The sequence below is a fragment of the Manis javanica genome, chromosome 16, assembly GCF_040802235.1.
Source record: "Manis javanica isolate MJ-LG chromosome 16, MJ_LKY, whole genome shotgun sequence".
Taxonomy (NCBI): Eukaryota; Metazoa; Chordata; class Mammalia; order Pholidota; family Manidae; genus Manis; species Manis javanica.
Genome location: NC_133171.1, coordinates 47993767 through 48506533, shown reverse-complemented (window position 1 = coordinate 48506533; position 512767 = coordinate 47993767). Strand labels below are relative to the sequence as shown.

At 45.8% G+C, this 512767-nt stretch overlaps 12 protein-coding genes, 2 long non-coding RNA genes and 3 pseudogenes across 43 annotated transcripts; 9 read left to right on the top strand and 8 right to left on the bottom strand.

Annotated features, from left to right (window-relative positions):
• Positions 1–18354: 18354 nt before the first annotated feature.
• FRS3 (fibroblast growth factor receptor substrate 3) lies at positions 18355–27052 on the bottom strand. Of its 4 annotated transcripts, XM_037005172.2 has the most exons (8): positions 26903–27045; positions 25416–25435; positions 25185–25322; positions 24093–24181; positions 23018–23204; positions 20915–21076; positions 19949–20106; positions 18355–19662 (listed from the first exon to the last, which is right to left on the bottom strand). In XM_037005172.2, exons 4-8 carry the CDS (start codon positions 24156–24158, stop codon positions 18751–18753), a joined length of 1485 nt encoding a protein of 494 aa, XP_036861067.2. In that variant the 5' UTR covers positions 24159–24181; positions 25185–25322; positions 25416–25435; positions 26903–27045; the 3' UTR covers positions 18355–18750. The 4 variants fall into 4 exon arrangements, with proteins under 4 accessions (XP_036861067.2, XP_036861071.2, XP_017512553.3 ...); XM_037005176.2 differs by lacking the exon at positions 25416–25435 and having other exon boundaries at positions 19949–20100; positions 26903–27052; XM_017657064.3 differs by lacking the exon at positions 25416–25435 and having other exon boundaries at positions 26903–27050.
• A 505-nt stretch (positions 27053–27557) lies between these two features.
• On the top strand, positions 27558–38203 carry PRICKLE4 (prickle planar cell polarity protein 4). Of its 5 annotated transcripts, none has more exons than XR_012126150.1 (7): positions 27558–27823; positions 28482–28545; positions 29803–29949; positions 30497–30589; positions 31064–31407; positions 31491–31541; positions 37441–38203. XR_012126150.1 is itself a non-coding variant. In XM_073224440.1 (6 exons), exons 3-6 carry the CDS (start codon positions 29815–29817, stop codon positions 37570–37572), a joined length of 411 nt encoding a protein of 136 aa, XP_073080541.1. In that variant the 5' UTR covers positions 27558–27823; positions 28482–28545; positions 29803–29814; the 3' UTR covers positions 37573–38203. The 5 variants fall into 5 exon arrangements, 1 of the variants encoding a protein (XP_073080541.1); XR_012126147.1 differs by having other exon boundaries at positions 29803–30027; XR_012126149.1 differs by lacking the exon at positions 28482–28545 and having other exon boundaries at positions 29803–30027.
• Positions 38204–91274: 53071 nt separating this feature from the next.
• On the top strand, positions 91275–92731 carry TOMM6 (translocase of outer mitochondrial membrane 6). Its single transcript, XM_017673458.3, has 3 exons — positions 91275–91479; positions 92097–92201; positions 92412–92731. The coding sequence occupies exons 1-2, from the start codon at positions 91352–91354 to the stop codon at positions 92191–92193; spliced, it is 225 nt and encodes a 74-aa protein (XP_017528947.1). The 5' UTR covers positions 91275–91351; the 3' UTR covers positions 92194–92201; positions 92412–92731.
• USP49 (ubiquitin specific peptidase 49) lies at positions 92732–180148 on the bottom strand. Of its 3 annotated transcripts, XM_073224424.1 has the most exons (8): positions 156922–156958; positions 149469–149542; positions 105757–107122; positions 104237–104441; positions 100806–100914; positions 100069–100274; positions 98889–99086; positions 92732–98516 (listed from the first exon to the last, which is right to left on the bottom strand). In XM_073224424.1, the coding sequence occupies exons 3-7, from the start codon at positions 107092–107094 to the stop codon at positions 98896–98898; spliced, it is 2049 nt and encodes a 682-aa protein (XP_073080525.1). In that variant the 5' UTR covers positions 107095–107122; positions 149469–149542; positions 156922–156958; the 3' UTR covers positions 92732–98516; positions 98889–98895. The 3 variants fall into 3 exon arrangements, with proteins under 3 accessions (XP_073080525.1, XP_073080524.1, XP_073080526.1); XM_073224423.1 differs by having other exon boundaries at positions 92732–99086; XM_073224425.1 differs by lacking the exons at positions 149469–149542; positions 156922–156958 and adding an exon at positions 180011–180148 and having other exon boundaries at positions 92732–99086.
• Positions 171661–179613, top strand: LOC140846758 (uncharacterized). Its single transcript, XR_012126152.1, has 3 exons — positions 171661–171781; positions 172005–172422; positions 179481–179613. It is a non-coding gene; the product is annotated as an uncharacterized lncRNA (long non-coding RNA).
• Positions 174309–271411, bottom strand: MED20 (mediator complex subunit 20). Of its 4 annotated transcripts, XR_012126145.1 has the most exons (5): positions 188378–188518; positions 185871–186025; positions 182115–182368; positions 180062–180521; positions 174309–175287 (listed from the first exon to the last, which is right to left on the bottom strand). XR_012126145.1 is itself a non-coding variant. In XM_017673457.3 (4 exons), the coding sequence occupies exons 2-4, from the start codon at positions 186013–186015 to the stop codon at positions 180306–180308; spliced, it is 615 nt and encodes a 204-aa protein (XP_017528946.1). In that variant the 5' UTR covers positions 186016–186025; positions 271285–271411; the 3' UTR covers positions 174309–180305. The 4 variants fall into 4 exon arrangements, 2 of the variants coding, with proteins under 2 accessions (XP_017528946.1, XP_017528945.1); XM_017673457.3 differs by lacking the exon at positions 188378–188518 and adding an exon at positions 271285–271411 and having other exon boundaries at positions 174309–180521; XM_017673456.3 differs by having other exon boundaries at positions 174309–180521.
• Positions 188654–198016, top strand: BYSL (bystin like). Its single transcript, XM_017673444.3, has 7 exons — positions 188654–189207; positions 192304–192466; positions 194685–194823; positions 195181–195314; positions 195824–195984; positions 196161–196263; positions 196759–198016. Exons 1-7 carry the CDS (start codon positions 188940–188942, stop codon positions 197102–197104), a joined length of 1314 nt encoding a protein of 437 aa, XP_017528933.2. The 5' UTR covers positions 188654–188939; the 3' UTR covers positions 197105–198016.
• On the bottom strand, positions 198820–272611 carry CCND3 (cyclin D3). 4 transcript variants are annotated; one of them, XM_037005075.2, is made up of 5 exons: positions 272429–272611; positions 204273–204488; positions 201188–201347; positions 200502–200638; positions 198820–200008 (listed from the first exon to the last, which is right to left on the bottom strand). In XM_037005075.2, exons 2-5 carry the CDS (start codon positions 204441–204443, stop codon positions 199841–199843), a joined length of 636 nt encoding a protein of 211 aa, XP_036860970.1. In that variant the 5' UTR covers positions 204444–204488; positions 272429–272611; the 3' UTR covers positions 198820–199840. The 4 variants fall into 4 exon arrangements, with proteins under 4 accessions (XP_036860970.1, XP_073080536.1, XP_036860969.1 ...); XM_073224435.1 differs by lacking the exon at positions 272429–272611 and adding an exon at positions 271285–271471; XM_037005074.2 differs by lacking the exon at positions 272429–272611 and adding an exon at positions 205381–205733.
• On the top strand, positions 271543–290777 carry TAF8 (TATA-box binding protein associated factor 8). 6 transcript variants are annotated; one of them, XM_017673453.3, is made up of 10 exons: positions 271543–271685; positions 271983–272063; positions 273554–273710; positions 276611–276709; positions 277058–277120; positions 278178–278302; positions 279747–279894; positions 281243–281385; positions 288364–288503; positions 289522–290777. In XM_017673453.3, the coding sequence occupies exons 3-10, from the start codon at positions 273698–273700 to the stop codon at positions 289661–289663; spliced, it is 873 nt and encodes a 290-aa protein (XP_017528942.2). In that variant the 5' UTR covers positions 271543–271685; positions 271983–272063; positions 273554–273697; the 3' UTR covers positions 289664–290777. The 6 variants fall into 6 exon arrangements, with proteins under 6 accessions (XP_017528942.2, XP_036860976.1, XP_036860971.1 ...); XM_037005081.2 differs by lacking the exons at positions 271543–271685; positions 271983–272063 and adding an exon at positions 272087–272224; XM_037005076.2 differs by lacking the exons at positions 271543–271685; positions 271983–272063 and adding an exon at positions 272690–272800.
• An 18356-nt stretch (positions 290778–309133) lies between these two features.
• On the bottom strand, positions 309134–342268 carry C16H6orf132 (chromosome 16 C6orf132 homolog). 2 transcript variants are annotated; one of them, XM_037005098.2, is made up of 5 exons: positions 342093–342268; positions 331168–331274; positions 317432–317504; positions 312179–315221; positions 309134–311519 (listed from the first exon to the last, which is right to left on the bottom strand). In XM_037005098.2, exons 1-5 carry the CDS (start codon positions 342235–342237, stop codon positions 311402–311404), a joined length of 3486 nt encoding a protein of 1161 aa, XP_036860993.2. In that variant the 5' UTR covers positions 342238–342268; the 3' UTR covers positions 309134–311401. The 2 variants fall into 2 exon arrangements, with proteins under 2 accessions (XP_036860993.2, XP_036860994.2); XM_037005099.2 differs by lacking the exon at positions 331168–331274 and having other exon boundaries at positions 342093–342254.
• Positions 339935–348777, top strand: LOC118969952 (uncharacterized). Its single transcript, XR_012126151.1, has 4 exons — positions 339935–342127; positions 342248–342433; positions 345990–346082; positions 348197–348777. It is a non-coding gene; the product is annotated as an uncharacterized lncRNA (long non-coding RNA).
• An 8429-nt stretch (positions 348778–357206) lies between these two features.
• On the bottom strand, positions 357207–362255 carry LOC108405342 (proteasome subunit beta type-9-like; annotated as a pseudogene).
• On the top strand, positions 361104–367948 carry LOC140846716 (antigen peptide transporter 1-like; annotated as a pseudogene).
• On the bottom strand, positions 366043–376107 carry LOC140846757 (ankyrin repeat domain-containing protein 66-like). 3 transcript variants are annotated; one of them, XR_012126146.1, is made up of 5 exons: positions 375913–376107; positions 369910–370083; positions 368067–368295; positions 366687–366768; positions 366043–366357 (listed from the first exon to the last, which is right to left on the bottom strand). XR_012126146.1 is itself a non-coding variant. In XM_073224438.1 (4 exons), the coding sequence occupies exons 2-4, from the start codon at positions 370070–370072 to the stop codon at positions 366315–366317; spliced, it is 435 nt and encodes a 144-aa protein (XP_073080539.1). In that variant the 5' UTR covers positions 370073–370083; positions 375913–376107; the 3' UTR covers positions 366043–366314. The 3 variants fall into 3 exon arrangements, 2 of the variants coding, with proteins under 2 accessions (XP_073080539.1, XP_073080540.1); XM_073224438.1 differs by lacking the exon at positions 366687–366768; XM_073224439.1 differs by lacking the exon at positions 366687–366768 and having other exon boundaries at positions 369910–370080; positions 375913–376096.
• A 68-nt stretch (positions 376108–376175) lies between these two features.
• On the top strand, positions 376176–427168 carry LOC140846754 (anthrax toxin receptor-like). 7 transcript variants are annotated; one of them, XR_012126144.1, is made up of 17 exons: positions 376236–376312; positions 398077–398265; positions 403337–403408; positions 404603–404674; positions 405891–405972; positions 406085–406118; positions 407115–407194; positions 407277–407345; positions 407716–407796; positions 407883–407943; positions 412272–412364; positions 413120–413189; positions 413762–413852; positions 415332–415550; positions 417792–417866; positions 420885–426423; positions 426734–427168. XR_012126144.1 is itself a non-coding variant. In XM_073224428.1 (17 exons), the coding sequence occupies exons 2-17, from the start codon at positions 395328–395330 to the stop codon at positions 421014–421016; spliced, it is 1461 nt and encodes a 486-aa protein (XP_073080529.1). In that variant the 5' UTR covers positions 383187–383642; positions 395239–395327; the 3' UTR covers positions 421017–427168. The 7 variants fall into 7 exon arrangements, 6 of the variants coding, with proteins under 6 accessions (XP_073080533.1, XP_073080527.1, XP_073080532.1 ...); XM_073224428.1 differs by lacking the exon at positions 376236–376312 and adding exons at positions 383187–383642; positions 395239–395368 and having other exon boundaries at positions 420885–427168; XM_073224426.1 differs by having other exon boundaries at positions 420885–427168.
• A 16461-nt stretch (positions 427169–443629) lies between these two features.
• LOC140846756 (ankyrin repeat domain-containing protein 66-like) lies at positions 443630–459738 on the bottom strand (annotated as a pseudogene).
• Positions 459739–466911: 7173 nt separating this feature from the next.
• On the top strand, positions 466912–512241 carry LOC140846755 (anthrax toxin receptor-like). Its single transcript, XM_073224436.1, has 16 exons — positions 466912–467144; positions 483065–483253; positions 488322–488393; positions 489589–489660; positions 490871–490952; positions 491065–491098; positions 492095–492174; positions 492257–492325; positions 492696–492776; positions 492863–492923; positions 497253–497345; positions 498101–498170; positions 498742–498833; positions 500314–500532; positions 505792–505866; positions 505958–512241. Exons 2-14 carry the CDS (start codon positions 483066–483068, stop codon positions 500415–500417), a joined length of 1098 nt encoding a protein of 365 aa, XP_073080537.1. The 5' UTR covers positions 466912–467144; position 483065; the 3' UTR covers positions 500418–500532; positions 505792–505866; positions 505958–512241.
• Positions 512242–512767: the final 526 nt, after the last annotated feature.

Below are 512767 nucleotides of genomic sequence, written 5' to 3'. Positions count from 1 at the left end.
CCTCCAGGAACCATAGGCATGATGTGGGCATTTTGGGGTCAGGGCCACAGAATGGTACGGTGAGGACCATAGGATCAATAGGCAAGTTTCTCATTCTCAGGACTTCTCACATTTTGGAACAAATAATCCTTTCTGTGGATGCCGTCTTGTGTGTTGCAGGGTGTTTAGCTTCAGCCTTGGCCCCCATGCACTAAATGCCAGCAGCATCCCCTCATTCTGACAACCAAAAATGTCTCCAGGCATTGCCAGATGTCCTGTGAGGGGGCAAAATTGCTGAGGATCGCTGGCCTATAGGCGATGCACTGGGAGGTCTGACCCAGGTCCTGGTTCTCAGCACCCCCTGCCCTGAGAGAATGCAGTGAGGGTGTCTGTAATGCAGTTAGAATGATGAGGTCAGTAGCTGGGATGACAGTGAGATGAGGGTGGGGGTGGGGGTGGCGCTGATGGTGGGAATGAAGACAGAATCATTAGCCCTGTGCTGGTGGCAAGGCTGCATCCCAGCAACCTGTGGCTGAGGTCAAAGCTGTTTGGGGCAGCACTGTGGGCTTTCACGGTTAAATGGGGGATTAAGAGAAATTCTCATCATAATTCAATAAGTGCTCAGGACACACCCACAGTATAAGCCTAGCTGTGCCTCTTGCAGCAGTCTAGACAGCAGGAGGCTCCGGGCCAGGGCATGGGAACAGAGGACGTGCCAGCCTGTGCTTCTGTTCTTACTGTCTCACTCTTCCTGGCTCCTGTGACCCTGCCCTGTCTTTAGTTCTCCCCCATCACCCTCCCACCAAGCCTATGTCTGCCCTTCTACCTGCCCCCAAGTCTCATCTATCCTGTGCCTCTATCTCTCATCTTCCAGTCTCCCTGCTTCCCAGCTATGAGCATCTTGTTGCCTGAGGTTACCTGGAGCTGGCCCAGCACCAGTTAACTGGCACAGGAGAGCTCTCCATTTAGGGCAAGTGGAAAAAGTCTCCATGCCAGTCCCCTCTCTGCCACCTCACGACCTGCACTTAGGGCTCCAAACATATTTGTCACACGTCAAGCCTCAGGTGGAAGGCCAAGATCAGGCCTGACAAACACTGATATAATCCAGCCTGTGGGGGATTTTCCACTCTGGCCACCACCACGCACTGCCCAGGTGGAGCCCTGGAGCCGCCCCCGGCCCCGTGATGGGGGAGGGAGAGGAGGGCACCCGCGGTCTGCCCAGGCTGAGCCCGGAGAGGGGTGTACCTGCCTGTTTGTGTCTCAAGGCCAAATCAGCTCCCACTGATCCCTGCAGTCCCCAGGGAGGCAGGACTTGGGAGTGGATGGCAAGAGAGGAAGGGAGTGCCTTCCCTGGGTTGGGGGGTCCACAGATTTGGAAGAACAGGCAAAAGAAACTCATAGCATCCCTGGAATCTTGCCAAATCCTATGAATCCTAAATCTTGTGAGGCCTGCCAGACTCCCCAGCATTAGTATCCAGGGACCCCCCTTATCAGGTAGAACCCTAAAGTCTGATGGCTGCCTGGATAACCTTCCCCAAGCCCCAGACAGAGCCCATAGCTTCTGAGTGTCCGTGGCCTGCTGCTCCACTCCAGGGTATCCCCACCTGGCTACCGGGCCCTGGGCATCTGCAGCCCCCCGACCCACCCTGCCCTTCTGATAGCGGTCAGCCTCCTCAGACATCCCCAGTCCTCACCTGCTCCAGCTTGCCTCCCACCCCAATCCAGCCTCCCCTACTTGGAAACCCCACTTCTCTTCCTTCCATGTATCCAAATTCCTCCTGACCTTCAAGGCCCCTCTTCCTAGAGCCAGGGATGTGGAGAGTCTGGGGCCACCTCCTTCCAAGAAGAGAAACCCCAGGAAGCCTGACCCACTGGCTCCTGGCCGGTCTCATCTACGCCTGAATGCTGCCCACCCAGCTGGCGCTCTTGCCTTGGTGCTGGATCTCGCGCTGTCTGGGATAGCTGTCCAGTTGCTTCCTGGTAGATTTCCTCTCTCCATAGACTAGAAGCTCCCAGAAGGCAGAGACTAAGGGCTCCACTTCCCTGTGCCGGGAGCAGAGCTCAGGAGATCCTGAACAGTAGTAGATGGAGCCCATGGGATTGTTCTCGATGGGGCTTGGTTGTATCTCCCCCAGCCTATTATCCCAGTGCTCTGATATTATCCACTCCGCACTCCAAGGGGATCTTGTCCAAATCCAGGGCCTGGGGCCTTCCACAGTGATGGTCTCCCAGGGAAGAAGCATTGTCTCGTTACCCTCTGGTCCCATCTCCATCCAGCACCACCTGCCTCACAGCTCTCCAAAGGCCCCAGTGCTAACTAAATAAAACCCAAACTCATCACTCTAGCCTTCAGGGCACACTCAGTCTGGCCCCTTTCCACATTTCTATGCTCATTGTGTACCACTAACCTACACATGCTCTAGTCTCTAGCCATAGTGACCTCCTTCCTTTTTCCCAAAGAGGCCTGTAATTTGCCAGCCTCCATGCCTTTATCTGTGCTGTACCCTTTATCTGCAATACCCTTCCCAAGCATCTCCACATTGAAAATCTCCTCCACAAATGCCCCAAAGCTCTCCCTCCTGTGCCCACCTACCACCAAACCAGCCCCTATTGTGGAGGACTTTGCATTTCCTTCCCTATGGCCGTTATGTCATATCATCCTATATCCCAGTGACTTGCACCAAATCCTACCACTTGTAAATCAAAGAAGAGGTCTCTTCCTGCCCATGGCTCTGTAAACAGCTCATTCATCTTCCAGGGTGTCTACAAAAGTGACACTGGTTCTTGGGAGTGGCTCAAGATGACATGGTAACTACATGGCATGCAGACTGCCACCTAGTCCTCCACCCATGGCAGACATCACTCATCAAACATCTCACCCTTCCCCCTAGTGCTGACACTGGGCCTTAGGATTCTTCCCAATCTAGTGCTCCATGCAACCATTCTCAATCAATCTTGAAATGAAATCCCCAAGCCCTTTAATGGAGAGTGTTTTTTTTAAATTCTGGGTATTAAATCTCATCTAGGATTCTGTATGTATATATACCACTTGAAAGATATCAAGGCAACTTAAAACTACCAACTATCTGCACTATTTCTAAACTACTTTCTAGTTCTTAAGGTACACACTTAGATTTTAACATAGCCATAATCAGTGTGTCAGTGCCATTTCTGTTCTGTTCTTGTCACCAAAGATCACTAAATACACATTTCCAAGCATTGAGAGAGATATGCCACATTCTTATCATGTTCAGTGACTGTATGGTTCTCTATTATCTTGGTACCTAGGATTACTTACCCCTGTTCATTTGGGTTAATTCTAATCTCTAGTTATTATCAGTAGCACTTGGGGCTCACAAACTAACAGAGTCATCCAAGCAGAGGCTGAAGGGGCACCTTTTGAGGAGTACTGGTAGAGGGGTCTCTTGCACCAGATGTAAGTTGGGCCAGGGATCTGAGTTTCTCTGTATATTCTACCCACTGAGGTAAGCCCACGGAGCCAAAAGACCTCAGCTCAGTTGTAGGCACAGGTGCTCTATAAACCTTAAGTCCTTGGCAACTGTCTACATGAATTTTAGTCACAGCTTCAGCTATTATTTTGGGGATAAGTGAATTTTTGGGGTCCAAGGGTCGCTAAGTGGTAGAGATTGGTCTGAAGTCCACTGCATGTTGTCCATCACCATCACTTTCTTTAATATGTGCAAAGAAGGGTGGATAGAGTCCATATGTCATCAGAAATAAATTTGCACAGACATCTCTGAGATTATGTGCCCAGAAACATCCCTTACTTCTTCTGGGCACATCTGTCTACAGTCTTCAGAATGCCTCCTGAGGGAGCCACCAAGTGCTCCCACGGCCCTCCCTGTTGGTCCCCCATTGCCCAGCCCAGGAGTGGGCACCTGACCCCGGATGGGCCAATCAGAGAGCTTTCCTGGGAATTTTGGCTTCAGTCTTTCTCTGGAAATGTAAAATTCAGCTGCTAGTGTCAGTTACCGTGGAGACAGCCAGCCTACAGAGGGAAGGAGGGGAAGGAGGAAGGGGAGGAGGAGTCAAGGGAAGGGAAAGAGAAATGCATGCCCTCAATGTCATCATGAGAATACACTAGAATAACTAAATAGAAGGATATTTTACAAAATAACAGATCAGTACTCTTTAAAAGTAGCAAGATCAAGAAAGACAAAGAAAAACTAAGAAACTGTCCCAAATTGGAGGAGACTAAGGAGACAGGAAAACGAAATGCAGCGTGGGCTCCTGGACTGGGTCCTGAATTGGAAAATGGACATGAGTGGGAAAACTGGTAAAATTCAGATGAAGCCTATAGACCGGTTGACGGTATTTAGATCAGGGTTAATTTCCTGGTTTGATCATTGTACTATGGTTATGATGTAATTAACATTAGGGGCTTCTGGAGGAAAGGTATATGGGAATTCTCTGTACTATGTTTGCAACTTTTCTGTAAGGGGAAAATTACATCAAATGAAAAAAAAAAGCATAAATCCTTCTATTTAGGTTATTCTAGTGTTTTCTCATGACATTGAGGGCATGCATTTCTCTTTCCCTTCCCTTGACTTCTCCTCCTCCTTGCTAGCTGGTAGCAAGCCCTCAGTAACTATCAGTGAAGTCAGAGTTTTTTCCTTCTAAAGGGGCAGGGGGCTGAAGGCAGGGTCTGAAGGGGAAAAAGGACCTTTGGGGGCCACTGATAACGTTCTGTTTTTTGACCTGAACTCCAGTCACGTGGGTCTGGAGAAGTCACTGAGCTGTATAGTCGGGCCCGTGCACCCTTCTATATGTGTATCACACTTCAATTAAAGTTTCATAGTCACAGTTTAAACAGAAGGAAGGGGAAAAGAGAAGGAAAAGAAGAAAGGAGACAGAACACTCAGAGACCTCCAAAGGTGGAAGGAGGAGGCAGTCCCATCTCGGGGAGTTCCCGGGTGGTGGGGACATGCTCATTCATGAGAACATCGTCCACAATAGCAGAGAAGCAGAGAGGACTTGAGTTGAAGTAGGATGAATGTGACTTCTTTGAATAACCATGTATTTAGTAACATATATTTCATCACAGACGTATACAGACCCAGCACACCCATACTTTCATACACACCATGGGCTAAAACAGGCTCCTAACCAAGGAGTGTCAGGAAGTGGCAGAATTACAGGCTGAAACCCTTGTCTCCTAGGAGTTTGTCTCCTCAGCCACCGCAGGGAGGGGCAGAGCCTGCAGTTACCAGGGACCCCCAGCTCTGGGGTCTCGAGGTGTTAGATTGCTCCTCAACCTTCTCCCTAGCCCTGGGCCCCATGGGGAGAGCAGTCTCCCAGACGTGAAATCTAGCCAGGAACTGCCAGCCTGTCCCCACCTCCACCAAAGCACTGCTCAGGGGCGGCCACTCCACTTGACAGGCAGGACAACTGTGAGCACTGGGTCAGTTGTCATGCCAAGTGGGCTCTGCCCACACTGCCAGCTCAACTTCCTCCCAAACTACTGTCCCACATCTCCAGAAATGGTATTTTGCACAAGCCAGAGATCTGAGAGTGAAATTTGAAATGGCTTCTCCCCAACTTCCATCAGTAGATTACAACTAGTGGCCACACACTGACAGAGTAAAAACTGTGAGGATCGTATTTGAATGATAACTTTGGGACCCACTGGCCTCTACTGAGTGGGCATGAAAGTCCAACTGATCTGGCCTGCCTGTTCAGTCCTCCAACCACCTGCCTTATTCCCCAAAGCCAGATCCTGCAAAGCTGCTTTATTTGAGGTCTCCCTGGTCTCAACCCTGAAAAGCAGACTTTGGCTGGAGTGAGTGTAAAACGGGGGCTCCCCAGCTTCTGTGAGACCCAGAGACCCAGAGGGCATGCCTCTGAGCAGGGAGATACGCAGAGCCCATACACACAGCAGTGACCAGGCCCACTTTGTTGTCACCTTTGTCACAGACGGGGCAGCAGACCCTCAGGAGGATGCCATCCTGAAAGGAGCCACAGGTGCTGGCCACTCTTGGAGGGCAAGTATGTGGGCTGGAACCCCATGAAGCAGCTACTGCACTGACCTGGAAGATGAGGATTGAGGCTGTCAACAGGCAGATCTCACTGGATTAAGGAAAGAACCTGAGCTCTGAAACCAGAGAAACCTGGATTCAAATCCCAGTTCACCTCTGGCTAGCTGTGTGACATTGGACAAGTCACTTAACCTCTCTGTGCTTCAGTTTCCCCATCAGCTGAGATGGGGGATAATGTGACCCACTGCTGCATTCTGTATGGTGAACACAAGTTATGCAGGTGAAGCCAGTGAGAAAAGAACATTTCTGGTAGGCAAAAGAGCACATGCAAAGGGCCTGAGGTAGGAAAGATGACATGATAGGGCCTGTGAGGATGGCATATAGAAGAGAGTGGTCTGCTGAGGGAAGCAGAGGCCCAGCCACTGGAGCTCAGGCCTTGAGGCTTTTTTGACCACAACCCACAGTTAGAAATATATCTTACACCATAACCTTATATACACATACATAATACATAATTAAAATAAACGCCTCACCTCTCCTCATAAAAATTCTAGTCCACAGTACATGTAATGCATCCTCATTTTTAAATTTTTAAAAATTGTTTCTCAAGTTCTGGTTCCAATCAACTAAGCTGATTGCTAATGGGTTGTGAGGTGCAGTTTGAAAAACACTGATCTATATGGCACTGAGCACATGTATTTGTGAGCACACACACCCAGACTCGCACACTTCACAAATAAGTGATTAATCGCAAGCGTTTGGAGAACAGGGTGGTGTCTTTCCCTTCCTCTGTGTCCCCCACAGTGGAGACCCAGAGATACTTAACAATATTTGTTAACTGGGAGCAGGGGTGAAGGCTGGCAGAGAAAGTGGCCTGGCCCACCACGTTTGGAGGTTTGGATGACCTGTAGAGGACTCCCTGAGCACTGTGCTTTGGCTTCATCCCGTCTCCTTGGGTAAATAGAATGGGGACAGCCCACAAGCAGTAAGTACCAGTTTCAGGTTTAAAAAGGGGCCGAGTGACCACCTGTGGGAGGTATGGCCGTACCTACTCCCAGGACTGTCACGCAGATTTGAGGAGCAAATGTGCACGGAGCCCTTGGCTCAGTTCCTGACACCAGGAATAGCAACCAGTGCTTAGTCTGCTGTGGCTGGCACTGTTCTAATCACTTTATGTCTACCAGTCTTTTGAATCTTATAAGAACTTTATAAAGTGAACACAGTTTTGTTCCTATTTTACAGATGATGAAATAAAGGCTCAGACAAGCTAAATGTGCCCTCAAGGGCACAAGGCTTGAAAGCAGCAAAACAAGGAACCTGACATAAATAGACTGGACCTCAATTATGACACATATCACATCACAAAAAGCTCTGGATAAACGGTGGGTCCTGGTATTTTCGTGGCAGAGGTTGTGCAATGGTCTTTAAGGTCTTTTACAAATCTGATGTCCCAGAACTCAAAGGACTGTAAGTGGGCTCCCCTCCTACCTGGTCTCCTGGGCTCTCCCCAGGCCTGTAGGAAGGAGAATGGGGAGAGAGACAGGGAGAATCACCTGGATGAGGTGTTGAGGCCCAGCAGGGGCAGTTGATGCCATTGGTGGTGAAGGTGATGGTCAGAGGGCTCTGGCCACTGCCATAGTTGGTGACAAACTGAAGAAATAGTAAGGGATACAGAGATGGATGATCAAAATCCACTCTCTTCAGGACTCCTGGGATGGAGGTGGCCAATCCCACAGCTCAGAAGTCCATCCTGTACCCAAATCCTTCCCACCTGGTCCCTCAACCTCTTAACCTCCCTTTCCCCCACCCCGTGAATGCCCCCAAGAGGGAGTCCAAGCAGATAGGGCAGAAATGGGGAAAGGGCTTGCTGGGGGAGACTTTGAGGGAGATGGGGCAGGGAGGGGTGGGGCGGGGCTATCCCACTGCACCTGGTATTGACTAGCTGGTGGGGAAATGACCTGTAAACCCTCAGAGGTTAGGATTTGGAGGGATCCCCTTGGGTCAGTGTCCAAGTTTGACTTCCCAGTGACAGTGGGTTGTGGTGCCTACCGGTCCTTGGTATGCCCTGGGACCCTGATTAACTGCATCAGCTCACCAAAAATCTATTCATGAGGGAGATGCCTGGGTTTATGAAAGCCAGGCAACCCTGGGACCACCTGTCAGTGGCCCAGTCCCCTGTGGGCAACCTGCAGAGGTCAGAGGTCATGCTGTCCCTTCCCCAGCTTCCAGGCAGGCTCTCTTTTAGAGCCCAGGCCAGTTCCCATGTCTGCCCTGGGCTGGGAAGCCCTGTATTTTTCCTAAAGGCAGCCCCCCACGCCTCCTCCCTTGCTGGGGGAATGGGACTTGAATCTACTCACCCCAGAAGGTGATCTGCCAGTAACCCTGGGCAACCATGAGACTCCAGTACCTCACCTGTGTCCTGCTGGTTGTTGTCACCCCCAAAGGCAACTTCTCTCTTGTCAGCTGTGGACCAAAGATATAATCATATTTGGGAGGAGACAGCTGCAGGGTGACTGGACCCCCATTTCTGGAGCCCACTTTCTGAATCATCCAGCAGACCTGCCCCCTGTTGCCACCCTTCTGCTCCTCTTGTTCCCCCACAGTCACTGGCTCAGGGTGAGGCTTCTGGGCAGGCGTCCATAGCCCCTGTCCAGCAATGGGTTGACCATCTGAAGAGTAGAGGAGGGCGTTCCCAGTCCTCTCACCTGGAGAGAGGAAAGTTGACCACAGGCTCTGGGATCAGGTCCTGCCTAATAAGCTATCCACGATGGGGCAGCCCTGGCTGTGGAGATGGACGAGGAGGACAGGCCCGTATCCCATCAAAGTGGATGCATCCAAAGGTGGTGCCCAGCTCAGTGTGGCTCAGACCAGACTCCTGGGCAGTGATAGTCAAGCCCTGATCTGCTACTCAAGAGAAGGAAACTTCCCTTGGGGTGGCCCTCAGGAGGCCAGGACCCAGCAGCCTCCCTCAGCACGAAGGAGGCTAGTCTCCCAGCCTGCTCCTGCCTTGGCCAGCAGCCTGCCACTGGATGTCACTGGAATCCCAGGACTCTGGTGGGATTGCCAGCAGGATGACTCCTGTGACTTCCCCTCTGGGCACTCATAGCAGCTGGACTTTCACGGGAGACGAAGGGCATCCACAGACTGGCCAAGCCCATGTCAAAGAGAATCATGAAATCCTGCAGAGGCGTCCTCATGCTGATCTCTCCATAGTAATACATCTGGGGAGATTCTCAACGAAGGAGAGCTGGGCCTCGGGCCCCCAGTGACACATAGCCTCTTGGCTTCACCTTCCAGCAGCTCCCTGAGAGCCTGGCTCTGACCCTTATAGATGACCTCCCCACTGTGTGGAGTCTTTAAGGTGTCTTGCCATCAGCCTAGTTCTCCCCAAGGGTGGAGCTGTGTCCCCCCTCAGACTGGGGCTCCCTGAGGGCAGGGCTGTGTCTCCCTTCAGACTGGGGCTCCCAGAGGGCAGGGGTTGTGTACACTTCCTACTGGAGCAGGAGAGAGGAGGAAGTGTGGGCTAGGGGAGGGTCTGGGTAGGATTGTTGGGGTTCAGGAGGGTAGGGAGAGACCCCAGGGGAAAGCTGTAAGGTAGTAGAGTGTGAGACACTTAAAACAAGTGAGCCAGGTGGGGCTGAGGAACCTAGTGTGTGCCCGAGCTTGTGCAGGTAGGCACTGAGGCCCCAGGGTCCCTGTGTGTCCTTGTTCTGGCCAGAGGCCACCAGGTGAGAATAACTTCAGAGCTCCTCCTGGTTTCAGCTTCCCCCATTCCCCATGTGCCGCCCATCCAGTCACAGAGGCTCCCCTGTGCCCGGCTCAGTCCATGTCAGGCCCTCTCATGCAAAGGCCTTTCACACCAACCAGGGGTCTCATCCGTTAGTGGGTGAGGAAGTCAGTCTGGCAGGCCCTGATGAGGGTTCTTCTCAATGCAACTGACTGGAATACGCACAGGTCAGAGTGCAGTTCAGCTCTTGGGTTATGCAGGGCTTTATATTTGCGTGTGCATGTGTGTCTGGCTTGGGATACAGAATGCTTAAAGGGCCCTACATTCACAGCTGTCTGAGATGTGCACACTCAAATATGCATACACATGGAGCCCCGTGCTTGCACGTATGTGTGCTCCCACTCAGCCACGGGTTGCATATAGCTCCCGCTCCCGCGCAGGGGCATCTGTGTTTCCATGTGTACAGTCACGCCTTCGTCTCAGCAGGGCAGGAGACCTCTCCAAGCTCCTTGTCCCTTCTGCCCTTTCCTCCCTTTCTTCCCCCACACCATCCTCCCCTCTCCTCTTCCCCTTCCCTCCCTGCCCTCCTCCTCCCCAACAGGGCTACCATCTCCTCTGAGACCTTGCTGAGTAATAGCCCAGGACCCCTTCTCAGGGCAGCGCTTGGATCTGGAACAGGGGAAGCTCCTACATGAGACTGAATGTGCCAAGGCAGGAATGATGACAAGTGGTCTGACATCAGCACAGACATTTGCCATTGACTCAGTCCCGACTGCCCTGTTCGTGGGGTCATCCTGTGGATCTGCACAGCTGCCCTCAACTTCCCCACCCCACCTCCAGAGAATGTGGGCCCCACTTAGCAGTGGGGGCGAGGAACTTCCAACGATTCTCTCCTGTACTGGACCAGTCTCTCCATTAGTCCCCTAGGTCTCTCTAGAGGGGCCAGGAACCCTGCTCCTATGCCCCTGTCTTCCTGAGACCCTGCAGGGGCTGGGTGGGGACAGCAGGGGATTGAGTGGGTAATACAGGCCATGGGGAGGAGGAGTTTGGACTGAGCTGGACTCGGCCAGAGACTTGGTCTCTTTCGGTGGGGCAGTGAGGGGTGTGGAGTTTGGGGATTGGGTGCAGGGAGAGAAGTCCTGTGTCCCAGACTCAGACATTTTAAAGGCCGGAGAATCTAATCACCAGAGCTGGATAAGGAGGAGGAACCCAGCCTTTTCCAAAAGTACCAGACTAAACACTGATAATGGATCCAGGAAGCTGTAGGTACAACCCCTTCACCACTCGAACCCCATAACCCTGGCCTCCAATGCACATGATTATGGTTCCAGGCCCATGGAACTGGGGCTGGCCCCGGACCAGAGCCTGCCAAGTGTAGTTTGGGTTTTGGAGAGGTTGACCTTTGAGTGACATGTGCAGCCTCCCAGGGATTTTAACTCTGTTCAGGGCCCTCATGTTGGACATGTGGGGCAAGGTGGGGGCCAGGGACTGAGGACAGGGAGCTGGGGATGGGCAGCATCTGGAGGGACTGCCCTGGGCAGATACGGGCAGCCACACCAACTCTCCCCAGCATCACCCCCTGGGGATGGCATTCCCCAGGCCTCCAGCCCATATCTGGCTCTCTTCCCTGCACATTCCTACCCCAACAGTAAAAAGCATCTCTCCCTGCAGAAAAGATAAGGAGCGGGCCCCAAACCTCAGAAAAGAAAGCTGTTCACTCAGCTTTCTTCATGCCCTTCAAACTCCTGTCCCAGTCCCCTCCCCACGAGGTCTTCCTTGACAAGGTCCTCCTGGCCACCCAACTCACCCCATGCCCTCAAGCCATTCTGTACTCACTGTACAGGAAAACCAAGGCCTGGAGCAGGAAGGGAGTACCCAGTGCCCCACGGGGTGGGGGTGGAGGTCCTCATGCACCCAGCAGTGATGGAAGACAGGAAGGGGCCAGAGCCTTGGACACTCCCCAAAGCCACCCCTATTGCTTTCCTGGTTGAACATCCCCTTTTCCAGATTTTGAGACTGTCTGAAGGGGTCTGGCTGACCTTGGCCCAGCATCCTGGCAAGTCTGGGCATCCTCACCCACCCCACCCAGATTCCAGGAAGCTGAGACTGCTCCTTAAGCTCTGGGAGGGTTTCTGAGGGTCTCACCTTTGTCCCTTTGCAGGAGAAGGTGTTATCACTGCTAAGTGCTACCTCAAGGCTCCAATGACTTGCCCCCAGGGACTGTCTGCTTACATGGGCCACCCCTCCATGCTGACCCCTGCCAGGTCTGCTCTGACAGTAACACCCCCTCCCACTGCTACAGCCTCCCCTCCCCAAACCCCAAGGGTCACTGGTCCGGCAGAGAGCAGACACCAATCACAGGCCCAGGAGTAGCACGGTGAGGCCTCTGCAGGGCCTGATCTGGCCCCCGGGAACATGAGGGTGGTGGCTCCCTCAGTGCTGAGGTGCCCCGAGGACCCTCCCCTTCAGCCTCTGGCTCCAAGATGGCATTCCCCAGGCCTCCAGCTCAAATCGGCTCTTTTCCCTGCACATTGCTACCCCAGCAGTAAAAAGCATCTCTCCCTGCAAAAAAGATGAGGAGCAGGCCCCAAACCTCAGAGTCCTCCCTAATCTTTCTTTTCCTTTTCCCACACCCGACTCCCCCGTCATTCTCATTGCCGATGCTCTGTTGGTTCTACCTGCAGAACACATCCCAAATCTGTCCTCTTCTCTGCTTTCCTGCTGCTGCCAAAGGGCTCCAAGCCACCATCATCACTGCCCTAGCTTACAGCAGCAGCCTCCCAACAGGTCTCCAGCACGTGCTTTTCCACCCCTTCCTGCCCGCGCCCCTCTCCGCGCCGCAGCCAGAGCCATCCTATAAACCGTCACATCTCCTCTGCTCTAAACCCTCTGATAATGAATCCGATCGCCTCCCCTGGTCCACAGGACCCTGCGTGTCTGGATCCTCCCTGTGCCCTTATCCCCAGCCCTCTTCTCCACTTCCCCCGCGTCAACTATACCAGCCTCCTTTGACCCGTTCACTATTCCTGAACCCCACAGGGTCTTTGCACTTACTGTTCCCTTTGTCTGAAGCTTCCTTCCTCCAGCTGTTCACTCAGCTTTCTTCATGCCATTCAAACTTCTGCTCCAATCACCTCCCCAGAGAGAGGTCTTCCCTGACAAAGCCTGCCTGGCCATTCAGTCACATTACCCCTTCTGCATTTTCTTTACAGTTATCTCTTCCCTGAACTTTTTGTTCATTTAATCAATTTGCTGATTAATTAACTCACCCTCAGTAGAGTGTAAGTTCATGAAGACAGAGGCCTGATCTGTCCTGATCACAGTGCCTGGCAGAGCACATAACAAGTGCTCAATAAATATTTGTTGAGTGAGTGGTTGAATGAATGCCCACAACTGGTCTCAAACCCACAACCTCTCCGATCCACATGCAATCACACAGCCCTACTGTTCCACCTCTGCCTTCCTGACCATCACCCATGCAGCAGTTCCTCTCCCCTCACAGCCCAGTGCTTCCCTTCCCAAGACCACTCCCCCAGGCTAATTGCTAGGGCCCACCCCCATTCCCTCCCTCAAACCTCTTCACCCTTCATGGTCCATGTCCTTCTGGAAGCTGCCCCATATCACCCAGCTGTTGCTATGGCAACCATCGTAGAGCTAAGCTTGGGCTCTGTGCCAAGCACCCACTGAGTGCTTTACGTGCATTTTCTTTAGTAACACACAGCAACATTATGAGGTAAGTGTTATTAGTTTCCCTTAATTGGTGAGGAAACAGTTTCAGAGTGGCTAAGGGCTCTGCCTGAGGTCACACAGCTATGAAATGACAGAGGCACATGTCCCATAATCTTGTCTTATGTGACAGGACTTCTCCAACTAGACTGTAAACTTTGGGGAGTTGAGACTTTGTCAGGACTTAGCCCACACAACCCAGCTTTCATATCCTGGACCTGCTGTATCCAACCTTTGCTCGGGAAATCAAGGCCCCTATACTTGTATGATTGTGCCTTATGCACCCCATTCCAATGCTGATATATATATTGATACATTCCTTAGACCCCATAGTCTCTGGGGGAAAGGAGCTCAATAGGAAAGAGGCCAGCACCAGCCCATTGCACCAGAGACGCAAGGGTCCTCTAAGAACACCCAGGAACACTTCCCCACCCACCCAGCCTGGTGCCTGCTGCCCTCTACGTCTTTCACTGCCTCAGCCATCTCCTCCAAGCCCTCCCCTGACTCAGCTGCCATGCTCCTGAGCCCAGGCAGCACCCAGCCAGAATTAATGGCTGCACTGCACCACGTGCCTTTCCCCCGGAGTTAGAGGCCCCACTTTCCCATCTCCTCACCCCCATACCTGGTCCTAGCCACTTTTTTTCTGGGGCCCTGTCACTCAGAGGGGAACTGGGCCAGGGTAAAAGGGTGGAAGAAGGCGACAGGAACCAAAGGACCATGCCTCCCCAGCTAAAGGGGCAACCAGAGGGAGAAAAAACACTCCCTACAACCAACAGGCACCCCCACGGCTCCCCCACCCCTCACCTCTCATTGACTCAGTCGTTATGTTAATAATCCCTTGACCAGCATATCGACAGACTGCCTCTGGAGCACGGTGATGCTCTCCATGCCCGACCTCCCCAGCCCCTCTCCACAGGTTCCCACGGGGGCTGTGAGGCTGGAATGTCCATCCCCAGAGAGGCTGAGAAGGGTCCACCTGGTGAGCACGGCAAGGGGCTGGGAGGCTTTCTACCAGTCACCAGCAGGCAGAGTGAAGCTTCCAGAGGAGCCAGGCAAAGGGCTGAGGGCCCCCAGCTGCCTCGGCAGCAAACCCTGGCGATCCACGGCCTGTGGAGAACCTCCTCCCAGGCCCTCCTCTCTGCCGCACCCAGCCGCTGTCTCTGCTCTCCCATCACCTTGTTCTTATCAGCAAGAGCTGGTGTCTCTAAATTCCAGGATATACCCAGACTAACAACAAGAAATGTCACCTGAATGGACAGTTTGGACTCTGATTTAATGAACCAAGACTCCAATACCCAAAAGGGGTTTGGGGCAAGGATGGAAGCAGATGTTGATATGGAAAGAACTGATGGTTTCAGGCCAGCTGTCAGGTCAGCCAGAAGGGCCAGGGAAGGCAACGGGAACTCGGGCTGCCCTAATGAAGTATAATGTCTGGACCCAGGAAAGCATTGGGCTGCAGGAAAGTGAGGGTCCATCTGGACAACCTAGAGCACAAAGGGGTGCACATCTTTCTGGTTACACTGGGAAGAACTGTGTTCAAGTGGAAATATCTGCCATTTACTGAGCACATATTACCGGCCAGCTGCCAAGGTTCTTGCTGGGAAGACATTCTCCTATTTGATCTGCAGAGATTTCATGAAGGAGGTACTGCTATTATCCCCATGTCACAGATGAAGAAACTGAAGCATAGCCATCAAGTTGTTAGTAAGTGTGATGCCAACTGTCAAAGTTGAGCACCCTTGGCAGAGAGACTAGACAGCTGAGTGTGAGTCTGGGAGCAGAATTAGGACCCAGGGAGAGGCAGTTTAGAGACATCATAAGACAGTGGGGAGGGAGGTCCTGTGAGGTATGACCTCCCCATCTCAGGATGTGTGTGAGCAGGAACCTGATAAAGATTCTGTTGAAAGGATCCGTGGATGGTCCTAGCTTGGCTGACTACAAGATTCCATACTGGACTCTGTGATCCTGCAGAGCCCTGTAGGACTCTCAAAGGCCCGCTCAGCCCTGCCCTGGCCTTTCTGGAGTCCCAGGATCCCTTATTATAAGCCTCCTTCCACCGGTATATGTATGACTCCCCTTTAAGGTATTGGTCAGACAGCCCCCCTGAGCTCAGGGAGGCTGTGGCCTGGCCTGGCCTCAGAGAACCTCCTGTGATGCTGAAGTGAAGGGGCAGCAGAGATGGGTGAGGTCAGGTGTCGTCCACACACCCACCTACAGAATGGGAGTCAGTCAGCCACACCCCAAGAGTAAAGGGCTCAGGGCCAGTGAGTGGGTGGGAGTGGGGCAGGCCCTGGGGAAAAGCGGGTTCACCTTGTTAATGAGGCAAGGCCCTGGCTTGGAATTTAAACAGATTCCTGAATGGGAGAGCCGGAACTTGGTCCTTTCTGACCTTGGCCGGCTGCTATGGGAGGAGCACCCAACACATGCTCGCTGCAGCCCACCGGAGAGCACTATGCCCCTTCAGGCCAGGTCGGGAGCAGTGGCAGGGAAAAGACACACAACTGGCACACAGCGCCAGCCCAAGCCACCAATTAACTTCATGGCCTGAGGCAAGCCACTTCACCTCCTGGCCAGTTTCCTCCTCTGCACAGTGGTGATAACAATCCGGCTCAGTGAGCCTGAAAGAGATAAATGTTCTGTGGGGCTGGTGGAAAGCCGGCTGTGTTTATACCATTGTAAAGTGCTATTATTACCCAGGGGTGGGCTTGGGGAGGGCCACCCTGGTCTGACCTGAAATGTCACTCCTGGACAGGATGCTGGCTCTTGTCCTTTCCTGAGGGCAGCCCAGAGGGGTGGGCAGGGCCTGTTTCTAAAGGAGAGAACTGAGCAGTCAGCAAACATTCACTGATGTTGGTGATGATCTCTGGACGAGGATGGTGATGGAAACAGATTCCGTCCACACACCACGCCCTGGTGTTGGCAGCGCAGGCTCAAACAGCGGAGCCGCGGTCCCCTCCTGGGCTTCCCTCCCGCCCACCCCTTCCCGCCAGGAAAGCTGTCCACTCACACCCCACCCGCCCCACCCAAGGAAATTCCTGCAGTAGACCTTGTGGGTCAGAGGCCGTTACCTGGGGAGGGATGGGGAAGGTGGGCGGCCACACAGGGCTGGGAGCCAATTCCTGGAGCTTATCTCCTGGAGCCCCCAGCCTCACAGATGTGCACACTGAAGCAATTATGACTTGCTCTGGGGGAACCCCAGGGGTCTGATGGATCTGGCAACCCCAGAGGAGGCTAAGAGGTCCTTATTAAGTAGCTCAGCAAAGGAGCAGCAATTGCCCTGAAGTCTCGGGCACTGAGGAGTTGGGACTTCTAGGTGTTTCTTGGGGACAGTTGGGGTGTTAACACAGCTCGCCCAGGTCTGTCTGCTTTCCAAAGTGGTGTCGTGTTCAGCATCTCATTGGCCCCCTCTCACAGCTAGATAGCGTCACAGTCATGATACAGTCAGTAAAGGGGAGCCTGAGCAGACCCATGGGTCACTGGCGTGGCCAGGACCCCCGGGCCTGGGCCTGGCACGGCCATACCTGCCCCCCATCTTGGCTCTCCTGTTTGGAGAGACCACCACTCCTGATCGGGACATCTAGCGAGCAGAATTGAGCTACCCATGGAGCTGCAGAAAGGACACCATTTCCCTACCACAGTGGGAAAAGTGCAGTGCATCCAGCTTGTAGCCAGTGACCCCTCTGGTCCAGAGATCAAAAGGAGATGGAGAAGAGGTTTGGTGCCACCTCTGGGGTTGCAGCTGCTGTGCCCCAGGCCCCTGCCAGGCCCCAGGTGAAGGGCCTCTCATATTCTATTGTAGCCAGTGCTCTTCACCCATTTCACCAACAGCAAGTGACACCCAAGGTCGGGGAGGTGGTCAGTCCAGGACCCCACACAGGGGAGGGGGAACCCCCAGAATTGAGGCCCTGGCAGTGCTGTTCTGGACAGCAGTGGGGAAGGAACTAGTCGGGTCTGCCCTGGCCTGTGTCCTTGGTGAGGGGTACGGGTCTGCTCACTCCACAGGGCAGGGAGCTGGGCACAAAGAGTGACCAGAGACCAGAAGGCTTGTCCCTAAGTCTTGGAGAGGCTCTGTTCCTTCTCCTCACCTGGGCCCTGATGGCTTATCACACACGCTGTTTCCTCTAGATTAACCACCCAGGCATTTGCGACAGAAATGGAGTCTTGGGGTCAGGGAGGCTGGCAAGAGGAGAGGCAGCCTCAGGACAGGGCAAGGGAGCTCCTGCAATGAGCGCAGGTGCAGCCCTGTGCGGCGCTGGCCCACCAGGCAGGTGTTCACACGTGGCGGCTGTTAGGGCCCCACCACCACAGTAAGGTAGAGGCACCAGAGTCCATTCCTGGGGGACAGTTCTTGAAGTGTCACTTTGCAAGCCAGATTTAGTTACACGTCACACTGCTTTTTCCTTTTGCTGTTTCTGGGCTTTCAGTCATGTCCTGTTTAAAAGGCGCTAGCCTTGGCCTGGCCACGACTGGGGCACCAGAGAAGGATCAAGGGTCCACTTAGGTCAAGGTGTTGAAGACTGGTGCCCACTGAGACCCACCTGCTGGCAAAAGGGTGAATCAGTGAGGGGTTCCAGAGAAAGTGAATTCAGTGTAGCCTACCCACAAATCCCCACCACTCATTGCTAATTAACCTCAGAGCGTCAGGGTTTTATTTCATAAGGGCAGTTTTCCTTATAGATCCCCTTTGTGTATCTAGGACTTCAGCTGCCCTGTCACTTTCTTTTGATATAGGATCCATCCCAGGCAACTTTTAAGTTCTGGCCCAGGTCCTCTTGGAAAAAAAAAATGGTCACAGACTTGTCCCCAAAACCACAAGCACCCCAAACTTCCCAAAATGAAGACCCTGTTTCTGTTAGGCCTCCCCTACTCCCACCCCAGAACTGTGCCAGAAAACACTCCCCAAGAATTGGACATCATCCAACAAGCCAGAATTTAAAAATAATTATATTAATAATAAATATGTCAAATTACATTTAAAACAATAAATAGAAAAATAAATTGATAAATAAAATCAACAGGTACAAAATGTTTCAAAATTTCAACCAAAAGATACACACAGACGACAGACAAATGGACATCCGGGCAGGTGCTAAATGCAATCACAGGAACCCTTCACAGTTTACGTCGAGGCTCCCTCCTCCTCATGGGGGCACCCTCTCCTCTCCCCAGGTGAGACCGGGAGACTCAGCTGGTCTCCCTGGGAACTCTGGCCAGGGCAGGGAAGCATCTGGTCCCACCTCAATTCCCTTCTGCAAAGCAACCCTGAACCCCGGGGTGGCGGGTTCAGAGGACACAAGTGGGAGGCGGGGCGGGAGGAGGGCCCTACAGAGGCAGGTCAGTGCTGTTGTGCCGGGTTTTCCTGGCAGTGCCATCGTCTCGGGGCAGAGCTCTCTGCAGGTTGGACATGGCCACGGTCTTTTTGAGGTCAATGATGGCATAGGAATCTGAGCTGCGGGCAGGGTGGGTGGGGAGCACGGGGGCTTGGGGGACTGAGGGGTTCTGGAGCCCCGTAGGGCGGTCTCCACCCCAGCCCTTCAACTCCACCTGGATGTAGTTGAGCTGCCTTGGGGGATCGGGACCTGGCCTACGGAAATCAAAATTAAAGACCCTCGGGGAGCCTCGGCGGCGGGTCAGTGGCACAGGGAAGCTGTTGTGGCTGCGGAGGGCAGCCCGGGTGCTGGTGGGCTTCTGCAGTGGGGTCTCATCCTCCTCACCATCAGGGAAGCCATTGGAGGAGGGTGTGAGCCCATCCCTTGAGTCTCCGTCATCCCCCGCCTCCTCCCCCAGCTGCTGGGTATGGCCCTCCCACACGGGGGGCAGGGAGGGCAGGTTCTCATAGTGCAGCAGGGCTGCCCTGCGGTGGGCAAGGCCATTCCAGCCCGGCTCCTCTGGGCTCAGTCTCCAGCTGGGCCCGGGCCGCAGCCCCCCACTGGCGCTCTCATAGGTGCACTTGGGCTGTGCTGGGCACTCAGAAGTGCCCTCGTTGTTGTTGTGGGGGGCTGGGTCATGCAGACCGGGGCACAGGCCCTGGCACTTCATCAGGTGCCGCCGAGCAGGGGTGGGGCCCAGCACGAACTTCACTTGGCCCGGCTGCAGGAACACCTGCGGGTCCTGTTGGTCGGGGCCCCGGGCCTGCTGGGGGAAGGGCGCCTGGCCCTCGGGCAGTGGCTGCAGGCAGTGTCGGTTCCTGCGGTGGTCCTCCTCACCGGCTGGCGTGTTGACATAGGTGTGGGACTGAGGCAAAGAGTCCACGTGAAGCAGGAGGGCCCAAGGGCAGGGGGAAAGAGAGAACAGAAGGGCCAGGATGAGGGAAGAGAAGCCCAGGGAGAAAGAGCTGGCATTTCCTTCTCTTCCTTGTCCTCCAAACCTTCCAGGGAAGCTGCCTCCCTTTCTTGGGACAGTGAGGGATCCTACCAATTCTCTTCCCCTCCCCACAGTCCTTACTGGGAGGAGGTGCATGTTCCTGAGGCCCCATACCCACCAAGACCAATGGGGAGGGGCGGGCCAGCTGCTTGCTCACCTGCTCATCGGGGGCAATGAGGGCATGGGTGGACTCTTCCCCAAGCGAGGGGTGTCGCAGGCTACTTGTCGAGGGCCGCCGGGGTGCTGAGAATCGCAGGGCCTCTCCTGGGCAGCCAGGGAAGCCATTGGAAAAGCTGGAGACATTGTAGCCTAGAGCTGGGCATAGGGGAGACCAGCTCAGGTGAGGGGTCCTTAAAGCACCAGACAACCACATGCACGCAGGTTCAGCATCCTGGGACTTCTTCATTAGTAGGGGGCTCCCTGGGCCCCCAAGGGGGAAGCCCCATTACCTCTCACCTCCCTGTTCTTCAAACCTTGCCTTTTCCCTCAAAGCTCAGCTTGAACCCACTTCCCCATTACAGCCCTATCTGAAACATTAAAGGCACATCTTTTTGTCACTGGACTGTCCTTTCACCTCATTCTAGCTCTGCCAGTGAGCTTGAGGGAAGCAACTCAAAATCAGGGACTGTGTTTCTATTTCTTCTGCCCCCCATGGGCCAGCCAATGGAGTGCAGGACCCAGAGTAGGTGTTCAGTGTGCCCTCAGCAAATAAGCAAGCAAACTGTAGGAGCCACTCCCGAAAATGGCCATGAGCAGTAATGCCTGTCCCCACAGTCAGGAATGGTATATGGGTATGTCCCGGTAGACAGAAAGAAGGAAGCTGAACAGCTCCAGGCTGCTGTTTCCATGGAAACCCAAGGTCTTCCAGTTTGCTTCCTGACCATCAGTGAACGTAAGGCCTGGGACTCCCCATCCTCAGCCTGAGTCACCTGATGGGCTCAGGCCAGGACTCCTCCATCCCCAAGTGTCTGATGATGGATGATGGTCCTGGAAGCCTGGCTCCCCCAGCCACCCTCCACCTGCCTGCCTGGCTCGTGCCTCCAAGATGTGCTTCCTGGTCCTGTGCTTGTGTGTGCATGTATGTGCGCACGTGTGCGCCAGGTACTAGGATGGGTCTCCTCACCACTGGGAGGCTGGGGGGCCCGTGGGAGGTCGAGCTCAGCTGGGTGGCTGTTGCGGGTGATGATGACTGGCTCTTCCATCACGTTGATGCTGTTGCACTGCATCAGATCCTGAAGCAGGTTGAAGATTTCCTCGGCCCGGGAACACTTGAATGCAAATATTCCTGAGGAAGGAGAGGACAAAATGAGGCTCTTCTGCCCCTATGCCCAGTACGGAATGACCAGACAGGATGAGCAAGACGCACAGAGCTTGGGAAATGTCCCTGAGCTCTTGCAGAGGGCAGGAGAGCCCCCCTCCTCAGCACTCTCCTGGCACACTGGAAAGGGCTGCCGGAGGAGCTGGGCCCTATCCATTACCATTGTGTTGAGAGCTAATACTTCAGCTTTATTCCTCTGAAGTTAAATCATTTTCTTAAGAGTGTGGGTGTATAAGGGTGAATGGAAGAGGAGTAAAAATCCAAGTGGAAAAGGCTATTAGTTGAAGCACCATTCCATTTCACATGCTGCCCACATCTCCCTCTTCCTACCACCCCTTGTTCCCCAGAAAAATCAGCTCCACCAAGGGCACCAGCCCTCAGCTCCATGACCAACAGCCTCTAAGCTCTTTGAGGGAGTCTGTCCTGTTCATTGCCTGTTCACTAAGCACTTAGCCCAGGGCTTCGCCAGAGTGAACATCCTCTGTGTATAGGCCCCTGACCTCACAGGACTTAAATTCTGGTGCAGAAAGGATGGGCTGACCAGCTGAAGGACAAATACAGCAAGGCAGTCATGCAGCTCCCCACATGGCCAGCCTTACAGCCCCTTAAACTCCAATGCAGCAACTCGCGGCCGTGGGACAACAAGGACTGAGCTGAGTATCTGTGACTCAGGGTTCAAAGATGCCCTTGTGATGTTGGGCCAGCCTGCTTCTGTACCCCCCATTAACAGTGGAGGCTTCTTGGGGTGTGTGCATACATATATCCACAACAAAGATAAATAAAACCAGGCTGGGAAAGGGACAACTGAGATCAGCGGGAGTTGGGTGGGAAGGATAGAGGGGAGGGGAAGAAAAGAGATCTATGCTGGCAAGCTCTGTTGAGGGCTAGAAAAGGCTGGAAAAGCGTGGAGTTTTAGAAGAACCTGTGTTGGGGCCTAGGGCAGCCCTTCTGGGATCCCAAGTGTGAATCAACTACCGATGGAAGCAAGGAAGCCCCTTCTTCCCCTCTCTGCCCAGCCAGTGTAACTGCTCCTGCCTCATGACCTCCAGGCGTAAGGTGCAGGGGGAGGAGAGCTCCCCACTCAACTCGACCTCAGAGACTCACTGCTGCGTGGGCAGCCTCATTAGAGGAGCCCCTTCCTTCCATCTCTGGATAAACCCCAAACTGCATTTAACCCAGTCCCATGTGGGGGTCCTTCAGAGCTTATTAGGTCTGGGTCCTAGAAGATAAGCCCAGCCCACACCACTCCTTCAAGGAACCACGACTGGCTCTAGCCTTGACTTCATGGAACAAGCCACCACTCCCTCACCTCTGCTGCAGGGAGGGAGGGAGGAAGAATACCTCACCTGCCACTGCCCACAGGTGACGGGAGACAAAGATTAACCGCATGTAGATTACTCAGTACATCAGGGACCCAGAGTCCTGCCTCCCCATACCTGTCATTCCCAAGCCACACAGCCCCAGGGCAGCCAAAACCTGCTGCCTGACCTTTCATTATTCACATGGCCCAGGGTGTATGACTTGGGGCTCAGAAGAAAGTTTGTTTCTACTTACAGGCACAACCGGGACCCTTGAAAGTGAAGTAACAAAGGGAGGAGGAATCGCTTGCTTTCCCAAGCAGGCTCTGGCCTGTAAGTCCCGGCTTTTTCCTTTGGGCTCTGCAACAAATGTCCCCACAAAGCGACCCAGGCCAGGGTTGCAATTACTGAAGAGAAAGAGCACTGGCCCGGGAGTCCCCTTAGTTCTGCACTAACATGCCATGTGCTCTTGGCCATGACCCTACCCTTCTCTGGGCAACACCCGCAGAGGCACCAGACTTCTCATGGTCCCAAGCTATGACTTCCAGCACCAGAACCTGGCCCAGATGCACAGGCTCTATCCTGGTGTGGGGTAGGGGCTGGGACTCACCCTGGCCCGTCTGACACCGGCGGCCACTCTCAAAGGAGAAGAGGTTGGAGTCGTAGCCATAGCGCCGCAGGCAGAGGTAAGGCCAGCGGACAGCCTGGCGCCGATGCAGGTGCAGCACCAGCTCGCTCTGAGTCAGCTCCATCACTCCAGAGCCCAGCTCCACCCCCTCATCATCCACATTTGTCACCTGGGGGGCAGGGGACAGAGCATCAGTGAGTCCAACAAGTGTCTGGAGGGGCCCCTGAGCCACTGGGAAGCCGGCCGATGCAGCGCTGGAGCTGGGGGACCAGGAGGTTCACCTGAGTCCACCAAACACACTACAGAATATCACGTGATCACTAGAAGCTAATGAAGCAGTTCCACTGACCCACAGCAGTTCTCTGGGCCTCAGTTTTGTCATTTGGACAGTGAGGGAAGGGGTGCTTAGTTGACTTCCAAGGTCAGACGGTTAGATGTTAATGTGGGAAAGGGTTTGATCTTAAGTTCAAAATCTTAAGATCCTGGGAGAGTAAAGCCCCAGGCAGAAGAAACCTACACCACCTCCACCAGCTTCCCAAGCTGTAGGAGCGAGCCAACGGCTCCCTCTTGTGGTGAGCAGAACGTTGTGCCGCGGAGGAGAGGGCTCCCTTAAGGGGACGTGAGGGATGCACAGGTCCACTGGGCCTGGCCTTAGCTTCCCAAAGGAAACAGCTAACACTAACATAGTGTTTACACATGTTAAGCACTGTTTTAAATATTTTACGTATGTTAACTCACAAATACAGATGCCCACTGTTTTTTCCAAAAATGTATGTGAAGTCATAAATTTATACCAATAGGAGTGAATGTTCTAAAAGCATGATTTTCACTATTGTAATGGCATTTCTTCATTCTTGGGAGTACCAAGAGCCACAGAAATAGAGGTGGCCTACGCCCCGAGTCCCCAGGCCACTTCAGGAGCCCTGAACTCAGGAAGTCTTAATAAAGCCTCAACCTTGGCCTGTCATTTCACCTTCTCTAGGGAGGCTGAGGCAACTTGGCAACTGAGCCCAGGAGGTCATGTCGGGAACTCAGAACAGGACGGGGCTGTGTGTACCTTGAACTTGGTAGGGTGGTTGTCTGGGACGCTATCTCTGTTCAGGCAGCTGCAGCAGCTCCCCATGGTGTCAGAGCAGCCAGCCCGCCCTAGAGAACAACATAAGGGATAAGAAGGTCATCAGGGTCAGCTCCAAAGAGCCCTTTTTGGAGAACTCTGGCAGAACCACCTTGCTGTGATCACCTACTCTGTCCAAGGGACTTTATGACACAGTCACTCGGTCAAGGAATTCCTACTCTCAACCCAGGGCCAGACACACATTGGATAAACATTAATTCAAGTTAGGATGTGTTAAGGATCCTAATACACCCTAAGGGGTGGGGAGATGGAGTGCTTCTCAGAGGTAACAGCTAATCTTGAGCAATATGTAGGAATTTGAGTTATGTACTGAAAGGGAAGGGAAACCTGGGCAGGAAAAGCTAAGGGACCCAGAAGTGATCTGCATCAAAAGAACTGGCCAGCCTGGGGCCCTCATACAGATTCAGCAAACAAAGTGAACCTCGGGGTCCCAGACACTTGGGTCTGTACCTTTCTCCCTTTTCCTCCTTTTCTGCCTCACCCTTCCCACATCATTCAAATCCTTTTTTTCTCCCTCGCCACTATCCCAACATTCACCTCAAAGTTATCTTTTTGATATTCTTTCCATGTTACATTACGGGGGTTCATTATGGTCAAAAGATCTATTCAGAAGATTGAACATTTAGAAGACAGCACAATTTTCATAACCTTAATTAGTTATTTCTTCATTAAAAAAAAAAAGATGGCAGATTTGCTCCACTTTGTCCAAAGAGGAGAGCAGAGAGGGCTTACTACATGGTTTTTCCCTCTAGGATTATAGCACTCAGATTACATGTCACAATTTGGGCCTGTGCCTAGGATGAGAGGGTACCACCAGACTTGAGTGACTTAAGGGAGCAAGCAAATACATGGACCTTTCCCAACCAGAAGTTAAGAGGTTGCAACTTGCTGTAAGAAGTGAATCGGTAAGATTAGATATATCCTTCCAGAACTCTCACTGAATGTGAAAAGGCTTGAACAAGCCTGACCAACTTGGGAAACTCCAGAAAAGTGGCTCCTATACACAGCTCTCACCTCACCCAGGCCATTGGGGAGCTGACCATGGGAGGGGCATGGGGAAGGACCCCCACTTTATTCCCCCCGTTCTTGGTGGGGCATCATGGCAAGCAGTCTGCAGTCACCTGGATCCTCTGGGACACATCTGGGGTTCACCTAGGACAGGAGACAGAGACCACAGGTTAGTGGAAACCTTCTATCCTCACCCCCAATTGTTAATGAAACTGACTTGCTGTTAGTCCTTCTCACCTGGATATCTGTTCCAAGTCCTAATGGGACAGAAAGACCAATGGAGAAAGTGAGATCATGGCAAAGGGACTACACACTCCAAGCCCCATAGCCCCTGAGAGGGAGAGACTCCCTTGGCATCAATGGGTCTGAAGTCCGAGGCAGCCCAAGACCTTTTAAATTGCATCTAGATTCCATCTGAATCCTGTTAAAACCAACACCGGAATCACCACCTTCCCTTTGCTGAGAACTTTAACTCTTCAAAGAGCTTTCTCAAAAGGACACTGTGATGTATCCCTAAATGCATGTAAGATTCAGGAAACCAATATTCTTGTCTGTTTTGTTGCTACTAAGTATTCAGGAGACTCTGCCAAGTCAGTCCCCACCCCCTCAACTTACCCAGCAAGGCCTTAGTTTTTAAAGGAAACATCTGTGAACTGTGTAACTTCTAGCTTAACCTCTAGAGGTAAGTATGTAGACAATATCACTAAAATCAACATTTTTCCTCTTCCAGGACAAGCTCCTTCAATCTCATGTTCTGAAGCATGGTAGTTTTATTCACCAAGCTCTAAAAGGCCTAAATTTTAACATAAATGCTAGTAATACACCTCCTAGGATCTGTGTCCTAGGAGGACAAGCTGACAAGCCAGGACCCTGGAGATCCTTGAAATCCCACTATCCTGCTCTAGAAAAACATCATTTCCCAGGGCCCCTTGTGCTCTGCATCCTGTGACAACTTCCCATATGAAAGGACCCCCACCCTCTTGGTTCAGCTTATTCTCTGGAAGGAGGAAGCAGGCTGAGGGAGGTGTGCACATCCTAAAGACAGATGGCTGGGAAAATCTGGGGGCTTGAGTCTCCAACAGGGAGTCTGGCTGGGGGTAAAACCAAGAACTACAGGGTGCAAGATGGAGGAAAGCACCTTGCACCTTTTTCTGTCTCCATTCTTTAAGATAGCAGGACATATCATGACAGCCTAATGAGGGGGTTTACATTGGGTGGGACAGGAGGAGGGGGCTCTGATCTGGGTTAGGTGTGATTAGGAGGCTGGAGTTTGCGGAGGGCTCAAAATGTATGAGGGCTCGGGAAGCCTGGGCAAGTTTCTTGGATTTGAGCACGGTGCAAGGAGAAAAATCGGAGGAATTTCAGGGAGGTGAAAGCGTTTGGGGGCATCCAGGAGCGAACGGTGGCTCCGTGGGCCTACCAGGGGAAATCGCATGAGTGAGGGGGCTCTGAGGGTTCCAGGACCTGCGAAAGTGTGTCCAGGGGGCTGGGGGTGGGATAATTCTGAGGTATGAGAGGCAGATTGAGGATGCAGGGTTGTCAGGGGAATTTCTAGACACCAGGAAGGAATGCAGGGGTCGGGGCCGCGCGTCGTCCCTCGATCCCCGCCCCCAATCCCGGCGCTCCACCACCCGCCCGCCCCGGGCTTCCTCGGGTAGGAACGGAGACTGCGGCGCGGCCTCGGTGGAGCCGCCTCGTTCCCGCCCCGCGGCGCCCCGACTCACATCGCCCCGCGGCCCAGGCAGCGCCGGGCCCCGCTCCCGGGTCCCGCTGCAACAGCCACCGCCCACCAGGAGATAATACCGCCCCGCCCCGCCACCGCGGGGTCGGAGGTCACCAGCAGCACCAACGAGACGCTGCGGGCGGGCTGACAGATGGGGCGACCGCCGCGCAGCCTAGAAGGTCCCTTTGGAGGACTTTGCAGTCGGGAGCAGGGAGCATGCGCAAACACCAGAGGGCGCTCCCAGCCCCCGCTGAACGAGCCTGGCGGGGGCGGGGCGGAGCCAGGGGCGGGGCGGGGCTGAGGGAACCAGACGTGGGACCGGAGATTTCTACTCCCCGGATCAGAAAAGGGACGTGATCCGGCAGAAACACAAATCATGAGGGAGGAATCTGAAGGGATGAATGGGAGAGGGGCAGACAAGTGATCCTGGAAAGGGACGAGGGACCAGGGGGAGGGAATCGTCGGGGGATGGGGACTCATCGAGGGGTGGGGCTAGGAGGCCAGAGGGCGGGTCTCGAGGGACTTGAAGGCTCCGAAGGTTTATCCGTTCTGCGAGTGGTTGTGGACTCGGCATCACGGCTTCTCCCGGGTGTCGGCTAGCGCCCGGGGGTGTGTGTGCAGGGGTGGGGCACGTGGTCCCAGCGCTAAGCCCAGGGGAGTGCGGGGGCTGTGAAGTCTGCATCCTTTCCACCCCGTGATCCCACAAATGCTTTCCTGCAGGCTGCAGCTCCAGGCCCCTCCCCGAGCTGTCGCGCGCTACCAGCCCCGCAGGGGCGGGCAGGGGCCGCGGGGGGCGTGGGAGAGGAAGAGCCGTGCTCCCAGAACGGGCAGGGGCGGGCGCTGAGGTCTCGGGGTGGGGACTGGGAGAGGGGCCTGAAGGCGGGGTCTGTCCTGAACCGCCCGGCACCGGCGCGCAGCGAGGGTGAGACCCCAACCGAGTCCTGCCCCCCCGCCTCTAAATTCCCTACAGCCACACTGGGAACCCCAGCAGACCCGGGAAGCACACCACGTCCCGCCTCGGGAGTGTGCCCCACGGAGTCTAAGCAGAAACTTTGGGGATTTATCGACAGGGCACTTGAGGCCAGACACTTATCCCCTTCTCCCTCTCACTGTCCTGAAAATCTTCCCACCCCTTTCCCTCCTCAGTCACTAGGGCCCTTCAGGGCCAGGGTGGGTTGAGAAGGTCGAGCCCGGTTGCACCTGTGCCAGCGCGGGAGAGAGAGTCCCTTATTTTATTTTTGCGGGTGTATGTGCTGGGATTCTAGAAGGAATCCAGCATGTAGTAAGGTGGGGTCCAGTGCTAAGGAGAGGTGGAGTTAGGTGACCCTGGCAGGGATGGAATGGTGAGATGTGAGAGCCGATTTCGGAGTGTTGTTTCTGTGTGGGACAATTTCATGCAAACTCGAACTAACCTGGAAGAGAGTGTGCAAGTCCCCTTCTGGGGCCTCAGATGCACTTCTTTCTGTGCCCACCTCCTCTCCCAAGCACCTCATGCTGCCTGGCGCAGGGGTAGTGCTGTTAAGGGCAGTGGTTACTCCTGGCCCTGAGTGTGAACAACCCATCCTGGCTGTCTTCCACAGGAAACCTGACTGAGGGACAGAGCAGGAAGGAAGCAGATGGGTGTGGAACCAGGAAGCAGCGAAGGTGGCACAGGACATCTGAAGGGGGGCTTAGGGGTGCTCAGAGCTGGGAAGCAATATAACTGTTATAGTCCAAATCCTGTCCCCAACCCCAAAGCTGGGTCTTTTAGAGAAAAAGGAGTTTGTCATGGCCCTCCAATGCCCAGATGCCATCAGAAGCCATTCCAGCTCTCAAAGGCAACCTCCTAAAGCTTCCCTTAGCTTTCTAATGTGACCTTGGGCAAGTTAATTAACCTGTCTGTGTCAACCTAAAAATGGGAAAATAGAAACTCCCCCCATAGTATTGTTATGAGGATGTGTCACACTATGTGAAATACTAGAATTGTCTCTGGTGCAAAGTAAACTTAGAAAGGTTTGCTGTGGTTATTTTTCTTCCTAAGGTGCTGTGTATACCTGCCCAGAGTTCTGGTCCCATTTTGCCTTTTTCATCTGTCCTATCCACTAGATAATGATCTCCTTGAGGGCAAGTCCTACCCATTTTAGACTTCAGTAGCCACCTCTCCACCAAGATATTGTGGTCGCACCCAGGCTTGGCCAGAGGAGGGCCAAAGAGATGCACTTAGAATTATCCAATGACATTGCTGCCATAAATAGAAGATAGAAGCTCATGATTTTCCTCTATCCTAGAGGAGCTTATAGACTAGATGAGGAGCTGGGGGAGACAGAGGGAGCAGAGAGGAACATGAGGTGCTAAATCCAAGGGCATGGATTGTACTTGCTTTTAGAGCTCAGGGAACGAAGAGCTGGTATGAGCTTGAGAGAGTGAGGGCTTCCTGGTGTAGTGGTCCTTTTGCTTGACCCAAGCCTATAGCTAGAAAAGCAGAGAAGCAGGCTCACTGGGGTGCTGAGTACCCAATGAAGAATGGTAGCATTAAGGCTGGGGAAGTGGGAAAGAAGGCCAGTCTGCTGAAAAACTCACCAGAAAAGCAAAATGCCCTTTCCTTCCACCATAGGCCTCCTCTTTCCTCCAACCCAAACTTGGGAGACCCCAGAGTTTGAGCTTCAGAAACTCTGAAGCTGAAAGGCCCAGCCTCAAGATCAGGTCCATCCACTAACTAGCTGTGGGATCTGTGGCATCTGGGATTTGGCTTAGCTCACCAAGCCTCAGTTTGGCCATCTGTAAAACGGGGACAAGACTACCACCTAACTTAGCTGGGTGTTGGGAGGACTGAAGTAGGTAATACTTGTAAAGCACTTAGCACTCCCTAGCCCATTGTAAAGGCCCAGTTGGTGGGAGGTGTTCTTGTTGTTTTCTGGGTAGACTTTGCGACCAATGTCAGTACTGAACTCTGGCTGGCCCCGTGGAGGGGAGAGCCACACCCCTGGGGAGCCACGTCCACCAGCCAATTCAGACAGCAATCCAGGACCCCCGCCAGAGGAAGACCCTGAGGACACCGCTGCTCAGGTGGTAGGAGTCCTGCCCTTCCCTCTGAGACCAACATGCTGTCCATCCTTTGGACCTCCTCCCATTTCAACCATCCTGGAGGTAGTTCGCCTTGTATCTGACCTCTTGCAGCTCTTTTCTCTTTGAGGGAATCCCTGTCCCTACAGCCCCCTCAGGATGTGGGGGTTTGACTTTAAACTTACTCACATGATTACACATGACCTCTACTAGGGGATCTGTGTGTGGGATCTGTGTTGTCAAAGCAGACCCTCAGGGTTTGGCCCTAAGGAGAGAGAGAGAGAGAGAGAGAGAGAGAGAGAGTGTGTGTGTGTGTGTGTGTGTGTCGCGGTGGAGGAGGGGTGTTTTCGAGCATAAGAAGGGAATCTATGTTGGGGTGTGGGGCTTCCCATCTGCCTCAATCAGACCACAAATGTAGGGGTGGATCTGTTGTCCTTGGTATCTTGAAGGAGGATCCTCTAAATAGAGGGGGTTGGCAGTGATGAGGGGAGGAAAGAAGAGGAAGGCAAGAGAAACTTAGCTCTGTTCGTCTCCTTCTGCTGTGTCTCCTCAGGATCCTGAAGTTCTGGACGTTGACACCAGCCAAGCCTCCAAATGGCCTGGGCTTCAGAGCCTCCTGCAGCAGCTTCCTCCACAGGACAGGGATGTGGGTCTCCCTCTCCCTGCTCCCCTCTCTCTGCCCCCCTCTTTCTGCCTCCCTCTTACTTACTATGGGAAGAACCTTGGTCCAGAAGTCAGGGAACATGGATTGAAGGCCTAGCTTTACCATTAAGTGGGAGAGGTCATCCCCCTCCTAGCCTGAGACTTCATATCTACATAATGGATACAGTGACCTCTGCTCTCCCCACAAGAGCAAATGAGAAAATGGACATGAAACCGATGATAATGGAATGTACAAATGTAGAGCGTATGGTTGTTAAGTATTTATTGAGACCCCATGTGTGCCTAGCCTAAAGGCTTACAATTTGGGGAGAACACATGGGAAGTTACTTTGAGCTACACTGGGAGCAAGGATCTAAATACATGGTGACCACTTGGGTAAAGTTAGAAAAATAAGCTGGGCACCCCCAGCAAGCCAAAGCAAATCTCACAATGGTTATCTTGCTTTGTTTTTTTCCAGAGGCCCTCACCCTACTCTGTCTAAGCCCATGGTCCCTGTCTCAGCCTCATCTATCTCAAGAAATAAAACACTTGTTGGTCTCTAAAGGCCTCAGCCCCCTCCTGCCGTTCACGGGCTGCCACCACCCTGCCTTCTATGGCGATCACTCCCCTGCTTTCCATGGTCATCTTCAGCGTGGGGATGCTTCCTGCTGGAGGACCTAATCGAGAGCATGTGACTCCTGGCTGACCCTCAAGCTGGACTTGGGCAATCGGAGGCTCCTCACCCCTCCGCCGCCCTTGCAGTCTTCTCCCTGCCTACTGTCCCCACAGCCGTAGCTGTTCCAAGGGCACAGCCTTGAGAGAGTAGGTGTTGCTGAGACCATCTGGATGGCGTACACGACTGAACCGAATTAAGCCTTCTATATAAGCTTTTAAAATTCTTGCAGGTGGGTGTGGAGATCTACTCATCCTGCAGCCACCCAAGACAAGCCTCAAAAGTAAGTCCCTTTCTTATCAAACCTGTCACCTACCAATCTGGAGTGGCCCGCCTCTTTCTTCAGTCTTCCCTTGCTTTCTGTGCACAAGGGTCAGTTCGCAAACTAACACTTCCCTAAACACTATGGTGTAGTTTTGCCTGTTTTAGAATGTCATTTCAATGGAATCGTTTATTAATTTTAATGAAGGTTGTTGGTGTTTTTGTGTCATGAAAAGAAATCTTTCACTACCCTGAGGAGTTCATTCTCCATATTTTCTGTCACCCTCTATAATCTTTTATAATCTCTGTGGTTCTGCCCTCCATATTTATTTATTTTCAAAAATTTACTTATTTTCATTGAATATAGTTGGCATATAAGTTATATAGGCTTCAGTTGTACAAGATAGTGACTCAATTATATACATTACTACATGCTCATCATAATGTGTAGTTGCCATCTGTAAACATACAAAGCTATTTGCCTTCCAAATTTAGGATGACAGCCTACCTGGGGTTTATTTGTTTATGGTATGAGATAAGGGTCAAGTTTTGTTTTTTCCCCATGTGAACACTCAATCTGCTTATTGGAAAGGCTCCTCTTCCCTTGCTCTTCAGTGCCACATAAATCACTAGCCAAGTGTCTATGTTGACATTAGTTTCTAGTCTTTTCCTCAGGCTGTCTATCCCTGCACAAATATCACCCTTTCCTAATCACTGTACTTTTATAAAAAGTCTTGGTATTTACTAGGGCAATATTTCCATATTATTCCTCTTCAGGAAGCTATTATTGGCCCTTTCATTTCCATATGTATTTTAGAGTCAACCTGTCATGTTCTATCAAAAAAAAACCCAACAACCCTATAAGGATTTTCATTTGATTCATTGAATCTATAGATCAATGCGTGATTCAACACTGAATCTTCCAATTCTTTATTTCTTTTTAAGGATGCAGCTATTGGGAAGAGAATACGTAAGATGGGGGGACCTAAAGTAATTTCTTTCCTCCCCAGCTTTATTGAGATATAATTGACATATAAGGTATATAACATGTTGACTTGATGCACTTATATATTGCAAAATGATTACCACCAGAGATTAGCTAATCACATCTGATCACATAATAATCATTTTTTTGTGTGTGCGGTGAGAATATTTAAGATCTACTCTCTTAGCAACTTTCAAATATGTAATACAGTATTATTAGCTATAAGCACCATTCTGTATATTAGATCCTCTTATAACTGGAAGTTTATGCCCAGAAAGTTTGTTTTCCAGTCCTTCAATATGGCATATGGTATATATTTATGTGTGTGTGTGTGTGTGTGTATGTGTGTACTCAGACACATAAATTAATTTAATTTAAATTAGTGAGACTAAGCATCTTTTCATATGCTTACTAGACACTTGGATTTGTTCTTCGGTGAATTATGTATTTATATCCTTTTCCTTTTTCCCAGTGGGTTGTCTTTTACTTACTGGTTTGTAGGAGCTCTTTGTATAATGTAGATATTAAATTGTCTCTCACAAGATTTCAATTCTTGCATGGCTTTCAGATGGTTTCCTATTCTATTAATTCCCTTTTGACTTTGGTTAAACGATCTTTTGCCACAAACAATTTACAATTTTACATAATTAAATGTGTCTTCTTTTTTGCTTATAGCTTCTGGCTTTCTGGGCTGGTTTAAAAGGGCTTTTGGAATAGGTATTTATATATTCTGAGTGTTGTGTACATTCATGCTTTTACACCATCTGAAATTTATGTTTCAGTTGGCTGTGGTGAGAGTATGCCTTATTTTCTTCCTGGAGGGATAGCCAGTCGAGTCAGCAGCACCTACTAAATAAAGTGCCATTCTTTTCTCACTGAGTTGGAATTCCACCATTGTTATATATGAAATCAAATCTATATTGGGATCTGTTTTTGTGTTTTCTTCTGCTTCACTGAACTTTTCAACATTTCTTGACTATTCTTGGAAAAGTATTGGCAGGTGTCAGAGTTCTGGAAAAGCCCATCTTCCCCATGTCCTTGGCAGACTTGGAGGGTGGGTGGCCCGGATTACTGCATACACCTGGCAAGACTCCCCACCTCTGCATCCACAGGGCTGTTGCTGCATTGTGTTTATATACACTTCTCTGTGCCCTGCTTTTCTCTCTGACAGCCTTGCCAGCCACTCAACCACTACTCTGCTGCAGCCGCCAGGACTAATCTCCTTACACACTTTATCCCTGTTTAGGTCCCTAGTCAGCCACCTCCCTAAATCTAATCCCCATCTGGCCCTGCTTCCCCTCCTCTCATCCTGTCTCCCACCTGCTAACCACTGAAACCCTCCAAGAAGTACCTCAAGCTCAGATGTGGGAAGGGCCCCAGGGTTTGTCCTTTCTTTGTCTTCTGTGAGCAGTTCCTTCACCTTGTAGCTCTCCTGGGAAGCTGGCTCTCCCAAGGACAAGGCTGCCCCCGCCACAGCTCAAGTGGTGGCTGTCTTCTCTCCCTTATTCCTCCTGCCGCTGGGCCAGGAGGTGGGGTTAGGTGACCTCCTTGCTGCACTTCTAGAATGTGCTCTTCCCTCTTCCCTCAAAACTCCCAGCTTTAAATCATGTGGTGTTGAACAACACTGCTGTGGCGGACATCTACTGACCCCTGGGCACTCCTTCTCATTCCTTGAAGAGTTTAGCCCCTGACTGACTGCCCTCTCTGACACCACTGCGGCCATAATTCTGGACGTGTTCCGTGTCCATATAGATGGCCCTTCCCACGCCCTGACCTTGCTCCGCCTGTGACCTCGCCCTTTGCTTGGCCTCAGCACTCTCCACCTTGGTCACACCTGAGGCTTTTCTGTTACAGTGACAGGCCTCTCGCCTTTGGGCCTGCTGTTTGTTGGCTCTGCCTGAGATCCAGGCTGCAGGCTTCCATCTCCACTCACCTCCCTGTTCCACTTGGGAGAGGTATCAGCAAATCGAGCCCCGAAGGCCAAGGGGGCTGTGAGACCAAAGAAAGAGGCTGCCAAGTCCAACCTGCATTCAGAGAGGTTTATTGAGGGAATTTATCTATAGAAGCTTGTCCTCGGCGGCTGCAGGATGCGTAAACCTCTGCACGGCTTTGTGTTTAGGAGACTAATATGTGGAAGGAGAAAGAGTCTATGTGCAGGGGACCATCTGTGTGTTTAGTCAAAGCGGGAGCTGACTCCTGCTTTTAACCTCATCCTAAGATCTTATTGAGGAATGCTCCCTGTTTGCAGTACATACAAGATATGGGGAAGGGGGAAGGGGAGTCAGTGGTTATCATAGTGGATTTGTCAACATGGTTTTACTCTTGCTCACAGACACCTGCCCTGACTCCTCATCTCTGTTGCTGTGGGCACCCCCTTCGCACATTTTGTAGTTTGGGTATTAGTTCCCCGAGTTTTGTCAGAGATGCCCTTTTTATTACAGTACAGGAATCATTGATATGATTCACTTACCAGCGACTCTGAATGGGATGTGTGCCCCGGTTACCTACTGCTGTATAACTTAGTGGCATAAAGCAACAGCCGTTTTATTTGCTCATGATGATGTGGGTTAGCTATTTGGCTCTGATCAGTTGAGCAGTTCTGCTGGTCTCATTTGGGTCCATTCATGAGGTGGTGGTCATATGGTGGCTTGGCTGGGGATGAATGACCCCAGATAGTTGGTCTGTAACAGAAATAGGCTCATAAACGCAGAGAATGGACTGGTGGGGACCATAGGGAAGGGGTTGTTTGATATCTTGATCTGGGTTTGATGGTTATATGAGTGTGCATACACATGTCAAAATTCATCAAGCTGTACACCAAGGTTTGTGTGCTTTATTGTATGTACCTCAATAAAAAAGACATATATATGTAAATATAAATAAAAAATTAATTTAAGAAAAGCTAGTTGGCCATCAGTTGGGACTGTCCCTGCACAGAGCCTCTTGTCCTCCATAAGGTCGGCCAAGTCTTCTTTCCCTAGTAGGCTCAGGGCAGTGAGAGAGGAAGAGAGGAAGCTGAAAGGCTTTTGGGGACCTGGCCTCAGAACACCCACAAAATCAAGTCTGCTGTATTCTAGTCACAGCACATTGCAGTGCCAACAGGGATTTGAGGGGGTGGAGAAATAGATCCTATCTCTTAGCGGTAGTTACAGTAAAGTCACATTGCAAAGGGGTGTACATACAGAGAGGGGAGAGATTTGCGGCCATTTTATTTTGCAGTCTACCACAGTTTGTTAGCTTATGCAGCTGGGAGAAGAGTTAGCAGTTTGCTTGGTTGATTGACTAGAACTTGGACTCAGTGATGGTCTCCAGTCGGTGAAGCTAAGGTGCTAGCCCTTCCCTGGAATTGTGGAGAAGAAGGAATCCAAAAACGTAGGGAGGGAGCAATGTGAGGGTGATATGTCACTGTGACCTGCACATCGCCTCCTCACTGCATCCCCTGAGAAGTCCCACAGGACGCACCCAAAACAAGGCCATTAGAAACACCTCAGCAAGCCCTGTGCTGGCTGTTTCCATGGGCTAGGAGCAGTGGGGCAACCCACCCCTGAGATGGGCTCCCGTATTTCAGTAGGAAAGCTGGAGTCCTGGAGCAGGAAAGACCAGCTGGCAGCATTCAGTCACCAGAAACATAATAGACATTGGGGAATGGCAGTCAGAATGGTTTGACTTGCCTGGTTTTTGAGGGTGGCTAATTGACTAAGGAGTCTCTAGGAATAAAATAGTTGGGCAGCCTATTAAAATATTTCTTGATCTTTAGAGCAGACACACAACAGGTCAGGTGAGCAGAAACCTGACTTAGTCCCTGTGACAATTCACATTCTCCCACCCAGTTTCTGGACCTAAGTTCACAGATTCTGAGCCCCTTAATGGAATTGAGGCCATGGGCCCCTTGAGATAGGATATTGCAAAATCCTGTAAACATACAATGTAACTCTTCTCCAAAGCTCTCCTTAAAGGGCCATGCAGCCATTTACTAGAGTAGCCGTGTCTTGGGGAAAGGGACATTCTCATACTCTTTGGAGATTTCTAGATAATGGTTTTGAATGGCATTAATTTCCGGGAACTGAAAAAGCCAGTAGGGGCTTATAGTGGTCAGATGATAAATGGAATTTTGGCTAAAGTCTAAATCACAGTGAGCCAAGTAGGACCATAGACCTCTCCTGTGGCTATTTCTCTAGGTCTTGAATGGATACCTGGCCAGTGGCATAATCCTCACCTTTGCTCTATTGAATAAAGGCCATTATGGTATGAAGGACCACAGGGAAGGATTCCAGAACTTTCCCTTCTTATCTAAGTAGGAAACCAAAAATGGTGTCATACATACACTCAGGGAAACTACAGGAATGATAGTGCCTGCATGCCTCCATTTAACTCACCTGTTTGACTTGTACAAAAGGCAGAATGGCTTTTAGAGAATTTCTGTAATTTGTTGTAAACATAACAGATTACTCAATTGCAGCTACTGTTACAGGTGAGATATCTTTATGGGACAAATTAGCATAGCCTCTGGCACCCCCCCCCCCAGTATAGCATTATTGGTCTGACAAATGATATTTTCTCTGTAACAACGTGCAAGTGTTACCAAAAGTGATTTAATATCACTTTTATGTCTTTGAATGCCCCTTCTAATTTATTTAAGGATAGTTATTGATGGCTAATATTACAATATAGTCTATAGATTACAGAATATTGAGGTAGAACTGTGGTTGAATCTAGAAAAAATTACCATCGTTTAGAGATGGCGTAGGGACTTTACATATCCTTTTTTGGAGGAAGGGTGAGAATGTTTTGTGTGAAGGATAGTTGCATCTATTTTGTTAGGCAGAAGCGTAAAGTTGTTTTGTTATAATATGGAAATTCAAATACAGGTAGCGGGGCAGATATGGATGCTGAGCTGTGAAAAGTGTGGATCGTGTTGACCGTTACTGTCTTTCAGCTCCTAGCCACCTTCTGTATTCTGCTCTGCCACGTTGGAACTGGAGCTCTGCTGCATTTCTCCTGCCAGTTGGTGTCCTGCCAGCTTCTGTCAGTAGGGGGCACTAGAGGGAGACTGGAGGGCAGCAGTTGAGACCTGTCTTGGGCACCTGCTGGGTCTTTTCAGAATCACATGATCCAAAGGACCCATCATCCTGACAGGAGCTGTTGGCTTCAGTCTCCTGCTTGTTTTGGGAGTTCCAGCCCCAGTCTCCCCACAGCCCCTGATGTCCTCACCCCCACTGAGGCAGCGTCTCTTCTCTGGGGAGGCCAGAGCCCCAGTTTGGAGGCGCCCTCTTCTAAGCTCCTGGGACAGTTACAGTGGCTGGAAACCACTTCTCCTCAGAGGCCTGAATTTCACCTCCAAGAGGGCCTCTCCAAGCTTTTAGGATCTTTCTTTTGTTGCTTCCTGGAGTGGCACATACCTGTGTGACCTCAGTGTCCCATTGTTTGCTATTCCAGTGTTCCAGCCCCTGTTTGACCAAAGTCCTTTTTTACATTCTCTCTGTTAACATAACTAGTGTGGTATATATTTTCTTGACTGGACCCTGACTGATACAGTTTATTTCTGGACAAGGGAGAAAATGCCAAATTTAATGTATTAAAATCAGAAGTCTAGGACACTGTTTTATAAATTTTTGCATATCTACAAAACTGAACGAGTACTCATACAAAATATTCAATAAATGCTTGAGTAGAGAATATTGAATAAATCAATGTGCCCATAAAAGATGTCCTTGGAACCTGTGAATGTTTCCTCATGTGGGGAGGGGGTGTCTTTGAGATGTGATTAAGGATCTTGAGATGGGGAGATCATCCACGTGGGCTCTAAGTGTAAACACATGTGTGAGTACAAGAGAGATGCAGAAGGAAGTTTGACAGAGAGGAAAAGGCGATATGAAGATGGAGCAAAGGGAGACCTTGAGATGCTGGCCTGGGGGATTGGAGTGAGACAGCTCAAGGCCAAGGACTGTTGGCAGCCATGGAATGAATTCTTCCCTAGAGCCTCCAAAACTGGGAGACAGTAAGCTTCTGTTGTTTTAGCCATCATGTTTGTAGTAATTTGTTACAGCAGCCACAGGAAACTAGTACACAAATATTGGATTGGATCAGATGGTTCTTAGGAGCACAGAGTGCAAAAAGCTACAGCCAAGACATTTAAAGCAAGAAGGAATGAAGAAGGCAAAAAACAGCCACAGGAAGACCGGGGAGACACTTCTCCTAAGGAAAACAGTCCTTCTGGGGTCACACGCCAGTGGCTTCAGCAGACAGGCCAGTGTTCTATCTGTTTTATTTTCACTGGGGCCCCTCATTTTCAACTCTTTGATTTATTTCATATTATAACTTACCAACTACCTAAGAGGATTTGACGTAGCTTATAGTAAAAGACAGTTTTAAGTGAATGTGAAATGAGAAGGAAAGAACTGAAGTCACATTACAGTACTTGTCATTCATTCACTCATTTATTCAATCTTATACTCATTTTAAATATTCTACCCACCAAGTTAACGTACCCAGCACTGTGCTTGATTTGATAAAGATGCTCCTCATGATGCAGGGTCAATAAAAATTGAGAAACTGAAATACACCTTAGCAGCTTGGGTTTGGGCTCAGTATGGGCTCAGCTACGAAACTGGTGGTAGGCCAAACACCAGACTGTTTATGTTCCAGTTCCCACTCTGCTACTTGTCTTCCTACTTGGCCTCAGTTTCCTCCCACAGCCTGGATACCTGAATGACTGTATGGAAGAAAGCTGTTCAGTTGCTCAATACTGTTGTATAACACAAAAAGACACTTCTGTGTATGAGCCTGTCAACCAAAAAGGCAAAGTTGTAAAATAATTAGTTGTGTTTATTTGGAGGTCTTAGGGATTGCAGTCTGGGAGACACAGTCTAGAGAGCAACCCAATTTATGCTCTGAATTGCTGACAAAGGTTAGTTTTTTAAAGGTAATTAGCAAGAAGCATATTCATTTACATAAATTGTTTTGAACATTTTATGATTGGAGCTGGCAGAGAAGTTTGTATGTTATTCAGTTTCTGACTGGTTCTAGAGCTAAGCCAGGTAAGAGTCCATATTAGTCCATAATAGATGGTGGTTTCAGGAATGTGGTTTGGCAACAAGCTATATCTAGCATTCTCCTGAGAAATGAAACTACCAATGTGTGCAGAATCCATTTCCTTAATGGCCTCTCAGCTCCATTTTAGTTGTTTCCTTTAGCCATACTAACTCCATTTTGATTTTAGTTTGTCACATTTTCAAGCCTTACATATTTTGGGGTTTGTTTGTTGTAGTAGCAGCAAACCTGTCCTAATTAGTACAGTGTTCTAGGGCAATAGATTAGTAATTTCTGGAGTGTATTCTATCCCCAGTAGATTTCAGTGGAAGGCCAAAAGAACCTGTGATATTTTGACTGGTAAGAAATATCTATTTTTCTTACTCCTGTTTCTGCAACAGAGCTCCTAAAAGTCTTAGAATTTCCTAAGCACAAGAGCAATTGGAGCATCTTTTGTTATTATATTTTGTCTTTTGTCCTTGGTTTTTGAAATAGCTTGAGAGCCACAGAGGCAAAAGGAGTGTCTTGTTATTCATAACAAGCCCTTACAATCACAGCTGAATTCATGTTAATGAGGTGACTTTTGGAAAGTGCCTAATGATGGGGGCTGATTGCCAGGGGAACTAACCACTGATTAGAAGGTCAGAACTTTCAGCCCCACTACTGACTTCTGGGGTGGGGAGAAGGGCTGAGACTGAGTTCAGTCACCAGTGGCCAATGATTTAATCAATCATGTAAACATAATGTAGCATCCATAAAAACCCAAAAGGACGGTGTCTTGCTGGAGGGGAATTTCAGCTCTGGGCAAGTTCACTCTGGATTCAGTGAGACTGAATAATGACAATGGAATGTTGGGGGTAAAAGGGTTAATACCAAGCTTTATTTTCACAGTGGCAGGTTGAGCACCAGAATCACATTTGCATCCAGGTAGTCAGCAATCCATCTCTGTGTCTGCCTCCAGGAGCTGGGCAGAGCACTGGGCGGAGCTCTTTATATAGCAACACAGAGAATCATGGCTCATTGCTAACACGTGTGTAAGCATGAGCCTACACAGTACCAATTACATAACTGCACATGCGCAGTGGGAACGTAGATTAGGGTCAAGTGAGGATCATGGCCATTGGAACTTCCATTTTCCCTACAACCCACCCCTCCAGGATTCTTGCCTCACAATCTAATGCACCCTGCATCTTCCACAATGATCCCTTTGAGAGAAAGCTGGAACCTTATAACAACAACAAAAATAGTAATAATACCTGTCCTCAAGCCTGAGGAGATCAGTTGCCACCAAGTGGTCATTCCAGCTGTATTTAAACCAGTTCTGGTTCACAATTCACATTTTCCATGGGAGGCCAGTAGTGAAACTGATAGGGAGCTCTTTGCACACCCAGCAAGCAGCAGATTTGCTAGGGTGTGTGCCCAATCCACAAGGACATTGGAGGAGATTAACCTTAAGGGCAATAAGACACATGTTTTAATGACACCAACATAGGCAAATCTTGTCCATCAGGTAGTGCATGCAAGAGAGGGGTTCTGTGATAGGACTATGGCAGGAAGGAGGTCCCATCCAGGTCTAGTATGCCATACCTTTACCCCTCTCCCTGTCGGGGTTACTGGGGGTGTATGCACTGGCTATAATGATAAAACAAAACTGTCCCATAAGATGCACTTACCTTCTAGCCATTTAGGGTACACTACCGTGATCCATGGGGGCCACTCTGCCATTACTCCAGGAACATACAGGAGGCCAGCCTCCAGGCCTTGTCCCCAAGGTGCCAGGAGGACCAGACATTGCTAGTCCATGTGTCAAAATACCCAAGGCCACATACACTGAACGGAGTCTCCAACCAAGTTTATTGCATTTGGTGTTGGTAACAAGATATTATTCTGGTGGCCAAACCCTGCCTTCAGTTTCTCCCCAGTTTGTACTTGCAGTATGAGGGAGGCAGCAATGTGTGTTAGTGTGTTTATGAGGCTCAGTGTCCTTTTCTGGGGCTTCTCATTCAAACACCATAGCACTGTCCATAAGTGGACTGACCATCCCCATAGATTATTGGTGTCTGACTTCAGGCCAGATTTCAACAAACCATTGCATCTCTATCATGCCTGCTGAAGTGGGATTATACAGTATATGAAACTTTCATTTGATCTCTAATTGTTGTACCTATGTTGTAGTACATGTCCATTAAAATGGTGCCTTGATCACTCTCAGTTACCTGTAGTCGGCCATAAGATGCAAAGAGATGCTCCAGGCCTCTTTTGGTCATCTTCTAATCTGCACAGTGTGTAGGAGAAGCAACCAGAAGTCCAGTATCTGTGTCCACTCAAGTCATGGCATACTGGTACCCTCCTGACAAGGGCAGAAGCCCAGTATAGTTTACCTCCCACTTGAGGAGTATCCGCCCCTTAGTTATCACAGGTTGCTGTGGGACTCGGTCTAAGTCCCTTTTATTTATTTTATTTACTTTTTAATTAAGGTGTTATTGATATACACTCTTATGAAGGTTTCACATGAAAAACAGTGTGGTTACTACATTCACCCATATCATCGAGCCCCCCCATACCCCATGGCAGTCACTGTCTGTCAGGATAGTAAGATGCCACAGAGTCCCTATTTGCCTTCTCTGTGCTACACTGTCTACACCATGATCCCCCCCACACCATGTGTGGCAATCATAATACCCCTCAATCCTCTTCTCCCTCCCTCCCCACCCACCCGCCCCCACCCCTCCCCTTTGATAACCACTAGTCCCTTCTTGGAGCTGTGAGTCTGCTGCTGTTTTGTTCCTTCAGTTTTGCTTCATTGTTATACCCCACAAATGAGGGAAATCATTTGGTATGTGTCCTTCTCCTCCTGGCTTATTTTGCTGAGCATAATACCCTCCAGCTCCATCCATGTTGTTGCAAATGGTAGGATTTGTTTCTTTTTATGGCTGAATAGTATTCCATTGTGTATATGTACCACATCTTCTTTATCCATTCATCTACTGATGGACACTTAGGTTGCTTCCATATCTTGGCTATTGTAAATAGTGCTGTGATAAATATAGGGGTACATATGTCTTTTTGAATCTGAGAACTTGTGTTCTTTGGATAAATTCCTAGGAGTGGAATTCCCAGGTCAAATGGTACTTCTATTTTTAGTTTTTTGAGGAACCTCCATACTGCTTTCCACAATGGTTGAACTAGCTTACATTCCCACCAGCTGTGTAAGAGGGTTCCCCTTTCTCCACATCCTCACCAACATTTGTTGTTGTTTATCTTTTGGGTGTTGGCCATCCTAACTGGTGTGAGGTGATATCTCATTGTGGTTTTAATTTGCATTTCCCTGATAATTAGCGATGTGGAGCATCTTTTCATGTGCCTGTTGGCCATCTGAATTTCTTCTTTAGAGAACTGTCTGTTCAGATCCTCTACCCATTTTTTAATCAGGTTATTTGCTTTTTGGGTGTTGAAGCATGTGAGTTCTTTATATATTTTGGATGTTAACCCCTTGTCGGATATGTCATTTACAAATACATTCTCCCACACTGTAGGATGCCTTTTTGTTCTGCTGATGATCTTCTTTGCTGTACAGAATCTTTTTAGCTTGATGTAGTCCCATGTGATCATTTTTGCTTTGGTTTCCCCTGGTGTTAAGTACCTTTTAGAGCATCCAGTGCACTCCTGCTGGGCTCTGATGACTTCTTCAAAGGTTAAAGTCCAGGCCCTGCTGAAGGGCTACAGCCCACATTGTCTTTTGCCCAGGATGCAACAAACATTTTTGTAACCATCGGGTCACATCAGAGTCAGGCTTTCCTTCTAGCCAACATATGTGGGCCAATTCATCTGCTTCATCAATTCATGGGGATGCCAGCAGCAAACGGTGTCTGCTCTTTTTCAGAATTTTGATGAGAATTCAATAAGTTGGTGAGTCCATTCAAGCTACTTGCAGGGAACCCAGCCATAACTGTCTTTGGTCACATGGACATCCATGTCACAAGGTCTTGACAGGTCTGTCACACTCAAGGCCTAGAAGGCCTTGACTGCCCATTTTGCAGCAGTGAAAGAAAATGCACATGTCTTATCCTAGGCCCACCTGATGCGCATTCATAACACATGGTATAAGGGCTTCATCATTTGTGCCAAGTGTGGGATAAACACTCTCCAGTAGCCTAAAGGACCCAAAAACTCTTGCAATAGTGTGACGGTTGTGGGGGTAGGAAAAGCCTGAATTTTATCTGTAATCACTGCTTCTGGGATAACTTTAGTCTTACCCGACCAAACAACCCCCAGGAATTTGACTGACAAACCAGGTCCCTGAAACTTGGTGCTGTTCACAGCCCACCCTTTCTCCTGTACGTGTTGCAGCAGTCTAGGTGCTGCACAATGTTTGTTGCATGCAGGACTTCTGGTAAGAAAATAAATAGTAAGCATAATACCATCAATATAATGGTACAGCTGCACCACTGGCAGGTTCTCTCATGCTGCAAATCCTGGGCTCCAAGTCCATGACAGACAGTGGGACTGTGGAGGTGCTCTCGTGGAAGGACAGTGACAGCCCACTGCCATCCTTCCCATGTGAAGGAAAACTGTTCCTGACTGTCCTGTGCTGTGTTTATGGAGAAGAAAGCATTAGCAAGATCCACAACATAATATGTCCCTAGTTCATGACTTAGGGTATTCATGAGGGCTGCACAAGAGGGGACAGCAGCCTGCAGAGGGGGTGTGACTTACTCAGTACTCTGTAACCCACGGTCATATGCCAGCAGCCATCTAGATTTTTTACCAGCCACACCAGGGGATTAAAAGGGCTATGAGTAGGCTTTATAATGCCCACTTTCCAGTTCCTGGAGGGGTTCTCCAATTTCTTTATGCCCTCCAGGGAATTTGTATTGCTTGGCATTAGACACGTGCTGATGCACAAGAAGAGCTACAGGCAGGTGCTTAGCATGTCCACTCAGAACTGCCTTTACCACACATATGCTCAGTCTGAACTCACCTGCAGTGGTCTGCAACCATAGGCCCCGGAGGATATCAGTCCCCAATATATATTTAGGGATTGGAGAGATATATACACTATATCACTTCAGGTATAGATGCCCCATTCCCAACGGGACTCAGGCTTGTTTAAGTCTGGTGGCCCTACCTCTGTATCCAACTATAACATTGGGGGTCCCTGAAACCGCTCAGGGTTGCCATAAATCAGTGAACATTCAGCTCCTGTGTCTGCCAGAGCTGGCATGTGTTGAACATTCCCTGGGTACCAATGAATTGATATTTGAGCATGTGGCCTCTGGTCCCCACCTGGTTCCCCAAGGCCTTGACCCTCCACTTAATAAAACTGTAGCCCAATCACCTTCCTGTGTGGGTTCAGGTGTGGATGACTCACTGTCTAGCAGGAAGTCTTGCAAACACACAGGCCAAGACTGTAGCTTTGTCTCCATTTCTTGATCCTCAGCTGCTGGAACCACCACTGTGGCTTCAGTTGTTGCCACAGCTCCAATAAAATTCTATTCAACTTCCCCTCAAATTTCTCTCTGTCCACTTCTGCCCCTCTCAAATCAATCCATATCTGGGTCCTTATGACCTTCACAGGGCCCTTTAAGCCCTTCTCTCAGTAGAGGACTGCACTCCCTTCTGTGCCTTCAGCACTTCAGCTTCCCCCAAATCTGCCACAATATGGGTAACCTCATTTATTGGCTGCCCTACGTGAGGGGCAAGAATGGCTACTAAGGGCCCAAAGAGGGTTCAGGGAGCCATTTGCAGCACCTTACCTTTATCTCCACCATAAACAGCTCCCCGTTTGGGTCATAATTTACTGGGTTATAAATGGTATTTTTCATGCCCAACTTCTGTAACAGCTGTTAGAGCTTGGCATGCATCTGCCATCTAGTGGGGAAGATGGTAAGTCACCGGATTGGGCTGTACAGTGAGAAGTGTGGCCATCAGCCATTTGAGTAGGGAATGGGTCCCAGGGGTCTGGTGTTCATTCTGCACTGGCTGTTGCAAGGCAGGATGAGTTGTCAGGGAAGCCAGCTTTCCCATCTCTGATTCAGACAGGAGGATACTCTCCACCTCTATGTCCCAAAGGTACAGGAGCCAGGCTGATATGGATTCTGAGGGTTTCTGCTGAGACTGGAAGCCCAAATCCACCAGCTCTGCCTGTGTCTAGGGGAACATAGAGTGCACTGTGCCCTGGAGAGCGGGCTGTACCTCTCCTGGAGGAACCTGCAGTTGCTATCTCTTTATTTACTTGGTTACAGCTGGGCAGGCTTTCAATAGAGGAGGGTTGGGGCCTCCAGCACCACCTCTACCTCCTCATTCCCCTTCAGTGTACCCTCCTCTAGTTTCGGAGCTGACGGCAGTTATCTTGCTCCACAGAGCATGTCCTCTGCTACATCCTTTACCTTCTCCACAGTGTCTCTCAGGTACGCTATCTCAGTGTGGGAAATGGAAGCTCCTGTGGCCAAGATCCTCATCTGACCCTAAACTACTTGATGATCTAATTGGCCTACTGCTAGGCTAGTGCTTGCGCATCCATAGGCAATAAGCTAATATTGACTGAGTCACGATCTAAAGAGCTCTGCCCAGTGCTCTGGGTGGAGGCAGAGATGGAGGAGGATTATGGACCTGGAGACAGTTGGATGCAGATGTGATTCTAGTGCTCAACCTATCACCAGGAGAATAGAGCTGGGTGTAACCCTTTTACCCCAAGAAAGTTCCATTATCATTTCTCGGTCTCACTGAATCCATAGTGAACTTGTGTGGGACTGAAACACTCAGTCAAGACCACTGGCTTAGCCAGCAGGATTCATTGTAGACCAAAGAATGGAAAAGGCTACCCTCATGGGAGGGTCACTTCAGCGGGATACCCCTATGAAGGGGAGACATTTGAGTGGCCCCCAGTGGGCATGTGGTCTGAGGTGGTTTGTCTGCTACAGGACTCAACCCTGTCCCAGGACTTGAGGAAGGTGGAGCCCACAGCATAATAAAGAGGTTCTTTAAGAAATAAGAGTAGCCATTGGGCAGCGGGAATCATGGTTTGGCTGTTTCTCACAGTATTAAAAATGTCTACAGATGAGGGGAATGTGCTCCTGCAAGAGACATGAGAAATGGCAGCACAAGAACGTGAACGGCGAAGGACTGTGGATTTACTGAAGAATAAAATGGCATTGATACGAGAGGAGGCAGCTCGAGAATGCAAGCTGTAAGGTGCTGTGGAGGAAGCAAAAGATTTATTAAAAAATGAAACGGTGTTGCTGCAACGCACTGTGGAAGAGGTAAAGGCCGTGAAGGAGAAGGATGTACCCCTGCGAAAAGCACAAGAGGCAGTGTGAGAACATGAGTCATGAGTTTCTGTGGAAGAAGTAAAAGATTCTTTGCAGAATGAGACGGTGGCACTGCAAGTGCTCTGGAGGAGGCAAAGGTCCTGAAGGAGGCAAAGGCCATGGAGGAGAAGGATGTACTCCTGAGGGAAGCACAGGAAGAGGCAGCACGAGACTGCCAGCTGCGAGGTATGGAGGTGAAGGCAAGAGAGCTGTTGGCTGAGCTAGCATTGCTGTGAGTCACTGTAGAAAAGGTAAAGGGGGTAGCAGAGGAGGTACTCAGGGGAGTGGAAAGGAAGGCCATCAGCCCTGGAAACAGGAGGAGCCTGGGAAGGATGAAGGGGTGGTGCTGGAGGCATGGACCCCTACTCTATTGAAAGCCCACAGAGTTGCAGTAAAGAAATAAAGATGCAGCAACCGTGGGTCCTCTGGGAAAGGTGTGTCCCCCTCCCCAGATCATGGAGCACTCTGTGCTGTGCCCCTATACTCAGGTTATGCTGGTAGATTTGGGCTCCTGATTTTGGCAGAAGCCCTCGGAGTCAATATCAGCTTGGTTCCTGCGTCTTTGGGATGTAGTGGGAATGGAACTGCTCTGTCTGCATCAGAGATGGGAAAGCTGGATTCCCTGACAGTTCATCCTGCCTTGATGCAGTGATTACAAAATGCACACCAGACCCCAGAAAGTCTCTCCCTCCTTGATTGGCTTATGGCTGCGCTTCACCCTGTATGGTCCAATCAGGGTGATTTATCATCCTTTCCTGCTAGATGGCAAAGGTATGCTGAGCTCCAGCAGGTGTTATGGGAGTTAGGCATGAAAAATGCCATCCATAGTCCAGAGAATTATGGCCCATATGAGGAGCCTTTTACTGCAGGGATGAGAAATATGGTGCTTCAGACGGCTCCCATGTCGCTCTTTGGGTTGCTAGTGGCCATTCTTGTCCCTCACTTAAAGCAACCCTTAAGTGAGGTTCCCCATATGGTAGCAGACTTGGGAGAGGCTGAAGAAATGATAGCACAGAAGGAAATATGGTCTGCTACTCAGAGGAAGAATTTAAAGGACCGCTTGAAGGTCACAGGGATCCAGATATGGGTTGATTTAATAGGGGAAGGAGCAGACAGAGAGAAATTAGGTGGGAGTCAAATAGAATCTTACTAGAGCTATGGCAACAATTGAAACTGGAGCAGCAGTTCTGGCTGTTGGGGACCAAGAGGCAGAGGCCATAGACAGAGCCACAAGTCTGGCCTGTGTGTTTGCAAGACTTCCTTCTAGTGAGCCAGCCTCACCTGAACCCACACAGAAAGATAATTGAAGGACTCGGTTTAAATGACGGGAGAGTTGAGGTACCTGACTTGGAGGGGACCAGAGGTCACATTTTGAAATATCAATGCATTAGTACTCAGTGAATGTTCAAGACAGGAGCTGAATGTTTACTGATTTATGGCAACCCTGACCTGATTTTCAGGGACCCCTGCTCTTACAGTTGGATACAGAGGTAAGGCTATCAGAGTGAAACAAGCCTGAATCCCGTTGGGAATGGGGCATCTACACCCGAAGGAGTATACTGTGTATCTCTCTCCCATCCCTAAATATATTTTTGGGATAGATGTCCTCCAGGGCCTATGGTTGCAGACCACTGCAGGTGAGTTCAGACTGAGGATATGTGTGGTAAAGGCAGTTCTGAGTGGACATGCCAAGCACCTGCCTGTAGCTCTTCTTGTGCATCAGCAGGTGACTAATGCCAAGCAATACAAATTCCCTGGAGGGCATAAAGAAATTGGAGAACCCCTCCAGGAACTGGAAATGTGGGTACTATAAAGCCTACTCATAGCCCTTTTAATCCCCTGGTGTGACTAGTAAAATATTGAGATGGCTCCTGGCATATGACCATGGATTACAGAGAATTGAATAAAGTCATACCGCCTCTGTATGTGTCATCTCCTCTATTGCATACCTGATGGATACCCTGAGTCATGAACTAGGAATATATTCATTATGTTGTGGATCTTGCTAGTGCTTTATCTGCCATTGAAATAGAACAAGAAAGTCAGGAACAATTTGCCTTCATGTGGGAAGGGCGGCAATGGGCTCTCACTGTCCTTCCACAGGTAAACCTCCACAGCCCACCGTCTGTCATGGACTTGTAGCCCAGGACTTGGCAGCACAGGAGAAACCATCAACAGTGCAGCTGTTCCATTATATTGATGATATGCTAACATCTGATTCTCTTTCAGATCTAGAAGGTGCAGCACCTAGGCTGCTGCAACATGTACAGCAGAAAGGATGGGCTGTCAACAGCACCAAGGTTCAGGGACCTGATTTGTCAGTCAAATTCTTGGGGGTTGTCTGGTCGGGGAAGACTAAAGTTATCCCAGAAACAGTCATAGAGGAAGTCCAGGCCTTCCCTATCCGTGCAATGTGGCGTTGTTACAGGAGTTTTAAGTCTTTTAGGCTACTTGAGTGTTTATCTTGCATTTGGCACAAATTCTGAAGGTCTTAAACCATTTTGTATAAAATAGTATCGGGTAGTACTGGGATGAGACATTTGTGTCTACTTTTACTGCTGCAAAACAGGCAGCAAAGGCCATATGGGCCTTAAGTGTAATAGACCCATCAAGGCCCTGTGAACTGGATGTCCATGCGACTGAAGATGGTGATGGCTGGGGCCCCTGGCAGCGGCTTGAACAAACTCACCAACCTATTGGATTCTGGTTGCAACTCTGGAAAGGAGCAGAAGTATGGTACACCTTAACAGAGAAACAGTTGACTGCCCTGTACCATGCCTTGCTAGCTACAGAACCCATCACCAGAAATGCCCTGATAAAGTAATAAATAACCACCTATCCCAATGCAGGGTAGGTATGAGACTGGACCCAAAAGCTGTGGAGTGGCATGGCATAGAAGCCTACACTCACCAAGTGGGGTGCATACAGCAGTGTAGCACCCTCTTTGCTAGCCCCTTGAGTGAAGAACTCCAATGCTTATTGGGGCCAGTGATATACACTAGTGAAAGGCAGGAAGAATTTACTTTAGAGCCATTAGTAGCAGAGAGCCCTTATTGGGAGGGAAGAGCCCCTATACCCAAAGATGCATGGTACACAAATGGCTCCAGCCATGGGCAGCCCTCAAAATGGATGGCCGTAGCTTTCCATCCTGACTGAGACAATATGGATGGAAGATAGTGGGGGGAAGAGCAGTCAGTGGGAAGAGTTGTGAGCAGTGTGACTTGTGATCAGCTAGGAACCCTCCCAGTAGTTGTCTGTTACTGACAACTGGGCCGTCTATTGGGGCTTGACTCTGTGGCTTTGGACATGGTACCATGTCAACTGGTTGGTTGGTCACCAACCCGTTTGGGGGCAAGATTTATGTGCCTGTGGTCAGACTAAAACGGTTACAGTATATCATGTGATGGGTCATTTGCTGCGGGGTCCCCATGAAACAATGAAGCAGATGAATTGGCCCAGGTATATTGGCTAGAAGGAAAGCCTACCCCTGGTGTGGCCCAGTGGTTACATCAATGTTTGTTGTATGTGGGGCAAAAGACAATCTGGGCTGCAGTCTGTTGGTAGGGCCTCCTTTGACTTTTTAAGAAGTCAGCAGAGCCTAGCAGGAGTACACTGTATACTCTAAAAAGGATTTACACCAAGTCCTACAGCAACATGGGACAATAGCTAAGGGGCTAATATACTTCATCAGGTGGTAGATAGACTATATTGGGCCTCTGCCCATGTCAGAAGGGTACCAAAATGCTATTACTTGAGTGGACACAGATACTGGACTTCTGATTGCTTTTCCTATGCATTGTACAGACCAGATGATGACCAAAAGAGGCCTGGAGCATCTCTTTGCAGCCTATGGCCAACCACAGGTAATTGAGAGTGCTTAAGGCACCCACTTTATTGGACATGCACTACAAGAATGGGTGCAACAATTAGGAAAAACAGAGAAGTTTCATGTACCATATAATTCTACTGCAGCAGGCATGTTAGAGAAGTATAATGGTTTGTTAAAATCTGGCCTGAAGACAGACACCAATAGTCTAGGGGGATGGTCAGTCTGTTTATGGACAGTGCTCTGTCATTTGAATGAGAAGCCCTAGAAGGGAGCACTGAGCCCCATAGACATGCTAACACATATTGCTGCCTGACCTATATAACTGTAAGTACAAACCAAGGAGTAATCGTGGAAGCTGAACTTTGGCCACCAGCATCATATGCTGCCAGGACCAACTGCATTAAACCCTGGGGACTCCTTCATGTGGATGTGGCCTTGGACATTTTGACACATGGACCAGTGATGGCTGGTGCTCCTGGCACTTTGGAGATAATGCCTGGAAGCTGGTCTCCTGTGTAGTCCTGGAGTAATAGCAGAGGGGCCCCCAAAGATCACTGTAGTGTCCTAAAGTGAGAAGGTAGGAGCATCTTACTGGGGAGTTTTGTTTTATCATTATGGCCAGTGCATGCACCTCCAGGAGCACTATATATGTAGACCCCTCAGTAACCCCCACAGGGAGAGGGGTAAGTGTATGGTATTTATGTATTATGTATTTATTACCCCGTTCCTGCCATGGTCCTATCACAGGGCTGGCCCTCTTCATGCATCCTCCCTGATGGATAAGATTTTCTATGATAGTCCCATTAAAACTTGTATCTTATTGCCCTTCAGGTTATCTTCTGGTGTGGATTGGGCACACATCCTAGCAAAAAACTGCTACTCACTGGGGTGCATGGAGCTCCCTATCGGTACCACTACTGGCCTCACCTCGGGAAGTATGAGTCATGAACTCATCAGAGTAGAACTGGTTTGAATACAGCTGGAGAAACCCCCTCAGGCTTGAGTATTATTATAATTTTGTTGCCTGTATCTGAATTTTTTTGTATCATAATTTTTGTTATTATCTGTATGTTATCCTCTGTTGCTGTTGTGGAATCTGGTTACAATATTCCAGTTTTCTCACACAGGGACCATTGTGGACAATTGAGGGCATGTAGACTGAGGCAAGAATCCTGGAGGGGTGGAGTGTGGCAAAAATGGAAGTTCCTATGGCCAGGATCCTCACCTGCCCCTAAACTGCTTGATGATGTAATTGGCCTACTGCTAGGCTACTGCTTTCACTCAGACAATAAGCTATTATTGATTGAGTCACTATATAGAGAACTCTGCCCAGTGCTCTGGGTGGAGGCAGAGATGAAGGAGGATTACAGACCTGTAGACTGTTGGATGCAGACATAATTCTACTGCTCAACCTATCGCCGGGGGAACAAGCTGGGTAATAAACCCTTTCATCTCAAGAAGGTTCCATTCCTTGATCTCACTGAATCCATAGTGAACTTGCTCGGGGCTGAAACCCTCAGGCAAGACACTCAGTCTTCAACAACTCTGTCATATCCTTCTCAAGACCTCTCAGCTCATGCTGTCATGCTACCTCTTGTGCTTCTAGTGGGAGAACATCCCACTCCTTCATGACCTTTACCTCTTCCACAGTACCTCACCGTTACACCATCTCATTCTTCAAAAAAACCCTTGCCTCCTCCACAACACCTTGCTGCTCATGTTATCATGTTGCCTCTTCTCATGCTTCTCACAGGAGCTTGAAGAAGCTTCTCTTATGGTTTCTTTCTTTCTATTTGTTTCTTTCTTATGGTTGAATGTGCTTCTCATTTATAGCCCTTTTTTATTTTTTTAATTTGTTACCATTAATCTACAATTACATGAGAAACATGGTTACTAGACTCCCCCCATCATCAAGTCGCCCCCACATACCCCATTACAGTCACTGTCCATCAGCGTATTAAGATGCTATAAAATCACTACTTGTCTTCTCTGTGTTGTACAGCCCTCCCCGTGCCCCCCCCAACATTATGTCTGCTAATCATAATACCCCCTTGCCCCCTTGTCCCTCCCTTCCCATCCATCCTCCCCAGTCCCTTTCTCTTTGGTGACTGTTAGTCCATTCTTGGGTTCTGCGTGTTGGCTGGTGTTTTGTTCCTTCAGTTTTTTTCTTTGTTCTTATACTCCAAAGATGAGTGAAATCATTTGATACTTGTCTTTCTCCACCTGGATGATTTCACTGAGCATAATACCCTCTAGCTCCATCCATGTTGTTGCAAATGGTAGGATTTGTTTTCTTCTTATGGCTGAATAATATTCCATTGTGTATATTTACCACATCTTCTTTATCCATTCATCTACTGATGGACACTTAGGTTGCTTCCATTTCTTGGCTATTGTAAATAGTGCTGTGATAAACCTAGGGGTGCACCTGTCTTTTTCAAACTGGAGTGCTGCATCCTTAGGGTAAATTCCTAGAAGTGGAATTCCTGGGTCAAATGGTAGGTCTATTTTGAGCATTTTGAGGAACCTCATTATTGCTTTCCACAATGGTTGAACTAATTTACATTCCCACCAGCAGTGTAGAAGGGTTCCCCTTTCTCCGCAACCTCACCAACATTTGTTGTTGTTAGTCTTTTGGATGGTAGCCATCCTTACTGGTGTGAAGTGATATCTCGTGGTTTTAATTTGCATTTCTCTGATAACTAGCGATGTGGAGCATCATTTCATGTGTCTGTTGGCCATCTGAATTTCTTCTTTGGAGAACTGTCTATTCAGCTCCTCTGCCCATTTTTTAATTGGATTATATGCTTTTTGTTTGTTGAAGTGCATGAGCTCTTTATATATTTTGGATGTCAAGCCTTTATTGGATCTGTCATTTACGAATATATTCTCCCATACTGTAGGGTACCTTTTTGTTCTATTAATGGTGTCCTTTGCTGTACAGAAGCTTTTCAGCTTGATATAGTCCCACTTGTTCATTTTTACTTTTGTTTCCCTTGCTTGGGGAGATATGTTCATGAAGAAGTCACTCATGTTTATGTCCAAGAGATTTTTGCCTATATTTTTTTCTAAGAGTTTTATGGTTTCATGACTTACATTCAGGTCTTTGATCCATTTTGAATTTACTTTTGTGTATAGGATTAGACAGTGATCCAGTTTCATTCTCTTACATGTAGCTGTCCAGTTTTGCCAACACAAGCCTTTGAAGAGGCTGTCATTTCCCCATTGTATGTCCATGGCTCCTTTATAATGTATTACTTGACCATACATGTTTAGGTTAATATATGGACTCTCAATTCTGTTCCACTGGTCTGTGGGTCTGTTCTTGTGCCAGTACCAAATTGTCTTGATTATTGTGGCTTTGTAGTAGAGCTTGAAGTTGGGAAGCGAGATCCCCCCTGTTTTATTCTTCCTTCTCAGAATTGCTTTGGCTATTCAGGGTCTTTTGTGGTTCCATATGAATTTTAGAACTATTTGTTCCAGTTTGTTGAAGAATGCTGTTGGTATTTTGAGAGGGATAGCATTGAATCTGTAGATTGCTTTAGGCAGGATGGCCATTTTGACAATATTAATTCTTCCTATCCATAAGCACAGAACGTGTTTCCATTTATTGGTATCTTTAATTTCTCTAATGAGTGTCTTGTAGTTTCATTGTATATGTCTTTCACTTCCTTGGTTAGGTCTATTCCTAGGTATTTTATTCTTTTTGATGCAATTGTGAAGGGAATTAATTTCCTGATTTCTTTCTCTTAATTCATCATTAGTGTATATGAATGCAACAGATTTCTATGTGTTAATTTTGTATCCTGCAAGTTTGCTGAATTCAGATATTAGATCTCATAGTTTTGGCATGAATTCTTTATGATTTTTTATGTACAATATCATGTCATCTGCAAACAGTGACAGTTTAACTTCTTCCTTACCAATCTGGATACCTTTTATTTCTTTGTGTTGTCTGATGGCCATGGCTAGGACCTCCAGATTATGTTGAATAAAAGGGGGGAGAGTGGGCATCCTTGTCTTATTCCTGATCTTAAAGGAAAAGCTTCCAGCTTCTCTCTGTTAAGTATGATATTGGCTGTAGGTTTGTCATATATGGCCTTTATTATGTTGAGGTACTTGCCCTCTATACCCATTTTGTTGAGAGTTTTTATCATACATGAATGTTGGATTTTGTTGAATAGTTTTTCAGCATCTATGGAGGTGATCATGTAGTTTTTGTCCTTTTTGTTGATGTGGTGGATGATGTTGATGGATTTTCGAATGTTGTACCATCCTTGCATCCCTGGAATAAATCCTACTTGATCATGATGGATGCTCTTTCTGATGTATTTTTGAATTTGGTTTGGGGTATTTTGTTGACTATTTTTGCATCTATATTCATCAGGGATGTTGGCCTGTGATTTTCTTTTTTTGTGGTGTATTTTCCTGGTTTTAGCATTAGAGTGATGCTGACTTCATAGAAGGAACGTAAGTCCCTCCTCTTCTACTCTTTGGAAAACTTTAAGCAGGATGGGTATTAGGTCTTCACTAAATGTTGGATAAAATTCAGCACTGAAGCTATGTGGTCCAGGCATTTTGTTCTTAGGTAGTGTGTTGATTACGAATTCAATTTTGTTGATGGTAATTGGTCTGTTCAGATTTTCTCTTTCTCCCTGGGTCTTCCTAGTTTGTATTTTTCTAGAAAGTTGTCCATTTCTTCTAGGATATGCAGTTTATTAGCATATAATTTTTCATACTATTCTCTAATAATTTTTTTTCTGTGGCATCTGTAGTGATTTTTCATTTCTCATTCTGATTTTGTTTATGTGTGTAGACTCTTTTTTACTTGAGAAGTCTGGCTAGGGGTTTATTTATTTTATTTTCTTGAAGAACCAGCTCCTGCTTTCATTGATTACTTCCTATTGTTTTATTTTTCTCTACTGTATTTTTTTCTGCTCTAATCTTTATCATGTCCCTCCTTCTTTTTTAGGTTCATTAATTGTGAGTTTAGATTGTTCATATGGGATTGTTGTTCTTTCCTGAGATATGCCTGTATTGCAATATACTTCCCTCTTAGCACAGCCTTCACTGCATCCCATGGATTTTTCATTGTTGAATTATTATTGTCATTTGTCTCCATATATTGCTTGTTCTCTGTTTTTTTTGGTTATTGATCCATTGGTTGTTTAGGAGCATGTTGTTAAGCCTCCATGTGTTTGTGGGCTTTTTCATTTTCTTTGCATAATTTATTTCTTGTTTCATACCTTTGTGGTCTGAGAAGGTGGTTGGTACAATTTCAATCTTTTTGAATTTACTGAGGCTCTTTTTGTTGCCTAGTATACGATGTATTCTTGAAAATGTTCCATGTGCACTTGAGAAGAATGTGTATCCTGCAGTTTTGGGTGTAGAGTTCTGTAGATGTGTGTTAGATCCATCTGTTCTAGGGTGTCGTTCAGTGCCTCTGTGTACTTACTTATTTTCTGTCTGGTTGATCTGTCATTTGAGTGGGGTGTTGAAGTCTCCTAAAATGAATGCGTTGCATTCTATTTCCCCCTTTAATTCTGTTAGTATTTGTTTCACATATGTAAGTGATCCTGTTTTGGGTGCATAGATATTTATAATGGTTATATCCTCTTCTTGGACTGACTCCTTTATCATTATGTCATGTCCTTCTTTGTCTCTTGTTACTTTCTTTGTTTTGAAGTCTATTTTGTCTGATACAGGTACTGCAACACCTGATTTTTTCTCCCTATTGTTTGCATGAAATATCTTTTTCCATCCCTTTACTTTCAGTCTTTGTATGTCTTTGGGTTTGAAGTGAGTCTCTTGTAGGCAGCATATAGATGGGTCTTGCTTTTTTATCCACTCTGTAACTCTGTGTCTTTTGGTTGGTGCATTCAGTCCATTTACATTTTGGGTGATTATTGATAGATATGGACTTACTGCCATTGCAGGCTTTGGATTTGTGGTTACCGAAGGTTCAAGGGCAGCAGTACCTGCAGGGCCTGCTGCACATCCCTAGGGGGCGAGGCAGTGCAGGAAGCCACCCGGGCTAGCAGGTCTGTGCAAAATTCCAAGCAGGCAGGTCGGCAAGTTAGGAAACAGGCCAGGGGGCGGGGGCGGGGCGCAAGGCCCATGAGCCACCTCCCTTTGGCCAATCAGTGGTCACGGCGGGCGCCTGTGGGGCCGCACTTTCTGGTCTGCGCCGGGGCGGGGAGGACGCTGGAAGCTGTGTCTCCTCAGCTCCAGCCGGACTCCTTGGGAGTCACGGTGTGGCCGGGGCAGTCTGGCTGCGGGGCCGCTGAAGGCGGTCGCTGAAACCTTTACCGCCTCCACCACGCCCCATGAGGCCTGCCGCCGCCTGTTAACGGGGTGCTCCGTGAGCGTGTGAGGGCCCCAGGGCAGGGGCAGGTGGCGGCGGCCCCTCAGTGTGACCCGCGGGGGTCCCTGCCCGGCCCCAAGCAATGGCTGCAGTGGCTGCACCGTGGAGCCCGCGCAGCGCCCAAGAGCCCTGGCCAGGACGCGGGGCTGCGCAGCGGGTGGCCGACTCCAAAGTTGAGTGCAGGCCTATGGCACGGGTGGTGGCTGCTCCAGATGCTCCAGCTGCACTTGCTCCAGGCGCTGGTTCAAGGTAGGATGGGGCACGGGTGCGGGCGCGGGGGCCCCCTGAGGTGCGGGCCGGTGGGTTTACTGGGATGTGGCCCCCAGGTGGTGGATTCTGTGAGTCTGCTGCTGTTTTGTTCCTTCATTTTTTTCTTTGTTGTTAGACTTCACAAATGAGGGAAATCACTTGGTACTTGTCTTTCTCCACCTGGCTTATTTCACTGAGCATAATACCCTCTAGCTCCATCCGTGTTGTTGCAAATGATAGGATTTGTTTCTTTCTTATGGTTGAATAGTATTACATTCTGTATATGTACCACCTCTTCTTTATCCATTCGTCTGCTGATGGACACTTAGGTTGCTTCAAACTGGGCTGATGCATTCTTAGGGTAAATTCCTAGGAGTGGAATTCCTGAGTCAAATGGTATTTCTATTTTTAGTTTTTTGAGGAACCTCTATACTGCTTTCCACAGTGGTTGAACTAGTTTACATTCCCACCAGCAGTGTAGGAGGGTTCCCCTTTCTGCACATCCTCGCCAGCATTTGTTGTTCCTAGTCTTTTGAATGTTGACCATCCTAACTTGTGTGAGGTGATAACCTCATTGTGGTTTTGATTTGCATTTCCCTGAAGATTAATGATATTTTGCACCTTTTCATATATCTGTTGGTTTCTTGTTTTAATTTATTTAGAAGGGAAAAAAACAAGAATTATAAAATTGTATTATTGGCTTTATAACACATAAAATAACATATCACAACTGTAGTGCAAATGAATGGGGGAAGGAATAGAGCTATACTGTAGGAAAGAAACAGTTATAGATGGTGAGCTGAATGCACAGGAAGAAATGAAGTATAACAGAACTTGTAAATATGTAAGCTAATATAAAAGATACTATAAATATATTTCTCCTTTCCTCTGTTAATGTTCTTAATTGATATAGGATTGTATAAAGCAATACTTGTAAAACTTAATTGTGGGGCTTATATGTTACAGTGTATATGTGACAGTGATCACACAGGAGCAAGAGGATATAGAGCTGCACCAAAGCAAAAGCTTTTGCATTTTGCTGGAGTTAATTAGTAGTAATCTGACATTGATTGTGATAAATTAAGATGCATATTGTAAACCCTAGCCCAAACACTAAGAAAATAGGATTTAAGTGTAAAGTTAAAACATCAGTAAAAAATTTAAAATGGCATACTATAAATATCTATTTAACAGAAAAGAATGCCATAAAGGAAAAACAAAGCAACAAAAAGACATGAGATATAAAATATAAATAGCACTATGGCCGATGTGAATCCAACCATATAAGTAGTTACCTTAAACTTAAGTAGATTAAATACTTTAATCAAAGGCAGATATTGTCAGACTGATTAAAATACAAGATCCAACTTTGGGGTGTCTATGAGAAACACACTTAGATTCAAAGATACAAATAGTTTGAAAGTAAAGGGTGAAAAATATTCATACAAACAGTAACAATAAGAGAGGTTGAATGACTCCATTAATATGAAAGAAAAATAGACTTAAAGCAAAATTGTTATGAGATTCAAAGAGGGACATTTCACAGTGAAAAAAGGGCCAATTTCTCAAGAGATGTAAAATTATTAACATACATTCAATTAACAACACAGTCCCCAAATAACTAAAGCAAAACCTGGTAGAACTGGAGGGAGAAATAGTTCAACAACAACAGTTGGAAATTTCAATAACAGCTCTCAAAACTGATAGAACAGCTAGTCAGGAAATTAGCAAGGACATAGTCAACTTGAACAATGCTGTCAATTTACTTGATCTAACACAGATCTATAGAAATTCCACTCACTAATAACAGGATACATACTTTTATCAAGTGCACATGGAATGTTCTCCAAAGTGGGTCATATGCTATACTATAAAAAAGTCTTAATGATTTTAAAAGGGTTGAGATTACACACAAAGTAAGTGGAATTAAAATTTAAAATTAGCAACAGAAGGAAATTGGGAACTTCTCTAATATTTGGGAATTAGACAACACACCTTTAAGTAACTCATGGGTAAAAGGGAAATTAGAGCTGAGGTAAACAAAAACACAACATATGAAAACTTATGGGATGTACCTATGGCAGAGCTTAGAGGGAAATCTATGGCTGTGAGCATCTTTATTAGAAAAGAACAAAGCTCTCACATCAATAAGCTAGGCTTTCACTTTAGTAAAGTAGGAAAACAAAAGAGAAAATTAAACCCAAATCTATCAGAATCCCAATTATAGACTAATAACTATGCTTTTATGAACATAGTTATAAAATGCTGCACAAAATAAGGATAGATTTAAATCCGGCAATATGTAAAAAAATGTACTGTATCATGACACAGTGGGGTTTATTCCAAGAATACATGAGTGATTTAATTTTCAAATGTCTGATTAAAATACAAGATCCAACTACAACCTACAGAATTATTCAAGTAGCAGAATAAAAGGGAGAAATCATTGAATTGATTTAACCAATATGGTTAATCATTTGACACAACTCAACATACATTCATGATTAAAACTCTTAATAAAATTAGAATAAAAGGAAACTCCCTTAATCTGTTTATAATATCAAAACCAACCAAATTTGAGGAATGCCTGTATTCAAACTAAAACACAACAAGGGTCATTGCAAAGTGGCATGTCAAGAGAATGACAATGAAATAAAATAAGCAAACAGGTATCAATGATTATATTGGTTTTTCTCCTCTGCAGAACAGATCACCACAAACAGCAGGTTACAGTGACACACTTGTTTTCCCATGTTTCTGTGGGTCAGAAGACCAGTCACAACTTAACCTGGCTCCTCTGCTTGGGGTCTCACTGAGTGTGTTCCTAACTGCAGGCCTGACCGGGGAAGAATCTCCTTCCAGGCTCACTCAGGTTGTTGGCAGAACTCATGTGCTCAAGGTGGCAGCACTGAGGCCCCTGTTTACTTCTGGCTGCCAACCAGGGGCCACTGTCGCCTCCCGGAGGCACCTGCAGTCATTGCCTCCCCACCCTCTGACTGGCCCTCTGTCAACAGGGAGTGTACTTCAAGCCAGCAAGAGTCCCTTGGTCCAGCCTGCTAAATGACACCTTGTACAGCAAAGCATAGTCCTGACTGATATCCATCACCTTTGCCCTCTAACATCCCAATCACGGGAATATCGCTCTGTCACCCTACCTATGTGACAACCTCATCAAGGACGTGATGTGCCATAACTCTGCCACATTATACTGGTTGGAAGCAGGTCACAGTGCTCACAAAGTCTTAAGGGAGGAGGATAAACAAGGGCATGCATGTGGGATCACCTCTGAGTGTGTCCGCCCTCTGGGCCCCGGTGCTCCCTCTGCCTCCCTCCTGCAGAATACACCCATCCCATCCCACGGTCCCCTGCAGTCTCATTCCATTAAGGCGGCAGCTAGAGCCTGAAATCTCATCAACTAAAGCAGGTCGCGGTAAGGAAGAGACTCCTGGTTGCAGTCCACGAAGTACAACGCCTGCGGGACGAGTCCTCTCCATGCATGGACCTGTGAGACCAGAGGCCGTGTCTGCCGCCAGTGCACCCGACTTACACGTGTGGGGCCGCCTAGGAAAGCCGCTGTAAGCATTCCTGTTCAACGAGGGGGAAGTGGAAGGTGACAGGAGTCCCTGCCGTGGCAGTTCTGAGTTCCAATTGAGAAAACCCCAGCCAGAGTTCCCTGTTTAGCTTTTAAGGACTGAGAATGACCCACCCTCTCACCTCCACAGAGTTGGATCTGGGAAGATGACATTCCTTCCTAGAGGGTGGCAACCTGCCCGCTGTGATTTCCTTGACGAACCTTCACTGGCGCTCGGCTCTCTGCATCTCGGGGCCACCCTGTGAGCCATCCTTCTCTCAGGGATGGTAGCACCTGTTGGTGGCCAGGTACTTTCCCAGGCTGCCTCCTGCTGGGCGCGTGTGTGAGTGTGATTGCCTCCCTTCCTTTTTTACCTTCTCCTTTTCAGTCCAGGCAACCGTAGTCCCTAAAAACTTGAGGGTCTTTTGTAGACAGAATCCACATCTGTGATCTTTTTGAATCCATCGTTTCTCTGTGTTGGCCCTGCTGAGATATCTGAGGGACGACAAGATTGGTGGGGGCACCTTTAAGCTCTTGAGAGGCCCTGATCTCTAACCATTTGAGCTTCCACAGTATGTCTGCCACAGTGATAGGGTGATTTATATAGAAGACAGACAAAGAAGGGAAAACAGTTATATTGGAATCTTAAAGAAGAGAAGAAAGAATAAGATAATGCTAAAACAGTTCATATAACTTGCTTTCCTTCTTGAAGGCAATGAGGGACCCTCTAAGGAAGGTGAAGCACTATGTAGGCAGTTGTCAATTAGGCTGCTCAGGTAATGGTTCTATAGTCATTAAAATAGAGCCACATGGGCGAGAAAGAATAGAAAAAAACTGGACCTTTGTTCTGGCTACTTGGAGTCACATTATATTGAGAAAATATATTGAAGAAGTCCTATATTGCAACCTGCAGCTGCTGCATAAAAGGCATAGAAGAGAATATAATGAAAGAAATATAATGAAAAAAAAACCTTTTCCTCAGCAAAGGGAAGACTTTGATTTTTGGATGGGTAGGATTCGTGCAATGTAAGACAGCAGGAATAATGAGAATATACAAATAGTTACATACAAGTGTCACACTGCATATGACATTTTTGGACCACAGGATCAGAAACAAAAGAAAAACAATGATAATACAAATTGCTCCTGGCTTTCAGAAAGGAAATAGAAAAGCTTATAAATATATAAGCTTGTAAGTTTACAAATATATAAACTAAGAATAGTCTGTACATGAAAGGACCGGAACCAGGCAGGAAACAGATTTCTTATGTCTAATACCAGAAGCTAGAAAACAGTGGGAAACAAGGAGGTTAAGAACATAACAAGCTGGGTGCTGCAGAAAAGGCAGTGTCAGAGAGGAGATTTGGGGTATGAGGTGGGGGAGAGATGAGGGAGAAAGAAGGAAATGAGAGCAGAAGCCTGAGGAGTTGATACTGGGGAAAGGGATTGCCAACGAGGCTGTTGTTTTCAAACCTGCCCTATGTGGCATGATTCAAGGTTCTTATTGCCTCACCTTCATTGATCTAAATTACATTTTGAAAAATTTGGAGATATGTATATATATTATGGGGAATTTTTCTGAAGCACATTGATTCTACTGGAAGATTCGATTCAATTCTCTTACATTCCTAAGCATATTGACAGCTGTAAGGAATATAACTGGGTCACGTACACCAGCAGGTGGAGACACTGCACTTAAGACATTCCAGGCAAGCTGTGGCTTTCCTTCTCTCTTTCACAGATCTGAACTGGGAACGGCCAGCACTCCTTCCTTAAGGGTGGCTACCCAGCCAGCTCTTATTTCCCCAACTATTCCTTTTATGTTTCCAAAGTATGATGCAATGTGAAATGTGGTATTCCTTGTTTTAGAAGCAAAGAAGCATGAAATGGAGCAGGGCTTAAAGGCTGCTTTTGCCTGAAGACGAGGATCTCAGTTTTTCACATGAGCTAAGTTAAGGTAAGAGATTGCTGCTATAAAATTGTACACTTAAAAAAAAAACAAACCAGGCGGAGCCAACATGGCAGCATGAGTAGGACAGTGGGAATCTCCTCCCAAAAACATATATATTTTTGAAAATACAACAAATACAACTAATCCTAAAAGAGAGACCAGAAGACACAGGACAACAGCCAGACTACATCCACACGTGCGAGAGCCCAGCGCCTGGTGAAAGGGGTAAGATACAACCCCTGGCCCAGCGGGACCTGAGCACACCTCCCCCCAGCTCCTGGCGCGAGGGAGAAGGAGCCCAGGACTGCTAAACACCCAGCCCCAGCCACACGCACCAGAGCGCAGACACAGTGCATGCGTGGAGGGCTGGAAACTAGGGAAATAGGGCAGCAAGACCTCTGAGCGGGATCCGAAGCTGATGCCCCTGTGACAAAGAAAAGTGAGTGCCTTTTGAAAGTCTTAAAGGGACAGGGACATAACAGCTGGACGGATACAACACAGGTCACAGCCCAGTGGCTGGAAATTACAGGGAAAACTGGGCACACTAATCCCCTGGGCAACAGCTGAGACCCCCTCATGGAGGTAAACAGCCAAACAGCCCCCGGTCCATTACCCCTCTGGGCGCTGCGAAAGCAGAGAAACAGCCTAAGGCAGGGCCCGCCCACAGAAAAGGAAATTCCTCCATATCAGCCAGGCAAGACACAAAGACCCAGTCTATACGCAATTACCCAACACAAGCCACTAGGGGTCGCAGTTGTCCCAGTAAAGAAAGGCCAGTAGCAAGTGAAAAGTTTGGCCCTCCCAGCTGACAGTCAATAGCACCTGTCAACATGAAAAGGCAAAAAAATATGATCCAGACAAGACTAACCCAGACAGCTTTGGCATCTGCTACATCTTCCCCTGAGAAGGAACCTGGGGAGATAAATTTAACCAGTCTTCCTGAAAAAGAATTCAAAACAAAAGTCATAACCATGCTGATGGACTTGCAGAGAAATATGCAAGAACTAAGGAAGGAGAATACAGAAATAAAACAAGCTCTGGAAGGACTTCAAAACAGAATGGACGAGATGCAAGAGACCATTAATGGACTAGAAAACAGAGAACAGGAACACAGAGAAGCTGATGCAGAGAGAGATAAAAGGATCTCCAGGAATGAAAGAATTCTAAGAGAGCTGAGTGACCAATCGAAATGGAACAATATTCGCATTATAGGGGTAACAGAAGAAGAAGAGAGAGAAAAAGGGATAGAAAGTGTCTTTGAAGAAATAATTACTGAAAACTTCCCCAAACTAGGGGAAGAAATGGCCTCACAGACCACAGAGGTACACAGAACTCCCATGACAAGGGATCCAAGGAGGGCAACACCAAGACACATAATAATTAAAATGGCAAAGATCAAAGACAAGGACAGATTATTAAAGGCAGCCAGAGAGAAAAAAAAGGTCACCTACAAAGGAAAACCCATCAGGCTATCATCAGACTTCTCAACAGAAACCCTACAGGCCAGAAGAGAATGGCATGATATACTTAATGCAATGAAACAGAAGGGCCTCGAACCAAGACTACTGTATCCAGCAAGAATATCATTTAAATATGAAGGAGGGATTAAACAATTCCCAGACAAGCAGAAGTTGAGGGAATTTGCCTCCCACAAACCACCTCTACAGGGCATCCTACAGGGACTGCTCTAGATGGGAGCACTCCTAAAAAGAGCACAGAACAAAACACCCAACATATGAAGAAGGGAGGAGGAGGAATAAGAAGGGAGAGAAATAAAGAATCATCAGACCGCATTTATAATAGCTCAACAAGTGAGTTAAGTTAGACAGTAAGATAGTAGAGAAGCTAACCCTGAACCTTTGGTAACCACAAACTTAAAGCCTGCAATGCAATAAGTTCATACCTCTCAATAATCACCCTAAATGTAAATGGACTAAATGCACCAATCAAAAGACACAGAGTAATAGAATGGATAAAAAAGCAAGATCCATCCATATGCTGCTTACAAGAGACTCACCTCAAACCCAAAGACATGCACAGACTTAAAGTCAAGGGATGGAAAAAGATATTTCATGCAAACAACAGAGAGAAGAAAGCAGGTGTTGCAATTCTGGTATCAGACAAAACAGACTTCAAAATAAAGAAAGTAACAAAAGATAAAGAAGGACATTACATAATGATAAAGGGCCCAGTCCAACAAGAGGATATAACCATTATAAATATATATGCACCTAATACAGGAGCACCAACATACCTGAGACAAATACTAACAGAACTAAAGGAGGAAATAGAATGCAATGCATTCATTCTAAGAGACTTGAACACACCACTCACTCCAAGGGACAGATCCACCAGACAGAAAATAAGTAAGGACACAGAGGCACTGAACAACACACTAGAACAGATGGACCTAATAGACATCTACAGAACTCTACATCCAAAAGCAACAGGACACACATTCTTCTCAAGTGCACATGGAACATTCTCCAGAATAGACCACATACTAGGACACAAAAAGAGCCTCAGTAAATTCCAAAAGATTGAAATCCTACCAACCAACTTTTCAGACCACAAAGGCATAAAACTAGAAATAAACTGTACAAAGAAAGCAAAAAGGCTCACAAACACATGGAGGCTTAACAACACGCTCCTAAATAATCAATGGATCAATGACCAAATCAAAATGGAGATCCAGCAATGTATGGAAACAAACGACAACAACAACACTAAGCCCCAGCTACTGTGGGACACAGCAAAAGCAGTCTTAAGAGGAAAGTATATAGCAATCCAGGCATATTTAAAAAAGGAATAACAATCCCAAATAAATGGTCTAATGTCACAATTATCGAAATTGGAAAAAGAAGAACAAATGAGGCCTAAGGTCAGCAGAAGGAGGGACATAATAAAGATCAGAGAAGAAATAAATAAAATTGAGAAGAATAAAACAATAGCAAAAATCAATGAAACCAAGAGCTGGTTCTTCGAGAAAATCAACAAAATAGATAAGCCTCTAGCCAGACTTATTAAGAGGAAAAGAGAGTCAACATAAATCAACAGAATCAGAAACGAGAAAGGAAAAATCACGACGGACCCCACAGAAATACAAAGAATTATTAGTGAGTACTATGAAAACCTATATGCTAACAAGCTGGGAAACCTAGGAGAAATGGACAACTTCCTAGAAAAATACAACCTTCCAGGACTGACCCAGAAAGAAACAGAAAATCTAAACAGACCAATTACCAGCAACGAAATTGAAGCGGTAATCAAAAAACTACCAAAGAACAAAACCCCCGGGCCAGATGGATTCACCTAGGAATTTTATCAGACATACAGGGAAGACATAATACCCATTCTCCTTAAAGTTTTCCAAAAAATAGAAGAGGAGAGGATACTCCCAAACTCATTCTATGAAGCTAACATCACCCTAATACCAAAACCAGGCAAAGACCCCACCAAAAAAGAAAACTACAGACCAATATCCCTGATGAACGTAGATGCAAAAATACTCAACAAAATATTAGCAAACTGAATTCAAAAATACATCAAAAGGATCGTACACCATGACCAAGTGGGATTCATCCCAGGGATTCAAGGATGGTACAACATTCGAAAGTCCATCAGCATCATCCACCACATCAACAAAAAGAAAGACAAAAACCACATGAGCATCTCCATAGATGCTGAAGAAGCATTTGCTAAAGTTCAACATCCATTCATGATAAAAACTCTCAGCAAAATGGGAATAGAGGGCAAGTACCTCAACATAATAAAGGCCATCTATGATAAACCCACAGCCAACATTATATTGAACAGCGAGAAGCTGAAAGCTTTTCCTCTGAGATCAGGAACTAGACAGGGATGCCCACTCTCCCCACTGTTATTCAACATAGTACTGGAGGTCCTAGCCATGGCAATTAGACAAAACAAAGAAATACAAGGAATCCAGATTGGTAAAGAAGAAGTTAAACTGTCACTATTTGCAGATGACATGATACTATACATAAAAAACCCTAAAGACTCCACCCCAAAACTTCTAGAACTGATATCGGAATACAGCAAAGTTGCAGGATACAAAGTCAACACACAGAAATCTGTGGCTTTCCTATACACTAACAATGAACCAACAGAAAGAGAAATCAGGAAAACAACTCCATTCACAATGGCATAAAAAAAAATAAAATACCTAGGAATAAACCTAACCAAAGAAGTGAAAGACTTATACTCTGAAAACTAGAAGTCACTCTTAAGAGAAATTAAAGGGGACACTAACAGATGGAAACTCATCCCATGCTCGTGGCTAGGAAGAATTAATATCGTCAAAATGGCCATCCTGCCCAAAGCAATATACAGATTTGATGCAATCCCTATGAAACTACCAGCAACATTCTTCAATGAACTGGAACAAATGATTCAAAAATTCATATGGAAACACCAAAGACCCCGAATAGCCAAAGCAATCCTGAGAAAGAAGAATAAAGTAGGGGGGATCTCACTCCTCAACTTCAAGCTCTACTATAAAGCCATAGTAATCAAGACAATTTGGTACTGGCACAAGAGCAGAGCCACAGACCAATGGAACAGACTAGAGAATCCAGACATTCACCCAGACATATATGGTCAATTAATATTTGATAAAGGAGCCATGGACATACAATGGCGAAATGACAGTCTCTTCAACAGATAGTGCTGGCAAAACTGGACAGCTACGTGTAGGAGAATGAAACTGTACCATTGTCTAACCCCATACACAAAAGTAAACTCAAAATGGATCAAAGACCTGAATGTAAGTCATGAAACCATTAAACTTTTAGAAAAAAACATAGGCAAAAACCTCTTAGACATAAACATGAGTGACCTCTTCTGGAACATGTCTCCCCGGGCAAGGAAAACAACAGCAAAAATGAACAGGTGGGACTATATTAAGCTGAAAAGCTTCTGTACAGCGAAAGACACCATCAATAGAACAAAAAGGAACCCTACAGAATGGGAGAATATATTTGAAAATGACAGATCCGATAAAGGCTTGACGTCCAGAATATATAAAGAGCTCACACACCTCAACAAACAAAAAACAAATAACCCAATTAAAAAATGGGCAGAGGAACTGAACAGACAGTTCTCTAAAAAAGAAATACAGATGGCCAACAGACACATGAAAAGATGCTCCACATCGCTAATTATTAGAGAAATGCAAATTTAAACTACAATGAGGTATCACCTCACACCAGTAAGGATGGCTGCCATCCAAAAGACAAACAACAACAAATGTTGGCGAGGCTGTGGAGAAAGGGGAACCCTCCTACACTGCTGGTGGGAATGTAAATTAGTTCAACCATTGTGGAAAGCAGTATGGAGGTTCATCAAAATGCTCAAAACAGACTTACCATTTGACCCAGGAATTCCACTCCTAGGAATTTACCCTAAGAACGCAGCAATCAAGTTTGAGAAAGACAGATGCACCCCTATGTTTATCGCAGCACTGTTTACAATAGCCAAGAATTGGAAGCAAGCTAAATGTCCATTGATAGATGAATGGATAAAGAAGATGTGGTAAATATACACAATGGAATACTACTCAGCCATAAGAAAAGGGAAAATCCTACCATTTGCAGCAACATGGATGGAGCTGGAGGGTATTATGCTCAGCGAAATAAGCCAAGCGGAGAAAGAGAAATACCAAATGATTTCACTCATCTGTGGAGTATAAGAACAAAGGAAAAACTGAAGGAACAAAACAGCAGCAGAATCACAGAAGTCAAGAATGGACTAACAGGTACCAAAGGGAAAGGGACTGGGGAGGATGGGTGGGTAGAGAGGGATAAGTGGGGAGAGGAGAAGGGGGTTATTAAGATTAGCATGCATTGGGGGGGGTGAAAGGGGAGGGCTGTACAACACAGAGAAGACAGGTAGTGACTCTACAACATTTTGCTATGCTGATGGACAATGACTGTAAAGGGGTTTATAGGGGGGACCTGGTTATACAGAGGATCAAAGCCTAAGTTGGCTACCCTGAAAATGAACTAAGATACAATATGAAAAAGAACTTCCAACATCAGCACTCTCTGGAAGACTCATGCCAGAAGATGATCATCAAAAAGCCCCAACAAAGATCCACGTGCTGCTACAGGTGTAGATGCACTCATCCCACTGGTTCCTGGACTTGCCATGGGAATGAAGAAGGAGATATCTAAGCTGACCTGTGCATACAGTAAAACAACAAATTTGACTGGATCTATACTGTTGGAACTCAACCAAGAATTAGTAGAAGTGCAAATTGTAGCACTCCAAAATCTTACAACTACAGACTATTTACTGTTAAAAGAACATATGGGATGTGAACAGTCCCCAGGAATGGGCTGTTTTAATTTGTCTGATTTCTCTCAGGCTGTTCAAGTTCAGTTGGACAATATCCACCGTATCATAGATAAGTTTTCACAAATGCCTAAGGTGCCTAACTCGTTTTCTTGGTTTCACTGGAGATGGCTGGTAATTATAGGTATGCTTTGGTTATGTAACTGTACTCCTATTATGTTAATGTGTGTGCACAATTTAATTAGTAGTTTAAAACCTATACATGCTTATGTTACTCTACAAGGAGATATGCCAAAGAAATAATCAATCTTCCCATGTTTTCTTCCGCCTGCTACTTCTATAGCTTTTCTTCTTCCTTCCTAATTACAACCCTTAAATAGAATTCGTGCCTCATATCAAATTTACCGTGTGTCATAATTCTTCCAAGTGGTAAAGATACCTCAAGACAAATGCTGGGCATAGAAGCCACAGGGCATAAGTCTGCAAAGAAGTAAAAAGCTAACCTTTTCAAACAATATTGCTTCTCTCTCACTTACCAACTTTACATTTCCCTGTATGGCCCCAGAAGATGACTGGTTAGCCAGAGATGGGTAAGATTCCTCAAGGGATAGTCGCAGGGGGGCCATTAGGTGAGAAATTGGGGATCAACAGAGGTGAGGCTTAGAACCTCACCCCCCCTGTTGTGAGAGAAATCTGCTGCATCCGTGGATGTTTTATTGCCCTTGTCTAGCTTGGATTAACACATAGTCTACAGGCACACACCTGATCATCTACATTTGCTATCTTACAACACTAAACTATGTTTTCTACCTTTATCTTGCATCTACCTACCATTTCAGCATTTTATTAAAAATAATAATAATAAAGAGAGAAATGTGGTATCCACATATAAATCAAGTATAAAAATCAAACAAATATTCATATTTGGACTGATTGTTTATAGTTCATAATGCATGATCAATACCAAAAGTTTCTGTGATGACTGCCCTTGTACTGTTCACCATGTAACTTATTCACTATGTAAAAATTTGTTCTCCATGTAAGAACTTGTTCGTTATGCTTCAGAAGATTGGAGACTGACGAGAATTAGGCTTGGGGTGGATTAAAGATTGTGCATTGAGCATTGACTCCCCTATACAGAATTTCATTGTCGTTACCAACCATTTGATCAATAAATAGGAGAGATGCCCTCTCAAAAAAAAATAAGTACACACTTCCAATTGTAAAATAAATAAGTAACCAGGGTGTAATGTATAGCATAAGGAATATAGTCAAAATATTGTAACAACTTGGTATGGTGATAGCTGGTACCTAGAATTATCATGTATATAAATGTTGAATCACTGTGTTGTACACCTGAAACTAATGTAATACTGTGTGTCAACTACCCTTCAATAAAAAATAATCATCTAAAAAAAAAAAAAACAAACCTTCACTGTTACTGCCGTGGAGCATGCCAGCCTCCTCCTTCGCTTGAGGTGTTCTTATTTTCTCCCATTGTCTAATGCATTCTTGATACTTTGGAGTGAAATTTTATTTTCTAATTTATATTTTAAAATTACCACAAATATATATATTAGTTTAAAAATTAAACAATAGAGATGTATTTTAAGAAAATGTGAGCTGTTTATGTTTCCATTTACCTCAGGGGAACATATCCATATGTAGTCAAGAAAATATCCATATATTCCTATTTTATTGGGTGGTTTTGACACAAATGGACTCTGAATTATGTTAAATGCATTTTTAAGGTGGAGGGAATCATAGGATCATTGCATTTATAAGGATTAAAATCATACAATGTTTTTTCATTGACCAAAATGAAATTAAATTAGACATAAATGCAAAAATATTACCAAATATTTAGTAAGCAAAAAACAGACATCTTCTGAATAAAACATGGGTCAGAGGAGAAATCAGATGATTAGAAAGCATTTCGAGATGAATAAAATAAAACATACCACAACTTATGCAATGCATCTAAAGCAGTCTTTCAATTGATTAATTCAATGGACATTAAATGTTTATACTATAAATGAAGAAAGGTCTCAACTCAATTACTAAAAATTCTGCCATATGAAACTAAATAGAATAGAAACTCCAGCCCAAATTAAGCAGAAGTGATAAGATCAGAGTAGAAATCAATGTCATGTAAATCCGAAAAAATGATATAGAAATTAAAGAAAGAAAAATATAATTCTTTGGTACAGTCACTGAAGTTGACAAAACTCTAGTGAGACTGTTCAGGAAAGGAAGAGAGAAAACACAACTTACAAATATCAGGAATGAGAGAAAGGCCATCACAAGAGGTTGTTTGAAATTAAAGTTCTAAGAGAAAGGATATTTGATAAATGTTATCCTTATAAATTGGACCACTTAGATGAAATGGGAAAACTTAAAAAATACAAATACAAACTACCAAAAGTCACCCATAAAAATGGAAACCCTCCAGTAGCCATAAATCTAATGAAGAAATTGAATCAGTAGCTACAGTTTCCTGTAAACTCCAGACCCAAGTGTTTTCACTGGCAAACTCTTCCAAGCACTTGAAGAAGATAAAACACCATTGCGTAAATTGTTCCAGCAAATAGAAGGGGAGGGAATACATCCCAACTCATTCTGTGATGCCATGGTTATCCTTTACCAAAATCAAAGACATTGCAAGAAGAGAAAACTACAGGTCAATATCCCTCATCAGCATAGATACAAAAAATTCTATACAAAATTTTAACAAATCAAATCCAATAATACATACAAAAAATAATGCAGCATGACCAGTGGAATGAATATGTGGAACGCAAATTTGCTTTACCGTGCAAAAATCAATCACTGTAATTCACCCGGTTATCAGAGAAAAACAACCAGAAAACATTATTCACCCAATTAATGCAAAAAATGTATTTGACAAAATTCAATATATGTTCATGACAGAAATTTTCAGAAGCTAAGAATAGAAGGAAACTTTCTCAAACTGACAAGGAACCCTACTGCTGACATTGACCTTACTGGTAAAAGAGTGATTTCCCGTAAGTTTGAGACCAAGCAAAAATTTCTGTTCTTACTACTTGTAGTCAAATGTCATTCTGAAGATTGTATCCAGCAAGTAAAAAACAAGAAAAAGAAATAAGGGGGATGCCCGCTGGAAGGACAGAATAGAACTACCTTTTTTACAGATGACACGATTAGCTCTTATAAAATGGGGATTGGCTAGCTAGCGTTTTCTGTAAAGGGCTACATAGTAAACATTTTAGTCTTTCTGGTCTAGGAGACAAAATCAAGGAAATTAGTAGACACTCTCGCTGCAGTTCTGTCAAGCCCCTGGCTCCTTCCCCCGGCCCGCCCCCTAGCCCGCCCTTCCCCCGGGCCCCCTCTGACCGCGCTCGGCGTCCGGGGCGCGGGCTACCAGGAAGGTTTCCCGCGGGTCGCGCTTCTTGGCCTCGGGGTCCCTGAGGAACTTGGTGTAGACGGTCTGCGGCGCCCGGGCTGAGCAGACGCGGGGTCAGGCAGGAGCCCGCCGGGCCCGGGGAGGCAGCGCCCCGACCCTCTCTCCCCCGCTCCCCAAGCCCGAGACGCAGCCGCTCAGGCTCCTCGCCCGGGTGGGGGCCCCGCGCTCGGCCTTCCCTGCGACCCCCTCCGCCGCCCCGCCCCGCCCCGGGGTGCGCCCAACACCCCGCCCGCACTCAGCTCCCCGCCCTCGGCCGCCCAGCCGCCGCCGGGTCTCCGCGGCTCGGGTCCCGCAGGGTCGGGGGACTCAGGGGCCTCGCTCCTTTTCTTCCTCAGTTTCTGTCCCCGGGCGGGTCGCTGGGGGTCGGGGGCCAAGAGGAGGGAATGGGGGGCTCCGAGGGCTGCCCAGCGCCCTGTAATCCCTTGAGCCGCCAGAGATAACCGCGGGTTAGCGGGAGGGGAGCTGTAGCTTCCTCCGTGGGGTGGGCACCGTGACCCCTCCCAGGCGCCATGGCCGCCTCCACTGCCCCAAGCCCAGATTCCTCCCCCGGACAGCCCAGGTGCTCCAAATACCCCTCTCCTAAAGACCCTCCAGAGAAGCCACCCCCGGAGGCGGCTGAGGGGGGCCGGTCGCACTCGCAGATCCCCTGCGTGGGCTTCCTGTCTGAGCAGGGGTCACTTACCTGCCTGGGGCGCTGCCGGACCCCTGGGCTCCGCCGGCCTTCCTCCTCAGGTCCGCTGAGGGCAACAAACGGATCAGTCTGTCTTCCTTTCTCCTGCCCCACCCCAGCCCCTCCACCTGGGCGGCCCAGAGCTGAGACAGGCGAGGTGGTAGCGGTGGTGGGGGGCTTCCGGACCTGTCCGAGGCCCACACCTCTCGGAGGGTGACATCCTGCAGCGGCATGGTGCGCCTGCCTCCCCGCACTGGCCCGTCTGGCGCCCCGCAGCTCTAGCAGCCTCCCTGCCGCCCCGCTAATCCAGGCTCAACTTCGCCCCACCTTCCCCTGGCTCAAGTGGGTGACAGCACTGTGGGAGGTGTCCTGCCCATGACCCCCATGCCCCCAGGTCCAGCCCTCTGGGGAAGAAGCTGGACTCCCACGTTCTTCTCAGACCTCCTGCAGTGGGAAGCATGGCATCCACCTACCAGCGACCCCTCCCCCATTGCACCCCCACCATTCTGCGCACCCTCCCTCTGATCCCCTCCGCTCCGCCCAACAGCTTGGGTTAGAGGTATGAATTTGTAACTTGTCAGTGGTCAAAGGGCTGTGGAAAGAAAATATTGGATCAGATCCTGTATTTATTTTCCATAAAAATAAAAGAATTAGGGTTTATCAATATTTAATATATGTGGATCAACAGAACATGTATATACAGTACTTTATAAAGAAATGTGCCTATATGGAGAAGACAAGTAATGACTCTATAGCATCTTACTACGCCAATAGACAGTGACTGCAGTGGGGGGGCGTGAGGGCTTGATAACATAGGTGAGTGTTGAAACCACAATGTTGTTCATGTGAAACCTTCATAAGATTGTACATCAATGATACCTTAATTTTTAAAAAAAGAAAAGTGCCTATATTATGGGTGTACACTTAGAAATATTTTTTTATTCATAAGGGATATACTCTTAAAAGTTCAGAGACCAGGGATATAGTGCTAGTGTGGTTAATATCATGGGAGACGTTTGAATAAGTGCTGGGAAAGCCCAGAGGAGCTGCCCAAGCAGGAGTCCTGGAGTCTTCCTGAAGCCTGATGTAGAATTTGAAAGACGAATAGTTCTACAGGCAAAAAAAAAAAAAAAAGGTGGGATGGAAAGGGAACAGCAAGCTAAAGGCCTAGAAGTTGCAAGTAGCCAGATGTGTTCAAAGGTCCCGCACTAGGAGGGAGACAGTCATCTCAGGCATGGGTCAGCTGTGAGCCCAAGACCTGAGCTCAGCCACTTAAGGGCTGAACGTCCTTGGGTGACTAACTTAGTCTCTCTGAGCCTCCATTTCTTCATTTATAAAATGGGCTTGGTAACAGTACCAACCTGGTAAGAATATCGGGCAGATTAAGTGCGATCACAGATGGAAAGCTGTGTACCACAAGCATTTGATATTCGGAAATTATGTGCCTCTTTCAGAACACATCCACTTAATCTCCATCTCCTTATCATTTACAAAACAATTTGACACGTTATTGGGGTTCATTTTTGAATGAGTGCATTCTTGATTTGATTCTCACCAGAGTCCAGTGAAAAAGGCAGGATTATCTCCGTTTTATAGGTGGAGAAACTGAGGCACAGGGAGGTGAAGTAGCTGGCTCAGTATCAGCCAGGTCATAATGTTGCTGAGCTAGAGCTTGAATCTAGATCTGTAGAGCTTTTGCCCCTAACCCTGCATGTTTTGTACAGTCACAAAGGTTAGAGATGGGTTTGAATGAAATGTTTTTGTTTTTCTTCAGTCTCTTAGTTCGCCTAGTCCAGATTTGCCATTATTAATCTTTATAAATACCATGTCTTCAGTTCACACTTTTGCTCAAAAACATTCTTTGGCTCCCTACTGCCTAAGGATCCAGTTTAAATGTGCTGGGTTGAAATTCAAGGCTCTTCCTAATCTGACCGCAGTCTGTTTTTCTAACTACAGGGCTGTCCCAAAATGTACTCTTCATCCAGCCACATAGGTTTACTCACTGCCTTTATACTTTCCTCCATGCCTTCACTCAAACTATTCTGTCCTGGAATGCCCTTCTGATTCCATGAAACCCATCCAACTCCAAATAGCCTTCAAGTCCCCACCTCCAAGATTCCTCAGTTCTCACCTGCCTCTGAATATATAATAATAATAGTATTTATTGTCCACCTACTATGTGGCCTTTGCTCCCATTCTCTCTTTACTCTCCCAATAATACTTAAGAGATAGACATTAACACCCTGGCATTAAAAGTTGAGGAAACTCACTGGCTGACAGTTGGTCAACAAATATTTCCTGGACACCAACTATGTGCCAAACGGTATGCTAAGCACTGGACATCCAGTGATGGACGAAAGGATGTGGTCCCTGTGCTCATAGAGCTTACATTTTTGTGATTCTGACAGATGGTATAGACATAAATCCACAAATTAGTTACACTGACCTCATTATTATTAATTGTAATAAATGCCAAGAAGGAAAAGAACTGGGTTCCATGAGAACAGCAGGTGGGATCCAGCCTGGATTTAGAGGACAGATAGGTCTGTCTGAGAGGGGAATTTTTAAACTAAGACCTGAAGAATTTCAAAGAATAGAAAAGAGAATGATGTCCCAGGCCTAAGGCACAGCTTATGCAAAATGTTGCCAGGCAGTAGGCGCAGTAGAGCAGTACCACCGCCTTGACCAGAACAAGAGCAGCCCTAAGATCCTACAGTGGTTTCCTGAGTATCTCAAACCCTAAACAAATAGATGAGTAAGAACTGCAGGCCCCTGGGACTCTGTGCTGACCGGCAGGCTGGAAACCTAGATGGCTACATGCTAACACAGCTCAGGGTGCAGGGAAACACTTCTCTGGATCTCTCGCTCACCATTCTCACAGCCAAAGATCCTGCCCCAGACTGCAGGAGGGTTGTGGGGTGAGCTCAGTGTTAGACACTGCTTTGGAGTGTGGGGCAAATTTGAACAGCAGAAGGTCTTACATGAAAGAAAAGATAAATTCATTCCTCAGATCTTGCTTCTCAGGTTGCATGAATGTGATAAATGCATAACCAAGTGTCCATTTTCTTACTTCTTGTCATGTTCTGAAGGTTCTCATGACTTAGCACAGTATTCATAACAGCTGCACATGGCAGCTGAGGGACATTTTATAATAACACAAACCATTTGTATAATAGTTAAATTTATATATACGTAGGTCTGGCCATAACGTGTGAAGCACGATAGCAGTTCTTCATATTGGCAACTAGTGGGACACTGGATACTATTTGAGGAACAGTCTTGTTTTTCTAAAATATTTAGTAAAATGGAATTAAAATTTCTAAAACCATTTGAATGCTTTTACATTTTTGCTGTTTATTAATATAAAACTATATTTGCCTATACATTTTAATACATGATTTTGAAAATACTAAAAGAAATCCCTTTGGAAAATGTGAAAAATAATTTTAATTTAGAAATTTGGCATTTACTGTCATTACTTTTGAGGAGAATATTCAAATGTTGCATGCTTTGAATGCAATTACATTTGTTTTAATCCTCTGAGAATTAGTACAGATCCAGATCAGGATAGGAACAGAGAGTAGCAAAGTGGAACTCAGAAAAGAATAAAAAGAAACTTCAGGGTTTTGGTGAGGCTAGACTGGTGAAAATGTGTGGGGAACTTAGAGGAAGTATAGACATTCAGATTTGGGTCAGGTAGATTTAGGATTGGGGGTGAAGATTTTGGTTAAAGTGAGGGTTGCTTTAGGCATTCGATTCAGATGGGGAACACAGATCTAGTACCTGCTGATCTGACACAGTATAAGGCTTTTCTCTAAGGAAAAACAGGCTCGGGGCTCAGTAATTACAACTTGTTTTGTTCTAAAAATGACATTTCAACACTAGATCACTGGCATTAGTCACCAGATTCAACTCCACATGAATTTTAGCTGTTTTGTAAAATAAAATCCATTTTCAGAAGACAAAGATTTGCTACCACCAATGACTATGATTCTGGTAAATAAGGACTCCTACCGTGTGCCAGGCACCGTGCTCAGTGTTTTCAGTGCCATTCACAGCACACCTGCATGTCTGTGGCTCACAGAAGTCAAGGAGCTTGGAACCGTACCATTGACCCAGCAGTTACTATGTACCTGGTATTTTCTTGGGTTATCTCTGATCCCTCTCAAAACTTTAAAAGGGAGGTGGGCCCATTACTCCACCTCTCTATGCCTCCGTTTTCTAGCCAGTGAAGTGGTGACAATAAAATTGTACCTGACTTTATGGAAGTTGTTGTGACAATTAAATGGATTGATACATCTAAGTGCTTAGCACGGTGCCTGGCACAGAGCAAGTATCCCATCCATGTCAGCTGTCCTCTTCTTCTTCAACTTCTGTCCCCAGGTGGGTACCTTTATTTCACAGAAAGAAAACTGAGGCCCAAGTCCCTAAGGAACTCAAACCCAGGTCTCCCTGGCTCAGCCTATGTGGTGCGAAGGTGAAAAGAGGGGACTTTGGAGGAAGCCTGAAGCTAGGGTTAAGAGTTGGAGATTTGCCCAGAAACAGAATCAAGCATCCACCACATCCCCGCCGTGTGACCTTGGGCAAGCTTTCCCCCTGGCTCAGAGCCTCTTGCCCTGCACTTCAATTTCTCAAGCTGGCAAAAGGAATTTGCATCCCCAAAGGATCCGTTCAGGGGGGTTTCTCAGAAACTTGGGATTTCTGCTGCCTGAAGGTGCATCCGGGCTCTTGCAAAAGAGGAAACAGATCTGAACTTTGGAATGGTCAGTTTCAGTCCTCTTTATTTTGTTGAGGTTGTTTGGGGCCTCTTTCATTCGTTGCGGTTCTGTGGGTGTCACATGGCCTCTGGCATTAGTCACCAGCACTGCTCTAAAAGGAAGTTCCTCCCAGGGAACCCCAGACTTCTAGCACCAGAGCCCTAGTCTTACGCTTGCTTCTCAGATAAGGCAATGGAGGCTCAGAAAGGGTGAATCAGTAGAGAGGGGCTCACAGGCGGGCAGTGATCCAGGCCAGCTGTCCGAGCCCAGGGCCCTGGGACCTCACTGCCACAGCTCACTGAGGGGGTCCTCAGCTGTTTGCTGGTGACGCCCTGGGTGGCTGCCCAAGTGGACGATGGAATCTGAGCTCAGTTTTTACCCTCATGGAGCTCACAGCCTGGGAGATGAGGGTTGGTTGGGTGTGGGCACAGAGAATGAAACAAGGGCACTGATGTGTCCTCTAGAAAGGACAATGTGACAAAAGATGCTGCTGGGGACATCCTGACTTTTCACAGAATCAGTATGAGTCTGAGCTGGAAGGACCCACAGGTCATGACGTGTGGCCTCCCGCAGAGTCAGGAATCCTCTCAAACCTGTTATTACACACCTCTAGGGACAGGCTGCTTACTGCCTTCTGAAGCCATCATGCTATACGGGGACAGGAGACGGGATTCATGCCTGCCCACTCAACCACAGTCACCAGGTGCAGGGGACCCATTAGAGAAAGGGCTTGACCAATGTGAGATGTGGATGAGGCCTGGAGTCAGAGAGACAGGCAGGGGGCAGCCAGGCTGTTATGGTATAGAATGAGGGCTCATTCAAACTATTCATCGAGCCCCTACTGTGTGCCAGGCACCATTCTAGGCACTTGACAGATGGCAGTGAGCAAAATGGACATCCCTGCCCTTTTATCATTGACATTCTAAACTCTCATGCAGGGTATTTGGTACAGTGCAAAAAATAGCAGGAAAGGAGGAAAAGGTATAACAGTATTTGGAGAGAGGTCTGCAAGTTAAAACAGAGTGATAAGGGAAGGTATCACTGAGAAGGTCACACTTGAGTGAGGATCTGAATAGGTGAGGGGTGAGCTGCCTGAATATCTGGGGGAAGAGCTTTCCAGGCAGATGGAACAGCAAGTGCAAGGGCCCTGAGGTAGGAGCATGCTCAGCCACATTTGAGGACTAGCAAGGCTGGTACACAGTGAGTGAGAAGAGAGTAATAGGTAAGATTATGGAGGTGCTGTGATGGGGGCAGGGGAGTGAGGGAGTTCTGCTCTGTGAGAACTGGGGACCATGGGAAAGTTTGAGCAGGCTTTACCAAGAGCACTCTAGCTTTTGTGTGGGGAGCAGGTTTAGGAGGAGTAGGGAGGCAAGGAGGCCAGTGTGAAGGCTGTTGCAGTCCTCCAGGCAGTGGCTAGTCAGAAGGTGGTGGACATGACAGGCTACCCAGGTGCATTGGGCATGGGGCACGAGGGATCAGAGTGACACCAGGCTTTGGTCTGAGCAACTGGAGGGACAGAGATTCCATTAACTGGGATAAGGAGGACCGTGGAGAGTCAGGGAGGTCAGGAGTGTGAGACATGTCCTGTTTAAAGTGCCAGTTAGACATCCATGTGTGATGTTACCAGGGCAGCTGGATGTAAGGTCTGGGCTAGAGATACAAAGTTAGGAGTCATCAGCCCCTCAATCCTAGTTAGAGCCGAACACCTGGCTGTGATGACTGAGGGAATGAGTGAAGTTACTGCTGAAGGTGGGACTTAGGACTGAGCCAGTGGGAGGGTTTGTACCACAGTATTAGGAGGTTCCTTGGAGATGAGGAGGGACCAGCAAAGGAGCCTGAGATGGAGCAACAGGGAGAAAGGAGGGACTCCTGGAGTGCTGGGGGAGGGAGGGAGTGACTGCATGGATGCTGCAGGAGAGGGTGACCGTGGGGTTTATTGTCCAAGCCCAGACACTTGGGAGTGAAAGGGGCACAATTCACAATCACATCAGAGCAACAGACATAAACCACAGGGCTGTTCCCGGTCAGGTCGGCATGTACGGTGCCTGATGGCATGGCCAACGCGTGAGCAGGGAAACTGCTCCCTGGCCACGGGGCCGTTGGTGGTGTACAGTAAGGGCAGTTTTGGACAAGTGGGGTGGTGGGTTTAAGAGAGAACCAGAGGGGAGGGCCTGAAGAGGGTCGGGGGGAGCAGGAACAGGGGTGGTAGCTATAGGGGGAGTAGATTCAGGCAGAAGGTTGTTCTTTCTGTGTGTTTTTTTTTAAGTTCTTTTGTTTTTAATAATTGTAAGGTGAAGGGACAGGGGCAGATCAATCAGTGGGTGCAGTTTCTGGTGAGGTTGATAGGTGGTGGGAGTTGGGGAGTGAGAGGGAGTGAGCTGGCTCAGAAAGTGGGTGGAATGGAATGGACATCTGGGGGTCAGTGATGGCACAGTGACAGTAAAGTCTAGTGGCAGAGGAAAAGTGATATGGTCACAGGAAAGGAGGCCAAGGAACTGAGAGGCTGGGCGTTGGCAAGGTTTACCTGGCTATGGAAATTCAAGGTTTATATCAAGAATTAGGACAAGAACATGCTGGAGGGTCAGTGAGCCAGGAGCCAAAATCTTCATAGAACGTTACAAGCTGATGATAGGAGATTTGAAACTGAGCTCCTTACGGGTAGGGAAGTAGGGAAAGTGGTCTGAAAGCATCTTGGCTCCAATATGTCTTTTCTCACTTAGTAATAAAACCCCTGATTTGTAGCTGAGCATTATGGACATCCAGAAAAAGCTATTTTCCAGCTTTCCTTGCAGCTGTGTGGCCAAATTTTGGCCATTGGGGTAAAAGTGGAGGTTTGGGTTCCACTTCTGGGAAGTGTCTGTTACAGGAAGGGTGTACCCTTCTTGGTCATTTTTTCCTTCCCACTGGCTGGCAAGAGGACCTCATGGCCGGAGCTCTAGCAGCAATCTTGGACCATGAGGTAACCTTAGGAGTTTAAGTTGTGACTATGAAACAATTAGCTAGAAGCCTTGATTTGAGGGGAGAGAGAGAAAAAAGGAGACAAACCCATCTCAAGTCACTGTGACATGGGGATCTTCCATCACACGTTCTTTCTATCACATATTCTCACATCAGATCAAACTTAATGCTAATGGCTGCAATTAGAAAATTACGTTTGGTTCATACTGAAGAAGATATTTAATGCTAGTGAGCATTGGTGTTGCTAAGGAGGTTAGTGAACAGGATGTGAGCTGATGGGAACTGTACATTCAGAAAAGGTGTGGAAAATAAAAAATAAGGGGAGAGAGCTAAGGTTAGGTTGTATAGTTCAGGTGTAAATATAGGTTTGCTGAAGATTCAGATCAATGACAACATCTAAAGAACTGGGTCTGGAAGTCAGGTTTCAGGAAGACTGTGAGATCAGTATTAGGTTTAACAAGCAGTTCAGGAAATTGATTATGGTTAGCGTCAGGTTGGGGTGAGGTTTGGGGCTGAAGATTATAGCAGAGTTGGATTTCAAGTCAGAAATAAGAAGAATGCAATGACAGGGTGAGGGGTCACTGCAGGGGTCTGAAAAGACGTAAGGGCTCGAGCTATGCCTGGTGCCAGGATGGGTGTTTGAGGCAGAGGCTCTCAGACAGAGCATTTGGAACCAGTTGTCACGATGACCGAGGGGAAGGGGAGGGCTGCTCATGGTGGTGGAGGCAGGAGCTAGGGGCACTAGATACCTTACAATGTGGGGAAGTCACTCTCCTTCCCCAAATGCCACACCCTCCTGGGAAACACTGAGTCAAAGCAGGATGGGGGAGAAGGGAGCAGTTAATTGGCATTAGGTTTGAATCCCTGCTCTGCTGCTCTCTTCCTGGGTGGTCAGAGCCCTCAGTTTTCCCATCCACAAAATGGGATGATGATAGAGACCTCGCAGGACTATGAGCAGATTGGTAACAAAGTTTGCAGATGGCCCAGCACAGGGCTGGCTCAAGGGGCTGCAGCTGGAGAGAGGGATCCTTAGACTGTGGGCCAAGCCGAGGACACAGCCAGGTAAACTGAAGCGCAGTCTGGGTTTGGGTTAGTTTGGGGCTGTGGTGCCCAACCGTGCGTGAGAATCACTCAGAGGACTTTGAAAAATGCCAACAGCTGTTCTTACCTTCCAGAAATCCTGAGTTATTTAGTGTGGAGTGGGGCTTGGCAGCAGTAGTTTTAAAAGCTCCTTGGGCAGTCAGGGTCTTTTGTGGGGCCCAGAACTCTCACTCTTTAAATTGCTCTTCCCAGTAAAGCAGTGGTTCTCAAAGTGGGGTCCCCAGACCAGCAGCATCAGTGTCACCTGGGAACATTAAAAGATGCAGATTCTCAGACCTCACCACTGACCATCAGAGGCTCTGGGGTGGGGCCCGCAAATCAGCATTCTAGCACATCATCCAGGGGCTTCTGAAGCCCAGTCAGGTCTCCAGGAGGTCCTCAAGAAAATATGAATCTGCTTCATCCTTGAGTAGTTCTCTGCACCTCTCTCAATAACGGAGCCAGGCCGCATGAGCTGCAGAGGGAACTCTGGAGACTTTGCCCACCCTGATCACTGCTGTCTCTCCAGGGCTCAGCCCAGAGCCTGTGTCGAATGACCGAACATGGAGAGAGAGACAGAACTGTCTCAGGCACTGTGAACTTGGAGGGGAGATCCCGTCTTTCTCTTACTCTGTCTTGGTCCCACAAAATGTGAGTCTAGTGTTTCTAGTGTTTACAGATACAGATTTCTGGGACAACTTGGCTCTTAAATGCCTGTCCCTCCACCAGGTGCTCAGGGAAAGAGAGAGGGATGCCTCCCACCGCTGATGGAGCACGCTTCCTGGCCCTTGGTCAGCATCCATTTGTGTGTCTCCAGGGTGGTGTGTGAAGGCGGTATGAGTATGCCACTTGACAGGCAATTTACTAGCTTTCTTTTTAACTTTTTATTTCAAAACAATTTCAAACTTGCACATACATTGCAAGAATAGTACAATGAGCTCTGGAATACCCTTGGCCAAAGACCCCATTCAAATTTTGATAATTGTCCCAACCATGGCTTTTATAGGTCCAGGCCCATGCTTTGCCTGATTATTAGGTTTCTCTAGTCCTCTTCATTCTATGAGGGATTGTCAAGAGCAATTTTGTCCTATGTAAATGTAATTTATGGGCAATTAATGTGATTTGTGTGTTGCTTCAGGATCCAGCCCCCATGTAAGAAGCCACTCCCTGGACATCATCTCAGCTGAACCCCCAGAGGCTCTAGGGTTGAGCAGGGACTATAAACCAACTCCTAAAGCCAGGCAGGACTCTGCTGATGGTGAAAGGTGGCAGGGGACAGAAGTCCAGTGCAAACTAACATAAGCTCAAAAGGGTACAGCCAGCTAGGAGCATTCTCACGTCACACATGGCTGTATCTGGGGGCTCAAAAGGTGACCTAAAGTCTCTTTCTCACACTCTCTGCTTTCCTCTGTGTAGGTGGAAAAGGCACCTCTGATAGCTCCCTGATCACATCAGTTTCCCCAGCCAGGGCCAGACTGGCTGCACTGGGGTCACTGGCTCACCCCTTGATTAATGGGTTTAATCCAAGAGATGGGGGTACTCTAACTGGCCAGCTCCAGTCATGTGCCTGCCTCTCAGGGTTCTGTCTGTGTGGATGGCCCTGTCCTAGGGGAGAATGGTAGTTCTCCCAGGAAAAGGGGTTCTCCTCTCCTGATCAGTTGGCAAGTAGTCCACACAGGGAGCTATTGTCAGAGTCAGAATAATAATAATACTGGCTATAGCAGTAGTGGTAACATTTATTGAGAGCTTGCTGGGTTCCAGGCAATGTTCTATGCACTTTTTCTGTATTAGCTCGTTTAATACTCACAACCATTTTATGCAATAGAAGCTACTTTCATACATGTTTTACATCTGAGGCAATTTCACAGAGAGGTGCAATCCTTTGTCCAAGGTCACACAGCCAGAATGCAGCAGAACCTGTGGTCCCACATCTGCAGGCCTCACTCCAGAGTAGGTGCTTGTGGGCCCAGGAGCACCCTCCGCTGATCTCCGTGGAGCTGCACCAGGTCCAGGCTGGGGCTGTCACGAGGTCCTCTGGCCCTCCTGTGCACCTGTGAGCCCCAGGGAAGAGGTACACCTCAGCGCAGATAGCTTATCGAAGGTTTGCCATTATCCCCAGATCGGAGAGCAGAGCCGCAGGGCACAGAGATCTGAGTGGGTGAGTTTAGAGCAGTGGTGGTCACCCTGGCTGCCCACTGGAGTGCTTACCAGAGCTTTAAGAAACCTCAGGGCTCAAACTGCACCCCAGACCATTTAACCAGAATCTCTGGGCTGGGGCCCAGGCATTAGTAGTCTTTAAGGGGAATTCAAAGTCCAGCCAAGGTGGGGAACCACTAGTTCAGTGGTCTTGTGGCTTGGTGAAAATAGCCAGGGGCTGAAATTCACCCTGGTTTGAGACTTCACTCCATCACTGCAAGCTATATGACTTTGTACCAGTCACTTCTCTAAGCCTTAATTTCCTCGCCTGTGGAAAATGCCTAAGTTCCTCTGCCTTGCACAGAGGTCGCGAGTGCCGGATGAGACGATGTCTGTGAGGTCCCTAGCAGAGCTGGCACTCTGCTCTCTCCTTACTGGGATCACCCAGGAGGGCAGAGCTGTGCCAAGGACTCACCGTCATTGGGACAAAGCTGTGGAACAGACTTTTGGGACTGCTGGGGCCCTGGGACCCCAGGCCCTCCCACGTTGGGTTTCTGCCTTCATCAGGGGTCTTGAGACTTCTGAATGGGTAGAGGTTGGTGGGGACTGGGTAGGGTGGGAGATGGCGCTGAGTGGAAACTGGAAGTGTGAGTGCACTGACCTAGCTTTACCAGCAGGTGGCGAAAGGAACCCACCTTCTGGAGGAGGGCAGCGGCCGGGCGGGAGAGGACTAGGAAGAGCACAAAGGTATTAGAGGACTTTTTTTGAGTACCAAGTATGTGCTAAAGCCTTCTCTTCTTTCATTTCCATTTACTGTGTGCAGTAGTCCTTTGGTAGGTGCCATTACCCTCCTTTGTGGGGTGAAGAAAGTGAGGTGGTTCTGGTACCTGGCAACCAGGTGGAACTGAACCTACTCAGTCTGACTGGATTAGTCTCTTAGCCACTGAGGTGATAGAAGATCAGAGCTTCAAGGGCCTTTGGACCCAGGGCCCTGAGGAGGTCGTGTGATTCCTAAACTTGTCTGATGATAAAAATCACCTGAAGCTCTTTTAAAAAACTTCCAAGGTCCTGGGTCCCACGCTGGACCCAGAATTAGAATCTACCAGGTAAAGAGGCCTGGGAATATGTGTGGTTAACAGGAGTCTGTGTTTGGAAACAAGGCTCTTCTCTCAGGGAAAGTGACCTGCCCAAGGTCACACAGCCAATGCCCTCCAAGCTCCTAATACCCTCAAATCCAGAAGCCTGGCCTGCAAAAAAGATGAGACAATATACCATATGATCCAGCAATTCCACCTCTGGGTATATACCCCAAAATAATTGAAAGCAGGGTCTTAAAGACATATTTGAACACCCATGTTCATAGCAGCATTATTCATAATAGCCAAAAGGAGGAAGCAACCCAAGTGTCCATCAACATATGAATGGGCAGGCAGGCAAGCAAATGTGGTCTGTACATACAGAATATTATTCAGTCCTAAAAAGGATGGGAATTTTGACATATGTAACAACACGAGTGAACTTTGAGGACATTATGCTATGTGACATAACCCATCACAAAAAGACAAACACTATGTGTGTGATTCCACTGATGTGAGGGACCTAGAGTAGTCAAATTCACAGAGGCATAAAGTAGAACTGTGGTTGCCAGGGGCTGTGGGAAGTGGAATGGGCAGTTAGGGTTTAATGGGCACAGAGTTCAAGCTCAGGAAGATGAAAAGAGGTCTAGAGGTGGCTGGTGGTGATGGTTGCCCAATAATATGAATGTGCTTATTAGTATCATTGAAGTGTACACAGGTGACTGATGAGGAGATGGAAGGTAAGTGTGATTTTCTTCATCTTTTGAATGCTTTGTGAGTATTATGTGGAATTTGAGGAGTATTGCCAAATTACCTCTGTCCTAAAAGAGGGTTGTATTACAAATGGATGAACATACTTTTTTCCCAATAACTTCACTAACTTTGGGTTTCATTATTTATTTTTTCTACTTAATGGGTAAGAGATAGTACTTCATTATTGTTGAAGTTTGCATTCAATTCATTAGATCTGAAGTGGATTTTACCGAGGTCATTAATGGCCTCAGAATGATTTTACCTGCCATGTTAATTCCCAATTTATAGATCAATATAAAACACTTAATTTTGTTGTTAAAGCAAATCAATAAAACCACTAGGTCTGTTACCGAGAAGAGAAAGTGGCTCCTGCTTAAGTTTCTGCCTTGAATATTCCTGCTTCTTTGGGAAGTCCAGGTTCTCAAATGGAGGTGAAGGGATGGAGTTGGGGGCCACATATTTAAAAAATCTTGATGATTATGCTGTGCTACCCGCTGTTCCTCCCGGTGGCTGTTCTTATGTGACCCCTAGGTCGCTGTCCTCTTGCTAGAACAAAAATGGTCAGTGAGAGTTTGGGCACAGATGTCCCCTTTCCCCACAGCCCTCCAAAAAGAGCCCTCTAATTGCCAGCTCAATTTCTCCTCCATCTCTCTTTCCTTCCTAGAAAAAAACAGATTCTTCTGTGTGGGAAAAGCGGTAATGGCTAAGTCACACTGGGCGTGGAGGAGGAGCATCATTTATTTTTGGTGGGAGAAGGAATTTGAAATGACCAGCGTAGAACATCTTTAGGTCAAGAGAGAGAGGAGAAGAAAGGGGATTTTAATCAGCGTGGCTGTGAACTGTGAATCCGAATCCCTCTAAAATCCTTTGAGAGGTGCGACTAAAGGATGAAATTGCTTGTTAATTACTTTATGCCACTGGGCTGTGTTTCTTGGGTCATATACCTTTCTGAGACTGATCCATGCAGACTGTGTTTTATTAGGGTTCTGCCCTTGTCAGGGACGACATGGGCACAACGCTGTTGAGCCTCCGACACCCTGACAGCCCTGCCACCTGATGTCAAGGCCACACTCAGGACCCCGTCACCACCCACATCTAATCCGCCTCTGAAATTGTAATTCAGGTGCCCCCTTTCTGACGGCAGTCTTCCCCTGTCGCCTTCCCCCACCATGCCTCCCCTTTGAGCCCACTGGGACTTCCAGCCCACTGACTCCAGTTCTGCCAGAGCATCTTTTCCCTTTCCTCTTGGTGATGGCACCCACTTTCTCCTTGGAGGAAAACTCATTTCTTCTCCCATATGGATAGTATGGTTCAAATGAGGTGAACTCTCCCCTCCGCACCTCCAAAGGCAGGCACATCAGGGCAGTCCTTTTTCAGACCATTGGCCAGAGCGATTGGTCAGGGATGGGCATGTGGTCCCAGGGCAGGGGGCGCCAAGCCCAGGACTGCTGCTGGGATGCCGGAGGACGGTTTCTTCCTGCTCATGTGACTCGGCTGGCAGCAGAAAGCCTGGTCTTGCTGGGGGCCTTCCTGGGGTCGGGAGCCTGTAGGGTAATGAGAAAAGATTACTAGGAATCTCCTAATAATCTTGTTGGAGTATCTGGAACTAGCCATTTCTGAAACAACCCTGGGTTTTTCAGATACGTGAATCAATATCTGAGATTGATAAAATGCAAGCCAGGGTTACATTTTATGACCTGAAATAGACCTGACTGTTCCAGTGTCACTCCAGCTAGGCTCTAGGTCAGGGGTCTCTAAATGTGGTTGCTCATCAAAATCACCTGGGAAGATTTTTTTCCCTAAAATCTTTATGTGAAGGATAACATAGATACAGAAAAATGCATAAAACATAAATGTGCAAGTTAATGCGTTATTGTAAAGCCAACTCCTGCATAGCCTTGATGCCAGGGTTCTTGTTCACAGAGCCGAAGAATGAACTTCACGAACAGTCAAGGTAGGAGAGCAAGGCAGAGGCTTTTATTTAGAGAGAAAGCGAGAGGACAGAGCTGCCGTTGTCTAGGGGTTTTATAGGCGGTTGAGAGACTGAGTGCTAGGGATGTACACCTGCTAAGTGGTCCCAAATACCTTTGAAGAAACACTAAGTTTCTTATTAGTCTTCCTGCTTATTTAGAAGAATTTTACTGCTCTGATTTCCTTCCAGGATAGCAGCTTCCTGGTCTGGGAGCATATCACTCAAGACTGCCTGCTTTGCTCCCAAGGTGGGCTGAGTTATTGTCTTACTTTTTAACTAATTGAGTTTCAAGATGGAATCCTTCCTGTTCTTTACTATGTTGTTTTGGGCTTGCATGCTACATTGCCCAAGTTGCAACAAATCATTTGTTTAGAGCTAGAGGAAGAAAAGCTAAGGGCTGTGGGGTTTTCAGGGCCTGAGTGATGCCCATTCCAGTGGGTAGTGGGACTGAGGTGGACTTAGTCCAGTTTTCTCCCCTCTTTCCCTCTGCTTCTCGTGCCCTCCTCTGCCAACATCTCCTGCACCTCTCTGTGGTTCTACAACCTTCCATTGATGCAGCAGCTAAGCCTTCTCTCTCCAGTCAAACTTCAATCTTGCTGGGCACTCCCAGTCATAGTGGAGGCCTGTTTCTGCAGGAGCACTACTGCCTGGCCCTTGGGCAGGAGGAGGTGGCTGACTTGCCACTCTTCTGTGTCCGGCAGAGGCAGGAGGCCCTGGGACATGAGGGGACTTGCTTGGTACCTCCCAAGCTCAAAGAATGTGCCTGTGAGAAGGTATGTGGTCTCCCACCCCATATTCCCCTTCCTCTGCTCTTTGCCCTCTCAACTCCTATGGAAGGGACTAGCTTCTGGGACTCCAGAGGAAAAGAGGGAGTTGGGGATTGACCATTAAGCAAACTTTAGGAAAAAGGAAAACGAAGTTTAGGAACTCTTGGTGGGGCCTGCAGTGGATGTGGGCTTGACAGGGGTGTGGAGAGAACCGTTAGGTTCGGGTTGGGATGGAAAAGCCAGAAGGGAAGCTAGGAGGGTGGTGCCACCTCTGACTGGCCCAGCATCCCTGCCCAGCAGTGCAGGGAGCTGCTGAGGCCAGGGGAGTACGGAGTGTTTGCAGCGCATGCAGGAGAGCGGTGCTGCTGGCACCAGGCCTGTTCTGCCAGGCCTGTGGCCAGGCCCTGATAAACTTCATCTATTTCTACCGTGATGGGCATCTCTACTGCAGCCGTCATCACGCACAGCTGCTGTGACCTCGTTGCCCAGCTTGTGACCAGATACAGCCCGGATAGGAGGGTCTGGAGGAGAGGTCTACTCAGGGTCCAATGTGGCTGGATATAAGGGGATACCTCACCTAATACTGTGGAGTCTGGAAAGCCAGGAATCAGCCTGGTACCATTGTGTTCCCTGTGCTCTGACTTGAGCTCTGGGCATGTGGGACCCATGCCTTTGTACCCTCCCCCATTGGAAGCCAAGTCCCCCAAATTTTCTTGGGCTGGGAGAATTTCTCCGGAGCAGGAACTCTTGGACAGACGGTTATCTCAGTATGCCAGGTGCCCAGTGCCGTGCCTGATCATGCAAAGAACTCCCTTAATGCCAGCCTAAGAGGCAGCGTGGAACCCTGGGTTGGGAGTCCAGGAGACCTGGGTCACACTTATTCAGGCTGTGCCACCTGCTAGGCTGGGGGCTCCTAGCCAGGCCAATCAGCCCTCCCTGCGTCGGAGAGTGGTTGAATAGATCAAATGAGAATGTGGAAGTGCTTTAGCGTTAACTGGGTTTAAGGCGCGGTTACTGGATGAATGAATGAGTGAGTAAATGAATGAATGAATAAGCCATTCTTCCTCCCTCTCCTAGCTGATCTTCTCCCCAAGGCGCACCGAGGCGGAGGGGCTGCGCTGGCACGACTGCTGCCCCAGCTGCTTTAAGAGTCGCTATTCTGATGTCAGCTCGAGCCCGCCCCGACACTGGAGGGTACGGCTTCCCTTGGTAAGGGAGAAGGTGCAGATCAAACGGGAAGGGGGCGGCGGCTAGGGCTGGGCTGAAAAGAGGGTATTCTCCCGGGCTGGGACCCCCGCCCCGGTCGCACGCCGTCCCGTCCCTCCGGCAACAACCCCATCTCCCCCCACGCATCCCCCAGACCCGAGCCTCGGAGCCCGCAGCTCTCACCGCGCGTCCCTGGCCGGAGCGTTCCAAGGGCTTCCCGAACCCACCCCGGGCCCTGGTTGGGGGCTGCAGCTCGGGACTTGCTTCTGGACTGGGGACGCGGCCGCCCTCTGGTGGGCGGAGGCGGGGAGGGGTGGGGAAACCCGGGAGAGGGCTAGCGGCGGCGGCGGCGGCGGCGGCGGGGCGGGAGGCAGAGCCCTAACTGGGACTGGCTTTAGGGGGTCGCCCCGCCCGGATCTTGCAGAGACAGCTCTGAGATGGGCGTTTCTAACTCGGCCCCCAACAGGGGAGGAGAGGCTCGACAGAAGTGAGGGAGGGAACTGCGCCAAGCTGAACACCGAGACTTTCTCCCAAGCAGCCCTTCTCGCCGGTGCGGCCAGCTCGGGTCTGCAAACCCAGGGGGCGCTGCGTGGATTGAGGCCACAACAGCAGTGTTAAAGCTGGGGGCAAGGCGGCGGCGCCCAGAAAATGGGAACAGGACTGTCTGGAGACGCCGCTTGATCTCAAGGAGGACGCCTCCTGCTCCACGTGTTCCTTTTCCTCTGACTCGGAACCCGAAGGCTTTTTCTTAAGGCCAGCGCTTTCCTGGGCCCTGGCCGACCCCCGGAAGCCTCCAAGCTGGGGACAGCGACACCTCCAGGAAGCACTGTACCATTTGCTAGTGGCGCAGTCCAGAGATGGGGACGGTGTGTGGGGGGTGATCCGTAAGGCGGTAGAGCGAGGCACTGCTTACCCCATAAAAATCCTACACTGAACGCAGTCAGGGACACCACTGGGAGAGGCGTCGAGATGAGTGCTTTCTCTTAAGCTGGCACATTCTATGGCTTTTTACCGGTACTTTCTTGGTGAACCCCATTCCCCAAAACTACGCACCCCCTGATAAACAGGCTCCTCCCCCAACTTCACAGCCCCATCCCCAGCATCCTCCTTCTGAGCCAATGATGAGGTCACTCGGAGCCCACGTGTGACGGTGACCAGCTTGGCGAGCCGAAGGCTTGGAGGGAGCTGGAGGTGGAACCCCACCAGGTGCCTTAAGAGAGGGGCGGCCGCCCCCGCCCAGGCAGAGTTCGGGGCGCGAATTCTCCCTCTTCCGGGCATCACACCCCATGTCAGCCACGGCTCCCTCTGTCAGCCAGCAGCCGACGGAAGTGCGAAGCCGGAAGTTGCGTAATCCGCCTGCGCCGATAGGGTGGGTTGTGAGCGGCCTTGAGGAACCAGGAGGTGTTGTCATGGCTTCTGGTGGGATCGGTATGAACGCTGCCGGCTCGGCAAATGAAGCTTCTGAAATTCCGGACAACGTAGGAGATTGGCTTCGAGGGGTCTATCGATTCGCCACTGATAGGAATGATTTCCGGAGGTAACCCAGGCCCAGGAGCTAGGTCCCTCTCTTGCCCCCCACGCTCGTTTATATATATATATATATATATACACCTTAAGTATTACGTATTATATTATATATATTATTTTATATTTTATATATTTTATATATTTTATATTATATTATATATATATTATATATATATAAGGTAAATATACCTTAAGTATTAACCTTTCTGGCTGAGGTTGGCGCCCCTGAGTTTTTTACACTCTCAACATGTGGCTTCTTAGCGGCTCTGGTTGTTTTCCTCAGCTTCTTGACTTGCAAAGTTTAGTGCGGCAAAACCAGTCTTTTCAGTCACCAGGTTATGACTAGAGAATTTCACCCTGACCCAGGGGGACCCGGGAAGAAGCGGCGCCAACGCATAAACAGGCTTTTCGGCCCTGGACGAATGCTTAATTGGCCTTTGCTTAATCTGATCCTGCTCTTAACTAGGCACAGAAACATGGGTCCTGGGCAATCTACCGTGTAATGATCAGCGCTCCTGCACTTCTAGAACAGTGTGTTTTTTGTGGAGGTGGTTTTCCCCCCACTAGCTTTAATTAAGACAAGTGACACAGTGATCAGATGGTTAATATAATACATTCTTTTTCTAGGAACTTGATCCTTAATTTGGGACTATTTGCTGCTGGAGTTTGGCTGGCCAGGAATTTGAGTGACATTGATCTAATGGCACCACAGCCAGGGGTGTAGCCAAAAAGGTAAGCACGCAACCACTGTTCTGCATCTAGGTGCTGGGAAAAGCAGTAAATTTTATCGACTATTCACAATATACAGTGAAGAGTCTTGACATAAACCCCTTGCCTATTCATAAACGTGTTGAGTTGTTGCAAGAGATTTGAGTCTCACAAATTTCCCTCCCAGTGAGTTTACATTCTAACACTGCCTGTTGTCCTGTCATCTGATTGCAGACACATGGAACCTGCCCTGTACTCGAACCTTCCAAAAACAGCCTCCAATTTGTGACCATCACAAGATTTACCCTGATGGCAGCTGAAGTTTGATTCACAGGACACCTTCCCTTCCCTGCCTGATTTCCTTTTCTTCCCGAGTCCACTCAGAGCTCCCTTCTCTGGTCAGCAGTCAGGCTGAAGCTAAAGGGTTGTCTTATATTCCATGAAGTTCTGTACATAGTTCCTAAGTTTCTGTAGGGGGTCATCTTTGCTCCTGCCCTGAGGAATAACCCAGTGATATTTTCACAGATACTTGAAATAAAAACAGCACACAGACAGCTATTTTATTTTTTTAATAAGAAACTTCTTACAAAAACAAGGTGTAAAAAGTCAAGATTTACAAAAATGATAGAAACATGATTTGTATTTCACTCAGAGATAGGAACAAGCCCCAAATATGGATTGCAACAGAGGTGGTTTGTTTAATATTAAAAGAAAAAAAGAAATGGAAAGTGTAGCCACTGTACGTCGATGTTAACATAGGATGAAGCTTATTCTTGAGGAACTTCCATTTTTGAGTTGCTGTTGCATAGCATTTTAGTGTGCCAGGTGGGTTTTCCAAGCACTGGGGTGGGGGGCTTTGTCGTCGTGATAGAGTGGGTTTTGTTGGCAGAAAGTGGGCAGTGATGTGCAGGGGGAGACAAGATGTGAGTGAGCCTGGGCAGTGGGCACTAAAGTGACAGTAAAGTGCTTGAGGAAGCTGCTTCCTTCACAAGGAAATAGATGTTTTCTGACTGTAAAATTTATGCTGGGGCCACTGCCCAGGAGTTTGGGGTCCTTTGGAAATGGAATATGTAAGGAACTGGCATAGAGTCAGAGGCTTAGAAAGATGTAGAGATAGACAGTTTCCCCTTGACAATTTTTTTTTCTACTTTATTCAACTCTAGAAGGCTTTTTAAAAAGTAATGTTTTTCTGTCCTGTCTCCTATGGAACAGGCATGAGATTAAAGGACATGAATTAGAAAGGATCAGTGGCCTAATTGTTAGAGGTGACAGATGTTGTCTGTAGCAATCTCTTCACTAAAGTAAGACAAAATAGTCCTTGACCCTGCCAGCATAAATCCCTGTTAAGAAAGCTGTTGGGGAACTAGATTACTTAATTTTTTTAAAGCACTATTCCCTTGTTAGTATTAATCAGGTAGGCCCCATCTGTTCAGAGGAAGCTTGTACGAATTCAGGCCTGTAGGGGACTTAACATGAAACCAGGAACCTTTAAGAGTCTACACTAGGACCATAGATGATCTGATAGGTTTATATCATACTGAGCATTAAGACGAGAAAGGGTCAGAAACGAGAGCAAGGCTCAGGTTTCGTTTAAAGCATTACCCCCTGAAATAGTGATGAGGAAGGAAACTTTTAACCCATAGCATAGATTCTAAGCCCCTTCAGAACTGCATCAGATACTGCTAAGACAAGATATATCAGCACCTCCTGTTTGTCTTAGGAATGAAACTTACATCCTTGAAGTCCGCTACCCAATCTACTCAAAATTGTGAACAGTTCTATTTGATAGAATTTCTTAAAGATGAAAATCAAAATCTGGAAAAAATCAAGGCATGGCAGTTTTCAAAAGCATAATTCAAATTTCATGCAAAATGCAATGTTTAACCTTCAAGTGATAGTGTTTACTGTTGTTTGGTTTATAAAACCATAATGCTGATAAGGTAAAGTTTTATTTTAACCTGGCTTAATTCCTCAAAAGTGGTAAGAATTTAGCAAATGGAGCTACCAAATCTACAATTTCCAAAAATTTTGATGAATAATCATTGTTTCTGTAAATGAACACACTTTCATTCCAACACAAAACATTCTCTCCCCAGGGGAAGTTAGTTTTATATCCCATCACATTGTTTCTAGTCCTGGTTAGTTAACACAGTATTATGAAGATTTCTTACACTATCTATTTAGATTTTAATTGGAAACATGCCAACAGAAGTATGGAAAGAATCCACAAAAATGACCATTTGCCTCAGTGCTGTAGTGGTTGTGGTGTATTTAAAGCAATGTGTGGATTGAATTGAGTATACAGAGGTTAAAGTCAAAGCTCTAGACTAAGAGAATGGTTAGTTTAATCGTGGAAGATTAAAAACTCACATTCGTATTTAGAAGGCGCTTTTGAGCTTTAGTGTTGACCTAAAAAAGAATCTGAGCCACCAGGGAGATGCATACTTACCTGGTGAAAAAGTAAATGGCCACGGGGTTTTACTCCAAAGATAAAACCTCCTCGCCAAATTAGGCCAGGAATTAGGCGGAGGGACCTAATTATCAAATGTGCTTTGAGTGGTGAGCTTTTTAAACACCCTTTGGTGAAGTCTCATGAGCCCAGTGAAAATCTTAAGGTCTGAGTAAGAGGAACATGCTGTAAACAGCCTTGCAGGTAAGCTGACTGGGTCTTAACCCCTTCCACAGCCTCTTCACCCCATCCCAGTCAGCATAGACAAGGGTCTGGGGGGCTGGGGCAGGTTCTTTGAGCCTTCTCTTTTTGATATTACACGGTGCACTGGCTTTCCAGTGTGAATCTAAAGATTCACATATACGGGATTGCGTTCTGCACTCTTTCCTGAAATTTTGTGCAAAAGAACTTCAGAACTAAAGCAAGTATGACTTCAGGAGGAACCATTTTTGTTTGCGTTCTACCCAGCATTAAAAAAACTAAAAGACCTTTTCTGAACATTTGTGCTCTCCCAACCAGCTGGAAAAGCAACCCTTCCTCTCATAAGATCTACCCCCAGATAGGGATATAGTATATGTTTAGGAAGCAGTAGCCCCCTCAGCCTGATTTGAAAAGGCCCAGGTTAACATCTGGAACATAAAGGGGTGGTGAAAGAGAATGGGGTACATAGTCTGCCTTGAAAAGCAGCCCTTTGTTGAATAATCACAAATACAAAGATTGGGACATTACAGTAAAATTTCAGAATTTGCTGGTAAGAATAATTTGCTTTCACATACGAGACATGAGATGCTTTAAAAAAGTGACACCAAATGTCCTTTACACTATACAGACCCATTTGCCCCTTGAAATGACAAGAAGGAATCCTTTCCCTTAATCTTTTCAATTCCATGCAAACCATAATTGAGTACAAGGCACCAAATTTTATGAATTGTATAAAATTAGTTAACAAAGCTTTGTAAGTAAAACTCCATTTCTCCCTCCCTGCCTGCCCACCCACATCCCACCCTCCGCACCCAACCAAGTTTTCATTCTGCACTACTGTTGACTTCTCTCAGGCTTATGCTGGGCTTTGGCTAGGGCCATGGCCCACTGCCAGCAACCACCCCACTAGTTCTTACATTTGGCTGGCACTGTAAGCATAGCCAGAGTAGGGAACTCATACAATCATTGACTCTAGAAGCCTTGCCATTAAAAGCAAAAATAAACTCTGCTATTGAGTCCATAGGACACATTAACACTTCTACAGTTTTCCAATTTTATTCATGACATTTTAAGAGACATCTGGAAATTCTTTACAGTGTGGCACTGCCCCCCTCAGCCTGACAGGCTGGATCAAAGCTGACAAGAGCTCTACCCACCATTTAATAAAAGCTTCAGTTCTTGGCTGTGAGGCATTCTTAAATTGTTTTGATACTAGCATGGATGCTTATCTGAGAGGCAACCGAACCACAAGTATGAGGGTCAAGGTAGACTGAGGTAAAATCCTTTCTGAGGGCTGGGGTGTATTCATCGTGGCTGGCTACAGCAGAAGGTAAACACACCAGCCAACTACAAAGGGTTCCTGCAACGGGACCCTGTAACTACTTGTCTGGGAGAGAAGCAGGCCCATAAAGTTGTTAGGATATCTTGGGTTTGATTTGGCAGCATCCAGTCAACTTCAACCGGGTTCTTATTTTCCTCCCTTGAGAATCTTTCAATTTAAAGTAAGAGGCAACTAAGAAATTCACCTACTTCCAATATGTAAATAAATTAAAGGCAAAGGGACATTTCCCTCGCAATATCCATTGGCTTATGCGGCAGGGACTCTTTCCTTTTTTAATAAAATTCTTCAGAAATACTAACTTCACAACAGCGTCTAGTGCTGCTGCCCCTGGGTACCTGAAGTGTCTAACCACAGGGGCATCTTTCAGAGTGTGCAGCTCAGCGAGGACTCTGATAGTGGTTTCATTCCAATCCATTTTTTAAAATTTTATTAATTTGATACAGGGGTGCTCAGATAAGTACTTACTTTACAAAGTCCTTAGACTGCTTAATAATCCTTATACGATTTGGTATAAAACTATTTCTTAAAATTAAATTTGAAGATCTTTTAATTTTCCATTATATGCTTATTTTTCTTAAGAATTTCCCCCTGAACAGCCTGAGGGATGAAGTAGATGCTCTTTTAGTTCTCCATTTGTAAATTATCTTTTTTTAGAATTATAAATATAGCATTCAATGAAAGATGAGGCATTTTCATTCCCTTTTTACTCTCCTTGGTTTTTTCGAGGTAATGGGCTTTTCTATTGAGACAAAAAGTCATTATCAATCATGTCAGCTTAAAAATGTTAATCTAGCAAGTATAGACAGTATCAGAGCCCCTGGCAACACGGGCAGCTGTGACACTTCAAAACAGTGTCCAGGAGAGGGTGGGCCCAGGTCAAGCTTGTACAAAGAAGCCTGCAGTAGACAATATAAACCAAACAGCATAAAAAATGCCATACGCTATCGCTTCCAAATAAAAGCTAAATATTACAGAAACCTCACAGTGTTGGAAAAAGCAAGTTTTATTCAAAATATAGTCACTCACCCTTCCTTACCAGGGTGAGCCATTTTCTTTCTGAATTTCCCATGTCTCAGTACTGTCTGGCAGGTCCTATGGGAGAGTTCATCTTAAAAGAGGTCAACAGCAAATGCTACAAACAGATCTGTTTGGGAAATGTGGCTCATCAAATCACTAAAGCTGTGACCCTCTTTTCCCAACTTCCTACCCATCCTCAAACTCCTTTCCACATCTACTCCCTTCAAGTGGTAACTGTACTTCTACCTGAATTGATATGTTAATAATGATATACTCAGTCAAAAGATGAGCATTCATAATGACAGGGTGAGGCAGGCTGCAGCAGCCCTACAATGAGAGTTATGGTTTGCATTCACTTTTACTGGCAAAGTCTAAGCAAAGGATTAAGGAGGGAAGTTCAGTGGTGCCTGCTGGGAGGAGGGTTTCCATCTTGGCAATTTCATTCCACTTAGAAACTGACCCAGTTTAAAAAGAAAGATGTATTTTACTAGCACTGGAGTAAAAGACACAGGATTCTTGCTTTTTTCTCTGATGGACTGAGTGTGGGTGGGCAAAGAAACCGTAGGATTATCAGATTTGGGAGGAAACTGGCCAAGGCCATCAGCAGTAAACTGTTTGGACATACAGGGGGCATATTCCTAAACCCTAGGAATGCAAAAGCTCCCAAACCTTGTGTTGATCAAGAATGTTCTAACCCTCCAGGTGCTAGAAAGAAGTTGCAGGTTAAGAAAAGCTGCACACTGCACCAAGGTAAGAAGGGTGACAGACATTCAGATAAACCTTGGACCACCAGCTATCCCTGCTCACCCTCGACTCATTCTGAGAATGCTTCAGGCAAGTGACCTACAGACCAATTCAAACCAAGCCATGTGCTTGCCCTAGACCTGAACCAGGTGTTTGCTAAATAACTGGGCTGAGCCAGGAGTGCCTTTAGGCTCAGCACACAACAGAGAACATGTCATGTACCAGTTAACTGCTTTCCCTTCTGAACTGCTCCTTTAGAATGAAAGGACGTTCATGGCCATCTCAGAAGATGTGGAATAATTAAATGACAGCAGCAGCCAAGGAGGGTAAGGCAGGTGAAAAAAATCTCCCATTATGCATGGGGAAATTTTGCTCTCTGAATCTTATTCCCCTCTTCAACTGCTCTTCCCTAAAAATGGAAGTCTGCAAGTTTTCAACCCTTGAGGGTTACTTCCTTTGTAGGAACAAATCCTTAGACTTCACCTCCTGCCTTGGAACCAATCCCATTCAGCAAGCTGCCAGCCCAGGGTCCCTCCTCACGTGCTCTGTCCAGGGCTGCTCACATCAGGAGGGCTCTTCTGGAGGTCTGCAAGGAGGTCCTGATTAGCAAGGGAATCATATAATGGAAAGAAAACATGGCTGCCCTCCTGGCTGGATATGATCAATTTCCTCCCTCTTTCCTCCACCCAGATCCCTCTATATTCAGAAGCAACTGATGAAAGACTCTTCATAGAAGTTACTCCTTTTGATTTGTTTTATCAAAGGAGGGAATTTCAAAATCCATTCAAACAAAAGTGACTATAAATTTTAAGATAGGACAGGAGTCAGCTGGCACTTTCTGCTCTAGACCCAGTGAGGCAAACCTAGTAATCTGTTCCTGCAGTAAACCTTATCTTCTATAAGAGGGAAGATATACAGACACCAATAGTTTAAAAGCAAGCCAGTCTTTGATACGTGCCTCCCATTCAGGGGAAGGTCCGTGATCTGCCCTTATCGTTGTTGCTGGACTGCACCTGAGCTTGGAGTTGGGTTTCTGAAATTCTTGCATTGCCCTGAACTGTTCTTTGAGTATAAAAAAGGATGTAGGCTTGAGTTTTGCACACTTCTTCAACACTGCATACATTCAGCTTTGAGTCATTGCAGTGGACCCAAAAACCTAGGAAACCAAAGGAAAGAAAGAAAGAAAATAACTATCCAACTCATATTTTCAATCAGCAGGCAAAACCAGGAGATGAAGGAAAGGCACAGAGGAGTTCTGAATAGAGCCAACCCTTGATTACTGGTGGTGGTGGAAGGGACAAGTGAATGAAACCAACAGACCTCCCTGTAACCATTAACTTTTAAGAAAACGCACTAAACCTCATCACAGTACTGCTTCCAATATCAACTGACTAATTTTTGTCCTACTTTTATTCAGGTTTTTTCATTTCTCATTAGGGCCTTGTACAAAGATAGCAGGAGATGGGAGGCTAAGAGATGGAAAGAGGAGAAGGAGGGGAGGAGAAATGTACACAGAGAGGAGTGAGAAAGGAAAATTTAGAAGGAATGAAAGGTGATTTGTTCACTGGCTCACTCCGACCCCAGGGCTGAGGGACTCAAGAATAGTATACCACTGAAGACACAGCTGCAGCCCACCTGCCTCAGGGCAGTAGCCAGGAGGCTCTGCTCTAGGGTACAAGGACTGAAAGCTCCCCATACCTCCCAGGGTGAGGGAGGTGGTAAGGACATGGTAAGCGCTCAGGAAGTGTCCTCAGCTGTATTATGAGCTGAGGCTTGTGAGATTCACACAGTATCTTCAAGGGGTCACACAGGTCCTATAGTTCCTGCATAACCAAGAAGAAAACTGAGGACTGCAGCAGAAGAATTAATAATAGTGATAACCTCTAACCGTGATTGAGAATTATGTGCTAGGCACCAGGCTAAGCACTTTCACATGTGTCAGTGCCTGTCAATTCTTGGGACAATTACATGCTGTTACTTAGTGATATAACTAAAATTTGAACCCAACTTTTACTTCTTTCCATTGAATTTTAATGTATGTAATATCCCCCATAGATGAAATAAAAGCAAAGCAGTGAAATGTGGACAAACCAACCCTTTTCCGTGTTCCCCCACCCCACAGAGTAAAGCGCACGCACCTCCCTCTGTGTTGTAGCAATAGGCTGTGTAGTGTCCTGAGCCAAACCCTTTCCCGTGATGCATGACCACTGCGGAGAGATCATAGGCAAAGGTCTCTTTGTCAAGAGAGGAGAGCATGTCCCTGCAGCAGTAAGGTTCCATGGTTAATACCTGGTCAAAGACGACATGGACCCCAATCTTCTCTCGATGATTACGGCCAGACCACCTAGAACATGAATATAAACTTCTTACTAATAAAAAATGGCATATGCTATCAGAGTTGGATAAAACAAGGAACTGAGAAAGCTTTTCACATCAATAAAACAGTCATAATCAATGTCCACATGTATTTCCTGTGAATGTTCCATGATATGCTGTGAAACTAGAGATCCCTAAATAAGCAATTCATGCAATAATCTTTCTGTAATTTACTGCCTGCCCTACTTTTCATGGATTATCTCATAATATTTTATTCTGAAGATGACTTTATAAAAGCCCAAATGAGACTAGAAAAGTTTCAAGCACTGACACCGAGTATAGGCTATTGGATCACACAGGGCCACGAGAGTGGAAGCCCAGTTCTGGGTCCCATCAGCCTGCCTCACTGGGCATGATACATTTAATCTCCACTGAAAGCAAAGGGTCTCTAGGCAACAGGCTTTCCCTCCCAACACCAAAGACATGCATCCTCACCAAAGCCTTTGAAGCAACTACTACCCAGTTTACAGCCACCTGGGATGCCCCAGCACAAGCTCACCTGAATCTCTTAAGGTGCAGCCGGAGGACCTGAGGTAGTCTGTAGATCATTAACTGCTTTCTAGCTTCACTCAGAACAAGGGGTTTTGGATTGGATTTTCGTCGTTTGCCTATATGGTTTGGAAAGGTGTAAGACATAGATTGTGAGGAATCTCATTCTTTCCTATCTAAGCAGAGACAATGACTTGCCACTCAATGTGCAAGCTCTGTATTTCTCAGTATTTGAATCTCAATTTTATTTGGGGCAATAATGTGATCCTCTGTAAGAATACATTTCCTAGCCTCACATGCCTGCATGGTGTGGTCATGGACATTCTGGCATAGATGAGTGGAATGACTGTGTGGCATGGCTGCTTAAAGAAGGCTGACTGAGTTTTAAGGTGCATCCTTTGTCCCTCCCACAGTTTGCAGCTACTCGAATTCCCCTTGGACCAGGAAGTAACCTTGAGGATGGAAGCCTTGAAGTAGGATAGTAAAGCTGAAAGATGGAAAGTCTGGGTCCCCAGGGACCATGCAGCCACTGAGCCAGACTCTGAATGTCTTTCAGATTTCTTTCATATTACAGAAAAAACTTAACATCTTGTTTTTAAGTCACTGTTATTTGAGTTGACTTACAGACAACCAAACCTAATCCTAATGTATCCACTTTCAAGTTTTTGCAACTTCTAAAATTGGTATAGTTGAGGATGATATACTCCTGGTATCAGGGATTTATTAATGGAATATAATGAACATATGATTACTTCACATGCAACAACATGCACATGAAGTAGATGTATATATTTGGGTTCTGTGTCTTTGTATATGGGTTTATAACTTGAAGTATGATGCACATAATGTAACTTCAGCTTTTTCTTTTCATCAGGTAGGCCTAACTCTATTTCCTGCTCATAGCTAGTTGTATGCTATTGGACAAATTATCCAGAATTCTGAACCTCAGTTTCCTCACCTGTAAAGTGGGAATTAATGCATATATTTCAGGCTCAGGAAAAGGGTAAAAGGACACATTACTAGAGGGCAGAGTTTTTAAATCTTTTTTTCCCAGCATGGTTTGCTTGTGGTACATACAAATATTTAGGAAAAAAACTTTGCTCGTTTTATATTTTTATGCTGTACCTAGTTTATGATTCATGTTTCTTGGATAAAAGCACACTGCTGGACCTGCAGGACAAGGCTAACAGGCTGACCAAATTCACACAGTCAAAAGCAGAACCAGTGCTGAGTAGCTTTTGTTTCTAAAGCTACTGAATTGTGGGGGAAATGCTTTTCTAAATTATAGCAAATAAACGATGGAAATAAAGTTTTCATAATTTCCATCAGAAGCCTTCTCAATAACCATTTACTGATGACTGCTGTTATTACATTAATTAAACTGGTGAATGGATGTGAGTATAAAATCAGGGGCCTACTGTGGTGCCTGCTAATTATCTTTGAGCTGCTCATATCCCTCTCAGTGTCTGAAGAGCTTGGCGTTTGATTCCAAGTCCTGTCTGTATACCACTCATGAAACGTAGCAAATCACAGCCAGAGATGATGTATCATGGAGCTTTGTGACAACAGGATGTGGAGCAGAATGAGTGTGTCATAGAAGCTTTTATTGGGACTGGCTGTCACAATATGTGGGGGCATGAATAGAAAGGGAATTCAAAGAGGTGCCTGGCTTTATTTTACATTCCTATTCACCAGCAGGTTTTTGAAAATTATTGCAGCTCCCTAGCAGTGACCGCCACTCTCAGCAGAGGGAGTATGTGAGCTAAGATGAAGACAATATAGAATCTGGCTTTGTTCTCTGAAACGAAATTCACAAAGAAAGAGGAATTACTGATTCAATTGAGATTGATCAGTTCTGTCTCCATTTGATTAAGCTGGCCGCACAGAGAGGTGGAAGACTGATAGTTTTGAAACTTCACAAGCACAGATCAATGCATCTCATCCCTTCACCACAGCTTTTCTTCCCTGTTATTATTTGAACTGGCCTAGAGAAATCCTGGTAAACTGGCAAATCTGGCAACTAGAAAAACCATTTCTTGCAAAAATAAAAGTATTCCTTGCCTCATCTATCATGTCTGAGAGTGATGGAGTTAAAGCATCCATCTGTTCCTTATAAGTAAAAATCTTTATGAACACTATTTTAAAATTTTATATTAAAAGCAAAACCTACGAGTCAGGCCCCCTTTGACTCCTGCTGTGACTGATGTTAGTTGTTATCTTGGGAGGCATTTGAAAGTATGGATCCTGCAACGGGGACCCTAAGAATGTGAGCACTTAGCTTCTTCCTTATAAGTAAAAAGCTTTATGAATCACTATTTTAAAATACCAAACAGATACTGCTCTAATACGAAAATTTAAGTTATATTTTAATATGAAACAGGACAGGTGAGTCTACAGTTAAGTACAGCATTTCAAATTTTGTTTTAAAATGGCCAAGTAATATCAAGAATGACTTTTGATTTCTGTCCTGAATCTTCAGCGAGAACAGGTTTCCCACAATTTACTATTTTAAAAAGCTATATGCAAATATATTAAGGGCTACCATAAAATTGTTGTTCCCAAAACTTGCAGTCCAAACTATTATATAGCTGCAAATCAATTTCTAGATCTCTACAGTTTGGATATTATAGTTTCCAAATCTTTATATGGAAAACACCCAAACATGAGCATCCAAGTATTTGCTCTGCATTTCCTCTGTACACGCCAGGTCTGCAAAAACATTTGTTAGAGCGCCAAGACAGAGGGGCCCTGCGTAAAATGCCCACATAACCACAGGGAAAGAGGTCCACTTTAAAATTACGGCTGTGATAGGGAAATACTTCCTTAGGACCCCCTCTAAGATGTGGACTTTTCAGGCATGTGAAGGAACAACAAATGCAGAAAATAACTATGAAGATACTACTGAGCAATGCACTTTAGGACTGGCTTTCTCCTTGCTTTCTCTGTGTTGTACCAGTCTTTTAGCTTCACCTCTGACAAACTTTAAATCTACAAATTCAGTATAAAATTTGTTATAAAATATTCACACTTTTCTTGATATCACAGCACACAAACAGGCTATGCCACCTGAATTTAGATTGAATCACTGTCAGACTCTATGTTCATGAATTTAAGCAGGACCCCTGGAGCACTAAGAAGCCAAGTGCTCACATTCTTAGGGTCCCTGTTTCAGGATCCATACTTTCAAACACCTCCCAGGATAACAACTAATGACAACCTTCTTGACAACAGGAGTCAAAGGGGTCCAACTCCTAAGTTTTGCTTTTAGTATAAAATGCCCACATACTTATTTTCAGGAAAATGGAAGATAAAAAAATCTTTAAAAGATGAGTTTGAATCACTCAGTATTATCAGTGTTATTTTTGACTAATAGGCAAAAGAAGCACCTTAATCTGATATTCCAGTTGCATGCTCCCCCTGTCACGCCCCCTCCACACTCACTGTTACACTGGTCACAAGCGTAGATTCTCCCTTCCAGAGCCTCTGTCTCTGTGAACTTGGCCAACATCTCAGTGAGCAGGCACTCTGTCTGGTTCAAAGGGATAAAGCCCTTTTCTATGCAGTGATAGCGTTCAGGGAATTCCAGGGACAGATCCCAAAAGGGCTCAATGGTATTGGATTTGTAATTGCATGATACACATGTGACCTAGAATGAAAAGATTCATTTACAGGTTATATAACTTCCATGCTTCCCACATACATTTTTCCTTCCGTTATGTAAGACACATAACCAAAACTAAGTACAGAGTTTTCAAAAGATACTTGATTGCAATACTAAAATAATAAACATAACTTTAAGAGAATTCAACCATAGTACTTGTGGTATATGTTTCTAACTTTGACGCCAGCAGGAACTGGGGAACCACCAGCACTGAGACTGTTGCCCACTCCTTTCCTTCTTCTCTCCCAAAGCAAGCTCTGCCCTTCAGTGCTGCAGGAGTACATCTGGACATTATTGTGGAGTCACTCAGGAATCAGTCTGAGCTGGAGATTTGCAGGTTCCTGCCTGCTTCTCTCATCTTCACACTCCTCCCATCCCATCCAACTTGCCTCTCTCTTTTTGCCCTTGTTTGTTGCAATATCCCCCTATGCAGATCCCTGTGTCAGAAGAACCTCAAAGTACCTTATGATTAGACCTCCACTCCCACTATAACCTTCGCAGATGCACCTTTCTTCCTATGGACCCTTAGGAGATAGGAGAAGTGCTGATAAATACTACCCTTCCATATGCTAAAAAACAAAAGCCTAAATAAACTTTCTCTTCCCATCTCACTCATCATTCTTTTAACACTCTACATACCAAGACACAAAACTCTATTGGCATAGTGTTGAGGTTAACTGAAAATGTCTTTAGTTGCCCACCTTTTTAAAAATTCTTCTGCATATTCTCACAAAGCCTTATCTACGAGTCTTCCCTTATGTTCCTACATGGCCAAAATTCCAGAAAACAAAAGGTAATGGGGAACACGAGAAGGCTTGCTTAAGCCTTTCGCATCCTCCTAGCCACCTCCATGCCTTGTACGTAAAGAATGCCTTGGAAGGAAGACTGCTCTTTCAAACTATCATGAAACCAGGGTTATAGGCAAACGATTCAATTTCCAAACGCTGATCAAAGGATGGCATGCCAACAATGGGTACTTACTCATGACGACTTTAAGACTCTTACATCACCCATGTCATCAGTAAAAGTAAAAGACATTCACTGAATATGAAGCGACATGGCAAGTTAAACTAAAAATCTGCCCAGAAAGACACAGGAGGCAAGTTCACCAGCAAGGCCATCACAAGCACCGTACAATGAAAGGTACACTGGCCACCTCAATCATGCCTAAGTAGAGCAAATGTTGGCTACTCTAGTTAGCCCAACAACCTAGGCAGGCACTCACAGGAAGCTCAACTCCAACACAGAAGCCTCCCTCCAAAGGGATGCGCAGTCGGCGTTAGGGTGGGTACACACCTACCTGACTGAGTAGCTGCCCGTGAAATATGGTATTCACCACCTTTAAGACCTGTTTGGTGAGCTTCCTCTGGGAGAAGGGGATGAGGATCCGGCGCGTGGTGCCCTCGGACTCGAGTTCCTGCTGAACTTTGTGCAACAGCTCACAGAGAAATTCCTGCGCATCCTGCTGGTCGTAGCCACGGAAGGCAGGGATCAGGCTCCACACCGAGTGGAGCATGGCGAAGGGCGACACCAGGGCCCACTTCCCGGACCACATGACTCGGAAGAGGGTGTGCAGTTCATGGCAGAGGGAAATGTGCTTCGAGCTCGGCTCCTTGTTCTGGATGAGTTCTAGGCTCCTGCTGATGGAGGCCCCGCCGTTCAAGTAGAGGCCTTCCCGCTCGCACGACTTGGCCCGGTCGCTCCTCGCCGCCAGCTCGGTGGCCGAGCTGCTGGCCGGCCTGCCCGAGAGCGGAGCCTTCCCGTTGGTGGCTTTGGGAAACAGTTGTTCCGTTTTGGAAGGGTCGAGGTTTAGAAAACACTCGCGGAACTTCTGCAGGTGGCTGAGCACCTGGAGGATGGAGTTCATGTAGCAGGTGTTGCCCAGGTTGCGCAGGCCCGTGACGCCCGGCGCCATGGCGGGCGCGCGGCGCGGCGTGAGGCGGCCCCCGGCGGGCGCGCGCGGCAAGGCGGGCCGCGGGGCCGCGGCGCGGGGCGCGTGCAGCAGCAGCCGCGCGCTCTTGCGCGGAGGGGCGCTGGCCAGCTCCTCCAGCAGCCGCCGCTTCACTTCGCGCCGCCGCTGCCGCGCCTGCTCCTTCTTGCGCGCCAGCGCCGCCTCCTGCCGCCGCTGCTCCAGCTTGGCCTGGCCCCGGGAGCTCTTCTCGAACCAGAGCCGCAGCGTCTTGGCCAGCAGGCGCTGGCGCCGGTACCACAGAGCCGTGAGCATCTGCGGCTGTCCCTGAGGGGCGCGCTGCGGCGGGACCGTGTCCTCGCCCGAGGCCATGGACCGCAGCGTCCGCCCGCGCCTCACCAGTGGGTCCTGCTCCTGGCCCCTGACAGCCAAGAGGGAGCTTCTCAGCAGCTTCAGGTCCCCCTCGGGGTTATCATTGAGCACGTAGTCCTTGCACAAGTAACAGAACACGTAGAGATCCCGGACCTCCATGGCTAGTGGGTGTCCCGTCTCTTCGAAGTGTGTCGTGGCGTGATCCTCGATGTACCGGCCGCAGGCCACGTGGGAGCACTTGAGACAGGCCCACACCGACTCAGTGGTGGTGCACTCCCTGCAGCACCACTTCTGTGGGTTCAGGATGGAGTGGTCCTGGGCCAGTCGCAACCGCCCTACATGTTTGCATCTATCCATGTCTTAGAGAAGTCTCCACTCTTTCAACCTACACGACAGAGGCCCAAAGAGAGAGAAAAAAAAAGACCTTTCAGCAAAATATTTTCCTACAAAAAGTTTTGCAACTGGTATTTTCAACTCAGTCCTCATTAGTTTCATTCAAAATTGGTTCCTTTGCAAGTTAAAAAAGAAAACAAAATTTGGTATAGACTGAGAATTACAGAAAGACAAACTTGAAAGGGATGAATCATAAAATACTATGGGGTGGAGAGGGAGCTTAGCACCAATTTGAAGCATTAATTTTTCTAAGCCTGTTTTAATTCTGGAATATCATCTGATTTTTATGTGAGGCTGATTTCTGTTCCGTAGGAAATGTCACTACCCTTATTTCGTATTGCACCCAACCAGCCATGAGGGTAAAAACACCTGTATTCTGAACCATTCCTGAACTGAGCTGTCTTAGGAGTGAAAGCCTCTGTATCTCATACTGACCAAAATCCTGGTTGTATGCAGAAAGGGACAGGGGAGAGGAGAGGAGGAGAGACATAGATGGTGTTTCAAGTGTCAGAAGAAGAGATGAAGACCCTCAAATGAAAAGGTAATCTTAGGTGGCTTTCAGTGTATTTCGAAGCAGAGGTAACAGGATAAGATAAAAGACCTCTACAGTACAAAGGATCATTTTTATTTTCTTGAGTTCAAAAAACCTGGCTAAGAAGGTAGACGGTCAATAACATTTTATCTGTCCACTGTGGTCTGAGTTTTTTGCTTCCCCCCCCAATTCATATGCTAATATTTTAACCTCTCAGGTAGGTGGGGTTAGGAGATAGAGCCTTTGGGAGGTGCCTGGGTCCCGAATGGGCAGACCCGCATAGAATGAGTCCTCAGGAACAGGATTAGTACGCTTATAAAAGAGCTCTTTCACTCCTTCTGACATTTGAGGACACACCACAGAGTGAGCCATATGGCTATGTACCAGGAAGTCCTTACCAGACACGTAATCTGGTGCCATAATCTTGGACTTCCTGACTCCTGAACTGTGAGAAATGAGTGTTTATTGTTTATAAACTACCTTATATGCTATTCTTGTTATAGCAACCATGAGGAACTAAGACAAGGTAGGTGTCTTTTTTAAAAGAACATTTACATCTTGGAAAAAGGGTAGGAAAACTGTTATCTTCTTTACTGAAAGGATAGGTAAGTAAAGAATTAGATCTAACTCTAAGGACAAAAGTCTATTGGCTACCGGTATTACAGTATTTAAACAGGCTACCAAGACAAAAGAGAAACAGCAAATCTTCTGGATGATATATGTGAAAATGTTTTTTAAAACAGTGATAACATACTCAGTTTAAATTTTTTCTTATTTTTTGGTCTTCCTAACATTGCTTCTTCAACACTGTTCACTAAAGAAGCCTAATGGGAAATTTCTTCAAGGGAAAGAGGCTAGGCAACTATTTTAAAAGAGAACTTTTTATTCTTTGGGACCTTGAGAAGTTTGTGTTTTTTTCCCCAATACCAATATTTGCAATTCCTTAAAGATAGTTGCCCTGATAAAGTGAACTTCCTTCACCTCTATTTTTTTCTCCACTTTCATTTCTGTGAGCAAATGCAGTTCCGTGATTATGAGGTTCCACACCCAGAGAAGTTCTAAATCCAATGATCTCTGAGTAGTTCCTTTACTTGGTTTTCCAGATGTCCTTTTTGGCCTGTTCCTATTGATTGCAAAACCTATAGATATACCACAGGACCAAATTAGAGATCCTTCCCATTTCTGACTGCCCATTACAGATGGCATAGGCCATGTACCCATATAAGAAAGCCTGAAATCATACAAAGGAAAGACTAATCATCTTCAAAAAGAAGGTCATGTGTTAATTTCTTTCTTCCTTTCCTTTTTTTTTAAAATTCTTTATAAAGATGTTCAGCTCTTAGTGGTCAAAGGTATTTTGTCAGAATTACTCTCCCACACAGTGCTGAAATAACCATTTCTGTTTACTTATTGTAGGGCACAGCCAGATTAAACCACAGAGACATTAAGATGATAATGTCTTAATAATATTGAAATAATATTTATCAAAATAATAAATAAATGAATTTTCTTTTTGCTGCTTATTGCCAATCAAGAGTTCAAGTTGGGTGCATGTGATGCTTATAGTCATTTACTGGGGACACAAAATAATGAAAGTATGAAGAAGGGAAAATCAAAGATGGGCAATCCCCAAATTTCTCACTAATATATTTTTCAAAATGTAGTTCCTGAACCACCTACCAGAATCAGAATTCCCTAGGATATGTCATATGTACAGATAACTGGTCACAACTCCACACCTGACAGATCATAGTCTGGAGTCGGACTAACATTTCCATTTTAAACAAGTTCTACAGATGATTGATTTGTACATTAAACCCTTAGAGCCACTGCACTCAACTGGTAAATTATATAGGGGTGAAGAACTTATAGAAATCAAGGAAAGACTTATTTCTCAAAATCTTCCACTAGACCAACATTGTCCAGTAGAAGTTTCTGCAAACATTCTTTATCTGCACTGTCCAATATTGTATTAATCAGAAACATGCCTGCTGAGTACTTGAAATGTGGCTAGTAAGACTGAGGGACTGAACTTTTACTTTTATTTCATTTTAATTACTTTAAATAGCCACTTGTGGCTAGTGCCTGAAGTATAGTTATCACAGACTTCAATATACCAACAGGACATACTATCTTTAGCTCACTCAGATTTTCTTTTTGTTTTCTTTCCTCTGAGAGATTCAGTACTCACTCAATCATACCTGAATTGCCCCTTCTTCTACTCCGGCAAATCCCCATGTTAGCCAACAGGGGCTTTGGTGTATCCTCAGGAATTTAATTGCTCCTGAGATCTTATCACATGAAACACAGCACAGCTTCAAATTCTACAAAGAGAATCTTTTTGTGGATAGGAATATAGCAACATAACACCCTGAACACTGGTGCTTTATGTAGTCAACTCCTGTGCTAGAAAAAATATGCTGGAACAACCAAAAGCCAAAATAGAAAAACACCAAAAAAGCATTCCACGCCCTTTCCACAGAGGTCTGTCAAATGGAAAGGGCACTCTGGAAATTCTTTCTTCCAATTTCATTTTCTGATCTATAAATCTGCTGATCACACACATCCTTTCCTGCCCAGCCCTTTTCCCATTACAAATCTGTTGTGGTGACTCACTAACCTGCCATATGGTGTAGTAAATCCATTCAGGAAAACACAAGGCTACTTTGCACCTCAGCACACTGATTTAAGCTAGGCAGAGTAGCTTCTCTAGAGGAAAAACGTATCTGATCATGAAATGGAAATCGCCCAAAAGAGACACAAAGAAAAAAGCCACCTTAACCAGTACACAAACTACAAATAAGGAGAGCACAATCTGAAGTATATTCAGTTCAAGAAGGACAATGTGTTGAACTTACCTCTCATGCACATTCTGACCGCTTAAGAACAAGGCCTAACACCCACAGGCATAAAGAGGAATTCTATTTTACATTTTTTTGACATGTATAACTTTTCCTTCCTAATTCCCAAAGGTCATACGATCCTAACATTTTCACTTAAAACATACATCATCCAGTGTGACATGAACCCAGTATCCAAAAGAGATAAACATGTAGTGTAACTGGGAAGGAACATGATGTGCCTTAATAGTTCTCCATCACTCAGTAGATCAGCAACTTTAAGTAAATATTCTGCACACCCTGGATATATATGCATATGGGGAAAGTAAATCTAACAAAATATTAGCTTTTGCTATATTACCATAGTTTTATTTCTAAAATCTTAATCAGCTGGAGCTAAAAACCATAATCCAATATTTAAAAGCATTCCAGGATAGTTAATATCAGTAGATATTAAATTAAAAGAAGGTAATGAATTCTTCTCAATTTTTGACTTTTGTTCTGATGAGAAACTTCTGGATTTTTCACACCATTTTTTAAAAAGTCTCTGTATAAGACAACTGAACATTACAATCATCTTTCAAAAATCTATAGCTTGAAAGCATTATTTGCCTTTTAATTGGACGATTCCAATTATTCTCAAATAGGCAATTTCTTAGCTGATCTCAAATGCATAACTGCATCTCCAGAAATCACCAGAAATTGAGGAGAAAATCAACAAAAACAAAATAGAAAAAAAAACAAAAACAAAATCTACTTTGGGCAGATTTCCATTTCTTCTCTCTCTCATTGTATTGATTTCTTCTCAGTTCTTAACTAAAAACAGTGGAATAATCCTGCCTGGTCTTGGTGAGACCAAGTGGCATAAATTCCAGCTTCAGAGAGAAGAGACACTATGGTAACATGCTGACAGCCTTCATTTACATAAAAGAATACTAATTACGTGGTATCATCAACATCTGCGATTCTGCTCACTGCCATATGCGGCAGCGCAGGGTATTTTAACCCTTCAACTTACTAAGTGTACCCTAAATTCATTACCACAGGGCATGCAAAGACTGCTTGAAGAGACACAGTGAATACGTTTTTACAAATAATGTGTTAAAAATGAAATTTATTCTCAACTAACATTTTATGTCAAGAGATATGGGAAAATTAACATCAATATACAATTAAGTAAAACATTTTTTAAAAACAAGGTAGAAACCACATGTAGATATAGTTAACCCAAAAGGGAAGAATGCTGTATTTTAGAGTACTATGCAGAGCTTTAAAAGGCTAGATTGTAAGTACGATGAAACCAGCCTTTTGACTTTTTATATTATGGCTAAAATAAAAACCAAAAATAATAAATAAAAAATAATGAAAACAAAGTAGAGTCACAGACTGAGAAGGGTGAGGTTAGGGAAAGAAACTGTTCAGAAGTCCTTTGCTCAAGGCAGTGTCTGTGTGAGGAATGGCTGAATGGGTGTGGGGGTCCTCACGAGCCGCTGCACTTTCTTCTTCCCCTTCATTACCACTGTCCCTCTTGTGGGGGGTGGGGAATGGATGAGGGAAACCCTATAGATCAGAGGGTGGTCCAGAGACTCCTGGAGAGGCTGAGTTCTCTAAGAGGGGTCCTGAAGCTCGGACTACATGTGTTCTTCAGCTCTCTGACCAGGGAGCTGGAATGGCTACTTAAGCAGGGGCTCTCGGCCAGAGGTGATGGAGTGTGTGCTGGGGTGCTAGCGTGCTGGGGCCTTGGGAGGTGTGCAACACTCATCCAGCATCAGTAATCAAGTGCTGATGTTCAAGAATGACTTTGTCTAATCAGGAGTTACAACAGCTTTAAAGTTATGCCTGCATGATTATGCCTCTCTCACTTGCATTAGGATCTACTTTCTTCAATGAAAAAGGAGTAGAGTTCATCTAGGGAGTTGGGCCTGGCACATAACTGTGGTTTGCCCAGGGAAGTGGGCCATGCCTGCTACCAAACAGGGAAATGACAAAGAAAGAACAACCAGCACAGAACCAATGCTTTTCTCTGTACCCAACACCAGCTTCTCCAACCATAGTAAGAGCCAGAATTGGGTCTAAGCCCTCTGTACCTCCAGTCTCTGCTCCCTTTCATTTGCCTCCTTCCTGTCTAGCTACATATATGCCTAAGTCTTTCCTGTCGAGAAAGAGACAGACAGACAGACACAAGGTTGCCCTTCCTTGACACTATTTTTAGGCCTTCCTCCTGCCTATTTTATTTCTGGCAAGAGTAATGTACAACTTCATCTTCCTCACAACTCACTCCTTGATATATTCATTTCATGGAACCTATTTTCTCAAAGGTCATTAGCAATCTCCTTATAGCTGAGTTCAACAGCCTGCTTTTTAGGCTACTATTGTCTGGTTTTTCTTCCTACGTCTGCAATCACAGCTTCTCTGTTTTCATGTGTCTCTCTTCCTTGAAATGTAGACTTTCCTTTAGGTTCTGTCTTCAGCTCTCTTCTCGGTAGCTTCATCTGTTTCATCCTGAATGTCAAGTATCATTTCTATACAAAATAATGTATTTTAGTTTTCACATGTACTTTTAAAAAACCATACATAATTTATATACCATAAGATTCACTCATTTAAAGCATACAACTCAATACTTTTTAATATATTCAGAGTCCCACAAATAATTTTGAATATAAAATCTTACCACTTCATGCAGGGACTGTCTCAAGTTGTATTTTCACATTCTGATACATTAATAGTACACTATATTAATGATATTTGCAAGATAATGCTTCTGAACATGTTTTGTGTTTTTTTTCTTTGTTTGGTAGCAGCAAAGACCAAGTACCAAGCTATATTCACTGTTTCCCCAGATCTCCTGGTGATCAAGATACCAAAGATGATGGATAGTGGATAAGGAGATGCCATCTGTGGAACACAGCAAAGCTAGCTGGCCTTCAAGGCTTCTCTTGCTGAAGAGGTCTGTGCCTAAAACTTAACCCCTTTTCTAGGAAGGTAGTAGACTGGGTGCAAGGTGGTCAAAGAAGACTGCTCATATTAAATTCAGAGAAATTCTGACTATACTGTGAGAGCACACATACACGCTCTCAGAAATGTCACCTGTGACTCTGTGCAGAGAAGTGGCAGCCAGGAATGGAGGATAACCAGGTTGGCTGTGTAAGGATTTTGTGGGATAACTTCAGAGTTTAGTAGTTTATGCTGCCTCCATATCAGAGGGGCTTATGGGCTCCAATCTTGGGGTGTTTTACATGATCTCCCCGACAAGCAAAGTCCAAACTAAAGTCTCCCTCTTCTACTCCACTGCTACATGTAAAAACTCTATCACTGACACTGAGATAATCAGGTTTTACCTTTCAAAAATCCGACAACAGGAATCAGTTTGTCCCTGTAGTATGCCTCTAAAATACTATGTTCTTTATAGCAGCTAAGCAGTTAGTCACCAAAAATATATATATATGTCAAGGTGTGTGTGTGTATGTGTGTGTGTGTGTGTGTGTGTGTGTGTGTATACCAAAACTTCTTGCATTGTGCCCTTTAAATATGTTCAGTTTACTGTATGTAAATTACATTTCAATGCAGATTTAAAAAATTACACAGACACACCCAAATAACAATTTGCCCCTAATGAAATAATGGATCCAGGCAGCAGCTCCTTAAACTAGTAGGTGGAAGCTGACAGGTAATTTTATAATGGATGGATAAGCTGACAACATCTGCTCCACTGATCAACTTTACACAAAAAGCAGCACAACCAGACATTATAGGCTTCCTGATATGATGCAATAAAAGGTTCACAGCAGCTTTGCCTATAAAGTATATTTGCTAAAAGAATTGAACCTGAGTACAGAGAAGCCTTTGACTCTAACTACCAGGTTATGGGAGATAGGAACATGCTACCATAAGGCTGCAATTACCCAAATCACCAGAGTATGACAAATGCTATAGGATCAATGATCTGGAGTCTTTAGCAATAAGTGGCATGAACAAAAACAGGGGTGGATGGGTGGATGGATCTGCTACAGATTATAAGAACCCTAGAGACATATCAACCAAATGCAGCTATATAAAAATATTTTCAGGTAATGGGAAAAAATGTTTTAAAATTCTGTCTGTTTCTAGTTATCCCACTGTATTTTTTACAAGTTCATTGAGGTATATTTGACATAAAATAAACTGCACATATTTAAAGTGTACAATTTGATAACTGTTGACATGGTATACACTTGTGAAATCGCCACAACCAAAATAATCAACACAACCATCACCCTCAAAAGTTCCTTCAAGCCTTTGCATTCTTCCCTCCAGGCTCCTTCCCCAGTTGCAGAAATTTAAACACAGACTTAGTACTATGATAACATTAAATAATTATCAGTTTGATGTGATAAGAGTACTGTAGTTATATTTTTGTTTAGTCTTTATATATTAGATATATGACTTAAGTACTATAGGTGAAATATTACAATGTATAAAATTTGCTTTAAAAGATTCTAGAGGGAAATAAGTGGCAGGAAGATAAATAAAACAAGATTATCAAAACTTTCATAATTGCTGAAGCTGGTTGATAGGCACTTGGAGTTTATTATACTGCACTCTTTATTTTTGTGTATCCTTAAAAAGTTCTACAAAATAGCATTTCTCAAGTACTGAAAGAAAAGAACTGTCATATCAGAATCCTATATTCAACTAAAATGTCCTTCAGGAATTAAAAGGCAGTTAATACATTCTCAGGTGCAGGAAAACTAAGAGAATCTGTCACAGGCAGACCTACCCTAAAAGAACCAAAAGAAGTTCCCTAAAAAGAAAGGACATGATAAAAGAAGGCATCTTGGAATACCCAAAAGGAAAAGAAAAAATAACACAGAAAATGTTGTTAAACAAAATGTAGTTTCTTTATTGCTGTGAAAAATAAAAAAGTTCTACAAAAATTTTTAAGACAAAAAAGCAAGTAACATATTCTCTGACAGCAAACGAAAACTTTGAGATACAAACCTATCACCAATTAGGCAAGTTATGAAGACACCTTTCATTCCTATCACACCTAGTTTCACTTAAAAATGCATGCTCCCTACCCGATTAACACACCAAATCAAAGCAGTGCAAGTTTTCCTCAGCAGAGTTAGTCTCTGAGATTGCCTGTGTGGTCCTGTAGAGCTCAAATATACCCTTTAGATTCAGGCAGCAACTTCTCTGAAGCACCCTCACACACACACCAAACCAGCCCTCCCCCGCCAGCAAGTATCTTTCAGTAACGTCCCCAGATTTTTGCCCACAAAAATTTACTGAGTTTCTCTGTCTTTTAGGGACAGAAAGCCACTTTAGTCAGTCTGTTGAAATGTTCTTGCTTAGTCTAATCTTTTCTCTCTGCAACTTCCTCCTTTATTAGGAAAGAAAAACCCCCAATGTTTTCACAATTCTGCTCCTTCCTCACCAACTCTGATCATCCACATGGCAAGGAGACCTTTTTAAGTCTCAGGGCACTCTCAGCAAACAGTAGCATAACATTTTATTTTTAAAATTCCAAATATTTTTGTGTTTCTCTGACCCTAGTCAGATAAAGGTTACTCCCAGTCCACGTGATGTTTGGCAAAACAAAACTGGGCCACAAAGATCCAATACAATATTCACAAACATGGATCAACAGCTGTTTTCCATATGAGACTTTGAAATATGTTTTCTCGAAGAAACAATGTTATGAATAGCACTTGGTCCAGTTAAAAAGCCTATTGAGCCCATCAGGAATCTACGCTATAGTACCAGAATGCTAGTGCTACCACTTTGGAAGCTAACTACCAAATATATTATTCTGAGAAAATTAATTCAAAGTTTCAATTTGATATGCTAAGAATTGCTTTCCCAGCTGCAGCCCAGGCAGTGAAACTGGGAATCTCCCTCCTTCCACTTTCCCCACATGGCCTGCAGAGGGCTTTCTACACATGGGCATTTGTATGGAAGACACATGTATATGTTAGGAACTGCCTGCAGAGAAAAAAAAGGAACAATTTCTGTGAATAGAAAATAAATCTGACCAGAATTTACAAAAAGGATCGTCAGGATTCAATGACAGTGTTGGTTATTTCTGCAGCTTTCTAAGGAATGGGAATCCCATCTTCCTGATGTCCTATTTCTTAAAATGATAGCACTATATTTAGTCCTGTGCCTTTCTCAGCAATGCACCAAAGCACATCTTTCAGGACAGAGGCCCATCATATTTTGCATGAATGGAGACACAACTGGAAAGCTCTTTATTTCAAGAGCAAAGAAAACAAATGTCCAAAGATAAGGGACCTTATACAAAGGGGGTATTTGTTACATACAAAAGGAGAACGCTGGAAGCTAGAGACACTCAGGCACTTTAATAGAGATTAGGTAAAATAAATTACAAATTGGCCATGCAATGGAAACCACCAGTTGTTTTTTGCTTTGTTTTTTAAAATAGGCAGGTCCTGTGTGTACAACGATTCAAAATACAGTATGCAAAAAAGCAAAGGAGCACAACGGTGTATATAATATACCATCATGACTGTTAAAAAATTATACACATCTAATTTCTCTCTTATATGCAATTAAGAGATTAAATAAACTGGTAATACCAGATGCCCTGTGGTGGCAAACTGGGGGTGGAGACTCAGTTATCAACCTTTGTACCTTTCGGGAGAAAAAACATCATGTGTCATCTCTTTTTAAAAAGATATGGTGCTGAGGAGACTGTTTTTTCAACAGTTTTAACATTTCAGACATCAGCAAGATGCCTGAAGATAAGCACAGAGCATATATGACTTATGGTTCATTAGGAAATAAGTTTTCGAGATGGGAAGTGTGATGAGATATATGGTGTATAGAGAACCTAAGGAATTCTATCCTAGCAGCACTCATCATTGCAAAAGGAACCCCGCGCCCCCATCTTTCCATAAACTTAGAACGAGCAAAGTGCAGCCACGTTCAGCTTATTGCAGAGTGGCAATACAGCAAAGCCTCAGATGGCCAAGTGCCAATCACTTGAAATTTCATATCAGCCAAGGTACCAAGGTAATTTCTACTCTACTTCCCCTGGGGCCACAGCTGAAAATTGCCCATAGAAGTGAATTCCATGGGCAGACTCTTCTTTCTCATCTCTCAAGAGATATTCCTTTCCTTCACGGAAGAGTTCCTAACATGATTCCAGTTTACTGCTTAGCCAACTATATCTCTTAACACCCAACCAACCTCTCTGAAGGTGCACAGGTGGTAAGAGTGCATGTGTGTTAGAGACAGTGAAGATAATCAGCCTAATGGTGGAGGACCCCTCTGCCACACCATTCCAAGTACAAAAGGTACACTATAAGTCTTGGTTTCTCAGTCTATAAAGTTGGGGAGCAATCATACCTACTTCAAAGAGTTGTTCTGAGGAAGGCCCAAGTGAGAGGGCTATGTAACTGCACTCTGAAAGCGACTGGCTCTAAACAAAGTACTGGCTGATTTGTACACCTTGTCACCCATCCCTGAAAACTGTTACTTTTGCCTCCGCAGGGCCTAAAGTTAGTTAGGCTGGCTAATTGAGCAGCTTACGGTAACTGACTATCTGGCCTTGAATTTACCCAGATAGTTTCATCTAATAAGGCATTCATAATAAAATATTCTTAAACAAGAAATTAGAGCATACTTTCATATTAAAAATGAGAAACACCACTATATTTCCAAAGCAAATTAAAGGGTATTTCTAATATTATCTATTTTTCTTAGGTCTTTACAAGTCCAATTAAGATGTCAGAAACAAATGTATAACACCATAAAATGCAACTGAATTAAAGAAGCAAAAATCAGCCTCAGCTCACTCTCCAATGGGGTATGCCCACTGAATACTTACAGGTCCAACAGAATGTGCTGCGTGGTGAAAATGTAAAAGGGACCTTCAAATAAGGCATAGAAGGCATTTCAAAGACGTGAACTGTGCATGAACCCTCATCTCTTGTATAAGAATAAAGCAGAAGTACTTCTGGGAACTCAACTATAGTGAGCAGACACAAGAGAAAAGAGGGCCAGTGCACACTCAGGCAATGAATTTCATGCAGCTTAAATCCCACAGTCCCAGCCACCTCTGCTCCTATTTAAAAGATAGTAACCCTCCTGGCCTGCCAGCAAGTCCCACCATTTGGATTAAGACACTGACATTCTCCTTAAAGGCAAAAATACTCTTCTAATGGAAACACACAAAGCCAATCAATTGCTAATAACTAGGTGCATATTACTTTACCACAGCAGGAAACAGAAAGCAGAGCTCCGAGGGACAGGACACTGCAGAGGTAAATGCAATGCAGAAGAAATTACAGCAGGAGAGGAAAGAAGGAATTGCTGCCTGAGACCCCACAGAAGTTTGACTTGTGCCTATATGGCAATGGACACCAAGGAGTGAGGCCCCTAGGAAAATCTATGAGAACACAAAAAATAAACCTCTCTACCTTCATAATTTTTTCCAGCATCTTTCCCACGTGGCCTGTGGTAGCTATGCTGCGCACTGTACATACTCATCAAGTTGTAACAGTAGTGAGGTAAAATGAAACAAGGAATATATGTAATTCATGAAGTATACCTTTTAATATGCGTAGGTAAAAAAGAAATTGTTCTAAAGGTAAACCTTTCATTTATGAACATGTGTTGTCTGAGCCTGACTTCTCAGTAAACATCAATTTGTTATTTTTAAGTTAATGGTCACTAACAGCCTATAGCCAAAGGTAAATAAAATGCTAGCAAACCACCTAATTCAGCTGCAGCCAATTTATCAAAAGATATACATCATCACTATACCTACCACTCACACAAGAACTTACCAGAACCAATAAGAACTAAACTACTTTGAAGGTTCTATCAAAAGAAATCCATCTAATATTGGCAGAAACAAAATAATAGGCATTACATATTTCAGGAGATCAACTCACCTTTGCGTATTTTTTTTATTGGGTTGTCCTTTTCTTATTAAATGATTAGGGCTATCTATATATTCTGGATACAAGGCCTCTGCTGGTTACATATGTTCTAAATATCCTCTCAGTCTGCAGCTTATCTTCTGTTTGAGGTATCTTTTTTTTTTTTTGAGAGGGCATCTCTCATATTTATTGATCAAATGGTTGTTAACAACAATAAAATTCTGTATAGTGGACTCAGTGCTCAATGTACAATCATTAATCCACCCCAAGCCTAATTCTCGTCAGTCTCCAATCTTCTGAAGCACAATGAACGAGTTCTTACATGGTGAACAAGTTCTTACTTAGTGAATAAGTTCTTACATGGTGAACAGTACAAGGGCAGTCATCACAGAAACTTTCAGTTTTGATCACATATTATGAACTATAAACAAGTCAAATATGAATATTCATTTGATTTTTATACTTGATTTATATGTGAATCCCACATTTCTCCCTTATTATTATTATTATTATTATTTTTAATAAAATGCTGAAGTGGTAGGTAGATGCAAGATAAAGGTAGAAAACATAGTTTAGTGCTGTAAGAGAGCAAATTTAGATGATCAGGTGTGTGCCTGTAGACTAAGTGTTAATACAAGCTAGACAAGGGCAATAAAACATCCATGGATGCAGAAGATTTCTCTCAAAACAGGGGGGGTGAGGTTCTAAGCCTCACCTCTGTTGATCCCCAATTTCTCACCTGATGGCCCCCCTGTGACTGTGCCTGTCTTAGGTTGTTCCTCCCTTGAGGAATCTTACCCGTCTCTGGCTAACCAGCCGTCTACCAGGGCCATACAGAGAAATATAAAGTTGGTAAGTGAGAGAGAGGCAATATTGTTTGAAAAGGTTAGCTTTTTACTTCTTTGCAGATTTATGCCCTGTGGCTTTTATGCTCAGTATTTGTCTTGAGGTATCTTTACCACTTGGAAGAATTATGATACTTAGTAAATTTGATATGAGGCATGAATTTTATTTAAGGGTTGTAATTAGGAAGGAAGAAGAAAAGCTATAGGAGTAGCAGACGGAAGATAACATGGGAAGATTGATTATTTCTTTGACATATCTTCTTGTAGACTAACTTAAGCATGTATAGGTTTTAAACTACTAATTAAATTGCGTACACACATTAACATAATAGGAATACAGTTACATAACCAAAGCAGACCTATAATTACCAGCCATCTCCAGTGAAACCAAGAAAACCAGTTAGGCACCCTAGGCATTTGTGAAAACTTAATGTTTGAGGTATCTTTTGTCATGGATAAGATTTACAGTCAATGCAATCACATGCAATTTATGATTTCATATTTTATTAAATCCTTTCTTAACTCAATGTAATAAAGATATTCTCTTACAGTTTCTTATAAATGTTTTAAAGTTTTACATTTAGGTTGTTAATACATCTGGATTTTTTTTTCCTATTCTATTCAGCTGACCTATTGATTAGCCCTTTACCTTGACCACACTGTTCTACTACAGAGATAAACTCTGCAAATCTTGTTACCTTACACTGGGCCCGTCTAATTTTTTTTTCAAAGTTGCCTTAGCCATCTTTGCCTCTTTACTGTATGAAATTTAGAATGAGCTTTTAAAATTATCAAAACAATCCTTCTGAAATTTGGATTGGTATTGCACTGAATTAAAAAAAGTTATTTGGGGAAAATCAACCTCTTTATGATAGTGAGTCTTCCCATCCATGAACATGGTATCTCTGTTTATTCACATCCTTCAGTATGTTTCCTGCAAAAGATTTACATATTTCTTGTTTAAGTATTTCCTAGGTACTTTATTATGTTTTTGTGGCTGATGTTAATGGGTATTTCTAAAAACATACATTTACTAAATGGCTATTTCTAGTGTCCAAACTACTGATATTTGACCATTTTGACCTGCAAACATGCTAATTTCATAGGTTCAACCACAAGGTTGCTGGTCTGATATTCAGCAACCTTGCAGAATTCTATTACTAGCCCCAATATACTGTGGAGTCTCTTAAGTTTTCTCTGGATAACCACATCTTCAAATACAGACAGCTTTGTCCTCTCTTTTCTATTTGTATTTTTTTCTTTTTCTTGTCTCTGACATTCACCATGAACTCTAGTTCATTGCTGAACAGTAAGTTCATAGTGGACACTGTGCAGTGTTCCTAATTTCAGATAGAATGGGTCCACAGTTTTACCACTGTGACATCTGTCATAGTAGTTTTTGGTTCACTTTGAGTTAAGGAACTTCCCTTTTATTTCTAACTTGGTAAAGAGAATTTTAATCAGACTACTATTAAATTCTACCTAATGTTTTCTTCTGAGCCTATTAAGAAAATCATATGACTACTTGTCCATAAAAAGTAATAATTGGATTATATCAATGATGGATTTTCTAATGTTAAACCATCCTTGCATACAATAATAAAAAAACCTGTTTGGTCATAATGCCTTTTTTTCCCCTAATACAATGATACATTCAGTTTGCTAATATTTTATTTAGAATTTTCACATCCATATTCAGAAGTGTGATTGGTCTTTTATTCTCTCCTGTTGTCCTGTTTTTGTAACAAGATTATATAATTCTATTTCTTCTCTGAAACAGTTTAATTCTTCCACGGTTTATCTGTTCCATGATCTGGTAAAAATGACCTGCAAAGCTATCTCTTCTAGGTATTGTCTAGGATTGCTATAGTAGTGGATATAGCTAAATTCACAGCAACACCCATAAATCCTGCAGTGATCACAGCTCTCTGAACCTTGGGAAAGTTTGTCTTGGTTATCCAGTGTCTACTTTAACCTCTACAGAAATTCCATGTTGGCTTATCATTTTGCAAATATTTGAATAAATAGTAAGTTAATGGTAGAAAGAGAGAGAATAGTGGAGTGAACAGAACAGATTTGCAAATAATTCAAATTTTTGCAAGCATTATGAAGCACTAGTGCCTACTAGCCAGGAGATTGTTATACACTGGTGCTACTTTTATAGACTGGCTGAACTTGAAAGTATGAGTATAGGGAAAATAGAAGTTCCATGGCCAGGATTCTCATCTCACCCTAATTCACTCGCCAACTGTGCACATGCACTTGGCCTTACTGTGCAGGTACATGCTTGCACACAGGTTGGCAATAAGCCACTATTGCCTGTGTTGCTATATAAAGAGCTTTGCCCAGTGCTTGACACAGAACCTGGAGCAGAGAGAGAGCCTGGAGCACAGGCAGAGATGGAGACGGACTTGCTGCATGCAGACTTGCCAGAGGCAGATAGGACTCTAGGGCTTGACCTGCCACCACGAGAACAAAGCTTGGTATAAACCCTTTTTCCCACAACTCCATTGGTGTTATTCAGTCTCACTGAATCCAGAGTGAACTTCCCCAGAAAGGGGAACCCACCTCCAGCCCAAAAGCTACAGACAAATAAGATAACCTACCTATATTATGACTATAAAAAGCAGTGCCATTATTTTTTAAGAAAACTAACCATTTCCCTTCATGATTAGCTTTATTGAGCTTCTAAATCCATACTTAAATTGCCCCAAATTAAAAACATATAAAGGAAAAACCCCCACAACTACCAACTGTAACAGCTTGCCACCACCCATACGACAAAGTCCAAGTTCCTTAGCCAGACCTTCAGAAGTATTCCACACAATCTGACCCCAAATTAACTTCCAATGTTATATAATATCCTTCCTTTGCATGAAAACAACACAGACTGGTCTATTCACCATTTCCTCAAAAGTCCTGAGAACATTCAATTCTTTGAAACACTCTCTGTCTCCCCCATAAAAATGATACACAGCCCAGCTTAGTCCTACCACTTCCACAAGGCTTTTCCTGACTGTCCCACTGCACATTGACTTTTTCTGTCAAAGAACGCCTCATTGCCCATAGCCCTCAGTTGTATATCTGGCTTCCCAACCTCACTCCTTAAGGCAAAGTCTGTCCACTGTCTACCTACCACTCCTTACGCAGGGCTCTTGAAATAGAGAAAAACTAAGAACTTGATCCCAAATCTTTCCTGAGAAGCTTTTTAATCATGTTAGCTACCAGTCTTGATTTCTAATCTTAGGTGAGCTCTTTCACTTTGATGGTTAAACTGGATGGTTTTGCATTAAGCACAGTTGATTATCCTTTGAAATTCTGGGATACTCACTTCACCTACTCTTCCTCACTTTTGGTTCCTTTGCAGGACACTTCACAGGATGGTCCCACTTTTCTAGCTTTACATGTATGTACCGGTAAATGCCTCGGTCCCAATATAAACAAAACTGGGTATGTGCAGGCAAAAAAATCAAATGTTTAAAAAGAGCTGTCTTTCTAGACAATTCACACACATGGTGTGCTTCTTCAGAGAGAGAAAACAAGCACAGTAAGGATGCCATTTTTGATGGATCCCAACAAAATTACATATTCGGAAGGAGTTAGTATTTCAACTGGAAACTCATAGTTATTATGAGGACTGTGTTGTTTGCAGACACCAGCTTCCATGAAATAGCAGTTTTGACAACAACTACTTCATCCATTACAAATTAATTTAGTAAATAGGTATTTACTAAGAGTCCACCTGTGATGTACAAAGCAATAATATGCTTTAGGCATAGAAACCCGTCAAAATAAGGTTGGCACATCATAAAATCTCAAATAACTCAAATGATCAACTATTTTGATTTCTTAAAATGCTAGAATAAACATAATTCAATGTTTTATTCTTTTGTGACTGAAGATCTTGTGGTATTTCTAGCTCCTTATTGGGTGTGGGGTTGTACAGTTGCCTTCAACTTGAATTCTAGTTAATGAAAAATTTAGATCTATGTTTAGGGAAGTAAATTTTTGTTTACTGAGCATAAAATGTTCCCTCATTAATTCTCATAATTGAGAAAATTATTAATAATCTAAGAATTGTATTAGGTGATAAATGCTTAAGCAGTGACATGCAACATTGCTCCAAGGGCTCTTCCATACTTTAACAATGTAAGAGTCTGGAAAGTAACTCCAGTTTGATATTCAAAAGAAAGTGTAAAAATTTTCCCATGAGGGGTATCTGGGGGGGACTTGGTGATGGAGGGAGTCTAGTGAACATAATGCTCCTCGTGTAATTGTAGATTAATGATACCAAAATAAAAATGAAAAATTTGCCCATGAAAAATTTATGAAGGCTTCTCTCTCACTAGTTACCATTGTGAGTAAGAATTATTTTATATCTGCCACAATTACAGGTGAGAATTTGGGCTCAAATAATGCAGAAATGAACAAGATTACCATAGCATGGGTGTAAGGAAAATGTAAGAAATGGTAGCCAGACTTCTGTACTCTAGAACGGGCCAAGTGATGAAGAATGGGTTGACAGTTCATTTGTAAAACCCCATTTAGTAACCTTCCCCAGACAATTCAGTGTCTGATTTTAAAACTGTCTTCGCAGTGTCTCCTAAAAAGCTATTGTAGAATCCTGCCCTCTTGACAAAACACTGCCAGTGATGCCAAAATAAGCACAGAACTACAGAAATATGTCGAACCTATTAGCAGGTCCACTGGCATATCAACAAACAGGGTTTTAAAGTCCAATGTCCGCATATTTGAATAGCTAAAAATACTGAAACGTGCTTGTACATCTAGAAAGATCTCAAAGTGGGCAACTAATGGAAATGGGTCCTGTCTTAGGTTTTCATGAGTTTCTCTGTAGTATGGAGCATTCTTGGGTCTTCCACGTCCTTGAGATGTCCGGCCCTATGATTCTCAATTTTGTAATTATCTGCTTCATTCCTTTAACCCTCATACTTATCTCACTCTATCATCACATTGAATACTGTGTAAGAAGGCTCCCATGTTATTGAGAAAATGTAAACGATGTTTACACAATAATGATTGCAATAGTCATTAGTAAGGTTCACCAAATAACAAGTATTTTTCTTTACAACTTCTTTAGGCCTAAAAGAGCCAGATACTACTATTCTCATTTCATATACAAGGATCTTGAGGCTCAGCAATATTAAATAACTTTCTCAAAAACATAGTTAGAAAAACAGTTGATCCAGGATTCAAATGCAGTACTTCCTACCTTCAACTTTTCTAATACTTGACTATATTCAAGATAGGAAGGAAAAATGGTAACAGTAATAATGAGGAGATGGTGGCAAGGGAAAGAAAAGACATGGTGGTGATTCTTGGGGAGATGTACCATCCCAAACCACCACTAAAGTCTGCAATCTGAGTCCCTACCCACCATCAGAGGGGCAATCCTCACATTGGAGAACACAGCTTACTACATGGTTTCTGTGTCTTACACTTATTTGATATCTCCCAGGGTGGCAAAGGCTTAATAATACATTTTGGATAGGTGGATAAATAGATGGAAAGATGACGAATACACATTGAGCATGGAAGGGAAGTTTCAGCTAGTTCAAAGAAATGTTCATTCCATTAACATGTCCACTACAAGATTCTGAAATGCATCCTGAAAGCCAACTTGGTGGCAATTTAGTTTCGCTAGGTCACTCAAGTGTGGAAAATGGAAGGCACTGGGATATACAAACAACTGCTGTTTTAAGAACCAGAGAGAGCAAGCTAACAAAAGGTGAGCAAAGAAAAAGTGTATAGAATTATATAAACTGAACAGGTAGGAAGTTAATGAGAGTAAACAGAGTATGATGGTAGGCAGCTTAAAAAAGGTCTTTTGGCTCCCAGAGAACACAAAGTCTTTCTTTACAAAGCAGTACCCAAAAGCCCTAAATAAAGACAAGCAAATACAAAGTTTTTCCTATTAAAAACAAACAAAAACACAAAACCCATTCTCTCCATTTCTATGAGTGACACAATCGGTTTCCCACTTACCCAAGAATGAAAAGCTTTGCCTCATCAAGGATTCCTTCTTTCTCTCTGCTAGCTATAAACCCACATCAAGCCAGACACTCCATTTCTTAAACATTTGTCCTTCACAATGGAATATAATTTCCACCCAATCTTATCTTTTCCAATAATAACTGCTTCAAAAATGCCCTCAGCACCTGACTGCTCTCTGCTTTACATTTAAGACTTTTTTACCACCTGGCCCCTATTGTTCCTCCCCAACAATTTCTGAGTATTTCCATATGCTCCTTCCAATGAAGACAAACTAAATTACTCATTGTTGCCTCCCAAATGCTAAAAATACTCTTTCCCTCTTGCCTTTGCTCATACTGCTCCCCTCTAGGAAGGGCCTCTATGCTCTCTTCTGTTTGTTCACTTGTTCAGTAAATACTCTGATTAACCATTAGGTATTCTGTTGGCCCTGGAAAAAATTCAGTCCCTGACTTCAAGGAATTTACCATCTATAGAAGCTTATTATTTCTTCAATTCTAGGTTCAAGGCTTATGTACTTATGAAGTTCCACTCTGAGCAACTACTGCATTTATAGGATGGACACTTATTAAATCTACCAATTATTAGTACTTTTAATTTATAAATCTTGTATTCTCAACCAGAAGGTAGGTCACTTCAGGGCAGCTACTATTTCTTCATTTCTCCAATGCCAACAAAAAAGCATTAGACAAAGATGCCATGAAAGAAAGAAAATTATGGACCAATATCCCTGATGAACATAGATGCAAAATCCTCAAAAAAAATATTGGCAAACTGAATTCAAAAATACATCAGAAAGATCATCCATCATGACCAAGTCGGATTTATTCCAGGGATGCAAGGATGGTACAGTATTTGAAAATCAATCAACATAATACACCACATCAACAAAAAGGACAAAAATCACCATCCATTCATGATAAAAACTCTCAACAGAATTGGTATAGAGAGTAAGTACCACAACATAATAAAGACCACATATGACAACCTCACAACCAAAATTATACTTAACAGCAAAAAGCTGAAAGCTTTTCCTCTAAGATATGGAGCAAGACAAGGATGCCCATCCTTACCATTTTTATTCAACATAGTACTGAAGGTCCCAGCCATGGCAATCAGACAACACAAAGAAATAAAAGGCATCCAGATTGGTAAAGAAGAAGTTAAACTGTCACTATTTGAGATGACACGATATTGTACATAAAAAATCCTAAAGAATCCACTCCAAAACTACTAGATCTAATATCTGAATTCAGCAACGTTGCAGGATACAAAATTAATACACAGAAATCTGTTGCATTTCTACACACTAACGATGAACTAGCAGAAAGAAAAATCAGGAAAACAATTCCATTCACAATTGCATCAAAAAGGATAAAATACCTAGGAATAAACCTAACCAAGGAAGTGAAAATCTATACACTGAAAACTACAAGACACTCATGAGAGAAATTAAAGAAGATACTAATAAATGGAAACACATCCCATGCTCATGGGTAGGAAAATATTGTCAAAATGGCCATCCTGCCTAAAGCAATCATAGATTCAATGCAATCCCTATCAAAATACCAACAGCATTCTTCAACAAACTAGAGCAAATAGTTCTAAAATTCATATGGAAACACCAAAGACCCCGAATAGCCAAAGCGATCCTGGTAAGGAAGAATAAAGTGGGAGGGATCTCACTCCCCAACTTCAAGCTCTACTACAAAGCCACAGTAATCAAGACAATTTGGTACTGGCACAAGAACAGACCCATAGACCAATGGAACAGACTAGAGAGCACAGATATAAACCCAAGCATATATGGTCAATTAATATATGATAAAGGAGCCATGGACATACAATGGGGAAATGACAGCCTCTTCAACATGCAAGAGAATGAAACTGGATTATTGTCTAACCCCGTACACAAAAGTAAACTTGAAATGGATCAAAGACCTGAATGTAAGTCATGAAACTATAAAACTCTTAGAAAAAAACATAGGCAAAAATCTCTTGAATATAAAACATGAGCAACTTTTTCCTGAATTTATCTCCCCAGGAAAGGGAAACAAAAGCAAAAATGAACAAATGGGACTACATCAAGCTAAAAAGCTTCTGTACAGCACAGGACACCATCAGCAGAACAAAAAGGCTTCCTACAGTATGGGAGAATATATTTGTTAATGACATATCTGACAAGGGGTTAACATCTGAAATATATGAAGAACTCACATGCCTCAACACCCAAAAAGCAAATAACCCTATTAAAAAATGGGAAGAGGATATGAACAGACAATTCTCCAAAGAAGAAATTCAGATGGCCTACAGGCACATGAAAAGATTCTCCACATGGTTAATTATCAGGGAAATGCAAATTAAAGCCACAATGAGATATCACCTCACACCTGTTAGGATGGCCAGCATCAAAAAGACTAAGAACAACAAATGCTGGTGAGGATGCAGAGAAAGGGGAACCCTCCTACACTGCTGGTGGGAATGTAAACTAGTTCAACCATGTGGAAAGCAATATGGACGTTCCTCAAAAAACTAAAAATAGAAATACCATTTGACCCAGGAGTTCCACTCCTAGGAATTTACCCAAAGAATACAAGTTCTCAGATTCAAAAAGACAGATGTACCTCTATGTTTATTGCAGCACTATTTACAATAGCCAAGATATGGAAGCAACTTAAGTGTCCATCAGTAGATGAATGGATAAAGATGTGATACATATACACTATGGAATCTATTCAGCCATAAGAAAGAAACAAATCCTACCATTTGCAACAACATGGATGGAGCTAGAGGGTATGAAACTCAGTGAAATAAGCCAGGCATAGAAAGACAAGTACCAAATGATTTCCCTCATTTGTGGAGTATAACAACAAAGCAAAACTGAAGGAACAAAAAAGCAGCAGACTCAGAGACTCCAAGAAGAAACTGGCGGTTACCAAAGAGGAGGGGTGGTGGAGGTCGGGTGGCGGGGAAGAGAGAAGGGGATTGAGGGTTACTATGATTAGTACACATGGTGTGGGGGGATCATGGGGAAGACAGTGTAGCACAAGAAGACAAGTAGTGACTCTGTAGCATCTTACTATACTGATGGACAGTGACTGCAGTGGGGTATGAGGGGGGACTCGATAATATGGGTGATTGTAGTAACCACATTGTTTTTCATGTGAAACCTTCATAAGAGTGTATATCAATAATACCTTAATAAAAAAAGGCATATGAACCCCTGTGTTTATCACAGCACTATTTACAATAGCCAAGATATGGAAGCAACCTAAGTGTCCATCAATAGATGAATGGATAAAGATGTGGTACATATACACAATGGAGTATTATTCAGCCATAAAAAGAAAACAATCCTACCGCTTGCAACAACATGGATAGAGCTAGAGGGTATTATGCTCAGTGAAATAAGCCAGGTGGAGAAAGACAAGTACCAAATGATTTCATTCATTTGTGTAGTGTAACAAAGCAAAACTGAAGGAATAAAACAATAGCAGACTCACAGACTCCAAGAAGAGACTAGCAGTTACAAAAGGGACGGGGTTGAGGAGGGTGGGAGGGGAGGGAGGGAGAAAGGGACTAAGGGGGACTATAATTAGTAATCACAATACAGGTAGGTCACAGGGAAGGCAGTACAGCATGGAGAGGACAAGTAATGACCCCATAGCATCTTACTACGCTGATGGACAGTGACCGCAATGGGGAGGTGAGGGATGGTAACATGGGTGAATGTTGAAACCACAATGTTGTTCATGCGAAAACCTCAGAATATTGTATATCAATGATACTTTAATTAAAATAAAATAAAAATAAAAACAAAAATCATTAGGAATGATGGGGGCAATTGCAAATGAGGAAGCTATAGTCTTTTGTTCCTCAACAGACACACTGGATTAACAACAATATATGGACCAGAATACCATGGTGAGAACTCTAGAGACCAGTTGAGAAGCTATAGCATACAGCATTGTAAAATCAAGAGATTCCAGCAAAAGGAAAATTCATACTATTTCGTGTGGCCATTCATATCCCTCCCCCTTCACAGCATAGTGCCAAGCAATAAGGAGGAAACCTCCTCAAACCAGGACTCCTTCCTATGGTAAGAAACAAGAGTGGACAATGTACCCAATGTTCTGGCTTGTCTGGAGTCTCCCTGAGGGACTGATTTCTGTCTCATGTGACTCAGAGCACTGACCAGACTAGCATCAGAGTTTCAAAGCCACTGAAACCTGAGGCAAGCAGCATATTACAGGTGTAGTTCTGCAAGCAGACAGCAGGGAGAGCAATAAATCAGCCAAAATCACTGTGGGCTAAGTAGTGAAGGTCTTTCCATGCATAAAAAGTACACAAAGAGTGGGACAGGTGGTTGTTTCATCACATGCCAAAATCCTAGTAAAAAATTATAAGCATTCAAAGAAACAGGAAAACATGACCCAACAAAGGAACAAAATAAAACTCCATTAACAGACTCTAAATAAATGCACATCTATGAACTACCTAACAAAAAATTTAAAATAACAGTCATGGAGATAGATATTCAATGACCTAAAAGAAAACACAGATAAACAACTAAACAAAACAAGGAAAACAATGCATGAACAAAATAAGAGTATCAGAGATAGAAACTATAAAATAAGAATCAAATGGAAATTCTGGAACTGAAAAAAACATAACTGAAATGAAAAAAATTCACTAGAGGGGTTTAATATCAGAGTGATAAAGCAGAAGAAAGAATTAGTGAACTTGAAGACAGGTCATTTGAAATTGAGGAGCAAGAAAGAAAAAAAATGAATGAAGAAAAGTGAAGGAAGCCTAATGGACTAATGGGAAACTATTAAAAGGACTAATACACACACCATGAGAACCCCAGAAACAAAAGAGAGCAAAAAGGACAGAGAGCTTATTTGAAGAAATAATGGCTGAAAAACCCCAAATCTGAGGAAAGAAATTAACATACACATTCAAGAAGCTCAAGACTCCAACTAAAAAATTCAAAGAGAACTACAGCAAGACACATAATCAAACTGTCTAAAGTCAAAGACAAAGATAGAGTATTGAAATAAATGAGAAAAACAATTTGTCATATACAAGTGAGCTTCTATATGGTTATCATCAATTTCTCAGCAGAAATGTTATAGGCTAGAAGAAGAGAGTGGGAAGGAATATTTAAAGTGCTGAAAGGAAAAAATAAAATGGCCTCTATTCACAGATAACATGATCTCATATGTAGAAAATGCTAAAGGTTACATACACATACACATGCACACACACACACACACACACACACACATACACAAAGCTAGAATAAACAGATTTGGCAAAGTTGCATGACACAAAATCAACACGAAAGTTAGTTGTGCTTCCATACACTAACAATGAACAATCCAAAAAGTAAAGTAAGAGAACAATTTCATTTACAAAAGCATAAAAAAGAATTAAATACTTAGGAATAAATCTTACCAAGGAGGTGAAAGACTTGTATACTACAAACTACAAACATTGCTGAAAGAAACTGAAGAAAACACAAATATATGGAAAGACATCTCAATTTCATGGATTAGAAAATAGATTCATGGATTCTTGTTAAAATGTCTATACTATCCAAAGTAATCTTAGATTCAATGAAATCTCTATCAAAAGCCCAATGTGATATTTTTACAAAAATAGAAAAATTTACCCTAAAATTTATATGGAATCTCACAGGACTCTGAATAGCCAAAACAATTCTGAAAAAGAACAAAGTTGGAGGATTCAGTTTCTGAATTCAAAACCTATTACAAAGCTACAGTAATGAAAAAGAATGTGGTACTGTCATAAGATAAATAGACCAATGGACTAGAACAGGAAGCCCAGAAATAAACCCTCATTTATACGGTCAAATAATCTGCACCAAGAGTGTCAAGACCTTCAACAGGGAAGTCTCTTCAACAAACAGTGCTGGGAAAACTACATATCCACATGCAAAGGAATGAAGTTGAGGTCTTATCTTACACCACAAAAAATAACTCAAAATGGATTAAAGACTTCAATATTAAGACCTAAAATTATACAACTCCTAGAAGAAAATGGGAAAAGCTTTATGACACTGAAGTTGGCCATGATTTCTTGGGTATGTCACCAAAAAGCATGGGCAACAAAAACAAAAATACACAAATAAGACTATATCAAAATTAAAAACTTTTGTCCATCAAAGAACACAATCAAAAGAATAAAAAGGCGACCTACAGAATGGGGGAAAAAGTTTTAAACCATATAGCTGATAAGGGGTTTATACAAGAACAACAAAAAATCAAATAACTCAGTTAAAAAATGGGCAAAGGACTTGAATAGACACTCCAAAGATGATATACAAATGGCCAACAGTATATGAAAAGAAGCTCAAGATCACTAATCATCAGATAAGTGTCCACCAGTGGATGAAGAGAGAAACTGTGGCATATACATACAATGGAATATTAACCTTAAAAAAGAAAGAATTCTGACATGTTACAACATGGATGAACCTTGAGGACATGATGCTAAGTGAAATAAACCTGCCACAAAAAAAAAACAAATGCTATGTAATTCTATTTATATGAGATATCTAAAATAGTCAAAATTATAGGAACAGAAAATACAGTGGTGGGTGACAGGAACTGGGAGACGGGAAAATGGGAATTGTTGTTTAATGGGTATAGAGTTTCAGATTTGTGAGATGAAAAAGTTCTGAAGATGTTACATAACAATGTGAATATACTTAACACTATGAATTGTACACTTTAAAATGGTAAATATGGTAAATTTTATTTTTTTAACATTAAAAAAAAGAAAAAGCATTAAAACATTTGTTCAACCCAAACAGACCCTCAGAATCACAATCTCATATGGAAGATGGGAAATAAACACGGAGAACTTGGATAGGCAAGGGCTTTTCAATGTTGCAAACACTGAAAGCTTTACTAGCAGGGTAAACTACAGTTCAACTAGTATTTTCCTGAACATGCTTCCAATTGATAGGATAGATGCCATCATTTGGGAGTTCACTGTATTCTATCCAAGGTAATTTATCTTAACTTAACAGGACCTAAACCCACCAGTCCAGATAAATGAATTTCCCAACCACTAATCTTCAGACCAATATTACCAAATATTGCCACTGCTCAGGGTAATACTCCTATGTTTTAGTCTTGCAAAACACTGTTCTTTATTAAGAGATGATATCTCACAATGTTCTTGGTGTTAAAAGCCCTTTCCCTTATGGTGATGACAGCAGATGCACGTGTGTGCAAGTGTGTATTTTACAGGTGCAGGAAACTTTAAAAATCTGGGATCTATTGTTTTAGATAAAGTCCTCTTAGGACAAGGCCTTAGAGAGCCTTTTAACCTTATGATTCTGTGATTCTAAATGTCACAGTTCTCTAGAAAAGGGCTTCCCATAGTAACTGCCAACATTGGTATTGGGCTCTCCCACCACAGTTTGCACCAGTTTTCTTTTGCATAGCATTATTTCCCTAATAAAAGTACTTTGTTTCATTTTGTTTCCTACAACTTTGAAAAATAGTTATAGTACATATTTTTAATGTCATGTGTAAGTAAACAGAGGCACTACAGCATAGTGGTTGAAAGGCCAAGCCAAGCTGCCAGGTTTGGAATTCTAGCTCTGTTCTTACTATTGTATATGATCTTGGGTAAATAATGTCTGTGGGCCTCAGTTTCCTCACAAATGAAATGAGAAAAATAGTTGCTACTTCATAAGGCAGTTTTAAGGATTAAATGAGTTAACATATAAATGCTTAGAGCAGTGCCTGGCACTATAGCTCAAGAAATGATCATTATATAGAGTAATCTTGAGACTTGCTCCAGATCTCAAGCTGACACTGCTAACAAAGTTAGGACTAAGACTAGCTTAACTGTTAAGATTCTTCTACTTGACCCCTACAAACTCCCCTTCCCATTGGTCAAATATTATAAAGGTAATGTAAAAATTATTACTTTGGGCTCTTACTAGTCCATTTTTCAAGTAAAATCCAACTATTTAATCCCTCACAATCTACTCTTGCCATTTTAATGCTGTAGGTCTGTTTACAATTTAAAATTATCTCCAGACCCCTTTTTTGCTTGCACAGCTTAAAACTTGATACACTTAAGGCTTTAAGAACTTGTAATACTACCAATTATAATAAATAAATTAAATTAAATTAAGTAAAACAAAAATAAAGCTCTGTTACTTTCAGTATCCTCTCTCTGAAGCATGCATTCTGGAATTCTCTGCTTTGCATTCTTAAGTAGCTGGTGTGCATAGAGATAATTCAAGCAGAATAGGAAAAGGAAACACTATGAAGACATACTAAAGCAAAATTTCAAATGATACAGCACCACTGGGGACTCAAGAGAAATCACAGTGGCAGACAAACCTAGGGAGTATCGATGAACACCTAGAATATATCTTTCCAAAGAGAGGATGGCAGGTGAAAACTGCACCAAAATTCGTTCGTACACGGAGTCTGCTGCTACAATCCATGGACCGGTGTGGCAGCTGATGTGGACTGCTGACTAGATAGCAATTGCTGGTCAGGGGCTGTTATCTGCAGCTACAAAGCCTAAGGGGTGGCTCTCTACATCTGCATTCTTCAACTGGTTACTTATCTCAGTGCTAAAGTGACAGTTGGCCTTGACTTATCCATCTGCCTAAAAAAATAAAAATAGAAAGAATCACACACAAAGGGAGAACACATAAAGGGCTTAATAAAATTTGCAATGAGCCATAAGATAGGTTATCTCTTTTTCATTCCTCTTTGTACCTTACTATAGAAAAGTCCCTTACCAATCAGAGAACCCATTAGATAAGTTTTTATGAAGTCTGACTGTAGTTATGTGTCTGTGTTTACCCTGAGCAGCCACTCTTCCTTCACAGGGCCATGTACTTCAGGAGAAGCTGGCCTCAGCACTAGCTCCGCGGAGATGGGAGAGGTGGGGGGTCCTGAGAAGTCCCAGCCAGTTCGTGCAAGGTACTCCCTGGCAATGGTCACTAGTCCAGCAGTGGACATGTGGCCCCCTAGGCTTGCCAATCAAATTGAAATAAAGGCATAACCCATGTGTAGGGGAGAGGTATTATCTCAGTGTTGGCATCTGTTGGTTGTCTCATTCACATCAGTTAAAATTTTCCTATTTTTTTGTAGGCCAAATAATTTTGTATTCTATCCTGTACATTTTTAATATTATGAGACTTTGAGTCTTGTTTAAATCCTAAGGAAAATATTGCTATTTTTGTTTTAGCAGGCAATCAAGCTGGTTGGATTCAGGTTACAAGTTCCAACCAAGCTTCTGTGGGGTATGAGTTAAATGTCCATTCCACATTCAAAGCCTTTGCAGAGCTATCCAGATCTGTCTGGCATGAGTGCTACCCAGTGGCCAGTTTAGGACCTGGACAAAGATTCACCTCAGTTCATTTCTCAAAGTTTTGGTATGTTATTTAGGATCAGATCCACGAATGTGCCACTTTGGGGATAAGCCTAGAAATTTTGGAACAATTTGAATGGGGTTGCTTTCCGAGGCCCTCCCTCTCCAGTGTCTCCCAGTACTTTTCAGTTCCTTGTAGCTCCCCTTTCTGTGCTCCAGCCAGAAATCTGGGGCTTTTGCTAACTAACCCATTTAACTACGTATTTTGGGAGCTAGGCAGTAGGAAAACAGAAAGAAAAAGTGATGGGAGCCTGCCCCACCTTTATAGGACTATAGCTTCTCCGACTAGAGAGGGAGGTTCCCCTCCCTCAGAGTTCTGAGGCATCTGTGGGCCCCTGCTGGCTCTCACCACCAGCACCAACACCACAAGGATTACCTAGAGATTGGGGCATGAGGGAATGGAGAGAAATTTGTTAAACGGGGGAGTTTCCACCTCTCTTTCTCTGGGTGTTAGAAATTTTTTTTCACACTCAAGTCAGAACTAGAGGGCTTATCCTGGAACTCTCTCTTTCTATTCCTGGTGCCCACTTCCAGGCCTGTGCTGCACAGAGTCCAGGCCAGGCCAGAGAACACTAGAAATAAAAAGGGAAACTCCCAGCTGGATGATGGTACTTTAAATCGTGGTCTCCTCTAATCTACCTGCTACTATGGACTTTTCAGAGTCCTCAGATTGCTGTTCTGTGTGTTCTGTCCAGGTTTTTAGCTGCATTCAGTGGTGGAATATGCTTAGTCTTATCCAGAACTAGAAGTCTCCAGGGGTAAATATTTTTAAATTTAGTACTCATATATTATTTTAATGTGTTTTATGGAATAACAGAAAATCCACAACTCCATGGCTACTTTTTAGGATAAAGTTCAAGCGGGCTTTTAAGTTAGAAAAAAAAACATAATTTGGTTTACAGAAAAATATTAAGTAACTATACAGATTTTACTGGAATGTGGCAAAAATCATGACAGTGGTAAACAGATGTGACAAATTTGAGAAATACTGTTCTATGAATAGAATCCATTTTATTTACTTCTAAATAGTTCTATTTTTATAAGTTTATTAATTCTAATTATAAATTAACATAAGATAAACTATATATGAACCTGCTTTATACTTGCTTTCTGTTAAGTGACCTTGTAGTTGTTTCCTTCTGGCTATTATAGTCTACAGAATACTGGGAAAGAATAAGGAAAGTCACTCAGGGACCCATAAACAAAGCTTTCCTCAGGAATATGGGTCTGAGGGTCTTTGAAAGGACAGAAGGTAGAAGGGAGTGTTACATACATAAGCAGTAAATGAAAAGCTATGGATTCAGAAGCTATCTTCTTCTTTTAGATATTTACCTAACACAGCCTAGCGCTTAAGAAACCCTTCCTTGGTCTTCCCAAAATACCCTCTTCAAAGCCAGTATTATATATAGCATGCCTAAATGCAATCCCTGGTTTCCTTTGTCCACCTTATTAGACTATGAAGTCCTTGAGACATGAAACAATGACCATGTCATTGTCATCTCTGTAACCCAGGCATCACACAGAGATTTGATGTAGATCATCAGTAAATGATGATACAATAGATGGATACATCTCCTGAAACCATGTTTATTACAGACACAAAATCATAATGACTTCTCTCCCAGTAGAAGCAGCTGCTATACTACTTAACTAGGTCAATGTCAACTAGGAATGTAGCAGATATCTTAAAGACTACAGATAAGGACAAAATGCAAGTGTGTGTGTGTGTGTACACATGCAGAGACACACGTGGGATGTGATAATGTGTTAGGGGGCAATGTACAGTACACTAAAGCCTCCATCCATATCTAGCGCAGAATTGCTGCCCCATCACTCAGGCTTTCCCTTGGCTGCTGAACAGTCAAATCTGTCCCTAGTTAGAGAACTGTAAAACCAAAGGATAATTGTCCTATGGTGAGAAACCCTTCCTGCTTCATAATGGGTGTAATCGATATTGCCTCTGCCCCAGTGTTGTAATAAAAAAAAGATTTGCATGATAATAGGTATCTAAACTTATTCACTCCAGATGCTTTACTCTCTTAAACAAAGTAAAAATGTTCATATCACTGTGTTCCCTACCTCAATGATTAAGACTTTTTCCCCTTTACCATATCCAGTCGATCCCCAAACCCTACTCATTCTCTCATTTGAATCTTGACTCTATTTCTCTCCATCACATCTTTACAATGACCAACAAGGCCATCTGACCTCATCACCCCTTATTCTCAAGCTCACGTATTCCTCTTTAGCCACTAGCCTCCTCACTGTTCCTCCAACATACCAGGCACTCTCTGATCTCAAGGCCCATGCAAAACCTGTTTCTTCTGCATTGCATGCTCTTCCCTGGATATCGGAATGGCTTGCTTTCTCACTTCATTCAGGTATGTGCTCAAATGCTACCTTCTCAGGGAAGCCCTCGCTAGTCACTCTATATAAGATTGTTCCCCACTTAACATTCCCTTATCCTCATTCCCCTTCCTGATTTATCTTCCTTGCAATTACCACAATTTAAACATAGTGTATATTACTTATTTATTGTCCTTCTCCCCCCTAGACTATAAGCTCCATGAGGGCAAGGAGTTCTGCCTATTTTGGTCACTGCTGAATCCCAAGTGCCTTGGAACAGCACCTACCAAACAAAAGGTGCTAACTAATTTTTCTCTTACAGAATGAACAAAACGACTTCCATTTCTATTGCCTCTAATGTAATTTAAACCACCATCAGTTCTAGCCCACAATACTGGAACTGCCTTTTGATAAGTCTTCCCTCACTCAGCCTAAAATCCAAATATATCATTATCACTGCTTTGGGCATAAAGCCCAACTCTTCATCACGGCTCCTCGAGTCTTTCATGGCCTGGTCCTGTACACCTCTCTAGCCCATCTCTCTTGCCTCACACTGCAGCTTTGCTCCAGCTGTTCCTAATTACTTTTAGTTCCCCTAATGAACTGCTTTCTCTTACTTTCAGGCCTTTCCACAGCTGTTCCCTCCCCTAGAATATTTTCCTCACACCCCTGGTCACCCACTCTTCCCTTAGCCCAATTCTTACTTATGCTTCCTCTAGGAAACCTTCCACTGCCCTCCCAGACTGAGTTAGGTGTACCTTCCAGGCACTCTTAGAGCACACATGTGTGCCTTCCCTTCCTCAGCATCTACCATGTTGCCCTGTAATTGTCTGCTTGATTGACTGTGTCACAGCTATAACCAACCTGAGGCAGACATGGTGTCAAGAACACAGCAGGTACTTAATAAACTTTGTTGAAGGAAAGAATGAATGAATGAATGAACAAACAACTTTCTACTTTATGTTCTCTTTGACAAATTATTAATACTTATGTGTAAGATTCCTTCTATATACCTGCAAAAAGGAGAAAAATATCCTGATGAAAACTGAAAAAGCAAAAGTAATTTTTTAACTGAGGTTTGAAAACACCAATCTGATCAAACAAAGGACTTTAAACCATGATGCAAAGATGCACAGATCAACTAGAATACCAACAGAAAGAGCTGCAGACAATATAAAAAGTTATGAAGTGTTTAAAAGAACCTGTACCTAAATGTTGTATACCCTAGAATACTTAATATATTGGCCAATGCCACAAGCTACTACCTCCATTTATGGAAGATTCAGATGAATTAATGAACCTAGGCAATGATCATCAATGGCTACTAACATCACACATAAAAAGATAACAAGACATTATGTATCTCCTGATGGAAATATACACCAACACTTATTAAGTACTTCTTCCCCAAAAACAGAACCTGAATTTAATTAGTCTCTAGATTTAACTATAAATCTATATAAAACATAGTGAAGGACATAATGAAGGTTAACTGACACTACTGGGATACAGTCACCAATATTCACATTGAAGGAAACTCTACAAGAAAAATGACTCCGTTTCTTTAACGCATGAATTACAAGGAAAAAGCAGGGAAGGCAAGAGAGAAGGAAGCAATCAACTAATTGCAATGTTTGAACTTTATTTGGATCCTGAATCAAACAAGCTTTTTTTTAGGAGAGCCAGGGAGATTTTTATTGGAGATACAGTGAGCAGACAGACAGAGCTCCTGGCTTACGCCAGGAGGGGACAAGAGAGCCAGGATGGTGCATTGTCTAGGGGATTTATAGGCAGTTGAGGACTTTTGGGAACTGAGGGTTTAGGGTGTGGACTTGTACCACCTGCCCTGCCCTCAAGGTGGGCTGGGTTATTGTCTGTTTGCTAGGGCTGTTCACAGTGAGGTCACGGGTTATGCTGAGATACCCTTGCGGAACACTCAAACATCCCAAGCCAAGTTGCTCCTGGCCTTTCGACCTTTAACTGAGCTCAATGAAGATGTCTATATTCCTAGCCTGGTACCTTTACCCTAGAGAATTAGTGTGACTTTGACTTTGCATAATGCTGAACACAGAGTTCAAACAAGCTATTTTTAAAAATCAAATAATTGGGGATATTTGAATATTATTAGATATTTGGTGATATTAAGGAATTACTGTCAATTTTTATATGTGTGATTATTGTGGCTATATATTTTTTAAAAAAGAATTCCTACCCTTTAAGGGAACATAAAAAAATATTTATAGAATAAACAATACCTAGGATTTGTTTCAAAATAATAAGGAGTAGGGTGAAGAACAGGGATGAGGTATAGATAAAGCTTGAAACTCTCCATAGTGTTTTTTAGTTTAGCAAAGGGGAACCAGTTCTTCTTTTATCATATCAATTTTATGTACTTATAAAAAAAATAGTATGTGTACAGAATATAAAAATTTCAAGAGTAAAACTCTCCATCTGCTTTCCATCCCTGATTACTTCTTTAGAGGTAACTATGGTTAACTGAGCGCCCTACTGGGGCACACTTCCAGGAATATTTTATGCATTTAGAAATATAACTTTCTGATATAAATTGGACCCCATCATCTACATTATTCTACATCTTGCTTTTTTTAACAACATATCTTGAACATTTTCCCATATATCTGGCTTTACCTCACTCTTTTTAAAGACTATGTCATATTCTATGATATGGACAGCATAACTCATTTAACTAACTCCCCTACAAGTAAAAAATTATGCTGTTTTCATTGTTTTATTATTACAAACAAGGCACCATGGATATTCTTGGGCATATGTCATGACAGCCTTATGCAAGTATGTATGTGAGATAATTTACAGAAGATGAATTGCTTTGTCAAGGGATGTATATGCATTTAAATTTTAGATAGATATCATCAAACTGCCTTCCAAAAAGGTTGCATAAATTTACACTCCCTTATTCACCTCCCACCAGTATTTGAGATTGCGTGTTTCCCCAATACTGGGGATTGACACATCTTTAAGCAATTTTCAATCTGACATTTGAAAATTACATATATACATTCATATAATCTTTGTTTCTATGTCTTTAATTATGGTGACTATTGATCTTTTTTATTCTCTTTATATAAACTGTCAATTGATGTCTTTTATACTAGCTTCTTGTCTTTTTTTAATTGATTTGTGAAAACCTTTATGTGCTAATACAATCAGAGTACTTGCTTCCAACAAGGAAAAAAAATGACCCTCAGGTAATAGATTTAAAATTACTAAAGATTAGTTTCAAAACATAAGTCTATCTTGCCTACCAAGAAACAACATAACAGAATGAAGACAACTTTGTGTAATAGTGCATAATATGATTACAGGGCATTCAGACAATGTCAAAAAAACAAAGAAAAGAATACTGAAGACATCTCAGTATTCATAGCTCCAAGAAACCATGAAATTCACCTGCAATGTTGTTAAATTACTACTTTACCCATGCACTTCTCCCCACCTTTCCCCAGTCCTAGATATGGCACTAATAGTCACCTGACTTGAAAACTTCACATTCTCTTTAACTCCTTATGCATGTCACAGTCAAATCAGCTACCAAAACCTATGAATTTGTACTCAGAAAGGAGAGTACCACACTCATGTCTAGGCTCTTTGTTACAACAGCTTATTTAAGAGAATGGATTCAAATGTCACCAGCCCAATGGCTTCTAAAACCTAATTACCTTCCCCATCGCTACTGCTGCCCTCTCCACATTAATCTAGGCCCTTAACACTAATAATCCTGAATTACTACTGCTTTAACTGCTAGCTGACCTTGAGGCCTCCTATTTTTCTAGCTCTACTACGACCTTAAATATTATCACTGTATTAAACAAAAAAAAAAGCATTTTCATCCAGTACTGCATTCCCCTGCTTAAAAACTCACAATAGCTATCAGCCTAATATCCAATAGATAGTTGATACACATGTAGTATAAACCTTATCTTAAACCTGGTATTACCTTTTACTACATCTGTGACTTTAAATGTTTCCATATTCATTAAAATGAGGTTTAACATCTATATGCCTTACAGAGCTATGATGATTAAATGAAATAATTTATGTGATAGTGCCCAGCATATAGAAGGTGCTCAAAAAATAATAGGTGAATAACACTAACGTGAATTTTCTAACATCAATAAAACATGAAGGGATTTTTAAATTAGAGAAAAGACCAGGTGCCTAACTCAATTCTTGGTATGTTGCATGCACTCTATATGTTAAAACCTGATTTTCCAATAAAACATGGCAGATTGAAAACACTTTTAGCTCCTATCCTCTCAAAACCCCAGTAATGTCACAATAAAGTGTAAAAAAGTGCATAAATTCATCAGGACAGAAAGAATGGGAGATGACACAACAGCAGATGAAAGCTATCATCAGTATTTTGGAATCTGCAAAGTAAATGGAGGAAAGGAAAGTGTAATAGATAAGCGCATGCTAAAACTTCAATGCTGCCTACATCAGGGAGAAATAAATAAGCAAGCTGGTTAGAACTTCAGAATCTGGAAAGGCTCAAAGATTAGAGGCCCCACACGCCTCTGAAGATGGAGGTAAGGTGTGGGATGAAAAAAAAGAGAGTATCTCTCAGTTTCACCCCCATCAACCCTGAGCAGCCAAATGACTACATCTCTTCCACCTTGGCAGAAAACTGGGGTTTTATTTGAACCTTAGACATTCTGATCTTTGGTACACCAGGAATAGCTTAGAGTAGGGTGCCTGACAGGTGGCAATGGTGAATAGGCAACAGCCATTTGGTACATTCTAATTTAAAAAGCTCCTTTCATACCTTCAATGATGGTAAGGACACAATGCTCTCCAATTTAAAAAAAAAAGAGCTTCTGTTAAAGTGTATCTTAAAATAACCTTTAGAGATGATTTTTGGTCATTCACATTTTGAATGTCAGTTTCTTTTTCCATTAATATTCTAATGGTATTCCAATTGTCTGCGTTTGGAAATGGCTGAAGTTAGTGAGCGATGTGATAGACATCCAGCCCATGAGCAGGAGTCTGATGGCTGCATTAGTTAACCTTCAAGTCATTATTAAGTGACTCAATCTAATGAGCCAAGTAATCTCTTTCTGTATAAAAGTCTATTAAACAAATTACAGGGTCTTGGGAGCAACTCACCAAGCAAGGAAAATCTCATGCATGTGTGAACATTTTTCTTCAAATAATAAAAAACAATTAGAATAAATTTAACATCAGTTGGCATTTAATTCTTTTAAAGTTAAATTTCCTGATAGAAGTGGTACTAACTTTGAAAACAAAACAAGATTAAAATAACCACAACAAGGTGACTGGAGAGGCCCACCTTTAGGTTCCAGGTAAGACTGTAAAACTCCTAAACCATTTGGTGTGTTTTAATAATCAAAAATCACAAAATGTCAAATATTTCCCACTCTGTCCTCAGCACTCAGACATTGAGAAACACCAGGCAATGTTCAGTATCTACAGTGGCTATCATCAACTCTGAGATTCCCCTGAAGAGAGAGCTGTGACTAGAGCAAAGGACTCAAAGTCTGGAATAGAAACTCCATGAAGGTAGAAGTATTTTTGCTTTTATTTTATTCGTTGACTTTTTTCTAGTCCCTAGAACAGGGCTACCACATAGTAAATGCTTAATTAATACTGTCAAATAGAAGGCTATCCTGAAAGGTTTTTTTGGTCCTCCGAAAGTTTGGGACAAACAATATAAAGAACGTTCCAAATTTGGTACATATCAGTGGGGGTCATTGGCAAGGTCACATGGTGTTCCTGTTTAAAACCAAGCTGTCCTTTCTCCAGTTTTCACAGCTCCTTATACTCTAGAATACACCCTCTAGCATAATTATGAAAATGGAACAGAAGTTTCACTTCTCTAGCTTGGGAGACACAGCCCCAGTCTACAAGGATGTCACTAGAATGTCCATGGAGGAGCTGTGTGGTGGGCACTGCCACCACTCTATCCAGTCACTAGACAGGGCACTAGGACTTTCTGGCCCACACTGGGGTCATTGTGATACATCAATGTAGAAACAAACCCCAGTGCTCTCATTGCAAATCTAGAGGAAGATTTTATATTTTTGCAAATCTTAATGTCTGGATTAAGGAAGACAGCTAGATTCTCCTGTTTCTGTATTTAGCTGGTTGCACATTATGCAGCCTTTGGAAAACTCCACTGCATACTTGTAAGCAAGTAATGTTTTAATACTGTTATGACCATAGTTTTATTCATAAATCTCACAGTTTTGTTCATAAGAGTCTCAGGGGCCCTGGACAACCCTTTAAGACACTGTTGTAAAGGACATATATACTAAGAGCCATAACTCTGATGAACATTCATAAGGGATTCTCAAAAAAGGATATGGAGTTTAAAAAAAAGATGCAGAGAGAAGAAAACATCGCCAACTATATGTAGCCACACCTTACAGGAAAGCAAAGACATTTCATCAGCATACTTGTTACTTTAAATGTCACATACTCTTTGTACTTTACTGTATTTCAACAGGAAATGAAGTGCTGCTATTTGAAAAAAAGAAAAGCCAGTGCTTCCATATGACAAGACAGATCCCAGAACAAAAACCACATACTATAACTCCTTCCAGTTCCTATATAAATGTCGACTGTTAATGTACATTTACTCTTTAGACCATCATTTATAAGTGACATTCTAATTATAGGACCTATAAGTCACCTTTCTCTGGCTTTTTCTTCTCATACACAACCTTCTGCTGACTGTCATTCAAATATTACTTAACAGGACAAAAGAACAATTTCCAATTACCAATCAGTTCCAAACTGTTGCACAGTTCAACCTTCCTGTCTGTATCCTTCTACCAATAGCAGCTAAATGGAAATCTACAAATCAACTCACTCTAATCCCTTCTAAACATGTACATACTGTTCCTTAAGTTCAGGAGGTTTTTGTCTACTACAAATGATACACAATAAACCAAGACAGATGTATTCATTTAAATAAGGTCAAGAAAAAAAATTATTTATGAATAATCATCTCTCATCATTTTTCCCAGACTTAAGACATGTGATTTTAAATTTTTCTTCCCACAGCAAGCAGAAATACATTAACTATGGTGACTTTTTTCAGGAGATATTTGGCTATTGTCATATTTAAATTCACACCCACCTTAGCAAACCTTATAAGCATTTATTAACTAGGCCACACCCCCTGGCCAATATCATAGGCTCTGGACTACAAGATCTAGGTTTGAATCCTAAAGCTGCCACTTGCAATGTGACTTTGGGCAAGTTATCTGCGACTCACTTTTCTCATCTTTTAAAATGAAAGATAATAACAGTATCTGCATCATAAGTGGATGACAGGATTAAATGATGATAACGAATAAATGAGTAAAGCACTTAAAACAGTGCCTGACACATAATAAATACTCAGCATAATTAAATTCTGTTTTTATAAGTTGTATCTAAAACAGTCATAGCAGATAGAATAGTTCATAATAATCTAGTAGAGCCTCAGAATATAGGAGGAAAATATTATAAAGAGATGACCTCACATGATCATCTCCATAGATGCTGAAAGAGCATTCGACAAAATGTAACATCCATTCATGATAAAAACTCTCAACAAAATGTGTATAGAGGGCAAGTACCTCAACATAATAAAGGCCATATATGACAAACCCACAGCCAATATCATACTTAACAGTGAGAAGCTGAAAGCTTATCCTTTAAGATCGGGAACAAGATAAGGATGCCCACTCTCCCCACTTTTATTCAACATAGTACTGGAGGTCCCAGCCACGGCAATCAGACAACACAAAGAAATAAAAGGCATCCAGATTGGTAAACAAGAAGTTAAACTGTCACTATTTGCAGATGACATGACATTGTACATAAAAAATACTAAAGAATCCATTCCAAAACTACTAGATCTAATACCTGAATTCAGCAAAGTTGCAGGATACAAAATTAATACACAGAAATCTGTTGCATTCTGATACACTAATGATGAACTAGCAGAAACAGAAATCAGGAAAACAATTCCATTCAAAATTGCATCAAAAAGAATAAAATATCTAGGAATAAACCTAACCAAGGAAGTGAAAGATCTATACCCTGAAAACTACAAGACACTCATGAGAGAAATTAAAGAAGATACCAATAAATGGAAACACATCCCATGCTCATGGGTAGGAAGAATTAATATTGTCAAAATGGCCATCCTGCCTAAAGCAATCATAGATTCATTGCAATCCCTATCAAAATACCAACAGCATTCTTCAACGAACTAGAGCAAATAGTTCTAAAATTCATATGGAACCACAAGAGACCCTGAATAGCCAAAGCAATCCTGAGAAGGAAGAATAAAGCTGGGGGGATTACGCTCCCTGACTTCAAGCTCTACTACAAAGCCACAGTAATCAAGACAATTTGGTACTGGCACAAGAACAGACCCATAGACCAATGGGACAGACTAGAGAGCCCAGATATAAACCCAAGCATATATGGTCAATTAATATATGATAAAGGAGCCATGGACATACAATGGGGAAATGACAGCCTCTTCAACAACTGGGGTTGGCAAAACTGGACAGCTACATGCAAGAGAATGAAACTGGATTATTGTCTAACCCCATATACAAAAGTAAACTCAAATGGATCAAAGACCTGAATGTAAGTCATGAAACCATAAAACTCTTAGAAAAAAACATAGGCAAAAATCTCTTGAATATAAAACATGAGCAACTTTTTCCTGAATGTATCTCCTGGGAAAGGGAAACAAAAGCAAAAATGAACAAATGGGACTACATCAAGCTAAAAAGCTTCTGTACAGCAAAGGACACCATCAGCTGAACATCCTACAGTATGGGAGAATATATTTGTAAACAACATATCCGACAAGGAGTTAACATCCAAAATATATAAAGAACTTACATGCCTCAATATCCAAAAAGCAAATAACCTGATTAAAAAATAGGCAGAGGATATGAACAGACACTTCTCCAAAGAAGAAATTCAAATGGCCAACAGGCACATGAGAAGATGCTCCACATCACTAATTATCAGGGAAATACAACTTAAAACCACAATGGGATATCACTTCACACCAGTTAGGATGGCCAGCATCAAAAAGACTAGGAACAACAAATGCTGGTGAGGATGCAGAGAAAGGGGAACCCTCCTACACTGCTGGTGGGAATGTAAACTAGTTCAACCATTGTGGAAATCAATATGGAGGTTCCTCAAAAAACTAAAAATAGAAATACCATTTGACCTGGGAATTACCCTCCTAGGAATTTACCCAAAGAAAACAAGTTCTCAGATTCAAAAAGACAGGTGTAAAAAAAAAAAAAAAAAAAAAAGACAGGTGCACCCCTATGCTTATTACAATAGCCAAGATATGGAAGCAACTTAAGTGTCCATCAGTAAAAGAATGGATAAAAAAGATGTGGTACATACACACAATGCAATACTATTCAGCCATAAGAAAGAAACAAATCCTACCATTTGCAACAACATGGATGGAGCTAGAGGGTATTATGCTCAGTGAAATAAGTCAGGCAAAGAAAGACAAATACCAAATGATTTCCCTCATTTGTGGAGTATAACAACAAAGTAAAACTGAAGGAATGAAACAGCAGCAGACTCACAAACTCCAAGAGTGCAGCACAGAGAAGACAAGCAGCGACTCTGTGGCATCTTACAATACTGACTGACAGTGACTGCAATGGGGTATGGGGGGTCTCAATAATATGGGTGAATGTAGTCACCACATTGTTTTTCATGTGAAACCTTCGTAAGAGTGTATATCAACAATACCTTAACAAAAAAAAAGAGAGATGACCTTTAATGTCCTTTCTTCTTAAAATAGGTAATGGTCTGTACCACCTAAGTGCTGACAAGTCATGGAAAGGACATAAAAGACATTTTCAAAATTATTAGGATTCTGTGAAACAAGAAACTCAAGAAGATTTGTCCTTCAAAGTAGACTGAAGGACTCTTTTAACAAAAAATTTGACATACCTATCTAGAAACAAGAGAATTGTGCATCCTGCTTTGACATAGATACTCTTATGGGTAAGATGAAATTATCATAGCCTGAACATAGTTGTTCATTCATTCATATCTGTAAGTATCATATACACCATACCACAGGTAGAAGAGTTGAAGGTATATAACCATTCTCACACATAATCTAGCAGCATACTCTGAGAGAAATGAAGTTTGAAGCCAAAAGGAAAACTTTCATGAAAAAATTTAAAAACCCTTCTACCAGGGTTTACCTTATCTGAGATGGTTTAACTCTTGAAGTATATCAGGAAAAGATTCAACTATGGAGAGGTGGTACATAAAAATGCCAACTGGATATATATGAGAATTACAGCTAACTTTGACTAAATACCTACTATGTTCAGGCATTATTCTAAGTTTTCTTATAAGAACTAATTAATCCTTAACATCACTATGAGATAGATATTTTATTCTCCCACTTATACCCAAGGAATTGATGCACAGAGAAATTAACTTGCCCAAATGTCAAGTTAATAGTGGCTAGTCAAAAACTGTCTGGTTCCTACTCTCACATTTTTAGCCACTAGGCAAAGAAGGTTGCACAAATACATATCATATACTTATATACTCTGGGAGGGAGCTAAGATACAGGTAGGGGGTTCTGGTTATCTCTAATGTTTGAATTATTGATAATAAGACTGTATAGAATAGCATAATTAAAAATTTTCATATCTCATAAATGGAGTCACATCTTTTATTGGGCTTTCTGTGGAACTCTTATTTGATTACCACTTGGCACACAACCTACACTTGCCTAAATGAATGGGATTCCCCACTAAGCCTAACATCACAGCAAATGGCAGTGTTCGGAAAGTGAGAAGAGGTGGTTAATACTCTTGACAGGTCATGACAGACACCATTTCTATCCAACTACCAGGAATCTTCCAGATCCACCCTCAACTTCTTTTAGTATGGTGGCTACTCTCCAGGTCCCATCTTCATCTTCATATATGGCTGTGTCCTCTTTTAGCTCAAGTTAATTCATACTACTGAACAATTCATAATGGTAAGAAGGAAGAAGGTGGTGAAAGGTTATAATGGGAATAAGACACAGCTAGTGACTTGGGGACACAGCTAGTGTCCTAGCTTGGAGAAGCTAGGACAGCTTGGAGAATACAGTCAATGATTCTGTAACATCTTTTTATGTTGATAGATAGTAACTGCCCTGAAGGGGGTGAGGATTTAATAATATGGGTAACTGTTGAACCACTGTGTTGTACATCTGAAACCAATATAAGATTGTATATCAACGACACTTTAAAAAAAAAGACAAAGTTAGTGCCTGATCACATACTAAGAGCACAGCAACCTATGGCAGATTGGCCATACATAAGACCATGATGAATGGTTTTCATTAATAACTTTTTATCATAGCTTTATTTCTTACCCATTAAACAAGTTTTTTCTATCTTCTTCCATATTATTCCACAATCATTGGTTAGGTTTCCTCTTCTCTATTACCTATGGGGGGAAACAATCTGTAAGGTTGAGCTAATATATGGCAAGACAAAAGCAATTTCATGAATCTTCTTTATAAATTCAAAAAAGGATCAGCATGTTACAATGCAGTTTAGTGAACTCCCTACAGTCCTCATAATTCATGTAAAACAGTGAAAAAAGCTGTGACTTTTTTTTCAGCTAAGGGCAATCAACAATTCAGTTCCTTGTGAACAGACTGACCCATAAATGGAACATATAAAGTTTACTTCCTGAAAAATGCACTTCTACATTTGTTTTAGGGTTTAAAAACTTACACACTGTCTTTGCTTATAACCTGAAACTGTCACAAAAATCAAAAACATATTCATGGTAACAAAAATACTCAAATATTAAAAGCTAAAGTTATTTTTGTGTAAGTGAAATTTACATTGAAAGATGCCAGGAGGTGACTCCTTCATGTTAGGTGGGATCATGACTTTTGGGCAAGCAGCATGGTTCTTTAAAAGCAACATACATTCTATACACAGGACTTTATGTTAATCAAAGATGTCTGGAATGTAGAACTGGACAAATTACATGTATAATAATTTTTTAGGTTTCTGACACTTTATTCAGGAAGCAGGACTCAATTAGCTTGAGATTAGTAAACTGTCAGCCGCCACGTAACAAGATCAAAGTTCTCTATTTTGTTATCTTAATAACTAACACAAGCATTCCCCTTAAAAGGAACATTCTTTGTGAAAATATGTTCCCCCAATATGGGTCCCCCACCTCTCATGTCCTCCAGTCCCCTTGGGGTGGAAGGTTCCCTGCAGAATCGCTGTTGACATCCCAAAATGGTTGTCAAGAAAAAGAAATTGTTTGCTCTTCATTAAACAAGAGGAGGAATTTATTATTTTACCTTTGAAAAGAACAGGGAGAATCATGAGGAGACAGAAAGGACGAGAAGAAAAGAAGAGTTAGTATAGAGAAGCAAAGCTGGGACTAGGTAGGGGTGAAGTTCTCAGGTCAAGGAAGGTCTGAAAACATTTTAAGAATGGGGATGCCTTACTAGGGAAGCTGCATTAATGCAATGTAAGGCTCACCCCACTTCTATTTTGCCTTCTTTATTCAGTTAGGTGTACTAGACCCAAAAATACTTTGTGCTAACAGGACCTTTCTGAAAATCAGAGGAAGAGCCAAGTGCATGCTGGAGGCACAAGGCAAGAAAGTAAGGGCCCAGGAGGCAAAAGCCACTGCAAGATGATATAAGCCACAAATACTTTTAGGAAGAGCTTACAGATTCCGAATGGTCTAGGCTGGAGGTTTGAGGCAAATTTGTCCAGAAAGCTAAGCTGACATTGTATGGATAGGAGTTTTATATCCATAAAATTTTCCTCTTTGCTATCCAAATAACACTATTTTAAATATAAGAACACAGAAAGATTAAAAGTTAACTTAATTACACTTAAATCCAAGTTATCTGAATTAATGTTGGATGCTCCCCAAAAGCTGACTACAATAATCAGTTTTATATGAAATAAAACCTAGATATGTTACTACATAGAGTTGAGGCTTCAAAGCCCTATGAAACAGCTATTAATTTGAAGAGTAATGACTTCAATAATTATGATGGTGATCTTCAAAACAGGGAAATTTTAAGTCATCTTAATTCTGAAAACTATCAATAAAACTCTACACATTCAAATACATTCCCACTTACATCATTTAAACTACTGCAATATACCATTTTTTTTGCAAAATAAATGTATCTACACATATTCCAGAACTTTTTTGTTGTTGTTATCATTAATATAAAATCACATGAGCAATATTGTGGTTACTAGATTCCCCCCATTATCAAGTCCCCACCACATACCCCATTACAGTCACTGTCCATCAGGGTAGTAAGATGCTATAGAGTCACTACTTGTCTTCTCTGTGCTATACTGCCTTCCCCGTGCCCACCCACCCCATGTTAGGTGTGTGCAATATACTTTTGAATGGAGGGGAGTGGAATAACAGATATATAAAACAAATCACTACAAGCAGGAACAAACTAAAAGTGTGGATGACATTCATTTAAATGGTCATTTAATAAAGTTTATATATTTAAAATATTGTTTATATATTATATATATATAAATATTTAAATATATTATACACATTTAATAATATTTTCAAAAGTTTAAAAAGTTGACCAAGAGAATACTAATACATTTAAATCAGAAAACAATTCAACCAAGATTATACCTTTCCAACAAGGTCAGTCATGTGGCACACTCCAACAAACAATCATTTGTTATTCTAAACTGTATTTTGTAACTGCGTTCCCTTGTAAGTTCCTGGAGAACAGCAACAACATCTTGTCTTATTTAGTGAACATCAGTGATACCTAAAAAAGTTCCTCTTCCTTACTAGGTGCTCAGTAAATATTGATAAAAGAATAAGAGGCTGGCTATTAAACAAAGAAAAAATTCAAGTCCATGTGTTATTGCCATTCACATTCTAAGGCACTAACGCTGTAGGCTTATTTCCTACCACCCATTCACTCTGGAATTTTACTATCAAGGATGCCTTGCTGGATTTAAGTGTCTTCCTTGACACAGTCACATTTTTAGCCTATTCCAATCTGTAAGCTCATGTAGGAAAGTATCTGATAACAAAAAGTCTCAGGTATACAGATAATCAGAAGATTCATGCATGAATGCATGCATGCAACATGTGCTTTCACACATACCTCTCAGCTGCCTCAGGATAGCCCTGAGAGCAGAAAAGGTAGGTATGATAACCTAGGAAGTTCCTTCTAATGCTGATTGTTCTGGAGTAGAAACAATGTTCTCATTGTCACTGCCAAAGAACCAGTGGCTCAGAACCTGAGTTAGATGCTTTCTCTATAGTTGGATAGAAAGTCTACAAAATAACATACTTTTAGGTTGATGTCATAAGTAATTACTTTAACCATAAATGATCAGTCATAGCTAATCAAAGTAAAAACAGCCAAAAGCTTTGGAAGATACAAAGGCAGAAGACACTCCTTCAACTAAATAAGGAAAAAATTTTCATGCATCCAAAACTAAATAAAGAAACCTCATGTAAATTTTTAAGAAGATCACAATTAAATCTCTGTTGGTCACTAAGTTAGGAAGCCCATTGTAGAGTGGTGGGAAGAGAGCTGGACTAGGTTCAGGAGGCCTGGGTTTCAGTTCACACTCTCCCACTAAGGTGGCATGCAGTCTACAGTCCCACTAAAATTTAAATTCCAAAATTTTGCAGATATCACATAAAGTAAATAATAATGCAAAAAGAAACATGTTACATTTCTGTGCACAGCATGGACAGCATGAACAAAAGTTTCAAGATCTGCTGACTTTACTGTTCAAAGATTCTAAGTTCTTAGTTTGCCATTGGTTTTATTCACTAACAGCTCTGAATAATGGCATTAAGTTCAACTTTAGGATCTCTGCACAGAAACTGAAAAACAGATTTATGATTTTATGTGAAATACAAAGGGTGCTAGGATTGCATTTACATACTCTGACTCATCTGGGTGGTAAATCTAAGTTCACTTACCAAATGAATTGAGCTGTTTATATAAATATAAGCTGTTTATTAAAATGCTTTTTCACCATTAGACAGAAATGTGGTCCATGGGTTTATGAAGCTCTGATATACACTATACATGAAATGACAACCTAGACTGTGAGCTTCCTGAGGACCAAGACTGTTTCTCCTTCATTTTTGTGTCCTGTTGACTTAACGTATGCTGTTGGTTGAATGAATCACTGATAGAGAGGACCTCCCTCTTTTGCATTTATCTCAGATTTTACTTCTTAGGCAATGTGTATTCTAACATTTATAAAGTATTTTCAGTTGAAAACTTCACACAGCAGTTACCACTGTAAACTGCAATTTTATCACCTCTCTACACGTACACTTTTGTATTAGAACAAAACATTTCATATTGTAAGTTGGTCATGAGATGGTGGTAGTACAGCATGGTGAATATAGTTAATAATTCTGTAACATCTTACCACATTGATAGATGGTAACCGCACTGGAGGGGGTGAAGATTTAATAATATGGGTAACTGTTGAATCACTGTGTTGTATATTTGAAACCAACATAAGATTGTATATCAAAGATACTTTAATAAAAAAGCATTTCAGATTGTTGTAGCCTTCTTAAATAAGAACAATTGGGGATCAATATGATGATGTATAAAAGATCCAGAGGCTCAGACTGAAAGGTGGTCAAGCCCCACATTAGGAATCTTCTTCCCTAAATGCCTGTGTGATAGTTAGAACCAAAATGATTTTAGGAATGCATCTGCCTCATTGATTAATTTCCACATCTAATAAGATACAAGATGGGTCTGTTAATTTATAAGGGACGTAAGACCATGGGAGAGTGAAAAAGCGTTAGATTTAGAATCAGAAGGCTTGGGTTTAAGGTTATCCACTTACTAGCAGTGTGACCTCAGACAACTCACTAATGTCTTGGGACCTCTACATCCCTCACTTGGACATGGATATCACGTCAGCTCTACTCCCTTCCAAGCATGCAATGAAGATCAAGTAAGAAAATGTCTGTGTGAGTGCACTATAAACTGACAAGAGCTGCACATGGGTTAGCTTTTCTTTCCTTGCTACCAAAAACAAGCAAAGACTTCAGATCATTATTCTGGTAAGAAGAGACACTGATATTTGAATATTCCAGGGGCTTGAGGGGCATGTTAGGATAAAAGAGCCTAATCATTCAGGTAGAGCTTAAGAATCCTAAAATGTGTTTGATATCTGGGTCTTTACTTTAGTTAAGTAATACCCTGGTCTTAACTAACAGCTTAATAAGAAATAAAGGGCATAAGCTCTTAGCCAGAGTGGGAATTCCTTCTCACCAAAACCTAAAATAACCTAAAAGCAATAGCATAATATTTGCATTCTCCCCAGTCACCAAGATAAATATATGCAAACAAAAACAATACCAAATCCCATTTACTTTGTAGGAACAGCAATGCCAGCCACAAAAATGAGCACACATCAGAGCTGCTATTTCATCATTGTGCTTATATCTAATCCTGCTTTTAATATTCCCCACATATCATAAATATTATGAATTGGTTGAGTTCAGTCTGCCAGCAAACATTCAAACCATTTTAAAGTATTAATTCTGTCATTACCAAGCACATTTTATAAATATTATACAACAATTTTGTCAGCACAGAGTAATAATTTTAATGGAAAGAGGACATTTATAAACAATTACACTCCTACTAGATACCATGTTGTGTGAGGTGTTTTCACATATATTTGTTCAATTAATTTCATAATGAGATTAAGAATCAGCAGCATTTCACAGATGAAGAAAGGATATTAATTCCCAGTAGGACCCATCTCCTAGCTCCTAGCCTCAGTTTCCTCACCTATCTCACATAGTTGTTGGAGAGTTATGATGTGGAAAGTGCTTGGAGGAGTCAATGGCTTAATAATATTACCTATTTTTCTTGTATTATCTTGTATAAAAAAATATACGTGTAAAAAAATTGAAGGCCTTTCATTATTGAGCTGTTTTTGTTTTCAGGTTTACAATTTAAACACAATAAAGAAAACCCAAATCCTAACTTTCGTGATAATAGTTGGGTTAACTGGATAACCTAGGGTGGGGCATAAGGGAAGATCAAACAGAGAACTTTACACTTACAGGATGGTTACCCCAGCTTTTGTTTTACTACCCTTTAAAATAAACATGTGTTCTAAAGTGTATTTCACATATGACACATTTCACAATAAAAAATAAAAGTTAATATATTTCTGAAGTATGATGATGAGAAAGCATTGTTTAACCTCAGACGCAGGGGAGAGAAAAAACAATGCTCTATCATTCTGAGTGTTCTAGGTTACTGCAGATTATGTACGCAACAGCTTGGCTCAGTCATTGAAAAATTTCCATTGGATTCCACTCAACCCTAAGAGACATTATTTTTCTTTGTAGGTCAGTTGTTATAAAGGGTCTCACTGATTCACTGGGAACACCTCTTTATGACTGTGAAATCTGGAGGTTGTAAGGAAGCTCTGAGGGCTTCTCTTCCAACATGTTTACTTTCCAAGTAAGGGAACATTAGACACCTTAGCTTCCAGACAACAGGATTTCCCCACTCTGTTCCCAGCTGTTACTGCTAGTCACCAATGTGACACAAAGGAAGGGGCAGAGCCCACTCTTTCAAATGCCTCACAATAGCGACTACAGAAAAGGTAAATTTATACCAAACCATCAGGAATCTGTTAAAGACCTAATATGTCCCCCAAAGGATATTACTGAGGAGTCCAGAACTCAGTCAAAGAAGGCACTCTGAAAATATGTGTATAAGTGGGTTTATTCAAAAGTATAAAGCAGGGTTTCTGTTCCCAGGATTTCACATACAAATAAAAATAACCAAAGAATTCTATGTCAGCATATAATGAGTTTGGTGATGTTCTGGGGCCAAATTGTACAAAGTTCAAAATATAGAAGGGAAGGGGAAGTAAGGCAAAAGATTTATGTAGCATGGAGTAAAAGGGAGAAGGGGTCTTAGAAGACTTGAGAATTGAAATGTTAAACATCAGTAAAGAAAGCATGCTAGGATTTCTCCAAAGAAATCTGATGACATTTTTTTCAACACCTGTTTCCTAAACAGGTATTCCAATTTGTTCTAAATAATTTTACCTGCTGTAATTATACTCAGGAAAGAGTTTCCACCCTCCCCCTCAAAGAACTTTTGATATCCACTGAGAAGGGAATAGTAGGCAGGAAAAAAAAACCTCTTAAACGCTAAATATAAATTCTTCAAAGCAGAAACATCTTTAAACAGTGAGTCACAAATTTTCTCAAGTTTTAAAGTTCGCCAAAATAAAACTACACCCCAAATAATAACAGGAAGAAAAATATAAAAAAGAACAAAATTCTGTAACTGCAACTTAAAGCCTATACAAAATTAACATTTGGGTAACATAAGCAAAGGGTAAAGGGTTCTTGTCTTCAGTTACTTTAATGAGATACAATAGGACCATACTTGTAATGAAAAGAACACAGAAGAGACTCGGTTCTATTTCAGATAGATAAGTGAATATAAGTAACCCACTTTTGCTCACTGGTCTCAGTTTCCTCATCTGTAAAGGAACATAATGGTCGAAATTTCTATTATTCTCTCTGTAAACTTCCCAAAGCCATTCAGATGTCATTCTCTTATAGCAAGTTATATGTAGGGGTTAATCTATGAGTAGCAAAAAGATAAAATGAATTTGTTATATACAATTCTGCTACTGTAGCAAAAATTTGCAATTGCCACAAGCTATTCACCTAGGAAGTCTTATACTGAAACAGGGCATCAAAGAGATAAGCCTGGATTTTCAGTGAAAGATGATGTGTTGAACACCTGCACTTACCTCTCTCCTCCCTCTGTAACTCCATTAAAATGGCAGTAAATCTGCAAGTCAGGAATAAGAAACAATTACAACAAAGTTTCTGGAACCTGATAAGCAGCTGGATAAGTTACTGGATTTAGCAGGGCAAAGAAAGTAAAAACTAAGAGCATGTTAAGAGGAAGCCCAGAGGAAAATGAACTGTGCCAGGATATAGCAGAAAATCTCAGAACATACCTGAAAGTGGAGATAGCATGGAGGGCTTTAAAAAGAATAGGGTAGCAACAACATGGATGGAGCTAGAGGGTATTATGCTCAGTGAAATAAGCCAAGTGGAGAAAGACAAGTATCAAATGATTTCACTCATATGTGGAATATAAGAACAAAAGAAAACTGAAGGAACAAAACAGCAGCAGAAGCACAGAACCCAAGAATGGACTAACAGTTACCAAAGGGAAAGGGACTGGGGAGGACAGGTGGGAAGGGAGGGATAAGGACGGGAAAAAAGAAAGAGGGCATTACAATTAACATGTATAGTGTGTGTGGGGCACAGGGAAGGCTGCGCAACACAGAGAAGACAAGTAGTGATTTTACAGCATCTTACTATGTTGATGGACAGTGACTATGAATGGGTAGGTGGGAGGGACTTGGTGAGGGGGGGAGCCCAGTGAACATAATGTCCTTCATGTAATTGTAGATTAATGATACCAAAATAAAATTTAAAAAAAAAAGAATAAGGTAAGAGTTCTACTGCAAAATTCCCACCCTGACCCCAAGAAGGCCAGAGATCAGAGAATGGGAAGTTTATTATCTGGAAATCAGAAAGACTCTGAACTTAAGCATAAATAGGGGCAGGCCTACTAGTCTAAAAAGATTGTGAGTGAGGGAAAGTTGATACTCTGAAAGGTAGATATCCCAGCTCTTTCCCTAAATGCTGCAGCCAGGTATATAAGTCAATGATTGGGGCATACTCTCTGGGGAAGAACATAGCCAAGAGAAAAGCACCTACAAATACTGACTGCTAGAGGTGACCCCCCCCAAAAAAGTTGGGTCCCTGGTATAATGAAGACCAACAATTAACTTTTGGAAGTCCCCACTCCAGCAAACCCAGCTTTCAGTTTTTCAGTGGCTGGTTATGGAATAAGAGTAAGACAGCAAAGGCTATACATTTAAGGAAATCTCCTAAATGAAAAATCAAAACAAATGATTAAGTAAAGATATTTTAAAGAAACAGAGATGTTGTGGGAGGTTGAAAAACAAATTAACTCTAATTAACATACGCAAAGAGGAGCTATTCCATCCACAAAACAAAAACAGAAGACTATTAAAAAGCAACATTCAGAGAAAAAGACTCTTGAAAATTAAAACATATCAGAAACATAAAACTAATTAGAAGCATCTGAAGATGGAAGTTCAAGACATCTCCCAGAAAGCAGAACAAAGAGACAAAAAATTGAGAAATAGAAGAGATGGGAAAATCAAAACACTCATCAATGCATACATTCCAAACACAAATAATAAAAGTTCCAGAGAGAAAGACTAGGGAAACTAGGGGCAAGGGGAGAAGGAGGTTGGTTAGAACTTAAGAATTCAAGAAAATCTCCCCAAACTGGAAAATCTGTCTCCAAACTGAAAAGGCCTTTGGTGTGCCCACTAAAACAAGGCCCATGGTAAAGCAGACTATCATAAAACTTCAGAACATTGGAGACAAAGATAAATAAGATCCTAAAAGCAACCAAGAAAGGGAAAAAATCAGCATCAGAATACCATCAGATTTTCCATTAGCAACAACAGAAGATAGAAACTAAAAGAGTAATACCTGTTAAACTCAGAGAAAATATTATCCAATTTAGAATTTTATACCCAAGAAAAGTATAAAGCAAGTATGAAAGAAAATGAAGACATTTTCATACATGCAGGTTCTCAAACAAATTTACATCCCACACATCTTTTTCTTATGAACCTACTAGAGGAATTGCTTAATTAAAGAGTAAAAATGAAGGAGAAAGATATGGGGTCCAGGAAACAGGAGGTCCCAACATAGAAAGGTGAAGGAAATTCCTAGGTTAAGTAAGAAGGTAGATCTAAGGATGACAGATGTGCAGGTCTAGAGAAGAGCCTATACAAACTTAAAAATAGCAGTATGTAAGCATATTATTTAACAACTAGAAGAGTAGAAAATCAAGGTCCCTGAAAAGGCAGAATGTTGAGGAGAGGAAAAGTAAGTATTGTTTTTTTCTACTATCTACAGTTTTAACATTGCTAAATATTAAATTTAAAAAGATTCTTGAAAAGGTTAAAAAGAATATCTTAAAATCACATCTAAAAACATAATTTTCCAAGCAAGATTTCTGCGGGGGAAAAAGCAATTTTCAAGGCACACCAAAATCAAAGTATTTGAAAACTCTATACCTTAGCATACAGTGTGACTCTGTTTGAGAAAAATTAAGAACAGGAAAGGTTTTGCTGATAAATGGGACTCTAAGGTCACAACCACAAAACCAGAAGAGAGTGAGAAAGGAAAATTTTTAACATATTATGGTATTTTTGGGAAAAGATCATGGTTTATGGTTTCATCAATCACTTCACAAATTAGAATTCCACTTAGTCAAGCAGATGCTAAACCAAAGTCAAAATAGTAACTTGATTGCCTCACATTTGGGTCAGAAATGAAAACACTTAAAAACTGTATTGTTTCCTCAGGAAAGGAAAGTTCAAATAGTGTGAATTTGTTGGAACAAGTCAAGGAGCATTTTGTGTCAAGAGTCACTTATCCTTCCCTGAAGACTGAAACAAATACTGGGATTCATGTGCAAATCTGAAATAACTGTATCCCAATTTTCTCTAAGATCCTAAGAAGTGGCCCCTCAATTAGGAAACATGCTTTTCTCTCTTCTCAAATATTTTAAAATTTAAAATATATTTTCTATTTCCCTTTCATGCAAAAATGAGGAGTATAATATGGTATTTATTCATCATATTTAATATCATCTACTTATATTCAAGGAGTGTTAAGATCATAATTATTCAAGAGTCGGGCTCTTCAAGGACAGACAAGTAGAGAAGCTGTTGCCTATTACTCAGTTTTCTGACATCTAGGGAGACTGTACAGGGGAAATAACTGGATCTGATATTTTTTAAATAATATTCTATCGATTTCTGACCAGGGGAGATTTTTTTAAACCAATCTGATGAAGTACTTTCCCCCCATATCTATTCTGGTAAAAACACTTGCTCTCACAGCAGCATAAATGCAGACAATGAGGACAGATGAGCAGGTGTTTTAACGGTGGCCTTCTCTACAGCTTTCAAGTTGAATGCTTAAAAAAGTCTCTTGGAATAGGGAATGAAACAATACTTGAATCATCTGCATAAAGTACGATGTTCTGCTCTTTTTGAAGTTTGAGAAAATACATTAATACCTTACAAAATACAATGCTTAAACAAAAGTTCCTCCAGCTTTAAGAAAAACACAAAACACTGTTCAGATCTACTCTCTTAGCAATGCAGAAAGAGAAGAGATCGTTAAAGTCCTCACCACAAGGGGAAAAAAAAAGATTTGTAACTAAGAACGGTGACAGACATTAACTAGACTTACTGTGATCATTTCACAATATAGGCAAATATCAAATCATATTATACACCTGAAACTAATACAATGTTATATATCAATTATTCCTCAATACAAATTTTAAAAAATACTATGTTCATTCTTTCATGCTTATTTCACAGAAGGGAAACAAATAACTAGAGTATAAGGAAATGTTCAAACTCACTAGTAATGAGAAAATACAAATTACAATGAAACATTACTAAATAGAAAAAATTAGAACTGTTTTCAATAGCAAATGTTGGGGAGGGTGGGAATGCAATGCCTGTGAGGTATAAAATGGTGGTACACCATGCAGCAGCCTGACAGTACTTGTGCTACAATGCCACTCCTGAGTCTGTATCACAAAGAAATCCTCAAACATGTCCATAATGACACATACAAGACTGTTACTGGTAGCACTGTTTATGGTAGCCTAGGCATCCATCACTATGGGAATAGATGCACAGAATACCAAGCTGCAGTTAGAAGCAATTAAGCTATGTGTACATCCAAATACATATACAGTTCTTAAAACATAGTGTTGAATAAAAAAAGTAAAAACCAGAGAAAGGTTTACAGCATTTTTTACAGGAAGAATTCTTTTTTTTAAAATTTTTTTATTGAGGTATTATTGATATACACTCTAATGAAGGTTTCACATGAAAAAACAATGTGGTTACTACATTTACCCATATTACCAAGTGCCCCCCATGCCCTAGTGCAGTCACTGTCCATCAGTGTAGTAAGATGCCACAGATTCACTGTTTGCCTTCTCTGTGCTACACTGTTTTCCCAGTGACCCCCCACACCATGTGTGCTAAACATAATACCCTCAATCCCCATCTCCCTCCCTCCTGATCTGCCCTCCCACACCCCTCCCCTTTGGTAACCACTAGTCCCTTCTTGGAGTCTGTGAGTCTGCTGCTATTTTGTTCAACAAGAATTCTATAGTCAAATTCTACAACAGTGTGGTATAATGAACAATTTATGAATTAAAAAATATGTATGCAAAAAAAACCACTAAGTATTTTAGAAAGATGCATATAGAATCAAGGACATATATCAAACATAATAGAGAGGGTACTTGTGGAGTGGGTGAAGAAAATAGACATGGGAATGGAAGATGAACAAAAAAGCCTTTATACACCAATGATAGACTGTGCTCACATCACAGAGTATGAAGTCCAAATTCAGAATATTTTTCATTCATGCATATATTAATTTATTCAGTAAAGACTTACTGAACACCACTTAAGTGCCAGTACTGTGCTTAAACATAAATTTTCTTGTTATTTCCACTTGATTTTAGTTTTTTAAACCTCAAAAAGATACATGTTTTAAGATATGCTTTAACTGGAAGTGATAGGGAAAACTAATTTAATTAGAATATATTCTGTAAAGTGAGAAATTCATTGTTCTTCAAGGTTTTATACATTTTTTCATCAAAATAAATACACTTGAAGTTCTATAAATGATAAAAGTTGAAACACGAAAAGTAAAGCCCTACAAGTTACATTGTCATATCTCAGCCCACAGGTAAAACATCTTTTCTCTTGGGGTTTCAGAGGTAGAACAACTCCTTTTTTGGAGGATAAATTTTCTACATTATTTGTTCTATATAATTTTCCTCCCAAAGAAGATCTTTCATCTGTTCAAAAACCCTTCTCAACAGATTTCTGTTTTCTAAAAGATTTCACAAGCAGACTGCTGGCTGCCACTGTAGGTGTTGTAGCTAATATGCTCATTACACTGCACTGCTAACAAAAACTGATTAAGATATGCAGTGCAAAGTGACATATCTATTCCACACCCAGAGACACAGAGAATGATGTTCTCCCCTAATTACCTACTCCCCTCTTTTTTTTTTTAACAAACCCCAAATGTTAACAAGTATACAGGATAATATTCCTAAACAAAACCAATAGTAACTTGTGGGATATCATGTCTGAAGCTCTAAAGTTGTAACTCTCAGGATTTCAGCTTTTGATATTAAGTGTTAGTAGCATCAAAGGTGAAAAATAGGAAAGGATAGGCCAACCATCAATACTACTGGGAAAAAACCCAAGCTACGTGATCTGTCAGTGGGGTCAGCATGCCAAAAGACAACACATCAATTTATTCAGGCTTACAAAAGATAATGTATTTTTACTCTATCATAATAGCTAAGACTGAACACTTACTATGTGTCAGTCACTCTTCTAAACGCTTTGTATGCATTATGTAATTCAGTTCTCACAACAACCCAACGGACTAGTGCTATTAGCATCTGCACCTTATAGGTCATTTTTCAAATCAAATGCAGGCTCTTTATCACTGCCTTTAAAACCCTCACCAAATGGCTTCAACTTTCACTGTATCTCCTCTTTCTGCCATTCCCGACCTCATTTCTGACTCAAAAACTTGACTTATGTATCTCATAAGAATGGAACAGTACTCTGGCCAACCCCCTGTTCCTTTCTACTACAGAAGATTCCTTTTTGAAGATGTTCTCAGTTAACTCCTTTAACACAAGCTTATTAAAACTAAACACTACAGAAGTATATAGAGTAAAATGTGAATACCCTCGCAGTCCAAAAAAGGAACACCTCAATGACAGTCCGTACAGTTTACAAAAATAGAACTATTCTGTACACATTGTTCTATAACATGACTTTTTTCTGTAACATAACAATGAACATCTTTCTGTATGAGCAAAAAGAGATTCACTGCATTCTTAACAGCTTAATGGTATTCCACTGTATAGACCCATCATACATTATTTAACCAGTCCCTGACAGAAATCATTTTTTTGCTATAACAAGCAATGCTAGAAAGAAAACTTTGTACTCATATTTTTCATGCAAGCATATGAATATTTCTATAGGGCAGATTTCTAGAAGTGGAACTGCTGCATCATAGGATACACACATTTTAAATTCTAATAGACATTGCCAAATTTACCTCCAAGGAACTAGAAACTTATATTCCCACCAACAGTATGTGAAAATTCCAATTTCTCCTCATCCTCACCCACTACTAGCTATCATCAAGTTGTTTAATCTGTTATCTGATAGGTAAAAAGTGATAATTATATGTTTTATTTTGTATTATTTAAATGATTAAGATTACTGAATTTATAGCTTAAATAGATTTTGAATTTATTATTAGTTATAGGCTAAGCTGAACTGCCTACATAGAAAAAAAATTTCAAGCAGCACATTAACAGTATAACTGGGGAGACTACAATGTTGAACCAATCTGGGATTTTGGTGGGAAGCAGACAATGAAACCAACCACAAATGAGTTTCACTCTTTAGTAAAACACAGTTATCTTTCACTTGAAATGCACTGTTAATGGTTTTTCAAGCTCTGCCATACATTTCAGAAAAAACTTTTAAAGGCACTTATTCAATTCCTTAGTCATGTATTCACTTTCTCATCCTTACTTATACACAGCTCTGTATGAAGTCTTCTTTAATGAAATTTTACTTTTCTATACATCACGTTGCTTATTAATCCTTTAGATGTTAAAACACAAGAGTATAATTAGAGTTCAGCCATGAACATCCAATATAACTAAGACAACTGATATAAATGGTCATACTAGAATGTGGAAAAAGGAAAATAAGAGAAGTAAATGTTCACAGCGGCATCCATAGGAATCTTCTAGACACTCTGGATTATGAAAACAAACACTAACACAGCCCTACATGCTCTGCGAATGCTTACATAAATGAAATATCCTCTGTTCATGAATGCCAATTCACTGTCAAGATTTGTGTGATTACGATGCTATTAGCAATGATGGCTGAACTGAGGTATTCACACATTTTCTTACCTGGTTTTCTATGTGGCCACCTCCAGATAACAATTTTTGTCAGGGAGACTCTAATTAGCACTAACAGGGACTCTGACCTTACTATCCTGATAAATTAGTGCCCCTAACTGCAAAGATAAAATACCACAAATTATCTAGCATTCCAGAAAGGTTTTCGCTCAAAACTGCTAAAATCAGTAAACCCCCCTCTTCACTCTTCCTTTAATTCTCAATTAAAATTTTTTTTATTCTTCACAGAATAGACTGCTCCTTAAGACTTTACGTCAAAGTCAAAAGCTCTTGCTACTTTAATATGCCCACATGGCCTATCCAAGTGAGCATGTGACAGATATGCTACATCACCTTTCCCATGTTAGAGACTGGCAGAAAGAGACAGAGTAGGGGCAGAAAAGGGCAGGATACCAATGTGACAAAGTGCTAAAACCAAGCTATAAATTACTTCTGGTCACTCAAAGCTGCATTCTGAAAATGCTGCTGCAAAAGCAGGGCCTACACTTCCTTTGCAGGAATATGTGCATCACATGGAAGCATCTTCCTAACTTCCCAGAGGACATTTCATTTAGTAACAGGGTCACCGTCCTCCCCTCACAGAATTTCCCCAGCAAGAGAAGCACTGGCTGGGTTCTAAGGACAGTGATAAGAAGCTCTGTATTCTGACAAGGGGAGAGAGCAGCGAAGACCAGTTTCCTGGGCATGAAACTATTCCAGACTGCCCTGTTAATCCTCCCCAAATCCCACAGTGTTGGGGTGGGGGTGGGGAGAGAAAACAATACAAAATTGAATCAAGGACAGTAGCTTTGGATTACAGGAGGCTGTAACATTCCTACTTGAGCAGTGGGGCAGGGGCAAGACGTACAAAAGCCTATATGTTTATAAAAACACAACACACAAAAAAATTCTATCCCTGATCCTTCCGATGTGGTAACCAACATCTGCCCCCAATCACTTGCCAGCCTAGGCTGCACAGAAGGCATAGAGTAGCAGGCATTTTCACAGTGAGGCTGGAAGAGATGCTACTAGAGAGTAAATTACTAATTAGCTCAATAGAAGACAAAGAGAGAAAATACCTGTCACAGAATGCTGTTTATAACTTGACATATAATAAAAACAACCCTGAAAATTTCAGAAGAGCGTCTTACTTTTCAGACTTCTATTAACATGTAAATGGCAAAGGAACAGTATTATAGTCTTTAAAAACTGCCCATGTCTCAGAAACAATAATGCATGACTGGAAAGAATGCTTTCCAAATAATTTGTAATTTTCCCATCCTTATGAAAGCAAAATGTTTTTAATTATTACAATCAGCTTTAATAAGGAGCTATATTTCATAGCTTTGATGATCACTTAGAGTGGGGGAGGGAAAGAAACCTACAAGTGCTGAATTTTTCATCTGTCAGAATATAGAATACAGCTTATAGTCCTTTCACTGAAATCAGAGAGGCCTCATTCTGTAGTTAAATCTCTTTATATGACAATTGAAAAGACTCCCAAAATTTAAGTTTATTTTGGGGGCAGGTCATAGAACATCAAGATATTTATATCCATCCCCTTGAGATAAGGCAAACCTATTTGCATTATGCAACCAATGTTCTTAAGGTGATACGTTTTGTACTTGCATCTTTTCCAGCCCCTGGAAGCTACATGAGGATTTTCAAAATACATATTTCACCTAAATATTTCTCAGTCAGGGTGTTGAACAGTCCCATGGCTCCCTTTTTCACATAATAATCGTCCATACAGCATCAATAGCTAGCATATGCTGAGGACTTATGAGTGTGCGAGCACGAGCACACCGTGGCAGGTGCTAGGGAGGTCCTCGGCAGGGGGGTACGCCACAACAGTTTTTGCTGATGAAGGAGGGGCCTACAAAGTCATTATTCAGATTAAATACACTGAAAACAGCAAGCCATAAACCCACAAAATCCACTCTAAATCCAACCTTGAGATTCTTTTGCTTCACATGCTTGACTAAAATCAAACACATACCAACTTACTGATACATTCAAAACATTCTTCCCTTTTCTTTTTAAAATTAAGGTCTTCATATCAATTTTTTTTTCAAATTTACTTGCTGAAAAATACTCAAGTGAGAAAAAAATGATAAAGCAAACAGGGCAAAATGAAAACAATTGGTGAATTTGAATAAGGGTATATACAAGTTCCTTGTACCATTTTTGCAACTTTTCTTAAGTCTGAAACATTGTAAAAAAAATCTAAGTCATGAAAAAATACAGTATTAACAACATAAGCTCTCTCATAGAATTGTTGAGTTTCAAAGAATTCACCTACTTAGCTCATTCTGAGTATTTAGTAAATTATTAGTTAGTTTTTTAAATGAGTGGATCAGTTGTACACAACACATGAACCCCTCTGATACATGATGCTGATAATGGGGGTGCAGAGGGCTATGCATATGCAGGGACAGGGGGAATATGGGAAATCTGTATTTTCCTCTCTATTTTACTGTGAACCTAAAGGTGCTCTAAAAAAATTAAATCTTAATAAGAAAAAAAGAAGACCAATCTATTTAAAATCAAATTAAGCATGTATAAATGTACTTAGTATTATTGCTTACACAGGCACACATAAAGATAGTAAAAAACTCAGCAAGAGTCTAAACAGATTTTGCTTATGGATATATGCACTGAAATATGAATTCATTTTCTTCAATGGGCAATAATCTTTCAACTGCAAATCAATACGGTATATAACAAGTCCAGGACCTTTTTCTAGCTAAAAAGGTAGACAGGTAACCATTTAATCTGTAATGCAGTTAGACATTTTATTGGGTTTGGGGTTGTTTTGTTTTGTAAATACAATTTTGTAACGAAAAGGACAGGAACATGTAAGAATCCTGATGTAATCTTTGCATTAGATATAGCCCTTAAGGTGTCTGTCTGTCCCAGGTTCCCCATCTGGAAAGGAACTGAGGAAAGGTTAATAATAGAACCACAGGGATAATTTAAGGACTGGTCAACAAGACCAGTTAAGGGATAAAATAAACCAGAATTGTTTAATCTGGAGAAGAGCATGGTAAGAGATCTCTTCACAAGTCAAGTAGAGGTAGAGTACAGACTGCCTGCAAAATGCCAAGGACCCAAACCCATCCCCACCACTTGGTAGAATTCTACCTTATGGACTAAAAAAAAGATGAGATGTATCACTTAGTTACTACTTGACACACACACACAAAGAACAGTATTATCTGTACTACAAGATTATCAACTATTAAAGCAGTAGTTGTAGAAATGTCTGAGTATAACCTTGGCCAAGACATCCAATCTCAAGGAGCCTCTATTTCATCATATGTGAAATGGGAATAGTAAATAGTATAGACCTCACAGGACTGCTGTTGAGAATCAAATAAATTATATTCTGGAAAGAGTTTACAACAGTGTCTGGCACAAAGGCACTATCCATGGGTAGTACTATCATTAAATTTATGGAGAACTAGTATCTGCTGAATACTATAGTAAGCAGATATTTTTACTCAAAAATTGAGAAGGGGCAAAAGAAAACAAATACAACTATAGCATTAAGGGTGTGCTAGTTAGATAGAAGGCAGACTGTCCTTACAGAGAAAATAATTAAATGCTGGAAAAGAATATCTACAAAGGTTGATGCATTACCTCTGAAGATTTACAAAAACAGGAAAATTTTTATCTACCTGGGATGATTTAAGTGGGATATTGACTGAAGTTGCAGGATAAACTAGAGGTCCTTTCAAGGTCTCTTCCCATCCAAAGGGTCTATGATTAATCAGAAAAAACATTTAATTATATACAACTCATCATCCAAATCTGAATATATAAGCTTAAAAGTTTTTTGCTTAGCAAATAAGATTATAAAGAAAATAAAGCTGAATTGAGTAAAATTCTATTTAATGAACAAATGAAAATAAAGCTTAAGTTTATCATTGGAGAAATTATTAACAGTCTCATTTGAACTAAAAGATTATCCATTTTCAGTTTTAGAAATATCAACTGAGAAGTAATCATTCACAGTGAGGACTGGTGATTTAGCACACTGTGGCAGCATACAGAAACAAAAACAGGACCCAGACTCTTTGGTGGATCTTATACCTATATATTTTTTCTTCATCAATATCAAGACTAAAATAATTTATGTAAAGATACCAAGTATGAGACAATTACATTATAAAAATGGCACTACCATAGAATACAACTTACTAGTAATGCCAAACACATCTAGAAAGGAAAGGAATATGCACACACATCTCAGAAACAGGTGTCTCACACCAAAGTTATTCAGCTTGAAAGTTAACATTTCAGGTTATTCCTCTTGAAACTTAGCAACAAAAATAGTAATTTAAAAAAATCTTCTGCTAAACTGCTAAATCAATATAGTCACCTTGAACACCTGCTTAACAGAATCCAGAATCCATGAACAAAGCAGCTGACTCCAGAAAGATTTAAGATTCTAAATTATTCACATATATTAATAACCAATGTTTCTGTTATCCACTAATCAAAATTTAATGTTTGCTAACTGTTACAAATGCCATCTACCTAATCTTTGCTATTTGTACAAACACCCACAAATCAGTGGCAATCCAAAATTTACACAATTTTGAAAAAAAAAGCATCTTTGTGTATCTTAACATACACTAATGAAATAACCTCAAAAAGAATCTAAAGAACAGTTTGCATTTTTTTCTTAAGTAAATTACTTGCTATTCTTTGGCACCATCAAATGCAAGAAAGCAATTGTCTGTATTCTCAGCTAAATGTAAAAGCTTCAGAATAAAAATCATCAAAATACTCAATAAGAAAAATCTAAATTCTGTCCCAAACTTCTTATCTTTGTTTTAATTTCCAAAAAGTGTCTTAAAAATCAAAAACTTCTAGAAATTTATTATTAAGATTGCAGTCTTTATTCACAACTGCAAAACAGGAGATGCAATGGAGCTGTCCAAAGCTCCAGCTTGCATTATCATAGAGAGGTTTTTTTCATGATAAAAATTACCCATACATTCATTACTTAGCCTAAAAGCTAAGTCTAACTCTAAACAATCCTCCACTCTTCTACAAACCTCCCTTTCTTTATTCCATTTTGTTAAATGGGTGAGTTACCTACTACAGTATAAAATGTCCCACACAAAGCTAAAGGCAGTTCAGGAACTCAAAGCCCTCACAGCCCTGATTTACATCTCTTCCCCAACAAACTTTCCCGGTTGGTTACTTGCCTTTCTCTGAAACGTCTCAATATTCTCCAGCCACCAAAAACTAGGCAGAAATCTGGTCGATGAATCAAAACAAAAAGAGACTCATCTTTCTCCATCTCAACAACAGTGGGCTCTCCCACGAGCATGAAAATGCTGTGGATAAGGCACTCTGCCGGGTGCTTGTCAGGTACCACACTGCTACCACACGACACTACCACACAGGCACAACCACAGTGTAAATAAATACAACTTATTTTCCCATTATCTAGTACAACACTAGTGAAATGCAGAGGTTTTCCGCATGCTGACGCTTTATTATTCATACATGAACAAAATCAAATCAAAACGGGTCTCAGCTTTTCAAAGTGGAAGGGAAGTTGAATTAAAAGCAATTCAAGGTGGAAGCAGATTCAAGATTCCTTGAAGAGAAAAAGAGGTTTCTGTAATTTCCTACTTTTACGGACAAAAGGGCTCATAGTTTCAACACACAGTTCTCAACAAAGAATTCCTCTCCCGCACCCCCACCCCCACTCTTACTTTTTAGTTTTTACCCCTATCTCTAGGTCTCTTTTCACTCACCATGGTTCCTCCTCTGCTGCTCCAAAAGGCTCCCTACACTTGATCCTTCGCTACAGCGTCTGTGCCCTGACTCAGGCAGACCTTCTGGAGCATCTCCCCACAACATGTGCTTGTGATTCCCAGCCCAGTGCGGTCTACCCCAGTTCTGCATCCAGCAGACTCCCCTAGCTTCCCTTACCCTGTTCTCTTCCCTTATTGCCCATCCCACCCTCCTGGGTTCCATCTCTGGGGCCCATCTCTGTCTTGCTCCTCTCACCCTCCACCTACAGTCCTGTCTCTTCCCCTCACTCTTTCACCTTGGATCTTGCTGAGCCTCATCAATTAATACGATTCACCACTTACCCTGTCCCAGACCGCCATCACTTCTTACACCTTACTCTCTTCTTTCAGCCTTTCTGGTCCCCAAATTGTCTGACAAAAGCTCCATCTCCCACCTCTATCTCCTTTCACCCTTCCACCACACTTGTTCCTAACTCCACCTAGTACTAGTCCAAGAGTCTCATTCACACTCCCTCACTTTCAAGAATTTACACCCACTGCCCACCCACTAACCCATACCTTTCTCAGAACATCTCAGCTCCCAACCCTCAGCCGGTCCTAGTCCTTCAGCTCATCTCGCTCTACACTAGTTCACACCCTTGTCACGTCTGGCTCTTAATCACTCTCTCTTCTACTCCCAACTATTACCCCAGCTCTGTCCTCCCTTGCCTGCCATTTCCAACTCTTACCCCAGCATCCCTCACCGCACTACCATCCCCTGAGCAGCTTTCTGCTTCAGACCCCTGCTCTCACACCTACCCCCAGGATCCCTCTTGCCAGTCTTGGTCTTCCTAACATCATTCTCTGTCCGGCTTCTTTAACACCCTCCCTGGTTTTTTGCCTCCTTCTACCTCCCGGGCTGGCTTGTTCTCACTCCTCCTCTCCCTGCCTTCTAACCCTTTCTCCCCTTAAGCCTCATCTCCTTCCTACACCCGTTCCCCACCTTTCTTCCCCTCTCCTTCAAGGCTCCAAATCCAGCCGTCGCGCACCCGCCAAAATACAGCGCCGGCGCGCCCCGACTGCCGGCTCTCGCCTCCCGCCGGCCCCCGCCCAGGGCGCCCCCAGCCCGCCGGCGCCGCGGTCCCGCCCCCTGCCGCCGCTCCTCCCGCCCGCGAGGCGCGCGCCGCCTTTGTCGCCCCTCACCCGGTGTGTGAGGATTTTGCTTCTTTAAAGGGGAGGGCCAGTGTGCCGGTGACTCCTGTCCCCGCCTCCGAGTCTCAGACTGGGTTCCCTGGCCGTCGCGTCCTCCCCGGCCCCCGGGCCCCCACCCCCTGGCGATACCCCCTTTGCTGCCTCCCCACCTTCTCCGCCCCCGCCCCCGATCCCCCTCTATTTACCGCCATCATAAGCACGCGCGAGCTGTCACCAAGGCGCGAGACAGCCGGACAGGCTCCGCCCCCTTCCCGCCTATTGGCCTGCCCGCCCGGGGCTCCGCCCCCGGGCCCCGCATTGCGCCAACGGCGCAGCGCTGGGCCCCGACCCCGGCACAGACAACCTCTCCCAGGGATCGTGCCGCGGGCGCAAAGTTTAGGGTTAGCCACAAACGCGCGGCCCACTTGAGCTTGGCGTAAGGGGCGGCGGCGTAGAGAGGCATTGTGAATCGCGGGTCGAAGTTTGGTTGAAGCACAGGAGGGTAAATAAGAAGGTTTCCAGACAAAGAGACTCTTAAAGGTACAGACTCTTATGGCTGTCCCTCCTCCTTAAAGGGCCAGAGACCCTACCGAGCCCATCTCAGCACCCATCTCCCCAGCCCTTCAGCCCGCGAATCAGTAAAGGAATTTTACATTGGTTCCCCGCACTCTTTTTGGAACTCCTTTAACAGCTTTCGCCCCTGCCAATGGAGAAAGCCTTTCTCACTACCCCTTCTGTTTTTGTTTTTCTTCTGTTTAAACAGAAGTTCTGTCGAAACAGTTATTTTTAACTGTGGCGTTCTAAAAAAAGCGGCCTCCGAACCGTGGGGTTTCCCGAGGCAGCGTTTGCAAAAGTTACTATTGGCTCCCAGACGGGTGAGTCCGTGTCTGACTTTTGCCACTGATGACCCAGGCGGGATTCGGCTGTTTTATATAAATCCCCCCAAGGAAGATGTTCGCCGCCTTAAACTAAAGAAGTTCAGCAGATCGTGGGGATGGAGACCTAGGGAAACAGAAGAACGGCTATCCCTACAAGCCTCTCAGAAAGGACTACCGTTCCTCAGGAAAAGCTGCCTTCCCGAGCAGTCTCTTGGGTTGCATGGTCCTGACAGAACCTGCGGGGAGTGACGTTACTCCAAATAAGACCAACACTTAACATTTCCCAACAGATGGCTAAAGCAGGTAAAGGCTTACATTTAAATATAAGCATAGGAATAGAAACGTGTGCTGTTAGCTGCTTTAGTTCACGGCTGCATACTTGTAAACATACAATAGAGATGCACAAAAGCCAAGGAAGGTGGCAACAGCATGTGCTCGCAGGTAACTATAATGCCTGGAGACAAGCGCAATTAAGTTTAAGAACACATCCAAAGGGAATTAACTTGGACATTTTAAAGAGGTTTGATGGAAAGAGAGGACTTAGTGATTAATTGATGGTGATTTGGTGAGAATTTAGTATGTGATTCAAGAATTTAGAGATCTAAAATTTAGCACTCCCTTTGTTTTCCATCACCTTTAACATAATTTTCTTTAAGGGATTCTTCTTACATTGTCACTCCTAAATGATCTATTTTCTCCCCTTAACTCCCCAACCCCCCAAGAAAATTCTTGGAGAATAAAGATTGTATCTTATTTAATGTGAATTCTCTAACAAAGTACCTGACACGTAACAGGTGCTTAAAGTGAAGGATTTTGGAGCCACTTAAGAATTCTTCAGGAAAGGATGCTCTCAGAGAGCAATCCAGGGGAAAAGATTCTCAGTGCTGTCACCATGTATCAGATGAGTAGTTCTCAAAGTGTGGCTTGTGAAGTCTTGGAGATCCATGAGACCCTTTCAGAGGGACCCCAGAGATCAAAACTATTTTTCATAATACGACATTATTTGACTTTGTCACTCTGATGACGTTTGCACTGATAGGTAACAATGGGTAAAATTCTGCTACCGTAACACAAATTAAGACAGTGGCCCTGAATTGTACTATCAGTATAATTCCTTGATGAAGCACTAAAACTTATATAAGTAGACATCTTTTCAATAATATTATTCTATGTGATATATGCATAGAGCTCCTTACCTAAATACAATGTTTTCTTGAGGAAAAGCACTTCGTGCAATTCTCTGAATTTTGTGCTGAATTATAAACCTTTTTGCATGGAATACCATTTTTACTTGAAAGAACAGCTAACAGATAAACTATAGTTATTCAGCCTTGGGTTTCTGATATATATTCTCAAAAATAAAGTCAGGCTGACAGCATTTGTTAGCAAGGATCAAGCTCACCCTCTCAAGCAAAACTTAGAATTTTTTAAAACTTGTATCCCCCACTGTGAGCTTAATAGCTTCCCAAAACTTTTCTGATGAAATTGGTGGTAATATTAGCAAATACGATTTTTTGATATTGTATAATAAAATGTGTCAACATGAAAAGACCTGTAGTATCTTCCAAATGACCAATGCATGATGCTACAAAATCGAGCTTGATAAGAGATCCCCTCAAAATGCAAAATAGGTTGATGAATGTTAATGTGAGTACAAATAGTTCACTGATAGTCTGAGATTCCACATTGCAACTAACCTTTAGCAGAGCTGTAATGTAGTATCAAAGACTATCCACAATTATCTTAAGAAATTATTATACTCTTCTCCTTTTCCAACTACACATATCTGTGAGATTGAATTTTCTTTGTATTCTTCAACCACAACAAATTTCAACAGACTGAAAATCCACTGTCTTCTATTATGCCAGACATTCAAGAGATTTGCAAAAATATAAAACAATGCCACTTTTCTTGCTAAATGTTTGGGTTTTTTTTAAGTTATTTTCATTAGAATATTTATGTTAGTATGTGATGGGTTTATTGTTATCTTTAAGCAAATAAGTACTTTCATTTTTTCATTATAAGATTTAATAAGATAAATATCAATAGACAGAACCTACATAAACAAAAGCTCTTTGGGGTATTCAGTAATTTTTAAGAGTATCAAGGAATCTTGAGACCAAAAAGTATGAGAACTGTGTATTAGATGGAAGAAGACTATTTTAGATAACTCAAACATGAAAAGGCTATGCAGAATAGCTAACAAAAAGATTTTATTGTAGCTTCAGAGCTAAGAGCTTCAGTGGTTCATCAATGAGGAGTGGTAAATAGAAACAGGAACACTGAACTTTCTTTAAAAACACAACTGATTACAAATGTGAGCACAATATACATGGCATAAAAAAAAAACCCAGTTCAGACACATAACTAGGGCTTGGGAGCCAACGGAAAACAAGGATAGATGTATTCCACAAAGAAAATTAGTCATTTCTACCCCATTTGTTTTTTTTAAGCCCAGCCTCTTTTCTCTCGTTGTAGAAGAACAAGTAAAATCTCATCACTATGAGTATTAAAAATCACAGTTCCATGCCCCAGAGATGGTCCATACAACTGTGCTCACTGATGTAGTTTATGGAAAACATACCCGGACAACGAATACTTTCCCTGGACACTCTCTCCACACTGCTGCTTCTCTCTTACAACTACATTCTTTGCACTGGGGGAGAATTTTAAACTGCCATCAAGCAGTAAGGACCCCATAACTTCCCTTCTTAAAGATCTGAACTAAACACCATTCAGCACCATTAAAAAGATGCAAGAGCAAAAAACAGCAGTGGACTCACAGCCTCCAAGAAGGGACTAGCGGTTACCAAAGGAGAGGGGTGTGGGAGGGTGGATGGGGAGGGAGGGAGGGAGAAGGGGATTGAGGGGTATTATGATTAGTACACATGGTGTGGGGGGCATCATGGGGAAGACAGTGTAGCACATAGAGGATAAGTAGTGACTCTGTGGCATCTTACTACACTGAGGGACAGTGACTGCAGTAGGGTATGGGGGGTGGGCTCGATAATATGGGTGAATGTAGTAACCACATCGTTTTTCATGTGAAACCTTCATAAGAGTGTATATCAATAATACCTTAAAAATAAATGATGCAAGAGCAGAGAAGGCATCTCCTTGCCTACAAAGCACTCTTCACATTTAGCCTCCCTTGAGTCTGTCAATAGCCTAGGAAATATGGAAAATAGACATGATTATTCCCACTTAACAGAGGAAACCCAGAGTTACTTAACAAGTTTGGAACAATGACTAGTACCCAGCCATCTCTCCTAAAGCAGTATTCTCTTATTTTTAGTAGGCTGCCTTGGAATACCTGTCGCTTCTACTCCCTAGCCTTGACTTTCCTACATGACAGAAGATTTCCAATAGTGAATTCTGCCCTTGGGACAATCTAGGATATCTAAATGTGCTCCCTAAATTCTCTTTTCTTAAGCCTCCAAAGAAAATTCAGTAAATTTAGATTAACCTTAAAAACAGGTCTATGCCATCTGATGAGGCAAGTATGTGTTGAAAAGTAAGACAGAGAATGCTAGAGAATTAGGGATCTTTGCCCTAATAGATGCAAGGATTTTTTTTAACTTGCTGATTTCATCACAGAAGCAAGGAACTATTTCTCTGCCTCATCAATCACATTTATTCTAAAAAATGAAAATATGATTATGCCAAATCAGATCACAACAGAATAATTTTCAGATCCCACAGAGTGTGTGTCATAATGGGAGTAGAACTCCTAGGGCCACAAAGAAAGCTATAAAAATTGCTTCATACATACTTACTCCTATTTGTTTCTAAAAGGCTGTATGTATGTATGTGTATATAAAGACAAGAAGGGGGAATCTGTAGAAAAGATAAGAGCAGGAAAATAGTCCAACTTCCCAAAAACTGACTGAAAGGCCTGAAGGACTGACTACAAAACTAAAGAGGAAAATCTTCCAGATGAGGGGTCCAAAACACAGGGGAAGGCCTTGCTCACAGTGTGCCTGCCTCATCTTTGTCACCCTGCTGTTTGCATTCAGGTCTGGTCTCCCTTTAGAGATTCTTTTATGGATTATGGATCTTTGAAGTACCCTAATGAACCCTATAAATCCTATTCCCACAAAGCTTCACATATACACAAAACCATGTCCAGTTTCAAGGCATCGTAGGCTTCTTGAGGCTTCCCTCGGGGGTTGACAATCTGCAGTAACGTTGAGAATCCCTACTTTAGAGTCCTAGTCTGCTCAAACTCCAGCACCAATTAATGATAAATTCCCTCATTAATCACAATACACAATTTGGTAGGGAAAGAACAGGAATGTTTTTCTTTTGCTCTGATTTTTGCTTCAGTTCCTAGGCAAAAAGATGGAATACACAGAGAAGGGACATCCCTAAGAGGAAATCAAGTCAAGGCTGCAAGACCTCTGGGAGGGATGGTGTACAGATCTGAGCACTGAGTGATGGTTGATGGTCAAACTAAGTGACCTAAAGGGTCCCTTCTAATCCAAGTGACTGATTTGGCACTGTTCTACACCATGGCAGAAACTCATGCTGTGGGAGAGCCCACTCTCAAGAAAGTCACTACTCAAAGTCCAAAGACCCCCAGGAGAGGGCCAAACTTGTAATACAACTGGTTTCAGCCACTCCACTGGCACTTATGATTGGGGCTTGCGCCCAAGGAGCCCAGACTGCAGCAGACACAGAGAGGGAGACTGTGGCAAGAGAAAGGCCATGTTAGCATTACAGGTATGGGCTTGCAGGCGGCGGGGCCTCAGTGCTACCTGGCTTGAGATCTACTGTGACTGTCTATCCTCAAAATGTTCAGCCCATAGCCCTTCCTATATTTTAAGAGTCTCAACTTTGACACCTGAAGAACATGCTTAGGTGGGACTTTCTAACTGCTCCCCTTACCCTCCAGGATTTGAAGCGAAGTATTTCCCTCCTCATCCCGAAGCCTCAGGAATGAATACTGGACACACGAGGTGGGGGCAGCCTGGGGGTGGGAGGACTGGCCAGTCTCTAGGTATTCCTTCACAGGAGCAGTGGCACCAATAGATGTGGGGTGGGAGGATGGTGGAATGTGACTACTTGGTACTCACAATCTGAGGAAAGCCGGCAGGAGGCAGCCTAGGGACAGGCGTACCAAGAATCAAACAGCACAGGAGAGACAAGAGGAAAGCACAGCCAGAGTAGAAACCACCAGAAGATACAGGAAATGGACTAGCCACAAAGTAGAACAGTGTGTCCCCAAATCCCAGCATGTGCCTTCCGCCTCTACAGATTTTGCCCTTTGCAGATATCACTGTACTACAACTTAACAGTTCCCTTTAAGTGGACTCTTGTGAAAAAATTACTCTCACCCTAACGGATAAAAAGTTATACCTTTCTCTAAAATACATTGGAATAAGACATAAGTACTAATATAACAGTGTTTTCCACATTCCACCTAAAATCACCTGGCACTAAACTGAAGCCCAGGTGCCGCACTTTAACAGATGCTGGTAGCTAGGAGTCCTCTCAGTCTGATTTCTGGTCCTGACTCCAGCCTCATCTCTTGGCATGACCTCTCTGGAAACTAACACCACCCCAACTTACAGGGATTGGCCCTATAGCTTCCCTGCCCAACTCTGACAGTCACGGCTGGCAGACTTCTATGTGGCCCTGGCAAAGGCACCCACTAAGGTGCCATGTTAGCAGCATCCTAGAAAGTTTCCAGGTTCTAGTCTTTTGGGGGTAGCTATAGATGGGGAGAGGATTAAAGCATCTGGAAGCAAAGAAAGGAAGGGTAGGAAGACAGTCTCATGTAGAAGGAAGAACATTAGATCTGAACCCAAAAATATGGCATCTCCATTTACTAGCTGAGTTTAATTTTTTTCATTTGTAAAATAAGGATAACCATGCCCTTTTTTCCTTAAATTTATACAAATGCTCAACTTTCACTCAACATAAACTTTCAAAAATTATACACTGACAGTCCAAGACTATTCTTGAAAGCCCATTCAGATCTGCACACAAAACTGGTGTCACGTGGACCCTTCCCACTAGTTACCGGTTTGGGTTTGGCAACTTGGCTAGTGGAGCTCTATTTGTTAAACAAAGAAACATACCACGTTACCTGCCTTTCTTGGTGATAAACTTTCTTTTAAATTGATACAGAGGACAAAGATGGATAAAAGTACCTAAAACGGCAGTTGTTAAAGCTTGATCTAGTGTTCACTGGGCTTAAGGTTGGTCAAACATGTGCTCAAAATAAGGGAAAAGAACAAAAGAGAAGAACTCTGGAAATGTATGAGCCAAAATTCTGTCTAAAAGGCAAAATACGGTTAGGGAGTTTATACTATTTTTTAGTTTTTAAGAACAGAATCCCTCCTTATAATGCATAAATCTAGACTCATATTTACCACACTCAATTTCTATATGTTCAGGAATACATTATATTCTGAAGGCTGTCTTATCTCATAAAAGATTTGAGGCAGCCTATAGAAAAATACACACATGAATCTGGACAAGAGTAATACAAATCAGAAGGCTAAAACATAAGATCTGCACATTTTATTGTGTGTAAATGATATCTAAAACATACCTCAATTTTAAAAAGCAAAAACAAAGAAACAAAAAATCAGGGGTAAGTGAGAACAAAAAAATGCAGATGACAGATCCTGCCCTTTAACGTTGAAGTGCACTTCCTGCCAGCCAAAGCAAACAGGGTAACACAACCACTACCTGATCCCTGTTGCAGAGGCCTTAGATCTGAGCACCCAGATATCCTTAGGTGCCTGCAGTGAGGGACAGTGTCCTTGAGAATGGTATGTATCCACAGAGATGATCTCAATGTTAGCCTGATTCAACAGTCCTGCAGCCAGAGTGGGACAGGCCAGCAATGTAGGTCAAAGGAGCAACTTGGAGGCTCAAATGAGAAAGAGCTCGGGAAACTATGGAGCACAGCACCAGCATCCATCAACTGTTCTAAGGCTTAGCGCTGGCACCGGAGAACTGGACAGGCCTGCTGCTGAGACAAGAAAAGGGCTGGGGAACTGACTTCCTAGTGTGACTAATCCAGCTAACCTGAAAACGGCTCTGGCATCAGCCCTGTCCCAACCCAATTCATAAACAAATAGCTTAGTTACAGGGGGTGCTTTCCACAAAACAACAGCAAGCGCACCCTGGGGCACATCCATTGAGCTCCGTGTAGCACAGGCAACTGAGCCCTGCACCCATTTTTCCTTCATCTTTTAGTCACAGAACCCCATGAGTTTTTAACTGGGCACGTTACCACCCAAGTAAGAGGCTCTGTGTCCTGGCAATCCTTCAGCAAAATGCAACAATAGTGATTTGAGTAGCTCCAGGTCATAAAAAAGAAACGGCTGTGTTCTCTCTTTCCCCAGTAGAATGTGGACACACGGTGGATGAGTCTGCTTTGACCTTGTGGGCAAGAACAACACCCTAGGGATGGCTGAACAACAAGATAGAAGGAAACTGACTTCCTGATGACCTTGTAGAGTTAAATCTGCTCTGGACCTTCTGATTACCTCTGGACTATTAGAAGTGAGAAAAATAAACTTCTACTAAGAGCCACTGTTCATTAGTTCTCTTGGTTACAGCAGCTTAGCCTGTGGCTTAATGGAATTCACAGCAGCATGGAAAGATGTCAGAGAGACTTTAAAGGACTCAGATAACACTCAGAAAAGTCAACTCACAATTCACTTCAGCGAATAGATCAGACAATGATAGCCATCACAGAAGTTGTGCCTCCTAACCCTTCCCCAGTAGAGGCCCAACCACATCCTTTGAGTAGAGGAAGAGGCCTTTATTATAGCCTGGCTCAACCTGTGCACTGAGGACCTAGGCCAAATCCTCAATAGTTGATACAGACCGCTTTTCCCACCAAAACTAGGCAGGGACACCCCTGTCCTACCTTTTCCCCCAAAGCAGGAAAGCACCAAACTTCTCCACTCTTCATAATTACCATTCTTGAGGACAGGCCAAGTCCAGTAAGGCGTGCGGTGAAACAGCTGTTGGGGGGCTCTGTGTGAGGGTCAGGGGAGAGGAGTCCAAAACCCCAGAATAAAAGCCACAGCTGGGAACTGGGGGGAGAGAGAAGTCTCCTTGTCTGCCCCAGGTTTCCTCAGTTCCAGGGGCCTGAGGGTCCAGCACCTGCTCCTCCTGTGGAGACCCCTGGTGACAGAGCTCAACCAGGCAGCTGCCAGCCACTAACGAATCCCAGCCACCGGCACCTGCTGCTGCTTGCGGATCTTGTTGAAGAGTTCCATGTATTGGACCATGGTATCTGCTGGGCCGTAGACCGCATCATGTCTGTTCCCAAATACTGCAGGAGCCCCTGGTGTGTGGCTGCCTAGAAAACTCTGGAGGAATTCGAGCAGCAGGCTCCAGCAGTCGCCAGCTATCACACAGGGACCATACTCCACCTGGGGACCAAAGAACTGAGAATGAGAGTCAATTAGGGCAAGGACAGATCTTCTCTTGCATCTTTTGGTCCCCGTTCCCACCTTCCTGGGTGGAAACACACAGCTTCTAGCAGTGTTGCTCCATAGGAAAAACATTCAACCCAAATACCAGGGATTCAACACACTCATCACCATTCCCTTTAGCCATCTTTGGCACTCTCCTCTGGGAGTTATCAACCCACAGCCCTACCCACAAAACCAGAAGGCAGGTCTAGGCCCCTTTTAATTATCTCAGAACTGTTACCTTAGTTCCTACTATGCTGGGTGAAGATTCAAGGAAGACTCAGGAAATTTGAGAGAGAAAATGAAAAGAGAAAGTGAGAGTTAAGAGTGTGTGTGTGTATGATATGAGCACACACTGGGGGACCAGCAGAGGACAAAGGAGACATATAATGCTCCTAGGTCTCTTCGAGGCCAAACATTACTCCCAAGGTAGACCCAGCCTAGGCTCTGACCTGAAGAGGTCATTTTCCAACCAATGTGGCAGGAGCCAGAGGACATGGATCTTAGACATTCTCATTCCTCTCTGATTTTCACTGGAGATAGCAGAGATAAATTATTGATAACTATAAGGAGAAACAAAGAAATAGCTGGGGTGTGTTTGTACTACAGAGTTAGAAATGTGGAGGATAAACACATGGTGGATTCCCTGTGGGTCTCGGCAAATGTAAGGTGTATCACAAGTCAAAAAGAGTCAGGAAATCTTGACCCTAGAGGTCCCTGGAGTTTCAAAGCAGTCATTACCATTACTGCCCTTTACCTCCACCTGTGATGCTTTCTAGGCCTTACCTATCCCCATGTCTCTACTTTTTAAGTCTCTCCTTAAATGCTACACCTGCCCAAAGTCAGCAGGGCTCTCACTGGCCTGAATTCCCAGAGCAATCTGTGGCATTTCTTACAGACTAACTTCAAAAACGGTTTGTGTGTTTCAGCCTTGCTCTCTTAATAAATCATAAAATTTCAGAAGGCAGGCCCTGTAGCTTACCTAATTTTTATTGCACACAGCATATTGTGGACTTGCACAGGTCTCAAAGCCAGCTATTGTCACACTCCCTCTTTGTCACTGTCAATAAACACCTCCAGAGGAGATCAATGCCACACCCCTCTCCACCATGAAAGCAAGCAGACAGCATGTCAACTTAAAGCATACTAAGGAGAGGTATTTGACATAGGACTTAGGCCCCACCTCCCAAAAGGTTAACTGCACTGAAAGTTGCCTGGTCTGCGCCAGTCCTTCCTGTGATAGGGACTGATCCCTGCACATCATAATTCACCTGCCTCCCTGGACTCTTCCCTCCTAGTTTCCAGCAAGCTGGCCTTCCTAAGCTTTCTACCTGTTGTGAACTGAGCTTCCCTTTCCCATCCTGGGCTAGAAAGTCCATGAATGATTAAAAAAGGGGTACAAGATGCAGGGAGAGGGAGCACAGATGCTGTAGAGACAGGGACCAGGTACGCACAAATACTGTCTGTTTCCAGGGAGACGTGGAAATCCTCAGAGCCCTCTACTAAGCAGCCTCTTCAGTACATCTTGCCCCTATTTCACCAGGCTCTTACCTCCACAGAGATGCCTCGGGCACTGGGCCCCATTGTGACTGTGCCCACCTTCACTAGGAAGTCACAGTACTGGTAGCGGGTGCCCCGGGTCTCAATCTTGCTGGCTTTGGCACTCTGGAAAAAGCCCTTGAGCTTCACCATGAGCACATCAAAGTTGGTGTCAGCAATAAGGCAAGGGCCATTCTCAAAGAGGGCGAAGCAGCTCAGGGGGTACTCTGAGTTGTGCATCACGTACATCAGCTTCCCAGTCTGACCTGTGGGATGGAGAGTCCACTCAGCACCGTGGCCTTCCTCAGCAAAACCCAGAACAGAGGCACACACACAGAACAAGGCCAGAAGGAGATCCACCCTAGCAGTCTGGAGAGGGCTGGGCGAATCCCTTCACAGTGGCCTTTTCCAGAGAGGAACAGCATGTGGTGAGACTGCAAGCGAGCACATGGGCAACTTCAATAGTGATGATAATGGTTTAATTTTAATTACGTGGAGTGATGGGCTCACAGAGAGAAGCTTAATCATGATGACTAACAACCCACACAGACTTTACATTTAAACTTTTGAATAATCATATCCTACACACTGAAGAAAATAAAAGCAACAGCATTTGAGTATGCCAAACGAAGCAGATGCTCTCTTCTTCTGTCCATCCCTACCTTCCTTGGCCTCCTGCTGTTTGATAGAGAGGAAGTGGCCCTACAGGAGCAGCAAAGGGGAGTATCTGAGCATGAGGCTGGAAAGAGGACCAGAGTCCCACTGTGATTAAGTCCCGTCTTCCATGCCTCATGGAAGCCTGGACTTCATCCTGAAGGCAGTGATGAACTGCCTTCGTCATTAAAGAATTTTAGGACATCAGCTTCTTGGGAAGCAAGCAGCACACCAGAGCAGAAAGAACCCAGAATCTCGACTTAGAGAATCTAGCTTCAAGCACCAGATCACCCTTCCAGTTCCTGAGAAGTGAGTTTTCTTACTGAGTACTACAGATTTTCTGTTAGAAGGAAGAACAGGTATGCATATTTGATATAGTGGAAAATGGAAGGCAAAAAATGGAAAGCAAGATTCCTCTCTCATATGTTACAAGAGTTAATGGATAGGGTGCCACAATCCCAATTACTTATTAAGTACTTAAGCTAACCCCAGCACAGCACTGCATGGGGGTTTAAGAGGCATACAAGTAGAGGACTTAGCCCTTGGCCTCAGGAAGCCGGCATCTCACTAGAGACAGGTGAACTTTCAAAAAGACAATAAAACAAAAGTCCTTACCTGGGATAGACCAGAAGTCTGTTGGAAGGAAGAAAGACTTTAAGAGATCAAAGTGGGGGAGTCAGCAGGAAAAATTTTCATGGAAAAAATAAGACCTGAACTAGGATATGAAGAGAGGGTAGATTCAGCCACGCAAAGAAGGAAAGAAGACATTGTGGGCAGGGAGAAGAGCATAACAATGGAAAAGAGTAAGGAGACAGGTTGGGGAGACTGGGCAGAGCTGGGGATGTTGTGACCTCTATAGTGGCCTGTGGGAAAGTTGGGGCTCCTATGGCCAGGATCCTCACTGAACTTAAACCACCTGATGTAACTGGCCTGTTGCTGGGCTGCTGCTTCCACACCTGTAGGCAATAAGCTATTACTGCGCTATTTAGAGAGCTCAGCCTAGTGCTCTGTGCGGAGGCAGAGATGCTAGTGCTCGACCTACTGCCTGAGAACAAGCAGGGGAATAAACCCTTTCACCCCAAGAACATTTTGCTGTCGATTCCTTTGGTCACACTGAATCCATAGCAAACTTGCCCGGGGCTGAAACCCATTGGCAAGACAGGCCTCCATTCTGCTGCCACTTTCTGAACACAACAGGCTCTGCCCAAACCTTTCCCAACATCCCTCCTGGCTGGTAGCTGCCAACTGACACCTTTCACCTCCTGCTAAATCCAGTTCAAAACATTTTAACTCTTAAAAAGAAAAAAGACACCCAAAGCTGATCTGTCATTCTTTTCTTGTGCAAACTCACTATAATTACATGGTTAATTCATACTATGTGAGTCTGCAGGTGCTCTTATTGTTTTGAACACATTTCAAAGTCAACTAAGGTTATTTTTTAATGAAGACGGCATTTCCAGTTGTTTACAGACAATACTATTTTTTTAATCACAACAGTACTTTCACATCCACACACTTTGAAGCAAGCAGAACCAGTGTTACTGGCCCCCTTTTACAGCTGAGGAAAATGAAGCTAATGGGTTCCACACCCACAGCCTTACTATCACCACCTGGGAACTTGTTAGAAATGCAAATTATCCACAGACCCCATACCTACTGAGACAGACTGGGAGGGGGGCCCAGCCATCCCTGTTAACAAGCCCTCCAGGTGGCGCTAACAGTAGCCAGTGTGAGAATTCATCCGAGGCTCAGAACAAACAAGCAGCAGAACCGGACTCCAATCCAGGCCTTCTGACCTCAAGTTTATTGCTCTTTCCATTCTACCTCCACCACCCGCCATGGATATGTTGTCTCCCCAGCTAGACTGTAGCAACTTGAAAAGTAAAGTTTTGGTCAGGAAAACAAAAGCTCACACCAGGCAGTTTCATAGAAGTAGTATACCAAAATATATAAAGAGCTCCTACACCTCAGCACCAAAAATACCAAATAACCTGATTAAAAAATGGGCAAAGGACCTGAACAGACGTTTCTCTGCAGATGAAATACAGATGACTAACAAGCACATGAAAAGATGCTCCACGTCGCTAATCATCAGGGAAATGCAAATCAAAACCACAATGAGATACCACCTCACACCAGTTAGAATGCCCAACATCCAAAAGACAAGAAATAACAAGTGTTGGCAAGGATGTGGAGAAATGGGAACCCTCCTACATTGTTGGTGGGAATGTAAATTGGTGCAGCTGCTGTGGAAAGCAGTATGGAGGGTCCTCAAAAAACTAAAAATAGAAATACTATCCAACCCAATAATTCCACTTCTAGGAATTTACCTGAAGAAAACAAAATCCCTGACTTGAAAAGATAAATGCACCCCTATATTTACTGCTGCATTATTTACAATAGCCAAGATACAGAAGCAACCTAAGTGTCCATTAATATGTGAATTGATAAAGAAGATGGGAACATATATGCAATGGAGTATTATTCAACCATAAAAAAAAGAAATCCTGCCATTTGCAACAACATGGATGGACCTAGAGGGTATTATGCTCAGTGAAATAAGCCAGGCAGAGAAAGACAAATACCATATGATTTCACTTATTTGTGGAATATAAAAACAAAGCAAAAACAGCTGTAGACTTACAGACACTGAGAAGTGACTACAGGAGAGGGACTGGGATGAGGGGGACAAAGGGGCATAAAAATTCTTAATCACAATATAAATCAGTCATGGGATGGTAGTACAGCATGGAGAATATAGTCAATGATTCTGTAACATCTTCCTATTTTGACAGATAGTAACTGCACTAGTGGAGGGGGGTAAAGATTTAATAATATGTGTAACTGTTGAACCACTGTGTTGTATACTTGAAACTAATATAAGATTGTATATATTAAAAAAAAGTAGTATTCTATCTCATCTCAACATACCAATGTTCTATTTTCCAAATGCTTTTATAACCATTATGTCTTGATTCTTACATCCTTCCCACTGAAGGCAAAACAAATGGTAACACTGCAATGATGACATAACTCAGTTGAGTTCTTAGTTACCATTTATGAAATACTGATTACAAGACAACCTCAGCCAGCCTGCAGATCTATCTCACTGACCTTGGCTGCCAAGCGTAGAGGCAGCCGTGTGGTATGTCTCACAGTCCACACAAAATGTTCCTTGCTTCTCAGCCCCAAGCATCTCCAATTTCCGGGTGAGAAGCTCCACGGTCTGCTGAACACTCTTGCCCTCAGCCACAGGCATCTGAGACACACTGGAAAGGAAAGGATCAAATCATCAGTATCCAGAGACACATGCTCTGACTGCACCACTCACTCACCCACAGAATTCATCAGGGCCAAGAGTTATGTTAGTTAGACACCACCTACCCTGACCCCCTCATTTTAGAGAAGAGGAAATAGAGGCCCATAGTTACTGACCAGAGGGCAGGTCTCAGGGCTCTCACACCAGTGCAGAGAACTTCCTATCTATCACACCAGTATTTCCGCAGCGTGGCATGTGGGGCAGTATTCAGGAAATTTTAGGTGGCATGCAGACTGGGCATTCGGTTAACATTGAGCTGTATAAGAGCAAAGGGATTTCCTTTCTGATTCTTTCAGTTCTGACTCTTTCAATCTGGGGTTAGCATGTTTCCACAAACTCTCTTAACACCCTGAACGTGCCCTGTCTGATACAGTAGCCATGAGTCACATGTGACTATTTACATTTAAACCAATAAATTAAAAACTTCTTAGCTGCACTTCCCACATTTCAAGGGCTCAGTAGCCACATGAGGCTGAGGGCTAGTGTATTGGACAGCACTGATATAGAACATTCCCATCAGTGCAGAAAGTTCTGTCAGCCCCAGGATCAAAGAGAAAGCAAGCCTCAAGCTTCTAATCTTTGCGAGTGAGAGGCAACAGTATGTACAAGTATTTAACCAAAACAATAAAGCAAAAAATATTATTTCCAAGATTTCCTTCTATGGTGAGCGAAACTGGCTTCCTCTTTAGAATGTTGGGTAACAATCCCCAAGAAGCAACTAACACATACCAGGCAGTGTCCAAAGGCCTTTAGATAAATTAACTCTTCAAATTCCCACAATAGCTTGATAAGATATGCCAATATATCTCCGAGTTCCAAATGAGGAAACTGAAGTACAGAGGGGTTAATTATTCACACAAAGTCACACAGCTTCGTGTGGTATGGGCAGGACCCAAAGCCAAGCAAACTGGCTCCATGTCCCCTGCTCTTATCTATTATACCAGACGGCTTCCCGAGGGAAGTAGTTGCCTGTGAGAAACACTTTAAACCAAAATAAATATATTTAAAACAAAGTATTAGTAAATAACAATACAGGTTGTATTTAGTTATATGAAAATCATAGTCTGAATTTTGGGAGATAAATGCATTACCTTATGATCAATCAATTATAAAAGTGTATGAATGAACTAGAAAAACTGCAAAATGAAACTATAAAAGTAGAGACTGACAGTTGCTAAAAATTGTCACTATTCTCCAGAAAAAGCACTGATTAGCAATGATGATAATATGCCTTATTCTGAAATGTAAGAGAATCCCTAAACTGGTGCTACTGGGGTCAGAAGTCCTAGGAGTCTGAAAATACTGGTAAGGGTATCAACAGAGAGAGAACACATTCCCTCTGTCTGCTTTTGCTATGGAAAGAACAGGGGCTTCCTCTGTGCTGCAAACTTTTCATTCCCATCCCTAACACATCTCCCCTACACTAGAGGACTTAGGAGGCTCAAGTATAGGAAACAAAGGTGCAGTCACCAGCAAACAGGCTAGAACCTAGGCTATCAGGAGCAGTAAGTTCCCACAGAGAAGCTGATAGCCACTGACTTCAGATATCCTGGCCTCCAGCCCACTCTGACTAGAAAGATGCTCACACTTACTGATAAAGAAAAGAAAGTCTTGAAACCAGCTTTTTTGTAACTAATGCCTCCAAGATCATTAGGCCCATAACTTGCCCTGCCACCCTAACATATATAACATGTTAGAGACAAAAAGTCCATAGTAACTAGACCAACCATGTAATTGCACATAGTTGGAAACCGTCCTGAAGAGGTGACATGCCTGAACCCCAACCTCCTAATTCCCAACAGCTTTTTTTTTTTCCTCTAGACCCAAGCTAGAACCAGACAAAGGCTGTTCTAACCGCATTTAGTAGTCGTAGGGAGATGCAGGCGAAAACCTAAAAAAGATACTATCTCCTGGTTGCCTATTCCCCACCCCGTCCAAGCCGGCCTGTTGACAGATCCTGGTTCCGACAGCCTGTTTCCGACTCTAACGTTCCATCCCGGATAGTACTTTAGCCTCACTGTTAGGCAGATGTACCAAGGAAAAAAGGAAGGAGGTACAAAACCACTGATGAGTTCCTGGGATAAAACCTTTAACCTGCCGCCTTCCAGGAGGAAGGGGCGCGTCTCCGATGAAACAGACCCAGAGGATACGCGGCGCTAACGCTGTACCCTCACCCACACAATTTTGCTCAGCAACTTGGGGACGGCAACCCTGGTCCCGGGCCTCCTCCCCATTATAGTCCAGGCTCCGAGAACCCTTCACGACCCCAAGCCCCGTCCCACAAAATCCCTTGTAGTCGTACCAAGTCACTCCCATGGTGACGGGCCAGGAGCCTGGCAGGCAACACACAAAACGCAGTGCTCTCTAGCCGCCCACACTAAGTGAAGCCCTCTAAGACAAGTTTCGTTGAGGGACGTGCTCCGGAAATGACGTTTGACAGAGCGCCCAGTCAGCACGCTCACACGGGGCAGGGGCGTGTCTAGGCGCCCCTTCGGTGGCGCCTCCAATGACGCCACCGACCTACCCTAGTTGGCCGGCTTGCAGCTCGGGAAATCCCTGTTTGGCCGGGCACCCTGGGCCTACAGCCATGACTAGGAAAGCGTGGTTTGGACTTCCACCACTTAAAAAAGCCAACGTTCAATACAATGAGTTTACTCAGGGGTTCCAGTTACAGGCCCCGTGAGCCCTTTCTGGGGATGGGGCGGTGCTGACAGCGTTCCTGGCCTCCGAACCCTAGGAGGCGCTGTGATCTCCGTGTGACCTTTTGGGGCTGGACGTTCATTGCGCAAGCGCGCTCAGGGATTTTTTATTTTTTCCATCTCCGTCCGCACGTGGGAACTTTCCCGGCAACGTTTTCGAAAAAAATGCCCAAATTCAAGGCGGCCCGCGGAGCCGGGAGTCAGGGAAAACATGCGCCCCTGGCCGAGCAGATCCTGGCTGGGGACGCGGTGCGGGCAGGGGCCCGGGAAAAGCAGCGGGGTCGCGGAACTGGAGAAGAGGAGGAAGAGTACGTGGGGCCCCGGCTGACCCGACGGATTTTACAGCAAGCGCGACAGCAGCAGGAGGAACTCGAGGCCGAACACGGGACTGGGAACAGGCCCGCGGCGCCGCGGGGGCGAACCACGCGGCTAGGTGAGCGGCGGGCGTGGGTGCGAGGGCGAGGGAGGTTAGTTGGGGAGTGGAGGCTGAAAGGTGCTCGGCAGGTGAATAGCTCGGGATTTTTAAAAAGGGGTCCATATTACACCCTTGTAAAGGGAATGGAGTGGGAGACCCAGCTCTGGGTTGGATTTAGGATGGTCAGAGCCCTCCATGCCCATTCCTAGTTGTAGGCACTCGTTTCTAGACACCCCCGAAGTTAGGCCAACACGAAGCGATTGCTCCCGTCACTGAGTCCTCCTAGCATTTATTCATTTCTTCTAAAAATACTTATGAGATGTCTACATGCTTATTGTGCTAGGAATTCAGGTGATTTGGTTAAAGAGATAAATAAAATAGGCAAGAGCCTGACTTCAGGATCTTACACTCTAGCCCAGAAGAGAGACAACTAAATAGACAATTAGAATAATACATTCCATGATGAAGTATAGTTCTTGTGATAACACTAGCTTTAGTCTTGGGGGTCAGCCTGCCCAGATTGCACATTTGTGCTGAGACCTGACAAATAAGTGGGGAATACTCTGAGCAGAACGAACAATATTGTTTAGAGGCCAAAAAGGGAGATTAAGTAAAAGATGGTCAAGATTTTCATATTAGAGTGGGAATGGAGTATTGACCTACGAGTTGCTTCATCCATTTCTCAGATCTCATCTTTCATTTGTCCTGAGAGCAAAGTTTGACACAATTGAACACTGGCTTCCTGGCTTCAGTATCATTACTGGGCTTCTAAGACATCACGTTCCTGTTTCACTGCTTCCTCACTTCTCAGTATCCTTTGCCGGCTCCTCTTTTGTCCCCAGCTTCTTATCAATAAAGTGCCCCCAGGGAGCTCTTCACCTCTCTGGTGCTGTCGTCAGTTTCATGGTTTAAATACCGTCTATTTGGTGACTGCTCCCAGGTCATATTTTAGCTCTGATTTCTTCTATGAAACCCAGATTCTTACATTTCAGCTATCTATTTGGCATTTCCAATTTGAAGTCTAATAGACATCTCAAATTTACCATATCCAAAACAGAAATTCTACTTGACCAAACCTTCTCCTCCCAATATCTTCTTCATCTGTTAATAGCATGATTTCCTTCCATTTGCTCAAGACAGAAACCTTGGACTCCTCTCTTTCTCACTCCACATCTGATTCGTTAGGAGATCCTCTGGACTCTCCCTTCAAAATATATCCAGATTCAGGCCACTTCTCACCACCTTATTCAAAGCACCAAGATCTTTCACCTGGATCATTGCAGTAGCTTACCAATAAGTGTCCCACACCTCCTGCAGTCCATTCTCAGCTCAGCAGCTAAAGGAGTAATGCCGATATGATGGCCCCACTGCCAGTGTGACCTCTCCTCCACTTCACCCTTTGCCCTCTTCACCCTCATAGGCTTCATTATTCCTTAAATGTGGCAGTTTCAGGCCTTTGCCCTGGTTGTTCCTCTGCCCTTGTACACTTGTAGGCTTACTCCTTCGATTCTTCACCTTCTCAGAGAGGCCTACCCTGACCGCTCCATTAAAAACTGCCACACTCCCACCTGTCCCCCAACTTCCAGCTTCTCTCCTCTGCCCTTTCTCTTTTTACTTGGCATTTCTCTTTTAACCTAATGTATATTTGCTTATTGTCTGACTCCCTCGTTACAATGTAAGTTCTTTTAAGGGCAGGTTTTGTTTCTGGTGTTTGCTAATACATTTTCAGTACTCACATATAGTAGGCACTCAGTGTTTGCTGAATGAATGGATTAATGAATGATAGTGAGGTGGATAGGAGACAATTCTACAAGACTTGGAGGCTGTGCCTGGGATTTAAAGCTGTGCTAAAGACAATGGGAAACTATTGAAGAATATGGAGACAATACTGGTCAGGGGGTTGCTAATTAATCCAGACACTAGATGACTGAGGATCTGGGCTTGGACAGGGCTGTGAAGGATTTGAGAGTGATTCTGTTCAGTAGAGTCGAATAGGACTGGGTAATTGGTTGAGTGTTAGGGGTGATGGCAGGTAATGAGGCAGGCATGCCTCCCAGGTTCTGGCTTAGCATTGGGCGGATGGGTGCCATTACTTAGTTGTTCAACACAGTAGGATAGACCTAGGAGGAAAGAGAGTGAGTTGGGTTGATGACAGGTGAAGTTTGAAGTGCCTGTGGGTCATCTAAACGCCACTGTTAGAGGAGGCAGCTGGAGTCAGGGTCTGGGGTGAAGGGAGATCCACCTTCAAGTACAGATTTGGGAGTTAGCATGTGGAGACCAAATGTCTGGGCCCCCTCCCTCCCCTTACTTAGCTTTTATCACACACTGCCTCTTTTTTTAACGGCCTGTTCATATGTAGCATTTTATCTCTCCACTTGGATTATTAGATCCCTTTCAGATGCCTAGCCAGCTGTAGCCTTCCAATAGCCAGTTATTCAAAGTTTGGTCCATTGAAATCTGAACTCCATTCCCTGGCTTCAAGGCCCTTCATAGTCTGGCTTCACTACCCATCTAGCTGTGTTTCTTTCTCCTGCCTAACAGACACTCTTAGAACCAGGCCCTGTTGCCAGTATTGTTACCCATTTCTGGAACAGGCTCCTCCAACCCCCAGACAGCCTAACCATCCTCTGTACTCCATTTTCTAAGTGCTTGGTAATTACCATCTCCACCCCTCATTGGGCATGTAATCAATTCTTACCCTGTATGTAGAATAGAGGTGAAGACTGCATATTCTAGGCCCAGACTACCTGCTTTAGGCAAATTACTTTGCTGTGCTTCAGCATCCCCATCTGAAATTGGGGATAATAATATACCTGTTTCTTGGAGTTATGAGGATATTGTGTTTAGAACAGTTCCTGCTACATAACTATAGTGTATTAACCTTGTATTTATTGGCATCATTATCTCATTGGTTCATATGTGCACATTCTGTTTCTCAAGATTGTGAGCCTTGAGGACATGAAGGTAGTATGTACACCATCTGTTTGCACGCATCTGTACCTACTACAAGCACATGTGAGGCCTGTATCATACGTGATGGCTAAAGTCACATTGAGTTCTAAATCCCTCACCCATTGCTTTCCTTGCTTATCCATTTCATCTCTCCTCTTCTAGGTCCCAGAGTGCCACAGGATGGATCAGATGATGAGGATGAGGAGTGGCCCACCCTGGAGAAGGCTGCCACGATGACAGGGGTGGGCCACCATGCAGAGGTGATTGTAGACCCTGAGGACGAGCATGCCATTGAGATGTTCATGAACAAGAACCCTCCCGCCAGGTAACCCTCCCGCCAGGTAGGGGTGGCAGGGCCTGGGATTTGGGAGAGCAGGTCTGGGTAGCAACCGTCCCCAGGGAAGCATATTCCCTGGCAGAATTTTGATGCCCTGCCTTTGGGAAGAGCGTGAGCATGGCTAGTTGTGAGACACCACCTTGACAAAATTGGCCTGTCCTCAAAGGGCCAATCTGAGTGAGAGTGACCCAGACTCAAAATAACCTCTCCCTGCTTTGTCCCCCTGTTCCGGAACTGCCTGGATTGCCTGGGGAGACATCTACAGGGCCTTTGTATATCTCTGGGGAGATCATCCGATTGCATTTGGTCTTGGTATGTTCTGTTTTCATAGTGGTCAGCTCATTTCCTTGGCCAGATCTCTTTCATACCCTAAGCCTCATTTTATCCAGGGTGTTTCAGCCTCAGTGCTGTCAGCATTTGGGGCTGGATAATTCTCTTTTGTGGAGGCTGTCCTGGGCATTGCAGGACATTTAGCAGCATTTCCGACCTCTACCCACTAGATACAGCAGTGACCTTCCCCCAGGTTGTTAAAACCAAAAATGTCTCCACAGAATGTCAGGTGTCCCCAGTTTGCCCCCAGTTAGAACCAGTAACTTTTTTCTCATCTGTAATAAGTGCTAGCTCCAAAACACTCAAGCATTTACATTGCTCTAGGCAAGCTCCTGAGCCCATGGAATTTGGCCCAGGGGACAGGAGGCTAGGATAAGGGCCTGCAACTGGTTCATTCTGACCTGGTGATATTAACCTGATACTGTGCTCGGTTCTTTAGTTTGTTTTGGGTCAGTGCATCTCTCATTGCTGATGGCACTGTGACAATACAGGCCAAGGGTAGGTCCTGTAGTAGCTTATGTGAGACCACAAAGTGAAGCAGTGAGCACCTATCCTGCACTGAGGCCCAGCAGCTGACACAGGTGTCACGGGTGTGCTGGTACTTGCGTGCTTGTCCCACCAGAGCACCTCTCGGGTTCTCACTCAGCGCCTTATAACTGCTTTTGAACAGAGGAGTATGACAGGCTCAGCAGAGGGCTTTGCAGCTTGAGGGAGAAGCTACGGGGACTCCTGACAGAGACAGGAGTCCTGTCTTGAGAAATGACAGCTGGCCTCTTCAGAAAACAGGCCTGACCCTAGATGAATTGAGCAGTCAGGGGCACATTGTTGTGTGGTACCGTACCTGAACTTCAAAACCTGAAAGACCAGGGTTTGACTCTTTCCCCCTAATTGAGAGCTGTGAGGCCTGGGGTGAGTTACCAGCCTCTCTTACTCTCAGTTCCCGAATCTGAAGACGGCAGATACCACCACCTCACAGAGGCACTGCATGGATGGATGTGATGACGTTGGGGATGTCCCACACTCGGTGCCTCGCACTGAGAAGGCCCTCAGAAAACAGGCCATTTTAAATATCCTTTAGCAGCTTCCGAAGGCACCTTTAATATGCCAAAGCCCAATGTAGTGATAATTCTGAATCATCACAGTGAGCTTGTTTGATATACTCTGTTTAAGGAGGCTGAGAAAAATATCATGAGTCTTAGAAATATTTCCATAAGTTTTGATAAATTAAAGTGGGGGAAAGTTTGTGCCATCATCTCTGCCCAATGATCCCAGCTACTTGAAATCTGTATCAGGATGGGATCTGTATCAAGATGTGTTTGGCACTGGGGAGGTCAGACTGGAATTTTTTAATTGGAAAGCCCTCAGTGTAGCATATGATGGTCATATTTGTGATAGGCAACACTTCCTCAGCACTTGCTATGTACTAATAGTTCTAAGTAACATCTATACATTGACGTGTTTAATCCATGCATTAACTTTGTGAGGTAGGTACAATCACTATCCTTGTTTTACAGGTGAGGAAATTGACGCATAGTAGGGCATAGTAGCATGCCCAAGGTCACACAGGGAATGGAAAAGCCAGGGGTGGAAGCTAGGCAGACTGAGTTCAGAGTGCTCGTATTAACCCACACGTGACGGCCAGCTTTGTCCTCAGCTGAACTGAATGGTTTTCAGGGCCTTTGCAGTCTGCAGCGACTCTGTGGTGGGTGGGTGGCCCCTGAAGGGGACTGAGCCCACACAGCCTGGCAAGATCACAGGTTTATTGGTGCTCACAAGGGACCGTGGGGAGGCTGAAGCTTCCTGGGCTGTAACCACAGCCCCCCCTCCCCTCCGACCCTCACCCCTCCTCTTCCCTGTGCACCTCCCCTACTCCTAGGCGCACCCTGGCTGACATCATCATGGAGAAGCTGACTGAGAAGCAGACGGAAGTTGAGACAGTCATGTCAGAGGTGTCAGGCTTCCCTGTGTCCCAGCTGGACCCCAGGGTCCTGGAGGTCTACAGAGGGGTCCGGGAGGTAAGGGCTGAGAGGGGAGCCATGTTTACCTATTACAGACATGACCAAGCAGTACCCTCTCAGGGGCTATAGGCTCCCCCCAAGGCTTTGAGTGCCCACCTCTCACACAAATAAGGCATAGTGGTGCACAGTCACTTAACCATTTAAGAGGTAGTGTGTGGGTTCAGAGTCCTTCTCTGCCGCTTTGGGTAGGTTACTTAACTCTCTGGTTTCAGTTTCCCCATCTGGAAAATGAGGATGATAATAGCCCCTCCTTGCAGGGTTGTTGTGAGGATTGAGTTAACACATGACAAGCACCTGGCTCAGCAAGCAGTATGCACAGTGATGGCCATGAAGATTTTACTCCCTCGTCCCCAGGTGTTATCCAAGTACCGCAGTGGGAAGTTGCCCAAAGCATTTAAGGTCATCCCCGCACTCTCCAACTGGGAGCAAATCCTCTATGTCACAGAGCCAGAGGCCTGGACTGCAGCTGCCATGTACCAAGCCACAAGGTAGAGCTGATGGCGGGAGGGCTGGGCCTGGAAGCACGAGCCTCGCCTGCCTTTGCCACGACACTCCAGCATTGCCCCAGAGCTCTCCTGTGCTTCTGCCTGTTGTCATACTCCCAGCTTTGCCTTTTTCATGTTTGGGGGCCAAGACCCTGTTGAGAATGTCCTGTGATGAGATTCTAGGGGAGAGGCTTGTAACTACTGGGATATACAACCCTGGTGTGTTCGCCTCAGCAGCGTGGGGCTCCCCAGGGAGGCGAGGTTCCTCATGACAGCAGGTAGAGAGGACTGTGATGGCGAGAGGAAGGGGAGTAGCTGAGAGCTCTGGCTCTCCTGAAGACGGTGTTCACCCTGTTGGGAGTATCTTATAGCCCCTTCGCTTCCCTCTCTAATCTGACTTGGGTGCTCACTTCTAGACACCCCTCATTTCTCCTGCATGTCCCATCCAAAGTGATATTTGCAGGGCCAACCCAAACTCAAGTGACCTGTGATTTCTTACCCCCCAAAACCAGGATTTTTGCCTCTAACCTGAAGGAACGTATGGCCCAGCGCTTCTACAACCTTGTCCTGCTCCCACGGGTGCGAGATGACATTGCTGAATACAAACGCCTCAATTTCCACCTCTACATGGCCCTCAAGAAGGCCCTATTCAAGCCTGGAGCCTGGTTTAAAGGTGGGAACCCAGGAGGCACTTAAAAAGGAAGAGTTGGGAGCTCCTACGGGTGAAAGCTGTGAGCCTGATTTGGGATGGCTGGCGGGGTGGTGGCGGGGGTGGGGAGGAGGTGCTTCCTGCTATAGCTCCTTTCTCACCCTGGGCTCAAAGTGACGGCTCCTCTTGACTCTTCCCAGGCATCCTGATTCCACTGTGCGAGTCAGGTACCTGTACCCTCCGGGAAGCCATCATCGTGGGGAGCATCATCACCAAATGCTCCATCCCTGTGTTGCATTCCAGGTAGTGTTGGTTGGGTGGAGGACATCTGGTCAGTGGTTATCCAGATGGTGGAATCCCAGGACTTGGAGATAGGTGGGAGAAGGGGGGGAAGGAGCTAAGAATAGCCCTGAGTTTGTGGCTTGTTTAAGCCAGTGGGTATTTCATTACTCCCACCAGTAATGTACATTCCACAACAACAGGATCCCAGTGCCTGGCACATGATAGGTGCTTAGTAGTTGAATGACTGAATAGGAACATGGGAAGAGTATGTTAGGGATGGAGATCTCGAGACGTTTGGACATACTCCAGTCAGGTACTGAGACAAGCAGCCTGGGCCAGACGTAAGGATTTGGGATGAATCAGCTGAAAGCTGTAACTGGGCTCGAGAGTACAAAATTAGGTAGGTAGGTGGGAAGGCCTGAGATGGCCCCCTTAGGAAGGCCACAGCAAGGCACAGACAAGAAGGAAAGGGAGAAGTATTATCTTCTTCAACATTCCCCCATCCCCCTCCACTAGTGCAGCCATGTTGAAAATTGCTGAGATGGAATACAGCGGTGCCAGCAGCATCTTCCTGCGACTGCTCCTGGATAAGAAGTATGCACTGCCCTATAGGGTGCTGGACGCCTTGGTCTTCCACTTCCTGGGGTTCCGCATGGAGAAGCGAGAACTGCCTGTGCTCTGGCACCAGTGCCTCCTGACTCTGGTCCAGCGCTACAAGGCAGACCTAGCCATGGATCAGAAAGAGGCCCTCCTAGAGCTGCTCCGACTGCAGCCGCACCCACAGCTGTCCCCCGAGATCAGGCGTGAGCTTCAGAGTGCAGTCCCCCGAGATGTGGAAGATGTTCCTGTCACCATGGAGTGAGGACACAGCCTCTTGTCCTGGTCTGAGGTGCATGGAAGGACACTGGGGTCCCTGTTGGTGACGAGAGATGACACTGAGCTTTTACAGCTGAAGACCCAGTCAGGACAATGAGAGGTCACAGGCATCTGTGGTACCCTGGTCCCTGACCAGGAAGACTGAGAGTCTGGCTTGCTCCCTCTTCCATTCTAGGTCTTTGTTCCCACTCAGTCCCGAGACTGACTTCAGATCCCACAGGCCAGCCTTCCTGTTCCCCAGCTGGGGCTTGAAATAGGTATTCCTCTTGGTCTGTTGTGTCAAGTCACTGGGATTTGGATTGAAACAAAGGCAGGTATTTACTGAAATTCTGTGTTTTGATGTGACCAGTGGAGAGCTTTCTGCTTTTTCTTTTCAGCTGGAGGTGGGGGTTACTCTTCCCCTTTCCTGTCTAGGAGTGATTCTTATACCCAGTATCCACAGGAGTCCCCCTTATTCTACAAGTTATTTTCTCCAGGTTGTACCCACCCTGTTTGCCCCTCTGCCTTCCTTTGACATGGGTGACTTTGGGAGACTGCCAGCAACCAGGTCATTCAAAAGATGGTCTTGTCTCAGATGGAATTGCTAAAGGAGAGAGCCCTTAGAGGGAAGTGTAGATACAGAGGCAGGAAGGGTCAGAGTAAGGTCAGGCCCAGGCATGATTAGATCTGGTTGTCACTACCAGACAGGTTCACTTCCTAACCTTGACTAATGAAATCTTCAGACCAGGGGTTGGCAAACTAGGGTCATATGCCCATTTTCTTATGGCTCATGAATTAATAGTTTTTATAACTTTAAATGGTTTGGAAAAAATTAGTATTTTGTGATAGATGAGAATTATACGAAATTCAAATTTGTCTGTAAATAAAATTTTATGGGGACAACCATGCCCCCTCCTTACTTTCTATAGCTGCTTTCTGTTGCAGCAGCAGGGTTGCATGCAGTCCTGCTGGAACCCTTGCTGTTTGCTTTTAGAAGTGTGAGTTTGTTCTGACCTAGTGACTACATTTGGGAATTTGATCATAAAGCAAATTTTATGTTTATATGTAGTTTTGTTGTTGAGAAGCACTAGAAGAAAGCAGAAAACTACTCAGCTAATACATACATATTCTTCAGATAATACATATTCTTCAACCGTGTATACCTCAAATATGCATATACCTCAGACATGCTTACGCCTTAACCAGGCTTATGCCTCAGACGTACCTCACCTCACCTTGTGGGTGGGGAGCACCCCATCTCATATCTCAGCTCACCCTCCACATCCTTCTGACTTCTTTTTCCACAAGCAAACCTCAGGTTTTTTTCAAGACAATTGCCATATTTGTTATAGTGTTGATGTGTTTAACGATTATGTAAAAGCTCTACTATCCACTTTCCTCTTCTTTTTTTAAATGTTAAGTTTTTGAATATTGAGCCTCCAAACCCCTTTTTTCCCATAAGCCTGTGGTTTTTATTGTGCAATTTTGCATGGTGCAGTCATTTTTGGAACATGTACGTCCCATTATAAAGCAGAACTGACTATATCTGGAGCTGAGACCAAATGGTCCACAAAACCTAAAATGTTTTCTCTCTGGCCCTTTATAGAAATAGTTGGATGACCCCTGCTTGACACCACTAATTCCCACCCTCCTTACCTCACGCATTCAGATTTGTATGGGCTTTTACCCATACCACAATCCCATCCAAGAAACCAAAGCCAATTTTATTCCAGAATCTTTATTAAAGTAGCATGATGGTCCTGGGCCACCAGCCTGGACCTTGTGGCCTTAGGAAAGGCCTGTGTTAACAGGGCTTGTTGCCTCCCTCTCCAGACAGGCGGCTTGGGCACCTCCAGGTCATCCCTGCTTCATCCCCCACTGGATGATGGGGCAGATGGCCAAAGGGAGAGGAGGGCATGGCCCCACCCCAGGCTGTAGCAGCTCCTTGGCCACAAAGATCCTCTAACCAGTAGCAGAGGGAAGGGATGCAGCAACCTCCAGGGTTACCACCTCTTGTGGGGTAGATGGGCCCCACCACACCCTCTTACAGTTGTATTCAAAGCAATTAATAAATTAAAACAACCTCTTCCTTCAGCACTAACCCCCCTCAATCACACAGGAGAAGCTGAGCGGAAAGCAAAGCAAGGAATTGGTTGGTTCTCGCCCCTCTGACAGAGGCCTGGGCCCCTCCCTCTAGGAGTAACTGTGAGCACAGATTATGCAGGGGCTTCCAAAGTGTGCTGAGAGGTGCTGTCCAGACTATTTCCCCTCACACGTGTCAGAACATCTGAACTGTCCTCAGAAAGACCCCAATCCAAATGCAGTAATTCTAGAAGGTGCAACACCTTCTTACAAGGCACTGGGGCATTTTGGCAGTTGAGAACATGAGAGCCCCAGATATGGCGGGGAGCCTCAAAAAGGAATGCTGGCACATATATTTTACCTACTTGAATTTCAGTTCTGACCAGCCTGGCCTACACCCAGTTAGAACTGGGAGGAGCCGAGCTGGTCAGATGCAGGAAGAAAGAGAAGCCTGACTAGCCACTCAAACCTGGCTGGCCAGGCCCCTTAGTGCACACTGAAGGGACAGGTAGGACCTGACCCCTCTGGCCTTTCGAGGGGTGGATAGGAAGGAGCCCCCTCTGGCTTCAGATGTGGCGCGGTTCATTTCTGCAGGCAGGGAAAGGGGTGGCAGTGTCCCCTCCTCTGCTGTCAGTGGCCACGCGAGGGGGCCTCTCCGGGGCTACAGGTGGATGGCTGTGACATCTGTGGGAGTGCTGGTCTGGCTGGGCCCCTGGCTGCTGGAGCCCCTGGGGGCTTTGGGCCCTGGGCTGGGGGAGGTCTGGGCGGCTTCCCTGAGGCTCTCCCTGAGCGCAGCTTCAATCTGCTCCTGACAGGCCCGCAGGCAGTCCTGGGAACATGGGGGAACAGTGAGAGGGGCTTGCTGGGTGGAATAGGAGGACGTCCCCTTTAGGACCAAAGGTCCACTTCCCTCCCCCCACAGCATCTGGAAGCAGGTGCAGGGGAAGGACTCCTCCCAGCACACGGGGAAGTCTGGGGAGGTTAGGCCACAGCCCAGCCCCGGGAATCCGCCTTCAATTCTAAGAAACTGGCAAGAGGATGTGGCAAGAGGGTGTGAGAGCAGCCCTGCATCTGACACCAAGCCCCACTCCCACTCCTGCACATCTGACAAGACAAAGGTGCTCAGGGGCAGTGCCCTTCAGCCCACCTGAGACACTTGATCTCCACACCAAGGCAGGAAAACACCACAGAGGCCCCAAGGGTGGGGCACCTGACACCAGGAGTTGACTAGGTTAGGGACGGGCACCTCCCCCTGCTGGAGGCACAGGGAACAGTGCTGCCTCCTGGATTAGCAGGCTGCCGCCCAGCTGCCCAGCACTCACCACCTCAGTGCCTGTGATCCCTGCCAGCAGCTCCGTGAGCTCGTCCCCAGATGTGGAGCATGCACCCAGGCCTTGCACTGCAGCCCCGATGCTGCCTGTAGCAATCATGGATGGCGGGTACATGGCAAAGGTGTAATCTTGGAAAGAGGGAGAGGGAACCATGAGGCAAGGAGGGCAGCCAGCAGGGACTTCCTATTCCTCAGAAAGTGTCAGACAGCATGAACAGAGCAGGAGGCATACTGGGAAACCCCAGCAGTGAGTGGGTAAGACAGTGGCAAAGGAGAAAGGCAGGCAAGGGCCTCTTTCCTAGAGGATCAAGGTAACAGCAAACCCATAGGTCAGGTCCAGGGTGGCCCATAAGCGATCCTGGTCAGGGGGCAGAGAAGAAGCCTCTCTCTCTCCTTGATGTGGAAACAAACCTAGGGTGAACCTGGGTTCTGCTCCCAACTTAACCACTGTGAAACCTTGGGCAGCCTCAGTATCCCCACCTCCATACTGAGGGTCTCTTAAGATCCCATCCAGCAATGATTCTGTTCTGCTACTTTTCTGTATTGAGAATGGGGCTCAGAGGGGATATAATTTTCATAAATTTTGTGCTGAGTATAAATCAGAATCTCTAGTTGCTTCTCACCCTTCCAAATCTTCTGACTTTCCTTATGTAGCAAAAATATGTGTAAAGCTCTTACCTGTAGCACACAGGGCCAAAAAGGTCTGGGCATGCTTTTTGACCAGGGCCTGTCGGTCATGGGGCAAAGAGAGCCGGTGCAGAATCAGGGCCAGGAAATCATGGGCAATCACAGCAGCCAGATCCCACTTGAGCTTCCCGAGGACCAGAACCTCCCAGTCCTGGAGATGGGGGAAGAGGGTGGGGTCAGTGGCTGGAGGTAAGGGGAAGGAGTAAAACAGAAGTCTCCTGGGGAAGGTACCCCATCAAACTTGAAGGTCAAGACCCCAGTACTGCTTCTAGGTTTAGGGACTGGCTCTGTGGAAGAAGGGGCTCAGGCAGGGAAGAGCTGGGAGCATTTGCTAGGAGCATCCATTAATCGATGATTTACTAGATGCCAGAGCTAAATGCTTTACACAACTGTCTCTCCGATCCTGTTTGGTCATCTTTCAGGGGCTAACAATCCAGGCCTTCTCCTGACTCTGGAGGGCTCTCAGCACTTTTCCAGCCAGGGTTGAAAGAAAAGACTGCAGCAGCAGGTACCACCAGCATCACCATGAACTTGGGGCTCCTCTGGATAAAGCAGAGAGACTCCATAATCCCAAGGGTTTGTGAAAAGGGACATCACCACTAGCCTCTCCAATTCTGCATCTCAGCCAAGTTCACACCTCTTGAAGAAACCGGAATGAACATGAGGCCACACCTCCTGTGACACAGCCACTGAACCAACCCAGGTTCCTCAAAGAGGAGGTTGCCCAACCCAACCCACATCCCCTTGATGGGACTTCAGGGGTGGGTCCTGAGATATGGTGCCCTACTGCATCCCCTTTAGCCAGAACCCATAGTGCCTAGGGCCATTTGAGTCTCAGGAAGAGACAGTGGAAGCCAAGCCTGACGGGATGGGTACAAATGATCCTTGAGGGACCAAACCTCTACCTGCCCAAGGCTATGTCCCGGATGGAGGCTGGGAGCCCCACCCCAATCCATGTGTCTGGGGTTCCTATCATTGGCCCCATTTCTGAGTTGCACACATGAGGATTTCTTCATTGTTTTATCTCAGGAAGGAACTCATGGGTTTGACCCTTTACTGAGGCAGAAATGGCAACCCCACCCAGCCTCTTCCAGGCCCCTAGTCACAGCTGTCCCTTTCCTGGCCCCTGCCTAGGTGGCATCCTCCCAAATCAGCCCCAAGCCTCTCACACGGCCCCACAGACAACAGCCTGGCCTGGAGCCAGAAAAAGTTGGGCAGAGAAGATAACATTCTACTCCCTGCACTTCTCCCAGTGGTCAAACTCGTAGCTCAGAAGTAATCAGAAAGCACCTAGCTCCAAGGGAACACCTGAAAGGCAACATGGAGTGGGGGACTCCCTGTGGGGAAGCATGGGGTCCTTTGTGAGGGAAGGCAGCCACCTTGCCATGGATCCGGGCAATGCCTGAGCTCGGCAGAGAATACAGCTCTGGGAGCAGTTATCGGCAGTGGCTAGTAGCTCCCATCACATGAGACCCTCACCTTTTAGGCCATCTGAGCTCACTAGAAGAGCCAGATCCTCCTCATCCCCTCAGTGCCAAGCTGAGGCAGTGCCCTTCTGTCCTTCTCTGGGCCTCAATCTCTGCTGCACACGGTTTGGACTGACTGGAGTTCTCTGAGGTTCCTTCCAACTCTGACCTTCTAGGAAGTCATCTGTGCACTCCACCCCCGGTTCAGTCAGCAGTGGGGGAAGAGCACTTTTGGCCTTTTCTGAAAAACTCCCCTCACACAACGGCACACAAACCATCCCAAGCTCTTCACAAAACGGAAGTCCCCTTATACTTTCCAGTCCAAACCTCCCCAAAAACATCTTGCTCACTGGCCATGGAAACCAGCTCCACCTTCAGACTTGCCAAAAACTACCAGATTCATCACAAAGAGCTGTGGGGCCTCCCGGATTCCCAGCTCTGGCCTCCTACTCCCATCTCTGAGAGCTACTTGGCAGGAAGAGGAATCCTGTTCCTCGACAAGCAGCAGTCGGGGGCCCCAGTACCCTGGCTTCCTGGCCAGCCAATCACAGCAGCCTGCACGCTGCCCTCCTCCCCGGGAGATGGGGCCCAGAGACTCCTCTCAGGGTCAGGAGAAGACTTGGCTGCTTGTACAGCAAGGTGGAGGAAGGTGCCAGCTCACCCACTTCTCCCTCCAGCCCCCAGGAGATGATCTGCATACCCTGAAGTTTAACCTCTTCCAGATCCAAGCAGCCCCCAATGTCCTCTACAGGCTCAGTGGGGAAGGAGAAGGGTGACTCTTCTGCCCTGCCTTGGGAAGAGCCAGGCCCAAGTTCCCAGCAAGAGGCCCAGGGAGCCACTTCCCAAACCACAGCAGCTCCCACAGGGTTATGAAAGACCTTGGTCAGAGTGGGTGGGCCAGGGGAGGGGGCATCATTATCACATCGGAAGCAGCTGCAGTTTGGCTAGTCCGTCCCTCAGCTCTGGCTTTTGGCTAAGGGGGGAAAGGGAGAGATGATTCCACCAGGCCCAAAGCAGCTGCTCAAGTTCCTCAGAATGAGGACAGGGACTGGAGAATTAGGAAGAAGCTGTCTCTTCTGGGATATAAGGTGAAGGAAAGAAGGTGAGATGAAACTCCTTGGCCCTTCCTTAGAGCAATCAGGGCCCGACTTTAATCTGCTCTGGGAGGCTTTTCAATCAAAGTCCACACTGGGATAAAGACACAACCAAGGCAGCCCCCCTCCCCCACACGAAGCACATTCCACTGCCCCACTCCAGTGGGGGTGTGCAGGCATGTCCCGCTGCCAATAAATAACTCATGGTGGCTGTGTAAACCCAGAGGCAAAGTACTAGTGAGGGTAGACATGCAGTTTGACTTGTTGCTATCTAGGGGAAAGACCAGGAAGGAGTGGCACCCCCTGGAGGTCGGGAGAAGGGGATTTAGTTAAGGCCGGCAGCTCAGGCCTAGGTTTGGGGCCACCCTGACCATCACAACACACTGCCCCATCTTTTGTCCAGAATAGCCTCTGCTACCCTCCGAGGGGTAGAAAGCCTCTAAAGTCTTTGATTTCCTTTTCCTGGTAAGTGGGAGGTAGTAGTACATTTTGGGGTGGGGAGAATTATGCACGCACCCGCAGTTGGCGGGGAGAGACAGAGTGGTCCGTGTAGATGCACAGTTTTTCGATGGTCAGGGGCGTAGTCTCCCGCAGCTTGGAGGCCAGCAGCATGCAGACCGCACCCAGGAGCTGCAACTGCGCCTTGCGGGTGGGGACGCAGGACAGGTAGCGATCCAGGTAGTTCATGGCCAGGGGAAAGACTTCCTCCTCACAGCGCTGCTCCTCACACACCTGGGGGAGGGCGCACAAGTCAAGGCTGGGGCAGGGGCACGGGAAACGTAGCAGCCTAAAGGAGGGAGGGGTCGCTGAAAGGAAGTGGAATGCGGAGCAAAAATGGGACAGGGGTAAGGGCACTTACAATGGCAAGGACTAATACCGAGGAGGATGCGCCTTCCCCAAGGTGACGCCCCCCCATTTCCTCTGCGTTGTCTCCTTCACCCTCCCCAGGACGGGAAGGGGGGAGGTGAGGGGGAAGGGCAGAGGGGTATGCCAGAGATTTCCTTCCTTGGGGATTCCGAACTGAGACTGCCCTCCCCCCACGGGGGGACGGAAGAGTCACCCACGGTAGGCAGAGAACAGGGACCCTACCCCCATTACCACCACCCACTGCACACACCCAAAGGGAAGGGAGGAGACTCCAGCCGCTGCCTCCCGCACTTTTCATTTTCCTGACTGCCGGAACAGCGCGCGCGCCACCCCCACCGTTTTCCCCGCCAGAACCCCGCGACAGACACAGGAACCGGCTGCGGGGCGGGGGCGGCCGAGCCCAGGGTTTTCCAGGCGCGCTCTCCGGAGAGGATCGGGCGGGGGAGGGAAGCAGGAGACGCGGAGAGAAGCCAGAGGAGAAGGGTGGCGCTTGTCCCGCTTTCCCAGTCCGAAGAGAGGGTTAGTTAGGGTGCCAAACGACTGGCAGTCAGAGTCAGGGTTGGGGAAGGGAAAGAGACGCCACGGAGGCAGGCGGCTGGCTAGGGTGTCCGAGCGAAAGGCCAGGCCTCGGGGGTCTGGGGCCCCTAAGCATCCTGCTGATTGTTGTTGGGACCAGATGTCCCGAAAGGGCGGCCCCGTAATGTCCGGAGCCGGGGACACAGGGGCAACGGGGGAAGGGACACCCGTCCGGCGATACCTCCAGCATCCAGTACGCCAGCATCTTCCGCATGTGCGGCTTGATCTCCCTTTGCACACACTGGAAGTAGGAGGCGCGCGGTACGTAGCGCTCCTCCAGACGGAGCAAGCTCTGCAGGACACGCTGGTCCCCCAGCAGTCGCGGGTCCGGGCCGGCCCGGGGCGCGTGCCGGGTGCCCTCGCAGCACAGCAGCTCCATACTCGGGCAGCGCACGGGCAGGGCGGGAGTGAGGGTTCACGAGCCAGAGCGCAGGCGGCGGGCCGGAGAGCGCTGGGCGCGGGTCTGGTGCTGGCGCTGGCACTGCGCGGCGGAGCCCCAGCCCGCCCGCGCCGGCGCGCGCGCCGCTTCCCTGACAGGCGCCCCGCCCCTCGCGACGATGTAGCAACCGGGAATGCTCGAACGTCGCTACGCTGGGAGGGGCGGGGCCTCAGGGCCCGGACGGAAAGGGCTGGCGGGCGCTCCCCGGCCCGGGCGGCCGTATTGGTCGGCGCCGCGCGGGCCAGCCGGCTTCCGGGCTCTCCGGGCCCTTCTGGTCGCCCTGGGAGAGAAGTTTCTCCAGGCGGGCCTCTTCCCCACCAGCGAGCCCTCTCATTTTGCTTCTCTAACTCTAGCGGCCCGGGAATGAGCTTTTCTCCAAAGATAATACATTCATTCGTCAAACCCTGTTTCACCCGCTGCTTGCTCTGGCGACTGTAAATCTTAATAGCTAGTTCTAGTGAACACTGTTCTGAGCACTTACCGTGTAATAACTTACTAAATCCTCATGGAAATCCCACGAGTTTAGGTGTACTCATTTTTGGAGATGAGGCAACTGAAGCCCAGTAACTACAACAATCACATGGTGTAGCCTGTGGCAGAGCTAGGATTGGGAGGCAGAAGGCTGGCTCCAGACTCTGCTCTACACCATAGCTACTTCAACTCTGATCCCCTGCCCAGCAACCTCGGCCTCGCCTGAGTTGGGTAGAAATGCAGACTCACCCGCCCACCCTTGACCGGCTGAATCAAAATCTGCATTTCAACAAGGTCAGAGGTGATCCAATACGCGTTAAAGAGCAGGGCTGATCCAAATCAGTATATTAACAGAAATGCAACAGGGGAGAAAGGCCATGGATTCAAGGCCTTACCTGGTCATTAAGTTGGCTGTGTGGCCTTGCACAAGCCCTTGAATCAGCCTTAGTTTCTGTTTGAGGAAAACGTGGATGGAGAAAAGATCCTCTCTGAAGTTTGTTGCCCAGACTATAAAATCTTCCAGTTTTCATTTCTTCTACCTCCTAAGCCTTGGGTTACCTTGTAGTTTCCCCAACGCTTGGATTTCACATGACCAAGAGACTGCTCACAGAGGAGTAACATTCCAAATGGGAGGAGGCCTTGGGGAATCATCTCTGCCTCTCCTGGGGTCCTCCTGAGGAGCCACTAAGGAAGTGAGTTATATATATATATAATATATATATATATATACATACATATCACACTGTTGTGTAAGAGGCAAGTTCAATGCTAAGCATTTTCTCAATGAATTGTTCTTTTTTAACATAGATTTTATTGTTTGCATTATCAGGGAAATATTCATTTGCACTGTAGAAAACTTTACAGGTAAGACACAAAAAAAGGAAATAATAATTACTTGCAATTTCACCATCCAGATATAACCCTTTAAAATGTCAGTGTTTATTCTTCTAAAATTGTTCTGTGAATAAACATATTTTTGTCAAAATAAAACCATTGCAAACTTTCGTAAGCTGTTTTTTTCTCTAAGAAATGTACTGTAAATGCTTTTCCATGTCATTAGATATTCAACATTATTTTTAATGGCTACATAGTATGTCCTTGTACTACATAATATGTCCTAGGACTACACAGTATGTTCTATGTAGTATTATAGTATGTCATAAAGTACATAATTTATTTTACCAAACCTGTACTGTTGGAAAATTAAGTTGTTTATAGTTCTGCCCTATTAGAAACAATACTGTAAAATATTTTTGTGCTAATATGTGCACACTCATTATTTCTAGAAGTGAATTAATTTCTAGAAGTAGAATTTCTCAATCTCAGGTTATCAAACATTCTAATGCTTTTGATACAGTACTTATTACCAAATTTCCCTGCTGAAAGGTGAAACCAATCTAATGAACAAACATGAGATACCTGTTGATTAAAAAAAACTCTATCAACTGGGGAGATTAAAAATGGTTTATTAGTAATAAATATATTTTTTAAATCCAAGAGCTGTTGTATAGATGTGAATGTGTGCGATGTGCCTTGTCTGATCTCATAAGTCCTTTATTCCTATCTTCAAAAACAGAAACATGAAGTTTCTTTATCTAATTAATCATTGCATTGTACTCTTTCATTACAGAGAACAATAAATTTAAAATGATAAAGATTAGGTATGAAATTATGGGGAGGCAAAGACGTTGAAGTGCAAAAGGCTTTTAGAGCATAGGAGTACTAAAAAATGTAGTTTCTGAAGTAAGTACATAACCAGAAAGCAGTTCTGTCCTGTAAGAAGGTGTTTCTTTGCCTTCAGAATTACCGAGTGGGAATATTCAGGTAAGATTATATATCTTTGATGAGTAAATCATTATTTTCAAAATGTTTTCCAGTTTTATTGAGACATAATTGACATATACATTAATTATATTAGTTTAAGGTATACAACATAATGATTTGATATGTATATGTTGCAAAATGATCACCATCCATCACCTCACATAGTTAAAGGTTTGTTTCTTGTGATGAGAACTTGTAAGATCTACTCTCTTGGCAGCTTTCAAATACACAATAGCATATTGTTAACTACAGTCACCATGCTGTATATCACATCCCCAGAACTTATTTTATCTTATAACTAAATGTCTGTATCTTTTGACTACCTTCAGCATTTCTCCCACTCCCCCACCACCACCTCTGACAGCCACCAATCTGTTCTCTGTTTCTGTAAGTTATTTTCTTAGATTCCACATATAAGTGAAATCATACAGTATTTGCTTTTCTCTGTCTGACTTCTTTCACTTAGCATAATGCCCTCAAAGTCTATATATTGCAACAAATGGTAACAAATGGCAGGATTTCCTTCTTTCTTTTCTTCTTTTAATGGCTGAAAAACATTTCATTGCATATATATATATGACTGTATACATATATATGTGTGTGTGTATATATATATGCCATATTTTTATGGAGAAAGAAAACTGGAAATGCGAAAAGTGGCTTATTACTAAATAAATGAAAAATAACCTTTTTCACTTTTTCTTCATCATATGTTTAACAATTTTTTTTAGTGCATTGTTTGCCTTTCATTTTTGGTTCATGGTAGATTTCTCTTCTGTTAACAAATAAAAGGTTTTCATTTTTATGTAGCCTTACCTACTGATATTTTCTTTAATGATTTTTGTCTTTGAATAATGCCTTCCCATCCTAAAGTTATACAAGTACCAGATGAAAATGTAGGAAATATTTATAGATGATTTTTTTATCAGCCAGGGAGCTTGTTGGAAATGCAGACAGACTGCTTGGCCCTGCCTCAGGGTTTTCATTTTTCCACTCTGTGGTAAGGCCCAAAAAATCTGCATTTTCAGGTTCGTACTATAAAAGTTGGTTTTGTTTTTTTAATGTGTAGATTGTTACTTTTTTTTCAGTGTATCATATTATTCAGTGTATCATATTAAGTGGGGCTCTGGTCTTATTTTTGCCAAATTAGCACACAGGATGTCCCATGGCACTGAATTAACAGTATGTTCTCTATTTTACTCACTTCTCTGTTGTAAGTACCCCTGGGCCTGGTTCTTTTGTCTTAGATGATGCCTTATTTGGGTCCTTCATGGTCAAAGACTTTCACTGGGAACTGGCTGTCAGAATTCCTGCTGCTTCTGCCTAAGCAAAATCACCTGGTCTTTAACCCAATATCAGACACAAAGGTGCTTAAAAAAAGATACGAGAAGCTCATTTAGTCTGAAATAACATAGTTCTCCACTTCTACAGAAAACAGGCCTTCACTTACAGCAAGAGGCATGTAAATTAGACAGCAGGGAAAACTCCAGTTAGACAGTGACATGGGAAGGAGGAAGGAGTAGCAGAATCTTCTCTGCAGACCTCTAAAAACATGACAGGACCTCTCACGGCCCTCCCCATCTCCTCAAATCCCCTCTCCCATCACTGGTCAGCCTATTAGCCTCTCTGCTCAGTTTATTTACTCTTCCTTCCAGTTCCAGCACAGGTCCAACCTCCTGCAGGAAGCCTTCCTGGAATAATCTAGCTGAAGGAAGCAACCCTCTGGCCTCCAAAGTCCTGAAGTTCCTACTGCACATGCCTGGCTGGTTCTGGACCTACTCTCTCTCTCTAGCCAGGGTGTGAGTTCCTAGAATCCACATGTATTAAGATCAAATTATGTGCCACACACTGGGCAGGGTATTTATAATCTACCATCTCACCCTCTAAGAATTATTTTCTGATGAGAAAACTGAGGTATGGTGGAATTAAATAACCTACTAAAGGTTTATTTAGCATCTCCCAAACTGTCCTTTTTAATGCTATAGCGCCTCGCTTTAAGGACATAGAGATCATGTCCTATATGCCCATGTCTCCTCTGCAGGACCTGGCTGATGCTGTGCAGTGACCACCAGCAATATTAGCCCTTTGTGGAGGGCTCACTATATTTCAAGCACTGTACATACCTGATATTGTATTAAATAATCTCATTTTCACATCAACCTATGAGCAATATACTATTGGGTCTAAAGGTGACCCCCCCCACAAACTTATTGATAAATAAACCAACAAGCAGAGTGGCTAAATAATTTGCCCAAGGTCACATAGGTCACATAGCTAGTAACTGGTTAAAGGCAAGATTCAACCCAGGCAGTCTGGCTGTTGAGTCCATGCTCTTAACTACTTCATTCTACTGCCTCTTGGGCTGTTCCATGAGCCTGTATTGACTTATTAGCATTGACTGATTGAGGAAGGGCGCAGAGTCTGCCCAGTTCTGGAAGCTGGGGGTGAACCTGCTAAGGGAGCTCCTGGTGAGCAGGGCGTTTCCAGGGTTACATCTGCCTCACCCCCAGCTGGGACTGCCATGCCTAGAGCCAAGTCACCCTGGACCTTCAGGGCCAAGGAGCTGGTCAGCTACAAGCCAGCTGTCCCCCGAGGAGGCAGGTGAGCCCAACACAGGGCCAGGGCAGAAAAGTTCCTTGAAGATAGGCTGATTTGCCTGGGAACCTCACCAATCACCTCCAGCTCAAAGGTATAGGGGCTCCCCTTGTTTTGTTTTGTTTTGGTATCATTAATATACGATCACATGAGCAACATTGTGGTTACTAGATTCCCCCCATTATCAAGTCCCCACCACATACCCCATTACAGTCACTGTCCATCAGTGTAGTAAGATGCTGTAGAGTCACTACTTGTCTTCTCTGTGCTGTACTGTTTTCCCCATGCCCCCTTGTTTTTTATTTAAAAAAAAGAAAAAAGACAAAGCAATGACCAGGGCCAGAACTGGGGAGGAGTTTCTGCCCAGGTGCATTCAATTAGAAAAAGTTACTCAATGAAATGGCACATTAGAGGAGGGGTGGGAATGGAATGTCACAGCCTAGCTGAAAAGCCCCGAGGAGGAAGGAGGCCATGCTTTCTTCTTCCTCCCACTCCTCCTTCTCTTCATCACTGAAATCAGTGTTCCATCTGAGAACTGAGGGGGGGAAACAAGGTGAAGGGTGAGCCCATCACCCCGCGGTCTGCATTCTATGGCTCAGTCACCTTTAGACCCATTGAGATGACAGGCAAGGCAGCTGTGGGTCTGGGGAAAGGCCCTGGAGTCAGGCTGCTTGAACTTAAAGCTGGGCTCCATGCCTTACAACCTCAGGGGAGTTACTGGAACCTCTCAGTCTGTTTCCTCTTGTGCCCAATGAGGATAATAATAATAGTTTTATCCCACAGAGGGGTACTGAAGACTAAATGGGCAGAAAACCTGCCGTGTGTGCCTGGTGCATAGCGAGCATTCAAAGATAGTTTCTACTGCTGCTGTCATTATTATTCCCTCTTTCAAGAAGGCCCTTTCTGCTATGGATGTGCACCCAGCACCCCTCAGAGAAAAGCAAAAGTTTGAGGGGCAGAAACCGTCCTATAGCAAACTTAGATGATCCAGCTCAGGATGTTAAGCGGGTGGTCAGCAGGGTGGTGGTAAACACCCTAGGGCCCGGGGCCCATCACCCTGCCACTCTGCACTCCCCCACTTGGGCAAGTGAACTGCCTCTCTGTGCCTCAGTTTCCTTTTCTGAAAAAAAGGATGATTGGAGTATCTCCCAAGTGGCTGTGAGGATGAAATGGGCTCATTTGGGTAAAACACACAGAACAATCCCTGTTCCATGGTGAGCCATTAAAAAAAAATTGTGATTGTGGTACTTAAAAGCACAAACCTTTTTATGTATTTGGACCATTTATGAAGATAAATGTAATGCAATGGATGTGGAGGCCTAGAAAATAAAAAATGCCAGGCATTACTTCAATGGTGGTGAAGATTTGGCAAATTCTTGCTTCAGAAAGGGTGTTCCAGCATACTAAAAGTGGCTTGATGTACCATTATTGGATTTCCTGATTTTCTGAGAATTGGGGAGAACTATATGAATACTGTTTCTCCCGACTTTTTACTTTGAAATATTTCAAACCTGTAGGAAACCTGCAAGAATCAGAAGGCGAATACTAACATACCCTTCACCTAAATTGATGTCTGTTTTGTTGAACCATTTGAGACCTAATTACAGATATCATGACTCCTCATCCCCAGACATTTTAGTCCAGGTCTCCTAAGAATGCAACAGTCTCCCACACAACCACAAAACCATGATCACAAATTAGAAAACTTACACTAACACAACACCATAAACACAGTTCCCCGGGCATTCCAGTAATATCCTGTTATAGCTCTTTTCCTTCTCAACCCAAGATCCGATCAAGGATCAGGTTTGCATTGTTACCCTAACTCTTTAATCTCCCTTTACTCCAGAACAGTTCCTAACCCTTAAAAAAAAAGTCTTTGATAACATTGATATATTTGAAAGCCAATTGTTTTACATAGTGTGCTCCAAAGTCTGACTGTTTTCTCCTGATTAAAGATTAAATAAATGATGCATCCAAATTTATATTTTCTAGCAGAAAAAAATCAAGCATTAAACCAAACTGAACGTAATTTTGATTCTTCTTTAAGGATTCAGGAGACACTTCAGGGCTTACAGTATTCCAGGTCACTATTTTCCATGTGTTGTACAATATTTCAAATTAGTAGTCTCACAAGTTTTTAAGACTTAAGAGTTAACTGAGCATAACTCTTCCAGTGTATATAATACCTAATTTATAAGCTAGGTCCATACTTGCTCCTCTAATACATTAGGTACATTCTAGAACATATTAAGAACTTTTAAAGAGTGAGAAATAAATGCATAAAATAGAAATTTTCACATTTTCTTCCACTCTGCAGTGGAATATCCTACACCCAGAATTTGCCATTACTGGTCCATCCAGCTTCCAAGACAGGTTCCACTACTGATCAAGAAACCTCCCCACCAAGCCTAGATGGGCCTTAAAAATCTCAACACACCATGCCAGGCAGTGCCGCCAAGTTAGAGCTGGCACATAAGTACACCTGTTCTTGCTTCTGTTTTACACAGGAGGCTGCCTTCTCAGCAAACCCACCTGGGTGTCCAATAGGCACCTTTAAAACTCAACTTCTCCAAAACTGAGATCCTAATCTTTCCCCCAACTAACCTGCTCCTCCCACAGGCTTCCCCCTTTCAGCAAATGGCAACTCCATCCTTCCAACTGCTCAGACCCAAATACTTGGTGCCACTCTTGACTCCTCTCTTTCAAATCCCACATCTATCCATCACCAGAGTATAGAGACTCTACTTTCAAAAAAACTTCAGAATCTACTCTCTTTTCTTTTCCTCCTCTGCAAACTCCCTGGTCCAAACTCAGTTCTTCCTTGTCCTTACTGGTCTTCCACATCCAACCATTACCCACTTCAGGTTTGACTCTATGTCCACAATACACTTGCAATCCTTTCTTCTGGTTTCCACTGCTAGCCCCTGGCATGGCTGCATCACCTGGATTACAGTGGCAGCCTCCTGATGGGTATCCCGGACCCACCCTTGCTCCCTCCAGTGTAGTCTCAACCCAGCAGCCCCCTAGTGGATCTCCATGTCACTCCTGGTGATTGCCAAAGTCCCTGTGATGCCCACAAGACCCTGCAGGATCCACATTGCCTACTATTTCTCACTACGTTCTCACTCACTCTACTCTGGCCACATTGGTCTCCTCGTTATTCCTGGAACATACTAGGCATCCATGGTGCCTTTATATTTGCTGTTCCATCTACCTGGAATGTTCTGCCCCCAATATCTACCTGGCGCACTCCCTTACTTCCTTAAGTTTTAGCTCAAGTCACATTCCTCACCTCACCTCTCCTGGCAACTGCCCCACCCCAGTCCTACCTAGGCCTTTGCACCTCTCTCTTCTGCTTACTACTAAACACTACTATACTGTATACTTACATGTTCAATATATAGTTTGTTCCCACACCACTCACCAAAACAGAGTGGTGTCTGGTTCATTGTAGGTGTTCAAAACATCTTTTTTGAATGAATAAATGAATGTTGGACATTAAGAAAAACACCAGCACATGCCATAGGATAAATGGCAACTCATTTGTGTAAGGGGCCAGCAGGGAGGGGTGGGCCTGGGCACAGTGGACAGCACATGTCCCACCCCAAGCCAGGAGGTGCCGATCAGCTCCAGCCTTTTGCTACACCATGGTAATGAGTGTTGCCATACTTTACCTTTGTTTCCAAGGTACACATAATGTCTATAGACAGGATCTGGGGGCAGGGAGCAGTTGGCAGCCTCTGGCACATAAATTGCTGTGAAATGAACCCTCAGGTACTGGCCTGAACCTGTCAAGTTGCTCCTTACCATAAAATGAGAATACAACCCACTTATTTGCACACTTGTTTTTCCTCCCTCTTTCTGACTGCCCGGATTCTGTCTCAGGCTTTCCTGTCCTGAGATTTCTTACTCTGAGATTTCTGTCCCACAGCTAAGGACAAGGTGAGCACACAGGCCTCAGGTGTGGATGGGCAATCTGCTAGAGTAAAACCTTGGCAAAGACAGATATGTCTTTAGGCTCTCAGCTGGGAAGCAAGGAAGCCAGCATTCTTCATTCTAGGCTCCAGATAGCCAGGCTTCGGTTTGGCATCATGATTAAGTAAAGTGGGCTCTAGAGTTAGACTGAAATCCAGCCCTGCCATTTGCCAGCTGTGTGTTCTTGAGCAGGTTACTTAACTTCTCTGTCCTAGGCCACTCATCTGCAAACTGTGGATAGTAATAGCACTTAACCTCACTCGGCGAGTGCAAGTGTTAGCATGGGAAAAGCATTTTGACCAGGCTCATAGTAAGTGTTCAATAAAGGCACCTGTCTGTAATCATTACCAACCCATATTTATCAAGTGCTTTCCTGCCTCAGGCCTCCAGCAAGCTTTAGGACATCCTGAAAAATACCGGACACCAGTCAGACAGGAGAAGGCTCATTTTAAGAGCCTCCAGTGTACAGTGGATGACTCTGATGATCTAGCATCATGGAAAACTCATGAGAGGGCATTAAGACAGAAGACTTTTGCCTGGGTATTTGTAACACCCACCAGAAGTAGGCAGGGTGGCTATGTGATGGGAAGGGTGGACTGCACTGGTAGTGGTGGTGGTTGGTGGTCCTGGCCCCCTGATTTTCATGAGACAGCCTTTGGTGGAGTAAGTGGGGCACAGGAAGGGAGAGGCAGGGAGGGGTGTGTCCCAACTGTGGGGTAGGTACCCATGGTAGCATACCAGAGAATTTTTAAGTAAAAATAATAATAATAATAATAGATTACACTTGCTAAGACTTGTTCTTAGCCAGGTACTGGGAACTTTACCACATTTGTTCTCTGAGGTATAGGTGCTGTTATGATCTTCCTATTACAGACGGGAACAGGGAGACAGAGAAGTTAGGTTTCGCCGACCTCATACAGCTAGCAAAAGGCTGCCCTGGCTTGGGCTACCCAGAAGCAGACACCGAGACAAGGATTTAAGTGAAGTAATTTACCTGGGAGATGATTCCAGGAAATACCCGAAAAAGAGTGGGGAAAGGAAACGGGAAGGGAAGGTAGCCAGCAAAGACTGCTTTATTGAGTAAGTTACCACTGTGGGCAAATGGAACTCAGCCCTGCTGAGGAACTCAGGGGGACAATGGGAAGCACATGCCTTGGAGTGACTGCACCAGGGGGGGGAGGGAAGTGGAGATATTTCTCCAACAATCCCAACGCCCATGGTTGAGGGCTGCTGGGGATGGATGAGGGGCCTGGAATTAATGACCCAACACTTCCAGCCTTCCTGTGGGAGGGCGCAGGGGCCTCTAACAGCCCAAACAAGCCATCAGGCAAAGTCACAGGGCTGGCGCTCGGAGGTGGGGTGGTGCACTCTGGAATGGGGCGTGCCGTGGGCATCTGAGTGGAGACCGGCAGTGTGTGTTACATTGGCAGAGTCAGGATTCGAACCCGGTCAGGAGCCAGCACGAGCCTAAGCCTAAATAAATATTTTCAACAGTTTTGCGCTCATTGTAAGGTTGTGTGTGTGTGTGTGTGTGTGTGTGTGTGTTTACATACCAGAATATTAAACCTGGGACTTCATAAGTTTCCTTTTAAAATAAATTCACTTAATGAGAAACTAAATTTAAAAACTATTAGATGATAGCAGAGGAAAATGGATGTGGTGGTTGTGAGAGTAGCATGTAAATGATAGACAACTGGGAATTCATGGAAGAGGATTAAAAGGGCAGACTTTGCATCTGAAAACCTCGACTTGAGTCCCAAGATCTGGCTCTGTCCCAACCATATACATACAATCAGGCAAGCACCTCAACTCTGGGAGCCTGTTTCCCTGTCTGACAGTGAAAGGGGGAAAGAACGCAAACTAGAGGGTGGTTCTGAGACCAGATGAGATAACGGATGAGTTAAAAACAGTAAGTAAACCGTGCAGTGCTAAGCAAATCTAAGGGCTAATTCCAAGGGCTCCCGTGGAGAACCAGAAGGGGTGGGGACTCCTACTGTAACACCCCCCACACCTCATCACCACCCCAACTGCCTCCTTGCAAACAACCCAGCTTTTGTTGAGGAATCAGGCGGTCATGCTTTTCAGGGGAGACCAGACAGTCATATCAGAGGTTGAATCTTTTAACTTAAACCAAATCATGGTAATTCCACAGCTGTCTTAGGAATGGGCACTTGACATATTCTAGCCAATAAGATAAGAAGTAAATCTGCTAAGGGGCTTCAATAAAGGGGGTACAAAAGAAAAAAAGAGTCATTTCTGCCCTGTGTAAGGATGAAGATATGCTAATATTTACTGTATACTTACAATGTGCCAGGCACTATTCTAACAGTTAAAAAAAAACACTAGTTCATCTGATCCATATAATATGAAACTTCTGAGATAAAGTACTATAATCACTCCCATTTTCCAAAGAGATTGAGCAATTTACCCAACATCATAATAGCTATGGGATTTAAAACCAGGTTTAGCTGCAAACCCACCCTTAACCACTGTGCTGTGAAGCCTGAGGCAGCTGCAGCCACCATGTAATGATGAGAGAAGGAGCTGTTACCAGAAAACGACACAGCTAGATCAGAACACATTTTTTTCCTTGATAATATTGCTGACCTGCTGAATTAACCAGTCCTAGAAACCAGCAACTTCTGGACTTTTTGTGGTGTATGAGGTAATAGATTTCCTTATTAATTAAGTTACCTTTACTGCCCAAGTACAAGTCTTTTTTCTACTATCACACATGAGGAGACAACCTTCAATAGCAAATAGACAAAGAGTTCTAACAAAAGTTCAAGAAAAAATTTCAATCTTACACAGTCTTTCAGAAAATATAAAAAGAGGGTTCACATCTCATTTTCAGTATAACTTTGATTCCAAAACAAAAAAGACAGTATGAGAAACGAACAAAAAGAAGAGAATCCATTATGAACATGAATGAAAAATCCTAAGCAAGATATTAGCAAATTGATTCCAGCAATACATATATATAAAGGGTAACATGGTATGATTATGTTGACTTCATACCAAAAATGCATAGTTTATTATTTTGAAAAAGTATATATAATTAATCACACTAAAAGATTAAAAAGGAAAAAAATCATATGATCACATCAAAGGATGCCAAAAAAGGCATTTGATAAAATTCAACATCTATTCACAATAAGAAAAAACTCTTAGCAAAGTAGGGATATGTGGGAACTTCCTTAATCTGATATAGGGCACCTACTAACAACCTACAGCAAACATCTTATTTCATAGCGATGCATCATAAGTGAACCAGGCAAACTGCCAAACATCCGGGCCAGTAGGCAAACTTCTAGGGCCTTAGCAAAGGCTGGGAAAGACCAAGAGGTGCTGGTTCTTGTCTATTACCAACCTGGCTAGTCCTTTCCTGAGATGAGCAAGGCTACCGGTTCCCAGGGTTCTCCAGGTAGGACCGTCATCTTCCCACCCTCTTTCAACTTGTATATTTTTATGAACAGCACCATCTTTCTTCTGAATCCTCAGATTTCAAACCCTGGTGCCATCTTGGATTCCTTCCTTTGGTCTCCTATCTCCTGTCAGTTACCTGGCCCAACAGAACCACTCCCTGAAACTCACTTAGATCCCCCCTTCCTATTCATCCAGTAGGTTTTTAGCAAATTTCTCAAAAGTTGCCACCAAAGTAAGCTCTTTATAGCAGACAAGAAAGAATGCATCTCTCTGAGGGATCTGGTAGCAAAAATCCAAAATTGCCCTCTGCTAACCTGAAGTTTATTTGAAGTCTAATATTCTGCCTTATACATGTTTATCTACATTTAGGATTCTGGTGCATAACTGTTATAATATCAAAGTAATGGTTTAAATTACTTAGAGTTAGGAAAATTAAATTCTAAGAAAGCCACGTGTCAGTATAGCACAGAGAAGACAAGTAGTGACTCTATAGCATCTTGCTACATTGATGGACAGTGACTGTAATGGGGTATGGGGTGGGGACTTGACAATGTTGCTCATGTAATTGTATATTAATGATACCAAAAATTTTTTTAATTAAAAAAAAGAAGGAAAAAAGAAAGCCATGTGTAACATTAAGACTGGCAGAAGTTCCAAATCCTCCTTCGAAAGGCTGGGCTTACATGAGTATTGCAAAAGCCTTCCTAAGAGCCTCTGTCCTCACACTGCTTCCAGATAGATCCAGATCAATGGCCCAGTGCCATCAGATTAATCTCTCGTAGACACTCCTTTCATCTCCAGTCCAAGGACCTGCTTATCGAGCCAAATTTAAAAGTCAACCAGCCTGGCTTTTAAAGTTCTCCTTCAAGAGGCCCCAGCCACCCCATCCAATTTTATCTCAGCCGGAGCACTCCAGTCCACCTCAAGGCCTTATCATCCACCACTGGCATCTGTTCCTTTCTCCAAATCCAGCTCTTTCCTTCAAGGTCTAGCTCCTGGCCCACCAGTTCCATGAAGCTTCCAGGGCTGTAGGATTCAAAGATGGGGGAAACTCATAGCCAGAAGGATCGATGATGCCCAAGGCACACAGCCAGTAAAGGATTGTTTTAAATTACTCTCATTGTTTCCTGTGGATAAATCCTGTTTTCTCCAAAAGACTAGGAAACTCCTGGGGGTAGATACACATCTTTTTTTCCTAAAGTTGGTTAACCTGATGCAGTAGGTACTCAGCATAAACATCTGTGCCCTGGTTGCAGACTCTCTGCTCAGGCAATAGCCCTGCATGGAAGGTCTTTCCCCTACATTTTCTCAGCCAACCATACTTGCAAACTATAGTTTAAGGTTTCTCTAGTGGGAGCTTATTTACTTTTTCCTTTTAAAATTGCCATTAGTGTTATTACAACTGAGCAAAAACATAGTTCTTGGAAAAGAACCATTATTTCCCCCAAACTCACAATCCATGCCAGTGGTTCATTTTATTTTTTTCTTCTTCTTCTTTTTACATTCCCTCCAGGAGAGTTTATATCATACCTCCTCTCACTCACTCATTTACTTCTCAGATCTTTATTGAGACTCTATCAAATGCCAAGATACTTCTGGGGCCATGAAAAATACAAACATAAATAAGATAGTTCTTTTCTCTGAAAGAGAATACAATCTCCTGGGAGAAATAAAATGTGATTTGCTTTCCTTCTTAATAATTTACCTTTACTTGATTCTTCAATTGACTCAACTATGTGGGTTTTGGGGCTTTGACTCATCCTGTGGCCAGAAAGTTCCCTGAAACCAGGAATTGAATCTTTTAGTTTGAGCATCTAGGTAGAGTAAGAATAGGTCCCAGTTAGTACTGACTGTCCTGGTATACTTAGTAATAATGGTGCACCCTTTCACTCTCAAAAGTATCCCGGTTTGGAAGAACAAGTGTTGGTGAGGATGAGGAGAAAATGGAGCCCTCATAGCTGCTGGTGGGAGTGTACAATGGTGCAGACATTTGGAAAATGGTTTGGCAGTTCCTCAAAACGTTAAAAATAGTTACTATATAACTCAGCAATTCCACTCCAAAGTATATATCCAAGAAAAATAAAAACATGCACCTACGCAAAAACTTGTATACAAATGTCAGAGCATTATTATTATTCATAATAGCCAAAAAGCGGAAGCAATCCCAATGTCTATCAACATAGGAACAAATATAATGAATATAATGTAGCTGATTCATATAATGGAATATCATATAGTCATTCATAAAAAGAAACGCAGTACTGATACATGCTACCACATGGATGAATCCTGAAAGCATTACGGTAAGTGAAAGAAGCCAACTGCAAAAGGCCACACATCATATAATTCTATTTATGTGAATTATATGAATAGGCAAATCTTTAGAGACAGAAAATAGATTAGTGGTTGCCTAGGGTAATGGTAATTGGGAGTGACTGCTAATGGGTACTGAGTTTCTTTTTGGGATGATGAAAATGTCCTAAAACTAGATCACGGTGAAGTTGCACAACTCTGTAAATATACTAAAAAAAAAACACTGTATTGTGCACTTTATATAGCTGAGTTCTATGATATGAAAATTATATCTCGATTTTTTAAAATGCATTCCAGTTTGGATAATAAATTATATGGTCACCTTCTACCTAGGGAGGCCTTACCACGAGTGAATGAGAATATAAGGTCTTTTGAGTTAGATGTGGGCCTGAATCCCACCTCTACCACTTCCCTTGTGTGAACTGGGGGAAATTATCTGATTCTTCATCTGCAAAACAGGCTAGTAATGCCTACCTCAGATGCTTGTTGTAATGCAAGATAGTGCATGAAAAGTGCTGGGAGCCCCCCAACCCCTAGTTCAAAGTACTCAACTTCCAGTAGGTATTACACTCGCCAAAGTCAGATAGAGGGTAGATGGACAGATGAATGGACCAGTGGACGGAGCAAGCCTGAAGCAACTCAAGATTCAGAGAGCAGATTACACCCATTCCATAAAATAAGATATTCCCCTCAAGAAGGAACTCAAGGAGAAGCAGACCCAGTTCCCAGCTACCACCCATTCTGCTCAGTCATTCCACACCCCTCACTAGTGTTCTAAGCCCCACAGTGTGCAAAGCTCTAGGCAGAGCTTCGTGGAGAATAATGAGGGAGAAGTCAGGATCCCCACTTTGAGGAATTTCCTCTCGGCAGTGGGAGGCTGGACACGTGTGCAGGAAGAAGACCATGCAAACAACCCCAGGCAGACCAGAAACACCCCTGGTCTCTGAGTGGCTCGAGATAACCCAGACTAGGCCAACTGTGTCTCCCCCAGAGATGTGGCCTCCACTGCCTCCCATCAAATGCTGAGGTATGTCAAACAGTCCCATTGATGCCTTAATCCAAACATTCCACAACTCCTTCCCTGGCTCCTCTTCCCCCACCAGCCCCAAGAACTATGAACATCTTCCAGGGCTTATGCCTGGACCCTTGTTCTCTCTTCTCACACACACCAGAGACCTCACTCTATTCCTTCAGTCTCAGCTTTCATGCTTCTCCAACTCTCACCTCCATCCCAAATTCCCAGCCTATCCCCACCTGGATGTCACAGATGCCTTGAACTCAAGAAGCTCAAAACCGGTCCCTCCTCTTTTGTATTTTGTGTCAGTTAACCATGATCCACTGAGTCACCCAAGCTAAAAATGCTGATAACATTCTTTCTCAGCTCCTCCTGCTCCAAGCTTCTACATTAACCTGTGAGCAGATCCTGTTACCTCTGCTTCCAAAGTGTCTCTGGAATCTGGCCCCTCCACTCAATGCTCAGGTGCTCCCTTCTAACACTTGGACTGGTACAGTACTCTCTCTTCTCCCTGGTCTCTCGACCTCCATTCACCCTCCCAAACCTATGCTCCCCACTACTGCCCAAGCACCCTTTCAAAAACTTCAGGAATGTACATGTGCTTCTTTTGCTTCATAAAGCCCTAAAATCCCTAAGTCTACAGGATAAAATCCAGACCACTTGTCTGAAAGGGACATGCAAAGTCAGCCCTTAAAAAAAAATGCCGCCATGATCTAGCCTACACTCTCCCTCCAGCCTTATCTCCCTCCCCCAACATACACACCCTCCGCGTACCTATACTCCAGCTCCACTGAATAGTCCAGCATTGATGCTTTTGCTCAGCTTCCACACTTCTTTCTGCTTAAACCCCCATGCCCACCTCTCTTGAAATACTCCATGTCCTTCCAGGCCAGCTCAGATACCACCTCTGCAGACACTTGCCTGAGTTCCTCCTGCTGAAGTCTGCAGGAAACTGTGGGGTGAAATAGAGTGGCTGCCCACAGAGACACTCTATTGACCAGAAAGGGGACTTGACCTTAGCTGAGTGGCCACATTTCAGTGCCTGGTCCTCCGCTTTGCATTAGAGGCTTGTTCTTTGAGGCTGCCTGGAGAGTAGACATAATCTAATTGTTTCCAATAAAGGCCACAGAAATGGATATACAAAACAGAAAAACAGAGCCACCAAGTGATCACAAATACCAAGCCAGCTGATCGGCCCATGTTCTTCTTGATGTGGGAAGCAAATTCCAACCAGAAGGCCGCATGGTGAATGAAGAGCCAGCCTGCCCTCAGCCAAGGCACCCGCTGCGTGCCACAAAAGACAGCATAGAGTAATAGCTGGCAGTGGGGGTCAAGTTACAGAACACGGGCTTGAAACCAGCTCTACCACTTACTCTGTGACTCCAGACAACTTACCTAGACTTGGTTTCCTTGTCTGTCAAATGTAGCTAATGATCTCCTTTGGCTGTTCCCTCAGTCTGAACCACTCTTCCACTGGACATCCACATAGCACTCTTCCCCTAGACTTCCCTCAGGTCTCTGTTCAAGTTTCGTATTTTTAGGCTTTTCCTGATAATTCTAGATAGAACAGGAACCCCTGCCCCCACTTCAAGCACTCTGCATCCTCCTCCCCCTGCCATACCCCCAGCGTCTGGAGGGAACAGTCAATAATTACAGCAGAATGGATGAATGAAGCATCCCTGCCCAAGGAGTTGTGAGGATGTTAAGTGTTTAGAACTGTGCTTGGCCCATGTCAAAGATCTGTAATTGTTAACCCTATTAGGAAGAGCCTCCTACCAAGGGCCTGCCACCTATGGGCACCCAGAGTTGGGGACTCAGGGAGCTGAGAGTCTGGTTAGAAAGACAGATGAGAGCTTCAGGGGAGAGAGAGGCTTCTACTCCAGCATTTGTGTGTGTGCATGTGTGTGCACGCACGTGTGTCTTCTCCTAGTGTTAGTGTTAGTGACGTAGTAAGGTGTGAGAACCTACCTTATTTGGTGTGTGGTTCAGCACTGCTAGCATGGAGGGTGCAGGACAGGATGGCAGCAGGAACGGGGCTGGACAAGAAGGCAGAGCAGATCATGAAGGGTTCTGGAGCTGCAGTACAACTTAAGTTGTGCCCCAGAGGCAATGTAGCTATTAGAGGGTTTTAATCTGAACTAGAACTTGAGTAAGTAAGCATTTGAAGTTTGGGGAGGAGTAAGTAGAGAAAGCAGTTAAGAGATTCTTGCAATAACCTAGTGAAAAATTCCAAGGGCGGCTTAGGACAGCAGAAGAAATGCAGGAGAATCTCTGTCATGCTGTGGCCATTAGGATGGTATTGGAGAGGTAGTCCTGGATGACAGCTGGGGATTTTGGCTTCTGCAGTTTGATGGAAGGTGTTTTCATTTCCTCTGATTAAGAATTAAAATGGAAGAACAGACTGAGGGGAAAAGGTTCTAAATTTCACATGTTGTTTTTGAAGTGCCCATAGACATTCAAGAGAAGTCCCATGCCAGGTGTTTTACAATAGGGGCCATATGTAGTTCTCACCGTGTGCTTGGGATGCCTATTGGCTATTGTCATTCTCACAACAATCATTTAAGGGAGGCACCTCTATCCCATTTCTCAGGTAAAGAAACTGAGACTAAAATACAATGTCCAGTAACTCCTAAATCCACAGCCAGCAAGAGGCCAGCTTGGATGTGAACTTCTGGTCATGCCTGACGACTTACTCTCCGCTCTCCACCTTAACCTTGAGTCCTTGAGTCTGGACATCTGGACGTTTGGAGTACTGCTTCTGCAAGGCCTCGGCACAGGCGGCCGAGCCCTCAGACTGGATGCTGCTACCAAATGGGGAGAGTGGAATGCAGAGAGCACCCACATTTAAGGGCTAGGTGGAGAACAAGGTGTCTCGGAAGGAGATGAGTCAGGAAAAACAGAACTCCAGAAAGTAAGAGACACCAGATCACAACACTGTCAGGGGTTGGCCAGGCTGGGACCCCTCCCTCAGCCAAGTAGAGTCAGACTTGCAGGCCCAAGCGCCCTTTCACCCCTACTGAAACATTCTTTCTTTAGATATGTTAACAGCGGCCATGGTTAAGGTTGAGCCTTTCTGGCTGTGGGAGCCTGTGTGTCTCTTTAAACAGTTTGCATATCTTTGCTCTGACCCATTATATACCGATTTTATAGTTTACATCAAAGAAGACAATCTTAATTTCAGTTTCTGGGAAGTTTCTTCCAAAACTGACCTCCTGCAGTGTGGAATGTAGCAGAATTCTTTAGGCCTTTAGACTGAGACATAGATTAAAATACGGCTCTGCTTCATGACCTTGGCCAAATTAAGGAAACCTCAGTTTTCTTACCTATAGAGTGGGGAAGATATAAGCTGCCTTGCTGGGCTGGTATGAAAGTGAAGGAATAATACCTACAATGACATAGAGTTTATTATGACATGCTGTTATTATTATGTGGTCTCCATTTACTGCTGGGCTTCATTCCTGAACCTGGTGTGCTTGTTAAGAATTCTGATATGCCTGGATCTGGACATCAGAATCTCTAGAAGTGGGGTCCAGGTTCTGCATGTCTATCCCCAGGTAATTCTGAAACACAGCCAGGCTGAGAACCACAAGTCCTCCTCTAGCTAGGAATTATTCTCCCTTCCCCTGTTTTTCTGCAGACCTTCATACTAAATTTATCCATCTATCAGTAAACTGCCTGTTAGCAGGCAGGCCTGTCCATACTATGGTTGGAAATTCTCAGAGAGCCACCCCGCTAATACACTGAATGTGGTTATTTCCAAATCAACACTCCATTGAGTCATGCCTCTTCATCCATTAAAATAATCTCATTTTCAGAAGGCAACCCAGAGCTTTCTAATTTATTAATATATTACTCATTTGCAGTTGCCCCCTTACGCTCTCTACAGCATGAATAGTTGAGAATTCACTCAAATTCTGGGGTGAGGCTAGAAGAAATGGAAAGAGAAACAGTTTAGCACTACTTCACCCAAGCCTCCTCTGAGTATTACTAACTGCTCCATAGTTAGTAACAACAACAAGAATAGATAGCAATTACTTTGTTGGGTGTTATTCAAAGTATTTTAGATAGATTAATTATTTTAGTCCTCAAATTCATTGTTATTCCCACCTTACAGAGGAGGAAACTGAGGCAGGTGAAATGACTTGCCCTAGGTCACATAGCCAGTAAGAGGTAAAGGCAGAATTTGAACCCAGATGATCTGGGTCCAGAACCAAGATTTAATGACAAGCTACGGAGATGGGCTGGGCAAGCCCCCAGCAGCCCAGAATCAGACACCGCAGAAGGCCTGATGCTGTTCCCAGGCCTGGGCAGGAGTGAGGAGAAGGAGGGATGAGTCCCGGACGAACCAGACTGGGGGTCACAGCTGACCACAGGCCAACGGCTTCCTGGATTCCCTGGCAGAGAAATGAGCAACATGAAAGGGAAATTCCTCCAGGAAAAGAAAACATTTTTGAGGGTTTTTTGCCTCATCTCTGATTTCATGCCCATGGTTTCTTTGCTGATTCACGGAGGACATTTTGAAAGGGGTGGGATGGTAGAGCTCTGTCACTTCCCCACTCCCAGAGCGGCAGAGCGGCCAGGGCTGGGCAGGCCGGGGGCTCCTGGGCAGCCCAGTTCCCTGCCTCTGGAAAGCTGACACCAGACAGCTCCTGTTCTAAAAAGAGGTCAAGAGGAAACAGCTTCTATGACTCGTCTTCCCTAACTTTCCAAGTCTCTTCAGGGAGTGAATAAGCACATAGCACATGGTTGAATGATCCTTTACTGAAGGCTTTGGAATCAGACAGCCTCAGATTTGACTTCCAGCTCTGCCACTATGACCCTCAGCAAGAGATGAAACCTCAATTTCTTCATCTATAAAATGGGGATAATTGTTTCAGCCTGTGAGCTTGAGGTGAGGGTCAAATGAGGTAGGAGAGGTGAAGCTCTTGGCACCCAGTGGGCATTCCATAAATGGTACCTCCTGTGTGCCAGGCACTGTGAGCTTGGAAATCAAATACCTCTCAACCCTCTAGGAGTTCACAGTCCAGTAGGAGGGGAAATAGAGATGTAATGAATCAACACAATGGATGGCTGCTAGAAGTGAGGCCAGTTCCCAAGGCTAAGGACACAGAAAGGAAACAGACCAACTGCCAAGCTGGGGCGGGGCATATCAGGAGGTTCCTGCCAAAGTCCTAGTCCAGGGCTTCTCGATCACCTGCACAGAAATCACTGGGAATTTTGTGAAAATGCTGATTCCTATTCAGCAATCCTGGTTGGGCGGGGTGGGGAGGGGCTCTGGGTGGGGGGCAGGATTGCGGTGTAAGAATCTGCATTTCTAACCAGCTCCCACACCAGTTACAGGACCATGTGTCCCACTTTGAGTCCATAGTGAGGCAGTTTTGAGCTGTTCTCATACATAGACTTTTCTATTATTCTTTGTATCCATTTTCGGGCAACCTGTTCAAAGTGACTTGCAAAACCTGTTAACTAGGCAGCTACCTGAGCCCCTCCCCTTGGTGACTCTAATGCCCACGGGTTCATAGCCTTGAAGGTTATGAGCAAAGTTATTTATTGGCATCCTGCAGCCTTCTGCTTTCTCGCCAAATCATCCAGTTGCTGCAAATGTTTTCACATCCAGTATTTTGTAATGAATTCCATTTAAAAGGTCATAGACTTATAAGAAAGGAATTTAATTATGAGTCTTTTATTAACTTAACCCATCTTCATTCCACCTCAAGTGGTAGGAGAGGGAAGTTGTACTGGAAAAGATGAGAATTTCTTGCAGATTTGACACAAAATACTGATATCAACAAAGATAACATTTAGCTAACAGCTAATGGGGTAACAAGAGTCGCCAATTAGGTTATTTAGATGAATCACTGCACCAGAAAACATGAGATGCCTTAAAATCTTACGGCTCGTATAGGGAGGAAAGTTTGATGGAGGTTTTTCCCACATATGACAACTATCTTAATATTTACATGACATTACCAATAATGACTTGGGAAACTGAAATAAACTTTTCTAAACACTCGAGAACAACAACTAAGCCTTGTAATGAGCCATGCTAAAGAAACACTTGATTATCTTTTTTATTTTCTCTACAGAATATATCACAAAACCACTGTCATATGGCAGTACAGCCAGAGAGGATGCAGTCAAAAGTTGTTGGAACAAGGTATTCTAGAATCAAGCCATTAACACAGATATTATGTTATTTTTCTGGATTTTGTGTTATTTCAGCTTTAACAGTTTTCTCTAATATGTTGCAATTTCAAAATCTAAATAAATATTCACTTTTGTATCTTTAATATTTGCTCTTTTACTTTTTTGTTCTTAAAGAGGGCCTCCCAAATTGCATAAGCTTTAAACGCAACACAGTCTGGATCTACCCTGGGTATACTAGAAAGCATGTGGGCTTGGGGGTCAGACCCAAGCTTGAATCACAGATCCGCCACTTGCTGGCTGTGTGCTGTGCGGCCTTTGACACATTACTTAACTTCCCTGAACCGCAGTTTTCTCCTTTACCTAAAGTGAGATGATAATACCTGTCTTGCAGGCCTGTTGGAATTTTAAATGAGATACAGCACGTAAGGTGGTTATTATGTGGCCATCTCCATGACCTTATGGTAAAGAGACAATTGACACAGTGAGAGGTTCATTTGAGGTCACACAACTGAGGAAGATACAATTTAGAAAGACTCTAGATTTTCAAGTTTATATCTCTTTCCTCTCTATCTTCCACCGCTTTCAAGACAGGAAGTAAAACACAACCCTGTCTGAACCCTGAGCCCAGTAAATCTAACTCACCCCTCACTCATCACCAAAGAGAGGTCACAGACTTCTCCCCGCACAGCACAACTGCCTCCACGTGGGGCAAGGGGAATGAGCCACCCCTCTGACAGTGTGCCTGGGAGAAATAATGAATCAGATGAAATTAAGAAACACTTGGCGTTTTGCAGAAATCACGTATTTGGTTTCCAGTTTTGTGTTCCCTTTTTTTTCAGCCAATTCAAACAACCCTATGATTCTTCTCTTTTTTCCACGTGTTGGTCTCCTTACAAGCATTTTCTCATTTCATCCTTACAGTGGCCCCACACAATAAATAGCTGTAACCCCCATTTTGTGGATGAAGAAACTGAGACTCAGGGAAGTGAAGCACCTTGCCTGGATGGGAATCCCAGTTGGTCCAATGTCAGAGCCCAGCTTTTAATCACTAGGCCATGTTGCTCTCCTGCCAACTGCCCAGACTTGTATTTTCTGTACAATGGAATTGGGGCTTAAGTGTGCGCTGGACTGAGGAGTGGAGAATCAGAGGACTCTTGTGGTTACCTATTTCCCTTGAACCCTAGCATTGCCCAGCCATGCCAAACTACTCCTGTTTCTCCTAAGCCTGCCCTACTGACACATGCTTTTGCTCCCAATACTCTTTGCAGAGCAGAGTTAATTTGCCTCTCAAGGGGCCATAGGGTGGGCATCAGAAGACCCTGGTTCTAATCTGGCTGGGCCACCATCTCACCCTTAGGTAAGTCAGCTGATATCTCTGAACCTCATTTGCTACACTTTAAAACTAAGAGACGGAAGATACCTCCAGGATCCTTTGCAGTTCCACCATTCTCTAAGTGAGTTCCTCCAGTGTACACACATGCAGATAATTGCACCTGCTCTTGCTGATTTTCTGAAAATTCCCTTCCAGAGCAACAGCGGCCTCTGTTTAAGAGTGCATGATGAAGGTTGCGAAGTAAACATGGCAGGTAACATGATGTGACCACAGAGTTTAAACGGCCCTGGCTCTGAATCCTGGCTCCACTAGGCTCTGGCCACATGGCCTTGGGCAACCCCTTAACCTCTGGAAGTTTCCTTTGCCTCCTTTATACAGTGGGGCAACAGTCCCATCCCCTAAAGCTGTTGTGAGGATAGAAGCGATAGGGCCTGGAAGCGCCCAGACCATGCTGGGGACTCAGGGAATGAAGCCCATTGTGGTCGTAACTATGCACCATATACTCTGTCCTCCTCGTCTGTTTTCCGCCTGGGACACAGAACTTGAAAAGGCTAACTTCAGAGGCAGACTGAGCTGGAGAGGGGCAGAGAAGCAAGGGACATGGGATGCACTGGATGATATGACTCCAGATGGCTGCACATGGCTGCGCTGGGGAAGGGAATGTCTCACCCTCTGCCCAGCCCCACCCACGTGTATCTGGGCAATGTCAATGAGATGTTGGGCTGGAAAATGCCAGAGAACACTGAAATATCCAAAATGGGAATTACAGATATGTCTGAAATGCATCCCAAATTTTCTGTCTCAGCAGGCAATGTCAAATCCCTGGGCTAAAGCCTAGAGTCTGTTCTTTCCTTCTCTCCACATTGGCACCCTGCCTAATCAGAATTTCATTCTCCATTCAAGCAGTCAACTCAAAGCCTCCAATTCTTCTAGCCTCTGAGAGCTCAGTCCATCTGCTCTAAATCCTTTAAAACAAACAAATAAACGGATACATGAAACAACATTCCTACAATTTCTCTTTCTAAAAAATCTTGGCGTTTATTTATGATAGTGAAAAAATGGAAACAACTGAAATGTCCAACAATAAAGGACATATTAAATAAATTATAACCTCAGAATAGAACATTATACTGTAATAGAATAATGTACTATAATAGGATATTGTATATATTATGCAGAATACTGTATTACATATTATGATTGAATATTGAAAGCAACCATGGATACAGGACTGACATAGTGGTGGTTACCAGTGCAAGCCCAGGAGGGGAACTGACCTGGGTTTGACTCCCAGATCCACCACATACCAGCTGTGTGACCCTGACAAGCCTCTCTGCCTTAGGTGTCCATCGGAAAAATGACAACAATAATAAAAAGAGCTCTGACGCCATAGTCAGATTTCCTGCCTGATTTAAATTCTGGTTCTGTCACTTTCTACAGCTTTACAATCTTGAGAAGGCTAACTAAAGCTTCTGTGTCTCAGTTTTTCATCTGTAAACAGGGTCTACCACACAAAGATTTTTGGGGTAAGAATTACATGAGATAATGCATGTAAAACCCTTAAAACAATACTCAGCACAACTAATATGACACTATCATTCTGCCACTGCCATGCCACCTCTCACCCTCCAACTGATTTCCAAATGTAAATGTGCATCCAAGGTGCCTAGAACACACCACCTGGACAGGAACACCTGAGGCACTCCAGATGTGCAACATGGACCTGCATCTAGCCCAGGTTCTAACCCTCTCCCGTCTAGCAGAAGTGGCTGGGGCTGCCAGGCTCACTTTAGTAGGAAAAACAACAGCTTGAGCTCAGGGTCTGGTGAGCCTTGTGATGGTGCACACTGCCCTTGATCTTTACTGGAAACTCAGTGGCTGTCTACAGAGGGCTCCTGATGGAGGGTCCCAAGTGCCCTTGTTACCACTCAACAGCGGCCCGACAGAGCTGGGGTCACAGAGAGGCAGCCACCTGTTGAACCACAGCATGGTTCAGTTTTCATCTCAGTTCTTCCTCTGGGTAAACTCTGGTACTATTATCAACTTAACCCTGAAAAGGGGGTTAGGGGACTGGGTGGTCAATCTGCTGCTTCTCTTGACCTTACTGTCAATTTCACACAGTTCTTGGTTTCCAACAGAATTAGGGGAATCCATGCTGCCCATTTGCCTTTTCATGGAGTTCAAACACACATGATTCCAGTTTGAAAATGATGGCCATTGTTTATATGTGTATGATGCTTAACCGTTTTAGAAAGTGCTTTCTCCTTGACTAGCAGATTTCATCTTCACGAGAACACTGGGAGCTGAATTGGAGAAACTCAAGGGAGGGGAAGGGCAGGTCAGTGGAGGTTCAGAGCTTTGCCTGGGGAGGTGAGCTCCAAGCCCATTCTCAATGGCATGACCTCAGCAAGGGCTGCCCCTACTTCTCAGCCTCTCATGCTCCAAAATATGACCTACCAGCACATCCAGAGGGGCCTCCACTCATGCAGGGCCCTCAGGTAACCAGTGCCCTAAGACAGAGGCACATCCCACACAGCCAAGTATAAACTAACAGTGGGAGACACAGCTTCTGAGTGGACAGGACAGAGGCATCTGGGGACTCCGGCCGGCACATTCCCTCCTTATAGGCCCTTCCCCAGGGGCACCCAGAGGGGACTCAGGAGGGGGTTTAGCAAGTAAGGGAGCAGAACTAAGGGAGGCAACAACCGGGTTTGTTTGTTGGGTGCATGGACTGGGAGCAGTGACTTTTTCTAAAATAAGAAAAATCCCTTGGCCAGGCCAGGTTACCTCTCCACTCTCCACTGCACTCTTACCTTTTCTTTCCCCCAAATATCAGGGCTAATGGACCTTTCTTGGTAGCTATGCTAGTTTCCGGGTCCAGTGACAGGTCTCACTGATCTGGAGGCCACGCTATCTCAAAGATAACTGCACAGCTCTGCTCCATACATTCTGTTTTGATTCCATCTTCCACCTCTCAGAGTCCTGCCCCACTTTTCAGCTCTGGGTGGAAGTGAGGGAAGCAGGGAGAGATGCATCTCTGTAGCTGTTAGATGGCATGATCTTATTCTGATTTTACATATAAGGAAATTGAGGAAGTTATGATAAACTGTCTTTTGTATATGAAAGATGTCAGACTACACGCTCCTTGGAGTAGAGCGTGCCAGACTGACCTCCGTGACACATCCTGGCCCCACAGCATGGAGCACAGGGCCTCCCCATCAGCAGCCTCCACAGGTTTGCTGGCTTCAATGTCAGGATGCCTGAGGCTGCTGTTAGCCCAGGGCTACAGGGCAGCTGTTCCTCACACAGACTGGTGGCCAGGAGGGTATGCTGGAAGAACTGTGGAGAGCTGTGGAGGCAGAGCTGTGTGGATCCAGTCACATCTTTACCCAGGCCCCCATCTGAAAGCTCACATGTGCAGAATGACTCACTGGTGAGGGGTCTAGCCTGTGGCCCTGAGATGAGAAAATGTCAGGGTCAGAGGGGGATTCAGAGGCACCTGACCAAATTATTCACTTTCCCCTCAACCCTAGTTCCCAGAAATTTACATTTCAAAGACCAGTAGAATTTCCCCCAAAATTTTGGAGACCAAAAAGTAAGACTGTTACCAAGTAAGGTTATTAGGGAAAAAACCTAGGGTCTATATATACCGTATTTCATAAAAAAGATTACCTGAACACCAAGACCTTAGAGGGGCTCAGAATAAAAGACAGTATACTTTCCAGGGCATGAATTTAGTTACATAAAAACCTCAGGACATCTTCTGAGGAGAACTAGTTTGGAATCACAGCCCTGGGCAGCCCCCATGATCCACACAGCACTTGTTAGAACTTCGCCCATGATTGGAGCTCACCATATTTTCAAAATAACCATTAAGATTTTTAAAAATGATTAATATATTAATCATTTCTACAAAAATAAAATACTAGACTGTTAGGGGTAATGCTTGGAAAGCCTTTGTCCGGCCACTCCACCCCATGACAAATTCTGCATTCATCTCCAGCACCACAGGCACTGAGGTCGTATAAGAATAGTTAATATATAGAGTGCCTACCACAGGCTGAGCACTGCTCTAAGTGGCTCACACATATTCACTCAATTACCTCCTAGTACTACCTCAGTGAGCTGGTACAGCTGAAAAAGCACAAGGAGTAATTTGCCCTCGTAAGTGGTTAAATTCAGATTCTAACTCCAGCAGGCAGGCTCCAGAGCCCACCCTCTTAATCATCACACCTGCTTGTTGGTAAGGCTTCCTTACATACACAGTTTAAGGCAAAAGATTCATCTTCTACTTCCCTCCTCCTCCCAAGGCCTATGCCCCAATCTCTCCCTCCATTTCTATTGGACTACTGCAGCGAACCTAACTCATACCCTTGCCTCCATTCTCTCCATCCAATGTATGCCCTGCAATCCTTCACTCATTTGTTAGGTTAAACTTTTTCTCATTAGAAAAGTAGTTATACTCAGTGAAAGAAAATTTGGAAAACAGAAGGAGAAAGAATTAAAAAAATTCAACCTCTTCATAGTTTTACCAACCACCCACACCATCTCTGTTAACAGTCTGATAATATTCCCTCCAGTTTATTTTGTTTTATACACAAGGCTGTTTCTTTTCATATGTGAAATTTAAAACAAAAAACAAAAAACTTGGCTCCAATCATACTAAATCTAAAACTTTCATGAAAATTATCTCCTGGGCATTTTTCATGTTATGAAACAGAACTGTTAATGTAAAGTTAATCTCTAATCATGTTAATGATTGCTCAAAACTTTCCAGTAGCTCCCCCGATGCCTACCAAATAAATTTCAAATTCCTTAGTTTGGCATTCAGCCTTCTATAATCCATTAGGGTGTTTTAACTCCCATTTTTCCGTATCCTGGCTTCTGCCCCAACACATATTCTTAGCTTATGGGATTTCTATTGCTCGAACACTTCCCACACACACACTCTGGGCCTTTTGCTGACATGTATTCTAGATTTTAGAGGACACACCCAATTTTGATTGGTCTATGCTTAAATCAAATTCTTATTTCCTTCCCAAATGTATTTCCAACTCCTCCACCCCCATCATCAAGCCCCACTATCAGTTGCTCAGGGCAAAAATCTTGGAGTCATCCTTAACTTCTTCCTTTCTCACACAACCCACACCCACTCCAATGGGCTTCGCCTTGGAGTATCTCTAGTGAATCCAAACCCTTCTCAGCATCTGCCCCATGACCTCCCAAATCCAAGCTGTCTCTATTTCTCACCCATGCTAATATAATAGCCTATATCTGGACGTCCTGGCTTCACTCTGGTCTCCATGTAGACTGCTTCCAATGCAGGATCCAAAGGGTCCTTTGAAAAAGTAAATTAGAGCAAATGATTTCTTGCCTTAAAAGCATCTAATGGCTTCCCATCACACTTAGAATAAGACCAAATGTTAGGCCCTGACTATCTCTTTGACCTCATTTTACTATTCCCACTTTCCTTTCCTCTCCTTCAGCCACACTTGCCTCCAATAGTACCTCCAACTCAAGAACCCATTCATCTCTCAATACTTGCATACCTGCTATTTCCTTTGCCCAGAAAGCTCCTCTTCTAGAATTAGTGCTGTCCAATAGGATGGCCAATGTATCCGTTGAACCCCTGAAATGTTGTTGGTGTGAATTGACATGTGCTTCTGAATTAAAAATATACACTAGATCGCAGACTTAATACAAAAGATGTCAAATATCACAATAATGGTTTTTATATTGGTTATATGAAGATATAATATTTAGATGTATTAGGTAAAATGTTATTAAAATTAATGCCACCTATTTCTTTTTGTTTTTTAAATATGACTACTAGAATATTTGGAGTTACATATGTGGTTTGCATTGAACTTCTGTTGGACAGAGCTTCCCTAGACCCAGGTTCTCTACCTTGACTGCACATCAGAATCACCCAAGAAACAAAAAATACTGGTGCCTGGGTTCCACCTCCAGAGATTCTGATTCAGGTGGGTTGGAGTGTGGCCTGGGCATGGAGATCTTTTAAAGCTCCCCCAAGTGATTCTCTTGTCCAGCCAGTGATGGAACCACCACAGCTCTAGATTTACTTATGGCTCCTCACTCAGGTGCCTCAGAGAGGCCTTCCCTAACCAGCCCAGTTAAAACGGCACCATCATGCTCAGGCATTCACTCTTCATAGCCAGACCCTGCTTTACCTTTCTTCATAATTTTTTCATTGTCAGATGTTATATACTCTTCTGTTTATGTGCTATGGTAGGATTCTCCCATCAGAGCATAAACTCTCCAAGGACAGAAAGTTTGCCTATCTTTGCAGTATTTGTAGCACCTAGAACAATGCAGAGTAAGAAGAAGGTGCTTAATAAATATTTGTTGAATGAATAAATGGATGTTCAGGTCATAGAACCATGAAGCTGAGGGCCCAACTGCTGGAAGGAGCCACCAGATATCAAGATGGCCACTTCTCAGCAAGTCACCATAAATAATGGCCATGTGCTGGGCATCAACTAGCTTTCTTACTCTCTTTCCCTCCCACACCCCCTCCCTGTTAAAATATTATGTCTAGAGTACACAACTGATGTATTTCTGGAAGATGATTGGACAATAAGTACCAAACATTTAAGAACTACTCATATTCTTCTAGGAATCTAGTCTAGGGAAGGCAGAAGAGGATACAAGCATTTATACATACTTCAATAATCATCCCTAGATTATACAGAACTTTTAAGGGTATTGAGAAATGCTCACTATATTAAGTCAGAAAGAAAAAGAAAATAAATGTGAGTAGAGAAAAAATGATTAAGATGGTTAAAAACAAAAACAAACAAATTTTTAAAACCTGGCTTGAGAAGATGATTTCTAGCATATTAAAATATCAATGCATGATTGGGGGGTGGGGAGCACTGACATGTTCTATCTCTTGATGCTTTGTGATCATCACATGACACCTGTAATTTGTGCTCTGTTTTATGCTCAGAGGGAAAAACTCTAAAACATATTGGCCATCTCTACATAGTGGAATTATGGGTGATTTAAATTTTTTTCTTTAAAAAGTTCTTCATCTCCTATAATAGCATGTTACATTTTTATATTTAGATAAAAAGTGGAAAAAATTTAAACCTCATTCATATTAGAAATGATCATGCCTTACTACAGGTCTTTGGAAAGCAATTTATCACTAGGTATCAAGGACTTCAAAAATTTCAAACCAGACATAGAAAATATTTGGAAAAATCCACAGCAAATCACTAACAGTGACCAATTCTGTGTAGTCCATTTGGGGAAGAGGGGGAAGTATTAGAAAATTTTTACTTCATTATTTGGTATATTTCTGTATGATTTACTTATTTAATAATGAGCACCTGCTACTTTCAGAATCACAGACATACACATATATACACACAAAGAAAATTACTAATAGAAAATATGAATAGGCCTATAAGTATAAAATAAATTGAATCCATAATTAATTACCATCCCAAACAGAAAGCACCAGGCAAGATGGGTTCACTGGTGAACTTTATCAAATATTTAATGAAGAAATTATACCAATTCTCTACAGTCTCTTTCAGACGACAGAAGCAGAAGGAATACTTCCCAACTTATTTTTTGAGACCAGCACTACCCTAATACCAAAACTAGACAAAAACATTACGAGAAAACTACAGAGCAAATCTCTCATGTATATATATATGCAAAAATCCTCAACAAATCCTTTATTAGTAAACTGAATCCAACAATACACCAAGAGCAAGTGAGATTTATCCCAACATGCAAGGCTGGATCAACATTCAAAAATCAATTAATGCCTCTCACATCAACAGTTTAAAGAAAATCACATGATGACATCAATAGATGCAGAAAAAGCATTTCACAAAATCCAACACCCACTCATGATAAAAACTCTCTCAGCAAACTAGGAATGGAGGGGGAATCCCTCAACTTGATAAAGAATATCTACCAAAAGCCTATAGCTAATATTATACTTAATGACAGTGGGTATATGAGAACTCTCTGTACTTGCCACTCAGTTTTGCTGTGAACATAAAACATGAAGTTTATTGATTTAAAAAATCAATATTCAAGTGTAGGAATGCACAAGGATTATTTATAATAGCAAGAATTTGTAAATAACCTTACAGAGCAATGGACAGAAAATGGCTATATGAATTACATCCCACAACCACTCAGTTATATTTACGAAGCATTTATAATAAGCAGGGAAAATGCTGAGAAGTTGAAAAGAGCAGGTGTACGTAACAGTATGAATGGAATGACAAAATTATTCATTGCAGAAAGACAAGGAGGATAACATACTGAGATGTTAGCACTGAGTTGTCTTTGGGTTTTAAATTTGGTTTTTACAAATGTGTATTTTTTTGTATTATAAAACCCATGATAGAAAACCTAAAAATACAGAAATGTATAGCAAACAGAAATCACCCATAATCCCATTATCTGGAGCCAACAGAGGTCTCCTTCAAAGACTTTTCCCACAATTGATGATTTTCTTTGCTTTCTGTGTTCTAGTATTTGCAGATTTTTTTTATTTGTAGAAAATTCAATATATTTAAAAAAATCCTTTTCAGGCGTCCGTCCTAAGCCACCATCAGCTTCTCCACGGCATCTTACAACACCTCCAGTTTGCATGGATCTCTCATTCTTATCTGTACTCTGCTTTGTGTCTGTTTTAGCATGTGACATAGTTTACTCAGCATGCTTATTAATTGTGCACTTGCATTTCCTTCACTCCTCGCAGTCAGGGCCAAGGCTTACCCATTTTTATATCCTGCTCCCTCCAGAATCTAGCTCTGTGTCTAGAAATATATTGATTAATGTCCCTGTCATGTTCCCCTGGCATGTCCCTGTCAGTACCTCATCTGCCTCCTGCTCAGCTAAGATGATGGATGCTCAGAGAGGATCTGTCTTCTTTCAGGGGAGGTGGATGGCCTCAATCTCCCCCAACTTTTCAGCTTGAATGCCACCCCACCTCTGCCTCCCACAGACCAGGACACAAAGAGCAGGGCATTTTCTCCTAAGGGCCCCAGATATAATGCACCTTTGTATGGAGCAGCAACCTTTGCACCGTCTCCAATTAGTACTTTCAGAGAAATCCGTTTATCAGATTAGCATAGTTGGCACTGACATGCAGAATCTGACCCTGGGACAGAGCTACAGAAAAACTAAGATAGAATGGAAAGGGGGTTGTAAATGAAGATCTGGTGGTGGGGAACAGTGTGGGTTTTCTGGTAGAAAAGGCAGAGTAGGGGTAAAACAAGAAAGGGGGCAGGGTTTGGGTTAGGGCAGCCTGTACTCAAGAGGCCATTAAAAAAATTTCACCTGCTTTACCAAATAGTTTAGAGCCAAAGGGTGAGCTGAAAACTAGGAGCAGCATGAGAGTCTGACTGGACACCAAGAACAGCACCATGGTGCTCTGGAGATTAGACGCAGTCACCTCTAAAGGCCCTCCCTTCCAGTCTGTCATTTTAGGATTTTGGGTGACCTTTTCTTTTCTGTCTCTAATGATGACAATATGCATAATTCTACAGCACTTAACATTGTGCCAGTCATTGGTCTATGCTTTTTACTATATTAACTTGCTTTATCTAAAAGCCAAAGGAGGTAGATATGATTATCTCCAAGTTACAGGTGAGGAAACCGGCACAGAAGGATGAAATAACTTGCCTGAGATCCCACAGATCCAAGAGGCCACGCCAGAGCGTGAACCCATCAGAATCCATGAGCCCTCAGCCGGGCTCGGCCGGCCCCCTGAATGCTAGCAGGGCACAAGGAGACCTTCCCTTCCACTCCAGTCCCGTGGGGGCTCTGCTCTGCCTTGTCACTGTTCCTTTCTGTTTCTACCAGAGGAAGCAGAAGGCAGGACACATCTCTAGCACAGAGGTGATTTTTCCTTGCCTTCGGGGGCACTTTAGAGGTGATCAGTAAACAAATTCTTTAAAAAAAGAAAAGGACATCTCCCCATCCCTGATGGTGTAGCATTCAAAAGCTCCCTCCTCTGCCATCATTTTATTGAAACCACCCCAGTGCTGAGTTTAATTTCGCCTTGCAAACAACTTCTAAGCAACTCCTGGAGCTGGGAGAATTCATGTATTTAAAAAATATTTACTGTATACCTATTATACACCAAGCACTGAGGTAGGCACCAAAATAATTTTTTCTTGGCTGGAAGGATTACTAAAGTGACAAGATGGCAGAAAAATTTGAGGGTCTCATGGAGCAGGGATGGAAGACATGGGACTACTGAGGTGATTCCCCTCTGTTCCATGGCCCAGGCCTTTACAAAAAGCAGCAATAGGAATATGTCATGAGCTGTTGTCAAGAATGTCTCTGAGGCAGCTATGGCCAAGATTGGGTAGAAGTCCCTTTTTTTAATCTTCCTGGATACACAGGAAAACTACAATTCCCAGCTTCCCTTGCAGGTAGGCTGGGGCTATAGCACAGGGTCTGGCCAGTGGAATGTGGGCAGCAATGATGCAGCTCTTCAGGACTGGCGGTAAAATGCCTGGCACAGTTTCTAAATTCTCTCAGCTAATAAGAATAGGATAAACTAGTGGAGGGCTTCCAGGCCCTGGAGAATGTGTCACTACGGATGTAAAGAGCCTGGATCTCTGAGCCACTGCTTGAAAGTTGCAAAGTGAGAAAAGCTGTTTAATTTTATGTAACCCAGTCTGCTGTGTTGGGAGAATGATGGATGATGGTTCTGGTCTGTTGGGTGGAGATGGGGAAATGAACTTGTCTGGGAAGCTTTGCCTGACTTGCTCACCCTTCTCCTCACAGGGCTCATCTCTTCTGTAGGGCCTCCTGAAGCACCTTGTATAAATTCCTACAATGGCATTTCTGGTGGGTGTTTTAGGGTCAGTCTTCTGTTAGATGGTGAGCTCCTTAAGGGTAGGGCTTAACATAAGCCCATCATTTAGGTGCTCAAGAAGCTGAAATAATTTGGTGGGGAGAAAGGATGAAGACTTTGGCTTTGGACAAAATGTTTTAAATTGATGGTAAGACATCCAACTGCTCCTACTCTGCTGGCATTTTAAGAAAGGGACTCAAGATTAGGTAAGAAGTTAAAGATGATGTGGGATGTCAGAAAGTGTCAACATTTAGAATTCTAATGCAGAAAAGATCCCCAAGATCAAGATCATGGCAACAGGCACAGTGCCAAGCTCTTTTCATCATTATTTTGCTTCATTCTCAGAACAGCCCTATGAAGTAGTTACTATTATTCCAGCTTCAAAGATGAGGAACCTGAGGCTTAGGAGAGGTTGTATATGCATGGTGTGGGGGGATCACAGGGAAAACAGTGTAGCACAGACAAGGCACATAGTGAATCTGTGGCACCTTACTACACTGATGGACAGTGACTGCAATGGGGACTTGATAATATGGGTAAATGTAGTAACCACATTGTTTTATCATATGAAACTTCCATAAGAGTGTATATCCATAATATCTTAATAAAAAAATTTTTTAAAAAAAGGTTGTGTATGGTCATACATTGGTAAGTTGAGGCGCTAGAATTCAGGAAAAAGCAACAGCAACACAAAAATGGTAAACAACAAAATGTTGAATTACTATTTATTGAATACCTCAGATAACCTAGTATTTTTAATACATTTACATCTCACAACCACCCTATAAAGTAGTATTTACAAATGCAAAAACATAGCTCTGTTAAACAACTAAGCTCTTAACTACTACGGCTTTAAGCAAGTGTTTAGGGATACTCACTGTTAAATGGCTAGAACAATAATAATTTGCAAAAGAGTTTTCGGTTTGCAAATCTCATTTGATTTCCAAATCTCATTTAATTTCCACAACATGGTGAAGAGGGATGGGCAAGGCAAGGGTTTTTACACCCAATTGAAAGATGACAAATTTAAGATTCCAAGACACAATCAAGACTAGAATGGAGGTCTTCTGACTTCTAATCCAGGCCTCCTTAAAAGCCTAGAGAGAAGAAAGGAAATAATACATAGAGGCTGAAATTTAAATGAATAAAAAAATATACTAAATAAATACTAACTGAAAGGAAGCTGATGCCAAATATTAACATGACATAAAATAGGCGCTAAGGTAAAAAGCATTATAAGAGATAGTTACTACATAATGATTTGAAAATTTGCTACAATACGAATTTGGTAGAAGAATAGACTAATTCTAAATCTACATATCCCAAATAACAAAGGTTCAAGATATAAAAAGCTAAACTCGACAAAACTTTAAGGAGAAATTGATAGATTCACCACTGGGGAGGAGAATCTAATCTTTTTTAGTAATTGATAGATCAAGCAGACAAAAACAGTATATGTATATGTGTATACACATCAGACTTTTAAATAAATATATATGTGTGTGTCTATGTGTGTGTATTAGAGAATACATATTTTTAAGCATACAAATTTACTACATATTAGGTCATAACACAAGTCTCAAAACATTTCAAAACAATTAGTGTTATAAAGACTATAGTAACTGACCAAAATGCACTTAAGTCAGAAATCATCATCAAGAACAACATGAAGTCTCACACATGGATATTTTCAACCACATTTCCAAGTAACTTGCAGGTCAAAAAAAAAAATCTTATTGGAAATTTTTTAATAACTAAAACTAAATTAAAATGAAAATACCATATTGAAAAACTTACAGGATGCCTACCCTAAGACCAAGCTTTTCCATGCCTAGGTTTCTACCTAAGAGAAATGAAAGCTTATGTTTGTCCGCAAAAACTTGTAAAAGGATGTTAATAGGTGCTTTATTCCTAATAGCCAAAAAACTGGAAACAATCCAACATCCATCAACAGAGAATGGATAAATAGTGTACATCCATCCATACTATGGAATACTGTTGGCAATAAAAGGAAACAAATTAATCAATACATACAACATGTGCTGAGTCAAAGAAGCTGGACACAAAAGAGAATATACTATATGATTCCACTTAGATGAACTTCTAGCCAAGTATAGTTGTAACACTGATTAACTCTGATGGTAAAAGGGAAGTTGATCCAAAATGGTCCCAAAGAACTTTCTAGGATGATGGAAATGTCCTATATCTTGATTTGGATGATGGTGTTTACATTGCTAAAACTCATAAAACTGTAGACTTAAGATCTGTGTTTTAATGTCCCAATTAGAAATGTAAAGAAAATTTAACATAAAAATATTAATGCAATTTGTAGCATTGACAGATGAAAAAAGAAAACTCATAATATTTCACTACATGTTGAAAAAGCAATTGACAAGATTTAACAATAAATGAGAAATAGAAACTTAATCTGTTAAAAAGCACCTACAACAACCTATAGCAACCATTATTATTAGTGGGAAACCATCAGAAGCATTTCCTTCAGATTCAGGAACAAGTCAAGGACACCTGCTACTCCTGATATATTGGAGGTCCTAGCAAAAGCAGAAAGCAAAGAAAATAAATTAAAGGTATAGAATTAGAAAGAAACAATGTCATTGTTAATAGATTATATGATTGTCTAGATAGAACCCCTTCCAATCCAAAAATTATTAAAATTAATTAGGAGAATGACAAAGTAAACAAATTTCAGAGTATTTGGGGTTTATTAGCAGAATGACCCAGAAAGGGAGACACAGGAAGTGTCCATGGAATCATTGATGCCGTGTTTCTTAAATTGCGGGGTAGGTATATTATAGGTTTAGTTTTATTACACAGCTTCATAATTATACATATATATATATACATATTCATATATATAAGCATTTATATTCTTTTGTATTAAATAATTCATAATTCGATTTAAGAATTAAAGTCTATTTTTACTTCCTATATTACACATTTATTAGTTGTTTTATTCTTTTACAATGAAAAGGTAAAAATGTCTGTATTTAGATGGACAAAAGATTAAAGAAACTAAACAACGAAGCCAATGAATGGAGGCTGGAATTTCAGAAGGGACTGAAGGATAGGCTGGTGGGTGGCAGTGAGGGTGGTTAATAAGGCCAACTCCAACTAGAGTCAGGACAAGGGCTTAGTCAAGGACTGAGGAGAGGCTGGTAGATTTGGAGGCAAGACTGATAGCAGTGACCTTTAAGAGGGCAGTTTTTATAGTCTGGCAAGAGGCGGAGCCCAAAAGCAGAGGGTTAAATCATGAATGAATAAATAGCAAAAAACTGGAAACCACCCAACGGACTAACAATAAGGGCCTGGTTAAGCAACCATAGTACCATTCATAGAAGAAATGATGCTGTGCCCATACAGAGACAGGCCTACAAAATTACGTGACGTAAAAAAATCTCAGGACACAAAATAGCATTTGTGCAGATTACAATTATGAAAGGACGTGCATGTGTAGTGAGAAGCAGATAGGATTGGACATGATCTAGTCATGTTTGAGGATGCTCTTTTAAGGCTATGGGATTTTTGGGGGGAGCAGGGGGAATGCTGGCAATCGGTAAACAAAAACATGTAATGCTTTTTTTAAAAAGAATGGCTATTGGAGAAATGGAGGCAGCAAGTGGAGGTCACTCCGTGGAGAAATGTGACGGTGACAGGAAGGAATGAGACGGCAGAGCAGCTGGAAGAGTGTGAAGGGCTTGGGGCAGCAGCTGGTGGCAGGGAGAAGAGGGGGAGCCTGTTTCCTTTATTGCCTTTATTTCCTTTTTTAATTAGAAAATTAATAACCCTCCTTTTAACAAATTACAGTCTAGAAGCGTGTTGTGTGTGTGTGTCTAGTGATGGAATCAGGCCCACCTCCTACTCTCTGCTCTTAATAGTTGAGAGGGTACCTTTCCAGAGCTGTACCACTTGCTATTATTAGTGGTTCATTGGCTTTTAATTACAGATTGAGATATGCTAGTTGAAGGACTGCTTTACAGAAAGCAAGGGTCAAATCTCCCTCCTCCAGAGCTAACTTCTGTTGGAGATCTGGAAAGAGTTCTTCCAGATGTTTTTGTCTGTGTGCATGTAAACACTTGGGTACATTCATTTATGGCTTTATGGCTGGTTGTTACAACAACAGGCACATTTTCTACCTATCCTTAAGCAGTTTCACTCTACAATGTCACCAGAGATTAACCTCCGGCTTCTGAAGAGCTGCCTAATATTCCATAGCATATAATGGTAGGTAAGCTTCAGAGAACACAGGCGTTCTTTCTTTCCCTACAGCTGGCAGGGAAGGAGAATTAGAAACCAAAGATTCAAGATGGCAGGAGGCATTGCTTGGAGGGGACCGGGCATCGAACTGAGGAACAAGCAGACAGAGGGGGCCTTCTTTCTGCCCTCTTAAATGGTAGTCCCATCCAAACCTGGTTAAACCACGGACAACTGCAGGCAGAGTGGTGTGATTTGAGTCCCAGTGATAAGGCCACCGCTGGGGGCCCAACTTCCTTGAGTGACCTGATCTTCCCCCAGCAGTGGCTAGGCTGAGCCTACTTATCAGAAATCTTCAGGGGAGCCCCAGAGCAGTGGTTCTCTGAGTGTGGTCCCTGGGCCAGCAGGCGCAGCATCCAGTAAGGAACAAATGAGAAATGCAAATTTTGGGGCCCCACCTCTGTCCTACTGAATCAGAATCTCTGGGGGGTGGGGGACAGCAATCCCTGTCTAACAAGCCCTCCAGGGGTTGCACATATATGCTCACCCTTGATTGAGTACCTTTGTTCTAGAATGTGCCTTTGAGTACGATTCAGCACCCCCCACTCCATGCCCTTTCTCCTAGGACACAGGGAGGAGTCAGAGCTGAAGGGGGATGGGCTGGCCAACTCCGTAACTGGACTTAGAGGCTATAGGTGAAACTAGGAACCGAGGTAGGCCCACTTCCATCTCACAACCTCCACTTCTAAAAAAAATTTTAAAGCACCACAACAGAGACGGTGGCAGCACAAACCCATTGCTTTCCACTTTCCCTTAGCTGTGTCCCCTCCCCCAGGGCACTGCCCTTTGCTGGAAGATGGAGGGCAGAGTGGGGAGAGAAGCTTTGAAAGTTGGGGAGGAAATGGGATGTGGCTTCAGTGTGGCTGGGTTGGTGGCGGGGAGCTGGAGGGAGAGGATAAAGGAAGGGAGAGAAGAATGTCCTCATTTCACCCAGCTGCTTCGGCCCGCACCTGTTCTGCTGAGGCCTGAGGAAAGACATCAGTAAATGAAACGCAGCCCCACCCGGTCTAGAGGGGCCTCTTTCCACACTGCCTTGGGGCTGGGTTAACTGACAGGAAAACTGTGAATGGGTTCAGGTGGCTGAAATGAGGGGCTAGGGGAAACAGCTGGGCTCCTCTGGGGGGTGGAGCAACTGTCTTCTGTCACCCCCAGGCTCTCAGAGTTTGGGGCAAGGGGTGGGGGCGGAGGGAACCAGGTCAGTGCCCGCTGAGACTGAACTGAACCAGACATCAGACATCGCTGGAGCACAAATAGTGCCTGGCTGAGGAGGTGCCCTGTTGTTAAACCCTACAACATTCCACAACACTCTTTAGTTGCTCTATGGGCAAAAACCTTCACTTTTTAAAAAATAGACTTTATTTTTAGAACAGTTTTAGGTTCACAGAAAAATTGAGCTTTGAAAATTGACAGGGAATTTTAAGTTTCCTCTTGCTCTGTCTGCCACAGAAACACACCTCAGCAGTTCATCCAAGCCATCAACTGGTTAATCAAGCGAGCACTTTATAAGCACCAATGACGGCCGTCAACAGCAAGTTTCAAAACTTAGGAGAATCACCAGGTAAGTTTATTTAAAAGGCAGGCCCAGGTCTCTCCACCAGACATTCTGATGCAGGACGGCTGCTGTGGGGCACTGGGCCCCACTCTGAGAAACTCAGATTTGGTGGAAGGTCCAGGGGTCAGAGGCTCCTGTGGGAAGGCAGGAAGCAGTGGACAAAAAAACCCCGCCATCTCCCACCCCTACTCGAGCACTGAGAACAGAGTACGGACCAATGTAAACTGAGGCAATGGGGGAAGATGGGTGCTCACAGGTCCTGAACATTTCAGAGGGGGAGGCCACCAACTGGAAGGCTCACCAGCACTGAGATCCCACTTCAGCAATCAGTTAAGACTCAGGGTGAGGAAGAAATAAGGCAGGAAAATGTCAGAGAATCATCTTGTTGTAAGGCCTCAAGCAAGTTTAACCTTTCTGTGCCTCCATTTCCTCATCTGTTAAATGAAGCCCCGAATGGTCCTTTAAGGGTGCTATGTGTAGAGCTTAGAACAGTGCCTGGCACACAATAAGCCCCAGGTAAAGGAAAGTTGTCATTTTTAGGAAAAGATGTGGCCCTATGGGCAGAGTGGAGTGGAGGGGGCCGGAAGAGAGCCCTGAGGCTGGGAGAAAGCGAGTGGTCCCTGAGGATGATGAATGTGGTTGGAGTACAGGGACCCCATAGGAGGAAATGCAGGATGAGGTTGGAACGATGAGGTGGGTGGTGTTATGGGTTGAATTGTGTTCCCCAAAATGATATTGCTGAAGTTTTCACCCCCAGGACCTCGGAATGTGACCTTACTTGGAAGCAGAAGTTCTTGTGGATGTAATTAAAATGAGGTCACATCAGAGTAGGGTGGGCCCTTAATCCGACATAACTGGTGTCCCTATAAGAAGAGACACAGAGGGAAGAGGGCCGTGTGAAGTCAGAGGGAGATTGGAGTGATCCAGCTACAAGCCAGGGAACGCCTCGGGTTGCTAGAAGATCAAAGAAACAGTTAAGGATCCTCCCCCACAGGCTTCGGAGGGACAGAGCCTGCTGACGCCTTGATTTTGGACTTCTGGCCTCCGGGGCTGTGAGAGAACACATTTCCGTTGTTTTAAGCGACCCAGTTTGTGGCCCTTTGTAATGGCCACCCTAGGAAATGGATATACAGGTGTTTGGATTCCATGTGATGGGCAACAGGGAGCCACCGTGGCATCTTCATCAGGGAAATCATTCTTGCTGGATAAACCAAAGAAACTTCAGGATTCATATCGAAGCCTTCTTCCTATCTTAGCTCCTTTTTTAAAGGGATTTTGCTTAAAAGACCTTTGCCCACCCTTCAAAAATGTTGACATCATGAAAGACAAAAATTTAGGAACCATTTCAAGAGACTTCTAGAGATAAGACAACTAAATAAAACCTATGATCCTGGTCTTTTTTTTTTTTTTGGCTGTAACGCGTATCATTGGGAGTACTGTGGCACATGTATGAATAAGGTCTGTAAATGAGATACTAGCATTGTTTCAGTGTTAATTTCCTGGCTTTTATCATGCTACTAGAGTTATGTAAGAGGAGACCTTATTTTAAGAACACACCCTAAAGTATTTAGGAGTAAAGGGATAATATGCAACTTACATTCAAATAATGTATGTATTTGAGACAGAGATAGATGGACAGAATGATAAAGCAAAAGTGATAAAATGTTAACATTTCAGGGAATCTGAGTGAAGAGAGCATGAGGATTTTTTGTACAATTCTTGCAACTTCACCTGAAATTGTAAAAATACAAAGGTAAAGGGGAAAAAGTCTATTGGCCAATACTTGCTGAGCTTTCTCTAACCTTCTGAAGTTTCTGGAGCCCAGATCTGGACACCAAGCTAAAACAATGAGTGAGAGTTTTGAGAACTTCTGATTTCTACAGGTTGGGATTCTACTTATCCTCTTGGTGATTGTTGGCTATTTAAAATGTGATTAATGTGGAATTATCTATGTTACAAGTTATTTGCAGAAAATCCTTTTCTCCTCTTCTCATGCACAGTATGCCCCAGAACTGGAAAGAACCATACATATTTAATCCAAGCTTCCACCAAATTCATTACATCCTTCATTAATATCCTAAAACAGGTGAATCCAGGCTCTTTTTAAAAACTTTGAAGATGGGAATCTCACCCTCTCTCACACCACATTCCATTACAGGTCAGTTTGGCCATTAGAAAATTCCTCAACCTACCGAGCTGGAACCTACCTTCCTAGAGCTTCTACCCACCAATCCTGGTCCTATCTTTTGGATGGTGTTACAGCACCCTCCTATGTCCTATGACCTTAGTTATTCTCCGCTGAACCAGTCTGGGTTTGTCAATGTCCTTCTAGAATGTAAATGCAATAATCTAGGTCCAGCCTGACAATCAGAAAGCAGAGGGAACACAACCTTTCTAGGGCTGGGTGTTCTTTTCACAGCCTAAGATGGAATTTTTGGCAACTGCATTACACAGTTGACTCATAATGAATTTAGACTCAAACCACAGTTTTCTCTTGTGAACCAAGGTTAACTGCGATTGGTTTCAGCAGTTATCACCATCCAATGTCACATCATGTATCTGAGTCTGCTCAGTATCAGTTTCTGCCCTATAGGATGTCAGGTTCATGAAGGTAGGGGCTTTTTCTTGTTCTAAATCCCCTGCGCCTACAAGTCAGGCCCATAGTAGACATTCAATAAACACATGCTGAATAAATGAATTCAGTGTACCTATAACGTATAAGCCATATCTCACCCTGTACCTGTGCAATTTATTTCTAATTCACACCCAGTCTATTAACAAGAGGAATTTGAGATGACTTGTTTTACAGAGGACTTTTTGTTAACTACAGAGCAAACTTTCTTCTTGTTGAAATTTATATTTTATTAAACTTACATCATTAGTTACAGCCTGTTGAGATCTAATTCTTGGCTCTCTCAACCAACATATGGGTTAAGCCACCAAGTGTCAAGCCATTCCTTCAAGAATGACTCTCCACGGCAGTCACACTGGTCCCCTTGCTATTCCTCACACTCCAGAAGGTTGTAGTCCCAGGAGTGTGTCCCAGCCAAACAGTCCCTCTGCGGCTGTTCCCTCTGCTGCACACCCACCCCTTCCTAGCTACACTGCCAATTCCTCACCTTCAAGTCACTGTTCAAATACTGCCTTCTTCTCAGTGAGGCTGACACTGGTCATGCTATCTAAAACTGCAAAATGTCATCCTCTCCAGTACCATCCCCTGACCCAGCTCTCCAATTTTGTTTTGTCCTCAGTGCTTATCACATTTTAATGAGCTTTATAACTTTGATTATTTATTGTGTGTATTGCTTGCTGTCTGTCCTGCCAGTCCTGCCCCTGCTACACAAGGAAAAGACCTTTTGTCTGTTTTGTTCACCAATGTATCCCAAGTACACAGAGCAATGCCTGGCACATAATAGACACTCAATAAATACTTGCTGAATGAGTGAACAAACAGCTACTCTGGACCCAGGAATGTGACACCAAGATGAGTAAGACACAAAGGTGCCACTGGTCACACACTACCCAAGTTATGTCCCAAGTCAATGGTAAAAATAGGCAATGGGACAGACAACCCGCACCTCTTAAAAATGGCATCAATCTATGAATCAGCTCCTTCAGGGTGATCTTTCAATCAGTAAAACAGAACACAACAAAACACCATCCATAACCCTATTTCAATCAATATTTTAATGGCATTGGAAAATGCTCATTTTCTACCCAACCAAGTCAGTGGGGGATACAAAACTGTAATATAGCACATGATCTCAATTATAGGAAAATAGCTGTCTATACAGAAACAAGACTGGAAATAAATAAACCAAAATGTTAACAGTGACTATTCCTGAGTAGTGGGACTATGGCTCATTTTCATTCTTCTTTATATGTTCAAAGTTTCTCCAATAGATAGTATTTCTCTTATAGGGAGAAGAATTCCAATATGTGGGTACTTGTCCTTGTTGTTATACCCTGATCTGGACCACTTGCCCCACATGTTCTTCCTAAGGCACTGGGAACGCAGGTGACACCTTCCTAAAATTGACTCTGTCCTCAGAAAGTTTCCAGTCTAGTTAATATCAGTAGTAAAAGCACACACATATTCATTTTAATCTTACAACAACCCTATGAGGAAGGTACCATCATAACCTCCAAATTAATGAAACTGAGGCACAAAGAGGTTAAAGTAACTTTCCCAAAGTCACTTATCTGCACCTGGCCATGAATGTGAGCCCAAGCAGTCCAGCTCCAGAATGGTTGCTCTTGACCACTCCACTGTGCTATCAAAACTCAAACTGCAGCTCCCATGAATGATACAGAAGGAGTGGTGGTGATGGCTGTAATGGGGAGGGGTGGGAGCTGACACTTAATGGTGCTTGATACACATTACTTCATTTAGTTTTCAAGACCACTCTGGGAAAAAGATAACGATTTCATCTCCTTGTGACACCTGAGAAAACCAAGACTCAGACACAAGGGTCTGAGCCTCTGCTGTGATATTTCAAGTTTACTAACTCCTTTGCCCTTCAGTTTCTTCCTCTATAATGTGGGGATAACAATAGTTCCTACCTCTCACTGACTGTTGAGATGTATTAAGTGAGAAAACAGTCCCCAAACCCTCATCCGGGTGCCAAGCATATGTCGAATGCTTCATAAATGTTAGTTGCTGCTACTATGATTCCTGATTCCTGAGTTCACTCTTTCAGTTGTAACAGGGAGCCTTGTTAAGTGAGCAAAGGAAAGGAATGAATCCTGAAGGAAGCCATCAGGAAATGTCTGATGAATGAGTGGAGTCACAGAGGAGGGTGTCACTCTGGGAAGAAGAGGGCAGGGGCACGCTCTGGAAGCACAGCCAGCCAAGGTTTGCTCCTGTCCCTCGCCCTGGCTCTCCCGGCACGGCACCCTCTTCCTCTCTGGCGGTTCTCTGCCCCTCCCTCACTGCGGCCTTCTGGTTCTCTCAGCCCCTCTGCCCTGGGTCCCTTGCCTCAGCTGTTTCCTTAATCAGGGCCCCACAGCCTCTGCAGCAGGGAGTGGGAGTCCCTGGCCCTGGGATGGCCCCTGATAAACAGCTGGAGCCCTGGGTTGCAGAATCTGTCATCTCCAAAGGGAAAGGAGAAACAAACCACCAGAGCCAGGGGGACGGCTGATAAGTCACATTGCTGCTGGGGCACCCCCCCAACTCTGTCCTCTAGCCTTTGCATCTGCGACCTCCTGTTTGTGCTTCAGGACCCAGTGCGACAACCTCTCTTCTACACAAAGCCTTCCTTGACTGCACTCCCAGCGCCTCCGCCCCTTGCAAACTCCCACTGCACAGAGCACAGAATCCATTCCTGCCCATTTATTACATTAAGCAGAAACTGCTGAGATGTTGGGGTCCCAACCAGACCAGGAGCTCCAGAAGGCAGACATTTTGTCTCATGGACCTAGCACAGAGCTTAGGAAACAGCCGTGGGAATCCTGCAACGACTGGGTAAACTATGAGTGGACTATAGTACACAGACATTCAGAAATCTATGTATTGACAGAAAAACTATTAAAATGTTATTTATGTAAGTAGAAGTCAAGGCCTGGAAATCATTTTATTTTTCCAGAATTATAATTCGCATTTTACATTTTAGCTATAAGACGTTCACTTGAAAGCCCATTTTCATTTCACTTGAGAGAGCTAAGAATGCCTAGCTCCTTTAGTTTGGTTTTTTTTTTGGTATCATTAATGTACAATTACATGAGCAACATTATGGTTACTAGACTCCCCCCATTATCAAGTCCCCCCCACCACATACCCCATTACAGTCACTGTCCATCAGCATAGTAAGATGCTATACAATTACTACTTGTCTTCTCTGTTTTATACCGCCCTCCCCATGCCCCCCACACACATTATGTGTGCTAATCATAATGTCCCTTATTCCCCTTTCTCCCTCCCTTCCCACCCATCCTCCCCAGTGCCTTTCCCTTTGGTAACTGTTAGTCCATTCTTGGGTTCTGTGATTCTGCTGCCATTTTGTTCCTTCAGTTTTTTCTCTGTTCTTAACTCCACAGATGAGTGAAATCATTTGATACTTGTCTTTCTCTGCCTGGCTTATTTCACGGCCTAGCTCCTTCAGTTTTATAAACCCAAAACAAAAATAAAAACATGCTTTCAAAAATACTTTAACTACATATTAAATGTTAAGGTTTTAAAGTCACTTTGATTAATCATTGAGATATTTCAGTCATGTTCTAAAACGTACAGATTTGATATTCCTGTTTTCAGACAAAGTACTCCATACTTCTAAACAGTTGTTGTAAATTGCAGTCCATAACTGTGTCATGCATTGATGGTATGGATTTGTTTTGTGTAATATCAGATATTTAAGTAAATTTACATAGCATAAAAAATATTATATAAAAAAGGGAAATGCAACATGCAAAATGACCCTAACTTTGTAAAAATAAAAATGATGCATATGAACAGTATCCTATGATCTTATTTTAAAAGAATAAACTAGGAGTATATATAGACAGGGGAAAAGGTTCAGAAGGTTTTTTCTGTGAGATGGGGCTTAGAGGTAGAGTGGAATTTGCACCTTTATTTTCTTCCTTTCTATAAAGTGTTTTTACAATGATAAACTTTTACTTTTATACTTACAATCTTTTTACCATTCAATTTAATACATTTAACTTAAGTGAATAATATAAAAATTAAGAATTATTTAAATAGCTGTTTAAGTGACTGCATGAAAATAAGGATAATAAGTAAAATAAAGAGATAAGATATAATAAATAATGAAGATAAAAAACTAGAAGGAAACACACAAAATGTACACCAGGGCTGCCTTTGGGGTGGTAAGAACTATGAACAATTTTTTAAACTTTTTCCTATTTTCACATAACAGCAGCAGACTCACAGACTCTAAGAAGGGACTAGTGGTGATCAAAGGAAAAGGGTTGGGGAGGGTGGGTGGAGAGGGAGGGAGAAGGGGATTGAGGGGTATTATGATTGGTACACATGGTGTGGGAGGGGGTCATGGAGAAGACAGTGTAGCACAGAGAAGACAAGTACTCTGTGGCATCTTACCACACTGATGGACAGTGACTGCAATGGGGAATGCGGGGGTCTTGATAATATGGGTAAATGTAGTAACCACAATGTTTTTCATGTGAAACCTTCATAAGAGTGTATATCAATGATACCTTAATAAAAAAATAAACTTTTTCCTGTTTTTCTATATTGTCCAAATTTCCTATACTGAGCAAGTATTCATTTTATAATTTTTAAAAAACCTAAAAAAAATTAAAGTCTGAATAAATGAATGCATGACTTTCCCTGTGGCCACATTTGAGCCAACATGCAGGAGACTCCTGGCTGTCTCTCTGTCCTCCCTGGCTTCACTATGGGAATCAGGTCCTCAGGACTCTGTTCACAGATGTACACGGTTCGAGCCTCCCTCTGCAGTGCCCTGCTCAGATCCGGGCACTTGCATGGGGTGATGGCCCAGAACAAGAATCCCTGGCTCTGGTCAGGACGGTCATAGCTCCTGCCTTGCCCTCACCTCCACCTCCCAACCCTCCAGACTCCACCTGTTCAACTCCAAAGATGGCTCAGCTCTCCCTCCCTGTCCCCCAATCTTCCCTACCCTCCCTTGCCTTGGAACGCCCACAGCCCAGAAAGCCTTTACCGTAAGACTTCCCACTCGCGGTCTGCTGTTGTTTCCCCTCACTCATTTGTTGGACCAGCATTTAATGACTGCATCATATGCACTGATGGAGAAACAAGTACCGAAGCCCAAAGGCATCAAGCACAGAACAGTCATTCTTCATATGGGCCGCAGGAGTGAAAGCAGGGTGGAGGCTAACGATGACACAGCGCCTGTCCTCAAGGAGCTCAGCCTAGTAAGGATGAGAAGCTGTGCCACACAGAATATATGCCAGCACATGCTCTCCAGGAGGCGGGATACGTGGGGGCAGCGGCCAGGTGGATTTAAATTGGACCTGGAAGAATGGCCCAGGTCATACAGACAGGGCTTGAAGGGAGGAGGATAGAGGGCCTTCCGAGAAGTGGGGCCATGTGAGCAATGTAATGAAAGCACGACACCCAGGATGTGTCAGGCATTCTTACTGGCAAGAATAAGATTATCAAGGTTGGTTGTGGGTCGAACAGTTGGTTTGAGCACAGATGCTAAGAGAACCAGTACACCGTAAGTGGAATTTGTTCTCACAGGCCCTGAGAAGCTGCTGACAGTCTCTGAGCAGTGGTGCTGTAGGAATGCACAGTAATCCAGGTGGCGCTCATGAAGGTCTGGAGGTGGCTGGCAGCCAAAGGGCAGGGGAGAGGTGCAGAGGGAAATGGCAAACCTTGTACAGAGCACGTCCTTAAAGGAAGAAAGGCACACACATAGAGTGCTGACTGTGAGAAAATCACTATTCTACTGACTTCAATCCTTGAAACAGTCCTGTGAGATGAGATAGCATGGCCCCACAAATTAACGTGCCCATGGTCATCTTGCTAGTAAGCAGTCCAAGCGATTAGAATCACATCGGCCTGAATCCAAAGGCCAGAGCGCCCTGTCCCAAATTACTTTCTTCTGTAATATCTGTTACATTCGTCAGCATCTGGCTCTAGGTTGCTTTGGTACACTAGAATGAGTGCATGAAGAAATGAATGAACAAATGATTGGATCCCAGGCTGGCAAAGAAAGCTTCTGGGCACACATAGAAAGGGTGGGGGGTGATGAGATGTAAGGGCAAATGGAAAATAAAACAAACCACTTCCTCTGGGGCTGGGTCACAGTTTTTAACGGTGTGTAGCAGGCACACACTGTCTGGCACGAGCAAATCCACACAAACACACAAAGAGCTATTTATTTACTTCCTATGTGAAGGGTAAATAAAGATCAGGTCAAAACAGTCTCCCCCAAACCACCAGGGGGTCTTCCCCAGGTGTTGATACAGCACTTGGCATAGAGAAGTCACAGGTGGTCGCCTGTTCCTGTCACCCCACCGCCCTTTATGCATGTGTGGCTCTGGTTCACCCTGGAGGCCTCACGTGCAGTGGGGAAGTAGGAGGGGGAGGATAGAGGGCAAGACTTCCTCACCCCTCCCCCAGGGTGGGCAGGGCAGCAAAACTCACCAACCCACCCAAAAGCATCCACAAGTGGTATGGCATGGATGCTGGCCCAAGAGCTGGCACAGGGTGCTGGAGGCCCCTGCTGGGCCAGGCACTCAATCCTTCTTGTTGCCAGAGGGCTGGGGGAAGGGGGCACCTCTGAGCAGCTGATATATACCAACCCACGTGAAGGCATAGTCAGTCCTCATTATTTGTGGATTGTGTATTTGCAAATTTGTCAACTCACTAGAATTTATTTGTAACCCCCAAACCAATACTCATAATCTTTCCTGGTCACTCATGGACCTGCATAGTCACCTGACATGCATGTTGTCAGCTGAGGTCGAACAAAACATGCTGTGCCTTCTTGTTTCAGCTCTCATGTTGTAAACAAGTGTCCTTTTCAGTCTATTTAGTGCCACCTTTTCTGCATTTTTGGCCTATTTGTTGATTTCGCCAACAATGTAGAATGCCAACAGTGTAGAATGGCCCCCAAGTTTAGGGCTGATAGGCCTTCTCGCTTCCTAAGTGCAAGAAGGCCGTCATGTGCCTTACAGAGAAAATACATATAGTAGATAAACTTCATTCGGGCTTGAGTTCCAGCACTGTTGGCTAGCAGTTCAATGTCGACGGGTTAACAGTACTAAATAAGGTGCCTTTAAGCAGAAACACACACAAAAACAAGGAAAAACAAGGTATTATACTGATCGATTAGTTAAAATGTTGTGACCAGAAGCTCAAAGAAACCAACCCTGCACTCCCCGAGGAACGACGGTTCAGTAATCATTAATTTAGTGTTCACAAAACCTTGTTGGAACCTAACTACCACGAATAATGAGAACTGATTGTATTCCAATATTATATTGGGCAGTAGTATCTCTGGGTACCTGAAAATGCCAGTTTGCATCCACTCATCTATGCACCACCCAACATCTATTGAACACCTGCCAAGAACAAAATCTGACACTAAAATATGGAATGCAGGCAGGGCCCCTACCTGCTCTCTGACTGCAGAGATAGGGACATGTGACTCTCAAGGTCCTCTTTATTTATTTGGCATAGATCCCTGGGTTTATATACCAGTGTTAAGCCTAAAACTTTTGCCAATGTTTCTGTCATACTGGCAAACACCTGTATTGAAATAACAGCGGAACACTTACTGTGTTCTAGACACTGTTCTGAGCACTTCATGAACACGAAGCCCCCTACGATCCTGTAAGAGAGGTACTATTATTATTCTCATCCTACAGGTAGGAGCACTGAGGCACAGAGATAGACCTGGACCACACAGCTACTGGGCAGTAGAGACACAGGGGTTTATGTCACCACCAGTGACACAAAAGGGAAGAAGACAGAGTGCATCCGGGGAGATCTCGGCCCTCTGATGAGCAGCGGTCCTGCTTCTTTGCCACGCCACTGGCATTGTTCAGTAGCAAGAGAGCAGGAAGTGACACTGGGAGACCAGAGGTCAGGCTCTAGGCCATGCTGTAGGGAATAACGAGAGAGACCATGCACTAGGCAGAGGGGCTGGGATCCACCGCGAAAGCAAGTAGGGAGTCAGGGCGGCCCTCCTAGGAGGCAAGGGCATGGTGCCTCTCTTCCCGCACTAGCTGGGGATATTGCAAAGCCAAGAGGGGCCCAGGGAGGAGCCTCAGAGACCAAAGGCCCCACAGAGGAAGTGTCCCCACACAGATTTCCACTTCCACACCACCTCCCTTCCTGGGGCAAAGAGGTGCAGTTGGTGAACTGGGGTCACAAGTAGTGGGAGGAGGGAGCCCACTAAACTGGAGTGCTGGAGGGACAGCCAGGGTGGGAGGAAGGGGGGAGCAAAGACATCTCTCCTGAGTGTGATGAGAAGTCACAAACCTCACCAACTGAGAAACAGCAGATTCCACGCCTGGTACATGAGAGAGAAGTGAAACTGAACTCCAGTGTCTGCTCCACCCCCTCCCCACTGGCACCCCCACCCACCCCTGGCCCACACCCTGCCCTGCTGCCCCAAGATGGCAGGTGGCTCCAAGGCCAGGGCCTGCCACCTGCTTTCACGGGCTCCTCTTGGGCCTCTGAGCTCTGAGCCACAGGGCTGGCTCTCAGTGGTGATGGCCTGGTCTGTCTTCTATGGGGATGAGGGAAAACAGGGCTTAGAAGCTCCATGAGGTAAGGGACTGTGCCTGTCCTGTTCTGTTCTGTTCTCTTTCATCCACACTGAGCACAGTGCCTGGTACATCCACAGTAGGCACTCAATCAGCAGACACCGAATGGGTGGGTAGGTGGATGGATGAGGAGCAAGCACTGGACCAGAAAGAAGACTGCTCGGTGGCATCCAGACACCTAGAGATTCACATTTCCAGAAAGGAGAACCATTCCCTCAGTTTTGACAAAGCTTGACCTCCTGCTTCAACTCTGCTCACTGAGTTTCTGTCTGTCTCAGAGACACAGACTGGTCTTGAGCGCTCTGGAACTCTCCATCTGTCTCTCACCCTCTCCGTGTCTCCATCTCCTGTTGCCGGCAATGAGGACGAACTCACTGAAGTGTGAAAGTGGAAGCCCCTCTCTGCCATGCGAGGAGAGCAGGACCTCCCCTGGGGGTGCACGCGGCACTCTGCAGCGGACCTCATCTACTGTGCTCCTTGGACAAGGGCTCCATTCAGACCTCCGAGGGGCTGCCGGTCAGGATGAGGGAGAATCAAACCCTCCTCCTTTGACCAGAGATGAGGCAGTCCAGGGAAGACAGCAAGCCAGTGGGGTGCTGGCCCCTCTGCCCAAGGCCTCCCCAGAAAGAAGTCCATTTGAGAACCCTTCTCCCAGCTGTCCCGCATGGGAAAGCCATCGACACCCACACGACACAGGCTCTTTTGGTCCCTGCCCACCTAGCTCCTGTAGCAGAGATTGCTCATTGCCCCCTGAAGCCCCTTCCTCTTCTGGTGCCTTTCATACTGGAAGCCCCAGCATGGATGACCCTCAAACTCCCTTGTAGCTAAGTATGGCAGGTGACCAACTTTTGGCCAAAGGGATACATAACCTGGCAATTTTTAGATCATGTCCTTTAAAAGAAGGGTAGTGCCCTCTCCTTCCCCCTTGTCCCTACTCACTGGCAGGGTCATGGACCTAGGAGACATGGTGGTGCGCTCCCTCAGCATCCATGGGCATGGGAGAGCCACGTCACGGGAGGACTGGGTCCTCAACAAGTCCAGCTGTCAGATCACCCACCCACACCTGTACATGAGAAATTTTCATTTTGTTTAAGCTCCTGATTTTGGGGTCTCAGTTGCAGCAGTTTAACCTCCCCCAGTGCCTATCACAATACATTCTTTAGGGCAAGGATGCCAATGGGTAAAAGGTGTGTGAGAGAGCTTTCCTCACCATCCCTTCCACAGCCCTAGAACTCCCTATCACCTAAGGCCACCAGGTCTGCTTTCCCAAGTGTGGGAGAGGGCCTTCCAGCTGGGGAAGATCCCTGAACCCGACCCCAGCTAATGCAAAATGGACACAGGAGGTGAAATGTCTTCCTCAGTCCCAATACACAATTTATTTTTCCCTCAAATTGACCATTTGTCAGCCTATCAATCTCTTGTGAAATGGGGCTCTCCCACGCTCAGGGAACCACTGCACCTGGTCAGGCCAACCCTGTGCTATGGAGAAGACAGTGGACGAGGGACAGAAAACGCCTGGGCTTCAGATCTGAGCCCATGTCTCCTCTTTACTCTGTATCAGTTGTGTAAGCCTGGACAAATCTGCTCTGCTAGCCTCAATTTCTTCCTTTATAAAATGAGAGTAATAATAATTGCTGATGGGTTTGTAGAGGGAATTCAAGATTATACACTTGTAAAGTCCCTAGCAGCATGTCTGGCACACAGAAGGTGCTCACTAAACCCTGGCTTTTGCTACAATGGAGATCAGTGTAGGGGTATGGAGGACACGGCTAGAGGAAGCCCTGAATGTCCTCCCCGTGGGAAGGGGTGGAGGAGAGAGGCAGAGCTGGAGGCGATACCAGGGGAGGGGAGAGAAGATGACAGGGCTCAGAGATGCCCACACTGGGTAAGAAGGCGGAGGGCACAGCTGTGGTGCCTATCAGCTGCCTCCAGCTCATATGATTCCTGTGCCCATCTCACAGTGTCCCCACCCAGAGCTTCTGTCTGGGTTGGCCACCCTCACCACCATTACCATTACTGCCGCACCGTCAGCTGCTGTTTCTTGCCTCATCTTCCTTCCTGGCCCCGATAAGATAGAGGGCCTGGGAAGCAGCTGCCTTGCCCAGCAGCCTCCCTTCCCTTGTAAGCTGGAGCTGCCCAGGTTGGTGGTGCAGAGCCCAGGCTCTGTGAACAGACAGGCTGGGTTCCATCCCATGCTCCAGTCCTTAAGAGCTGGTGACCTCGGCAAGTTATGTGGCTTGTCTAATCCTTCAGTTTCCTCATCTTACAATAAGGACAGATAATGGGGCTGCTGAAAGGAAGGAATGAGATCACGCATGGTGAGGGCCCAGCACAGTGTCTGGCATGGAGCGAGTGTTCGATAAATGTTAGCTATCTTCAGGGCTGGAGTCTAGGCATGTGACCCGTTCAGTCACACAGAGGCCTGTGCTTGGAAGGGCCCTACATTTGCTAATGTTCTGTTGTTACCATCTTGAAATTCTTATTTTTGCATGAGGGGCTCTGTAAATTACGTAGTCAGTCCTGGCTATTATTAGGATGCATTTCTGAGTCTGCAGGCTCAGGGGATGGCTATGCAGGGGAGGAGATGCCAAGCAGTCTAATGTGGGACATCAGAGGGCCTGGGGGATCTCAATGGAGTCAGTGAAGTACAGTGATGTGGGGCCCTGCTAGGTTGCCAGCAGTTAGAGACTGAGAGGATAGGAGACTCCCATATACTCCCTCACCAGGTATTGAGGTTTGGGGGGTGCCCTCTTTTCAGACTGCCGGGCCAACAGGCAGCCTCTGGGACCTACCACTATCCTCCTCTTCCAACCATCCTCCCACCAAGGGCAAAGGTGCCCAACATACCTCAGGGCAAACACCTACCCATCTGCCTCTGGATTTGATCCCCAGTCTGCCCAGGACAGAAGCCATATACAAGCTCAAGGGTATAGGAATTATGTCCAGAGACCCGGCATCTTTAGGATGTGGTAATACCACATGGTGGGAACCGGTGCTGCCCCGAAGCCCCTCAGTACCCAGGTCCAGCTGAGTCTTGCTATCCAGGCTGGAACTGATAGGGGAGTTACACAGAAGAAGTGGTGTTAATTACTACTCCTGGTAGCCCAGCCCCAAGAGGTGGAAAATATCTGCTCCTTCTATCTCCTTGATTTTAAAACCCCATGTCTAGAAAGCAGTCTGGGGTGTGTGGGCAGACTTGAACCCTCAAGAGATATGAAGGGGTTCCTTGGTGCTAGGGGTTCCCCTCGGCACTGTGAGGAGAAACAACCTCCCAGAGCTGTCATAAGCCACCTCAGGAGGCACCCCTTGTACCTGGGTCTCCCCTCAGGTCTGTGAGTTCCCAGAGGCCAGGGCCCTCCGTGAGGGCTACCCAGATGTTTGATGTTTACAGATTGCTCTGGAGGACCCGTGCACACCCTCCTGCCCAGCCACCCAACACTGCCCCAGGTGCTGCCGCAGCTCCCCGGACTCGCCATGACAGTCATCTCTCTTCTGTTCCTGGGCCTTCCAGGAGTGTCCCATGTGGGAGTCTGAGAGTGGCCCAGCATGGCAGGTGGAGCCTGGCCCTGGATGAGGCCCCTCTCCATTCGCCTCCGGCCACCTGTCTGAGTACTCATTTCCTTCCAGACAGCTGGAGGGTGGCCCCAGAGCCTCTGGTAAGGGGGGGTTGGTGTGGGAAGGCTCTAAGATTGCTAAGCCAAGGCCAAGGGAGGCCCTTCTAGCTGATGGGGGTGCTGACTATGCATGTATGGGGGTGGGTTGGGGCAAGGCACTTGGGAGAAGTGGGAATTGGGGGTGGGATCACAGAATGGAATGTGAGTTCATCCTCCTGGGGGCACAGCTGTTTATGTTGATCTTCCCGTCAGCTGTTGCATATTCCTTATCTTGGGGCTCAATCCAGACTCCACCCCCTTCTCTGTTGCTGAGCTGGGGAAGGCAGATATTGTGGGACACAGTCCTGCTCCCTGCCCTCACCACCTCAGTTTCTTGCTGCTCTAAGCTGAAAAGGGACAAGAAGAAAGCAGGCCCCCAAAAGAAATGCCTGCCCCACCCTTCACGTCCACTCTGTGCCCTTCCATGGGTAACTGGGTCTTGACAGTGAGTCATCTAATATCAAGACCTACCCCCAACTGCCATGACAACCTGACTTAGTCACCCCAGAGTTGCCTGGATGTTTCAGTATTTTTGGTGCTACAGAACTTGAAGGACCGACAGCGCTGGCTTAGCTGGGAACCTGGGGCAGAGGAGCAGCTGTCCCCTCCCTCCCAGGGCATGCCAGGCTGTCCTCTAGGCTGTCACACTGTACTTCCCATGCCAACTTCTTACTTGGCACCTACTGTCCCAGTGTGATGCTATGAGAATAATAAGACTGATTTTCTATATACTTATGGAAACACGACTCATGACCTGTTTTGCATTTTTTCATGTTATTAAAGAACTGGAACATTTAGAAAAAGAGAAAAAAGTAGAAAAAAAATCACCCACAGTTCTCCTGTCCCCCAAAACAACCCCTGCTAACATTTTGGTATATTTTCTTCCAGGCTTTTCTCTTTCTAAATGTGTGTGTATATAGGAAATATATAGTTGTAAGTATATTTAAAATACAATTTTGCATCCTGATTTTTTTTTCTGAATGTTACGATATGAGTAATTTTTGTGATACCACATATTTTTGTAATTGACATTTTAAGGGCTATCTAATATTCCATTATGTATATATGCATACACACTATGCTTAACTATGCTTTATTGTGAGGCATTTCATTGTTCCAAATTTTTGTCACTGTACACAGTACTTTGGTGACAGTCATCTTGGACAAAGGTTGTTCTAGATTTAGAATTATTTGAATCAGGATAGAGCCTGAAAAGTTGAACTACCAAGCAGAGGGTCAGCATGTTTTGGAGGCATCTGACTGTGGTAAGTACAGCCAACTGCTTTCTGAAGGGAGGACAAGGCCACCAGCAGAGCAAAGCACGTGCCCATTTAGACCCACTATCGTGTACAGACACCAATGTTAGATATCTTTTTAGGCACCTAAGTCATGGTACCTTTTGCAGACTATTCTTTTTTTGCTGCTGAGCATCCACTCCCCTTTCCAAGAGCACTGCCAATTCCTTTGGGGAGATTCCCTCTCCCCTAGTGCAAATCCAGGAGCCAGCTGCCTGACCTGCACCACAGAAACCAGAGGGGCCATTCCCACCATTCCGGGCCCAGGCAGAGATGACCTGCCAGCTGCTGTCACATCCCTGTCACTCTGCCTGGCCTTCCAGCACTTTGTCAGTTTCTGCCAATTTCCAAACCTGGTTTTTCAGCCTTTCTGGTGAGTCTGAGCTCCCAAACTTCTTCCCATAAATTCCCTTTGCCTTATATTGGACAATCTGTTTCTGTTACTAACAGAACCTTGAGACTACTAACTGATAGCTCGCCAACTCAGTGTTTTTCAAATTGTAAGTCGGGATGCTTTACAGGGTCATGAAGTCATGAAGCTAATCATGACTAGGATTTTTAAAAAATGAAACAACAGAATAAAGAAGAAAATATCAAAAGCACATCTTCTGGAGTAAGGGTAAGTATTGTTTAGTGAAACATGTTTGTTTTATGTATACATACACGTGTGTTTTGTATGCATGTGTATAAAATGGGGTAAAATGAAAACATTTCTAGTTTTGAAAAACATTGCCCTAATTGAACTTAAGTTACTTGGGAAGAAATGGAGCAGTCTCTCCTAGACGTTTTTTCTATTTCTTCCCAAATCTTTTGTACCCAGGAAAATGTATTCCCTTGCCAAGAAAAGGGTATATTTCAAGGTCTGCCCACTATTTTCTCCTGATTCACAGCCTGACATCTCTTCCTACCCTTTAATTAATGATAATTATAATGGACATCTTTTCCTCCTTGTCTTTAAATTTACGTTAATGCCACCAAGATTCTGCCAGCCACCCAGGCTGAAATATTCTGAGGTAGTCCTTGATTACTTCCATTCACTGATTTTCTGAGCACCTACTGTAGCTTAGTAGGAGAGAAGGTTTGCCAGCAGCAAAGGGCAACATACAGCAATATACGTCATCTTAGAAGTATACATGGTGCCTAGCAGGTGAAGGGCAGAGCAATTTCACAGGACAGATGATTCTTCATACCTTCCTACCAACTAATTACTCAGTTCTGTCGCTTCTACCTTCAAAATATTTTGCCAAATCACCCCTTTGTTTCCATTTGTACTGGCATCACTCTAGTTTCAATCCTTGTTATATTTTGTGTCAACTTCCTCTTGACGATTATATTATTCTACCACTGTCCTAGAAATCATCTTAAAACAGTACTGAGCCTGTCACTTTCTTGCTCCAAAGTCTTCAATGGCTCCAAGACCTATTAAATAAAGTCCAAAATCCCCAACCCAACACTGTTGATTTGGCTTTTTCACCATGGTCCCCAAATGTCTTTCCAGCTCTGAGTCCCTTAGGTCAGCTACCCTCTAGACCAGTCCACAAGGTTCCCCCTTTCCAACTGCACATCTGTCTGAGGACAGATTTTCTTCATATACATCAACCAAACCAATGGACTCCAACAGACTGAGGCAGACATGATAACCCAGCTGTCTTCTATTAAGCCAGCCATTAAAAAGCTTTGCAATAATGTAAAACAAGGCCACACTAATTTGTTTTTGTCTTGGAAGATACAGTTAATATTTTATTAAAAAAAGATGCTATGCTAACATGCAATGAGGTTTTTATTGTTACTTTAAAAGGAATTAATATTTTTAAAATTTCTCATTTAACATTTTGATTAGATAGTAAGCATTAAAAGCGACAACCTTCATAAAACAAGCTCTTTGGGATCCTCAATAGTTTTTAAGGGGACCAAGTTTTCTGAAGACAGGAAGTCTGAGAACTGCTGCCTTAGGTCTAACAGGCCAGTTTGAGCAGTCGACAAAGGGTACCCGAAACACCTCAAAAGCAATTGTCACTTCCTCTAGAGTCCCACAGCACTGTCATGCAAACTTTTCTTGTGGCCCAGGGAGCCCATATGGGAATCCACACTGATCCTAAATGTGGGATTACCTATCCTAACCCTATATATATATATATATATATATATATCCACTGGAGGAGACCACCAACCACCAACTACAGAAACCTACCTATTGTTTATATAATGTTACATTGTGGTCCCTTAACCCTAAGCTCAACAGAATGTTCAGGCAAAGACATGGCCCACAGTTCCCCTGGAAACTGGCTATGCTGGAGATTCTTAGACTACAGATATTGGAGGCTATACCAATGGGTGGAGCCAGGAGTCCTAGACCTAGGCAGGTCTGGCTCCAGGACAGGGTATATGGCCCGTACCCCAGGCCAGGGCAGCTGCCCATTTCTGGGTAGAGTATCTGGAAAGTGAAGTTTGCAGGTCCAGAACTAGGACTCAGCTTAACCACCAGCTCCAGAGGTGTGACCTCAGCCACTGCCCTGGTGCCACACCCTGCCAGAGCCTTAGTCTGGGGGAGAGAAAGGAGAGGAGAGGAGCATTGGAGGGGGAGCTAGAGGAAAAGCCTGTTTGCACCATCACCTCAGTTGGGGCTGCTGTGGTCAGGCTGATTCATCCAAGACTCCCCAGATAGGTCAGGGCCCCAGCCCCACCTAGCAAAGCTCACATCACCACCCACTCCTGCTTCCTGGGGCTTTTGCGACACCTGATTTGTCTGCTTGCTCCTTCCCTTCCACCTTGCTTTGCTTAGTGGACAAACCTGAAGCTCTGGCCAGGAGCACTGAGGGATGGAGGCAGCTCTGGGCTTGCCTGGGGGACTTGTATCCACACCATCACACCTCCACGTAGATGTGCGTGTCATACACAAATACACTCAGAGGCAGCTCAGCGGCCTACCAGCCCGCTCTACCTGTCTTGGCACTGTAAGGGTAGTGTCTCAACAGGGAACCTGCTGTCATCTCATACTCCCCCTGATGGGTGGGTGCAGCATGCATGCACACACACACACACACACACATGCACGCACACACAAAATGTGCATGCAAAGTCTGTCCCAGGTCAGAGTACTTGCAGCTACCAGGCTCTCAATACTGACTAGCTGTATGACCTTGGGCAAGTTACTTAATATCTGGGCCTCTATTTCTTCCTCTGTAACATAAGGAAATCTCAGAGGATTTTTGAGAGAAATAAATGAGAAATGAGTTAATAAATATGCATATTTATTATAAGCTTCCTTATCTATAAATGGCACTTACAACAGTCCCTGGCACAGGGTAAGTATTGTGTAAACATACGCTATTATTATCCCCAACATCTTCTCTGCCATGTGCCTGGGAAGCAATGAGATGTGGAGAAAAGTCACACCATCAATCCTACAAGGAATACCAAAAATGACTTCCAGAAGGGGTGTCAGAGGAAAGGCAGGGAAGAAGCAGTAAAGCGGAAAGACTTTCTGAAGACCACCCAAGCTCAAGCCCAGAGGTTGGGAAGAGAGTTTTGAGTTAGAACCCAAGAGGCCAGGCCTAGGCAGAAAAAGACTGTTTCCTTGAAGACCAAGAGACATGACAGAGACCAGCCTGGTCCTAAACATGGAAGTCACGTCCTTTCCAAGAAAGGATAGAAGATGCCCTGCCTGAGCACCACCAGGGACTACCTGTTGGGACTGCTGGGAAAAAAGAGAGGGCTGAGGAGAAACTAGAATATTCTACACCCTGGCCTATGCTCAGCCACCCAGTACATCTGAGTGTTTGTAACCCCAAGATCCTCTCTCTCTCTCATGAAAATAGATCCCACATCTGAACAGTCTCCAAGTCTGTGGTTCTGCAATAGATAGGGTTTAGGGAAAGGGAACAGAGCTGGGAGGAGGGGACAAGTGGCCTTGCCTCTCAGGGGGATGGGGTTGGGAGGAAGCAGCACTCCTCTCCCCACAGTCCAAAGACAGCTTGTGAGAGCCACTGCCAGAGGGAAGTTATAAACCCTCCCCTGGCTGCTGTTCAGGGCTGAGTCCTCAGCACCCAGCAGAGTGAGCTTAATAAGCTGGAGTTAGGAGAGAGTCTGTGCAGAGGAGACAGATGCCCTCCCAGGGGCCCTCTGTGCTCCGTCCTCCTCCCCTGGCCTGCCCCCTCGTCCCACGGCCCAAACACCTCCAGCTGGAGCCCAAGGTCTGCAACTGTCTGAGGCCCTTCTCCGGCTTCCTTTCCCAGAACTCAGGGCCCCCACGGAGGGGGCAGGAGGGGCAGCCTAGAGGGATGCAAACAGAGAACAGGAGGGAGAGGGAGCTGGAGCAAAGCTGGGGCCAGAACTGGGAGTTTCTGGGTTAGTCCCAATTTTAAGTACAACTGTCTGACCACAGGCCAGAACTTGTGGGCTGATTTTTATTTTAGGAAAAAAAGATGAAATGAAGTCAGAGGTGGGATGGTGAGGAAAGAAGCCAGAGCTGCCTCCTTGTTTCTGGATAGCCCCCATGCCCACCCCAAGGAGCTGAGTCTGGGAGGTGATTATGACGATGGTATGAAGACTAAGGTATGGCTTGTAAGGACTTAGGGTGTTTGGCCCCTGGCAGTGCTGTATATTATCTCATGAGCCTACTGAGGAGTGTGGGCTCTGAAGCCTCAGCCCCTTACTCTGTGCAACCTCTCTGTGCCTCAGTTTCCTCATCTGTAAAAGCATAATAACAGTGCCTCCCTCAAGGAGTCGCTGTGAGGACACAGAAATAATGCTTGTCCTAGAGTGAGCATTCAGTGAACATCAGCCACTATTAACTCTCACCACGAGCAGGTGAGGTAGGGACTATAGTAACGCCCGCCTGACAGAAAAGGAAACCCGGTTCACATGGCCAGGAAGGAGTTAAGCTAGGTCTCAACCAGGGCAGTTTCTCTACTGAGCACAGGCTCTCTTGACTACTCCAGGAGAGAAAGCACGGGTTAGTGGTTACGTGCACAAACTTTAGAGTCAAATGGCCAAGTCAGACCTCCCGCTCAGCAGCTGACCAGCTGTGTGACTGAAAGTCAGCTGTGTAACCCTCCGTGCTTCGGTTTGTTCATCTATAAAATGGGTATCCTGCCTCTTAAGGTTGTTGCGGGGAGTATGTGAGTTACTAAGGGCTGAGAACAGTACTAGCTAATGACCTTTTTCTCTGGACCCGCTCTCCAGGGCGCCCTCTGGCCACAGTGCTTGTAACTGCACTCTGTCCTTGCTCATGCTGGGCCTGGCCTGCTGGGTTTCTGAGGCTCCAGTGGTTCTGGGACTTTATTTTTTGTTTTTTATTTTTTGTTATTATTATTATTATTTTTTCATTTCTCTTTTTCTGGGACTTTCTAAGGGTTTGAAGGGGCAGCAAGCAGACCTGAGCCAACAAACTTGGGACACCAAGCAACCCCCACCCCTCTCCTTCCTAGAGACATACCTGGGCCCCTGCTCTCTGGCCTTGGGAGTGGATGTCCTGGGGGAATTTCAATCAGGGTGGGAGAACTGGTCAGGCCACAGAGGGCAAATAGTTTCAGAGAGGTGTGGCTTTTGAGGTCTTTAAAGATGACATGGATATCATGCCTTTGAGAAGTATAAAAGGCCATGTCACATCAGGTACCCTGTCATGCCCATGAGAACTGCCGGCCTTGCCCTCTCCTCCCAACACATGGGCCCTTCTATCTCAAGGGCAAAAGAAGGTCAGGGAGAGGAAGGGAGGGAATCCCTGACCTGGGAGAGGGAGAGTACCAGGGGCAGAGGCCTGCCTGTTCTGGTGACCTGGGCCCGTAGGAGACCTACGAGCACATTTATGGGGGTTGTGCTGGGTCAAAAGTGGTTCTCTGGGCCCTGATATGTTAGACAGCTGGGCACAGGGTCCGGGAGAGGCCCCATGAAACTAGTTGGCAGCTGAAGGACCAGGTGGCGCTCTTCACCAATCCAGCAGCCCCTGGAGCAACACACTGGGCAACAGCCCCACCTGGTGGGCAGATGGGAACGACCATGAGCCAGAAAGCGCAGGGGAGGAAAAGGATGACGTGGAAGGGGGCAAGCAGGTGAATAATCACAAGGCAGGTTTAGAGTGGAAGGGGCTATGAGGTCTTCTCACTAGTAGAAGCCCCTCCTAAGCATGTGTTCTCGACTCCCTTAGATGAGGAATTCATTTCTTCAGAAGGGGATCAGGTAATTACTCATTGAAAGTTCTTACACTTTTTGGAAATCTGCTTCCATCAGTCCCCTGACCCTCTACTTGGAGGCTTCCAACGGTAACCTTTCAAATATTCGAACACAGCTATTATATCCCTAAGTACCCATTTGCTTCAGCCTTCCAGCGTTAACTTCAACCTTTCACCCACTGCATCTTTTTTCCACTCAGTTATCCCTTTTTAATCTATTAATTCCAAGGAACTTCCAATTCTGTACCCAAGCCATCCCCTCCCCATGCTAGCAGCAACATTTTTAAAACGCCTCTGATGTCAACCTCATGCTGTTCAGGGTCTGATATTTTGGGGAGGTTGATGCTCTGATTTGGGGGTCAGTTTAGATGTCCAGAGCACAGGCTCTGAAGTCTGAAAGACCAGTGTTCAAATGTGGGGTCTGCCACTTACTAGCTGTGTGACCTCAGGCAAGTTTCTTAGCCTTCCTGAGCCTCAGTTTTCTCATCTGCAAATTGAGGATAGAGGTATTCACTACCTGGAGTTGCGGTGAATATGAAATGAGATAAGGCAGGTGAAACACTTAGGACAGCTCTTGGCAACACCATTCAGCTCCTAAGTGGCCATTATAAAACCACATTCCTCTGAGTTTTGGGCTGTAGGGAGTGCTTTGGAGAAGAAAAGGTGAAAGGGTAGAGAAAAGGGAAAAGGAGACTTTATGAAGTTACGCAGCCTTTCCCAACCAGCACCAATCCCAGGTGAAGTCCAAAAATGGCACCTTGTTCCAGCCCCATTTCTAGGGGTGTCTCTGGACAATCCCTCTCCCTACCCCCACTGTAATGAGCAGGCCTTGACAGCTCTTAGAAACTGAGAGGGTTTAAAATTTAAACATCTTTGGGGGCAAGAGAAACACACCAAAATAAATATACCTACCACTCAGAGGAGAAAGGGAAACTTGGCAGGGGCCCCAGAACTTTCCCCACCCCCGGCCCTCCCTAAACTTCCTCTTGTGGTTTCTCAAGAGTACAACCTGTTCTCCCCAGCCAAGAGAGCGCCTGGGGCAGGGGGCTGGGGCATGCCAAAGGTTCCACCACACCCCACCCTAGATGATAAGGGGAGGAAGGGGTATATGTGACAGAGCCTGGAGGTCTGCATAGTTCTGAACTTCGTTTCTTGCTTACTTGTTATCTTGGGGTGACTTCCTTCTACCCTCAACACCCATGCCCCCCCCAACACATACCCCTCTCTTAAAGGCAGATGCACAGGACAGTTTGACTGCAGGCAGACAGGGACCGCTTCAGGCCTCCCCAAATTTGCACAGAGGCTTTTGTGAGAAACCTAGAGTTTCAGAAAGGTGAGGGGAAAATGACGGGAGCCCACGGAACCCCTGTCTGCAGCCCACATGGCCCCAGTCGGCCAGCAGTCATGGGGTCAAATACACACATGCAACTGTAGGCTACAGCAGCTGTGAGGAAGAGAGGCAAGCATCTTAAGACTGCTTCCACTTCCTGACCATCTTCTTTACTCAACTACCGAGATAGACTATTCCTCTTGAAATCCAGATTAGGAGGGTCTCTGCTATTCTTGCACATCACTGCATTCTTTCTTGCATCAAACCTGGATAATAAAACACACACACACACACACCACACACACACACACACACACACACACACACACACACACACACACCATGAGGGAAGGATGTCAGTTCTGTGCAGTCCCTCCAACAACCCTACTCTGGGCCTGCTGGAGCTCCTTATAAACAGGACTAGCACCTACGATCAGCTAAAAGGTTGCGCTCCTCTGCATTACCCAGGATACAGGCCTATGGACTCCCTTCCAGAAAATCCTAGCTCTTGGCTCAAGCACACATTTGATGTGTTCAGTCAAGGAGGCAGGCTAGCCAAGTGATCTGGGTTAAATTCCAGCTCTGCCATTTATTTTTGGTGTCCTCTAGCAAAACTACTTCTCTTCCAAGTTTGTCATCCATATAATGGAGATAATCCTAGTATTTACCTAATAGGATTGGTAGGAGGGTTAAATGAGACATTACCTAAAACTGAAGAGTACCTGACAGTACTCTAGAACATCAGCCAGTATTCTGAACCCTTGAGGGAAGAAAACAGGAAAGAGAAAGCTCTTGGGACCACAGAGGTCATGGTCTCAAGGACTCAGCAAAGGCTGGGATCCTCCTGAATTCTCAAAGCTGCTTTTGATTCTAAATTCCAGGGCGGTAGGGTGGTAGAAGCTCTGACTACCTAGCCTGTGCAGGCAGATATGGCCACAGCAAACAGGTGTTGACTAAATTCATAAATTGCTGTGTGTCATCTCTCAAGGAAGTAAAAGAACAGTAGAATTTCCAGGAAGGCAATGGGAGATCCAGTTCTCTTCACCCATGTCTGGTCCCCAAGAGAACTGGGGTGGGGGTGATGGGGAGTACAGAGCAAGATTTGTTAGAGAAAACAGTCCTAGAGTCCAGAGATGAGGAAAGGGGTGCCCCACATGTGGGAACTGTCACATCACCCCAGGGTGGACCCTCCCAACTGCACACAGCTGGGAATTTCTGGGTTCTTGGGGACTAGCCCAGAAACTTCTTTCCCTGAATTCATTCTTTTCATTCTCACCTCTTCTTGGTGCCTAGACAGTGGGTTAAAGAGAGCAGGTACTGCTTCTGGGTCCCCACTCTATCTCAATGCCCAATGCCACAGTCAAGGTTCAGTACAGCTCTGCAGAATGAATAAGTGCCCCCCAAAGATTCTCCACTCCTCTGCCTGGTGACTATCATTCAGAACCCTACTCAAATGTCATCTCTGAAGCCTTCCCAGCCAGCCCAACTTGGCATGGTACCTTTGCTGTTCTATGACCACCTTCCCACACCCCATCCACAAACTAGCTATTGATTAATAATATGATTGCACCCTCAGCATCCTACACAATTTCAGACACTCAGTAGGTGGTCAATGCTTGCAAATGAATACATTAATCTCCCTTAGTAACAACAACCAATTTCTTCAATTATTCCTCCAGTTCACCCAATGGAAGGCACAGAAGAGGCTAAGGCCATCGCTGGTGCACCCATCTGACACCAGAGAGACGAACATGAGGCGTCCCTGTTTCCAGCCCTGTCCTCTGGCCTCCCACCGCCTGGCTGGCAGCAGGACCCGAAGGCTCCCTGCTCGCACTGGTTCTGCCCTCCTGTTCATCTCCCACCCCTATCTCTTGAGGTATGAAGGACGACGGCAGCCCAATGAAGCCACAAGTCTGTTTAGAGGGTGGCTGCGCAAACGGCTCAGGGCTTTGTGGAGGCTCCTCTGCCTTTCAACTACGTGCAGAACAGCTCGTTCAGACAGAAAGTGAGCAGAGCTTTGGGAGACATCGGGGAAGTGATGGGGGGCGCGGTTAATTCCTTGGCCCTCCCACCCTGACCCCCTACTCCGGCGCATCCAGCGTGAGCTTGGAGGCCCCAGATACGGGGGTTGATGCTGACACCCCATCTATCTTGGTTTCCAAGCCCTCGAGCCTACCTCCTTGGCAGGTGAGCCCCCGGAGCATCGACTGTGGCCGCAGACTTTCTCTCCCACCGCCGCTGGCTTCTGGTTTTGGGAAGGTCGGGGTCGCCACCTCCAGCCCCCACCGAGAGGGGCGTGCACACCTCCCCTAAGCGCCCAAACAGAAGCAGTCTCCACCCCCGCAGGCGCGGCGTGTTTACAAAGTCCGCGCGGCAGCGCGGATCCCGGGTTTAAAGCTGGGCAGGAAGTGGGGAAGAGGGGGCGGAGGAGACAAAGGGGCTGAATTCTCCGCTCAGCTAAGGTTTGGGCCGCAGCTGGTCGTGGCGCGGCCCTGCGGCTCACCCTGCGCTGCGACCGAGCCTGCTGACCCCGGCCACGTGCCTTAGGTGAGGGGCCGCGGCGCCTCCCGGGCCCAGGTGAGAGCAGCGAGGCAGGCGCGGCGCAGCTTTCCTGACTTGTGCCTTCTGGGCTTTTGCGGCTCATCCACGCGCCACCTAGGAAATTAACAAAAACCTTAGGCGCTGTTTCGTGACCTCTTACTATATGTCTGGCACTGTGACAGACGCTTTGTGTGTATTAGTTCATCTTTTCACCTGCTATCAAATCCACCTCAGATTCACAAAAGAGGAAACTGAGGAACGGTGAGGTAATGTGTTCAAGGCTCCACAGCTAGCGAGTGTTAGTATTCAAACATAGTATCTTCGTCCTGCCAGGCTCCCACAAACCTGGTGAAATGAGGCACGGTGCGGCCCCCAGTCCCAGCAGGAAAAGACCCCACCCAGAGCGGCTGACGGGTGAGTGAGCCACAGAAAACCTGACACTGCGTGGACGCAACGCCCTGGGAGTGAAGCGGACAGGGGACAGCCTCCCGCCGCCTGCGCCTCCCGGCTCGCCCGCAAATACCCGCGGATGGAGCGGGAGACGGCAGTGGGACGTAGTGGAAGACCTGCAATAGGTAGTTGCTAAGCTTAGTTCCAAGTGGGCCATTGGCGGGCTGCGGGGCCGTCAGCCCAAAATAAAGGTTTTCCAAAATGTGAGGTCTTGGAGAATCACCTGGAGAGCTTTAAAATACAGGTTCCCCGGTCCCTTCCCCAGAGAGCGAATCACCAGGACTGGGCGGTGGGCGGTGGGAGTGGGCGATGGGCGGGGCAGGACTCACTCAGGTGTTGCTAACAAATCAGGCAACTTTGGAGCGTTCCAGACGAGTGCTCTTTATGAGAAACGATTTCATCTTGAAATAGGTGTAAACCGAGGATGCATTGTCCTGGCCAATTCTGAGGCTCGCTGGGGTCCTAGGAACCGTTAGCTCTCAGGTCCCAGGAGCCGAGGTCCTCAAACTCACCCACCACCCCGCAGGGATTCCGAAATGCCCAGAGGGGCGAGCCCTGCCCCGCCCCGCCCCTAGCCCCGCCCCTTCGCGCCCTTCCCAGTCCAACGACTACACGTCCCATCCTGCCCTGCGCTCGCGCACACTACGCAAAGCAACATGGCCGATACGGCGGCTACTGCCGGGGCTGGCGGCTCCGGAACGGTAAGGGTGCGAGGCGCGAAGCCGAAGCCGAGAGAGTCTGAGCATTCTGTAATTTTCCCTTAGCCTGGGCAACAAGCTCATACGAAACCCAGCCCCATCATTAGCCCCGAGTGGAGGGGGGTCTTTCAGGCCGTACATCCCCTCTCCTTGGGACTTGGCGGCGGCCTTCTGAGTTGGTAGACCTGTGTACCGATTGGCCCCTTCCCTGTTGGGGTTTGGGAACCCGGAACACCTCCTGATTGGGCCGAAGACCCCGTTTTCGCCTTGTTATTGGCCAGCCAAAGTTGGGAGGGATTCGCGTTTCAAAATATTTAGCTTTCCCACTTTTCTGTGCCTCCCTTGCTCACCTTTCCTCGGCGTAGTTTGTAGTTGCTTTAATTTTCCTTGTTAGTGAAATGGTGTGGAGATGGGAGGAACGAGAGAGATTATTTTTTTTCTGGGATATAGGCATGAATTCAATCACATCATGCGTGTCTGTCTCTTCAACTGTATATTCTGATAATCTGCTGAAGAGAAAGTAAAAAACAGCCCGTTTGTGTTACAGAGTTTTAAGATTTTGGTACAGAGAAAATCGATCTCCGTATTTAGAGCCGCTTGGGTGCTCAATGATTACTCAGTTGGCCAAGATCTGTAAGTCTAAACATCCGAGGCTACCACATTTTATTAAGCACTGATAAATATTTAGCATTGACTGTATGATTGCATCCTTGCCTTGTGGATGAAAATCTCTCTTTCTGGCCTGCTGATTCACAGAGATCAGGAGGTAAACAATCCACTAACCCTGCTGACAACTACCACCTGGCCCGGAGGCGAACCCTGCAAGTGGTAGTGAGCTCCTTGCTGACAGAGGCAGGGTTTGAAAGCGCCGAGAAAGCATCTGTGGAAACACTGACAGAGATGCTGCAGAGCTGTAAGTACCAGGATACAATAGGCCTTCTTCGAGCCAGCCAAACATCTGTTCTGCATCCTGCGTTGTGATAGTGTTAGAGCGGATTTAAGAGAAAGAACATCCTAAAGTGACTTACAGGTGTTAGAATCAGATAGACCTGGTTGTAAGTCATTGTGCTGCCACTCAGCAGCTTGGGCAAGTCACTAAACCTGAACCTCAATTTCCTCATTTGTGAAATGGGGTAATAATTAGTACCTCATGGAGTTATGAGTATAATTGAGATGTAGACATAAAACATTTGATGCTGGGAACATTTTAAGTTCTTGATGGCTTGTAGGTGCTGTTAGTATTACTGTTCTCTGTGCTCAAAGAGTTTACAGTATTGTTGGAGAGCAGGATTAATTCCCTTGAAACAGGTGCAACACATTAGATAATTAAATACTACCTTATGTGATACAGAGAGTAATTACAGAGATGAGAGTGAATACATTTTATAGAATGGGGAAAAAAGGACAGTTTTAAACGGAAATGTCTTGGGGTTTAGGAGCCTGGAATGGTCTCACATAGGCTTTCTGCATGTACAATATATTTCCCTGTTTGGACCTTTTTTGGGTGGGAGCAGGTAGGATGGGATGAGGGATGGGTTATTTAAGGTGTTTTAGGGAAAGGAGTCAACACCTATCAATAGAAATGAAAAAACGGTTTAAGCAAAGGAGAAGTTGAACTGCACTGCAGACTGAACAGAGAATCGGCCAACTTGGTGGGAAGCTCTGGAGCGGTTATTGCCAAGCAGAATGCCCCGCCTCAGGCCCAGAAGGCCCTGCCTTTGTATTTAGGTCTTGATCAGTCGGTAGAAGTGAACTGCCCCAGGAAGGGTGTGATCTGGGGTGAGGTGGCTCTCTGCAGTTTATGTTTAGAACTTTTAAGTACCATAGTTTTCCTAAAGCAGCAATCTCAAATTTTTTGTTCTTAGAAACCCTTTAGACTCTTAAAAATGGAGGACCCTGAGGAGTTTTTGTATATGGGCTTTATATATAAGGTGGCAAAAGAGAGACTTTTGCCACCTTAGAAAATAAAACTGAGGAAATTTTAAGCCATAGTAATGCACAAGCACATGTTCTATTATCTGTAAGAGCCGTGATATCATCACAGGTCATAGAGTCTCTGGAAAACTGCATGAGAGAGTGAGAATCAAAAAGTCAGAGTGTCTTAATTTTATTGTGAAAATAGTTTGACCTGTGGACTTTGGAAAGGTTTTCAGGACACCCAGAGATTCCCAGACCACAGGTGGAGAACTTTTGTCCTAAAGGAATGTACTAGTAGTTCCCAATTCAGTTCCTGAACAGATCTTGGAGTTCAGTGTTTAAAGGTCCTTAGAGTTGAGGGAGGTTTTTCTCATACCACCAGATAAGGGAGTTTTTCTCTCAGAAGAAATGGTTGCCACTGAAGGGTGTGGAGCTAAAATAGTTATGTAAGAAAGCTATGAGTGTTAGAACTAAAGATTTGGAAATAGTATAAAAGTCTACCACTTCCAGCAAAGGAAAACAAGGGTGGATGGCTTACACTGATGGCCTGTCAAGGCTTGAGCAGCTCCATGTTGTCAGTTGCCCTGGGTTGTGTTAGGATTTGTGTTAGTTGTAAGCATCGGGCACATTTGTTGTACTTGTTGACTACAGTCAGTTTGCCTCTTGGGACGCCAATCTTAGGCTGGGTTCAGAGCACCATCTCCATTACTTTTCTACATTTTGTATACATACCTTTGACACCCTAGGACCTGCTGGCATGTAAGAAAAAGTCCCATTGGATGAAGATATCTTAACTGCCACCTGGCTGATTTCCAAGATGTTCTACCAGGATTCTAACTAGATTACCCCCACAGTACACACATGCTGCCCACCACGTCCCTGTGTGGCGGCAGTGTTAGCGACTTGCTCAGCATAGCCTGGCAAGTTGGTAGTAGGTCTTCAGTTAGACAACTTCCCTGTTACACAGAACTTGCTTTTATCTTCTGAATCTTTAGGCCCCTACAGCAGGGGTTCCTTACCTTTTGGGACCCCTTTTACAAATCTGATGAAATCTGTGGATCCATCCCCACAAAAAGGCTCTTTTGGTCTATAAAATTCAGCACAATTTCAGAAATCTCACGGAACTGCCTATCTGCCTCTGAAACATGGCCCATTCATAGAGCCCAGTTTCACACTTCTTTTCCCTGAAGGACTTTAGCATGACTCTAAAGTAGAGGTTCAGCTTCAGGCTGAAAAAACAAAAACTTGCCCACCAGAGAATAAGACATTATTATTATTATTTTTTTGGTCGCAAGTATATGTAACATAAAATTTACCAATTTAATTATTTTCAAGTGTACAATTCAGTAGCATTAAATACATTTACAGTGTACAACCATCAACACTATCCATTTCCAGAACACTTAATCATTCTAAATAGGAACTCTGTATCCATAAACACTAACTCCCTATTCCCCCTTCCTTTCAGCCGCTGGTAACCTGTAATCTGCTTTTTGTCTTTATGAATTTTCTTCTTTCTGGGTACCTCATATAAATATAATCTTAAAATTTTTTAGTTTTTGTGTGTGGCCTATTTCACTTAGCTTAATGTTTTCAAGGTTCATCCATGTTGTAGTGTGTCAGAACTTCATTCCTTTTGAAGGCTAAATAATAACCCATTGTATGTGTAGACCACTTGTTTATCCATTCAACTATTGATGGGCACTGGGTTGTTCCCACCTTTTGGCTATTGTGAATAATGTTGCTTTGAACATGGGTGTACAAGTATTTGTTTGAGTCCCTGCTCTCAGTTCGCTTGGGTATATACCTAGGAGTGGAATTGCTGGCTCATGTGGTTATTCTTTATTTAACTTGAGGAACTGAGAATAAGACTTTATGCCTTTGATTCTTTCCTAGATATTTCAGAAATTGGGAGGAGTGCCAAGTCTTACTGCGAGCACACAGCCAGGACCCAGCCCACACTGTCAGATATTGTGGTCACACTTGTTGAGATGGGTGAGTACACCTCCAGTTTCCAGTTTTTCAGTGCAGCTGAGTTGGAGTTACAAGAGAGAGAGAAGAGACTCCCAGGATCAGCTAAGTTTTCTGAGGGTTCTTGAATTCCCTCACAAGTCTTCTAGTTTGCTTTGAGCTGGACAGAGTTATCAAAAGAGGATTCTCCTGAATGCATCTAAGAGACCTCCTAACTCCCTGTTGAGGGTTTCTGCTGGAACTTCTACTGAATGGTAGCAAAGTGCTTCCTTGAGCTGGGAGTTTAAGCTGTCTGGCCACAGCACTACCTGTCCCCTTCCGTGTTCACTATCTGGTGGTCTGGGCAGTGATTTTTGTTTTCCTCTTTCTTAGGTTTCAACGTGGACACTCTCCCTGCTTATGCAAAGCGGTCTCAGAGGATGGTCATCACTGCCCGTAAGTGACTTTGAACTGAGTCCTCCTAAATGCTCAGTTAATGCTTGGGATGAATGAATTAAAGAGGGCAGGGATCAGTTTGTAGCTACTTGTTGTTGCAGGCTCCCTTCCATTATTTGGGACTATTTATAATAAATTCTTTATTTGGGCTAATAGGGTTAGGATATGAAGTTCAGTCATCAAAAAGGTAAATAGTTTCTGAGGTGTTGCTGTGGTTTTTTATACATCAGCCCTCGCAGAGCAATCGATACCCTTTGAAAAATTTTAAAGTTCTTGTTCTTCCTTAGATCAAGAGTCAACAAACTATGGTGTGTAGGCCCAATGTAGCCCAAGCCCTGTTTGTATAAATAAAGTTTATTGGAACTCAGCCATGTTTACTTATTATCTGTGATTGCTTTAGTGCTCTCATGACAGAGTTGAGTTGTTGTGACAGACAGTATGGCATGCAAAACATAAAGTATTTACTCTCCGTCCCATTACACAAAAGTTTGATGACCTTTGCCTTAGATAAGTTGAGTGCTAAAAATTGAGTTGGAGGTAATAGTTTGGTCTAGTAGGACCTGGGGAGAATTTGCTAAATTTTTTTTTTCCATCACTCTTTTCATGCTTACATCTTTAGGAACTTCTCTCTCAAAGTAGCATCAGAATGTGCCATTTTCAGTCCCTCTAGTTATCATTAACCCACACTTACTTACCCTGGCTCAGTGTTTGTTACCTGGGTTCTGTGAAAAGAGTTAACAGTCCACCTAACTTCCTTATTTGAGTCCCTCAGCATGCCCTTTTATATAGTAAACTTGTCACAGCCTCCCAAGAGGCATGCAGGTAGATGGTCACAGACGGGAATGTCACTCCAGGTCATCCACCCAGGCTGGGCCGGACCTCCCAGTGGGGAGGACCTTCTCAAGTCCTCAAGCCATTAAAAGTCTTTTCTTGAAAGAAATACAAAGTGTGTGTTATGTAGATCATTGAGGTTCATCATTTGCTTTAAGAAAAGGAGATCTTGGGTAGAGAGCCAATATCCTGGGTGGAAGAATAACCGATTGTGACTCTGTTGCAGCTCCAGTGACCAATCAGCCAGTGACCCCCAAGGCCCTCACAGCAGGGCAGAACCGGCCCCACCCGCCGCACATCCCCAGCCATTTTCCTGAGTTCCCTGACCCCCACACCTACATCAAAACTCCGGTGAGTGACAAGCCACTAGGGGGGCTGCAACTGATGGAACAGCAGAGTCAGTTCCTACTGACTGTCAGACTAGAGTCCTAAAGTTTGTTGGTAAAAGAACTCAGAAAGTCTTTCCTCATTGAAAAACAATTTGGCAAAGGAAAATTGTGTTCTCCAGTTTGCTGTCAAAAATATAGTTAACAAAGAAATCGAAGCCAGTCAACAAATAAAAAAATAAAAAGAAATTGAAACTGGTGTGATTTTGCCTATCTCACCAAAACACTTAAGTACCTAGCCACACAGAGAAAAGACAGAGTCTGCAAAATGTTTGAAGTAATTCTTGGTGTAATTATTGTTAACGTGTTGTTTTTTTGTATGCTTTTCTGGGTTTTCCAAATTTTCTGTTATAGAATAGAGTTATTTTTGAAACTGGGGAAAAAGAAAACCCCACAATGTCCAGGTTATTTAAAACATACTTGTTGAAATCATGAAATGAGACTTAGCATAACTCTTCATTCTAGGTCTGTTATGAGGACAAGTTGAATTGTCCTCCATGGTTTGAATGTGTTCTCGTTTGCCAGACAAGCAGCCTCAACAATTGTCTTAAAAGTAATTATTTTTAACAAGTATCTTCAAAATCCACTCAAATTCTTTACTTGGGGAAGATATTAGCCACGTCATAAAATTCTTTAAGGGTAGATATGGGAACTGTGTAGCTGACACACTTGAATTAACCATAGAAATGTTTCTGAGCATCTCCTTTAAAAATCCTATCTACATCATGAAGAGTAGTTACTTTTTTGGTCATTATTAAAGTGTCCCCTTTAACCATTATGATTTAAAATGTTTTGGCTGACTTCTCATTCTGATTAATTTCAGTCATTTTTTGCTCCATAATGTGATTTCAAAGAGCCCACAATTAGGATTGGGGAGAGTTTCAGGTGTGCCATATTCTTCGTCACTTGCACTTACGTTAATATCTTTAGCCTGCATTTCCTTGAGGGACTTGTTTGGGACATGTCCATTTTGTGAGGGTTGGTTTAAGAAAACAAGACAGTACAATCTGAAATTCATACAAGCAGCCGCTCGCATACTACAGGATGTTACATTGCCCTAATGGAACCAGTCATCCCTGGGAGGGCTTCCCTGGCAGATACCCACTCTTCCTTCAGTGTGCATCTCTAATGCCTGAGACCAGCTGTCACAGGAGCTAAATGAAGGCCCAAGGTCAATTGCTATAGTAAATATTTGTGTGTTTCTTAATTTGGGGGATTAAAAATAAATACAGATAATAGTTACATCATTTTCTTTCTGGCCCTTCCATTGTCCTTGGTGAGCTCTGCCTTAAATGATGGTAGGGGGTCTTTTAAGGCATGAGAGGACATAGCAACAGCAAGGCAGGCACCTGAGGAGAGCAGAACAATCCATCGGTATTACTCCAGTGTCTTTGCTGTTCTCTTTTTAGACATACCGTGAGCCTGTGTCAGACTACCAGGTCCTGCGGGAGAAGGCTGCATCCCAGAGACGAGATGTGGAGCGGGCACTCACCCGTTTTATGGCCAAGACAGGCGAGACTCAGAGTCTTTTCAAAGATGATGTCAGCACATTTCCATGTGAGAGTCTCCCTGTGTGGGCCCTGTATTGTCAGTCAGATTATCAACCATCCTCCCTTTCTCTCTGCATGGTAGGGAGAAGCGACTAAGCTTTGTCCTTGTCTGGGTTACAGCTTATTCTTCAGATATCTGGCTGCTTTTCCCAGATCTTCAGGGCCTGTCCCTACCTGATGACTCCAAAACAGTAATGACCTCTGTTGGCATTTGCTGCTTGGGGTACCTTGAATTTAGGCTACTTCAGGGGTGACTGAGCCCTGGCATCAGTGAGTCTCATAGCGTAAAAGTGGCAGCCCCAATAGTAGAAGGGACACTGGCATCAGGAGGCAGGGCAGTCCCAGAACACCTGCCAGGCTTTGCCCTTCAGGATGGCCTCTCTCCAGTACTGCCTCTGCAGCTTTTCCAGAGGCGAAGGGGAGACTGGTTTGCCTGATTCAGTCAGTCAGCATGCTCCTATTGAATGCTCAGGTGTGGCCTTGGAATACTAGCAGGTAACAGTTATTGCAGGTAACAGTTATTAAGTGCCAGATGATTGTACTCATCATTTCCCCTGCATTATCTCATTAAATCCTCTCTTGAGCCTAGGAATCAGGAACTATTATCACCACCATTATAGGAGCTGGGGCTTATAGACGAGAAATGAAGTAACTTGCCCAGGGTCACACAGCTAGAAGATAGCATTCAAACCTAGCTCTTCCTGATTGCAGGCCCCCACATGCGAGCCACAGTCACAGTAATCTTCATTCCTGATCATCACATTCTACCAGAGAAGTGTGCAGACTTTCTTTTAACTTATATATATATATTTTAAATCACTTTCTCCTCCCAGCCTCACTGCTTTTTTGGAAGCATTTACCTGGAGTACCTCCAGCTCAGTGGCTATGCACACATGCAGAGGGTCCAGGCGGAAGAGATCTGTGTCCTTGCTCAAGGGATGAGGCTGGCCGGGGTTAACTGACCCGGGACACAGGATCACCGAGCTGATGCCTTGCTAGGATTCAGCCCCACTTCCATGTGATTTTAGTGGTATTTGTTAGACGTGAGCTCTGAAGTCATATTGTCTGAGGTCATATCTCCTGCTGCTGCTTTCTGGTGCTTGAAGAACTCATTTAGCCTCCCTGGGCCTCAGTTTCCTCATCTGTAAAATGGGGTTGGTAATTGTACTTAGTAGGCTAGAGGCAAGGATTAAAAGTAACAGGCATAAGGCGTGTAGGATGTTGCCTGCCCACGGTAAGTGCTTGGAGCATGTTAGTCATTATTGTCATTCTGGGCTGCTTACTGATCTCTCGTAAGGCTCCAGGCTGCAAGGACTCTGTGACAGTGGAACTATGCCTCTCTTCCAATTCCCCAGTGATTGCTGCCAGACCTTTCACCATCCCCTACCTGACAGCTCTTCTTCCATCTGAGCTGGAGATGCAGCAAATGGAAGAGACAGATTCCTCGGAGCAGGATGAGCAGACAGACACAGAGAACCTTCCTCTTCATATCAGCACGGTGGGTCCTGCCTTCTTCTGCCTCAGAGTACCCCCGAACTAGCCCATGCTGCCCTCAGCCTGTCACCCTGGGGATTGTACATGCGTACCCAAGGTCTCTAGCTTTATATTAGGGACTTGCTTGGTGAGCTCCTGATGATTCAAGTGTACAGGATCACTTGAGAGACAAGCCTGTGTCCTGGAGTTTCATTCATCAAATCAGCAAATATAGAATGTGCACCTGCCAAAGCCAGGCACTGTTCCAGGGGCTAGGGGATTAGTGGGAGACAAAAGAGAATTTCCTGCTCTCATGGAGCTAAGGAAAGATGATAAATTAGGAGATAGGAAGTAGGTATAGGTGTGGGGGAATGTAATATTAGGTACAGGTCCAGGGGGGTGTGACAGTTGAGTAAAGACCTGAAGGGATTAAAGCTTGAACATATCTGGGAGCAGAGCATTCTTCGCAGAAGGAATAGCAGATGCAAAGGTCCTGAGGTGGGAGCTGTTGGGTTGAAGAACAGCAAGACATCAGCATGGCATGAGCGGCATGAACAAGGTGGAGAGTAGCAGGGATGAGGTCAGAGAGCTCATAGGGAGTCATATCTTAAAAGCTATCTTAAGCACTTGGGCTTTTTTTCAGTAAGATGGGAGCCACTGGAAATGCTGAGTAGAGGAGGGTCAGGATCTGATGTACGTTTGTTAACAGAATCAGTCAGGGTGCTGTGTTAAGAGTAGACTCTAGAGCATAAAAGCAGAAGCAGAGAGACCAGTTAGGAGGCTATTACAATAAATCGAGAGATGGTACTAGAAGCAAATGTTTTTAAGACATGGTCAGATAGATTATTTGGTCAGATTCTAGATTATCGCCAGAGCAGAGTGAACTAATGGAGTGGATATGAGAGAGAGAGAGTCAGAGATAAATGCAAGGTGTTTTCCCTGGACAACAGAAAAGATGGAGTAGCAAACAGGCGGAATACAGAAGACTGTTGGGTCGAACAGGTGTACAGGGCCAAGCCAGGAGTTCAGGTTTAGGTGAGGTAAGTTCGAGAAGCTTATTAGACATCCAGATGGTGAAATCAGGCAGAGTAGTGGGTGTATGAGTTGTACTTTGAGTTGCTGTTAAAGCTAGAGATGCAGATTTTGGGGTCATCTGTGTGTAGCTAGTTTCACACCAGGAGACTGAATGGGCTCCTCGGGAGGGAGTGAGGATAAAAGAAGAGGTGCAAGGCCTGAGCCCCAGGCTCCCCACTGTCCAGAGGATGAGGGAGGCGAGTGGGGACCGGCCACAGAGCTGGAGCTGAAGAAGCCACAGCCAGAGAGGTGGGAGGGACCTGGAGAGTGCGGAGTCCTAAAGGCCAAAGGAAGAATGTGTTTCAGGGAGAAGGGAGCGCTCAACAGTGTCGAAGGTTGCGGTTAGTTCTAGTGACATGAGGACTGAGAATTTGCCCATTAGATTGGGCAATTGTAAATGTGATGTGTGACCTTGACCGAGCAATTTCAGAAAGAATGACAGCAAAGAGAGTGGGAGAAGAGAAATTGGAGTCAGTGACAGACTCATGTTGTCCATTACAGAAGCCACCAGTCACATGTGCCTGTTAAAATTTAAATTAATGTAAATGAAATAAAACTAAAAATTCAGTTCCTTTGTCACATTTCAATAGCTACCTATGGCCAGTGGCTCGAATACTGGGTAGTGCAGATATGAACATTTATACCATCACGGAAAGTTCTGTTGGGCATGGTTATGTAGATAATTGTTTCAAGGAATTTTGTCTCAAAATAACAAAATAGGGAAATTAAGGAATTAAGAGAACTGTTTTTTTAAGATAAAAGATGTTTGTGTGCTGATAGAAATTATCTGATAAAGAGGGAAAATTGGTGCAGGAGAGAGAAGCATCTGAAATGATATTCTTCAGTGTGAGAGGGCACGGGATCTAGTGACAAAGTGGAGAGCTTAGCCTTATTACAGACTCAGCACACCCACCCAGGATAGGAGACCAAGCCTGTGCAACAGAGATGCAGGTGGGTGAGGAGATGTGCCCATTGGGACTTATGGATGCCCTTTTTTGGCTATCAGTGTGTTGTACTTGGCAAGTAAAAGGAGGGCAAGCCCCCACTCTTGTGCCTGCACCTTGGGAGAAAGGGTCAAGTGGTAACAGAACTTCTGGAAGCACTTAGGCCTGTCACCCTAACAGGACCCTTAGTGTTGGGTGCCCATATTGATCCATCCTGGCATTGGCTTTTAAGCAAAGAATGCCGAATGGGTATTATTGTTGGACCAGGCGTTCCTCATGTGTAAGGTGTGAGGCACCACATGGCACCCACAGCTCGGTGCCCGGTGGGGAGTGTCAGTGCTGTCTCTGTTACTTGCTGTCAGTCTTCCTTGCTCGAGCACCATTTCTTTCTTTTTTTTTTTTAATTAAGTTGTCATTGATACACAATCTCATGAAGGTTTTACATGAGCAACATTGGTTTCAACATTCACCCATATTATCAAATCCACCCCCCAAACCCATTGGAATCACTGTCCATCAGTGTAGGAAGATGCTATAGAGTCATTACTTGTCTTCTCTGTGCTATACTCAAGCACACATTTCTTTACTGTTGAATTATTCCTTTCAGAATTAGGGCTGGGAGTCCATGGCTCTACATAAAGCAAAGGAACTTGTTTTTCTACACTTCTGTTTTGTACTCAATTAATTTTGTCTGAGATCTGGTGACTGGGTCATGGACTAAGATGAGGTTCACCTTAGGAGGAGGAGGAGGAATCTTCTAAGCAAGTGTCACCATCCCTTTGTAAGTACAAATAGTTAAAGGGCTCGCAGATGTGTTATCTGACACTGACGGAATGACATAGGTGAGGTCCTGGTGGTGAGTGAAGCGAGGCTAAGAGGATGCCGGGAGCTACCGGAGGACTCCTGGATCCTGAGAGGCTGGGCAGCAGTGTATACCTGGCCCTTGGAGTCAGGCTGGCCTGGCCTCAGTGCCAGGTGCGCTACTTCCAGATATGGGACTCTGGCTGCCTTACCTACCATCTCAATCTGTTTGCTCACAGTACACATAGGAATAGGAACACCTATCACCAGGAAGCAAGGAGCCTAAGACAAAACAAGCTAATGTATATCAGGTGCCTGGCACCTGGCAGTTCATGGCACCCACTGCTCCCTCCCTTGCTGTTTCAGGCTGTACAACCACATGCTCATCTGTAAATAAATAAAAAAATAAGACTTCAAGAAAAGGATTCTAGCAGCAGTTTGTGTACAATCGATTGGACTTGTTAATGTGATTTTGTTGGACTGGCAAATACAATCTTATGTTTCAAAATTCAGAATATAGAGGAGGATGTATGGTGACAATTCTCTCTCCCCTCCTTGTTCCCCGTCATCCACTCTCCTCCTACAAAGCAGCCAGTGTCACCAGTCTGTTGTGTATCCTTCTGGAGACATAGTTTTTTATTGTTGCTTTAAACACAAACAGCAAATCACAAACTGTTTCCCCTTGTGTTGTTTCCTCATCCATCTCCCTTGGTGATCATTCCATATCTTTGTAGAAGCAGCTGCTTCTTCCCTCTTCACAGCCTCACCGAATTCTACTGGATGGATGGAACAGTTGGATTACCCAGTCCCCAGTGGACATTTAAGTTATTTTCTATCTGGAACATTACAGACATTGTTACAGTGAATTAAGGAACTGGGATTTTAAATTATTCTGTCATCTGTAGATGGCAGCACATCTCTTAAGGACTATTGCCAGTAGTTACTTTGTCTAACCTGGTTCTCCATCTGCTTGAACATAAAGAGACTATTCATTTTTAATTGGTGTGTAATAGAATTTTTTTTCTTCATGCCTTTGAGCTAACTGCCTTCTGCAGACAATCCCAGTGTCTAAACTTTTGTTCTTTTATGAGCAATGTGTCATTCATTTACTCAGGTATTTATTTAGTTCCTGGTATGTGTTATATACTGTTCTGGGTGCTTGGGATACATCAGTGATCAGAACAAATAAAATAACTGCCATTTAAGAGCCTATGTGCTGGGAGTGTGGAGACATGGCATGAATGTAATGTATAAATAAGTCATTATATAGTACATTAAAGATGAAAATGCTACATGGTGTGGCAGGATAATGGGGAAGACAGTGTAGCACAGAGAAGGCAAATAGTGACTCTCTGGCATCTTACTATACTGATGGGCAGTGACTAATGGGGTATGGGGGGGACACGATACTATGGGTGAATGTAATAACCACGTTGCTTTTTCATGTGAAACCTTCATAAGAGTGTATATCAATAATACCTTAATAAAAAAAAATGAAAGTGCTATTGTGGCAGATGGGTAAGGGAAGGTCCAGGGTAAAGGGTGGAGGTTTCAGTACTAAGTAGAGTGCTCAGGGTAGACATCACAGTAAAGATGATGAGCAGAGACTTGGAGGAGGTGAGGGAGTGAGCCATGTGGATATCTAGAGAGTGTTCTGGAAAGGGAGTAGCACGTGCAAAGGCCCTGAGGAACAGCATGGAGGCGAGTGTGGCTGAGGTCAGATCAGGTAGGACCCTGTAGGCAGTTTTAGGAACTGGATGAAATGGTAGTTGTGGGAGTGCGTGGAGCAGAGTAGGGACATACCTGAGCTGCTTCAAGGACTGCCGACTGTCGTGACAAGAATGGAGCTCAGGGGGAGATGAGTCAGGGTGCTGTGGCGGTTGTCTAGGTGAGAGACAGTGGCAGGGCCTAGCAGGTGGTTGCATTAGAGGTCGTGGACGTGATCAGATTCTACCTGTATTTTGAAGGAAGGGCCAGTGGTTTCCCTGAGAGGTTGGTTGAGGGATGTTAGAGAGAAAAAAGCAAGGATGACCGTGGAGTTTGGGGGCTTGAACAACTGGAAGGATGGAGTTTGCCGTCGCCTGTGAGTGGGAGTCCTGCGGGAGGACTGTTTATGCACAGGGGAAGGTTTCAGGCACGTTAAGTTTGAGATGCCTGCTTGACACCCGTGGAGGTGCTGAGCGAGCAGTTGGCTGTGCGAGCGTGGAGGTCAGGAAGAAGCGAGAGGCACACACGGGAGTCACTGGCTTGGAAATGGCACTGAAAGCTGTGGGCCTGGATGCCACACGGGGTTCACTAGAGATTACGCAGGTTGCCTGAGCCTAGTCTTCCCGAGGAGCTCCTGACAGACCCTTCTGCTCCCTCCTTTTTTTTTTTTTTAACAAACCTCAGCCAGTTGGATACTTCACTTCTTTTATCTACTCCTCTTACCCCTCCCCTTCTCAAGGCTGCCACCGCCTGAAGGAGGCAAGAAGGTGGCATTTCCAGCAGCTCTGTTTGGGGGAAGAGAAGCTGTTGTCCCGGACTCAGGCCACATGCCTGGCCTTGTGACACAAGTGAGCCGAATGGAGGGTGCCTTGGTGCCCTCCAGCAGAGGTCCCATGGCTGACTTTTCAGCACCCCTGACTCTCTCACCTCCATCCTTATTATCTCCGGAAACACTTAAGGCACAATCAAAGTGAACCTTCAGTGACTTTGAGGGTCAGGGTAGGCTCACTTATTTCTCTACACTTGGTGTAAAGAAATGATAGGAGGGACTTCGGGGGTGAGTTACTAAATCAAGCCTTAAGTTAAGAATGGTTGGAGCCAGATACCTAAGGCAAGTCTGGTTGGAGCCAGACCTTGTGTTTGGCATGAGCTGGGTTGGTCTTGCGGCACTCACTTTCAGGAGAGCCTCCAGCAGTTCCAGATGGCTGCAGGCCACCTGTGGCCCTCCCAAATTGGGTTAGGGTTTTGGAGGGATGGGTGCACAGGGATGGAACTGGGGCTTTGGGGAGAACAGAATTGGTGGGGCAGTGAGAAAAGGCTTGCCAGGGAACCTAGAGGGGAGCCAGTTTCTTGAGGCTCAGTAAGCCAGGGACCAGTGTCCTCAGCCTGGGCCTGCTGTGCCTTGTGGAAGAACCTGCTGTTCATTTCATGCTATCTGATGTCAGCACCTACTCTGGGGTCTTTTAACATCATAATCTCCCTGATGAGGTCAGGTCCTCTTGCCTCCTTACAGAACAGAAATCTCAGTGAGAGAACCCTTGGCCTGTCACCAGGGGGCGCAGCCCAACCAGTCCCTTCTGGCACTTAAAAGTCCCTTAGGGCCTGAGCTTCTGGATCAAGTTCTTCATGTGATTTTCTCCCTTCCCCTGCAGCTTCTGCTCATTTTAAAGAACTTGGAAAATAGAAGAGAGTGTAAATAAGGAAAGGGGAATCAGTCACCTGTATTACCTGAACCAGTCTTAAAAATTTCAACTCACTACTTTTTTCTATATCTACACACAAAGGTGATTTGTAAAAATTTCTAAGTAGGATCATATTGAATATATGTAAACTTATAAACTTTTCTCTAACATCACTTTCCTCAAAAAAGAAACAGTAAAAGACCTGACCCACAGGTTGCAGGTGGAGATGATCTGGGATGTTCCCGTGTTGGTACCTCGATAGGGGACTCTCAGGGCTCAACAGGTGTCTGGACTCCACTGCAGTGTGATCATTGGTACCATGTTACAAGCAGATATTTCAGAATTATGGGGGTAATCTTTTGTGATGTCCACAGATTTGGCCTAGGAGAGGCCCCGTACACATGATGGTTGTCACTCTGTGTCTCTCAGTCCTGCAGGAAGCATCGAGGGTCACTTCTTCATCTCCCCACAGGCTAGGCTTCCTCTTTGAGCATTTAAATTTTAGCCCCTCACTCCTTCCGCTCCCGTCTTTCTAACTCACGTCCCTGCCTTCTCAAGAAGTTCCAGGTTTTGTGTTCTGTGCTCCACTGTATCAAAGCCGTTGCTGTTGCTGTCCTGTGACAGCCAGCCACCACCTGGACCTCATTCTGTCTGGAGCCGAGATAGACACGTGGGAGAAAAGGACTTCTAAAATGTCATAATGAAAGGGATGCCAATAGTAGTTCTTATTAAGGGCATGATCTCTTTCCTTATACCATTGGTGTTGTTTTGCTTTATTTCGGCTTCTGCTCAAAGGATGATTCTGGAGCCGAGAAGGAAAACACCTCTGTCCTGCAGCAGAACCCTGCCTTGTCGGGAAGCCGGAACGGGGAGGAGAGCGTCATCGATAACCCCTACCTGCGCCCTGTGAAGAAACCCAAGATCCGCAGGAAGAAGTGAGTTGGAGGCTGAGGTGCTGCGGTTTCTCCTGCCAGCTGAGGTAGTCGCCCCTGCCCCTTGGCAGAGAAGAGAGGCTCACCAGTGGGTCTGAGCCTTGGGGAAAGCCCCTCTGGTCAGAGGAATTATTTTCCCTTTCCTCCCCTTGCCTCCCATATGAACCTCTTATTGCAGAGAGGTTGAGCATTGTGCAGCCCAGGACTAGCCCTCACAGCCCTGGAGTTGTTCCCCCTAGAAGGGGAGCAGGTGGGACCCCCACCAGGCAGGCTCCATGGATTCCTCTCCTTTCTAGGTCCCTCTCGTGAGCGGAGAAGGAAGCCTGCCTTGTACAGAGCCACGGACACCACCCTCACTCACCCTCTGGGGGAGTTAAAGACCCTCAAGCGAAGAAGAGAGGGTGGCTTCTGTGTGGTTGAGCCAGGGTGTGACAAAGTATGATTTTAATAGCAGACTCTATGTCATAATTACCTGTTTTCACTGGATGTTTGGGTTGAGGAAGATACGCTGGTAATAATAATGAGGCTTTCTTAATCAACCAGGCCATACTGTGGCGCATAGGAGCACTGGGATATGATGTTTATCATAGGACTTAATTCCTGGGAAACCTGGAAGATCGTGGAAGATGGCAGGAAAGAAAGGGTCTTTGCCTGCTTTGCTTACTGCCAGAAGACTGGTTTGCCTAGTTTGTATTTCAGAATATGTGGAGCCCTTGTATTGACGCAAACAGTTTGTGGCACCAATTTATTGTCCCAGAACCTCATTATTTCTCTCATCTGGGCTCCACCTGCCCTGTTGAGCTGATTGAAATGACTTTGCTCTTCCTCAGTTTAGTAGTAACAGGGAGCCCACACAGTACAGGACCTGGGGCTGGTGTCAGGAGGCGTGAGCAGACACATTAACGTGGAGGAGAATGACACATGCATGCAACATGGATTCTCTCATCAACGTTTGATGACAGCTCCCTAGTGCAGGGCAATGCTCTTTCTTGAGAGATTTGTCATTTATTGTTTCCCTCAGGAGAATGTGTGCTTGGGAACCATCAAGCCCGGCCTCATCCTGGAAAAAGGTTTTCCTGAACAAGAGCCTAGATCAGTGGCTTAATCATGGAATCACCAGTTTTGAACTAATTGGAAGAAGATTTGATGGGGGCATGGGGTGAGATTTTGAAAACGGCTTGGCCTTGTATTCTGAAGGGTGAGAAACCTGACCCCGGCCCACTGGAAGACTGGTAGGGACAGAAGGCCATGTCCTCACCTTACAGCAGAGGTGGGCCAAAAGGAGCCTGCCGGCCAAGCCAAGGTGTTCTTCCAGAAACAGGTCTGAATCTGTTAACCTCTTTGCCTCCTGGGGAGGGAAGACTTGATGTATACCCTACAAACCAAAAAACAAGTGTTTACAGAAGGTGCTGCGTAAGCTGAAACCCTTTGGTCGCCAAAGGAAAAGATTTAAAAACCAAGGCCAAGGAAGAAAAATGCCAGCAACCCGGAAGTTAACACAGGATGAATAAAGTTCCCTGGGTTAGCATCCTAAGGCCCATCCTGAACTTACACTTGGCTTCACAGTCATACCTTCTGTGTTCTTGGAGAATTTGGTGACTTGACAGCAGGTTGTGTTCCTTGAGCCTCCCTGTTCTCTAGGACACTCATCCCATTGCCTGGAAGGGAAGAGCTGCTTGTCAGTAACTAACGAGGGGATGTTACAAAATTACATTTCCCCACCTCTGGATCCAGTAAGAGTTTTCCTTGTTTGTAGTGACCTGAAATTCTTCCAGTTGAAAATAGTCAGATTGGTCCTGTCCTGACCTCAGAGTTGGTGATTCGGTTCTTGACGGTTTTTGGCCCATTGAGTTTAAACACAGTCCCAGGTTTGAGCCATGATGGATGCAAGGCTGAACTGTCCTCGGGGTGCTTGTCCCAGGCAACATGTCTGCAGTTGCTTTTTCCATTTACTCTCCAAGCAGCTGTTGAATGCTGTTATGCTAAGGGATGAGGTGGGGTTTGGAGAAGAGTCGCCATTCCCTCTGTTGCGATTTCAGAGGCTGTACTACTGTGATTCTGCCCTGGATGAGAGCCCGTGGCAGATGATGGTGAGACCACTTGAAAATTGACACGACTATTGTGTAAAAACCGTGCATAATTCTCAATGTATATTTACAAATTTCTATTTTGTATAACTTCGGGAGACTTCGTAGAGGGAAGAAGTAATAAAGCCAGGTTAAGGATATGATTTATGAGCTCTTAATAAAGGTCATAATAAAAACTTTGTTTTTAAAACACGTTTAGATTCAAATAGCTACCGCCACATACATTCAAAACAGAATTGTATGCTTTAAACTTAATCTGTATTCAAACATTACAGCAGTAAGACTGTAGACAGATAAGTAAATTTTTTTGTTGGACCAAGTCCCCCTGTAAGATAAATTCTAGCCCAAATAAGCAGGCGACGAGAGGCAACAAAGGGCCAGGCAGTTTATTTGAGCACAATTCCCGGGTGATATTCCTCAGTCTGAAACACAGGCCGGAGAAGTCGCACTCAGCAGGGCAGGCAGCGAGTTTTTAAAGAAGGTAGGGGGAGGCAGAGCTTAGATTTACAGCAGTGCGAGGATTGGCTAGCCTAAGGCACATTTTTCAGGTTAGGAGGGGGCAGCAGCTGGGGACTTTGGCACGTCATAAGTGTCCCACGTGCTCACCCCTCCCCCCAGTGCCTTCAACCTTACACTCCCCAGGAACTGTCTAAAACTGAGAAACTTTCCAACAAAATTAGAGAGGAAAGTACACATACTTTCCCAATATACCCTTCACCTGGCTTCAGCAATCACCAACATCTTTTCTGTTTCATCTATTTCTCCCACTTTTTAAAAGAGAAATCCAAGACCTACATCATTTAATTTGCATTTTTTAAAGCAAGTCCAAGATCTATGTCACCTAATTTGTAAATATCCCATTATGGATCTTGACAGAACTTTTTTTTGAAATTGTAGATCCACAGGATGTTGCAAAGAAAATGGTCAGGAAGTTCCCTGTACCCTCCACCCAGTTTCTCCCAGCGGTAACATCTTGTATAACTAAGTGCAATACCAAAACCAGGAAGCTGGTACTGGTTGTAATCCACAGAGCTTTGTGATACCTCACCATCTCCCGTGTGTGTGTATAGTTCTATGCAGTTTTGTCGTGTATAGATTCAAATAGCTACCACCACATACATTCAAAATACAGAACATTTCTGTGACCACAAGGCCCCCTCTCTTTACAAGCATATCCACCTGTCTTCCCCATCCCAAACCCCTGACAGTCACTGCTCTCTTCTCCATCTTTATAATAATTTTATTTAAAGAATATTATATGAACAGAGTCATAGAATTTATAACCTCACAAGATTGGCTTTTGTCACTCAACAAATTGTGAGAGAACTGTCCAGGCTTTTGTGTGTGTCAGTCTTTCTGTTGCTGAGTAGTACTCCATGTCTGCTTAGCCATTCACACTTTGAGGGACATCTAGGCTCTTTCAAATTTGGGGGTGTTACGAACACAGCAGCTATGGACATTTGTGTATGGGTTTTTGTGTAAACTAAGTTTTCTCTTCTCTGCAGTAAATGTCCAAGAATACAGTAGCTGGGGCCTATGGTAGCTACATGTTTCATTGTAAAAGAAACTCCAGGTGGAGTTGGCTGTACCATTTTGCGTTCTACTAACACTATATGAGTGATCCAGTCTCTCCATGTCCTCACCAATATGTGGGGGTTGGGGTTGTTTTTTGGGTTTTTTTTTTTTAGCCATTCTGATAGCTGTACACACCTCTGTTCCTCAAATGCACAAATATCTTATTGTGATCTTAATTTATTGTGTTTACATAATGGCTAGATTTTGAACATCTTTTCCTCTACTTACTTGATGTCTGTGTATCATCTTCAGTGAAATGCCCATTTGAGCCTTTTGCCCATTTTCTAATTGGAGTGTTTGTTTTGAGATTTCTTTATATATTCTAGATATAAGAACTTTGTCAGATGTGTGGTCTGAAAATACTTTCCTATTCTGTAGTTTGTCTTTTCATCCTCTTTACAGAATCTCTTGCAGAGTAAAAAAGTTTTAAGGTTGATGAAGTCCAGTGTATCAGTGTTTTCTTTCATGGATTGAGTTTGTAGTGTCAGGTCTAAAAACACTTTGCCAAGCCTTAGGGCCTGAAAATTTTTTTCTGTATTTTTTTCTGATTTGATGAATTTATGTTTTATGTTTTAGTCCTTATAACTTTTGAGTACATTTTCATATAAAACTTGAGATTTAGGTTGCGTTCTTTATTTTGCCTGTGGATGTCCAATTGATGCACCACCATTCTACTTGTCCATTGAATTATGTTTATGTTTGTATCTTTGTCAAAAATGAGTTTTTTGGGGGGGAGCATATTTTGTGGGTTGATAGACTTTTTTTTAACATAATCACCATGTCTTACTTAACAAATGAGCAATGATTTCATAATATCCCCTAATATCCCTCCAGCCCATATGCAAATTTCCTAGTTGTCTCTAAGATGTTTCTGTTTTTAATAATTGACTTGTTTGAATTAAGATCGAAACAAGATCCACACATTGCAGTCAGTTTTAAGGTCTGAGTGTGTAATAGTTACTCTGATATTTATTGAGGAACCCGCCCTTTCCTCCACCTCCCACCTCCTGAGTCAGCAGCCCAGTTCTGTCTGGCCTTGGAGATGAGAATTCTCAGCAGGCTTTTCCTTTGTTCCTGACTAAGAGGCAGGTAAGTGGTTAATCTGCAGGTAACTGAGAAACCAGTAACAGAGTGGCCTAGCTTTCAGGGGAGAAACAGGCTTGTTTTGAGCTTTGTTTTTTCTGGAATCCTGAAGTTGTTCTACTTAGAAGCCATGTGGTTCAGTAAAAGAAAGCTTGGTGACCTTTATGTTTATAGTCCCACAGCTTGTATTTATAGTCCCACAGCTTACCACCTGCAATGTCTTGGGCTTGTCACTCCAATTTTAAACCAGTTTCTATAAAATAGGATAATTATGATACCCCATCAGGAGGATTTCATAATAATGTAACTGTGTTATAAAATATGTTCCATTATCAGACCTTTTTTTTCTTTGCTGTTACACATTTAAAATTACATTTAAAAACTAATACTAATTATGAACTTAAGTGTTTTACACATGTTGACCCATTTACTCTTCACAGTTACCTCAAAAGTGGATTTTCTGACTATTCCCATTTGCAGCGGAGGACATGGAGGCCCGGGGAGGTCAGGAACTTACCTGGGCCCCCTTGGCGGCTGAGTAGCAGAGCTGCAGTTTGTACCCAGGCATCCTGCGCCAGAATTCATGCTTTTTACCTTTCATGCTATTGCTTCACGACTGTACACACCTCTGTTCCTCAAATGCACTGAGCCCTGCTGTGTGCCGAGGTTCCCACCACACCCCCTCTCTGTCCTGGGCCTGCGGGTGGAAAAAGGGAGCTAGAAACAGAGCCAGCAATGGGGAGACAGGCTGAGGCAGCTAATTGCTGCTCTTGTTCAGTCCTTGATAAAGCAGATGAAGGAACATTTTTAAGAAGGATTTTGATCAGTGTATGAATAATGGATGGACTACAGACTAACGAGAGACTAAGGCTTTCCTTCTGGGTATGCCAGGCTCTGAAGATACCACAGAACAATGCAACCTTTGCCCCAGGGAATTCATTCTAGTGGGCAGGCATAGGAAAAAAACAAAACAAAAAGCCCAAAGTTTTGCAGATTGTGGATAAATGCTACGAAGGGCACAAACAGGCGTCTGCTTAAAGGAAGAAGGCTGTTATCATCACTGGGGGCCTTCATTCATGCTCTTCCTCCCATCACCTTCTAAAATCCATGCGACCAGCCTCCGTATCTTCTCTCCAGATGACACTGATCCCTTCATTCATTCATTCAGCAAACATCTATTGAGAAACAATGTGCAGGAGCTGAGCCAGATGCTGGGATATAGCACACAGTATAATAAAGTTGCTACCTTCTATGACATGTGGTCCAGTTGGGGGACAGAGAGCCCATAAAGAAACATGTAATGTCAGGTCGTGAATGGGGATCTGAAAGAAAAGCAATTAGTGTACTTCAGGTAATTTAAGGAAGGTTTAATAAAGGGATTACCTCCAAAGGTATGGCAGGGTATGGGGAACTCCACGGGTAGTGTAGTACCTGGGTAAGTAACCGAGAGGGCAGGGAGCAGCTGCCAGACCCTGAGGAGAGGCCCGTGTGAGGCCTTCTGCCCAGAGCTGAGGCCTTGGGTCACTGAGCATGCAGCAACCCTGCAGGGAGGGCGCCAGCAGGGAAGTAATGCAACCTCCCACCTTCCCATGTCCTGCCCGGTCTCTGCTGAGAGGAAGCCGGAGTGCAAGGGGCTGTCCACACGGGCAGTACAGGTGCCCTGAGGAGGAGAGATGGAGGAGTGGATCTGGAGGTGCAGATGAAGAGCTGGGTGCCCAGAGGTGCTACCTTAGTGAAGGTGGAGAAGGAAAGCTGTCTTTGAGCAGGGCCAGCCATGCAGAAAAGCATTCCAGGGGAAGGAAAAGCAAGCCACAAGCTCTGGGGCAGGAGTGTGTGCCCCACGACGGGGAGAGGCAGGATGCCCGGCAGTGTTCGGAGAGGAGTTCCGGAGGGTCAGGGGCCCCGTGCACAACCTGAGTAAGGGTTCTGGGTGTTACTCAGAGTGAGATGTGAAGCGAAGGACAACAGGAGTAGACTTCCCTTGTCAAAGGATCACGTGGGCTGCTGGGTGGTGTGTTCTGGCTGGAGGGGGCACGACACTATTTGTCCTCAGTTTACGTAGTTCGGCTTTTAACAGACAGGATTCGACCAGGAGCGCAGTCAGCCACCCCGACCCTGGAAAGTTATTCCTGGCCCCTAGAGAGCCCATAAGCCTGTGAGTCACTGCTCCCTGCAGACTGAGCTCTGTAGGAAGGGTGAGGGAGGAAGCCACTCAGGTAACTCCTTCCCCTGGGGCGTTTGCAGGGTTGTCATGGAGACAGACACACACAGAAGCCTGTGAACACCACGTACTGAGACAAAGGAGCACCTGTCAGTACAAGGTCTGGACTTGAACACTTGAGGGCTGAGGGCTGAGCTGAGATCTGAATGGGGTGGGGTTCCCAAGTGAAGCTTCCAGAAGAGGCGAGTAAAGGACACGGATGGGAGGGCTGAGATGGCCTAAGGGAGGCTGGGAGGGCAAGTGACCCAGCCCCAGAGGACTTAGCACACTTAGTGGCCAGATGCCCATCACCTGGGAGTCCCCTGTGCCCCTCCTGTTAATGTCTTTTCTTTTGAGGCTAGTTTGATGTCCACTGTAACCAGCCCTTGCAAAGATGGTAGAGCTCCCGTCTGTGGCATGCGCCCTTGGGTACACCCTGGCAGGGAAGGCCGGTTTCAGGCCGTGTCTGCCAGCTCCACACCAGTGCTGTCCCAGGAAAGGGGTCATTTGAACTGGTTCGGTCCTGGTTGGAAGGGCTCTGCCCCAGTTCCCTTACCCATGTGAGTTCTTGATGATCTGAAAGGCTTTTGAATGGAAGGGCCAGGGTCCTCTAAGCCTCTTAGAAGTAGCTGTGGGGTCATTATTTTCCCACCATGAAAGCCCTGGTGCCCCAAATTCTAATTTTATTTCTTTGGACGCTGTTATGTATTCATTTATGTATTTTCTTCAACCATTGATAGTGGGTTTATTATTATTCTGTTTTACTCAGGTTCATACTGAAACAAGTTTTTAATTCCCTTAATGCAATTCACAGTGCCCAGGTGCACGTTGGGGGGCAGCTGGCCTGAGGGTAAAGATTTCCCATGGACATTCTCACTCCTGGAAACAAATTCAAGGTATTTTTTCCTCCTCCTCTTAGAGCCAGTGGCTCACCCTCAACTCTGTCTTATTATGAGCTCTTCTTTTCCTTCTTTATTAAGAAGTTATTTAATTTTGAATAGATGATATACGTTCACAGTATAAAATTTAAGACAGAAAAAGGTATAAGTGACTATAGCATCTTACTATGCTGATAGACAGTTACTGCAAAGGGGGGGTGAGGAATTGATAATATGAATGAATGTTGAAACCACAATGTTGTTCATGCGAAACCTTCATAAATTGTATGAGTGATACTTTAATTAAGAAAAAAACAAAAAGAAAAAAATATGAGTGATAACTGAGAATCTCCCTCCTCCTCTGTTTCCAAGACTCCGAGGTCTCTTCCCCGGAGACTATCGTATGTCGGTATGTTGGTATCAGTATTATCTTATATATTCTTCTGGAAGACAGTCAATGCTTCAAGTGTAAATGCTTGTATGTACTCTCTCCCCTTTCTACACAATGGTTTACATGATATAAACTATCCATGCTTTTTTTTCTTATGTCTTTTTTTTTAATTCAAGTATCATTGATATACAGTCTTATGCTTGTTTCAAATATACAACACAGTGGTTCAAAAGTTACCATGTTATTAAATCCTGACCCACTCTAGTACAGTTTACTATCTATCAAGGTAGTAAGATGTTACAGAACCATTAACTGTATCTCGATGCTGTACTACTGTCCCCGTGACCAGCCTATATTGTAATTGTGAATCATTGTGCCCCTTGATTCCATTTCCCCTGTCCACCGCCCTCCCCAACCCCTCCCCCTTAGCAACCACTAGTCCCTTCTCGGGTATCTGTGAGTCTACTGCTATTTTGTCCCTTCTGATTTGCTTTGTTTTTATACTCCACAAATAATTGAAATCATTGTATTTGTCTTTCTCCACCTGGCTTATTTCCCTGAGCATAATGCTTTCTAGATCCATCCATGTTGCTGCAAATGGGAAGATTTCTTTTATTTCTTTTTATGGCTGAATAGTAGTATTCCATTGTGTTTATGTACCACATTTTATCCATTCATCTATTGGTGGACACTTAGGTTGCTTCTATATCTTGGCCATTGCAAATAGTGGAGCAAAACTATCCATCCTTTCCTCCCCCACTTCTCAGTGTATCTTTTGGCAATGGTTCTATGTTAGTAATAAAAAAGCTTCTATGTTCTGTTTCATGGCTGCCTAGTGTTCCATTGTATGGCTGTACCATTGCTTATTAAGCCAGTTCCCAGCCGATGGACATTTAGGTAGTTCCCAGCCTTCTGCTATTGCAGGCATGATGCAGAGTGGCTTTGTAAATATGTCATTTTGCTATGTGTGCCTACTAACTGTGGCAGTCATCACCACTTCTCTCCAGCTCTCCTGAAGTGTAGCAGTTTACACTCTGGTGTCAGCACCTGCTTTCTTATGCATTTGCCTCCTCAGTGTCTCAAAACGTTGAGGTTTGCCAGTGTGACAGAGAATGGTATCTTGCTGCAGTTTTGTTTGAACGTCTTTTCCTGTTATTGTAACAAGGAAGTGTGTGTGTATCAGCCAGTATCGGGGACTTCATCACCATGCAGTGTGATGATGCCCCACCCAGGTGCTCTGCCATCACTGAGGAAGGAACACGAGCTCCTTCTAGGCTGGGTCTTCAGGAAGAGCACCCCAGGGCTGGTGACATTTGAGCTGGCCCTTGATGTTGACTAAGTCAGTCAAAGGAAGGAAGGTCATTCCTGGAAGAGAGAACAGAGACCACAGCATATGAGGAGAGCAGCCAGGCTGAGTGGGAACGAAGGCTGAAAATGGACCCCATGGGCCTCATTGGCCTTGCCAAGGACTTTGCGTTTTAATCCTGTAAGGATGAGGGTTCAGATGAGGAACCAAGATGTATTTTGGAACAAATCCATTTACTGAGCCCTTGCTACCTGCCAGGCACTATTATAACCATTTCACAGAGATTAAGTCTGTTAATCCTCATGATCGGCTAATGAGGGGGTACACTTGTTATCCTCATTTACACACATAACATCTCATTTATGACTGGCAGTATTGTTTTCATTGCTTAACAGAAGAGGAAACAGAAACTGAAAGGTTCAATAAGCGGTGCTAAGTCCCAAAACTATCAAGTGGCTAAATGGCTGGGCTTCAAGCGCTGCTCTCTCCTAACAACTGCCTGTCTCCCTGCCTTTGCACATTACGTTCATTTCTTGAATGGGAGGGACCCAAAGGGGACCGAGCCTTCACAGAGAGCAAAGGATCTTCTAAGACACCAGGCCCCCTCCCGGCAAACAACCTGTGATACCAGCTTCCAAGGTGTCTTCTGAAGAGCTCTGTGCACACTGGGCAAATACACACTATTTATTTATTTTTTACACAATTGGTAGCACATCGCACATACTCTCCCGTGTGTTTCTTCCCACTTAATATCTCTTGAAGTCCATTCCATATTGTTTCATAAAGAGCTTCCTCATTTGTTTAAATGACTTCAGAGTATTCCATTGTGTATCTTAATTTATCACCATTTCTCTACTTGGAGAAACTGAGAATATTCAGAAGATGCAATGCTGGAATGACATGATGCCATTTTGCTGGCATATCCGTAGGCTAACCTCCTAGGAGTGGAATTTCTAGCTCACAGTATTTATTTCACATTTTGGTAGCTACTGCCAAATGCCCTCTGTAGAGTTGTACCATCTCGGCCTCCCTCCAGGAAAAAAGATCCCATTGCCCTGTACTCTGGTCAACACAATGTGTGATCAAAAGTTTGATTTTTGCCAATCTGCTAAGTGAAAAATGATATTTTAGAATAGATTTAGTTTTCATTTCTGTTAGTATGATGTGGTGAACTTTTGTATGGGTGATTTTAAAATACAGTGATCCCAGCACCACATCACTGCTGAGGAGGGACCAACTGTGGTCTCTGGAGCACAGCTTTCTCCTGTCCCCGAGGTGCTCTGGGCACCAGCTGGTTCTTTCAATGCAGGAATTGTCCTGGTGTAGGGGGAGTGAGCATTCCTTCTCAAACTCTGCATTGTCAGGGGGAGGAATACACCCTGCAAGTCATCCCAGCTGCTCTCTACAGTGTCAGAAGCTTCCCCCTTCCTTGACCACCCTCCCCTGAAGATCCAAATAGAATTGTAGTTTTTCCTCCCCCTTCCCCATGTTCCTTAAGCGAGAAACATTCTAGAGAATTGTCCTAAGCTACAAGTGTTCCCAAGTGGGCCAGTCCCCAGAGGAACAACAGAGAATACATGTAAGCAAGCCCAGCCCAATTTTGTACTCCTCCCACCCCCTGCTGGTGCAGGACGCTGCCCCACAAGCTTGTCAGTACCAGCTCTTGGGCCCTAGCTTGGTCACCCAGGTGACAGGGCCAGCTGCAGCCTTCTGGAAGGTCTTTCAGCCAACGCAGACGATAGGGAGCCTGTCCTCAAGGAGCCCAAGGCTAGCCCTGCTGTGCCCTCTGAAATACTTTGTCCCTTTCTCAGAGGCCCTCACTGCATAGCCCGAATGTTCCAGGTCTCTGGTCTTCCCTGAAGTGTTCCTCTGGCTTCACGGAATGCTCTGGAAATTCTGGGATCTTGCATGTCCCCAGCTTGTACAAGGGATGCCTGCATGCTTCCCAAGCTCTCAGAAGCCCCCAGGCCTCTTCTTGCAGGGTCTGGCTATACAGCCATCTCCAGCATGTACATCTGGACTGGGTCAGATTTGTTCCCACCCCAAACCCCAGCTCAGCTTTCACTTCCTTCCCAGGACCTCTGTCCCTCAAAATAATTTTATATGATTTAAAAAGAATAATAATACAAATAGATGGTATTTATATAGCACTTATTATGTGACAGATACTATTTGAAATATTGATACTAACCTAATATATTAAATGGTCACAGTACAAAATTCAAAAGGTACAAAAGGATAAACAGTAAAAACAAAGTCTTCCTTCTCATGTCAATTCTTCAGCTGTCCCGTCCCCGGCCCCAGAAACAACCACCAGGGCTGGTCTCCTGTGTGTCCCTTCAAAGCTCTTCTATGAACAGGTCAGCTCACAGGGATGTGTTCTTCCATCGTTGTGACACAGGCAGTGCCATATAAAACCCATGTTCTGTATCTTCAGGGCTTTTTGTTGATTTGAGATTCTTACTCTCTTCCTGCCTCTACTGGCTGAGTGTGGTGATGGGGTGAAATGGTGACTGCCTTTGGAACCCAGTCAGTCCCAGGCCCACAACTTGAGTAACTTCAAGTGACTGAGTTGCCCTGAATCTCACCCTCCTCATCCATAAAGTGGGCTAATGCTACTTTATGAAACCTCATAAAGGTGAAACCTCAGCGCAGGCAGGGGAGGGTTCTTGACTCTGATCAGGAAAGAATTCTCCATCAGGTCAAACAAATGCCAGCAAGAAAGGGATTAATTAAAGCAAAAGTAGAAGTGAATGTCAGGCGCTGCAGGCAGTAGCGAGCAAGGAGGAGCAGAGGGAAGAAAGGGAAGTTCATGGAACTCCTGCTTGACGTAGGGCAGATCCCTGCCCAGCTCCTAACGCCAGGGACACCTGGCGTCCAGTGTCCGCCTCATCTGCATGGCCCGGGGATGATATCCCTACCACACCAGACGCTGGGAGAACTGCAGAGCGCTGGATGGAGTGTGATTATGATCCCTCCTGGTCTGGAATAAAACAGGGACAGAAAAAAAGGATTGTGTCAAGATTACAAAACTGACAAAGACACTACTGGAGGTGGAGGTCCGTGAATTCTTGTCTTTATCATGAAAGAGTTCATAGATGAAGTACAATAGGCTTATGCAACAAGAAAATTTATTTGATAAGTCAGTGCACACTCAGAGGGGAGGGTGGGCCACCTCAGAGAGGAGGTGTGCTTAAGTGTTTAGGGTTTGTGGTTTATAGGGCCTTTCGGATAGGGGTTGGTATAAGGCATGATGTACACAGGTGATTAACAATTCCTTTGAAATTTTGTCTTAAGAATAGGGTTATTTAGGTGACCGTGTTGATCCAGATCTTAGCAGTCTTAACCCATGTAGGTTCATTGACACTATGGAGGTCTGTCTCTAGTCCTGGTTACAGTTACTTAATTGATTAAAGGGCTGGAAGAAAGGAAGAACAGCATATAGATTAAGTTAAAGAATAAACTAGGCCTTTTTCATATGCTAAGTAGAGTTTACAATGGCATCACCCTTGTCCCATGTCCCTGCTCTATCTCAGTATTAGAGATGATATGTGTGACACTCAGGGCTGGTATTGACCTTATTCCCAGGAGAGTAACTTCCCCTCCCCCAAGAAATGTGGTCACCTGATGGTAGGCAGGGGCCAAGCACTTATCCTGAGGGTGAAAGTGACATAAGGACACAGGAAGTGTTAGTGAGGTCGTGGCCTGCCCCTTCACTGGGTTTCATAGATGCCTTGAGGGAGGGAGAGGCGAGAGTGAAATGGGAGGGCTGTGTTCTTGACCTTTGTTTCTAATGTTAGCACTGATAAGCTCATAGCTCTGTCCTCCTTTGAAAGTGTGCATGAGCACCCTGAGCACCCCAGGAGAGAGCAGCCCTAGAAACATCCTGGGCCTAGAGATTTTTGCTGTCAGAAGACAGCCAAGCCTGAGCAGGCTCCGCTCTGGGGCCTGTAGGAGCCATCACTACCCTTGAGTCTTCCCTCCCTCACCCACCCGTGGGCCCTGACAGTAGCTCAGGCCTACTCCCCATTGGAGCATCTGTCCAGCCATCCAGGCCCTCTATCCAGCTCCCACCGCCATCTTCTTTTTTTCCACATCCTGGCTTCTTCCATCCAACCGTATTCAGAAATAAAGCCCATTGTTAGGTTCAGCCTGATAGGAACAAAGAGTTCACAAACCCTATCCCTGCAGGAAGCTAAGGGCACAGAGCCGCCGGATAATGTCCACTGTGAGTCCCCTGGAGGCAGGCGCAGTGTGGGGCAGACAGGGAGCCCTGGGACCCCAGATCGGCAGAACGGCTCAGCTGCCGCTGGTCACTGAGGTACCTGGTTGGTGGAGTTATTTTTACTTAAAAACTTTGAGGAAGAAGTTTTATAGTTGACTAAGTATAAATACATTAGGAAATAAAATGAAAAAAACAGTTCATAAAAAGTAAAACTTCAAGGAAATTTTGCTTTTTTAATGGCAGTTTCAGGCTTTGCTCCTAAAGTTTGAGGAGGTGGGACAGCATGTTTGTCCACTTTGCTATTTGGAAATCTTGGCAGAAAAATATTAGAAGGACTAGTCTAATGAATGGTTCCTCCATGAACCAGGTGGTCATGAGCCAGTTCCTTTTATCCTGCAGTGGATTATGGCAGCTTATATCAAAAACAATAAATGATAAAGATACATAAAATTTAAAAAACAGGACCAGTAGAAATGATAGTAAATAAATCAGTTTGGGAGTAAGGAGGAAGAGGGCCAGGGATAAACAAATAAATATAGTGTACATCAGATGGTGATAAGTACCAAGGAAAAAAATAAAGCAAGGTGATCAGAGTAGGAAAGAGGAAAGGTATTGCCTTTTTATCGAATAGTTAGAAAGGTCTGGCTTCCCCAAGACGATAACATTTGGACTGAGACCAGATAGCTGGAAAAAGTCTTCAGGATGAAGAAACAGCAAGTGTAAAGGCCCTGAGGCAGGAGTGGACTTAGCATGTTAAGGGTACGGTGTGGCCAGCTTGAAGTGGAAACGGAGTAACAGGGGTTAAGTCAGAGGTGAGGGATGAATGGATCATGTGGGGTCCTGTAGCCTTGTGATTTTTCCTTGAACCAACTCAGGCCTGCTGAGCTGACCTGTTAGCTTATGAAAGAAGGAGAGGGAGTCTCCAGGGCCACTAGGTCTCTCTCTTTCTCACCACTCATGTGACTTCTTGGTGTTCCAGTTTCCCCACCTGTTAAACTGGGATAATACTTGTTCTTCAAGGATTACACAGTAGGAAGTTTGCCTCCCAAACGCTCTCACCACCCCCATGCTCAAGCATCTCAGACCCACTTCACCAAAGCCTACTCCCAAGCGGCCATCACATTGGGACTTCAGGGAGACAGAGCTGAACCTAATAGATTGCAGAGTTTCTCAGCTTCACATTTCGGGCTGGATTGAGGAGGGTGCTGCCATGTACTTCATAGGACATTTAGTAGCATCGCTGACCTTCATATACTAAATGCCCTTGGATCCCCCCAGGTAGACAACTAAAAGTCCTCAGACATTGCCAAATGTCCTCTCAGGAGAAAAATTGCCCCCAGATGACAACCACTGAGCTAAAATTAGGCACCAGGATTGCATGTGCAGGCAAGAGGCTGGTGGGAAAGAATTGGGGGCAGCAGAGATTTTTACTCCATGCAAATCAGAATATATCTTCAGCTATTTCTATTGTTTCATTTCCCTAAGCCTAGACCACAGAAATGTTCTAGAAGACAGTGTTATGTAGTATTCAGCACTCCAGAGTCTCAGCACTTGCCTAAGAATCCTGGCTCTGCCCCTTGCTAGCTCTGTGACCTTGGGCAAGTTACTTAGCCTTTCTGTTCCTCCATTTCTTATCCATAAACCAAGGATAACAAAAATACGTACTTCCTAGGGCCTTTGGGAGGATCACATGAAATAATATGTGTAAATGTTTAGAACATTGCCTAGTATGTAACAAGTTGTTGCAGGACAGGTTCCCTGGGAGACTGAGATTTGTGTGCAGGAAGTTTACTGGGGAGTGCCTTCCAGATGCACACCCATGGGGGAAGGGAAGGCAAGGAAGAGGGCAGGGCAGAGGGAGAAGCTGCACTGCCTGCATTTGCAATAGAGGCCACGGGAAATCCTGAGGGGTGTGATGACCCTTCTGAGTTGTCCTGGGTTGTGGGGAGGGACCTGTGGGAAATGTAGGCTGCCCCCAGGGAGCAGGCATGACTGTGGGTGGGAAGGTACTCTGGTGGAAGGGATGGTCCCGGGGAGGGGCTCTGATGGGAGCAGGCAGCTGCACTCTCTCAAGCCACAGGGGCAGCCAGAGCTTCCATCCTGCAAAGGGAAAGGGATCAGGGTGGCAGTGTGAATGCTTACTGGCCAGTGTTATGAGGACAGATTTAAATAGAAGCAAAAGTACTTTTAAAATACAATGGACCCCCAAGGAATTACTCCCAGCCTAACAGTGCCCCTGCCCCACTCCTGGTACCCTGTTTGTCCTAAGCCTGCAATCTTTTCTTACTGTGTCCCCCTGAAACTGAATCCAGAGAGGCGCTGTCACACCCACCCCAGTCACGCTGTCTGTGAGGCAGAGGGCAGGGGCAGCGTGCACAGTTCGTCTCCTCACAGTTGCTCCAGCCCTGTGGCCTACGCAAGGTCACTTGGCCTGTTGGGACTTTATTGGTAAGCTGGGAGTGGTACTGCCTACCCAGAGTGGGGCTGGATGATTAAATGGGATACAGCACAGCAGCAGTTCTAAGAGTGTGGTCCCTGGGCCAACAGGCCTGGCAGCCCCACATGGGAACTTGTCAGAAATGTGAATTCTCAGGCCCCACCCAAACCCACTGAATCAGGAGCACTGGGAACAGTCCCAGGAGTCTGTGTTTTGACAAGTCCTCCAGGGCCCAAATTTGAGAATTATTGGTGTACCGGAGAGCACTTAGCTGTGTGCCTGCCCTCTAGGAGGAGCTGTGTCAACCTCTGCTGCATCCGGATCTGAACCTGAGCTCCACTTGCTGGGCTTGAGGTCCGGCGTCTGTGATCAGAGCGCCACCTGCTGGTTGCAGCCGTGCACACACAGGGATCACACCCAGGGACTCAGGGCAAGACCCAGGAGCAAGAACCGCAGCACTGGACACTACGGAAAGTTACACAGATGCCCTCTCCTCTCTCCCCTCCACTCACCCTGAAGAAATCAGGTTAAAGTGAATGTCACGGGCAACTTTAAATGGCCAAAAGATGACAGCACGGTGTGTGTTTGAGTCAGCAATAACAGGTACTCCTGCCGAGGGTCTGGGTGCCGGACACTACAGGAAAAGCAAGCAAGCAAATGGCAGCCCTCCTTCCTCTCCCCTCGTGCACGTGCTCCCCCTGGGGCCTCAGGGGCGACCGCAGCCTTGACCTGGTCACAGGCCAGCAAGAGGGGCCAACCCTGGTGCTAGGACAATGGTGTCCCAGGTGGTCTCCTGCTTATGTGGCCACCCAGCTCTCCTGGGTGGGAGAACTTTGTATTCTCCTGCTTTATATTCCAGTTGAATGTGTGTGTGTGTGTGTGTGTGTGTGTGTGTGTGTGTCATGTACTCAGCTGTGAGCCTTTTACGTGGCTCCTCGGCTTGTACTGAGTAGCATCCCCCTAGCAGTGTTGAATTGAATTAATGGAGTTTTGTGCTGCCCTTAGGTATTTGGAACAAATGCTAGAAAGTGTTGAGCCAAAAGGCAGGAAGCATAGGGTAGTAGAGAGGGTGGGTGGGAGAGGAAGGGAGAGCGAATGAGGGAGAGGGGGAGAGAAAGCAGAAGCCTACCAAGCCCTCTCGGGTTGGCTCAGAAAACAAACTATGTAACAATGAAAAGAAGTGGCAGGAGATGTAGCTCTGCAGTGAGGGAAGAGGAAAGCATTGGGGAGGCCTGTCTGTGGAAGACGAGAAGGAAGAATCCCGTTGTCAGGAATGAGAAGGGAGCGTCCCACAGATCGGGTGCTGGCTATGTCCTGCTCCTGAGGTACGCTGGAGTGGAAGAAACTGAAGGCAGCAAATCTGTTGGGTCTGCACCCTGTGTTTAGATCCCTCCCAGGCCCTGAGAACCCTGGCTGGGGAGCAAGCTGTTTAATGAAAGAAGACCCAGAACACTAAGGCTTTCCTCGGGAGGGAGGGCTTCCAGAAGGGAGGGTTCCTGGCAAGGAGGCACAGAGATCAGGTGGGTCCTGACTGGCTCTGTCACCCTGGTGCTTCTCATTCTCTGTCCACATGTGGCAGGTTTCCCCTTGGTCCCTGTAGCACAGGTAGGATGGGCAGGAACAGCAAATACCGTTGCTGAGGACTAAGGGAGATCAAAGGGGAGGCCAACACAGACCATGAAGGGGAGCTCACTTAGATGGTTGGGTCTGGTGGCCCTGGGTGGCTGGCTCACTCCCAGGGTGCACAGACCCTGACCTGAGACCCCGCACCCTAGATCTTTGGAAGGAGCAGAGCAACCCCACCTGGTACCTCCCCTCCCAGCTCCTGCCTCCACTCAGCAGGCAGTGTTTCAGCCCACCAGGCAGGAGCCTGCAAGGCATCCTGACACCTTCATGATGAAACCTTAGAGGCTCATCCCTAAAACCATAACCTTGTGCAGCTGAGAACCTCAGCAAAGATCAGGTTATACACATCTCGAAACCAGAAGGTTATGTGAGCATAGGTCCATGAGAGAATGGCCTTGTCCCTCAAGGAACTTAAATAGTGCTTGACAGTATTTGATTAAATACTAACATGTATTCATTCAACACACATGCATTCAGTGTCTGCTAGTGCAGAAGCAGAACTAGAGGCTGGGAGACCGTGATGAGTAAGACAGGCAGTGGAGCTTACAAGCTGCTTGGGGAAGATGTGGGGCAAGTAACACTAATGACAGGGTGGCCATGGGGCCATGGAGTCTTTAGCATGGAGCCAGCATGGCCTAGCAGGTGCAGGGTGACTGAGCTGAGCCTGAATGATGAGGTAGAACCAGCAATGGACAAGGGTGCAAAGGTGTGGAGGGAGGGGTCCCTGAGCCGCATAGAGCTTTGATTTAAGCTGGGCCTTGAAGGGTGAGTCAGCTTTGAGGAAGTAGAGGGACAGAAGCAGTGAGGCAAGAATGAGTATTTAGGGGTTTGGGGCCACTGGTCTGGCTGTTCTGGGCTCCCATTATGTGGGAAGTTAGTAAGGGCAAAATAATCTCTTTTGGGGAGGCTGGATTTGAATGGCTGGGCAGACATCTTCATGGAAATGTCCAGGGGGGTACTTTCAAGTTAGAAATGTGGTGCTTGGGTGCAGCTGAGAAAGGGTGAAACTCAGTTCTCCAGAGAAGCTATAGAGAAGGAAGACTTCGAAAGATGAAGACTGGATGCAGAGCCCTGGTGGAGGAAGGGAGCCAGCCGGGAAGACAGGAGCCAATCAGAGTACAGAGTGCTCCTGGAGCCGCTCAGAGGACAGGGCTCCACAGTAGGAGGGGGAGCGGCTTGTCTTTGCCAAAGGTCAAGGAAGCCTCTAGTGCTCTCAGAACTGGGCTGGGAGCACAGAAGCCCTGTAAATGACGGCGCATTCATACGTATTGCCCTGGGCTTTGCTCCTCTCCCAGAAGTGCACCTTCTCTAGCCTTCCTGGCCAAATCCCCCCAGAGGCCCCATCAGCAGGTCTGCAGCAGCTGGCCATCCTTGGGCCTTGGAGCAAGGGGGCCCAGGTTCTCTGCCTACCGTCAGTGGCCACCCACCCTGCACAACTGACGAATGATGGGACGCCAGCATTGCCTTGGAGCTGTGGAGATGAAAGTAGCCACAGGGCCGACAAGTGGGGTGGGCAGGCAGGGGCAGGCTCAGCACTGAGGTAGCCTCTCCCTCACACCTCCAGGGTCCGAACTCACCTGTCCTGCAGCTTCCGCAGATAGGAGCGTAAGGCTCACGGGGAGGGAAAGCAGCCCCTCTCCTGTAGTAAGTGGAGCCCTGAGGAAGGCTGAACGCCATACTGGAGTTCTCAGGGCCCTTCACACAGGGGTAACCACAGGCCCTGGGCTTCCAGCACAGCCTGCCCAGGACCTGCCGCAGCTGCTGCTTGGGCCAGGCTGGGCCTCCCAGGAGAGGTGGGGTTCTGGCTGGTGGGGCTTGGGCCATGCCCAGGGAGCAGCTGGGAGGCTCCAGAAACCAAGGTGTGGCTGACTTGATTCAGGATGTGCTACCCACATCCATTAACCTTTTCTGGCCCCAGGTTAGCTTTACCCTCCTCTGCCCTCCCTCGTCCCTACTCTGATAAAAGGATATGAAGTTTGGGGGCCTTATGACTGGACAAAGGGTGAAAGGGTAACAGCAGCTGCAGCTAAGGGAGGCAGCTGTGATGAAGTTTGCAGAGTGTGGAGTCTGCTGGGCTCTTCTGAGCCATTCACTTTTCTTCTTGGAGTCTTAATTTCCTCATTTACAAAATGGAATTTGGGGCATTTCAAGGCCAGCACATTTTAGAGGACTGTCATGAATAAACGGGGGAATGAATGAACTTTCTAAACCCTCAAGATGAAGTAAATGTTGGTGGTCATACCATCAGTTTTCACCATTAAGTCCATGGAGCCCAATTTGGGGGGAATCTGTGGAGTGCCAAAATAATGTGGGAAAATGCATGTGGGGTATTATTCTGGGGTGAGGACCCACAGCTCTCATCAGCTGCTTCAAGAGGTCTGGGACCCAGCAAAGTTTAAGACCACACATAGTACAAGTCCATCCCCATCGCTTTTTAGAGGAGTTGTAGTAGTGAGACCCACATATTGTCAGAGACAAAGCTAGCCATGGAGCCCTGATCCCCCAGCCCTCTACTACTCCCAATGTTCTCCCATGTCGGGTGAGGGCAAAGGAGAGTTAGGAGGGGCCAGGGAACTGTAAGTGACAGGAGAACGAGGAAGCCCCAGGATGGGAGATGCCCGGGAGGCCCTTCCTGGAAGCACAAGTTGCTGACTGAGTCACCTTCCCTCTCTCCCTTTCCCAACAAGGCCCCACGAAAGACTTAGGGGAGGAACTGAACTCTCTGGCGCTGTCTTGTGAGGACTTCTCTAGTTGTTTCCTCTTTGAGAAAAGTTGAAGATGCCATGTCAAAGCTTCATTGAAAACTGTGAAACGCCCCACACAAATGCAGTCATCACCCCAAAATGCAATTTATTGAGCAATGACAGAGTGCTGGACATGGAGGGGAATGCTCTGCCTAAATCAGTATAAACGCCATCACTTCCAGGCCTTCTTTGACCACCAGGTTAAAGTAAATCCACTCTTCTCACCCAGCCTCCAGTTTTTCTCACACTCGCCATTCTGTTCCTTGCTAACATCTATTATAATACATGATATTTCTGTGTGCTCTTTTTATTCTTTTTTCTCCACTAGACATGGGCAATTGTGTCCGTTGATTGTTGTACAGCCATGCTAAGCACAGGGACTGTGATCTAGTAGTCACTTAAAATACTTGTTGAATGTGTGACTGTCTTTAATCTTCACAACAGCATTATGGGCTCCTTGTATGGAAGAAACTGAGGTTCCAAGAGTCAGAAAGACTTGCTTAAGGACACTTTGTTAACACCAGACTTCAGCTCTGCTCCTGCCCCTTGAAAGCTCTGGGGAACAAGAGAACCTAAGGGTCAGAAGAGAAAGTTTGGGCCCAGCAAAATGGCTCCCAGTTCGGCTCCCACCCTGTGCTCTGCCTTCCCCAACTGCACTCTCCCAACCTCGCATCACACCCCGGTGACTTCGAGTCATCAGTCCACAGCCACAGAGCTGGAGGCCAGCCCAAACTGACTGGTTTATTTCCTAAGCTGAGGGAAAGCCAGTCCTTCCCTGCCTACGCCAGAGCAATATACAGCAGGGAGTCCACATCCGACCCCTCAAGCCTCAACACAGCAGATAAAGTAGTGAACTCTTCTATAAAACAGTGTACAGGAAAATACATACACACAGAGAGAGCCAGGGCTGGTGCTGGGGGAGAGGCCTGCCTCAAACGCAGGTAACCGGAGCCTGCCGCATCAGGGGACCTACCCACTCCTGGACTCTTCCCCTGAAGTGCTTCACCTGCTGCCCCCACAGCCTGGGGCTTTGGCTGGTTACCTCAAATCCTAAAGGCCCAGCATCTTGCCCTCAAAGGCAGCTTCTTCCTGGCTGACTCTATAGGCCTGCTCCTGAGATGGGCCACTCCCTGTCCTTCCTCCTTACCGAGGCAGCCTGCCTTGGCCTGGTCCCGGAATTCAGCCCACCAAAACCTGAAGGATGGGCAGACAGACCAAGGAATATTGTTTTCTGATATCTGTGGCAACCATACATCATCCAAACCAGGACTTTTTTTTAACATGAAAGGGGGTCTGATTCACTGGAAAACAGGCATAAACCTGGAACACCAGGCAAAGCATGAATGGTCACCCTACCGATAAGTGTCCCTTGCTCTGAGCTGCTGCTCTTGACTTTCCAAAACATGTTCCCTGTTGGCAGCAAACATCTCTCAGACCTCTATCCCCATCTCAGCTGCCTCCCACTCTCCTAGGCCTTCCAACACCTCGGCTACATATTTTAAAACCTCAATAGTATTGGGGTAGTTAGCAGGGTTGGGAGGGGAGGGTTGGGAATGATGACCCCTCCAAACTCAAATGGGACCTGGCTATGTACGGACCTTGGTGTCAAGTCCCAGGCCTTCTGGCTCCTTGGGTCCAATCCCCCAAATCATGGCTGCCTGGGTCTGAGTAGAAAAGCAAGCCTTAGTCTTCTGTCTCCTGGCCCAAACTTGACAAGACTTTTCTCTTTAGGCTTCCCTGTAGCTAATGGCCAGAGCCAGGGAGAAATGAACCATCAGTTCCCCCACCCCCACCCTTGGCCCATGCGAACTTCTCTAAATGTTCTGTGTGCATATTCCTGGTTCCACCTCCTGTGGCATTTATGCTAGGAACCCCAGGATCATCTCTTGGAGTGGCAACTGGTGGAGGCTAAAGAATCAACCTGTAGTACCCTGTACCCCTACCCAGATGGGGCTGGGCCTCAGCTCTTTGTGAATGCCTGGCAGGGAGTGCAGCCTTGCTGATAGGTTCCCATTCAGAGTTGGTGCCCCACCCCTTACTTGCTTGTGAAACTTCTTTAAATAAGTCTTGAGAGAGCAGACACTCAGGCTGCAGGCCTTGGAGGTTCCTCCTGTCTTCCCTCCTTCCCTCCCACCCCAGTCAGCAGTCCACAGCCTTGCCAGTGCTTTGGGAGACAGAAGCCCACTCTTCCTGCAGTTTCTCACTCATTGTCCATCTGTCTGTGTTCGAGGAACAGAATCCTCCATGTTTGAGTCAGGCTGCCTCTAATGTCTGCTGCGTCCCCCCTACCCCTACAAAAACAAATGCCCAGATCTGATCCCTTGGAGTAGAGCTGAGAGCAACGTGGGCTCAGGACAGGGCCTTCCAATGGGCCCCTGAGTAGGTGTAGGAGATGGGATGGCGGGTCCCAGGCCTCACAGTGAACGTGTTGATGGGGCTTCCATAGTGGGAGGCATTGTGGGGAGACCTGGGAACAGGAAGGAGAGACGTGAGGTTAATATCTGCAGCTGGTTAACCAGTAAGCTCTCCCATCTCCCCCAAGGCACAAGAGGAAGATGTGGCTCAGGGCTATGGTATCTGCCACACAAGTCCTGGTGCACAGGGTGGGACCCCAGTCTACCAGTATTGCATCACCAGACACAGGGCTCCCCAATCTGTCAAGGGCCCGCTGGTCAGAGTACATGCCTAATACCCTTCTACTCAGAGCTCTTCACTCCTTGCCTGGGTCTGGATCCTCCTCTGTGTTGTTGAGAAATCCCTGAATCCAAGGATGACCCAGATCCCTCCATCCCCTCCCACCCCACCACCACACACACTTAGCCTGAAGCCCTGGGCCTCCAGTGGGTAGGAGAGAGAGAGAAGAGGGGGGCTGCTGGGGAAAAAAAACAAGCGGGAGAATGGGAGATAAGGAAGGGGGTAAGGGGGCTGCCAACAGCGCCCTCTCCACATAAGGTGAGCCTCTCTCCCATGTCTCTCCGCTCTGAGAACCAGAGGGGAGAAAATCAAACGTCCCCTGGCATGTGGCCGTGGCCTGTCTGGTCAGCTCCTGCGTGCTCCGAGGGAAGAGGCTGCACTTCCCCTGGCTTCCCGCCCCGGGTCCCTCCATCAGCCCATCCCGGGGCTCACCTGCCGGCTGGCTGGACGCAGCCGCAGTCGCCGCCCGGCGCTTTGTACTTGGCCTCCCCGCGGCCGGCGCTCTCCACGGACGGCATCCGCGCGTGCAGGCCGCCGGGGGGCGGGCGGCCTGCCGAGTTGACACGCCGCATCTCCGGGCCCCCTGACGCTGCGAAGGGCCCCCCGGGGAGCGGCCCGAGGCAGTTAGGGGAGCTCAGGCTGCGGCCGGGGCTGCCGCGGGGCAGCCCGGGGCTGCGGTGGGGCTCCCCCACGTACAGGCGCTTCTTGATGAGCGAACGGCCGCCGCCCAGGGGGCGCTCCAGGCCCCCGGCCCCGGCATAGCGCGCACCTGCCGTGCCACGAGGCGCCGAGGCCGTGGAGCCCGCGGCCGGGAGCTGCCCCAAGTCTGGGAAGTTGTTACGGGGAGGGGATCCCCGGCGCCCCAGATACTGGAGCGCCGGGGCCGGGGGCTCGGGGTCGTTGCTGAACTCCGGCGGCGGTGGGATGAGCTCAAAGCTGAACTTCTCTTCCTCCTCCTCCCGCTTGTAGGAAGGAGGGGGTGACGAGGGCGACCTGGGCAGCAGGCGGCCCTGGGGCGGGTTGGAAGACGCTGGTTGTTCCCGGGCCACAGGGACCGGAGGCTCCTCCACCTTTGTCCAGCTATCCCTGCGGCCTGGTGCTGTGCCCTCCGGGTCTCTGTGGGGCTGGGGCTTCCACTGACCGGGTACAGTGGGCTGTGCTACTGAAGCCAGCTGGGTGTCCTCAGTCTCCCTGGGTAACTTGGGGACCACAGTGAAGGAGTTGGGTCGGCCCTCGTTGTAGAAGATGCTGTCAGAGCCTGCCTCTGGCCGGCTGCTGTGCCCACGGAGACTCCCTGGCAGGGAGGACCGGCCCAGGGCAGTGCCTCCGGGCCTCCCCCTTTGTGCCCTTTGCCTGGCTGCAAGGAGCAGGGCCATCGGGGAGCCTGGTTCCACCACCTCCCCGGTTACCGGATGTCTGAGCAGTTTGTCAGCAGTCTGGGCTGAGGCTGGAGGTTTGGCTGGCAGCCCCTGGGGCTCCTTTGCCTTCACAGGCTCTCCTGACCCTGCAGCCTCTTCTCTGGTGAACCTTGGCATCACCATAGCAACCTCTGGGCTGGGGTTGTTCTGGCTGTGATGGGGCTTGTAGAGAAATGTCCTGTCTTCTCCACGGGGGGTTATCTTTGCTGGGAGTGCTGGAGACAAGAGGGCTCCTTGTGTAGGAGGCTGACTGGCCTCTGTGGGGCGCTCTTCTGCCATTGGCTGGGAGGGCACTGCAAGTTCTTGAGGTTCTGGCTTCTCCCACTGCCCAGCTGAGAGCAGGTTCTTCTCTGCTGTCACCTGGGATGATGTGGTGGGCACCGTGGCTGTGGGTGACATGGCAGGCCCAGCCACCACCTTGGGCGGTGTGGCTATCCCAGGCGCCACTTTGGGGGGTGTGGCTGTCCCAGGCTCTGCCTTGGGGGGTGTCGCTGGCCCTGGAGTGGCCTTGGATGTTGTGGTTGGCATGGGGCTGGCAGACAGAGGTGGCACATTCTTGGCCATTGGCTTCGAGAATTTGCCATTCTCAGCCCTGTTTTCAAAAACTCTTCCCCCTTGTAGCCGAGGTTTGGGAGGCAGAGACCCTATGCTTGGTTTGGCTTCCTTCTCTGCTGATGAGGAAAGGCGGGCCTCCAGCTCACTCCGGATCTGCCAGACACTGGGAGCTGGGGGGTCTTGGGGATGGTAGTCCACAGGGGGTAGGGTCAGGCCAGTAGTGGCCTCCTTCTCTGGCAGGCTGCAGGGACTCTTCTCAGGAACACTTAGGGGGACCTCCTTCCCTGGCAGGCTTGGGAGAGCCTCCTTTTCCAGAGGGCTGGGGCCCTTGTCCTCCTTCCCCTGAGAGGCGGTCCTCAGTCCTGGCCTGTGACTGGAGACTCGGTCCTCCCTCCTGGAGCCACACAGATAGGCTGCCAGCTCGCTCCGAAGCTTTTCCATCTGGCTGGGATCCCGCCAGTCCACAGGCTCGCAAGAGGCCGTGTCCTCTGGGCTTGGGGGGTTGGGTTTGGGTTTGGGTTTGGGAGCAGGAAGGCTGATTTGGGGGCTTTTTGTAAATCTAGCAGGTGGAGAGGAGGCTGCCTTCTCAGCAGAAGGCAAAGGAGGGGCAGCTGTGGGGAGAGGGGGTGCTTGTGGAGGGAGTGGGGGTGCAGGAGGGGGCAGAGGAGGGGCTGGGGGCAGAGTCTCAGCGTGTTTGTTTGTCCAGGACGGGGACTGGTCTCCCCTTGGGATGGCTGGTGTTGCAGCCTTGGGCTCCCTGGGGCGCTCTGGCTCAGGGGCCCCATCCGGGTAGATTTGGGACACAGGGTGGATGTGGAAGCTGGGAGGTAGTGGGAGTCGACTGGGGGCTGTTTTGATGGCCTCTTCTTCCTCTGGAGGACCCCCCTCTGCTTCCTGAGCTGGGATGGATGATGTCCTGAGTGGGGTTGGGGGAGGCACCTTGAATGAGCGGGGGAAGGTGAGGTGGGTCTCCGGCTTATGTCTCAGGGGGCTCCCCTTTGGCTCAGCAGGGCTCTGGGGAGGGCTGGTCCCGGGGGCCTCTGGCTGCCTGCCGTTCAGGGCTGCCTCCGATTTCCACTTGGTGACACCCCCAGAGGGAAAGAGGCGAGTCCCCAGTGTGTGAGGATATACTGGAGCTGGGGGTGCTGGGGCTGGCAGAGGGGGTGGAGGTAGGGCCAGAAAGGCCAAGGGTGGGGCAGGGGGAATGAAATCAGGAGGGGTGGGTGTGGAGGGGGGGGACAGGGCCCCCAATACTGGTGGTGGGGTTGGGGCCATGTTGGGCAGGGGTGGGGGTTCCAGCAGCAGGGGAGGTGGGGGGGGAGCCATGGAAGGTGGAGGTGGTGGTGGGGACTCCCCTTGAGGTTGCAAAATGTCTGGCGGTGGCCTTGGGGCTGGGCCTGGGGGAGGTGGCGGGATAAGTGGGTCCTGTCCATAGTGCCCAGGCCTTAGGTCCCCCACAGAGCTATATAATCGGAGGTTGCCGTTGACCAGTGAGCTGGTGCCTGAAAGAAGGGAGAGGGAAGATGAGGGGGTAACGAGGCAGACCGGCCTTACCAGTCTGTGTGCGCCCGAGAGAGGAAATGGCCAGTTTCATGCCTTTCCTCCTGAACACCTAGTAAGGGAGCAGCCATGTCCCCAGTCCCCTGAGTTGTCCTGGGAGGGACCCTCTCCTTCCTGAGAAGGGGCCCTGGCCTTCCCCAGCACAGTCTCTAGGGCCTATAATGAATGTCTCCACTTGCTCCAGAGAGCTCTCTGCCCTGCTCTGTGCTGGGACCCACCTCCCTCTGGCTACAGGTGGGTTCAGCCAGCAGGAACCACTGGCAGGAGATCATCAGGTGGGGGCAGAGGCCAGGGCATCGAGTCCCCGCTCCCTCTAAGCTTCTGCCGGCTAGCCCAGGAAGAGTCGCAGTTCCCACTGACACGGCACTGGGGTGACACTGTTCACTTTGGTTCCGCTCTTGTGTATGGCCCCTTTACCAAACTTTCTTTAGTTATCCCCTCTGAGTGTGCCATCTGTTCCTTACAGGGGGCTTGATGGGTACGAAGCCAGAAAGACCAGGGTTCAAATCCCAGCTCCACCACTTAGTAGATGTGTGATCTTGGACACCCTAATTAACCTTGCTGAGCCTGTTTTATCATCCATAAAATTGTCATAATGTCAGTGCTTACTTACCTCATAAAGCTGTTATGAGGATTAAATAAGAGAATTCATGTAAATACATGTAAAGGGCTTATCAGGATGCTAGGCACTTAGTGAATGGTAACCACTCTGATTACTACAACCTGTGCTTAACTTTTCTGACTAGGTAAGACAGGGATAGTGGGAAAGAGACAGAAGTCATGCATCAGGGGCAGGGGCCTAGAGACCTTCTCAGTGAGGAATTTGGGTGGAAGACCTGTGAGGGGGTGCAGTTTGTAAGAGCAACTCCTGCTTTATAAAAACCCTGGCTCTACCAAGAACCCAGCTTTCCACCTTGCAGAGAACTTCTGGAACAGATTCCAGCCTGCTGGCTGGAATGGCAGTACATGGAAAGATGACCTGGACAACCGGGCACTAGAGAAATGCTGAGCAACCCTGGCCCCAGCAGCTCACATCCCTCCCTTCTTGGATCCGGTCCCCAGCCACCCTCCATAGAGTCTGCAGACCACCAGGATGTCCTGCTTACTTCTGTCTTAGGGGACTCTGTCCTTCACCTCCTCCTTTGCTTCTAGCACAGAGTATAACAAACCTGGGGATTGTGAAGCTCTGAAGAGCTCCTTCCAGCTGTCTGAATTCAAAACAGCTTCCAGCTGTTGAATGCAATCCCATTGGGGATGGGAGGGACTAATATTCATTGAGCACCCAAGTGTTTATTAGGAGCTGGGATACAGCAGTAAAAAACAAAACAAAAAATAGTCCAAACACTGGCTCTCCTAGAGCTTATGTTTCAATGAGACAACAAGGCAGACAGTGAACATAATGCCTAAGTAGATTATTGCCACATTAGATGATGAATAATGTGGGGGAAAACCCAGGAGGGGTGCTGGGAGTACAATTTGAATAGGGTGGTCAGAGACAACCTCACTGAGAAGGTGACATCCAAGCAACGAGGGAAAAGGGAAGGAGAGAGCTGTACATATGCTGAGGGGAAGAGTGGTCTAGGCAGGGGCACTGCAGTGCAAAGGCCCCAGGGTAGAAACATGCCTGAGTATTAAACGAGCAGCAAGGAGACTGGGATGGCTGGAGCTGTGTGAGATGAGGAAAGAGCAGATGAGGCCAGGTGATGCCAGCCTCTGGCAGTCCTGGCAAGAATCTTTTCTTTGAGTGACATGAAGTCACTGGTGGGTTTTGAGCAGAGGTGTGACAAGAAGTGACTTTTGTTCCATCCAGTATTTCATTTACTCCCCCAGAACTGGAATTGCCTTTCCTACTGCTCATTTGAAGATCAGAGGTGCAAGGGGTCAAGTGACTTGCCCAGAGGTGGGATCTGAAGCCAGGTCTGTCTAACTCCAGGGTTCTTTCTACCACTTCATGCTGCCCTTGTTCCTGCTCTGACCTTGACCCCTCACTAGCCCTCCCCGACTAGAAGCAGGCTTTAGCCAACCTGGCTCTCCTCAACTCCCACCCACTGCAGCCAGTGACCAAAGGCCTGAGGACTCTAAGAGGTGGGCTGGATGCTTGGGCCTAAGTAGGAAAGAAAGATGGACAGCCCAAAGCCCAAGGCCCTCTTACCTGTCACTTTGTCTGCAAAGTCTTCTGGGACAGAAGGGGTGGGCACAGCAAGTCCATGGTTCTCCTGGGCATTCTGAAAGAGAGCAGAGACACCAGGGAATGGGGAAAGACAGATAATTCTTGCTTTGTGAGGCCATTTTACTGCTTGAAAATGCAGTGATGGTGACAGTGGCACAACCTTGGGAATACACTAAAATATAGAAGGGCTAATTTAAAAGGGTAGGTTTTAGGATACAGTTGAGACTTTTTATTCAAAGTAGTTATGGTCTATAAAGTTGCTGAGAACACTGAATTAGCCAATACTTAGTCCATGCCCTGAGGGAAATAGAGAACTATGTTCCTGCAAACCTGGCCTACCGTATTTTCACCAACTGCTTTATGTATGTTTCTGTTTAAAAACACCTTATTTAATATGTATTGTTGACTCACTAACATTGAACTCATGGCCAACAGCACTGTAACTCAAGCCTGAACAAAACCTATCTAACACAGGCATTTTCTCACCGAGGCACATCACGGCCTTCTTACGCTTAAGAGCGCTATGCTCGGGGGCCATTTTAAAACAGCAAAATTACCAATAAAAAGCAAAGAAATAAGAAACATGTGACATTAAACAGAAAATAACATTTATTTACACTATGAAGGCTGAAACAAGAGGCAAAATGTCTCTTGTTCCACCTTAGTGGGGATCATATGCATCAGGCAACTGAAATTTTTCACCACTCTGCACATGTCTGTAAAGTGTCTAGTGTAGTGCTTTGGGGGTTATGAATACATTTTCACGAGTATGCAAATCTGCAAGTACAAAATCCACAAATAATGACAATTGGCTGCATGTGAATCATATCTCCATCAAAACAAAACAGAACACACAAAATATGCTGTGACTCCCCATGGATGTCCACAAGTTAAAAGCCAAACCCCTCAGCCTGGCCTCCTCACTCCTGGTTTTCACTGGGTATTTCCAGAAAAATAAATAAATAAAAAGCAGTGAAGTAGAATATTTACAGCACTTCAGATGCCCTTCTGATCTCTAAGCTTAACAGGCCATAATGTGTTTACATGGCTGTCAGTTTGTACACACTGTTTTGCATTCTATTTTATTTTCCTGAACACACATTTCCACATGTCAATAAAGTCCACACACCTGTGCTTTGAAGAGCTGTAGAGCATTTCACGGTAGCTTTCAAGGTCCTCAACAACCTGGACTCGTACTTCTCAGCCAACTTTTATTTCCCACTCACCTGGTATGCCCATCCCACATTCTTTCTTTCCCCCACCTTTCTACCCATACACAGAGTTCACGTTCATCCCTGATGCTGGGTTTTGTTCACATGCCCCTCTTTCCACCCTCCATTTCTGACAGTAATAACCCTTACTCTATGCTCTAAACACATCCTCTCAGTCACGCCACTCTCTGAGAAAGATGCTTTCCCCATTTACCAGATGAGGACACTGAGGCTCAGAAACCTGTGGTAAGTTGTCTATAGGCACACAGTCAGGACTACCACACCCAGGTCTGCTGAGGTCCCTCCCCTTGGTATTTTGCCTCTAAAATCTCTTCAAGGATTAGTGGAGCCGGGATAGTAGAGGAGAAGAGGCTAAGACCATCAGTGTTGGAACCAGACTGCCCGGATTGGCATTCCAGATCTACTACCTACCAGCTGTCCGATGACTGTGCCAGTTGCTTAAGCGCTCTGTGCCTCAGTTTCCCTGTCTATGAAATGGTGATATAAACAGAATTTACCTATTCCAGGGAACTTGTGAGGAATAAATAATAAAATACACAAAAAGCACTTAACTTAACATGTAGTGAGACTCCAGTACATGTTGGCTGCTTTTATTACCCAGGAGCCCACCCTGAAGCGATGCCCTTCCGAACAACCCCCAGCCAAGCCCCACAAAGTAGGACTCAGGTTTGCTCTCTAGATATTCCCCAACTTCCACCAATGAGATGTGGTTGCCCCTCAGAGCCCAGGGGCCATATCCTATGTGAATATGAAGTTGGACACATGGTAAGCCAAGTAGTTAGTTGTTGATGGGTTGATGGCGCTAACTATCTGGGCTGAGTGGCCTAATGTCTTAATAAAAGAAGGGGGATTCAATGCAGATGCTTCAGAAGCATCCATGAAACTGGGTTACCACAGGCAATCTCAGAATTACTCTTTGGGCATTTGGCAGTAACAAACAACTCATTCTGTTTTTAAAGAATTCTGAGGTCTGAATGGCCTTGAGCCACTGTCTTCCTCTGCTTCTACTTGATTCACTTGGCTACCACACAGCTGTTTGTCACATCTCTCAGACTCAGTGATTCTGAGCCGGGGGCAGGGCCAGGGCCAGGGCCAGTCTATCTGAGGAGTGTCTCCCAGGACACTCTGAGATGCGGCATGTGCATGGGCTCGTACACACACATACACACGCGCACACACCACTGACTGTCTGATAACTTCCATCGGGTATGTACACTGATTTTTGAGGAGATGGAGGCCAGGCCTTCAAAAGCCAGGGTTGAGACCTCTGATGACTCTTTTGAACATAATTGGAAGGTAGAAAGACTTTGCGATTTAGCATCAAAAGTTCTGGATTCCATTCATGCTCTGAATTTCGCCAAGGGAGTGACCCTGGATGAGCAGTGGTGATGGTGATGTTAAATCGCCATTTATGCACCTACTGTATACCAGCACTTAACTAAGAGCTTTACCTATGTTATCTCAGATTCCTTAATAGAGCCAGGATGCAAACCTAGGCCCCTGACTTATCTTTTCTACACAGCACTGAGACCCATTTTCTTCATTTATACAATGGAGAGAATATTTCTTACAGCAGGGCCATTATGAGGATGAAGTAAGGTAATATGCCTAACTCAGAAAACCAGCGCTAGTTGAAGGATTCTGCCTTCCAATCCTCTCCTCCACAAAGATGAAAAATCTGTGAATAATTAAAGCTAAGTTGCTGGGCATCCTAGAAGCATTTGCTGGGTCACTGTGAGTACTTAAGAATAATTATGTTTGGAGGAGGAAGATGGACAGACTTTATGGGCCAGAGGTAATACAAGGCCCACCCCACCCTTTTGATCTTGAAGAACTCTGGAAACACATAGATCCCAAGACCATAGGATGGAAATCTGTCCCCTGAGTGGCCTTGGAGCAGCAGACCAGGCAGAATTCAGGCTTTTCAAGTTCTCCCTACAGAAAAGGGGGTCCCAGGCACACCCACCACCTCACCATGTGCCTGAGATGGCTCTCCACTGCCCGCCACCCTAGGGATAGGTCCCAAAGTCCAGTATTGAACTGAACATGGGCGCACATCCCAGAGCCCTGCTCCGTCCTGCTCACACCCACGTGGCTCCATGGCTCATGCAGCTGTCACTCCCGTGGTGCAGATCCAGGAAAGGCAAACACAAACTCCTTTTGACATTCGTCCTAGAAAAACAGACCTGGAAGGTGAGCTACCCTCCATCACTATGGAAACCCAACAGCTGGCACAGAGGGCACTGCTGGATAGTGACGTATTTCAGTGAGCAGGTGCACAGGTATAGACAGGGAACATCCCATCGGTGCTGAATTTCCTGCCCTGCTTCCCTGAGCCTCAGGGAACTGAGGAAAAGCCTCCTTAAGAGGACTTGAAGGTGACTCAGAAATGTAATGCGTGATCCTGGGATGGGGGGAAGAGTGTGCCATGAAGGACATTAGCAGGACATCTGCCAATAATCAAATATAAGCAGTTCAATAGATAATAATATGGTAGCAACATTAAATTTCTGAATTTGGTTATTGTGCAGTTTCTGTTCTTAGGTGACACGCTGGAGTGTTTAGGAGTAAAGGAACAGATGTCTCAACTTATTTGCAAACAAGATAAGGGAGGGAGGGAGCAGATAAAGCAACAGAGCTGAATCTGGGCAAGGGCTCTACAGAGTTCTCTGTAAAATTTCTGCAACTTTTCTGCACATGGGATTATTGGTTAAAAAGGAAAAATTACTTAATGTCGTTGAGCTGTACATTTTTAAGTGGTTGCATGGGTAAATTTTGTTTTGTGTACCTTACAATTTTAAAAAGTTTTAAAAAACAAAAGATAAGAACCATCCAGAAGATAAGAAATAGCAAGCGTTGGTGAGGATGTGCAGAAAGGTAACCCTCCTACACTGTTGGTGGGAATGTAAATTGGTGCAGCCACTGGGGAAAGCAGTGTGGAGGTTTCTCAAAAAACTAAAAATAGAAATACCATATGACCCAGTAATCCCTCTTTTAGGAATTTACCCAAAGAAAACAAAATCCCTGATTCAAAAAGATATATGCACCCCTATGTTTATCACTCCATTATTTACAATAGCTAAGATATGGAAGCAACCTAAGTGTCCATCAATAGATGAATGAATAAAGATGTGGTACATATACACAATGGAATATTATTCAGCCATAAAAAATCCTCCAAAATTTGCAACAGTGTGGATGGACCTAGAGGGTGTTATGCTCAGTGAAAGACAGAGGAAGACAAATACTGTATGATTTCACTTATTTGTGGAATCTAAAAACAAAACAAAATGAACAAAACAGCAGTTTTGACATTGAGTCATAGACACTGAGATGTAACCAGTGGTTACCATGGGGAAGGGGTTGGGATGGTGGGGAAGGGTGAGGGGGACAAAGGGGCACAAATATTCTCAATCATAATATAAATTGGCCACGGGGATGGTAGGACAGCATGGAGAATATAACCAATGATTCTATAACACCTTCCTATGTTGACAGAATAGTAACCACACTAGAGGGGGTGAGGATTTAATAATATGGGTAACTGTTGAACCACTGTGTTGTATGCTTGAAGCCAATATAAGATTATATAGCAACGATACTTCAATTAAAAAAAAAAGACAAGAACATCAAAAGAGAAGTCTGTTGAGGGTGACATAGAGCTTTGTCCGCCCGTAGGACCTCCACACCCATGTCCCGTGCTCCCCTCCCCAGGACTCCCAGTCTTAACAATAATAACAGCTGCTATGTTCCTAGCACTTACTCTGTACCAGGTATTCTTTCTGGGCTTTCCAACTCTTAACTCACTTACTTTGTACAACTTGATGAGATAGGTGCTGCTATTGCTATCTCCATTTTACAGATAAGGAAACTGGGGCACAGTGGTTAAGTGACTCGTCCAAAGGCCCACAACCAGTTGCATATCATTGTCTGTCCAGGCACCTGGTCATCACCCACACAGCCAGCTTGTACACCCAGTTCTTCCAGGTACTTCCTGGGTCCCTCCCTTCTGACCACCCCTCAAGCTCAGCCCTCCTTCAGTCCTCAGTGTCTCTTACTCAGACAGACAGACAACTGCCATCAACTCTAGACACTTCTCTGGCCCCTGCAACACTCCCATTCTTCAAACCTGATGCCTGGATGCTCTTTCTGAAATGCATCTCAGAGCAGGTCAGTTCCCTGCTAGGAATCCTTCCATTGGTCCAGAGGATGAGATCAAATACCATCACGTGGTATTCAAGACCTTAAGTTGCCCCTTGGCGGCTCCTGCCACTTCTCCCCACAAGCTCCACAAAAGCTGGGCTCCAACTCGTGCTTTTTGTCTCTCCCACGCGAGTGTTCCTGGGGACCTGACTCAGGAGCACGTGGGCTCCTTGCAGCAGGGGCCGTCAGTGAGGAAGAGACACTACCCCTTGGAGGGACTGTTTGGAGGTTCTGGGGGTGGGGAAGTACCTCAAAAAAGCTCCTAGATGAATCAGCTGCACCCCCTCCCTCCCCTCAAGCACCACTGCAGCTGTCTGGGACTCATTCCCGCAGCTTCTCAGGCCTCCACAGCTGTGCTCTTGCTCCTACTCTGCCTAGGATGCTCTTTGCCCAGCAAACTCCTAGTTACCCCTTTAGCCCCAAGTTAAATGCCCCTCGTCCATGAAGCCCTCCTTGGCAACCCCAGCCTGGGTTCACTTCTCTTCCTGTGTGTTGCTCACCCTGTGTGCATAATTATTACAGCTGGTGTCTGATAGGTGCCTATGATGTGCTGGCCCCATTCTAAGTACTTCACATGTAGCAAGCCAGTTAGTCCTCAGAGTGACCCTAGGAGTCAGGTTGCTTTTATTTTATAGAAGAGGAAACTGAGACACAGAGCAGCCAAGCAAACTGCCCAAGGTCACACAGTTAAGTGACAGGGCCAGTACTGGAACCTCAGAGCCTGCCCTCCTGCCACCATGTATCTGCCCTCACACTTCTCTTCCAGCACAAACTGAGCCTACTGTAGACTGTCATCTCTGCTGCCCCAGTCAGCCTCCTTGTGGGTCAGCTGATGGCTGATTCTCTGTACATGCCTGGCACAGACTGGGCAATTCAACAAGTGTCTGTTGAGCTATAAATTCTGGGAATGAGCAAATGGGAGGTAGAAAGAATACAGGACAGGGAGGTGGGAAACCTTTGCTCTTTAGCCAGGCCCACCACTGACTAACCCGGAGCCAAGGCACTTCTCCCTCTGGGCTCCCCTGCCTCTCCTTCTCCTGTAAAGCCTCAACAAGGGTCATTCCAACTGTGGCGCTCTGTGGGCCCAGGCACATAGAGTGTCTTGTCTGTGACTCGGCTCTCCTATGCCATGTGGGCAGTGGCCTGGACACTCGGAGCCACCCCTCCATGGCAGGGTGTGAGGGTGAGACATCTACCATTGCCTCTGGCTTGTTCTCTGCCTCAGAGAGGGGAAGGGGCAAATGGGGTAAAGGAGAAGGAGAGCTGGGAGGGAGGAGTTCGTGCTGCTTTTCTCAGAGCCACAGGGTGAGGCCAAGCGGGCAAGGCTGAGCTTGAGGACACTGCTGGCCTCAGACATGGGACGCTGACTGCCAGGCCGCAGGATTGCTGGCTGCGCTCTGCCCTCAGCATGCTGGCTCCGAGAAAATGACAGACCTTGGCGCCCCAGGGCGCTGCCCAGAGGGGTTTGTGTGTGCCTCGGACATACTCAAGGAGAGGAGTGTGTGGCCCCTCGAAAATGGCAGCCCACAAGATGGGTGCCCCAACCTGTGAGCAGTGAAACCGAGGGGGAACATGCATATGAGCATCTAACTGCTTCTGCTGGATGCCAGCAGGTGCCTCCGTCCTCGGGCCACTGGGCAGCCAGCCACAGCCTCAGCCACACCACTCCCTGCCACGCTGCCGCACAGCAGTCCCCGCTCAATGCCTGGGGCAGAGTTCAGCCCTGGCCCTGCCAGGTGGGGCACTTCACATGAAACTGGGCTTCAGCCACTCCCTGTCCCCCACACCCAGTCAACACCCAGAAGCTAAGATCATTGGTCTCCTCACTCACAGAGGGGTGCAAGGCAGCTCCCCAGCTCCTTCAAGCAGTCCTTTAAAACCCATTGCAGAAGAGTGTGTCGAGAAGTTACCCAGCCATGATTAGTTGCAGGGGAAGGCTAGGGGCCGGGACACAATTGCAGGAATCTTTATATATTTTCTTCCTTACACCTATCTCTATTTCTCAGTTCTTAATAATGAACTTCTGTTTCCTTCACAATTAAAAAACATCTAACACAATAGTTATTTTTAACAAATTCTTGTGATCCAATAGAAAGACCATGAACTTTGGAGTCAGGCAAACTGGACTGGCAAACTTAATTTCACTCCATCAGAGCAATCAAAGCCACACCTGACACATGGTCAGCACCCAGTAAGTGTGTCCCTCTCTGGCCCTCTGAGGCTTAGTTTTCTCATCTGTAAAGTGGAAATGATCCCACTTCCCTTGGGTGTGTTGTGAGCCACTACACATCTAAAGAGCCTGTGCTGTGGTAGCACTTAGGGAAGGTCAAAGCTCAGAGGTTAGCAATGGCCCAAGTCCTTGGAGACATTGTTCCAGGCACAGCCCCTGGGATGTGTCTGTCTTCTTGGATCTGAAGAGATGAGTGCTTCCCTAGGGTTGGGGTCAGGTTGCTGGGAATGCCCTAGTGCCCTTTGACTACAAACATTTCAGAGAAGGAGGGAGAGACCCGGTCATTTGAAGTTGAGGTCATCTGTTACTTAGTTGTAGGGGGTTGAAGCCCAATGCTAGCTCTGTGCTGCCCTGCCCACGGCTCAGGGGGCTGAGGCTTACTGCACTGATGGCTCCAGCCCTGTCCAGTGGCTTCTTCATGCCTGGGATGGACACATCCTCATGTCTGGGATTCCGCAAAACCCAGCCAAACCCCAAGGGTGGGTCACCAGGGGTTGGGTTAGTGGACAATACCTGGCTGACCTTGGGCACAGGCCAGCTGTAGTCTTAGCTGCACACTGTGGAATGCAAACCTCCTCACCAGATTCCTCCTGGAGCCTGCTTGTGGCAGCTCAGGGTGGGGCATGGAGCTGCAGGGGGGAAGGGAAGCGACCCTGAGCCACAGCCAGAGCCATATATGCTTGGGGGCACCACTGTGGGCTGGGTATGGGACCCCAGAGTAAGAGCCGCAAGGAAACTCCTCCAGGCATCCAATGTTCCCGGCTGGCTGAAGTGTAACCAGTTGTCTCCCTGGCTTTGAAAGTCATGTGAGGGAAGGGGCTGCTGGCCATGGGGACGAGATGGAGGATCAAGAGGGCAGCTGTGTGCTCCCCGGCAGCTTCTCTGGAGTTCGGAGACAGTGAGCATTTTATAAAAGAACTCGATTGCTTCACCCACCCTGGCCTCCACCCTCTGCCAGGGCTCATACCCACTCCCAGGGGCCGGGGGCCATCTTCCACTGTACCTACCTGCTATCCCAGAGCTGCTCTTAGACTGGGCTACCAGGGCCTGCCCTGGACTTGGTGCTACGGTGAGCCCTGCTTTAGTTCTTTACAGGGTGGGAGTTCATGGGGTTAAGGGGATACGCCTTTGGAACCCACCCCTACCCCCTTCTGGACCTTAGTCCATGTACCAAGGCCCCGTGAATTCCCTGCTTAAATGGCCATGAGCTCACCTCTAGAGCCTCTTCCCCTGGCGTCCTCCTGAGGACAGCTCGAGCTGGAGGACATACATCTTTGAGCCCACAGGGTGGCCGAGGGGTAACTGGAGGTAGGATGAGGGCATGGACAGAGCTTTGGAAGTTCAGGCTGAGGCCCTCACTGCGAGGGAGGGAGCCATGGAGGGGGTGGGGAGGTCCCTCTCTACACTCACTGCAGGCCTGACACGGAGCCCCCTCACCCTAAAACCCTTGCAGCTGAGGTCAGCCACATGAATCAGTCAATAGCCAATAATGACTGCCTTGCCCAGCTCACCCTAAGGAGCTCAAGCCCAAACCCCAAAGGGAGCCTGGGCCTTAACGTCAGATATGAGCTCCTGCGGCAGGGGATGGACTAGGAAGCAGAAATCCAGCTGACTTAGAGCTTCCAGGCAGCAGAGGATCAGGGGTGGGTCCAGGGCAGGCTGGCTTCCCTCCCTAAGCCAGCCTGCCACCTCCTCAGGCAGAGCCAGGCCAGCTTGACTCAGAGGGTGGGGCGACCCAGGGAGCTCTCGCCACCTGGGGCACCCCTGGGGACCTGTCCAGCCAGTTTCCCCATATTTGCCACATTGGCATTTGATTTTCAATTCCACACATGCATCACCCTGGGACGGTTTGATTCAGACCAGGGGAGGGTGAGAGGGAGGCCACTACAGCTCTTTTATGGACGCAGCTTTTAAAACTAGGTACAGGCTTGGCTTGAGTCCTGGGCCTGGATTCCCCTCGGAGGTAGAAGTGGGGTGAAAGGATCCTTTCCCCACTCAGCCCAGGCCCACAGTGGCATGGACAGGACTGGCCTGGGATGGGGGTTTCCCTCTACGCCTCTGTTAAGCTATGACCTGGGTAGGACCCCCTGCTCCCTGGGCCTCAGTCTTCTCATCCTGATGTGCAGGAGGTCCCACCCAGCTCTGAAATTTGGTGACTCCGATCCAGTTCCTCAGAGCTCACAGAGCGGGAGGCAGGGTGGCTCTGGTGGCTGGAACGCTACCCTTCTCAGAGGTGGAAGCAGAGCTCAAAGAGTGATCTGTGTGTTGTGAGAGGCTTGGCTTCTCTGGGGGCCATTAGGTTGGTGACCCCACCTCCTGCCTCTTGGGGAGACCCTGGTAGACCATCGGGTGGAAACCTCACTGATGGGTGAGGCCCAGAGGCAGGAAGGCTCAGTGGCAGAGTTGGGACTGGGTCAGTTAACTGAGGATCAATTGGGTCCCGTCCCAGTCACTGAGGGATCCTGAGGTCCTTTTTATAACTGGCCTTTGGCTCCTGGCTGCCAGAGAAAGTGTCTGTCCCTTAGTTCTCTGCACTTTTACCTCCAACAGAGCATAGAAGCTCCACAGAGGGGACAGAGGTACCTGCTGGACCCCCTCATCTTGGCCTCCCCTTTTGCACCCACCCCTTGCAGGCTCATGTCAGGTGCTCTGATGTTCCAGAGATGGCTCAGGCCCAGACAGAGTTCAAGGAAGAACATGGGCCTCGCTGGGCCTGTCGCCTGGTTTCTCGGGCACTGCCACCTTGTGCCTCCCCTGCCCCAGGGTGGCCTGGCCTAGGAGGTGCCCTATGAGTGTGAGAAGGGAGGACAAGGAGGGATGAGGCCCGTTAGCTATGATAGTGCCAGGCAGGGCTTGGGCACTAGCCTAGTTCCCTACCCACCCTGACTCGGTGGGTCTGGGGGCAGGTGTTCAATGTGTGTACCTATGTGAACCCACACACATGTGGAGAAGTGTCCTCCTGCTTCTCCTAATTTTCATGGCCTCCTGTTCTAGCTGGAAGAAAGCAGAGGACCTGGCCCAGAGCCTAAGGGAGAGGAATCTGTCCCCTCAACCCAGGAGGAGGTGATAAAGGATGTTGTGGCTGCTCTGTATTTTGTAACCTCAGTCAGGAACACAGGGATATGGGTCATCTGGCCAAGGGCTCCTAATCTAAAGGTGCATCAAAGGTGGGCTTCTTGGGTCCTGAGAGCCCTCTGCTGAAATTGTAAGCAAAATTGCATGTATGTGCAATACTGAATATAGCTTCATCATGGTCTCAAAGGAGTCTACGACCCAAAATAGGCAAGAAAGCCTATGTCTAGCAGGTCCCAGTGCTGGACAGGGGTTCACAGAGGCAGACAAGGGAGATGAGGGTGGTTCTGCAGGCTGGTCTGAGAGGAAGAGAAGAGCTCCTAGGGTGTCGGCTGAGGGACAGTAGGACAGTCTGAATGGAACTTGGATCTGAAAGCCTGGCTGAAGGGAGGCAGGGGGTTCAAATCCCAGCTCTGCCACTTACAAGCTGTGTGGCTTTAAGCAAGTTACTTCCCCATTCTGTGCTTCTATTCTTCCATCTGTAAATGGGGATTAATGACAACACCTTCTTTTGCTCTGTTGACTGTTAACATATTTAACATATACAAAGGCACTCGGCATAGTGCTGGACACACCATAACTGATCCATACATGTTAGCCGTGATCACATGGTCATGCCACTGGATGGGACCTTGCAAGCCACTCTACCTGCCTTTACCCGTTCAGCCAGTACTGAAAGGAAGGAGTGAACTTCACTTTTCTGGTTCAGTTCCTGCCTTTGCCAGATGAGGCTGGTGTGGACCTGAGGAGGCCCCTTTTTGTTGTCAGCTCACCACGTTTCCTTCTGGCGTCCTCACCAATCAGAGGGTATGAGAAGCCCCCATCACCTGGGACTGGCTCTGAGGCTTGCCTGTAAGGACTGCTCCCAGTAAGCAGTCTTGGAACTGTAGGCCAGACCAGCCAGCCAAGCCTCCCTACCCTTCCGCCACGTCTTCTGCTGAGCATGCCTGGGGTCTGCGCAGTCCCCTAGTCACGCCCTGGTTGGCTCAAACTAGGACGCAAACCAGAGGGCAGAAAACCTGGGAAGACTCCTGATTACAGAGGTGTCCAAAGTCGGGGTGAGGGGAGGGGGTGGGGAAAATACATGATATCAGCCAATCAGAACAAAGTCAGCTGAGCTGCACTAAGCCTTTAGTTGCTGGTTCAGATCTGAGGGAGGGGCCAGGACAGCAAGAGCCACTCAAGGGGCCACAGCCATTTACTTCGATATTTTAACAACCAAGACAGGTCTTGGTGTGTCAGCCCTAGGCCGACACTGCTCTAATTCTGAGTATGTGTGTTACAGGAGATAAAGGCAGAGAATCTAATTCACCTCCAGCAATAGAAAATCTCAAAATTATTTCATCTGTATTTATGGGGGGAATGCCCCCTGGAACTGTTTTCTGCATCTCTGGAAAAATAGGCAGGGACTGATTCATTTGCTTTATACCTTTTTGCTAATGGTGGTGTACTTTCTGTATTTCTCTAAAATGTCCACAAATTGCTTTTCTAAGGAGAAAATTAATTTTTTAAAGTTGTATTCCAAGAGGTCTGTGTGCTCAGCCCCCCACTGTAGTTCTTGATGATGCAGCAAGGAGAATGTTAAGACTTGGTCTCTCCCATCTAGAATCTCTAGGTCTGGTTGGTGAGGTTGGACAAGCCAGACAAAATTGGTATGGAGAGAGGGAGGTGGTTGTCCCAGGCAGTGCTGGGCAGAATTTGCCAGGGACCAAGGCGAGGGTGCCATGAGGTCTAACAGGCCCCTGTGAACTCAGACCCGGATTGGTGCCTCGTTGGCCTAGGCGGTACAAATCCTCGTGGACCCCAGTGACAGTACTGTCCCAAGCAGTATCCAGGTCTGACAGACAGGAGTGAACCTAGAACTTACGGAGCTGACTGTTTAGGATCCAGACCTGGGCTGTTCAACATAGTAGCCAGTGGCCACAAGCAGTTACTGAGCACTTGAAATGTCACCAGTTAGAAGTGGGAGGTATGTACTCTAAGTGTAGCACCCCAGATTTTGAAGACTAATGAGAAAAAGAATGTAAAACATCTCATTAGTTTCTGCATTGATTAAATGTTGATATGATCATCTTTTGAATATGCTGAGTTAAGTAAAATGTATTACTGAAACTAATTTTCATTAGTCTTTTTTGCATTGATTAAACGTTGAAATGATAATCTTCTGAATATATTGGATTAAGTAAAATATATTATTGAAACTAATTTCACCTATTTCTTTTTACTTTTAATGTAGCTACTGGAAAATTTAAAATTACATATGAGGCTCATATATTTTTATTGGACAGTGCTAGGTTAGACCATCCCAGAAAAATCCAGAGCTCTCATCCCAGGAAACAGAACAGGTCCACAGGGCAGTCACAGTCTCTCCCTTGTCAAAGAACAAAAGCCCAACCACAGGCTCCAGAGGGAGTTCGGTTTAGTGCAGTTTCAGACACACAAACTAATCTGTTCCAAATGCTCTCCACCCAAGGATCACTGCTATTTGTCCTTCAAGACCACACAGGTGTTACTTCTTCCAGGAAGCCCTCCTTGACCACCTACTGTGGCTGGCTCAGCTACCCCTGCTCTAGCCTATGTTCTAATAGTCTGCTTACTCATCTGTGTCCTGCCTCGGGAGCAGCAATGCTGGCTCAGTCATCTCCGCATGCCAGTATCCAGTGCGGACCTGGCACAGAGTACACAGCCATCAGTGACTGTGGAATATGAATCCTACTTGGCAGGAAATACCCATCACTGTGTCACCTCTGCATAAAAGTTCCCCATAACCTCCCCTTGGGTTTCTACCCAGAGGAGCTGAAATCCCTAATCCCAGCCTTTCTGCGGTGAGTCTCAGCCATGTAGCTGCCCTGGGTTGGCAGCAGGAATGAAGGGAACAGATAGAGGTTGAGGCTTACGTCCAGCTGGGGCTGCCTCCCTTGTGCCAGACAGGATGGCCCGTCCAGGGCAGACCTTTAGACTAAGAGCAGAACTGTACTCACCAGTGGAAGGAAGGTCAGCAGGGGCCGGACCCTAGGCCGGGCTTTCACCGTGGCTGTTCCTGACTCACTCACTGTGTCAAACCGATTGTCTCCGTAACAGATCCCATCTAGAGGAGACAAGTGAGGGAGACCATGAGTGGGGATCAAAGGCCTGTGGGCCTGTCAAGTTCCCTCGGCCCTGCAGTTCCCATGAGGAAAGCCAGACCTTACACCTGGCTCCTGTTTGACTCGGCTCAGCACCCACTGCGATGGGGTGTGCGCTAATGCACACATGAAGCAGGATTGGGAGGCGCTCCAGGGGGCAGTTTCCTGGGCTCCCTCAGTGCTCCTGGCATTAAGCCCCCCACAGACATCTCTCTCCTGATCCTTCCTTCCAGGTCCTTACAGGACAAGTTGTCCCTCCTTTTGGGGCCCTGAGAGCTTGGCCCTAGCTAAGCTTATCTCTGAGGGAGGGAGGAACACACGCTGGCTTTCCTCTCAAGTGTTTGACTTTCTAATCTGGAACAAGCAGAGCAGGTGAGGGCACTTGCTGCCTCTGGTGGCCCAACACCCACCTCCAGCCCTCCTCTAAGTCGGGGTTCCCTTAGCTCCGAACTAGAGAGGCTTCCGTGCACGGTTCCGTTTGCTGCCTCCATGAGGGCAGAGCAGGAGGAGCGGGACAGCAGGGTCCATGTGATATAGTACAAAGCCCCGCTCTGCCACTGACTGTCCGTGTTGCGTAACCTCTCCAGGCTTCAGTTTTCCCATCTATACAATGGGAGTGCTGACAGTGCTGACCTCATAGGACTGCTGTGAGGAGTGAGCGTGGCCCACAACTAGTCAGTCCTCAACAAACCTGAGCTTTCTCTGTAGGAAGATAATTCAAGGGCCTTTCTCTTCCTCCAGTTACTGGGTCTATGCTCTGGGCTGTTTCTATAGTAGTGAGGAAGGTGTTAGAACTCATTCCTATTTTCTCAACCAATTTTCCTCTACTGATAAAAATTTCATATCCTGTTACAGGCTCACACTGTCCCCTCCTAAAGGCAAAGGTCACTGTGGACCTCCTACTGTGTTGGTCATGAGCAAGGAGGGCTTTCGTCCATTTAACAGGGCATGGGGGACTTTCTCCTCCCTATAACAGAGCGGGAAGAGAAGAAACGTTAAAGTCCTCGGCTTGTGGTGGTCAAGGTCCCTGCTCTGTGACTGAGCTCTGAACTAAAATCTTCCTATCTGGAACATTGAACAAACTATGATTACCTTTCCCCTGGCATGTGACTTTAGGGTGAAATTCCAAGAAAGCCAAATGATTTAATCAAAATAGGCAGGGATTGTCCAGGAGGCCCTGGAATCAGAATACATTTACCCAAATTCCTACATGTACAGTCACAGCTTTTAAAGAGAATCTGGGCATTGTATGTGACATGGAGGCTCCTGGATACACCCCAGGAACTGCATGCAGGGTGCCTGGTATGCTGCCCTACCAGGCAGAGAGCCGGCTGCTACATTTAAGATTCTCCACCTTTCAAAAGGGGCCAAAGAGGTGGGTTCTCCATGTGCTCCGCACCTGTGCACTCCGCTCCGGGCAGAGATGATCACCCAGGTACCGCCGCCGGGCTCCATGCCTGAGGCTGGAGACCAAGATGCCAGGGGCCAGGGTGGCAGTGTGGTTATAAGAGTGTGGATTTGTCCCAGTCAGTGCCAACTGAAAGTAGAGATGACTGGATACACCCAACAGCTACCACTAAATTCTACCAGTAAAGCCCGCTTGATACTTGCTGGCTTCTGAGAGTCTGTGTGTTGGCACCAGGATCTCCTGAGACATTCTCTAGATAGCACTGTGTGGTCTCCAAGGCCCTAGACCTAAGGTGACAGAGCTGCTGGGCCCTTAGCAGGACTGGGCGGAGGGTGGGGTGGGGGGGCGGTATTAACGCAGGCACTGCGTGAGAGGCTCACTCCCAGGTAGACCTTCTATTTCATTTGATCTGTACTAGTTTTGGGGTCTAGAGCGCCTCCTCCTCACAACTATCATGATATTAATGGCTACTGTTCTTGTGGGCCTAGGAGCTTTAGAAATGAGGAAGCTGACAGGGTGACCATTATAATAGTAGAATAATATAATAATAGGTAAAACTTACTGAGCAATTTTAATAGGCCAGGCACCGTTCTAAGCATTTTGCACATTGTTAACTCACCTAATTCTCAAAACAGCTCCATGCAATTGGTACTGTCGTCATCCCCATTTCACAGTTGAGGAAACTGAGGCACAGAGTGGTCTAGTAACTTGCCCAAAGCCCTAAAGTAAGTGATGATGCCAGGGTCCCTGCTCTGGGGCTGAACTCTGAGCCATTACATGCTCTGCTCTCAAAGCGGGGAATCCTAATCCTGCCATTTACAGGACACGTATGGGAGGATGGGGATGCAAGGGCCAGGGTGCTATTTGAGGGTAAGGGAGGGTTGGCTGTTGCCAAGGAGCAGTGCTGGGGAGAGGCAGGAGGTGAAGCAGCTTGCCCTTGGCCACACCCAGGTCAGGGCAGAGCCAGATCTAACCCCCACGTGGGTGTTCTAACCATCGCACAGATCCCATGACTCAGCGCTGGCTCCCAGGCACCGTCATCTCAGTTTGGGGTTGTTTTCATCAGAGGAAACCTTTCTAAGAATACAGCTGTCCTCTGGAAAAGCTGTCAGAGGTGAACAGCTGTGGATGAAGCAGGGTGGAAGGCCCAGGGGGCTCCCTCCACATGGAGGCACCTCTTGGAAACCCAATTTGATTTCCCGGTTCTGAGAGGTGTGCCTCAGAATCAGGGATGGGAAATGTGATGACAGAAGCAGAGTCAAAGTGATGTGATGTCAGAAAGACTCGACTGGCCCTTGCTGGCTTTGAAGATGGAGGGGTGCCACAAGCCGAGGAACGCAGGTGGCCTCTGGCAGCCGGACAAGGCAAGAAAACAGATTCTCCCCTAGCACCCTAGGGAGGGACAGAGTCTTGTTGACACTTTAATTCTAGCCCAGTGAGACCAGTGTCAGACCTCCGACCTACAGTACTGTAAGATAACACATGTAGGTTATTTTTAGAAAAAGAAAAAGAAAGGAAGGCGAGAAAGAGGTGTGGCTAGAAACTGACAGACTTTCCCTGGCCCTTCAGACCCGGGCTTGGTTACCGACTGGCTAAGGCTCACCAGCAGCTGAGGCAAAAGTGGCCACCACCATAAGCTAGGTCCTCCAGGGTTCAAGGTCAGGACTTGGGTTTTCCCAGCCTCAAGGTCAAGGTCCAAAACTAAACAGAAAGACAGTAGAGCCCAGCCTTGGGGATTTTTCCTTTGGAAATACAAGAACTTGGCTTAGATCGGTGTCAGGGATCCTAGAATGGGCCCTCCTGAGAAATGTCCCTTCAGTTGAGGAGATAAAGGAGGGCCTGTGAGGAAGGGAAAGTGAGGAGGCGAAGGGGTGACAGAGAGGATGCTGGAAAATTTTCCCTGAGGACACAATGAGACTGTTCAGTTAGAAAAAAGAGGTCTATCCAAGCATCTCATCCTCCTGGAAGCTTGGAAACCCCCTCTGTGCCTGCCTTCCTACTTGATTCCTTCCCCACTGGAAGAGTCCTGGGAGTCTGGGAGGCGTTAAGCCTGCCGCACGCATCAGAGAGGCAGCCAGGGAACATCCAGGTGAAGTTCAGGAAAGTGGAAAGAGCCACCAGGAGCTTCCAGAGAGGGGGCACCTGCAGGAGATCCCGGGGGCACTTCCAGCAGCCAAGAAGCCTTGGGAAACCCCACGAGCCAGTTCTGAGCAGAGCCTGACCCCCAGGTGGGCCACAGCCCCACCAAGATACAAACTCAAGCCTCTCTATCTGGCAAATTCATCTAAAAAGTACCGCAGAGATAAAATAGGAGGAGGTCCCTATCTGCCTCCATTTACCCAAACCTGATCATTAAAACAATCTCAGCTCCCCACCAGATGTAATCCTCTTTCTGACAGGACTGTGTCCTTTACATTTGGGCACATTTCTCCCTCACACACTCACAAGAATGAAAGCGTCTCTGCTTTCACTCACACTTCCTCAAGGATTCGAGTTCACATATGAAAATACCATTTAATATCCCAAAACCCAGTCCAAAAATAATTATTGGTGCCACACCTGTTTCAGCAGGAAGGTTGCACCTCAGATGTCCAGGTGGGGATGGCAGCTCCCTTCCTGATCCCACCGTCTGCTTGAGGGACCTTACACCGGGGCTGAGGCTGCCTGGGCTGAGACTTGGCCCCAAATCAGAGACACCTAGGTAGGCCACCACTCCTCAGCTGGGAAGGGAGGCAGGATGGCACGGGGTCCAGACCGTGCATGGGCTCAGAGCCCAGACAAGCCTGGGTTCCATCCCCTCTCCACAGCTTACTGAGGGTAGGGTCTTGGGCATGTTACGAGACCTCTCTGAAGCTGTTTCCTCATCTCTGCAATGTGAGCACTGGTCTCTACTGGGTGTTGGTGTGAGGCTGAATGAGACTAAGTGTGCAACAGGTCAGCATAGCACCTGGAAGATAATTTGTGTCCAATAATGGGGAGCGGAGCTTAGTGTCATCATCTCTGGGCTCTCTCAGCCCCACCTTACCTCACTCCACCAGGGGTTTGGGCTCTGAACTGAGTCAGTTCATTTCACTGGCAAATTATGGGTCAACAACGGTCCCCATGGGGGACAGCGCCGGGAGGTAGGTGGCCCTTTGCTCTCTAGTCCTTGAGTGGGCGGGGCTGGCCCAAGACTGCAGAACAGTGGTGGTGCTGGGGCCCAAATGAGGCGCACAATTTGCAGTGCTGGGCTCCCGGCACAAATAAGGTAGTGCCCTACACTGGCTTACACAGGGCTTGCTGCCTCTCCAAACAGGCTGACCTGGTTCTCTTGGTCTGGGGCTGTGTGTGTGCATGTGTTACATGTGCGTGTGTTACGTATGTGTGTTACATGTGCATCTGTGTGCACATATGTAATAAGTGTGAATGGCCAGCTTTGGGGATTCTCCCCAAACTTCCACCAGGTCTTTGGCATTTCTTTTCTCACGGAGCTCCGGGCTGGAAGCTTGGTAAAAGGCAATTCCTCCCTGAGCCCTGAAACTGCCCGTGCTGCTCTGCGGAGGCTGAGGTGTGGGACAGTTATCCAGCTCTTTCCTAAATCCTAGACAGGTCCCAGCTGAAGAGAAAACTAGTAATAAAACCCCAAATGTCTAACATCTGCTAAGCATGTATTACGAACTAGGCACCATTCTAAGTGCTCTTTACACTCCCAGGCATACCAGTGGGAGGTACTCTTATTATTCCCTTTTGCAGATGAGGAAACAGGCTCAGAGGGTTAATCCCATGCCCAAGATCCACAGCTGGTAAGTAAAACGGGACAGGATTAAAGCCCAAGAAACCCACTCTAGAATCCAGTTCCCCCTGGTCAGAGCCAGCACAGCAGAGAACTGGTGCAGATATCCAGAATTTCTTCACTTGGTCCCCTGTTTTTCCAGAGTGAGACTTGGAAGTTGGTAAGACCTGGAAGAAACAAGCGGCTCTACAGATCTGATCCAGGGTCACTCCCCAGCTCCTTCATGTAATATCTGAGGACGTAGGGGCACTTTCTCAGGCTCAATTTCCCCACCTGCCAAATAGGGATAATTACTTTTATTTTGCAGGAACTCCCCAAATCTGGGGGGTGAAAGAAGCAAGCAGGGGGAGAGGAGGGAGAGGACGGCTGGGGTGAGGGTGTGGGGCCTCTAAATGGCCCCAGTATGAGTCTAACCGCATTCCAGGGGCTTCGGTGGGGTGGGACTTTAGCTGGGGGAGTTTGTCACCTTGACCCAGAGTAACCCAAAACCCAAAAACAGACCCCTCCACATCTACCCCACTGACGTGGGCCATCCACTAGGGGAGCCCTAGCCTTTCATGGAAACAGCAGGGGGTCCCATGTGAATGTAACCCTCAAATGGCACTAATGAGGCCCTTCCTTGCTAATTAACAGGTCCATATGACAGAAACCTGAAAAGGCCAGTCTGTCCCAGCAAGCCCCAGCAGGCCTGACCCATGCCTGAGAGAGGCCTTTGTCCAAGGGCAGAGAGAACACATAGGCTGGGCTGGGCTGGAGTGGGGAGCCACAGAGCAGAGCAGGGGGGAAGAGAAGGGAGAAACCTTGCGGGTGGGGGCTGGATGGGGACAGTGCAGCTAAGAGGGCCCTCTGCCCCCTAGCTGGGATGTGCTACTCAGAGTATGGTCTGCACCTGCGGAAGGACTTCACTGGGGAACTTGTCAGCAGAGCGGTCTCCGTCCATCCCAAATCTACCACATCAGAATCTGATCTTAACAAGGTCCAGGTGATCGGATGCATGTTAATGTTTGAGCTGCCTTGAACTGAAATGACTTTGAGACATTGAACCTGTCTGAGCTTTCTGAGTCTGTTTCCTCCATTAAGAAATGGAGTTTTTAGTTTTAGCACAGTGTCTGGTTCAATAAATATTGACAGTAATAATGATGAAGATATTATAATTATTGTTGACTTATTGGCTGGGAGAGGAGGGGCACCCTGTAGCTGGTCTGCAATGGTCAAGCAAGGGCCTGGCTTTCTGGAGTTGAACTGCAGGGACAAGAGCAGCTTATATAATGGGGCAGTAGAGAGGGTGTGCATGTGTACTGAACTGCCAGCAAACCACAGCACACCTCTAGGGAACAAGACTAAACAATTTCTTTCACACCCTTCAATGCACAGGTCAGCTTGTTGGTAGCTTGGTGCCATCTGGGCTCTGGCCAGAAAAACATGCTTGGGTAAAATTGTAATATTTCCAGAATATCTCACCTGGCTTTAGTATATCTGCATTATCAATAGGCATTCAGAGATGGAAAGAAATATGGCTTTAGTGTATTTGCATCATTCCTAAGGGGTGGAGAGTTGTTCATCTCCATATCAATGGGTAATTACCTGGGCAAGGAGGGCTTCTCTGTACCCGAGAGGGGAGGGGAGGGGAGGGCTGGTTTTGCTTCTGCAGGAGCAGGAAAGAGAGAAACGGCCCTGGACTGCAGTTTGTAAGCAATAAACGGATTTTAAACTTTATTTTTCCCTTTGACTGATTTTGGTTTTTTGAGGTATTTTGCCCTGGGATTTCCTCTTCCCGAACTTACAACACCCCTCAATGCACAGGTCAGCTTGCGGGTAGGTTGGTGCCAGCTGGGCTCTGGCCGGAAAAATGTGCTTAGCTGTTGGGGGGTCACAGCTTTCTGCAGCTTGGCCTGGCCTGGGACACAAGGTCAGGGGACCCCAGAAGCAGTGATATCAGAACCCCTAGGGAGAACTGGGTTCTCCTGGTAAGGATCTGGCCACAGTCCCCACACGTTTATTTAGAACCTGCAGGAAGCCCTAAGGGGAAAGAGAATGTCCCAGCTCCATCTGGGGAAAGAAAGCTCAGGATTCTTAAATCTTCTGGTACAGAAGAGTCACCTAGGATGTTGAAAATCTAGACCCTAGGCCCTAGCCCAGGGATTCTGACTTCCTGTGCCTGAGGTGGGACCCCAGAATCTGCATTTTAAATAAGTGTCCTCCATGGTTGTAACAAAGGTGATTTGCATTTGCAGGAACAAGGCAAGAAAGAGAGTCCCCCAGCAAGCAGGGCATCCCAGTGCCGGGGTGAGGAGAGGTAGGGTGGTAGCAGATAAAGAAGCATAGTTCAGTAAACCTCAGAGGCAAGGTAGGAGTCCAGAGGGGCTTGGCAGCCCTGTCTCGGGCTCCTGCAACCTGTCTCTTATCACAGGATTTGTAAAGATCCACATCTCGGCTCTCTCAAGCATTTCAAAACAATTGTGAGGCCTTTTAAGACCTTTGTTGGGCTGGGGGAAGGCAGGAGGCTTAATTAGGATTGCAGTTGAATTAAATGAAGCCCTCCTACTGCTTACCGGAATAAATGTTAGGAAAATTCCTTAAAGAAAAATTTACCCCCCACCAAAAATTTGCCCATCACCACCTTCACATGACTGTTTGCATTTTACCTGCTGTACCCAGCCTACCCTTGTGCAAACAGATTTTTACATGGCTGTAGCCACAGAGCAAGCCTTTCCTCCTTAATTCCCTAACATGCCCCTGCATTGATTTCTCCCACCGCCACACACACCTGTTCTCCAAGGGCTGGATACTGCCAACATCTCAGAGAATGTCAGACTCAGGGACCCTGTGGAACTCTAATCCTAACCCCTTGAGACCTTTAGACGGCCTCTTCATGTCTCAGTTTTCTCCTGTCTACAGCAAAGTTAGGAAGAGGAAATAAAGCAGGCAAGGGCAGGAAGTGCTCAGAGCTGGGAAAGACCTGATAATAATAAATTATGCAGGAGTCAACACATTTTTTCCTGAAAAGGGCCAGCTAGTAAATATTTTTGACTTTGTGGACCATATGTCTGTGCTGCAGCTACTCAACTCTGTTCTTACAGCATGAAAGCAGCCCTAGACAATATTAAATGAGCATGGCTGGCTGTCCTAATAAAACTTTATTTACAAAAACAGGCCATGGGCCAGACTTGTGCTAGGGCCATAATTTGCCAATCTTTGCTTTAGGGCTTTTCTTTTTAATGCTCTTCAAAGTTTGTAACTGCCATATACAATCTCAAGAAGCCATGCTGTGGGCAGTCTGGACACCATCCCCACTTAACAGAAGGAAAAACTGAGGCCCAGAGAGTGGCTAGCTCCCACATTATTGATTGAGGCATTACTCTAAGGCAGGCCTGGTATCTCTGTGACATCACAGAATCCCCAATATTAGTCCCTCCCATTCCCAACCCCAAGCACAAGTCCTGTTCAGCAGGGAGGAGGACCTCTGCCACACCCACTGGCACCCTGGGGAACACCCCGGAAACAATGAGGAGCCATCCTGCCGGATGCAAGTCTTCCACCCCTCCAAGTGCAGGCAGGGTACAAGCAGGCTGAGTCAGCTGGAGGGCCAGCCCTGCCCTGGGGAATGGGAGGAGCTGCCTGGGCTGCAGCTCTGCCCAGGCTGGTGAAGGCTGCAGCTGGCTGGACGTGACAGGGCACCATCACTGGAGGGATTGATTCCTATCAACAGTCTTCCTGGGCACAGGCAAAAATGTAGAAAACTGTCTAAGGCATGTCTGACGTCTCCCCTTGCATGCTGGGAGAGGTGTTCTCAGGCAGATGCCCCTCAAGTCAAATTCACGCTTGAATTACCTTACACAAAGTCAGCAAGCTGGCTAACAGTGTGGTCTCGAGCCTGACTGCCGGGTTCGAATATTAGCTCTGCCTCACGAGGGAGATTTTGGGGTAATGAAAATGTTCTAAAACTGAATTGTGGTGATGGCTATACAACTCTCTGTAAATTTACTAAAAATCACTTAATTGCACAATTAAGAAAATCCTGCCTAAGCCATTTAAAGCTTTGTGTTCTTGGCCACATTACTTAACCTCCCTGGGCCTCGGTCTTCACATCTGTCATACAGGAATAATAGTACCTGCATCACAGGGTAGATGAGGATTCAATGAGTCAACAACAAAGGACTTTGGAACCTAAGAAGAGGTCAATAAATGTTTGCTACATTGGCAAGGAGAGATCAGGCCTCACAGAGTTATACTTGGCAGCACACGTGTATTTATTTCTAAGTTCCTAAACCATGTCTCCAAACTGCTCTGCCCCAACTAGCCTTTGAGCCTGTTATTTGCTCTGCAAATTCTGGATGCCCTGGCCTCTCAGATCAAATGCTAGTTCCAATCAGAGGTCATCTCTTTTCTCTGCTCCTTGTGCACTTAATCTTTCATAGCACAGGCTCAGAAAGGGCTAAATGGCAGATGATTAGCTCTGCTCACCCCTGGGTCTCAGATCCTTGGGACAGGGAGAAGAGACATTTTGTTTGTCCTGCCCCTGTCCAGGTGACTTGTGTCCCAACTGTAACAACCTGGGCATTGAACTGAATCCAACAGCAAGGGCTGAGACAATCACAACCTCTATGGGTCCTGGCAACATGGCCATAAAGGTTGGTGAAGGTAATGGGGTGGCAAGACAGGTTTGCCAAAGCAGGGGTGGGTGACCCTCCTTAGACCCAGAGCCTTGAATCACACATAACAAGTGAATTCCTGTTTCCGTCAGTTACAGAGGGTACAAACTGCGCAAAGCTGCAGTAATAAGGTGACCCACAGCCAGAGCTACAGGGCTGGGCAGGCATGGTGTTTTCTGATGCCTGCAGAGGTCACCACCACGTGCAGTCAGGAGGGGCTTCCTGGGCTTCCATTACCCATCTCCAGCTCCTCTGTCTGAGCCCTTAGACAGTCTAAGCCCGGGGATGACCTGGCAGAAACCTGTGACCCCAACAAGTGACTGTGTGTCTTGCGAAGGCTGGTATCCTGCTACCAGCGGCTCCTGTTAATATTGCTTGGGCCTTTCCTGGCACAGCCCGGTGTGTGGGCACCCGCAGAGCAGCCCCTGCCTGCTCTTTGCCTATGATCCTGGGCCAGGAGAGGCCAGGGCTGGAGGCTGGGGGAGCCGAAGAACTGAAAGAGTGACGGCTGAAGGGACTATCCCCTACTCCTCACTTTAGGAGAACACTTCTGACTCAACCGTACTGCCAGGGAAGGGGAGACACTGCAACCCCCAGGAAGCCTTTCTGGCAAATTATTCCACGCCATAATCAAACACAACTTCCACCCAGGAGGGAAAACAAACGCCTCAGAAGAAGGCCTAGGATCAGAAGCGGGGCGGCGCAGGTCCCCGCACCTCTCTGCCCCCATGGCGCTTTCCCGCAGACACCCCGGTGCGGCGCCGCCCTCCTATCCCGACCCAGCCAGTTCGCAGGTTCCAACGTGTCCCTTCCCCTCCGCGCCCGGCCGCGTCCCCGCCCTCCCGGCCCGCGGAACTCTCGGAGCCCGGAGGAGGCAGCGCCGCCCGCAGCCCCAGGGGGGGAGGTGCAGCCCGCGGCAGCCCAGCGCCCTCCCTGAGGGCGCACTCACCGAAGTCCCTGCGCCCCTCCGCCGGGGCCTCGTGGGTGAAAATCCAGGGGGGATTGGTGGCGTAGAGGGAGGTGCCGGGGGGGTTGGCATGCTTCCTGCCGAAGAGTTTGCTGAAGGTGCCCTGCACCGTCTGGTTTTTTCTCATGCTGCCGCAGGCCGCGCGGGCGCCGGGGAAGGACCTGTCCGCCCTCGCCCTGCCCTGGCCCGGACGACTGAACCCCGCACCGGCTCCCCAGGGGCCTCTACCAGGTCATGTCCCCCGCCGTCCTCCGCGCCCGCGCACCGAAAGACAGGTGCTAAGGGCGCCGCCGCTCGCCTGGAAATGCGAGCTACCTGGGCAGGTAAGAGGCTGCGGCTGGGGCGCGGCCCCGCCCCGCGGCCGCCACCGCGGCTGCCGCCCCGCCGCCCAACTCCCCCGGCCGCATTCCTGCCTGCCTCCTTCTACAACGGGCCATTGTCGGCACGGCCCCGGTGGGCTGGGGACCTCGCCCAGCCCACGCCCAGCCGCGGAGACAAGCCGCCCCTCCCCCAGGTAGGCTCCTGGCCCTCCTCCTGCAATCTCCTCTCTCCGGGCGGGAGGAGGCGGGCAAGTCCCCTGCCTCTGCAGAGGTTCAGGTCAGGAGCAGGTCAGTATGGGACCTTTGGAAACCACTCCTGCGCCCAACACCGGGGACTTGGCTGGTCAAAGCTAACACGCGGAAGGGTTCTTTGGGCCCTCAGGAGTGGGGGCTGTGGGTCACCAGTGGATATATGGAAATGCCCATAAGAAAGAAAAGGAGGAAAAGGAATGAACTAGTATCCTATCTGATGACAAAGGTGGAAGCCTCCTCCTTGACAGAGCTCCCGAGGGAAGGTAGGATGACTAAATCTTAGCATTTTTTGTACATCAAATTATTATTTTCTCTGAAGTGAATGTAATTTTTAAAGACTTACGGTCGAGTCCACTTAAGGGTTCAGTTCACTGTCCAGCGAGACCAGCTGTGAACCGCCGTCCTAGCTGAGCCTGGGAAGGCGGGGCCAGATGAGGACTTGGGAGACTATGAAAGCTGCGGGAGGGGTGGGGAGGGGAGTGGAAGCAGGCCGAGGATTGAGATTTTGATGCTTTCTGGGCAGCAGGAGTGGAAGGCTGGGGGTGCTGGTGGCGATGGGGTCACAGATAGTTGGGGCACATCCCCTTAAAAAGTCCAGCTGGTAAGATCAGAAACCTCCCAAATTGTCCACTTAGAGATGACTGGTTAAATAAATTATGGCACATTCACACATCCTTTTTCCTGGATTCAATTATTAACACATTGCCACATCTACATGCTCAACCTCTCTTCACACACACACACGTGGTTTTTTTTATACATTTTTATTTTGCTGAAGGTTGAAATTGTATCATGGCACATCTCTACCCCCACCAATGCTTCTGTATTCATTGCCTGAGAACAGGACATTCTCCTAAATGACCATAATACAAAGTTATCACATTCAAGAAACTTAACATAGAGACAATGTTACTCTCTGAAATATAATCCATATTAAAAATTTCCCAATTATCCCCTAAAATGTCATTTTAGTTTTTTTCCCAATCCTTAGTCAAGATGCACACATTGCATTTGCTTTTCATGTCCCTCTAATCTCTTGATTAAGCACAGTCCCTTGCTTTTGTCTTTCATAACAGTGATATTTCAGCAAAGTCCTCTTTACTTGCTCCAGAGTTAAGAGAGACAAAGAGTGGGGCCTCCAGGGCTTGTGGCTGTGAGATCATTGTTTTCCCACCAGGAGGGGAGGGACTGAGGAACAGGTGGTGTGAGGGTGAGGGGGGTAGACTGGACCATCTTTAAAAACACTGTGTTCCCCAAATGATTTTGATTGGAGTCACACCTGTGGTCAAACCTGCCCCAGCCCACTCACCGCCATGGCACTGCTGGAACCGATTCTTGGTTGTTCAAGGAGTATTCGTGAAAGCTCTCTCAGTTGCCTAGTGCTGTGCTGAGGGTTTAGAGTACCTGGGGATACAGGAGAATTATATAAGTCTTATTTCTACCACAGAGGATCTTCGGCTCTCGTCAGGGAGCTAAGGTTTACAATGATTCAGGTGGCGGGCCCTGATGACAAAGTTCAGAACAGCGATTGCAGTCATTAATACTCACAGAATGAATTCAGAGGAGGGGAGGTCAGTGTGGGCTGGAGAAGTCCAGGAAATCTACTTAGAAGAATTGCAACTTGAGCTGGCCCATGAAGGATGAAAGGATGTTAACAGAGAAGGGGAGGAACCTGTTCTAGGGCATGTGCACATACCCATACCATCTAGCCCTCCCCCCTCATATCTACACACCATGATTCCTCCTGTTGTCCCCATGGGAAGGACACAAGAGAAGTTCTGATACCACATCGTGCCCTAGACCTCATCACAACCCACCCAAGAGCTCTAGACACTCAGTCACAAGACAGGGGCTTCTCTCTTGGAGACCTCTGCGGCATGAGGTCCCTCCCACCTTAGGTAGTTCCCAGGCTCTTACACCCTGAACCAGCCCCAGCAGAACCACCATTGAGCCACTCCATTCATACACAGCTTCCACTATATGACTAGTATTCTCGAGAACGGCTGTGTACCCAGCTCTAGGCTGTGAAGGATCCAGATAAATTAGACATGATCCCGAGTTCAGGTTGCTTTAGTGTCTTTGGGGAGACAGGGAGGCATATGGAGAGGGGAAGAGTAGGGAGGTAAATGAAGAGGAGACTAGCAGTGGGACAGGGATCCAGAGGAGATGCTTTCAGGGTGGGCTGGAGAGTCTTGGAAAGGTCGTCAGAAGTTGCAAAGGCCCCTGCAGGGACTCAGGGTGGTGGATCTGGGAACTGGGGGGTGGGTGGGAGGTCACAGCAAGGTTGGCCAAGGTATGACAGCCTTAAAAAGGCCAGCTGGTAAGATCAGAAACCTCCCAAATTGTCCACTAGGGATGACTGGTTAAATAAATTATGGCAGATTCACACAATGGAATAATAATACAACTCTAAAAATAAATGAGTCAGCTGACTGTGTCCTTATCTCCAAGATAAAGTGATACACTGTTGACAAAATGTTGTATGTAGTATGCTACCATTTGGGGAAAAATATGTATGATCTTATTTGCTTGTACTGGCACAGAAACTTTGCAAAGATACATCAGAAACTAATAAAAGTGGTTACTAGTGGTGGAGGTGGGGGGAACTGGGCAAATGAGGGGATAGGAATGGAAGGGAGTTTTCACTTGCTATTTAAAAATTTTTACTTTAATACTTGCTATTTAAAAATTAAAGAAAAAATAACTAGGCAGGAGAGTTTAGTCTAGAAGCATGGTGCATAAACCAGCAGCATGTGCATCACCTGGATCTTAGCAATGTAGAATCTCTGGCCCCATCCCCGACGTTGGGCAACCTCTGTGAACCTGTTTGTTCATCTGTAAAACAGGCTATTAATTTAAGGTGGTTATGAGATTCAGTGAGCTGATGGATCCAGGCACCTGGCAGATGCTCTGTGTTTAACAGGATCCCTAGTTGATTCAGGAACATGTCTAGGTTTGAGAAGCTGTGGCCTAGAGGCAGTGGTCACACTGAGCAGGCAAGGGTGAAAGCAGGGTCTTAAGGATGTTCATCTAGCAGCTGGGTGAGGACGATGAGGAGAAACGTAGGCTTCGGGATGGACAAAGAAGCCACTTAATTGGTGGCTTAATTGGTTTAACAGTTGGTCAATTGATACAATCCAGGAGGGGGTGGGGGGCAGGACTTCCATGCTGGTGGTAGAAACAAAAAGGGCAGAGTTGTTAATTTGTGGGACATTTCTAGGGAGAGAGGAAGGGTTTGGTAAACAGCTTGCATGGGGGAAGTAAAAAAAAAAAGCACCCCAACACCAAGCCATTTTCCTGTCTGTAGCATGGGAGCAGTGACAGCACCCGTCCCTGGAATGATTCAGTAGATACTGCATGTGAAGCGCCAGCACAGGGCCAGGAACACAGGGGGCACTTGGTACGTGTTCATCAACTTCTCTCCCTTTCTGGTTCCTTTTGCTTTGTGGGTTCATTTTGTTTGGAGACAGAGGAAATGGGGAAATGAGGGTGATTCCTGACACCAGAAGGGCTTGAGCTGCAGAATCTGGATATCAGGGCTCTCTCTGCCCTTACACCACCCATTTCACCCCTATTCCATTCGTTTTCAGGTGGGCCAGAGGAGTCTCAGGAAGGCTTGGGCTTGGCGGGGAACAGCACCCCCCAACCACCTCCCCACCAGTTTCACCCTGTTATCCTTTGAGGCTGAGTCCCCTGGGGCAGGGCCAGGGCTTGATTCTCTGTCCAGCTCAGCACCCCATACCCCACTCCACCTAATAGCAACACTTCACACCTGCTCCCCCAGTAAAAGAAACAGCCAGATAACAGGCTCCCCTTAAAACAGCCAAAGCCCCATCCTTTAATTAAGTCTTGGCTTGGCAATTAGCAACTTCTGAGAGCTGACTTTACTGGCTGCTTCTGGAACATGGGGTAGGATAGACGTTGTAGTCACCGCAGTGACGCAGCCAGGCCTTTGTCAAGTGTATGGCCCTTCCTCCTGCAAAGCCAAGTGCTCCTGGCTGGGAGAGTGCATGGGGCGGGGAAGGGCAGGCTGAGAAGTCCTGAGAGTCACCTTTGTCCCCACCCTAGGTCTCCTCAGCCATCTCTTAAGGATAAAAGTCAGAGCTCCCATCATCCCAATCCACATGCTACTGAACTGCAGCTCCTCTTTCCAGCCTCTCACTCCAGGCTGCAGACAATTGATGCCAGACCAGCCCCTGAAACTTTCCTCCAGCCTGCAGGGGAGGGTGGGCTCTGGTGCTCGCTCCCTCAGCAGTCCTCTGGGCTGGGCAGTGTCAGGAGACGTGGGCAGGCTGAGAGCAAGTCCGGCTGATGTGGACTCCTCCACCCTGGGAGGGGGTTCAGAGAAAGTCACTGCCGTTGCCTGAGAGTGTGGGCAGCAGTGTGTTCTGGCACTGGGGACACCCGTTCCCCTTTGTAACCATGGGCTGTGTTGATGGGACCATGACACAGTGGGAAGGATGCTTGCTGGAGAATAGGTTTGAATCCTGACTCTGCTGCTTAGCAAGGGTGTGACCATGGCTGAGTTATCACCTCTCTGAGTCTCAGTTTGTTCATCTGTGAAACAGGGGCTATTAATGTAAGGCTGTTACGAGATGCAAGGAGATAGTGGGTTAAGGTACCCAGAGAGTCTGATTCACAGTAGATACTTAGTACCTGTGTGCTCCTGCCCGTTCCCTACCCTGATTTTGGGTATGGAGAAGCTAACAGAGACCAGCAAAGGCAGAACAGAGGTCCTGAGAGGCTGCGAGAGGGCTGTGCCAATTCAACAAAGAACCTCAAGAGGGGAAATTCCCCGGGGGCCCAGGAAGCAGGGTGGGGCAGGGTCCACAAGGTCTCCTTGAAGGCCAGGCAAAAATAGCCCCTTGCAAAACATATCCCACAATCTGAAACTGTGTGCATGTATAAAAAAAGAGGATTAAGTACAGATCTACAAGATTCCGTGTAGATCACAGCTGTAAGTAAAGTGTATTCATGATTGGCCCGGGGTTGGAAGGAAACAGGACCCTTGAGAAGGTTCCGTTGGAATGGCAGGACTACATGTGCAATTTTTTACTTTTTAGTAATGTGTTGTGTTTGTTGGTAGATCATTTAAGTTAAAACTTTACAAATAACAACACAATTTAACATGGAATGCATTTACTTTTTTTTAAAAGGCACTGGAGGGGGGCACCTGGATGTTGGTTCTAATGCCACTTCCACCACGCACCTCCTGTGAGAGCTCGGTGCCTAACTGAGCCTCAGTCTCTCCACCACTAGGATGGGATGGTGGGACCCAATGCTCAGGTGTGGTTTCACATCTGGTTAAAAAGCTTGTTGGCTGGCAGAGCAGAGGCAGAATATTAAATGAAGCTGTCTGGCACTTCCTGTGTGAGAAGGCTACTTCTGGCTAAGGAAGGGGATGATAAACGAGTGGCATCAAGCATTTCCCGGGCACAGCCATCTCCTCTGCACTGGGCCCTGTGCTTGGGCAGCAGGAAGTTCTGACATTCAAGATGAGTTTGTCTCTTCTAGGAACTGCAGTGCCCCCACACAACTCATGTGCGGAGACCAGCCCTAGAACTGGACTTCTAGCCCTGGGTGCATTTCTGTGCGAGTCCTCCTGGGTCTGGCTAATCTCTCCCTCTCCCTGAGAGCTGGAAGGAACACCAGCCACATCTACCATTCAGTGAGCATCTCTTTCATGACCGGCGGGCCCGAGTGGATTGCACGCATTAACCCACTACTGTCAAGTCAGCCCTGCAAGGGAGGGAGTACTACACCCATTTTATGAATGAAGAAGAAAGACTTCAAATTATGTTTTCTCATAATCTATGGCCAATCGGTTCTGTTCTCAGGAATACACCCCAAAGAAACCTTCACCCAGTTCCTTAGGGCACACAAATGTGATGTCATGGCCCTGTCGTCTGTGGGGATGGGGAGTTGAAGACTCCTGGGGGCCCTGGGGAGACATAAAATGTGGTGGGTACAGTCCCTGGACTACACAGCCACAGGATGCAAGAAACTAGACACTGATATGGCAACAGGGATCTTAAAAACAGTCAGAAGTGATCAGAGCAATCAACAGAAACAGCTCTAAACACAGTGCCATTATATAAATGAAAGCCACCTGCGCACAAAACAACTACATGTATATATTTATATGTATTTTGCAAGAACACCTATGAACAAAAAGATGGTTATTAAGCACATTAGAATGTTTGGCTCCAGCTGGGGTGGGTGGGGAACGTGGCTGGAGACTAGAGATAAAGGCAGGGGCGGGGGTGGGAGGGTAATACAGCAAGAGAGGAGACTTCACAGGCCAGTGATGATAATGCATCATAAGGTGAGGTGTATAAATAACTCAACTATCTGTATTTGAGGGCCAACAAAGGAAAAAGAAGTAAGGATCAGAGAGGTCAAATAATCTATCCAAATCACACAGCAGGTAAGGAGGGATAGAGAGAATGTCCAAGTAAGCAGGCCTGCTTAGAGCCAGGCAGTAGCAGGACACTTGAAACCATCTGCTTGCACCTCAGCAGCAGAGAGGGCAGGAGGGGCAGAGGCTGTGTGTGTGGCAAAGTGCCAGGGGGGGCTTGCTGAATCTTCCTGAGTCTCACCAGTTCTCCTCATCCTTCCCAAACACCCGTGGAACACAGTGCAGATACAGATCACAGTCTACCTCCTAGGAACTTTGATAATGAATGAAATGAGGTCACATGTGGAGTGGCAGAGAAGTCAGAGAAAGGGGGGCTTCCAGGAGGCAGGGCTGCATCAGTGTCACCTGTAGTCTAGAAGTGACAGTAGTATAATAACTCAGCACCCGCCAGGCAGTGCTTTCAGCTCACCTAGTCCTCACAACAAGCCTTCTGGGTATATTGTGTTTCTATACTAGCTTTGCAGATTGCAAACTGAGGTACTGAGAAGGGAAATGCTGCAGCTGAGAAGTAGCAGAGCTGGGATTTGAACCCAACAAGAAGGGGTTCAGAGGCCATGATCTTAACCGTTCTGTGATTTACAAATGAAGACAGATATGGCTTGACTGGCCAGGCCTCCCTAAAGGAGGTCTCCCCAGCCATTACCCCCTCTTAAAGCTCCCCCAGTGAGGGTGGCACAACCTGGGCTGAGAACACTCTTGGCAGTGCCCAGTCCTGTGGTCACTCAGGAGGATTCCTGCCTGAAGTCCTTAGGTTATGACTTGATTCCCCCTCCTTCAAATATCCAAGATGGAGGGACCCAACATTGTCACTGTGCACAGGCCCAGAGAGGGGACAGGGCACATTTCAGGCCACCTGGCCTCCTGACAACAGCCCTGCACCTCATCCCCTTTGGCCGAGACAAGGTGTAATGTGTGCTAAGTCATGGTGCCCTGCTGCCCCAGGCCTCTACCACCTCCTGGGCTCCTCCTGACAGTTCCCCAGGCCCTGGGCTGGGAGCCAGGCCACTCTTCCCAGAGTCAGAGATGCTGGCCACTCTATCCTGAATGCCATGTTCCCACCTGCCCTCCCTCTCCCAAGCAAGGTATCATCGCCCCAGAACCTTGATGATCCCCGGATAAGAGGCTGGCAAGGCAAGCCCTGACTGCTGGCTCCTCCCCGCCCTCCTCCCTGACAGCTCCCCCTCCTGGCCCCTCCAAGCCTCCTTGGAAATTAGGGGTCATTACCATCAGGGTGTGAGATCTGAGTAGAGCTACACAAGTCATCAACACGCCATCTCCCAGCCTGTCTGTGGTCCCATAAACAACAGTGCTGACAGTGCCAGTGAGGAAACAAGCTTGCCAGCCCAAGCCGGTGTGGCAGAGGGCAGGAAGTCACCAGCTTGCTCTCTCCCCCTCCTGCTGGTCCCCACTTTCCTCACCACCACTCACCCCAGAGAGAAGCCCAGGTCTCTTCTACAGGAGGGATTTCTGAAACATCCCTGGACGGTATCTACCGAGTCTGGTGTTGGGGAATTGGGATGCTACAGAGGCGGGGGAGGGTCTGGTTTTTGAAGATGGGGACAGCCCATTCAGCCACTTACCCATCAATCCAGTTACCCACCCACATATGATAATAGCTAATATTTATTGAGTGCTTGCTCCTTGCTAGGCACTGTCCTAACTGCTTTGCCCAACCCTATCAGGTAGGGCTCTTTAGCCCACCCATTTTACAGATGAACAAACAGAAGTACAATTACTTGCTCAAGGTCACACAACTAGCAAAATGGTAGAGCTAGGATTCAAGTTCAAAGAGTCTGACTCCTGGGTCTGCAATCTTCTATAGCATACCACCCACCACCTATTCTTTCACTACCATCTATTCAGCCACTCACCCAGCCACCTGTCTATTCACCTATCCATCTGTCCCTTTATCTCCTAATCCACTGTTTGAAGGAAAAAGAACAGCATATGCAAAGCCTCAGAGGAGAGAGAGCAGGGCATATTTAAGAAATTAGCTACTGCACAGAATGAGAGGAAAGAGCAAGAGATGAGGCTAAAAGGTGAGCAAGGCTCAAATCGGAAGGGTCTGTCTGACCATCCATGCATGCTTCCGTCCCTCCATCCATCATCTCTGTAATTTGGAAGGAAGGGATGGGAGGGGAGGGAAATGGAGAGCTGGCTGGATACATTTCCTCCCTGCCAGTGATTTCTTAGGACATGTTGAGGGTCTGGGGGAACATTAGGACTTCTGGAGGTACCTGAATAACTACGATGATTTCCTCCTCTCTCCACTTACCCCCCTACCCACAGTTCATGTGTCCTGGAAGATTGCGGGAAGAATGATATATAGAGCAGGTCAGTGACACTTCAGCCTCTAGCCCTGTGCCTTGTCTCCTTAGGGAGACAGAAGGAATTGTGTTGTCAAAGAACCACCACAATGCCCCTGTCACATAAGTTCTCCCCACCTTGGCCTCCTCAGAGTCCCTTCCAGGTGTCCCAGGGAGCCCCTGGAGTCCCTGGCCACTGGAAGTTGCATCTCACCACCAAGGAAGACCCTGGTCGAGGATGTCCCAGGTGGGATGACATCATAGGGCTGCATCGGTGCCACAGAAGTTTGATTGGCAGGAAGGAGGAGAAAGGCCCCAACCCCACCATCTGTGTGGCCCAGAGCTTGGGGGCATCTTACAAAAGGTTCTGGTGCCAGTCCCACGGCCTGTCTTACTCTCCTACTGCAGTGCCACTGTTGTCCCCCTGGGGAAAGGGGCCAGGAAGTGGGCCACTATCCAACTCCTCTGGTTCCTCTGCCCCTTCACTTCCTAAGATGCTTCCTGCAAATGCTTTTGCACATCCCATCTTCTAGGCAAACGGTGACAGATAAAGACAGGAAGTTTACTGAGCTCTTATGACATTGAGGCCCTGTATGTAGGCTATCCCACTGAATCCTTGGGACCCTAGAAGACAGACTGTCTTGTTATTCCCACTTCATAGGTGGGAAACTGAGGCACAGAGTATTATAAATTATCAAAAGATCAGGCACCTAGCCCGGGAGGTGGAGCTGTCATTTGAACTCCAGGTCCCCATGCTCCAGCAGCCTCCCCATCTGCAGCCCTCTGAGCCCCTCTCCCGTCCTCTGCAAGCAAACACACTCTCAAAGGTGCAGAAGAGCACATTCAAAACTGAGGTGTAGCCGCTGGATGAGGCTGGTGATAATTGCTACTTGCATTGTGCCCATGTCTCATCACACTCCCCCCTCAAGCTGGAGGAGTAGATAGCCTTATTATCTCCATTTTGCCGATGAGGCAACTGAAGCTCAAAGGGGCTTAAGACCTGCCCAAGGTTGCCTGACCTGTAAGGGCAGAGGCAGGCCCTGAGCTCGGAGCTGCAAACTCCAAAGTGCAGGCTCATTCCTCTGCTAGCTGCCGCACCCAGTGCCATTTGCTTTGCAGCAGGACACAGGCCTCCCATCAAGGAGTGAGGTACTAATGGTGGAATGTAAGGCATGAGCTAGGCTAGCGGACGCGCCAGTCAGCCTGGATTATTTGAGAGGACAGAGTGTCTTCCCAGAAGACCTGTAGTAATACCACAGAAAACCCCTGTCCTACTCAGAAAACCCCACTGAGTCACCCTCTTTCCATTGTAAATCCTGGTATAAGAGACAAAAACATACATTTGTATATCTAACAGGTCTCAGAGGGGGTCTGCCTGTGGGGGTCATGGACAGAAGGTTCCATTCAGGTTCCTTCTCTTGGCTGTAGCTCCAAACCCAAGTGAAAAGAGGGTAGTGAGATTCAGAAGGGAGGGGAGGGGCTCGTGAGACCCCCTACCCGCTCTGTAAGCTTCACTGCTCTCTGCGGAATGGGAGGCTTCGGGGAGGGCTGCAGGGGGCAGGTGGGGTCTTTCTCAGCCAGCAGCCCAGGCCCCTCCACCCCGGCATCACGGACTGCTGGTGCTGACTGGCCCTTGTTGTGGGGCTGCCCTGGGCACTCTGGGATGTTTAGCAGCATCCTGGCCTCCACCCATTGGATACCCCCAGTTGGGACAACCAAAAATATCTCCAGGCGTTGCCAAATGTCCCCTAGTGGGAAAAAAGTCCCCGTTGTGAATCACTTCTCTAAAGTTATACATGTATCCACACACAAGCACAAACAACCATTAGCCCCCCCACCATGCTCCCCCCCACAGCATATGGAGCGCACTTGACAGGAAGGACATTTCAGGATGTGACAAGATGATAAAACGAAACCCAGAGTTAACCTGAGAAGTATGCAGCCTGACCCCACCCTCCCTCCAGAGCTGGCCGGGCTGGGCCCGGGGAGGGGTGGGTGTTCTCAGCCCTCTGAGGTTGGTCCCTGGAGGCTGGCAGGCCTTGGAAGGGGCAGGGCGAGGCTGGAGCTGCCCTGGCTTCTTCCTCCCCTGCCCTCCTCTGCCCCTCCCCCCTTCTTCCCTCCCTCCTCTCCCCCCTCCTTGTCCTACATCTCCTCTTCCTTCTTTCTCTCTTCCTCCTCCCTCACTTCTTCTTCCTCTTCCCAGGGACTGTCCCCTTGCCCCAGTTTCTCAGAGGGCCTCATCCCTGGGGGGGCTGGAGCCCTGGGTGGTGGGGCAGCAGCAGCTGGGCATGGCCAACAGGCTGACCCAGGGCAAGAGGGCCCAAGCCTGGGCCTGGGCTGGGGCAGGGAGGGAGGGAGGTGTTCCTGTCCTGGTGCCCCCACCAACTAGTCACTAGGGGCCTTCGGCAAGGACATGCCACCTCACCAACTTGGATAATGCTTAGATGCCTCTGAGCCTCAGTTTCCACATTTGGAAAATAGGAGTAACGTCCCAAATGACTCTTAAGAGCTTTGGCTGTGCTGAGCGCAAATGCTTGGCACTTGGTACAAGCTCAATCCTCTTAGCAAAGTGTGTTGCCTTTCCTTCTGTGGGGTCTCTGGTCAGACCCTCCAGCCATCCTGAAAGCACCTGCCTCTCTTACCCCTGACATCAGCCACCCAAGCCTGGAGCACCGGGGCCAGGGGGTCAAGACTGAAGGGCAGGGGGGATGTGGGGCCTCTGAGGTTCCCTCATCTCCACAGCCACAGGTGAGCCCTTCTGCAGTGGCACTAGGACCTGAACCTCATATCCTCACAATCATACTTACTATGAAGAAACCAAGCACTTCTGTGGCCCAGGAAAGAAAAGTTCTGCAGGTCAGGCTGTCAGCCTCAACGCTGAGGACAGAAGTAGTCGCAGCCCATTCTCACTGCCTGCAGGAAGCGCTGGCAGGCCTACGGGCATTTTTGGCTCTCACAGCTGGGAGGGGATAGAGTGGGCAGAGACCAGGGTGCTGCTAACCCTGCTACACACAGGACAGCCCCGGGACAAAAAGAGGTATGAGCACATGATGTCAGGGGTGCTGAAGGCACGAGCTCTGCTCTATGGGGCTTCAGATTGGTGCTCCTATTTGCGCTATCTTTGTTACTTGAACACCCAGAGCCTGGCATGCAAGAGGATAGTTTTGAATGAATGAATGAATGAATGAAACAACTAATGTCACATCTTCAGCTCTGCTAAGAGACGGTAATTCATAGAATAAATCTCCCACTGTGCCACCCTGAAGAACCCAGAACTCAAACCGAGGATTCTCTACTGTGTTCCTGCCAAACTGGAAATCTGACTTCCTGTCTGTTCAGTGAGCCTGGGGCCTGTGGAGGGCAGCCTGGCTACTTTCCTGCTGCCCAGCACTCCTAACAGGAGCTCAGGAAGTTGACAGAATGAAGGCACAAATGAATTGGCAGGCCCCGTCCCCACAGTGCTGTCGACACCAGATGCATCAAAGGGTATAGGCTCCGGGTCTGAATCAACTACAGATGGAGCTAATAATAACACCTTTCTTTAAGGGTTAATGTGAGGATTAGAAGAGATAATCCATTTAGAGAGTTTGGTGCTGTGCTCCTAAGAAAATCATTCGATTACTACCATCACAGCCCATTTCCAGTGCCTGCCCCTCTGCCTGTAATCCTACGCCCCAGGGCTGAGCCTGGAAATCTGGGAAGACTCCTGTCTGCCAAACACCTGTTCGCCCCTCTCTCTAGTTTGGTTGTGTGTCAGCACTAGGTTAAGCCCCCGAGGACACAGAGGTGAGTGGGATGTGGTTCTGACCACTGGGAGCAGTTTGCAGGCTGTTCGACCATTAGCAGAAGCCCAAAAGGACCACGAGTTGGGACCAGGATGAGGACAGCAGAATGTAAGGAAGTGCTCACAGTGCCCTGGCAGGACTCTGAGAGTTAGCACTTCCTTAAAATGTATGTGTTTGCCTCACCCTAGTCCCAGTCCAGCAAAGGACCACATCTGAGTGCCTGGAAGCACAGAGAAGGGTGAGACAGGGGCAGGGGCTCTAGCATCAGAGGCTTCCTGGAGGAGGTGTCAAGAGAGCTGCTGGCTTGGAAGGGTTGGAAGAATTTCAAAATGCAAAGCCGAGGGCACATGTATTCCTGGTAGCAAAGACTATGGGAGCAAAGACTGCCCCGAACAAAAGCCTTGGGCAGTTTGAGTTGGGCAAATAGTTCATAAATTAAATGCAAAGGAGAGTACATTATGACTTGAGTACTGGCTGTTTCTTTTGTAAGATGGCAGGGGCTCAGCTTCCAATAACCCTGTAGCAAGGGGTTCCCTCCCAGTTCCCTGAGGCCTGGAGGGCTGTGAGGCCAGGCAGAGCAGGAATGGGTTCCTCTGATAGTTGTAGCTTAACGGGAGCAGAACAGAGCCAGCCTGACACATAGGCACCTTGTTCTTTGAGTTGGACTGTCCTAGCCATGAAGGTACCTGGTTGCTGGTGTGGGATCAGAGGTGAACAAGACAATTCAGTCACAGGACAGAAAGGAGGGCGATGACAAAGGAGTACATAAATATCAAGACGATGTGATAAATGTGGCCATGGGGGACCCCTCCAGGGGTGGTGGACTTCCAAGGCCCATCAGCCAAGAGTTCTGGTTATGAAGAGCGGGCATTGTTGGGTAGGAGACACCCTTTGTAACAATGAGAGATGTTCTAAAGTAGAGTGGTCTGACTGGTTGGAAGGGGAACTACCCCTTAAGAGTACAGTTCAGTTGAACCAACATTTAGTGAATACCCACTAAATGCCTTCTGGAGTGAAAGAAGGAATCAGATTTTGGAGGCTGTTATGTCCAGGGTAAGGGTGGAGAGCACTGCTCCTAAGAAGCTCCTGGCCAAAAGGGAAGACAGGGTCTCCCAGATGGATGGGAGGCTGGGCACGCCAGGCTGGAGGAGCAGCCTGAGCAAAGGAGGGAGGCCTGAAGGACAGGATGTGACCAGGAAATAACAGGCAGGTGGTTTGGCCAGAGCACAGAAAGGGGGGAGCCCCATCTTTAGAGGTCTGCCTTCTAGGTGAGGGATCTTGGGCTTTATTTTCTAGGCAGTAGAGAGAGCAAAAGATAATGTGAGGAGGCAGCCATTCGATCCGCCATTAATACAGAAGGATTAATTTGGCGTGAGTGTGAAGCACAGGCTGGAAAGGCATGAGACTGGGAGGCAGGAGACGGGGTAGAAAGCTGGGATGGCCCAGCAGGAGAGAGGACGGGGCCTGATGAGAACAGTGAGCGCGAAAGAAGACAGCTTCCTGTGTAGCTACTAGAATTTCTATTAAATATGCCTCTTAACTGTTCACTTACTAGCAAAATGGCCTCGAGTGTCAGAGCTGTAAATTATCTTAGAAGTCACTCAACACCTTTATTTGACAGAAAAGGAAAGGAAGGCTCACAGAAGGGGAATAATTTGTCCTAACTTGTCCTGTCGCTCGGGAAGTGCATGGCAAAGATAGGACCAGAAGGTTTGTTTAACACAGTTACTTAGACTTCAAGGAGAAGATGGTACATGAAACTTGAGGGAACGGAGTTTTCGGTAGTAGTTGAAGATGGGCATATGGTAAAACTAAACTCCAGATCTCAGCTTTTGAACTTGCTGTGACTTTGATCAAGGGACTTAATCTTTCTAAGCCTCCACCTGTCCTTAAATAGTAGTACCTATGTAAAGGTTCTTGGGTTCTAAAGTTTATAAGCATTTAGCACAATGCTTGGTTCCATAAATGTAGTGGTTTTTTTTTTTAGTTATTGTTGCTATTGAGATTCACAAGTGCTTCTCAGATAGTTAACCTTTGTCTTACATTGACCTTTCATGTGCATTATGTACATTACGATAGGAATTCCTTTACATGTGAGTTTGCTAGTGCTCCTAGCTAACTCTCACGTGTGTAGCTGTCCTATCCACCCACCCGTTAGCCTTCAAGGAATGATTCCCAACTCCTCACTTGTACTCTCTTCCCTTGGGTGTCAGAACGAGAAGTTTTATTGTTTCTGATATTTCAGCATCACTCAGTGTATGCTGTTGTGTACAGGGCTTTTTCTAATTCTAGTACATTCCCCCATTCCTTCCTCTGGGAAAGATCTTTTAGTCACCTCTGGGAGGGAAGAACCCCCTCCCCTAAGGTTTGTCTCCTTGGGCACCCATTTCCCATTGACGATACCAGGGTTCTAGTCCAAGAAAGTTTATTACAAAGTAAAGAAACGAAGTGTGAGAAGTGTTACTCATCATGGAATTTCAGCAGCTCATTGCCCAGGATTACTCGATGGTCCACACCAGCAGCTGTAATAGTGACCAGGTAGATGACACCCCCACTAGAGCCATCCCTGCTCATGGCCAGAGCAATAGCTGCAGAGGGTTTCAAGTTGGAGAGAGGGAGAGACAATGGCTTATCTTCAAAGATCTTTTCATTTTCATCTTGTCCACGCACCTATTTCCACTTTCAGACCTCTAAACCCATCTCCTCGAGATGAATATTTAGTGGTGTTCACTCATATGTAGGTTCATGTGTGGCATCTCCTGATGTCCATGGTCTCAATACTCCCACCCTGATTGATTTGAAATGCAGCTCAGAAATCCTTGAATATTTAACAATTGGCCCCCATGAGCTGGCCCGAGCCAGTTCCAGCACAACACTGGTTCTTACAGTAACCAAACATGTGTCTTAATTCGGTGTACTCAGAACAACCCTGGTTTATGCTTTCTGTTCTGAAGTCCCATCTAGTTTAGCCTTTCTCCTGCCCCCTTTTGCTCTGAAAAGTGTCCCAGTTTGGACATTAAATTAAAAGGTCACCCATGTATTCCTTTTCTTAACTTTACTTCCTTCCCATGTTAAAAAAACCCTCCTCAGGCACTCTTCTACTTGGCTAGTTACCTTCCGTGATGAAGCGCCTGCACTCCTCCAGGGACATGCCTGGTTTATATGCTGCATCCACATAACCGTAGATGTAGGTGCTGCCAAAACCACCAATGGCAAAGGGCTGTCGGATCAGCATTCCTCCCAGGGTGCCATATACCTGGGGGAGGTATCCTCAAGTCAGACTGTAGAAGCATCAATCTGCTCCCTGCCACTGAGACAAGCAGGTGGTCTGCACACTCTGCAGTGAAGCCCCCCTAGTTCACGGCCCCACCAGTTGAAACTATACTTGTTTTTAGAGGCAGTGTCTTTGGAATTTATTGCTAGAATGACGTGTAACCTCCATCTCCCTCCATAGGGGAGTGGGGAACCCCAAGGGAAGCAGTGCATTAGGAGAGACTCACCTGGCCCCCTTCATGTTGTCCCAGCCAGGTACCATAAGATGTGCAGATAGGTCCTCCCGGTATTTATAAACGATTTTCTTCAGCACGTTTGCAGCAGCCAGAACAAGAGGAGGTTCTTCCAGTTTCAAGCTAAAGGAAATGTTAGTAACAGAGGTCAACATAAATTCCTGACCTTCCACCCTCCTGTGCCATTCCCATTATCCCTGCCAGGTGACACCTGAAACTGACAAGAGTTCAAACCCCAGCTCTCCTCCCACAGGTGCAGGGGAACTAGAGTCTCACGCCACTGATTGGTAAGAAGATTTCAACTGTACCCCTCCTTTACTCTGTCCCAACTACCCTTTCCCCCTGGCCTTGTGACATAATGCTGCAGGGGCCCTGCCCATGTGGGTAAAAGCAGATAAGCTTCACTTCTACCCCAGTGACCTTGGTTTCCCCCTTGGTAACTGCCTGGTATTATGGTGGGCCACACGATCATTTTCTGCCTTATTATTATTATTTATTTATTTTTTAAATTATATTTATTATTTTTTTTGAGAGGGCATCTCTCATATTTATTGATCAAATGGTTGTTAACAATAAAATTCTGTATAGGGGGGTCAATGCTCAATGCACAATCATTAATCCATCTCAAGCTTAGTTCTCTTCAGTCTCCAATCTTCTGAAGCATAACGAACAAGTTCTTACATAGTGAACGAATTCTTACATAGTGAATAAGTTCTTACATGGTGAACAGTACAAGGGCATTCATCACGGAAACTTTCAGTTTTGATCACACATTATGAACTATAAACAATCAGGTCAAATATGAATAATCGTTTGATTTTTATACTTGATTTATATGTGGATCCCACATTTCTCCCTTTATTATTATTATTATTATTATTATTTTAAATAAACTGCTGAAGTGGTATCTGCCTCATTATTTATGTGAGGACAGTGATTTACAGTTCTCAAACCATTTTCACGTGTTATCATTTAATTCTCAAAATAACCATCTGGCGGGGGAGGCGAGGTTGGTACTGTTCATTATCTCCAACCTACAGACGTAGAAACCAGCTTTGAGAGATTCAAGTGCCAGTTCAAAGCCAGGGAAAGCAGGAGCCCAAACGAGAACTTTTCATTTTGCACCACAAGGTTCTTGGAACAGGACACTGTACAGGGGCTCCTTGGCTGGGGGGCGCTCTAGTAGGTGTGCACTGAAGACCCCACAGCTTCATACCCATGGAGCTCCAGCTGGTAAGTGGCCATGTCGGCCACCGCCTGGGCATCAGCAGCCGAACCAGAGAGAGCACAGTAGATGCACTGGTGTAGGGGGGACAGCTTGTCAGACACTCGGTTTATCACAGCCTCTCTGTCGGGAAGGAGCCAACAGTCACCAGCATTAGAGCTGCCAGAATTGTTGAGGTTCATCATCCAGTGTTTCTCAAATTTATTTGGCTAGAGGACAGCCACAGACATTTAATGCTTGGGTGAAAGCAGGAAGCAAAAATTCATCTCAAATAAGCGAAACACTGAAAATAATGATCAAAATTAGACTTATTTTCAGGCTTAGACTTTCTAATAACAGAAAACACTAAATTAAGAATTCTGTTATTTTTATCAATTTTCTTTGCTATTAACCATCTGGAGGAGTTACATGTTGTATGGAACATAAAGCAAGTCATATTTATGATCTAAGCTCATATACTTATTTTGCTTGCGAGGAAACTGGCCAAGAGGGAGGAAGACAAAATTCGTTCAACGTGTGATGGATGAGAAACCAGAATATCTGCTTGGCAGAACTATATTTTCTCTATCTAAACATAGATGGAAGGAGGCCCCTCAAATCTGTCTCTTATCCACTTCTCAGCCCCTATTCCTTTACACCTGTGCACTACAGGGACAGGCCACATAATTCAGTTTATTGAACAACAGAAAACATGGAGGGGGTCGATGATTAGCAGGGCCACATGTCAAGGAAGGAGGAAAGCAGCATGGAACATGTGAAATGGTTTAAAATAAAGGTCTCATTTATGGATTTCTCATCAAGAGGTAAATAGATATCTCAGTAGCCAGGGAACAAGATCAATACCAAGAGAGGATCTGACTAGGTAGTTTACACTGACCTTTCTAGGTCAAGAAAATAAATTAAGGAAGATAATTAAGGAAGAGCGAACGTCTCTTACTCTACTGTTCAGTTGGGAAGAGCCATAGAGCTCCTTGGTTCAAATGAGGAAACAGCCTTAGAGAAGGCAACTGACTTGTCCAAGGTCACAGAGAATTAATAGCAGACGTGGGGCTAAAGTCCTGGTCTCGCTGCCCTCCCTTGTTTTGGCTTCCACTTCCTACCTTCCACGGCTCATCTGGCAGTAAGGGGCATTTTTCTACTTATAAATGGTTTTATTGCTCTTTCTCACCACCCCATAAGTTATGCTGGCCCCCAGGGATATCACCCTGAGTGTGCTTTCTGACGTACAGACTTACTATGAATGGAGGGCCAGAGAATAGTGACAACCCCATCTTAGAGGTCATTCCTCAGAAACAAATCTGCCCCCAGGCCAAGCGTGGTGGCAGTAAGTCTGGGAGGTGAAGCTGCCAGCCTTGGGCTGCCATCTTCCCCAGGTGCCCAGGTTGGGCACAATTCCCCATCATGTGCTGGGAGTGGGTATTGAAGACTCAGGGAAGGGAGCATGGCAGCACATTGGCCAGGCAGGGGCCTTCCTGGGCTGAGCTGGGCCAGGGCACCACCCGCTCACATGGAACCCCCATTATCAGGGTGCTGTGAATTGCTCAGTGGCCAGTTTATCAAAGGTCTGTGTGCTGAGCTGTCTTGTCTCAATCAGTGCCAGTATTACCCTCTCCCAAGGGCGGTCCTACTTCACTCAGGGCACCATTTCCTCATCTCTGCACCTTCTCCACCCCTCCCTTGATTTAACCAGCCCCTCTCTCTAGTCCAGAGAGAAGGCGAAAGCGCTTTAGAACAGCTTCCCCTTGACGCTTCCAGCTAAAAGCCAAAGCACCCCTTCTCCACCAGCCTCACTTGTCCAGGCCCTTCTCGGACCCCTAGGTGATCCCCTGCAGAGTACAGACGCCCTGTACCCATTGCAAGCTCCGGCTACTACAAACTACCTCCTCACTCTTGTTAGTCTCCGCATTTACTTCCAGGCGCTTCTAGGGTACCCCGTCGCTCCACCTCCTCCAGCCTTCTGCTAACGCTCAAGCCCAGACTCATTACCCCAGTGTAGACTTCTCCAGCCCGGGGTAAATCCCCGGTTGGTGCTCCGGTCGGCAGCATCTCTGCGCCGCGCTCCTCCTTTGGGGCGCTGGTTTCCGACCTGGGACAGCGCGCTGCGCGCGGCCTGCAGCTCCGCCCCTTCTCCACGCCCGCCAGGGGGCGCCTGGGTTCTCTCCGCCAGGCCTGACCCCGGCCGCTAAACCGAGTCTGGCAGGTCTGCCCAAAGACGGGTGACGAAAGAACCCGCCCAGGCTGGGGTGAGCGGGTTCCGACAAGTGAATCTTTGCAGGAGGCAGCAAGGAAAGGAGGGACTGATGCGTAAGATGGACGAAGCTGCTTCCCAGAGCCTCATATCTGAATTAAGTGCCGTCGCCCAAAATAGTCTGGGTTGGCCACTTTCCGACGTGGGCGGATCTAGCCAGCCTGCGGCTGCTTTCGTTTTCTTTTCCCTTACGCGGCTCCCTTCCAAGTAGCGCGACCAGAATCGACCGGTTCCCGGGACTTCCCGAGCGTCCCGCCTTGGCCCGCCCATTTCCTTCCCCTGCCGCCCATTCCGCGCCCTCTCCAGCTTACGAGGGCTTCCAGCTTGGCGGGGACGCCAGGGAGCCCCAGGCCTGGGCGCGATTCCGGGATGAGTGCGCGCGCGCCAGTGGCCGGCTCAGGGTTCCCCGCGCCCAGCGGGTGCCTCTACCTCTCCCGAGCTTCCCTGCCGTGGCTGGAGACCACGCTGCTGCTTCTAGGCGACTGGGTGCGGCTCCGGCCGGAGCTGCCCAGAATATTCTCCTTGGTGCCCTCCACGCTGCCGCTGCTTCGGGTCTGGGGAGGTGGGCCTGAGCCGCTGGGCTGTGCTGGGACTGGGGGCCCGCGGGGACCTTAGGGCGATGAATGGCTCCAAGAGCGGAAGCGCAGGAGTTCTAGGCTGGCTGGCTGCTTCGGAGTCCCTGGCGGCGGAGCTGCCGGTACTTGCCGTGCTCCGAGAGCTGGGCCCCTGGGGAGTCCCCAGGGACTCTCACAGCACCAGGCTGCTGCACTGGGGATGTCGCCTCGACGCCTTCGCCCTCAGCTACTCTGCAGTGCTGCCCGCAGCTGCTCTATGGCGCAGGCTCGGGAGCCTTTGGGTACGCGAAGGTCAAGGGGAATCTGCAGACGCGGTGCGCCGGTTTCTTGGCTGCCTGGGCTCGAACATACGGCGCCTGCCGCTCGTTCTGGGCCTGTTGGTCCTTTCCTGTGTCGGTAAGGGGAATGCAGGAGGAGCAGGAGGGACACTAGGGGACTGGGTAGGAATTAAGAGTAATGGTCAGTGAGATAGGTTAGTGTGGGTTCTGGAAGATGTGAGTCAAGAGAAGGCCACCCAGCTCGGGTCTTGAGCAGACCTTTCCAGGGTAGACCTTTCCACTGGACTCAGTGCTGCCAGGCATTGCTTCATTGGCCACCCAGTTCTTTCTTTGGACTCATAACACATCCTATGATCTCCAGCCTCCCTAATTAAACCCCTAAAGGTCTGGTGGGGCCTCAGGGTTGTGAGTTCCAGGATGGCCTGCTAAGGTGCAAGGTTGTGTCCCTTGTGTCCGCTTTCTGCTGATGCCCTCCCTGATAATGGCCAAGTGTGAAAGAGGGGTGGCCCAGGAGCAGTAGGGTTGGAACCGCCCTGCTTAGACTTGATATTTGTGCCTGACCCATCTCTTCTATCCCTTCCCAGGGGAGATGGCCATTCCGTTCTTCACTGGCCACTTCACCGACTGGATTTTACAAGATAAGGCAGCCTCTGCCTTCACTCGAAATGTAACTCTCATGTCCTTTCTCACTGTTTCGAAATGTAACTCTCATGTCCTTTCTCACTGTAGTCAGGTCTGTGGGCTGAGGATGGAAGGCTGAGAAGTGGGGACCCTGTGCACTTCCTTGGGGATTCCTAGGACCTTCTCTCTGTCCCCTGAACACATGCTGACCCCCTTGTCTCCATCTCTAATGCAGTGCTGGAGTTCATGGGTGATGGGATCTACAATGGCACCATGGGCCGCGCGCATAGCCACTTGAAGGGAGAGGTGTTTCGGGCTGTCCTGCAGCAGGAAACAGTTTTTCCAAGAGACCCAAACAGGTATCTCATGAAATTCATTATACATCCATGTACTGTTTGTATCCATATGCATCTGCTTTTACTTATAACCTTCCTCTCTCTCTCTCTCTCTCTCTCTCTCACACACACACACACACACACACATACACACACACAAATTCTCATTTCTTATACCTCAAGAGCAAAATATTGTATTTTATCTTCAGAAAAACTTAACTTTTCTATCCAAGATTTTTCCGTAAACTTATCTCTGTATGTGTATTTAGACAGAAACTACAGAATTTCAAACCTGGAAATTTTGAGATCACAGAGTCCAACTGCCTCCTCATTTTGCAAAAAAGGAAATAGGCCTAGACCCTAAATGCTGAAGCCTGTATAGTCACGCTTAGGTAGAGGTGAATTTGGGGAGAGTGAATCTGTCTCTTGATTCCCAATCCAGTGCTTGGCACAGTTTCCTGGACAGCCTTCTAGCAGCACTCTCTGTTTTTCCCTGGCTCTGTTAAGTGAGCGTGAGCTCTTCCTGCTTATGAGTGTGGCATGGGGTATACAGGCTCTGAAAGGAACAAAAATCTGCCAGAGTGTTAATTCACATGGGCGTCAGTTTCCTTATTGTTAAAATGAAGGCCTTTGGCCTGGCTCTTCCTCTCTAATGTTATTCTCCCTGCACTGAGATCCCCATCGTCCCATCCCCTGACCTTGTTTTCCGCAGAGTCCTCAGAGCATGGGGACACCCCTTGCCAGCACAGCTCAGCTCATTGCTTGTCCCTCCCGTCACTCTGAGCCTCTCATTCACTCCACTCTCTTCTCCCCAACGCCTGGCAGGCGCCATCACATCTCGGGTTACAGCGGACACGTCCTCCCTGAGTGAGTCTCTGAGTGAGAAGCTGAGCATGTTGCTGTGTGGTACCTGGTGCGTGGGCTGTGTCTGCTGGGCCTCATGCTCTGGGGGTTGCTCTCCCTCACCATGGTCATCCTGCCTCTGCTTTTCCTTCTGCCCAAGAAGCTTGGAAAATGGCACCAGGTACGTCCAGGGAGTTGCCTCAACTTACACAAACCCTCAACTTACACAGACATGATGGACTCGTTCCTCACCGATTCCCTGTCTTCATGGGGCTCCCTATCCCTGTCACCTGTATCCCCAGATTGTTCAGTGCTGAGCTTCATATTCTCTGTGTCTTCTCTTCTAACTTCTGCCCATAATCTGTCTTTAAGAATATGATCACCATTCTCAAGAATATGATCCCCTGTTCCCCTTCTGAGTCATTGCCTTCCCTCTGTATCTCTTTAGTAGCCAGGGAGTATAACCACGCCCCTTTCTCTTTTCTCTTTCATCTGCATCTTTTTACCTTTAATCTCCAACCACATAACTCAGGTACCAGTGCCCTTTACGATTTGCCAGCCCTGTGTGATGTCTCTTGTCTGTGTCTCCTCAGGTGCTGGCAGCACAGGTGCAGGAATCTCTGGCAGAGTCCAGCCGGGTGGCCATTGAGGTTCTGTCAGTGATGCCTACAGTCCAGAGCTTTGCCAATGAGGAGGGTGAGGCCCAGAAGATTAGGCAAAAGCTGCAGGAAATGAAGACACTTAGCCAGAAGGAGGCCCTGGCCTTTGCTGTCGGCCTGTGGACCACTACTGTGAGCACTCGGAGATGAATGCCTTTTCCCTTGTCCCAATACACCTTGACTCCATTTCCTTCCCCGACCCTGCTCCACACTCCTCCACTGGGCAGTGGTTGGTCTGGTGTTCTCAGCTAGCAAACTGAGGCTCGATAAGCCTACTTGGTGTACCTACCTGCCTCCCCCTTTCTGGGCACGCTTGATGCTTCCTTTTACTATGGTACCCCAAATCCACCAAACCTGCTTTTTAGTGAGATGCCATGTATTCCAGTCCTAGGGCCTTCCCTTGCCTCTCCTGGAGCACTCAGGGAGCCATAAATCCCCACACCCTGGCCTCCTTCATGCTCAGAAATATGTGGATGTACTAGTGAGGGCCATGGGGATAGCAGAAGCCAAGGATGAGGGGCATCTGTGATGTAACCGAGAGTTGGGCCAGGAATCAGAAGGTTCTGGCTTCATACTGCCATTTATTTACTAGCTCAGCACCCATGGGCTAGTAACGTACCTTCTCTGAGACTGTTTCCTCATTTAAAATAATATGAGTAGTATAGCCTTGTTTATAGGGCTCTTGATATGAATATCAGATGACATTACATTGAGGAAAGCCTGTGGCGAAGAGCAGAAAGCTCCCGACAAGATGACGATGGGGATGAGGATGATGAGGCTTCAGCTGTGTGACCAAGTAAGACTCCATGAGGGCTCTGATTCATTCTTCTTTTCTACCTGTTGCACTTCCTGCCGTAACCCAGGAGAAATGATGATCTGAAAGGAGACAAAGGACTGGATCAAGGGTCTGGATGGGGGATGAGACTTCTTATAGAATGATGGGCAGCAAGGTAAGAAGGGAAAGATGTACATGTATATACAATATATAGGTAATAGAGGTTTAAAATGTATACCCAGGCTTCAGTGTTCTCTGTGAAGTAGAAACTATACCTTCTGCAGGAGATGCTGAATGTGAAGGGGACTTGGAATTGTCGATTGTCAATAGACAGCCAATCTAACTTTTAGGTAAACAGCCAAGCTATTCTGGGGGCTCAGCTGAAGATAAAAATCCTAGAAGTTCTGGTGGTACCCACCCATCTACTTACCTGTGGGCTTTTCTCCAGCAGACTAAGCTTTGGAATGGAGAAGACAGAGACCGATCCAAGTGCGTGAACCCTGGTTCAGACACTACAGAAGGACAGGAGATGGGAATTTAAGAATATCAGGAAGAGAGGGGAAGGGGTGGCGTCCACATGCAGGCGGTGAGCCTAGAGGGAGGTGACAGTTTGGGAGGGAAAGAAGTTGGATGAGAAGAGGTCCCGATGCCCTCAAATACCTGTGTGATGATCCAGGAGCTGGTAAATGAAGAAAGGGAGCAATGGTTGCCTAGTGGTATATTAGAGCTTTAAAAAGTTTGGAGAACAATGTTGCTGAGCCGCATGGAGGAGGTCCCTGAATGCAGGCAGTGAGAGCAGGATGGGGGAGAAGGAAGAGTCTTTGAGTCGGGGTCACGGTTCTGCTTCTTGGTTCCACAAATCACCTCGATTATGATTTTGAATATTTTACATGTAGGACACCGCTTTCCAGAGACGGTCTCCTTAGTTACTCCTACAGATGACTAATCTCATTGCAGGCAAAGATTTGATAGTCTAAGTTTCTGAAAATAATTTTATTTTCAAGTTCTTAGAAAGGCATCTCACTGTCACTCCCCCTGCTCACCAAGAACTGCCCTATGGATCGATTCGCTATCGATCTCAGTTCAGTTTTCAAGCAGTGCTGCCTTCACTTTGCTACTTTACTGTCTGTTGCATAAATTACTTATTAACCAAATCACAAATTCCTAAATTTTATTTCCATCCTTTCTAGAGCTGTAATTCTCAGGTACATAATGGATACTTAATTCTATTTGAATTCTTAGCTGACAAAATATTAACAAATATTAGGGAAGTTCTTATCTTTGGTGAGTGTGTGAGTAGAGATTCACAGATGAATAGAAGTTTTAAAAGGCAGAAGGGCCCTTAAGGATGATAGCCTAATTCACCTGTCTCATTTTAAATATGAGGAACCTGAGGATCAGACAGGAGACTTAACTTGTCCAAGGTCACACAGTTAATGTGAATATACAAATCTTGTCCCATGTTCCATTTTCAAACCTGGTGTCCCACCTCTATTATCTGATATAATTTTTGTATAATTTAAAACAATAATTATAACAATTATATAATCAAAATTATAATAATTATGTGTGTTACAATTATTACAATTTGTGTAATTTAAAAACAATAGATTTTACATAATCTAAAACAATGCAGTTTATACCCCAAACTAGTCACCTCAGTGAAAATTTAATGAAAAACAACTCAAACAACATTTGGCTGGATTTTCTCATTTCATTTTCATTGACCTGAGACCGCTGAGTTGGAAAAGACCTTGATCACAGGCTCCTGTTTCTGTCCTTTCTGTGGCTGGAAATAAATGAAACTTACTTCTCCAGGAATGCCACACAGGCTTTCTGCCCATAGATCTGCGCAATCCTCTTTGGTGTGTCTCCAAAGAAGTCGGGGGCGTCGATGGCGGCATGCAGTGCATGGAGAATTTTGAGCACATTCAGATGGCCTGACTCAGCTGCAAAGTGAGCTGGGGTCCAGCCCACATCAGTTACCAGGCAGGGCCTGGCTCCATATTCTATTAAGAGCTGCATCACGTCCAAATGCCCTTCAGTTTATCAAGAAGAAACAGGAGGAGGTTAAGATTGAAACGTCTCTGCTGGATTAAGGCCAGGGCTCACCTAGATAGCACAAAGGAGGGGAGACATTGGCAGGCCCAGCCAATTCCTTAGCATCAACCCCTCCTCCCTTCTTCTCCCGCTCTCCTTCCGGGGACTCAGTGCTCCATCCTTGCCCTGTGAACCTTGCTCCCACCTGGGGTTGGAGGCCATCCACTATTCCCTAGACTTCTTCTAGAACACCCCTCGGCCCCGCCCATTCCCGCAGGCCATTCCTGGGAATCTTGTTTTCTCTCCCAAGTCACTCTACACTTGCCTTTGCTGGCTGGCAAGGCTTACTCGGCTTCAGGCAGTCTCGGTGCTGATTTAAAAAGCAAGTATATTGTGACAACATGGATAGAACTTGAGGGCATGATGCTCAGTGAAATGAGTCAGACAGAAATACAAATACTGTATGATCTCACCTATATATGGAATCTTAAAAAACAAAAACCAAATTCATAGATACAGAGAACAGATTGAGGGTTGCCATAGGCAGAGGCTGGAGGTGGAGGTGGAGGATGAATTAGGTGAAGGGGGTCAAAAGGTACAAACTTCCAGTTATAAGCTAAATAAGTCCTGGAGATGTAATGTACAGCATGGAAACTATAGCTAATAATATTGTATTGTACACCTGAAACTGATAGGATGCTGTATGTCAATAATATCTCAATAAAAAATATTTTAAGTCCCACTTACATTACAGTTAGCACAGACTAAGAGCACAGGCTTTCCAGTCCAATAGATAATGGCTTCAGACCTGACAATAAGTGCCACTGGCTAACTGTGGCACCCCTGACAAGAACAACCATCTGAGGCTCAGTGTCATCATTGCTTAATTAAGGGTATTATCATGGCTTCCTGAGTTTTTGTGAGGTGCAAATAAAATTGCAGACATCAAGTACACAGCATAGTGTCCAGCATATAGCAAATGTTCATTAAAAGCTGCTTTGATACAGCTACCATCACTTTGTACTTAAATTTCTTTAAAATTCTCCCAACTGATTTCTCTGCAGCCAGTCTTGCTTCCTTCCAATCCATCCTCCATAGTGGAATAAAAACAAATTTTTAAAAAGTGAAGCTTACTAGAGCACTTTCTTACTTGACATTCTTCATTGGTGTTCTATTGCCAAAGGCCTTGATACGACCACTGGCTGAATTTTTGCCCCTGTTGCCCTCCCATCACATAACTGAGCTGTGTTAGGCACGGGGGACCCAGCAATGGACAAGACACAGTCCTTGTCCCACAGGAACGATACTCCATTCCTGCCAGAGGTCAAGAGGGAAGAGGGCTAATATTAACTGAGAGCAGACTATGTGTTAGCCACGATGCACCCATTATCTTACTGAATCCTCACCACAAGATTCCCGTTACATAGATGAATAAACTAAGGCCTAAGGATGTTAAATAACTCATTTATGGTGCTACAATGAGCCAGTGGTGGTGCCGGGAATGAAATGTCCCATCCAGCTCTCATTTTCTGCTCCCCCATACAGACGACTGACTGGTGATTTCACAAATGGACACAAAGGGCTGGATTCTTCCCTAGGCATTTCCCACTCACCGTTAATCGCAGCCCAGTGAAGTGGGGTTCTGTCGTTCCAGTCCATATCCTTATAGTTTGGGTCACAGAGACCTCTCTTCAAAATCTTTCTCACCGAATTGCCGTCTCCTGCAGCCACTGCTTGGTGGAGCTTTGTCAGGTCTGACATTCTGGCCAACTCCATGACAACAACTACTGTAGGAAAAACATGCCGCTTAGGAAATTCTCTACAACTGTATTGCTAGTGAGTGATTCCACAGGCTTCTTTGTCATCTATTTTCCTGCTCATCCCGTATATTTGCACCCAGCGTTGCTTTGTGTGTGCGCTCTGCTGAGTGTATTTGGATCTTCGCTCCTCTGGTTAGTGTATGCCAGTCCCCTACCCCAAAACTATCAATGTTTCCCCTCTGACTACAGGATTATAGGCTAAAGTCACAGGCTGGCATTTGCTATTTGGCCTTAACCCATTTTCCAGTGCTTTTTCCTACTCTTGCTCCAAAGTGCTAGTAGTGTGACCCTGAGTTAGTTGTGTATGCTGTGCTTTACCTTTCTCATCCATAGAATGGATCTAATTTGCCAGGATTGTTGTGAGGATACAGTGACAATCCATGGGAAAAGTTTGTATTGGATACAGAGCAGATGTTCCAAGGAAATTAAATATTTACACTATACCAATTTAGGAGGTGGACAAGATGTAACATATGAATAAAATGCTGACAGTTCTTTTTAATATTAAGACCAGCAGTTCTCTAAATATAGTCTACATATGCTTAGGAATTCCTAGGTTTCTTTCAGGGGATCCATGAGGCCAAAGTATTTTCATTAAAATATTACAATGTCATTGGCCTTGTTCGCTGTCCTGACAATTGTTCTGATGGTTCAAAAGTAATGATGTAGAAACTGCTGGTGCCTTAGCAAGAAGCAAGCTGTGGGCAGTGACACCATACTGGATATTGCAGTCATGGGATTCTGACATTCTTCACCACCACACATGCATAGTAAGAATAAATAAATAAGTAAATAAATAATACCTAAACTAGTTTCACAAAACAAACTAAAGAAGTAGGAATTATTTGTATTAAATTACAATCCTTGATTATACGACTTAATAAAAATGATCATAAAATATCGTATAATGAGACGTGTCAGCATTTGGGAAGTCTGAATAATTTCATGAACCGGTATTTTCCATGTGACAAGTGTATGATGTTACAAAATCATGCATGAGTAAAGAGATCCCTTCAAAATAGCATGAAAAGTACATTTAGATTGTTTCAGATTCTAGTCAACAAGAAGGGGCTGAGATAGACCACACACACACACACACACACACACACACACACACACACACACACACACACAAACACAAAGGATGAGGAGAGAGCCACTTAAGGTGGGGTCAGTGGGAATGTCTCTTTGATCTCAATATTTAAGTTGAGATCTCGGGAAGAATTTGGAGTCAATCATACAAACTGAGCCCCAGCAGCTGCAATATCAGCCAGGAATTTATGAGAAATGCAAATTATTGGGCCCAAAATCAGACCACCGAATTAGAAACTGGGGTGGATGGGGAGCCAGCCATCTGTATGTAGTAAGCCCTCCACATGGGTCTGATACACGCGGACTATGATGACAATCCGATAGTGGGAGAGGAGTGAGTAACGTAATGAACAGGCAGTGCCCTGGGTGCTATGAAGGTGGAGATTTTCTGGGGACAGAGGGAATGGTTGGCGGGAGTGGGTGAGCATGCTTTCTGCCCAGTAGCCCTCAGCTGCAGACATTCTTAGAACAAAGAGCAACGTGACTGAGCAGGCCTGAGCTGTGGGATGGTCACTTTCACTCTGCCCTGGGGATGCCTACATCCCAGCCTGGCCTCTTTCCTCTCCAAGAGTCCAGCCATCTCAAGTTGACAGGTGGTGGGAAGCAAGGTGATTTGACTGGACTGGGATTCTACTGCTCAGTGCCCAGCAGTTGCCAACAGCAGAGTCCCTAAAGTGTAGGTGGTGACCAGCAGGGCTCTGGGTAACAGCTAGGCACAGCTGTGAGGTTCTCCAAGGCCTACAAAAGCAGGGAGCAAGCCAGTTTTGGCCAGTAACCATAGTTTACCAATCTCTGGTATATATAAAGCATTTGCAATCTTGTTAAATTGCAGATTGTGATTCAGTAGGTCTGGGATGGGGCTTGAGATTCTGCATTTGTACAAAAGTCCCCATAGCAACCACTGGTTCACAGACCACAATTTGAGTAGCAATCTCTCCCTTTGGCTGTAAGGCAGGGGAGAGACAGCAGTGAGCGAGACTGGGGATGTGATGTAAGGCAGTAAGGATGTGGAGGTTGTTTCCTGTTGAAGGACCACGGGAGAGGCCCAAATGGGTCCCAGAACCTCTGAATGTGTAGGACACGCATGCCTTTCTGCATTAAGTGGGTGCTCAGTACATGTTAGGAGACAAGATGGCACAGGATGCATTTTGTCTTTTGGGCTTGTTTGTTTTGGTAGAATACCTTTACACTGGAGCATTTGATCAATGACAAAATAAAGTAGTAAACAGAAGTAGAAGAGGGTTTCCAACGTGCAGGTATCATGAAAAACCAAACCGTTTTTAGAATCAGTGGCTGGAAGCCTTTTTGCTTGCCTTTCACACAAACTTTTCAGTGGGTTTCACTTAGACCCACTCCATTTGTTCCACGTATGAGTTCATACCAAGGAAACTCCACAACTTCTCACAGATGAATTATAATTCAAGTAGGTGTGTTCAATGGGTGCCTAAATTTATTTGCAGAGGAATTGATGAAATGATCCTAAAATCTCATATAGACATGCAGGGGACTCAGAGAGCCAAACCAATCTTGAAAAAGAAGAAGAAAGTAGGAAGACTCACCATTCCTGATTTCTAAACTTACTACAAAGCTACAGTAATCAAGACAGTGTGGTACAAAGTATATTATGTGCATATACAAAGAGAACAAGGTGGCAGAAAGTGTTTGATAAAGGTAGACAGAGCAATGGAAAAGAATTGAGAGTCTAGAAATAAACCTTACATCTATAGTCAATTGATGTTCAACAAAGGTATCAGGAAAATTAAGTAGGGAATGAACAGTTTTTTTTTTAGTGGTAGTGACACAATTGGCCAATCAATCTATAAGACCTCAATGTAAACTCCTAGAAGACAATAATGGCAGCACATCACATTGGGGCAGGCAATGGTTCATGAATGTAACAACAAAAGCATAAGAACAAAAGAAAAAATTAGATAAATTGGATTGCAGCAAAATTAAAATGTTTTTTCTGTAAATGATACCTTTGAGAAAATGAAAAAAACAACCATGGAATAGGAGAAAATATTTACAAATCATATATCTGATAAAGAACTTGTATTCAGGGTATATATGTATATATATACACACACATTATATATATATATATATATATATACACACACATACATTACAACTGAATAATAAAAAATTTAGTTAAAAAGAGCCAAATAAAAATAAAACATACGAAAGTTTCTCAAAAACATATGCAAATAGCCAAAAAGCATATAAAAATGTTCAAGATCATTATTAGGGAAATGCAAATCAAAACCACAATGAGACACCACTTCACACCCTCTAGGATAACTATAATTAAAAAGACGAACAACAGATATAAACCGAAGCATATATAGTCAATTAATATATGATACAGGAGCCGTGGATATACAATGGGGAAATGACAGCCTCTTCAACAACTGGTATTGGCAAAACTGGACAGCTGCACGCAAGAGAATGAAACTGGGATATCGTCTAAACCCATACACAAAAGTAAACTCAAAATGGATCAAAGACCTGAATGTAAGTCATGAAACCATAAAACTCTTAAAAGAAAAGACAGGCAAAAATCTCCTGAATATAAACATGAGCAGCTTTTTCCTGAAAGCATCTCCTCAGGCAAGGGATACAAAATCAGAAATGAACAAATCAGAGTATATCATGCTAAAAAGCTTCTGTACAGCAAAGGACACTATCAGCAGAATAAGAAGGCATCCTACAGTATGGGAGAATATGTTTGTAAATGACATATCCGACAAGGGGTTAACATCCAAAATATATAAAGTACTCACACACCTCAACACCCAGAAAGCAAATAACCCTATTAAAAAATGGACAGAGTATATGAACAGACACTTCTTCAATGAAGAAATTCAGATGGCCAACAGGCACATGAAAAGATGCCCCACATCGCTAATTATCAGGGAAATGCAAATTAAAACCACAATGAGATATCACCTCATGCCAGTTAGGATGGCTAACATAGAAAAGACTAGGAACAACAAATGCTGGTGAGGATGTGGAGAAAGGGGAACCCTCCTACACTGCTGGTGGGAATGTAAACTAGTTCAACCATTGTGGAAAGCAGTATGGAAGTTTCTCAAAAAACTAAAATCAGAAATACCATTTGACCCAGGAATTCCACTCCTACGAATTTACCCTAAGAATGCAGGAGCCCTGTTTCAAAACAACATATGCACCCCTATGTTTATTGCAGCACTATTTACAATAGGCAAGAAATGGAAGCAATGTAAGTGTCCATCAGTGGATGAATGGATAAAGAAGATATGGTACATATACACAATGGAATATTATTCAGCCATAAGAAGAAAACAAATCCTACCATTTGCAACAACATGGATGGAGCTAGAGGGTGTTATGCTCAGTGAAATAAGCCAGGTGGAGAAAGACAAGTACCAAATGATTTCACTCATCTGTGGAGCATAAGAACAAAGCAAAAATGGAAGGAACAAAACAGCAGCAGATTCACAGAACTGAAGAATGGACTAACAGTTGCCAAAGGGAAAGAGACTGAGGAGGATTGGTGGGAAGGGAGGGAGAAGGGGAATAAGGGGCATTACGATGAGCACACACAACCTAGGGGGGGAGCATGGGGAAGGCAGTATAGCACAGAGAAGACAAGCAGTGACTCTATAGCATCTTACTACACTGATGGACAGTGACTGTAATGTGGTTTGCGGTGGGGACTTGATAATAGGGGGAATCTAGTAAACCACAGTGTTGCTCATGTGATTGTATATCAATGATATTAAAATTAAAAAAAGAAAACAAAAACAAAAACAAGTGTTGTTGAGGATGTGGAGAAATTGGAACGTCATACACTGTGGTGGAATATAAAATGGTGCAGCCACTTTGGAAAGCAGTGTAGTTGTTCTTTAAATGGTTAAATTTAGAGTTATCACATAACCTATAACTCCAGTCCTAGGTTTTTACTTAAAAGAAAGAAAAACATGTCCATACAAAAACTTGTACACAAATGTTTGTGGCAGCATTATTCTAGTAGCCAGAAAGTGGAAACATCCCATGTCCACTAATGGATGAATGCATAAATAAATGTGGAATATTCATACAATAGAGTGTTATTTACCAATAAAAAAGGAGCAAAGTACTGACACCTGGTACAACATGGATGAACCTTGAAAACATGTTAAGTGGAAGAAGCCAATCACAAAAGACCACATATTATATGATGCCACTTATGTGAAATGTCCAGAATAGGCAAATCCACAGAAACAGAAAGTAGATTATTGGTTGTCTGGGATTGGGGAGAGGTGGATGGCTGTAAGTGACTGTTAATAACTATAGGATTTCTTTTTGAGGGTGATGAATGTTCTAGAATTAGTGGAGGGTGATGCTTTCACAACTTCTAATATATTTAAAAATCACAGAATTGTGTACCTTAAATAGATGGATTTATGGTATGTGAATAATCTCAATAAAGCTGTTCAAATAAATAAATGATACTATTAGAGGCTTTCTTAAGAAAACCAAAAATGTATTTATGGAAAACTTACAATTCACTAGCCTTTGAATGACTTCAGCAAATTTCCCTTTACATGAATCCTTGTAAATCTGATTAGTGAAGTTGAATTTCTGTCTTTCTGGTACAGGTGTCTCAATGTAAAAAAGTAGCCAGTAAATGTAAATTCTAATAAATACATCTGAAGACAGGGGTAATATAAAAATACTCACTGTCCTGAGATCTGAGGCGCTGGGAGCCGGCAGGCAGGCTGCTGCTAGTCTTGTGCGCCGCACACCATGGAGACTGAGCCCGCCCCCCTTAGCGAGGCTGCCAGTCACCGTCAGCCTCACAGGCTGTGGGCTGGTGGCGGGCTTACTGTCGGTCTGCAACGCACAGAAGCTGTGCGGCAGGTCCAGTCCGCTTCCAAGTGTGGTCCTTCCGAGGTTTTCTTCAGATAGCATTTGATCAAAAAAACATTGCCAGTCCACAGACACTGCGAAGGACGTAAGCCACTGTGGAGGAGGGAAGAAAAGGAGCCGCGCCCCACCGCCCACATGCAGAACCAGCTATGAGATCTTGCGGGTGGGGAGCGGTGGCCCTTCACTTGGCTGAGCCTCTTTCTTCTCACCAGTAAGTGAAGCTTTGACGCCTTTCTCAAAGGGCTATGCAAGACGACTAGCGAGGACAACCTACAAAGTACATGAACAGGAGAGAGCACAGAAGGGAGGGAGGAAAACTTCAGGTGCTCTCTCCTCGCCTCCCCTCTTTGCTCCCTCACTCTAAGCTCTTGCTGTTTTATGAAGATGCTCATCTCAAAGACCTTCCTCCGTCTCTCACTCTGTCCTCTCTTTTCCTTCCTTCTCCTCCTACTCCTCCTCCTCCCAGTTCTGTTTTTCCTTCCATTTCTCGCCTACCTTTCTTCCCACGTGTATTTATTTAATGCCTTTATCTGCCAGACACTGTACTGGGCTTGTGGAGAACAAGGCACTCGTTTGAGCTTAGAGTCCGAAGAAAAAGGCAATAAGGAAGAAGACAAATAAATGTATATTTGTGAAAGTGTAGCGTGTGTAAGTACCATGAACAGACAAGGTACAGGGACAGAGAATAATGGGAGAAGGGGGTGGTCATGGATGCCGTGAGGCAGTGGCAGGTGAGACCTGGCATAAGAGGAGCGTCTGAGGAGCTGGGGGAGGTGTCCAAGCAGAGGGAGGCAAAGAGCTCGGCTGAAGTGAGAATAAAGAAGAGGAGGATGCAGCAAGGGGTGTGGGACAAGAAGAAAAGATTCGTTTAGTATAGGCAAGGGCAAGGTCATGCAGTCTTCCAGGACATGGTGGGGAGTTTGGATTTTATTCCAAGTACAAAGAGAAGTCACTGAATGCAAGGTTTTATTTATTTATTTTTTAATTAAGGTATCATTGATATACAATCTTATAAAGGTTTCTCATGAGCAACATTGTGGTTATTACATTCACCCATATTATCAAGTCCCCCAAAACACACCCCGTTGTAGTCACTGTCCATCAGTATAGTAAGATGCTATAGAGTCCCTACTTGTCTTCTCTGTGCTGTACTGCCTTCCCTGTGACCCCCCGACGTTATGTGTGCTAAATACTGAATGAAAGGTTTTAAGCAAGGAACAAGATGGTCAATTTACATAGTTTCTGAAGGTCACTTTGGCTTCTTCATGGAAAATGGACTGAAGGGAGGGAGACAAGATCGAGAGCAGGAAGACCACCAAGGAGGCTGTTGCTGGAGCCCAGTCGAGAAGCGCTCGTGGCTGGGTATATTTGGCAGTGGAGATATAGAAAGGCAAATGAAATCAAGAATTATTTAGGTGAAAATATTAACAGGATTTGTCAGTGGATTACACATGAATAGTGAGGGAAATGGAAGACTCAAAGGTGATGGTTGAGTTTCTGGTTTGACTGGCTTGTTGGGAGGATGGTGACATGTAGTGGTGTGGTGGTGACCAAGGGCGGGGCGGGTTTGTGTCGTAGGAGGGTAGTTCAATTACATGTTCTGTTTTGAATGTGTTAAGTTCTGTAAAACATCCAAGTTATTGAAGACGAGTCTAGGGCTAAATATCAAATAAATATTGAAGCTTTAGAGCTATGGAGTTACACACTTGGGACTGCAGGTACAGAGGAGACCCCTGCTCTGAGGCCTACTATCCTTCTGAGATCTGGTAGACTAGGAAGAATTTTAAAGGAGATTAAGAAGCCCTTCCAGAAAGGTAGGAGGAAACCAGGAGAACACAGCCTCACAGAAGCTAAAGGGGAAGCATGTGGCTAGCGATGACGGTCAACCGAAGAAGGCAGGGTGTCATGGCGGTCCATTACAGGCTGACAAAGACTGACATGCAATCCCAGGCCCACCCTCAAAGAGCTCAGGGTCATATGGAGCTTTCTGAGTTTCATAACAGTTCCAGGTCAGCTCAATTCCATCTACCATACATTTGATAAGTAGCTAATATGCCTTGAGTGATGTATGTGTACAAGGACAGAGCCCTGCCATCCTTGTCATCTACTAGGGGATAGTAGGTAAGAATTTGTAGCTGTTACCATTAGCAAACTGCTTGTGTCTGGGGCCACATCCCCAACTACATGTTTCCTTCCTCTGATAATAGGTTTCTGACACCTAACTTTTTGATAGGCCATGAGCTGGCCAGGGAGTGAGGTAACCAAAGGGAGGAGCCCCCAAGATTTCTCATAAGTCAAGAGTGAAGGGAGATACTTCTGTTACATTTAAGCAAAAGGAAGAAGTAACCACAAAGGATATATTTTTATAAAATTAAACATCTGACACAAATAGCACACAAGGCCATATAAAGATAAGACAAAGTTAAATCCTTACAGAAATACTAACTCTTTGTACAGTACAAGTTGTAGCATCTGCAAATGGAATACTGAATTTGTGTGGTAAGGGCTTTCCAGTGATGCCAGTGTGCCCTTGTGACTGAATGAGTATTTCATTCGGGGTCAATGTCAAAAATATACCCTTGAGAGTCTTTTGCCCATGTGGTGATAGGCCACAGAGGCCTCTGGGCAATATCTGTGGGTCAGTCATTGCCCTTTGGTCACCCTGGCTCAAGCATTGGAACTAAAATTTCTGACTGAGGTGGCTTCCATGAAGCAATTCTCCAGAGACTCACAGCCATTTTTAGATAAGGAAGGGACTCTGGAAATCATCAGTCAAAAACTCATTTTATAGATGAGAATGTTGAGACCCACTGACATTAACTCATTTAATGAGTCACACTGCAGTGTTTTAATTCCTCTCCAACTATCTACCCCATGCTGGCCAAGCTCAGTATATAAAGGAGACGCACAGCGACCTTAAGTTCAAGTGTGGGCTGGGCCCTGTGCCGCTTCCTTGCATGTTTACTGCTTACTGTTGTCCCTTGCTCCCAACACTGTGGTTTGATTCTCTTCTACCACCCTCCAATTCTGAGAAAGATGATCGTAACAAACCTATATAGGCTTTGTTCTCCGTGCTGTAACATACATTACCAAGTTTGTATGGGGCAGGTACCATAATGATGCCATCTTTACAGAAAAGCAAACTCAGGCACATGGTAATCAAAAAACTTGTCTAGGGTTACAAAGCCAGTCGGACAACCGAGTGATTTGGTTGCCGTAGTCATGTTCTTACCTACTCTGCTACATCTTATCCCGAGATGGTAAGTCAAAGTCACATGCAAAAGTTATTGAAGTTAAGGCTTCCCTACCTGGGAAATGATGCAGTTTCTATTTCAAAGCAATACTTGTAAAAGAGGCAATGCAGCAAGGGGGACAGAATGGGCACCTGAGAACTGACAGGGGCAAGAAGGAAATGAGATATTTGCTGAATGCCTTTGTGCATCAGGAATTGTTCTAGGTGTTTTGTAAATATTGCCTCATCATTCCCAATACCAAGTCTGAATGTAGTTTGCAAGCAAGGAAACTGAGGCTCAGAGGGCTTAAGCATCTGTAGGCCAAATCTGTCTGCCTCCTCTTCAGAGTCGACAGTGAGAGCAGAGAGCCCTCTGTACCTGATGGTGTGATTACCAGGGCCCCTATCTCTGGCAAGCTCCAGGCTTCCCTGCCTCTGGGACAAGGAAGATGAGAATTGGGTTCCACTTGTGGCTCCTAATTCCTTTGTCCCCTTCTGGCTACACCCATCTCATAGGAGCTTTCAGGGACCCTCTTAGGAAGGAAGACCTTGGTTAAAATCATGAGCCATCCCTGGGATCAGACTGAACAAGAATAATGTGTTGGGTCTAGGATTCCAGCATCGCTGCTGATCTGCACAAGCTGGAGATGTGTGCCAATCCAGCATGAGGTGCAAAATCTTGTTCGGGTGAATAAGGACGTTCAGATTGGCTGTATTTTCTCTAAGGTGTCATTTTGCCATCTTGTGTCCTTCATAGACACAGCTGTGGTATCCCTCTCAGCTTCTACTGGGTGCTACGCAACTTGAATGTGGGTCTGTGTAGCTCTCTTACATGCTGATTTTTGGATGGAGCTTATACACAGGCTCTGTATCACTGTTTTGGTACCTGGTACCCCTTCCACCTAGCAGCCTTTGCCCAGACATTTCATCTTTTCCATCATCTTCTGTGGACCTACTGCCTCTGGCTTAACTGCCTCTAGGAAGTCCCTGTGGGAAACAAATTCACAACAAATTTTTATGTACAATATCATGTCATCTGCAAACAGTGACAGTTTAACTTCTTCCTTACCAGTCTGGATACCTTTTATTTCTTTGTGTTGTCTGATTGCCATGGCTAGGAACTCCAGAACTATGTTGAATAAAAGGGGGGAGAGTGGGCATCCTTATTTCCTATCTTAAAGGAAAAGCTTTCAGCTTCTCTCTGTTAAGTATGATGTTGGCTGTGGGTTTGTCCTATATGGCCTTTATTATGTTGAGGTACTTGCCCTCTATTCCCATTTTGTTGAGAGTTTTTATCATAAATGGATGTTGAATTTTGTTGAATAGTTTTTCAGCATCTATGGAGATGATCATGTGGTTTTTGTCCTTTTTGTGGATGTGGTGTTTGATGATGATGATAGGTTTTCAAATGTACCATCCTTGCATCCCTGGAATAAATCCTACTTGATCATGATGGATGATCTTTCTGATGTATTTTTGAATTTGGTTTGGAGTATTTTGTTGAGTATTTTTGCATCTATATTCATCAGGGATATTGGCCTGTGATTTTTTTTTTTTGTGGTGTCTTTGCCTGGTTTTAGCATTAGAGTGATGCTGGCCTCATAGAATGAGTGTAAGTCCCTCCTCTTCTACTTTTTGGAAAACTTTAAGCAGGGTGGGTATTCGGGTCTTCACTAAATGTTTGATAAACTTCAGCAGTGAAACCATGTGGTCCAGGAGCTTTGTTCTTAGGTAGTGTGTTGAGTGCGAATTCAATTTCATTGCTGGTAATTGGTCTGTTCAGATTTTCTGTTTCTCCCTGGGCCAGCCTTGCTAGGGTCTTTTGCCCATGTGGTGATAGGCCACAGAGAATGTACTTTTCTAGAAAATGTACTTTTCTAGAAAATGTACTTTACTTGAAAGTTGTTCATTTCTTCTAGGATATGCAGTTTGTTAGCATATAATTTTTCATAGTATTCTCTAATAATTTTTTTTCTGTGGCATCTGTAGTGATTTTTCATTTCTCATTTCTGATTTTGTGTATGTGTGTAGACTCTCTTTTTTTCCTGAGAAGTCTGACTAGGAGTTTATTTATTTTATCAAAGAACTAGCTCCTGCTTTCATCGATTACTTTCTATTGTTTTATTTTTCTCGATTTTATTTTTTTCTGCTCTAATCTTTATCATGTCCCTCCTTCTTCTGACTTTGGGCCTCAATTTTTCTTCTCTTTTAGTTTCATTAATTGTGAGTTTAGACTGTTCATATGGGATTATTGTTCTTTCCTGAGGTATGACTGTATTACAGTATACTTCCCTCTTAGCACAGCCCTCACTGTATCCCACAGATTTTTGCATTGTTGAATTGTTGTCATTTGTCTCCATATATTGCTTGTTCTCTGTTTTTATTTGGTCATTGATTCATTGGTTATTTAGGAGCATGTTGTTAAGCCTCCATGTATTTGTGGGCTTTTTCGTTTTCTTTGCATAATTTATTTCTTGTTTCATACCTTTGTGGTCTGAGAAGGTGGTTGGTACAAGTTCAATCTTTTTGAATTTACTGAGGCTCTTTTTGTTGCCTAGTATACGATGTATTCTTGACAATGTTCCATGTGCACTTGAGAAGAATCTGTATCCTACAGTTTTGGGTGTAGAGTTCTGTAGATGTGTGTTAGATCCTTCTGTTCTAGTCTAGGGTGTCATTCAGTACCTCTGTGTCCTTACTTATTTTCTGTCTGGTTGATCTGTTGTTTGAGTGGTGTGTTGAAGTCTCCTAAAATGAATGCATTGCATTCGATTTCCCCTTTTAATTCTGTTAGTATTTATTTCACATATGTAGGTGCTCCTGTGCTGGGTGCATATATATTTATAATGGTTATATCCTCTTGTTGGACTGACTCCTTTATCATTATGTTATGTCCTTCTTTATCTCTTGTTACTTTCTTTGTTTTGAAGTCTATTTTGTCTGATACAGGTACTGGAACACCTGATTGTTTTCTCCCTATTGTTTGCATGAAATGTGCCCCATTTCCTTGAGTCCCTGTGCGGAGTTGCAGTCACCAAGCTCAGTCGCGAGATGCAAAAACAAAACAAGTCTTTATTGCTAGTTCGAACTAGGGTCTCAGCAGCTGTCAGAACACAGGACACAATCTGAGACCCTGAACAAAGTTCCCTTTTTGCTTTTATACTTTTAGAATGTAGCAGATGCAGCAAAAACAGTTAGCAGATGTATCAAAACAGTTAGCAGATGTAGTAAAAACAATTTAGGGGCTTTCCCAAGTTTATTATAACTTTTAAGCTCATTGCTGATTATTTCTAGCCTCTTATTTTTCCAGGAGCAGGGTACTTCCTCTGTCCTATTTTGCTTAGGATGGGGTTTTTAGTACAAAATGGAGTTAGTTAGGCTAGGCTTTGCAAAATGGAGTGAGTTAGGTCAAGCTGACTTTCTGGGGGTCCCACAGAAATATCTTTTTCCATCCCTTCACTTTTGGTCTGTATGTTTTGGGTTTGAAGTGAGTCTCTTGTAGGCAGCATATAGATGGGTCTTGCTTTTTTATCCACTCTGTAACTCTGTGTCTTTTGGTTGGTGGATTTAGTTCATTTACATTTACGGTGATTATCGTTAGATGCGTACTTACTAATGCTAACGCGTATTGCAGGGTTTGGATTTGTGGTTACCATAGATTCAAGGGCAGCAGTACCTGCAGGGCGTGCTGCACGTCCCTAGGGGGCGAGGCGGTGCGGGAAGCCGCCTGGGCTCGCAGGTCTGTGCGAAATACCACAAAGTTCGAAAACGGGCGCAGGGGTGGGGGCGGGGCGCGGCGGCCCACGAGCCCCTCCCTTCGACCAATCGGCGGCCGCAGCGGGCGCCTGTGGGGCCGCACTTTCTCCTCTGCGCCGGGTGGTGAGGAAGTCGGAAGTGGCGTCTCCTCAGCTCCAGCCGGACTCTTCGGGAGCTGCCGCGGCCCGGGCGCTCTGGCTGCGGGGCCGCTGAAGGCGGTCTGACGGGCATTTCCGTGCTGACAATCTCACCGCCGCCACCGTGCCCCTCAAGACCCGCCGCCTCCCGTTAATGGGCCGCTCTGCGAGAGCGTGAGGGCCCCAGGGCGGGGGCAGGCGGGGGCGGCCCCTCAGTGTGGCCCGCGCCCTGCGCTGCCCCGAGCTGTGGCGGCAGCGGCGTCTGCACCGCGGAGCCCGCGCGGCTCCCGAGAGCCCCGGCCAGGACGCGGGGCTGCGCGGAGGGCTGCCGACTCCAAAGTTGAGCGCAGGCTGGCGGCGCGCTTGGCGGCCGCCCCTGACGCTCCAGCTGCACCTGCTCCAGGCGCTGGTTCAAGGTAGGACGGGGCGCGGGCGCGGGGTCCCCCTGAGGAGCGGGCCGGTGGTGCGCAGGAGTCCCCTGAGGTGCGGGCTGGTGGGTTTACTGGGACGTGGCCGCCAGGCGGGGGTTTCTGTGAGTCTGCTGCTGCTTTGTTCCTTCATTTTTTCTTTGTTGTTATACTTCACAAATGAGGGAAATCATTCGGTACTTGTCTGTCTCTGCCTGGCTTATTTCACTGAGCATCATACCCTCCAGCTCCATGCATGTTGTTGCAAATGATAGGATTTGTTTCTTATGGCTGGATAGTATTACATTCTGTATATGTACCACCTCTTGTTTATTCATTCATCTACTGATGGAAACTTGGGTTGCTTCCATATCTCGCTCTTGTAAATAGTGCTGCAGTAAACATAGGGGTGCACATGTCTTTTTGAATCTCAGAAGTTGTTTTCTTTGGGCAGATTCCTAGGAGTGGAATTCCCGGGTCAAATAGTATTTCGATTTTTAGTTTTTTGAGGAACCTCCATACTGCTTTCCACAATGGTTGAACTAGTTTACATCCCCACCAGCAGTGTAGGAGGGCTCCCTTTTCTTCGCATCCTTGCCAGCATTTGTTGTTCCTAGTCTTTTGGATGTTGACCATCCTAACTGGCATGAGGTGATACCTCATTGTGGTTTTAATTTTAATTTCCCTGATAATTAGCGAGGTGGAGCATCTTTTCATGTGCCTGTTGACCATCTGAATTTCTTCTTTGGAAAAGTGTCTGTTCAGATACTCTGCCCAGTTTTTAATTGAATTATTTGCTTTTTGTTTGTTGTGCTGCGTGAACTGTGTATATAATTTGGATCTCAACCCCTTATCGGATCTGTCATTTATGAATATATTCTCCCATACTGTAGGATGCCTTTTTGTTCTATTGATGGTGTCCTTTGCTGTACAGAAGCTTTTCTGCTTGATATAGTCCCACTTGTTCATTTTTACTTTTGTTTCCCTTGCCCCGGGGAGATATGTTCATGAAGAAGTCGCTCATGTTTATGTCCAAGAGATTTTTGCCTATGTTTTTTTCTAAGAGTTTTATGGTTTCATGACTTACGTTCAGGTCTTTGATCCATTTCGAGTGTACTGTTGTGTGTGGGGTTAGACACTGGTCCAGTTTCATTCTCTTACATGTAGCTGTCCAAGTTTAGCCAACACCAGCTGTTGAAGAGGCTGTCATTCCCCCACCTTTCCATTTGGTGTATTTTCAAAATATATATGGTTTCAGGAGGAGATTTCCGCCGCTCTACTCATGCCGCCTCTTGAGAAGAAAAATGAAGATGTGTGTTTTAATAAGAGAAAGTATAAGGAATGGAAATTTGTTTTGTTGAGGGTAAAAGAAAGTAATTGTTCTAAAGTACAGCTGTTTATTTAAAGAGGAAGAACTCTAAATGTAAAAAAAAATTGTAGAATCCAATTTTTCAGCATTAACAGCAAATTAGAATTTTGTTTTCAGTGAAAAGTACAAGTTTTCTTAAACTCTTAGTCTGCAGTTAATGTTGAAAAATTGTAGAAAGTTTTCTAATTGTTTTATCAAAGCAATTTCTCATGCTTAAAGTCTCAATGAATTGTCTGAGTATTTAAGAAAATGAGATCTCAATATTAGAAGGACTAAAAGCTAAACTTTGCTAACAACTGTGTACCCTTCTGTGTGTGCCTTTGAAGTGTTTTGTTGTCATTCTAGTTAAATGGATAAGTATTGCTTCATGTCATCCTATAATCTTATGTAAGCAAGTGCCAAAGAGAGTTTCTTTTGACAACTTCCCAAAATCAAATTCAGAAAGGTGCTTTTACCTCTAGTTAACTCTGATATTTTGTAGAGGGCCCCTGGAACATGTCAGAGGAATTTTTTCTCCTCATCGGGGAAAATAGTTGGCTAATTTGGCTTATTTAACTGATATATATTTACCTGGAAAGCACTGTCAAAGGGAATGATGCTAAACTTTGTTACTGAATGTTTTGTGTTACAGAAATATCCAAATTTTCTTATGTCAGCTGTCTTATAGTAAGCTCTCATCAGATCTTTCCCCATTGTCATTTGTAAATCTTTTGTCACTTATAGTAACTGTTTTATTACTCCTAAACTAGTAAAGAACTAGATTTCAGAAGAACAGGTATTGGTTACATAGGATTAAATAAACTAAGGAAAATGATTTTGTGGCTTTATGTTTCAAATGTTGCTGATAAAGTGTTTTAAGCTTTTTCTCTTAAACTGACAACAGTTTAGTAAATGACAATATCTTTATAGGCAGGATCGAAACATTTATCTTTCTCTCTACCTAATCCCTCCAGAATTTAAAACCTCTCAGTGACTATTTTCATATTTTACAGCAGTATGTTTATTTGCATAAGTTCATTAAGAGTCTGCTTTCCTTGTAAGAGGATCAATTAAAAACACAGGTTATATTACCAAGGCTTTGACTGGAATGTCATGCCTGAGAGACACGTGCATAAACTCAGATATGAACAGCTTTAAGGAACTAAGGTTGACTTTATGGAGCCAACAAAGCTCCATCGAAGAACTGGCCTGGTACCTTGGTTACAGGGTTCCCAGCAGCCTTACCAGGTGCGTAAGGAAGGTCACTTCCTGGCAAGTGCAAGAACCTCACGATGGCTTGGGGACCTTGGGAAGAGAAGAATTCACCCAAATGTACAGGTACTGCAGGCAAAACCTGAAGGCAAGTCTGGCTTGGCTTTCTAGCCTCCAGAGGCCTTTAAATGTCCAATCTGAAATTCCTTATAAAAAGTTCCTTCAAAGCACATTTAAAGGATCCTATGTAATCAGTTGGTCTTCTTGATGCACTTATGCAAATAGTCAAGCCAAGTGTTAATTATTTTCTTAATCTAATTACTTCTAATAAAAATGGGGGTGGTTTTAGAGAAAAGTATTGTTTCAATAATGCAGCCTTATTTATACTAAATCCTAATACTAGTCATTGAGACGTAGACTAGATCCAGAATTCTAGTTTCCCCAAAATATCTAGCTATGATTCTCCAGATGTTTTAGTTTTCTCCCATCATTTCAATTAAAGTTTTACTATTTCTAGTTCTCATATTCAGCCATGCATTCTTAATCTTGTCAAGTTGTTCCAAAAAAGAAAATCCAGCTTCAGATGTTGCTACTTAACCTAATAACACGATTTGTTGTATCTTGCCTAGAAGCCATAAAACTGCAAATAGTAATAGAAATGGAACCCGAAATAGAAGCGCCAATCTTCCGAGGCCCTCTCAACTGACCAGTGATGGAGACCTAGCTGCACCCCTTACTGCGCCCCCTCTCAGCATGAAGCAACCAGAGCAGTCATGGCCTCTTTTCCCTAGCAGCAGCTAGGGTCTCTATCTGTAGAGGGGGGAATGAGAGAGGTACCGTGAGCTTAGACAGAATAAGGTGAGGGCTTCCGGAAAAAGCAAGGCAGGATATTTGCAGTCAGAGCAATTGTAATAACTACATGCAAGGAAACCCCCTACCAAAACTCTGTGTTAAACATTAAGCTCTAGAGTCATTTTTCAGTGAGATCAGTTAAAGCTCAAAAGGCCAGGAGAAACTTGGCCTGGAATGTTTGAGTGTTCCACAAATAAAGAAGGGTAGCTCAGCATAACCCGTGACCTCACTGTAAACAACCCTAGCAAACAGACACAACCCAGCCCACCTTAGGGGTCGGGCAGGTGGTACAAGTCCACACCCTAAGCCCTCTCCTCACATTATCAAAGTATGTGTGGCGTGGGATGCATCCTTCCTACTCTAATGGATTATCCCGGAAATAGTCACAAAAGATTTCTCCAAGCTCTGCCGTCTGATTGTGACGACAACTTGAAACTTGTAGGTCCCACCTCTGTTGCAGTTGCAGCGGCATTCATCCTGCCAGTTCCTGGACTTGGTCAGTGGAATGCAAAAAGAGATATGTAAGCTGGCCTGTGCATATAGTAAGACAACAAATCTGACTGCTTCTATATTATCTGAACTCAATCAAGAGCTAGAAGAAGTGCAAGTTGCTCCCTAATTGTGCTGTTAAAAGAAAATGTGGGATGTGAACAGTTTCCAGGAATGTGTTGTTGTAATTTGTCTGATTTTTCTCAAACTATTCAAAATCAATTGGACAATATTCATCATATTATTAATAAGTTTTCACAAATGCCTGGGTTACCTAACTGGTTTTCTTGGTTTCATTGGATATGGCCAGTAATTGTAGGTCTGCTTTTGTTATGTATCTGTATTCCTGTTCTGTTAAGGTGTGTACATAATTTAATTAGTAATTTGTTAAAACTGTACATGCTTATATTACTCTACAAGAAGTTATGTCAAAGAAATAATCAATCTTCTCATATTTTCTTCCTTTGCTGCTTCTAAAGCTTTTCTTTTTCCTTCCTAAATACAGCCCTTTACTATAATTCATACCTCATATTTAAAATTACCGTGTATCTTAATCCTTCCAGCTGGTAAAGATACCTCTAGACAAGTGCTAGGCATAGGAGCCCTGGGGCATAAATCTGCAAAGAAGTAAAAAGCTAACCTTTTCAAAGAATATTGCTTCTCTCTCCCTTACCAACTTTAATTTACATCTCCTTGTATGGCCCTGGAAGATGGCTGGTTAGCCAGAGACGGGTAAGATTCCTCAAGGGAGGAACAGCCTAAGACAGGCACAGTCACAGAGGGGCCATCAGGTGAGAAATTGGCGGTCAACAGAGGTGAGGCTTAGAACCCATTTCACTGCCCCCTCCATCCTTGTCTCTGGCAACCACCAACCTGTTCTCTGTACGTATGAGTTCTGCTTTTTGTTTTTTGTTTTGATTCCACATATAAGTATGCTGGTTCACAAGCTCTTTGGGATCTTCTCAGGTATAATCTGAAAATGATCCCATACTTGGAGGGCACGGAAAGACCTACAAAGACGCAGGCCATTCCAGAATGATAGGTAGCAAAGTTAGTAAGCAAAGGAATTTACAGATGAGACTTGTCTTGGGCAGCCACAAAATGAGTAGATCTTCATACCCACCCACCAAATCTTAAAGTTTACACAGAAGCTGTAACTGGGTTTGGTCATGTATACAGTCCAGATGGTATCAAACCCGCATTGCTATCTCAAGGTTATAGCCTCAGGCAGCTTCTAGGAGCAGAGAAGGCAGGCAGAGCCCACATTTTAAGGACAGGGCAGGGGTGAGGAGCCTCCAGTTGCTTGGGTCACAGGTCAATTGGTGGTCATGTCTTCTTGATGATTTCCTTCTACCCTCCATCCCTTGTGATTGGTTGTTATAATCTCATATGCTCCCTTCCCTCCCCTGCCTCTTGCATTGTGCCCTGAGTGGTCAACAAAGAGTTTCACCAACACAGAGGGGGCTCCTTTGACAGCCGTCTGGCTGTATTGGAGACATATGCTGCAGTAACAGCACGGGTGTGTGCAAGAAGAAAACCCAGATTAGGACAATGACTCCCAAAATCAACTACGATATTTTCCACTTGGAGCCCCATAATCCAAACTACTGATCTATTAAATCCCTTAGGCTGGGTGTTGGATCACTTAGGTCATTCAACTGTGTCCTCAGTAAATGTCCTTAATAAAGATGATAAAGTAGACTCATCAGGTATAAATACATAACATTCTGCTTGGATAATGGCACAGGTGTCTCCTTGGGATGCCCTAATAATATGCAAATCCATCCCATTTTGGAGGACAGCTTATCTCTTAGGGACACATCGGTGTTCAATAAGGACAGGCCTTCTTGGCTCTCCCTTAAGGCTTGTTGAATAAATTTCATAAGAGCTTTTATATATGCTATAACATCCTCCAGGCCAATGTGTGGGGCAAAGAGGCCAAATGATCATACATACCAGTGAAAGATGGATTGTGCTCATCTAGCTTAAAAGAGAGGGACTTGGGCAACTGTGGTTACACTGGGGTTGATTCTCCCCTATGCCCAGGGAAAACCCAGGGTACAGCAGCCGAACCACCTGGGTGGAGGCCACGGGCAAAGATCTGTGCCACATAACCATGGGTCCCGTTTGGGGCTACCTAGTATATACCTGGGCAGTACAATGAGTCAGCCCCAAACCAGTTGCCATACCTTAATGTGGCAGAATGACTGCCTAGGTTCAGCGATATCCATCCCAGATTCTTGGTACAGTTGTGCCGGTTTTGTTTAGAGTGATTTTTTAATTGTTGAACATCTAACATAAGGGTGACCCAGGGCTCAAATGTCCGTAACCTGGGGTAAGCCACATAAACTCATCCCACATCTGGGCATAGCGACCAGTAGTCCTGATGGTGGTATTTTAGGGCCCTTGTGTTCAGTGAGTTGATGGGCTGTGTCTGCAGTTTTAGTGACAGGAAGAGTATCCATGCCCAGTGTTATGGATGGTGTGTGTACCCGAGGCCATGTTCCTAGATCAGTATTGGTGACATCACGTGATTTAGGAGTACTAGTTCTAGCTTGTTCCTTCTTATTTATTTATTTATTTTTATTTTTTGGTATCATTAATATACACTTACATGAACAACATTGTGGTTACTAGATTCCCCCCATTATCAAGTCCCCCCCACATACCCCATTACAGTCACTGTCCATCAGCGTAGTAAGATGCTATAGAGTCACTGCATGTCTTCTCTGTGCTATACTGCCTTCCCCGTGCCCCCCACACACATTATGTGTGCTAATCGTAATGCCCCTTATTCCCCTTCTCCCTCCCTTCCCACCTTTCCTCCCCAGTCCTTTTCCCTTTGGTAATTGTTAGTCCATTCTTGGGTTCTGTGATTCTCCTGCTGTTTTGTTCCTTCAGTTTTTGCTTTGTTCTTATACTCCACAGATGAGTGAAATCATTTGATACTTGGCTTTCTCTGCCTGGCTTATTTCACTGAATGTAACACCCTCTAACTCCATCCATGTTGTTGTAAATGGTAGGATTTGTTACCTGCCACTTGAGGAGTATCAGTACCTTAGGTATCATCCCAGGTTGCTGTGCGACTTGGTCTGAGTCCCATTTATTTTTTTATTTTATATTTTTATTAAGGTATGATTGATATACACTCTTATGAAGGTTTCACATGAAAAACATTTTGGTTACTACATTCACCCATATTATCGAGCCCCCCATACTCCATTGCAGTTACTGTCTATCAGTGAAGTAAGATGCCACAGAGTCACTATTTGCCTTCTCTGTGCTATACTGTCTACCCCGTGATCCTCCCCACATCATGTGTGCCAATCATAATACCCCTCAACCTCTTCTCCCTCCCTCCCCATCCACCCGCCCCCACACCTCCCCTTGGTAACCACTAGTCCCTTCTTGGAGCTGTGGTCTGCTGCTGTTTTGATCCTTCAGTTTTGCTTTGTTGTTATAGCCCACAAATGAGGGAACTCATTTGGTACGTGTCCTTCTTCGCCTAGCTTATTTTACTGAGCATAATATCCTCCAGCTCCATCCATGTTGTTGCAAATGGTAGGATTTGTTTCTTTCCTATGGCTGAATAATATTCCATTGTGTATATGTACGACCTCTTCTTTATCCACTCATCTACTCGATGCTTCCACGTCTTGGCTATTGTAAATAGTGCTGTGATAAAAATAGGGGTGCATATCTCTTTTTGAATCTGAGAACTTGTTTTCCTGGGCAAATTCCTAGAAGTGGGATTCCCGGGTCAAATTGTATTTCTATTTTTAGTTTTTTGAGGAACCTCTATATTGCTTTCCACAATGGTTGAACTAGTTTACATTCCCACCAGCAATGTAGGAGGGTTCCCCTTTCTCCACATCCTCGCCAGCATTTCTTGTTCTTAGTCTTTTCTATGGTGGCCATCCTAACTGGTGTGAGGTGATATCTCATTGTGGTTTTAATTTACATTTCCATTGTGATTAGCGATGTGGAGCATCTTTTCATGTGCCTGCTGGTCATCTGAATTTTTTCTTTGGAGAAGTGTCTATTCAGATCCTCTGCCCATTTTTTAATTGGGTCATTTCCTTTTTGGTTGATGAGGTGTGTGAGTTCTTTATGTATTTTGGATGTTACCTCCTTGTCAGATATGTCATTTACAAATAAATACATTCTCCCATACTGTAGGATGTATTTTTGTTCTGCTGATGGTGTCCTTTGCTGTACAGAATCTTTTTAGCTTGATGTAGTCCCATTTGTTCCTTTTCGCTTTTGTTTCCCTTGGTGTTAAGTCCCTTTCAGAGCATACAGTGCACTCCTGCAGGGCTCTGATGACTTCCTCAAAGGTTAAAGTCCAGGCCCTGCTGAAGGGCAACAACCCACATTGTCTTTTGGCCCAGATGCAACAAACATTTTTGTAACCATCGGGTCACATCAGAGTCACGCTTTCCTTCCAGCCAACATACCTGGGCCAATTAGATCTGCTTCATCAACTCATGGAGATGCCAGCAGCAAATGGCGTCTGCTCTTTTTCAGAATTTTCACGAGAATTCAGTAAGTTGGTGAGTCCATTCAAGCTACTTCCAGGGAACCCAGCCATAACTGTCTATGGTCACATGGACATCCACGTTACAGGGTCTTGACAGGTCTATCACACTCAAGGCCTAGAAGGCCTTGGCCCATTTTTCAGCAGTGAAAGAAAATGCACGTCTCCTCCTAGGCCCACCTGATGCCCATTCATAACACATGGTATAAGGGCTTCATCATTAGTGCCAAGTGTGGGATAAACACTCTCCAGTAGCCTAAAGGACCCAAAAACTCTTGCAATAGTGTGACAGTTCTGGGGGTAGGAAAAGCCTGAACTTCATCTATAATCACTGCTTCTGGGGTAACTTCAGTCTTACCCGACCAGACAACCCCCAGGAATTTGACTGACAAACCAGGACCCTGAAACTTGGTGCTGTTCACAGCCCACCCTTTCTCCTGTACGTGTTGCAGCAGTCTAGGTGCTGCACAATGTTTGTTGCATGCAGGACTTCTGGTAAGAAAATAAACAGTAAGCATGATATCATCAATATAATGGTACAGCTGCACCATTGGCAGGTTCTCCCATGCTGCAAATCCTGGGCTCCAAGTCCATGACAGACAGTGGGACTGTGGAGGTGCTCTCGTGGAAGGACAGTGACAGCCCAGTGCCATCCTTCCCAGGTGAAGGAAAACTGTTCCTGACTGTCCTGTGGTATGTTTATGGAGAAGAAAGCATTAGCAAGATCCACAACATAATATGTCCCTAGTTCATGACTTAGGGTATTCATGAGGGCTGTACTAGAGGGGACAGCAGCCTGCAGAGGGGGTGTGACTTACTCAGTACTCTGTAACCCACGGTCATATGCCAGCAGCCATCTAGATTTTTTACCAGCCACACCAGGGGATTAAAAGGGCTATGAGTAGGTTTTATAATGCCCACTTTTCAGTTCCTGGGAGGGGTTCTCCAATTCCTCTATGCCCTCCAGGGAATTTGTATTGCTTGGCATTAGACACGTGCTGATGCACAAGAAAAGATACAGGCAGGTGCTTACCATGTCCACTCAGAACTGCCTTTACCACACATATACTCAGTCTGAACTCACATGCAGTGGTCTGCAACCATAGGCCCCGGAGGATATCAATCTCCAAAATATATTTAAAGATTGGAGAGATGTACAGAGTATATTTCTTTGGGTATAGATGCCCTATTCCCAACGGGATTAAGGCTTGTTTAAGTCTGGTGGCCTTACCTCTGTATCCAACTATAACATTGGGGGTCCCTGAAACCGCTCAGGGTTGCCATAAGTCAGTGAACATTCAGCTCCTGTGTCTGCCAGAGCTGGCATGTGTTGAACATTCACTGGGCACCAATGAATTGATGTTTGAGCATGTGGCCTCTGGTCCCCACCTGGTGCCCCAAGGCGGGTGCCTTGACCCTCCACTCAGTAAAACTATAGCCCAATCACCTTTGTGTGTGCGTTCAGGTGAGGATGGCTCACTGTCCAGCAGGAAGTCTTGCAGGCTCACAGGCCAAGACTGTGGCTTTGTCTCCATTTCTTGATCCCCAGCTGCTGGAACCACTGCTCTGGCTTCAGTTGTTACCACAGCTCCAATAAAATTCTGTTGAACTTCCCATCCAAGTTCTCTCTGTCCGCTCCTGCCCCTCTCAAATCAATCCATATTTGGGTCCTCATGACCTTCACGGGGTCCTTTAAGCCCTTCCTCTCAGTAGGGGACTGCACTCCCTTCTGTGCCTTCAGCACTTCAGCTACCTCCAAATCTGCCACAATATGGGTAACCTCATTTACTGGCTGCCCTACGTGAGGGGCAAGAATGGCTACTAAGGGCCCAAAGAGGGTTCAGGGAGCCATTTGCAGCACCATACCCTTATCTCCACTGTAAACAGCTCCCCGTTTGGGTCATAATTTACTGGGTTATAAATGGTATTTTTCATACCCAAATTCTGTAACACCTGTTAGAGCTTGGCATGCATCTGCCATCTAGTGGGGAAGATGGTAAGTCACCGGATTGGGCTGTACAGTGAGAAGTGTGGCCATCAGCCATTTGAGTAGGGAATGGGTCCCAGGGGTCTAGTGTACATTCTGCACTGGCTGTTGCAAGGCAGGATGAGTTGTCAGGGAAGCCAGCTTTCCCATCTCTGATTCAGACAGGAGGATACTCTCCACCTCTATGTCCCAAAGGTACAGGAGCCAGGCTGATATGGATTCTGAGTGTTTCTGCTGAGACTGGAAGCCCAAATCCACCAGCTCTGCCTGTGTCTAGGGGAACATAGAGTGCACTGTGCCCTGGAGAGCGGGCTGTACCTCTCCCGGAGGAACCTGCACTTGCTCTCTCTTTATTTACTTGATTTACAGCTGGGCAGGCTTTCAACAGAGGAGCGTTGGGGCCTCCAGCACCACCTCTACCTCCTCATTCCCCTTCAGTGTACCCTCCTCCATTTCTGGAGCTGATGGCAGCTGTTTTGCTCCACAGAGCATGTCCTCTGCTACATCCTTTACCTTCTCCACAGTGTCTCTCAGGAACACGATCTCAGTGTGGGGAAATGCAAGCTCCTGTGGCCAAGATGCTCACCGGCCCCAAACTACTTGATCTAATTGGCCTACTGCTAGGCTAGTGCTTGCTCATCCATAGGCAATGAGCTAATATTGACTGAGTCACGATCTAAAGAGCTCTGCCCCGTGCCCTGGGTGGAGGCAGAGATGGAGGAGGATTATGGACCTGGAGACAGTTGGATGCAGATGTGATTCTAGTGCTCAACCTATCACCAGGAGAATAGAGCTGGGTGTAACCCTTTTATCCCAAGAATGTTCCATTGTCATTTCTTGGTCTCACTGAATCCATAGTGAGCTTGTATGGGACTGAAACACTCAGTCAAGACAACTGGCTTAGCAAGCAGGATTCATTGTAGACCAAAGAATGGGAAAGGCTACCCTCATAGGAGGGTTACATCAGCGGAATACCCCTATGAAGGGGAGACATTTGAGTGGCCCACAGTGGGCATCTGATCTGAAGTGGCTTGTCTGCTACAGGACTCAACCCTGACCCAGGACTTGAGGAAGGTGGTGCCCACCGCATAATAAGGAGCTTCTTGAATAAAAAAGAGTGGCCATTGGGCAGTGGGAACCATGGTTTGGCTGTTTCTCACAGTATTCAAAATATCTACAGATGAGAGGAATGTGCTTCTGCAAGAGACATGAGAAATGGCAGCACAAGAACTTGAACTGTGAAGGACTGTGGATTTACTGAAGAATAAAATGGCATTGATACGAGAGGAGGCAGCTCGAGAATGCAAGCTGTAAGGTGCTGTGGAGGAAGTAAAAGATTTGTTAAAAAATGATCCCAGGGAGGTTCCTGCCTTCCATCCCCTGTCCTTGGATCCCAGGAAGCCTGGTGTATAACTTTTCTCCCAGAAAGAATGCCCTCCCTTCCAGAAAGGATCTGCCTCCCGTCCTGGGGCTGCAGGTCCCTCTGCGCTCTCAGAGCTGGTGGGCAGCGGGAGTGTAACGGGGGTAGTACAGCTGCCTGCAAGCTGGCTGTGCTCACTCTTGGATTCACTTTCTTCTTGGGGTTTTTGCTGTTGGAGGAACAGGGTGAGGGCAGATAGAATGTAAAAGGAGCAGCAGTCTGGGCAGAGCACAGTCCTTTAACTCAATATCTCTTCTGCTCAAAACCCTGAAACCTCATCCTGGCTCCACATGCCTACAATTCCCAGAGTGAAGCAGACCCCTGAGAGCTGTAGTTCCTGCAAGAGGGCAAGTGGCCAAGAGCAGGGCCTGAAGGGCAGCAGTGACACAAGGCAGGGTACGACACATGGTGCAGAGGGGCGCTGTGCACCGTTCCCAGGGGTGCCGGCACCTGCCGTGCTCCGGGCTCTCAGCCCTGCCCTGGGCTCCACACTCCCTGCGTGTCACAGACATGGAAGTAGAGGCTGTTGCCAAATTTCCCCACAAGGCTCAGGCCAGCTAGGTCCCCTCTAGGGTTGCAGGCTCAGCATTCACAGCCCCATGAGTTGAAAACCAGAGCCCAGGGTGTTCCAGAGGAGCTGCATGTTAGCTGTTCGGCTGGGTCTAGAGCAGAGGTGGCATCCTCTGTGGTCCTGGATTGGGTACTGACAGCAGATCCTGACCCTCTGACTGCCAGGTGTTGGGGGAAGCCACGTACCTTATTGAAACCCCACAATATGTTTCCACAAAAACGGGCCTGGCTTCTCTGGTTTTCATTCTGCGATAGGCCCCCAGGAAGGGGGGCGGGCGATAGAGAATTGACTCCAGGTTCCAGAAAGTCCCACAGGCACCAAGGTGTGTGTGTGCAGCTCGGACATGACACAGGGCTGACTCACCAGGATGTGTTGGCTCCTCTCTCAACTACGTAAGGGTTGCCTGGTCCCTGCCTGTGCCCATTAGGGGGCACCTTGGTATTTCAGAGCAGAAACCCATGGCTGGTTTTCCCCTATAGAGGGAACTAGGCTGGGTGCCTTTAATGAATGGACTTCGTGGGTCACTGGAGGTGGGGAGCGGCACCTAAGGCTAGGCCCAGCCCATGCTCCTGAGAGTGGGCCGTCAGTGACCCCTGGGAAGAATCTGGTGAGGACGTTGCCCAAATGTTGGTTCAGCTACAGCTGCCTCCTCCCAAGAGTTCATGGGGATTCTGTTTTGGGGGCGGCCTGCCATAGTTGTGATCTGAGGAAAATACCTCAGCCCTTCCTCACACAGACATATTGATGATACTCTGGCAGTTAACAAGAAATTGAAGGTTATTAGAAAAGGCTTTCAAAATGTAGACAACACAGAGGAAGTTATTTGTCAATTCAGATTGGGTAACAAGAAATCCCCAACAAGTAGGCCCTCCTTTCCTCCAGTGACAACCGTCCCACATCAGGCTGCCTCCCCACAGTGAGCCCAGCCTGGACACCTGCTGGTGACACCCAGGAATTAATCCATCCCCAGCACCACGACGCACCTGGGAGTAGCCTTTCCTGCAGCCCACGCTGGGTTTGAGGCAGGGTGTGCCCTCAGAGCTGTGTCCCCCTCTGTGTGCCCCTGCCTGCACCCATTAGGGGGCACCTTGGCATTTCAGATCAGAATCCCATGGCTGGTTTTGCCCCTAAGGAGGGAAGTAGGCCTGGTGCCTGATGTTCACTGGTAGGAGAATCCAGATAGCAGATTCAAATCCCTCCAAATGTATCTACATATTTAACTTTATTTTGGTAAAATATTAAGAGAGGTTTAGGTGAGTGGAGAGTTTATGATATGATTCCAAAATTTACATGAAAGGGCAAGTGGGTTTCCATGGAGGAAAGTCAGCCCATGCCCGCTCAAACATCTCTGAATTTCTAATCCGCAGAACCTGTGAGCATATGGAATTGTTGTTTTTTGTCCTTAGGACTGGGATGGTTCAGTACACAGAGCAGATAACTGGAATGTCCCTCATTCGCAAAGGACACTAGCCTGCTTTCACAACCGTCTTCCAGATCCTTCTATTCCTTGGGTGACTTCAGTGTCCCCACAGATAAACTTTACAGCACTCTTGTCTCCACCTGCTCACACTCAGTGATGTCCGTATGTAGGCCCCCTCAGCTGCCCTCTGTCAGTTTACCAAAGGGCTGGGTTTCCTTGAAATTGTAAAGACCCTGGGAGGGTTTGGGATAAGGGACAAATAGAGGCCTCATCTGACCAGCCCTTCAAACTCCTGCCTGGGGTTGCCCACAGGGAGAACACTGAGCAGAGCTGCAGGTCACAAGGTCACCATGGCAACCTGTTGTCCATCATAATGGACATACCTCAGCAGGGTGGGGTGAAGGTGCATAAGTAGTGGGGCCATCACCCCACAGCCAACCACTTGCTACTTGGACCCACAGGGCAGGTATCAGGTGGCTGCTTGCAGGTGCAAGGTATATTGATCAGAGCGTGAGTAGAGCTGAGGTTGGGAGTGCCGAGGACCCTGAGCACGGGAGGAAGCAGAGGAGGTGTTGGCTTGAGGTGGCCTGAAGTTTATGGGCCCCAGGATGCTGGGTCCCATGTTTGTCATCCTCCTGCTGCTGCTGCTGCCATCTCCGCTCCTGACCACCGGGAGCACCCTCCACCGCTGCCTCACCCAGGACCAAGGTCACCACCCCAGCTCCAGGCTCCAGGAGAGCCCAGCAGATGGGGAATCCTGCTGGAGCACTGACGACCTGTACTTCGTCTTGGACTCGTGAGTGGCCCTCCTGCTCTAGTCAGTGCCATAGAACAGTGCTGTCCCTGGGGTCAGTACGGGGCCCCAGGCTCTGAGAGAGGGAAGCAGGGACTGTCCTGGTCACATTCATGGAACAGACTCTCTGTGGCCTCCCTGTTCCTGGGGCAGAAAGAATGCCCCAGGCATTTGTTCCCTGGGACTTTTTCTCCTGAAAAGGATTAAAGGCCCCCATCTGGTTTCTAGATGACTCAGTCCCTCCGACCACATGGCCCAGATCTGTGACCTGCAGGCCCCTTAATCAGCTGGTGAGGAAATTACTGGGAGCAAACTTCTCAGCAGTTAGCGCCCTCTGGCTTTGGCTTTTGGTTTTTGTGTGTTGGCATGTTTTGTTTTATTTTGTTTTTCACACCGATGACTATTGTGTAAATGGGCCCCAGGGAGATGGCCAGGTGGCTTTTGGGCATCCCCAGTGTCACTACTTAGAAAGCCCTTGGCTTTCTTGCTGCCAGTGCTTTGCTTCTTTCTCGGACACCTTGGAGACCCAAGTTGCAGTGTGTGTGTGCACTTCCAGGACACTTTGGTTTGTCCAGAGCCCGGGGGAGCTAGGCTGTGGGTTAGGCCCCTGCAAGCCCTCAAAGAAGGAAGGGGTTTGGGGGTCTCAGTCTTTGGGGGAGGTGACCTTGATTCCATTTTCACCTCCTGTGTGGGCTGGGAATAAATGCTACTTATTCAGTGTTGACAGTGGTATGACTGTCAATATATTTAAAGGAGTCTCTGGTGTCCAAGGGCTTTCTTGGCCTTTCTGTTGTCTTTAAAACCATCCCTGGAGGGAGAGCAGGGTAGGCATGTGATGTGCAGTCTCCTGAAAAGGAGGGCAGCTCCTGGAGGCTGGAGAGGCTGCAGGACCCAGGATCCCTGAGCTGCCTCATTCCATCCCCAGGGGGGACTGCCTCTGACTCCCCCTAGTCTCCATGGAGACTGGTGATAGCGGGATGCAAGCCCAGCTGAACCCGCAGAGCTGGGAGCCTCCCCTGCCAAGGAGGAAAGGTCCCTCCTCACTGTCTCGGGGAAGGACTCTGCGTTGCCCTGGGCAGCTCTTGCCTCACTGATCCTCAGCACAGCCCAGGGGGCTAGTGGTTCCCACCTTGGGCTTGGGTTGGGGTCTGAATGGTCCTGGGGGACTGAGAGCCTCCTTGGGTCAGTCTTCCCAGAGAGGGCCAGTGAGTCTGAAAGGTCCTCTCAGCTGCCATCCTGTTCTAGTGCCCCTGCCCACACCCTGCTCTCTGCTGGTGGGCCTGCTCAGGCACATCTAGGCCCTGGGATGAATGGGGAAGGGCTCAGGGTGCAGGAGGGGCATGTGTAATAATAATAATTGGGCGTTACGTGCCAGGCAACGTGCCCTCCCATGTAGGCCTCCCAAACCTTAAGGCAATGGATCTTTCCTTATTTTGGGATGACAGAACTGAGGCTGGGGTGCAAGTGATTTACTCAGTGTCAGCCAAGCTAATTTGCTTCCAAACGTTAGACGGTGGGAAGATACTCCCCTCTCCCCCCGAAGGAAGTGTGACATGGGCGTGTGAGAAAGGTACTAGAGAAACAGGTTTTGAGCCAGGACCTCCCCACTCCTGCCCCTTTCTTCCCACTGCCTCCTTTGGCTTCTTAAATGCTGACAGGCAGCCCTCGCCCCTCCGACCACAGCTGGCTCTCCCGGCAGCTCAGGGTGAGGAGTACAGGCCTTGCCCTGAGAGTGGAGAAGGAAGGAGAGGAAGGGGAGCCACTGAAGTCCCTTGTACCCCACTCAGGCTCCAGGACAGGCTGTGCCACCAGACTGTGCTCCCTACCCCCCACCATGGCTGTCGCCTTGACACTTGCCGTTTTGGTTGGCCAGGACTAAATCCTGCCAGATTGTGCAAATGGGAGGAGGAGCTGAGGGTGCCCAAGAAAGCATTAACACACCCACTTCCCAGCCCTGGGCCACCAGTGGGGAATGTGCCTAGAGTGTAGCTGCAGCCACCAGGCAAGATCTGAAACCACAGCAACCTCAGCCCCAGGGCCTGGAGCTGCGCACCCCCAGACGGGGCCCGCTGGGTGACAAGTGCTTGGAGAGAGAGAACATCCTCCCTCCTGGGGCTGCTCCCTGCCCTTCCTGGGGAACAGGCAGTGGGAGGCAGCCCCAGCCCTACAGTCAGGCAGACTCCATTCACCGGTCAGGGAGCCTTGGGCCAGTTGCCTCATCTCTATGTGCCTCAGTGTCCCAATCTATACAGTCGGGGTCTTCATACCCATCTCACTGTGTTGTGATGAAGGTGAAGGGGAACTTGTAGGTAGTTTGCTCAGCACAACATCAGATATAGTCACGGAATATAAGTATAAAGTGAACTGCCTGTTAAGCCAAAATCACACCTTCTGGGATCTCCCTGCCCCACAGGGGCCACTGACCCAGCCCAGATTCCCTGACTCAGCTTTCTTCCCATGTGCCCTCTGGGTGTGGGGGATGTGTGAGCCTAATGTCTCTGCTGGGAGCCCTCCTGAGGTTCTCTGGGCGCCGTCACAGTCACCGTGTGATGAGTAGTCCTATTCATTCATTCTAGGCTGGAGGTAGTCGAGTAGGATCCCAAGGTGGGTGTGCCCAGTGAGAGGATAATGGAGAGGCAGAATCCAGGGGAGCACCCACACGTGTGACAAAGGTGGAGGAAGAGGGGATGGCCTAGCGGGGAGAGCAGAGCTTCAAGATCCGTCCACTGCAGACATGGAGCCTGTGCAGGATGCTTATTAACCAGCACCTTGGCACCAACCCCTGTGTGACAAAATGGGCAGAAGTAGGATTAGGTGGAGCTTCCATGCTGGTCTGACAGCCTCAGCTGGCACTCAGGGTTTTCCCAAGTTGGACCAGATGTTAGGACCATCCGTCACTGCATGTGGCTACCTCGGGAAAGGCAAAGGGAGAGGTTCTCAGGGAGGATGACAGCTGAATGGGCGTCCTCAGTGACGCATCCGGACTCAGCATGTGTGTGTCCTGCACAGCTTCCTCGCGAGTTCAGGTGAACGGAAGAGTAGAGCTGTGCAGGCCTGGCTGTTGATCTGTGCTCCCCTTTGGATGGGCCGTTCCGTGTATTTTGTTTTTTCCTTCTCAGGGCCCTTCACACCTGTTCCTCACGGAGCTAGCCATGGCTTGTGTGCTTTCTCAGGGACAGGGGCTTCTGAGACTTGTATTAACAATAACTCCACATTCACCCCTCCCCAACTCCTGGCAACCTCCTATTTTCTGTATCTATGGATTTGCCTGTCCTGGACACTTCATGTAAATGGAATCATACGACAGTTGGCATTTTGTGTTTGCCTTATTGTGTGTTGTAGCATGTATCAGATTTAAGCCTCTGTTTGTTCAGTGTTTCTTTGTGCAATCGAAGGCTTAGAGCTTCCAAGTCTGCCATTTTCACACTTCATGCCACTAGTTTGTCTGTAATTTCATTTTTAAATTTATCAAGGAAATGCTTGAACATTAATTTAAGATGGAACACTATTACAAATACACACACACACACACACAAAAAAAAAAAAAACCTTGAGGCTCTTGCCCCATACCACCCCACTTCTGATCCTATTCTTCAGAGACAGCCATGTGCAAGTATTCCAGATTGTATTTTCTACACATTGTGACCATGTATCTAATACTATGTTCATACGCTAAAACATGTTTATACTTTTTGGTGTTTCTTGCTGCTTGAGGTTACATATTCTCTCTTAACTTCTTAGTGTGGAAGAAGACAATTTAGCTTAGTTACATCTCAGCTCCCTTATATGATTCTGCTCTATGCATCCATTCTCCCAGAATAGTTATATCACTAGGACGTTTGGCCTCAAGGTTTAATAGTGGGGCTGTGTATTGATGCCCATCTCTCCATTCTCATTGACGAGTGGGGCACTAAATCATGACTGGAGCCCTGAGTGCCAGAAGCCCACGTGTCTGCCCTGTTCCCTACTGCTTCCTTGCTGGGGACTGTAGGTCCCTGTGGTTGCCTACGAGCTCTCACATTCTTGTGTTATGGAATCAAGGGTTTCCTTCAAAATTACATCAATTAACAACTATCCCAGAGTAGATAGTGGGTTGAAGACTCTTGTTTCCTATAAATTGTCTTTGGAGTGTCCTTTTCATTCAATGGGAAAGCAGAGGAGAGAGATAATGGGGAGGAAAAGAGAAAGTGCTGCCATCATTAGTTAGGAATGGAGTTGTCCTGCACTTCAGTGTGGGTCTGAGAGAAAATCTCTAAGTAGGTGGACAAAGTCTGCTGCTTTGCTACCCAGCAGTTGTCTGCCTCAGTGTCACCCTGACCTGCCAAGTGCGATGGGTAGAGTGTGGGCTTTGCAGCCAGAGCTGGGTTCACATCCATGCTAGCTATTGAAATTGTGTCACATTCTATGACCTGTGGAATCCTGTTTTCTCATCTGAAAAGTGGGAATAATTGTACTATCATAGGGTTGTTCTGGAATCAGAAATCATGTACGTAAAGTGCCTGATAGACACGTTCTCCCTGGATAATCTTGATATTGGGGTCATCTGTCCTTAGTTTCCTCACTGTTTGCTGACGGTTTTAGATGTAGCCTTGTAGGCAGGAATGGTGGGGAGGAAGAGCGGAGAGCCATGACCCACCTCCGTGTTCGAGGGCTGGAAGAGGAGCAGAGAGCTGGGAATGGTGATTCCCAAGGGAAAATGGGGGACCAGGAGAGACAGCATATCAGAATTTCGGGAGGCTTTACAGACCAATGCATCCTACCTCATTTCCTAACATTCCCATGTAGCATGATCAACCATCCGTGTCTGCCACCGAAAGCCCCTCATCGGAGAAGTCCCCCATCCCCTACCACACAGGTCTAATGAGTCAGTTGCTGCCACTCACACTGACTAAAGTCACCACGAAGGTAACCCGCTGACCTCACTCCAGGAGCTGTGCTGGCTTTAGCTATTTCAGGAGCTGGGGGCTGTCGTGGAGGAGCTTGCTAAGGGCCTGCAGGAAGGCAGGGAAGGCAGAAACCATGCTCACGTGATACATGCACCTCCATCTCTGACTCATGTCTTCTTCTTTTTCAGATCACGCAGTGTAAATGACAACTGGGAGTTCACACAGAGCTTTGTGCAGGATTTGGTGAACAGATTTAAAAAGTATGGCTTTTCAGCTCTGTGTTGCAGGGCGTTTTCCTCTCTAACTGAGTACATTGGTATTTAGATGCAGTGTACATGGGACTGCCTCAGGTTGCAAAGCTCAGGGCAGTGTTCTGAAGCAGGAGAGAAGGACAGATCCCATTTGTTTTCTAAGATCTCTGCAGCCTTGCTTGGCTCCTTCCTGGGAGTCAGGCCTTGTTTTCAGGGGCACAGTCTTCCCTGGAGGACCTCATAGATTAGGAACTAGGCAAACTACTTAACACTGTAACTAAACATCTGGATGTGGAAATTTTATCTAGATCTTGAAGGATGAGAAATACAGGGTAACAAGAACCATGAAGGTCATTTGAGCAGTAAGAGGTCTGTTTGGCTGAACATGATTAACATGGGAAGGCTGGGCGATGAAGCGAGAGGTCAACTTGTGACCAAGGCAAAAGAGGCCAATAATGCCAGGAAGCAGGGCTTGGATTTCCTGCTGTGAGCCATAGGGAGCTCTGGATGATGCGTGATCAGAGACGCTGGTGGGACTCCAGAAAGGCAGGACTCCAGCTGTACTCCAGGCAGAGAAGTCTCATAATTGTGGGCAAGAGCCAGGACCAGTGGGGAGCTCATATAGGGACCTGTGGGAACAATGTAACTAAAGGATAATGAGGGCCAGGCGATCAGAAGAGAGGGGCCAGAAGGTGAAAAGGGAGAGGAGAATATGAATGGCTGATGAGGGAGGATAATTTCTTTGAGATGAGGGGGAGAGAGTTGGGGAAGATGGTCCAGGGAGGAGGAGAAGTGAAAGTACCAAGAATTTGACAGGAGAGGAGAGGCCAGCTTGGGAGGGCCCTCGTGGAAGAGTATGAAGCTGTCTGTCTCCTTGTGCATGCAGCAGCCCTGTGTGCATGTGTGTGTGAGAGAGAGAGAGAGAGAGAGAGAGAGAGAGAGAGGCAGAGAGAGTAAACAGACTTTTGGGATTTGGGTCTACAGGGTGCTATGCCGCACTCTGACAAGAGGGCTGCACGCCTTCCAGGCCTCATAATCCTTCACTAAAGTGATGAGAACTTCTGGAGTCCAGGAAATAGACTCCACACTAAAAGAGACAGAATGGAGAACAGGGAGCTTGGTGGGCACCCCCTCCCTGTTGCATATCAGCATCACTTTCAGCCTGTGTGTATAGGTGCTCACAAGCCCATGTTTCCTCCCAAGCCCCAAACAGCGTATGTCGTTCATTACCTACTCGACACACGGCCGCATCAACATGAAGCTGACCTCGAACAGGTAAGTGTTTCATTGATCCCCCAGAGCCGACCCAGCAATCAGGCCACAGGGAGGGCCAGGGAGCAGAGGGGGCCCCTGAGCCCACACTGAGGAACCCACTGGTGTGCAGGCACGGCTGCCCTGGACCCTCCCCTCACTGCCCTCCGTGACCTTCAGCCCTGGCCCCCTGGGCCCCACTGCCACTTCTGCACTGGCACTGGCTGGATCCTGTGCTAGTAGACAGACTCCTCCCCTCAGAGCCCATCCTGCCACCTGACCCTAGTCCTTCCCTCCATGCTCTATGCTTTCCCTAGAACAGGCTGACTGTGAAGATTCCCTGATCAGGTGGAGCAGATGTGGGGGGCCTTTTAGGACAGAGCCTGGCACCTGCTGTTGTTTGTCAGTTTCTGTCCTGGGCCGCTGGGGAAAGAGGGAGACAATCAGAAGCAGGGAGGAAGGGATGGGTATCATCCAAGTGTGGGTGCTTCAGGAGGGGAGCACATTCCCAGAGAGTCTGGTCAGGTGAGCCCAGGAGTGGGTCCTGAACACCAGGCTGGGACAGGGTGCTGGAGGAAGGCCCCGTGGGCCTGCATCCCAGGAGGGTCTAGGTGGGAGGTGGGACGTTATGGAGCTTCTGAGTAGCAGGGAGGTTAAGATTCTCATGGAGGAAAATGACTGGAACCCCCCTGAGAGTGGGAGGAGCACCAGACAGCGCCTGAGGACCCTGCACTGGAGGGTCCCAGGGCCTGTGGACAGCAGGGGCCAGGGTGAGCACGGTGACCTTGCCAAGCTCTGCCTTAAGTGTGCGCGTACAGTGTGCCCTCAGCAGGGCCCCCGGGGGGCGGTCGTGCTGCCAGTCACACTGTGATGGAATCGCAGCTGGGATCTCCCCGTACTCACCATGGACAGTCAGGGTGGACCCCTGGGGGAGGCCCCCAGTTCTGCACGGCTTAGACCGAGCTGAGCACAGAGAAGGCCAGGCCTCACCTACGGGCCTGGAAAGCAGCGTCCCCTCGCCACCCTGCTCACCCGATATGGGCTGGGAAGGTGGGAAGCAGGCCAGCCAATGCCAAAGGCACAGGACAGAGGGCCGGGGCAGGGCTCCTTGACTTGGCCGTCTCCCGTCCCGGCAGGGCTGCATGCAGTGCAGATGGACAAGGACAGCCTGGGGCTGGTTGTAATAGGCAACTCCTCATTCCATCTCCCACCTCCTCTGACTTTTTTTTTTTTTTTCCAGAAAAAAAATAAACAATGCGCTTGTTGAATTGCTCAATGTACGACCTTCCGGAGGCATAAATATGCAGCACGGATTGGAAAAGGTACAGAACCTAGATTTCTGAGATGTGGTTGTGCTTTATCAAGTTCTCAGAGGATCATCATTGGGTCATCTCACTGTACCCCCAAAACACTTTTTCCTTCATTTTGTTGCAGGCCAATGAGCAGATCGAAAGAACACGAGCTGCAGGTAAGTGAGCTGCTTCCTGCCTTCTTGGCGATGGTGTCCGGGGAAAGAGCCAGGCCTGGGCCTCAGTGAGGTCGGTGCAGACTGTCCCTGGCCGCATCCAAGCTCTGACTCGTGGAGCCAGCTGCGTGCCCTCTCTGAGCGGCAGCCTCCTGCTCCGAGCAGTGGGGATGAAAACCACCCCGTGATGTCCCTCTGCACAGCAAAGGGTCGCGTGTGCGACTTCGCGGTTCCTAGGAAATCTGAGGCACTGGCCCTGGAGCTGGGCTGCCTGAAGAAGAAAGGGGGAAACCCAGCTGGTCCTAGGCCAGTGGGGCCTCCGTGTAAGAAGGAAGCCTGACCTTCCCCCTTGCTGAGCACACATTCCTCCCTGACTCCTTCTCCCTTCAGCTCCTTCCCTTGGGTTGATGCTCCTGCTCTGTGTCTCCCGTAGTGTAAAAGTCTTGTGCTTGCCAGAAACATCTGCATCTTGGCTGTAGGGTCTAGGAAAGATGTGGGGCCCAGGGAGAGGCATTGAGCTGGGGAGGGGGTCTACTGCTCACCTGCCTCTGACCTCAAGCCCTGAGGCTGGGTCTACAAGTGCCCGTGGGAGAGCTGTGCGTGAGGTCCTGAGCTGGAACAGGCCTGCATGGACCTGCGGGAGTCTTGCACAGTAGGTGTGCCCACTCCTGCTTTTGCTCATCTGGAAGGCTGATGCTTATCCTGTGAAATTGCTGGACTTGCCTTTCAGGGCAAAGGTTGTACTGTCTGGTAGAAGTGACAGTTCTGTAGGAAGAACCCTAAGCTGGGCCTAGTCTCCTCATCTGCAAAGTGGGTCCTGGGCTAGGGGCCCTTCTTGTTGCATGATAAGCTGCAAAGCCTTCCAGGCATGTGGGAGGCAGGTGCTCAGGTCGGGGTGGCCTTTCCCCAGGAGGGTGAGGTGTGGCGAGCAGTGCTCGGGTCCTGGAAGCCTGTGACAGTTGCTCTCATAGACCCAGACATGCCCTGCCTCTCCCACAGGAGCGAAGGTACCCAGCCTCATCATCGTGCTGACAGGTGAACAACTGCTGCCAGAATCATTTGCAGAGACACAGGTTGAAGTGAGTCAAGCCCATCGTTACCAGCCTTTTGGTCCACATATTTGGACCAAATTTATTATACCCAACACTTCCTCTTTCTCAGGCTGCAAAATCCAAGCAGTTGGGGGCAACTCTGTATTTCGTGGGTGTGCAAAATTATCAGCTATCCCAGGTAATTCTGAGCAGGTAACGAGGGGTCACTTGTGAGTCTAGCTGGGGAAAGCTTCAAAGATGGCTCTCTCAGGGTCACCCAGAGGATGGGCCTGTACCCACCAAAATGTGCCTGGGGAGTGGGGTCGGGGCCCTCTCCACTTAGACTGGGCCCAGGGAGTTGAACGATGTGCAAGGTGGCCGTTCAGAATGAATAACAAGTGTTGTGTAAGACCTGCACAGCAGAGGCAAGGGTGGAAGAGCTTTCCCTCCCCTGAGGGTGGGCTGCTGGTGGATGCCAGGGTCTAGCCCCCGGTGTCTGTCTCCTGGGATGGGGACCTCTGGGTCATCACCCCTGGCTGTGGGCTCAGGTCATCTCCTCTCCCTTTCAGCTGTTGGAAATTGCTGGTGAAGAGGATCATCTGTTTCAAGTGGACAGTGGATACCCTGGACTGGAAGACATCATTGACCCAGTGAGTGAGGGTGGATGAAGGGGGCTGCACGCCATGCCCCCGCCGTTCACTCCCATGACCCTGCCACTCGCCTCACTCTATTTCAGCTCATAGCAAGGTCATGTGTGCAGATTACGTCTGTGGATTTCTCCGCTATCTGCAACAGAGGTAATTACTGGAGTCACTGTTGTAAACACAGAAGTGCGTGTGTGTGTGTTTTGTGAATGTGCCATGTGTGTGGTGGGAGTGGTGTACGTGGTTCCAGTTTGTGCGGTGTGTTTGAGTGTACTGTGTGTGTGTGTGTGTGTTGAGTGTGGTGTGAATGTGTGTAATATGCTGTGTGTGTGTGAATGTGCTGTCTGTGGGGGGATTGTGGTTTGGAATGTGCATTGGGTCCATAGAACGTTTGTGTCAGGTACGTATGTAAGTGTGTGTGAGGTATGGTGCCTGGGGTGTGCTGGGGGTGGGCATGTGACGGCATCTTTGCTCAGGTTTGTAATGGGCTCCCTATCACTTTAACAATGGCTGGGTGACCGTACTGCAAAATGACTGCCACATAAGTTTAGTGTAATTACTTTCTTTAATCTCACAACCAAAAGATTAATTAGGAAATATAAAAAACTGTTTTAAAAAACCTAAATGACACTACCAAATGGGACCCAACCACATATAACCAGGACAATACGTCAAACTATTTAGAAACCACCCCAGAAATCCAAGTCTGATTAGTATTTGAAATGTAATTTGAGTGGGTAAGGGACCTCTGGGATGATGGCTTCCAACGGAGCCAGCTGTTGGGGACAGCTGTCTGACTCCCCATCATCGTGCTGGAACAGGCCTGCATGGACCTGCGGGAGTCTTGCAGAGTAGGTGTGCCCACTCCTGCTTTTGCTCATCTGGAAGGCTGATGCTTATCCTGTGAAATTGCTGGACTTGCCTTTCAGGGCAAAGGTGTACCATCTGGTAGAAGTGACAGTTCTGTAGGAAGAACCCAAAGCTTGCCAAAGTGTGGAGGTGGCCTAGCAACCCCACACATGGGGGCCCTCCCTGCTCCTCCTGGGTTAAGCGCCCATCTGTGCAGCCAGTTTGACATCTTCATTTCTGTGATTATGTCTGCTGGACACACAGGCCATGGCATCTGACTAACATGACAAGCCACAATTGTCAGTGACCAGTGAGGGTGCCAGTCACCATTCATCCCCCATGGCAGCCAAGATGAAGTGACAGGTGCCTGCCACATGCCCTCTACCAGTGTGGCCCAGAGTTTTGGCTCTGATCTGTTATACTGCTGCCTTCTTGTCAAAGGCCACTACACAGAGTGACAGTCACTTGAAAGTACAAAGCAGAAACGTGGCCCCCCAAAGGAAGTAGAAGAACCCGTTTCAACAGGCTGCCCTGAGGAAGCAGGCAGGGGCTGGGCATGAGTCTCAAGGGCTCCTCCCTGCCCCTAAGCCTGTGCCCCAGCCTGTCACAGGTACAAGTGCTCAGAAAGGGGACTTACCCACCCCAGGCTGACCACGGAATCTGAGGTCACTGGCTGACACCCTGCAAGGCAAGCACCCCTCTGCTCTAAACCTCATTTGCTGCAGAGGTGGGGTTGGGCAGCTAGGCTACTGTAAGCCCTGCCTCAGTTTCCCACCCATCCTCTGAGGCCCACCGCACAGGAGTCTCACCCTCAAAGCTGCTCCTGGTGGGCCGCCCCCTCTGCCTCCCTCTGCCTTTGGTCTCTGCCTCTCATTAGGCACTTATCATCCAAGCTGCACAATGACTTCTGCTGGGCTCGGTCCATGATATTATTTCTATCATGCAGCTTTCTGTTTCCAATCTTGTGTTATGCAAAGCTTAAAATGTTCAGCATTGGAAACAATTGTACGATGAGCCCCCATCTCCACTAACTGGTCCTCAGAATTCCTGTGTGACCATATTGTCTGGTCACGTGTGGAACCAGTCCTTGCTGGCTCTCGCTCTCTCCTTCAATGATCCATCTGATTTCTGAAGCACCTCACAGTGAAATACCGACATCGACATCAGGCTACCTCCCATGAAACCCTTCAGTCTGCGTATCTCAAACTAGGGACTAATGATCGTTGAGAGTTCTCTTTCTGAAATGCAGAAATGGTAACGGTGCCATCTGACAAGGCTGGGAATTGCACAGGACCCTGTGTGAGTCAGCCCACGGACATACAGAATTTAGCGCTGCTCAGGAAACCCCCCTGGATGCCCTCCCAGTTAATTGCCTCCAGCCCCGCCCCTGGGAGCAGCTCCCCTCCTGGCATTTCCTCCAGGCAGTCCTCTGCTTTGCACTTCTCCTCGGTGGGCCCACGTGCTTTGAACGCTGGCTCTGGCCTGGTGCACTGGGCACAGCGGTCTGACATTCATCCTGCCTGTGTATTTGCTGGGGATGCTGGGGCTTTTCACCCTCAGGGGGCCATGCTGGAGGAGGGGCCTCGAATTGTTTTCCTTATGAGACTGGCCATTGCAGGGCCTTCTGTGCAGTAAGGGACCCTCCTGCCACCAGCCTGGGTAGCCACTGTCCCTCCACTATGTTGAGAGTCCCCGTTGGTCCCATCCCACTCTCTCCCAGAGAGAACTGCTGTGACTACTTGAGTATACATATGTTACATGCCTGTATAATGAGAACTTGATTACACGTGTGCACACCTATCTCAGTAAACTTGAAAAGGATATTTCCATATTATTGGGATTATGCACTACATAATATTTTCCAGCCATCTGCACAGCAATCCGTTACATTGAAGGACCAAATTAATTTAATTAGTCTCCCTTGTTCAACAGTAAGATTGTTCTGAAGGAGATGCTACTACAAGCCTCCCTGTGGGGTCTTCCCAAGCATCCCTCTCTGTGGGCATGGGGCAGGGTTCTCCTGGGATCAGTACCAGCAGTAGAATAGCTGCAGGCAGGGAACATACAGGTGAACAGTGGGTGAGCAGTGTGGGAATTCTCTCCACGAGACTGTGCCGGGCAGCACGTGGTATCCCAGCCCCTACCTGGCCGCCCCAGGGCAGTCAGCTCCCGCTGTGCCCCTGCCAGTCCTGGCGGTCAGCCACCCTTTCTCACCGCCAAGCTCCACCTGGCCTTCCCAGGAAGCTGCCTTCCACCCCCTATCCTTGGATCCCGGGCAGACTGGTGTATAACTTTTCTCCCAGAAAGAATGTCCTCTCTTCCAGAAAGGATCTGTCTCCCGTCCTGGGACTGAAGGTCCCTCTGCGCCCTCAGAGCTGGTGGGCAGCGGGAGTGTAGCGGGGGAAGTACAGCTCCCTGCAAGCTGGCTGTGCTCACTCTTGGATTCACTTTCTTCTTGGGGTTTTTGCTGTTGGAGGAACAGGGTGAGGGCAGGTAGAATGTAAAAGGAGCAGCTGTCTGGGCAGAGCACAGTCCTTTAACTCAACATCTCTTCTGCTCAAAACCCTGAAACCTCATCCTGGCTCCACATGCCTACAATTCCCAGAGTAAATCAGACCCCTGAGAGCTGTAGTTCCTGCAAGAGGGCAAGTGGCCAAGAGCAGGGCCTGAAGGGCAGCAGGGACACAAGGCAGGGTACGACGCATGGTGCAGAGGGGCGCTGTGCACCGTTCCCAGGGGTGCCGGCACCTGCCATGCTCTGGGCTCTCAGCCCTGCCCGGAGCTGCCACACTCCCTGCGTGTCACAGACACGGGAGTAGAGGCTGTTGCCAAATTTCCCCACAAGGCTCAGGCCAGCTAGGTCCCCTCTAGGGTTTCAGGCTCAGCAGTCACAGCACCATGAGTTGAAAACCAGAGGCCAGGGTGTTCCAGAGGAGCTGCGTGATAGCTTTTCAGCTGGGTCTAGAGCAGAGGTGGCATCCTCTATGGTCCTGGATTGGGCACTGACAGCAGATCCTGACCCTCTGACAGCCAGGTGTTGGGGAAAGCCACGTATCCTATTGAAACCCCACATTCTGTTTCCACAAGAATGGGCCTGGCTTCTCTGGTTTCCATTCTTCCATAGGCCCCCAGAAAGAGGGGGGGTCAATAGAGAATTGACTCCAGGTGGCAGAAAGTCCCCAGGCCCCTAGGTGTGCGTGTACAGCTCAGACATGACACAGGGCTGACTCACCAGGATGTGTTGGCTCCTCTCTCAGTTATGTAAGGGTTGCCTGGTCCCTGCCTGTGCCCATTCGGGGCACCTTGGTATTTCAGAGCAGAAACCTGTGGCTGGGTTTGCCCCTATAGAGGGAACTAGGCTGGGTGCCTTTAATGGATGGACTTCGTGGGTCATGGGAAGTGGGGAGGGGCCCCTGAGTGCTCTAGGCACAGCCCAGGCTCCTGAGCGTGGGCCCTCAGTGAGCAAAAGGAGAGGATTTGGCCAGGGGTTTGCCCAGATGTTGGTTCAGCTACAGCTGCCTCCTCCCTAGAGTTCATGGGGATTCTGTTTTGGGGGCGGCCTGCCATAGTTGTGATCTGAGGAAAATACCTCAGCGCTTCCTCACAGAGACATTTGGATATTACTCTTGCAGATACAAATGAAGTCAAGGTTATTGGAAAAGGTTTTAAAAACATACAGAAGGATGAAGTTGTGTGTCAGTTTCGACTTGGAAAGGAAACGGCAAGTAAGTAGCCCCTCCTTTCCTCCAGTGACAGCTGTCCCACAGCAAACCAGACCTTCAAAGCCCGTGCTGACCATTTGCTATGTACACAGTAAAAATAAGCAACATGGACAGTGGAAGGGGTAACTGGTTGGGAGCCTGAGCACCTGCCACTCGTGCCCAGGACTTAATCGATCCCCAGAACCATCACACACCTGGGAGCAGCCTCTCCTGCAGCCCTGGCTGGGTGTGGGGTGGGGTGTGCCCTAAGAGCTGCATCCCCCTCCCTTTCCTGGGCTCTCACTTCCCTTGAGAGGCAAGGACTCGAGTCCATTAGTCTGTGGGAGGGAAGTCGAGGCAGCCCCAGGGCTCTGAGTCTCTGCCAGGTCTCCCTGCATGGTGTGTTCACTTGAGATTGAAAGATGATGCCATAAAAAATCCTAAAGGATCCACTCCAAAACTACCAGAACTAATGCCTGAATTCAGCAAAGGTGCAGTATACCAAACTAATACACAGAAATCTTTCCCATAACCATACTTAGCATTTAGTTTTCATTATAAGCTCCAACAAAGGGGTAAGAATGTTCAGAAGGTCGTAGCTAAACTGACAGTTGAGTCAGCAGCACGGTACTTGGTGTGAGGTAGGTGCTCTGAGGAAGGCAGAGAACAGAAGCCGACATCTGCCAAAGGGTGGGCTCTGCTTGCCAAGGGCCACAGGAGGGAAGACGGGGATGTGGGGACATGTCCATTCACATTATTTGCATGTAAATTTCTTCCAGGAATAGAGGCTGTATCTGTGCGAGACACCTCCATTACATGCCCAGGACCGAAGTTAAATAATCAGGGCAAGTAAGTGAAAAGCTCAGGGAACGGGTCAGATTTGGCACTATGGCGCGACCAGCGGGGGGTGGGGGGGGGTGCCTCCTCTGGCCGAGCTGCTCACACCTGTTCTGGGAGGGCTCAGAGCTTCCTCTGCACCCACCTGTGTGGGTGGTCCCCTGAGGGGCTGTGACCCCCTGTCACCCAGGTTCTGTCAAGGAGGGCAGGATGCAGGAGGGGATGGGCCCCAGGGATGGTACCTTTGGCCCAGGCAGCCTTTCAGGGCCAAGCCAGCATACCCTGTCATAGGAAAGAGTTTGGAAGGGGACAGCAAACAGCCCGCCTGGCCACTGAGCCCATGGCCACGAGGGCATCTGGGCCATGCAGGGCTCCTCACGGCCTGCTCAGCCTTCATTGCAGAGGTTGACCTCATCTTGCCTGGGGTGGGCTCTCCTGTCCCGTGCTGCCTCCTCTCTGGTGTCCTGAATGCCCACTGATCAGAGCCATTACAACGAGGACCACTGTCAGGCTGCAGGTTGAGCCAAGTGTACGCACTGTGCCATCTGGGCTGCTGGTCACCGTCTGCCCTTTCTGTGCTTTAGGGCCGTCTTCATTGATATCAGCCTGAATAATGGCCTCTCCTTTATCAAGACCGATTTCGATGTCAGCAGGAGGAGCTGTGTGACCTCCACGGTAAGACTGCAGCCTCCCTCTGGGACTATGCTTAGTCCATTCACTGGATGGACAGACACACTGGGAAGCACAAGGCAGGAGCAATGCCCAAGGCAGGCCCAGCAAGCAGCCTGTGCAGCTGGGCACCTGCAGCACGTCACAGCCACTACAGCCCCTTAGCCCTTCACTGGGGAGCTGTGCCCCGACTCTCAGAAGTGCCCTGGGAGTCCCTCTGTAAAAGTGTCTGGGGCTGTGCACCCTGAAGGCACATGACACCGACCACTTGGAGCTCCAAGCGGACTCCGGAACAATGCTGAGACCGGCCCCCTGACTCCCACCTTGCCGCCTCCCTGGCCTGGTTCTCCTGGTGGGGAGTTCAGAGCTCCATCTGGGTCTGGCTTAGGTGAGGGGTGTAAGCTGGAGGCTGTGTGCAGGGAGCTAGAGCCCAGGCCCTCAAAACTTGGGTCCCAGACCCAGGAGCCCTGGAGGCTGGGACCACCTGTGGCCCTACATAGTTGAGGTGAATTTCCACAGCACTGGTGCTCCGGTCCAGCTGTGGGTACAGCCCCTGCCCCCAAGCCTGGCTTCCAACAGCCCTGACACTCCTGTGCATGTCTGTTTATACTTATCCCTGGGTGTCTGCTCACAGATCAGCAGACAGAACTGACCCATTTGCCCATCAGGAGTGCCACCCAGTGACAACCGCCCTTCAACAGGCACACTGGGAAAAGAACTCAGGAGCCAGCTGGTGTCTATTCCCAGCACAGTGGCTTCTCCCCCAGCCTTGGCCTGGCCTCTCCTTTCCTCTGCCCTGCCTCCTGGGCACTGAGTCAGTCTCGCCCTGTCCCTGTCACACTTCTCTGAAGCATCTCACTTGGTGTAACGGTTCAGCACTTGCAGCACCTGAGTGCACAGATGCAGTGAGCTTCTCCTTGGCCATGAGTAACAACAGGACAGGAGCCCCCATTCGTTATGGGTCTGCCCTGTTCTAGGACAGGCTATGAACTCTAAACCTCACAGGTGTCCACTCACTCGCTCCTACAGATGTGGAAGTGCAGTTTCAGAGGGTCTGAGTGGCTCTGTGGAAGGGGGCAGTGAGGGCAAGGCTATGGGAAGATAGACCCAGGGTGCTGCCCTCATCCTGCAGACCCCTTCATCCCGGCCTCAGCAGCGCCCCCTGCACCCTCTGTGTGCCTTCACTGGTGTGCTCCTCCCCAGGCCCCTGTGCTGTCAGCCCAGGCGTGCAGTGGGGGCTGCCTGTCTCCCAGCACAGAGGATGCCGGACTCCCTGACAAGGCTCTGAGGCGGAGCCTCTGTGCAGGGTCTGTGGCCCAGGGCTCTTCAGGGGCCCTGAGGATCCAGCCCTGGGCTCCTTGGCCTGCTGGGCCCTCTCAGAGTGGGACAGTCTGAGTGTAAAGGTGGATTTGGAGGTGTGGGGTGGGATGCCAAGTGATAGGCACCTCAGGTGCACCGAGGACTTAACGTGTGTGCTTTCTTCAGGAGAGGACCCCACCTGCCCTACTGGATGCCGTATCACCAGCTGCCCAACGACATACCCTTCCACATGCTGTGCCGGGTGTCATACGACATATTTACCCGGATGAAAAGTCTTCCAGTCCAGTCCTCAGTATCAAAACTCTCTACTGGGCTGTGCCTCTCATGGTGCTGCCCTTTCTTGTGCTGCTCTGGTGTTGTATCAGGCGACGGTGCACTGCATGTGTGAGTGACCCCTGACTACACAGCCCTGTGGCCCAGGCCCTCCCCAGCCCCCCAAAGTATCGGGATTCCTGGCTGCCCCAGAATTCCGCCTGTGGGAAGGTCCCATCAGTTCCGAGGTCATCAGCTGAGCATATGGAGGCTCAGAGCTGCCCTCCCATTCCTGGGCACACAGCCTGGCCTCTAAGGAGCTTTGTGCCTCAGGCTTCCCTCCCCCTGAGGAGAAGTGACCCCAGGCCCTGACTCAGGCTTCTGAAGGACTCAAAGGGACAAAGGCCAGGGAGAGACCTCTACTGTGGATTGGAGAAAACACAGATTCCTCCTGCAATGATGACCCCACAGGGAGGGCCAGGTGCCCCAGGATTGCTCTCCTCGGGGGCAGCTGTGCCTTTACAAACAGACATGGCCTCTGCCCATCTCTGGAGCCCTGTCCTTCCCTCCCAGTCACTACTCAGGACCATGTTGTGCTGGGCCCCGTGCTGGGCAGGGGGCAGAAATGAAGTGGCCCCAGTCCTGCCATGGCAGCTCCAGGTCTGCTGTCTCGACTGGCCTCGGTCCCTGGGGTACTGGGGGAAAAAATGTCACCTTCATGGCATGTGGCCAGTGTCCTGCCTAATGAGAGCAACAGCAAAGGGCAGAGGCGGGCCCCGGGGAGGACGGGCGCAGAGGCCTGGCTAGCTTGGCTCCCCAGGACAGGTGTGGGGGCTCTGGGGGAGGGACCCCCAGAGGTGTGAGAGGGCAGCACCAGCAAGACACCTGCAGGTCTGAGATCTGCAAAGTGGGAGCATGAGGACAGGAAGCCAGGGTGCTGGGTGGATTTCCCTGAGTTCTGGGCACAGGGGCGGTTCAGGGTGTGCGAAGGAAGGGGAGGGAGGAGCAGGAGGGGAAGGGGAGGAGCTCTTGTCTTCATACGACCTAAAGGCTGCTGATGAAAACCACCTGGTTAGACGCCTGTACCAGCACCAGGCATCCCAGGCTGAATGTCCCCCCCGGGACGCACAGGGAAGTGTGGGCTCAGCTCAGGCAGGTGGAGCCAGCTGGCCACAGACCCGCACGCAGCGAGCACCCAGATGGACACCCAAAGCCCTGTTCTGTCCCTGTGCTGCAGAGCAGGTCCCCTCCTGGGTGCATGGCTGAGCCAGAGCCCTTCTCACCCTGTGTTTAGCACTCCATCTTTCTATTTCCCAGAAGCCGCCACCAAAACCAGACACGGTAGGTCATGTTTGGTTGTGGTGTTGCCAGAGCCTGAGGGCACACTGGCCTTCACAATGAGGTCCCCCTCAGCCTAGGGAGATCCCCCCGCACCCTGCAGCTCTCATGCCCTGAGCAGAGAGAGAGGGGCCCCCTGTAAGATGTGGGACTCACAGTGACACACAGAGGACACCCTTCTCGTGCTCCCATCAGAGCCTGACCAAAGGCCTCTGTCACTGAATTAGCAACTCGGGCCTGTTTCAACAACTGCTATGATTCCCACTGAAACAAAGAGGCATTTGTTCAATCCCCAAGGGCCTGTGTGTAGGAGGCTCTTCCATAGGACTCGCTGAGTTATGGTTAAGAGGCTTGGGTTTCACGACCTGGTCCCCTCCTCTGGGCTCTCATGTATGTGGCGCTGCATTTCACAGGCCTTCATCCCTGAATCCTGACTGAGAGAGGGGCTCTGGTAGGGTTGGCCTTTCAGGGCAGCAGGGCTAGGGAGAGTGGAGGGCATCTTATGTGCATTAGGCTGTGAGGGAGGCACAGCCCAGGTGTGCACAGAGCCCAAGTATCAGGTGAGCAGGCATGGCTCACCTCAGGTGGGTGTCCCGGGGCAGGAAATGAGGGCCTGGGGTTAGTGGAAGGTGGGCCTCCCTGTCCGGGTCAGAACCCTGTATGGACGCAGGTGGCCTGGGGAGACCAATCTACCAGGGTCACGTGAGCACAGCCCTGTCCTTGCAAACCCTGGCCACCCTCTAAGTCACAGACTCCCAGGACCAGGTCTGTCTAAGGGAGCTGCCTCAGGGAGTGAAGGGGATGTGACAGAATTTCTTGCCCTTTTGGGGAACAGCCTTATTTGCAAACTAAGAGCTTGCTGGCTTTTCCCTAGGACGGCTCTCTCCTAAGGGACAGGGTGCGACTCCTTGGTCCTTGAGTTCTGCCAGCAAACATTGCGGAGTGGCCAGGAAGTGACAGGTGCAGGGCAGCAGCTACAGCGTCCCTGCCCCAGGAGCTGCCTGCAAGGAAGCAGACACTGTTTTCCCTTTCTAGATTCCGGGGTCACTGGGAAAGAAGTGCCTTACGGTGATTATGTCGTGTTGTAAGAAAGGCGAAACGACAGCGCAGGTGAGAAGGGCCCTAGACAGGTGCTGATACCCCAGGCTGGGCTGAGGGAGGACAGGGGCAGCCGGCTCCTGCCCCACAGACACGGGCCCAGAAGGCCGGGCTTCTGTGGTGGTGAGGTTATGGGTGCTGGGCTTCGATCACCTGGCGCCACAGTACAAGACACCGTCCCGGCCTAGAGGCCTGGGAGAGAGAAAAGGCACGAGGGCTCATATTCCCCCCCAACCAGGCTGGTCCCAGCCCCCGGGGCTCCCCCTTGGCACGGGCGCAGGCTTCTGGGTGCGGGTGGCTGCCCGACAGGTGCCAGTCCGCGGTTCTGGCAGAGCTTGTCGTCCGCCCCAGCAAAGCTTGGGCTTCAGTGGCCCTCAGTTGGATCGGGGAGAACAAACTGAACGGCACGAGCCCGCACAGGGCAGGGACAGCCGGGGAAGGTCTGTGCCAAGTTCTTTCTGCCATTAACACTCCCCGGAAATGTGAGTGTCAGCTGCTGCTCTTGCAGAGGTCCCCTCCGCAGAGTGAGGGAGAGAACTGCAGGGTCCCTGTGACCCACTGGGAAAGGGTGACAGGCACCTGGAGGAGGGGCCTGAAGGACCCCCATCCCCCAGGAAGAAGTTCTGGGAAGCCCCAGAAGCCTCTGCACATGGCTGATGAGACCAGCAGGGCCACTGCCTGGCATCAGAGGTTCAGGTCTCCTGTGGAAGGTGGGCTCTAGGTTCTGACCAGTGGAGTCACAACCCGGAGACACCATGCAGGGACAGGGGCAGGTACAACAGGGCCAGATAGAGAGTTCAAGCAAGGGGAGGCAAGCGACCAGAGGGTGGAGAAGAGCAAGCTGCTAGGATGGCCTTCGTGCCCAGCAAGGTGAGGGTGGGGACCCTGAGCAACTGTCTGAAATGGTCACCTTTCCAAGGGCCCAGCTCAGGCGAGGAGGGTAGCAGAGTGATGGGTTCTGGGCATGTACAGCTGCCCAGGGATTGGCCAGGCCCCTCAGGACCACCTCTGAAGTCGTCCCAGCAGTGCTGTGAGCCCCAGGTGATCACTTCTTTCCCAGAGGTCAGGAAAGTGGGCGAGGTCACCCCAACAGTACGTGGCAGCACACAGGATTTCTTAAATGAACTGAGCTCGTGCTGAGGAGAGCTGTGCCCTGTGCATGGGCTCCCCCCATCTCCCCTGCCACAGCACTAGAGACCCCAGGACTGTAGTGTTCCAGCTGGACATCCGGACCCTCTCACAGGTGCTGGGGTTTTGGCTCCTGCTCTTTAAGCCTTCAGTGTTAGAGTCTAGGCCTCAAGGTAATGATGGGCTGAGAGGCTTCGGTGTCACTGGGCCCTGCAGTTTCTGCAGAGCAGGAAGGGCCCCATCCCAGCCTGATCTCAGTGCCAGCCAGCCAGCCCAGTGTGCCTGGGGGCATGTTACCAAGGAGTGGCCTTGTGGCCTTGTACCTACTAACAGCGGCAGCCTTGTTCACTTCTGCTCTGGCAAACAGGCTGTGTCTCTGCCCCACTGCCTTCAAATCCCAGAGGAGTTTCTCTCCTAATGCTCCCTTATAGAGCATCCCTCCTAGACACACACACACACACACCCTCCTAGACACACACACACACACACACACCCTCCTAGACACACACACACACACACACACACACGCGCGCGCGCGCGTGCGCGATTCTCTTCCCCATTGCCTGAGCCCACGGCGGCCCACAGTTCATGGGAAACGACCCTCGTGGATCCATCATGAGAGTCAGGTTCAGGATGGAATCTTACCCTCTCACTGAATGGGCGCCCCAGGCAACAGAAGGGCTCCCAGCAAGGGTGACCCATGCCACCCCCTCTCGAGGTCCTTTTTAGACAAAATGGGTGTCATTGTATAAGTTGTTGCTTACACACATTTAGGGAATTTGATCAGAATGATTCTGAAGTTGACTTGAAAAAATAGACAGTTAAGAATATGCCCAAGAGAAACAGTTAATCTCTTTGGGACCTCCCCGTGGGCACAAGAAGGCTGACGTCAGTGCTGAGAAGGGAGATCCAGGTCCAGTGTTCTGGGGCTGTAGGGCCAGAGTGCCCCAGTTTGGCCTTAGGAATGTGGCATGACGGACAAGGTAGTGGGGGGGGTGAGTAGAGTCTGCAAATGTGCAGTGGGCTTGAGAGGTCGGGGTGTCACCGGGCCCCTTGTGGCCTTTCATGCACTAACATATGCAGCCTTGTTTGTTCTGCTCTCGCAGAAAAGTCAGGGGCTAGGCCAGGGGAGTGGACAGCTCTCAAGCGGAAAAGCACCAGGGGCAGAGTGGGAACTTAGGGACACACAGGGCAGGGTCACAGGCTTTGCATGCATGCAGGCCAGGCTGGTGACCAGTGAGGGGCTTGGCGGTGAGGAGTCTAGCAAGGCAGCTGGGCCCTGGAGCTGGATTCCCAGGCAGAGGGGAAGCACAGCTGAAGGTGGCAGCTGGCAGGAGCTGCTTCTCGGGGAAGGTGATTTTGTGAGGCCTGCAATAGGGTGGATCAGAGCCAGGTGCCTAGGGGAGAGGAGACATTCGAGTAGGTCTGAGAAGGGAGGCCAAGGGCCTGGCCAGGAAGTAGATACACAGGAAGGTGAGAGTGGACTTTCTGCCAGAGACGGAGGAGCCTAGGACAGGATATGGGCAGAGTGTGCTCTGAGGCTTGATGCAGGAAAGACAGGTTCTCGGAAGCCTGATGTTAGCACGCTCCATGGTGCCCCTAGGTAGACCTGACAGGGGAATCAGTGGGATTCAGGCCAGCAGGACAAGGGTGGGCTTGAGAAGACAAGGAACTTGGCCAACCCCATGAGTGAGGGAAACTACAGCCTTCAGCCCCCGCTGGAAGTTGCGGAGTAGATTCCGGGGTCACTGGGAAAGAAGTGCCTTACGGTGATTATGTCATGTTGTAAGAAAGGCGAAACGACAGCGCAGGTGAGAAGGGCCCTAGACAGGTGCTGATACCCCAGGCTGGGCTGAGGGAGACCTTCTCAGTGACTTTCTCCCTCTCTCCTCTTCCCCACAGACAGGTGATTCTGCTGTCCCCCTACTGACGCCCGTCGTGGATCATCCTGCCGCACACAGCATCAACCCAGCTGCCATTGCTTCATCCTCAGCACCTGCTCATGGTGCCAGGGTGCCCAACCTGCCCAGATGAATGATGCCACTCATACCTGCTGCAGCTTGGACGCTCTGGAAAGCCACTCTGCAACTCTCACCCCATAACACGATCTGTACAGCACCAAAACTCCAATATTGTTTTTCGTTTGTGTGTTATTGTTTTAAATTTTGGTATGATTCATATACACTTAAATGAGCAACATTGTGGTTACTAGATTCCCCCCCATTATCAAGTCCGCACCACATACCCCATTACTGTCACTGTCCATCAGCATAGTAATATGCTATGGAGTCACTGCTTGTCTTCTCTGTGATGTACTGCCTTCCCCATGCCCACCCCCTACATTATGTGTGCTGATCGTAATGCTCCTTTTCCCCCTTCTCCCTCTCTTCCCACCCATCCTCCCCAGTCCCTTTCCCTTTGGCAACTGTTAGTCCATTCTTGGGTTCTGTGATTCTGCTGCTGTTTTGTTCCTTCAGTTCTTGCTTTGTTCTTATACTCCACAGATGCATGAAATCATTTCATACTTCTACTTTCTCTAGCTTGCTTATTTCACTGAGCATAACACCCTCTAGCTCCTCCATGTTGTTGCAAATGGTAGGATTTGTTACCTGCCACTTGAGGTATCATCCCATGTTGCAGTGGGACTTGGTGTAAGTCCCTTTTATTTATTTTATTTTATATTTTTATGAAGGTATGATTGATACATACACTCTTATGAAGGTTTCACATGAAAAACAGTGTGGTTACTACATTCACCCCTATTATCGAGTCCCCCCTATACTCCATTGCCGTCACTGGCTGTCAGTGTAGTAAGATGCCACAGAGTCACTATTTGCCTTGTCTGTGCTTCACTGTCTACCCCATGATCCCCCCCACACTACGTGTGCCAATCATGATAGCCCTCAATCATCTCCCTCCCTCCCCATCCACCCGCCCCCACCCCTCCCCTTTGGTAACCACTAGTCCCTTCTTGGAGCTGTGAGTCTGCTGCTATTTTGTTCCTTCAGTTTTGTTTCGTTGTTATGCCCCACAGATGAGGGAAATCATTTGGTACTTGTCCTCCGCCTGGCTTATTTCACTGAGCATAATATCCTCCAACTCCATCCATGTTGGTGCAAATGGTAGGATTTGCTTCTTTCTCATGGCTGAATAATATTCCATTGTGTATATGTACCACCTCTTCTTTATCCATTCATCTACTGGTGGACACGATGCTTCCACATCTTGGCTATTGTAAATAGTGCTGTGATAAACGTAGGCGTGCGTATCTCTTTTTGAATCTGAGAACTTGTTTTCTTTGGGAAAATTTCTAGAAGTGGGATATTTATATTTTTAGTTTATTGAGGAACCTCCATATTGCTTTCCACAGTCATTGAACTAGCTTACATCCCCACAAGCAGTGTAGGAGGTCCCCTTTCTCCGCATCCTCACCAGCATTTCTTCTTCTTAGTCTTTTCTGTGGTGGCCATCCTAACTGGTGTGAGGTGATACCTCATTGTGGTTTTAATTTGCATTTCTCTCATAGTGAGCAATGTGGAGCATCTTTTCATGTGCCTGCTGGCCATCTGGATTTCTTCTTTGGAGAAGTGTCTGTTCAGATCCTTTCCTCATTTTTTAATTGGGTTATTTGCTTTTGTTTGATGAGGCATGTGAGTTCTTTATATATTTTGGATGTTAACCCCTTCTGTCATTTACAAATATATTCTCCCATACTGTAGGATGCCTTTCTGTTCTGGTGATGGTGTCCTTTGCTGTACAGAATCTTTTTAGCTTGCTGTAGTTCCATGTGTTCATTTTTGCTTTTGTTTCCCTTGGTGTTAAGTCCCTTTTAGAGCAGACAGTGCACTCCAGCTGGGCTCATCAGTCCAGGCCCTGCTGAAGGGCTACAGCCCACATTGTCTTTTCCACTAGATGCAACAAACATTTTTTTAACCATTGGGCCACATCAGAGTCAGGCTTTCCTTCTAGCCAGCATAGCTGGGCCAATTCATCTGCTTCATCAACTCATGGAGATGCCAGCAGCAAATGGCGTCTGCTCTTTTTCAGAATTTTGATGAGAATTCAGTAAGTTGGTGAGTCCATTCAAGCTACTTCCAGGGAACCCAGCCTCGTGATCAGACTGTTCTGGATCTTGAATGTGGTGGTGATTACAGATGCTCACAAAGGTGATAAAATTGCATAGAACTACACACACACACACACACACACACACACACACACACACACACACACACGTGCATGTAAAAAATCTGCATCTATGGATTCCTTTAGATTTTCTACATGGTATCATGTCTTATGCCTTCCTTACTAATATATATGCCTTTTATTTCTCTTCTTGCCTCTCTATAATGGGGAAGAACTCCAGTACAGCTTTGAATAGAAATGGTGAGAATGGATAGCCTTGTCTTGCTCCTGATTTAGGGAGAAATTCATCAGTTTTTCACCAGTTTGATGTTAGCCATGGGTTTTACTTAGATCTTTACCAGGTTGAGCAAATTCCCTTCATTTCCTAGTTTGTTGAGACCTTTGTCATGAATAGATATTGTATTTTATCATATGCTCTTCCATATTCCATTGAGATGATTTTTTGTTCATTAATAAGGTGAATTATAGTGACTGATATTTGAATGTTGAATCCATCTTTTATTTCTGGAAGAAAAAAACCCACTTAGGTATATTCTTTTTATAATGCTTAATTCAATTTGTTAAATTTTTTCACATCTGTACCCATGGACATTTTTTTCATATTTTTTTGTGGTAGTAAAATATTCATGACTTACCATTTTAACAATTTCTAAGTGCATAGCTCAGTGGCATCAAGTACATTCACATTGTTGTGCAGCCATCACCATTGTCCATCTCTAGAACTTCTTCATCATCCCAAACTGAAAGTGCACCCATTAAAAACTAATTTCTCATTCTCTTCCACTCTAGTCCCTGGTAACCAGTATTCTGCTTCCTCTTTTTATGAACTTGATTATTCTAGGTATTTCATGTAAGTAGAATCATAAAATATGTGCCCACTTGTGTCTGCCTTATTTTACTTCGCATGATGTTTTCAAAATTCATCCATGTTGTAGCATGTCTCAGAATTTCCTTCCTTTTTAAGGCTGAATAATATTACCTGGTGTGTACATACCACATTTTATTTATCCATTCATACATTCATCTGTCAATGGGTAATGGGATTGTTTCCACTTTTGGCTATGTAAAAACCCTACGGACATTGGTGTACAAATATCTACTCAAGTCCTTGCTTCAATTCTTTGGGTATATACCTAGAAGGGGAATTGCTGGATCATATGATAATTCTATGCTTATTTTTTTGAGGAACCTCCATACTGTTTCATTTAGTAGTTTAGCCATTTTATATTCTCACCAGCAATCACAAGGGTTCTAATTTCTCCACATCCTCACAAACACTTATTATTAATCCTTTTTTTAATAACAGTCATCCTGATGAGTATGAAGTGGTGCTCATGGATTTTTGCATCTATGTTCATAAGATACATTAGTCTGTAGTTTCTTTTTTATAAAAGGATTTAAGCATTTTGATAATAAGGAAAGAAATGGGAAGTCAAGGATGACCTGTGATTTCTTGGCTGCAATAGTGGGTGTGCAGTGCAACACAGAATCCTGGAGGAAGAGCAGATTTTACAAGCAAAATAGGAAGGATTCAGACAAAATATACTGATTTAATGTTGGGGAATTTGAGCTCACAAAGACTGTGGGTCATCTTGGTGGAAATATACAGTAAGCAATTGAAAAAACATGACTAATGTTTGAGAAATGAGTAGGAGCAGAAACAGATAGTGGTAAGATCCACCATTTATTTATTGAGAGCCTATTCCATGCTTGGGAATTACCAACCTAAATGTAGTAGCTGAAATCACAGAATGTGTGGTTCTTCCTAGAAAAAGCAAAAATTGAGAAGAGGGTCAAGAACAGAACTTTGAAGAACCAAAATTTAAAGGACTGGTAATCAGTATTCTATTTTTTGTTAGCAAAGAAACAGTGAATAGAGACTAAAAAAATATAAGTGACAGGAAGGAATAAATAGTATCATGGAAATCAAATAGAACATGGTGTTAAAAAAAAAAGAGAGAATAATTTGTCAGTGTTTAAAAAACTCCATTTTATTTTCCTGTTCTATCCTCAGCCAGTGAACATGTTCACCACTCTAATTATTAGTTATCTATTTCTTTTAGTCAGAGCAAAACTGGATTAATAGGGAAAATGGGATTAATAGCGAACTGGATTTATTATAAATAAGTACATTTACAGAAACAAGGTATGAGCATTTTTTGCTAATATAAATTTTTCAAATATGACATCCTAAATTAAGCCTGTTTCTATTTCAGTTGTGAAAAGATTAAGATTTAAAGATCATCTCTACATTTGCCATCATTTAAAAAAATGCAACAGAAAACAAAACCCTTAACAACCAATTAGATGTTTTAAAACATTTATTTTAAAAAGCAAAATAACACACTATATTTACTCACATATATTCCTGTTACCAGATATTTTCAGCAAACAGACATCTTTAAGCATCTTCATCTGCTTTTATCAAACCTTCAAAGTGGCTCCTGCTACTGTTGACAATCACAGCAGCCTGTTGAGGGTAATGTATGGGGAGAGAAAAATAATCATGTATTCTTCAAAATTCAGAAATAATAAAATACTTGAGTGGGTAAAATGTGCATTTGTAGGGTGTTGATGAAGGCCAAAATAGTGATACAATTTCCATACACACTCTAAAATGGAGAATACAAACTCATCACTTACTTATTAATCATTATTAATCAACTAATCAAATATTTTGTATTATTTAGAACTACCAAATTCTAGACTTTTGTGGAATAGCTGTTAAACTGATGAGTACTTCTCAAAAAATTATAATTGCATATGTTGAAACACAGTCTTTTGAAAATGCAGGTAAGCACTTAACATGATAAAGAATCTCATGAAATCGTGTTACTGACCCAACATAATTATTCTGAAAGTAACAGAGAAACAACATAACGACTTAATCATGTGTGCACAAATGTTTTTCTCTCTCCATCCCCCAAAACGTCTCTGAATTCAACGAATACCTAATTGGCCTCTATTTGAAGTTTATAAGAGGAACCAAGATGTGTTACATGGTCCTTCCTTGCAAGCAGCTCATTCTGTATAGGAGCAGCAGGCATACCACATACAGAAATACAGCCACAGTGGGACAAGGAATGAGACGTGGAGGTGTAGAAATGTTGAAGTCTTCAGAGATCATTCTACATATTAAAGTAGGATTTAAACAATGAAAATGAAGAATGAGTGGTGGCAGTGGGAGGAAAGTTGGGCAGAAGCACAGCAGGAACACTGCATGAGAAGCAGCCAAGTGAAGAGCATCTCCAGAAAAATAAGTGGAGCCATACATTTGCAAGGAGGTGGAATGCAGGTATGCGGTGAAATGCAGAGGTTAGAAAAACAGGTTGGAGTCAGATTGACGGGTCTTAGATACAGTATTCGTGTGTATAAAGGGTCATTTGAAGGTTAGAATAGGAGTAACATGCTCAGAGTTGTCTGAAGGCAGATGAATCTGCTACTCGGAAGGAAGGTTTCTGTGTAAGACCTCCAGCCATATAAAGTTTGTATTATACTTTAAGGCCTGAATAAGCCTTTCCTGATCTTGAAATGTGAGATACTAATTAAATACAGGAAAACACAAATCCCAATAAAAATTTTAAAAAATCCTAATGTTTTCACAGGACATAAAGTATAATGGCCTCCTTCAAGTAAATGCAAGTTAAGATTCAAGAGTTTAATCACCTCATCTTTTAAAGGAAATGGAATAATGGAAACCAGGAGAAGCAGAAGGACTTGCTTATAATACCACTCTTCCAGAAGTAGAACCCAAACTGGATAAAGGTCTTTAGAATCCAGGTTCAGTCTTTCATCCACATTACCTGGCATTAAAAATGGTATATATTTGGTAATCATTCTTAAAGAGTCATGGTTTCATTAAGGAGAAGAGAATTGAAGACTCCCCTAATTTTTCGAACCATCAAGCATTAAAATAAAACATTTTCCAGTGGAGGTCCTGAGGAAATCTGTTTTCACTAACTGTTAAGAGAATTACATGTATAATTAAGGGAAGAACATGTATTTCAATTTAAATAAATGGTTGTGCTTAAAAATTTGAAGATGACAGACAGCAAATTCTTTTTTATATTTAAAATCTCCCTGAATTTGTTGCCTTTTTTCTTAGCAAAGTGAAATTTCAGACTAGTTTTATGATGATCACAGATTAAAATAATGAAGACAAAATTAATTTATTCACATTACATGTAACTATAATCAACTTTTGTTGAGTACCTAACAGCAAAGAAATGCTACTGAAAGTAGAGATTTATAATAAAAACAAGATACAGTCCTCCCATTAGTGGCTTATAATCAAATAGGATTTGGAGTACTTGATAAAGATACACTATTTTGCACTAAAAACATATTTAAAAAGTGTTATCTCTATTTAGATATACCTGCTAATTCACTTCTGCATATAAACAGCAAAGAACTGTATAGAACTAAAAAGAAATTTCAATAAGAAAAAAGTCATTTGGGAAAAGAAAAAATGTGGAAGTTAAGCAAAAGAGAAGTCGATGCTAAGTATTATCAATGCTGAGCTGAAGATAAATACCACATATAACAGTAGTATAGTAAGAAAATGAGCTTCAAACAGTTAAGTCGCTTAGTATGGACACAAACTTATGAAATTTTAATTCCTATTTACTGTGGACTGTTTTGGAGAGGAACAAGGTGATTTAAGTTGTTAAAAATAAATGAAAGTTCCAAGATACATGAATGAATATGATTTCACTGGGATAGTATGAATGTGATGGGATATATGTGTTGGGTAACAGGCTTTGATCAGACTATGCAGGGTCTTAATGTTCAGCCAATGCATGGTGAGCCCATTCTAAAATTTGTGCTCAAATTAATTTAAAATGTATAAGACAAAAATGCCATAAAGGAAAAATCTGTTTTTGGAAGATTCAAGATCACTGGACTGGGTTGTTGTGAAAATGACATAAAGCATTTACTCAGTACCTGATTGGTGTACAGTAACTGTCAACTGTAATAGTAAGTAGGAAACCTGTATTTTTGTATCCTGGCTCTGCTACTAAGAAGCTTATCAGTTTCCTAATATGTAAAATGAGAGGGTTAAACTAGGTGATCCAAAGGGGTCATTCATTTCAGGTTAAAAACTTCCAATTATTCATATTGAGTCCAGATACCAAGAACAGTTTTAATACTTAAGCAATGTTTTCACTCCAAGCCCCTCAAAGAATAAAACTTAATATTTTTTTTCATGGTCCAGCTTGAATGTTAAGTATTCTGATAGAGTCTTTACTTATAATTAAAAAATTATAAAACATATAAAAAAAAATAAAAAGAGTCTTATAATTAAAAAATTATAAAACATAAAAAGCAGAAGTTCCTTACAGTGGTTCCAATGCAGAACACTTGGGACTCTTAAGTACATAGTTTAAACATATTTAACAACTCAATTCATACAGACACACAAACACAATGGAAAAACAGACCACCTAAAGATTTTTTTAAGAAAATATTTTGTTTATTTATTTATTTAGTCTTTTGAGAGGGCATCTCTCATATTTATTGATCAAATGGTTGTTAACAACAATAAAATTCTGTATAGGGGGACTCAATGCACAATCATTAATCAACCCCAAGCCTAATTCTCAACAGTCTCCAATCTTCTGAAGCATAACGAACAAGTTCTTAGATGGTGAACAAGTTCTTACATAGTGAGTAAGTTCTTACATGGTGAACAGTGCAAGGGCAGTCATCACAGAAACTTTCAGTTTTGATCACGCATCATGAACTATAAACAATCAAGTCAGATATGATTATTCATTTGATTCTTATACTTGATTTATATGTGAATCCCACATTTCTCCCCCCTTTTTTTTAATGAAATGCTAAAGTGGTAGGTAGATGCAAGATAAAGGTAGAAAACATGATTTAGTGCTGTAAGAGGGCAAATGTAGATGATCAGGTCTGTGCCTATAGACTAAGTATTAATCCAGGCTAGACAAGGGCAACAAAACATCCACGGATGCAGAAGATTTCTCTCAAAACGGGGGGGGGGGGTGAGGTTCTGAGCCTCACCTCTGTTGATCCCCAATTTCTCACCTGATGGCCCCCCTGCGACTGTGCCTGTCTTAGGTTGCCTAAAGATTTTTAAGAGATTAAACCCCACATTTTACAAATTCTATAGGAAAACAATGAGCCACTGCGTATTAGTACATCATATTAAAATATATATTGAAGTATATTTCCCCTCCTAAATGGAAGTGATTAAACATCAGTGCAATCACAGAGCACTTGTAAATGTTTTTCTGTTCAACATCATTCATGTCCATGATGACAAATTCTGTTTGGTCAGCTCTAAGGTCTTTCTTGGGTCTGAGGTTTTTGAGTTTTCCTATTTTGACAGTTACAGCCTCTATCCATAACTGTGGCATCCATCCAGAAATGCCTCCGGTCCAGAGTTTGGGGCAGGTAGTACACAGGTGAATCTGAAATCTCTCACCTTTCTAAAATAAGAAAAGGGATTGGATTCAGTGACTGGAGACATAACTATACCACAGGCAGTTTATATTTATCACTTTTTAAAGGGAGGAAGTTTTGTCAAACTGATCAAGATTCAGGCTAGAGACAACTTTAGTGTGATTTCTGAGTTCTCTCTCTCTCTTTAGAGCCTTTAGTGCTAGAAAAGAGATAAGAAAGGATGCATGTCAGAATGGGCCAACTTCATCTCAGCCTTGTTTTTAAAATGCCACCGAAAGGCTGGTAACAGAAGTCACTTAATAAAAAGGACCTATCCATCTGAGCTTTAATCAAATAAGTTAGAATTTTTAAAAACATATTGAGATTCTTGAGAGCCAACAACAAATTCAAGTTGCAATGCGATATGTAACAAAGCAAACACTTCTCTGTTTTTGTCAAGATTCAGTCTGTGGCTGTCTGGAGGTCCTCAGCATGTGCAGTGAAATGCTAACCAATTCACATAAATCTAACAATGGGAAACTGACAGAAAGAAGCTTCCTTCCTTAAAATCCAAATATCATCTCAACTTGATTTTTTTCATTCTCTTGGCAAGAAAAGGTATATCAACTTCCTTCAACACAAGGGAAATTCAAACTGTTTATTCGTGGATTTTCATTTACTTCCCTATAATTTACAGTATTTACACTTCCACAACAGAAAAAATGAATTATCAAATTTCAATTGAAAATAGACATTACAGGCTAAATACATTTCTTAATCACTATGAATGTATATATTCTTCCACATCCCTATTGTCTACTTCAGATCTGAGATGCTGTCTCCCTCCTGGCAAGTCTCCTCTAAGCAGGCTCCTCAGAATAGAATAGCATCTAGAAGGTCGAATCTTCTTGCCTGAAGTAAGTGATCAGGATCAATTCTTCTTTAGAAAGTGCAGTGTTGGGTCTCACTTGGTGGCCTTCTGTGATCCAATCAGATTGCTTTTGAACAAAAAGAGGAGTCAAAAAGAACTTGGGTTTCCAGAGACAAATAAAGTGCTGCTCCCTATAAATCACAGTCTCTGTGAAGTAAGGTCTTCCTAACGAGGTAGGAATGATAGGGGGTGTGTGTTGCAGATGACCATTTTTCAATGATACTGAACACTGTATCTTTAAGGGCTGCATCTGTAAGGGCTTAAAATAGACTGACTCCACTCATCTCTCTGATTTTTTCATAAGTAAGCCAGAACACCAGTGACCAAGGGGTCTGAAAGATTAACCAAAGAAGGTAGTACATATTTCAAAGCAATTATATAAATATTCTACATATATGCATACACATCTTTGAATGAGCATCATTTTGAATCCACTTAGGCTGAAACAAGTATTTTGGTATTTGATCCCTGCAGAGCACTTTGTAACATACAAAACATTTTATGTTTTATGTCTCACAGATTTCTCTGAATAATTTATAATAGAAAGGAAAGGTACTGATACCCATATTTTATAGATGAGGACACTGAAGCTTACAACCAAATGCCTACTAGCATGTTGTGAAGCTAGACCACAGGCTTCTGGCTCCCATTTGTACTGAACCATTACTAACTAAAAGGTTGGGACTCAGCATGCCTGAATTCTGGGTCCCTATGTGTAGTTTGTATGTGGAGTATGACAAGGCGGCATGTAAGAACTTGAAAGTGATGATGAAAGATTGTCCTTTGAGAGTTAGGTCGTAAGATGTATGATACCTGATGTATCATAAAATTTCACATTAAATGGAGAAAAGAGCTTCTAGCTCGGAAGGACCTGAGTAACTTGAATGAAGGTGTAACAGTACCAAAAAGAATACCAAAGTGATGAGAGTTAATCAGCAATGGAAGATACAAATGCTAACAAATCACAGAGGGAAGTCACAGAGGGAACACTGGAAGTAACCATCAAAGAAAGGGTGGCTTGGATCCAGTTCCTGTCTGGCTTGGCTTACAGGAGATGGGTAATAATGATCAGTAACTCTATCAGACTAGAGAAATAAGCTTAAGCAATTAGAGTGTAAGATGCATTTGGTTAGAGAGTCTGTGAAGCGGTATTTATGTCATATGTGTTTGGAAATATTGAGCATGTTATATTGGCAGACTGAGAATCTACTAGTGGATTCAGGAGAACACATCATGGTCCATTAAATGTGTGAAGACACAGACAAAATAAAGAATATGAAACTATGACCATGCCATATTCTTGTGAAAACAAAAATAAAGAAGCTAATGATATAACTGCAGTAAGAAGAGGGAGCAGAGGTCTTAGTTAAGAAGGGACGATGGACTCATTTCTAATTGATCTGGCAGCCAGACGTTTTCCTCATGTTAATGACGTAGGCAACCAAACCATATGCAAGTGGAATACGTGTTAGTCAGTGACTGAACAAAGTAAAGGCCATACTAACCCTACCCAGCAGAAGGGATTGGGATTGAATTTAGCTGGGTTTTGAATAGAAGTTAAAGGGGGAGATCATACAGCTGTATGACATGGGTAGCATATCATATACTGAGATGGGATATGCTGAGCCTCTGGGCAGGAGCATGTGTGGGCACTGAATGCTGACTTGTTTTTTCCTCACTGGCATAGTTGTACCACTGGAATCATTCAAGTATATGTGAACCCATGTTGTCTTCTCTGGTCTGCCTGTTGCCATAACTGCTGGAAAGAGTCCTTCTCCATGCCTACTACTGTCGAGCTAAACACATAAAGGCTCTTGGGTTCATATTCTTAAATATTAAGTTTACAAACAAGCTCTTCCTGTTATTATTCTGTGTTCAGCAAGCAACGTTCTGATAATAATTTAGTTCCCCTGTAGCTTGAGTTCAGGAGGAAGCATGCTGACGAGAGGACTTCAGCATCTGGATCACTTGCCAAGTGTATTTCTCAATGTGAATGAACCGATAATGTTGTCCAATCATTAATTTCAGTGAATTCAGCTGAGGAGAGGCTGGCATTTGCAAGGCCACTTTGCTTGAAAGTGCCCATGAGCCAGGCTTCTTAGCTCAGGGTCCTGTACTGTGGCTAATCAACAAGGCAATGCCACCCTGGTGATCTTTGATGGTTAGCCAGCCTTTCTCTGGTAACATCTCCCCATCACCATACACTATCTCTTTTCTTTTTAACATTTTTATAACTTACTGCAGGATCTTGAGGAAGACAATTCATTATTAGTCAGGAACAGGGTTTAGAATGGACCAGATCTGGCCAGATTTCCCAGCTCTGCCACTCTATGAACTTGAGCAAGTTTCTTATACTTCGAGCCATATTTTTATCATGTGAAAAATGATGACACCACCTGTTTTACTAAGTTCTTGTAAGACTTCAAAAATGTGTGTAAAGAGTTTAACATAGCATTTGTCACATATTAAGTACTTTTTTTTGTCATTTACACTTCCTGATTCCCATGTATAAAGAGAATTGGTCTCAGTATTCCCTTGTGCTTGGATGATCTCCCTGCGCGTCACCCTTCCTGGCCCTGATTTTATTCTTCATCAGTGCTCTCACCCATCCTCATCGTCTCCCACACGAGAAACATAAAAGCCCTTTTTCCTTCTTTCCCACCTTCACCCTCTACATATAATCAGTTACAAAGTCCTATGAATGGTGTCCTGAGAGGCTGTAGGCAGGGTTGGTTGTGGCATAATGGCATTGCAAGCAGATTGGAGCTGGGCAAGACCAGCTAGAAAAGTATTAGATTGACTACAGCATCTATGCTGTTTTTATTCCCCTGTGGTCAGAATTAAACTGCAATTAAATGATCAGTTCAGATGTGTGTTTAAATATGATAGTCTAGACTTGATCACTAGAACTTGTATCAATTTATACTTTCACCAGCGTCCTATGGGAGCACCTGCTGCTCTTCAGAGCCTCTTGGCTGTCTGTATGTCTTTGGAAAAATGTTGAAACCTACAGAGTTGTGCAACTATCACCACTACCCAATTTTAGAACATTTTTACACACCAAAGAGATCCTCTTGCGCGTTAGACAGTCATTCCCTCAGCCCCTGGCAACCATTAATCTACTCTGTTTCTCTGTAGATTTACCTCTTCTAGAAAATGTATACAAGTGGATAGATGGGTTCTTCACAGTAAAATCATATCTCTACTACTCATAAATATGATCAAACACTTAATGAATACATATTAAGCACATGTTGTATCAGGCATTGTACTAGGGATTTGCCTTAAAGTTAGCAAACAGAATAGTTCTGGTCCAGCTAGGAAGGCAGGAAGTTCAACAACCAAAACCAAGAAAAGGTGGTGGTCTGTGAAAGGGGAGGCCCAGGACTCTCTGGGAACCCTTATCTGGAGCTCATAAAGTAGTCTGAAGAAGTCAAAGGAGGTTTGTGGAGGAAATGGCATTTCAAGGGGAAATTGAAGGGTGGGCTGGAAATAAGCAGGACTGTTGGGGAGAGGACTCTGTAGGCTAGGGAACTGCTCTATGAAGGCCCAGACATAGGAGTGTTGAGTTTGAGGGTCCAAAGCAAGGAACCCAAACAAGCTAAAGCTGGAGTGTCGTGTGTGTAGAGGAGCAGAGAAGAGCAGGGGAGATGGTAACATGGGGGGTTAATGACCTTGGAGGGTAAATGAAGCCAGGTCACAGTGGGCCAATGAATGATACTTAAGGAAGTGTTTAGGACAGAATAAATAAGGATTTCTATAATTTAGATTTGGCAGTATCAGTCAACATTTGTAATGAAGATATATAACCATAATAATTTGTATCTTGACTGCAATTTCAGTATTCGTGTTCTGTCATAACCCATGGCCCAGTAACTTATCAGAAATGCTTGCTAATCTATATTTATGTGTTTTCTTTCAGTATGGACCAATATTCACTGTCTTTGCTATGGGTATCTGAATGACCTTTGTTACTGAAGAAGAGGGAATTAACATGCTTCTCAAATCCAAAGATGTAGATTTTGAACTAGCAGTGCAAAATCCTGTCTACCGTACAGGTGAAGAGTGTTTCAGATCGTTCATCTGAAATACAACATTGGAATCCAAGAGTAGTTTAGGTAGTAATTACAGTCTCACTTACCAAGAATGATGAGGGCCCATTATTTTATTCTTTAGAGTAGAGATAGGAGAGAAGAGTATATGATGAGTTTGGTTATTGAAGATCAAATTATTGGCAGCCTAATACATTTAAATCTCAATTAGACACGTATTAGAGATGAGGTTACCTTACTGATGTTTACTGGAAAGTATTTGAAATCTGTATCCTGTTATAGCTCCCAAGATGTGGTTAACTGTGTCATGCTGCTTTGTGTACAATGTTCTACAGGCTTTAGCTCTTGTCTTAATCACATGTTGCTACTCTGCTCCCTGAAAGTAGAATTCCACTGCTCAGTGAGCTCTTTAGTGTGGCCTTTTCTGACATATTCCATAGGGCTATTAAGGTAAGTGGGGCTTGGCTTCATATGCCCTTTCATTCTCCATCCTCAGACACTGCTGGATTGCACCCTTCAGCATGCTTCCAGTGTGACTGTCTGCATTTATTTCTTCCCAGGCTGCAAATGTGAGTGCTGATGCCATTTGTCCTCCCGAGGAGGCAGAGCCAGTGCATTTTGTGCTTGGTTCTTTTCTCTGCTTTCACAGTATCTGTGCTTGCTTCTATGGCCTATGGCTTCTTCCTCTTTCTTTTCTTTTTTTTGCTTCTTTCTTAGTTTCTTTTTCATGTAGCCTCTCATGCCATTCTTGCCATTAAGACAGAAAGTTTGTTTTAAAAGCTGTCAGTGATCCAGAGAAGACAAGTAGGGACTCTGTGACATCGTACTACACTGATGGACAGTGACTGCAATGGTCTATGGGGGGGGACACAATAATAAGGGTGAATGTATTAACCACATTGTTTTTCTTGTGAAACCTTCATAAGAATGTGTATCAGTGATACCTTAATAAAAAATAGATATAAAAGCTGTCAGTGATCAATAACACGATTATTTCTTTTTGTTTACATGGAAGTCACAGCATGTTGGTTAATTCTTTAACTAGTGCTTCTTGATAATTGTAGGGTCCCACATCCAAAGATATAAATATTTTGAAGGCTTTTTATCTGTAAGTTCACATATCTCTTCATAAAAGTACACCAACTTATTCATCTATCAGAGGCATATGGAAGTGATTAAGTTTTATTACCTCTACTTCTCTAGGCATTTTGTTTAAACATTTCTATTTAACAAATTTAACCGATGAAATATGTTAAGATTTACTCAAGGCAGCTCCACATTCCTCTCATATATTCCCCTACCACAGAGAAGATGTATGCTCAGGAAATGTAGAAACTATTTTTAATTAACTTACACAAAATATAACCTACAACATAATAAGATAATGAAATATAAAATTAAAAATTATTTTTGAAAAAGTTGCTTTGAAGACAATAAAACAGAATGGAAAAAAAAATATAAAGGAGTAATGGGTTTAAAAACTCATATATGCTCTTACCACCTTAAACCCAACAAGGAATGTGTATCTTGGAAGGAACATGAACACAAATATAAAAGAAACTCTGGAACCAAAGGTATTCATGGTGTTAGGAAAGATCTCCTGGTAGAAGTGATATTTGAGAAGACACTTGAAGGAGAAATAACAATTAGCAGGAGAAATGTATAGCTTTCAGATGTGGGTGTATAGGGGGAGGGGGGGGGTTGGTCAAGTAGAGAATGCCCTGAGCAGATAAAACAGCTCAATAAAATGCTGGGATATATAAAAGATTGTGTTTTCAAACACGTATGGAGTATAGATTTGGAGGGGAGGGAAAAGGGACTGGAAATGTCATTGGAGATCTAGAAAGATGGTAGAAGGCCTTGTAAACTGTTAGAGGTAAGAAGCCGTGGAAGGTTTTTAAATATGGAAATAAGATCACTAGATTTGTGTTTCCCAGAGGCCCTCTTTGTCATCCACTTATAGATCATCCCTTAAAGTGAATCATTCTATAGATTTTTAGTAGCTCACAGTATAGGTTGAATCTTCACCTGCTTTTTTGCAGGAGGTGATTTTATGTACTAGAAGGACTTTGGCTGTAGTCTACTGACTAAGTAACAGTAAAGGTATATTGACTCTTTGTTCTAAAGAATTGTTGCTTCTTTTGAAAATAACTTTCTCTGTTTACAGCATCAATTCCAAAAAATATAGTTTTAAACTGCATGAAAACCTTTATATTGTGATGAAAGGGAAAATGGGAGCTTTCAACCTATATCAATTCACTGAACAACTGTCTGAAGGATTACACGGACAACTGGAGAATTTACGTGCTCATGGGACGATGGACCTGAACAATTTAGTAAGGTAAATATGTACAATTCATATTATTTGACCTCTTTTTTTTTTTTTGTTTTTTGGGGCTTTTATGGAATAAAAAACTTAAGGCCTGTACCTTGGATTGCAAAAATTATCTAGTGAATTAATGAGGTCTACCTAACTAGGCAACTGAAAGATTATATTGATCTTTTAAATTCTAATAAATGGACAATTTTCAGTTAGCACTCCAATTTTAAAGCAAGCAAATACACCAAGGCAATCAATCATTTTAATACATTTACAGTAATTTCTCCTTAGTCATTCCATACAATTGTGTAAGCTTTACACAGATTTACCTCTCAATTGTCAAGCATCTGTCAGAATTTTCTATTGTGTTCAATATCACAGTTCTGTGTAATCTGTGATTATTAGGACAAGTGGACATTGAAAGGGCATGGGTGAGGAAAGTATCATAACGTAGATGACAAGGGGCCAGGTGGTGTTTGTAAGACTTGACAAGGAGGCTAACTCACGTCAGTGGCTAACACGCCTCAAGACTGAGCCAGCGTCCTCCTAGAGGCAGATGCAGAGAGACAGGTGAGACAGGGAAGCGCAGTGGAGGAGGGATCCTGGGAACACTCTGCCACCTTCTGAGGCTTTCTGGCAAAGGTAAGGGCTGGGCATAGAGCCATGAAAAAAACTCCATATGCAGAAGGAGGTTTGGTAAACTGATCCATGTCAGTGGGATACTGGGCCGCTGAAAGCAGGGTGTCACGGTTCAGACTCATACAACAGAACTACATTGAATGTGTTGTTAGAGGTCCAGAAAGAGAGGAAAAAGCAAAAATGAAAACAAACAAGCAACTAAACTGTTAGCATGCCCAGCGTACAGCAAAATGCAGCAAGTTCTCGGATGTCTTTGGGGGAAGGACATCCTGAAAACTTTCTAGTGAGGAAAAGATGGTAAATAAAAATGAAATAAACAGTATTAGTGTTACTAATCTAGAGCATATTAACATTCTTTAATACTCTTTTACTTATATATACCACAGTGATCATTTTAGTAACATACTTATTGATGATAGGCACTATATTTCAATATGCAATAGTTCAATATCGATAATACTTCAATAAAAAATACATGATAGTTCAGGCTTATAGGGTCCTGTGAGATAGTAGGAAATTTGGTGACTAATATTACCCTTGATTCTTTGATCATTTTTTGTTGCTGTCTAAAGGCATAGTCTTCATCTTAGTTCTGGTTGTTACTATTTGCTAAATAAATCCTTGTTGAAATTATATTGAATCAATATATTTCTGTGTGTCATCTCACACTTGTCCACAGTAAGCAAATATTAAAACCTCTTAAGAGTGACTTTTTCCCAAAAGAATATATGTCACATGGCCTTACCTACGTCTAATACATGACTACTAATAATGCCCTCTTCTGTACCCTGTGCCTCTCTTCTTTGGTCATTGGGTCGGAATTTTTATGTGTTTCTCTTTGCAGACATCTCCTTTATCCAGTCACAGTGAATGCACTCTTTAAAAAAGGTTTGTTTCCCATAAATGAAAAGAAAATCAGGGAGTTCCATCAACATTTTCAAGTTTATGATGAAGGTTTTGAGTATGCATCCCAGATACCAGAATATCTCCTAAGGTAGAAAGTTGTTTCTTATAATTAATTCTTTGACCAAGCTCCTCTCTGCAACTCATACATTTCTCTTATTTCTCTGTTTTAGGTAGATATAACAATAATTTAAGTGGAAGAGACAGAAGCTATTTCTTATGACCACTTTGTTTTTGGTATGTGTGGGAATTGAGGGAGGAAGAAGAGAGGTACATTATTTCCTTTTTTTACTTATTTTGAGGAGCAAAAATGAGAGAGAGAAAATTAAAATGAAATAAATTTATTTTGAGGCATTTTATTCCATTCATAGCTTATTCTTATCACATTGATTGTGACAGTCTGGAACTGTGCTAAATCATCAAGTCACCTGTCTCAGAATCAGACATGGTTGTCCTTACTCCCTCTGAGACAAAGTAGGTTTGGCCAAATGTATTTCTCATCACTGGCTCAGATAAATGTTCATAAAATGGTTCAAATGCAAAGTAACACATAATTTTTTCATTTATAGGCAGCAGTTGGTCTACAGTGCTGACTGCTCTGAAAAGATTAGAAAGATCATAGCCAGTTTGCTTTACCTGGCTTAACCCAGCAATGGGTCACTGTGCTAGTTTTTTATCTTCCTACAACTAACAACAGCCAGAGTAAAAATAGAGCAAGCAAGCCATGGGTCCTGTTTTCTTATTCAATGCTAATCCTACAGGCGGCCAAAGATTTACTTGCAGGAGCAACTAAAATGTGGCTGCTCTGCCCCCTCAATTTTCCTGGTGAACTAGTAAGTCAGTTAAAGGTCTAGCTGAAAATGAAGAAATTTGCAGAAATAATTATATAAGCATTCCTATTTTTATGCTGTGACTTATTACTCTTAAAGTGCTTTCAGATTACTTTATATACAAATATTTTTCTCACTAGAAACTGGCCAAAATCCAAAAAGTGGTTTCTAGCATTTCTTGAGAAAAACATTCCAGAAATAAAAACACACAAATCCACAAAAGATAATTCCATGGTACGTATTCCTTAGATTTTTTTTTTACTAAAATGTATTAGATAACATGAATCAATTAAAATTGTTAAAAATATATTTTTGCTAAAATCATGAGATTAACTAGATACCATTTTTTGTTCTAAGTACTGTATTGGACACTTACATACATGATTTTGTGTTTATATCCTCAAAACAGTGAAGTAGGTATTAATCCTCTTCTGAATAAGAAAAAAACAAGGGTACAGACAACAAATAAAACAGTTGTAAGTTGTTTTTATTGATTATATGTTGTACAGTTAGTTGTGCCAACAGCAATAGGTGGGAGTTATGGCAAATTAGGCAAGAATAATAAAGCTCTACAAAGTAGATTTTGTTCTTGAGGTCACTGCCAATAATTGCTTCTCTCTTCAAGAACAAGAAGGTAGCATAGTATAATCTAAAAAACAAGGCCCTGGCAATCAGTATCCCAAGTGTCCTGGATCTGTGATTTTTCACGTGTGGACCCTAGACATATGGTAGCATCATTTAGAACTTAATAAGGACTTACACAAGAGTTTACCATTATTCTTATCACTGAAACACTTGAGGTTTTTAGTACTTAAAGATGGTAGCAAATGTTTTTGTTTGTTTGCTATAGTTAGTATAGCAAGAGTCATTACAGACAACGCTGCTTAACACTGGAGAGCAAAATTGCGTTAGGAAAAAAGGAGTATGTGAACGTCTAAGTATCTCCCTCCTGAATACAGGGAGTAGAAAGCTATAGTGGAATTACCTCCATTGACAAGCTTTGTTTTATTAAGGATTCCATTTTGTAAACAGACTCAAACACACATTTTTATTTGCATTATTTTCCAGCATTTAAGGGTAAAGCCACATGTGTAAAAAGCTGCATCCAATAGATCTATAATCTATGGGCCTAGAAAATCAGGTTTTTAATGCCCCAGCTAAAACTCCCTACTGACAATATACTAAATAACATTTATTTTATTTTTTTACTCTGAAGAAATGAGGCATTTTTAATCACAGGTACTTCAACTCCTTCTTGAAATAAAGACGAATTTCAATTTTGCTGAAGCTAATCCAATGTTTAAGATTTGGGGACAGAATTCAGTTTGAACATTCCGGAACAATTTAACTTCATTTTTAATGCATCACTACCGTTTTCCATCAGTGTTCATACTGAGTTTTTATACCCACATATTTTTTTAACATGGGCCAAGAAGGAAATAAAAGATTCTGTTGCCTTCTATTTCATAAGTAAATTTCAGTGGCCTAGTTAAGCAGAAGACTAGGAGAAGATCTTTTTTTAATATCACACACACATTTTCTCACACCGTAAACATAAAATGTGGTGATTTCACCATGTTATACTAGATATCTATTAAACCAGTATTTTCATTTAAAATTAAGCCTGTACTACAGAATATCATATCAAAGAATGAAATAGATCTATAGGATTTCTCATGAGATATATATATATACTTTGTGTTATAACCACTTACACTGTAAGTTTGAAAGAAACCAATAAACGAAAATTAAACTTAAATTACTTTGAATTCTGTGAATCCATTATGACAAAAACAATAAGATCACTAATGTTTATGCGGTGCTTGCTCTGTGCTAGGCACAGTGTTATGCATTTCACAAATACATTACTCCTCTATTTTTCACAACAGCTTTAACCCAGAAAACTGGGGATTATTAAAACCAGAAAGCTTGGAGATTAGAGTGGTTAGTCACTTCTAAAATGTTTACATGCCTTTTATTAAGTAACAGCAGCAGCCTCTCATTAATATTCCCAAGCCAGCCATGGCCTCTCTAATTCCCCCGCTATCGGTTAAACACCCATGTGGACATGCACACTCACAAAAGCTTTCCAACTCTGTGGCTGAATCCTAAAAAAGCATGTAGACACTCCAGCTATTCACTTGTTCAGCCATCACTTACTCACTCTCAGTTGCCATCCAAACTAGAAATTTAGGAGCTGTCCTTGCCTTTTCCCTCTCACAGCAATTAATCTCAGGAAGGTCTGTGGGTTCACTTCATAACCAACTGGCAAAACCGTCTGCTCCCCCACTTCCCAGTAGTGCCCCATCTCAGATCAGTACCGCCACTCCCTTCTGTGGCATCAGCCTCCTAACGAGCCTAACTAGCCTCCCCACAAAGTCACTCTCCAGAGGCAAGAAACTTCAAGAATGCTTAAGGAATGCAGAACAGGTATTACTAAAAGTCTATGTATTTGCCATACTATGTATTTATCTCGACATGTAGCCCTATGTGATTACTCAGCGGGTTAACATTGTTTTCATGAAAGGTCTTAAATTCTTGGCAGGACCTCAGATTTGTATTGTTTTATGGTTTGAGGACAAGCCACTTCACTTTGAGCTTTGGTTTCCTTATCTGTAAAATGATGTCACACCTTGATGATGTACCACCTCAAATTCTAAGTTCTTTGAGGTCATGAGTAGCCTTACTATCTACCTCTAAGATTTCATTTGCTTTTATAATTCAATACTAGGAATTCCGTGTGTACATTGGTGAGCTCTGCTGTGTTTAGACTGTTTAATACTTCCTGACTGAAATCTGTCTTTGGTATGATATGGTCCACAAGAGGGCAACCACTTTCTAAAAAACTGCACACGACAGTTTTGGTTTTACAGAAATGGTCACTTAAATTTCAGAGACATTTCAGGGATCACAGGATTGTAAACAATTTAAACTACATTTATAACTTGTTTAGATAGTTCAAAAGATCATTGTTAGTACCTTTTTTATTTTAATTTTAAAGAAAGAGTTATCTCCAAAAATAGGTTGAATATTTTGGAGAGCAACTAGGGAGTTTTGAGGGAAGGTACTTCTAACCATGGAGAGAAGTTGATTCAGGGATGCACACTGATGAGGGTTAGGTAAATTTTGATGGGGTTTGGTGATGGAGATAGTGGTGATGTGAAGTGGGGGCAAAGTTACAGGGACAAGGTAAGGGGAGAGAAAGGAGTTGGGAGATTCTGGGAGGGTAGAGGTGGAGGGGGACAAACAAATGAATACCAAAGAGACCTTGTAGGGACACCCACACAGATATTAGGTCAGCACTTCAGACACCGTATTGCAGTTGTCAAGCAAACAGAACATGAGGAGGACACCCAAAATGTCTCATAAAAAGCAAAGCAGCCACCTAGCAGGCTGGTCAGGGTATCCTCATAAAACGTGAAAAATGAGGTCCACAAGGACTTCTTATATGAGGTTGTAGAATTAGTAGAAAAAACATGGGCTTTTTCAGTATGGTTTGGACTGGCCTTAGGAACATTAAATAAAATTTTAAGTATAAAATACAATATTGTTAATCACAACTGCCATGTTGTACAGCAGATCTCTAGAACTTTTCATCTTGCATAACTGAAACTTTATTCCCGTTGAACAGCAGCTCACATTTCCCTCTTGCCCCAGCCCCTGGCAGTCACCATTCTACTCTCTGTTTCTATGAGTTCAGCTAGTTTAGCCCCTCACATGAGCGCAATCATGCAGTATCTGTCCTTCTGTGACTGGCTTATTTCGCTTAGCACCATGTCTCCAGGTCCATGCATGTTGTCACAAATGGCAGGATTTTCTTCCTTTTTAAGACTGAATAATATTCCATTGTGTATACAGACCACATTTTCTTTATCCATTTATCTGTTGATGGACATTTAGGTTATTTCCTCATCTTGGCTATTGTGAATAATGTTTCACTGCAGTTTAAGTATAATCACCTCAAACTGTAAGCAACGCAAATGTCCATCAAGTGGTGAATTAATAAACAAATTGTGTTATATTCATCCAGTGGACAAACTACCAACAAAATCAGTAACATAGATGAATCTCAAATACGTCATGTTGAGTAAAAGAAACCAGATTCAAAATAAGGCATACTAATGATTTGTTTATATGCAATTCAAGAATAGGCCAAACTAAGTTACGGTGACAGAAATCAAAACAGAGGTTGGGGGAACAGGAACTAGAGTGGTAAAGATGGACTGGAAAGGGGCCTGGGGGAACTCTCCTGGGCAATGGGAATGCTCTAATCCTGTTTAGGATGTAGATTTCACAGGTAAACAGATTAAGCTGTTCAATTAAGCTTTGTGCATTTGATGTATGTAAATTATATCCTAATAACACTGTAGTCCTTTGGAAAAATAAGAGAAAACAAAACAAATAAAACCATGATGTTTAACTAGCCACAAAGAAATCACAAAGCCAAGTGGAGCTACCAAGAAATATGAAGGCAGCATGGACAGAGATGCCTTCCCTGGCAAACAGACAGAAGCACACAGTGATGAATAAACCAAGAGCAACTTTCCAGAAGAGTGGGCACACCCGTAGCCATTCAGAAAAACAGGCATCTGACAAAGACCACGTCAGCAAAAGGGTCCCTCTGTGAAAGCTGGCTTGTCATCAGGCATCATCAGGGTCTGTGGAAAGGGTTGATGGGGCACAACAAAGCCTGCGCATTTGTCTATATTCTATTAATGTGTCCAGTAACTCACCTATCCACCCTACAACTGGGTCCTCTGCACTCCCTCCAGAATATCTGTAATCTGGCCACTTCTCACGACCTTCCCTGCAGCCACTGCCGCCCAGGCCACCAGGGTCTCTAGCCTGATGACAGCAATAAGCTTCATGACTGGTGTCCCTGCTTCCACCCGGCCCCTCTCCAGCCTATGTTCTACTCAGCAGCCAGAGAGATGTGGCTAAAACACCCTAGTCGTTTTCCGTGACCCTTAAAATGAAATGCCCCGTTCTCACCTTGGCCCACAAGGTCTACATGAACCAGCGGCTGTCCACCTCTCTAGCCTCGGCTCCTTCCCTGACATGCCCCCATCAGCCCCATGCTCCAGCCATAGGGCTTCTTCCTGGAGCTCAGATATCCTGAGCCTATCCCAGGTACAGCGGTTTGTACTTGCTGGATCTCCACTTGCAATGATCCTCCTCCAAAGCTTCTTGCTTTTGCTTCATTTAGAGTAGTGTTCAAATGGCCTCTATCGGAGATTCCCACCCTCACTCCACTTTTTAAAACGGCTCCCCCACCCCCAGTTATTGTCTTTCCTCTTGACCCAGATGATAGTTAATTTTATGTGTGAATTTGTCCAGATGTTTGGTCGAACATTATTCTGGGTCTTTCTGTAAGGGTGTTTTTAGATGAGATTAGCATTTAAAGCAATAGACTGAGTAAGCAAATTGCTCTCTGTAACATGGTGGGCCTCATCCAATCAGTTGAAGGCTTGCATAGGACAAAAGGCTGTCCCCCAAATAAGAGAGAATTTTCCTGCCTGACCACCCTTGGGAAATGGAATTGCTGGATCATATGGTTGTTCCATTTTGAATTCTTTGAGGAACTTCCATCCTGCTTTCCATAATGGCTGCACAAATTTACATTCCCACCAACACTGCATAAGGATTCTTTTCTCCACCCATCCTCTGCAGGACTTGTTATTTCTGTCTTTTGGACAGTAGCCACTCTGATTTCTGTGAGGAGGTATCTCATTGTGGTTTTGATATGCATTTCCCTGATGATTAGTGATGCCGAGCACCTTTTCATGTGCCTCTTGGCTGTCTGTATGTCTTTGGAAAAATGTTGAATCTGAGTTTTCACCACTAAGCTATGCTGCCTCCCAGGAGCATTTCTCTTCTGAGTTACTCCAACACTTTTCTAGCTGGTCTTCCTGTCCGAATTCTTGCCCAGCTCCAATCTGCTTGCAATGCCATTATGCCACAACCAACCCTGCCTACAGCCTCTCAGAGGCTTCGTGTTTCCCTCAGGACACCATCCAAATATCATGCCATGGCCCACTGTGACCTGGCTTCATTTACCCTCCAAGGTCATTAACCCCCCATGTTACCATCTCCCCTGCCCTTCTCTGCTCCTGTACACACACTACACTCCAGCTTTAGCTTGTTTGGGTCCCTTGCTCTGGACCCTCAAACTCAACACTCCTATGTCTGGGCCTTCATACAGCAGTTCCCTTGCCTACAGAGTCCTCTCCCCAACAGTCCTGCTTATTTCCAGCCCACCCTTCAATTTCCCCTTGAAATGCCATTTCCTGCAGAAACCTCCTTTGACTTCTTCAGACTACTTTATGAGCTCCAGATAAGGGTTCCCAGAGAGTCCTGGGCCTCCCCTTTCACAGACCACCACCTTTTCTTGGTTTTGGTTATTGAACTTCCTGCCTTCCTAGCTGGACCAGAACTATTCTGTTTTGCTAACTTTAGGGCAAATCCCTAGTACAACGCCTGACACAACGTGTGCTTAATATGTATTCATTAAGTGTTTGATCATATTTATGAGCAGTAGAGATATGATTTTACTGTAAAGAACCCATGTATCCACTTGTATACATTTTCTAGAAGAGGTAAATCTACAGAGAAAGAAAGTAGATTAATGGTTGCCAGGGGCTGAGTGTGGGAAAGGGGAATGACTGTCTAATGTGCAAGAGGGATCTCTTGGGTGTGATAAAAATGTTCTAAAATTGGGTAGTGGTGATAGTTGCACAACTCTGTAAGTTTCCTAAAAGTCACCAAATTGTACACTTAAAATGAAAACATTTTATGGCACATAAATTGTTAAAAATAAATTTCATCTAATGTCTGCTGGCTCATTGCCAACCAGTTTCAGAGCTTTTTCTGATGGCAGGAAAGACAACCCAAAGTCTTACGTAGCTTGACGTTTTTGTAAGAGCGATAATATCCAGACCTCAAATTTCACTGCTTCATATGCAACCTTAACTTCTCAGTGAGAGGTATTTTATGACTTTAGATTTTTCATAGGCTGCAATCATCAAGTTTCATGGCAACTGATAAGGAGGCACAGAGTCACATGGCCATGAAAATTTCTGCACTGAACATTAAAAAAGAAATCTTTGTGGATTAGTTTGCTCAAAGACTAGTGCAATGAGTGCATGTGGTAGATAAGGCCAGAGAAATGCCTCAGTGTGAGCAGGCCAGAGATAGGAATATGATACAGAGGGTACCAGCTGATTCCCCAGTTCCTGAACTCCTTCATGTAAAGTTGAGAAACACTTGCATGATTCCTAGGGGGCAGAAGGTCTTTGATTTCTCTCCTACAAATTTAGCAAGAATTTGGGGTCCCTAGCCCAACAGAGGGGTCCAAGTATTTATTCATTTTGGAAAATTCAAACCGAACTTAGCCTGTATTAATAGTAACATTTATTGAGTAATATGTAGTAAAGAATGTTAGGTGCCTAAAGTTATTGACTTAGGGAGAGAAATTAGTAAACCTAAAATGTAGGGTAGCCAGTTAAAGTGCACCAAGCCAGCTGCCTGGTGGGGGCTCCCATGGTTTTCTGGTTTCTACTGTGGTGTCATCTGATAGGGAAGAAAAGCAAGGCAAACCACCTATATAATTTTAAACATTCTAGTGAAAGGAAAACGGTAAAATTCCTATTTGGTATCTATTTTATTTGGCCCAATATCCAAAATATTATCATTTCAGCATGTAATCGATATTAAATACTATTAATGAGCTACTTCACATTTTCTGTTCTAAGTCTTCAAAATCTGGTATGTGTTTTACATCTACCTCACATCTCAGTTTGCATGTAATATTTTCAGTGGAAATGCCTCATCTGTATTTTACATTTCCTAAATAGTTGACAAGCAGAGCTATAATCACATGTTCCATTACCTCATGCTCTCTCTCACTAGTTAGGTGGGATGAAATTAATTCGTGTCAGGATTTCCGGTTATTTCCACTGAGCCAGTCTACTGTCCAGGTTCCTCCTCCTGGGTATATAATGATATTCGCTCAATTGGCAAGTCTTGCCATTGACAAGTCTTGACATTCAGGAGCTGTCTGGGAATGGTCCATGAGGAAAAATCATGTAAAGACAACACACACCTAATAAGTTGACTCTGCCACCAGGGAAAGGTTTCCACCAGGAAGCAGGTCTAGCCTCTTGGGCACGGGCTTTCTCACGCTCTCCTCTCCTTGGTATGGCCGACCCTGGTGGGGCCTCGACTTTTCTTCTTTTTCTTATTAGTGTTTTGATTCCGGGAGGGAAGAGACAGCTCCAGTTCCCTTTTCTTGGCATCCCAGTCTTCATCCTGCTGGTCCAATGGCAGCCCCTTCCGCCTGGCGGTGAGGCGGTGGGCCTGGCACTCAGGCTCAGCCCTGGGGGAGGGGAGACGGCAGCCCTCAGCACGCAGACCCCAGAGCCTGGCCTGGCTGGGGGGTGGGCCTCTTCCCGCCCTCCACACACAGCCGGGCACTTCAGTGATCCCATCGAGAAGGAAGGAGGGCAACTTAGAGCATTTCCAAGTACACTCTCAGGGAGGGCTCAGATCTGAAAGAAACTACTTTGAGAAGGCAAAAAAATGGCAAAGTTGGATGCTAGGAGGATTGAAGGCAGGTGCTTAGCTTGAAGAAGGTGCTGCTAATTTTTATTTGTTGACATTTATAAAGTAACCAGTGTATTATTGGGAGGCTGTTTTCCTTCATTTATTTTGTATTTTTTCCTAATTATAAAGCCATGTTTGTTCACTGTATAAAATTTTGAAGTGCAGAAACATGTTAAAAACTACTCATAATTGCATATGTGCTATAGGTATAGATGGATTTATGTAAATAATAGTTCAATTATATATAATATGTAGATGACAGATATAGAATAACAGAACAGATGATAAATGGAGAACTAGATGAATAGGTCATCATACACACCTGGACAATAGGAAGCATACAAAAGTAACTTTTGTGTCTGAGGTATTTGTATTTAAGTAAGCATGTGGCTTGCTTAAAGTCGTTGGTGAAGCCACTTCACATAGACCAAATCTGAGCCAATATGAGCATGGATGGAATCTGAGGGGTGATGGTACAGGCAGGGCAAACATTTTAACTGCAAAGCATTTTAAAAAGTACAGTTCACTTAGAAGTTAACAAACCTGCTTGTCCTTCAGGTCCCATGCCCCCAACAAGCTAGATATGATCTCTTCATATTCAGACCACATAGTGTCCCTCTTCCGCCCTGTTCTTTTAACCAGTATCACTTTCTATCTTATATTAGTATAATTTATGTAAACAAGTTATGTCTTTACCCAGGCAGGTAACTTCTTAATGTCTAGCACTGTATCTGATTTATCTTTAAATCCTTTTTAGCATCTAGTTTGATGCCATGCACATAGTAGGACTCAAAAATATTTTTTGTACGAGAAATTTACTACTTAGGCTAAACTTAAAGTTGAATTGTTCTACTAAGATCCCTAGGATCTTCAGAAAACTTTCAAATACTGTCTAGGCTTCTTTAGGAAATTCTCTTATATCTTTTCTCTTTACCATCCTAACCTAGGAGCCCACCTACTTGCAATATGAGTGTTAAGAAATTCTGTAAGTGATCTCCTTGCCTCCAATCCTACCTGCACAGCACCACCTCTTCCACTACAAGAGAACCTCGCTAGCATCTGTTGCATCTTGCTCCTCCCTGATGAATTCATACTCATCTGCCTGCCCAGCTGTCTGTGGTCACTCACTCACCCAAGCTTATTCTCTACTTCTCTTCATCATGAATTCTCTACTTAGCCAGGCCATTTATCTTCCCACTTTCTCCCATATACACACACCTTATGCACATTTCCAACTTTCTGCCTTCCCTCCAAAACGAGGATCTTCCTCTATCTCCCATTAGTCAGATCTTAGCTGTCTTTTAAGGTTCAGATTAATTTCCCCTTAACCAGAATTCCTTCTCTCTGTCAAAAGGGAAGTCCCTCATGGGAGCTAATGATGGTCAGTAATGACTTGCTCATGATGCAGTTGACCTCCGCTGTTTTTGTCGGCTCAGCACTGCTTGCCCACTTTTCCTGGTAGTAACACTCTCCACCATTTGGAGGAACTACTCCTCCTTCACTTCAGTTATGCTGGGGTCATGGGTCATGTTCATCCACCCACTTATCACTAGGGAGGGGCTGAGACTACTCAGAGAAAGTCAGCAGAGGGCAGCCAAGGCCAGGACCCTGAGGAATTTCAGCATCCAAAAGGCTTCAAGTACAGGAGCTCAGAGAAATCATGAGAAGACATGGTCAGACAGACTGAAGGAGATCTAGACTAGAGCGGTGTCAGACAAATCAGGAGAGAAGAGTTGTCAAAAACCAGATTAAGTGGAGGGAAGATGTGAATTAAGAAGAGGTAAGATGCCATTGATTTAGCAACAAGAATATCCCTGGATGAGAGCTGATGCAGTACAATGACAGCGGAAGAAGTCTGAAAAGTGGGTGAGGGAGTAGAGACAATGATATAGATTAACTCTTGAGTTCCTTAGAAAAGGAGAGAAGAAAGTCATCGCAGACATGCTAATCACTTGTGTGTTTTTTAATAAGATCAATTGGAGCATGTCCATAGGCCAAAAATAACTGAACAGAGGGAATTGGAAAAAAACTAAAAATACAGAAGAGAGGATGAAAGAAGCAATGAAGAATGTAGGAATGATGATCCGAAAGGAGACAAAGGACTGGATCAAGGGTCTGGATGGGGGATGAGACTTCTTATAAAATGATGGGCAGCAAGGTAAGAAGGGAAAGATGTACATGTATATACAATATATAGGTAATAGAGGTTTAAAATGTATACCCAGGCTTCAGTGTTCTCTGTGAAGTAGAAACTATACCTTCTGCAGGAGATGCTGAATGTGAAGGGGACTTGGAATTGTCGATTGTCAATAGACAGCCAATCTAACTTTTAGGTAAACAGCCAAGCTATTCTGGGGGCTCAGCTGAAGATAAAAATCCTAGAAGTTCTGGTGGTACCCACCCATCTACTTACCTGTGGGCTTTTCTCCAGAAGACTAAGCTTTGGAATGGAGAAGACAGAGACCGATCCAAGTTCGTGAACCCTGGTTCAGACACTACAGAAGGACAGGAGATGGAAATTTAAGAATATCAGGAAGAGAGGGGAAGGGGTGGCGTCCACATGCAGGCGGTGAGCCTAGAGGGAGGTGACAGTTTGGGAGGGAAAGAAGTTGCATGAGAAGAGGTCCCGATGCCCTCAAATACCTGTGTGATGATCCAGGAGCTGGTAAATGAAGAAAGGGAGCAATGGTTGCCTAGTGGTGTATTAGAGCTTTAAAAAGTTTGGAGAACAATGTTGCTGAGCCGCATGGAGGAGGTCCCTGAATGCAGGCAGTGAGAGCAGGATGGGGGAGAAGGAAGAGTCTTTGAGTCGGGGTCAAGGTTCTGCTTCTTGGTTCCACAAATCACCTCGATTATGATTTTGAATATTTTACATGTAGGACACCTCTTTCCAGAGACGGTCTCCTTAGTTACTCCTACAGATGACTAATCTCATTGCAGGCAAAGATTTGATAGTCTAAGTTTCTGAAAATAATTTTATTTTCAAGTTCTTAGAAAGGCATCTCACTGTCACTCCCCCTGCTCACCAAGAACTGCCCTATGGATCGATTCGCTATCGATCTCAGTTCAGTTTTCAAGCAGTGCTGCCTTCACTTTGCTACTTTACTGTCTGTTGCACAAATTACTTATTAACCAAGTCACAAATTCCTAAATTTTATTTCCATCCTTTCTAGAGCTGTACTTCTCAGGTACATAATGGATACTTAATTCTATTTGAATTCTTAGCTGACAAAATATTAACAAATATTAGGGAAGTTCTTATCTTTGGTGAGTGTGTGAGTAGAGATTCACAGATGAATAGAAGTTTTAAAAGGTAGAAGGGCCCTTAAGGATGATAGCCTAATTCACCTGTCTCATTTTAAATATGAGGAACCTGAGGATCAGACAGGAGACTTAACTTGTCCAAGGTCACACAGTTAATGTGAATATACAAATCTTGTCCCATGTTCCATTTTCAAACCTGGTGTCCCACCTCTCTTATCTGATATAATTTTTGTATAATTTAAAACAATAATTATAACAATTATATAATCAAAATTATAATAATTATGTGTGTTACAATTATTACAATTTGTGTAATTTAAAAACAATAGATTTTACATAATCTAAAACAATGCAGTTTATACCCCAAACTAGTCACCTCAGTGAAAATTTAATGAAAAAACAACTCAAACAACATTTGGCTGGATTTTCTCATTTCATTTTCATTGACCTGAGACCGCTGAGTTGGAAAAGACCTTGATCACAGGCTCCTGTTTCTGTCCTTTCTGTGGCTGGAAATAAATGAAACTTACTTCTCCAGGAATGCCACACAGGCTTTCTGCCCATAGATCTGCGCAATCCTCTTTGGTGTGTCTCCAAAGAAGTCGGGGGCGTCGATGGCGGCATGCAGTGCATGGAGAATTTTGAGCACATTCAGATGGCCTGACTCAGCTGCAAAGTGAGCTGGGGTCCAGCCCACATCAGTTACCAGGCAGGGCCTGGCTCCATATTCTATTAAGAGCTGCATCACGTCCAAATGCCCTTCAGTTTATCAAGAAGAAACAGGAGGAGGTTAAGATTGAAACGTCTCTGCTGGACTAAGGCCAGGGCTCACCTAGATAGCACAAAGGAGGGGAGACATTGGCAGGCCCAGCCAATTCCTTAGCAGCAACCCCTCCTCCCTTCTTCTCCCACTCCCCTCCCGGGGACTCAGTGCTCCATCCTTGCCCTGTGAACCTTGCTCCCACCTGGGGTTGGAAGCCATCCACTATTCCCTAGACTTCTTCTAGAACACCCCTCGGCCCCGCCCATTCCCGCAGGCCATTCCTGGGAATCTTGTTTTCTCTCCCAAGTCACTCTACACTTGCCTTTGCTGGCTGGCAAGGCTTACTCGGCTTCAGGCAGTCTCAGTGCTGCTTTAAAAAGCAAGTATATTGTGACAACATGGATAGAACTTGAGGGCATGATGCTCAGTGAAATGAGTCAGACAGAGAAATACAAATACTGTATGATCTCACCTATATGTGGAATCTTAAAAAACAAAAACCAAATTCATAGATACAGAGAACAGATTGAGGGTTGCCATAGGCAGAGGCTGGAGGTGGAGGTGGAGGATGAATTAGGTGAAGGGGGTCAAAAGGTACAAACTTCCAGTTATAAGCTAAATAAGTCCTGGAGATGTAATGTACAGCATGGAAACTATAGCTAATAATGTTGTATTGTACACCTGAAACTGATAGGATGCTGTATGTCAATAATATCTCAATAAAAAATATTTTAAGTCCCACTTACATTACAGTTAGCACAGACTAAGAGCACAGGCTTTCCAGTCCAATAGATATGGCTTCAGACCTGACAATAAGTGCCACTGGCTAACTGTGGCACCCCTGACAAGAACAACCATCTGAGGCTCAGTGTCCTCATTGCTTAATTAAGGGTATTATCACGGCTTCCTGAGTTTTCGTGAGGTGCAAATAAAATTGCAGACATCAAGTACACAGCATAGTGTCCAGCATATAGCAAATGTTCATTAAAAGCTGCTTTGATACAGCTACCATCACTTTGTACTTAAATTTCTTTAAAATTCTCCTAACTGATTTCTCTGCAGCCAGTCTTGCTTCCTTCCAATCCATCCTCCATAGTGGAATAAAAACAAATTTTTAAAAAGTGAAGCTTACTAGAGCACTTTCTTACTTGACATTCTTCATTGGTGTTCTATTGCCAAAGGCCTTGATACGACCACTGGCTGAATTTTTGCCCCTGTTGCCCTCCCATCACATAACAGAGCTGTGTTAGGCAAGGGGGACCCAGCAATGGACAAGACACAGTCCTTGTCCCACCACAGGAATGATACTCCATTCCTGCCAGAGGTCAAGAGGGAAGAGGGCTAATATTAACTGAGAGCAGACTGTGTGTTAGCCACGATGCACCCATTATCTTACTGAATCCTCACCACAAGATTCCCGTTACATAGATGAATAAACTAAGGCCTAAGGATGTTAAATAACTCATTTATGGTGCTACAATGAGCCAGTGGTGGTGCCGGGAATGAAATGTCCCATCCAGCTCTCATGAGATGGTCTTTCTGCTCCCCCATACAGACGACTGACCGGTGATTTCACAAATGGACACAAAGGGCTGGATTCTTCCCTAGGCATTTCCCACTCACCTTAAATCGCAGCCTAGTGAAGTGGGGTTCTGTCATTCCAGGTCATGTCCTTATAGTTCGGGTCACAGAGACCTCTTTTCAAAATCTTTCTCACCGAATTGCCGTCTCCTGCAGCCACTGCTTGGTGGAGCTTTGTCAGGTCTGACATTCTGGCCAACTCCATGACAACAACTACTGTAGGAAAAACATGCTGCTTAGGAAATTCTCTACAACTGTATTGCTAGTGAGTGATTCCACAGGCTTCTTTGTCATCTATTTTCCTGCTCATCCCGTATATTTGCACCCAGCGTTGCTTTGTGTGTGCGCTCTGCTGAGTGTATTTGGATCTTCGCTCCTCTGGTTAGTGTATGCCAGTCCCCTACCCCAAAACTATCAATGTTTCCCCTCTGACTACAGGATTATAGGCTAAAGTCACAGGCTGGCATTTGCTATTTGGCCTTAACCCATTTTCCAGTGCTTTTTCCTACTCTTGCTCCAAAGTGCTAGTAGTGTGACCCTGAGTTAGTTGTGTATGCTGTGCTTTACCTTTCTCATCCATAGAATGGATCTAATTTGCCAGGATTGTTGTGAGGATACAGTGACAATCCATGGGAAAAGTTTGTATTGGATACAGAGCAGATGTTCCAAGGAAATTAAATATTTACACTACACCAGTTTAGGAGGTGGACAAGATGTAACATATGAATAAAATGCCGACAGTTCTTTTAAATATTAAGACCAGCAGTTCTCTAACAATAGTCTACATATGCTTAGGAATTCCTAGGTTTCTTTCAGGGGATCCATGAGGCCAAAGTATTTTCATTAAAATATTACAATGTCATTGGCCTTGTTCGCTGTCCTGACAATTGTTCTGATGGTTCAAAAGTAATGATGTAGAAACTGCTGGTGCTTTAGCAAGAAGCAAGCTGTGGGCAGTGACACCATACTGGATATTGCAGTCATGGGATTCTGACATTCTTCACCACCACACATGCATAGTAAAAATAAATAAATAAGTAAATAAATAATACCTAAACTAGTTTCACAAAAGAAACTAAAGAAGTAGGAATTATTTGTATTAAATTACAATCCTTGATTATACGACTTAATAAAAATGATCATAAAATATCGTATAATGAGACGTGTCAACATTTGGGAAGTCTGAATAATTTCATGAACCAATATTTTCCATGTGACAAGTGTATGATGTTACAAAATCATGCATGAGTAAAGAGATCCTTTCAAAATAGCATGAAAAGTACATTTAGATTGTTTCAGATTCTAGTCAACAAGAAGGGGCTGAGATAGACCACACACACACACACACACACACACACACACACACACAAAGGATGAGGAGAGAGCCACTTAAGGTGGGGTCAGTGGGAATGTCTCTTTGATCTCAATATTTAAGTTGAGATCTCGGGAAGAATGTGGAGTCAATCATACAAACTGAGCCCCAGCAGCTGCAATATCAGCCAGGAATTTATGAGAAATGCAAATTATTGGGCCCAAAATCAGACCACCGAATTAGAAACTGGGGTGGATGGGGAGCCAGCCATCTGTATGTAGTAAGCCCTCCACATGGGTCTGATACACGCGGACTATGATGACAATCCGAGAGTAGGAGAGGAGTGAGTAACGTAATGAACAGGCAGTGCCCTGGGTGCTATGAAAGTGGAGATTTTCTGGGGACAGAGGGAATGGTTGGCGGGAGTGGGTGAGCATGCTTTCTGCCCAGTAGCCCTCAGCTGCAGACATTCTTAGAACAAAGAGCAACGTGACTGAGCAGGCCTGAGCTGTGGGATGGTCACTTTCACTCTGCCCTGGGGATGCCTACATCCCAGCCTGGCCTCTTTCCTCTCCAAGAGTCCAGCCATCTCAAGTTGACAGCTGGTGGGAAGCAAGGTGATTTGATTGGACTGGGATTCTACTGCTCAGTGCCCAGCAGTTGCCAACAGCAGAGTCCCTAAAGTGTAGGTGGTGACCAGAAGGGCCCTGGGTAACAGCTAGGCACAGCTGTGAGGTTCTCCAAGGCTTACAAAAGCAGGGAGCAAGCCAGTTTTGGCCAGTAACCATAGTTTACCAATCTCTGGTATATATAAAGCATTTGCAATCTTGTTAAATTGCAGATTGTGATTCAGTAGGTCTGGGATGGGGCTTGAGATTCTGCATTTGTACAAAAGTCCCCATAGCAACCACTGGTTCACAGACCACAATTTGAGTAGCAATCTCTCCCTTTGGCTGTAAGGCAGGGGACAGACAGCAGTGAGCGAGACTGGGGATGTGATGTAAGGCAGTAAGGATGTGGAGGTTGTTTCCTGTTGAAGGACCACGGGAGAGGCCCAAATGGGTCCCAGAACCTCTGAATGTGTAGGACACGCATGCCTTTCTGCATTAAGTGGGTGCTCAGTACATGTTAGGAGACAAGATGGCACAGGATGCATTTTGTCTTTTGGGCTTGTTTGTTTTGGTAGAATACCTTTACACTGGAGCATTTGATCAATGACAAAATAAAATAGTAAACAGAAGTAGAAGAGGGTTTCCAACGTGCAGGTATCATGAAAAACCAAACCGTTTTTAGAATCAGTGGCTGGAAGCCTTTTTGCTTGCCTTTCACACAGACTTTTCAGTGGGTTTCAGTTAGACCCACTCCATTTGTTCCACGTATGAGTTCATACCAAGGAAACTCCACAACTTCTCACAGATGAATTATAATTTAAGTAGGTGTGTTCAATGGGTGGCTAAATTTATTTGCAGAGGAATTGATGAAATGATCCTAAAATCTCATATAGACATGCAAGGGACTCAGAGAGCCAAACCAATCTTGAAAAAGAACAAAGTAGGAAGACTCACCATTCCTGATTTCTAAACTTACTACAAAGCTACAGTAATCAAGACAGTGTGGTACAAACTATATTATGTGCATATACGAAGAGAACAAGGTGGCAGGAAGTGTTTGATAAAGGTAGACAGAGCAATGGAAAAGAATTGAGAGTCTAGAAATAAACCTTACATCTATAGTCAATTGATGTTCAACAAAGGTATCAGGAAAATTAAGTAGGGAATGAACAGTTTTTTTTTTTAGTGGTAGTGACACAGTTGGCCAACCAATCTATAAGACCTCAAAGTAAACTCCTAGAAGACAATAATGGCAGCACATCACATTGGGGCAGGCAATGGTTCATGGATATAACAACAAAAGCATAAGCAACAAAAGAAAAAATTAGAAAGATTGGATTGCAACAAAATTGAAAACTTTTTTCTGTAAATGATACCTTTGAGAAAATGAAAAAAACAACCACGGAATAGGAGAAAATATTTACAAATCACATATCTGATAAAGAAGTTGTATTCAGGGTATATATATATGTATATATACACATATATTACAACTGAATAATAAAAAATTCAGTTAAAAAGAGCCAAATAAAAAGAAAACATACAAAAGTTTCTCAAAAAAATATGCAAATAGCCAAAAAGCATATAAAAATGTTCAAGATCATTTTTAGGGAAATGCAAATCAAAACCACAATGAGACACCACTTCACACCCTCTAGGATAACTATAATTAAAAAGACAAACAACAGATATAAACCCAAGCGTATATAGTCAATTAATATATGATACAGGAGCCGTGGATATACAATGGGGAAATGACAGCCTCTTCAACAACTGGTATTGGCAAAACTGGACAGCTGCACGCAAGAGAATGAAACTGGAATATCGTCTAAACCCATACACAAAAGTAAACTCAAAATGGATCAAAGACCTGAATGTAAGTCATGAAACCATAAAACTCTTAAAAGAAAAGACAGGCAAAAATCTCCTGAATATAAACATGAGCAGCTTTTTCCTGAAAGCATCTCCTCAGGCAAGGGATACAAAATCAGAAATGAACAAATCAGAGTATATCATGCTAAAAAGCTTCTGTACAGCAAAGGACACTATCAGCAGAATAAGAAGGCATCCTACAGTAAGGGAGAATCTGTTTGTAAATGACATATCCGACAAGGGGTTAACATCCAAAATATATAAAGTACTCACACACCTCAACACCCAGAAAGCAAATAACCCTATTAAAAAATGGACAGAGGATATGAACAGACACTTCTTCAAAGAAGAAATTCAGATGGCCAACAGGCACTTGAAAAGATGCCCCACATCGCTTATCATCAGGGAAATGCAAATTAAAACCACAATGAGATATCACCTCATGCCAGTTAGGATGGCTAACATAGAAAAGACTAGGAACAACAAATGCTGGTGAGGATGTGGAGAAAAGGGAACCCTCCTACACTGCTGGTGGGAATGTAAACTAGTTCAACCATTGTGGAAAGCAGTATGGAGGTTTCTCAAAAAACTAAAATTAGAAATACCATTTGACCCAGGAATTCCACTCCTACGAATTTACCCTAAGAATGCAGGAGCCCTGTTGCAAAACGACATATGCACCCCTATGTTTATTGCAGCACTATTTGCAATAGGCAAGAAATGGAAGCAATGTAAGTGTCCATCAGTGGATGAATGGATAAAGAAGATATGGTACATATACACAATGGACTATTATTCAGCCATAAGAAGAAAACAAATCCTACCATTTGCAACAACATGGATGGAGCTAGAGGGTGTTATGCTCAGTGAAATAAGCCAGGTGGAGAAAGACAAGTACCAAATGATTTCACTCATCTGTGGAGCATAAGAACAAAGCAAAAATGGAAGGAACAGAACAGCAGCAGACTCACAGAACTGAAGAATGGACTAACAGTTGCCAAAGGGAAAGAGACTGAGGAGGATTGGTGGGAAGGGAGGGAGAAGGGGAATAAGGGGCATTACGATGAGCACACACAACCTAGGGGGGGAGCATGGGGAAGGCAGTATAGCACAGAGAAGACAAGCAGTGACTCTATAGCATCTTACTACACTGATGGACAGTGACTGTAATGTGGTTTGCGGTGGGGACTTGATAATAGGGGGAATCTAGTAAACCACAGTGTTGCTCATGTGATTGTATATCAATGATATTAAAATTAAAAAAAGAAAACAAAAACAAAAACAAGTGTTGTTGAGGATGTGGAGAAATTGGAACGTCATACACTGTGGTGGAATATAAAATGGTGCAGCCACTTTGGAAAGCAGTGTAGTTGTTCTTTAAATGGTTAAATTTAGAGTTATCACATAACCTATAACTCCAGTCCTAGGTTTTTACTTAAAAGAAAGAAAAACATGTCCATACAAAAACTTGTACACAAATGTTTGTGGCAGCATTATTCTAGTAGCCAGAAAGTGGAAACATCCCATGTCCACTAATGGATGAATGCATAAATAAATGTGGAATATTCATACAATAGAGTGTTATTTACCAATAAAAAAGGAGCAAAGTACTGACACCTGGTACAACATGGATGAACCTTGAAAACATGTTAAGTGGAAGAAGCCAATCACAAAAGACCACATATTATATGATGCCACTTATGTGAAATGTCCAGAATAGGCAAATCCACAGAAACAGAAAGTAGATTATTGGTTGTCTGGGATTGGGGAGAGGTGGATGGCTGTAAGTGACTGTTAATAACTATAGGATTTCTTTTTGAGGGTGATGAATGTTCTAGAATTAGTGGAGGGTGATGCTTTCACAACTTCTAATATATTTAAAAATCACAGAATTGTGTACCTTAAATAGATGGATTTATGGTATGTGAATAATCTCAATAAAGCTGTTCAAATAAATAAATGATACTATTAGAGGCTTTCTTAAGAAAACCAAAAATGTATTTATGGAAAACTTACAATTCACTAGCCTTTGAATGACTTCAGCAAATTTCCCTTTACATGAATCCTTGTAAATCTGATTAGTGAAGTTGAATTTCTGTCTTTCTGGTACAGGTGTCTCAATGTAAAAAAGTAGCCAGTAAATGTAAATTCTAATAAATACATCTGAAGACAGGGGTAATATAAAAATACTCACTGTCCTGAGATCTGAGGCGCTGGGAGCCGGCAGGCAGGCTGCTGCTAGTCTTGTTGTGCGCCGCACACCATGGAGACTGAGCCCGCCCCCCTTAGCGAGGCTGCCAGTCACCGTCAGCCTCACAGGCTGTGGGCTGGTGGCGGGCTTACTGTCGGTCTGCAACGCACAGAAGCTGTGCGGCAGGTCCAGTCCGCTTCCAAGTGTGGTCCTTCCGAGGTTTTCTTCAGATAGCATTTGATCAAAAAAACATTGCCAGTCCACAGACACTGCGAAGGACGTAAGCCACTGTGGAGGAGGGAAGAAAAGGAGCCGCGCCCCACCGCCCACATGCAGAACCAGCTATGAGATCTTGCGGGTGGGGAGCGGTGGCCCTTCACTTGGCTGAGCCTCTTTCTTCTCACCAGTAAGTGAAGCTTTGACGCCTTTCTCAAAGGGCTATGCAAGACGACTAGCGAGGACAACCTACAAAGTACATGAACAGGAGAGAGCACAGAAGGGAGGGAGGAAAACTTCAGGTGCTCTCTCCTCGCCTCCCCTCTTTGCTCCCTCACTCTAAGCTCCTGCTGTTTTATGAAGATGCTCATCTCAAAGACCTTCCTCCGTCTCTCACTCTGTCCTCTCTCTTCCTTCCTTCTCCTCCTCCTCCTCCTCCTCCCAGTTCTGTTTTTCCTTCCATTTCTCGCCTACCTTTCTTCCCACGTGTATTTATTTAATGCCTTTATCTGCCAGACACTGTACTGGGCTTGTGGAGAACAAGGCACTCGTTTGAGCTTAGAGTCCGAAGAAAAAGGCAATAAGGAAGAAGACAAATAAATGTATATTTGTGAAAGTGTAGCGTGTGTAAGTACCATGAACAGACAAGGTACAGGGACAGAGAATAATGGGAGAAGGGGGTGGTCATGGATGCCCTGAGGCAGTGGCAGGTGAGACCTGGCATAAGAGGAGCGTCTGAGGAGCTGGGGGAGGTGTCCAAGCGGAGGGAGGCAAAGAGCTCGGCTGAAGTGAGAATAAAGAAGAGGAGGATGCAGCAAGGGGTGTGGGACAAGAAGAAAAGATTCGTTTAGTATAGGCAAGGGCAAGGTCATGCAGTCTTCCAGGACATGGTGGGGAGTTTGGATTTTATTCCAAGTACAAAGAGAAGTCACTGAATGCAAGGTTTTATTTATTTATTTTTTAATTAAGGTATCATTGATATACAATCTTATAAAGGTTTCTCATGAGCAACATTGTGGTTATTACATTCACCCATATTATCAAGTCCCCCAAAACACACCCCGTTGTAGTCACTGTCCATCAGTATAGTAAGATGCTATAGAGTCCCTACTTGTCTTCTCTGTGCTGTACTGCCTTCCCTGTGACCCCCCGACGTTATGTGTGCTAAGTACTGAATGAAAGGTTTTAAGCAAGGAACAAGATGGTCAATTTACATAGTTTCTGAAGGTCACTTTGGCTTCTTCATGGAAAATGGACTGAAGGGAGGGAGACAAGATCGAGAGCAGGAAGACCACCAAGGAGGCTGTTGCTGGAGCCCAGTCGAGAAGCGCTCGTGGCTGGGTATATTTGGCAGTGGAGATATAGAGAGGCAAATGAAATCAAGAATTATTTAGGTGAAAATATTAACAGGATTTGTCAGTGGATTACACATGAATAGTGAGGGAAATGGAAGAATCAAAGGTGATGGTTGAGTTTCTGGTTTGACTGGCTTGTTGGGAGGATGGTGACATGCAGTGGTGTGGTGGTGACCAAGGGCGGGGCGGGTTTGTGTCGTAGGAGGGTAGTTCAATCACATGTTCTGTTTTGAATGTGTTAAGTTCTGTAAAACATCCAAGTTATCGAATACGAGTCTAGGGCTAAACATCAAATAAATATTGAAGCTTTAGAGCTATGGAGTTACACACTTGGGACGGCAGGTACAGAGGAGACCCCTGCTCTGAGGCCTACTATCCTTCTGAGATCTGGTAAACTAGGAAGAATTTTAAAGGAGATTAAGAAGCCCTTCCAGAAAGGTAGGAGGAAACCAGGAGAACACAGCCTCACAGAAGCTAAAGGGGAAGCATGTGGCTAGGGATGACGGTCAACCAAAGAAGGCAGGGTGTCGTGGTGGTCCATTACAGGCTGACAAAGACTCACATGCAATCCCAGGCCCACCCTCAAAGAGCTCAGGGTCACATGGAGCTTTCTGAGTTTCATAACAGTTCCAGGTCAGCTCAATTCCATCTACCATACATTTGATAAGTAGCTAATATGCCTTGAGTGACGTATGTGTACAAGGACAGAGCCCTGCCATCCTTGTCATCTACTAGGGGATAGTAGGTAAGAAGTTGTAGCTGTTACCATTAGCAAACTGCTTGTGTCTGGGGCCATATTCCCACCTACATGTTTCCTTCCTCTGATAATAGGTTTCTGACACCTAACTTTTTGACAGGCCATGAGCTGGCCAGGGAGTGAGGTAACCAAAGGGAGGAGCCCCCAATATTTCTCATAAGTCAAGAGTGAAGGGAGATACTTCTGTTACATTTAAGCAAAAGGAAGAAGTAACCACAAAGGATATATTTTTAAAAAATTAAATATCTGACACAAATAGCACACAAGGCCATATAAAGATAAGACAAAGTTAAATCCTTACAGAAATACTAACTCTTTGTACAGTACAAGTTGTAGCATCTGCAAATGGAATACTGAATTTGTGTGGTAAGGGCTTTCCAGTGATGCCAGTGTGCCCTTGTGACTGAATGAGTATTTCATTCGGGGTCAATGTCAAAAATCTACCCTTGAGAGTCTTTTGCCCATGTGGTGATAGGCCACAGAGGCCTCTGGGCAATATCTGTGGGTCAGTCATTGCCCTTTGGTCACCCTGGCTCAAGCATTGGAACTAAAATTTCTGACTGAGGTGGCTTCCATGAAGCAATTCTCCAGAGACTCACAGCCATTTTTAGATAAGGAAGGGACTCTGGAAATCATCAGTCAAAAACTCATTTTATAGATGAGAATGTTGAGACCCACTGACATTAACTCATTTAATGAGTCACACTGCAGTGTTTTAATTCCTCTCCAACTATCTACCCCATGCTGGCCAAGCTCAGTATATAAAGGAGACCACAGCGACCTTAAGTTCAAGTGTGGGCTGGGCCCTGTGCCGCTTCCTTGCATGTTTACTGCTTACTGTTGTCCCTTGCTCTCAACACTGTGATTTGATTCTCTTCTACCACCCTCCAATTCTGAGAAAGATGATCATAACAAACCTATATAGGCTTTGTTCTCTGTGCTGTAACATACATTACCAAGTTTGTATGGGGCAGGTACCATCTTTACAGAAAAGCAAACTCAGGCACATGGTAATCAAAAAACTTGTCTAGGGTTACAAAGCCAGTCGTTGGACAACCCAGTGATTTGGTTGCCGTAGTCATGTTCTTACCTACTCTTCTACATCTTATCCCGAGATGGTAAGTCAAAGTCACATGCAAAAGTTATTGAAGTTAAGGCTTCCCTACCTGGGAAATGATGCAGTTTCTATTTCAAAGCAATACTTGTAAAAGAGGCAATGCAGCAAGGGGGACAGAATGGTGACCTGAGAACTGACAGGGGCAAGAAGGAAATGAGATATTTGCTGAATGCCTTTGTGCATCAGGAATTGTTCTAGATGTTTTGTAAATATTGCCTCATCATTCCCAATACCAAGTCTGAATGTAGTTTGCAAGCAAGGAAACTGAGGCTCAGAGGGCTTAAGCATCTGTAGGCCAAATCTGTCTGCCTCCTCTTCAGAGTCGACAGTGAGAGCAGAGAGCCCTCTGTACCTGATGGTGTGATTACCAGGGCCCCTATCCCTGGGAAGCTCCAGGCTTCCCTGCCTCTGGGACAAGGAAGATGAGAATTGGGTTCCAATTGTGGCTCCTAATTCCTTTGTCCCCATCTGGCTACACCCATCTCATAGGAGCTTTCAGGGACCCTCTTAGGAAGGAAGACCTTAGTTAAAATCATGAGCCATCCCTGGGATCAGACTGAAGAAGAATAATGTGTTGGGTCTAGGATTCCAGCATCGCTGCTGATCTGCACAAGCTGGAGATGTGTGCCAATCCAGCATGAGGTGCAAAATCTTGTTCGGGTGAGTAAGGACGTTCAGATTGGCTGTATTTTCTCTAAGGTGTCATTTTGCCATCTTGTGTCCTTCATAGACACAGCTGTGGTATCCTCTCAGCTTCTACTGGGTGCTATGCAACTTGAATGTGGGTCTGTGTAACTCTCTGACATGCTGATTTTTGGATGGAGCTTATACACAGGCTCTGTATCACTGTTTTGGTACCTGGTACCCCTTCCACCTAGCAGCCTTTGCCCAGACATTTCATCTTTTCCATCATCTTCTGTGGACCTACTGCCTCTGGCTTTACTACCTCTAGGAAGTCCCTGTGGGAAACAAATTCACAACAAATTTTTACGTAGAATATCATGTCATCTGCAAACAGTGACAGTTTAACTTCTTCCTTACCAGTCTGGATACGTTTTATTTCTTTGTGTTGTCTGATTGCCATGGCTAGGAACTCGAGAACTATGTTGAATAAAAGGGGGGAGAGTGGGCATCCTTGTCTTATTTCCTATCTTAAAGGAAAAGCTTTCAGCTTCTCTCTGTTAAGTCTGATGTTGGCTGTGGGTTTGTCCTATATGGCCTTTATTATGTTGAGGTACTTGCCCTCTATTCCCATTTTGTTGAGAGTTTTTATCATAAATGGATGTTGAATTTTGTTGAATAGTTTTTCAGCATCTATGGAGATGATCATGTGGTTTTTGTCCTTTTTGTGGATGTGGTGTTTGATGATGATGATAGGTTTTCAAATGTTGTACCATCCTTGCATCCCTGGAATAAATCCTACTTGATCATGATGGATGATCTTTCTGATGTATTTTTGAATTTGTTTTGGAGTATTTTGTTGAGTATTTTTGTATCTATATTCATCAGGGATATTGGCGTGTGATTTTCTTTTTTTTTGTGGTGTCTTTGCCTGCTTTTAGCATTAGAGTGATGCTGGCCTCATAGAATGAGTGTAAGTCCCTCCTCTTCTACTTTTTGGAAAACTTTAAGCAGGGTGGGTATTCGGGTCTTCACTAAATGTTTGATAAACCTCAGCAGTGAAACCATGTGTCCAGGAGCTTTGTTCTTAGGTAGTGTGTTGAGTGCGAATTCAATTTCATTGCTGGTAATTGGTCTGTTCAGATTTTCTGTTTCTCCCTGGGCCAGCCTTGCTAGGGTCTTTTGCCCATGTGGTGATAGGCCACAGAGATTGTACTTTTCTAGAAAATGTACTTTTCTAGAAAATGTACTTTACTTGAAAGTTGTTCATTTCTTCTAGGATATGCAGTTTGTTAGCATATAATTTTTCATAGTATTCTCTAATAATTTTTTTTCTGTGGCATCTGTAGTGATTTTTCATTTCTCATTTCTGATTTTGTGTATGTGTGTAGACTCTCTTTTTTTCCTGAGAAGTCTGACTAGGAGTTTATTTATTTTATCAAAGAACTAGCTCCTGCTTTCATCGATTACTTTCTATTGTTTTATTTTTCTCGATTTTATTTTTTTCTGCTGTAATCTTTATCATGTCCCTCCTTCTTCTGACTTTGGGCCTCAATTTTTCTTCTCTTTTAGTTTCATTAATTGTGAGTTTAGACTGTTCATATGGGATTATTGTTCTTTCCTGAGGTATGACTGTATTACAGTATACTTCCCTCTTAGCACAGCCCTCACTGTATCCCACAGATTTTTGCATTGTTGAATTGTTGTCATTTGTCTCCATATATTGCTTGTTCTCTGTTTTTATTTGGTCATTGATTCATTGGTTATTTAGGAGCATGTTGTTAAGCCTCCATGTATTTGTGGGCTTTTTCGTTTTCTTTGCATAATTTATTTCTTGTTTCATACCTTTGTGGTCTGAGAAGGTGGTTGGTACAAGTTCAATCTTTTTGAATTTACTGAGGCTCTTTTTGTTGCCTAGTATACGATGTATTCTTGACAATGTTCCATGTGCACTTGAGAAGAATCTGTATCCTACAGTTTTGGGTGTAGAGTTCTGTAGATGTGTGTTAGATCCTTCTGTTCTAGTCTAGGGTGTCATTCAGTGCCTCTGTGTCCTTACTTATTTTCTGTCTGGTTGATCTGTTGTTTGAGTGGTGTGTTGAAGTCTCCTAAAATGAATGCATTGCATTCGATTTCCCCTTTTAATTCTGTTAGTATTTATTTCACATATGTAGGTGCTCCTGTGCTGGGTGCATATATATTTATAATGGTTATATCCTCTTGTTGGACTGACTCCTTTATCATTATGTTATGTCCTTCTTTATCTCTTGTTACTTTCTTTGTTTTGAAGTCTATTTTGTCTGATACAGGTACTGGAACACCTGATTGTTTTCTCCCTATTGTTTGCATGAAATGTGCCCCATTTCCTTGAGTCCCTGTGCGGAGTTGCAGTCACCAAGCTCAGTCGCGAGATGCAAAAACAAAACAAGTCTTTATTGCTAGTTCGAACTAGGGTCTCAGCAGCCCGTCAGAACACAGGACACAATCTGAGACCCTGAACAAAGTTCCCTTTTTGCTTTTATACTTTTAGAATGTAGCAGATGCAGCAAAAACAGTTAGCAGATGTATCAAAACAGTTAGCAGATGTAGTAAAACAGTTTAGGGGCTTTCCCAGGTTTATTATACCTTTTAAGCTCATTGGTGATTATTTCTAGCTTGTTATTTTTCCAGGAGCGGGATACTTCCTCTTTCCTATTTTGTTTAGGATGGGGTTTTAATACAAAATGGAGTTAGTTAGGCTAGGCTTTACAAAATGGAGTGAGTTAGGTCAAGCTGACTTTCTGGGGGTCCCACAGAAATATCTTTTTCCATCCCTTCACTTTTGGTCTGTATGTTTTGGGTTTGAAGTGAGTCTCTTGTAGGCAGCATATAGATGGGTCTTGCTTTTGTATCCACTCTGTAACTCTGTGTCTTTTGGTTGGTGGATTCAGTTCATTTACATTTAGGGTGATTATCGTTAGATGCGTACTTACTAATGCTAACGCGTATTGCAGGCTTTGGATTTGTGGTTACCAAAGATTCAAGGGCAGCAGTACCTGCAGGGCGTGCTGCACGTCCCTAGGGGGCGAGGCGGTGCGGGAAGCCGCCTGCGCTCGCAGGTCTGTGCGAAATACTACAAAGTTCGAAAACGGGCGCGGGGGTCGGGGCGGGGCGCGGCGGCCCACGAGCCCCTACCTTCGACCAATCGGCGGCCGCAGCGGGCGCCTGTGGGGCCGCACTTTCTCCTCTGCGCCGGGTGGTGAGGAAGTCGGAAGTGGCGTCTCCTCAGCTCCAGCCGGACTCCTCGGGAGCTGCCGCGGCCCGGGCGCTCTGGCTGCGGGGCCGCTGAAGGCGGTCTGACGGGCATTTCCGTGCTGACAATCTCACCGCCGCCACCGTGCCCCTCAAGACCCGCCGCCTCCCGTTAATGGGCCGCTCTCCGAGCGCGTGAGGGCCCCAGGGCGGGGGCAGGCGTGGGCGGCCCCTTCAGTGTGGCCCGCGCCCTGCGCTGCCCCGAGCTGTGGCGGCAGCGGCGTCTGCACCGCGGAGCCCGCGCGGCTCCCGAGAGCCCCGGCCAGGACGCGGGGCTGCGCGGAGGGCTGCCGACTCCAAAGTTGAGCGCAGGCTGGCGGCGCGGTTGGCGCCCGCCCCTGACGCTCCAGCTGCACCTGCTCCAGGCGCTGGTTCAAGGTAGGACGGGGCGCGGGCGCGGGGTCCCCCTGAGGAGCGGGCCGGTGGTGCGCAGGAGTCCCCTGAGGTGCGGGCTGGTGGGTTTACTGGGACGTGGCCGCCAGGCGGGGGTTTCTGTGAGTCTGCTGCTGCTTTGTTCCTTCATTTTTTCTTTGTTGTTATACTTCACAAATGAGGGAAATCATTCGGTACTTGTCTGTCTCTGCCTGGCTTATTTCACTGAGCATCATACCCTCCAGCTCCATGCATGTTGTTGCAAATGATAGGATTTGTTTCTTATGGCTGGATAGTATTACATTCTGTATATGTACCACCTCTTGTTTATTCATTCATCTACTGATGGAAACTTGGGTTGCTTCCATATCTCGCTCTTGTAAATAGTGCTGCAGTAAACATAGGGGTGCACATGTCTTTTTGAATCTCAGAAGTTGTTTTCTTTGGGCAGATTCCTAGGAGTGGAATTCCCGGGTCAAATAGTATTTCGATTTTTAGTTTTTTGAGGAACCTCCATACTGCTTTCCACAATGGTTGAACTAGTTTACATCCCCACCAGCAGTGTAGGAGGGCTCCCTTTTCTTCGCATCCTTGCCAGCATTTGTTGTTCCTAGTCTTTTGGATGTTGACCATCCTAACTGGCATGAGGTGATACCTCATTGTGGTTTTAATTTTAATTTCCCTGATAATTAGCGAGGTGGAGCATCTTTTCATGTGCCTGTGGACCATCTGAATTTCTTCTTTGGAAAAGTGTCTGTTCAGATACTCTGCCCAGTTTTTAATTGAATTATTTGCTTTTTGTTTGTTGTGCTGCGTGAACTGTGTATATAATTTGGATCTCAACCCCTTATCGGATCCGTCATTTATGAATATATTCTCCCATACTGTAGGATGCCTTTTTGTTCTATTGATGGTGTCCTTTGCTGTACAGAAGCTTTTCTGCTTGATATAGTCCCACTTGTTCATTTTTACTTTTGTTTCCCTTGCCCCGGGGAGATATGTTCATGAAGAAGTCGCTCATGTTTATGTCCAAGAGATTTTTGCCTATGTTTTTTTCTAAGAGTTTTATGGTTTCATGACTTACGTTCAGGTCTTTGATCCATTTCGAGTGTACTGTTGTGTGTGGGGTTAGACAATGGTCCAGTTTCATTCTCTTACACGTAGCTGTCCAAGTTTAGCCAACACCAGCTGTTGAAGAGGCTGTCATTCCCCCACCTTTCTATTTGCTGTATTTTCAAAATATATATGGTTTCAGGAGGAGATTTCCCCCGCTCTACTCATGCCGCCTCTTGAGAAAAAAAATGAAAATGTGTGTTTTAATAAGAGAAAGTATAAGGAATGGAAATTTGTTTTGTTGAGGGTAAAAGAAAGTAATTGTTCTAAAGTACAGCTGTTTATTTAAAGAGGAAGAACTCTAAATGTAAAAAAAAATTGTAGAATCTCATTTTTCAACATTAACAGCAAATTAGAATTTTGTTTTCAGTGAAAAGGACAAGTTTTCTTAAACTGTTAGTCTGCAATTAATGTTGAAAAATTGTAGAAAGTTTTCTAATTGTTTTATCAAAGCAATTTCTCATGCTTAAAGTGTCAATGAATTGTCTGAGTATTTAAGAAAATGAGATCTCAATATTAGAAGGACTAAAAGCTAAACTTTGCTAACAACTGTGTACCCTTCTGTGTCTGCCTTTGAAGTATTTTGTTGTCATTCTAGTTAAATGGATAAGTATTGCTTCATGTCAACCTCTAATCTTATGTAAGCAAGTGCCAAAGAGAGTTTCTTTTGACAACTTCCCAAAATCAAATTCAGAAAGGTGCTTTTACCTCTAGTTAACTCTGATATTTTGTAGAGGGCCCCTGGAACATGTCAGAGGAATTTTTTCTCCTCATCGGGGAAAATAGTTGGCTAATTTGGCTTATTTAACTGATATATATTTACCTGGAAAGCACTGTCAAAGCGAATGATGCTAAACCTTGTTACTGAATGTTTTGTGTTACAGAAAAATCCAAATTTTCTTATGTCAACTGTCTTTAGTAAGCTCTCATCAGATCTTTCCCCATTGTCATTTGTAAATCTTTTGTCACTTATAGTAACTGTTTTATTACTCCTAAACTAGTAAAGAACTAGATTTCAGAAGAACAGGTATTGGTTACATAGGATTAAATAAACTAAGGAAAATGATTTTGTGGCTTTATGTTTCAAATGTTGCTGATAAAGTGTTTTAAGCTTTTTCTCTTAAACTGACAACAGTTTAGTAAATGACAATATCTTTATAGGCAGGATTGAAACATTTATCTTTCTCTCTACTTAATCCCTCCAGAATTTAAAACCTCTCAGTGACTATTTTCATATTTTACACCAGTATGTTTATTTGCATAAGTTCATTAAGAGTCTGCTTTCCTTGTAAGAGGATCAATTAAAAACACAGGTTATATTACCAAGGCTTTGACTGGAATGTCATGCCTGAGAGACACGTGCATAAACTCAGATATGAACAGCTTTAAGGAACTAAGGTTGACTTTATGGAGCCAACAAAGCTCCATCGAAGAACTGGCCTGGTACCTTGCTTACAGGGTTCCCAGAAGCCTTACCAGGTGAGTAAGGAAGGTCACTTCCTGGCAAGTGCAAGAACCTCATGATGGCTTGGGGACCTTGGGAAGAGAAGAATTCACCCAAATGTACAGGTACTGCAGGCAAAACCTGAAGGCAAGTCTGGCTTGGCTTTCTAGCCTCCAGAGGCCTTTAAATGTCCAATCTGAAATTCCTTATAAAAAGTTCCTTCAAAGCACATTTAAAGGATCCTATGTAATCAGTTGGTCTTCCTGATGCACTTAACGCAAATAGTCAAGCCAAGTGTTAATTATTTTCTTAATCTAGTTACTTCTAATAAAAATGGGGGTGATTTTAGAGAAAAGTATTGTTTCAATAATGCAGCCTTATTTACACTAAATCCTAATACTAGTCATTGAGACGTAGACTAGATCCAGAATTCTAGTTTCCCCGAAATATCTAGCTATGATTCTCCAGATGTTTTAGTTTTCTCCCATCATTTCAATTAAAGTTTTACTATTTCTAGTTCTCATATTCAGCCATGCATTTTTAATCTTGTCAAGTTGTTCCAAAAAAGAAAATCCAGCTTCAGATGTTGCTACTTAACCTAATAACACGATTTGTTCTATCTTGCCTAGAAGGCATAAAACTGCAAATAGTAATAGAAATGGAACCCGAAATAGAAGCGCCAATCTTCCGAGGCCCTCTCAACTGACCAGTGATGGAGACCTAGCTGCACCCCTTACTGCGCCCCCTCTCAGCATGAAGCAACCAGAGCAGTCATGGCCTCTTTTCCCTAGCAGCAGCTAGGGTCTCTATCTGTAGAGGGGGGAATGAGAGAGGGACCATGAGCTTAGACAGAATAAGGTGAGGGCCTCCGGAAAAAGCAAGGCAGGATATTTGCAGTCAGAGCAATTGTAATAACTACATGCAAGGAAACCCCCTACCAAAACTCTGTGTTAAACATTAAGCTCTAGAGTCATTTTTCAGTGAGATCAGTTAAAGCTCAAAAGGCCAGGAGAAACTTGGCCTGGAATGTTTGAGTGTTCCGCAAATAAAGAAGGGTAGCTCAGCATAACCCGTGACCTCACTGTAAACAACCCTAGCAAACAGACACAACCCAGCCCACCTTAGGGGTCGGGCAGGTGGTACAAGTCCACACCCTAAGCCCTCTCCTCACATTATCAAAGTATGTGTGGCGTGGGATGCATCCTTCCTACTCTAATGGATTATCCCAGAAATAGTCATAAAAGATTTCTCCAACCTCTGCCGTCTGATTGTGACGACAACTTGAAACTTGTAGGTCCCACCTCTGCTGCAGTTGCAGCGGCATTCATCCTGCCAGTTCCTGGACTTGATCAGTGGAATGCAAAAAGAGATATGTAAGCTGGCCTGTGCATATAGTAAGACAACAAATCTGACTGCTTCTATATTATCTGAACTCAATCAAGAGCTAGAAGAAGTGCAAGTTGCTCCCTAATTGTGCTGTTAAAAGAAAATGTGGGATGTGAACAGTTTCCAGGAATGTGTTGTTGTAATTTGTCTGATTTTTCTCAAACTATTCAAAATCAATTGGACAATATTCATCATATTATTAATAAGTTTTCACAAATGCCTGGGTTACCTAACTGGTTTTCTTGGTTTCATTGGATATGGCCAGTAATTGTAGGTCTGCTTTTGTTATGTATCTGTATTCCTGTTCTGTTAAGGTGTGTACATAATTTAATTGGTAATTTGTTAAAAGTGTACATGCTTACATTACTCTACAAGAAGTTATGTCAAAGGAATAATCAATCTTCTCATATTTTCTTCCTTTGCTGCTTCTAAAGCTTTTCTTTTTCCTTCCTAAATACAGCCCTTTACTATAATTCATGCCTCATATTTAAAATTACCGTGTATCTTAACCCTTCCAGCTCGTAAAGATACCTCTAGACAAGTGCTAGGCATAGGAGCCATGGGGCATAAATCTGCAAAGAAGTAAAAAGCTAACCTTTTCAAAGAATATTGCTTCTCTCTCCCTTACCAACTTTAATTTACATCTCCTTGTATGGCCCTGGAAGATGGCTGGTTAGCCAGAGACGGGTTAAGATTCCTCAAGGGAGGAACAGCCTAAGACAGGCACAGTCACAGAGGGGCCATCAGGTGAGAAATTGGCGGTCAACAGAGGTGAGGCTTAGAACCTCAGCCCCCAGTTTTGAGAGAAATCTTCTGCACCCATGGCTGTTTTGTTGCCCTTGTCTAACTCGGATCAATACCTAGTCTGTAGGCACCTGACCACCTACACTTGCCTTCCTACTGCAGTAAACTCTACTTACCATCTTTATTTTACATCACAAGATTTAAAAGATAGGTTATCTTTTATGAAAAGGTAAACTGTGTTAAAAAGCTTTCTATTAGAAACTGTAATCTTTATTATGTCTGCCTACTACTTAAACATTTTATTACAAAATAAGGGGGAGATGTGGGATTAATATAGAAATCAAGTATAAAAGTCAAATGTATAATCATATATGACTTGATTATTTTTCCTGTAATTCCTGATATGTAATCAAGAACAGAACAAACAGGACCAAAACAGTTTCTGTGACCTAATTGCCCTTGCTATTGTTTCAATAACATGTAAGACGTCGCACTCCAGGAGACTGGAGACTGCTGAGGATTAAGTTTCGAGTTAGTTAATGATTGTGTATTAACTTCCCCCAAAGAATTCTACTGTTGTTAACATGTATTTGCTCAGTAAATATGAAGGGTGCCCTCTCGGCACCACTCTTGCGCTGTTAAGTCTCGAGTCCCCTGGCTGGTCCTTTCAGATCTTCCATATCTCATCGTATCTCCTCCCTTACCTGCGGGTCAGAAGCAGGGAGGCACTGACACTTTTTCCTACATTAACTGAGATGGTCATGAGGTTATTTTCCTTCATTTTGTTGATGTGGCATATTATATTGATCACTTTTCGTATGTTCAGCCATCCTTGCATTCCTGAATAAATCCCACTTGCTCATGGTGTATAATCCTTTAAATATACTGTTGAATTCTGTATGCTAGTATTTTTTGAGGCTTTTGCATCAAGGTTCATAAGAGATAGTGGTGTGTAGTTTTTTGTGGTGTTTTTATCTAACTTTGGTATTAGTGTTGTGCTGGCTTCAGACAATGAGTTAGGAAGAGTTCCTTCTTTACTTTTTTTGGAAGAATCTGAGAAGGTTTGGTATTAGCTTTTGTTTAAATGTTTGGTAGCATTTACCAGTGAAGCAGTAAGATCCAGAACTTTTCTTTGTTGGGAGATTTTTATTGAGACATAGTTAACCTATAACATTGTATTAGTTTCCGATGTACAACATAATGATGATATATATATATATATGTATATAGTGCGTAGATATATATACATGCACATATTTTTTACTGTATACATAATGTATATATTTACAATATAGTATCTCTCTTTCTCTCTATATATAAATCATTACTTTAGTAAGTTAATTAACATCTATCACCACACAGTTACAATTTTTTTTGATGATGAGAATTTTTAAGATTTACTTTCTTTGTGACTTTCAAATATATAATACAATATTGTTAACTATAGTCACTATGCTGTACATTACCCCCCAGGACTTATTTATAAATAGCTGGAAATTTATACCTATTGCCTACCTTCACCCATTTCACTGCCCCCTCCATCCTTGTCTCTGGCAACCACCAACCTGTTCTGTGTATCTATGAGTTCTGCTTTTTTGTTTTTTGTTTTGATTCCACACATAAGTATGCTGGTTCACAAGCTCTTTGGGATCTTCTCAGGTATAATCTGAAAATGGTCCCATACTTGGAGGGCAGGGAAAGACCTACAAAGATGCAGGCCATTCCAGAATGATAGGTAGCAAAGTTAGTAAGCAAAGGAATTTACAGATGAGACTTGTCTTGGGCAGCCACAAAATGAGTAGATCTTCATACCCACCCACCAAATCTTAAAGTTTACACAGAAGCTGTAACTGGGTTCGGTCATGTATACAGTCCAGATGGTATCAAACCCGCATTGCTATCTCAAGGTTATAGCCTCAGGCAGCTTCTAGGAGCAGAGAAGGCAGGCAGAGCCCACATTTTAAGGACAGGGCAGGGGTGAGGAGCCTCCAGTTGCTTGGGTCACAGGTCAATTGGTGGTCATGTCTTCTTGATGATTTCCTTCTACCCTCCATCCCTTGTGATTGGTTGTTATAATCTCATATGCTCCCTCCCCTCCCCTGCCCCTTGCATTGTGCCCTGAGTGGTCAACAAAGAGTTTCACCAGCACAGAGGGGGCTCCTTTGACAGCCGTCTGGCTGTATTGGAGACATATGCTGCAGCAACAGCACGGGTGTGTGCAAGAAGAAAACCCAGATTAGGACAATGACTCCCAAAATCAACTACGATTTTTTCCACTTGGAGCCCCATAATCCAAACTACTGATCTATTAAATCCCTTAGGCTGGGTGTTGGATCACTTAGGTCATTCAACTGTGTCCTCAGTAAATGTCCTTAATAAAGATGATAAAGTAGACTCATCAGGTATAAATACATAACATTCTGCTTGGATAATGGCACAGGTGTCTCCTTGGGAAGCCCTAATGATATGCAAATCCATCCCATTTTGGAGGACAGCTTATCTCTTACGGACACATCAGTGTTCAATAAGGACAGGCTTTCTTGGCCCTCCCTTAAGGCTTGTTGAATAAATTTCATAAGAGCTTTTATATATGCTATAACATCCTCCAGGCCAATGTGTGGGGCAAAGAGGCCAAATGATCATACATACCAGTGAAAGATGGATTGTGCTCATCTAGCTTAAAAGAGAGGGACTTGGGCAACTGTGGTTACACTGGGGTTGATTCTCCCCTATGCCCAGGGAAAACCCAGGGTACAGCAGCCCAACCACCTGGGTGGAGGCCACGGGCAAAGATCTGTGCCACATAACCATGGGTCCCGTTTGGGGCTACCTAGTATATACCTGGGCAGTACAATGAGTCAGCCCCAAACCAGTTGCCATACCTTAATGTGGCAGAATGACTGCCTAGGTTCAGTGATATCCATCCCAGATTCTTGGTACAGTTGTGCTGCTTTTGTTTAGAGTGATTTTTTAATTTTTGAACACCTAACATAAGGGTGACCCAGGGCTCAAATGTCCATAACCTGGGGTAAGCCACATAAACTCATCCCACATCTGGGCATAGCCACCAGTAGTCCTGATGGTGGTATTTTAGGGCCCTTGTGTTCAGTGAGTTGATGGGCTGTGTCTGCAGTTTTAGTGACAGGAAGAGTATCCATGCCCAGTGTTATGGATGGTGTGTGTACCCGAGGCCATGTTCCTAGATCAGTATTGGTGACATCACATGACTTAGGAGTACTAGTTCTAGCTTGTTCCTTCTTATTTATTTATTTGTTTTTATTTTTTGGTATCATTAATATACACTTACATGAACAACATTGTGGTTACTAGATTCCCCCCATTATCAAGTCCCCCCCACATACCCCATTACAGTCACTGTCCATCAGCGTAGTAAGATGCTATAGAGTCACTGCTTGTCTTCTCTGTGCTATACTGCCTTCCCCGTGCCCCCCACACACATTATGTGTGCTAATCGTAATGCCCCTTATTCCCCTTCTCCCTCCCTTCCCACCTTTCCTCCCCAGTCCTTTTCCCTTTGGTAATTGTTAGTCCATTCTTGGGTTCTGTGATTCTCCTGCTGTTTTGTTCCTTCAGTTTTTGCTTTGTTCTTATACTCCACAGATGAGTGAAATCATTTGATACTTGGCTTTCTCTGCCTGGCTTATTTCACTGAATGTAACACCCTCTAACTCCATCCATGTTGTTGTAAATGGTAGGATTTGTTACCTGCCACTTGAGGAGTATCAGTCCCTTAGGTATCATCCCAGGTTGCTGTGCGACTTGGTCTGAGTCCCATTTATTTTTTTATTTTATATTTTTATTAAGGTATGATTGATATACACTCTTATGAAGGTTTCACATGAAAAACATTTTGGTTACTACATTCACCCATATTATCGAGCCCCCCATACTCCATTGCAGTTACTGTCTATCAGTGAAGTAAGATGCCACAGAGTCACTATTTGCCTTCTCTGTGCTATACTGTCTACCCCGTGATCCTCCCCACATCATGTGTGCCAATCATAATACCCCTCAACCTCTTCTCCCTCCCTCCCCATCCACCCGCCCCCACACCTCCCCTTGGTAACCACTAGTCCCTTCTTGGAGCTGTGGTCTGCTGCTGTTTTGATCCTTCAGTTTTGCTTTGTTGTTATAGCCCACAAATGAGGGAACTCATTTGGTACGTGTCCTTCTTCGCCTAGCTTATTTTACTGAGCATAATATCCTCCAGCTCCATCCATGTTGTTGCAAATGGTAGGATTTGTTTCTTTCCTATGGCTGAATAATATTCCATTGTGTATATGTACGACCTCTTCTTTATCCACTCATCTACTCGATGCTTCCACGTCTTGGCTATTGTAAATAGTGCTGTGATAAAAAAAGGGGTGCATATCTCTTTTTGAATCTGAGAACTTGTTTTCCTGGGCAAATTCCTAGAAGTGGGATTCCCGGGTCAAATTGTATTTCTATTTTTAGTTTTTTGAGGAACCTCTATATTGCTTTCCACAATGGTTGAACTAGTTTACATTCCCACCAGCAATGTAGGAGGGTTCCCCTTTCTCCACATCCTCGCCAGCATTTCTTGTTCTTAGTCTTTTCTATGGTGGCCATCCTAACTGGTGTGAGGTGATATCTCATTGTGGTTTTAATTTACATTTCCATTGTGATTAGCGATGTGGAGCATCTTTTCATGTGCCTGCTGGTCATCTGAATTTTTTCTTTGGAGAAGTGTCTATTCAGATCCTCTGCCCATTTTTTAATTGGGTCATTTCCTTTTTGGTTGATGAGGTGTGTGAGTTCTTTATGTATTTTGGATGTTACCTCCTTGTCAGATATGTCATTTACAAATAAATACATTCTCCCATACTGTAGGATGTATTTTTGTTCTGCTGATGGTGTCCTTTGCTGTACAGAATCTTTTTAGCTTGATGTAGTCCCATTTGTTCCTTTTTGCTTTTGTTTCCCTTGGTGTTAAGTCCCTTTCAGAGCATACAGTGCACTCCTGCAGGGCTCTGATGACTTCCTCAAAGGTTAAAGTCCAGGCCCTGCTGAAGGGCAACAACCCACATTGTCTTTTGGCCCAGATGCAACAAACATTTTTGTAACCATCGGGTCACATCAGAGTCACGCTTTCCTTCCAGCCAACATACCTGGGCCAATTAGATCTGCTTCATCAACTCATGGAGATGCCAGCAGCAAATGGCGTCTGCTCTTTTTCAGAATTTTCACGAGAATTCAGTAAGTTGGTGAGTCCATTCAAGCTACTTCCAGGGAACCCAGCCATAACTGTCTATGGTCACATGGACATCCATGTTACAGGGTCTTGACAGGTCTATCACACTCAAGGCCTAGAAGGCCTTGGCCCATTTTTCAGCAGTGAAAGAAAATGCACGTCTCCTCCTAGGCCCACCTGATGCCCATTCATAACACATGGTATAAGGGCTTCATCATTAGTGCCAAGTGTGGGATAAACACTCTCCAGTAGCCTAAAGGACCCAAAAACTCTTGCAATAGTGTGACAGTTCTGGGGGTAGGAAAAGCCTGAACTTCATCTATAATCACTGCTTCTGGGGTAACTTCAGTCTTACCCGACCAGACAACCCCCAGGAATTTGACTGACAAACCAGGACCCTGAAACTTGGTGCTGTTCACAGCCCACCCTTTCTCCTGTACGTGTTGCAGCAGTCTAGGTGCTGCACAATGTTTGTTGCATGCAGGACTTCTGGTAAGAAAATAAACAGTAAGCATGATATCATCAATATAATGGTACAGCTGCACCATTGGCAGGTTCTCCCATGCTGCAAATCCTGGGCTCCAAGTCCATGACAGACAGTGGGACTGTGGAGGTGCTCTCGTGGAAGGACAGTGACAGCCCAGTGCCATCCTTCCCAGGTGAAGGAAAACTGTTCCTGGCTGTCCTGTGGTATGTTTATGGAGAAGAATGCATTAGCAAGATCCACAACATAATATGTCCCTAGTTCATGACTTAGGGTATTCTTGAGGGCTGTACTAGAGGGGACAGCAGCCTGCAGAGGGGTGTGACTTACTCAGTACTCTGTAACCCACGGTCATATGCCAGCAGCCATCTAGATTTTTTACCAGCCACACCAGGGGATTAAAAGGGCTATGAGTAGGTTTTATAATGCCCACTTTTCAGTTCCTGGGAGGGGTTCTCCAATTCCTCTATGCCCTCCAGGGAATTTGTATTGCTTGGCATTAGACACGTGCTGATGCACAAGAAAAGATACAGGCAGGTGCTTACCATGTCCACTCAGAACTGCCTTTACCACACATATACTCAGTCTGAACTCACATGCAGTGGTCTGCAACCATAGGCCCCGGAGGATATCAATCTCCAAAATATATTTAAAGATTGGAGAGATGTACAGAGTATATTTCTTTGGGTATAGATGCCCTATTCCCAACGGGATTCAGGCTTGTTTAAGTCTGGTGGCCTTACCTCTGTATCCAACTATAACATTGGGGGTCCCTGAAACCGCTCAGGGTTGCCATAAGTCAGTGAACATTCAGCTCCTGTGTCTGTCAGAGCTGGCATGTGTTGAACATTCACTGGGTACCAATGAATTGATGTTTGAGCATGTGGCCTCTGGTCCCCACCTGGTGCCCCAAGGCGGGTGCCTTGACCCTCCACTCAGTAAAACTATAGCCCACTCACCTTCGTGTGTGCGTTCAGGTGAGGATGGCTCACTGTCCAGCAGGAAGTCTTGCAGGCTCACAGGCCAAGACTGTGGCTTTGTCTCCATTTCTTGATCCCCAGCTGCTGGAACCACTGCTCTGGCTTCAGTTGTTACCACAGCTCCAATAAAATTCTGTTGAACTTCCCATCCAAGTTCTCTCTGTCCGCTCCTGCCCCTCTCAAATCAATCCATATTTGGGTCCTCATGACCTTCACGGGGCCCTTTAAGCCCTTCCTCTCAGTAGGGGACTGCACTCCCTTCTGTGCCTTCAGCACTTCAGCTTCCTCCAAATCTGCCACAATATGGGTAACCTCATTTATTGGCTGCCCTACGTGAGGGGCAAGAATGGCTACTAAGGGCCCAAAGAGGGTTCAGGGAGCCATTTGCAGCACCATACCCTTATCTCCACTGTAAACAGCTCCCCGTTTGGGTCATAATTTACTGGGTTATAAATGGTATTTTTCATGCCCAAATTCTGTTAACACCTGTTAAGAGCTTGGCATGCATCTGCCATCTAGTGGGGAAGATGGTAAGTCACCGGATTGGGCTGTACAGTGAGAAGTGTGGCCATCAGCCATTTGAGTAGGGAATGGGTCCCAGGGGTCTGGTGTTCATTCTGCACTGGCTGTTGCAAGGCAGGATGAGTTGTCAGGGAAGCCAGCTTTCCCATCTCTGATTCAGACAGGAGGATACTCTCCACCTCTATGTCCCAAAGGTACAGGAGCCAGGCTGATATGGATTCTGAGGGTTTCTGCTGAGACTGGAAGCCCAAATCCACCAGCTCTGCCTGTGTCTAGGGGAACATAGAGTGCACTGTGCCCTGGAGAGCGGGCTGTACCTCTCCTGGAGGAACCTGCAGTTGCTATCTCTTTATTTACTTGACTTACAGCTGGGCAGGCTTTCAACAGAGGAGCGTTGGGGCCTCCAGCACCACCTCTACCTCCTCATTCCCCTTCAGTGTACCCTCCTCCATTTCTGGAGCTGACGGCAGCTGTTTTGCTCCACAGAGCATGTCCTCTGCTACATCCTTTACCTTCTCCACAGTGTCTCTCAGGAACACGATCTCAGTGTGGGGAAATGCAAGCTCCTGTGGCCAAGATGCTCACCGGCCCCAAACTACTTGATCTAATTGGCCTACTGCTAGGCTAGTGCTTGCGCATCCATAGGCAATGAGCTAATATTGACTGAGTCACGATCTAAAGAGCTCTGCCCCGTGCCCTGGGTGGAGGCAGAGATGGAGGAGGATTATGGACCTGGAGACAGTTGGATGCAGATGTGATTCTAGTGCTCAACCTATCACCAGGAGAATAGAGCTGGGTGTAACCCTTTTATCCCAAGAATGTTCCATTGTCATTTCTTGGTCTCACTGAATCCATAGTGAGCTTGTATGGGACTGAAACACTCAGTCAAGACAACTGGCTTAGCCAGCAGGATTCATTGTAGACCAAAGAATGGAAAAGGCTACCCTCATAGGAGGGTTACTTCAGCGGGATACCCCTATGAAGGGGAGACATTTGAGTGGCCCCCAGTGGGCATCTGATCTGAGGTGGCTTGTCTGCTACAGGACTCAACCCTGTCCCAGGACTTGAGGAAGGTGGAGCCCACAGCATAATAAGGAGCTTCTTGAAGAAAAAAGAGTGGCCATTGGGCAGTGGGAACCATGGTTTGGCTGTTTCTCACAGTATTCAAAATATCTACAGATGAGAGGAATGTGCTTCTGCAAGAGACATGAGAAATGGCAGCACAAGAACTTGAACTGTGAAGGACTGTGGATTTACTGAAGAATAAAATGGCATTGATACGAGAGGAGGCAGCTCGAGAATGCAAGCTGTAAGGTGCTGTGGAGGAAGTAAAAGATTTGTTAAAAAATCTTCCCAGGGAGGTGCCTGCCTTCCATCCCCTGTCCTTGGATCCCAGGAAGCCTGGCGTATAACTTTTCTCCCAGAAAGAATGCCCTCCCTTCCAGAAAGGATCTGCCTCCCGTCCTGGGGCTGCAGGTCCCTCTGCGCTCTCAGAGCTGGTGGGCAGCGGGAGTGTAGCGGGGGTAGTACAGCTGCCTGCAAGCTGGCTGTGCTCACTCTTGGATTCACTTTCTTCTTGGGGTTTTTGCTTTTGGAGGAACAGGGTGAGGACAGATAGAATGTAAATGGAGCAGCAGTCTGGGCAGAGCACAGTCCTTTAACTCAACATCTCTTCTGCTCAAAACCCTGAAACCTCATCCTGGCTCCGCATGCCTACAATTCCCAGAGTGAAGCAGACCCCTGAGAGCTGTAGTTCCTGCAAGAGGACAAGTGGCCAAGAGCAGGGCCTGAAGGGCAGCAGGGACACAAGGCAGGGTACGACACATGGTGCAGAGGGGCGCTGTGCACCGTTCCCAGGGGTGCCGGCACCTGCCGTGCTCCGGGCTCTCAGCCCTGCCCTGGGCTCCACACTCCCTGCGTGTCACAGACATGGAAGTAGAGGCTGTTGCCAAATTTCCCCACAAGGCTCAGGCCAGCTAGGTCCCCTCTAGGGTTTCAGGCTCAGCATTCACAGCCCCATGAGTTGAAAACCAGAGCCCAGAGTGTTCCAGAGGAGCTGCATGATAGCTATTCGGCTGGGTCTAGAGCAGAGGTGGCATCCTCTGTGGTCCTGGATTGGGTACTGACAGCAGATCCTGACCCTCTGACTGCCAGGTGTTGGGGGAAGCCACGTACCCTATTGAAACCCCACAATCTGTTTCCACAAGAACGGGCCTGGCTTCTCTGGTTTTCATTCTGCGATAGGCCCCCAGGAAGGGGGGCGGGCGATAGAGAATTGACTCCAGGTTCCAGAAAGTCCCACAGGCACCAAGGTGTGTGTGTGCAGCTCGGACATGACACAGGGCTGACTCACCAGGATGTGTTGGCTCCTCTCTCAACTACGTAAGGGTTGCCTGGTCCCTGCCTGTGCCCATTAGGGGGCACCTTGGTATTTCAGAGCAGAAACCCATGGCTGGTTTTCCCCTATAGAGGGAACTAGGCTGGGTGCCTTTAATGAATGGACTTCGTGGGTCACTGGAGGTGGGGAGCGGCACCTAAGGCTAGGCCCAGCCCATGCTCCTGAGAGTGGGCCGTCAGTGACCCCTGGGGAGAATCTGGCGAGGACGTTGCCCAAATGTTGGTTCAGCTACAGCTGCCTCCTCCCAAGAGTTCATGGGGATTCTGTTTTGGGGGCGGCCTGCCATAGTTGTGATCTGAGGAAAATACCTCAGCCCTTCCTCACACAGACATATTGATGATACTCTCGCAGTTAACAAGAAATTGAAGGTTATTAGAAAAGGCTTTCAAAATGTAGACAACACAGAGGAAGTTATTTGTCAATTCAGATTGGGTAACAAGAAATCCCCATGTAAGTAGGCCCTCCTTTCCTCCAGTGACAACCGTCCCACATCAGGCTGCCTCCCCACAGTGAGCCCAGCCTGGACACCTGCTGGTGACACCCAGGAATTAATCCATCCCCAGCACCACCACGCACCTGGGAGTAGCCTTTCCTGCAGCCCACGCTGGGTTTGAGGCAGGGTGTGCCCTCAGAGCTGTGTCCCCCTCTGCGTGCCCCTGCCTGCACCCATTAGGGGGCACCTTGGCATTTCAGATCAGAAACCCATGGCTGGTTTTGCCCCTAAGGAGGGAAGTAGGCCTGGTGCCTGATGTTCACTGGTAGGAGAATCCAGATAGCAGATTCAAATCCCTCCAAATGTATCTACATATTTAACTTTATTTTGGTAAAATATTAAGAGAGGTTTAGGTGAGTGGAGAGTTTACGATATGATTCCAAAATTTACATGAAAGGGCAAGTGGGTTTCCATGGAGGAAAGTCAGCCCATGCCCGCTCAGACATCTCTGAATTTCTAATCCGCAGAACCTGTGAGCATATGGAATTGTTGTGTTTTTTGTCCTTAGGACTGGGATGGTTCAATACACAGAGCAGATAACTGGAATGTCCCTCATTCGCAAAGGACACTAGCCTGCTTTCACAACCGTCTTCCAGATCCTTCTATTCCTTGGGTGACTTCAGTGTCCCCACAGATAAACTTTACAGCACTCTTGTCTCCACCTGCTCACACTCAGTGATGTCCGTATGTAGGCCCCCTCAGCTGCCCTCTGTCAGTTTACCAAAGGGCTGGGTTTCCTTGAAATTGTAAAGACCCTGGGAGGGTTTGGGATAAGGGACAAATAGAGGCCTCATCTGACCAGCCCTTCAAACTCCTGCCTGGGGTTGCCCACAGGGAGAACACTGAGCAGAGCTGCAGGTCACAAGGTCACCATGGCAACCTGTTGTCCATCATAATGGACATACCTCAGCAGGGTGGGGTGAAGGTGCATAAGTAGTGGGGCCATCACCCCACAGCCAACCACTTGCTACTTGGACCCACAGGGCAGGTATCAGGTGGCTGCTTGCAGGTGCAAGGTATATTGATCAGAGCGTGAGTAGAGCTGAGGTTGGGAGTGCCGAGGACCCTGAGCACGGGAGGAAGCAGAGGAGGTGTTGGCTTGAGGTGGCCTGAAGTTTATGGGCCCCAGGATGCTGGGACCCATGTTTGTCATCCTCCTGCTGCTGCTGCTGCCATCTCTGCTCCTGACCACCCGGAGCACCCTCCACCGCTACCTCACCCAGGACCAAGGTCACCACCCCAGCTCCAGGCTCCAGGAGAGCCCAGCAGATGGGGAATCCTGCTGGAGCACTGACGACCTGTACTTCGTCTTGGACTCGTGAGTGGCCCTCCTGCTCTAGTCAGTGCCATAGAACAGTGCTGTCCCTGGGGTCAGTACGGGGCCCCAGGCTCTGAGAGAGGGAAGCAGGGACTGTCCTGGTCACATTCATGGAACAGACTCTCTGTGGCCTCCCTGTTCCTGGGGCAGAAAGAATGCCCCAGGCATTTGTTCCCTGGGACTTTTTCTCCTGAAAAGGATTAAAGGCCCCCATCTGGTTTCTAGATGACTCAGTCCCTCCGACCACATGGCCCAGATCTGTGACCTGCAGGCCCCTTAATCAGCTGGTGAGGAAATTACTGGGAGCAAACTTCTCAGCAGTTAGCGCCCTCTGGCTTTGGCTTTTGGTTTTTGTCTGTTGGCATGTTTTGTTTTATTTTGTTTTTCACACCGATGACTATTGTGTAAATGGGCCCCAGGGAGATGGCCAGGTGGCTTTTGGGCATCCCCAGTGTCACTACTTAGAAAGCCCTTGGCTTTCTTGCTGCCAGTGCTTTGCTTCTTTCTCGGACACCTTGGAGACCCAAGTTGCAGTGTGTGTGTGCACTTCCAGGACACTTTGGTTTGTCCAGAGCCCGGGGGAGCTAGGCTGTGGGTTAGGCCCCTGCAAGCCCTCAAAGAAGGAAGGGGTTTGGGGGTCTCAGTCTTTGGGGGAGGTGACCTTGATTCCATTTTCACCTCCTGTGTGGGCTGGGAATAAATGCTACTTATTCAGTGTTGACAGTGGTATGACTGTCAATATATTTAAAGGAGTCTCTGGTGTCCAAGGGCTTTCTTGGCCTTTCTGTTGTCTTTAAAACCATCCCTGGAGGGAGAGCAGGGTAGGCATGTGATGTGCAGTCTCCTGAAAAGGAGGGCAGCTCCTGGAGGCTGGAGGGGCTGCAGGACCCAGGATCCCTGAGCTGCCTCATTCCATCCCCAGGGGGGACTGCCTCTGACTCCCCCTAGTCTCCATGGAGACTGGTGATAGGGGGATGCAAGCCCAGCTGAACCCGCAGAGCTGGGAGCCTCCCCTGCCAAGGAGGAAAGGTCCCTCCTCACTGTCTCGGGGAAGGACTCTGCGTTGCCCTGGGCAGCTCTTGCCTCACTGATCCTCAGCACAGCCCAGGGGGCTAGTGGTTCCCACCTTGGGCTTGGGTTGGGGTCTGAATGGTCCTGGGGGACTGAGAGCCTCCTTGGGTCAGTCTTCCCAGAGAGGGCCAGTGAGTCTGAAAGGTCCTCTCAGCTGCCATCCTGTTCTAGTGCCCCTGCCCACACCCTGCTCTCTGCTGGTGGGCCTGCTCAGGCACATCTAGGCCCTGGGATGAATGGGGAAGGGCTCAGGGTGCAGGAGGGGCATGTGTAATAATAATAATTGGGCGTTACGTGCCAGGCAACGTGCCCTCCCATGTAGGCCTCCCAAACCTTAAGGCAATGGATCTTTCCTTATTTTGGGATGACAGAACTGAGGCTGGGGTGCAAGTGATTTACTCAGTGTCAGCCAAGCTAATTTGCTTCCAAACGTTAGACGGTGGGAAGATACTCCCCTCTCCCCCCCCAAGGAAGTGTGACATGGGCGTGTGAGAAAGGTACTAGAGAAACAGGTTTTGAGCCAGGACCTCCCCACTCCTGCCCCTTTCTTCCCACTGCCTCCTTTGGCTTCTTAAATGCTGACAGGCAGCCCTCGCCCCTCCGACCACAGCTGGCTCTCCCGGCAGCTCAGGGTGAGGAGTACAGGCCTTGCCCTGAGAGTGGAGAAGGAAGGAGAGGAAGGGGAGCCACTGAAGTCCCTTGTACCCCACTCAGGCTCCAGGACAGGCTGTGCCACCAGACTGTGCTCCCTACCCCCCACCATGGCTGTCGCCTTGACACTTGCCGTTTTGGTTGGCCAGGACTAAATCCTGCCAGATTGTGCAAATGGGAGGAGGAGCTGAGGGTGCCCAAGAAAGCATTAACACACCCACTTCCCAGCCCTGGGCCACCAGTGGGGAATGTGCCTAGAGTGTAGCTGCAGCCACCAGGCAAGATCTGAAACCACGGCAACCTCAGCCCCAGGGCCTGGAGCTGCGCACCCCCAGACGGGGCCCGCTGGGTGACAAGTGCTTGGAGAGAGAGAACATCCTCCCTCCTGGGGCTGCTCCCTGCCCTTCCTGGGGAACAGGCAGTGGGAGGCAGCCCCAGCCCTACAGTCAGGCAGACTCCATTCACCGGTCAGGGAGCCTTGGGCCAGTTGCTTCATCTCTCTGTGCCTCAGTGTCCCAATCTGTACAGTCGGGGTCTTCATAGCCATCTCACTGTGTTGTGATGAAGGTGAAGGGGAACTTGTAGGTAGTTTGCTCAGCACAACATCAGATATAGTCACGGAATATAAGTATAAAGTGAACTGCCTGTTAAGCCAAAATCACACCTTCTGGGTTCTCCCTGCCCCACAGGGGCCACTGACCCAGCCCAGATTCCCTGACTCAGCTTTCTTCCCATGTGCCCTCTGAGTGTGGGGGATGTGTGAGCCTAATGTCTCTGCTGGGAGCCCTCCTGAGGTTCTCTGGGCGCCGTCACCATGTGATGAGTAGTCCTATTCATTCATTCTAGGCTGGAGGTAGTCGAGTAGGATCCCAAGGTGGGTGTGCCCAGTGAGAGGATAATGGAGAGGCAGAATCCAGGGGAGCACCCACACGTGTGACAAAGGTGGAGGAAGAGGGGATGGCCTAGCGGGGAGAGCAGAGCTTCAAGATCCGTCCACTGCAGACATGGAGCCTGTGCAGGATGCTTATTAACCAGCACCTTGGCACCAACCCCTGTGTGACAAAATGGGCAGAAGTAGGATTAGGTGGAGCTTCCATGCCGGTCTGACAGCCTCAGCTGGCACTCAGGGTTTTCCCAAGTTGGACCAGATGTTAGGACCATCCGTCACTGCATGTGGCTACCTTGGGAAAGGCAAAGGGAGAGGTTCTCAGGGAGGATGACAGCTGAATGGGCGTCCTCAGTGACGCATCCGGACTCAGCATGTGTGTGTCCTGCACAGCTTCCTCGCGAGTTCAGGTGAACGGAAGAGTAGAGCTGTGCAGGCCTGGCTGTTGATCTGTGCTCCCCTTTGGATGGGCCGTTCCGTGTATTTTGTTTTTTCCTTCTCAGGGCCCTTCACACCTGTTCCTCACGGAGCTAGCCATGGCTTGTGTGCTTTCTCAGGGACAGGGGCTTCTGAGACTTGTATTAACAATAACTCCACATTCACCCCTCCCCAACTCCTGGCAACCTCCTATTTTCTGTATCTATGGATTTGCCTGTCCTGGACACTTCATGTAAATGGAATCATACGACAGTTGGCATTTTGTGTTTGCCTTATTGTGTGTTGTAGCATGTATCAGATTTAAGCCTCTGTTTGTTCAGTGTTTCTTTGTGCAATCGAAGGCTTAGAGCTTCCAAGTCTGCCATTTTCACACTTCATGCCACTAGTTTGTCTGTAATTTCATTTTTAAATTTATCAAGGAAATGCTTGAACATTAATTTAAGATGGAACACTATTACAAATACACACACACACACACACACAAAAAAAAAACAAACCTTGAGGCTCTTGCCCCATACCACCCCACTTCTGATCCTATTCTTCAGAGACAGCCATGTGCAAGTATTCCAGATTGTATTTTCTACACATTGTGACCATGTATCTAATACTATGTTCATACGCTAAAACATGTTTATACTTTTTGGTGTTTCTTGCTGCTTGAGGTTACATATTCTCTCTTAACTTCTTAGTGTGGAAGAAGACAATTTAGCTTAGTTACATCTCAGCTCCCTTATATGATTCTGCTCTATGCATCCATTCTCCCAGAATAGTTATATCACTAGGACGTTTGGCCTCAAGGTTTAATAGTGGGGCTGTGTATTGATGCCCATCTCTCCATTCTCATTGACGAGTGGGGCACTAAATCATGACTGGAGCCCTGAGTGCCAGAAGCCCACGTGTCTGCCCTGTTCCCTACTGCTTCCTTGCTGGGGACTGTAGGTCCCTGTGGTTGCCTACGAGCTCTCACATTCTTGTGTTATGGAATCAAGGGTTTCCTTCAAAATTACATCAATTAACAACTATCCCAGAGTAGATAGTGGGTTGAAGACTCTTGTTTCCTATAAATTGTCTTTGGAGTGTCCTTTTCATTCAATGGGAAAGCAGAGGAGAGAGATAATGGGGAGGAAAAGAGAAAGTGCTGCCATCATTAGTTAGGAATGGAGTTGTCCTGCACTTCAGTGTGGGTCTGAGAGAAAATCTCTAAGTAGGTGGACAAAGTCTGCTGCTTTGCTACCCAGCAGTTGTCTGCCTCAGTGTCACCCTGACCTGCCAAGTGCGATGGGTAGAGTGTGGGCTTTGCAGCCAGAGCTGGGTTCACATCCATGCTAGCTATTGAAATTGTGTCACATTCTATGACCTGTGGAATCCTGTTTTCTCATCTGAAAAGTGGGAATAATTGTACTATCATAGGGTTGTTCTGGAATCAGAAATCATGTACGTAAAGTGCCTGATAGACACGTTCTCCCTGGATAATCTTGATATTGGGGTCATCTGTCCTTAGTTTCCTCACTGTTTGCTGACGGTTTTAGATGTAGCCTTGTAGGCAGGAATGGTGGGGAGGAAGAGCGGAGAGCCATGACCCACCTCCGTGTTCGAGGGCTGGAAGAGGAGCAGAGAGCTGGGAATGGTGATTCCCAAGGGAAAATGGGGGACCAGGAGAGACAGCATATCAGAATTTCGGGAGGCTTTACAGACCAATGCATCCTACCTCATTTCCTAACATTCCCATGTAGCATGATCAACCATCCGTGTCTGCCACCGAAAGCCCCTCATCGGAGAAGTCCCCCATCCCCTACCACACAGGTCTAATGAGTCAGTTGCTGCCACTCACACTGACTAAAGTCACCACGAAGGTAACCCGCTGACCTCACTCCAGGAGCTGTGCTGGCTTTAGCTATTTCAGGAGCTGGGGGCTGTCGTGGAGGAGCTTGCTAAGGGCCTGCAGGAAGGCAGGGAAGGCAGAAACCATGCTCACGTGATACATGCACCTCCATCTCTGACTCATGTCTTCTTCTTTTTCAGATCACGCAGTGTAAATGACAACTGGGAGTTCACACAGAGCTTTGTGCAGGATTTGGTGAACAGATTTAAAAAGTATGGCTTTTCAGCTCTGTGTTGCAGGGCGTTTTCCTCTCTAACTGAGTACATTGGTATTTAGATGCAGTGTACATGGGACTGCCTCAGGTTGCAAAGCTCAGGGCAGTGTTCTGAAGCAGGAGAGAAGGACAGATCCCATTTGTTTTCTAAGATCTCTGCAGCCTTGCTTGGCTCCTTCCTGGGAGTCAGGCCTTGTTTTCAGGGGCACAGTCTTCCCTGGAGGACCTCATAGATTAGGAACTAGGCAAACTACTTAACACTGTAACTAAACATCTGGATGTGGAAATTTTATCTAGATCTTGAAGGATGAGAAATACAGGGTAACAAGAACCATGAAGGTCATTTGAGCAGTAAGAGGTCTGTTTGGCTGAACATGATTAACATGGGAAGGCTGGGCGATGAAGCGAGAGGTCAACTTGTGACCAAGGCAAAAGAGGCCAATAATGCCAGGAAGCAGGGCTTGGATTTCCTGCTGTGAGCCATAGGGAGCTCTGGATGATGCGTGATCAGAGACGCTGGTGGGACTCCAGAAAGGCAGGACTCCAGCTGTACTCCAGGCAGAGAAGTCTCATAATTGTGGGCAAGAGCCAGGACCAGTGGGGAGCTCATATAGGGACCTGTGGGAACAATGTAACTAAAGGATAATGAGGGCCAGGCGATCAGAAGAGAGGGGCCAGAAGGTGAAAAGGGAGAGGAGAATATGAATGGCTGATGAGGGAGGATAATTTCTTTGAGATGAGGGGGAGAGAGTTGGGGAAGATGGTCCAGGGAGGAGGAGAAGTGAAAGTACCAAGAATTTGACAGGAGAGGAGAGGCCAGCTTGGGAGGGCCCTCGTGGAAGAGTATGAAGCTGTCTATCTCCTTGTGCATGCAGCAGCCCTGTGTGCATGTGTGTGTGAGAGAGAGAGAGAGAGAGAGAGAGAGAGAGAGAGGCAGAGAGAGTAAACAAGACTTTTGGGATTTGGGTCTACAGGGTGCTATGCCGCACTCTGACAAGAGGGCTGCACGCCTTCCAGGCCTCATAATCCTTCACTAAAGTGATGAGAACTTCTGGAGTCCAGGAAATAGACTCCACACTAAAAGAGACAGAATGGAGAACAGGGAGCTTGGTGGGCACCCCCTCCCTGTTGCATATCAGCATCACTTTCAGCCTGTGTGTATAGGTGCTCACAAGCCCATGTTTCCTCCCAAGCCCCAAACAGCGTATGTCGTTCATTACCTACTCGACACACGGCCGCATCAACATGAAGCTGACCTCGAACAGGTAAGTGTTTCATTGATCCCCCAGAGCCGACCCAGCAATCAGGCCACAGGGAGGGCCAGGGAGCAGAGGGGGCCCCTGAGCCCACACTGAGGAACCCACTGGTGTGCAGGCACGGCTGCCCTGGACCCTCCCCTCACTGCCCTCCGTGACCTTCAGCCCTGGCCCCCTGGGCCCCACTGCCACTTCTGCACTGGCACTGGCTGGATCCTGTGCTAGTAGACAGACTCCTCCCCTCAGAGCCCATCCTGCCACCTGACCCTAGTCCTTCCCTCCATGCTCTATGCTTTCCCTAGAACAGGCTGACTGTGAAGATTCCCTGATCAGGTGGAGCAGATGTGGGGGGCCTTTTAGGACAGAGCCTGGCACCTGCTGTTGTTTGTCAGTTTCTGTCCTGGGCCGCTGGGGAAAGAGGGAGACAATCAGAAGCAGGGAGGAAGGGATGGGTATCATCCAAGTGTGGGTGCTTCAGGAGGGGAGCACATTCCCAGAGAGTCTGGTCAGGTGAGCCCAGGAGTGGGTCCTGAACACCAGGCTGGGACAGGGTGCTGGAGGAAGGCCCCGTGGGCCTGCATCCCAGGAGGGTCTAGGTGGGAGGTGGGACGTTATGGAGCTTCTGAGTAGCAGGGAGGTTAAGATTCTCATGGAGGAAAATGACTGGAACCCCCCTGAGAGTGGGAGGAGCACCAGACAGCGCCTGAGGACCCTGCACTGGAGGGTCCCAGGGCCTGTGGACAGCAGGGGCCAGGGTGAGCACGGTGACCTTGCCAAGCTCTGCCTTAAGTGTGCGCGTACAGTGTGCCCTCAGCAGGGCCCCCGGGGGGCGGTCGTGCTGCCAGTCACACTGTGATGGAATCGCAGCTGGGATCTCCCCGTACTCACCATGGACAGTCAGGGTGGACCCCTGGGGAGGCCCCCAGTTCTCCACGGCTTAGAGCTGGGCACGGAGAAGGCCAGGCCTCACCTACGGGCCTGGAAAGCAGTGTCCCCTCGCCACCCTGCTCACCTGATACGGGCTGAGAAGGTGGGAAGCAGGCCAGCCAATGCCAAAGGCACAGGACAGAGGGCCGGGGCAGGGCTCCTTGGCTTGGCCGTCTCCCGTCCAGGCAGGGCTGCATGCAGTGCAGATGGACAAGGACAGCCTGGGGCTGGTTGTAATAGGCAACTCCTCATTCCATCTCCCACCTCCTCTGACTTTTTTTTTTTTTTCCAGAAAAAAAATAAACAATGCGCTTGTTGAATTGCTCAATGTACGACCTTCCGGAGGCATAAATATGCAGCACGGATTGGAAAAGGTACAGAACCTAGATTTCTGAGATGTGGTTGTGCTTTATCAAGTTCTCAGAGGATCATCATTGGGTCATCTCACTGTACCCCCAAAACACTTTTTCCTTCATTTTGTTGCAGGCCAATGAGCAGATCGAAAGAACACGAGCTGCAGGTAAGTGAGCTGCTTCCTGCCTTCTTGGCGATGGTGTCCGGGGAAAGAGCCAGGCCTGGGCCTCAGTGAGGTCGGTGCAGACCGTCCCTGGCCGCATCCAAGCTCTGACTCGTGGAGCCAGCTGCGTGCCCTCTCTGAGCGGCAGCCTCCTGCTCTGAGTAGTGGGGATGAAAACCACCCCGTGATGTCCCGCTGCACAGCAAAGGGTCGCGTGTGCGACTTCGCGGTTCCTAGGAAATCTGAGGCACTGGCCCTGGAGCTGGGCTGCCTGAAGAAGAAAGGGGGAAACCCAGCTGGTCCTAGGCCAGTGGGGCCTCCGTGTAAGAAGGAAGCCTGACCTTCCCCCTTGCTGAGCACACATTCCTCCCTGACTCCTTCTCCCTTCAGCTCCTTCCCTTGGGTTGATGCTCCTGCTCTGTGTCTCCCGTAGTGTAAAAGTCTTGTGCTTGCCAGAAACATCTGCATCTTGGCTGTAGGGTCTAGGAAAGATGTGGGGCCCAGGGAGAGGCATTGAGCTGGGGAGGGGGTCTACTGCTCACCTGCCTCTGACCTCAAGCCCTGAGGCTGGGTCTACAAGTGCCCGTGGGAGAGCTGTGCGTGAGGTCCTGAGCTGGAACAGGCCTGCATGGACCTGCGGGAGTCTTGCACAGTAGGTGTGCCCACTCCTGCTTTTGCTCATCTGGAAGGCTGATGCTTATCCTGTGAAATTGCTGGACTTGCCTTTCAGGGCAAAGGTTGTACTGTCTGGTAGAAGTGACAGTTCTGTAGGAAGAACCCTAAGCTGGGCCTAGTCTCCTCATCTGCAAAGTGGGTCCTGGGCTAGGGGCCCTTCTTGTTGCATGATAAGCTGCAAAGCCTTCCAGGCATGTGGGAGGCAGGTGCTCAGGTCGGGGTGGCCTTTCCCCAGGAGGGTGAGGTGTGGCGAGCAGTGCTCGGGTCCTGGAAGCCTGTGACAGTTGCTCTCATAGACCCAGACATGCCCTGCCTCTCCCACAGGAGCGAAGGTACCCAGCCTCATCATCGTGCTGACAGGTGAACAACTGCTGCCAGAATCATTTGCAGAGACACAGGTTGAAGTGAGTCAAGCCCATCGTTACCAGCCTTTTGGTCCACATATTTGGACCAAATTTATTATACCCAACACTTCCTCTTTCTCAGGCTGCAAAATCCAAGCAGTTGGGGGCAACTCTGTATTTCGTGGGTGTGCAAAATTATCAGCTATCCCAGGTAATTCTGAGCAGGTAACGAGGGGTCACTTGTGAGTCTAGCTGGGGAAAGCTTCAAAGATGGCTCTCTCAGGGTCACCCAGAGGATGGGCCTGTACCCACCAAAATGTGCCTGGGGAGTGGGGTCGGGGCCCTCTCCACTTAGACTGGGCCCAGGGAGTTGAACGATGTGCAAGGTGGCCGTTCAGAATGAATAACAAGTGTTGTGTAAGACCTGCACAGCAGAGGCAAGGGTGGAAGAGCTTTCCCTTCCCTGAGGGTGGGCTGCTGGTGGATGCCAGGGTCTAGCCCCCGGTGTCTGTCTCCTGGGATGGGGACCTCTGGGTCATCACCCCTGGCTGTGGGCTCAGGTCATCTCCTCTCCCTTTCAGCTGTTGGAAATTGCTGGTGAAGAGGATCATCTGTTTCAAGTGGACAGTGGATACCCTGGACTGGAAGACATCATTGACTCAGTGAGTGAGGGTGGATGAAGGGGGCTGCACGCCATGCCCCCGCCGTTCACTCCCATGACCCTACCACTCCCCTCACTCTATTTCAGCTCATAGCAAGGTCATGTGTGCAGATTACGTCTGTGGATTTCTCCGCTATCTGCAACAGAGGTAATTACTGGAGTCACTGTTGTAAACACAGAAGTGCGTGTGTGTGTGTTTTGTGAATGTGCCATGTGTGTGGTGGGAGTGGTGTACGTGGTTCCAGTTTGTGCGGTGTGTTTGAGTGTACTGTGTGTGTGTGTGTGTGTGTTGAGTGTGGTGTGAATGTGTGTAATATGCTGTGTGTGTGTGAATGTGCTGTCTGTGGGGGGATTGTGGTTTGGAATGTGCATTGGGTCCATAGAACGTTTGTGTCAGGTACGTATGTAAGTGTGTGTGAGGTATGGTGCCTGGGGTGTGCTGGGGGTGGGCATGTGACGGCATCTTTGCTCAGGTTTGTAATGGGCTCCCTATCACTTTAACAATGGCTGGGTGACCGTACTGCAAAATGACTGCCACATAAGTTTAGTGTAATTACTTTCTTTAATCTCACAACCAAAAGATTAATTAGGAAATATAAAAAACTGTTTTAAAAAACCTAAATGACACTACCAAATGGGACCCAACCACATATAACCAGGACAATACGTCAAACTATTTAGAAACCACCCCAGAAATCCAAGTCTGATTAGTATTTGAAATGTAATTTGAGTGGGTAAGGGACCTCTGGGATGATGGCTTCCAACGGAGCCAGCTGTTGGGGACAGCTGTCTGACTCCCCATCATCGTGCTGGAACAGGCCTGCATGGACCTGCGGGAGTCTTGCAGAGTAGGTGTGCCCACTCCTGCTTTTGCTCATCTGGAAGGCTGATGCTTATCCTGTGAAATTGCTGGACTTGCCTTTCAGGGCAAAGGTGTACCATCTGGTAGAAGTGACAGTTCTGTAGGAAGAACCCAAAGCTTGCCAAAGTGTGGAGGTGGCCTAGCAACCCCACACATGGGGGCCCTCCCTGCTCCTCCTGGGTTAAGCGCCCATCTGTGCAGCCAGTTTGACATCTTCATTTCTGTGATTATGTCTGCTGGACACACAGGCCATGGCATCTGACTAACATGACAAGCCACAATTGTCAGTGACCAGTGAGGGTGCCAGTCACCATTCATCCCCCATGGCAGCCAAGATGAAGTGACAGGTGCCTGCCACATGCCCTCTACCAGTGGGCCCAGAGTTTTGGCTCTGATCTGTTATACTGCTGCCTTCTTGTCAAAGGCCACTACACAGAGTGACAGTCACTTGAAAGTACAAAGCAGAAACGTGGCCCCCCAAAGGAAGTAGAAGAACCCGTTTCAACAGGCTGCCCTGAGGAAGCAGGCAGGGGCTGGGCATGAGTCTCAAGGGCTCCTCCCTGCCCCTAAGCCTGTGCCCCAGCCTGTCACAGGTACAAGTGCTCAGAAAGGGGACTTACCCACCCCAGGCTGACCACGGAATCTGAGGTCACTGGCTGACACCCTGCAAGGCAAGCACCCCTCTGCTCTAAACCTCATTTGCTGCAGAGGTGGGGTTGGGCAGCTAGGCTACTGTAAGCCCTGCCTCAGTTTCCCACCCATCCTCTGAGGCCCACCGCACAGGAGTCTCACCCTCAAAGCTGCTCCTGGTGGGCCGCCCCCTCTGCCTCCCTCTGCCTTTGGTCTCTGCCTCTCATTAGGCACTTATCATCCAAGCTGCACAATGACTTCTGCTGGGCTCGGTCCATGATATTATTTCTATCATGCAGCTTTCTGTTTCCAATCTTGTGTTATGCAAAGCTTAAAATGTTCAGCATTGGAAACAATTGTACGATGAGCCCCCATCTCCACTAACTGGTCCTCAGAATTCCTGTGTGACCATATTGTCTGGTCACGTGTGGAACCAGTCCTTGCTGGCTCTCGCTCTCTCCTTCAATGATCCATCTGATTTCTGAAGCACCTCACAGTGAAATACCGACATCGACATCAGGCTACCTCCCATGAAACCCTTCAGTCTGCGTATCTCAAACTAGGGACTAATGATCGTTGAGAGTTCTCTTTCTGAAATGCAGAAATGGTAACGGTGCCATCTGACAAGGCTGGGAATTGCACAGGACCCTGTGTGAGTCAGCCCACGGACATACAGAATTTAGCGCTGCTCAGGAAACCCCCCTGGATGCCCTCCCAGTTAATTGCCTCCAGCCCCGCCCCTGGGAGCAGCTCCCCTCCTGGCATTTCCTCCAGGCAGTCCTCTGCTTTGCACTTCTCCTCGGTGGGCCCACGTGCTTTGAACGCTGGCTCTGGCCTGGTGCACTGGGCACAGCGGTCTGACATTCATCCTGCCTGTGTATTTGCTGGGGATGCTGGGGCTTTTCACCCTCAGGGGGCCATGCTGGAGGAGGGGCCTCGAATTGTTTTCCTTATGAGACTGGCCATTGCAGGGCCTTCTGTGCAGTAAGGGACCCTCCTGCCACCAGCCTGGGTAGCCACTGTCCCTCCACTATGTTGAGAGTCCCCGTTGGTCCCATCCCACTCTCTCCCAGAGAGAACTGCTGTGACTACTTGAGTATACATATGTTACATGCCTGTATAATGAGAACTTGATTACACGTGTGCACACCTATCTCAGTAAACTTGAAAAGGATATTTCCATATTATTGGGATTATGCACTACATAATATTTTCCAGCCATCTGCACAGCAATCCGTTACATTGAAGGACCAAATTAATTTAATTAGTCTCCCTTGTTCAACAGTAAGATTGTTCTGAAGGAGATGCTACTACAAGCCTCCCTGTGGGGTCTTCCCAAGCATCCCTCTCTGTGGGCATGGGGCAGGGTTCTCCTGGGATCAGTACCAGCAGTAGAATAGCTGCAGGCAGGGAACATACAGGTGAACAGTGGGTGAGCAGTGTGGGAATTCTCTCCACGAGACTGTGCCGGGCAGCACGTGGTATCCCAGCCCCTACCTGGCCGCCCCAGGGCAGTCAGCTCCCGCTGTGCCCCTGCCAGTCCTGGCGGTCAGCCACCCTTTCTCACCGCCAAGCTCCACCTGGCCTTCCCAGGAAGCTGCCTTCCACCCCCTATCCTTGGATCCCGGGCAGACTGGTGTATAACTTTTCTCCCAGAAAGAATGTCCTCTCTTCCAGAAAGGATCTGTCTCCCGTCCTGGGACTGAAGGTCCCTCTGCGCCCTCAGAGCTGGTGGGCAGCGGGAGTGTAGCGGGGGAAGTACAGCTCCCTGCAAGCTGGCTGTGCTCACTCTTGGATTCACTTTCTTCTTGGGGTTTTTGCTGTTGGAGGAACAGGGTGAGGGCAGGTAGAATGTAAAAGGAGCAGCTGTCTGGGCAGAGCACAGTCCTTTAACTCAACATCTCTTCTGCTCAAAACCCTGAAACCTCATCCTGGCTCCACATGCCTACAATTCCCAGAGTAAATCAGACCCCTGAGAGCTGTAGTTCCTGCAAGAGGGCAAGTGGCCAAGAGCAGGGCCTGAAGGGCAGCAGGGACACAAGGCAGGGTACAACGCATGGTGCAGAGGGGCGCTGTGCACCGTTCCCAGGGGTGCCGGCACCTGCCGTGCTCTGGGCTCTCAGCCCTGCCCGGAGCTGCCACACTCCCTGCGTGTCACAGACACGGGAGTAGAGGCTGTTGCCAAATTTCCCCACAAGGCTCAGGCCAGCTAGGTCCCCTCTAGGGTTTCAGGCTCAGCAGTCACAGCACCATGAGTTGAAAACCAGAGGCCAGGGTGTTCCAGAGGAGCTGCGTGATAGCTTTTCAGCTGGGTCTAGAGCAGAGGTGGCATCCTCTATGGTCCTGGATTGGGCACTGACAGCAGATCCTGACCCTCTGACAGCCAGGTGTTGGGGAAAGCCACGTATCCTATTGAAACCCCACATTCTGTTTCCACAAGAATGGGCCTGGCTTCTCTGGTTTCCATTCTTCCATAGGCCCCCAGAAAGAGGGGGGGTCAATAGAGAATTGACTCCAGGTGGCAGAAAGTCCCCAGGCCCCTAGGTGTGCGTGTACAGCTCAGACATGACACAGGGCTGACTCACCAGGATGTGTTGGCTCCTCTCTCAGTTATGTAAGGGTTGCCTGGTCACTGCCTGTGCCCATTCGGGGCTCCTTGGTATTTCAGAGCATAAACCTGTGGCTGAGTTTGCCCCTATAGAGGGAACTAGGCTGGGTGCCTTTAATGGATGGACTTCGTGGGTCATGGGAAGTGGGGAGGGGCCCCTGAGTGCTCTAGGCACAGCCCAGGCTCCTGAGCGTGGGCCCTCAGTGAGCAAAAGGAGAGGATTTGGCCAGGGGTTTGCCCAGATGTTGGTTCAGCTACAGCTGCCTCCTCCCTAGAGTTCATGGGGATTCTGTTTTGGGGGCGGCCTGCCATAGTTGTGATCTGAGGAAAATACCTCAGCGCTTCCTCACAGAGACATTTGGATATTACTCTTGCAGATACAAATGAAGTCAAGGTTATTGGAAAAGGTTTTAAAAACATACAGAAGGATGAAGTTGTGTGTCAGTTTCGACTTGGAAAGGAAACGGCAAGTAAGTAGCCCCTCCTTTCCTCCAGTGACAGCTGTCCCACAGCAAACCAGACCTTCAAAGCCCGTGCTGACCATTTGCTATGTACACAGTAAAAATAAGCAACATGGACAGTGGAAGGGGTAACTGGTTGGGAGCCTGAGCACCTGCCACTCGTGCCCAGGACTTAATCGATCCCCAGAACCATCACACACCTGGGAGCAGCCTCTCCTGCAGCCCTGGCTGGGTGTGGGGTGGGGTGTGCCCTAAGAGCTGCATCCCCCTCCCTTTCCTGGGCTCTCACTTCCCTTGAGAGGCAAGGACTCGAGTCCATTAGTCTGTGGGAGGGAAGTCGAGGCAGCCCCAGGGCTCTGAGTCTCTGCCAGGTCTCCCTGCATGGTGTGTTCACTTGAGATTGAAAGATGATGCCATAAAAAATCCTAAAGGATCCACTCCAAAACTACCAGAACTAATGCCTGAATTCAGCAAAGGTGCAGTATACCAAACTAATACACAGAAATCTTTCCCATAACCATACTTAGCATTTAGTTTTCATTATAAGCTCCAACAAAGGGGTAAGAATGTTCAGAAGGTCGTAGCTAAACTGACAGTTGAGTCAGCAGCACGGTACTTGGTGTGAGGTAGGTGCTCTGAGGAAGGCAGAGAACAGAAGCCAACATCTGCCAAAGGGTGGGCTCTGCTTGCCAAGGGCCACAGGAGGGAAGACGGGGATGTGGGGACATGTCCATTCACATTATTTGCATGTAAATTTCTTCCAGGAATAGAGGCTGTATCTGTGCGAGACACCTCCATTACATGCCCAGGACCGAAGTTAAATAATCAGGGCAAGTAAGTGAAAAGCTCAGGGAACGGGTCAGATTTGGCACTATGGCGCGACCAGCGGGGGGTGGGGGGGGTGCCTCCTCTGGCCGAGCTGCTCACACCTGTTCTGGGAGGGCTCAGAGCTTCCTCTGCACCCACCTGTGTGGGTGGTCCCCTGAGGGGCTGTGACCCCCTGTCACCCAGGTTCTGTCAAGGAGGGCAGGATGCAGGAGGGGATGGGCCCCAGGGATGGTACCTTTGGCCCAGGCAGCCTTTCAGGGCCAAGCCAGCATACCCTGTCATAGGAAAGAGTTTGGAAGGGGACAGCAAACAGCCCGCCTGGCCACTGAGCCCATGGCCACGAGGGCATCTGGGCCATGCAGGGCTCCTCACGGCCTGCTCAGCCTTCATTGCAGAGGTTGACCTCATCTTGCCTGGGGTGGGCTCTCCTGTCCCGTGCTGCCTCCTCTCTGGTGTCCTGAATGCCCACTGATCAGAGCCATTACAACGAGGACCACTGTCAGACTGCAGGTTGAGCCAAGTGTACGCACTGTGCCATCTGGGCTGCTGGTCACCGTCTGCCCTTTCTGTGCTTTAGGGCCGTCTTCATTGATATCAGCCTGAATAATGGCCTCTCCTTTATCAAGACCGATTTTCGATGTCAGCAGGAGGAGCTGTGTGACCTCCACGGTAAGACTGCAGCCTCCCTCTGGGACTATGCTTAGTCCATTCACTGGATGGACAGACACACTGGGAAGCACAAGGCAGGAGCAATGCCCAAGGCAGGCCCAGCAAGCAGCCTGTGCAGCTGGGCACCTGCAGCACGTCACAGCCACTACAGCCCCTTAGCCCTTCACTGGGGAGCTGTGCCCCGACTCTCAGAAGTGCCCTGGGAGTCCCTCTGTAAAAGTGTCTGGGGCTGTGCACCCTGAAGGCACATGACACCGACCACTTGGAGCTCCAAGCGGACTCCGGAACAATGCTGAGACCGGCCCCCTGACTCCCACCTTGCCGCCTCCCTGGCCTGGTTCTCCTGGTGGGGAGTTCAGAGCTCCATCTGGGTCTGGCTTAGGTGAGGGGTGTAAGCTGGAGGCTGTGTGCAGGGAGCTAGAGCCCAGGCCCTCAAAACTTGGGTCCCAGACCCAGGAGCCCTGGAGGCTGGGACCACCTGTGGCCCTACATAGTTGAGGTGAATTTCCACAGCACTGGTGCTCCGGTCCAGCTGTGGGTACAGCCCCTGCCCCCAAGCCTGGCTTCCAACAGCCCTGACACTCCTGTGCATGTCTGTTTATACTTATCCCTGGGTGTCTGCTCACAGATCAGCAGACAGAACTGACCCATTTGCCCATCAGGAGTGCCACCCAGTGACAACCGCCCTTCAACAGGCACACTGGGAAAAGAACTCAGGAGCCAGCTGGTGTCTATTCCCAGCACAGTGGCTTCTCCCCCAGCCTTGGCCTGGCCTCTCCTTTCCTCTGCCCTGCCTCCTGGGCACTGAGTCAGTCTCGCCCTGTCCCTGTCACACTTCTCTGAAGCATCTCACTTGGTGTAACGGTTCAGCACTTGCAGCACCTGAGTGCACAGATGCAGTGAGCTTCTCCTTGGCCATGAGTAACAACAGGACAGGAGCCCCCATTCGTTATGGGTCTGCCCTGTTCTAGGACAGGCTATGAACTCTAAACCTCACAGGTGTCCACTCACTCGCTCCTACAGATGTGGAAGTGCAGTTTCAGAGGGTCTGAGTGGCTCTGTGGAAGGGGGCAGTGAGGGCAAGGCTATGGGAAGATAGACCCAGGGTGCTGCCCTCATCCTGCAGACCCCTTCATCCCGGCCTCAGCAGCGCCCCCTGCACCCTCTGTGTGCCTTCACTGGTGTGCTCCTCCCCAGGCCCCTGTGCTGTCAGCCCAGGCGTGCAGTGGGGGCTGCCTGTCCTCCCAGCACAGAGGATGCCGGACTCCCTGACAAGACTCTGAGGCGGAGCCTCTGTGCAGGGTCGGTGGCCCAGGGCTCTTCAGGGGCCCTGAGGATCCAGCCCTGGGCTCCTTGGCCTGCTGGGCCCTCTCAGAGTGGGACAGTCTGAGTGTAAAGGTGGATTTGGAGGTGTGGGGTGGGATGCCAAGTGATAGGCACCTCAGGTGCACCGAGGACTTAACATGTGTGCTTTCTTCAGGAGAGGACCCCACCTGCCCTACTGGATGCCGTATCACCAGCTGCCCAACGACATACCCTTCCACATGCTGTGCCGGGTGTCATACGACATATTTACCCGGATGAAAAGTCTTCCAGTCCAGTCCTCAGTATCAAAACTCTCTACTGGGCTGTGCCTCTCATGGTGCTGCCCTTTCTTGTGCTGCTCTGGTGTTGTATCAGGCGACGGTGCACTGCATGTGTGAGTGACCCCTGACTACACAGCCCTGTGGCCCAGGCCCTCCCCAGCCCCCCAAAGTATCGGGATTCCTGGCTGCCCCAGAATTCCGCCTGTGGGAAGGTCCCATCAGTTCCGAGGTCATCAGCTGAGCATATGGAAGCTCAGAGCTGCCCTCCCATTCCTGGGCACACAGCCTGGCCTCTAAGGAGCTTTGTGCCTCAGGCTTCCCTCCCCCTGAGGAGAAGTGACCCCAGGCCCTGACTCAGGCTTCTGAAGGACTCAAAGGGACAAAGGCCAGGGAGAGACCTCTACTGTGGATTGGAGAAAACACAGATTCCTCCTGCAATGATGACCCCACAGGGAGGGCCAGGTGCCCCAGGATTGCTCTCCTCGGGGGCAGCTGTGCCTTTACAAACAGACATGGCCTCTGCCCATCTCTGGAGCCCTGTCCTTCCCTCCCAGTCACTACTCAGGACCATGTTGTGCTGGGCCCCGTGCTGGGCAGGGGGCAGAAATGAAGTGGCCCCAGTCCTGCCATGGCAGCTCCAGGTCTGCTGTCTCGACTGGCCTCGGTCCCTGGGGTACTGGGGGAAAAAATGTCACCTTCATGGCATGTGGCCAGTGTCCTGCCTAATGAGAGCAACAGCAAAGGGGCAGAGGCGGGCCCCCGGGGAGGGACGGGCGCAGAGGCCTGGCTAGCTTGGCTCCCCAGGACAGGTGTGGGGGCTCTGGGGGAGGGACCCCCAGAGGTGTGAGAGGGCAGCACCAGCAAGACACCTGCAGGTCTGAGATCTGCAAAGTGGGAGCATGAGGACAGGAAGCCAGGGTGCTGGGTGGGTTTCCCTGAGTTCTGGGCACAGGGGCGGTTCAGGGTGTGCAAAGGAAGGGGAGGGAGGAGCAGGAGGGGAAGGGGAGGAGCTCTTGTCTTCATATGACCTAAAGGCTGCTGTAGAAAACCACCTGGTTAGACGCCTGTACCAGCACCAGGCATCCCAGGCTGAATGTCCCCCCCGGGACGCACAGGGAAGTGTGGGCTCAGCTCAGGCAGGTGGAGCCAGCTGGCCACAGACCCGCACGCAGCGAGCACCCAGATGGACACCCAAAGCCCTGTTCTGTCCCTGTGCTGCAGAGCAGGTCCCCTCCTGGGTGCATGGCTGAGCCAGAGCCCTTCTCACCCTGTGTTTAGCACTCCATCTTTCTATTTCCCAGAAGCCGCCACCAAAACCAGACACGGTAGGTCATGTTTGGTTGTGGTGTTGCCAGAGCCTGAGGGCACACTGGCCTTCACAATGAGGTCCCCCTCAGCCTAGGGAGATCCCCCCGCACCCTGCAGCTCTCATGCCCTGAGCAGAGAGAGAGGGGCCCCCTGTAAGATGTGGGACTCACAGTGACACACAGAGGATACCCTTCTCGTGCTCCCATCAGAGCCTGACCAAAGGCCTCTGTCACTGAATTAGCAACTCGGGCCTGTTTTCAACAACTGCTATGATTCCCACTGAAACAAAGAGGCATTTGTTCAGTCCCCAAGGGCCTGTGTGTAGGAGGCTCTTCCATAGGACTCGCTGAGTTATGGTTAAGAGGCTTGGGTTTCACGACCTGGTCCCCTCCTCTGGGCTCTCATGTATGTGGCGCTGCATTTCACAGGCCTTCATCCCTGAATCCTGACTGAGAGAGGGGCTCTGGTAGAGTTGGCCTTTCAGGGCAGCAGGGCTAGGGAGAGTGGAGGGGCATCTTATGTGCATTAGGCTGTGAGGGAGGCACAGCCCAGGTGTGCACAGAGCCCAAGTATCAGGTGAGCAGGCATGGCTCACCTCAGGTGGGTGTCCCGGGGGCAGGAAATGAGGGCCTGGGTGTTAGTGGAAGGTGGGCCTCCCTGTCCCGGGTCAGAACGCTGTATGGACGCAGGTGGCCTGGGGAGACCAATCTACCAGGGTCACGTGAGCACAGCCCTGTCCTTGCAAACCCTGGCCACCCTCTAAGTCACAGACTCCCAGGACCAGGTCTGTCTAAGGGAGCTGCCTCAGGGAGTGAAGGGGATGTGACAGAATTTCTTGCCCTTTTTGGGGAACAGCCGTATTTGCAAACTAAGAGCTTGCTGGCTTTTCCCTAGGACGGCTCTCTCCTAAGGGACAGGGTGCGACTCCTTGGTCCTTGAGTTCTGCCAGCAAACATTGCAGAGTGGCCAGGAAGTGACAGGTGCAGGGCAGCAGCTACAGTGTCCCAGCCCCAGGAGCTGCCTGCAAGGAAGCAGACACTGTTTTCCCTTTCTAGATTCCGGGGTCACTGGGAAAGAAGTGCCTTACGGTGATTATGTCGTGTTGTAAGAAAGGCGAAACGACAGTGCAGGTGAGAAGGGCCCTAGACAGGTGCTGATACCCCAGGCTGGGCTGAGGGAGGACAGGGGGCAGCCGGCTCCTGCCCCACAGACACGGGCCCAGAAGGCCGGGCTTCTGTGGTGGTGAGGTTATGGGTGCTGGGCTTCGATCACCTGGCGCCACAGTAACAAGACACCGTCCCGGCCTAGAGGCCTGGGAGAGAGAAAAGGCACGAGGGCTCATATTCCCCCCCAACCAGGCTGGTCCCCAGCCCCCGGGGCTCCCCCTTGGCACGGGCGCAGGCTTCTGGGTGCGGGTGGCTGCTCGACAGGTGCCAGTCCGCGGTTCTGGCAGAGCGTGTTGTCCGCCCCAGCAAAGGTTGGGCTTCAGTGGCCCTCAGGTGGATCTGGGAGAACAAACTGAACGGCACGAGCCCGCACAGGGCAGGGACAGCCGGGGGAAGGTCTGTGCCAAGTTCTTTCTGCCATTAACACTCCCCGGAAATGTGAGTGCCAAGCTGCTGCTCTTGCAGAGGTCCCCCTCCACAGAGTGAGGGAGAGAACTGCAGGGGTCCCTGTGACCCACTGGGAAAGGGTGACAGGCACCTGGAGGAGGGGGCCTGAAGGACCCCCATCCCCCAGGAAGAAGTTCTGGGAAGCCCCAGAAGCCTCTGCACATGGCTGATGAGACCAGCAGGGCCACTGCCTGGCATCAGAGGTTCAGGTCTCCTGTGGAAGGTGGGCTCTAGGTTCTGACCAGTGGAGTCACAACCCGGAGACACCATGCAGGGACAGGGGCAGGTACAACAGGGCCAGATAGAGAGTTCAAGCAAGGGGAGGCAAGCGACCAGAGGGTGGAGAAGAGCAAGCTGCTAGGATGGCCTTCGTGCCCAGCAAGGTGAGGGTGTGGACCCTGAGCAACTGTCTGAAATGGTCACCTTTCCAAGGGCCCAGCTCAGGCGAGGAGGGTAGCAGAGTGATGGGTTCTGGGCATGTACAGCTGCCCAGGGATTGGCCAGGCCCCTCAGGACCACCTCTGAAGTCGTCCCAGCAGTGCTGTGAGCCCCAGGTGATCACTTCTTTCCCAGAGGTCAGGAAAGTGGGCGAGGTCACCCCAACAGTACGTGGCAGCACACAGGGATTTCTTAAATGACCTGAGCTCGTGCTGAGGAGAGCTGTGCCCTGTGCATGGGCTCCCCCCCATCTCCCCCTGCCACAGCACTAGAGACCCCAGGACTGTAGTGTTCCAGCTGGACATCCGGACCCTCTCACAGGTGCTGGGGTTTTGGCTCCTGCTCTTTAAGCCTTCAGTGTTAGAGTCTAGGCCTCAAGGTAATGATGGGCTGAGAGGCTTCGGTGTCACTGGGCCCTGCAGTTTCTGCAGAGCAGGAAGGGCCCCATCCCAGCCTGATCTCAGTGCCAGCCAGCCAGCCCAGTGTGCCTGGGGGCATGTTACCAAGGAGTGGCCTTGTGGCCTTGTACCTACTAACAGCGGCAGCCTTGTTCACTTCTGCTCTGGCAAACAGGCTGTGTCTCTGCCCCACTGCCTTCAAATCCCAGAGGAGTTTCTCTCCTAATGCTCCCTTATAGAGCATCCCTCCTAGACACACACACACACACACACACACACACACACACACACACACACCCTCCTAGACACACACACACACACACACGCGCCTAGACACACACACACACACACACACACACACACACACACCTAGACACACACACACACACACACACACACACGCGCGCGCGCGCGCGCGTGCGCGATTCTCTTCCCCATTGCCTGAGCCCACGGCGGCCCACAGTTCATGGGAAACGACCCTCGTGGATCCATCATGAGAGTCAGGTTCAGGATGGAATCTTACCCTCTCACTGAATGGGCGCCCCAGGCAACAGAAGGGCTCCCAGCAAGGGTGACCCATGCCACCCCCTCTCGAGGTCCTTTTTAGACAAAATGGGTGTCATTGTATAAGTTGTTGCTTACACACATTTAGGGAATTTGATCAGAATGATTCTGAAGTTGACTTGAAAAAATAGACAGTTAAGAATATGCCCAAGAGAAACAGTTAATCTCTTTGGGACCTCCCCGTGGGCACAAGAAGGCTGACGTCAGTGCTGAGAAGGGAGATCCAGGTCCAGTGTTCTGGGGCTGTAGGGCCAGAGTGCCCCAGTTTGGCCTTAGGAATGTGGCATGACGGACAAGGTAGTGGGGGGGGTGAGTAGAGTCTGCAAATGTGCAGTGGGCTTGAGAGGTCGGGGTGTCACCGGGCCCCTTGTGGCCTTTCATGCACTAACATAGGCAGCCTTGTTTGTTCTGCTCTCGCAAAAAAGTCAGGGGCTAGGCCAGGGGAGTGGACAGCTCTCAAGCGGAAAAGCACCAGGGGCAGAGTGGGAACTTAGGGACACACAGGGCAGGGTCACAGGCTTTGCATGCATGCAGGCCAGGCTGGTGACCAGTGAGGGGCTTGGCGGTGAGGAGTCTAGCAAGGCAGCTGGGCCCTGGAGCTGGATTCCCAGGCAGAGGGGAAGCACAGCTGAAGGTGGCAGCTGGCAGGAGCTGCTTCTCGGGGAAGGTGATTTTGTGAGGCCTGCAATAGGGTGGATCAGAGCCAGGTGCCTAGGGGAGAGGAGACATTCGAGTAGGTCTGAGAAGGGAGGCCAAGGGCCCTGGCCAGGAAGTAGATACACAGGAAGGTGAGAGTGGACTTTCTGCCAGAGACGGAGGAGCCTAGGACAGGATATGGGCAGAGTGTGCTCTGAGGCTTGATGCAGGAAAGACAGGTTCTCGGAAGCCTGATGTTAGCACGCTCCATGGTGCCCCTAGGTAGACCTGACAGGGGGATCAGTGGGATTCAGGCCAGCAGGACAAGGGTGGGCTTGAGAAGACAAGGAACTTGGCCAACCCCATGAGTGAGGGAAACTACAGCCTTCAGCCCCCGCTGGAAGTTGCGGAGTAGATTCCGGGGTCACTGGGAAAGAAGTGCCTTACGGTGATTATGTCGTGTTGTAAGAAAGGCGAAACGACAGCGCAGGTGAGAAGGGCCCTAGACAGGTGCTGATACCCCAGGCTGGGCTGAGGGAGACCTTCTCAGTGACTTTCTCCCTCTCTCCTCTTCCCCACAGACAGGTGATTCTGCTGTCCCCCTACTGACGCCCGTCGTGGATCATCCTGCCGCACACAGCATCAACCCAGCTGCCATTGCTTCATCCTCAGCACCTGCTCATGGTGCCAGGGTGCCCAACCTGCCCAGATGAATGATGCCACTCATACCTGCTGCAGCCTGGACGCTCTGGAAAGCCACTCTGCAACTCTCACCCCATAACACGATCTGTACAGCACCAAAACTCCAATATTGTTTTTCGTTTGTGTGTTATTGTTTTAAATTTTGGTATGATTCATATACACTTAAATGAGCAACATTGTGGTTACTAGATTCCCCCCCATTATCAAGTCCGCACCACATACCCCATTACTGTCACTGTCCATCAGCATAGTAATATGCTATGGAGTCACTGCTTGTCTTCTCTGTGATGTACTGCCTTCCCCATGCCTACCCCCTACATTATGTGTGCTGATCGTAATGCTCCTTTTCCCCCTTCTCCCTCTCTTCCCACCCATCCTCCCCAGTCCCTTTCCCTTTGGCAACTGTTAGTCCATTCTTGGGTTCTGTGATTCTGCTGCTGTTTTGTTCCTTCAGTTCTTGCTTTGTTCTTATACTCCACAGATGCGTGAAATCATTTCATACTTCTACTTTCTCTAGCTTGCTTATTTCACTGAGCAGAACACCCTCTAGCTCCTCCATGTTGTTGCAAATGGTAGGATTTGTTACCTGCCACTTGAGGTATCATCCCATGTTGCAGTGGGACTTGGTGTAAGTCCCTTTTATTTATTTTATTTTATATTTTTATGAAGGTATGATTGATACATACACTCTTGTGAAGGTTTCACATGAAAAACAGTGTGGTTACTACATTCACCCCTATTATCGAGTCCCCCCTATACTCCATTGCCGTCACTGGCTGTCAGTGTAGTAAGATGCCACAGAGTCACTATTTGCCTTGTCTGTGCTTCACTGTCTACCCCATGATCCCCCCCACACTACGTGTGCCAATCATGATAGCCCTCAATCATCTCCCTCCCTCCCCATCCACCCGCCCCCACCCCTCCCCTTTGGTAACCACTAGTCCCTTCTTGGAGCTGTGAGTCTGCTGCTATTTTGTTCCTTCAGTTTTGTTTCGTTGTTATGCCCCACAGATGAGGGAAATCATTTAGTACTTGTCCTCCGCCTGGCTTATTTCACTGAGCATAATATCCTCCAACTCCATCCATGTTGGTGCAAATGGTAGGATTTGCTTCTTTCTCATGGCTGAATAATATTCCATTGTGTATATGTACCACCTCTTCTTTATCCATTCATCTACTGGTGGACACGATGCTTCCACATCTTGGCTGTTGTAAATAGTGCTGTGATAAACGTAGGCGTGCGTATCTCTTTTTGAATCTGAGAACTTGTTTTCTTTGGGAAAATTTCTAGAAGTGGGATATTTATATTTTTAGTTTATTGAGGAACCTCCATATTGCTTTCCACAGTCATTGAACTAGCTTACATCCCCACAAGCAGTGTAGGAGTTCCCCTTTCTCCGCATCCTCACCAGCATTTCTTCTTCTTAGTCTTTTCTGTGGTGGCCATCCTAACTGGTGTGAGGTGATACCTCATTGTGGTTTTAATTTGCATTTCTCTCATAGTGAGCAATGTGGAGCATCTTTTCATGTGCCTGCTGGCCATCTGGATTTCTTCTTTGGAGAAGTGTCTGTTCAGATCCTTTCCTCATTTTTTAATTGGGTTATTTGCTTTTGTTTGATGAGGCATGTGAGTTCTTTATATATTTTGGATGTTAACCCCTTCTGTCATTTACAAATATATTCTCCCATACTGTAGGATGCCTTTCTGTTCTGGTGATGGTGTCCTTTGCTGTACAGAATCTTTTTAGCTTGCTGTAGTTCCATGTGTTCATTTTTGCTTTTGTTTCCCTTGGTGTTAAGTCCCTTTTAGAGCAGACAGTGCACTCCAGCTGGGCTCATCAGTCCAGGCCCTGCTGAAGGGCTACAGCCCACATTGTCTTTTCCACTAGATGCAACAAACATTTTTTTAACCATTGGGCCACATCAGAGTCAGGCTTTCCTTCTAGCCAGCATAGCTGGGCCAATTCATCTGCTTCATCAACTCATGGAGATGCCAGCAGCAAATGGCGTCTGCTCTTTTTCAGAATTTTGATGAGAATTCAGTAAGTTGGTGAGTCCATTCAAGCTACTTCCAGGGAACCCAGCCTCGTGATCAGACTGTTCTGGATCTTGAATGTGGTGGTGATTACAGATGCTCACAAAGGTGATAAAATTGCATAGAACTACACACACACACACACACACACACACACACACACACACACACACACACACGTGCATGTAAAAAATCTGCATCTATGGATTCCTTTAGATTTTCTACATGGTATCATGTCTTATGCCTTCCTTACTAATATATATGCCTTTTATTTCTCTTCTTGCCTCTCTATAATGGGGAAGAACTCCAGTACAGCTTTGAATAGAAATGGTGAGAATGGATAGCCTTGTCTTGCTCCTGATTTAGGGAGAAATTCATCAGTTTTTCACCAGTTTGATGTTAGCCATGGGTTTTACTTAGATCTTTACCAGGTTGAGCAAATTCCCTTCATTTCCTAGTTTGTTGAGACCTTTGTCATGAATAGATATTGTATTTTATCATATGCTCTTCCATATTCCATTGAGATGATTTTTTGTTCATTAATAAGGTGAATTATAGTGACTGATATTTGAATGTTGAATCCATCTTTTATTTCTGGAAGAAAAAAACCCACTTAGGTATATTCTTTTTATAATGCTTAATTCAATTTGTTAAATTTTTTCACATCTGTACCCATGGACATTTTTTTCATATTTTTTTGTGGTAGTAAAATATTCATGACTTACCATTTTAACAATTTCTCAGTGCATAGCTCAGTGGCATCAAGTACATTCACATTGTTGTGCAGCCATCACCATTGTCCATCTCTAGAACTTCTTCATCATCCCAAACTGAAAGTCTGCACCCATTAAAAACTAATTTCTCATTCTCTTCCACTCTAGTCCCTGATAACCAGTATTCTGCTTCCTCTTTTTATGAACTTGATTATTCTAGGTATTTCATATACGTAGAATCATAAAATATGTGCCCACTTGTGTCTGCCTTATTTCACTTAGCATGATGTTTTCAAAGTTCATCCATGTAGCATGTCTCAGAATTTCCTTCCTTTTTAAGGCTGAATAATATTACATGGTGTGTATATACCACATTTTATTTATCCATTCATACATTCATCTGTCAATGGATAATGGGATTGTTTCCACTTTTGGCTATGTAAAAACCCCCACGGACATTGGTGTACAAATATCTACTCAAGTCCTTGCTTCAATTCTTTGGGTATATACCTAGAAGGGGAATTGCTGGATCATATGATAATTCTATGCTTATTTTTTTAAGGAACCTCCATACTGTTTCATTTAGTAGTTTAGCCATTTTATATTCTCACCAGCAATGCACAAGGGTTCTAATTTCTCCACATCCTCACTAACACTTATTAATCCTTTTTTTAATAACAGTCATCCTGATGAGTATGAAGTGGTGCTCATGGATTTTTGCATCTATGTTCATAAGATACATTAGTCTGTAGTTTCTTTTTTATAAAAGGATTTAAGCATTTTGATAATAAGGAAAGAAATGGGAAGTCAAGGATGACCTGTGATTTCTTGGCTGCAATAGTGGGTGTGCAGTGCAACACAGAATCCTGGAGGAAGAGCAGATTTTACAAGCAAAATAGGAAGGATTCAGACAAAATATACTGATTTAATGTTGGGGAATTTGAGCTCACAAAGACTGTGGGTCATCTTGGTGGAAATATACAGTAAGCAATTGAAAAAACATGACTAATGTTTGAGAAATGAGTAGGAGCAGAAACAGATAGTGGTAAGATCCACCATTTATTTATTGAGAGCCTATTCCATGCTTGGGAATTACCAACCTAAATGTAGTAGCTGAAATCACAGAATGTGTGGTTCTTCCTAGAAAAAGCAAAAATTGAGAAGAGGGTCAAGAACAGAACTTTGAAGAACCAAAATTTAAAGGACTGGTAATCAGTATTCTATTTTTTGTTAGCAAAGAAACAGTGAATAGAGACTAAAAAAATATAAGTGACAGGAAGGAATAAATAGTATCATGGAAATCAAATAGAACATGGTGTTAAAAAAAAAAGAGAGAATAATTTGTCAGTGTTTAAAAAACTCCATTTTATTTTCCTGTTCTATCCTCAGCCAGTGAACATGTTCACCACTCTAATTATTAGTTATCTATTTCTTTTAGTCAGAGTAAAACTGGATTAATAGGGAAAATGGGATTAATAGCGAACTGGATTTATTATAAATAAGTACATTTACAGAAACAAGGTATGAGCATTTTTTGCTAATATAAATTTTTCAAATATGACATCCTAAATTAAGCCTGTTTCTATTTCAGTTGTGAAAAGATTAAGATTTAAAGATCATCTCTACATTTGCCATCATTTAAAAAAATGCAACAGAAAACAAAACCCTTAACAACCAATTAGATGTTTTAAAACATTTATTTTAAAAAGCAAAATAACACACTATATTTACTCACATATATTCCTGTTACCAGATATTTTCAGCAAACAGACATCTTTAAGCATCTTCATCTGCTTTTATCAAACCTTCAAAGTGGCTCCTGCTACTGTTGACAATCACAGCAGCCTGTTGTGGGTAATGTATGGGGAGAGAAAAATAATCATGTATTCTTCAAAATTCAGAAATAATAAAATACTTGAGTGGGTAAAATGTGCATTTGTAGGGTGTTGATGAAGGCCAAAATAGTGATACAATTTCCATACACACTCTAAAATGGAGAATACAAACTCATCACTTACTTATTAATCATTATTAATCAACTAATCAAATATTTTGTATTATTTAGAACTACCAAATTCTAGACTTTTGTGGAATAGCTGTTAAACTGATGAGTACTTCTCAAAAAATTATAATTGCATATGTTGAAACACAGTCTTTTGAAAATGCAGGTAAGCACTTAACATGATAAAGAATCTCATGAAATCGTGTTACTGACCCAACATAATTATTCTGAAAGTAACAGAGAAACAACATAACGACTTAATCATGTGTGCACAAATGTTTTTCTCTCTCCATCCCCCAAAACATCTCTGAATTCAACGAATACCTAATTGGCCTCTATTTGAAGTTTATAAGAGGAACCAAGATGTGTTACATGGTCCTTCCTTGCAAGCAGCTCATTCTGTATAGGAGCAGCAGGCATACCACATACAGAAATACAGCCACAGTGGGACAAGGAATGAGACGTGGAGGTGTAGAAATGTTGAAGTCTTCAGAGATCATTCTACATATTAAAGTAGGATTTAAACAATGAAAATGAAGAATGAGTGGTGGCAGTGGGAGGAAAGTTGGGCAGAAGCACAGCAGGAACACTGCATGAGAAGCAGCCAAGTGAAGAGCATCTCCAGAAAAATAAGTGGAGCCATACATTTGCAAGGAGGTGGAATGCAGGTATGCGGTGAAATGCAGAGGTTAGAAAAACAGGTTGGAGTCAGATTGACGGGTCTTAGATACAGTATTCGTGTGTATAAAGGGTCATTTGAAGGTTAGAATAGGAGTAACATGCTCAGAGTTGTCTGAAGGCAGATGAATCTGCTACTCGGAAGGAAGGTTTCTGTGTAAGACCTCCAGCCATATAAAGTTTGTATTATACTTTAAGGCCTGAATAAGCCTTTCCTGATCTTGAAATGTGAGATACTAATTAAATACAGGAAAACACAAATCCCAATAAAAATTTTAAAAAATCCTAATGTTTTCACAGGACATAAAGTATAATGGCCTCCTTCAAGTAAATGCAAGTTAAGATTCAAGAGTTTAATCACCTCATCTTTTAAAGGAAATGGAATAATGGAAACCAGGAGAAGCAGAAGGACTTGCTTATAATACCACTCTTCCAGAAGTAGAACCCAAAGTGGATAAAGGTCTTTAGAATCCAGGTTCAGTCTTTCATCCACATTACCTGGCATTAAAAATGGTATATATTTGGTAATCATTCTTAAAGAGTCATGGTTTCATTAAGGAGAAGAGAATTGAAGACTCCCCTAATTTTTCGAACCATCAAGCATTAAAATAAAACATTTTCCAGTGGAGGTCCTGAGGAAATCTGTTTTCACTAACTGTTAAGAGAATTACATGTATAATTAAGGGAAGAACATGTATTTCAATTTAAATAAATGGTTGTGCTTAAAAATTTGAAGATGACAGACAGCAAATTCTTTTTTATATTTAAAATCTCCCTGAATTTGTTGCCTTTTTTCTTAGCAAAGTGAAATTTCAGACTAGTTTTATGATGATCACAGATTAAAATAATGAAGACAAAATTAATTTATTCACATTACATGTAACTATAATCAACTTTTGTTGAGTACCTAACAGCAAAGAAATGCTACTGAAAGTAGAGATTTATAATAAAAACAAGATACAGTCCTCCCATTAGTGGCTTATAATCAAATAGGATTTGGAGTACTTGATAAAGATACACTATTTTGCACTAAAAACATATTTAAAAAGTGTTATCTCTATTTAGATATACCTGCTAATTCACTTCTGCATATAAACAGCAAAGAACTGTATAGAACTAAAAAGAAATTTCAATAAGAAAAAAGTCATTTGGGAAAAGAAAAAATGTGGAAGTTAAGCAAAAGAGAAGTCGATGCTAAGTATTATCAATGCTGAGCTGAAGATAAATACCACATATAACAGTAGTATAGTAAGAAAATGAG

What these genes read in the sequence shown, in the direction of transcription:
- BYSL (XM_017673444.3), top strand. Translation starts at nt 188,940, where the DNA reads ATGCCCAAATTCAAGGCGGCCCGCGGAGCCGGGAGTCAGGGAAAACAT. An exon ending in TCTACAGAGGGGTCCGGGAG is followed by an intron (nt 194,824 to 195,180) that starts GTAAGGGCTGAG and finishes CCTCGTCCCCAG; the next exon opens with GTGTTATCCAAGTACCGCAG. An exon ending in ATCCCTGTGTTGCATTCCAG is followed by an intron (nt 196,264 to 196,758) that starts GTAGTGTTGGTT and finishes CCCCTCCACTAG; the next exon opens with TGCAGCCATGTTGAAAATTG.
- C16H6orf132 (XM_037005098.2), bottom strand. Translation starts at nt 342,237, where the DNA reads ATGAGAAAAAACCAGACGGTGCAGGGCACCTTCAGCAAACTCTTCGGC. An exon ending in TGCTGACCTTCCTTCCACTG is followed by an intron (nt 317,505 to 331,167) that starts GTGAGTACAGTT and finishes GCTCTCTTTCAG; the next exon opens with AATGCCCAGGAGAACCATGG. An exon ending in TGCGTCCAGCCAGCCGGCAG is followed by an intron (nt 311,520 to 312,178) that starts GTGAGCCCCGGG and finishes TCCTGTTCCCAG; the next exon opens with GTCTCCCCACAATGCCTCCC.
- FRS3 (XM_017657064.3), bottom strand. Translation starts at nt 24,158, where the DNA reads ATGGGGAGCTGCTGCAGCTGCCTGAACAGAGATAGCGTCCCAGACAAC. An exon ending in CCGGTGTCAGACGGGCCAGG is followed by an intron (nt 21,077 to 23,017) that starts GTGAGTCCCAGC and finishes CTCCTTCCTCAG; the next exon opens with GAATATTTGCATTCAAGTGT. An exon ending in GGCCCCCCAGCCTCCCAGTG is followed by an intron (nt 20,107 to 20,914) that starts GTGAGGAGACCC and finishes CCCTATGCCCAG; the next exon opens with CTCTAGGCTACAATGTCTCC.
- PRICKLE4 (XM_073224440.1), top strand. Translation starts at nt 29,815, where the DNA reads ATGTCAGTACTGAACTCTGGCTGGCCCCGTGGAGGGGAGAGCCACACC. An exon ending in AGGACACCGCTGCTCAGGTG is followed by an intron (nt 29,950 to 30,496) that starts GTAGGAGTCCTG and finishes GTGTCTCCTCAG; the next exon opens with GATCCTGAAGTTCTGGACGT. An exon ending in TTCCTCCACAGGACAGGGAT is followed by an intron (nt 30,590 to 31,490) that starts GTGGGTCTCCCT and finishes AAATTCTTGCAG; the next exon opens with GTGGGTGTGGAGATCTACTC.
- TAF8 (XM_037005076.2), top strand. Translation starts at nt 272,756, where the DNA reads ATGGCCGATACGGCGGCTACTGCCGGGGCTGGCGGCTCCGGAACG. An exon ending in GGGCTGGCGGCTCCGGAACG is followed by an intron (nt 272,801 to 273,553) that starts GTAAGGGTGCGA and finishes GCTGATTCACAG; the next exon opens with AGATCAGGAGGTAAACAATC. An exon ending in TGATGTCAGCACATTTCCAT is followed by an intron (nt 279,895 to 281,242) that starts GTGAGAGTCTCC and finishes CCAATTCCCCAG; the next exon opens with TGATTGCTGCCAGACCTTTC.
- USP49 (XM_073224425.1), bottom strand. Translation starts at nt 107,094, where the DNA reads ATGGATAGATGCAAACATGTAGGGCGGTTGCGACTGGCCCAGGACCAC. An exon ending in ACGGGCAGCTACTCAGTCAG is followed by an intron (nt 104,442 to 105,756) that starts GTAGGTGTGTAC and finishes TTTTCATTCTAG; the next exon opens with GTCACATGTGTATCATGCAA. An exon ending in CTGCACCTTAAGAGATTCAG is followed by an intron (nt 100,275 to 100,805) that starts GTGAGCTTGTGC and finishes TTCATGTTCTAG; the next exon opens with GTGGTCTGGCCGTAATCATC.
- TOMM6 (XM_017673458.3), top strand. Translation starts at nt 91,352, where the DNA reads ATGGCTTCTGGTGGGATCGGTATGAACGCTGCCGGCTCGGCAAATGAA. An exon ending in GATAGGAATGATTTCCGGAG is followed by an intron (nt 91,480 to 92,096) that starts GTAACCCAGGCC and finishes TTCTTTTTCTAG; the next exon opens with GAACTTGATCCTTAATTTGG.
- LOC140846757 (XM_073224438.1), bottom strand. Translation starts at nt 370,072, where the DNA reads ATGGAGTTGGCCAGAATGTCAGACCTGACAAAGCTCCACCAAGCAGTG. An exon ending in TCACTGGGCTGCGATTAACG is followed by an intron (nt 368,296 to 369,909) that starts GTGAGTGGGAAA and finishes GATAAACTGAAG; the next exon opens with GGCATTTGGACGTGATGCAG. An exon ending in TGTGTGGCATTCCTGGAGAA is followed by an intron (nt 366,358 to 368,066) that starts GTAAGTTTCATT and finishes GTCTCCTTTCAG; the next exon opens with ATCATCATTTCTCCTGGGTT.
- MED20 (XM_017673456.3), bottom strand. An exon ending in CTCTACGCTTGGCAGCCAAG is followed by an intron (nt 182,369 to 185,870) that starts GTCAGTGAGATA and finishes TCCATCCCACAG; the next exon opens with GTCAGACTGGGAAGCTGATG. An exon ending in CCCGAGGCATCTCTGTGGAG is followed by an intron (nt 180,522 to 182,114) that starts GTAAGAGCCTGG and finishes TTTGGTCCCCAG; the next exon opens with GTGGAGTATGGTCCCTGTGT.
- CCND3 (XM_037005074.2), bottom strand. Translation starts at nt 205,578, where the DNA reads ATGGAGCTGCTGTGCTGCGAGGGCACCCGGCACGCGCCCCGGGCCGGC. An exon ending in TGGCGTACTGGATGCTGGAG is followed by an intron (nt 204,489 to 205,380) that starts GTATCGCCGGAC and finishes GCCCTCCCCCAG; the next exon opens with GTGTGTGAGGAGCAGCGCTG. An exon ending in TCTCTCCCCGCCAACTGCGG is followed by an intron (nt 201,348 to 204,272) that starts GTGCGTGCATAA and finishes CCCCATCTCCAG; the next exon opens with GACTGGGAGGTTCTGGTCCT.
- LOC140846755 (XM_073224436.1), top strand. Translation starts at nt 483,066, where the DNA reads ATGCTGGGACCCATGTTTGTCATCCTCCTGCTGCTGCTGCTGCCATCT. An exon ending in TTGCAGAGACACAGGTTGAA is followed by an intron (nt 492,175 to 492,256) that starts GTGAGTCAAGCC and finishes CCTCTTTCTCAG; the next exon opens with GCTGCAAAATCCAAGCAGTT. An exon ending in AAGTTAAATAATCAGGGCAA is followed by an intron (nt 498,171 to 498,741) that starts GTAAGTGAAAAG and finishes TCTGTGCTTTAG; the next exon opens with GGCCGTCTTCATTGATATCA.
- LOC140846754 (XM_073224426.1), top strand. Translation starts at nt 376,251, where the DNA reads ATGAGATCTTGCGGGTGGGGAGCGGTGGCCCTTCACTTGGCTGAGCCT. An exon ending in TTGCAGAGACACAGGTTGAA is followed by an intron (nt 407,195 to 407,276) that starts GTGAGTCAAGCC and finishes CCTCTTTCTCAG; the next exon opens with GCTGCAAAATCCAAGCAGTT. An exon ending in AAGGCGAAACGACAGCGCAG is followed by an intron (nt 417,867 to 420,884) that starts GTGAGAAGGGCC and finishes TCTTCCCCACAG; the next exon opens with ACAGGTGATTCTGCTGTCCC.